The sequence below is a fragment of the Homo sapiens genome, chromosome 6 (genome assembly GCF_000001405.40).
Source record: "Homo sapiens chromosome 6, GRCh38.p14 Primary Assembly".
In the NCBI taxonomy this organism is placed as follows: domain Eukaryota; kingdom Metazoa; phylum Chordata; class Mammalia; order Primates; family Hominidae; genus Homo; species Homo sapiens.
The window spans coordinates 158,519,360-158,962,699 of record NC_000006.12 but is presented as its reverse complement, the minus strand read 5'-3'; the positions used below and the strand labels follow the sequence as shown (position 1 = coordinate 158,962,699).

Below are 443,340 nucleotides of genomic sequence, written 5' to 3'. Positions count from 1 at the left end.
CACTGGACATAATACCAAAGCAACTACATCAGTGAATTGGAGAGTGGACAGAGCAGACGAAATCGGGTGGAGGAGACAAGCTCAGAGAAAAAGAGGATGGGAGCTGTACAAATTCTCTGTTTTTATGGCTTCTGTTCTGGGGCTAAATATAGTCTACTTGGAGTGTGTGGTCTTGGAGGAGACACTAATTGAAAACAGCAGTCTTTTTGACCAGGGAAATTTAAAAAAAAAAAAAAAAAAAAAAAAAAAAACCGAGCTAGGGAATCATGGACACTGAAAAAAGTGGAAGAATCTTGGAAGCAAAAGAGCAAGAGAAGGTTTCAGCAAACATGTCTGCCCACATTTCCGAGTGACCCTTGAACCACGTATGTATGGACCAAATTCAAAGCAGCTCATCTAGAGAAAAAATATCTGAACTGAGACTGAAGCTGCCACCCCAAAAAATAGAGATTGCAACTCAAACACAGATGATTGCCTACTTAAACAAAAGAAATCATAATCATGAGAGAAAATTAACTGAATCCAGAATTTCTACAACTTAATATTGATAAGGTCCAGTATACAATAAGAAAAACTACCTATCATATAAAGAACCAAGAAAATGAAACATATTCTCAAAATCAACTGAGTCCGATGCCAAGATGTGCCAGATACTGGAATTAGCAGCCAATGATTTTTAAACAGCTATTAGAACTCTCCTCAATGAAGTAAAACAAAATATGCTTTCAATGAGTTGAAAAATATGAATTCTCAAGAGAGAGGTGATTAAAGAAAGAAATCATTTCTCAAGAGAGAAATGATTAATGAAAGAACCAAATGATATCTGATATACCCACCTGCTGTTCCCATCCCCTCCACCTCCACAACACACACAAACCATTTGCCTACCTAGCAAATTTCTCGTCCTTAAGTACTCAGCTTAGGAGTCCCCACTTTAAGAAGCCTTTCTCAGGGCTCCAGTGTCCTTGCAGCACACACCAGGCCTAAACTTACCAAGACAAGAACAATTGCAAGTGCAGTTTCCCATTGCCCCCCCACAGTTGGGTGGCTCACGTTGACTGAGAAGAGCTGGATATTAGACTCCAGGAAAAGGACTTCAGCCTTGTATTCTTACATAAACGTGATCAGCTACATGACAGGGGAAGTACCAGGCCTTCCCGTGGCATGGTCAGAGTCTAGGAGCCAAGTCTTATAATTTTAACTATGTAACCTGGTAGATCAGTAGTTTCCAACTCTGATCTGCCACTCAGCATTCTATCATGATTAACCTCACTGCCTTAGGTACTCAATTCTAGCTAGTATCTGTGGTGCATATTTCAGAACCCAGTGGTCCTATTCCATGGGAGGCCAGCTCCATCTCTGGAAGACCAATCTGCAGAGAACGAGTCCTAGTCAAGTTGAACCTAAATTCTCAGTTTACCCCCTAAATTCAAAAGGTGCCTCATTTTCTGTTCCATCAGCATCTCATACTGTTTCAGCCATGAGTACTAAGAGGCCAGTGACTGACATAGCTCTAAGAAGGCATTGCTAAACAGACCAGGGGTCATAGGAACTCTTATATTAAGCTCAATTCATCTAGTAGTTTTCCATATTTTTCTAACTCCTTGATTTGCAGATACCCAGGTTTATCATTCATCTCATAAGTTGCATTTTTGTTTACAAACAATGGTTGCCCAAATGACCAACAATTTAGTTTGCTTTTTTCATACAGCTAGTAATATTTTTGTGTTAACCTGACTCTTATGCCTTTCCCATGCGCTATGGTTTGAATGTTTGTTCCCTCAACTCATGTGGAAACTTAATCCCCAGTGTGGCAGTTTTGAGAGGCAGGACCTTTAAGAGGTGGTGGGTCATGAGAGCTCTGCCCTCATGTATGGGTTCATCCACACATGGATCAATGGATTAATGAGTTAAGTGATTAATGGGTTATCACAGGAGTGGCACTGGTGGCTTCATAAGAACAGCAAGAGAGACCTGAACTAGCACACTCAGACCGCTTGCCATGTGATGCCCTGCACCACCTTGGGACCCTGCAAAGGGTCCCCACCAGCAAGAAGGCCCTCACGATCTTTCTGGAAAGCAATTATCATCAATATATATAAACTTCTTTTCTTTATAAATTATCCAGTTTCAGGTATTCTGTTATAAGCAATAGAAAATGGACTAAGAAAATTGGTATCAGAAGTGGGGCTGTTGCTAATAATGAATACCTGAAAACGTGAAAGTAAGGGCAGAGGCCAGAAGCATTTGGAGGAGCAGGCCAAGGCCAGAAAAAGCCTTCAATTCATTCTGGTAAAGGCTTAGACGACAAGACGACTAAGGAAAGTTTGGAACTCACTAGAGATTGTTTAAGTGATCATGACCAGAATACTGACAGAAATTTGGACAATGAAGGCCATTCTGACAAGGTCTCAAATGGAACTCTCTTGGAACCTAGAGTAAAGGCTATCCTTTTTATAAATTAGAAAAAAAAAAAACCAACTTGGTTGAACTGTGTCCATGTCTGAGGGCTTTGTGGAAGAGCAAACTTGAAAGTGATGAACTAGGGTATCTGTGGAAGAAGTATCCAAGCAGAAAATCATTCAGGCTGCTACATGGCCACTTTTAATTGCTAACATTAAGCTGTGAGAGGGAAAAAAATGACTTGGAGACAGAATTTATAACCAAAAGAAAAGCAAAGCAGAAAGATTTGGAAAATTCTCAGCCTGGCCATATAAAGAGTGAAAAATGGCTGGGCACAGTGGTTCACGCCTGTAATCCCAGCACTTTGGCAGGCTGAGGCAGGCAGATCACTTGAGTCCAGGAGTTTGAGACCAGAATGCACAACATGGCAAAACCCCACCTCTACAAAAAATAAAAAAAATAGCTGGGTGTGGTGGTGCACAGCTACTGGTAGTCCCAGCTACTCAGGAGGCTGAGGTGGTAGGATCACCAGAGCCTAGGGGGCTGCAGTGAGCCATGATCACACCACTGCATTCCTGAGCAACAGAGTGAGACCCTTCCTCAAAAAAAGTGAAAAAGCATGTTTAGAAGAGGAAATCAAGGATGTAGCACGGCGACCTCTTGCCAAAGAGATTAGCACAGCTAGAAGGAAGCCAGGTGCTTCTCCTCAAAACAGTGAAAGAAAGACCGCAAAGCCATTTTAAAGACCTTTGAGGCTTCCCCGCTGTTACAGGCCCAGAGGCCTATGAGGGCAGGGATGAGCCCAAGACACCTTCCACAGACTCCCTCCCCAGGGCCACCTCAGGACCCTGCTAACCAGATTCTGGTGAGGTGCTTCTCAGCTGCCCCAGCTGTGGCTCAAGTAGTCCCAGGTGTGGATCAGCCCGCTGCTCAAGAAGATACAAGCTGTAGCCTTGATGGTGTCTCATGATGCTAATTCTGCAGGCTTGCAGAAAGCAATAGCTGCGGAGGATTGGCACCCTCTACCTAGATTTCAGAGGATGTGGCTGAAAGCCTAGAAGCCAGGTAGAGACATGTTCAGGGATGGCATCACTGCAGAGAGCCCTCACTAGAGTAATGCTAGCAGAAATGTGGAGTCAGAGCTGCTACAGGGAGTCCCCACCAGGGCTGCTAGTGGAGCCATGGGAGCGGGACCACCACCAGGACCCCAGGGCAGTGGAGTCCCCAGCAGCATGCAGCACCTGCATGGCAAAGCTTCAGGCGCTTTGCCACAGGGACTGCACCCAGCAAAGCCAGGGGGTGGGGGCAGCTGCCTGAAGCCTTAGGGCCCCAACCTCTGCCCCAGTGTGTACAGCAGGTGGCACATGGAGTCAAAAGAGACTATTCTCCAGCTTTAAGATTTGACGTCTTCTTTACTGGGTCTTGGGCTTGCTTGGGGCCTATTACTCCTCTCTTTTTGCCTATTTCTCTCTTTTGAAATAGGAATGTCTGTCTAATGCCTGTACCACCACTGTATCTTGGAAGAAGAGAGCTTGTTTTGGTTTCACAGGCTCACAAGTGAGGCTCTGGACTTTGAACTGGAATTTTGTGCTGGAATTAGTTCAGACTTTGGAACTATGGGAGTAGAATGAATGTGAGAAGGAAATGAGTTTTGGGGGATCAGGGGTGGAATGGTAGCATTCCCCTCTAAAACTCAATCCTCAATGTGGCAGTATTAAAAGGTGGGGGCTCTCTAAGGGGTGATTGGGTCATGAGGGCTCTGCCCTCATTAATAGATTAACCCGCGCAAGGATTCATGGGTTGATTGATTAATGGGATGTCACAAAAGTGGGACTGGTGGCTTTCTAAGCAGGGGAAAGAGAACTGAGCCAGCACATCATGTGATGCCCTGTCACCTCAGGATTCTGCACAGTTCCCACCAGGAAGAAGGCCCTCACCAGATGCAGCCCCTCAACTTTGAGCTTCTCAGCCTTCAGAGCTGTCAGAAATAAATTCCACTTTTGAATAAATCATCCAGTTTCAGGTCATCTGTTGTAAGTAACAGAAAACAGACTAAGACATCATGACGTTGGTTTTGCTTGAATTTCAGTATTGAGTCACTTGTTGTTATAAGATGGGTTAATAAGATACATTATTTCAGATACTATTATTAAAATTATGGCCAGACGCAGTGGCTCACACCTGTAATCCCAACACTTGGGGAGACTGTGGCAGGTGGATCACCTGAGGTCAGGAATTTGAGACCAACCTGGCCAACATGGTGAAACCCCATCTCTACTAAAATACAAAACTTAGCCAGGCGTGGTGGCATGCACCTGTAGTCCTAGCTACTCAAGAGGCTGAGGCAGGCCCATCACTTGAACCCCGGGAGGTGGAGGTTGCAGTGAGTCGAGATCACACCAGTGCACTCCAACCTGGCCGACAGAGTGAGACTTCATCTCAAATAATAACAATAATAAATAAATAAATAAATAAATAAATAAATAAAGTACCTAAAAATTTTTTTTCAGAGGTATTTTTATCAAGTAATTTCACTAGTGCCTCATTTTTAAACTGCTACTTGTTTTAGTTTTCTTTGTTCTCTGTAATACAGTCAGGTAGCTGGACTTTTTTTTTTTTTTTTTTTTGAGACAGTCTCACTCTGTCACCCAGCCTGGAGTGCAGTGGTGCAGTCTCAGCTCACTGCAACTTCCATCCCCCGAGTTCAAGCGATTCTCCTGCCTCAGCCTCCCAAGTAACTGGGATTACAGGCGCACGCCACCACAGCCAGCTAATTTTTGTATTTTTAGTAGAGACAGGGTTTTGCCATGTTGGCTGGCTGGTCTCAAACTCCTGACCTCAAGTGATCCACCCATCTCAGCCTCCCAAAGTGCTGGGATTACAGGCGTGAGCCACCGCGCCCAGCAGGATGTTTAAATGGGACTCCCTTCTCAGGGGAAGCCAAGGCCCTAGAGGCTGAGAACCATGCAGTAGCACCTGGTACTGCTACATCCTAAGAAAGGCACCAACTGCAAGGCCCTGCAGAGAGATAGCAGGCTGTGAGCACTAGGCCCCGCCCAGCATGACGCTGTAGACAGGGAGTGCAGGGAGACCAGGGGTGGCACTTGTTCTGGAGATACTGGTGTACCACACAGTGTCTAGGCGGGAAAGAAGCTTCAGGGGGAGAGCTCAGGAGTTCGACCTGTGTTCCTTGGAGCTGGAGTTAATCGCTACCGCAAAATGTAATATACCACCAAACAACAACTAGTGGATTCATACACCACGTAGTAAAAGACAAGCCACGGTAGCAGGAGCATTTGGACTCCCTCAGGTCAGTCTACAGGAGGACTGCTCAGCCTTCACCTCCCACACAACCAGCCTGCCATTGCTCATGTTTCCCACTAACATGAGCCTTTGGGCATCTCACAGGCAAAAGTGCCAGACATGGCATGGCTGCCTGGTGCACCAAGGGCCAGCAGCAGTACAGCATCAGATACTTCTCACACCAGCTCGAAGACCCAAAAGGACTTGCTGTCCCTGACCACTAATGTCAGGCACACTTCTTTTGATCAGTGCATGGCTTCAGAAGAACTACAGCCAGCTCCCTCATGGGTTCTTTGAGGAACCCTCAAAAGTTCTCTTTGAGAGGAAGAACCAAGATTTGATACCCACCATCTAGAGGACCTTGAGAGTAGATCACGGGTGCACCACTTCTGCAGATTCTTGCTCTCCCTGGGCCCAACACCTTCTAACAGAGGGGTCAGAAACAACAAGCACCTGCAACAAGTTGAGAGCAATTTGGAGAAAAGAGGAAAAGCCAGGCATCCCAGCGCCAGCCCTCTGCCACTCCACCACAGATCGTCCAATCTGAAGCTGGCTGGATGCGGGAGGGAGAGGTTTCCAACTGGTGGAGTGTCCAGAGTTTTGACTATTGCACTGTATTAGACTCGGTTATTTAACTAGAGGTTCTAGTACCTTAAACATGACCAGAAACAGGCAACAAAAGTAAAAATATACAAATTGGATTACATCAAAATTTAAGACTTCTGTGTACCAAAGTACACATTCAACAGAGTGAAAAGGCAACCTATGGAATAGAAGAAGATATTTGCCAGTCATATATCTGAAAAGGGGTTAATACCCAGAATACATAAAGAATTCCTACAACTCAACAATAACGACAAGAGCAAAATAACCCAAATTTAAAATGGACAAAAGAATTAAATAGACATTTCTCCAAAGATGATATACAGATGGCCAACAAGCATATGAAAAGATATGCAACATCACCAATCATTAGAAAAATGCAAATCAAAACTGCAATGAGATATCATCATATACCATTTAGGATGGCTACCACCCAAAACACAATACAAAATAAGTGTTCATGAGAACGCGGGACAGTTGGAACCCTTGTACACTGTCATTGGAATGCAAGATGGTGCAGCCCCTGTGGAAAATGGCATGATGGTTCCTCAAAAAATTCAAAGCAGAATTACCATATGATCCAACAATCTCATTTCCGGGTATATATCCAAAATAATTGAAAGCAAGATCTTGAAGAGATGGTTGTATACCCATGTTCATAGCAACACTATTCACAATTGCCAAGAGGTGGAAGCAACCCAGGTATCCATGCATGAATGAACGAATAAACAAAATATGGTATATGCACACCACGGAATATTATTCAGCCTTAAAAATGAAGGAAATTCTGACAAATGCTACAATATGGATAAAACTTGAAGGCATCATGTTAAGTGAAATAAGCCACTCACAAAAAAGATGACTACTATATGATACCACTTATATGAGATATCTGGAGTAGTCAAATTCATAGAGACAGAAAGTAGAACGGTGATTGCTGGGGCTGGAAGGGAGGAGAAACAGGAATTTGTTGCTTAATGTGTTTAGAGTTTCAGTTTTGCAAGATGAAAAAATTCTAGAGATTGGTGGCACAATAATATGAATATATTTAACACTACTGAATTGTACACTTAGAAATTGTTAAGACGGTTAAATTTTACATTATGAATTTCACAGTGTTTTTAAAAAGTAACCAGAAAAGCTGTGGAATCTGCCCAACATTTCATCCAAGAGGCAAAGAAACAAGTCCACAGATTGGGCTTAAAGAGTCAGTGGAAGGAAAAATAAGGTTGTGTCCTGCCTGCCTCCTCTCAAGTCCAGTTTGTTCAATAATCTAGTTATGTAGGAATAAAATGTATTAAGTAAATGCTATGAAGGTGAAATTTTCATACATTGCTACTCTGTTTACTTTCTTCCATTCTTTGTTTCACAATCACTTATCTTCTCATACGTTGCTACCCTTTTTAATTTCTTTTGTTCTTTATTTCACAATCATTTCTCTTTATCCAAACATAACAGGAAAGGAGTGCCACCTGTAGAGCATTGAGTTTCTAAATAGATAATATGACCGGGTTGCCTCCTTGCTTTGGTAAACTTTGGCAGCCAGCAGTATCTTAGTGGGTCCCTGAATTATAACTGAAGCTACTGATAGAAAATATGAAGTAATGATTTCACATCTTTTATACTGATTTCATTTAGGAAGGGTCTTGAGAAATTTAAACACCTCCCCCAAATGACAGGAATGCATAGCATTTTGCACAACACTATATTGAATTAATTTAGTTGAAAGAGTTTTCACCCATAATTTATCTTCATAGAGTTACGTCTGGTTATCTTGTTTTTAAAAATCTCACAGAAAACAAGAATGGGATTTTATAAATATAAAGTGGTGGTAGCTAAAAGATTCTCCCAGAAAAAAAAGATACAATAAAATGTAAGTTCCTTGACAGCTGAACATAAGAGAATTACATTAAATACGTTCATGAGTTCAAATGAGATACAGGAAGGCCATCACCATGCCGGGTCTGGCAGTAGCATCATTTACCATCAAGCCTGGACAACAAGGCGAAACTTCATCTCTACAAAAACTTAGCCAGTTGTGGTAGCACACATCTGTGGCCCCAGCTACTGGGGAGGCTGAGGAGGGAGGATTGCTTGAGCCTGGGAGGTCCAGGCTGCAGTGAGCTCTGATCATGCCACTGCACTCCAGCCTGGGCGACACAGTGAGACCCTGTCTCAAAGAAAAGAAAAAAAGAATTTAGCGTCAGTGTGCTGATATTACATAGAGCAATGTTATGACTCTGGCCTACTGTTATCCTCCTGTAGGACTTGTTTAACTTCAGACGATGAAGTAATAAAACATTAAGAGTTTTATTTCCACGACATCTAGGAATTGAGGCAGCATTATCTGTAGACTGGCTCCGCCTGATGGTTTAACCAAGGCCATTCTAGTGCATTGTGTGTTTTTCACAAAATGTTAATTTTTAATATGAGAGCAATAGTAATAAGCAGTATTGCCTTTAGCTAGCTAGACACATCAGCCCTAAGTACATCTTATGCATAGCTGTATTAACTATTACTATAATACCTCTACACACATAAAATGAATGCCATTTGAAGCTTGTGTCTTTCAAATTGTTATATGGAAAAATGCATGTCACTTTCTTTTTTTTTTTTTTTTTTTTTTTTTGAGATGGAGTTTTGTTCTTGTTGCCCAGGCTGGAGTGCAATGACACAATCTCGGCTCACTGCAACCTCCACCTCCCGGGTTCAAGCGATTCTCCTGCCTCAGCCTCCCAAGTAGCTGGGATTACAGGCATGTGCCACCACGGCCGGCTAATTTTGTATTTTTAGTAGAGACAGGGTTTCACCATGTTGGTCAGGCTGGTCTTGAACTCCCAACCTCAGGTGATCCACCCGCCTTGGCCTCCCAAAGTGCTGGGATTATAGGAATGAGACACTGCGCCCGGCCAATACATGTTACTTTCAAAAGATACTGAAACCATACTCCCTGCACTGTGAAGGCTAATTGAAAATTTCTTGTACCAAATTATTTTTTCATTACTCTTCAATCTGGATTATAGAAATTGTTTTATTCTAGTTTCTGTATTACCATGTCTGGGAAAAGATGAAATCTTCTGGGAGGTCAGGGAAACTATTGTAGTTTTTAAGAAGAATGACATCAAATTTGTATTTTTTGAAGGTAATTCTGGTAGAAGTATAAAATAGAATTTTGTTAAGAATGGAAATAGGGCCAGGCATGGTAGCTCATGCTTGTAATCCCAACATGGGTGGATTGCTTGAGCCCAGGAGTTCGAGACCAGCCTGGGCAACATAGTGAGACCCCTGTCTCTGCAAAAAAATACAAGAATCAGGGCATGGTGGCACTAGCCTGTGGTCCCAGCTACTCGGGAGGCTGAGACAGGAGGATCACTTAAGCCTGGGAGGCAGAGGTTGCAGTGCACCGAGATCAAGCCACTGTACTCCAACCTGGGTGACAAAGCAAGACCCTGTCTCAAAAAAAAAAAAAAAAAAAAAAAAGAGAAAAAAAGAAAAAAGAAATAGGAGGTTAATTAGTACAATATTCCAATTGTTAGGCAAGAGAGAGTAAGCCATTGAGAGAGTGGGAGTTGAAAGCAGGGGACAGTCACATGAGACAAAGCCAATAGGAGATTCTAGATGAAGCAAAGTCTGTAAGAAGTTAAGAGAAGATGAAACCAAATTCAGGTGAAGAAATTAGACTCATTACTTGCCCATCGAGTCTCAGTTTAACATTTCTAAAGTGGAAATTTAACAATATGTTCCCTCTGCCTCATCATAAGGTTTTTGTAAGAAATAAAGCAGATAAGTATCAAATGCAGAAAACAGTGATCCACAAATATTGGTTATTATTTTCTTTTTTCTTTTTTTTAATTATACTTAAGTTCTGGGATACATATGCAGAACGTACAGGTTTGTCACATAGGTATACATGTGCCATTGTGGTTTGCTGCACCCATCAACCCGTCATCTACATTGCTTATTTCTCCTAACGCTACCCCTCTCCTTGCCTCCACTCGCTGACAGGCCCCAGTGTGTGATGTTCACCACCCCATGCCCTCATTGTTCTCATTGTTCAACTCCCACTTATGAGTGAGAACATGTGGTGTTTGGTTTTCTGTTCCTGTGTTAGTTTGCTGAGAATGATGGTTTCCACCTTCATCCATATCCCTGCAAAGGACATGAACTCATTCTTTTTTATGGCTGCATAGTATTCCATGGTGTATATGTGGCATATTTTCTTTATCCAGTCTATCATTGATAGGCATTTGGGTTGTTTCCAAGTCTTTGCTGTTGTGAATAGCGCTGCAATAAACATACGTGTGCATGTATCTTTATATTAGAATAATTTATAATCCTTTGGGTGTATAACCAGTAATGGGATTGCTGAGTCAAATGGTATTTCTAGTTCTAGATCCTTGAAGAATTGCCACACTGTCTTCCACAATGTTTGAACTAATTTACACTCCCACCAACAGTGTAAAAGTGTTCCTATTTCTCCACATCCTCTCCAGCATCTGTTGTTTCCAGACATTTTAATGATCGCCATTCTAACTGGCATGAGATGGTATCTCATTGTGGTTTTGATTTGCATTTCTCTAATGACCAGTGATGATGAGCTTTTTTTTTAATGTTTGTTGGCTGCATAAATGTCTTCTTTTGAAAAGTGTCTGTTCATATCCTTCGCCCACTTTTTGATGGGGTTGTTTTTTTCTTGTAAATTTGTTTAAGTTCCCTGTAGATTCTGGATATTAGCCCTTTGTCAAATGGATAGATTACAAAAATGTTCTCCCATTCTGTAGGTTGCCTGTTCACTCTGATGATAGTTTCTTTTACTGTGCAGAAGCTCTTTAGTTTAATTATATTCCATTTGTCTATTTTGGCTTTTGTTGCCAATGCTTTTGGTGTTTTAGTCATGAAGTCTTTGCCCATGCCTATGTCCTGAATGGTATTGCCTAGGTTTTCTTCTAGGGTTTTTATGGTTTTAGGCCTTACATTTAAATCTTTAGTCCATCTTGAGTTAATTTTTGTATAAGGTGTAAGGAAGAGGTCCAGTTTCAGTTTTCTGCATATGGCTAGCCAGTTTTCCCAACACCATTTATTAAATAGGGAATCCTTTACCCATTGCTTGTTTTTGTCAGGTTTGTCAAAGATCAGATGGTTGTAGATGTGTGGTGTTATTTCTGAGGCCTCTGTTCTGTTCCATTGGTCTATATATCTGTTTTGGTACCAGTACCAAGCTGTTTTTTTACTGTAGCCTTGTAGTATAGTTTGAAGTCAGGTGGCATGATGCCGCCAGCTTTGTTCTTTTTGCTTGGCTATATGGGCTCTTTTTTGGTTCCATATGAAATTTAACGTAGTTTTTTCTAATTCTGTGAAGAAAGTCAATTGTAGCTTGATGGAAATAGCGTTGAATCTATAAATTACTTTGGGCAGTATAGTCATTTTTACGATATTGATTCTTCCTATCCATGAGCATGGAATTTTTTTCCATTTGTTTGTGTCCTCTCTTATTTCCTTGAACAATGGTTTGTAGTTTTCCTTGAAGAGGTCCTTCACATCACTTTAAGTTTTATTCCTAAGTATTTTATTCTCTTTGTAGCAATCGTAAATGGGAGTTCACTCATGATTTGACTCTCTATTATTGGTGTATAGGAATGCTTATGATTTTTGCACATTTATTTTGTATCCTGAGACTTTGCTGAAATTGCTTATCAGCTTAAGGAGTTTTTGGGCTGAGACAATGGGGTTTTCTAAATATACAATTGTGTCATCTGCAAACAGAGATAATTTGACTTCCTCTCTTCCTATTTGAATACCCTTTATTTATTTATCTTGCCTGATTGCCCTGGCCAGAACTTCCAACACTATGTTGAATAGGAGTGGTGAGAGAGGGCATCCTTGTCTTGTGCTGGTTTTCAAAGGGACTGCTTCCAGGTTTTGCCCATTCAGTATGATATTGGCTGCGTGTTTGTCATAAATAGCTCTTATTATTTTGAGATACGTTCCATCAGTACCTGGTTTATTGAGCGTTTTTAGCATGAAAGGGTGTTGAATTTTATCGAAGGCTTTTTCTGCATCTATTGAGATAATTTTCTACTTTAATATATTTTTAAAATTCATGTGGCAAAGCAAAGGTATGTGGTATGTCATGAATAGATGGAGCTGTTCATGTCATTTGTACAAAAATTCACGCTGCATGTTTGTTCCATCCTGGGCACTACTGCTCTAGACCCTGGGCTGACAGCATTGATCACAACAGACCTGAGCCTTGCCCACATGAAGCTCACACTCTAGTACAGAACAATGCAGGAATAGCCCTTGAGGGCCTCCCTGCTTAGGAGTAGAGCCCGTGGGAGACTGAAGAATATCGATGCTTGTCATAGGAACAGGGAAGAGAGAGGAGCAGCCAGTTAGCAGGTTGGGAGTGTGGCGACTGTGATCTGGAATCTGGTCAGCTCCAGCCGTGGAGAATCAGCTTCTGGGGTGTAGATATAAGCTGTCGGGGTGGCAAAGAAGAGTCAGGGCCTGAGAAACTGGATGGGTTTTGGGACATCATCTGAGAACTGAACACTGAAAAATGAATGAGACCTCAGAAATTGAAAGAGTAGAGAAATTCTCAGGTCAATGAGAATGCAGTTGAAGGAGAAGGAAGGAAGAGGAGACATTGGAGGAAACAGATGACATGGTCAAAAAAATTGTAGGAAAACTGAAGAAATAGATGGTAGAATAGAAGGGAGGATTTACTTTTTTAAAAAATCACTGTAGGGGCAGGCACAGTGGCTCACGCCTGTAATCCCAGCACTTTGGGAGGCCAAGGCAGGAAGGAGGATCACTTGAGCCCAGGAGTTCAAGGCCAGCCTAGGCAAGATGGTAAGACCCTGGCTTTGAAAAAAATACAAATAAAAAATGTTTTTCTTTTATTAGCCAGGCATGGTGGCACACCCCTGTAGTCTCAGTTACTTGGGAGGCTGAGGCAGGTGGTTCTCTTGAGCCCAGGAGCTTGAGGCTGTAGTGAGCTATGATACCACCACTGCACTCCAGCCTGAGTGACAGAGCAAGACCTTGTCTCAAAAAAAAAAGTAAAATGAGAAGTGACTGGCCAGGCACAGTGGCTTACGCCTGTAATCCCAGCACTTTGGGAGGCCAAGGCGGGCAGATCACGAGGTCAGGAGTTCAAGACTAGCCTGGCTAACATGGTGAAACCCCATCTCTACTAAAAATACAAAAAAATTAGCCGAGCATGGTGGCGGGTGCCTGTAGTCCCAGTTACTCAGGAGGCTGAGGCAGGAGAATGGTGTGAAGCTGGGAGCTGGAGCTTGCAGTGAGCCAAGATCGTGCCACTGCACTCCAGCCTGGGCGACAGAGCAAGACTCCATCTCAAAAAAAAGAAAGAAGTGACTGCATTCACACGTTTCACACAAGATTTAATTAGTTATAGAGCTACTTCCACATAAGTAAAGAAAATGGAGTAACAGTTTACATGATACGAGAATGTCATAGTCTTCCCAGAATGTTGCAAGAGAACACTGTCTATGTATGTGATTCTTTTGTTTTTTCAGCAGTAGTAGTAGCCAAAAAGTTGTATGCTTGGATTTTTCCTAATCCAAGTCCCTAATACTAAAGAAAATTTATCATTCCAAACTTAAAATTTCAGGTCCCATTTTTCAATTAGTATAGGCAATAAAATATCCCTGAAATGGCTCATCTACTTCTGATTTTATATACACACACACATCTGTACCAGACACTTAAGTGTGCCAAGTGCTAAGTGCTAAGGAAATTTTGCGTGTGTGTGTGTATAATTTCCTCTATTTGGGAAAAAAAATTTAATAGTCAGTGAAAGCTATCTATATAGTACCTTAAAGGAAAACTACACAAAGCACTCATGAATATACAAATTTTTTATTTCTAATACTTTTCATTTCTTGTGAAGTAACTGCTAAAATTATTTCTAACAAAATTACAGATGAGTAAAATATGTATATATGATGTAACATTATAAATTATAATGTAATTTTAGCAAATCCTTATATTACAGCATGGAATCACTTCAGTATCATTCATGGATAAAGTATTAGCCATTACGTTAATAATGTTCATGTAAGTTGTTAAAGCATCATACGTTTCTTTCTATTGGAATATGTCAGTTAACACAGTCCCATTGAACTCCCTCAGCCGGGTCATTCTTCCTTTTCTGAAAGTTGGGACCATGGAAGATCACACTTGTGGTCAGTGTCATAGATGTCTTCAGTGCCCTATGAGATTTTTATATTTTGTGTATCTGTATCCCAGGACATTGATTTTATCCAAGAACAGTCTTCATCCTTTGCATCAGGAACATTTTGACCACAACATTTTGATTTCTGGATGGGAAGAAAGGGTAAATGAAAATGGTTTTATTTTGCGGTTAATTTATCTACTCAAAACATAGATTATTCAGTAAAATCTCTTAACGTTATTTTAACATAACATAAAATCTAATTTTCATTTATTAATCAGAAAATAATACATGAAACATCATCTACTCTTTCCATAATAAACATCAAGAAATAAAATAGCGTTCAATAAGAAAAGACTTAAGACATCGCCTGTCAGACAGATGCCAGTTTGCGAGTGGAATGGCTAAAGAGAAATCTGCTGCACATTTGAAGAGAGAACCTAGAGTGCATATCCCTACCATGAGGAGAAAACACAGCTTAGTCTTTATACTTTGTCATTTATTTATTCAACAGATATTTATTTAGACTTATTATGCACCAGGACCTGTTTTGTGACTAAAAACACAACAATGAACTAACAGGGAAGGTTGCTGCCCGACTTCCGCGTCTCTTGAAAATGAAGCAAGTCCTGCCTCCCTGCATGGGCAAACTTCCTCAGCCCTATAAGATCACTGCAAGATACTCCTAAAAGCACCTTCTAAACAATACTTTGTGCAATGAATGCAAACTGTGATTCAGCTGCACTGGGGCGGAGTCCAGGCATCACGGTTTTAAAGCTGCCCAAGTTAGCGGAAAGTGCAGCCAGAGTTGAAAACTTGAAAACCACCGAGCACTGTTTCTTCTCTGGGTTCTTTCATACACATTCGTTTCTTCTTCTCATTTGACCCACAATATAGTCCCTCATACTAAAGAAAAATGGAAATTGGACCCAGTGAATTAGGTGATGCTACCAGACCCTAGCAATCCCTGCCAATCTCTAAACCCCCAAAGAAGACAGACTAGGGACTAGCTCGTGTGATTCTCAGGGGAACATAGGTGTAGCTAACCCCATCCATGTTCTCTAGCCATCTGCTGCACTAAGTGCTCAGTTAGAAGAATGGATGAGAGTCCATGTAGATTGGAAGGAAAATGCCCAAAAAGTGTCTTCTTATAATTAAAATAAATATAGTCAAATTGTATCTTATTTACTTTGGTGAATGTTTTTACAAAAAGTATAAAATTCTATAAAAAGCACTAGTCTATCCCTTTTTATTCAGAAATTTAGGACATATCTAGGTTTTAAGAATATAGCCATGAGTTTACTTTCAGGCAGTATTGGCCAAAGCAAATATTACAATGTTATTACAATGTTAAAATAGTATTATATGATAAAATTACTGAAGTAGTAAAGCTTCAAGTTTAAATAGGAGTTTTCTGTTTTAATTGATCAGTTTTCTAGTGTGATAAAAAATCAAAATATATAAATATATATAAAATGTATATAAATATGTTTGTATATAATATATAAATGTATAAGTATACATTTATATATATTTAAATATATACATATAAATATATTTATATGTAAATATATATGTTTATATGTATATATGTATTTATATATAAATGTATATTTATATAAATATATACAAACATAAATACATATTTATATATAAATATATACATATATAACATACAAATATATGTATATATGCACATATATAATTTTATATTAATATACTATATTATATTAATATATTAATATTAATTATATTACTATACAATTAATATATTAATATAATTAATATAATATATAATTAAATATGTGCATATAAACATATATTTGTATATTTTGTGTATATATGCACATATATAATATACATATATAATTATATATTTACATATATTATATGTACATATATAACATATATGTACATATATACAATTATATGTATGTATATATGTACATATATATATAATTCCTACAGTGCTTTTTATTTCCAATAACTTGCTTTGGTTGAAAATGTAATTTTAACGAAAGGTAGTTTATGAGTTTCTAAATCAATAATGTACAATAAATGTAATAAACCTGATAGGATGAAAAAGTCTCACAGCATGTATAGTATGGTCTGACCAACCCTGACATTAAACTTATTGACTGGAAACTTCCTGTCATGCTTTTAAAACATTATTTCTGGCCAGGTGTGGTGGCTTATACCTGTAATCCTAGCACTTTGGGAGGCCGAGGTGAGCAAATCACTTGAGCCCAAGAGTTCAATACCAGCCTGGGCAACATAGCATAGACCCCATTTCCACAAAAAATACAAAAATTAGCCAGGCGAGGTGGCACACACTTGTGGTCCCAGCTACTAGGGAGGTTGAGGTGGGAGAATTGCCTGTGCCTGGGAGGTCAAGGTTGCAGTGAGCCGTGATTGCACCACTGCACTGCAGCCTGGGTAACAGAGAAAGACCCTGCCTCAAAAAAAAAAAAAATTATTTTTTAAGTGCCAAGTAATACTCAATACAGAATATGGTACTTTTAAAGATAGAATTTCTATTCTCCGCCTGTTTCCAAATTAAGCAAATTATGAGTACATATTTTAAATTACAGTCTGGGAGAAGAAAGGGGAGAATATAAGTTTTAATAAAAATCATTTGTGCCTCTCTAATCTGTTTGGAATTTGTCAAAAATACTAATAAATTCCTTTACTCATTTACTCCTTCATTAAATAGTTATTGAGCTCCTGAGCTTTAGATACAGGGATGAACATGACAAGGATGAACAAGCCCTGTCTTTCCACAGTTTAGACTTCTGGAACTTAACTTCGCTTTATTTTCCTGCAGAACAAAATATGCCTAGGGTATGCACAAACACCATCATCAGAAGCACAGATGGGGATTTAGCCAATATCCAGCATTGAAAACCGAACTAACAATTACAGAGTTTTCATTTGGTAGCAATCTTAAAGTATGTCCATCTGAAGGCAAAAAAAAAAGTCTTTTTGTAAAATCCAAATCACATTATTTAAATATCTCAAACTAGCATTTACAGATAACTGCACTTAGGAAGGATGATTAGTTCTTCGAGGCATAGTACTCTTTAGTATGTAAGCTGTCTAGGAGCATGTTCTTTAAGATGTTAGAATATTGTGGATGTTGAAAGCATTACCCACAAACCTGATTCTCCCCAGAGCCTAGCATGAGGAGGCATTGTATTTCACTAGTGTTCTTTTGTCAGCTTCAGTGAGTTTACTGATTGAAGAATCAATGTTAAGAGACAGCGTAAACCACCTGCTAAAATATTCTGATACTTAAGACTGCACCAAACACTCCCTCGGAATAGCGGACTTAAGTCAACACATTAACTCTTTCAGACCAAGAAGGCACTGATCAGGTCAATTCAGCAGCATCTAGAAGCAGAGCCATTAGGCTGACCCTGGAAGCAACTCAACCCTGAACCCCTGTCAGAGCCTCTGAGATTCTGGGAAAGAGGCCGCAGACGGCTCAGTCCACTGAATTCAATTTCATCTGCAGATCAAGGCTAACAAAAGAACAAGTATACATTACCTGCTTCATCACAGAGAACACAGACATAGGACTTAGGATGTTAGCCAAAGGGCCTCAGGACATTGAAACAGAGGGAGCATGGATAACAGAGCATGCTGCTGCTACAATTTAAATCTTCTACGACCAAAATTTCTGAAATTACATAACAATGCTTTGATATATACTTGAGTTTCTGCAGATTTGAAAACAAAAGAGGCCAGGCATGGTGGCTCACACCTGTAATCCCAGCACTTTGGGAGGCTGAGGTGGGCAGATCACCTGAGGTGAGGAGTTTGAAACCAGCCTGGTGAACATGGTGAAATCCCATCTCTACTAAAAATACAAAATTAGCTGGGTGTGTTGGCGCGTGCCTGTAATCCCAGCTACTCAGGAGGCTGAGGCAGGAGAATCACTTGAACTCAGGAGGCAGAGGTTGCTGTGAGCCAAGATTGTGCCACTGCACTGCAGCCTGGGCAACAGAGCAAGATTCTGTCTCAAATAAATAAACAAAATAATTCATTTTACTGATTGACCAACAAGACAGTCTAATCCAGAACTTCATTTTATAATGATTTTATAAATGTACTATTAAAAAATTACAATATACAAATTACATACATGTACAAATATGCATGCATATTGTAATTTTTACAATATACGTAAGTTTGAGTTCTGGCCAGGCACAGTAGCTCATGCCTGTAATCCCAGCTCTTTGGGAGGCCAAAGCAGGAGGATCACTTGAGGCCAGGGATTCGAGACCAACCTGAGCAACATAGAGAGATTCTGTCTCTACTTGAAAGAAAGAGAGAGGGAAGAAAGAAAGGGAAGGGAAGGGGAGGGGAGAGGAGGGGAGGGGAGGGGAAGGGAGGGGAGGGGAGGGGAGGGGAAAGGAGGGGAGGGGAGGGGAGGGGAAGGGAGGGGAGGGGAAGGGAGGGGAGGGGAGGGGAAGGGAGGGGAGGGGAGGAAACAGAAGGGAAGGGAAGGGAAGGGGGAGGGGAGAGAAAAAAGGAGAAAGCAACAACAAAGGACATTATTGGGAAATTTGAATATAGACTATATTTTAGATATGAATATCATGAGTGTTAAATTTTCTGAGTTTGATAATTCTGCTATATTTATGTAAGATAATGTCTTTGTTCTTAAGACACATACACTGAAGTACTTAAAGGTAAGTCATCATGTCAGTAACATATTCTCAAATCTAATAATGTCGAAGAAATAAAAATACTAACAAGAATATGGAAAGAGAGAGGGGAAAAGAGAACTGGTAAAATCTTAATAGCAAAATTAGATGAAGGGTTTATGGGTATTCTCTGTGTTATTCTTGCAACTTTCCTGTAGACTTCAAATTTTTCAGCATAAAAGTTTAAAAGTATATAAGCTAAGTCAGTGCAAATGAAATAACAGTTTTAAATAACCCAAGGATCTAAGAATAAATATCAAGAGAACTGAGAAAATATCTTGAACTGAATGAAAATGAAAACACAACTTATTAAAATGTGTCTACTAAAGTTTATAGGAACATTTATAGCTTTAAACACTTGTAATAAAAAAGAAAGGTGTAAGATAAATTATCTAGGGCCCTCCCTAAGAAACTAGAAAAACAGGAGCAAATTAAACTTAAAGTTAAGAAAAGGAAGTAATAAAGATCAAAGCAGAAATTAACAAAGATGAAAGTATAATAACAACAGAAGACAGGATAATAATCAATAAAACCAAAAGTTATTTCAGCGGAAAAATAAAATTGAAAATTCTTTAGCTAGACTGATCAAGAAAAAAGAAGATACAATATCGGGGGAAAAAAGAGGAGGCATTTCTACAGATCCTACAGACACTAAAAGGATAATCAAAGTACTACTAATGAACAACTTAAAAGTATAATAGAATATTATAAACAATTTATGTCAACAAGTTTAACAAATTAGAAAGAACAAATTCCTGGAAAGATACAACTTATAATGCAAGAAGAAAATTTTAAAATCTGTATAAACTTATAGCAGTGAAAGCATTTGGCATTCAAAGAATAGCAAGGCCAGTGTGACTGGAACAGAGTGAACGAGCAGAAAAGTAGTAAAAGAAGAGATCGATATGGAATACAACACAGCCATAAAAAAGAACAAGATCATGTCCTTTGCAGCAACATAGATGCCATTGGAGGTCATTACCCTAAGCAAATTAATGCAGGAACAGAAAACCCAATACCACATGTTCTCATTTATAAGTGGGAGCTAAACATTGAGTAAACATGGATACAAAGAAGGGAATAATAGACACCAGGGCCTACTTGAGGGTAGAAGGTGGGAGGAGGATGAGAATCAAAACACTGCCTCTCAGGTAGTATGCTTATTACCTGGGTGACAAAATAATCTGTACACCAAACCCCTGTGATATGCAATTTACCCATATAACAAACCTGCACATGTACCCCTTGAACCAAAAATAAAAGTTGGAAAGGAAACAAATATTTTTTTTTAAATAAAGAAGAGCTCAAAGAGGTAATAGAACCTAATCATGTTGAGCATTGAGGATCATTTCAAGGACTCCATTGGCTTTCCTCTGGGTGCAATGCAGAGTTATTCCAAGATTTTTAGCAGAGGAATGACCCAATTTTTTTTAATGGGATGTCAGTATTACTAACTCCTTAATAAATAAATATTGTCAGCCAGGCACGGTGGCTCACGCCTGTAATCCCAGCACTTTGGGAGGCTGAGGCGGGCAGATCACGAGGTCAGGAGATCGAGACCATCCTGGCTAACACAGTGAAACCCTGTCTCAACTAAAAATACAAAAAAAAAAATTAGCCGGGCATGGTGGCAGGCGCCGGTAGTCCCAGCTACTCGGGAGGCTGAGGCAGGAGAATGGCATGATCCCGGAGGCAGAGCTTGCAGTGAGCCGAGATTGCACCACTGCACTCCAGCCTGGGGCACAAAGCCAGACTCTGTCTCAAAAAAAATAAATAAATAAAATAAAATAAAATAAATAATACTGTCCACAGGACAAAATTCCTACCAAATATCAAAGCAGAAAATCAAAACTGGTTATAGAAGCTGAGAGTTTGGGTCAACATGCTCTTCTTCCTGCCCTACTTGGGGGATTTTGAGCAGGAAGCAAAGATGGAGATCTGATTGCTCTCCTCTGAGTTAGTTATCAGTTGATACACATCCTGGAGGATGTGTATGTAAATATCCTTGGGTTATTTACAGGAAGGCAGCAGCCCTGCCATGGAAATTGCCACTGAGGCTGGTCCTGGGACCAACCTTGCTCAGCCCTGTCCTCCGCCCATCTGGTCCCTCCAGTCTGCACATAGCCTTCCAGTGTCCTAACCTCATCTCTGTCCAGGGAAACTCATCTTTATGTGGGGATCCTGAACAATTCTGTAGACTTTCTTTTTTTCTTGAGACAGGGTCTCATTCTGTCGCCCAGGCTGAAATGCAGTGGTGTGATCTCAACTCACTGCAACCTCCACCTCCTGAGTTCAAGTAATTCTCCTGCCTCAGCCTCCTGAGTAGCTGGGATTACAGGCATGCACCACCACGCCTGGCAATTTTTTGCATTTTTTAGTAGAGATGGGATTTCTCCATATTGGCCAGGCTGATCTCGAACTCCTGACCTCAGGTGATCTGCCGGCCTCGGCCTCCCAAAGTGCTGGGATTACAAGCATGAGCCACCACACCCAGCCAATTCTGTAACTTTTAATCATCTTAATTCAAATCATAGAAATCCAAGATTTCTAAATCCATTATTTCAGAAGGAGACATTTGTTACATTTGCCCAAATATAAGGTGATATTTTTCTGTCCAAATATGAAACCCAAGACAAAAATGCATATTTGTGACACAAAATCTTATATTTGTGACCTTATAAAACCCCTCATACAATAAAGATCAAATATGTGTCTTTTCAATTTGAATCAAAAGACAAAAACACTCTTGGGGATGTTCCCTTTAGGAAAATGCAGTTCTCCTTGTATATGAGACCCATGCTATCCACCTCATCCAGTTATCTTTCTTGGTTTATCAGTACCATGGGAAGCTTTGCCTTTAAAAATATGTGTTATTGGCCGGGCGCGGTGGCTCACGCCTATAATCCCAGCACTTTGGGAGGCTGAGGCGAGTGGATCACCTGAGGTCAGGAGTTCGAGACCAGCCTGATCAACATGGAGAAACCCCGTCTCTGCTAAAAATACAAAATTAGCCAGGCGTGGTGGCCATGTCTGCAATCCCAGCTACTCGGGAGTTTGAGACAGGAGAATCGCTTGAACCCGGGAGGCGGAGGTTGCCGTGAGCGGACATCGCCCGAGATAGTGCCATTGCACTCCAGCCTGGGCAATAAGAGCGAAACTCCATCTAAAAAAAAAAAAAAAAAAAAAAAAAAAAAAAAAATATATATATATATATATATATATATATATATATATATATATATGATTATTAGAATGATTATTCTCCCTAGCAAGAGTTAATCTTGAATTTCCTATTTGTGATTTTCCCAGTGTGTGCTTTCTAACAGGAAGCTAGTCTCATTTATTTTCTCATAATGACAACTTCATGATAAAGGCCTTGCCCAACAGAATTCAGATGTTACTTGATGTTACAAGTGTTACTTCAGGTGACACCTGATTGCCTTTGTCACCATTAGCATTTGGAGCACTAGTCAGGGAGACACTGATTTTACTCATTACCGCTTACATTTAAGACACAAAAAGAGCTAGCGCTATTTGATGAATTGTCAAAGGCAGGGAACTCGGGGAAATGATGGCGGAGGCCTTAGTCCCACGCCGGAGCGTTTGAGGTCTCACTGCCAGGAAAGAGAAGGAACTGTTCGAGCAGGAGGGCGATGGGAACGGTGTAGCGATCTGTGACCCAACTGAAAGAGGAAGGCAGTGGGCAGCAGTGGGCAGAAAGCGCGCCGGTGGCGCTGCAGCAGCCCGGAGTCGCCCGGAGGCTGACCCAGGTGGGAGTGCTGGGGCTGCATTTAATGAGGGTGTGCCCGCCCCTGCGCGGACGTTCCCCGCCCGTGTTCACTGCGTACTGGGTGCGAGGTCAGCAACACATTTTATGAGGGACCGACGGCCTGCTAGCTGCTGGGGGCAGGTAGGGAACAGTAAGGAGAGCAGTCAGCGGACCTCCTGAAAAGGGGCGGGAGCCATGCAGACAGCCCGCAAGAGTTTCCCAGGCAGAGGGGACTGTCGAGCCCCGGAGGTAGGGACAGATGCATCCAAGGGAACACAGATTGCCACACCGCCAGAGAACAGGAGAAAGGGCCTCGGGACAGCAAGCCACAGGACAGAGGGCTCGGGACAGTGGGCCATGGGAAGGACGTAGGGCAGAGGAGCACAGAGCTTGTCCCAGACACTGAGCCAGGCAAGGGGGACACAGAGAGGAAGTTCAACTCCTGGTGGACACCAGGAAGCCCAGGAGAAAAGCAGGACGTGCTCGGTGGTGGAGGGCGGGCGGGGCACCAAGGAATGGCCGCAGTGCCGGGGCCGCAGGTCTAGGAGGGAGCCCTGGACTACGACAGAGGATGAGGGAGCCTTCCAGAGAAGGCGGCAGGAGAAGGCCGAGGAGCGAAAGGGAGTGGGTTGGGTTCCCGGGAGCTGAGGCCCAGAGTGGGAGCCACAGCCGGGGGCCCCCAAGGGTGGAGCCCAGGGAAGGGAGATGCGAGGAGACTCCAGGGCGCTTTGACAGCGAGTGGGGCGTGTCCCCAAGGCAGCGGAGGAAGCTGCAGTGTCGTCCAGGAGTCGGAGTTTAGGAGGCGTGGCGCAGTCCTGGATTTGGTATAGTCACACTCATCAGAGCAGATCACAGCACAGGAGGAAATGAAAGACAGTGCCAAGTACCTACCGTGTCTTTGAGTTTGAAGGCTGACTGTGATTTCGCCCTCTAAGGGGTTCCTCTGCTTTCAGATTTTCTACAATGATTATGTACTTAGAGTGGAAAAAGAATGCTTTAAAATAATCAAACTCTGATTATGCACAAGCACTCAAATAGGAGCTGGAATCAGAGAAGAGAGAGACAGAAACGAAGCCAGTCTCAGAACAGAAAATTGACTACTTGTGCGGAATCCTGTCCACGGAGAACGTTGAACTTGGTTTCCAGTGCGGACTAAATGTGAGGGGCACTAGTTTCTGCGCCTGCTGCTCTCCCTACCTTCCTCCCTCCTTTTCACCTGCCGACTCCCGCTGGCCACAGTCTCAGCTGGGACTTCACTGCCCCGGAAGCCTGCAGGAGCTGCTCCCCGCCACGTGGCTCTGATCCTCTACTACTGTGCTGACCTGGGCCCCCACCTGCCCTCCCAGCTTCCTCTGGGCCACCTCCCAACAGGTGCCCTGTCTGTGATGGGCTCATCCGCAGGGGCCTCTGCTCAGAGAGTCCTTCCACCTCTCCTCAGGTCTAACTCAAAAGGCCCCAGCAAGAACCAATACCTCCTCTGTCTGACTTGCCTGTCTGCGCCACTAGAGCATAGTAGGGACATTTTATCCACTTTGATATCCTCAATAACCACCATACAGCAGATGCGCACTGTGGCTGAGGCAAGGGAGGGATACGGGGGGAAACTGAGTCTGGATCAGGTGGAACATCCAGATAGAAACGCAAAGCCGGGGGTCAAAGGCGAGGGCTTCAAACTTGGAAGGAAGGCAATGGCTAGAAATTAAGTGTTTGTTTGTTTGCTTGTTTGTTTTGTTTGTTTTTGAGACAGGATCTGGCTCTGTCACCCAGGATGGAGTGCAGCAGCATGATCACAGCTCACTGCAGCTTCAACCTCCCCAGGCTCTGGTGATTCTCCTACCTCAGCCTCCCTAGCTGGGACTACAGGCCTACACCACCATGGCTGGTTACATTTTGTATTTTTTGTAGAGACGGGGTTTCACCATGTTTCCCAGGCTGGTCTTGAACTCCTGGGCTCAAGCAATCTGCTCGCCTTGGCCTCCCAAAGTGCTGCAATTACAGGCATGAGCCACCGTGCCCAGCCAGAAATAAAAATTTGAATGTGAGTTAAATGAAGGGAAAGCAGAAACTATGAGTGTGACTAGTGTCCAGGGAGAGAATGAAGAGGATAAACCCATAACTTCCCCGCCCCAGTCAACAAGCATGTTGCAGCCATGAAATCCTGTGCCCCCAGGGCTGACAGGTCTGCAAGAGGACAAGTGACCCAAGGTAAACAAGTCACATTCCCTCACAGAGGAAGCTGGGATTTTGAAGACGGAAAGGAAGAAACAGACTGGCAATTGTTGACAAGTCACATTAACAGCAGCACACTAAAGACCCACAATTGTCCAGGTTTCTAGTGCCTTCCTAGGTCCTGCCCTTTTCAAAGTGCAGTTGTTCAAATGCCTTGAAATGCTTGGGCCAACTTCCAGTAAATTCCCTTTTCATTCAAAATAATTACAGAGTTGGTTTCTGATACCTGAAACCCAGACAACCTTAGCAATTACAACCAGATTACTCTGAAGCTAAAAAACATGAAATGCAATGAATGCAGAAATCTACGGGGAGAGAGTGACATCATGGTTGGTTGTAATAAGAGCTTCAATAGTCATTTAATGATCGTCTCTCTACCTCCTGCTATTATCTTCCCAGACAGAAATGGTTTAGTGATTCCCTTTGGAGAGCTGAAAGAATACTATAGCTATAGCTCAAATGTGATTTCCCATTCTGGTCAAATTTGGTTGACCAGAATGAAATCGGATTTTTTTTTTTTTTTTTTTTTTTTTTTGAGATGGAGTCTCGCTCTGTCGCTAAGGCTGGAGTGCAGTGGTGCAATCTCGGCTCACTGCAACCTCCGTCTCCCAGTTCAAGCAATTTTCCTGCCTCAGCCTCCTGAGTAGCTGGGATTACAGGCATGTGCCACCACACCTGGCTAATTTTTTTTTATTTTTAGTAGAGACAGGGTTTCGCCATATTGGCCAGGCTGGTCTCAAACTCCGGACCTCAGGTGATCCGCCTGCTTCAGCCTCCCACAGTGCTGGGATTACAAGAGTGAGCCACTGTACCTGACCTGTTTTTTTGGGTTTTTTTTGTTTGTTTGTTTGTTTTTCAGACGATCTCACTCTGTTGCCCAGGCTGGAGGGCAGTAGTGCAATCTCGGCTCATTGCAACCTCTGCCTCCCTGGTTCAAGTGATTCTCCTGCCTCAGCCTCCCAAGTAGCTGGGATTACAGGCATGCACCACCACACCTGGCTAATTTTTTTTGTATTTTTAGTGGAGATGGGGTTTCCCCATGTTAGCCAGGCTGGTCTCGAACTCCTGGCCTCAAGTGATCCGCTTGCTGCAGCCTCCGAAAGTGCTGGGATCACAGGCATGAACCACCACACCTGGCCTGATTATATTTTTAAAGGAATTGCTTCTTAAGAATGATAGTCTGGCCGGGCACGGTGGCTCATGCCTGTAATCCCAGCACTTTGGGAGGCCAAGGTGGACGGATCACCTGAGGTCAAGAGTTATAGACCAGCCTGGCCAACATGGCAAAACCCTGCCTTTATTAAAAATACAAAAAATTAGCCAGGCATGGTGGCGGGTGCCTGTAGTCCCAGCTACTCCGGAGGCTGAGGCAGGAGAATGGCGTGAACCTGGGAGGTGGAGCTTGCAGTGAGCCACTGCACTCCAGCCTGGGCAACAGAGTGAGACTCTGTCTCAAAAAAAAAAAAAAAAAAAAAAAAAATGGATGATAGTCTGACTTCTACGGATTCACATAAATAACAACAGGGGGATACAGCCCTTCTTATGTTGGGCAGCTGGTCACAAAATCATAGTGCTGTGGGCCTGTCTATTTTTGACAAAAGAAAGAGTTTCTATACATCGTTAAAATGCTTATGTATATTTACTGGATAAGAGGCATGAATTAGAACATTCTACCGAAAACGGATTGATTTTAGCATACTGGGTTTTCACAAATTATGACTGCATAATTATCGCTTTGTGGATCTCCACCAACTAAGTAAAGTTTGTGCCAGGTCAATCCTTTTGTCTACTAATCAATATCAATTTGTGAAACATTAAAAAACAAAGCAAATACTATTTAACAGAATATTTTTAAATTTATCACACTGAAAAAACACAACCTTTCTTATTTTCCAAGACAATCACCAGTCGGCCACTCCTCAGTAAAGGGAATTCCGGCAGTTTCCTGACTTGCCCAGAGTGAGAGTTATCTGGTTGCTTTTTAACCACCCAGCTCCCCCAGTGACTCTGATCAGTGGGCTTGGGATGGAGGCCAGGGACTTGTATCTTAACAGGTACCTGGGTGGTTGTCATCATCAAAAAAGCTGGGTTCCCCTATGGCTGTGACTGTGGCGTTCCTTCCCTGTTGTCCTGATGCTGCTGGCGTTGACAATGTGATTCTGCCACTGTTGAATTTGTGTTCTATAATATAAATTTGACTATCAGCCGGGCACAGTGGCTCACGCTTGTAATTCCAACACTTTGGAAGGCCAAGGCGGGAGGATCACTTGAGCCCAGGAGTTCGAGACCAGCTTGGACAACGTAATGAGACCTTGTCTCTACAAAAACTTTTAAAAATTAGCCAGGCACGGTGGCGTGCACCTGTGGTCCCAGCTATATGGGAGGCTGAGGTGGGAGGATCACCTGAGCCTGGGAGGTCTAGGCTACACAGGTCTAGCTGTGATCATGCCACTGCACTCCAGCCTGGGCGACAGAGCAAGACCCTGTCTGAAAAAAATAAAGTAAAATAAAATTGACTATTATATACTGAGGTATAGTTCTCTTGTTCTCTTGTTTAGGGTTCTCCAAGCTTCCTGTATCTGTAGACTGATGTTTATCATTAAATTTGAGGGATCAAGGCTATTATTTCTTTCAACAATTTTTCTGCCATTCTCTTTCTTTTCATTTACTGGGATTCTAATTACATATGATTTAGACAACTTGAAATTGCCCTATAAGTCACTACACCTCTGCTCGTTTTTTCTTCTCATTCTTCAAATCTGATCATTTCTATTGCTTTATTTCAGATTCATCAGCCCTTTCTTCTGCAGTCTGTTGCTAAGCAGTGAAACTTTTATTTTACAGATTGTAATTTTTCGTTTTAGCATTTCCATTGGTCCTTTTTTATCAACCCATTTCTCTGCTGAGACTCCTCATTGATCTTATTAGGACGATGCTTTTCTTTAAGTCTTTGGATATTTTTAGATTAGTTGTTCAGAGTCTTTCTCTGCTGAGTTCAACATTTAGACCAATTGGATCTAGATGTTACTGATAGCTTTTTCTTCTTGATCATGGGTCACATTTTTCTGCTTCTTTGCACGTCTACTAATTTGTTATCGTGTGGTGGACATTGTGAATGATACGACGTAGGGAGTTTGGATTATGTCATCTTCCTGTATAAGATGTTGAGTTTTGTTCTGGCAGGCATTTAAATTACTGTTATATCCTTTTGATCAGGCTAGGCTAGTATTATTCTTTGTTTGGGAGGAAACTATTTTGGTTTAAAGCTTAGTCCTAAAGTATTGTTCTTGCTTTATGGCATAGTCCTTACTCCCAAGGCATAGCCCTTACTCCCAAGGCATAGCCTTTCTAGGTCTCACCCGAATGCCCAAAATGTTCACATTAGGCCAGAGCGCTAACATCTCCAAGCAACGTGCAAGTTCTAGTATTACTGTGCCGCTCTCAGCCCCAGCACAGGCCTCGTGGAGGCCTGCCTTGGACAATCACAGCCTAGTCCTAAGTTAAGGATTCACATAAAGACTTCCCACACAGACTTCATTGTCCTGAACAACTCTCTTCTTCTCTAGTACCCTGTTCTGCAGACTTCAGCTACTTCAGCAGCCCCAAGCCCCAATTTCTGCCTCTTCATCTCAGTAAAGTCACTGCTCAGCTTGGATCTCACTTCCCTGTGCCAAAGCAGGCAGAAAGCCAGGTGATCCTGGGGCTCATCTTGTGTTTCCCATATCTCATGATCCCAGTCCAGCATTGCCTGTTACTCAATGCCCCAAAACAGTCGATGCATATATTCTGTCTACTTTTATCGTTTTTAGCAGAGGGCAAGTCGGGTACCAGTTTCTCTATCATGTCCAGAAGTGAAAGTGAAGCAAATGCAATGATGATTATGGTTGTAAAAGTGGTTCTCAACCATGGCTGCATATCGGAATACCTTGAGGACTTTTTGTGTGTGTGTTTAAATACTAGTGCCCCAGGTGGCCTGAAGGTCCAGCCGAAGTCAAGAAGCAGTCTAAATCATCACAGTATTTCCACTCTGGCTTCTCACTTTTGTCAATGTTAGGCTTTTATTCGTTGCAAAATAATTCCCTAAATCACTCTGGCCTCCCTAATGAGCCTATACAGAGGGTTTTTTATGGATATTGTTATGGCTCAAGGATAGCTAGGGTGCTGTCTTCTGTAATAAAACTTGCTTGGTCAGCTGCTTCTGGGACCTGTGCTTCCCAGTCCACATTGACTTGATTAATAATTTACAGTCATCTGAGTGTTATGCTATTTTTGGAGGTCATTACATTAAACCATATCATAACCACGTATTCTAACACAACATCCAAATGTGATTACTGATTGCTTTAGACATGCTATAGACCTGAGACTGTTCCAATAAAACCAAGACAGCACACTGAATTTGTATACACAAACTCCGTAACTATCTTTAGAACAAGACTGGGTTCAAGCAGTAAGCCCAGCCAGTTCCCACAGATCACAGTCACTAGTTGTGCGGGGAGGGTAGCATCCCAGGGGTGCTAGTACCTAGAGAATTACAGCATCTTCAGAAACATCACTAGAATAGAGGTCACCACATTTTTCATCTTGCATCCTTAGTAGTACATTAGTGGGTTTTCTAAAATAATGCTTGCTTTACTTTATTTATGAATGGTACCAAAAAACATTTTATTTCATTAAGAATAGTAATATTATGACTAGGCGCAGTGGCTCACGCCTGTAATCCCAGCACTTTGGGAGGCCAAGGTGGGCGGATCGCGAAGTCAGGAGTTCAAGACCAGCCTGGCCAAGATGGTGAAACCCTGTCTCTACTAAAAATACAAAACATTAGCCGGGCATGGTGGCACACACATGTAATCCCAGGTACTCTGGAGGCTGAGGCAGATAATTGCTTAAACCTGGGGGTGGAGGTTGCAGTGAGCCGAGAACGCGCCATTGCACTCCAGCCTGTGTGACAGAGCGAGACTCCGTCCTAAAAAAAAAAAAAGGAATAGTAATATTGTGTGTACATATAAAATATAATCTGTATTATGCATATATAGATTGTATTAATATTTTAGAGCAAGCAATGTGATTTTAAATTTTGCATAATTTTTTAAAATATTGTTTTAATACTTTATGATGGGGCAATTTGAAGGTCTGGTTTTAAGTTCATGTTATTTCATTACTTGGTTTTCATGAGTACCTTAGCTAAAAAAGGCATCTCACAAAGATAAGTACAGACAAATGGAAAAAAGATATTGTGTTTATTAAATTAAAATATTTATTAATCTCATTCATCAATTACACAGAAGTTGTTTCTTGAAATTCACTAGCAAATTTAATCCTCTCTGATCCAACCAGTTGTTCTTGCAAAATAAATAATCAGAGGGTGTTCCATTTTGGTAATTTTAATAAATGCTTTGAAAGCCTGATAATTTAATGTGAAACATTTTAAGCAAGTTAGAAGATTCTGGTTCCAACTTTTTAAATAATTTTTATGGGTACATAGTAGGTATACATATGTATGGGATGCCAACTTTTGAAGTGGGAAAGAATGGATTTTTTAAAAGCGACACACATCATTTTCAGTAACAAAGTCACGTAATAATAGAAATAGTTCCAAACATCTGTTTTTAAAATATTTTTGAAAGTTCCTTTTGAAAAGTAGTTACTAGCATACTCAATTTTAGAATATCTCCTCTAACCATGAGGAATCAGGTTATACATCTGTTTTTATTTTTGTTTTCAAAAATATCTGCAGCCGGACACAATGGCTCACGCCTATAATCCCAGCACTTTGGGAGTCCAAGGCAGGTGGATCACCTGAGGTCAAGAGTTCGAGACTAGCCCGGCCAAAATGATGAAACCCTGTCTCTACTAAAAATACAAAAATTTGCTGGGCATGGTGGCACGTACCTGTAATCCCAGCTACTCAGGAGGCTGAGGCAGGAGAATTGCTCGAACGCGGGAGGCAGAGGTTGTAGTGAGCTGAGATCGTACCATTGCACTCCAGCCTGGGTGACAAGAGTCAAACTCCATCTCAAAAAAAAAAAAAATCTGCCAGGAGTTGTGGAGTTGTGTCTCTGAGAACAACTTACCATGTCAGAAAATGTCAGCAAATTTGGAACACTGTCTTTTTACATAACAAAAGTCTACAGAATCGTCTTTAAGTTGAGCAGCTGTTTTGAAAGATTTATCAATGAGAACTGGTGAGCATCTGCGTGGTCCAAAAGATTTTCATAGTCTTTTCCCATCTTCTCATTAAGAATTATTGTAGATTGCCCTCCTTTCAACATTCTTTTTGTTTGTTTCTTTGTTTGCTTGTTTTCTGAGACAGAGTCGTGCTCTGTCACCCAAGCTGGAGTGCAGAGGCACTGCAGCCCCAACTTCCTGGCTGGGGAAGCCTCAAGCCATCCTCCTGCCTCTGCCTCCTGAGCAACTGAGGCTACAGGCATGTGCTGCCATGTCCAGCTAATTTATTCAGTTATTTATTTATTTATTTATTTATTTATGTATTTATTGGTAGAGACGAGGTCTCATTACCTTGCCCATGCTGGTCTCGAACTCCTGGCCTCAAATGATTCTCCAACCCCAACTTCCCAAAATGCTAGGATTACAGGTACGAGCCATTGGGCCCAGCTTAGATATTCTTTTTGTTTGTTCATCTTTGTCGAGGTATAATTGGTACACAATAAACAGCAAAGGTGCTGTGACTCATGCCTATAATCCCAACCACTGGGGAGGCCAAGGCAGGTGGATCACTTGAGCCCAGGAGTTTAAGACCGGCCTGGACAACATAGTGGAACCCCATTTCTATAAAAAAAAATTTGTTTAATTAGCCAAGCATGGTTGTGGGCACTTGTGGTCCCAGCTACTTGGGAGACTAAGACAGGAAGATGGCTTGAGCCCAGGAGGTCAAGGCTTCGCTGAGCCATGTTTAAGCCACTGCACTCCAGCTGGAACAGAGCGAGACCCTGTCTCAAAAATAAATAAATAAATAAATAAATAAAATAAACACCACATATTTAAGGTATACAATTTGATGAGTTTGGACATATGCTCCCATGTCTCCAACACCACAATCAAGATAATAAACGTATCCATCACCCTCAAGAGTTTTCTGGTCAGGCACTGTGGCTTACGCCTGTAATCCCAGCACTTTGGGAGGCCGAGGCGGGCAGATCACTTGAGATCAGGAGTTTAAGACCAGCCTGGCCAACATGGGGAAACCCCATCTTTACTAAAAATACAAAAAAATTAGCCGGGTTTGGTGGTGCGCGCCTGTAATCCCAGCTACTCAGGAGGCTGAGGCAGGAGAATCACTTGAACCCTGGAGATGGAGGTTGCAGTGAGCCGAGATCACGCCACTGCACTCCAGCCTGGGTGACAGAGCGAGATTCCCTCTCAAAAAAAAGAAAAAATAATAAAAGTTTTCTCACGCCTGTTTGTGATCCACACCCACCCTGCCAACCATAGGCAGCCACTGATTTGTCATTGTAGGTGTGTTTGCATTGCCTCCAATTTTATAGATGTTGAACCATACATACTCTTTTTTTTTCTGGCTTCTTTCACTCAGTATAATTATTTTGAGATTCATCCATTCCTTCTATTGCTGAGTACTGTTTCATTATGTGGCTATACCTCAGTTTGTTTCTTCACCAGCTGACGGACCATGCTGTTATGGTCTGAAAGTTGGTGTCTCCCAAAATTCATAGGTGGAACCTAAAACCCAATGTAGTAGTATGAAGAGATGAGGCCCCTGGGGAGTGATTAAGTCAGGAGGGCTCCACTCTTGTGAATGAGATTAGAGTCCTTATAAAAGACACTTGGGCAAAATGATGACACAGCAACAGCACACCGCTCATGGAGCAGAGCACCCTCCCCACACACCAAGTCCACTGGCACCTTGATCTTGGACTTCCAGCCTCAGAACTGTGAGCAACCAATTTCTGTTGTTTATAAATGACCCAGTCTAAGGTATTTTGTTATGGCAGCCAAACAGACTAAGACACATGGTCTCATGGTCCAGCCCTTACTTGAGATATGAGCTTCTTATTCTTGTTAAATGAGTCAATCAAGATGGGAATGATAATTCATTTACTCTTAGAAGTGGGAGAAATGACCACACCTCAGATGGGAGGTACAGGACCTGCCAATACTCAGGGCTAGTATCAAGTGTCGCATAGTATTCCTGGGCTCCTGCATGAAGGAGAATATTCTCTGGGAAGAGATCTTTGTCTTTGTCATTGATTCCCACATCTCAGGTGTGAATTTCTCTGATCCTTTGTGCCACTGAGCTATTATTTCTTCTAAAACACCATACATCCTGGAGAGAAAAGAAAGTCATCAGATAGATGGATAGATAGATAAATAGATACATACATGCATACATAACATACGCAGTTACAAATGTTTTTTTGTTTTTGTTTTTGTTTTTTGAGACAGACTCTTCCTCTGCTGCCCAGGCTGGAGTGCAGTGGCGCAATCTCAGCTCACTGCAACCTCCGCTGCCTGTGTTCAAGCAATTGTCCTGCCTCAGCCTCCCTAGTAGCTGGGATTACAGGCACACACCCCCATACCTGGCTAATTTTTGTATTTTTGGTAGAGACGGGGTTTTGCCATGTTGGCCAGGCTGGTCTCGAGCTCCTGACCTCAATGATCTGCCTGCTTCAGCCTCCCAAAATGCTGGGATTACAGGCATGAGCCGCCACACCTGGCCACAAATCTCTTAATGATAGAAATATGTTCTGAAAAATGCCTCATTAGGTGATTTTATCATCATGTGAATATCAGAGTGTGCTTACACAAAGCTAGATGGTATCGCCTACTGTGCACCAAGGGTCTATGGTAGAGCCCTTTGCTCCTGAGCTGCTAACCTGTACTGCACATTACTGGACTGAATACTGTAGGCAACTGTAACACAATGTATTTGTGTATCTAACCATATAAGAGGTACAGTAAAAATATGGTATACTACTCGGGAGGCTGAGGCAGGAGAATCACTTGAACCCAGGAGACGGAGGTTGCAGTGAGCTGAGATCATGCCACTGCACCCCAGCCTGGGTGACAGAGAGAGATTCCGTCTCAAAAAAAAAAAAAAAAAAAAAGTGGTATAAAAGATAAAAATGGTAAAAAAAAATATATATATATAGTACATATATACCATGGAACACTACACAGCCATGAAAAAGAACAAAATAATGTCCTTTGCAGCAACATGGATGGAGCTAGAGGCCATTATCCTAAGCAAACTAACAAAGGAAAAGAAAACCAAATCCAGCATGTTCTCACTTATAAGTGTGAGCAAAACACTGAGTACACGTGAACACAAAGAGGAGAACAATACACACAGGGGCCCACCTGAGGGTGGAGAGTGGGAAGAGGGTGAGGATGGAAAAACAACCTAGCAGGCATCATGCTTATTACCTGGGTAATGAAATAATCTATACAGCACACCCCAGTGACATGATATTTACCTACATAACAAACCTGTACATGTACCTCTGAACCTAAAATAAAAGTTGAAAACAAAAAAAAGAAGAAGAAATTCTCAAAAGGTTAGGCAATGAACACGTAGGTATGGGACTTTGGGAATACTGACGGTGTTTATTTCTAAAGTCATTAGGCCATTGTCCTTGGGTTCACTTCATAATAATCCATTATTCTGTGCATTTAAATGTATTTTTTGTATGTATTCTATATTACACACATTTTAAAAGGTTTAGAAACTTTTTTTTTTTTGAAACAGAGTCTTGCTCTGTCACCCAGGCTAGAGTGCAGTGGTGCGATCTCAGCTCACTGCAACCTCCACCTCCTGGGTTCAAGCCATTCTCCTGCCTCAGCCTCCCAAGTAGTTGGGACTAAACGTGCCCGCCACCATGCCTGGCTAATTTTGTATTTTTAGTAGAGACAGGATTTCACCATGTTGGCCAGGATGATCTCAATCTCTTGACCTCATGATCCCCCCACCTCAGCCTCCCAAAGTGCTGGGATTACAGGCATGAGCCACCGTGCCCTGCCTTGAAGCATTTTTAAAAGAAAATGATTCATACTATATGTTTTTATGAAAGTACATACTGACAATAACAGTACTAACCTGTATGGTACAATAAAAATATTAAACTTTAAGATGCATAACAAATGCAATTGTGTCTCAGGATCTAGGTCTTCAGCTATTTGCAGTAATCTTTTTTGGTTTTTTTGTTTGTTTGTTTGTTTTGAGACGGAGTCTCACTCTGTCGCCCAGGCTGGAGTGCAGTGGCACGATCTGGGCTCACTGCAACCTCTGCCTCCCAGGTTCAAGCGATTCTCTTGCCTCAGCCTCCCGAGTAGCTGAGACTACAGGCGCACACCACCATGCCCAGCTAATTTTTGTATTTTTTTTAGTAGAGACGGGGTTTCACCATATTGGCCAGGCTGATCTTGAACTCCTGACCTCATGATCCACCTGCTTCGGCCTCCCAAAGTGCTGGGATTACAGGCGTGAGCCACCACACCCGGCCACAATAATCTTTAATGATTTTTTGAACAGTGAACTTCTATGTCATGATTTAACCAATAAACTAAATTTAAAATGAAAAAAAAAGATAAAAATGGGCTGGGTACAGTGGCTTATGCCTGTAATCCTAGCACTTTGGGAAGCCAAGGTGGGAGGATCACTTGAAGCCAGCAGTTCAACACCAGCCTAGGCAACGAAGCAAGACCTCAACTCTATAAAAAAAATTTATTTTAATTAAAATTACAATTACAAAAAGATAAAAATGGTACACCTGAATGGCGCACTTACCATGGACGAGGCTTACAGGAACGGAAGTTGCCCTGGATGAGTCAATGAGTGAGTGAGTGGTGAGTGAATGTGAAGGCCTAGGGCATTACTGTACACTGCTGTGGACTTGATAAACATTGTACACGTAGGCTATGCTAAATGTGTAACAAGTATTTTTCTTTCTTCAGTAATAAATTAAGGAATGACACAGAGAAGATCAGCATGGCCCCTGTGCAAGGATGACATGTGAATTAATCTGTTCTCACATTGCTGTAAAGAAATACCCGAGAGTGGGTAATTTATAAAGGAAAGAAGTTTAACTGACTCACAGTTCAGCATGGCTGGGGAGACCTTAGAAAAGAAACACAATCGTGGCAGAAGGCAAAGGAAAAGCAGGGCACCTTCTTCACAAGGCAGCAGGAAGGAGAAGTGAGTGCAAGCAGGGGAAATGCTAGACATGTATAAAACCATCAGATCTCGGCAGGGCGCGGTGGCTCATACCTATAATCCTAGCACTTTGGGAGGCCGAGGCGGGCAGATCACCTGAGGTCAGGAGTTCAAGACCAGCCTGGCCAACATGGGGAAACCCCGTCTCTACTAAAAATACAAAAATTAGCCGGGCAAGGTGGCAGGTGCCTGTAATCCCAGCTACTCAGGGGGCTGAGGCAGGAGAATCACTTGAACCCAGGAGGCAGAGGTTGCAGTGAGCCGAGATCATGCCATTGCACTCCAGCCTGGGCTACAGAGCAAGACTCTGTCGCAAAAAAAAAAAAAAAAAAATCAGATCTCATGACAACTCACTCACTATCACAATAACAGCATGGGGGAAATTGCCCCTGTGATCCAATCACTTCCCGCTGGGTCCCTCCTATGACATGTGGGGATTATGGGGATTACAATTCAAGATGAGATTTGGGTGGGGACACAGCCAAACCATATCAACATGTAAATTCATGCAGTGTTCCATATTTTAAAAGAATATTATTATAATAAATTAATTATAAATTATATAATAATATTATAATAAATTAACCTTAGCTTACTGTAACTCTCTTATTTTATAAACTTTTTAATTTGTTTTAACTTTTTGACTCTTTTACAAAACAGCTTAAAACACAAACGCATTTTACAGCTTTACAAAATTATTTTCTTTCTTTGTATCCTTATTCTATAAACTTTTTTCTATTTTAAAAATTTTTTTATTTTTTTTTACTTTAAAAATTTGTTGTTACAAACTAAGACACATACATATACATTAGCCTACACAGGTTCAGGATCATCAAGATGTGACTGGGTGATAGGAATTTTCCAGCTCCATTATACTCTTATGGGACACAGCAAATATACCATTGCTGTATATTTGGTTCATAGTTGACTGAAACTGGTACGTGACTGTCTGTACTTAGCCTTAAAATTCCTTCCTTCCTTCCTTCTTCCCTCCCTCCTTCCCTCCCTCCTTCCCTTCCCTTCCTTCCCCTTCCTTCCTTCCTTCCTTCTTTTCTTTCTTTCTTTCTTTCTTTTGACAAGAGTCTCACTCTGTTGCCTAGGCTAGAGTGCAGTGGCGCAATCTCAGCTCACTGCAACCTCTGCCTCCCATGTTCAAGTGATTCTCCTGCCTCAGCCTCCCCAGTAGCTCCTGCTTCAGCTTCCCCAGCACAATTTTGTATTTTTAGTAGACACAGGGTTTCACCATGTTGGCCAGGCTGGTCTCAAACTCCTGACCTCAAGTGATCCACCTGCCTCAGCCTCCCAAAGTGCTGGGATTACAGGCATGAGCCAATACACTGGGCCTTAAAATTCTTTTTCAATTAAATTATTGGTTAAAAGAAAGAAATAGAAGCAGAGGGCCATTCTGTGTGTGTTGAAGGTTGTTTGAAGCCCTTCTCTCTCCCTCTCATCCTTCCCTCTTGTCCCTTTCCTTCCTCCTCCTTCTCCCTCTCTTCCCCTTCCTTCTCACTTCCCCTCCCTCTTCTCCCTCTCCCCTTCCGCTTCCCCTTCCTTCTCTCTTCCCCCTCATGCCCACTCCTCCTCCCCCACCCGCTTTCCCTCCCTCTTTCTTCCTCCTCCCTCTCCCCCTTCCCTTCCCCCTCACTCTCTCCCACTGTGTCACCCCATCCCTAGGGCAAAGCATGGCCAGGAGGTGTGGGCTGTAAAGCACACATTACCTAGAAGCTATATTATTTCCCAGAGAAAAGAGAGCTTCTGTGGCTTTGCCCACCAGATTTCCAATAAAAGGATTCATCTTAGACCAGCATGATTGCAGCTAATGGAGAGCTTGCCAGCTTCTAACTTTGCCTTTCACTGAGGATCCATGTGGGCGTGTTCGGCTGTGACTGCTAGGATAAAGATCAGTTACAGAAATAGCTTTGGAGCTGTTAGGATGATGACTCTTTTTTACGGCAGACCATTAACAACTACATCAAATTACCCATGTGAATTATGAGGTGTAGTAGGGTGCCCGACCTTCCGCTCATTATGTGGGACCCAGTAGTTATTGCAGGTCAAATCATGCATAATTGCCAAGGGCATTTTTACGTGAACTTTGCCAGTCATTTCTTGATGCGGTCCCTTAAGATTATATTACCATATTTGTATTTTACCTTTTCTGTTTAGATACGTTTGGAGACATAAATACTTCCTATTGTGCTGCAATTGCCTGCAGTACTCAGTACTTGCTGTACAGGTCCGTAGCCTGGGAGCAATGGGCTCTACCACTTAGCCTAGGTATGTGGTAGGCCGATACCATCTAGGTTTGCGTAAATGCACTCTATATGTTTCCAAAACAACACAATTACCTAACAATGCACTTCTCACAACATAACCCCACGGTGAAGCACCATCTAGGTTTGCGTAAATGCGCTCTATGATGTTTCCAAAACAACACAATTACCTAACAATGCACTTCTCACAACATAACCCCATGGTGAAGCAACACCTGACTGTATATTTCAGAGCTCCTACGAATTTGCCTACATTAAAAGTGATTGGGGGCCTGGCGCGGTGGCTCACGTCTGTAATCCCAGCACTTTGGAAGGCCGAGGCAGGTGCATCACCTGAGGTCAGGAGTTCGAGACCAGCCTGGCCAGCATGGTGAAACTCCATCTCTACTAAAAATACAAAAATTAGGTGGGCGTGTTGGCGGGTGCCTGTAATCCCAGCTACTCAGGAAGCTGAGGCAGGAGACGCTTGAACCCAGGAGGCAGAGGTTGCAGTGAGCTGAGATCGCACCATTGCACTCCAGCCTTGGTGACAGAGCGAGACTCTGTCTCAAAAAAAAAAAAAAAAAAAGTGATTGGGGCAGGGTGTAGAACAACTGGTTAGAGATAATAGTATAGCCTATCAATGTTAAACATCAATTTGAACAAGTCTGCTTGTGCACAGTAGGTTATGCCTCTGAAACATCTAAGGAGCGAGTTCTCAATCCTAGACCATTTTCAAGTTTCTGTAAGGCAGCCAGGAGGTTGGCTGGATGATCTCGCAAATCCTCTTCCTACTCTAACATTCTGCTACCTGATGGGAAGAAACCCAGAGAAACCAGAAACAATTTTGCAGACATTCTTTTTAAATATTTGTTCAATTATTTTTTTAAAACAGAGTCTTGCTCTGTCACCCAGGCTGGGGTGCAGTGGCATGATCACAGCTCACTGCAGCCTCAACCTCATGGGCTCAAGCAATCCTCCCACTTCAGGTGCATGCCACCATGCCCAGCTAGTTTTTTGTTTTTGTTTTTGTTTCGTTTTGTTTTGTTTTTTGTAGAGACCAGGTCTCACTCTATTGCCAAAACTAGTCTCAAATTCATGGGCCCAAGCAAGCAATCCTCCTGCCTCGGCCTCCCAAAGTGCTGGGATTACAGGCGTAAGCCACCAAACCCGGCCCAATTTCTATCTTTCATTCCAAATACAGAATATGTCATCAAACTTAACTGACTGCTTCAGGAACACATGGTGCTTTCCACCCGAATGTCCCGGAGCTGGCTCACGGGCAACAGGCTGCCTTGTTTATCTGTATGTTTCTACCAGCCAGCACAGTGCCTGTCACCAAGGAGGAACTCAATAAGAGGTGATTGAACGAGTGATTGAAACAATTCACTGGATGGGTGGATGCACAGTGTCTGGTCCTGGGATCAGGAAATGGAGTAACTTGGGAAGACAGCATAGCCCACTGGGAGCCAGGAAGACAGGACAGCTGGAATCAAGTGAAAGGCCCCCAAGAGAGGTTTTGGCTGAGGGACTGAAGTGCAGCTTCTCCATTACAATTATACCTGGGCCTGCGCAGGCAGGGGGTGCCCCTCTAAAGCTCTTAGTTTCTTATGCAAGGGCCTGTTACTTGCTGGTCTGAGCAACATCCCCTCCAGGAGGCAGGTATCTTTGTGTGTTTTGAGTAGCTTCCATGCCTTGTGCATACATCTGTTATGAATACCAGTGTGGGTGGATCCCGAGCCAGGAGGAGGAAGCCGGCACTGGCCCTGTTGGCTGCTCAGCTGCCCGGGGCTGAGAGGCCGGTAGGCAGCTGTGGTCCCGAGGGGCAGCGCTGATCCCTGAGAGTGGGTCCCACAGCTGGGCAGGCAGGTGGCCTGAGGGCGCAGAGCCATGAAGCTGTACAGCCTCAGTGTCCTCTACAAAGGCGAGGCCAAGGCAGTGCTGCTCAAAGCCAGGTACGACGATGTCGCTTCCTTCAGCTTTTTCCAGAGATCCAGCGTTCAGGAATTCATGACCTTCACGAATCAACTGATCGTGGAGCACTCATCCAAAGGCACTAGAGCTTCTGTCGAAGAACAAGACTATATGTGGCACGTCTATGTCCGGAATGACAGTCTTGCAGGTGACAATGAATGCCCATCCCGGATGGCCTTTACCTTGCTGGAGAAAGTACTAGATGAATTCTCCAAGCAAGTCAACAGGATAGACTGGCCAGAAGGATCCCCTGCTACAATCCATTCTGCAGCCCTGGATGGTCACCTCAGTAGACACCAGAACCCACGAGACGCTGACCCTGTGACTAACGTGCAGGCCGAACCAGATGAAACCCAAATCGTTGTGCACAACACCATGGAGTGTTTGTTAGAGCGAGGTGAGAAGCGAGGTGGCTTGGTGTCCAAATCCGAGGGCTGGGAACACAGTCTAAAGCCTTCTATAAAACCGCCCGGAGGCTGGGCACGGTGGCTCATGCCTGTAGCACTTTGGAGGCCAAGGCGGGCGGATCACCTGAGGTCAGGAGTTCGCGCCCAGCCTGGGCAACATGGTGAAACCCTGTCTCTACTAAAATACAAAAAGTTAGCCAGGCATGGCAGCCTGCACCTGTAGTCCCAGCTACGCGGGAGGCTGAGGCAGGAGAATTGCTTGAACCTGGGAGGCGGAGGTTGCAGTAAGCCGAGATTGCATCACTGCACTCCAGCCTGGGCGACAGAGCAAGACTCCCTCTCAAAAAAAAAAAAAAATTCCCGGAAACAAAACTCGTGTTGTGCAATGGCCCAGCACTGGAACAGCACCATCATCTGCGTCAGAACTGCAGTCCCCAGAGAAGAAGAGAGAGCCCTGCACGAGGACCTGGAGTGGGGGCACACAGGCCATTTTTATTTTGAAGCTCTCAGGAGAAACAGGGATGGTGGAAGGGTGGGAAATGTTCAAATTAATATGTGTGGTAGTGATTCTTGGAAAGAATTTGAGGTCCCCAAAGGCGTATTTTTGGGCAAATGAAACCATAAACTCCAACTGGCTTCTGAAGAAAAAAAAAAAAAAAAAGAATATCAATGTGTTTCTAGAACAGCACCTGGCACATAGCAGATACCTCTTGTAGTTATTGAAGAAATGGACATATTCAGAATGAGAAGGTTCACTGTGTGTCTGAGGGGAGAGCTATTGTTTTCCGACCAACACGATATTTGTTGTGGTGCGGAGCGGCTGCACGTTTGGAAACACAGGGCTTTCATGTGACTTGTGTGAACTAATGGCTGCACACCAGTTCTACGGGAAATGGGAAAGCGTTAGTGGTCAGAGCCAGCTGCCTGGGGGGCTGGCCTGCTTCGCTGCTCATGAGCCTCGCACTTATGGGCCAGTTGTGACCACCCAAGGGGTTCACCTTGCCTGCTGCCTAGATTGAGCCAATTCACCAAGACAGGGGAACTGCAATAGACAAAGAGTAATTCATGCAAATCCGACTGTGTAGGAGACTGGAGTTTTATTATTACTCAAATCAGTCTCCCCGAGCATGCTGGGAGCAGAGTTTCTAAGGACAATTCGATGGGCAGGAGAAAGCCAGTGAGCCGGGGTGCTGATTGGTCAGGGGTGAAATCACAGGGAGTCAAAGCTGTCTCGTGCTGAGTCAGTTCCTGGGTGGGGGCCACAGGATCAGGTGAGCCAGTTTATTGATGGGGTGGTGCCAGCTGATCCATCAAGTGCAGGGTCTGCAAATATCTCAAGCACTGATCTTAGGAGCAGTTTAGGGAGGGTCAGAATCTTGTAGCCTCCAGCTGCACGACTCCTAAACTATAATTTCTAACCTTGTGGCTGATGTTAGTCCTACAAAGGCAATCTAGTCCCCAGGCAAGAAGGAGGTCAGCTTTGGGAAAGGGCTGTTATCGTCTTTGTTTTAAACTATAAACTATAAACTAAGTATTTCCCAAAGTTAGTTCAGTCTATGCCCAGGAATGAACAAGGACAGCTTGGAGGTGAGAAGCAAGATGGAGTCGGTTAAGTTAGATCTCTCTCACTGTCTTAGTCTTAATTTTGCAAAGGCAGTTTCACAGTTGCCTGGCCTCTGGATGCCTGTGTTCCCGCAGTGGTGTGGGCTTTAGTGACAGCACCTTCCTCTCAGGGCTTTCATGAGGAGTAAATAAATTAATAGGCATAAAGCACTTGGAAAAGAGCCTATTCTAACCACTAGGTATATAGAAGTGGTGATTATTAGAGCTGGTCTGGATCCCTTGCAGTTGCTGAAATTGTATGCAGCTCCTAGGTGAGAAAAGATGAGTGTTGGATTCTTTTAGCAATATGAAGCAGACAGGCTGTTTAGCGCCCTGAATAGTCATCCAAATGGCTTCACTTCTTGCTAGCCCCAAAGGGTCGGTAGGAAGGCAGTTCTGATATCCTGAAAAAATGTTTGCGGTCATACCCTTTCCTCAGAAAGCCAGCACTGCAGAGAGAACTCCAATGCACACACTGAGTCGTGAGTCCAGCACCGCCTGAATTAAAGCTAAATATGGCCAAGGATTCTCCAAAGAAATCCTCACTGAAGACAGAAATTTGGGTCCAATATTTCATCTTCATGAAGTAAAAAGTTTTTCCCGGGGCCGGGAGTGTTGTCTCACGCCTGTAATCCCAGCACTTTGGGAGGCTGAGGCAGGAGGATCACTTGAGCCCAAGAATTCAAGACCAGCCTGGCAACATGGTGAAACCCTGTCTCTATAAAAAATATCAAAAAAAAAAAAAAAAAAAAATTAACCAGGAGTGGTGGCACATGCCCGCAATTCCAGCTACTCAGGAGGCTGAGATGGGAGGATCACTTGAACCAAGGAGGTCATGGCTGCAGTGAGCCACGATAGCACCAGTGCACTCCAGCCTGGATGACAGAGCGAGACTGTCTCAAAAAGAGGAAAAAACAAATTAACTTCAAACACCTTCACCCAAGCATAAATCTGGAAACTAAATTATTTCTTTATTTAAACCAATTTTGACAGACCCATGTAATAATGATATAGATTGATATTTATTGGAAAGAAAAAGTCTTCACCACATGACAAATTTTTTTAAAGTAGTGAAAATGTGTGTATTACATGATACCAGTTTTTATACTGGTGCGGTGGCTCATGCCTGTAATCCCAGCACTTTGGGAGGCCAAAATGGGTAGATCACCTGAGGTCAGGAGTTCGAGACCAGCCTGGCCAATATGGTGAAACCGCATCTCTACAAAAAATATGAAAATCAGCAGGGCGTGGTGGTGGGCGCCTGTCGTCCCAGCTACTCCGGAGGCTGAGGCAGCAGAATTGGTTGAACCCAGAAGGCAGAGGGAGGTTGCAGTGAACCGAGATCGTGCCACTGCACTCCAACCTGGGCGACAGCAAGACTTCATCTCAAAAAAAAAAAAAGAAAGAAAAAGAAATGAAATTCTGTCTCTACACATACGTGTGCAAATGCACAAACATACGCACACAGATACACACACCCCTCAGGTTTGAATAGTGATTATATGTATATAGTTCTTGATTGATCTTAATGACTTATTGCCTCTGTGAGTTTTTAAATTTTTCTACAATGAATATGTAACACTTTTGAAGAAAGAACTGTTGGCCGGGTGCGGTGGCTCACGCCTGTAATCCCAACACTTTCGAGGCCAAGGCGGGTGGATCACCTGAGCTCAGGAGTTCAAGACCAGCCTGACCAACATGGAGAAACCCTGTCTGTACTAAAAATACAAAATTAGTTGGGTGTGGTAGCCGCATGCCTGTAATCCCAGCTACTCGGGAGGCCGAGGCAGGAGAATCGCTTGAACCTGGGAGGCGGAGGTTGCAGTGAGCCAAGATCGTGCCATTGCACTCCAGCCTAGGCAACAAGAGCGAAACTCCGTCTCAAAGAAAGAAAGAAAAAGAAAGAACTGTCAAAATACACACACACACACACACACACACACACACACACACACACACCCCTTCCTGAGGAAGAAAACTGAGCAGAAGGAATTAGTTTCTAGTAGACGAATTTCAAAGTAGAAATCCTTTCTTCATGGGGACGGGGGTGTGTCACTGACCCCTCCATCATGTTGCCCTTCCCCCCATTCCCCACTCAGAGGCTGGCTCAGAAGCCCCAGTGTCACCTTGGTGAGAAGTGGCTGCCCTGTCCCATCCTGGAGTCCTGGGGTCCTCCTCCTCTGAGCCATGTGAGAGTTGGCACGTTACATCATCACCTCTGTTTTTGGCAGCCAGCCCAGTGCTCAGATGGCTAAGAGGTGACACCCTATAACAAATAAACAGGAAAGAGAAAGAAGCAATTCACTTGGATGACATCTAACACAGACATGAAGAAAAAGGCCACGCCGTCCCTAAAGGACAAATGATAACACCAGGCAGAGCAGGCTCCACTGGGCATAGGATGCAAAGGTTGACCTGTCACAAGCAGCATCAAAGAAAGTTGCTCTGAGGGCACGAGCCAGCTTTAATTAATAGCTCACCACTGCATCTTGGAGATGGGTTTCCCACTCTGGTGGAATATTCCATTAGACTTGCTGACAATATTTCATGTCAAATAAGGTATAGATTGACCTGCAGGTCAAGACTGTGGTGGTGTGATCAAGAAAGGAAGCGCAGGCCGGGTGCGGTCGCTCATGCCTGTAATCCCAGCACTTTGGGAGGCCGAGGCAGGCAGATCACTTGAGGCCAGGAGTTCGAGACCAGCCTGGCCAACATGGTGAAACCCCATCTCTACTAAAACACCAAAATTAGCCAGGCTATAGTAGCACATGCCTGTTATCCCAGTTACTCAGGAGGCTGAGACATGAGAATTATTTGTACCCGGGAAGTGGAGGTTGCAGTGAGCTGAGATCATGCCACTACACTCCAACCTGGGCAACAGAGTGAGATACTGGAAAAAAAAAAAAAAAGGAAGGAAGGAGGGAGGGAGGGAGGGGAGAAAGGAAAGGAAAGGAAAGGAGAGTGCAGGGGTACACAGTTTAATGTGACAGTAACATCTTGGCATACTTGGTTGCTAAAACAGGTTGTTAAGCAGAAGGACACAGATGTAAGCTTTGAAGCTCAGAATTCAGGGAAAGTAGGGCCTTCCTGGGTCTGCAGAGAGCAAACCCAACCACGAAGAGGCAACGCCCTCGAATTCACTTCCAACAGACCTTTCCAGGGCCCTTCATTTGAGCAGCTGGAATATCATTCAGCAACCATCCTGTCAGCCTTTGGAAACAGGAGACTTGCATTTCATTTCAGACACTGAACACTGTGTTCCGGACCGCGTTTATTCTCCATATAAACAGCGTGTTTTGAGAATCATGCGTTTATTGTATAATACCGAGTCAGGTCACAGTAAACTCATTTCCGTCGTGAAAGGTTTCAAGTATTCAGAGGAGGTTAAGAAGAATAAAAAGCTTATAACAAAACAACCTCTGTTTCCAAAGTGCTAAATAATGAAAAATGTGGTGTGAAAACGTCACTAAATTCCATTTAAACATCCGAAGTTCAGTCAAGGGAAAAGCAAGTATTAAAGTCAGTGACAGAGTCATGAAAACTCAGCGGCTTCGATACTAGTGGGTAAGTCAGCAAGGTGTTTGTACAAGGAAACCAGGCACCTGGACAATTTCCTAAAACCGGCCCCAACTGGAGAAAGTGATATGGAACCTAAATACTTAGGATGTCTAATAGCTACAGCTATTTTGAGAAGAGGAGAAAATCTTTGCCTAGTAAAACCATGATTCTCAGGCATCCACATCTCCAGAACTCTCAGGCTTTCAAACTGGGTCCCAATCAGGAGATACTAAACACACACACATATACTGACATACGAAGATACCTGGGATATTTTTGCATCTCTTTTTTTTTTTTTTTTTTTTGGAGATGGAGTCTTGCGACTGTCACCCAGGCTGGAGTGCAGTGGCTCAATCTCAGCTCACTGCAACCTCTGGCTCGTGGGTTCAAGCAATTCTCCCGCCTCAGCCACTCGAGTAGCTGGGACTACAGGCGCACACCACCACACCTGGCTAATTTTTGTATTTTAGTAGAGATGGGGTTTCACCATGTTGGCCAGGCTGATCTTGAACTCCTGACTCGTGATCCACCCACCTCAGCCTCCCAAAGTGCTGTGACTACAGGTGTGAGACACCATGCCCGGCCTCCATCTCTTCATTTTCTAAATCAATTAAACATGGCTTGGCCCTCAGTCCCCGACCTGGCAGATAATCCAGTCTGAGCCATGTTTTGGGGATTGCACTCTCCACACCCCTTGGGCTCATGTAGGAACTCCTGGGCCTGTGCAGTCCACAGAAGTCCAACTGGAGGAAGGTCCTATGGATCTGGGGTTGCTGGCATAACTCATGTGGCCTCACAAAGGTGGGTGGCACCCCTTCTTCCTGGCTGAGCCTCACATGAAGATCTGAGCCAAGAAGTCCAGGCTTTCAGGTGGGGCTGGCAGCTCTCCAGGGGCAACTCAGGTGCCCACTGAAGACACTGCAGGCACACAGTGCACCGTCCCACCCCCCGCCCCAAGGAAATCCCCCAAAGGCCTAAACCTAAGCCATCCACCTTGACTCCAGGTTGCACCACTTCCCTCTTCCTGCCAGTGAGCAGCCTCCTTCCTTCCCACTGGCGGTCCTAATAACTTCCCTCCCTCAACAAGAGGGATAATGAGACTCTAGCCCAGATATTACAAACCAGATGCCTGAAGGCAAAATTCTGAGTTGTTTTGACCATACTCTATTTTTACTACTTGCCAACACTTTACAAAATCGAATTTTCATGTAAAAACCCAGCTTCCTGTCTTCAGGTGCACTGGCAAGACCAGGCCCACAGTCCCAGAAGCCGTAACTGGTTGGAGCCGACCGACAGCGTTCCATGGGACATGTGTTCTCTGCTTTGCCACAGTCTCCACTCCTCCCTTTCGTAGCACCGGGAACACTTTACAAATTTACATAACCTACCTGACCCCTGTGAGATGTGAACTTTGCAGTCTACCCTCAAGGTCTCAAAGGTTGGCTGCCTTTCTGGGATTAGGAAAGGATTCATTCTTTCAGATTTCCCAAAGAACAAGGGAAATCATGACGTGCCTGTAGCTTCTCCTGTTGTTACATCCACATGGAGCCCCCCAATGGGAAAGCAGGGAAAGCTGGATATGGGCCCCCAGCTTTCCCATCTCACATGGCCTGCAGCAGTGGTCCACCCACATGTTAAGGAAAAGATTATTCTCACCCTTGTTTTTGTGTTGTTTTTGTTTTTGGTTTTTTGGGGTTTTTTTGTTTGTTTGTTTGTTTTTTTGATGTAGAGTCTCCCTCTGTCGCCCAGGCTGGAGTGCAGTGGCGCAATCTCGGCTCACTGCAACCTCCACCTCCCAGGTTCAAGCAATTCTCCTGCCTCAACCTCCTTAGTAGCTGGGATTACAGGCGTGCACCACCACACTCAGCTAATTTTTGTATTTTTAGTAGAGACAGGGTTTCACCATGTTGGCCAGGCTGGTTTCAAACTCCTGACATCAGGTGATCCGCCCGCCTAAGCCTCCCAAAGTGCTAGGATTACAGGCGTGAGCCACCACAACTGGCCCTCACCCTTGTTAAAGGACGGACTTTACTCAGGACTATCATGATAGTGACAGGGACCACCGCAATGGGATTTTGCAGCAGGACAGAGAGATAGGGGAAAGTGGGAGTTGTTAGCCATGGAGCAGGGCAGGAGGCTCAGCAGATGGAAAATGATTCAGATGAAACATCAGGCCATGGGGATTCTGGCTATACTCAACTAAGAGGGCTCTTGCTGAAGGCAGGCCAAGGCTATGGTGGGGGCGAGGATTTGATCAGATACGGAGGGTGACCCACTATCGAGGCTAAACTGACTTAGCAGGATTCTTGCTAAAACTGGGATTTTAAGGATGTGTCTAAGGAGAGAGCCTCATTGAAAAACAGCTCAGAGGAGGCTGGGCTAGAGTTTGGTCAAGGAGAGAATCTTTGTCACAGACCTCCCCTCCTCACAGACAGGCCTCTCTCCAACGGGCTAGAAGGACTGTGCCTGGCTGTAAATGGCTGTAAAATGCCTGCCTCTTTCTCCACACTTCAAGGAGACTGAAGGGAAGAGAGGAGAATGCCAGGAGAGGGGCAGCTCCTTAGAGCACGGGGAGGGGCTCTGAGCAGCAGCGCTGGAAGCTGTGATGGGCGGTCGGTCAGTCCCAACAGCAAAAAGAAGGGAGCTGGCCCCAAGGAGACAGGGGACTAGGAGTTTGACACTCAGGAGGAACCAGCAGATTCTGCCCTCTGCACAGAGGTCATGTGACTTGTGCGGCAGGGGCCAGCTCGAGGGGTGGCAGTCACAGTACAAGGTGACACAATAATGGTGAGCCTAGGTTTCAGGCCTGGGTTCCATACCAAATATGTTTATATTTATATCACGACAATCACGGGTGGGAGGTTGTATCTCGCATTATAGAAAAATATTAGAATCTGGGTGTGGTGGCTCACACCTGGAATCCCAACACTTTGGGAGGCCAACGCAGGCAGATTGCTTGAACTCAGGAGTTCAAGACCAGCCTGGGCAACATGGTGAAGTTCTGTCTCTACAAAAATACAAAAATTAGCTGGGGGTGGTGGTGTGTGCCTGTAGTCCCAGCTACTTGGGAGACTGAGGTAGGAGGATCGCTTGAGCCTGGGAGGCAGAGGTTGCAGTGAGCCAAGATTGCACCATTGTACTCCAGCCTGGGTGACAGAGCAAGACCTTGTCTTAAAAAAAAAAAAAAAAAAAGAAAGAAAGCAATGCACAGGCTGGGGGTGGTGGCCCACACCTGTAATCCCAGCACTTTGGGAGGTCAAGGCAGGTGGACCACCTGAGGTCAGGATTTTGAGACCAGCCAGGAGACGGAGGCAGTGAGCCAAAATCATGCCACTGCACTCCAGCCTGGATGACAGAGCAAGACTCCATCTCAAAAAAAAAAAAAAAAAAAAAAAAAGCAATGCACACAATTAAAGGTTGTTGGGTAACTTCGCAGCCCTGAAAGACACTAGGAAGTCTTCCAACATATCTGAATTTCAAAGAAGGCTTGAGATAGAGAAAGACCTTCTTCCTGGGTCCCCCAGCTACCATATACTCTCCAGCCAGCGGTGCTCTCCCAAGTACCTTTGCATAGTGAACAAAGTGCACAGCCATGATCAGCATTATTTCTTCTATTTAACAGTGTGGAATCTACGAGAGGACTTATTGCTCACTGAGCACAGGGAGTGGGGCCTATGAAGTGGGTTCAGTGAACCCAACAGGTATTACTCACTGCTCTGCAATATTTATGGTGCTGGAGATACCCAGCATCCTGGGGTGTAGACTGAGGAGGAAGGGCTAGGCTAGAGGGCAACCTTTCAAAGAATGGAAGCTGTTAAGGCCTCTGGCTGTAGTGGGTGGACAGTGGGCAGAGTGAGAAAGGAGTAACAGTGATGTTAACTAGCATCTAGTAAGTACTTTCCCCATAAGAAGCTCCATGTAAATCACTTTATAAGTATTGTCTCTTTGCATCTTCCCCCACATGAGGTATGTACTATATTATCCCCATTTCACAGGGAAGGAATCTAAGGTTGAAGCAAGTTATATGACCTGCCCAGGCCTCAGTGGTAATAAATGGTAGAGTTGGGGTTTGAACTTAAGTCCCAGGAGTCTGGGAACAACTAAACATAAGGAAAGGGCAAAGGAGACAGAAAAATGAGAAGCTCCCAAAGTGGGTGACTTTAGAGGAGGGAGGTGGCAAAGCAGCCAAGGGGCTGAGCTCTGGGCAGAAGAGGAAGGAGACTAAGCCTCGGGAGGGGCCCCAGGATGGCAACAGATGGGGAGACATTTCCCAGGAGCTGTGAAGGCTGAAAGCAAACTGTGGGCTGGTGGGGAATTAATGGGAGATGAGGAAATGTAGACACGGACAACATGGATGCCTTTACCAAGAAGCCAGGCTGTGGAATAAAGATCAACAGTAACAAACCCCTTCAACGTGTAATTTCATTGTTAGGCCAAACTGGAAGAGAGCCAAAAGCCACCAGGAGCCCAGTCCAAATGTCACCTGCCCACCACACACAGCGGGCTTCCTGTGGTATGAACTATTCACCCCAAATCAGCCTCTTCCCCAGAGCAAACGCCTACCCTGTTGGTATATTTGTAGTCCCTTTCCTGCCTGCCAAGGTGCTGGAAGTAATTGTGCAGGTATGAGCTGGCCAGCCATAGGGCAGCAACCCTCTATGCAGACACAGAATGTCCTGAGCACACCAGGAACTGCAGACACCAGCACCCCACATGACTTCTAGAACTTCCAAGTGCCCACTGATGACATCCTCTGTAAATGCCCCAAGAGAGCAATGCTTTTTTGCCTTGGAAACATCTTTTATACAATCCAGTCTCTCCCAGATCCCTGACCTGAGGCATCGAGGAGAGTTGGTTTGTTTTTAGAAGGCAGCCATTCTTGACAAAATGCACACAAAGATTGGCAGCTATCTGCCTTCCAGGGGCCCCATGAGAGACTAACTCCTCTCCTTCCAACTCCTCTACTTTCAAAGCAAGATGTAGTTTGGGGACAAAATCAGGGAAAGGAGAAACAGGATTTCTTCTCTCCCCGCCACCCGCCATCAGGCTACCAGAGTTTTTAAGGGTAGAGATAGGCTCAGATTTTCCCTGAGGGGTTACGTATACAAAAAATATTCCATAATCATCCAATGGGATCATTACAAATTACTGGATAAAAGCCTTTCTTTCTTCAATCCTCATAGCCCTCTTCTCTTCAAAGAAGTCCACAGAGCTGGAAAAATATAGGAGACAAAAGATTTAAAGACGAATCTAGGGCGAAAACAAAGTGGAAACTTCCCAGCCATGTTCTTGAATGCTAAGCTGAGCCCTGATTCATCAAACACTTTGAATGTGATTCCTAAAATCAATCTTTTCTTTTTCATTTAAAAAAAACAATGCCTACAGGCTCACATTTTGTAGAACAGTGGTGAAAGAGAATTGAAAATATTATTCAAACATATTTTACAACTAACTGAAAAGAACAAACATTTAGAGAAGTGAAAGTCACTGAAATAGGCCTCCCCTGTGCTTTTCTTCAAAGATTTTCTGATGTCAGCTTAGAAGTGAGTTAGAGAAAGGATTAAATACAAAGGAGGGGAGGGGTTCTCTCATCAGCCACCCATGAGAATTGGGAGTTTCTGGCTCAGGCCAGAGAGGCGACTGCCCCTGCCGGGGGACCTCCACCTCTCGGCCACCTTTTTCCACCTGCATAGCCCCTTCCCCCATCAAACTGCACTTAGGAAGGTCAATAATGGTGCTGGTGGTCACATATTCCCTGACGTTCCTGGGTTCAGTTGCTGCTATGTCTTTTTAGATGCTAATTTTATGCTTCACTCAAAGGTTTTCCAAAGAAAGAGGCTTTTAAGTAATGAAAGAATGAATGGGGTTTAAAGCCCTGGCAAGCTGATACCGATCAGTCTCTGGAAAGGTACAAAGCACGCTGTAGAACGGGTTTGGCTTGGAACTGAAACCACGCATCGGAGAAAATATTTGCAACAGAGGGGGTGTCACTGCCACAGGAAACTTAGCAAGGGGCCCATTTCCCAGTATAGTTTAGTTATCTCAAAAGATTTCTTCCCTGTCCAGGTATTATTACCACAGGAGACTGGGAAGAATCACCAGATGAAAATGCTTACATTTAATACTAAAGCTTCCTTGCAAAGCAATAAAAGTTTTATATGATTTAATTTATTAGTTTCATTGTAGAACGATTTTTAACCAGTCTTGTCCGAGACTCAGAATTTTGGTTGACTTTTGTACTTAAATTTACCACGGAATTTTCTTTCCACTTGTAAGATTTAAGTGTTTAACAAGTACTTGCTGGTAAAGGCGCTAACAAAAGCGTTGCTGAGTAACACCAGAACTGTTCACACACTAAAAGGCTGAGACGGGGGAAGAGCAGACGAGGGGGATCTTCTCTGGGGAAAAGATAGAGGCTAGGATGTGCCACCCCTCGGAAGAGCAGATGGACAGCACGACTGCTGCCGTCCCAGCCACCACGGTCCCAGCACCAGACACCGGCTTCGAGTGGTTTCTTATCTTCACTTCTTCCTCTTAAAAAAAAAAGAAAAAAAAATCAAATAATACACAAAGGCATAAAAAATAACACAATCAGCACCTTTTACTCCCCCACTACCCAGCTTAAGAAATAAAACATGATAGGCCGGGCGCGGTGGCTCACGCCTGGAATCCCAGCACTTTGGGATGCCAAGGCGGGCGGATCAGGAGGTCAGGAGATCGAGACCATCCTGGCTAACACGGTGAAACCCCGTCTCTACTAAAAATACAAAAACACATTAGCCCGGTGTGGTGGCGGGTGCCTGTAGTCCCAGCTACTCGGGAGGCTCACTCTGTCACCCAGGCTGGAGTGCAGTGGCGCAATCTCGGCTCACTGAAACCTCTGCTGCCCGGGTTCAAGCAATTCTCCTGTCTCTGCCTCCTGAGTAGCTGGATTATAGGCGCCTGCCGCCATGCCTGGCTAATTTTTGTATTTTTAGTAGAGATGGGGTTTCACCATCTTAGCCAGGCTGGTCTTGAACTCCTGACCTTGTGATCCACCTGTCTCGGCCTCCCAAAGTGCTGGGATTACAGGCATGAGCCACCGCGCCTGGACTTTTTTTTTTTTTTTTTTTTTTTTTGAGATGGAGTCTCGCTTTGTTGCCCAGGCTGGAGTACAGTGGCTCCATCTCGGCTCACTGCAAGCTCCGCCTCCTGGGTTCATGCCCTTCTCCTGCCTCAGCCTCCTGAGTAGCTGGGACTACAGGCACCCACCACCACACCTGGCTAATTTTTGTATTTTTTTAGTGGAGACAGGTTTCACTGTGTTAGCCAGGATGGTCTCGATCTCCTGACCTTGTGATCCGCCCGTTTTGGCCTCCCAAAGGGCTGGGATTACAGGGGTGAGCCACCACACCTGGCCTGGTCTCGATCTCTTGACCTCACAATCTGCCCACCTCGGCCTCCCAAAGTGCTGGGAGTACAGGTGTGAGCCACCATGCCTGGCCTATACTGCACATTTTTAAGCTTTATATGCCCAAAGGTGTGTGGAATCATAAGCAAGTATTTTTTGTGGGGGCGTCTGTCTATATAAACAATTTGAGTTGCCCAAACCAGCATATTAGTACCATTCTGGCAGCCCAATCTTGTGCTATGCCACCTGCCAACAGGAACACCAGCCAACTGCACCAGCCAACAGGAGCAATCTGCTCAGAGTTCTTCCTGGAACCAAGACTTGGACACAAAGGTGCAGCCCAGAGCTGCTAGGGGCATCTGGTCAACCTCAGGAGCTGTGCAAAGGGTGGAGAGGAAAGCTAGTCATCTGGGTCTCTGTCCAAGCTCTGCCCTAGCTCCTGAGATGTGGGACCCATGACAGGGGCCCCATTTGCACCAGTCTAGGACCAGTACAAGTATACCACATGTGTACTTCTGAAGTTCACATTTACCATTCAACATTGTGTGAATTATCCATGTTGACAACCACAGCTCTAGCTCATTCACTTTCATTGCTATTTAGCATTCCATTATATAGACAACAATTTATTTATTCATTCTCCTGATAATGGACATTTTGTTTCCAATTTCCTACTATAAAAGAATTCACGTGGTGTCATTCATCTGGGGTAATACCCGAGGCTTCGTTGTCCCACGCCAAGGAAATCAAGGATGCAGACACACAAGGAGTGAAGTTAACAGTGGTGGTTTAATAGGCGAAAGAAAGAGAAATGCTCTCTCGGGCAGATAGAGGGGGTCCTGAGCGGGTCTTCAGGTCCACAGTGAAGCGCAGGAGGTTTTATAGATAAGCTTGAGGAGGCAGTGTCTGATTTAGCTAGGGCACGAAAGATTGGTCAAACCAGTTGTGCCATTTGCATACAGCACGAAGAACTGGTTAGGACTGGGTGTGCCATTTGCATAGCGTGCAAAGAAGCTGGCCGCCCCACCCTAATCTTTTACTATGCAGGTGGGGTCTCCACCTGGCCGGTGCCATGTTGCCTGCTTCTTTACTGCACACGTGGTGACAAAGAAAAGGGAAGATGGAGTCTCCATATTGAATATACCTGGTCCCCAGGTAGCCTTTTCCTGTTGGCACAGCTGCCAGCATTCACCCATGCAAGCTTCCAGCTTGCTTATCTATGTTTGCAGCTTGATTTTATAGGCTGCTCTTTGTTAGAAAAGAAATGATTTGGGGGCTGCTTTTTGTTTAAAAGGCAGCCTTGCCAAGGACTCCTTTAGCCTCACTATCTGCCTAAATAATTTCTTTTTAGCTCCTGTATCAGAATGATACATTAAATATTCTTTGACATATCTCCTGCCATGTGCAAGGGCTTGTCTGCAGTGCGTACCTAAAAGGGAATTACTGCATCTTATCGTATGTGTATTGTCAACTTTATTAGATATTTTCAACTTATTCTACCAAGTGATTACCAATTTATATTATCATTACTGTAAATTGCTTCATAGCCACATCAATTGTTGGTACTGTCAACCTGAAATAATCAAAAGGGTCAGAATCTAATTTTAAAGGAGTGTATTCAAATGCAAAGTTTGAGAATAGTCCACCAGGAAACCAACTCCAAGGAATGGAGTTGGCAGTTCAAAGTAGGGAAGTTAAGGTTTCATTTATACAGGGAGAGACAGGGTAGCTTTTAGCAAGATTAGAACATTTTTCATACAAGGTTGGTACATAGTTATAGCAATTTGACTGATGATAGGCAGTGTTTGTGGGAAGGCTACATTTAGCATTTTTTAAAATAAAGGGTATAATAGCGATGGGTTTTGTCATCTGCGATCAGCAAGGCAGGACAACAAAGGGGATGTTAATCAATAACAAAGGCCATTAATTAGGAAGACAGGAGGTTGTTGTCCCTGGTGTTATTTAATTCTCTCTAGTTATTGTACAGAACAAGAAAAATAAGAAAGTAAGTTAATCTATAATCTGAGAAACAGACGTTGTAATCATATATGACTCAGATCACAGTCACATCTCTCTCAATGCTTAAAGTGTTCTGGGATTCCAACAGCTTGTAAATTATATTTATTATCATCAGATTTAAAATTTTAGCCAAGCTGAAGGGTGTGAAACGGTATTTCACTATGGTTTTAATGTCCATTTTCCTGATTACTAGTAACTTTTTCTATGTTGATTTACTATTTTGGTTTTTCCTTTAGCGAATTGCCTGTCTTTCCTATCGGGTTGTTTGTCTTTTTAATAGTAGGTCTCCATATATTTTGGATACTTTATAAAATCTACTACTAATATTTAATGGGCAAAATATGTTGCATATATCTTGTGTTAGTCCATTTGTTCTTTTAAGAACACCTGAGACTGGGTGATTTATAAAGAAAAGAAGTGTGTCTGGGCCAATGGTTTTGCAGGCTATACATGCATGGCACCAACATCTGCTCAGCTTCTGGTGAGGCCTCAGGAAGCTTACAGTCATGGCGGAAGGTGAAGGAGGAGCAGGCAATATCACATGGCAAGAGCAGGAGCAAGAAAAATGGTGGGGGTGGGTTCAACACTCTTAAACAACCAGATCTCACATGAACTCAGAGTGAGAACTCACTTATCACCAAGAGGATGATGCTAAACCATTCACGAGAGAACCGCCCCCATGATCCAGTCACCTCCCACCAGGCCCCACCTCCAACATAGGAATCGCATTTCAACCTGAGATTTGGTGGGAAAAAGACATTCAAACTATATGATACCTTCTCGGAGTCGATAGCTTATTTTTTTACTCTTTGTGTCTTTTGAGCACAGTTTTAAAATTTAATATCAGTGAGGTTATCAATCTAATTGTTATTTATACTTTTTGTGACTTATAAGAAATCTTTCCCTAACCTAAGGTCATAAGCATTTTCTTCTAAAAGTTGGAAACTTTTCTCTTTCCTGTTTAGATCTTCAGCCGACCCTGGAATTGATTTTTGTTTATAATGTGAACATTCAGCCTTATTTTTTTTCCCAGATGAAAAACCAATAATCTGGACACCATTCTTTCCCCACTGATCTTCCATGACCCTCTGATGTTTGTCAATTTCTATACAGGCATGGGCACTTTTCTGTGCTTTCTGCTCTAAACCTTTTATCTATTTTTCTGTGCCTTCATCAGTACCACTCTGAATTATTAGACCTTTATAATAAGTAGTTACACCTGGTAGAGTAAACCCAAACGTTGTGCTTCTTCGAAACTAGGTATTCTTGCCTATGTTTTTCTACTGAAATGTAAAACCAGCTTGTCAAGGTCCAAGAAAAATCCTGTTTGAATTTTAATTAGAATTGCAATTCAATTGCAATTGAATTCAGATTGATTTAGAGAACTGATATCTTTATGAAATTGTGTCTTCCTATCTACTTGCCTGGTATATATTTTTTCATCCTCTTTCATCATTTTGTTATCTCTTATAAATAGCATACAGGTAGACTTGTCAAAAATCAACCTGAAAATCTCTTCATCTCAGCATTTTGCAGATGTTACTCTTCCACTGACTTCTTGCTTCCATTGTTAATGTTGAGAAATCTGCTGTTAATCTTACTGTTGTGCCTTCATAAGTCATTTGTCTCTTCCTTGTGATTGCCCATAGTTCTCTTTTACTTCAGTGACCTCGGTATCCCTATAATGTGTTAAGGTGTTCATTTGTTTTACTTATTCAGCTTGGGATTCGCTATTACTTCTGAATCTAAGGATATGTAACTTTCAGCAATTCTGAAAAACTCTCTGACATTATCTTGCTGAAAATCACCTTTTACCTGTTCTTTCTGTTCTCTCCTTATGAAATTTTTATTAGAAGCAGGTTAGATTCCCTCATTCTATCTTCCATGTCTCTTAACTCCTGCTATTTTCCCATCATTTTGTCTCTCCATGCTGTGTTCTAGAAAATTTTTTCAGCTTTAATCCAGTTAATTCCATATCAATTCTTTCTTTAGCTATGTCAAATCTACTATTCATTCATTGGTTTGTTGGGGTTTTAAAATTTTTTTTTTCGTAGAAGTTCTATTTAGTGCTTTTTAAAATCTGCCTAAAACTGGTCTGTGCTATTATTAGAGGTTAGGATAGTACTTACTCTTGTGAAGGGTATGGGTCATGACTGGAAGGAAACATGGGGGCAGGGGACTTGGGGATGCTAGTAATGTTTTGGGTTTTTTTATGGGTGCTAGTTAGATGTGTTCCAATTGTGAAAATCCATCAAGCTATATGCTTATAATTTGTATATTTTTTGCATGTATATGATTACATTATATAATATCTCTTGCTCTTTTCTTGTATTTTTAAATGTAATCAAACATTTTAGGTATATTTGTTTTATATAACACATTTGATAAATCCATTATCTTAAGTTCTTAGGAGTTCTTGCTGACTCTTATGGTAGCTTGTTTCTTCATGTATTCTTTTTTAATTTGGAGTGAAAGTTTATGTTCAGCTAGGGCTTATCTGTGGGAATTCTATAAGGCCTAGGTTGAGACTATGTCCCTCCAGGAAGGATCTGCATTGCTTCTGTCAGACGTCCAGAATTGCAACCAACTCGGGATCATAGAATTAACTTCTAAAACCACTTGGTGTAGACTCAAATCCCAGATCCAAAACCCCTAAGAGTAAAGATGTGGAGTTACACATCCATGGAAGCTGCTTTTTTTCTCCACCCAGGGCACAGGCAAAGATAAGTTTTTTTGTTATTTCTCTTTGCTAAAAGTCAGATTTTGTTTCTTTTATTCAATCCATTCTTTTCCTGAGGATGTAGCTTTTTGAGTGTCTTGGTACTATGTGGAGTTCTCAGTTTCAAATCCCTAATTTGCAACCCCTTCACTGCCGCCAAGGCATTATCTACCAGGCACAGATGGCCAGTTAAGCATCCAGGTCATCAAGACTGACAAATATCCTAGGCACAGCAGTGGCTTCAGTATTAGTTTACAACTCCAGTTTCGTTCCATTGTGACCACTGGGAATTTCCTTGGTATTCTTCTGATCTGCTTTAAGTATGTAAAAACGTATTTGTTACATTTAAGCTAGGATTTTGAGGTATTTTACATTTGGTTTATTTTCACTTTTGTTGTTGTTTGTCTGTTGTGATGGTAGCAGAGATTCCATAACAGTTAGTAGCTTAGTGTGTCTTGGGAGCAGGCACAGAGCACTGGTTTTTGCTGTGAAGCTCTAGCAGACCTAGCAAGGAACAGTCTAATATCTAGAATGAAGCTGCCTGGAGCAGAAGTAGCAGCTTTCCTGAGCCACTAGTTCTAGGGTGTTGTTCTCAGAGTCATTCTTGGAAGCCCAGCATAGATCCTGTTCCTCCGGCCCTTTCAGTGATTTTGTAAAAAGCTAATTTCCTTTGACAAAGCTCCTTCTCCTTAAAATAAGAAGAGTGGTTTCTGTTACCTCCAACTAAACCCTGCCTTACACAGACATCAAAAGTCTAAAGACAAAAGAAATGATTAATAAATATGACAGGTTTTAACCAAATTTGTCATGGAATAAATACAAATTACAACAAGATTTTTTTAAAGTTTTTCCATCTGTTATTTTTAGAAGAGATATTTCCACTTATAACATTTGCAAAATTCAAAATATAATAACCAGGCCGGGAGCACTGGTTCACACCTGTAATCCCAGCACTTTGGGAGGCCTAGGTGGACGGATCACCTGAGGTCAGGAGTTCGAGACCAGCCTGACCAACATGGTGAAACCTCATCGCTACTAAAAATACAAAAATTAGCCAGGGGTGGTGGTGGGTGCCTGTAATCCTAGCTACTTGGGAAGCTGAGGCAGGAGAATTGCTTGAACCCCGGAGGCGGAGGTTTCAGTGAGCCAAGATCATGGCATCGCACTCCAGCCTGGGCAACAGGAGCGAAAATCCATCTCAAAAAAATATATATATATATATGTATACACACACACACACACACACACACACACACACATAAAATAACCAGTGATGGTAAAAACTTGAGGAAGCAGAGACACTCTCATCCACTGCTGTCAATAAAATTAGCACAAGCTTTCTCAATAACAAAGTTTTAAATAGGCATACGACCTTTGACCTAGTGATTCTATTCCCAAAAGTTTATTCTAAAGGAATAATCAAGGGTGTGTAGTAAGACTTAATGGTAAGAATGTTCAGTGAATTACTGTCTATAATTTTTTTAATGAAGTTAACTCATGTCTTACTTGTGCCTGCTGGTATAACAAAATATCACAGGCAGGGTACATTATAAATAATATAAATTGGCAGGGCATGATGGCTCACACCTGTAATCCCAGCACTTTGAGAGGCCAAGGCAGGCGGATCACTTGAGGTCAGGAGTTTGAGACCAGCCTGACCAACATGATGAAACTCCATCTCTACTAAAAATACAAAATTAGCCAGGTGTAGTGGCACGTGCCTGTAATCCCAGCTACTCAGGAGGCTGAGGCAGGAGAATCACTTGAACCCATGAGGCAGAGACTGCAGTGAGCCAAGATTGCGCCATTGCACTCCAGCCTGGGCAAAAAGAGCAAAACTCTGTCTCAAAAAAAGAAAAAAGAAAAAATAATAATATAAGTTGACTTCTCATAGTTCTGGTGTCTGGGAAGTCTAAGATCAAGGCACCAGCAGATGCCAAGATGGCACCTTGCTGCTGCGTCCTCACATGGTTGAAGGGACAAAGGCTGTATCTTCATATGGTGTAAAGGGAAAAAGGGCAAAGGGGCCCTTGAGCTTCTTTGATAAGGGCACTAATCCCACTCATGAGAGCAGAGCACTCATGACTTAATCACTTCCCCAAAAGCCCCACCTCTTAAACCTATCCCATTGGGTATTAGCTTTTAGTGTATCAACTTTGGAGGGACACAAACATTCAAACCATAGCCCCTCACATTGAACAGCTGAAGGCTGGTCAAATACAGTATGGCACATGCATAAAATGCAAAATTATGCAGACTTTAAAAAATCTATAGTAGAGAAGGTAGAGCACAATTCATGCCCTTGCTGGAACATCAAATTTTAACAACTGTCTGCTTGCAAAAAAGCACCGTCACAAGAACCAAAAGTCAGGTAAGCGATCACAGTACCTGGTTTTAACCTCATATCGCTAAAAGGGCCATTGAAGAGGCTCAGAGAGACAGTCTTGAATCACTGACGCCACCCCTCTCCCACCCCCGGCAGCAGCCATATGGAACAGAGAGATGATCTGTGCACTTTGGGAAAGGGAGAGCACAGCAACTAGGGGACTTCACACTGAACTCAGTGCTGCCATGTCACAGAAGAGAATAAAGCTGCGCTGGACTCAGCCAGTGCCTGTGCATGGAGGGAACATTTGCACCAGCCCTAGCCAGGGGGGAACTGCCCATCCCAACGGCTGGAACCTGAGTTTCTCGGCAGGCTCCACCACCGTGGGCTGAAGTGCTCTGTGCTCCTAGGTACCACCTAGGCCACAGTGAGGTAGAGCAACAAGCAGGCTCCTGGAGTCTCCAAGTCCAAGCCTAGGCGCTTGGACATTTCTGGACCTGCCCTGGGCCAGAGGGGTACCCACTGCCCTGAAGGGTGAGTCCCAGGCCTGGTAACATTCACCACAAGCTGACAGATGAGTCCTTGGGCTTTAGGTGAACATCAGCGGTTGCCTGGCAGAACCCACTGTGGACCAGTGGTGGTGGTGGCCACATGGAGAGGCTCCTCTCCCTGTGGAAAGGGCAGGGAAACGTGAGAAGGACTTTGTATTGTGGTTTGAGTGCCAGCTTAGCCACAGTAGACTAGAACATCAAGTAAATTGCTAAGGTTTTTTATTGCTATCCCTGGCTCCCAGACAGCATCTCTGGACATGCCCAGGGCCTGGGGGAACTCGCTGCCCTGAAGGGAAGGGTCTTGGGAAGGCCCGGTGCTGTGCTGACTTCAGGTCTGACCCAGTGCAGTCCCAGTGGTGATGGCCACGGGGGTGCTTGCATCACCACACTCCCAATTCCAAGTGGCTCATCACAGAGTGAGAAACCCATGTGTTTGGCAAAAAATAAGGGAAAAGAAGAAGAGTCTCTGCCTGGTAATCCAGAGAATTTTTCTGGATTTTATCCAGGACCACCAAGGTGGGATCTTTCTGAGTCTGCAAAAACAACTACATTATTGGGCTTGGGGCCTAAGTCCCTTCAAATAACTGGGAAGCCTTCCCAAGGAGGATGGGCACAAACAAGCCCAGATTGTGAAGACTACAATAAATACCTAATTCTCCAATGCAGACACCAACGAACATCTGCAAGCATCTGCACCATCCAGGAAAACACAACCTCCCCACATGAACTATGTAAGTCAGCAGGGACCAATCCTGAATAAACAGAGAAATATGACCTTAAAGACAGAATTCAAAATAGCTGTTTTGAGGAAACAAAGAAATTCAAAATAACACAGAGAAGGAATTCAGAATTCTATCAGATAAATTTAACAAAGAGAATGAAATAATTTAAAAGAATCGAGAAATTCTAGAGTTGAAAAATGCAATTGACATGCTGAAGAATGCGTCCGTCTCTTAATAGCAGAATTGATCAAGCAGAAGAATTAGTGAGCTTGAAGACAGGCTATTTGAAAATACACAGTCAGATAACACAGAGACAAAAGAAAACAGAATAAAAGGCCAGTTGCAGTGGCTCCTGCCTGTAATCCCAGCACTTTGGGAGGCCGAGGTGGGCGGATCATGAGGTCAAGAGTTTGAGACTAGCCTGGCCAACATGGTGAAACTCCATCTCTACTAAAAATACAAAAATTAGCCGGGGGCATGGTGGCACATGCCTGTAGTTCCAGCTACTCCGGAGGCTGAGGCAGGGGGATCGCTTGAACCTGGGAGGCGGAGGTTGCAGTGAGCTGAGATCGTGCCACTGCACTCCAGCCTGGGTGACAGAGTGAGACTCTGTCTCAAAAAAAAAAAAAAGAATAAAAACAATGAGGCATGCCTACCAGATCTAGAAAATAGCCTCAAAAGGGCAAATCTGTTATAGGCCTTGAAGAGGAGGTAGAGGAAGAGCTAGTGGTAGAATGTTTATTCAAAGGGATAGTATCAGAGAACTTCCCAAACCTACAGAAAGAACATTCAAATACAAGAAGGTTACAGAACACCAAGCAGATTTAACCAAAAGAAGACTACTTCAAGGTATTTAATAATCTAACTCCCAAAGATCAAGGATAAAGAAAGGATCCTAAAAGAAGCAAGAAAAACAAACAAACAACAACTACAAAAAAAAAAACAGTAACATACAGTGGAGCTCCAGTCTGGCAGCAGACTTTTCAGTGGAAACATTACAGGTCAGGGGAGAATGGCATGACATATTTAAAGTGCTAAAGGAAAAAAAAATTTTTTTTTTTGAGATGGAGTCTCACTGTGTTGCCCAGGCTGGAGTGCAGTGGTGCGATCTCGGCTCACTGCCAGCTCCACCTCCCAGGTTCACGCCATTCTCCTGCCTCAGCCTCCCGAGTAGCTGAGACTACAGACACCCGCCACCACGCCCGGCTAATTTTTTTTTTGTATTTTTTTTTAGTAGAGACGGGGTTTCGCCATGTTAGCCAGGATGGTCTCAATCTCCTGACCTCGTGATCTGCCCACCTCGGCCTCCCAAAGTGCTGGGATTACAGGCATGAGCCACTGCACCTGGCCAGGAAAAATTTTTTATAATAGTATATCCAGTGAAAATATCCTTCGAGCATGAAGGAGAAGTAAAGACATTCACAGACAAACAAAAGCTGAGGGATTACATCAACACCATACTTGTCCTGTAACAAATGCTAAAGGGATTTCTTCAATCAAAAAAGACATTAATGAGCAAAAGGAATCATCTGAAGGTACAAAACTCACTGGGAATAGTAGGCACATAGAAAAACAGAATAATATAACGCTGAAATTGTGATGCATAAACTACTCATCTTAAGTAGAAAGACCAAATGATGAACCAATCAAAAATAACTACAACTTTTCAAGGCATAGACAGTACAATAAGCCATAAAGGAAAATAACAAAAAGTTAAAAAGCAGGGGGATGGCCAGGCATGGGGGCTCACACCTGTAATCCCAGCACTTTGGGAGGCCGAGGCAGGCAGATCTCGATGTCAGGAGGTCGAGACCAGCCTGGACAACACAGTGAAACCCCATCTCTACTAAAAATACAAAAAGTAGCCAGGTATGGTGGCGGGCACCTGTAATCCTAGTTACTCAGGAGGCTGAGGCAGGAGAATCATTTGAACCCAGAAGGCAGAAGTTGCAGCAAGCCAAGATCGCAGCACCGCACACCAGCCTGGGCAACCGTGCAAGACTCTGTCTCAAAAAAAAAAAAAAAAAAAAAGCAGGGGGATGAAGTTAAACTGTAGAGTTTTTCTTTTTTTTTTTTTGAGATGGAGTCTCGCTCTGTCACCCAGGCTGGAATGCAGTGGCATGATCTCGGCTCACTGCAACCTCCACCTCCCAGGTTCAAGCGATTCTCCAGCCTCAGCCTCCTGAGTAGCTGGGATTACAGGCACATGCCACCACACCTGGCTAATTTTTGTATTTTTAGTAGAGACGAAGTTTCACCATGTTGGCCAGGATGGTCTTGAACTCCTGACCTCGTGATCCACCCACCTCAGCCTCCCAAAGTGATGGGATTACAGGCGTGAGCCACCGTGCCCAGCCTAAACTGTAGAGTTTATATTAGTATTTATTTGCATGTTTGTTTATGCAGTAAGTGTTGTCATCAGTTTAAAATAATGGGCTATAAGATAGTATTTGCAAGCCTCATGGTAACTTCAAATCAAAAAACATACAATGGATATACAAAAAGTAAAAAGCAAAAAAATGAAGCACATCACCAGAGAAAATCACCTGCACTAAAAGAAAGACAGGAAGGAAAGAAGGAAGAGAAGATGGCAAAACAACCAGAAAACAAATAACAAAATGGTAGGAGTAAATCCCTACTTATCAATAATAATATTGAATTTTTTTTTTTTTTGAGGCGGTTGGATTACCTGAGGTCAGGAGTTGGAGACCAGCCTGGCCAACATGGCGAAACCCCCATCTCTACTTAAAAAAAATACAAAAAATTAGCCGGGCATGGTGGCAGGTGCCTGTAATCCCAGCTACTCAGGAGGCTGAGGCAGGAGAATCGCTTGAGCCCAGGAGGTGGAGGTTGCAGTGAGCCGAGATCATGCCATTGCACTCCAGCCTGGGTGACAAAAATGAAACTCCATCTCAAATAAATAAATAAATAAATAAGAATAAAAGATATACTCTAGAATATGGTGGAATTATGGCAGATTTTTATTTTTGCTTGTCTGTATTTTCTAAACGCTTTAGAACAATTCTGTATCACTTTTGCAATAAGAAAAATAAAATGTTTTGAGTTTCACAGTACTTAAACTACATGCCCTAGTAAGAAGGGCACAGTACTCAACAGTTCCCAACATACCATGTTCCATCTTCATCTCTGGTCAACCTGCCCTGGTCTTAGGTGATTTCAGGTCAACCCAATTCACAATCATCTATGATGATCTTAGGTAATGGATCACTTTAAGACTGTGCAAAAGACATTATTTTGCTGGGAGTTTATTTCTTCATAACACATAACAAATGACTAAAGAGGTAGCCAAGAAAGAAAACATGCCCGGGCACATACATGAGCAGAGTGTGCTGGATTCTCTGCAGCACTGCACATCAGGCAGGCCCTGGGCACAGAGCTGTGAAGGAGGGAGCGGGACATCAGGCTGTCAGGGCCTCGGCTTTTCATGCTGCTCTTCTCTTTCCACACTAGTTTCCAAGAAAGGCTCTGTAGACTCTTTTTTTTTCAGTCGGAGTCTGGCTCTGCTGCCTAGGCTAGAGTGCAGTGACGTGATCTCAGCTCATTGCGGCCTCCGCCTCCCGGGTTCATGCAATTCTCTGCCTCAGCTTCCCGAGTAGCTGGGATTACAGGCGCCCGCCACCGTGCCCGGCTAATTTTTGTATTTTTAGTAGCGACGGGGTTTCACCATGTTGGCCAGGTTGGTCTTGAACTACTGACCTCGTGATCCACCTGCCTTGGCCTCCCAGAGTGGTTTTTTTTTCTGAGATGGAGTCTTGCTGTGTCACCCAGGCTGGAGTGCAGTGGCTCAATCTCGCCTCACTGCAACCGCCACCTCCCAGGTTCAAGCGATTCTCCTGCCTCAGCCTCCTGAGTAGCTGGGATTACAGGCGCCTGCCACCACGCCTGGCTAATTTGTATAGGCTAGTCACTGCTTCTCTTTCCCTATTCCTGCTTCAGATGGCACATGACTGTCGCCACCATTTAAAAATCATATCAACATTGATTGGACTCCATTCTATACTCAGCTTGGTGCCCAAGGTTGCTGTGACCAAGTGCTACCAAAGAGAAAATTCGAAGTGGCCTGGGATGACCCCAGGAGGCTTCTCTGGGAGAAGTGGGCTTACCAAGCTCTGGATAGAAGCAAGTAGTTGGGACAGGCAGGGAGATGGCTTGCATAAGGGCTCAGAGGCAGGACTATGTTGAAACCATCTGGCTTGGGCAGAGAATCTGAGATGAGACCTCCTCCCCAGAAGCTCAGGATGTATTTATTAGAAGGACGGATAGGATGGTAAAACATGGAAGAGTGAGCTGATTAATTTGGGTGTCGAGTTGAGGAAATGGTCTGAGCAGCCCAGAGATATGCTGAAAATGTACATTAGAAAAATCTATCTGTCTGTACAGGATGGGTAAGGAAGGGTGTGGCGGTGATGAGAAAGCTAGGCCGAAGCCCACTACCCAACAGAGAAAGAACTTAGGGAGGCAGCCGTAGAAACAGACACAGGGAAATAAAAATCACCAGATTTTAGGACCGGGCGCAGTGGCTCACGCCTGTAATCCCAGCACTTTGGGAGGCTGAGGCAGGCAGATCACCTGAGGTCAGGAGATCGAGACCATCCTGGGCAACATGACGAAACCCCATCTCTACTAAAACTATAAAAAGGAGCCAGGCATGGTGGTGGGCGCCTGTAATCACAGCTCCTCGGGAGGCTGAGGCAGGAGAATCACTTGAACTTGGGAGGTGGAAGTTGCAGTGAGCTGGGATCACGCCACTGCACTCCAACCTGGGCAACAGCAAGACTCCGTCAAAAAGAAAAAAAAAAAAACTCACTGGATTTTAGAGCCTAATTGCATGTGAAGGTCCAAATGAGGAAAGGATCACAGATGGTGCTGATGTCTCAACCTGAGGAGATTTGATTCACTTCCCTGCCCCTTCCTGTCCATTCACTCACTGAACACTGAGCGCTTACCATGCAGCAGGCCCCGTGAAAGAGCCAGAGAGAAATAAGATGGGTGAGAGAGAGCACCTGCCCACAAGAAGCCCATTGCTTAGTGCGAGATAAGGTGAAATCAACAGATGGCTATAAAAGGGGAGAATAATGCTAGCCCTAGGCCCAGGGGCTGCAGAGCGTGGAAGAGGGCTCTAATATGTTCTGACAAGCATTGCCATCTACGTTACCACCCCTTCCCCACACCGGCTCCCTCTGCCAAGGCTTTAAAGAGAGGCAAATGACTCTAGAAAATCCCCACAGGGCTGGGGCAGAACTTCCAGGCCCTGTGAGGAGAGCCCTGTAGATGAGGAGGAGCTCCAAGAAGCTTGTCTCCCTCTCATGAGCATGAGGTGTGGGGATGGACCCCAGCAGTACCAGGATGCCACGTATTCCATCAGGTCTCTTTTTAACTTCTTACCTATCTCTCCTCCCACTACTCTGCAGGTAGTGCTGAAATCCTGGATGTTGGAGCTGGAAACGGTAATTCAGTACACACTCCCTTATTTTGCAGAGGAAGAAACTCCCCGGGCAGTGTTCCTCGTTCTTCATACCTCTCCACCTGTTCTGCCAACAAAATTGTGCAGGGTCATTAGAAAGCTAAGTGACAAATACATAATAACGTGTCAATGAAGTCACAGAATGGTGTTACAAGCTGGTAATGACTTAATGTGTTTTTCCTATTAGGGTCGTTTATAGTTCATTACCAAAAGTTTTTTGTTTTGTTTTTGAGATGGGGGTCTTGCTCTTTCACTCAAGCTGGAATGCAGTGACATGATCACAGCTCACTGCAGCCTTGACCTCCTGGGCTCAAGTGATCCTCCCACCTTAGCCTCCTGAGTAGCTAGGACCACAGACACGTGCCACCATGCCTGGCTAATTTTTTTTTTTTTTTTTTTTTTGTAGAGACGGGGGTCTCATCATGTTGCCCAAGCTGCTCTCAAGCTCCTGGGCTCAAGCAATTCTCCTGTCTTGGCCTCCCAAAGTGCTACAATTACAGGCATGAGCTACCACACCTGGCCTCAATAACTTTTTTAAAAAATTTATTTTTATGTATTTAGGGGTGAAATTGCAGGTTTCTTCCATGCATATATTGGGTAGTTTTACTAAAAGTTATTAAAAGCCTTTAACAAAAAACAGATGAAGGAATGTATCTCCCCAGGTGGAGTGTATTAGGTAAGAGAAGGTCTACAATAGTCCAGATCAAAGAGCACTGTTTTTTCAGTAGTCTCACCAAAGAAGTATCTGTTTTTAATACGCGCACAGGCATTTATAGTTTAGGAGCATCTGCCTATCCCTTGCCTACAAAAGACTGCAGCCTACAAAAGACTACACTGACGCCTTTGGAAATGCAGAGATGGCATTCCTAAGGTATGAGGTCAGCAGGACTTGTTTTCTGAGGATGCCGTAAAGAAACTGCAAAACCTCTAGTTGCTCTCAGTGCTTGTTATACATTAATTATAATGCACTAGCATGCTAAAAGACACTCTCACTGGCACCATGACAGTTTACAAATGCCATGGCAAACCCAGAAGTTACTTTATATGGTTTAAAAGGGGAGGAACCAGGCTGGGTGTGGTGGCTCATGCCTGTAATCCCAGCACCTTGGGAGGCCGAGGTGGGCAGATTACTTGAGTCTAGGAGTTCGAGACCAGCCTGGACAATATGGCAAAACCTTGTCTCTACTAAAAATATAAAAATTAATTAGGCATATGCCTGTAGTCCCAGCTACACAGGCGGCTGAGTTGGGAGGATCACTTGAGCCCAGGAGGCAGAGGTTGCAGTGAGCTGAGATCGTGCCACTGCACTCCATCCTGGGTGACAGAGCAAGACCTTGGCACTCTCTCTCCCTTTCTGAGATCTCTCACACACACACAGGAATTACATTGATGTTAATAGGGGAAAAAAAACCTCTTATCCATTAAGAAAAAAAAAAAATTGCGGGGCACAGTGGCTCATACCTGTAATCCCAGCACTTTGGGAGGCCGAGGCAGGCGGATCACCTGAGGTCGGGAGTTTGAGGCCAGCCTGACCAACATGGAGAAACCTCGTCTCTACTAAAAATACAAAATTAGCCGGGCATGGTGGCACATGCCTGTAATCCCAGCTAGTGGGGAGGCTGAGGCAGGAGAATTGCTTGAACCCGGGAGGTGGAGGTTGCGGTGAGCTGGGATAGCGCCATTGCACTCCAGCCTGGGCAACGAGAGTGAAACTCTGTCTCAAAAACAAACAAACAAACAAACAAAAAAACAGGAGGCCAGGCACGGTGGCTCACACCTGTAATCCCAGCACTTTGGGAGGCCGAGGCAGGCAGATCACGAGGTCAGGAGATCGAGACCATCCTGGCCAACATGGTGAAACCCTGTCTCTACTAAAAATACAAAAAAAAAAATTAGCCGGGCATGGTGGCAGGCGCCTGTAGTCCCAGCTATTCGGGAGGCTGAGGAAGGAGAATGGCGTGAACCTGGGAGGCGGAGCTTGCAGTGAGCCGAGATTGCTGCCACTGCACTCCAGCCTGGGCGACAGAGCGAGACTCCATCTCAAAAAATAATAATAATAATAATTAATTCTTAGACCAGCCACAGAACCTAGAAATGAAGAAGGAAGCAATTTTTCCTCCTGTACAAAAGAAAGGTCTAAAGATTGGACAGGAAGAAGTATATTTATTTGTAAATAACGTGACTACAAACTTAGAAAATATAAAATAAACCACAATGAGAATTAATAAATATATTCAGCAAAGTCATAGGCTACAAGGTCAGTACACAAACATCAATAATATTACCATATATCAACAAAAAAAATTTTTTTTGAGACATAGTTTTGCTCTTGTCATCCAGGCTAGAGTGCAATGGCACGATCTTAGCTCACTGCAACCTCCGCCTCCCGAGTTCAAGCGATTCTCCTGCCTCAGCCTCCCAAGTAGCTGGGATTACAGGTGCCCACCACCACGCCCGGCTAATTTTTGTATTTTCAGTAGAGAAGGGGTTTCACCATGTTGGCCAGGCTAGTCTCGAACTCCTGACTTCAGATGATCCACCTGCCTCGGCCTCCCAAAGTACCGGGATTACAGGCATGATCCATAGTGCCTGGCCTCAAAAAATTTTTTAAATGAAAAAAATTTTAATACCACGTATAATATCAAACATATAAATATCTAGGAACAAATTATAATACCTTAAAAAAAAAAAACCTAAGAAAAAAATGTGCCCAATCCCTATGCTAAACATTGCAAAACATTTCTGAGAGAAATGAAAGCCCTAAATGAATAGAGATATTCAAACACAAAGGAGGAAGAATAAAAAGATCTACGTGGTGATAAGGTTTCTACATTCCACTTGACATGACAAAATACTAATTCTAATTAGACTGGGAAATGTTAAGTATGTACATTGTAATCTCTAGAGCAACCACTAAAACATACATACATAACTAAAACTCTAGAGTTCAATTCAGATGGAAAACTAAAAATGTTCAAATAATCTAAACCACGGCAGGAAAGGGATAATAAAGAAATAAAGACTAGAGGAAATAAACCGAAAAGAAATAAAATAAAAATCTGAAAAGGAAATAAAAATCTGAATCCAAACCTATCAATAACTACATTCAACGTAAATGATATAAACCAGGGGTCAGTAAAAGTCCAGGTAGTAAATATTTTTGAACTTGTCAGCCATATGGTCTCTGTTGCAACCACACAACTCTGCTTTTGGAGCAGAAAAGTAGCCACAGAAAATACATAAATGAGCCGGGCATGGTGTCTGTAATCCCAACACTTTGGGAGGCCGAGGCAGGCCGATCACTTGAGGTCAGTAGTCCAAGACCAGCCTGGCCAACATGGTCAAACCCTATCTCTACTAAAAATACAAAAATTAGCCAGGCATGGTGGTGGGCACCTGTAATTCCAGCTACTTAGGAGGCTGAGGCAGGAGAATCACCTGAATCCAGGAGGCGGAGGGTGTAGTGAGCCGAGATCGAGCCACTGCACTCCAGCCTGGGCAACAAAGTGAGACTCCGTCTCAAAAAAGAAAATAGATAAATGAGCATGGCTATGTTTTAATAAAACTTTATTTACAAGACAGGCAGCTGGCCAGATTCGACCCACATAGTTTGCTGACCCTGATCTAAACATACCAAGTGAAAGAGATTTTCAGAGTGAATTAAAAAAAAAAGTACCGAACTATATGCTGTCTACAAAACCAAACAATACACACACAATCCACCTTAAATATAATTATACAGGGAGTTTAAAAATAAAAGGATGGAGGCTGGGCGCGGTGGCTCACGCCTGGTATCCCAGCACTTTGGAAGGCCGAGGCGGGCGTATCACGAGGTCAGGAGATCCAGACCATCCTGGCTAACACGGTGAAACCCCGTCTCTACTAAAAATACAAAAACAAAATTAGCCGGATGTGGCGGCGGGCGCCTGTAGTCCCAGCTACTCGGGAGGCTGAGGCAGGAGAATGGCATGAACCTGGGAGGCGGAAGTTGCAGTGAGCTGAGACCGCGCCACTGCACTCCAGCCTTGGCGACAGAGCGAGACTCCGTCTCAAAATAAATAAATAAATAAATAAATAAATAAATAAATAAAATAGGATGGAAACAGACATGTCATACAAACACTAACCAAGAGAAAGTGGAGTAGCTATGTTAATATCAGACAAAGGAGACTTCAGAGCAAAAGAAATGACCAGTGATAAAGAGAGATGTTATTGTTGAAAGATATTCTCCAAAAGTTCTCACATTTCTAAATGTTTTATGAGCAGAGGCAATGACTGCCTTGGATCTAGAGTATCTTTTCAAGGATATCTATATAGTCAACAGCACTGGAAATAGAAATAGGCCTCTCTCTGGAGCGAAGGGCGGGTTTGTTTTCCATCCAGCATAATAAAGACAACTTCTCCCTTTGGGGAAAAACTCAGGAAGGCTCAGCTCCCTTTTTTTTTTGAGACGGGGTCTTGCTCTGTCACTAGGCTGGAGTACAGTAGTGGCATGATCTCGGGTCACTGCAACCTCCGCCTCCCAGGTTCAAGCGATTCTCCTGCCTCAGCCTCCTGAGTAGCTAGGACTACAGGCATGCGCCACCACACCTGGCTAATTTTTTGTATTTTTTAGTAGAGACGGGGTTTCACCCTGTTGGCCAGGATGATCTTGAACTCCTGACCTCGTAATCCACCCACCTTGGACTCCCAAAGTGCTGGGATTACAGGCGTGAGCCACTGCACCCGGCCCATCTCCCATTCTTAAAGATGTGGATTCCTAACCTCAGAGATCCTCTCCCACGGTCCCACAGTGCATCCTCCGACATGTGCAGGTGCCATCTGGTCCCTTTCACATCATCCTTTTGAAAATGAAGCTCAAGGAGCTGATGCAGACGTGACTACCATGGCCACTGCTCTTGTAGGTGATAAGGTCCTGTGTCATTGTTCCCGCAATCTATGTCTTTTGTTAGCATCTATGAAACTGGCAGACTGACTTATTAGCTTACAAGCAGGGTAAAATGCCACACCCTTCACTGTTCATGCAAATGATAAAAGGGTCACCAAGATGACAAAGCCATCCTAAATGTGTGTGCACTTAACAGAGCTTCAAAACATCTGAAGAAGGCCGGGGACAGTGGCTCACAACTGTAATCCAGCAATTTAGGAGGCCAAGGCAGGAGGATTGCTTGAGCCTAGGAGTTCGAGACCAACCTGGGCAGCATAGTGAGACTCTGTCTCTACAAATAATAAAAAAAATTAGCCAGGCATGGTGGCAGACACCTGTGGTCCCAGCTACTCAGGAAGCTGAGGTAAGAGGATGGCTTGAGCCCCAGAGGTCAGGGCTACAGTGAGTCGTGATCACACCACTGCACTCCAGCCTGAGTGACAGAGCAAAAACTTAAATAAAAATAAAAATAAAAAATCTGAAGACAAACTGATAAAACTGAAATGAGAAATGGATAAATCCACAATTATAAGTGGAGAGCTTAACCCTCCTCTCAGTAATCAATAGAACAGAAAATCAGCAAAGATACAGAACTAAAAATATCATAACCAATTAATCTGATTGATATTTGTAGAATATTTCACCTAATACATGCTTCCTAAATTTGGTATTTACCAAAAGAGACCATAGCCACCATGCCCAGCTAATTTTTGTATTTTAAGTAGAGATGGAATTTCACCATGTTGGCCAGGATGGTCTCGATCTTCTGACCTTGTGATCCACTCGCCTTGGCCTCCCAAAGTGCTAGGATTACAGTTTTGAGTCACCGCGCCCGGCCAATTTTTTTTTTTTTTTTTCTTTTTTGAGACGGAGTTTCACTCTGTCACCCAGTCTGGTGTGCAGTGGCACGATCTCAGCTCACTACAACCTCCGCCTCCCAGGTTCAAGCAATTCTCCTGCCTCAGCCTCCTGACTGGCTGGGACTACAGGTGCGTGCCACTACACCCAGCTATTTTTTGCATTTTTAGTAGAGACAGGGTTTTGCCACGTTGACCAGGCTGGTCTCGAACTCCAGACCTCAGGTGATCTGACCGCCTCAGCCTCCCAAACTGCTGGGATTATAGGCATGAGCCACTGCACCCACCTGTCAGGCCTCTGAGCCCAAGCTAAGCCATCATATCCCCTGCCACCTGCACGTATACATCCAGATGGCCTGAAGCAACTGAAGATCCACAAAAGAGGTGAAAATAGCCTTAACTGATGACATTCCAAAATTGTGATTTGTTTCTGCCCCACCCTAACTGATCAATGTACTTTGTAATCTCCCCCACCCTTAAGAAGGTTCTTTATAATCTCCCCGACCCTTAAGAAGGTTCTTTGTAATTCTCCCCACCCTTGAGAATGTTCTTTGTGAGATCCACCCCCTGCCCACAAAACATTGCTCCTAACTCCACCGCCCATCCCAAAACCTCTAAGAACCAATGATAATCCCACCGCCCTTTGCAGACTCTCTTTTCAGACTCAGCCCGCCTGCACCCAGGTGAAATAAACAGCCTTGTTGCTCACACAAAGCCTGTTTGGTGGTCTCTTCACACGAATGCGTGAGACATTTGGTGCCAAAGACCTGGGTCAGAGGGACTCCTTCAGGAGACCAGTCCCTTGTCCTCACCTTCACTCCGTGAAGAGATCCACCTATGACCTCAGGTCCTCAGACCAACCAGCCCAAGGAACATCTCACCAATTTCAAATTGGGTAAGCGGTCTTTTCACTCTCTTCTCCAGCCTCTCTCACTACGCTTCAATCCCCCTGTCCTTCCAATTCCAGTTCTTTTTCTCCTCTAGTAGAGACAAAGGAGACACATTTTATCGGTGGACCGAAAACTCTGGTGCCAGTCACGGACTTGGGAAGACAGCCTTCCCTTGGTGTTTAATCATTGTGGGGACGCCTGCCTGATTATTCACCCACATTCCACTGGTGTCTGATCACTGCAGGGATGCCTGCCTTGGTCATTCACCCACATTCCCTTGGTGGCAAGTCAACTGAAGGGATGCCTGCTTTGGCTGCTCACCCACATTGCAGCCCAGGGCTGCTCCCCACCCCGCTTCTCCGTGTCTCTACCCTTCCCACCCTTCTCTCTCTTTTTTTTTTTTTTTTGAGACGCAGTCTCACTCTGTGGCCCAGGCTGGAGTGCAGTGGCTCCATCTCAGCTCACTGCAAGCTCCGCCTCCCGGGTTCACGCCATTCTCCTGCCTCAGCCTCCCGAGTAGCTGGGACTACAGGCACCCACCACCATGCCTGACTAATTTTTATTTTGTATTTTTAGTAGAGATGGGGTTTCACTGTGTTAGCCAGGATGGTCTCAATCTCCTGACCTCAGGATCCGCCTGCCTCAGCCTCCCAAAGTGCTGGGACTACAGGTGTGAGCCACCGCGCCCGGCCTCTACACTTCTCTTTAAACTTGCCTCCTTCACTATGGGCAACCTTCCACCCTCCATTCCTCCTTCTTCTCCCTTAGCCTGTGTTTTCAAGAACTTAAAACCTCTTCAACTCTCACCTGACCTAAAATCTAAGCGTCCTATTTTCTTCTGCAATACCGCTTGGCCCCAATACAAACTCGATAATGGTTCTAAATGGCCAGAAAATGGCACTTTTGATTTCTCCATCCGAGACCTAATTTTTGTCGAAAAATGGGCAAATGATCTGAGGTGCCTTACATCCAGGCATTTCTCACGCTTCGTTCCCTCTCTAGTGTCTGTTTCCAGTGCGACTAGTCCCAAATCCTCCTTCTTTCCCTCCCGCCTATCCCTTAAGTCTCAACCCCAAGCATCACTGAGTCTTGTGAATCTTTCTTTTCTACTGAGCCATCTGACCCCTCACCTCCTCCCCAGACTGCTCCTCCTCAGCTCGCTCCCCGCCAGGCTAATCAGCCTCCAACTCTTCTTCAGCCTCTGCTCCCCCACCCTATAACCCTTCTATTACCTCCCTCCCCACACCCGGTCTAGTTTACGGTTTCGTTCTGTGACCAGCTCTCCCCCACCTGCCCAACAATTTCCTCTTAGAGACGTGGCTGGAGCTGAAGGCATAGTCAGGGTACATATGCCTTTTTCTCTATCGGACCTTTCCCAAATCAGCCAGCGTTTAGGCTCTTTCTCATCAGACCCCACTAAATGTGCACAGGAATTCCGATATCTAACTCTGTCCTACAAGTTAACCTGGAGTGACTGAAGTGTCATCCTAATTTCTACCCCTCCCCAGATGAACGGGAAAGTTTTTCTCTAGCCCAGTCTCGTGCTGATAACCGCCGGCTTCATGAGCCAGACCTCCTGGAAGGCATTAGAGCAGTTCCCCGAGAGGATCCCCAGTGGAACTATCAGGCAGATTCCCCAGGTACAGCTGGGCAAGATTACATGGTTTCCTGCCTAGTTGAAGGGCTTAAAAAGGCAGCTTACAAAGCTGGTAATTATGACGAACTTAAGGAAACTACCCGAGGTAAAGACGAAAACCCAGCCCAGGTCATGGCCCGCTTGGCAGCTACCCTTAGACGCTTTACCGCCCTAGACCCACAGGGGCCAGAAGGCCGCCTTATTCTCAATATACGTTTTATCACCCAGTCAGCTCCTGACATGAGAAAAAAGCTTCAAAAATTGGAACCCGGCCCTCAAATCCCACAACAGGAATTAATCAACCTCGCCTTCAAGGTGCACAATAATAGAGAGGAGGTAGCCAGACAGCAACACATTTCTGAGTTACAGCTACTTGACTCCTCTGGAAGACAACCCACAACCACGTCTCCAGCATACAAGAACTTCAGGACATCCAAGCCACAGCTCCCAGGGGTTCTTCAAAACATCCTCGTGGACCTTGCTTCAAATGCCAAAAGCCTGGCCACTGGGCCTCAGAATGCCCACAGCCTGGGATTCCTCCTAAGCCATGCCCTGTCTGTGCGGGCCCCCACTGGAGGTCGGACTGTCCGACTCACATCACTGCCACTCCTAAAGCCCCTGGAGCCCAAACCCAATGTTCCTTGGCCGACTCCTTCCCAGATCTCCTCGGCTTAGCAGCTGAAGACTGACGCTGCCCAATCGCCTCAGAAGCCCCCTGGACCATCCCAGACGCCAAGCCTCGGTAACACTTACAGAAGAGAGTACGTCCGTCCCCTGTTTAATCAATATGGGGGCTACCCACTCCACATTATCTTCTTTTCAAGGGCCTGTTTCCCTTGCCCCCATAACTGTTGTGGGTATTGCCGGCGAAGCTTCAAAACCTCTTAAAATTCCCCCACTCTGGTGCCAACTTGGACAACATTCTTTTATGCACTCTTTTTTCAGTTATCCCCACCTGCCCAGTTCCCTTATTAGGCCAAGACATTTTAACCAAATTATCTGCTTCCCTGATTATTCCTGGACTACAGCCACATCTCATTGCCACCCTTCTTCCCAACCCAAAGCCTCCTTCATGTCTTCCTCTCGTATCCCCCAACCTTAACCCACAAGTATGGGATACCTCCACTCCCTCCCTGGCAACTGATCACACGCCCATTACTATCCCATTAAAACCTAATCACCCTTACCCCACTCAATGCCAGTATCCCATCCCACAGCAGGCTTTAAGGGGATTAAACCTGTTATCACTCGCCTGCTACAGCATGGGCTTCTACAACCTATAAGCTCTCTTTACAATTCTCCCATTTTACCTGTTCAAAAACCAGACAAGTCTTACAGGTTAGTTCAGGATCTGCGCCTTATCAATGAAATTGCCTTGCCTATCCACCCCATGGTGCCAAACCCATATACTCTCCTATCCTCAGTACCTCCCTCCACAACACCTTCTGTTCTAGATAAACCTGGCTGACCCCATAAATCCTAAATCCTTTCCCCACTCCCCTTTCCATTCCTTAAAAAACAGCCCTAAAAGCTGCTCCCGCACTAGCTCTCCCTAACTCATCCCAACCCTTTCATTACACACAGCCAAAGTACAGGGCTGTGTGGCCAGAATTCTTACACAAGAGCCGGGACCCGCCCTGTAGCCTTTTTGCCCAAACAACTTGATCTTATTGTTTTAGGCTGGCCATCATGTCTCCGTGCAGCGGCCGCCGCCACCCTAATACTTTTAGAGGCCCTCAAAATCACAAACTATGCTCAACTCACTCTCTACAGTTCTCATAACTTCCAAAATCTATTTTCTTCCTCACACCTGACACGTATACTTTCTGCTCCCCGGCTCCTTCAGCTGTACTCACTCTTTGTCGAGTCTCCCACAGTTACCATTGTTCCTAGCCCAGACTTCAATCCGGCCTCCCATGTTATTCCTGATACCACACCTGACCCCCATGACTATATCTCTCTGATCCACCTGACATTCACCCCATTTCCCCATATTTCCTTCTTTCCTGTTCCTCACCCTGATCACATTTGGTTTATTAATGGCAGTTCCACCAGGCCTAATTGCCACTCACCAGCAAAGGCAGGCTATGCTATAGTATCTTCCACATCTATCGTTGAGGCTACCGCTCTGCCCCTCCACTATCTCTCAGCAAGCCGAACTCATTGCCTTAACTTGAGCCCTCACTCTTGCAAAGGAATTACGTGACAATATTTATACTGACTCTAAATATGCCTTCCAGATCCTGCACCACCATGCTGTTATACAGGCTGAAAGAGGTTTCTTTACTACGCAAGGGTCTTCCATCATTAATGCCTCTTTAATAAAAACTCTTCTCAAGGCCACTTTACTTCCAAAGGAAACTGGAGTCATACACTGCAAGGGCCATCAAAAGGCATCAGATCCCATTGCTCAGGGCAATGCTTATGCTGATAAGGCAGCTAAAGAAGCAGCTAGCATTCCAATTTCTGTCCCTCATGGCCAGTTTTTCTCCTTCTCATTGGTCACTCCTATTTACTCTCCTACTGAAGTTTCCACCTATCAATCTCTTCCCACACAAGGCGAATGGTTCTTCGACCAAGAAAAATATCTCCTTCCAGCCTCACAGGCCCATTCTATTCTGTCGTCATTTCATAACCTCTTCCATGTAGGTTACAAGCCACTAGCCTGCCTCTTAGAACCTCTCATTTCCTTTCCATCGTGGAAATCTATCCTCAAGGAAATCACTTCTCAGTGTTCCATCTGCTACTCAACTACCCCTCAGGGGTTGTTCAGACCCCTCCCTTCCCTACACATCAAGCTCGAGGATTTGCCCTGCCCAGGACTGGCAAATTGACTTTACTCACATGCCCCAAGTCAGGAAACTAAAATACCTCTTGGTCTGGGTAGACACTTTCACTGGATGGGTAGAGGCCTTTCCCACAGGATCTGAGAGGCCACCGCGGTCATTTCTTCCCTTTTGTCAGACATAATTCCTCGGTTTGGCCTTCCCACCTCTATACAGTTCGATAACGGACCGGCCTTTATTAGTCAAATCACCCAAGCAGTTTCTCAGGCTCTTGGTATTCAGTGGAACCTTCATACCCCTTACCATCCCCAATCTTCAGGAAAGGTAGAACAGACTAATGGTCTTTTAAAGACATGCCTCACTAAGCTTAGCCTCCAACTTAAAAAGGACTGTACAGTACTTTTATCTCTTGCCCTTCTCAGAATTAGAGCCTGTCCTCAAGATGCTACAGGGTACAGTCCATTTGAACTTTTATATGGACGCACTTTCTTACTCGGCCCCAACCTCGTCCCAGACACCAGCCCTCTAGGTGACTATCTTCCAGTCCTCCAACAGGCTAGACAGGAAATTCACCAGGCTGCTAATCTTCTCTTGCCTACTCCAGATTCCCAGCCATATGAAGACACCCTAGCTGGATGATCAGTTCTTGTTAAGAATCTGACCCCTCAAACTCTACAACCTCGATGGACTGGACCCTACTTAGTCATCTATAGTACCCCAACCACGATCCGCCTGCAGGACCCTCCCCATTGGGTTCACCATTCCAGAATAAAGCTGTGTCCGTCAGCCAGACAGCCTGATATATCCTCTTCCTCCTGGAAGTCGCAAGTACTCTCCCCTACTTCCCTTAAACTCACTCACATTTCTGAAGAACAATAATAACCCTTATGAGCCTAATACATCCCTTCATTCTATTAGGCCTATCCATCCTTACCCTACCCTTTGCAACAGAGCTTTGTGCAGTCACCCCCACTATTTGGACTGTGCCCCAAAAACTTGTCATCCCTACTGTATTCTCAACTACTCATAAATGACCTGCTCTTGTTTACACTGCCGGTTTACACTGTTTCTCCAAGCCATCACAGCTGTTATCTCCTGGTGCTATCCCCAAACCACCACTCTTGACTCCCTCTTGGAGCAGGTAGATGATCTTTGGTGGCAGGGCACACTCCAATACTTCCACCCTGATGAAGTTCTATTCTTTGCTTTTATACTCCCTCTTATTCTCATTCCCATTCTTATGCCACTCTCTACCCCTCCCTAGTTACCTCCAGCATCTCCAGCACACTATCAATCTCACCCACTCTCTTCTCACTGCCTTCAATCCTCCAATCCTCCTCTAGCAAAGAATTGTTGGCTATGCATTTCCCTTTCTTCCTGCTTTTTTTTTTTTTTTTTTGAAGCGGAGTCTCGCTCTGTCGCCCAGGCTGGAGTGCAGTGGCAGCAATCTTGGCTCACTGCAAGCTCCGCCTCCCAGGTTCATGCCATTCTCCTGCCTCAGCCTCCCAAGTAGCTGGGACTGCAGGTGCCTGCTACCACGCCCGGCCAATTTTTTGTATTTTTAGTAGAGATGGGGTTTCACCGTGTTAGCCAGGATGGTCTCGATCTCCTGACCTCATGATCCACCCGCCTCAGCCTCCCAAAGTGCTGGGATTCCAGGCGTGAGCTACCGCGCCCGGCCTCTTCCTGCTTTTACACAGCCATCCCCGCTCTACAGGCCAACTTGGCTACCTGTTCCATCTCCCTGCACCTCAGAACCTCCTTTAATAGCCCTCATCTATACCTGCCTGAGGAAATTCTTTACTTTCTAGACAGATTTGGTGAGAACTCCCCAGACATTTCACACCAACAAGCTGCCACACTTCTCCGCATCTACTTACGGCACCTTTCTCCTTATGTCAATTCCACCCCCACCCCATATTTGGACCCCTGACCACACAAACAACCATCCCTGTTGCCACTCCTTTATGCTTCTCCCGACAACAGCCTGCTGGAATCCCTTTAGGCAACCTTCTTCTGTCCAAATGTTCCTTTACTCTTTATCTCCAGAACCCAGCCACACACATAACCAAACAGATGGGAGCATTCCAACTTCACATTACTGATAAGCCCATTACTGACAAACTAAAACACATTGGCAGTCACTATTGTTTAGGAAGACACATACCCTGCATCTCACTCCATCCTGGGCTACCCTCCCCCTGCTCGTCTGAATCTCCTCCTAGCCCCTCCTCTTGCTTGCTTATACCCAGCCCCATGAATAGCAGTGAAAGGTTACTTGTAGACACTATGCGCTTTCTCATACACCATGAGAACCGAACCCCTCCCTTTACGCAGTCGCACCATCAACCCCCATTACAACCTCTAACGGCTGCTGCCCTTGCTGGATCTCTAGGATTTGGGGTGCAGGATTCCTCTTTCAGTACACCCTCTCACCTTTTCACTTTACATTTCCAGTTCTGCCTGACACAAGGTCTCTTCTTTTTATGTGGCTCTTCCACCTACATGTGCCTACCTCCCAACTGGACAGGCACATGCACTCTAGTCTTCCTTACCCCCAAAATCCAGTTTGCAGATGGGAACAAACTACTGCCTGTCCCCCTCATGACATCAACACGACAAGAAAGAGTCATCCCACTAATCCCTTTGCTTGTGGGTCTAGGACTTTCTGCCTCCACTATTGCACTTGGAACTGGAATAGCAGGCATCTCAACCACTGCCACAACATTCCACAGCCTCTCTAATGACTTCTCTGCTAGCATTACAGATATATCACAAACTTCATCTGTTCTCCAAGCACAGATTGACTCTTTTAGCTGTAGTTGTCCTCAGAACCTCCAAGGCCTCTATTTACTCACTGCTGAAAAAGGAGGACTCTGTATATTTTTAAATGAAGAGTGTTGTTTTTACCTAAATCAGTCTGGCCTGGTATATGACAACATAAAAAAAAACTCAAGGATACAGCCCAAAAACTCGCCAACCAAGCAAATAATTACACTGAACCCTCTTGGACACTCTGTAATTGGATGTCCTGGGTACTCCCAATTCTTAGTCCTTTAATACCTGTTTTTCACCTTCTTTTATTTGGACCTTGTGTCTTTCGTTTAGCTTCTCATTTCATACAAAACCACATCCAGGCCATCACCAATAATTCTATACGACAAATGCTCCTTTTAACAACCCCACAATATCACCCCTTACCCCAAAATCTTTCTTCAGTTGAATCTCTCCCATAGTAGGTTCCCACGCCACCCCTAATCCCACTCGAAGCAGCCCTGAGAAACATCGCCCATTATCTCTCCATACCACCCCCAAAAATTTTCACCGCCTCAACACTTCACTATTTTGTTTTGCTTTTCTTATTAATAAAAGAAGACAGGAATGTCAGGCCCCTGAGCCCAAGCTAAGCCATCATATCCCTTGTGACCTGCATATGTACATCCAGATGGCCTGAAGCAACTGAAGATCCACAAAAGAGGTGAAAATAGCCTTAACTGATGACATTCCACCATTGTGATTTGTTTCTGCCCCACCCTAACTGATCAATGTACTTTGTAATCTCCCCCACCCTTAAGAAGGTTCTTTGTAATTCTCCCCACCCTTGAGAATGTACTTTGTGAAATCCACCCCTGCCCGCAAAACATTGCTCCTAACTCCACCACCTATCCCAAAACCTATAAGAACCAATGATAATCCCACCACCCTTTGCTAACTCTCTTTTCGGACTCAGCCCACCTGCACCCAGGTGAAATAAACAGCCTTGTTGCTTACACAAAGCCTGTTTGGTGGTCTCTTCACACGCACACAGACGTGTGAGACGCGATCCTCCCTTGATACATTGAAAAGATGCATTGAAATTAAACAAAATATGATTTTGTATTTTGAAAATACAAACTGAAATCATACAAAATATGTTTGTATGACTGAACTGAAATCACACAAATACTGAATTGAAGTCATAGAGAATATGAACTGAAATCATACAAAATATGTTCTGGCTGGGCGCGGTGGCTCACGCCTGTAATCCCAGCACTTTGGGAGGCTGAGGCGGGCAGATCACAAGGTCAGGAGATCGAGACCATCCTGGCTAACATGGTGAAACCCCGTCTCTACTAAAAATACAAAAAATTAGCCGGGCATGGTGGCAGGCGCCTGTAGTCCCAGCTACTCGGGAGGCTGAGGCAGAAGAATGGCATGAACCTGGGAGGCAGAGCTTGCAGTGAGCCGAGATTGTGCCACTGCACTCCAGGCTGGGTGACAGAGCGAGACTCCGTCTCAAAAAAAAAAAAAAAAAAAAAAGTTCTACAATCACAGTGGAGATTGAAACCACCTTTGCAAAATTATGACCGAGACAGTGAAAGAGATCTAATTTAACCGACTCCATCTTGCTTCTAACCTCCAAGTTGTCCTTGTTCATTCCTGGGCATAGGCCAAACCAACTTTTGGAGAAGTTTAGTTTATAGTTTAAAACAAAGACTATAACAGCCCTTTCCCAAAGCAGACCTCCTTCTTGCCTGGGGACTAGACTGCCTTTGTAGGACTAACATTAGCCACAGGATTAGAAATTATGGTTTAGGAGTCATGTGGCTGGAGGCTACAAGATTCTGACCCTCCCTAAACAGCTCCTAAGATCAGTGCTTGAGATATTTGCAGACCCTGCACTTGATGGATCAGCTGACACCACCCAGATGGATTAACTGGCTCATCTGATCTTGTGGTTCCCACCAAGGAACTGACTCAGAGCAAGAAGACAGCTTTGACTCCCTGTGATTTTACCCCTGACCAATCAGCACCCCCGGCTCACTGGCTTCCCCCATCCACCAAGCTGTCCTTAGAAACTCTGCTCCCAGAATGCTGGGGGAGACTGATTTGAGTAACAATAAAACTCTGGTGTACCGCACAGTCGGCTCTGCATGAATTACTCATTCTCTATTGCAATTCCCCTGTCTTGATCAATCGGCTCTGTCTAGGCAGCAGGCAATGTGAACCCCTTGGGCGGTTACAAAATCAAAATCATAAGAGAAAGATAACTAGCTAATATTTAAACGTAAACAACAGAACTTCTGGTTAAGCTGTCCTGAGGGCCTAGTCTTAGAGGGGCCCCACACTTTCATGGGCTTTATTTCCAGGAGCCTCACCAGGGTTTCAGGCAGGGGAAAAGGAAAAGTAACCATTTAAAAATACATCCAGGGGGAAAGTAAACATTTTGAAAAACACTCAGTTCTCTATAACAAAGGCCTGCCTTCTAAGGGAAACTATTTTACCTGAGTCTTATCTCATTTGGAGGAATGGCAATTAACCAACTCCAGCCCCTCTAGCCTTCCTGTATCAGGTAAAGAAAGAGAAAAAAAAGGCTAAGAACAGCTTCTGAAGGTCACAGTCCACCTTTAGAGGTTTCAGAGCCATTAAAAAGCTGAGATTTAATCAGATGGTTAGAGAGCACCTCCTCTCCCTCAAATTATCACATCAACAGGGTTCCTGCGTAACAACAGGAAACAGGATTGCAACTGAGAGAGGTGTAAAGCACAGACTCCATTGAAGAAGGAGGTTTTAGGGTAACCCAAAGACAAGAAAAAGGAAACTAGGCCTGGCGCGGTGGCTCACGCCTGTAATCCCAGCACTTTGGAAGGCCAAGGCGGGCAGATCATGAGGTCAGGAGTTAGAAACCATCCTGGCTAACATGGTGAAACCCCGTCTCTACTGAAAATACAAAAAATTAGCAGGGCGTGGTGGCGAGCGCCTGTAGTCCCAGCTACTTGGGAGGCTGAGACAGGAGAATGGCGTGAACCCAGGAGGCGGAGCTTGCAGTGAGCCAAGATCGCGCCACTGCACTCTAGCCTGGGTGACAGAGCGAGACTCTGTCTCAAAAAAAAGAAAAAGGAAAGTAGAGGAAGCATCTGGCACTACAGGTACAGCAAACGTTAAACACAGGTCTGCTCCTGGCCAAATTAACGTAAATCCTCACATTGAAAGCCTAATCATCTCAGTTCCTATTGCCTGATACATCATGTCTGACTTTGAACAAAAAATTACAAGGATGCTAACATACAAGAAAAACAGTCTGAAGAACAAACTATGCATTAGACTCTGACTTAGATGTGGCACAAACTTTGGAATTATCAGGTAGGGAATTTAAAATAATGAGGATATAAGGGAAAAGGCAGATGACATGCAAGAATAGAAGGGAAATAATGAGAAAGATGGAAACTAAAAGAATGAATCAAAAGAAAATCCTAGAAATTAAAAACATTGTGAGAGAAATGAAAAATGCCTTTATGGTATCATCAGTAGGTTATATGTGCCTGAAGAAAGATTCAGTGGGCTGTGAGATACGTCAACAGAAACTTCCCAAACTGAAACATGAGAAAAACAAAAAAGAGAATGAAAGTGTTCAAACAGGGCCAGGGGCCATGGCTCACACCTATAATCCCAGCACTTTGGGAGGCTGAGGCAGGCAGATCAACTGAGTTCAGGAGTTCGAGACCAGTTTGGCCAACATGGTGAAACCCCATGTCTACTAAAGATACAAAAATTAGCCGGGCGTGGTGGCAGGCACCTGTAATCCCAGCTACCCAGGAGGCTGAGGCAGGAGAATCGCTTGAACCTGGCAGGCGGAGGTTGCAGTGAGCCAGTGAGCTGAGATCGCACCACTGCACTCCAGCCTGGGCGACAGAGCGGGAATCTGTCTCAAAAATTAAAAAAAGAAAGAAAGAAAAAGGAAGGAAGGAGGGAGGGAGGGAGGAAGGGAGAGAGGGAGCGAGAGAAGGAAGGAAGGAAGGAAATGCTCAAACAGAGTTATCACTTACTGTGGGACAATTATAAAAGGTCTAATATGCATTTAATGGGAATAGCAGAAGAAGAAAGAGAAATAAGCAAAAGAAATATTCAAAGTAATAATCACTAGGAATTTTCCAAAATTAATGACAGACATCTAAACATGGCTCCAGGAAGATCAGAGAACACCAAGCAGGATAAACACCAAAAAATCTCTAGCTAGGCACATCACATTCAAACTGCAGAAAACCAAAGACTAAGAGGATATCTAGAAAGAAAGCAGAATAAAAATACCTTGTTTGTGCAGAAGAGAGATAAGAATTATATTAGACTTCTCATCAGAAACAATGTAAGCAAGATGACAGTGGAATGAAATATTTTGAAAAGAAAAAAGCAAAAACTCACCAACCTAGAATTCTGTATCCAGTGAAATTATCCTTCAAAAAAAGGGGAAATAAAGACTTTCTCAGATAAACAAAAACTGGGGGAATTTGTTGCCAGGAGACTGCCTTACAAGGTATGCTAAGGTACGTTTTTCGAAAAAAGGGAAACTATATAGGTCAGAAACTCAGATCTACATAAAGAAAGGAAAATTTACATCAAAGGAAGAAAAAAATGGCCAGGCATGGTGGCTCATGCCTGTAGTCCCAGCGCTTTGGGAGGCTGAGGCAGGTGGATCACCTGAGGTCAGGCGTTCGAGACCAGCTTGGCCAGCATAGTGAAATCCCATCTGTACTAAAAATACAAACATTACCCAGGCCTGATGGCGCATGCCTATAGTCCCAGCTACTCAGGAGGCTAAGGCAGCAGAATCGCTTGAGCATGGGAGACGGAGGTTGCAGTGAGCCAAGATCATGCCACTGCACTCCAGCCTGGGTGGCAGAGCAAGACTCTTGTTAAAAAAAAAAAAAAAAAAAAAAAAAAAAGGACCAGGAGCAGTGGCTCATGCCCGTAATCCCAACATTTTGGGAGACCAGGGCAGGAGGATCACTTGAGGTCAGGAGTTCAAGACCAGCCTGGCCAACATGGTGAAACCCCGTCTCTACTAAAAATACAAAAATTAGCAAGGTGTGATGGTGGGTGCCTGTAATCCCAGCTACTTGGGAGGCTGAGGCAGAGGAACTGCTTGAACCTGGGAGGCAGAGGTTGCAGTGAGCCGAGATCACATCATTTGTACTCCAGCCTGGGTGCACAGACAGAGCAAGACTCCATCTTAAAATATACATATAAAAAAAAAGGCCAGGCGTGGTGGCTCACGCCTGTAATCCCAGCACTTTGGGAGGCTGAGGCGGGCGGATCACGAGGTCAAGAGATTGAGACCATTCTGGCCAACATGGTGAAACCCCGTCTCTACTAAAAGTACAAAAATTAGCCAGGTGTGGTAGCCTGTAGTCCCAGCTGCTCAGGAGGCTGAAGCAGGAGAACTGCTTGAACCCGGGAGGTGGAGGTTGCAGTGAGCCAAGATCGTGCCACTGCACTCTACCCTGGAGACAGAGCGAGACTCCATCTCAAAAAAAAAAAAAAAAAATCCAGGGAGAAATAGACAAATCAAATATTATGGTTGGAGACTTCAACACTCCTCTGTCAGTAACTGACAGATTCAGTAGGCAGTCCAGATATAGTTAAACCAAACAGCATCAATCAATCAACTGGATCGAACTGACATCTGTAGACTACTTCATCCATCAACATCAGAATACACACTCTTCCCAAGATCACGTGGAACATTCACCAACCTAGATCATATCCTAGCCAGAAAACATACCTCAACAAATTTAAAAGAACAGAAATAATACAAAGTTGCTGTTAGACAACAGTGGAATTAAAACTAAAAAGTGAAAAATTAAAACTACATAAATAATTTTTGAAAGGTAGTAACAGAGAGCTAAAAATGCTGAAAATATTTAGAGAATAAACAGCGTATTTCTAAATAACACCTGTGTAAAATAAAAAGTCTCAAGAGAAATTTTTAATTGTTTTGAACCAAATAAAAATGAAAATACAACTTACCAAATCTTGTGGGATATAGTAAAAGCAATGCTTCGATGGACATTTTTAGCACTTAATGCATATATTAGAAAAGAAGAGGCCAGGCGCGGTGGCTCATGCCTATAATCCCAGCACTTTGGGAGGCCAAGGCGGGTGGATCATGAGGTCAGGAGTTAGAGACCAGCCTGGCCAACATGGCAAAACCCCGTCTCTACTAAAAATAAAAAATTAGCCAGGAGTGGTGGCAGGCACCTGTAATCCCAGCTGCTTAGGAGGCTGAGGCAGGAGAATCACTTGAACCTGGGAGGTGGAGGTTGCAGTGAGCCAAGATTGTGCCATTGCACTCCAGTCTGAGCGACAAGAGCAAGGCTCTGTCTCAAAAAAAAGAAGAAAGATTTAGTATCAATAATCCAAGCTTCCACCTTAGAAAACTATAAAAAGAAAAGAATATAAGCCTAAAGCAAGCAGAATAAGAGGAAAATAATAATAAAAATTAGAACAGAAATCATTGGAATTGAAAATAGGAAATTAATTTTAAAAAATCAAAACCAATAATTAGGAATGAAGGATAGGCTATCACTGAGCACCCCACAGACTCTAAAAGGGTAATAAATTACACAAACAACTGTGCACACATAAATTTGACAACTTACATAAAGTGGATCAATTCTTTGATGGCCACGAGCTACCAAAACTCATCCAAGAATAAATTAAAAACCTAAATAAATCCTTTATCTATTAAAAAAATTGAATTTCTAGTTGAAAATCTTCCTTAACAGAAATCTGCAGCCCCAAATGGTTTCATCAGCAAATAGTACCAAAGATTTTAGAAAGATATAACATGAGCTCTACATAGTTTCTTCCAGAAAACAGAAGTGGAAGGAATGCTTCCTAACTCATTTTATGAGATGAGCATCATCATGATACTAAAACCAGATAAAGAAAATACAAAAAAAAAAAAAAAGATCCTCATGAATCAATATCCCTCATCAACACAGATGCAAAATACTAACAAATTGAAACAGTAATACATAAAAAAAAATTACACACCATGATCCGGGGTTTATTCCCGAGATGCAATATTTGAAAATCAATGAAAATGTAATCTGCAACAAGACCACATCAACCGACAATATTCAACATCAATTCACGGTACAAGCAGTCGGCAAATGAGGAATCGAACAGAGCTCTCTAAACCGATAAAGCACACCTACAAAAAAGCCTATAACTAAACACACTGTGAAAGACGTAATGCTTCTTTCCCTCTAAGATCAGGAACAAGGCAAGGAACTCCACCTCACCCCTCCTACTCAACATTGCACGGGAAGACCTATCTTGTCAAACAGGGAAATAAAATTTAATGAAAGTCATACAGATTGGAAAGGAGAAAACGCAACTGTCCCTAGTACCTATTCACAAACATGATTGCCTGTGTAAAAAATCTCATGGATTCCATAAAAACCTTCTAAAACCAATGTCAGTTTAGTGAGATTGCAGGATACAAGGTTAACACATGAAAACCAACTATATTTCTTTATAATAGTAATGAATATCCGGAAACCAAATTTTTTAAATCACAGTGGCTTTGAAAAATAGTCTGCATAAATCTAACAAACCACGTAAAGGATCTATATATGAACACCACAAAATGCTGATGAAAGAAATAAAACAATCTAAATAAATGTAAAGACATACTATATTCACAGACTGGAAGACTCAATACAGTTGTCAATTCTCCTCCAATTGATCTATAGATTTAACACAAATACAACCAAAATCCCCCACGTGGTGGGGCACAGTGGCTCACCTGTAATCCCAGCATTTCAGGGACTGAGACAGGAGGATCACTCGAGGCCAGGAATTTTGAGACCAGTATGGGCAACATAGCGAGACCTCCGTCTCTACCAAAAAAAAAAAAAATTTTTTTTTAATTAGCCAGGTGTGGTGATGCACACCTGTGATCCTAGCTACTCAGGAGGCTGAGGCAGAAAGATCCCCTGAGCCCAGGAGTTTGAGGTTACAGTGAGCTATGATGGCACCACTGCACTCCATCGGGGCTACAGACTGAGACTCTGTCTGAAAAACAAAACAAAACAAACAAAAAAAGAACAAAATTCCCAGCAGGATTGTTAAAACATATAGACAAGCCTAAAATACATATGGAAAGTCAAATGAAGTAAAATACCCAAGTAATCAGGAAAAAGAACAAAGTTGGAGGGCGCTAAGACTTACTTTAAAGCTACAGCAATCAAGACAGTGTCGTGTTGGTGAAGGGATAGACACAGATCAATGAAACAGAACAAATGGTCCAGAAATAAATTCACACAAATATGGCCAACTGACGTTTCACAAAGTGGCAGGTGCAAAGTCAATGGAAGGGAGTCTTTTTAATAAAGAACTTGTATCCAGAATATTTAAAGAACTCTCAAAATTCAATGGTAAGAAAACAACCTGATTTTGGCCGTGTGCGGTGGCTCACGTCTGTAATCCCAGCACTTTGGGAGGCCGAGGTGAGCAGATCACCTGAGGTTAGGAGTTCAAAACCAGCTTTGCCAACACGGTGAAACCCCGTCTCTACTAAAAATACAAAAATTAGCCGGGTATGGTGGCGCATGCCGGTAATCCCAGCTTCTCAGGAGGCTGAGACAGGAGAATTGCTTGAACCCGGGAGGCAGAGGTTGCAGTGAGCCAATATCGTGCCATTGCACTCCAGCCTGGGTGACAGAATTCTGTCTCAAAAAAAAAAAAAAAAAAAACCACTAGGAAATACTGCTGCATAACCATCAAAAATTTAAGACTGTTAACACCAATTGTTGGCAAGGATGTGAAGTAACTATAATTTTCTTTTCTTCTTTTCTTTTTTTTTTTTTTTGAGATGGAGTTTCACTCTTGTTGCCCAGGCTGGATGGAGTGCAATGGCATGATCTCGGCTTACCGCAACCTCCACTTCCCAGGTTCAAGCGATTCTCCTGCCCCAGCCTCCCGAGTAGCTAGCTGGGATTACAGGCATGCGCCACCATGGCCAGCTAATTTTGTATTTTTAGTAGAGACGCGGTTTCTCCATGTTGGTCAGACTGGTCTCGAACTTCCAACCTCAGGTGATCTGTCTGCCTTGGACTCCCAAAGTGCTGGGATCACAGGCGTGAGCCACCTCGACCAGTCCTTTTTTTTTTTTTTTTTTTTTTTTTTGAGATGTAGTCTCGCTCTGTCACCCAGGCTGGAGTGCATTGGCATGATCCCAGCTCACTGCAACCTCTGCCTCCTGAGCTCAGGAGAGTCTTCTGCCTACGCCTCCCAAGTAGCTGGGACTACAGGCGTACGCCACCATGCCCAGCTAATTTTTTTTTTTTTTTTTTTTTTTTAGTAGAGATGGAGAATCACCATATTGGCCAGGCTGGTCTCGAACTCCTGACCTCGTGATCCACCTGCCTCGGCCTCCCAAAGTGCTGGGATTACAGGCGTGAGCTGCTGCGGCCAGCCAATTTTCAAAAATTGATTCAATCCTTTTGGGAAACTGCCAGCAGTGTCTACTAAAACTAAATATACACCTATCATCCTATGACACAAAAATTCCTTTTATAGGTATATATCCTACTAAAATCAATTATTCATCATACTACATGAATGTTCAGAGCAGCTTTATGCATAATAGCCAAAAACTGAAAACAACCCACATACACATCAATGGTAAAAAGGATAAGTTAACTTAAGTATATTCATGCAATAGAATACTATTCAGTAATAAACAAACTTCAAACTACTGATACGTGTGATAACATGGAGGAATCTTACAGACACTACGGTGGGTGAAAAAAAACAGAAATGCAAAGGTGTCCAATCTTTTGGCTTCCCTGGGCCACACTGGAAGAATTGCCTTGGGCCACACATAAAATACACTAAAATTAACAATAGCTGATGGGCTAAAAAAAAAAAAAAAAAATCACATGGCGGGGCGCGGTGGCTGATGCCTGTAATCCCAGCACTTTGGGAGGCCGAGGTGGTCAGATCACCTGAGGTCGGGAGTTTGAGACCGGCCTGCCCAATATGGTGAAACCCCATCTCTACTAAAAATACAAAAATTAGCCAGGTGTGGTGGCACCAGCCTGTAATCTCAGCTACTCGGGAGGTTGAGGCATGAGAATCGCTTGAACCTGGGAAGCGGTGGTTACAGTAAGCCGAGATCACACCACTGCACTCCAGCCTGGGCAACAGAGACTCTGTCTCAAAAAAATAAATAAATAAATAAAGTCACAAAAAATCTCGCAATGTTTTAAGAAAGTTTACAAATTTGTGTTGGGCCACATTCAAAACCGTGGCCTGTGCGGGTTGGACAAGTTTGGAATAAAGCATAATGCTTGATTGCAATTACATGAAGTTTAAGAGTAGACACAACTCATACTTGGTAATTTAAGTCCAAATGAATAGTGGTTACCTCTGGGGAAGTACTACTGACCGGAAGGAGCAGTTGGAAACCTGGGGTGATGGAAATGTTCTAGATCTTGACCTAGGGGCTAATGACATGTGTATACATATGTAAAACTTCACCCAGCTGTCCTCTTAATTTCTGTGCGATTTATTGTGTGTAAATTATATCAGTTAGGAAAAAATAAGAAAAATGAAGGAATGATGGAGAAAAAAAGAAATGAAGAGAAACGTAACGAAGGAAGAAAGAAGGGAGGAAGGGAGGGAGGGAGAGAGGAAGGGGGGATTAAACCCAAGCACGGAGGGGGAGAGATGCTCCTCAAAAATATGCTATCAGTCATGTAGTGTTATTTATTTATTTATTGAGATGGAGTCTCGCTCTGTTGCCCAGGCTGGAGTGAGTGGCACGATCTCGGCTTACTGCAACCTCCACCTCCCAGGTTCAAGAGATCCTCCTGCCTCAGCCTCCCGAGTAGCTGCCATTACAAGCACACGCCATGGTGACCGGCTATTATCTGCATCTTAAAGATGGGGAAAGTTTGAGGTTTCCTGATGTGTTCAGCGTCACAGACTGGGTGAGTGACTCAAGCTGAGGCTAAAACCCAGGTGTGTAGGGCACCAAAGCCTTTGTGATTCCACCTCCTACAGCTCAGGTCACTTCCTCGGAGAAAGGTGACTCCTAGAAATGCCTCCCACCTGGAACTGATCTCCTCCTGGGAAGAACGTCTGTCTTATCGCCGTCGACCTTAGGCATGGACACCCTTCTGTCCCCCACCCACAACTGTGAGCCTGCTCAGGAGGCACAGCCGCGTTCATTCATTTTAGGCCTCCTCAAGGGCTCAGCGCCTGCTAAGCAGATGCGCGTTCCTGTAGGACAAGGGGTGGCCACTGGAGACGCGGGTGCGACGCAGGCGATCACGCCCTCGGACGACGCTGCGGACTGCGCTTCCTTCCGAAGAGGGAACCGTTGAGAAGAGTGAAGCGATGAGTTATGCCTCACTGGAAACCAACCGCGTCCGTGTGACTCACTTAGAAACTCACTGTTACATATTTGGAGCCTGAGCTGACGACCTTCCGGGTACACGTCAGGCAGAAGCAGGTGCGCGGTGGGAGTGTCCGCCCCGCCCCGCCGGTCGCGCCGGCCCCGCCCCCCTCACCTGCGCGCGCAACCCCACCCCAGCGCGAGGCTCTGCACCGGCCGCGCCCGCCATCCAGCTTTTATATGGCGCTATTTTGGTCGCGCGCCCTGATTGGCCGGGAGCGGGCGACGACACGCTCGCGCGCCTCAGGGAGGGGCCAAGATCTGGGGGAGGGGAGCTTCTGGCAGCCGCGCGGATCCGGGGGCGGCGGGGCGGGACTGCTGCGGTCTCTGGGGGTGCTTTGGGGCTTCTGTGCCTAGTCTGCAATCTGTTAGTGGGGTTATATTTTAATAAAAGAGCTTGTGTGTCCGAAGGGGATTTGCCAAGAACCAAACTCACCCTTCTGGGAGGGAGTTGCCAGATGGCGGGAACAGGCGGCGTAAACCTTACCAGACGTGAGCCCAGGCTGCTCAAGTGTCATTCGCGTCTTGAAGCTCTTGCCCGCCTCCCTTTGCAAGCGCGTCTAATGCCAACTCTACCTTGCCCTTTGCTAAACCAGCCCTCTAATGTGTTATCGTGCCTCACGTCAGACAATGGCTGGGCCTGTCTCTCTTTCCCCTTGGTTCTGTCCTCTGCCCTTCTCTTAAGCCAGAAGAACAAAACACTCCTTAGAATCGCTGGAGGATCTCATTTCCACCACATTCCCGTGTCCGGAGCCGAAGAGCCACGTCTGACCCTCACTGGTCTGGCTGTCCACCAATCAGGCAGCATTGCTTCTCTGAGTCTCAAGGTTATTAAATTTCTTCTGGTGGCAGACTGGTTTTGTACTTTGGTGAAAGTGACCAAATAGGTACGAAGTGTGATTCATCAAAAATTCTTACACTTAAAAAGATAAGCCAAAAGGATCATTCGAAGCCACCACTCCATATTAGATGGGAACTTAGCTTGAAAGGGGTTCTCTTAAGGATTTCTATTTACTTCTTTGAATTACAAATATCATCTCTGGTTGGAAAGCCTATAAACGCCTCTGAGATTTCCTGAGTTCACAACTTTGAAGATCATTTGCAGCTGGATGCAGAAAAAACAAACCTAGTAATTGTTGAATGTGGACATCAATAAGAATTAAGTACTTTTGGCCCAAAGGCAGTGGTTCACACCTGTAATCCTAGCACTTTGGGAGGTCGAGGCAGGAGGATAACCTGAGGTCAGGAGTTCCAGACCACCCTGGCCAACATGGTGAAACCCCATCTCTACTAAAAATACAAAAATTGGGTGGGCGTGTTGGCGCATGCCTGTAATCCCAGCTACTCAGGGCTGAGGCACCGAATTGCTTGAACCCAGGAGGCAGAGGCTGCAGTGAGCAGAGATCATGTCACTGCACTCCAGCCTGGGCGGCAGAGCAAGACTTGTCTCCAAAAAGAACTTTCAATGTGCCAGGCATTTTAAATGCTTAACAGGCATTTCATTTAATCCTCACAAAATCCCCATGACTTAGATACTATTATTATACCCATTTTACAGAAAGGGTCTAGAAAGCTTGCATAACATTGTGTCTGGACTTGGTTCCTGCCAGTGGGTTCGTGGTCTCAGTGACTTCAAGAATGAAGCCACAGACCTTCGCGGTGAGTGTTACAGCTCTTAAAGATGGCCGGGACCCAAAGAGTGAGCAGTAGCAAGGTTTATTGTGAAGAGCGAAAAAGCTTCCACAGCATGGAGGAGGACCCAAGTGGGATGCCGCTGCTGGCTGGGGTGGCCAGCTTTTATTCCCTTATTGTCCCCACCCATGTTCCATTTCTATCCTATCAGAGTGCCCTCTTTTTCAATCCTTCCCGTGACTGGCTACTTTTAGAATCCTGCTGATTGGTGCGTTTTACAATCCTCTTGTAAGACAGGAAAGTTCCCCAAGTCCCCACTGGACCCAGGAAGTCCAGCTGGCCTCACCTCTCAACATGACTCATGCAACACATTAGTACCATGGCAGTGCCGGGATTCACACCCAAGGTTGTCTGACTCCTGTGTGCCCTTAACTACTAAGCTCTGCAGTTTCTTCTTTCCTAACCAGAAACTTAGTCTTAAGCGGGCCCAGAAGGAGTTGGGATCACTACCAGGTGTTACAAATCTTCAGGAAGACATTTGTCCTGCTGCTGGTTTAAGAAAAGGATTGCTACTGTGGGGCGTGGTTGCTCACACCTGTAATCCCCACTATTTGGGAGGCTGAGGTGGAAAGATCACTTTAGCCCAGGAGGTTCAGGCTGCAGTGAGCTGTGATCACACCGCAGCACTCCATCCTGGGTGACAGAGCGAGACCTTGTCTTAAGAAAAAAAAAAAGATTGCTATGTGAGAGGGAAAATAAGGGTGCCTACAGTCTCAACAATCTCCGCTTCCCCTGAGCAACAGACCATATTAAATCTGCAGTACAAAGTTTCTGAAAATGTCTCAGATTCTGCTGTGTTCATCAATTTGGAGAACGACCTGTTTACAAAGTGGCCTCACTTAGATCCACTTGGTTGGTTAGGAACCAGGAAGCAAACCGATCATAAGAATGACTTTCAAACTTTCTTCTACACTTTCTTCCAAAAAGCTACCAGAACTACCTGATAGAAATTCCAAATACAGTAGACCCTGCAGTGGAAACTGCCTTGGAGCCAGGCAGGCTTGGGTTTAATCCCCAGTCCCACCATCCCCCAACCCGTCTCTCTGAAGTTGTATGAATTTCCAAACTTTTATGAACCTCAGATTCTTTATTTGTAACCTGTTTGGCTGAAAGGATTAACTGAGATCTCTGAAGTTCCTGAATTATTGAGTGGCACAAATAGGTATTCAAAAAAATGTTCATTATCTTTTTTGCTCCTTCCCGTGAATGATTAAGAAGAAAAGCACCTAGTCATGACTATTCTATCTTTATTATTTCTCTTACAGAGCTACATTGACTGTACTAAGTTTCATAGTCAGGTAGTAATTTACAGTAAGACTTAATTATCATCCATAACTTTAAATGTCCTTATCAAAACTTCAACGACATCACTTCCAAATACTAGCATTAGCTTTGTGTCTGACATTCATTTAACAAAGTTACTAAAAATCTATTAAGTGTAAGACTTTGGTTATTTTTTAATAGAACTTTCTGAAAACTTTTCAGCAATATAGCCTATTGAGAAAAATGGGTATGTTGAAAAACAAAAACAAAAAGCATGGTTTACAAACAAGTATTAGGGAAATAGTATTTTTATTATTATAACCTGTTCCTTCTTACTGCTCCCAAGCTCCAACTCTGACCATAACTCTTAATGAAAATAATTTGGTCTGGTAAGACTAAATAAATAAAAAAGAAAACAAAGTTTATTGAAAAGCAAAACATTGGGCTGGGCACAGTAGCTCATGCCTGTAATGCCAGTACTTTGGGAGGCCAAGGTGGGAGGATTACTTGAAGCCAGGAGTTTCAGACCAGCCTGAGCAATGCAGTGAGACCCCATCTCTAAATAAAAAAGAAAAAGAAAAAAAGACAAAAAACTAAGAACAGAAAGTAGAATTTAAGAAAAATTAAAGATGTTCCTTTACAAACATAATTCAGAGATGCTTTTCCCTTTTAAAGCCATTCAGTATTTTTTGTCAATTGATTTTGCATCATAGACATGACCCATCATTTTCAACACCGCTAATCAGTCAAAGGGAGACTTTTAAGTCTTCAAGTATAAAGTTGTAAAATGTGCAGTGTGTGTTGCACATCAGGGTAGTGGTGGATACTACTGCTAAAATACAAAATTTGCAAACCATTAGACATCCAAGTAAGTTTTAAATGAGCAGATTTCCAGAAATTTGGAAAGTATTAACAAAATGGTTTGAAATTAAGTGGAACAACTTTTCTAGCTCAAAAGAATATGACTTAGGCAACACGTACTTGACACCCAAACACCTGTGTGGATTAGTTGATTTAGTCAAATGAGCAGCCAGCTCAATAGAAAAGAAATTCATCAAACTCACTTTTTTAGACCACATTCACTTCTGCTTTTAGACTTAGCAATCTTTCATAGCACTTGTATCTAAGTAATGTGAAATTAACATATATATTAAATATGTAAGATCAATTATTGAAAAAACTGATGTTATTAGCTACAAAAATAGTAACATGAACTGAGGATGCACTGTAATAGATGCCGGATGCCAGAGTGGTTCAACATAATCATTTTGATTCTCCTTTTAACTCCTGTCATTGCCAGCAACAGTGATTTAGGTTGTGGTTGGCTCAGATTATCTTTTGCTGCAATAAATTTTTGCTGCAATAAAGGGCTGCTGTTGAAAACCTGCCTGTTCTCTAACTCATTACTGTTGCCCCAATACTACATCTTCTATTAAACAAAACTGAGGAGCCAAACGCTAGCAGGTAGTGAAAATGTCCTCTACTATTGCTAAACAAGTGAACACAGCCATCACCCTGAAACCTGAGCATTCAATGAGAATCTACATTTTAAATGGCTCTTTTGAAGCATTCATTCATCCATCCAGTCGTTCAACAAATAATTCTTGCTTTCTATGTCCCAAGCATGTACATAGGAATAAATAGGAGTAGTTCATGTTTCCTGCTATGGAAGGGCTTGCAGTCTAGTGGAGTGAGAGATGAATAAGCAAATAAGGCAGCTGAGAGCTAATTGCAACCATGGAGGAATTTAAGTAGGTGTGCAAAGGTGGAAGGATGGGGAAGGCTATGGAGATTGTAGGCAACACCAAGCACAAGGCTCACGATCTGGGAGTGTCGGGGGATAAGGTCAGTCAAAACACAGATGGCTTGACAGCCACGCTAAGGCATTAGACCACCATCCTGAGGGCAGTGTGGAGCTTACAGGCAGTTGAGAGAATATCAGAGTGGGGAGCCCCAGTGGCTCACGCCTGTAATCCCAGCACTTTGGGAGGCCGAAGCTGGTAGCTCGCTTGAGGTCAGGAGTTCGAGACCAGCCTGGCCAACACAGCGAAACCCCGTCTCAACTAAAAATACAGCAATTAGCCAGGCATGATGGTGCGTGCCTGTAGTCCCAGCTACTCAGGAGGCTGAGGCAGGAGAATTGCTTGAACCCGGGAGGCAGAGGTTGCAGTGAGCCGAGATTGTGCCACTGCACTCCAGCCTGGGTGACAGAGCGAGACTCTGTCTCAAAAAAAAAAGCAAAGAGAATATCAGAAAGGCTGCTTCCTGGAGCCTGCTGACTGGCTTTCCATGCTGTACAGAAGGAAGAAAAAGGGAAGACTCGGCTCTAGTGTCCAGTTCTCCTGGGCTGTGGTATTGTCCTTAATATTTGCCTCAAGATATTTTACTGTCTCTGTTTTACCCAGAACCAGAACGTCAGGTGAATTTGCAGGATTTTTAGGGAAAGCATTTTACCAGATGTCATCAGTCATGGTTCTGTGATAGTGAACAAATGGTTCCAGCAGCCTGGGAGATCATTACCACGTTTAATACATACAGTGTTCTTATACATACAGAATTGGCCTTCTGTCTAAAAACTGCAAGTTGGAGGGTGTCTTAATGACATTGCTCACTTCTTTGCTGTAAAATGCATGGTGAGGCTCTCTGCTAGCACCTTCTTGGAAGTATATAATACTCGTTAAAGGCCCTAGCCATTGAGTGGATTAATACATTGCAGACTGCCACAGTCACTGAAGGGGCACATTCTAACATAAACACTACTGGTGATATGAAGGCAGCATTCCTGCAAAAAAAAAAAAAAAAAAATCAGAGCACAAGAAATGCATAGTACAGAATGAACAGCTAAAAATCAGTTCAGAGGTACATCTGAGTCTGGAAAGAAGTCACCGATTCTACAGAAACAGCTGTCTCAAAGAATATGGGATCAAAATCCATCAGAATGAAATTCAGAAGTGTTCAAGCCATTCGCTGTGCCTTGCTTTGAGGAGTCTTGATTATTTCCTCCACAGTGAAACTAAGGAATTGTACCACATTTAGGTGGATCTGGGCAGGATGGCTCACCAGAGTAGCATTTTACAGCAGCAATCCTAAAAATGCACGGAATGCAAAATAAAGTCTTTTATGGCTGCGGGGAGGAATCATGAGACACATTCACCTAGTCCTGGGGCATGAGCCCCTTCTCCAAAGCTGCTCACTTTGGATGATGGGTCAGTGGCTGAAACTCTGTGTGGTGATTGCATGGACTCTTGAGTGAGCAGCTTCACAGAGGTGCCCGAAAGCCTCTTAGAATGAGCTGGTTCACTCCACCAGGCATAGGAGTCAAGATGGGCAGACCTTGGAAAGGCCTGATGTCTGGATGTTTTCCAGAGGTTTCCCAGGCATTCTCCAAGGACTGGAAGTTTCCAGGGGGTAGCCAGTGGCCTTCATTCTAGACCTGGCCACATTAACAGTTTACTTGCCAGTAGAAGTACAGGCAGACTTTTCAGAGGAATTACTCAACTAAGATACTTTCAAACTCGTGTTCAAGACCAAAATTTCTGGTAATAAAGGGAACAATCTGGCTGGGCATAGTGGCTCATGCCTGTAATCCTACCACTTTGGGAGGCTGAGACGGGAGGATCACTTGAGCTCAGAGGTTTGAAACCAGCTTGGGTAACATAGTGAGATCTTGTCTCTCTCCCTCTCTCTCTCTCTCTGTATGTATGTGTATACACGCACACACACACACACACACACACACACACACACACACACACACACACACATATATTTTTTGAGACTGAGTCTCGCTCTGTGGCCAGGCTAGAGTGCAGTGGCGAGATCTCGGCTCGCAAGCTCCGCCTCCTGGGTTCCCGCCATTCTCCTGCCTCAGCCTCCCGAGTAGTTGGGACTACAGGCGCATACCACCATGCCCGGCTAATTTTTTTGTATTTTTAGTAGAGACGGGGTTTCACCGTGTTAGCCAGGATGGTCTCGATCTCCTGATCTCGTGATCCACCCACCTCAGCCTCCCAAAGTGCTGGGATTACAGGCGTGAGCCACTGCGCCCAGCCTTATATATTTTGAAAAGAGGCCAATCTAATTTGAAAACACATTCACTATGAAAACACCTAAACATGCATAAAATATAGCAAACTTCTCTTTAAATGCAATATCCAAAATAGCAATACCTGACAGTCTCAGTAACCTAGGGACTTCAGGATATCCAGAAGCCCTACTTCATCTCTGTACATAAAGTGTGTCACAGATTGTTAGTGAAAAAAGGACATAAAATCAGAACTTCTGAAGTCACCTTCTTTTTTTTTTTTTTTTTTTGAGATGGAGTCTTGCTCTGTCACCAGGCTGGAGTGCAGTGGCGCAATCTTGGCTCACTGCAACCTCCACCTTCCAGGTTCAAGCGATTCTCCTGCCTTAGCCTCCCGGAGTAGCTGGGACTGCAGGCGAACACCACCACACCCAGCTAATTTTTGTGTTTTTAATAGAGACAGGGTTTCACCATGTTGGCCAGGATGGTCTCAATCTCTTGACCTCATGATCTGCCCTCGTCAGCCTCTCAAAGTGCTGGGATTATAGGCGTGAGCCACCGCGCCTGACCAAGTCACCTTCCTAAGCTGATCCATGTTGCTAGTGTTGCTGATCCACACATATAAGGTCTTTACAATCTATAATATTCCCATTCTAAAAGCAAACCAAGGCTTTCCTGTCTTCTTTCCTTAATAATTCAGTTCTAAAGCCCTTGAGATCAGTGGCCCACACAAAGAGAGTTTGCTAAGCAGGGCAGTGGCCTGGCAGAGTCAGTAGACTAGTTTCATACAGAGAGATTGAGCAAATAAGTAAATATATTCAGGATAATGAGTGTCGGGTTTCTTACTGTTGAAAGGGGGAGTTACAAGTATGAAAGGGGAGAAGCTGAATAAACCATGTAGCATTGCTTTGGAATTGGAGGCATCAATATGCACTGTAGGTTTTCAGTATCTGTGTGTGTGTGTGTGCGTGTACACGCATATATTTTCTAGTTCTGACTATTAAAAGATACTAAAGCAGTGAGATCCCAATAGCAGCAAGCACACCTATCACCAAAATCTTGGTTTCTAAAAATCATTCTCTATTAAAAGGAGCAGGGCTTCCTGGTTCCACGGCTGAGTCAGAGAAAGTACAGAAGGAGCCTAGAACATCTTGTTTGGCCAGAAAGTCAGGAAGCACTCAAAGTATAATGGAAATAAGTCCAAAGGACACAGAAGCCAACTTGAATGTGCTCTCACTAGCCAAGTCTGGAACAATTAAAGTATCAAGATATATAATGGTAATAAGAGATGATAAATTCATCGAATAAAATAGGAATCCACAAGTCCATACTGAGGTAGATAGATAGATAGATAGATAGATAGATAGATAGATAGATATTAAAAGGGAAAGCTCAATGTTATAGTAGCGTGCAACCAGTAAGTGTAGATAGAATGACAGAATTAGAAAATCAGCTTTTGCTAACCATCATAGTAATAATTAAGGAAGAAACTTCAATGGATGCTAAAACTAGTGACTGAAAGTTTGATGAGGAATAGGACATTTATATAGTCTCAAATAAGTACTTATTAAAAACAAAGAGAAAATAAGTAACTGATGGTGGAAAAACCTGACGGATACCACCTGAATCAAGCGATCAAAGTTAAATCATTGGCCGACTAGAGTGCAAACATGGATAAGTCTAACAACTACGTCGCACACAACCAGTCCTCAAAATGACACACACATGGCATCAATAAACCATGAAGATGTTCCTGAGAAACATATAGTTTGCAAAGAAGCACAAAAAGGATCTGGACAGGGCAGGCGCAGTGGCTCACGCCTGTATACAGTCCCAGCACTTTGGGAGGCTGAGGCGGGGAGATCACCTGAGGTTGGGAGTTCGACACCAGCCTGACTAATATGGAGAAACCCCGTCTCTACTAAAAATACAAAAAATTAGCTGGGCATGGTGGCACATGCCTGTAATCCCAGCTACTCAGGAGGCTGAGGTAGGAGAATTGCTTGAACCTAGGAGGCGGAGGTTGCGGTGAGCCGAGATCGTGCCATTGCACTCCAGCCTGGGCAACAAGAGGGAAACACTGTCTCAAAAAAAGAAAAAAAATAGGGCCTGGAGAAGAAGCAGGTCAACAATGCCAAGGCTGGGAGTGTACTTGCAGAGGCCATCAGGGCCCTCAGAAATCCCAAGGCAGATCCCCAAAGCCACAGGCTCAATTGACTTGTCCTCATTGCTCAGCCCAAGTTCAGGAAGTGTACTGGTGCCCACATTGCCTGGGGCGCCCACATCACCAGGGTCTCAGACTCTGTAGGCCAAAGGCTTAGGCCCAGTCTCCATCAGCTCAGGCTCCCAAAGGTTCCTCAGCCCCCATGAAGGCTCTCGAGCAGAGGCCTCCTTCTGTTAATGTGAGGACAGAAGGACTGGTGTCTTCCTGGGTTGCCATCTGAATGGGCCTGGTGTCCTTTCTGTGTCATTTGTAGATAAACCTCAGGCAGGAGCTGCCAAAAAATAAAAGTTAACGTCATCGATAATGGGACAAACAGAACCACGTGCCCCCTGATAAGATACAATAAGAACATGAATCATTTCTGCGAAATTCCTCCAAAATGCATAATCTGAATCTCTGAGAAAACATCACACAAACCCAAATTGAGGAACATTTTCCAAAATAATGCCTGTAATCTTCAAAATGTCACTGTTCTGAGAGACAAGGAGAGACTGAGGAAACGTTCCAGACTGACAGAGACTAAAGAAACACGACAACTAAATGAAGTGCCTGATCCTGGACTGGATCATTTGGCTACAAAGAACATCATTCAGAGGGTGGGAGGGGTGAGGGTTCAAAAATCACCTATTGGGTACAGTGTTCACTCTTTGGGGGACAGGTACACTAGAAGCCCAAACGTCACCATTATGCAATATACCCATGTAACAAACCTGCACGTATACCCCTTGAATCTGAAATTTAATTTAATTATTAAAAAATAAGATCATTTGGACAACTGGTTAACATTGAACAGGGTGTCCTGATCTTGATGGTTATACTGAGGGTGTATGGAAGAGTGTCTTTGTTTGTGGGCCATATATACTAATGTTTTTAGAGGTACAAGGAAATCATGCCTGCAACTTTTTCTTTTTTTTGAGACAGGGTCTCACTCTGTAGTCCAGGCTGGAGTGCAGTGGTGTGATCATGGCTCACTGTAGACTCCACATTCTGGGTTCATGTGATCCTCCCACCTCAGCCTCCCAAAGAGCTGGGACTGCAGGTGTGCACCATCACACCTGGTTAATTTTTTAAATTGTTTTGTAGAGATGAGGTCTCTTCATGCTGCCCAGGCTGGTCTCAAACTCCTGGGCTCAAGCAATCCTCCCACTTCAGCCTTCCAAAGTGCTGGGATTACAAGTGTGAGCCGCCCGGCCTTACTTTTTTTTTTTTTTTTTTTTTTTTTGAGACAGAGTCTCACTCTGTCGCCCAGGCTGGAGTGCAATAGCATGATTTCAGCTCACTGCAACCTCCGCCTCCTGGGTTCAAGTGATTCTCCTGCCTCAGCCTCCTGAGTAGCTGAGACTACAGATATGCGCCACCACACCTGGCTCATTTTTATATTTTTAGTAGAGATAGGGTTTCTCCATGTTGGCCAGGCAGATCTCAAACTCCTGACCTCAGGTGATCTGCTCACCTTGGCCTCCCAAATTGCTGGGATTACAGGTGTGAGCCACCACACCAAGCCCTTACTTTCAAATTATTCAAGAACTAAAAAGTTCTTTGAATTATTCTTGCAACTTTTCTATATTTTTTATTATTTTTTTAAACCAAGGACTTCAAACACACTGAGGCTAACAAGTTTTTGCCACAATTGCTAGCATGCATTCACTAACCTGGAGGCAGGCACCCACTTTGTGCCAGGCAGTGTGTCCAGCTGCCTTCTTGAACCTGCGCTACTGACAGAAAGGATGTGAAGAATTGGATCTGGCGGCATTAATTTACTTTTTGAGGTCACATGTGTATTGAAGTCAGAATCTACAGTACAGTGAAGACAAACCACTTCTTAACATTGAAGCCTCCTTACAATTAGGAGCCATGTTCAATCAAAACATGATTAATTGTTGCCAAGGACTGAAGGGCTTACTGCTCCAGGTTGTCATCTTCAGATCAGAAACATATTCCAGGGGTAGAGCCAGGTCTTACGATGCAGGTCTATGTTTTGTGCCCCACACCATTTAAGAAAAGTATTATACAATTATGAATTTTTAAAAAATCGGTACAGGACCTTGGAAGAGGGGCACACAGGCAAGGACCCTGGAGCTCATGCTTGACTGGCTTCTCAGGAAATCTTCCTCTGGCTATGCACAAATCGGACAGCACCACCGCAGCTTGAGAGGCGAGAAGACCAATCATGTCCTCCGTGCTGGTGTCCTTTCATCTATGAGAATCAAAATGCTTCTAGGACTTTTCTCTCAAGATAAATCTAAGGCCTGAGTTGGGCTGTCCCTTTAGGCACTCTCTTGGTGTCAGCAGAATGATTGGACCCAGTTTTGAAGGAGAACGTGTTCAGTGGAATGCCAGAGTTCTTTTTTTGTTTGTTTGTTTTGTTTTGAGACAGAGTCTCGCTCTGTCGCCCAGGCTGGAGTGCAGTGGCGCAATCTTGGCTCACTGCAACCTCTGCCTCCCTGTTCTTTCCTTGAGACTTTCATCACTTCAATCTCAGTGGTCTATTCCCCGACCATCGTCCCTAGTGGCCTGGAGACAGCAGAGGCGGGGTCCACATCTTGCTCATCCCTGTAGACCTAATTCCTAGCACTGTGCCTTGCATGTGAAGCCAGGTTGCTTGCTAAATGCATCCATGAATGTAGCTGTTAAAATGCATGTATGGGCCAGGCGCAGTGGCCCACACCTGTAATTCTAGCACTTTGGGAGGACAAGGCGGGTGGATCACCTGAGGTCAGGAGTTCGAGACCAGCCTGGCCACCATGGCAAAACCCTGTCTCTACTAAAAATACAAAAAAAAAAAAAAAAATAGCCGGGCATGGTGGCGGATTCCTGTAGTCCCAGCTACTCAAGAGGCTGAGGCAGGAAAATCACATGAATCCAGAGGGTGGAGGTTGCAGTGAGCTGAGATCCTGCCACTTCACTACAGCCTGGGCAAACAAATGAGACTCCGTCTCAAAAAAAAAAAAAAAAAAAAAAGCATGTATGACTCAAGGAGAGGGTAGAGGGCTCTGGGAGGTCTTCTCCCCACAGTACATGAGACTGAGATGGCTTGTCGTCTTGGATGACACCTGCCTGGCCCTTGAGGGACTGAGATCTGGGATGAGGAAGTACATGGTGAGGGAGGCAGGGGCTTCTGCCCACAGCACACTTTGGTCAGCCGGAGGCCACTGTAGGAGCCTCCAGGGAGTTCTCTTTGAGGTGGGCTCCCCAGAAGGGTGGGGCAGCGTGGGGCACTGGATCAAGGACAGCAGGCCACAGTTGAGGGGCTCTCCAGCCATGCTGAGAGAAGGGGAGGGGACCTGCGGCATCGTGAGGAAGGGTGGCCTTGTGTTTTTTTTGTTTTGTTTTGTTTTGTTTTGTTTTGTTTTGTTTTGTTTTGTGACAAGGTCTTGCTCTGTCTCCCAGGCTGGAATGCAGTAGCGTGATCTCTACTCACTGCAGCCTCAATCTCCTGGTCTCAAGCCATTCTCCCACCTCTGTCCTTCAGGTAGCTGAGACTACAGGCGTGCACCATCACACCCAGGTAATTTTTATTTTTTGTAGAGACAGGTTCTCACTATGTTGCCCAGGCTGGTTTTGAACTCCTGGGCTCAAGCAATCCTCCAGCCTTGGCCTCCCAAAGTGCTGGGATTCCAGGTGGGAGCCTCCGCATCCAGTGCAGCCTTGTGTTTCTTCACCTCCTAACTGGGAAGCTTCTCTGCACGCTGGCTAAGTACTGAAAAGAACAGATAGAGAAAGAAAGCAGCATTTATAAAATAATAATGGCCACATAAAAAATTCATGGTTTCAGGCCAGGAGCAGAGGCTTACATCTGTAATCCGAACACTTTGGGAGGCCAAGACAGGAGGATCACCTGAGGCCAGGAGTTCGAGACCAGCCTGGCCAACATGGTGAAATCTCATCTCTATTAAAAATACAAGAATTAGCCAGACATGGTGGTGGATACCTGTAATCCCAACTACTCAGGAGGCTGAGGCAAGAGAATCGCTTGAACCCGGGAGGTGGATGTTGCAGTGAGCTGAAATCGTGCCACTGCACTCCAGCTTGGGCGACAGAGCAAGACTCCATCTCAAAAAAAAAAAAAAAACATGGTTTCATGTACAAATCAATGCAAAAAACCCACAAAGCATTGCATTGGCCTGAAGATTGTTTGCTCTGCCCTGTTAAAGGGAAGAGGAAGAGAGAAAAAGGGATTAAAAAGTGCCAGCAACTTTGGAAAATAAATCACTGCTGTTTAGATTCTTGCCCTGTAATCAACATTCCCAGTTGCTCTTCCAGAGGTCTGGCCCAGCCGGTGCTCGGCGCTGCCTGACACCTCCTACCTTCTGGCTAGTTTATCTTGCAAAGGGAATATTTGGAAAATATGACACCCTCTTCTGCAAGGGCTCAGCAATTCTATTCAGCACAGCTCTTGGCTCTCATGGAGGGCTGGGGCAGGACACAGGCATTAGAACACCTAACACTAAGAAGTACCTATACTGAATCTGGCTATATCTCGGGTAAGACCATGTCCTGATGTCCTTTGGCTAAAACAGAGAGCCTGAAGGACTGTGACATTTCAGTGTAAAAATGAGACTTGTTTCAAATATTTTAAATAACTTTTTCTACCCAATATATTCGTCTTGAATACTCTGAATCCTCTCCCCTGTGTATGCCCAGCGCAGTCACCTTCTTCTAGGCCCCAGGGAATGAGGCCTTGCTGCCGTCTTGTCAAGGCAGGTCCAATTCTCCTGTCCCTCTCAGTGTCACCACTGCCCCGCCCCTTCAGGGCCATGAAGAGGGAGAAGAGAGCCCCTCCAGCCACCAGGGGCCTTCTGTTCTGAAGTATGTTGGCCCAGGGCTCAGAAGTAAACAGGAAGGCCGGGCATGGTGGTTCAGGCCTGTAATCCCAGCACTCTGGGAGGCCGAGGCGGGTGGATCACCTGAGATCAGGAGTTCAAGAGCAGCCTGGCCAACATGGTGAAACCCCGTCTCTACTAAAAATAAAAAAAATTAGCTGGGCGTGGTGGCACATGCCTGTAATACCAGCTGTTCGGGAGGTTGAGGCAGGAGAATTGCTTTAGCCCAGAAGGCAGAGGTTGCAGTGAGCTGAGATCGTGCCACTGCACTCCAGTCTGGGCAACAGAGTGAGACGCCGTCTCAAAAAAAGAAAAAAAAGAAGTCAACAGGAGGGCCGGGCGCGGTGGTGCAGGCCTGTAATCCCAGCACTTTGGGAGGCTGAAGCAGGTGGATCACCTGAGGTCAGGAGTTCCAGACCTGCCTAACGTGGTGAAACCCCGTCTCTACTAAATACAAAAAATTAGCCAGGCATGGTGGCGCATACCTGTAATCCCAGCTACTTGGGAGGCTGAGACAGGAGAATTGCTTGAACCTGGGAGGCAGAGGTTGCAGTGAGCCAAGATCGTGCCACTGCACTCCAGCTTGGGCAAGAAGAGCAAAACTCCATCTCAAAAAAAAAAAAATTGCTTCAGCTAATAATAATAACAATAATAATATGAACAAATATTCTACCACTTATGCTGCCCCAGGCCCTAAGCACTTTATATGTCATCTCATTTAATCTTCACACTACTCCTGTAGGATTGGTATAACTATGCCCATCTTTCAGAGAAGACTAAATGTCAGTGAACCTCCCAGTGAGGCAGAATCCAGTTTTCAAGCTCTTAACTTTCCAACTCCTCCAACGGTCCCTGGCCTTGAATGGGGGACAGTGGCCATACATGATGGGAGTTTGTCAGGTCACTTGTTGCCCCACAAGGTTGATCTGGGGTACCTTTATTCTCCTCCCCACACAATCTTACCACCAGGACCCATCTCAGTGCCCTCACCCCAGGAAGCCTCCTCCCTCCAACTGTACCAGAATCCACCCACCACCCCCTACCACCAAGTCCTCTCTGGTACTCTCAGTATTCAAAGTGTGGCCTACAGAGCAGCAGCCTGGGCACTGCATGGGGGGAACGCAGACTCTCCGCCCCTCCCCCAAATGCACATTTTTAACAAGACCCCAGGTGGCCCCAGTATACCTAGGGGCTCTGTAGTTTGTTTCTTCCTGTTGTGAAAGGAAAAGAAAAACTCTCAGGACCCCAGTTTTTTCTTGGCAACAGGAAAAAATTAAACTAGAAGCTGAGTCATGCAAGAAGCTGCCTTTCTGTTTGTGCCTAAGCAGATAGCTACAGATAAAAGGCTAGATATCCCCACCACAGGCAGCTAAACTCTATGCTCATCTTATGTAAAGCACCAATTTACAGACTGCTAGAGGAAACGTAACTGATTGTTCCTCTTCCTGCTCCTTTTCCCTTGCAACAAGTAGATTCCCATGCCCTTCCTCTTTCCTCTCCAGCCCACTTTTCCCTTTTAAACATCGAGGCCCTCAACATCATCTTGGAAGAACGACACAGACCATAGACTGTTTCTGTGATTCCGTGTTTCTTCCTCCCTGGCCTGTCCTTAACCTTGGCAAAATAAACTTCTCAGTTGATTGAGACCTGTCTCAGATACTTTTTGGTTTACACTGTACAACTGAGCCCTTGATGATCATTGGTTTCCCACAGTCCTTGAATTGTTTGTTAGGCACCCCCTTTGTCTTTCTGGAGAGATTCTAAGTGGAGCGTTCGTTTGCCCAAATCCCCCAAGACTGTCTGAACTGCCTACTGATTCGAGTATAGAGTAGAGCTGGTGATTTGGAGTCCTTGCCCCCAGCATGATTCATCAGAAGCCCAGTTGAATGGTAGCCGAACTGTCACTATTATCCCAATGGCTCCATGGCCTCTCAGACCCCAGCTTCCCTGGCCTTTAATTGCATAAAGGAACACTTGTTTAAGAACACTTGTTCAAGGTCTTCAGGGAAGACCTTGCCGGGAGGTTCATTAAAGAAGCGACACTTTGATTTTTTATGCTGAAAGAACCCAGCCCCAACTCCGGAATTCTCCCCTAGGGCTGCCTCTCTGGCCCCACAGCTCAGGTATCCCAAGTGCACCCAATGCTCAGTGCATTCTTAGTGGTACAGCCCCGCCGAGTCAAAGGGGAAGGTACCTCCTGCAGGCTCTGGAATTTCAGAGCCCTGTCCATAAAAGACTCTATAGGATTCCTGCGGTCTCTGCCAGGCTACTGCCAAGTCCCCAGACATTGTACTTCTCCCATGACCTTTTAAGCAGCTCTCTGTCTTCTTAATCACCCATTTAACATGTGCATTGGCCCTCAAAGAAAAACTACATATTTACTCTTTCTCACTTCCTGTGAGAAGGGTGGGGCCCACCACTGCCTGCTCGGCTGCAGTTTCTGTGACTCACTGTGGGAGGGGCCTTTCATCGGGCAGGGAAGGGATTTGCGTTCTTTGGAATGCAGGTGTGGGCTGCGCCTCCAGAAGGGTTTGCTGATAGAGTTGTGGGAAGGCAAACCTGTTAAGTAACAGCACATTGTGGTGTGTGTGCGTGCATGGTACGTGTGCGTGTATGTGTGTGGTATGGGGGAGGGTGCGTAGTGTTCATGTGATGTTGGAGGGGTATGTGTGTGGTACATGGTGTGTGCATAGTGTGTGGTGTGTGTATGGTGTACCGTGTGTGTGCATGGTGTGTGTTTGGAGGTATGTATATGTGTAAAGTATATGTGTGTGGCATATGGTGTGTGAGTGTGTATGTTGTACTGTGTGTGTGTGTATATGGTGTGGTGTTTGTATGTGTGTGGTGGGGTGTATGGGGTGCATGTGGTATATCTGTGTGTGTGGTATGTGTGACATGAAGGTGTATGGGTGTGTGTGTGGTGAAGGGTCAGTGTGGTATGAGGGTGCACGCGTGTGTGCTATGTGGTGTGTGGTTTCGTGTGGTGAGTGAGGCATATGGTGTGTGCCTGCTCCTCCTTCGGCCCCTTGGAAGAAAGGGCCTTCTGTGTTCTGGTAGCCTTTGGCAGGGCCAGAGTGCCAGAACATTCTCTCTGTAATGAGTGTCTGCTAGTCTACTTGGGTGCAGCCCCAGGCTTGCCCTTACAGAGAATGTACCTCCTTGTGATGGTTGTAGTTGGCGTCAGAGTGTTTTGCCCCATTCTCTGAGAAGGCCAGTCCCAAGCTTTCAGGGTGTGGATCTGGAGGTGGCCTCAAGTCAAGCCATGGAGGCCAGCCTCAGCCTCAGCGTGGCCCCAGCTCAAGGACAAGGGAGCCCTGGGGCTGGGCCGGGCATCTGCACTCACTTACGTGTGCAAGGCCCCCAAGCCTTGGTCCATGTCCAGACCAGACCAGCACAAGATCAAGGAGAGTGCAAACGCCAGGACTTCCTTTCCCTTCTCTGTTTGAGAGCAGGTGTTGTAGTAGGGTTAGGAGTGTGAATTCTGGAACTAGTCTTCTGCTTCCAATCTCAGCAGAGACAGAGTCCCGAGGCAAGCTAACCTCTCTGTGCCTCAGTTTCTTCCCCCATAAAGTGGACAATAGTAGCATCCGCTTCATAGTGTAGTTGTGAGGATTAAAAGGATTAGTTCATGTAAGGAGCTAAGAATAGTAGCTGGCATACAGTAAGCTAACCATTATTCTTTGGGAACATGAATCAATGTCCTAGAGTGTGGCAGGGATGGGATAAGGGAGGCATTTTAATTCTCCAAAACCTGAGAGACAAAGTTCATCCAAAAATGTTTCTATATTGTTGAAAATAAAAGACCTCCATGACACTTCTTCCTGTTCTTGGGGGGATACATTTTTTTGTTTGTTTGTTTGTTTGTTTGTTTGAGACGGAGTTTTGCTCTTGTTGCCCAGGCTGGAGTGCAATGGCGCGATCTCAGCTCACCACAACCTCTGCCTCCCGGGTTCAAACAATTCTCCTGCCTCAGCCTCCCGAGTAGCTGGAATTACAGGCATGCGCCACCATGCCCAGCTAATTTTGTATTTTTAGTAGAGACGGGGTTTCTCCATGTTGGTCAGGCTGGTTTCAAACTCCCAACCTCAGGTGATCTGCCTGCCTCGGCCTCCCAAAGTGCTGGGATTACAGGCGTGAGCCACTGAGCCCAGCTTGGGGGGTACATTTTTAGATGGCATGTTAGCAAAGCTCTAATGCTGCTTAAGGAGAAGACATTACCTTAGGGAAAAATAGTAAACCTATGGGCTGGTATTCAGGCCTAAGTATTTTCCATTTTTAGAATTAACTCCATGGTCTCTAAAATATAGAAGAATATTATCAGGCCAGGCGCAGTGGCTCACGCCTGTAATCCCAGCACTTGGGGAGGCCGAGGCAGGTGAATCACTTGAGGTCAGGAGTTTTACATCAGCCTGGCCAACATGGTGAAACCTCATCTTCTACTAAAAATACAAAAATTAGCAGGGCATGGTGGCAGATGCCTGTAATACCAGCTACTCAGGAGGCTGAGGCAGGAGAATCGCTTGAACCGGAGAGGCAGGGGAGGCAGAGGTTGCTGTAAGCTGAGATCGTACTACTACCCTCCAGCCTGGGAGACTGAGCGAGACTCCATCTCAAAAACAAAATAATAAATAAATAAATAAATAAATAAATCCACGTCACTGGAAAATGCAACAGTATATCAATGATTTGTGCATCCATTCATTCACTTATTCAACAACCGTTCATTTATTGATATAAACTATATGCCAAGTTTTATGTTAGATTGGTATTAAGGCTATAAGGATGCAAGAGATATATGGCCCTGTCTTAATGTGACCATAAGCAGTCTACAACATTTTACATTATAATAGGATCAATAAAAGAAGAAATATAGAAGATACCATAACATATTTACATCAGGATTTGTTAACTAGTTTGGAATTATAAAAGCAAATCTTCTAACATCCCCAAACACAAACATGCTATGCTATCTGTTGAGAAATTCAGAAGCACATTCATAACAGCTGGGGGTAATTTAGAGGTTTACAGTCAGACAAGCCAAACAACAGAAATCATTTGAGAAAAGGAAAAAACCACATCTCCTCAGGCAAATGATTTCTAGAGGTGGCAATGTAAAACAAAAGAATTCAAAAATAGAATAGCATTCCCTTTCATAAGCACTGTTTACTATAATACCACATATTCACGTAAACTCAATGGGTACCTCTTGTACCAAGAAAATCTAATGCTTTCATTAAACAAAAAGAGCACTCTAGTTCTTTAAAGGAAAGGAATTGTTGTCACATAAAACCTATTGCCTAGCAACAAAACAGCAACTCATCACACCTTTCCTCCAGCCATAGACACAGCCTCACCCTCTTGCCTGCTCATTCCTCTTGACTCCAGAGTTCTTTTAATAGTATCTGTGGTTGGAATAACTGAATTTTAAGTTTTAAACACCAGTCAATATAAAGTCCTGCCAATTGCTAAGCATTTAATCCTATAGTCACAGCCTCTGAAATGGCCACATTATAAAACAAGAAAACCAAGGGGCTGGGTTTCCTTTTCTCTTCTTTTTCCTATCCTGAAAACCTCACAGGCAGTGTCCCGAGACACTGTCTCCACCAGGAGCACCGGATGGTCCTTCTCTGGCTTTCATGCTTAGTGTGAAGATGGACTCATGCAACACAGCACTTCTTTTCAGTCTAAACCCATTGTAAAAACCCACGTCTGTTTCAATGCCAGATTCGTTTCATTGCCTATTGCTAAGCCCACATGAGCAACTCATCTCACTTTCAAATGTTATGTCTAACAGAACCATTGGCCACGATGTTTGGAAGTGAGTTGCTAACCAACATTCTATAGAACAGTGTATTCAGTGATATGACTCACAGATAAATTACTTCACCCTCGTGGACCTCAAACTGGGTGTGCCACTTGCTGTAGATCGACTCAGTGCTTAACCCTTCCAAGTACGAGGAAATTCTCACCAGTCTACTTTCTCCACAAAGTCTCAAACATTTCTGAGTGGTGGCAAGGGTGTCTATAGAAGGCAGAAACAGGGAAAACGACAGGACATAGGGGACTACTGCCTCTTAGAGTATGATTTGCTGTTCTTCAAAACTGTGTGTTTCAACTATCAACAGGGGCAGTGATTCTAGGGAAATGCAAATTTCACCAGTTCCACAATTAGACATAAAAACAGGAATAACTCTTTCATCTCTAGTGATATGGGCAGATTTACATCCAAGAGTTCAATATTTCATGAGGTTAAACACATCATCCAGTCCCGTTTGTCACCCTTTTGGAAACGGGCTTTTAAAGTGTGTTTTTCTTTGACAACATTCCAAGGTCTCAAACCCCTAATGCCAGCTAAAAGCCTGAACAGGAGGGAGAGGTCTGTATACTCTACTCTGCGTATGTTCTGCCTAAATGTTTGTACATGTTCTCCTGCACAAATGAACAGGGACCTCACTGTGATGTTAGTGTGAATATTCAGTGGCAGTCATCAAGGACAGATTCCACATTCCCCCATTTCTTTGTGATTTGATGATCTGTCATTTTCTTCCAATCTTCAATCTTCTTTTCCTCTACTTAAGATCAGTTTGTTGTTGTTGTTGTTTGTTTTTGTTTTTGAGATGGAGTCTTGCTCTGTTGCCCAGGCTGGAGTGCAGTGGCGCGATCTCGGCTCACTGCAAGCTCCGCCTCCTAGGTTCATGCCATTCTCCTGCCTCAGCCTCCCGAGTAGCTGGGACTACAGGCGCCCGCCACCACGCCCAGCTAATTTTTTTTTTGTATGTTTAGTAGAGACGGGCTTTCACCGTGTTAGCCAGGATGGTCTCGATCTCCTGACCTCATGATCTGCCTGCCTCGGCCTCCCAAAGTGCTAGGATTACAGGTGTGAGCCACCGTGCCTGGCCAGCATGGCATAGTCTTAATACTGTTAATAGAGGGGTTATGATTTCTGCAAGAATTAAGAAGAAACTAGAGTCATAAGCCAATCCAAGAAACTAGGAAAGTTGCTTTAAGGGATACCTTCACTTCTTCATAATCTAAGCCCCCAGATGTGTTGGCTGTGCCCCAGACCCCACCATGAAGTGAGGCTCTGCCTCCTGGAACATGTTCTCAGGCCAGCACAGAGGTGCTCGGGGTGGAAGGGCATTGCCTTGGAGACACCTTGACTCCTTATTCTTCCTTCTGGATGACCTCAGGCAAGTTTCTTCATGTCTCTTACTCTCAGGTTTCTTTTCTATAAAAATTAAGTTCATAATAGTCCCTATCTCTATTTGTACAGGTTAAGTAAATAACACTGATAACATTCTTAGTACCATGTCTGACATGTGGTAAGTGCTCAGGAAACACTGGTCGTGATTAATAAGAAGTGAAATGGCCGAGCGCGGTGGCTCACACCTGTAATCACAGCACTTTGGGAGGCCAAGGCGGGCAGATCACGAGGTCAGGAGTTCAAGACCAGCCTAGCCAAGATGGTGAAATCCCATCTCTACTAAAAACTACAAAAATTAGCTGGGCGTGGTGGCTGGCGCCTGTAATCCCAACTACTCGGGAGGCTGAGGCAGGAGAATTGCTTGGACCTGGGCGGCAGAGGTTGCAGTGAGCTGAGATTGCTCCCCTGCACTCCAGCCTGGGCGACAGAGTGAGACTCCATCTCAAAAAATAATAATACTAATTTTAAAAAAAGAAGTGAACCATGGTTTGGAATTATTGAGTGAAACCTGGGCTTTGAGAGTAGGAGTGCTAGCCAGGTTGGATTGTGTGTTAGTTTACTCAGGCTGCCATAACACAATTCCACAGACTGGGTGGCTGAAACAACAGAAATCTATGTTCTCATCATCCTGTCAAATAGAAGTCTGAGATTAAAGTGTCGGCAAGGTTGGTTTCTTTTGAGGTCTCTCACCTCGGCTTGCAGATGACCGTCTTCTGCCTGTGTCTTCACATGCCTGCACCTGTCTGTCCAGATTTCCTCTTGTAAACACATGAGCCATATTGGATTACAGCACAACTAATGACCTAATTTTAATTTAATTACCTGTTTAAAGACTCTATTTCCACATACAGTCACATTCCTAGGTACTGGGGAAGTTAGGATTTCAACAGAGGATTTTTTTTTTTTTCGGTGGGAAACACAATTCAACCTCTAACAGTTTGGAAAATCTATCTACTTTACTTGGGCCTTTTCAAGAAAATGAGATGGGGCCAGGCGCAGTGGCTCACGCCTGTAATCCCAGCATTTTGGGAGGCTGAGGCCGGCGGATCACCTGAGGTCAGGAGTTCAAGACCAGCCTGGCCAACATGGCGAAACCCTGTCTCTACTAAAAATACAAAATTAGCCAGGTGTGGTGGTGCATGCCTGTAATCCCAGCTACTCAGGAGGCTGAGGCAGGAGAACTGCTTGAACCTGAGAAGCAGAGGTTGCAGTGAGCCGAGATCGTACCATTGCACTCCAGCCTGGGCAACAGAGCGAAACTCCATCTGAAAAAAAAAAGGAAAGAAAGAAAATGAGATGGGCTTTGAAGAGACCAGGTAAAGGCATGCTCTCTGCCCTGCCCTACCCACCACCAACTCTGCTCATGCCTGGCCCACGACGGGGCCCACTGGCTACTAGCACAGGCTGCCACATTAAAGGGCTTCTTCTAACACTGCCCAGCTACCAAAATGCACAGCCCATGGGTGTGTGTGCTAAATTTTATCTCCTCAAATTCCTATGTCGAAACCCTAACACCCGATACTTCAGACTGTGACCTTATTTGGATTGGGATAGGGTCTATACAGAGGCAGTGAAGCTTAAAATGAGGTCAGTAGAGTGGGCTCTAATCCAAAACGGCCGGTGTCATAAAAGGGGAAATTTGGGCCCAGAAGCATACATAGAGGAAGAGGATGAGAAGACAACGAAAAAGCAGCAATTTACCGGGCAGAGAGGCCTGGGACAGATCCTTCCCTCAGACCGCAAGAGGAGCCAGCCCTGTCCACACCTCGATCCCAGACTTCTTCTTTTTAAAAAACAGAGACAGGGTCTTGCTGTGTTTTCCCAGCTGGTCTCAAACTCCTGGCCTCAAGTGATCCTCCCTCCTTGGCCTCCCAAAGTGCTGGGATTATAGGTCTGAGCCACTGCACCCAGCAGATCCCAGGCTTCTACCCGCTAGAAGATGAGAAAATACATTTCTATTGTTTCAGCCACCTGGTCTGTGGTACTTTGTCACGGTGGCCCTAGCAAACAAACACACCATGCTTTCTTCATGTATTTGACAACCATTTAATCACTTTATCTGGTATGTTTGGCCTGAAGACACAATCAATAATAATAATATACATGTCCTGCCTTTAAGAAGCTTGTAGGCTTTGTGGCGGAACAATTACATTTAAAAAATCATTTGGGTTCAATGTGGCTGGCATTCCATCTCCTTATAAGTTGGGAAGTACATTTTCAGCTTTTATTTTAATTTTGCAGCAAAACACTGACTTTTGCTAAGAAGGAGCCACTGTTTGCGGGATTGGGGCACGTTAGGCCTCCCTCAAGCCTCCTGTCCAAGTCACCTAACTCCTAATCCAATTCAACTGCCCCCTAATATTTCCTCTGCACAGGATCAGAGCGCCTCGGGCAAGGCAAATCAGATCTTACCATAGCTCAACCCATCCCCTCTCTGGCTTAAAGCACTTCAGTGACTTCCCATTTTCCAAGGATAAGTCAAATTCCGTAACACCTATCTATGCCCTGGCACGGTCTCCAGCCTCTGCCCCACTGGCTTTGCTTCCCACACCAGAAACTTTGGCTTCTCTTGTGCCTGCATCGCTCTTCCCCGCTCTGTTGACCTGGTTCATCTACAACCCTCCAGATCTTAGTTTATTCATCATTTCTTCTAGGGAGCTTCCCTTGAGGACCCGGCTTAAAGCAAATCTCCCTTATAATAACTTTAGCACCAGGTGCAGCAAATACATCTTCTTATCACAGCTGAAATGTTTCGACTATTTGTGTATTGGTTTGATAACTCTAAGCTCCACAATGGCATGTCTATATTCATACACTAAAATATCCTTACACGCCTGTAATCCCAGCACTATGGGAGACCGAGGCGGGCGGACCATGAGGTCAAGAGATTGAGACCATTCTAGCCAACATGGTGAAACCCCGTCTCTACTAAAAGTACATAAATTAGCTGGGCGTGGTGGTGCTCACCTGTAGTCCCAGCTACTCGGGAGGCTGAGGCAGGAGAATTGCTTGAACCCGGGAGGCAGAGGTTGCAGTGATCAGAGATCACGGCACTGCACTCCAGCCTGGCGACAGAGTGAGACTCCGTCTCAAAAAAAAAAAAATTATATATATATATATATATATATATATATATCCTTAGTGCTTAGACACATGGTGAGAACTCGATAAATATTGGTTAAGTGAATCAGTGAGTAAACGAGTGAATGGGTCAATACTGATCCTTAGAATTTCCAACTGGGGAAGCAGTTATAGTATTTGAAAAACAGGGCCAGGTGTACTGGCTCACACCTGTAGTCCCAGACTATGGGAGGCTGAGGCGGGTGGATCACTTGAGCGTTCAAAACCAGCTTGGGCAACATGGAGTAGAGTAAGTAGAGTAAGACCCTGTCTCTACTAAAAATACAAAAAAGTTAGCCAGGCATGATGGTGCATACCTGCAGTCCCAGCTACTTGGGGAGGCTAAGGAGGGAGGATCACTTGAGCCCAGAAGGTCGAGGCTGCAGTGAGCTGAGATTGTGCTGCTGCATTCCAACCTGGGCGACAGATGGAGACCCTGTCCAAACAAACAAACAAACAACAACAACAATGAAAAACAAAAACAGAAAAGAAAAACAGTAAAGTATTAGTGAATACAGGAAAGTGAATACACATTTGAGTGCCATTGTGGCAACAAATTTTTTGCAAAGTTATTTGTCATTGAGAAGCTTATTTTATCTGTGAAAATTAAATTTCTCCTATCACACTTTGAATATATTTCTCAAATATTTATTTAGCATTCTATTCACTACAAACTCTCTCATTGCACTTTCAGAGAATTTTTTTTTTTAGAGACAGGGTCTCGCTCTGTCACCCAGGCTGGTGTGCAGTGGTGCAATCATAGCTTACTGCAGCCTTGAATTCCTGGGCTCAAGTAGTCCTCCCTCCTCAGCTTCCCATAGAAAATTTTTAAGTAACTCTAATCTGTTTTTTAAAAACAACTGAACACCAGTTGACTCTTGACAAACTACCAGATTTCATTGCTGGACTAAGAATTTTCTAGACCTTCTGGATATTAATTGAATATGGAATGAGTTTTAAGGAACTGTAGGGTAAAGGTGCATCTGCTTCATAGTTGATCTGTGAAATGTTTAATGGGTTGTACTGGTGTACAGAGGATTATGAGTCCAGAGGCCCAGACCCGCAGGAGTTCATAATCCATCACGGTGCATATAAATGTAAACAACGTTACAGTGCAGCAAGATACGTGCTACCAGCGGAATGTGCAAAATGCTATCACCTTCACACAGCCCACGGAAAATACAAGACTCTTACACCATGACTCCAACTCTCCAGATTTCAATAAGTGTTATGATTTGAAGAGGAAATATACCGAATAGATCAAGACTTAATTGCCTTGATAGTCCACTAACAGAACAATTAATTTCATAGTTGTCCTTCCTTACCTTTTAGAAAAAGGGAGCTAACATGTTTCCTTATGTTGTCAGCTTCTGTAAAAAACAGTTCCTCTCTTCTTATCATGACTTTGTCCTTGTCTCCGTCTTCTGTTCACCTCTGCCTCCCTGCAATGTATAATTATTTTTTAAATTTGTGGTTGGTCTTTTGGCACTGGGCTCCCTAAGGGAGATGAATTAATATTTCCTAAATCCCCTGACTTTTGCGTGAATTCTTGATCTCTGGCTTTTGTAGAAATAGAAAATAAGCCATTTAAGAGTTTGGAGTAAATGGGGAAGTCAGAATCCTAATTTACAGGCTCAATCTTTCACTTAGGTTTGGGGTGTATGTAATGAAGCTCTCTACAAACGATGTGGAAATTGAAATAGGAAATGAAAATGTTACCCATTTAGTGCAAATGCTTTGTTAGCCACAAGCATAATGTATCATTAAGTGCTTCTCTTCTAATGCCACTGGGTATAATTGTGTTGAGTCAAAATGTTTTCAGCTAATATACTTTTTAATCCATAAGCCCCAATTAGGTTTTGAAAATATTTACAGCTATAGCTATTATAAAGTATCTGCATTCGTGATTTCCAGAAAGTAGAGTTTTGTTTTTTGTTTTTTTTTTTTTTTTTTTTTGAGACAGGGTCCCACTCTGTCACCCAGGCTGGAGTGCAGTGGTGTGATTTTGGCTCACTGCAGCCTCCACCTGCCAGGCCCAACTGATCCTCCCACCTCAGCCTCCCGAGTAGTGGAGACTACAGGCACGCACCACCACACCTGGCTAATTTTTGTATTTTTCGTAGAGATGGGATCTCACTGTGTTGCCCAGGATGGTCTTGAACTCCTGGGCTCAAGTGATCCTCTTACCTTGGCCTCCCAAAGTGCTGGGATTACAGGCATGAGCCACCGCACCCAGCCAAAAGTGGAGTTTCTTGCTATGTAATTAGCTAACAAAAGATATTCCTTCTAGCAGTAGAGGCAGTTATGCCTCTGCCTGGTGACCTAGGTGACCTGCAGGTGACAGGAGAGCCTTTCCTCCCTAGGTCTCTGTTTCCTGGACCTCAGCAAGACTCTTTAGCCAATCACATGTAGAGTTACGTGATAAGCCAAATGGCCATTCATTCACTCATCCAATCATTCATTCATTCAACTAATATTTACTGAGTGCCTTCAGTGTACCAGGTAAAGTGGCTGTCCGTGGAGTGTACGTTCTAACAAGCAAAACGACCATAAATGTATGAACAAATTGCTATGTACTCTAATGTTGGGTAGAATTAAGTGTTATGAAGATGTTGGAGCAGAAGAAAGGGTTGGAGTTGATGAGAGCACTGTTTCAAATGGGGTGAACAAGGAAGGCTTTCTGAGGAAGCCGCATTTAACAGATCCCTGAAGGAATTGAGGGAGAGCCATTAAATACCCCGGGGGAAGCGTGTCCCAACAGGGGGAGGAGCAAATGCCAAAGCACTAAGACGAGGGTGTGTCCAAGATCCAATGTCAAGACAATTTTTCTTTCCTATCTTAATTGGGTTGAAACCGCCTTTGCTAAGATTGAAACAATAAGAAAATTATGACAGTGAAAGAGACCTGTTGATCTAACCAACTCCATCTTGCCTTTTTTTTTTTTTTTTCGAGATACAGTCTCGGTCTGTCGCCCAGGCTGGGGTGCAGTGGCATGATCTCAGCTCACTGCAAGCTCCGCCTCCTGGGTTCACGCCATTCTCCTGCCTCAGCCTCCCCAGTAGCTGGGACTACAGGTACCCGCCACCATGCCCGGCTAATTTTTTATTTTTTTTTATTTTTAGTAGAGATGGGGTTTCACCGTGTTAGCCAGGATGGTCTCGATCTCCTGACCTCGTGATCTGCCTGCCTCGGCCTCCCAAAGTGCTGGGATTACAGGCATGAGCCATCGCACCCATAATATGCCTTTAACCTCCAAACTGCCTTTGGTCATTCCTGGGTTTGGGTCAAGCTAACTTTGGGAAAAATTTAGTTTATGGTTTAAATGATAATACCCGAACCACCCTTGTAAAACTAACCACCAGGTTAGGAGGATGAGAGGTGCCTGAACTCTGCTAAAACGTAAGCATAGTTAAATGACTACCAGCCACCCTTGCTGCCACTAACATGGAGACTTTGTACCGTGTCCCATTCTTAGTGCTCGAATGTCCCAACCTGAAGCTGAAGAAGCCGCCCTGGCTGCAAGTGCTGTCGGCCATGATTGTGTATGCTCTGATGGTGGTGTCTTACTTCCTCGTCACTGGAGGAATAATTTATGATGTTATTGTTGAACCTCCAAGCATTGGCTCTATGACTGATGAACACGGGCATCAGAGGCCAGTAGCTTTCTTGGCCTACAGAGTAAATGAACAATGTATTATGGAAGGACTTGCATCCAGCTTCCTGTTTACAATAGGAGGTTTAGGTTTCATATTCCTGGACCGATGGAATGCACCAAATATCCCAAAACTCAATAGATTTCTTCTTCTATTCATTGGATTCGTTTGTGTCCTATTGAGCTTTTTCATGGCTAGAGTATTCATGAGAATGAAACTGCCGGGCTATCTGATGGGTTAGAGTGCCTTTGAGAAGGGCTATCTGATGGGTTAGAGTGCCTTTGAGAAGAACTCAATGGATACTGGATTTGCTCCTGTCAATGAAGTTTAAAGGCTGTCCAATCCTCTAATATGAAATGTGGAAAAGAATGAAGAGCAGCAGTAAAAGAAATACCGAGTGAAAAAACAGGAAGTGTATTGAAGCTTGGACTAGAATTCCTTCTTGGTATTAAAGAGACAAGTTTATCACAGTATTTTTTTTTCCCCTGCTGACCCATTGCTGTACCAACGATGTTGAGTGGCATTTTCTTCTTAGTTTTTCATTTCTTAAAAAAAAAAGCTCCATATTTACAGCTATAATATCAAATAAAGTGATTATTTTTTACAACCCCCTTAACACCTTTTGGAGATGGCGTTTCTGTTTTCAGAAATTAACGTAAAATCAAGAAGCAAGATTCCATAAGCTGAGAACTCTGGACAGCTGATCAGGTTTACCTATGGTGCTTTGCCTTTAACTAGAGTGTGTGACGGTAGATTATTTCAGATATGTATGTAAGACTGTTTCCTGAACAATAAGATGTATGAAAGGAGCAGAAATAAATAATTTTTCTAATTAAAAAAAAAAATGACTACCAGCCATTATTCCGGGGGTCCCAAGATCTGCAACTTCCCTGTTACTCCTATAAATGACATCACTATTGTAGAACCTAAGACTAGCCTTTTGAGATGTCTTTTCAGGCTTTTGCATTGCTGACTACCAGATGGCCCCAGCCAGACCAGCAACTCCTCTGGGGGTCCCCACCCTGAAGTGGACTTAGCACAAGAGGGCCGTTCTCCACTGTCCTGTGATTGCATTCCCCAGCCAATCAGCATTGTCCCTTCCTTAGCTCCCTGCCCACTAAACTGTACTTGGCCTCCAAACTGTACTAGCCTCCGAATTTTTGGGGAGATTGAGTAGTGTCTCTTTTTCCATGTGGCATGGCCAGCCTCAAATCAATTAAACTCTTTCTTTACTGCAATGCCATGGTCTCAATGGATTAATTTTGTGCAGCAGACAGGAAGAACCTGTCAGGTAATTGCAAAACCAGGAGCAACACATTCAAAGTTAATCTCAAGTGAGATCAACCATTTTCAAACTTTGGTGTTGCTCAATGATTCATTAGAGTTATCAGAGCTCAATACAAATTTGTTAATCTGGAAAGATTTAAGACATTTATTTCCTACTCTTTTATACCTTCTAGTAGCTAGTATGTATGTATGGAGGAGGGTAGGGGATTCAGACAAGTTCAGGCCAATAAAAGGGAACAAAAATTACTGGGTGAAAAAACTCACCCTGGCCAGGCACAGTGGCTCACACCTGTAATCCCAGCACTTTGGGAGGCCTAGGTGGGAGGATCACTTGAGCCTAGGAGTTCGAGACCAGCCTGGGCAACATGGTGAAACCCCATCTCTACCAAAAATACAAAATTAGCTGGGCATGGTGGTGGGCACCTGTAGTCCTGGCTACTCAGGAGGCTGAGGCAGCAGAATTGCTTGAACCCGGGAGGCAGAGGTTGCAGTGAGCTAAGATCACGCTTTGCACTCCAGCCTGGGCAACAAGGGCAAAACTCCATCTCAAAAAAAAAAAAAAGAAACTTGCTTTTCTACCTCAGATCACCAGCCTGCCATAGTTTATTCCCTTCTCTTTATCTGGGCTCTCATCTCTCCCACAACAGAAGAAAGACTTTAGGTCCTTATTGCCCTCAAAGAATGTGAGCTATTTATTCTCTGACCTCATCACACTTTGTGCCTCTCTCCGGTTATCTATGTGCATCTTATCCATCACCCTCACTGGCTTTGCTGGAAAGTTTAAATTTAATAATAAAACTTATTTTTTTGAGACGGAGTCTTGCTCTGTCACCAGGCTGGAGTGCAGTCGTGCGATCTCAGCTCACTGCAACCTCTGCCTCCTGGGTTCAAGCAATTCCCCTGCCTCCCGGGTTCAAGCAATTCCCCTGCCTCAGCCTCCTGAGTAGCTGGGATTACAGGCTTGCGCCACCATGCCCAGCTAATTTTTTGTATTTTAGTAGAGATGGGTTTTCACCATGTAGGCCAGGATGGTCTCGATCTCCTGACCTTGTGATCCGCCCACCTCGGCCTCCCAAAGTGCTGGGATTACAGGCATGAGCCACTACGCTCGGCCAAACTACTCATGTTTTGCAGTGTGTCTGTGTTGATCTGCTATAATGATGTCTGTCTCTCAAACGTGTGATTTCTGGATAAAATTCCTTCACTATCTTCTTTTCTAAAAACCTGCATCCACTTAGGTATGTCACCTTAAAACAGTTTACCTATAAACCTCAAGGAAATGATGATTAGTGTCTACTATGGAAGGATTTGTCTTGTTTAAAGTCTAATGAGGGCATATGCTGGGTCAGAGTTTGCTCTTAAGAAGAGGAAACTCGCCGGGCGCAGTGGTTCATGCCTGTAATCCCAGTACTCTGGGAGGCTGAGGTGGGCCCATCATTTGAGGTCAGGAGTTCGAGACCAGCCTGACCAACATGGTGAAACCCTGTCTCTACTTAAAAAAAAAAAAAAATTAGTTGGGAGTGGTGGCACAGGTCTATAGCTCCAGCTACCTGGGAGTCTAAGGCAAGAGAATCGCTTGAACCCAGGAGACAGAGGTTGCAGTGAGTCAAGATCGTGCCACTGCACTCCAGCCTGGGTGACAGAGTGAAACTCTGTCTCAAATAAATAAATAAATAAATAAATAAATAAATAAATAAATAAAATGTATTATAAAAAAAGAAGAAGAAATTCTTCAATATAATACATAGGGTCAGAAAAATGAAAAAGAAAAATAAAGAAGCAACTAAAGAAGAAGAGGAAATCCCTCGAAATAGAAGCATATATTTTTGGATGTTCATAAAATATGCAGAGGATAAAGGAGGCCAAGTTTGATCCCATTGCAGATGAATACTGAAGCTTAGACATATTCCTTTCTTTCTAATAGTAATTAAAAGGTTTAGTTTTGTTTTTTACTTCTTGTTGTCTAAATGAAAATCGAAACAAAGCAAAGCTGTGACAGTACTTTGTAAATGTGGATGTGCTTTGGAAACCTATCTTCAAGGGTTGGCAACAATGAGACATAAATATTAACAGCTGGCACTTGTATCATGTTCTTCTTTGATAGGGCAGATTTTATCGGCCCCACTTTGAGAGAAAGCTGCGGTCACTGAGGTCACCCAGCTCATCAAAGGTAGAGTTCTGTTTCAGACCCAGGTCTCTGATTCCAAATGCTTGGCTGCGTCTGCCACCCATCCTCTTTCCACAGAAGAATCTGGTTCTCCACAGAAACCAGGAAGGCCTGCAGAGCCGGAGGGCATGCTGTGGTTGCCGTCTTTCATCCCAGCCTGAAACAGATCCTTTTGGAAGGACTCTTGGCTCTTCTGGCCTCTGTCTTCCAAGCCCTTACACACAGACACACACATACATACACGCACACACCCACACACAGCCTTAGAGAACAGAGCCGGGTGTGGAGTCTCTGCCTGCTCCACCGTCACATTTCCACAGAGACAGCCAGGATTCTGTGGTGTGGGAGTGGGAACCGGGATCTCCCTGCCACCCAGGCAAGAATGGGCAGCGCCACGTAGTCACCTCAGCAATTCTCATGATGCAGGGGACGGATGGGGCCTCCAGGGCTTGTTGGCCACCCCTTCCCCCTCCCTCTGGAAAAGCTCCTCAGCTCCAGTGTTCTGCTAGCTGGCTAGTTTTGTACATACCTATTAGAGGAAATGGTGACTAACGTTTATTTATTGAGCACCTGCTATGTTCAACACACAATATTAATTATTGTTTTATTTAATAATTAATTGATTAATGTTATTATTGTTTTAATACATTTATTAATTTATTGTATTATTGTTATAATTAAAATTTCCTGGGCACTCGCCAGGTGCATGAATTGACTCTAATGAGTAGCACAGTGACTCTGGGTGTTGTGGTTATTTTACAGATGGGAAAGGACAGATTGCTTGGGAATTTTGCTCCAGTTTATACAAAGGGTGAGTGGCAAACCCAGGTCTCATTCCAAAACCACTGAACGGTAGACAAGGGACTTAGTGCTGTGAAGGATGGAGACCTGTCATGAAGGATGCGGACCTGTGTATAGCTAACTCTAATAGCAGGTGTTACGGGCTGAATTGTGTCCCCCAAAAAGATATGTTGAGGTCCTAACCCCCGGTACCTCCTAATGTGACCTTATTTGGAAATAGGGTCATTGCAAATGTAATTAGTTTGGGGTCACATTGGAGTAGGGCGGGCTCTTAATCCAATAGGACTGGTGCTCCCATAAGGACAGAAGAGACACAGAGGGAAGATGAGGCTGTGACCACAGAGGCAGGGATGACAGTGATGCTGCCACAAGCCAAGCAATGCCTGGGGCCACCAGAAGCTGGAGGAGGCAAGGAAGCATCCTTCCCTGTGGGTTTCAGAGGGAGACTTCCAGCCTCCAGAGCTGAGAGACAATACATTTCTGTTGTTTTCAGCCACCAAGTTTGCGGTCCCTTGTGACAGCAGCCCTAGGAACCTGGCACAGCTGGCAAGGGAGCAGTGAGCAAGTGAGCAGAACTTGAGGTCAGGGGAGTGGCTAAAACAGAATGGGAAGGTCTGGTCTGCTGCCTTTGCACTGGGTCTTAAAGGATAAGTAGGGTTGAGGAAGTAAAGAGGTGGGCTGCAGGAAAGTACAAGTCCAGGAGCAGCAGCAGGGGTGACTGCGATCAGCCTGGGAGAGGGCAGAAGGCCACATGACCACAGTGTAGGAAAGAAGAGGGTGGTGGGTACACCGGCGGTGGGGATCGGATCCCGGAGGGCTGTGGATCCTCCACACAGGACTCTGGGGTGCAGCCGTCAGCTGTGTGCTCCCCGGCACCTCCTGTGCCCCTGCTCAATGAGTCAGGCCCCCTGGGACCCAAGCTGTCTCCCCTGGGCTCCAGACCCATCTTTCCTGAAGCAAGCATCCCCTTGCTGTGTTAGCCACGATGTGTTACCCTTTTCTGCCTCAATTTTTTTTTTTTTTTTTTTTGAGATGGGTCTTGCTCTATTGCCAGGCTGGAGTGCAATGGCACGATCTCGACTCACTGCAACCTCCACCTCCTGTGTTCAAGTGATTCTCCTGCCTCAGCCTCCCGAGTAGCAGGGATTACAGGCATGCGCCACCATGCCCGGCTAATTTTGTATTTTTAGTAGAGACGGAGTTTCTCCATGTTGGTCAGGCTGGTGTCCAATTCCTGACTTCAGGTGACCTGCCCGCCTCAGCCTCCCAAAGTGCTGGGATTACAGGCATAAGCCACTATGCCTGGCCTGCCTCAATTTTTATAAGGCATCACCGGCCTTATAAAAGCAGGTGTAGCAGCCTGGTCCTATGGCAGAAGGACCCTCCTCTCCTTTTTCACCTTTCACAGGGTCTGGAGTTCTTTCCCTGACTGGGAGGGGCTGGGCCCTAGGATCTTCCCTGAGTCTGGTTAGCTTCTCCCTGCCCTGCATCCTCCTGCCCTGAGGGACCTCTTCGATGCCCCGCCCCTCCCTGCCCCCCTGCTGCTGAGCCTCCCAGACCCCAGCCTGCCCTGGCCATGCCCTCTGCACACTGTGCTTGGCCTTCCCAGCTTCACGGATGGGCGTGGTTCCAGGTCCTAGCTTCTCCCTGACTGCCCAGTCTGCCCAGCCTTCCTTGGCTCCAGCAGGCCCTGTCCTGAGCTATGTCGTTGAAGGTTTGGGAGCAGGAGCGTGCCGTAATCCAAACCACAGCTCTGATTGCTCAGTCAATGCTGAACTAAAAAATAAGCCATGTTGAAGCGTTGTCTGGCACAAATGATGTGCTTAATGACGATCCGTTGGTCGAATGAATGGATAAAGGGGCAAACGTGCAGATTGTTGTAATTGTCCAGGGCGGAGGAACTGAGTTTCTCAATATAGGCTTATCTCATTTCAGACCCAGCCAGCAGCAGGACGAGGCGGAGTGGGGCCCGGGAGGTGGGGCTCTGTGACGCAGGAGAGGAGTGAGGGCTGTGACAATCAGCCGTATAGGGGCAGCCCTGGCTCCACCGCCTCTGGCCACACACCTTGGCTAAGCCACTTAACTTCTGAGCCCCCGCTTCCTCCTTCGTGGGGAGGAGATATTAGTATCCACCCCTCAGAGCAACCTGAGCCAGTAAATGTGGAAAAGGCGATTTTTACAGTTTGTGGTGATCTGCATCCAAGAGATTGGTCAATAGGTGGTAGGACCCCCACATGCTCGACTCTTAATTCCTTGGAGAAGGAATCAGAAGAGCAAACACCACCCAGGTTCTCAAGGATCTGGGTCATCTGGGGAAGGAAGTTACCTGGCAAGCACCCAGGTGAGGGAGAGAACAAAGCTCCAATAATCAGGACCCTCCAGTGTGCTTAATTAGTAAGAATAAATAATGCATGGCTGAGAAAACAGACTAGTTACATGACTGACCAGATCCAGGGAGCAAGCTGAGAACAAAAAGTCGAAGCACAAAGCCAAAGTCGGGCCACCCTGACACGTGTCCACTGCTACAGCCCAAGGCTGTTGGGTCCAGGTCAGCCCTTGGGGCTAGCACAGGGTTCAGATGGACTGAGTTGGCTCTAGCTGGCGGGAGAGGGCTCTGGAGGCTGGGAAGGAGAAAATGGATATAAAAGTGGAACTGTCAGGGATTAGAACAGAGGATGTGGTGGGAGAGGGAGGAAAGGAGTTGAGAACAATGCAGAAGTTAGGAACCAGTGAATGCCAAGCAAGTACTTGAGAGCCTTCAGGGGCGATCTGACCGTGTGTCCTGCCTGGCAGAGGCCTTGGAGTGGAAACAAGGGTTCTTGTATGACTCCCTGAGTGGCTGGGGATGTCCAGATGGCAAGGCTATGCTGCCCGGTTACTCACACGACAGGCAAGCTGGGCCATCGTCCTGGGTGTGTGCCTAGCTCCTTTAGCAACAAATGAGCCCTTCTCAAATGATAGAGCATTCACTTTTTCAGAGATTTATGTTTTAAATGATCACAGTAATTTTTAAAATAGAGATGGGGGTCTCATTATGTTGCCCAGGCTGGCCTCGAACTCCTGGGCTCAGGCGATCCTCCTGCCTCAGACTCCCAAAGTGCTGAGATTACAGGTGTGAGCCACTGTACCTAGCCAAAACGCTCACAATAATTATAACTGAGTAGAAATGAAACATCAGTCTGAATTATATAACAAAAACGTATTTTTAAAGAATGCTGGCTGGGTGTGGTGGCTTACGCCTGTAATCCCAGCACTTTGGGAGGCTGAGGTGGGTGGATCGCTTGAGGTTAGGAGTTCGAGACCAGCCTGGCCAACACGGTGAAACCCCGTCTCTAATAAAAAAATACAAAAATTAGCTGGGCGTGGTGGCGTACACCTGTAATCTCAGCTACTCAGGAGGCTGAGGCAGGAGAATCACTTAACCCTTGGAAGCAGAGGTTGCAGTGAGTGGATATCATGCCACTGCACTCCAGCCTGGGCGACAAAGCGAGACTCCATCTCAAAAAAATAAATAAAATAAAGAATGCTTCACATTTAACAATCAAACAATAAGCATGATATGAAGAGACAAAAGTTAAGGTGAAATATTTAGTGGAGCAGCTCCTGCAGAGATCTTCCTGAGATTCATTTGCTTACAGTGGAATTTCATGAAGATCCACGGTGAAAAAAGAGGAACAATGAGGAGAAAATGTGCCCCATCAGAGGTTAATATCTACTGCTGCAAAGACATAGCCCACAGATGCAAGAATGCATAGACCAATGGAACAGAACAGAGAACCAGCAGATAGACCCAGGGACACATGGGAATATAATATACCATAAAGGTGACATCACAAATCAATGGGAAAAGGATGGATCGTGGCTGGCGGTGGTGGCTCACACCTGTAATCCCAGCACTTTGGGAGGCTGGGGTGGGAGGATCACTTGAGGCTGGGAGCCTGGTCAACATGGTGAGACCCTGTCTCTACTAAAAATACAAAAATTAGCTGAGTGTGGTGGTGCACGCCTATAATCCCAGCTACTTGGGAGGCTGAGGCAGGAGAATCGCTTGAACCTGGGAGGTGGAGTTGCAGTGAGCCGAGATTGCACCACTGCACTTCAGCCTGGGCCACAGAGCGAGACTCCATTTCAAAATAAATAAATAAATAATAAAAGGGTGGATCATGAAGTAAATGGAGCTGGGAAAACTGGCTATCTGTATGGAGAAAAATAAAATTTAACTGCACAGAAGGGTGGACTCTATTTCCAGAGAAAGTCCCAAATGTGGATGGTAAACTAAAATGCTAAGAAAGGAAAATGAAGGAGAATATATTTCTGAAAAGGGGGAGAGAAAATACTTCTAAAAATGAATGTTAAAAACACAAAGCTGGCTGGGCATGGTGGCTCATGCCTGTAATCCCAGCACTTTGGGAGGCCAAGGCAGGCGGAGATCACCTGAGGTCATGAGTTCGAGACCAGCCTGACCAACACGTAGAAACCCCCATCTCTACTAAAAATACAAAAATTAGCCATGCATGGTGGAGTGCGCCTGTAGTCCCAGCTACTCGGGAGGCTGAAGCAGGAGAATGGCTTGAACCTGAGAGGCGGAGGTTGCAGTGAGCAGAGATCGCACCACTGTACTCCAGCCTGGGTGACACAGTGAGGCTCCATCTCAAAATAAATAAATAAATAAATAAATAAATAAATAAATAAATAAATTGAAAGCATGTGTACGTTAAATAATATATACTTTATGGAAAATACATATAAACAGACATGTTAAACACATTAGGATGATGGGGAAAAGAAAATGAGAATAACAAGAAGTAATTAAAACATAAAGAGCTGGATTCAATTCGAATAGGTAGGATCGCTATCAGAAGTCTCTGGGGATAAACGTTCAGTTGAGTCAGTCAGCGCCACATCTTGGTTGGTTCTGTTTTGCTGAGAGCTCAGTGCTTTGGAGAGTTACAAAGGAAAAAGTCCAGGCTCATTCAATCAACCAAACTGATGGAATAAAAATGTTTATTAAGCTCTCTGGGTGTCAGATACAGGGATAGACACCAGGCAATGTAAGCAGATGTCTTCAAGGAGCCATAACCAAGTTCCTGCCTTAAATTAAAACACTTTTACTAATGACAAAGTCTCTTTGATGTAACTAACCATAAACATAAACATTTGGACCCAGTAAATCTGGCTTCCAATGTTTTGAGAGCTGGTATGGTTAGAGAGAATAAAGTCCAATTCATTATTTAGGGGAAGCTTGATTCCCGAGCCTAAGTTAAGAGGGGGAAAGATACAGTTGCTGAAGATGGGTATTCATTCTTTTCAGCTCCAGCGGAGCAGCCTGGGAGCCAGCAGAGGTGCTGGTTGCAATGTGAAAGGGCCAGTGAATGAGACAAGGGAGATGAAACCTGCAAGTTTTACTGCTGATAAAGCCACCGTTGGAGGGCATGGCCTCGATCTACAGGCAAATGGACTGCCTAAAACTGCATGATGGAATTAGACAAATATGCCCCCTGGCAGAGACAGCTCTAGGCCACCATGGGCCATCCACAGGGGACCAGGCCCCACAACATGCATGGCTGGAAGAGATAGAGCAGTGGGCGGGTCAGCTCCCAAGAGGAAGAGTGAGCCAAAGGGCTGGGCTCTGTATGCCCAGGTTCTCCTTCCAAATTCACCCACAGACAAGTGAGTCCTTCTCTGAGGCTCCAGGAGAGGCCCGACAGTCACCCTCACGAGCCCCCTCAGAGGGGAGGAAATCGTGTGTCCTCTACATGGAAGCCAGGTCTCCCCCTTCTCAGTTGCAAGTTCTAGGATCCGATGGCCAGACCTTGGGATAAAGGGAAGAGAAGGGAGGAAGAGCCACCAAGAATCGATGCCATCAGAGTTCTGAGCTTCGGGAGATTCACAAAACCCAGTTTGTCAACATTCCTATGGGCGTCATCCCTGCCCACCCGCCAGTTAGCACCTGCCCCACCTAGGAACCAGGGGATGACTATCCAGGTCAGCTCCACTTGGAGATGAGATGCAAAGTAGCTTTTCCATTGTGCGGAGCTGCTTTTACTTTTTCTTTCTTAAAAACAATTTCGAAATGAAAGCAAGTCTTAGGAAATCCATGCCAATAGTCCCAGCTTTGCTGTAGGTAGATCCAGGAGGAGAAGCGTGTTGTGGAATGGCCGTGCCTTTGAAAGTAAGCTGCCTGGAAGGGCAGGGACCCTGCACTCAATGCCCATCTGCTGTGGTGGTCATTCCACCAACCCTGAACAGCTCTCACAGCCACAACAATGGGGCAGATGGGATGTGGAGCCGTCAGAGGTGCTCACTGGTGAGAGGGCTGTGGACGCTGCCAGTCTAGAAGCAAAACACAACCCTGCTGGCAAGGAAGTGTGCAGAAACATGGAAGCCACTCTTTCTTATTGGCAGAGTAAGGGGTTGGGGTGTACAGCTCAGAACCCCACCAGGGCGGTCAGCATAGATGGGGCCTGCCAGGGAGGAAGAGCTGAGGCTAGCCATTTAGGGTGTTGTGTCCACCACGAAAGGGGGTCACTCCCTCCTCGAATGTCCCTTAAGTCTAAGGCCTACAGTTACCAACATGACAACTCCCCAAACTGAAAATGCGACCACGAGAGCTGCCTTTGCGTGTGCACAGAATGAGAGGCTGCGTGGATGGGCCTGTGTGTCTTCTACCACACCTAGACTCAGGGAGGACAGTCCCTGCCAGCACTGTCACCAGGGAAAGTCAAGCATGCCAGGAGTGACAGTGTTTTGAAGCCTAGTGGGACATTAGAAGTTGCCTGGTTAAGGCCGGGCATGGTGGCTCACGCCTGTAGTCCAGCACTTTGGGAGGCCAAGGCGGACAGATCACCTGAGGTCACGAGAACAGCCTGGGCAATATGGTGAAACCCCATTTCTACTAAAAATACAAAAATTAGCTGGGCGTGGCGGCACGCGCCTGTAGTCCGAGCTACTGGGGAGGCTGAGACAGGAGAATCACTTGAACCCGAGAGGCAGAGGTTGCAGTGAGCTGAGACCACATCACCGCACTCCAGCCTGGGCGACAGAGTGAGACTCTGTCTCAAAAAAAAAAAAGTTACCTGGTTGAACCCACGTATAGGACAGACACTAAGTGGATCTGCAGAGCAGAAGGCAGGGAGGAACACACATCTGGCCTGCACACGTCTCATCTGGCTTGCAGAGGATCTTGGAAAAAAACTGTAACTCATTTGCCAATATTTAAGAACTGGGAATTGGGCACGGTGGCGGCTCATGCCTGTAATTCCAGCACTTTGGAGGCCAAGGCAGGAGGATTGCTTGAGTTCAGGAGTTCAAGACTAACTTGGGCAATATTGTGAGGCCTCATCTCCACAAAAAATTTAAAAATTAGCTGGGCATGGTGGCATACACCTCTAGTTCCAGCTACTTAGGAGGTTCAGGTGGGAGGATCACTTCAGCTTGGACGTTCAAGGTTGCAGTGAGCCAAGAATGCACCACTGCATTCCAGCCTGAGTAACAGAGTGACACACTATCTCAAAGAGAAAAAAGAATTGGGAAATGTCACATAAAAATCAGGATTTCAGGGTTTTCTTGAAAATGAGACAGGTAGCAGGACAGGGCTCATGTTCTAGCATAGCAACAGCCATGCGCAGAAGCTGAGAGCTGGCCAGCCTACCTCCCAGCTAGCACGTCCCTCAGATGGCCGCTGTGCCAACACTCAGGGTCAATGGCAGAACTAGGACCAGACCCAGACCTTACAGTCAGTTGCCCTTGGACTCCACGTCCCAGTCTCTGTATTCCCCAGTCACATTCTCAGGGTGACCTGAGGACCCAGTCTGAGTAGGTGGCTGGGAACGGCAGATTGACAAAGTGACAATGCTGATTTCATGGAAATTCATGGGAAGTCTGGGAAAACCCAAACAGCCAAAGGCCAAGTTTTAGTTAAGCGTAAACTTCAAGATTTATCTGTCTTGCTCTCCCTTATAGCTCACTGATTGGTGAATGAAGTATGTGGCCCATGTTTCAGCCTAGGGTGAAGCACTGCCCAGGACATTACAAGATGACTTCCTTCTGGAACGAGTCCTTTTGATATTCAGTAAGATTCCACAGGGTCAGGTAACATTCGTTACCTGCTACAGAAATTTGTTTTCCCTGGTTATCAGAAGGCTTAAATTTTTTTTTTTTTTTTTTGAGACAGAGTCTCGCCCTGTCGCCCAGGCTAGAGTGCAGTGGCTCGATCTCTGCTCACTGCAACCTCCACCTTCTGGGTTCAAGCGATTCTCCTGCCTCAGCCTCCCGAGTAGCTGGGACTACAGGCGTGTGCCACCATGCCTGGCTAATTTTTGTATTTTTAGTAGAGACAGGGTTTCACCATGTTGACCAGGCTGGTCTTGAACTCCTGACCTTGTGATCCACCTGCCTCGGCCTCCCAAAGTGCTGGGATTACAGGTGTGAGCCACTGCGCCCCAGCTAAATTTTTTTTTAATTAAAGAAAATATTTCAAGTGCCAATTATCTAGTTTACATGTCAAATCTCTGGGATCCGGACATCTAAATGCTTAGTGAGACATTGTCTTCACTACAGAAAACACACGGGGCTCAGTTTTCAATTCAGTTCGATCAATATTTACTGAGCCCCTATGATGTGCAAGGCTCTATGCTAGGTACTTGAGATACCAAGACCAGTAGTCACTGGTCTCACCTTTGAGGAACTCACAGTTTGAGCAGAGGACAATCCAAATGACTGATAACCACCTGTGTCGTGCCGGGCATTTCAGCACATACTGCTTTATTAAGGTAGCCTTTCATAAGAAAAAAAAGAAGGAAGCGGAAAGAAATAAAAAATCAGGATGATTTAAAAATAATTCGTTTATATTCTGCAATTAAACACCTAATTAATAACATCTAATTTATTTAGGAAATTGTTTCATGTTTTTGGTTTTTTTCTTTTTTTGAGACAGGTCTCACTCGGTCACCCAGGCTGGAGTGCAGTGGCATGACCTCAGCTCACTCCAGCCTTTACCTCCCAGGCTCAGGTGATCCTCCCGCCTCAGCCTTCTGAGTAGCTGGGACCACAGAAGCGCCCCATCATGCCTAGGTAATTTTGTATTTTTAGTAGAGATGAGGTTTCACCATGTTGCCCAGGCTGGTCTTGAACTCCTGGGCTCAAGTAATCCTCCTCTTGCCTCAGCTTCCCACAGTGCTGGGATTACAGGAGGGAGTCACACCCAGCCACATTTTTTTTTTTTTTTCATATAAAACATTAACCCTTGGCCAGGAGCGGTGGCTGACGCCTGTAATCCCAGCACTTTCGGAGGCCAAGGCGGGCAGATCACCTGAGGTCCGGAGTTCGAGACCAGTCTGACCAACGTGGAGAAACCCCGTCTCTACTAAAAATACAAAATTAGCCGGGCATGGTGGCGCATGCCTGTAATCCCAGCTACTCCGGAAACTGAGGCAGGAGAATGGCTTGAACCCAGGAGCCGGAGGTTGCTGCGAGCTGAGATTGTGCCATTGCACTCCAGCCTGGGCAACAAGAGCGAAACTCCATCTCAAAAAACAAACAAACAAACAAACAAACAAAATTAACCCTTGCATAGAGGAAACCCAGCAACTTTAGAACATTGATTGTTCCTGCGGAGGGCTAGAGAGGCTTTAATTTATCTATCGCATTTTATTTCTTTTTCTTTTTTTCTTTTTTTTAAGACAGAGTTTTGCTCTTGTTGCCCAGGCTGGAGAGCAATGGCGCGATTTTGACTCACTGCAACCTCCACCTCCTGGATTCAAGCAATTCTCCTGCCTCAGCCTCCCGAGTAGCTGGGATTACAAGCATGCACTACCATGCCCGGCTAATTTTGTATTTTTTTTCTGTAGAGACGGGGTTTCTCCATGTTGGTCAGGCTGGTCTCGAACTCTTCACCTCAGGTGATCTGCCTGCCTCTGCCTCCCAAAGTGCTGGGATTACAGGTGTGAGCCACCACACCCGGCCGTTATTTCTTTTTTTTAAAAACCTGAAACTAATGGGATAAAATAATACCATTTGTTAAATTGAGATAGTTGTCTATTGAATTAACTCCTGAAGATTTAAAACATTTCACCATTTTTTAAACATTACAAAATAACATGTTTTATGATAATAGAGAGCAGACATAGCTCCCTTTCCTGAGAAAACAATCACCAGGAACACCAATCAATGCCCTCGGGCTTCCGGGCTGTCCTTCTGAGTTGCCTGCTCTGTACAATTCCTGCCTCTTCACCATCAAGCATTGCTTCTTACTGCTGTCAGTGTGTCTGCCTGCACCCTGCACCCTCTCTGCTAATCTGCCATGGCCTGGGAAAGGAACTAATAAAACTTAGACTCACAATGAAAACAGGAATTAATACACTTTAGGGGAAACCCAGAGAAATTCTAAAAACATGAATTCTGGTTTTTTTTGTTTTTTTTTTTTTTAACATCTGGTTTTCGATGGTGTTTTGGACAGCTGGGCTGCTAAATAAGACTTCAAGTAAGGTGTTTCCATGGTTAGCAACCCAGTGGACAGCAGTATGATACACAGGAAGGAAAACTTACCAGAGTACCCCGGTTCTGGAACTAACAGGATTTGTTCATTCATTTATTCAACAGATATTTATTGAACAGCTACCACACACCAGACACTGTTTTAGTTGCTGAGGGTCCATCGACAAACAAACAAGACTGAGAGGAGCTTCAACTCTTGTGGGGAGCCCAAGGTGGGTGGATCCCCTGAGCTCAGGAGTTCAAAACCAGCCTGGGCCACATGGTGAAATCCCATCTCAACAAAAAATACAAAAATTAGCCTGGTGTGGTGTCATATACCTGTAGTCCCAGGTACTTGAGGGGCTGAGGTGGGAGTATCACTTGAGCTCAGGATGTCGAGGCTGCAAGAAACTGTGTTCACACCACCACCACTACACTCCAGCCTGGACAACAATGAAAGTGAGACTCTGTCTCAAAAAACAAAAACAAAACACAATGGGGAAGCTGAGGCAGGAGGACTGCTTGAGGCCAGTTCAAGACCAATCTGAGCAACATAGTGAGACCCCTGTCTCTAAAAATAAATAAATAAATAAATAAATTAGCTGGGCGTGATGGCACGCACCTGTGGTCCCAGCTACTCAAAAGGCCAACGCAGGAGGATCGCTTGAGTCTGGGAGGTTCACGTTGCAGTGAGCCATGATCTTCATGATCTCACGACTGAACTCCAGCCTGCACAATGGAGTGAGACCCTGTCTCAAATCAGAAAAAAAAAAAAAAACACAAACCAAGGAAGAGAATTGCAGAGTCAAGTTCTCTGAAGGCAGTGAATCGGGTGAAGTGGCGGGGCACCAGAGGGTGGCTCTTCAGATGGCAGGGGCAGCAGGGGACAGTGGCTGGGAAGTGCTCTTAGAGGAGGAGGCACTGCTGCAAAGACCTGGAGGATGAGAAAAGGCCAGGCTGGCACAGATGGGGGACATGCCTTCCAGGCCGTGGGAATATGAAGCACAAGACCTCTAAGGCAGCAACGGGGCTGAGTGATCACAGATAAAAAAATCAGCAGCGGGAGCAGAGCCAGCTGAGCTCAAGCTCAGGGCGAGTGAGAGTGAGGGAAAGAAGACGCAGCTGGAGATGCCGATGCACTCCCGGCCAAGGAGGAGTTTGAATTTTATCCCCAAACCCAGGCGTGCACCATCTGACCTAGCCGGGAAATGTGGCTGTTTGGTCTGCTGGACTGGAGGCACAGGGGTGAAGGATAAAATGGGGTTGAGGCAAAAAGAGAATGCAGGTTACCTCTAGGTTTGGGGCCATGTAACAGCGTGTGTGGTGGAGCTCTTTGCTGAGAACAGGGAGGCTAGGAGGGAGGAAGTTCTTGAACAAACAAGAACCCTGGAGACACCAATAGACGGTTGTTGCTGGGGGAAAAGGCAGGGCTGGGGACGTGACTGAAGCCTTGGGATCAGGCTACATGACCTAGGGGAAGAATTCGTACATAGATAAGGGCTGGGAAGGACCCAGAGGGGAAGAGAAGAGAAAGCACAGAAATCCTAAGCACAAAATATGCTCAGGGAATGGTTGGACATGTGGAAAGCTGCTTAGGAGAAGGGTCAGATGAGGCCAAGAGGTTTGGCCTCTGGATTCAGCAAGATGGAGGTAATGTTAATATTGACAAGAGAAGTTTAAGTGCAGGAATGAGGACAATCAGTTTAATCTTTTGGGGCCCGGTTCCTCTGTCAAATGAGAGTATCCGAATAGAGGAGGTTTAAGCTTCCAACTACCCCATTATGCCACATACTTTTTTTTCAAAAAACGGGGAAAGAGGCCAAGCTGGGTGGCTCATGCCTTTAATCCCAGCACTTTGGAGGCCAAGGCGGGCAGATTGCTTGAGCTCATGAGTTCGAGGCCAGCCTGGGCAACATGGCAAAACCTTGTGTCTACAAATAATACAAAAATTAGCTGGTGGTGGCGCATGCCTGTAGTCCTAGTTACTTGAGAGGCTGAGGTGGGAGGTTGGCTTGAGCCCAGCAGGCTGAAGTTGCAGTGAGCCCAGACTGTGCTGCTGCACTCCAGGCTGGGTGACAGAGCCAGACCTTGTCTCAAAAACAAAAGGGGGCAAGTGTGGGTGGGGGAACAAAACAATGATCAAGGATAAGAAATCATAATAGGCTGGGCCGGTGGCTCACGCCTGTAATCCTAGCGCTTTGGGAGGCTGAGGTGGGTGGATCACCTGAGGTTGGGAGTTCAAGACCCGCCTGACCAACATGGAGAAACCCCCGTCTCTACTAAAAAAAAAGAAAAGAAATCATAATAAAGAAAGCTGTCCTATTTGGGAGTTTATTAGTCAAACAGGTTGTGTGATCATCAGTACTTGTTCTTTTTTTTTTTTTTTTTTTTTTTTTTGGTAGAGACAGGGTGTCCTTCTGTTGACCAGGCTGCTCTCAAACTCCTGGGCTTAAGTGATCCTCCCACCTCTGCATCCCAAACTGTTGGAATTACAGGTTTGAGCCATTGTGCCCAGCCACTAGTTCTCTTTTACACAGAAGTTATTAAGGATATTTGTGCAAATTATTAAATAAGCCAAGGAAACAATTAAAATAGAACAGTTAGTGGCCAGAATTCTTCTTAGCAGACCCAAATTATGTAAGTTGTGCCATCAAAACAGTACCAAGACACTCTTCAAAACAGTACCAAGACACTCTTCAAAACAGTACCAAGACACTCTTCCTAGCTTAGTATACTATAAAGATCCTTAAACATTTTTTTTTTTTAAATTGAGACAGAGTCTTGCTCTGTCATCCAGACTGGAGCGCAATGGTGCCATCTCAGCTCACTGCAACCTCCACCTCCTGGGTTCAAGGGATTCTCGTGCCTCAGCCTCCCAAGTAGCTGGGATTACAGGCACGTGCCACCACACTCAGTTGATTTTGTATTTTGAGTAGAGATGGGGTTTCACTATGTTGGCCGGGCTGGTCTTGAATTCCTGACCTCAGGTGATCTGTCCTCCTTGGTCTCCCAAAGTGCTGGGATTACAGGCGTGAGCCACTGAGCCTGGCCTTAAATATTCCTTCTGAATACAACGTATTTGGACTCCACCGAACGGCCACTTATCAGCTTGTCTGAGTCCTTAGTTGTTCCTGTGCTTGCTCACCCACTCTGAAAGGATTGGTCACCCTTCCCAAAGTCAAAAAGGAATGTTAGATGATATTAGGAATTTGCATGCCAAGTTCATAGAACTTTATGATTCCATGAAATGTTTCTCTGTAGCTATCATCTCAGCCAATGAAATGCTTACTGTCTTTTTTTTTTCTTAAATAAACATTTCAGGCCAGGTACAGTGGCTCCCACCTGTAATTCCGACACTTTGGGAGGCTGAGGTGGGTGGATCACCTGAGGAGTTCAAGACCGGCCTGGGTAACATGGTGAAACCCCATCCCTACAAAAAATACAAAAACTAGCCCAGTGTGGTGGCGTCGCCTATAGTCCCAGCTACTTGGGTGAGGTGTGGGGATCTCTTGAGCCTGGGAGGTGGAGGTTGCAGTGAGCAGAGATCACACCACTGCACTCCAGCCTGGGTGACAGAGTGAGATCCTGTCTCAAAAATAAATAAAATACAATAAAATAAAAATTTCAGACCAATAAAGAGGTAGGAAGGAGGCTATAAAGGAAACCCGTGGACTACCAGGCACCTTAGTCAAGTATTACCAAGACAGTGGAAACCTCTATGCTTCTCTCACTGTGTCATCGCCCTATCCTCCAGATTTAGTCACCGTCTTGCATTTTCCCCCAAGGTTATTAAGGGTGGAAAATAACCCCAATCCTTGTTTTGCCAAGAGTACTCTTTATGTATTTCCCCACTGCCTACTGACTGTTCTTTTGAAGTGACTACAGCTAGATAGAGCTTTGGTCACTTTTTTGTTACTGGTTGAGATTAACCCGGCACCAGTGTGGAGACAGGCTCCAAGGTGATTTGATAGAAATCTCCTGTATCAGTGGATGTGACTGTTCTGGGTACAATGGTTCTAGTCCGTGACACTGTTCTGAGCTTCCGGGAGGGCTGCCCTTCCTCACTTTAGTTTTAACCTTGTCTGAAGAACTCCCAGGAAATTACCAACAGCCCTTCACCAGGCTCAAGAGGCAGACTTAGGATTACCCTTCTCTAGCTGAAAAACTGGAAAATGGAAACCCGGCAATGAAGGGTCATTCAAGGTCTTATACCTAAACTAACAGCAGGGAAGTTTCCAGTAGTCCTGGCTCCAGTGTTTCCTCACTTCCTTCCAAGGCACTGAGTATCATATATTAACAAAAGGATGACTTTCAAACACAAGGAACAGCTTCACAAATGAGGGCTAAAAGGAGAGGCAAGTGAAATATGCGTCAAGGTCCTGCCACATCCTAAGTCAGTTGTTCTCAAATTGTGGTGTACATCATCAAAACCACGTGGGGACTTGTTAAAGAAACAGATTCCCAGGGGCTGCCTGAGACTTAGTCTTAGTGAGCCATAAGTCCTGGAGAAGGGCACTATGAGTGATTCTAATGCATATTCAAGTTTCAACACAGCTGGAGTTGAGTCTTCTGTGTGTGTGCTGGGGGCAGGGGTTTAGGTTCCAAACCCTGATGAAAATAAATTACCCTTAGAAAATCTTAAAACATTCATAAGATACACTGTAAGTGTTTCCTTGGTGGGCAGAACAGTACAGTAACATGTAAATGCTATGTTGTCATACTTACAGTAATGTAAGATACATGATAAGGAATGCATGTACAAATATGACTTTATACTATTTTAACTTATGTAAGAAAGATTATATAGCATCCCTCTGTATCCACAGGGGATTGGTTCCAAGACCTCTGAGGATACCAAAATTCTCCAATGATCAAGTTCCTGACATAAAAGGGTACAGTATTTGCATATAATGTACAAAATCCTCCTGTATATCTTAAATCATCTCCAGATTACTTATAATATGTAATATAATGTAAATACTTGTTATACTATATTCTGTATTGGATTTTTATTGGTATTTTAATTGTAGTATTATTTTTATTATTTTCCAAATCTTTTCCATCCAAGGTTGGCTGATTCCATGAATGTAGAACCTACAAATACAGAGGGCTAATTGTACATAAAAGTTGAGTGAGTCAAATGCTCATATGATATGATTCAGTGACACAAGAATACCATGAAATACATATTATCCTTTCCATTTTACAGATGAAGAGATGGATGCTCAGTCAGGTTGACAGACTTGCCCGAACGGACCAGGTTGGTCAGTTTGCAGGAAGCAGAATTCAGACTTAGCTCTGTTTGCCTCAAAAACCTGCCATCGTTTCATTTTTATTTTATTTTATTTATTTTTTGAGACAGAGTTTCGCTGTTGTTGCCCAGGCTAGAATGCAATGGTGCGATCTCAGCTCACTGCAACCTCTGCCTCACGGTTGGTTTCAAGTGATTCTCCTGCTTCAGGCTCCCGAGTAGCTGGGGTTACAGGCGTGCACCACCATGCCCATCTAATTTTTTGTATTTTTAGTAGAGATGGGGTTTCCCCACGTTGGCCAGGCTGGTCTCGAACTCCTGACCTCAGGTGATCTGCTCGCCTCAGCCTCCCAAAGTGCTGGGATTACAGGCTTGAATCATCGCACCTGGCCGTTTCATTTTTACCACACTGCCACAGGCCACTTCATTTTTTGGCATTCCCCTAAAGGGTAAAGTTCAGAAATGCTCTTCAAGGTCTTGGGGCACCGCTATTTCAAACATTCAATTTAGAAGACAGTATACTTCAAATGGAGCGAGATAAAAATTAGATTAGAGGCATATCCTATTATGAGAGTTGGGAACCCAAACTGGCTAACCAGGCTCCAGGCAGTGATAAGGCAGTGGAGGTATTGATGTCCAGTTGGAAACATTATCAGTGCAGGTAATTTAAATATCTTTCATAGTTTTCTTTCTACTGCAGTTACCATTATATCTTCATTTTATTTATTTATTTATTTATTTTTGAGACGGAGTTTCACTCTTGTTGCCCAGGCTGGAGTGCAATGGTGCGATCTTAGCTCACTGCAAGCTCTGCCTCCCGGGTTCACACCATTCTCCTGCCTCAGCTTCCCGAGTAGCTGGGACTACAGGCGTGCGCCACCACACCCAGCTAATTCTGTATTTTTAGTAGAGACGGGGTTTCTCCATGTTGGTCAGGCTGGTCTTGAACTCCTGACCTCAGGTGTTCCACCTGCCTCGGCCTCCCAAAGTGCTGGGATTACAGGCATGAGCCACAGCGCCCGGCCTATAACTTCATTTTAATAAAAAAGAAATTCAGGCCAGGAGTGATGGCTCACGCCTGTAATCCTAGCACTTTGGGAGGCCGAGGTGAGCAGATCACCTGAGGTCAGGAGTTCAAAACCAGCCTGGCCAACATGGTGAAACCCCGTCTCTACTAAAAATACAAAAATTTAGCTGGGCTTGGTGGCGGGTGTCTGTAATCCCAGCTACTCAAGAGGCTGAGGCAGGAGAATTGCTTGAACCTGGGAGATGGAGGTTGCAATGAGCTGAGATTGCGCCAATGCACTCCAGCCTGGGCAAGAAGAGCAAAACTCCGTCTAAAAAAAAAAGGGAAAGAAAAGTTCAGTCTTTCAGAGGGAATACACTTACCTGAATAGAGGTCAAAATCTCAGAAGAGGCCTCCCTCCTCTCTCTGACCTCTGAAATGCCCTGGATCTGCAAGTGGGAGATAACAGGCCCTGACAAAGGGTTGCCCAAACAGCAGTGTGTCCCTAGGAAGACAGGTTAAGCATCAATTACTATGAGGCTAGCACGAGTTAAGCATTCCACATGCACGATCTCATTTAATCCTTACAAGTCTATGTAGGTGGGGCTACTAGTATGTTCACTCAACAAATTGGGAAACAGAGTTTGGAACTTCGCCCAAAGTCATTGGTTTCTCTTTCTACCAGGATAGATTTAAGTGCTTACTAAGTGTCAGGTACTGTTCCAGGCATCGTACATGTACTAACTCATTATCCTCATTAGAACCCTCTGATACAGGTGCCATAATTATGCCGCTTTACAAACAAGAAAACTAAAAGCAGAAAGGGAGGAGTAAACCCAGGAGAGGAATTCAGGAGAAGCTCTGGTCTCAACCTTTAGCCAACATCACAATCACCCGAAGGGCTTGTAACACACTGATTGCTGGGCTCAGCCCTAGAGTTTCTGAATCCTAAGGCTGAGCAACACCTAATTTCCACTTATGCAAGTTCCCAGTGAATGCTGTTGCTGCTCGTCTGGAAGCCAGACGTTGAGAACCCCTTCTAGAGTGAGCTCTCCCGCAGCAAATTCTACTGGCCCCCAAAGTATGTGTTTTGTGTGTCTTAAAAATTTGTTGAGAACCATTAGCAAAAAAACAAACAAAAAAACTTAATTCCTAGAATTTCAGAGAAATCCCATGGAGCTTTTTGCCAGTCACGTCAAAAGAGGCCACAAACGTGCCACTTAACCAGAGCTTCGGAAAGGCGGCGGCTGGGCCGGCCACGTGCACCGAGACTCGGGGCCAGGTGCAGCCGCCCCAGGGCCGAGGCCTCGGAACTGGCCCCCGGTCCCGGCCCCAAGCGGTCCAGCGATTCCCCCAAGCCGTCCGCCCCTCCAGATTTATTTACGTTTTCCTGACTTCCCCCTGCCCGCTGTGGGACAAACAGCCTCCCCACTTGCATCTGCGAGGGGAGTAGCGCGCACTTCCGCCAAGTTCCGCCCCCACCCAGCCCGAGGCCCGGCTGCCGCCATCTTGCGGGGGGCGCACCTCACAGGTCGGGAGCTGGGCGGGAAGGGGCGTGGTCCCGGGACCCGCCCCGCCGGGGCTTTTGGGAGCGCGGGCAGCGAGCGCACTCGGCGGACGCAAGGGCGGCGGGGAGCACACGGAGCACTGCAGGCGCCGGGTGAGGCGTGCGGCGGCCGGGGTCGGGACGGGGGTTCTGGGCGGGGGGTTCCTGGTGGAGGGCCCGGGCGGGCGGCGGGGTTCGGCGGCAGGTGCGGCGGGCAGCCTAGGGGGCGCGGCGCGGGGTTCTCGCCCGGCACCCCCGGGGCAGGTGGAGCTGAGCCGGCCCGCGGCCCCGCGACCTTCCCCTCGGCGCCGGGTCCCCTCAGGTCTCTCCCGAAGGAAACGCGGAGCCTGGGTGCCTGGGCGCCGTCCCTCGGCGGCTCCCGAGCGGTTGCAGTTTTTGAAAGAGTTTCTCAAAGGCTTGACGGTTGTGACTGCAGCCGCGGGGCAACGGTTGCTACACAAAGTGAAACTTGCCGAGTGCTCGGCTTCTCACGGGCTTCCTGGCAGCCCCGGGAAGTTCCTCGGCGGACCCCGAGCCCGCGCCCCCTCTCCACGGATCCCTCCCCAGCGAGTGCCCCCCCGCCCGCCCTGTGCCCCCTCTCCCCTGACCCCTCCCTGTCGGGTGCCCCGCGGGCTCGCGCTGGCTGTCCCGGGACTCCTTCCTCCTAGGTGTTCCTCCTGCCCCTCGCCCTCTCTCTCCCAGGCGCGCGCTCCCTCTCCCCGGGCCTTTCCCCGCCGGGTATCCCTGGGCCCGCGCCCCCTCTTCTCCGCCTCTCTCCGCTGGGTGCACCTCGAGTGTCCCCCAGACCCCTCCCCGCCCGGCCGGCGCTCTCTCCCCTGACCCTCCTGGCCGAGTGTTCCCCGGGGCCCGCGCCCCCTCCCCCCGATCCTCCCCACTGAGTGTTCCCCCTGCCCTCTCTCTCCCGGGCCTGCGCCCCCCACCAGCCCCTTCATGCTGGGGGTCCCCTGGGTGCGCACCCCCTCTCCTCGGACCCACCCCCAACTGGGGGGCACCTCCAGTGCCCGCCGGCTGCCCCTTGGGCGCGCGCCCCCGCTCTCGGGCGCCTCCTCGCCGGGGGCCCGGCCCGGCCCCGCCCCGCCCGTGCCCCCTCCCCATGCCCGCAGTGCTGGGCGGGGCGCTGACTCACCCGGGCCCGGGCTGGCCGGTTCTTAAGCGGCAGCGCGCTGCGGGCGCCGAGTGTCGGGCGCGGCAGGAGGACGAGGCAGGGCGGGCGGGCGCTCTAAGGGTTCTGCTCTGACTCCAGGTTGGGACAGCGTCTTCGCTGCTGCTGGATAGTCGTGTTTTCGGGGATCGAGGATACTCACCAGAAACCGAAAATGCCGAAACCAGTAAGTTGCCCAGTTTCTGGGCCGGGCGGACGGGAGAGGCTTCATTGGAGAGGGGAGGCACCTGCTCGAGGTGTTGGGGCAGTTCCTGGGGAACAGGGTTCTTCTCACACGCAGAAGACGATAGGAATAGGAGGAGGTTTTCGCCGCTCTTTGTTACTTGTTGACCCTTTTGTGGAGCGTTAGGAAAACACCATTTTGATGCTTTTCTCTGCAGTCTTTTTCTTTGTGAGCCCCCTCCCCAGTAGTTACGGTCTTTTCTAAAAACTAGAGGCCTTTTTACACTGCTTCCGTCTGTTTTTAAAGGGTATAGTAATACAACTTAGAAGTTTCTTAAAAAGTCCAAATCACAGGGAGACTCAGATGGCTTCCGACCACACACACCAGTTCTCAGAGCTCCTAAGGGTCCGAAACCACAGGCGCCCCAGATCCAACTGGGGAGATATTAAAGGGCGTTTGGGAGAGGAGACTGGCTTTCGGAAGTTGCCTTTCAGCTTCGCTTCCTACTAGGCCCATGAAGCGGTGCCCTGTACACCAGCAAACTTGCTGGCTGCAGCAGAATTTCTGTCTCTAACAGAAGGTTAGCCATGGACTTGAATTGTAGATGCAGGCAGCCGGTGGAGTTTGATAAGAGGTTCCTGGCAGGCCGGGCCGAGCACTCCTGGTCAGCTGATGAAAGGGCTGTGCCTGCGCCTCTGTCTCCTTGAATCTGATTGTGTTGAGATTGCTGGCGAGACCTGGGGGTTGTAGGCACAAGGCAGGTTCTCTGGGACTGACGCTTCTTAGAAAGTTGTATGTATTCTACCTGCTTTTAACACTGGGGAACTGGTGACTAGACATTAGGGGGAAGGTTTAACATTTTTTGAGTTTTGAATCACAATGGACAAAATATCAGGATTCATTACAAATTGGGATTACAGATACATCTGGAATTTTTTTTTGGTTTTTCAAACAAGTTGGTTCTGTAATCAATGCTTGTGTGCCTTTTGTGGGGGATGGGGGAGCGGAGTCTCTCTCTGTGGCCCAGGCTGGAGTGCAGTGGCATGATCTCGGCTCACTGCAACCTCTGCCTCTCAGGTTCAAGCGAATCTCCTGCCTCAGCCTCCCGAGTAGTTGGGATTACAGGCATGTGCCACCATGCCCAGCTGGTTTTTGTATTTTTATAGAGAGGGGGTTTCACCATGTTGGCCAGGCTGGTCTAAAACTCCTGACCTCAGGTGATCTGCCTACCTCGACCTCCCAAAATGCTAGGATTACAGGCGTGAGCCACCACACCCGGCCTTGTGTGCTTCTTCTGTTACATTTTATGTTCTCTAAGATCTTTGTTAGAGGTATTAATTTTGCTGTTAGGATAAAGAATTAATATGCCAGTAGATTCAGAAGCCAATATAATTTTTGCCTAAGTTACATCAAGATGATTCATTTGTGATGCAGAGTATTTTCTATACAAAATTTTTCTTTTTAATTCAAACTTAAAAGTGACACGTGACATCGAGGCTTGACAGTGCATGTGGTATGAAACTGACCTAAGTACAACCCCTTACTCAGGCAGAGCTGAGTGCAACGGTATGCGGAGGAGTGGTCAAGAAGATTACCCTTCTGGGTGTGGTTTTCTTTATTTCACTAAAAGAAGAGGTGCAGAGCTCAGCTAAGATAGCACTCAGGAAAAAGTTAACCTGTTCTCCGTCACTACTTTTCTTTCTCATTTCTCATAATGAATGGTAATTTATTTTTATGGTTTCTTTTTTGTATTTTGGTAAAATATACAGTTTATCCTCTTACTTTTAGGTTTACATTTCAAGGTATTAAGTACATTTACATTGTTACATAGCCATCACCAAGGTCCATCTCCAGAACTTTATCTTCCCAGATTGAAACTCTGTACCTATTAAACTCTCCCTCCCCATCCCCACCACCAGCCCTTGGCAACCACCATTCTACTTTCTGTCTCTATGAATTCGACAACTTTAGATACCTCATGCAGGTGGAATCGTGATAGCATTTGTCCTTTTGTGACAGTCTCATTTCCTGTAGCATAATGTCTTCAAGGTTCATCCATGTTGCAATGTCAGAACTCCCTTCTCTCTCTTATTTCTTATGGCAGGTATGTTTTCATTTCATTTTGTTTTAGAGGTCTTTTATGATAGATCAGAACTTAAAAGATGTTTCTGACATTTGATAAAGTGAAGATAGTTGTGAAACTGTTAAGGAAAGACAGTAGCCATCACCTTGTGTATTAGAGCCAGAGTTACTCTTTGAAAGACTGTATTCTGTATAATATCTACAATTAAAATTTTTAAACTTTTTTTGAGGCCAGGCGAGGTGGCCTGATTACAGGCACGAGCCTGTAATCCCAGCACTTTGGGAGGCTGAGGCAGGCAGATCACATGAGCCCAGGAGTTCGAGACTTGCCTGGCCAACATAGACTCTGTTTCTACAAAAAATAGAAAAATTATCTGGGTGTGGTGGCTGGCGCTCTGACTGAGGCTGAAGTGGGAGGATTGCTTGATGAGCCCTGGAGGTCAAGGCTGCAGTGAACTAAGATCAAGCCACTGCATTCCAGCCTGGGCAGCAGAGTGAGATGTTGTCTGAAAACAAACAAAACCCCTTTTTTGAGAGGCTTCCTTTTAGGTCAGCCATACCTGTCTGCCATGGGAAATTTCTCCCTGCCCCCTCTTTGGCAGAGGAGGGTCTTAGAGATAAGTTAAACACACTAAGCCTTTCTGTGTGTAAATTATATTAGAGCCATCCCACAAATCACTGAGAAGAGCATCGTAGGTTGCACATATTTGAATATGACATTTCTTAAGGCTGTTAGAGAGGATCCAGTTAGTTTTGGTTTGGTTTGGGGTTTTTTTGCTGCCTTAGTAAATGTTAAAATGAAACATCCACCAACAGCTCTGTGGATGTGTCCTTTAAACAAAGGTTTATTGATTCTAATTATTCAAGCCTAAGTTAAGAATGTTAGCGAAGAATGTTAGGTGGTTTTCTTGGGCTTAATGTTTAACAACTGGATTAAGGGGCAAACACACTTAAAGGATGGATACCTCTGAGTAGTTGGCCTTCCACCTGATTCATTGCAACTGTTAACCCTTGAATTCAACGGGCAAAGTATTTTTGATTGATTTGCCTGAACTGAGTGAGTGGATGACTTTATTCATAAAACAGTATAACTGAAAATACTCATTTCCTGTGTTTTCTCCTAATACTGTTTCCCAAAAGCAACAGTTACTTAAAAGACTGAGGCGGTACACAGTGGCTCATGGCAGTAATCCCAGCACTTTGGGAGGCCGAGGTGGGCGGATCACAAGGTCAAGAGATCAAGACTATCCTGGTCAACATGGTGAAACCCCATCTCTACTAAAAATACAAAAATTAGCCGGGCGTGGTATGGATGCCTGTAGTCCCAGCTACTTGGGAGGCTGAGGCAGGAGAATCGCTTGAACCTGGGAGGTGAAGGTTGCAGTGAGCTGAGATTGCACCACTGCACTCCAGCCTGGCGACAGAGTGAGACTCTGTCTCAAAAAAAAAAAAAAAAAGACTTTATTCATCAGCAAGCGGAGTGACCTGCACAGAGGGCGAGGCAGACCTTGTTCTCTGGAAGCTTAGTGTCTGGTACCTGGGCCAAGATGCGGGGTAAATGCTGAAATTGAAAACCCGCTAAGTGCTGTCAGACTGGGAAAGAGCCTAGGTAACGTCGAGAGGAAAATCTGATGGGGAAAGGAAAATCATCTGATGGGGAAATTGGCAGACTGTATTGAGAAGTAACACTTCAGCTGAATCTTGCTTGAGGGCTGGGGGGCGCACGCGGCAGCACTCCACAGGGAGGAACAGCTGTGGTTTGTTGTCTGGTTTTGCTTTTCCCACAGCTGCTTAGGGACTCTATTCATGTGTGACTGGCTGACGTCCAAGGAGGGTGATTTGGGGTTCCAGAGGGAGCCTTGGCCTCTGTTCAGGCCAGTCCCCAGGACATGGTGTGCTGTGTGGCCTTGTGGGTCTGCCCCATCTAGGGAGAGTTGTAGGAGTTGGTGCTCAGATCATTGGTCCCGGAAGCATCCTCTCTGCCCGCCCCTTCATGTTAGGGTGACTGCGGAGCGCCTTTCTCCCACACTTGCTTTCTTCTGCCCAGTGGAAAGAAGGCATGGGGAGTGAGCAAGGAACACTGCTGTAGTTAAGCTCTGGAAGGAAAAGGGGATTGTGTTCAGGGCTGAGATCTCTTTAAGCTGTCATGAGAACCATAGAGCTGAACTGCCTTTAAGTGGCTCCAACACATCTTACCTGTTCATTTCTGAAGTGTTATAGACATTTCTAATACAAAAGCAGGTTTACCTTTCATTAGGAAAACTCTGAAAGTGTGTTCACATTTCTACTGTGCCAAAATTTTAAGGTAATTTCTGAGATTACCTTGCCTCTTTGGGAATACATAACCTTTTCTATTAAATATTTTAACAGGGACAGTTTACTGAATGTACTCCCCCCTCACAATCCCCTCGCAATTGAGGAGGATGCGTAGCATCTGTTTCCACCCCTCCTCCTCCACGAGGGGCAGTGGTGAATTAGGTAGCTAACATTTTGCCATGTGGCAGTGAGAGGTGCTGGTAGGATGAGTGATTTGCCATGATCACGCTGTAAGGCACAATGAATGTATTTGGATGTTCACAGACACAGTCCCTGTCAGTGGATTTACAGTCTGGTTTCGGGGACAGACAGCAATCCCAGAGTAAATGTAAAACTGCAGCTTCAGAGAGTATGCCTGAAGAGGGGTACATGAGGCCTGAGAGTAGATGAAGTGTGTATGTGCTGGTGGGGGTGCAAATAGGGGAGGTCAGGAAGGCATCCTTGAGGACGTGACCTCCCTGGGCAGAGGTAACAACGTGTGCAAAGGCCCTGTGGTGGGAGGAAGTAGTGTGAGTTTGGGGTTTCACATGAAGCCCAATGTGGCTAGAGAGGAAGACAGGTCAGGCCATGCCTTGTAAGCCATTCTTGGGTGTTTTTTAGTTTAACTTGGGGTTTTGACTGGGAGGTGACATGATCAGATTTGCCTTTTGAAAAGTTGACTGTGATCTGTAATAGGAAAATCACAGGAGGCAGGAGACAGCAAGGGTAGTTATGGTAGACCATTGAGGGAGCTCATAGCTTGGACCAAGGTGGTGGTGGTGGGAACAGAAGTGGATGCATTTGAGAGTTCTTTGGGAGGTAGAATTGATAGTGCCTGGTGATGGGTTGGATATGCAGGGCCAAGGGTGGTGTCGAGGCTGACTTCTCGTTTCTGGCTTGCGCAAGTGGATGTGTGGTGGTGCCATCGCTGAGGTAAGTAATCCTGGAGAAGGACCAGGTGTGGGGGAAGGTGGGGAGTCTGGATTTGTTGTTACATGTTAATAAGTTTGTGACAATCGTTGATGAAAAAAGTCCTTGCCTTCTTTCATTACTACATCCACTGCCCCCCAAAATATTAAAGGACCAGACTCCTTAAACTACGTTATTTTTAAATCCAAATAATTCAGTAGCTTTTTGTTTTCCCTAGTATATGTACACACCGTACATACCTAAAGTTAAGAGGAAGGGTTAATTTAGTGCAGTGTTCTCAAAATTTTGTGTACACAATTGTCTGGAGACTGTTGATTCCTGGGTCCCTTGAAGAACTAATGACTTCCATCTCTAGGGTGAGGTGCAGGCTGGGTGCTTATGTTTTAAATAAGCTCTCCAGATGGTACTGCTGATTCAATAGGAAAAGGGCAGTTATTATATATTCCTTTCTCCTGCACCCCAATCAAGCCCAGTGTGATTTCAGAGCACCCATTTGGGTGAAAGCAGTCACTTGATGCCCAGCCGCCTTACAGTCCGGCTGAAATGCCAGGAGTGCTGTTATTGGTATTTGGGACTCGAATAGGGGCTAGGATGACTCTGTGAAAAAGAGCCATAAAAACAAGAATTTCATAGCTAATTTACTGCTTACCTATACTTGGGCAGGCCATTCAACATAATATTCTTCTGACTTGAGTTTCTCTCTGCAGGGAGTCCAGTAACAGCTTCATTTGGCAGTGCCCAGTGGTCTCTCACATTTTGGCTCTTTGTTTTCAAAGAGAAAAAAAGAGGCTAGACCTTCCCTATAAATGGTAGGGAAGTAAGAGATCCCATTCCTTGTTCCTCTTTTATTCCTTCCACACTGGCCTCTTTTGTTAATGAAATAATGTGAATTTTTTTTTTTTGGAAACAGGGTCTCACTCTGTCACCCAGGCTGGAGTGCAGTGGCACAGTCACAGCTCACTGCAGCCTCAGTGCCCCGGCCCCCACCCTTGGCTCAAGTGATCTTCCCACCTCAGCCTCCTGGGTAACTGGGACCACAGGCACACACTACCACACCCAGCTAATTTTTTATTTTTTTGTGAAACAAGATCTCACTGTGTGGCCCAGGCGGCTAGTCTCAAATTCCTGAGCTCAAGCTATCCTCCTACCTTGGCCTTCCAAAATGTTGAGATTATAGGTGTGAGCCACCATGCCTGGCTGATAATGTGATTTCTAACAAATGTTGAATAATTATAGTTTGGGAAAGGAAAACAGTATCATTTAGTGAACTATAATTTTTTTCTTAATTTTTTTAACTTAAACTTTTATATCTCTTTGACAATTTGGAGATTCTTAGGGTGGTTTGATATACCTGCTTTCTAATGGTAGTTAGATGTTTCAGCTCTATTCTGAAGCAGTGAAATTCAGTCTGCTTTCTAATGGTAGTTAGATGTTTCAGCTCTATTCTGAAGCAGTGAAATTCAGTCTGCTTTCAAAGTCAGTGAATGCATTTTGAATTATCCCTTATTTCATTTCAGTAGTAACTACCTTGAGACTCCCCAAGTACTCCAATTAGTTTTTAATTTCAGCAGTAAATGTGTGTTGAAAAGACCAAAGTTTGCATTATTTTCCTTCTGATGTATTTACCATCCATGCCTGTTGACATAAAAAGATTTTTCCAGACTTGGGTAGTTTTCAGAACCAAACAAAACCCTTGTGCTATAATGTGACTTAGAGACTTTTGACTGAAATGCTTGATATAGTTAATACACATAATTTTTTTCAAAATGAAACCACAAAGAGCTATAAAGAGAATTTCATAGCTAATTTACTGCTTACCTGTATTTGGGGAAGCCATTTAGCATCTGTGAACCTAAATTTCGTCAGCCGTAAAATGGGAGTTAGTTTTTAAGTGGAAAGAATGTTACATAAGATAAACGGAGACAAAGTTTTTATCAGTGAAATCCAAACAACTCATCTTAAGATGCTGTAAGCTTTATGTGTTTCTTTTGTGTTTCCCTACCCCGCAAATGTTTTTCAAACTTAACCCTGTTAGGTAAAAACTCTGGGTTCCTATAAACGGGTAAAGTTTGTCCATTGGTCTTCTCAAGGAAAAAGCAATATGAACAGTTTGGGTTATCTTAGTAAAAGGGAGGACTCTGATTTTGTCTCATGTCCATCCTCTCTCTGTGTGTTCTAGTCGGAATTCCCTTATCAGTCACATGGGTACCACCTTCATGTTTTGAAGCGCTATTATATCCCATTATGTGCTTGGTGCAGGGACAATAAAAATAAGATTGGTTTTGCCTTTAAGGAGTTCTCAGTCTCCTAGTGAAAGCAGATATGTAAGCAATTACAATGCAGTGTAGTGCATGATAGAGGTCTTCACAGAAGAGAAGTGTGCCCTGGAGACCAGGGAGGGCCTCCCGGCTGGTAAGATCCTTTGGGTAAGTGTGGAGGGATGTGGGCTTCCCAGTCAGCAGTGGTCAGTTCTGTTTTCCTTTATTCATTAACCCGTTCTTAACACTTACAGGCAAACAGTAATGCTGTTTCAAAGGAAATGTAAAACTTCATTAAGTTATCCTTTTAATCTAATATACTTGAAAACAAAACCTTAAAAGCAAAATAAAAAATATCTCACCATGACCCACCTTTTATTGATAGGAGAGGAACCAGTATCACCTGAGGATCAAACTCTAGTAGTCAGTATATCAGATTTTGCTCATATTTTTAAGTTAGAAGTCACTTCTGCAACCTAATTTTGTTTTCCATTTTTGCCTGAGAGATCAATTTTAAACTGCCTGTGTGGACAGTTGTCATTTCAGATACTGTAAATAATTGTTTTTACTTTAGGATGGGGTAGGTAAACTATCATCTTAGGGCCGAGTCTGGCTGTGGCCTGTTTTTATTTGGTCTCCCAGCTAAAAATGGTTTTTATATTTTTGAAGGATTTTAAAAACAACAATATGCAACGGACTCCAAGTAAGACCCTCAAAGCCTAAAATACTTACTGGCTGGCTCTTTAGAGAAACAAATGGACCAACTCCTGCTTCTAGCATAAAAATAATTATTGTTAAGCATTTATTCTAACCTTGTATATATTTTATGGCTGGACTAATATTTGGAAGCAGATCCACCCCATTGGTTCCAGTTTTTAAAAAATTGTTCTCAAAGAACAGAATGTGTTTTGTTAGCCAATGTTGAGCACATCATGGACTCTGAGCATGGACTCAGAAACTACTGAGGAGAGGCATCGTGGTGCTGAGGTAATGTTTTAAACAAAGCTGGTGTTTGGGTGGGTCTTTGTGTAGAGAAAGTGGCAGTATCTTGTGTCACACTTGCTAAGCTATTGTGTAATGACAGATTTCTGGCATATGCTAAAAGAAAGCAATTTGTACCTGATGTTTGAGTTGGAAAGAGAATGTTATGTAAATGAATTGCTTTTTTCCTCATTGATAGTTTAAAATGAGCTTTTGATCTACTATAGTCTGTATGTGAATTTCTGACTGCAGATGTTTTGTAAGTCCATTCCTGATTCAGAACACCCTGTCTAAAGTACAGCTCCATCTCTGTGCCGTGCCCCACTTTACTGCACTCATAGAACTCGGTCTCCACCTATAACGCTGTCAGGTGCTTGTTTATTTGTGCTTTTTGTCTTTTCTGGCAGCAAAGCAAGAGGATAGGTGTTGTTTTTGTGTTTTTGAGATGCGGTCTTGCTCTGTTGCTCAAGCACGAGTGCAGTGGTACAATCATAGCTCACCACAGCCTTGAACTCCTGGGGGACCGCAGGCGCTCACTACCACACCTGACTAATCTTTTTATTTTTATTTCTATAGAGATGAAGTTTCACACTGTTTTGTGCAGGCTGGTCTCAAACACCTGGCCTCAAGCCATCCTCCTGCCTCAGTCTCTCAAAGTGTTGGCATTATAGCCATGAGCCACTATGCCTGGCCCAAGTTTGTTTGTTTGTTGTTTAGCATTATTATTTTATAGCAAACTTTAAATTCTTGTTTATTGGCAGGATAAATAGAGGGAAGAAGGACGAGCAAATAGGTAAACATACCTGCCTCCTAGTGGGTAATCTTGGGCAAGTTTTTTCACCTCCCTCTGCCTCCTCATCTGTAAACAAGATCCTGCGTGCCCGCCTGGGATGCCTGCTAAGATGGCACATGGGAAGCACCTGGCCTTATGCCTGGCCCTGGTCAGTAAGGGCTGTGCGGTTCCACTTGTACCTGATAAAATTCTAATCTGATTAAAAGCTTTACTAGCTCGTGATGGTCATTCTTTTCCTCTAACTTAGCAGCCCGATGAAATAATGTAGTAAGTAAATGTAACCTTGTTGTTTGTCCTTTTGCTGCCACGATGAACACAGCTGTCTTGCTAGACCTCTGTTGACTTCAACAGGGATAGCATCAGGTTTATTGGAAATTTACATATGGGACAGTCCAGTGGTGGTGGGTTGGACAGAACAGCAACTGCTTCCCGAAAGCTTGGAAAAAGCATGCAGTTTACACAGCATTCTTACTTAACATACTCCCCCTAACAGCCTCCACCTGGCAGCCTTAAAGTGCTTGTGGGCTGGGGGTTCAGATGTTCCCCATAGATAAGGAATTGATTTCAGGGTTGGCCACTAGGATTCCTTAGCTCGGAACTCCACACACGCATTCTTCTTAAGTTATTGATGTTAGGTACACCTGTACAACCACCCTGCATAAAGTTCATTCATTCAACAAATAGAGCACCTACTTTGTGCCAGGTTTTCAGGTACTGGGGAGACATTGGTGAACAAAAAGAGGCTTTTAAAGGATTATCACCTGCTTGGTTGACAGTCACATCCAGTGAATGGTGGAACCCATTTCCTGCTAATGTGTATTTGAGCCTGAAATGCACATTGTCCCACCTTTCCTCAATGGCAAAATGCTCTGGAAAGGAGATGCTGGTCTGACTAAATAAAATGGGCTTTCTGTTTGGAGTTGTAAAGGGAGCCGTGCCTTCCTCAGCCCCTCCTGAAAGAAAGACCTGCTTTCAAGAAGCTTATATTGCAGGGGGAAAGACACATGTCTAATACATCGTCAGGGGGTGGTGAGCGTGCTACTGTAAATTTTCACCTAGGCTTTGGCAAGAGCTAGAATTAACTTTCATTCTTTACTGACTCTTTGAAGCGTTAAAACCACTGGGCAGAGTGACTTAGGAGTGGGCCCACTGTGATGTGTTTTTGTTGGTTTTCTGGTAAATCACTTTTGGGTTGGACAGTGAACCATGATGGTCTTTCTTCAAGAACTTGTTTTTGCAAGGGTTTGGTGATAAGTCCATCATTTCCAAACCCACTTACTCTTCCATCCTTTCTCAGGTGCTGTGGTTCAGGGAAATGATTGTTTTGATAGTATTTTACCTATTGCACCATTACTTCATCTGTAAATTTCTTATAAAATATGTCTTGGGATCCAGCCTTGTCTTTTTTGTTTGTTTTTTTTTTTTTTTTTTGAGACGGAGTCTCTGTCTGTCGCCCAGGCTGGAGTGCAGTGGTGTGATCTGGACTCACCGCAAGCTCCACCTCCCGGGTTCACGCCATTCTCCTGCCTCAGCCTCCCGAGTAGCTGGGACTACAGGCGCCAGCCATCACACTCGGCTAATTTTTTTTGTATTTTTTAGTAGAGACGGGGTTTCACCATGTTAGCCAGGACAGTCTTGATCTCCTGACCTCATGATCCGCCCGCCTCAGCCTCCCAAAGTGCTGGGATTACAGGCGTGAGCCACTGCGCCTGGCCTGTTATGTTTTTAAAGAGAAAATTGAACCACAGGTCACTTGGTTAAAGCTTAGCACATAAATATGAGATTGGAATCACTTTATTTGTAAACATATATGTAGTGTATATTGGTACAGTATTTTCATTAAGGTGTGTTTCATTGCCTCAGTTAAATAATTAAGGGTGTTGGCTGCTGGGATGTTGAAGTATTTGCTTACATAATCCATTGCTGTTTGGGTGAGACTCTTAAATGGATTTAGACAGATAATGGTGAGAAAACTGGATTTTTTATTTAGAACGTGGCTGAACAAGGCAATGTGGAAATAGTGTGATAACAAGGTGCATTATATAACTTGAACAAATCAACTGCAAAAAGACATTTTCAAAGAAATGGAGGAAAATTGAATAATATTTACTGAACTTGACGTATTAAGGAATTGTTTTAAATTATGTTGGATGTGATAATGGTATTGTGATTTTTTTTTTTAGTGCTTTAGAGCAATATACTGAAGTTTTTACAAGTGAAATAATGAATGAGGGCCTTAAAATATGCCAGCAAAAAAAAAAAAAAGTGAAAGTGGTAGAGTAGAAGAAAGAATGGTGTTGAAGCTGAAAAGAGAGTGTGGAGGATCATGGTACTACTTATTCTCTCTACTTTTATGAATGTTTTCAACTTTCCATAATAGAATATTTGCTTTTAAAAAGCATGTTATAGGGTAGAAAGGGAGAGATGCTTTACTTTTGCTCGTCATGAAGTGCCTGAGTGTTGAGGTGGGAGGATCTCAGGGCGAGGGCAGGTCCCCCATTCCCTGCTGCTGGGGCAACCTTTGTGCTCTGGATCAAATGAGTAACTGATTTGATCTCATCAAATGGCCCCACCCGGGCCATCTCACCCTCCATGCACATGTTTTAAAAGGAGGTCACTACTCAAAATTGCAGCTGACTTGGAAACACATAGAACGATTTGTTCCCAGTTTTTTCCACTATTACTTTGTATTCCCAATGTTTTGGGGGGCCCATAGGAATGGGGCACAGTGCTGTGACCCAACTGGGAACAGGTCATTGTCTTAATAGCGATTTTCTCAGACTTGAAAATTGAAATGAACAAAATAAGGGGCATCTACTGGGTAGGGCTTTAGCCATTTTAAGAGATCAATCTACATACTGGGGCTGTGGGCAGGGATGGGGGAAGGAAATACAGCAAACCATGGGTTGGGGTTGGGGTGAGTGATAGGGTTGTAAAATGTACACCATGTCTTTTCCAGTCAAGTAATGATGTACAAATTATAATGCCATTTCAGATGTAACATACTTGATACTGACAGTATAAATTGAAGAGTTTTTTTAATTTTAATTTAGTATAATTTCAGAAATGGTGATTTTAAAAGTTTTGGCAGGGTTTGCTTATTTAAGCAAATTTTGTAAGATTACTGATTTAGTTTGGATTTTTTAAAAGAAGCTACTTTGGTCTTGCTAATTTTTGACACATGGCAAAAGTAAAGACTGGGGTGAGTTCAAATCTTGTCTAATCGAAGTTTCTTACAGGAGAAATGTTCTTTAACATTGTATAATATTGCTCATGTGATCTTAACTAGGGGCAAAAATTTATCTCAGCAATGGCACAAGACTTAAGTATGGTTTATGTCTTATGTCCTCTAAAAAACAGGTTAGCAAAGAAATTTTTCGACCTTTTTTTTTTTTTTTTTTTTTTTTTCCTGAGATGGAGTCTCTGTCACCAGGCTGGGAGTGCAGTGGCGCCATGTAGGCTCACTGCAGCCTCCGACTCCCTGGTTCAAGCGATTCTCCTGCCTCAGCCCCACGAGTAGCTGGGATTGCAGGCACACGCCACCATGCCCGGCTAATTTTTGTATTTTTAGTAGAGATGGTTTCACCATGTTGGCCAGGATGGTCTTGGTCGCCTGACCTCGTGATCCACCCACCTCAGCCTCATTGTTTCCTAGACTCACCTTCTCACTCCCAAGATCAGAAATTGGAAATCATCATTCTCAGTAAACTATCGCAAGAACAAAAAACCAAACACCGCATATTCTCACTCATAGGTGGGAATTGAACAATGAGATCACATGGACACAGGAAGGGGAATATCACACTCTGGGGACTGTTGTGGGGTGGGGGGAGGGGGGAGGGATAGCATCGGGAGATATACCTAATGCTAGATGACGAGTTAGTGGGTGCAGCGCACCAGCATGGCACATGTATACATATGTAACTAACCTGCACAATGTGCACATGTACCCTAAAACTTAAAGTATAATAAAAAAAAATAAGAAAAAAAGAAAGGAAAAACTCTTCACAGGCTTCTAAATTTGCAGAGACAACCATGCATTCCAGGTGAATAGTGATGTTTAATCTATAGGCCTTTAGTTCCCTATCTTTTCTGAGCCTACAATTAAAACCGACTCTAGCATATAATAAGCCATCTTGGCCTTGTCCCTTACTTTTGTTTATGTGTGTAGTTACTAAGTTTACTAAGTAGTTACTAAACTTAAGTTTCTGTGTATAATTACCTGCACATTTCAGTGAAGCATGTTGGTGATGAAGTATTTATGATATACCTAGTGAAACTGAAATCACATGGTATACAATCAAGACTTAGACTTCAGGAGTTTATTAGATAAATTCTTGTTCAAGGTCCCTTTCTCTTTATTTTGCCTGCCCTGAGGTAAGGAGATGAGAAGGATGTAGATTGTGTTTCTAGAAAGAATAGTTTCTTTTGCTGAATGTAACATCCTTTGATTATTTCTTTTCCCTTTCTTAGGGGAAAGTGGTGTCTAAGAATTCCAGTTTACTTCCCTGTTAGATAACACACAATGTATGTTATTTCCAGTGTAGAAGAAGTTGGTTCTTAATTAGAGACACTCACCAAAAAGGGCCTTAAAAACTAGCAGCTAATAGGTATCAGGAGCATTATTTTCATACGCCATCAGCAGGTCGGAAATGGCCATCAGTGTTACTCGGCAGTGCAGGCTTGGAACTCGGGCATGACTAGCAGTCATTTCATTGTCAGACCTATGGAAAGCAGCTCCTTTCTGCCTCCCAGATGCAGTGGACAGTAGGGAGGGCTTAGCACAGAACTCTTCCCAACCTGGTTTTAAAATGACCCTCTTTTGAATGTGAATGCCCAGAAAGTTCCCTTCTAGTTCTAAGGTCATGATTTTCTTGCTGATAATAATGAGCACAGATGGGACTGGTTTGTCCGCTTTTTGTGTTTGTTAAGCAGCCTTGGTCTGACAGGATGTGGGTCTAGGGGCAGGAAGTGGCTTACTCTCAGAGGAAAAAGGAGAGCTATTTAGGATTTGAGATTTCATTACATGTTCTTGAAATTATGGGGTGGCTATTATTCTGGACTCTCTCTGTATATTTTATATATATATATGTATATATATATATATATGTATGTATATGTATATATATATATATATATGTATATATATATATATATATATATGTATATATATATATATATATATATATATATATATATACATATATATATATATATAATGTTACATAATATTTACCCTGGAGTTGGTAAATACAAACTTTTCAAAAGCATAAAACCATTGGCATCTATTTAAAGATACTATTTTAGGAGTAATGTTAAAGAGCCAGAGCTACACAGATATTTTGGTAGCTGATTACCAGAAGTTGAGGGTCTCAGTTTTTGTAACCATTAAAAAAAGGTCATCAGACGAGGATAACCGTATACCTCGTATCGAGTACTCATTTGGAGTCACTCTACCAGTTATACTTCATCACTATTCTGATTGGCTACTTAAAACATACGTTTATATAACATAAAAATGTAACATCATGTAGATACGTGAAAAGTCAGTTACTAGGAAATTCCCAGCCCCCACTTCTGTGTCAATACTCTGCCCTGTTAACGTCTGCTGCACATTAAGAATTTAGCCTTGACATTTTAAGTTTAGCCTAATGGTGGTGCTGGAGGAAGTAGTAAGGAGAACAGTTTAGAAAAGGAGGTGTGAGTGGCATGTAGTGTTACTTTTCATCATTTAAATTACTCAAAAAGTTCCTTAAAGTGCTTCTGGCTTCTCTGGGAAATGAGTTCCTGCTTCCCTGTGGTGTCAGGAGAATCGCAGGGTAGGAGACACGGCCCCTAGGATACTGGACATGGGCTGGATGCTGTATTCGAGGGATAAACCATGTATGGTTCTTGTGCTTAAATAAGCAAAAACCTGGCCGGGCGCGGTGGCTCACACCTGTAATCCCAGCACTTTGGGAGGCCAAGGCGGGTGGATTACGAGGTCAGGAGATCGAGACCATCTAACTTAACATGGTGAAACCCCGTTTCTACTAAAAATACAAAAATTAGCTGGGCGTGGTGGCACATGCCTATAATCCCGGCTACTCGGGAGGCTGAGGCAGGAGAATCGCTTGAACCCGGGAGGTGGAGGTTGCAGTGAGCCGAGATTGCGCCACTGCACTCCAGCCTGGGCAACAAGAGTGAAACTCCGCCTCAAAAAACAAACAAAACACTACCACCAAAAACCTAACTAGCCATAGTCAAGTAGAAGTATACAAATATTCCAGAAGAACTAAACTATAAGGTGTTTGTAAATATTTAGATGTGAATGAGTATAAACAACGCATCAAAAAATCATAAAAATTGATATTTGGTAAATTTTCCTTTCTGCCAGACTTGCTGGCAGTTAAAATTTGAAACAGTGACTGTACCGAAAGCCTTTTTATTCAGGTTAAAAGTTGTACTCCCATTTCCTAAAATAAGGACTGAACTGAGAAACTCTAGCTACAGCTACTTGGTTTTCCATAGAGTTAAGTTGGCTCCTTAGATGCTGAAGTCTGTAGTTATGACCTTGCTTTCATTAGTAATTAGCACCTGGGCAGGTACTAACCAATGAATGCCCTTTACACCTGGCAAGAAGGAATGGGTGGGGAGGCCAGATTGTTTCAATCTAAAGGGCACTACGTTGTGGTGGGTTACGTTTTTTGGTAGACAGACACTGCCTACAGGCAACTAAGTCATTCCATTAACTGTCATTATCAATCCATGTGTGGCCAAGCTTGAATTGTCCTGCTGGTTTAGCTTCCTGATGGGGAACAACAGCTGTCGCAACGCACAGTGTCTGCAGCTCCATCATGGGCCCCAGGACGTCCCACAGCAGCTAACACTGGTCTGTACTCGGAACTCTGCCACCTGGCCAGTGACTTTTGTGCGTCATGTTCCTGGGAATAGTATGACTGTCCATGATTCCTAGGAAAGCTAGAGGAATAACTGAGGATGAGGAGCTAGCACTTTGACCCCTGTGGGGAGTGCTGGTTATAGTGGTTATCAGGGTTGTGACAAGTGGACTCTTGTGAGTTCCAACACTGGATGATTTTATTATTCCTATTACTCAGGCAGTAAAAGACTAGTACATATCCTGGTGTTATATAATTATATGAAAACTTATCAGAATGAGTTTTATAACTAGCGTACCCATGTTTTTGTTATTGTGCTGCAGATAAAATGGCGCACTGAAATGTTACTGAATTATGTGACAATTTTTGTTACAATTCTGTGCACTTTTTACAAGATTTGTGGAGCTTAGATAGATGGCTGGCCTTTGGCATCTGAACATTTTCCTGAGCCCGATAGACAAGCAGATTTTTTTTGTTTGTTTTTGGAGACAGGGTTCTCATGCCTGTAATCCCAGCACCCTGCCTAGTTCAAGACCAGCCTGGCTGGCAACATGGTGAAACCCCGTCTCTACCAAAAATACAAAAGTTAGCTGGGCATGGTGATGCACGCCTGTAATCCCAGATACTCTGGAGACTGAGGCAGGAGAATCGCTTGAACCCGGGAGGTGGAGGCTACAGTGAGCCGAGATTGTGCCACTGCACTCCAGCCTTGACAGAGCGAGACCCTGTCTCAAAAAAAATTAAAAAGACAGGGTTCTGTTACCCAGTGTGGTGGCGCAAGCATGGCTCACTGCAGGCTCGACCTCCTAGGCCCAAGTGATCTTCCCACATTGGCCTTCCAAAGTGCTAGGGTTACAGGAGTGAGCCACTGTGCCTGGCCAAGATTTCTTTGCCTTTGCGCTCATGTTCTTCTTTAACCTTAAAAGAAGAGGTCATATAAAATAATCAGGTATAATTTAAGATACAGAAAGCTTGATAGAAAGGAGTAGCCGTGTTCTACATCTTCATCCATTGCATTTGCAGATATGCCTCAGGATTATTTTATTAGTACAATTTTTTTTTCTTTTTGAGACAGTCTCACTCTGTCACCCAGGCTGGAGTGCAGTGGTGCAATCTCGGCACACTGCAGCCTCCACCTCCCAGGTTCAAGCGATTGTCCTGCCTTATTCCCTGGTGTATCTGGGATTACCAATGTGCACCACCACACCCGGCTAATATTTTGTATTTTTAGTGGAGATGGGGTTTCGCCATGTTGGCCAGGCTGGTCTCGAACTGCTGGTCTCAAGTGATCCACCTGCCTCAGCCTCCCAAAGTGGTAGGATTATAGGCATGAGCCACCGTGCCCAGCCTAGCGTCATGTATTTATACTGTTATTTCCACCTCCTAAAAGTCAACAAGGACACTTAGCTCAAGAAGGCTGATGTTGAGAGAGAACGCTTATCAGAACAGGGATCTCTGAGGAAAAAGGGAGCTTAAATGTGTGTCCCTGGAATTTCTTCTAGCCCTTCCTTTCCTTGGTGACATGGCCACTGCTATGGGCGGGAATTAGAGAAGAGCCCTGACCAGTGGTGTTGATGTCTTTGCCAAGTATACTGTCAGGTCAGTGTCATAAATTGATGATATATATAGAGAGACTTCATTTAATAGAAAATAATATTTTAAGGACCACCTTGCTATTTTACTTCTCTAATAATGTTTTGAATATTTTGATAAATACCTTTAGCAACATAGTGGTTCTCATCTCAGCCCTCTCTGTCCTTGAAAGAATGTTATTTATAACAGGGTGGTTTCTGGACTGCCCTTCTGGAGTAAAACTTGGGCATTCTAACCATATGCTTGCTGGAAACCATAATAATGTAAAAAGTCGTCATTGGGTTTTCAATTGCAATTACATTGATATAATTTTGTATATAAAACAGTCTGTTACTGGGAGCAGCATTGTTCATGTAAGAAAGATGTTCGCTTCATATAATACATGGAAACAAAGTTATATTTTCAATGTTAGCCATTACTGTGACACTCCAAAAAAGGCTGGTGATGGGGAGAAAGAAGAGCTTTAAAAAAACCTACAGACAATTCACTTGCCTCTCGGGCTTTTCTGCTTTGCCTGCCTTGACCGAATTAGAGTATCTGCATTTCTGCACTAAGCTGGTTGAGGTTTGCTAAGTCAATGGTAATGTTTTACAGAGCTTGGCTGTTAGCCAGCATTTGTGGAAAACGACCAATGTCTGTCATAGCTAGTGCTATAATTTATTCAGTTGGCATATTGTTTATGGAGACAGTGAGATAAGGGGATTAGGATCCAGAGAGACTATTAAAATATGTGAGTCCATCTGTTGTGATCTGAGGTTTCATTAGAGAAAACCTGTCTGCTAGTACAACAAATGGAGACTTAGTAAGGATGTTTTTATATAAAGGATTATAAATCAGCAGAGGTAAATACATTAATCTTGGCCAAACAGGTCATGTCCTTTTGCGTTTTCCTGATGGCAGGTTCTGCCCCCTGCCGCCCGGGCACTGTTGGTCATAGCGTGACCTTGGCATCAGCTGTGAGCCGGTAAACATGGAAATGTAGGCCCCTCCCAACCTGAGTCAGACCCTTAGCCTGGGGTCCAGGAAACTGTTTTAACAAGCCCCTGGGTGATTTTTTTTCACATGTTCAAGTTTGAGCGCCTCGAGGGCCTGTGAATGGCTGCATATAAGGTACAGCTGGCCATATGTCTTAAATGACTTCAAAGGGGTGTGAGCCAGGCCTCTTCCCACACCAGACTTCATGAACCATGCCTGGTATTGTCATGTTTTTGTGAGCAGCCGTGAATAGGGCTGGGGGAGAGAGATGTTCAGCCAAGAAAGTCTAAAATAGAAAGGGAATGTTCAGTTATAACAAAACAAATTTTTGTAATTAGAGTGCTGGGTTGTGCTCAGCATCATTGGAGTTAAATGTGGAGCAGTGGCTTACACTTGTAATCCCAGCACTTTGAGAAACTGAGGTGGGCGGATCCCTTGAGGTCAGGAGTTCGAGGCCACCCTGGGCAACATGGTGAAACTCCATCTCTACAAAAAATAGAAAAATTAGCCGGCTGTGGTGGCAGGTGCCTGTGGTCCCAGCTAAGGAGGCTAAGGTGGGAGAATCTCTTGAACCCTGGAGGCAGAGGTTGCAGTGAGCTGAGATCACGCCACTGCACTCCAGCCTGGGCAACAGAGCGAGAGACCCTTTCTCAAAAAAAAAAAAAAAAAAAAAAAAAGCGGAGCAGCAAACTAAGTCCCTTTTCCATCGAGGGAGGTCTCTGAAGCAGAGCTGAGCCAGCCTCTCAGCTCTGCCCTGGTGGGGCACCCCATAGCGCCCAGAAGCAGTGAGGGCTAAGGCGGCAGAGTGCAGCATGGCCATGCATGATTGGAGCGCCGCTACTGTGTTGGTGTCAGTTTGGCAGCCAGCAACTTCTAAGAACATAGAATATTTTCATTTAGAACTTAAAAACAGTAAACCCAAAAAGTTTAGTTTTTAAAAATTCATTTTGTTTCTCCCTAAAGATTTTTATTCTTTTGAAAATGACCACAGTCTAGTTTGAATGCCATTGTTTTTCAGCTGTTTCTTATTTGCAATTGCTAAAAGCAACAAGGAGCAAGTTAAATGTCCATCACCTGAATGGGTAGACAGAAGTGACAGCCACACAATGGAATATTCCTGGGCAGTAAAAAAAGAATGAAGTGCTGGTACATGCTACAACATGAATAACCCTTTTAAACATTATGCTAAGTCATGGGATTCAGTCATGAAAGACTGCATATTACAAAATTCTGTCTCTCTGAAATGTCCAGAATAGGCCATTCCTTAGAGACAGAAAGTAGATTGGTGGTTTCCAGGGGCTGAGGGATCAGGAGGAATGCAGAGTGACTGCCAGTGGCCATGGAGTTTCTTTTTGGGCTGACAAACTATTCCAAAACTAGATAGCAGTGTCAGTTGCATAACTCTGAATATACTAAAAACCACTGAATTATACATTTTCCATGGGTAAATTTTATGGTAAGTTACATTTCAATAGCTGCTATTTAAAGTACATAGTGACTCAACATGAAAGGAAAAATATACAGTTTTGTCTCTATAATTACCCAATTAAGTGAACCAAAATAGCTGCAAAGTTTTTAATTCATTTATCATTGGTTGTAAGAATTTTCCCTATCATACTCCCATTTGTGGGAGAAAATTTACTGTATCTACTTTCTATCAGAGCATTTCTAAGTATTTGAAAGGTCTTATCCAAATATTTGAAAGCTGTTAAAAGTTGCTGAAGTGGCACCTTCGGAAGAAGGCTGGAATGTTGGAAAACAGCGTTGACATTTTAAATGATATGGAAGGTCAAGCTCGCAATGTAATCTTGGTGGTGGCTGGATGGCTCTACTCAGACTGGTTTTTGAGTAAATGGCAGGTGTGATAATATAGGGATTAATCTGTTAACCACTGAATCCACTGCCTGAAATTCAGACATTCAAATGCTCCCATTTGAATTTCCCTTTCTTATTTTACATGGTTTTCCTGATTTTTGAGTACATAAAAAAATTATTGCAAACTTTTTTCCTGCAGTGTTCTGGCCACTGAAATTAAATCTGGTTCTTTTGTCTAAGACTCAAGGGTTGCTCTCCTGTAATGTTTGTGGAGGAACTGATCTTGGACTTTTCCCTCCTGTCTTGGGCTTTTATTACAGTTTGAATTTATGCTGTAAAAAGTGTGATTGTAGAGGTAACCTATAAGTTTAAAATATTCAGAGGAAATGGATGCTTCCCAAAGGAAAAATTGCATACCTATATTTATTTACCAAAATGAGGAAAATACCTGGGAAATAATTTGGCCAAATATTCAGCAATTATATTCATAGATTAGAAGCAAAATACAAAATTTGATTGTCAACTTGGTACCTTTTTCATTCCTTACACTCTTAGAAGGCATTTTAAGATGCCATTTTGATAAAATTAAACTGGGAAGACTCAGAAATCATGTTTTCCCAACTATATTCTGAAAAATCCTAGTTCCCTGGGATGCTCCGTGGAAATAACCTGTGGGCAGAACAATCTGTGAAGTGGAGACTGTGGCCCCGTCTTGGACTGCCACTGTTGGCATCAACATGGCAGACAGGCAACAGCCTTTCAGCTAAAGAAGGAAGAAACAGAAAACCCCACCTTAACCACTGCAGAGTTACGTGACCTCCAAACACTGCCCCCACAGCATATCCCCATTTTTGTCCCTTTCCCTTTCAAAGCCAAATAATTTCAAAGAGGACTACATAGCTGCTGGCTTGGGATGGTGTCAAAAGCCAGGCAAGATGATTTTAAGTCATAGAATGATCGAGCTGGAAGATGCTCACAGATTAAATGGTCTCCAGCCACTCAATATCAGCAGCAAGGGAGAGGAACAGGGTTGGCCTGAGTGAGGCTGGGGCCACCCCTGCCGCCAGGCCTGTGTGCCAGGCTCAGGTGCTCCAGGGAATGAGCAAAGAGGATGTTGGGTTTATTTTGTTTTAATAAGGCGAATTGTTACTGAGTTTATTTAAAAATAAAGCAGCTTGGGGTTTAACACCTTGCATGTCGGTTGCATTGGAGTGGTAACACCTGTGCTGTCGTGTGTCTGCCTGGAGGGGTACTTTCCTTCTTGGGAAAGTGAACACAGGTGTGTTGTCCCTTCTCCGTGAAAACACTCTACTTGCTGGCCTTGAATAGCATTCTAGTGGGTTACTTTTCTCCTAGTGGTCAGAGAGTATTTATTGGACCTCTGGTTCCATTGGCATGTGTCCCCTAAGGAGGGAGACCCTTCAGGGGGTACTTACACCTCTACTGTCCGATGGCACTGGCTGTGTCACACCTGGCCTGTGGGCTTTGAACCTAGCATTTCAGAGTGGGAAAAGGCCTCAAGCCATCTAGTCCAAACTCTACCTGCAGATCAGGTAGAGGCCCAGTGGCAGGAAGTCATCAGCTAGGGGTCCTCAGATTACAGAGCTAGCTCTCAAACCCAGGCCCTCTGTCTCCCGTCTCTTGCCTTCCAGTGATTCCCAAATTTGGCCTCCTCAAAATCACTTGTGGAAGTGACAGCTTCCTGGGCTGCGGGTGTTTGAAAAGCTTCTGTGGGGATTCTGATGGTGAGGCTGATGTGGGAAGCACTGTGGTGTGTGATCACTGAGGCACACCCATCTTCATTAATGTGTAAGCCACTCGGGGATAGGAAGGGCTAATGCCTCTCTGTACTCACAGTGCCCATCGAGGTGCCTGGCACACCTTGCAGTAGTTAATTGGTATTTGTGGATCGAATGAACATGTTAGGTGCCCACTAGCAGGGGTTGGTCCTGTAGTCTGTGGCCATGGAACATTAGAAGAATAAAGCTATTGTGGTTCATCCTGTAGTATAGTAAGTTCGAGCTGAGCTAACCTGTAATAACACAAATACAATTTTTTTTTTTACGTTTTTAAAAGTTAGAGATGGGTTCTTGCTATGTTGCCCAGGGTAGTCTCAAACTCCTCGCCTTGAGATCCTCCTGCCTTGGCTCCCCAAAGTCCTGCGATTACAGGCCTGAGCCATTATATTTGGCCAACAAATAGAATTATTTATTTATTTATTTATTTATTTTTTGCGATGGAGTCTCACCCTGTCACCTAGGCTGGAGTGCAGTGGCGTGATCTTGGCTCATTGCAACCTCCGCCTCCCAGGTTCAAGCGATTCTCTCTCCTCAGCCTCCTGAGTAGCTGGGATTACAGGTGTGTGCCACCACATTTGGCTAATTTTTATATTTTTAGTAGAGATGGGGTTTTACCATGTTGGCCAGCGCTGGTCTTGAACTCCTGACATCAAGTGATCTGCCTGCCTTGGCCCCCCAGAGTGCTGTGATTACAGGTGTGAGCCACTGCGCCTGGCCTAGACTTTTTTAAAGAGTAGATTATTAAGCAAAGGGAGAGTATAAACAGTATTGGTTTTTCATTAGCTTCATCTGTACCGTCAACCACATGGTTCTTTTTGTCTTGGTAGTGGTACAGGAGTAAAGTTAAACTTAAATCACCACCAACACCCCCAAGCTAAGCATAACTTTTAAAAGTTTTTAATATTTTGGCAAGCCTGGGAGAAATATTGCCCTTTTTTGGGTAGATCTTGGATGACTAACTGCTTACTATACACACACCTGTACTACACGTGATTGCGTTGCCTTCACTGAACACCGTTTTTGATAACTGTGTAATCTGAGGGGAATTACTAAGACAATAAAAACTGCAGACCACGCGCTCTTTTTCTCCAGTCTGCACATAGTTTGGATATGTGTGGTGGTGTGTTTAAGCCCATGGACTTGAGTTTTTTATGGGACAATCCTTGTGTGTATCAGAATCATACAGTCCCAGTACCATCTTATTCCTCTGGCATTATTGAAGATACAAGAACCAGTTGGCATTCAAATATGTTGAGTTCACTAAAAACAGTTGCTGATGAGGGAAACCTAACACCCTGATAATAAAATGGAAAGTTGGGATTTAGATGTGTTTTCTCAATTGCCAAAGCCTGGTGGTGGTGGTGCTGGTGCTGGTGCTGGTGGTAGTGCTGGTGGTGGTTGTGGTGGTTTTGAGTCTTCGCTGTATCACCCAGGCTGGAGTGCAGTGGCGCGATCTTGCTCACTGCAAGCTCCGCCTCCCAGGTTCAAGCAATTCTCCTGCCTCAGCCTCCCAAGAAGCTGGGACTATGTATGGGCACGTGGTACCACGCCCGGCTAATTTTTGTATTTTTAGTAGAGACGGGGCTTCACTGTGTTGGCCAGGCCGGTCTCGAACGCCTGACCTCTAGTGAGCCACCCACCTTGGCCTCCCAAAGTGCTGGGATTACAGGCGTGAACCACTGCATGTGGCCCCAAAGTCTGTTTTTTTTCCCCAAGCCCTTGGATAAGTAGACAAAGTATGTATGTAAATGGTCCTGTCATCTCAGTGAATGTCTCATTTTAAATTTTGGTGAAAGCTTATGCTGTATTGTAGCACATTATTTTATCTATAACATTGAAAATAATTGGCCTTTCTAAACATGGAACTGTTTATCATGCAGTAGGGTAAGGCAGTGCCATGCTGTGGTACTTAATCTGGGGAGGATCTCCTCCCTTTTCCCCATAGAGCATTTGGAAATGTGTGTGTGGATGGGGTTGCTTTTAGATGTTCCAGTGACTGGGGACACTCAGTCATTGGATGGCTTAAGGATGCTAAACGTTCCTGAGTGCTTGGGATAGTCTTGCAGAATGAATACTTGTGCTGTCCAGAATGACAAGAGCACCCCCAGTGGGAAACACTAGTAGGGTAATGACTAATCAAGTAACAGACATGCCCTTTAACTTAAAGCAGCTCATTAACATAGTATTCATTTACCTGTTTAGATTTTGAGTATCTTCTCTTCAATCTCTATGTAAAGATACAGATTGTAGAGCCTGCCCTATGTATGAATATATATATATATTAAAACTGTGATTCTAAGAAGGGGTTCTTAAGGTTCTGGTGTGTCCCCAAATCAGAACTGGAAATTATTCCTTTTAACAGGGCCAATGGATTCCTATTGCTGGTCCTAGTTTTATTACTGCAGTGCCAGAACAACTCCCTGATCATCATTTTTATTTTTTTAAAAGAGGATCTCACTCTTTCATTCAGGCTGGAGTGCAGTGGCTCGATCATAGCTCACTGCACTCCAGCCTGAATGATTTTTTGTAGAGAGATGGGGTCTTGACTTGTTGCCCAGGCTGGTCTCAAATTCCTGGACTCAAGTGATCTGCCTGCCTTGGTTTCCCACAGTGCTGGGATTACAGGCATGAGCCAATGGGCCTGGCCTCCCTGATCTTTAGACTTGCAATAATTGTTTGAGGTTGCGTACCATAGGGAATGATTGCCCATGGGTGTTGGAGCATAGGTAAAAAATTTTGTGGAATGATCGGACCAGCTAAGAGTTGGCATTGTGTTGGAGCTGCTGGTGCTCAGATGAAGTCCTTTTGTTAGGAGGTGTAGATTTGTTGACTCATGCAGAACTTCTCAGTAGCTTACTTTTTTTTTTTTTTGAGATGGAGTCTTGCCCTGTTGCCCAGGCTGGAGTGCAGTGGCCCGATCTTGGCTCACTGCAAGCTCCACCTCCCGGGTTGATGCCATTCTCCTGCCTCAGCCTCCCGAGTAGCTGTGACTACAGGCGCCCGCACACCTGGATAATCTTTTCTATTTTTAGTAGAGATGGGGTTTCATCGTGTTAGCCAGGATGATCTCCATCTCCTGACCTCGTGATCTGCCCTCCTCGGCCTCCCAAAGTGCTGGGATTACGTGAGCCACTGTGCCCAGCCAATTTTTAAGTTCACTTTCTACACGCTACTGGGTTGTTAAAACCAACCTCAGTAAAAGTATCCGTTTTACAAGTTACTTGCTTTTTCAGGCCAGGCACAGTCAGGAGTTTGAGACCAGCCTGGCCAACATGGTGAAACCCTGTCTCTACTAAAATTACAAAATTTAGCTGGGTGTAGTGGCTGGCATCTGTAATCCCAGCTGCTTGGGAGGCCGAGGCAGGAGAATCGTTTGAACCCAGGAGGCAGAGGTTGCAGTGCTGAGATGATGCCACTGCACTCCAACCTGGGCGACAGAGGAGACTCCATCTCAAAAAAAGAAAACAAGTTAATTGCTTTTTAAAAGGGTTGTGTGAACTTTCAGTCAGATATGAAACTGTTTCAGAACCAAAAATAAGTTATTCTAAATTCCTGCTAGTCAGTTTGCAAAATGCTTAATATCTTTTTAATGTTAATTATTAGCTTTGGTTTCAGGAGATGTCATTTTCACACTGTCTTCAAACTTAGAAGAGACTCAGGTTTAGAATTTGGAGTCTGGGCCGGGCGCGGTGGCTCACGCCTGTAATCCCAGCACTTTGGGAGGCCGAGGCAGGCAGATGACAAGATCAGGAGATTGAGACCATCCTGGCTAACACGGTGAAACCCTGTCTCTACTAAAAATACAAAAAATTAGCTGGGTGTTGTGGCGGGCACCTGTAGTCCCAGCTACTCGGGAGGCTAAGGCAGGAGAATGGCAGGAACCTGGGAGGCGGAGCTTGCAGTGAGCCAAGATCACACCACTGCACTCCAGCCTGGGCGACAGAGAAAGACTCTGTCTCAAAAAAAAAAAAAAAAAAAATGGAGTCTGAAATCTCGTGTGCATGGACTCTGGTCATTTGTCTTTGTCCTAACCAGACAGTGGCCTTCAGTTCTAATTGTACTTGGGGTTCCCACTTCTGAACCAGTAGATAGCAGAGAAAGAAAGGTGGCATATCCAGGGTTCTGCATTTGTGAGCAAACGCCCCTCCACTTTAGTTTTAGTGTGTTATGTCATTGTTGGCTTCTGTGTATGTAGCTGGAGCTGCATTTGTTATTGAGATATTTGACTTGGGGCTGGTTTTCCCATCTCTAATACATGCCCTTGGAACCATAATTGAGAGAAATGCGTGCTTTTATTTTATGCTTCATAACAGCCATTTTGTGATTTTAAAAAAATTACCAGCAGGAAATGAAAGAAAAGTAGGTTTTTATATTTTAGTATGATTAAAGACTTTAAAACATGTCTCGTTGCCTCCTAGTAAACTTGAGTTCTTTAACTTCTGGACTTGGGGATTGTGGAGAAAACTTTTGAAACAAGATCTGGAAAACGATACTTCTGTACTTGTTGTACCAGTCGGGGAGCCTTTAAGGGCATATTGGATGCATGTTAGAGGATCTCTCAGTCATAGTCTTAAATGTTATTGGGACGGGGTGGGAGCGGCTGGGGAGACTAATTATGTTCCTGAAGTAGGAAGTGACATTTGGTGAGTGCTTAATATTTCTGGTTCCCTGGCTGGATAACGAAACCTCTGTCGCCATATACTGGCACAGGTAATACGTCCTTATTACATTTACACCTGTGTTAGGAAGAATCCGGGATAGGTATCTCTCCAGCTTCTGTATATTTCACTTGAAAAATGGTGAGAAGCAAGCATTTCTTAATATTAAGCATTATAGTTGCTATGTGGCTCTGCTGTTTTCTTTGGGACAGTGACATAAAGTAGCCAGATTTGAGTGTTTTTCATACACTTTAGTAAATCTGGGTTTTCTCAAGTGATAAATTTGAAAACTGCCTTGATGTAAGTGGGTTGTTTTGTTGTTGTGGTGGTGGGTTTTTTTTGTTTGTTTGTTTTGAGATGGAGTCTTGCTCCGGAGCCGAGGCTGGAATGCAGTGGCACAATCTTGGCTCACTGCAACCTCCGCCTCCTGGGTTCAAGCGATTCTCCTGCCTCAGCCTCCCAAGTAGCTGGGACTACAGGCGTGCGCCACTATGCCCAGCTAATTTTGTATTTTTAATAGAGATAGGGCTTCACCATGTTAGCCAGGCTGGTCTTGAACTCCTGACCTCAAGTGGTCCACCTGCCTCGGCCTCCCGAAGTGCTGGGATTACAGGTGTGTGAGCCAATGCGCCCGACAGTGTTTTGTTTTTTTAAAACAACTACATGGCAACATTAGAAATATTTTAAGGCCCTCCCATCTCCACCTCCTCAATTCTGTGTCTCACCATCCTCATACTATTTCCATTTTTACATTTTATTTTCATGTCTTGTCTAAACAGAGTTCACATTTGCATTGAGTGTTGCTTGTCGTATTTTTTATTTCAGAAGCAATTTGCCCAGTTTCTACTATTTTCGTAATTATAATTTAATATCACTACATAATCCATTTTTGATGTGTCTTTGGACATTTCACCATTTCTCTCTCACTATGGTTTCTAAGGTTGCTTCAAACCTTCTGATTCAAAGCTCTTTCTCTCTTCCCTTCTCTGACTTCCTTGGTGCCTTGGGAGCCCTCCTGCCTCCCTTGGCTGTCGTAAGGCTCATATGAGATGGTGCATGGAAAAATAGGTTAAAGTATTGTTTTAACAAAAAAGAAAAAAACTGCTTAGGTTGGGCAGGGTGGCCCATGCCTATAATCTCAGCACTATGGGAGGCTGAGATGGGAGGCTTGCTTGAGCCTAGGAGCTCAAGACCAGCCTAGGCAACATAGTGAGACCCCGTCTCTACAAAAAGTAAAAAACAAAACGAGCTAGGCATGGTGGCACCTATAGTGCCAGCTACTCAAGAGGCTGAGGTGGGAGGCGTTCGTGTGAGCCTGGGAGATCATGACTAGTGAGCTGTGATCGTGCCACTGCACTCCAGCTTGGGTGACAGAGCAAGAGCCTGTCTCAAAGAAAAGAGAAAAACTGCTTAGACCTAAGTGTCAGTGTGCTTTATTAAAGCAAAGAAGCTGCGTTTGGTTTGCACTGTGTGCCTCCTGAGACATCCCCAGCCATCTGCAGTCAGGAGTGGTGTGTGGCTTCCTGACTAGCACAGGAACTGATGTCAGGCATATGCCGTCGCCACACTGAGGAGCAGCTTATGTAGAAGGTGCAGGAGGTTATTAGAAGAAAAGAATACTCAGTTAAGCGTAATTTGTTTCATTCTGTTTTTCAGATCAATGTCCGAGTTACCACCATGGATGCAGAGCTGGAGTTTGCAATCCAGCCAAATACAACTGGAAAACAGCTTTTTGATCAGGTTGGTCTCTGAACTTGAGAGTTAACTCCACCTACAAAAAAAAACTGTTTTGCAACATTTCAGTTATTTTGTTTGCGAAGCATATTACCTTGTTTTACTCACTTGAGGTAATAGATGAGAAGGATCTTTTAAAAGGTGAAAGTATTTCATGATAGCATTATAAAATGCATTAACAGACAAGTATATCATGCCTAGGAAGTGAGGTGTATGAAAGCACACAGCTGTCTGTTGTATAAAGTCAGGCGGATTCAGTGTGTTACCAGGCATGGAAGCAAAGGACTGAAAAGAGAGTTATTGTGCTTGTCATTGTAAGGAGGTGCTGGCCTGTGTGTCTCTCACCCTGTATTAGAGACGCGGCTTCCTACCCGCAGCTGCCTCCACCTCCAGAGTAGAACCCCTCTCACTGCGTGGATGAGTGAGCCTTAGTTGTCTCAGTTGCTGCAGCTTCTCATTTCTAAGTGATCGTACCTGAACATCTATGAAAGGAAGAAATGAAGATTTAGAGAAATAATTCACTTTTTAAAATTGGAAGATTTTTTTAAATCAAGTATTTATTAGTGATATTACTACTTACTTATTAAATACTTTTTTCCCCAATAACAGCTGCTTCAAATACAGCGTTGTTTTTTTTTTTTTTCTTTGAGACTGAATCTCACTCTGTTGCCCCGGCTGGAGTGCAATGGTGCAATCTCAGCTCACTGCAACCTCTGTCTCACAGGTTCAAGCAATTCTCCTGCATCAGCTCCCCGAATAGTTGGGATTACAGGCACATGCTACCACGCCCTGCTAATTTTTGTATTTTTAATAGAGACAGGGTTTCGCCATGTTTGCCAGGCTAGTCTCGAACTCCTGAACTCAAGTGATCCACCCGTCTTGGCCTCCCAAAGTGCTGGGATTACAAGTGTGAGCCACCACGCTCAGCTTGCAGCCTTCCCCCATCCCTTTTGGGTGAGTGGGAAGAGGGGGAAGAACAGGTCAGTCCTGGGCATTTAATAAACAGACTTCTAGAGCTTTAGGGAGCCTCTGGCCTCCCTGCACCCTTCAGATGAAGAAACAGGCCCAGATCAGGAGTTAATTTGGAATTTTAGGATTTACTTTAAGCAAATGCTCTGTATACCTGAGTTGTCATTTCTAATGTATTCAACCCTCTTTGGCATTAAATATGATAGAAGCCATGTATTTGAAGGATGGTAGCATTTTTTAAAGTTTAACATTATATATCATGGGATTTTAAATTAGACATCTATGTATATGTAAATAGTCGAACTTGTCTGGGACTCGGTTTAGATGATGTTCAACAAATGTCCACAGCAAGTTCGACTATCACTGCTTTTCTGTTTACAAGACAGTCGTGAGACTAAGCAGCTCAGGACTCCTGTAATGCACAACAGAGGCTTGAAAATGTGAAATCTTTGCTGTGACCTAGGGTCGGGATTCTACCTTTGCTGTATCAGAATGTCCCATTTCTGGAGGTCTATAAGATGCAGGTTCCTCTGGGCACCCCTGTGCATTGACACCCTTCCGTCCCAGAAGTCTGCCTTGCCTGTTTTCCTGCCTTTCCTAGGATTTCTTTGTCCCTGTTCCTAGTAAGTCAGACCCCTGGGCCAGCTGGCTGAGAGGCAGAGGCAGGCAGCCAGAGGAGGCTCAGGTGTGGCACTGGATGCTTTAGTCTTCTGCATGAGCACACCTGACCGGCAGCGATGCACCCACCGCACTGTTCCCTGGGGGGCTGTGGGCTCCCATGGTTCTGTGTGTGCTGGCCATAACCCGCCCTGCTGAGTTTCATGCAGGAGAGCATCCTGGAGTACAAAGGAGTAGGAGTGAGATTTTCTAAGATTTGAAGGTAGAACCCTGAATCTGCTCAAATTTATATTAAAAATAAGTCGTTCATGGCTTTGAGATAATAGCCTCAGTTAGTAACAAGTTATTTGAGTGCAAAAAAAGATGTTGCCCAGTGGTTGGACTGAGCAGATGTCCTGGTTTCCTGGGGACTCTGCTAGACCATGTGATGAACGACAGCCAAAAGCTGTTGCCCTTTTGAGTGAGTTTCTCATGAGTGTTGAGCCTCTCTCTCTCTCACGCAGGTGGTAAAGACTATCGGCCTCCGGGAAGTGTGGTACTTTGGCCTCCACTATGTGGATAATAAAGGATTTCCTACCTGGCTGAAGCTGGATAAGAAGGCAAGTCAGGATTAACTATTTACAGGCTGTGGATTGGGTGTTGGTCTGCTTCATCGATAAGGAAACTGGAGCAACTCACCCTGTCTTTTGTTTTCTGTTCCTTTTTGTTTGTGTAAAAGTTTTTACAGACAAAAAGGTTGCAGGTTTCCAGTAAATGGAGATATCGATTGGAAATCAGATCTGGCATTTCTCCATAGTGCTCACTCATTGGAGCATATGATGGTTAATTGCATAGCTTTTAGTTGACCTTAGTTTTTTCAATGAGATTGTTAATCTTATAAACTGTGAATCATCCACCATCTTGTAAGAACCTGTTATTGCTTTGTTTGAACCTGTGACAGATTATCTTCCAACTTTAAAGAGTGGATAATTCCATTAACCAACCAAAAAGAAAAGTAGTAAGATAAACATTTTCTTCAAACTCTGAAAATTATCCTTTTTTTTTTTTTTGAAACCCCCACTGTCCTCCCAAGTCACAGCAACAAGTTAAAAAGATGATGGGAGGTGGGGAAGAGTGGAGGAGCAGGAGGAATTCTTAACAGTAAGTTTCGGGGTCCAGGGCCCGATTGGCATGTGGCCCCATTCCAGGTCACTGGGGTCATTTCCAAATTTGAGTTCTCCAGGATTGATAGCATCATCCCATGAGGACTGGGGCTTAGTGAGGCAGTAGCTTTGATTTCCAGCTGAGCACAAGAGTGTGATAGTACTTGTTTGTTTTTTGTTGTTGTTGTTTTGAGATGGAGTCTTGCTCTGTCGCCCAGGCTGGGGTGCAGTGGCACGATCTTGGCTCACTGCAACCTCCACCTCCTGGGTTCAAGTGATTCTCCTGCCTCAGCCTCCCAAGTAGCTGGGACTACAGCTGCATGCCATCATGCCCGGCTAATTTTTTTGTATTTTTAGTAGAGATGGGGTTTCACCATGTTGGTCAGGCTAGTCTCGAACTCCTGACCTCGTGGTCCGCCCACCTCAGCCTCCCAAAGTGCTGGGATTACAGTCGTGAGCCACCATGCCTGGCCTGTTTTTTTGTTTTTGTTTGTTTGTTGTTGTTTTTTAAGAAGAGACAGGGTCTTGCTCTGTCACCCAGGCTGGAGTGCAGTGGCGCCATCATAGCTCACTGCAGTCTCGAACTCCTGAGCTCCAGGGTTCCTCCTGCTCAGCTTCTTGAGTAACTGGGACTATAAGCATGCATCACCATCCCCAGCTAACTTTTTTTTAAAAAATGTTGTAGAGATGGGATCTCTTCTACGTTGCCCAGGCTGGTCTTAAACTCCTGGGCTCAAGTGATCCTCCTGCCTTGGCCTCCCAAAGCACTGGGATTATAGGCATGAGCCACCATGTCTGGCCTGTGGTAGCACTTTTGACTAACCTTTTTTTGTCTGGAGTGCTAAAAAGATGACTTTAAGAATAAATATCTCCTGAAAACTGGCTTGAGGGCCCCATTGAGTCTTGGTTAGAAGCCTGTGTTGGGGACAGTGGGCCTTCGTCTTCCGGATTTGTGTGGAGAGTGTGGCTTGTTTCGTGCAGGTGTCTGCCCAGGAGGTCAGGAAGGAGAATCCCCTCCAGTTCAAGTTCCGGGCCAAGTTCTACCCTGAAGATGTGGCTGAGGAGCTCATCCAGGACATCACCCAGAAACTTTTCTTCCTCCAAGTGAAGGAAGGAATCCTTAGCGATGAGATCTACTGCCCCCCTGAGACTGCCGTGCTCTTGGGGTCCTACGCTGTGCAGGCCAAGTTTGGGGACTACAACAAAGAAGTGCACAAGTCTGGGTACCTCAGCTCTGAGCGGCTGATCCCTCAAAGGTGAGCACAGGATGACCCGGCCTGGGCAGGAGCAGTCATGCCGTCCTCGGCAGGGAGAAGTGATTGCCTTAGAAGCACAGTTTAAAAACACAAGGACTTCGCCAGTGTCAAGTGCTCCTTCATGCTAGTCATTAAGTCACTGACCAGCGACCTGAAACATAGCCAGGGAAGGCGAGCTGCCATTCCTCATGGAAACTAAAGCGTGGCCGTGTCCTGTGGGACATGGCATAGCAAACTTCTCGACCTGACTGCTCAGCTCCTCCTGGGGTATGATAGGTTGCCCCTGTGAAATCTGTTTTTATTTAGTAATGGTCACAAAAATTACCCCATTTGGAAGAAGAGGCCACTTAAAATACCTCTTAGTTTTTCCAGCAGAACTGAGTTCTTGTTCAAAATGCTAAGTCTTCCAGATTAACTGTCATAAATAGAAATGCTGCACATCAGGAAATAGAAACCAAAGCTCTTTGGGATTGATTGATTTGAATGGAAAGTAAGGGTTTGAATGTGGGTGGTAAGTGGGCCTCCTTCCTTGCCTGTCACATTCCTTAAGGATGACAGTGCTGTTTCCTTTTGCATTCCAGAGTGATGGACCAGCACAAACTTACCAGGGACCAGTGGGAGGACCGGATCCAGGTGTGGCATGCGGAACACCGTGGGATGCTCAAGTGAGTGCTGTGCCCTGCTGTTGGGATCTTGCCATCTCCGTGCGCTCCAGCATGTCTTTTCCTGTGACTCTAGTTAGTGCTTTAAAGGGCTCTGTGTCAGGCCTTGTGAAGACCTTGAGGGAACCGAGTTAAAAGTGGGGTTTTCTTAGGGAAGAGGTTTTTTTTAAACAAAGCCAGGTGTCTTGCCTGGGGAAAGAAGCAGTTTAGCTCAAGCCTTCAGGTTCTAAAAGCTTACACCCTCCCTTTGTAGAAAGTGTTGTGTCTAAACTTCATCTTAGTCAGAGGGGCATTGTTCACCTGCAATCAGCATTATTCTGTCAAAGAGATGCTGGTTTGCTCATTATATGAAGGTACTTGTCTTACAAAGTGTATATAAATGAAAAAGGATCCCAAGTGAGAAATGCTGATGTCAGAGAACCTGGACGTGGGGCTGTTAATGTAAGACATGGCCGAGCCACCTGATTCTGGGTGTTCTCGTCCTAGAGCCTTGTCTCTGGCCTAGTCTTGCGAGTCTGCATTATTTCAGCCTCTGAAGTTTGTTTGAGGTTTGAGCCTCAGATTTTGTGCTTCAGGGTTTCCTGTCTGGCCCAAACATCCTTTATGGAAGGAAAACAACTCAAAGCCTATGAGGAGGGTTGTGGGAAGACATGTGTGGGCAAGAGAAAAAGGAGGATTGTGCTGAGTGATAAAACTTAAAAACCTGTTAGAGAAACCAGTGTGAATCAGTTCTTCTTCAAAGTGTGGGGTTTGGTGGTGAGGCTCCAGGGCAGCACGGACCCCACCCCAGGCATAGCTTCTGGGCTGTATGGGTCCCCTCCTCACCGGTCGGCTGCCCGGCCCCTGCCTGCCTGCACGCAGCACACAGCATTGAGCCCATCCTACACAAGGCGCCTTAATTTAAAAATACTGGAAAGGTTTTACTGTTCTAGATATTGAGTGCTACCAGTGACTCTGCCTGTTTCACTCTCCCCAATTAGAGATAATGCTATGTTGGAATACCTGAAGATTGCTCAGGACCTGGAAATGTATGGAATCAACTATTTCGAGATAAAAAACAAGAAAGGAACAGACCTTTGGCTTGGAGTTGATGCCCTTGGACTGAATATTTATGAGAAAGATGATAAGTGAGTTGAAGTTCACAGTTATCTTCAGTAGGTAGGGTGGTGGGCCTGGAAACAATGGCAAAATGGCAAATTTGTGGGTTATTTTTGAAGTATTTATTTAGCAACTTACTATCCCAAAGTAGGAAACTTTTTAAAGGGCTTTTGGACTGCTGTGGCCCTCTCAAAGGGTGGTCCAGAGGTGTGGGTTATCCTCTCTCATGGTGGGCGGGGCCGATAGTGGGCTCAGTCCTGGTAGAGGAAGGCAGAATAGAGCAGAGGCTGCCTCTCCTCCCCGCTGCCTCTGAGATTCCACCCCAGCTGCCTGCAGGTACCAGCACATCCATCCATAGCTACTTCGCAGGCAGCCCAGCCAGTGCTCGACTCCTGGCTCGAGGTTTGTGCTAATCCAACCAAGAATATTGATGGTGTGATGAGAGACTTGAAAAGCTGTAAACAATAGCCTGTACGTGTAGACACTTGAGCTAAATGCTGGGAGTCTGCAGGAGATATCTTAATTGCCTCGCATTAGTTACGTTGTTTGTTGAGTGAGGGCCTGTAAGCAAGCTGGGTAGAGCAGCAGAGCCAGGCCTCTCCACAGGGACAGGCAGTTCCGCTTTCACATACAGGGCATTTGCCTTCTTTCTGCTGAGGATAAACAGGGAAAGTCATCCTAGTTCATGAGGGCAAGTTTCCCATGGTGAGTCTGCGACATCAGCATAATCCTAGATTCTGGATTGATCTGATCAGAAGCTACCTGAATTTAAGAGGCAGAAGGAAACTACCTCTGGAAAGAGAAGGGAGAGGCTCCTGACTGCCTCCTGACTACCGTCTCTGCCCTGATTGTCCACAGTCAGCCTGATTGCTCTGCAGGGCTCCCCGAAACAAATCATCTGATGGCCACCAGGTTCAGGGGCCTGGCAGAGAAGGTGCCAGGGCAAGAATGCTCCTGGGGTCTTTTTGCCAAGCCCTGCCTTTTGGCCTGGGTTCCTGCTTTCCACGTAAAGAGCAGAGTGGCCCAGAGTTCCTGGATGTACCGGTTTCCTTCCCAGCCTCATGCTGTTCCTTGAAATGACAGCTCTCCCCATTTCCCACTTGAGGCTCACCCATCTCATCTGTTCTCAGATATTTTTGTTCTCAGCATCCCCACATCTCAGGTTCCCCCAAAACCCTCTCTGGAGTTCTCAAAGGGAGTGGTGCTGCTTTCCACAAATGACCTGCATGAGTCCATCTCCATTTGCAACCACGCGGATTCCTGCCAGACCCCAGGGCACAGATCTATTTCACTTGGGCAAGTCAGGGACCTGTGCCAGCTGTGCCCAACCTCCTCTCACCTCCGGGGCCCACGTGGTGATACTGCACAGGGAGGGAGGCAGGCGCTGTCACAGGAGCTCCTCAGAGAACCTGGAAATGAGATATTGAGGACTCTCGGTTCGCTCCTACTCCAAGTGTGCTGGATGCAGCATTGGTAAAGAAGCACGGAAAAGCCAGGCACAGCGGCTCACACCTGGAATCCCAGCACTCTGGGAGGCCGAGGCAGGCGAATCCCTTGAGCTCAGGAGTCTTGCCCAGCCTGGGGAACATGGCGAAACCCCGTCTCTACCAAAATTTAAAAAATTAGCTGGCTATGGTGGTGCACGCCTGTGGTCTCAGTCAGGTGGCTGAGGTGGGAGGATCACTTGAGCCTGGGAGGCAGAGGTTGTAGTAAGCCAAGATTGCGCCACTGCACTCTAGCCTGGGTGACAGAGCGAGACCGTGTCTCAAAAAAAATTTTAAAGAAGTGGGGAAAGTGGGTACTTGGAACCAGGACACCATCTTTCCGGGAGACCCTAGAGCTGAAGCCGTGGCTATTAAGACAGCCATGCCAAGGAGCAGTGCACAAAGTCCTCGTGGGAACGTATGTGGGAAACTGCCTCTGCCTTGGAAATCTCTTCAATGACCAGATTTTGTAACGTGGCCAGGCCAGGGCTGTCCAAACAGGTTTTTCAACCTGCAGGAAAACAGCCATGGGCAGGAACTTGCTGATGTCAGCTTGTAACTGCCCCAGCCCACGTAAGTGTCCATTTCTTCCAAGTAAAAACGTGAGCTGTGTGCCCTATTTAGTGCTGTTTTTGCGCTCTGCTCCCCCTCCCCCACCATTGAGCGATGAACGTGGCAACTCTCTCAGATGGTTCTTTCCCCACAGAGCATGCTGGGGTGTTGGGCAGGCTCACTTTCTGCCTCTCTTCTCCCCATTCCTGAAGGCACACCCCTCTCTTCATGAAAAAAGCATTTATGTAGATATTCAGTCATTTAATAGGCCCAAATTCTTTCCCTTTTGAACAAATATTGACAACTTGGTAGCAGCATAAGCAGGAGACTGTCCTGAAGTCTGAGGAGTGCTGAGAACTCGCCAGCTGTTGCGCTGTTACCTCTCTCGGTAGAACTAGGAGAATTAGATATGCCTGAAACATTGTTCAGGTGAGAAAGCTGATCTATTGAATATGGAAATTGAGCTCTAAGAGATTTATACTCTGCAAGTAAAGTCTCTATTAAAACACCTGTTTTAGTATTAAATAGGGTCTGGCTGGGAAATCTGTCTCTTGGGGTTCCCTTTTCATTGTACACATAAGCATTAAGTGGGAGCATGTAGGACTATTTGTCATCTTTCTTTAAACCCTTAGCTTGGAATAGGTGGGAGTATAAAGAGGGCAAAAACAGGTAAGCGCCCTCCTGACAGGCATTGTAAGCTTGTGAACAGAGGAAGTTCAGTTTAGCTGGGTTACAATTTGAAACCTGACACTCGGACCAAAAACAAAAACTAACAAAAACTAGAGGAACCTGATCTTTAGTCCTGTAAAAGCACTTTTTCTCCCTTAGCTTCATCCCTCTTTGGGCAGATTTCATCATAGAAGTCCTTCTGTAGGTAGGAGTTTCTGGAAATGCACTAGGTCCAGGGCTTCCACCTTAAAGGGAAAGGGTGCACGGGGAGCTTGGGGACTGAAACAGGAGCCACAGAACATGTCTCTTCTTTAAATTCCTTGCGGATAGGTACTCAGGGCTTCGCTTGCTTTCTCACGTCTCTTTCCGTATGCACTCCACTGTCACCCTCTGGCCCTCTAACACATTTCCAAGAAAACTGCAGGCATCCATATCCTTCCTCAAAATGAAAGTGCATATGATATACTAGAGGTTGGTTATGTTTTGTTCTTTTGATGTAAAATTTAAATACAATGAAATGTAATCTTAAGTGTTCATTTGTTGAGTTCTGACAAATATGCCTGAAAAATGCAAAATCTTAAGACATGTAGAACATTATCACACTCAGCTACATATTTTGGATTTACATTTTTTAATCATTCTTGGTTTTTTTTTTTTTTTTGATATGGAATCTCACTGTGTCACCCAGGGTGGAGTGCAATGGCACATTCTCAGCTCACTGTAACCTCTGCCTCCTGGGTTCAAGCGGTTCTCCTGCCTCAGCCTCCCGAGTAGCCAGGATTACAGGCACATGCCACCACTCCTGGCTAATTTTTGTATTTTTAGTAGAGATGGGGTTTCACTGTGTTGGCCAGGCTGGTCTCAAACTCCTGACCTCAAATGATCTGCCCACCTTGGCTTCCCAAAGTGCTGGGATACAGGTGTAAGCCACCATGCCTGGCCCATTCTTGCATTTTAAAGTCATTTCAGGCTGGGCATGGTGGCTCATACCTGTAATCCCAGCACTTTGGGAGGCTAAAACAGGTAGATCCCTTGAGCTCAGGAGTTCAAGACCAGCCTGGGCTGGTCTTTGCCAACATGGCAAAACCCCGTCTCCACCAAAAGTACAAAAAATTAGCTGGGCGTGGTGGTGCATGCCTGTGGTCCTAGCTACTTGGGAGGCTGAGGTGGGAGGATCACTTGAGCCCGGGAGGCGGAGGCTGCAGTGAGCCAAGATTGTGCCACTGCACTCTAGCCTGGGTGACAGAGTAAGACCCCATCTCAATTTAAAATATATATATTATTTCAAACTTTAAAAAGATTCTAAAAATAGTACAAATAATTCCCATATACCCTTCACTTAGCTTCCTCAAACATTAACACCTTATGTAACCGTAGTCCAAATACCAAGATAAGAAAATTAACATTAGCAGTCTCTAGACCTCATTCCCATTTTAATCAGTTGTCTCACTGATGTCCTATTTCTGCCCCGGGACCCTCTCTGGAGCCACACAGTTAGTTGTCAGACCTCCCTGTCTCCTTCGATGTGGGATAGTTCCAGTCTTTTTTTGTCATGACCTTGGTATTTTTGAAGAGTACTGGCCATTGACTTTGGAAAGCCCTTCAGCTTGGATTGTCTGGTGTTTTCTCATTATTTGGAGTTTTACATTTTTGGTAAGAATAAAGTGCTGTTTTGCCCTTCCAGGACCTCTTTCAAGGTGGCACATGTGGTCGGTATATCTTATCTTAGGTGGTGCTAATTTTGATTATTAGTTAAGGTGGTGTCTGCCACGTTTCTCCACTGTAAAATCACTATCCTTCCCTTTACAATTGGTCAGTATATTTGGGGGAGATAATTTTAAACTATGTAGATGTCCTAGTTCTAGCTACCATTGATGAGATTACTGTGGTATTTGAGAAATTGTGATTTTTAAAAACTTTTTACGTGTATTAATTGGAATTCTATAAGGAGCCAATTTCTGTTCTCCATTTATTCAGTTATATTAATATGGACTCATGGATATGTGTTTCGGTCTTTGGGTTATGATCTATGAGTATGTATCTTCTTGCTCAGGTTGTTTGAGATTTGGCCTTTAGGAGCACCTTGAAGTGTGAGCCCTGCATTCTTTGCAGGCTTCCTTGCTGCCTGGCTCCTCGAGATGCACCAGGTTCATCCTTTGTGTTCCCTGTTCTAGTCCTGGAATCAGCCATTTCTCCAAAGGCCTCTGTCTGGTCCCTGTTATTGGAGAATCACGCTTTTTTAATGTGTGGCCTAAGCAAGGACACTTATAAACCCTGTGGCCACCTTCTCTGTAGACCCTGTTCATGTCCTATATGTGATCTCTTAGGAAAAAGGAAATCCTTGGGCTTTAATTTTCCAACTTTGGTCAAGAATTAAAAGTTCTTTAACTCAAAAGTGAGTCATAATTTTCATGTTTAACCTTTTTGTTTTGATACTGCAGTTATGCTTATGAGTGGCTATGAATTGTTATATGAGGTTTCAAAGTCCTAAGAGGAAAAACTTTCTAGGCACACCAGAGAGCCGGAGGCCTAAATTTTCTAAGGTCAGAACCTGTTTTGAGAGTCCTGTGTAGAGACAGGAGCCGGAGAGGGGATCCCAGCCCCTTGAAGTTTCAGGATGCGGCACGCTGGCTCACAGTGCTATGTGCTGTGGGCGGAGCCTCCGGAGCTTGGATCCTAGCTTCTCTGTTGGTGCCAGCAGGCTGCTCTTGTGTTTTGGGAGAAAGTGCTCCAGAAGCAACACATGCCTACCTGGTGCCACTTTCACAGCCTTTCAATGTAAGGAGGACATAGGCTGAAGTCAGTAGCAGGGCAAGGTGGTATCTGGAGTTCCCCTTTAATGCTCTGAAACCTGTAAAGAAAATTACATCTCGAAGATAAAAGAACAAACTCATTGCATGTCTGTTTGAATGCCAGGTGTGTTTTTTTTTAATGGGGATTGGTGATTCTAGAGCATAGCACTGTAAAAGAAAGGATGTATACAAAAGCTTTGACATTTAGAACCATGGTCTGGCCAGTGTCCTGCCATCATTCCTGCAGGCACACCATGACTGACTGCGCTAATTCCCCAGAAGGGCCATGTCAGGCTTACATGTTTGCCCTCAGCCTACAGAGTCCACCCCACTGCCTTGATCTAGTTGATGTGATCATAACGAAACCTGTATTGCTCATCAGTATTGAAGCTGTTGGTAGGCCATAGATTGCTTGACCTTCCTGCTACTTCTAAAATGAAGGTTTTTGTGGGATGTTGGAAAGGACTGCTTTGGAGGGCAGCATTGTTGGATGGTGGTTTTGAGGATTTGTCGTTATTTCCAGAATGGCATTATCCCTGGTAAAATGTGTTGGAAGAATAGGGTGGGAAGTGTCAGGTGAGCAGAGCAATGTGGTCTTGAAGTCACATGATGAACTTGGGAATGCTAATAAAAGCCAGAGTCTGGCCAGTCATGGCATTGCATTGGTTAAGTAGGATTAGCCCTGTGGGGCCTTCATTAGGGCGGTTAGTTTGAAGGCTGTCCTGGAAGTTGGAGAGTGACATGGGAAGATGTCTGTCCAGCCAGGAGAACACACACTGGAATGAGAACCAGAGGAGCAGAATGCATAGCAAGGCCTCTGTCCGTTTCTCTTGGCAAGCTCTGTTGAGTATGGCACGTCTAGGAACGTGATGGGATCTTGGCCCTCCCTGTTGGTTTCATAGAACTAAATGATCAGTAACTTAAATAACATTCAACAGTCTGTAGCAGAAGAGCCTGTATGTTAAGAGAGGCCTCAAGGGAAAGGGAGGCAGCCCTGGGGAACTGTGTGTTGAAAGGTGGGTCTGAACCGTGGAGTTTGGGGCTGGATTTGACAGCTCTTGGATGCTGAGTTAAGGACTGTGTTGACATGGGAGGAGAGGAAATTAATCAGATCAGCAGACTGAAAGTAGGGCTGCTCCAGCACACAGCTTGAGAGTGGGCTCTGGCAGGATGAGAGGTAGGTGAGTGTGGTGATGTGATGTGGGAATGAACAGCAGAAGATACCTGAGGGGGAGGGTCAAGGTACCTGGGTAGGAATTTCAGTTGACCTCGAGATCACCAGCCTGGGTAATCATAGGTGCCCTAGACTGAGGAAAAACCAAAGGAAATGGGAACAGATTAAGGTTGCAGATGCCTTGCAGCCAACCACTTGGCTTAACCTAGGACAGGTGGGAACTATTTGATAATAGCATATAACACATTGTGCCTCTTGGGTTAGCTTCATATTATTTTAATTGAACTAATAAGAATTGATTTGCGAATCTCTCTTAGCCAATCCAAGAACATATGTATACATCTAACCATCCACTTCTTCTTTTTAACCTCAGGTTAACCCCAAAGATTGGCTTTCCTTGGAGTGAAATCAGGAACATCTCTTTCAATGACAAAAAGTTTGTCATTAAACCCATCGACAAGAAGGCACCTGTAAGTTCCAAAGGATTCTATTCAGGGGCTACTGTTTTTCATTCTTATACTTGTCAGGGTAACGGACAAGTTATACTGTGACGAGTAGCCAGTGATAGTCCAAACTCCTCATGAGGTTACATTGAGGGCCAGAGATCCTGTGGGCCAGGCAATTGCTGCAGGGGAGACCACTTAACTTTTCAAATGATTCTCATTCCTTATGAAGAAAAGGGCAGTTCTGAGCCATTGGCCAAATGATAAGCATTTCCCAAAATGCTGTGTTTTTGGTGTGGAGAGCCAGCCTGTCCCCTTGACCACCTGGGTGCAGGGACTCTCCCCGGCACCTGACGGACAGTGGGACCTGCGAGTCTCAAGGGCCAGATTTGCCTTTCAGAGCTGTCCTGGAACTTACCCAAGATAGGGACAGTCAGACTTGCACCCAAGCATTGCTGGTGCCCAAGGTTTCATCGGGGCTTCACCCACTTCTGTTGTCAGAGGTGTGCATCCTCACACAGGTGACACTGGCAGGCAGTCATTTTGGGAGGACATGGTAAGAAGGCGACACTTTATGTCCTGAAATCTGATAGTATTGATTGTAATAGCTGCAAAGACCAGTGCATTATGTAAATTTGGTTTTATTTATTCTGCTGACATTTAAACTTTTGTTAACTCAGAATATTTGAGACATACGCACATAACTGTAGCATTGTAGAATGGGTAAGGATTTTGTTATCTAATCAGAAATCTAGTTCTCTAAAAAATTGCCACCTGAAGAAATTCTGTTACCACCTTAGAGCCTGTTCTGAATTTTACGAAAATTATAGATTGGAAAGGACTTTGTGTTCTCATGTAATTTTGGTTCCTTAGTTACAGTGTTAAGCTTGGAGAGGCAAACATGGGCTGTGGTCCATACCTTGGTTGTCTTGTTAACCCTTTTGGGACTGGGTACTGCTTAGCAATGGTAAATCCACTTAGAACAGTATGTGGTGTTATTGTCCTGTTACTTCTCCCCACATACAGGTTTGTCTAGCATAATTTAAAATCAGCAGGTCTTGACAATTTTGTGAAAGTATTTTCTTCTTTGTTAAAAACGTCTTGGCCAGGCTCAGTGGCTCACGCCTGTAATCCCAGGACCTTGGGAGGCTGAGATGGCCGAATCACGAGGTCAGGAGTTCGAGACCAGCCTGGCCAACACAGTGAAAACCCCATCTCTACTAAAAATACAAAAATTATCTGGGCGTGGTGGTGGGCGCCTGTAATCTCAGCTGCTCGGGAGGCTGAGGCAGGAGAATCGCTTGAACCCAGGAAGCAGAGGTTGCAGTGAGCTGAGATCGCCACTGCACTCAAGCCTGGGTGACAGAGCTAGACTCCGTCTCAAAAAAAAAAAAAAAAAAGGGCTCCTGCTGTTTGCAAACTCTTGGCTGCTACTCTGTGGGTAGTTGCACGGTTATTTAAAATTAAACGCGTATTGAATGCAGACTCTAAGGCTCCATGGCAGCAGTTCATATTATGCAACAGCATGAATGGAGGGTCATAGCGTCTTCATGTCACTTGGGTAGTAAGATTGGCACAGTTTAGAAGAGCAAGAAAATGCTGAAATCTCTTCATCAGTAGGCTACTACGTACTCTGTGACGCTACTGCCTTTTCAGAACACTTATTAAAAATTTGACTAGAGCAGCAGCTCTGGACTAGACTGTTTCAGAATGTTTGTGCGTGTGTGTGTGTGTGTGTGTGTGTGTGTGTGTGTGTGTGTGTTTGATGATAAGTCCATCTCTTGAAAAGCTGAAGAATATTTTCATAATAAGCCCCAAGCAGAAGCCATTGTAACGCATCTCGTGCATGTGCCTTTATTATAGAGTAGCCTCATGTGAAGCCATCTCGTAAGCAAAAGAAACATTCGCTGGTGGCACGCTGTCCCAGGCACTCTTCCAGGGCTGTGTGCACCATCAACAAGGCAAAGCTCCTACCCTGGTGAGCCTACATTTACGTGAAGGAAAGGGTTAAAAAGGCAACTGAGATGCTTCCTGGTAGTAAATTTAACAGTACAGCTGTGATTAAAAACTAAGCCGGATCAGAAGATGGGGGTGAGATTCCTTTAGGCAGGTTGGGCAGGAGCCACACTGAGGAGGCAGCATTTGCCTTGAGTGGGCACTGCTGGTTTGAGGAGGTGGAGTTCTGTCACCCCCACAGCACCCCAGGGCTGCTCGAGGCACTGCCCCACCTCAGTCTGTAAACTTTGGGCAGAAGAAGTTCAAGTTTTCGACATCGAACTTTCTTGTAAAAAAGAAGAGGCCCAAAGTTTGAGGCGGTGGGATTCCTTATCTTGTGTTGACTTTCACGGGTCATCTTCACCCCAGGCGGTTTCTGCTGTGAACTCACAAATGAGTCTTTGTCCAGTTCTCACCCAACAACTGGCGTCTCCTTTTTAAAAGCCAGCTTCTCTTCCCTGCCAAGGTGCATACAGCAGTTTGGGGCCACACTTTGGCTCTTTAGATGGGACCTTGTATACAGCTGACACGGCCTGCCCAGGTGACACTATGAGGGGCTGAGGCGGCTGCCTTTTCCCTTTCAAAAGGGCGTTTTGTTCCTGTGGCCTTGTGGAAAAGGCAGAAGGCTCTGAGGCATCTGAAATTTGGAGAAAGTAAGCAGCGTTTCCGCTCTGACTCCTCGGACGCTTCCCCCACGTGACCTTCCCAGGAGCCCCGCTGCCTTTTTGCCTCCCGCGGCTGCCTCCTGCCATCTCTGCGGCCAGATGAGCCTTGGGATTGGCCTCTTGTGGGAGAGTTTCCTGGCATCCTGGGGACTTGAAAAGGGGCTCTTTTACCTTCTCTCCTTCTGTATTTGTAGGGTCTTGGGTTTATTTTTCTTGAACTTTCCTTGTGCCTGGTTTGCATTTTTACCTTGCTGGTCCTCGGCCAGTTTAAAAACCCTGCTCCAGGTCTTGTCGTGTTGTGGTTCTGCATCAGGAAGCTGCATCCTGCATCAGGTTAGGGACTTGGATTTAGAAACATTTCAGTATGAGTCTTTGTTTTAACTTGAAGTGAGAAACCGGCTTCCTTCAAAGGCACTGGGAGAGATTTCCTGCCAGGCACCATCCTCCCTCACCCACTGGCAGTGGACTCCCCAAATTCTGGTTCCCGTTGCTGGCAGGACCTGTCTTCTGCAGGGAAAGGGAGAGAGGGAGACATTGTTATGTTAACCATTGAGGTTTTTCATTGATCCCCCCACCCATGCACCCCCACAACCCCATAAAGGGGAGTTGGTGCTAATCAGCGTTTTCTGAGTCAGGGCCTATTTGGTAGAGTCCTCCAAAGCTGTAATGCAGGATTGTTTCCTCTTGTGTAATAAGGGATAGGTGGGTCATAAAAATGCCGATTGCTCCCAGCTCCACAGACTCCTCCCTGGGAAACCCAATGACTTAACAGCAAGGGTGTGAAACCCCAAAGACAGCCCCACCCAGGAAGTTCATGGGCTCTCAGGGCTTGGCATCACCTCTCACCCTAGGATTTCTGGAACAGATGAAAAGACTGAAGCTAAATAGATTCTTCTCGGATGTGTTGATGAGCCCGCTCAGCCGGTTCCTCGTTAGGTCTCAGAAGTTGCTGTGGGATATATCGCACTGTTTTTTTGTTTTAGCCACCCTGTCCCTCTGTTCCAAATGGTCAGAAGCTGGATGCTGGGGGCCCTGAGGTTAAGAGGAAGCCAACAGAGTCACTGAAAAATAACTTTTCATGGGAGTTTCTAAACCATATTCTTCTGTCTTGTAAGCTAATCACAGCAGTAGCAAGGAGTTGGGACCAAGATTGTCAGCTGTGTCCCAAATGTTTCCAGTCATGGTCACGAGTTTCCCGAAGGCTGTGATTCTGCCTTGTTTTCCAGGAGGCTCCTCTGGTTGTGGTCTTGCAAGGCACTAGCAATTGGAGTGACCGCTGTGTGTGTCAGCCAGCTCTTCCTGCGCCGAGCACCTCCTGAACGTCACCGATAAGGCGGGGACGCCAGCATCTAATGGGACTGCTGGGAGGATTGAGTCCCATATCTGAAGTCCCTTGAGATACCGGCATCCCTGCCTTATGGTTGAAGGCACTGAGCCTGGTGAAGGGATGTGCTCAAGGCTGTGGAGCTCGCACGTGGCTGTCTGTGCTGCACGAGCTGGCAGTGCCTGGCAGGTACTGCACACCTCAAATACCCTGGGAAGATAAGAGATGAGTGAATGTGTGGCCCCTGCCCTTGGGAGCTGATGGCCTCATAGGAGTGAGATGCTGAAAGGAGTCACTGGAGTGAAGTGACAGTGCCACTGCGGCGAGTACCTGTAGCTGGTGTGGCAGGAGCAGGGCTGGATAGCTTTGAGGAGAGAGAACCGAGTGCACAGCGGAGGCTGGGCCCAGAGCTGGAAGGTCTCTGTGTGGGTTGGGCCCAGGCCCTGGAGCTCATCCTGGAGCTCCCAGGCTGGCAGTGATGGGTCGGGGTGGTGACCCAGTCAGTGTAGCAATAACAGTGTGGGAGGGGAGGCTGTGGCAGAGGAGACAGGAAGCCCAAATAGCAGCAGAGGCAGTCCAGGCAAGCATCGGGGATGGGGAGCAGCAGTGAGGCTGGAGAGGACATCATGAAAGGTGGCTACCTGGAAGAGCAGGCAGCTCTGAGACTTGAAAGGTTTCCCAAGGCTGAGAGTTCTCACCTTGGAAAAGCTTTGCAGTTAACGTGCAGTGGCATTTCAGTGTGCATGCAGGATGTCCCTACCCACACACAACTGCACACACACGCGGCACCTGCCCTTCCTCCACCCGTCCCAGAGAATGCACTTTCCCAGTGCTACATACCCACACATAACCGCACACACACGCGGCACGTGCCCTTCCTCCATCTGTCCTGGAGAATGCACATTCCTAGTGCCGAGATGCTGCCATCCCTGTTCTGCTACATTTGTTCTTTTAGAAAAGTTCTGGACCTTTGTGAAGGATGGTTTGGAGAAGAAAACCAAACGAAGGAGCTTGAGTCCAGGTGGCCCTGTTCTGTTTTGTAGGACTTTGTGTTTTATGCCCCACGTCTGAGAATCAACAAGCGGATCCTGCAGCTCTGCATGGGCAACCATGAGTTGTATATGCGCCGCAGGAAGCCTGACACCATCGAGGTGCAGCAGATGAAGGCCCAGGCCCGGGAGGAGAAGCATCAGAAGCAGCTGGAGCGGTGAGCGCGTGAGGCCAGAGTGGGGGGGGCCTGTGTTCTCCCAACTCAGCCACTGGCAGCCAGTGCCTGTCAGGTGACTGTGGAGCTGATGGGGAGAGTGTGGTGGAATGGAACCCAGTCACCACGCTGGGATCTTCGAGGCCTTTGTCTCTGGGCGGTTGCTGTGGTGCTGAGCCTGTTGTCAGCCCTGGAGCGGCTGCTCCGTCAGGCAGCTCAGGCTGGCAGCAGGCTAGGGTGGCCCTCAGGATACCAAGTCCATCCTGGAGCTTCAAGTACCCGTGAAGTGTGTTGACCCCTCACTTTCCTGCCAGAGTCTAAATCTCCCTGTGCCTCTTTTTCCCTGCACCAGGCAACAGCTGGAAACAGAGAAGAAAAGGAGAGAAACCGTGGAGAGAGAGAAAGAGCAGATGATGCGCGAGAAGGAGGAGTTGATGCTGCGGCTGCAGGACTATGAGGAGAAGACAAAGAAGGCAGAGAGAGGTCAGGCGCCCTGGGGCTGGCACTCTACACTGGGTCATGCATTTCCACAGAGTAGCAGGGGCCACACCCACCCACCCACTCACCAGGAAGGAAACCAAGAACGTGTCCCACAGCGCAGACTCACAGCCGAAATGATAAAATGGTTATTTGGTTTGGAAAACAGTTCTGTACTTATTTAACTTTGATGCTAGTTGTTCTAAGACTTTGTATTTTAAAATTTCCCTAGTCTTTTGCGGTAAGTGCTCAATCACCCAGTTTCCCCGATGAGGACAGTAAGGTTTGGTGCGGTACAGTGATTTGCCCACAGTCCCCCAGCCCATGACTGACAGGGCCATGCTGCACTGCCCTCGACCTCTAGACTAAAACCCAAAGGCGTGTTCAGAGCCAGACTTCCCAGCACAGCTCCAGTCAACAACCCCAGCAGCTGGGCCGATTACACAAGGCGCCACAGATGCTGTATTCACTGGCAGCCCTTACAGCACACATGGGAAGGGTGTTCTGTGTTCTGAGTGGAGTGTGGACCACCAGCACAGCGGGCGGCTGACCTGGGGAGAGTAGCGCCAAGAGGGTTGAGTCAGGCATGCCAGAGAGAGGGCGCCTGGCTGGCGTTGGACGGGTTTCTAGCCATCTTGAGGAAGTTGTCATGGATACAGCAGCAATGAGCTCTGTGAAGTGCTTTCCTCCAGGGTCACTGGAAGACATCCCCTCAACCTGTGACTTGGTCTAGGGCTCTGTGGCTTTGGGGGTGGGAATGGAAAGCGAGGGCTCCTAGGTCCCTGGGCTGAGGGTTTGAATGGCTCTGGCTTTGTGTCTTTGCAGAGCTCTCGGAGCAGATTCAGAGGGCCCTGCAGCTGGAGGAGGAGAGGAAGCGGGCACAGGAGGAGGCCGAGCGCCTAGAGGCTGACCGTATGGCTGCACTGCGGGCTAAGGAGGAGCTGGAGAGACAGGCGGTGGATCAGATAAAGAGCCAGGAGCAGCTGGTAGGAATGGCCTGAGTTTCAAGATGCTGAATTATAGAGAGGCTGCTTCTGAGGATGGAAAATGTGACACCTGCCTTGTAATAATTGTCATGACTGGAAGCTGTAAACTGATCTGCTGGGGGGCTGAAGGCAGCTGGTGGGGAAGGGGCTGGGCTGTTGCCAGGGTCACCCATTGAAGGTGGGTGTGGGCATCCAGGAAGAGATGCCGGGGGTGCACAATGGACCCTGCTGGCCATGGAGTGGGGGTGGCGGGGACTCAGGTGTCACGTTGGAGACTGCTTGCCAACACACATGAACACTCATTCACAACTGGACTCCGTTGAAAGGATATCAGAACTGACGTGAGCTTGGCATTCCCTTCCCAGGCTGCGGAGCTTGCAGAATACACTGCCAAGATTGCCCTCCTGGAAGAGGCGCGGAGGCGCAAGGAGGATGAAGTTGAAGAGTGGCAGCACAGGGTGAGTCTGCACGGGGGACACCTCCGCACGGCCACAGCACCTGTTGCCCAATTGCCTGCGGTGGGGCCCTTCTGCAGGTGGGTGGGTTGGGGGAGAGGTCTGGCTCAAGCTGCCACATCCCACTGGAAGCTTCTGGGATGTCTCATGATCCTCTGCCAATACCAGCTGTACTACTGAAGTAGACATCCCCAAAGAGATGGGTTTGACTTTGTACACGAGTCAGTGCAGCTGCTGGATTCATAGAGGGAGGACCTCTGATTGACTTTCACCCACTTTGCTCCCTCCACCCCGAACTGTTCAGTGCTGATCTGACAGCCCCCGGTCAGGAACTGGTTTTAAATCTAATTATATATGTGCCCCTTGCAATGGGGTCGCAGTGCCTGAAACACGACCTCCTGCAGCTAGTATATACAGCGGGCACCATGGAAAGATCCAGCTCCTTGGACGTCTCCAGGCTGGAGTGAGAGCTGGGCTCTGCTGCTCATCAGCTATTTGGGGGCTAGTAGCATCACTTCTTCAAGCCTCATTTTCCTCATTGTAGAATGGGGGCAATACCCAACTCATAAGGTTGCTCTGCAGATGCGAGGTCCCATGCCCAGGACCTAGCACAGAGGTTTAGTCAGCTGTAGCTCTCATTGTGGGACGCACACAGAGCTTGTCGCTCCGTCTGGGATCCCCTGTGCCCTCCAGGAAGGCACAGCCCCTGAGAAGCTCTGGGGATGGTTCCCACTGGAGACTGCACACCAGGCTTTAAGCAGCTCCTCTCCTTCACAGACCCGCTGGCCCGTCCTTCCCCCACTGTGGCTTCTCCATCTGTGGAGGTGCCTTCTGGGGACGTGTCTCCCGGCTCTCCAGGGCTGCTGCTGCCTAGTACCTCCTTGCCTCTGTTCCAGCCCCCATTCCCGCTGCCGATCTGTATTAGGCTGTTCTCACAACGGCTATAAAGAACAAGCTGAGACTGGGTAGTTAAAGAAAAGAGGTTTAATTGACTCACAGTCCCACATGGCTGGGGGAGGCCTCAGGAAATTTACAATCGTGGCAGAAGGCGAAGGGGAAGCAGGCACCTCTTACATGAGGGCAGAAGAGAGAAAAGCAAAGGGGGGTAATGCCAAACACTGAAACCATCAGCTCTTGCTCAGAACCCACCCACTAGCACGAGAACAGCATAGGGGAAACCACCCCGTAATCCAGTCACCTCCCACCAGGTAATGCCCCCCACCCCCAGCATGGGGGGATTACAGGTGGAGATGAGATTTGGGTGGGGACACAGCCATATCACCATCCCAAGTTGCAAGCGGAAGACTTTGGTTCTTAGGTTTTTGGAGAAAGTACCTGTTAAGTGAGGAGAGCTGGCTACAAAGCAGATCCACACTAAGCTCAACTCTAGGGCTGGCTGGGATGGAGGCGGGCGGGACTGGGTGTGTGTGAAGCTGTTGGAAGGACTGCAAGTGGCGAGCAGGAGAGCACTTGATAATGACTGTGGCATGAAGGGAGGCTAGGAACAGAGCCCGTTACTCATGCTAACAGGATTTTTTTTCTAAAAATTATATAATGTCTAGAGTTACAGGTAAAAAAAGAAATGGTAGTTTTAAAACTGCCCAGGTTCCGGCATCACAGTTCCTCTTCCTGTCTTGGACGCAGAGGGTTGTAAACCCCCCATGCACCCTGAGGGTGCTCCTCTTCGAAGCCACAGCCCAGCACAGTTCAGTGCTGCCTTAGCCTGCCAGGACAGAGGGAGGTGACAGTCTGTTCTCATAGCCAGGAGGATAGGACTTCTGGGTGAGAAGTCCTCTTATTAATTTGCTTTCCAAAGGCCAAAGAAGCCCAGGATGACCTGGTGAAGACCAAGGAGGAGCTGCACCTGGTGATGACAGCACCCCCGCCCCCACCACCCCCCGTGTACGAGCCGGTGAGCTACCATGTCCAGGAGAGCTTGCAGGATGAGGGCGCAGAGCCCACGGGCTACAGCGCGGAGCTGTCTAGTGAGGGCATCCGGGATGACCGCAATGAGGAGAAGCGCATCACTGAGGCAGAGAAGAACGAGCGTGTGCAGCGGCAGCTGCTGGTGAGGCCCAAGGGGCTCTGTCTCCAGGGAGCCTGCCTCGCTTTTGGAGCAGACAGGCTTGGGGAGGGCAGTGATGTGAGCCAGCCCCACCCAGCACCCCTCTTGCCCTTCCTGTTTTCCTAGGGGACGGGCCGGGCCATATGGGGAGGAAGGGACTAGACCAATGCTGCTTAATGTTACAGACGCTGAGCAGCGAGCTGTCCCAGGCCCGAGATGAGAATAAGAGGACCCACAATGACATCATCCACAACGAGAACATGAGGCAAGGCCGGGACAAGTACAAGACGCTGCGGCAGATCCGGCAGGGCAACACCAAGCAGCGCATCGACGAGTTCGAGGCCCTGTAACAGCCAGGCCAGGACCAAGGGCAGAGGGGTGCTCATAGCGGGCGCTGCCAGCCCCGCCACGCTTGTGTCTTTAGTGCTCCAAGTCTAGGAACTCCCTCAGATCCCAGTTCCTTTAGAAAGCAGTTACCCAACAGAAACATTCTGGGCTGGGAACCAGGGAGGCGCCCTGGTTTGTTTTCCCCAGTTGTAATAGTGCCAAGCAGGCCTGATTCTCGCGATTATTCTCGAATCACCTCCTGTGTTGTGCTGGGAGCAGGACTGATTGAATTACGGAAAATGCCTGTAAAGTCTGAGTAAGAAACTTCATGCTGGCCTGTGTGATACAAGAGTCAGCATCATTAAAGGAAACGTGGCAGGACTTCCATCTGTGCCATACTTGTTCTGTATTCGAAATGAGCTCAAATTGATTTTTTAATTTCTATGAAGGATCCATCTTTGTATATTTACATGCTTAGAGGGGTGAAAATTATTTTGGAAATTGAGTCTGAAGCACTCTCGCACACACAGTGATTCCCTCCTCCCGTCACTCCACGCAGCTGGCAGAGAGCACAGTGATCACCAGCGTGAGTGGTGGAGGAGGACACTTGGATTTTTTTTTTTGTTTTTTTTTTTTTTGCTTAACAGTTTTAGAATACATTGTACTTATACACCTTATTAATGATCAGCTATATACTATTTATATACAAGTGATAATACAGATTTGTAACATTAGTTTTAAAAAGGGAAAGTTTTGTTCTGTATATTTTGTTACCTTTTACAGAATAAAAGAATTACATATGAAAAACCCTCTAAACCATGGCACTTGATGTGATGTGGCAGGAGGGCAGTGGTGGAGCTGGACCTGCCTGCTGCAGTCACGTGTAAACAGGATTATTATTAGTGTTTTATGCATGTAATGGACTATGCACACTTTTAATTTTGTCAGATTCACACATGCCACTATGAGCTTTCAGACTCCAGCTGTGAAGAGACTCTGTTTGCTTGTGTTTGTTTGTTTGCAGTCTCTCTCTGCCATGGCCTTGGCAGGCTGCTGGAAGGCAGCTTGTGGAGGCCGTTGGTTCCGCCCACTCATTCCTTCTCGTGCACTGCTTTCTCCTTCACAGCTAAGATGCCATGTGCAGGTGGATTCCATGCCGCAGACATGAAATAAAAGCTTTGCAAAGGCACGAAGCAGCACGGGTGTGTGCTTGTGTGTGGGGTGGGAGGGCTACCGCCGACTCGTCTGGGCTCTATGCTGTCCTCTGGCCAGGTTTCGTGAGGGGCCGTGGTGTCCCTGGGGGTACACTGGTAAGTTGGAGCTGACCAACCCAAGACATGGTGCTCCATGGGTCACCTAACCTCCTCGAGATGGTTTCCACAGGAGAGAAAGACTGCTCCAACACTCATCAGGCTCCTCTAAAATGCTCCTCATAGCCGGGCACAGTGGCTCACACCTGTAATCCCAGCACTTTGGGAGGCCGAGGTGGTCGGATCACGAGGTCAGGAGATCGAGACCATCCTGGCCAACATGGTGAAACCCCATCTTTACTAAAAATACGAAAATTAGCCTGGTGTGGTGGTGCATACCTATAATCCCAGCTACTTGGGAGGCTGGGGCAGGAGAATTGCTAGAACCCGGGAGGCGGAGCTTGCAGCAAGCCAAGATCGTGCCACTGCACTCCAGCCTGGTGACGGGGAGACTCCGTCTCAAAAAATAAAGTGCTTCTCACAGCGAAGCTGTGACTCCCCCCCCCGCCTTGAGACAGGGTCTTACTTTGGCCCAGGCTGGAGCACAGTTGCATGATCGGGGCTTACTGCAGCCTCAACCTCCTGGGCTCAATCCTCCCGGTTCAGCCTCCTGAGTAACTGGGACTACAGGTGTGTACCACCACACCTGGATAATTTTTTGGTTTTTTTGTAGACAGGGTATCTATGTTGCCTGGGCTGATCTCACACTTCTGAGCTCAAGCCATCCACTGCAGCCTCCCAAAGTTGCTGGGATTACAGGGGGGAGTTACCATGCCCACCAGCCGGCCTTTTACCTCATTTGATAAGCACTGGAGGACATGGGTAACAACGTTTATTAAAATCTGGCCATTTTCTACATCTCAAAGAGGAGATAACCCACCAGAGGCTTAGGTAACATAATTGTGTTTAACGTAAATATACACAGATACCAATAGGCGGTTAAGCCATGGGACAGGGCCGCAGATGGAGACTGCTCAAGGTCAAAGGGGTCTCCAGCTGGGACCCTGCACCTGGTTCGTAGCCCCTCTGCAGACGCACAGTGCCTCACGCCTGCTGCAACCTGGAACCTTGAGGCCTTCATGTCAGTGCAGGACAAGAGTCATGTCTGTCCATAGATTGGGGCTGGAAAGGACTTTCTGCCACTGGAGCTTCGATAGTGAGCATGCATCCCCGCCAACAGCTGTGTCTCCCTCTGTAAGAGAGGAAGACAATTTAGCCATGGTCGGGGAGGGCACCACTTCATCCCCTCTCATCCCTTTAAAAATGATGACCAGCCAGAAGTTTTTCACCTCAAGTCCACATTAAAAGGCCAACCACTGATGACAGACGCCGCCACCACCACTCCCACCCCAACAAAGCTGGTGTTGAGACTGGGATTCACGCAGGCATCCTCTGCTCTGCGAGGCTCTAACAGCCTGGAGTTCTGTAGTTTGAAAGTGAGGCGAGGACTCTGGTTTGGTGGGCTGGGTCTTCACCAAGGGAGTGGATAGTTGCACACCAGCATGGCTAGCTGGGTGGGGCCGTCTCAGACTGGGGGCTGGGCTTGCCCATGGGAAGGGATTCTTAGAGGAAGACAGTATGCTTTGGACAAAATATCTTTGAAAAGCAATGGAGCAGTGAAGCTTATTTCTCTTCAGTCACTGGTTCTCAGTTGGAGGTCCTTGGAGATGTGTGCAGGTGTTTTTGGTTGTCATCATGTCAGGGACACTGCTGGCAGCCAGAAGCAGTGCCAGGCACAGAACCTCACAGCAGAGGGCTGTCCACCTACCATGCCGGCGGTGCCCTGCCGAGCGGCTCTGGACAGCACTGCTGTTCTGACCACTTTTGATGAAGTACTTTCTGAATTGCCATTTGTTTAAGAAGATATTTTCATTTAAGAAAATAATCCTTTTATGATTGACGCCAGAAACAAAAGCAAATACTGTACCTAGCCCGTTTGGAGGCCTATAATTTTTGTTTCTTTAGCAGATCTAAATCTGATTTAAATTGTCAAAATACTTGGCTGTATTATGGCTCAGCTGTAGAGTAAAAACTAGACTTAGGCATTTCCAATTAAGGCAGGCTAGGCAATTTCAAAACCAGTTAAGTCACTGCCCTGGTGGAAGCATTTTCTTTGCACGGTACCCATTAGGATAATCACAAAGTATAAACGTTTGGGCTCAATGTCTCAGACTTACTTGAACCAAGTCTGGTTCCTCCAAGCAAGCGGTCGTTCATTCCAAAGAGGGCCTGATCCCAGACAGTTAACTCCAAGCTTGACTGCCTCAGCTGAGCTGGGGTTACGCCACTGAAGACAAATGAGTGTTTCCACTGGGGGCAAGCCTGCTTCCTCAGGACTGGCGACTTCAGTCTCAGTTTTTGTTGGTCTGGCAGAGTGAGACAGCTGAAGAGGGAACACAAACCCTGCAATCATTGCCATCCACACGGCCTTCTCTCCTGAGGCCTGTGCGTCAGTGCAGACGGGAAGCACTAAGAAAAGTGCCAAGTCCACAACATCCACACCCTCCCCAGTGAAGCAGGGTGGGAACCACAGGACTCGGCACATTTCCCTTAGGGCCGAATTCTGCATCAGGTATGAAGGGCGAGCTGCATGCTGAGGCCTCGTGGCCCTCATCTTAATCTTTCCTCCTTGGGGTGCCTCCCACCATGACTGCAGATACACGTTATCTCCTTTTAACCCTGTTCTCAGGAAAATCAACTCAGACAAGCTTGTCCAAGGCCATGCAGATAAGCAACAAGATTAGAACATAAGCTCAGTTCTCCTTTTTTTGAGACGGAGTTTTGTTCTGTCGCCCAGGCTGGAGTGAAGTGGCACCATCTCAGCTCACTGCAACCTCCTCCCCCCAAGTTCAAGGAAGACTCCTATCTCAGCCTCCAGAGCAGCTAGGATTATAGGTGCCCGCCACCACACCCAGCTAATTTTTGTATTTTTAGTAGAGATGGGGTTTCATCATGTTGGCCAGGCTAGTTTTGAACTCCTGACCTCAGGTGATCCACCTGCCTCAGCCTCCCAAAGTGCTGGGATTACAGGCACGAGCCACTGCGTCCAGCCTGAGTTCTATCTTGACCGTCATTTTTCCCTATGTCACTGACGGGGAGTTTGCAATTCAATGTAATAATGGTATTTGCCTTACTTTTAGAGGGGCCAATGCACCTATACTGAATGAGAATGAAATGTGGACAGTCATGCGTTTTACTGTTGGTCCAAGAGGAGATGTTAAGCTTAGGAAATATTTACTGACCACACCACATTTTCATGCTTGATTTCAAAACTGGCTTCCTGATATCACAGAACTGAGAAGATTAGGGTTTCGAGTACTCCAGCATGTACACATCCCGTGAATTTTTGGAAATCAGGGTCTTTAATATGTGTTGTTAGATTTTCATAGGAAAGCTAAAATAAGACGTTTTAAGTGGCTTACGTTTTTTAGTGTTCGCTGCAGGTTCTGGGCCATGTTGTGATGTATACTAGATCACCAATAAATATTTGATTACATCGAATACCTACCCCTTAACAAATGAGTTCAAGGTGCCATCTGGCCGCACAGGTAAATTCTTGGCTCCTAGCACTACCAAACAAAGTTGACCATGAAGTGATGGCTGATCTGTCCCTGGAAGGAAAGCCAGTATTCACTGTCAAACCATGTCTCCTGATACGTTAGTATGCAGTACCACCACCCCAAAACCGAGAGCTCAGCTAGAGAATCTGCTACAGCCCTCAGACCCCGAGAGAGCAGATGGGAGTGGTGCAGTGGGCTCTGCTGGCCCTGCCCACAGGCTGTGGCGCTGCCCACACCGTGCCGCTCTGTGGTCAGGTGGAGGACAGGATGGAGGGATTACTAAGATCCTAGAAAAGAGTAAAGAGGAACGCAAGGAGAGGGAAGATGCCGAAGTTTGAGTCTAGTTGTAGCCAGAAGTTTGGGGGAAAGTGAGAGCCCCGAGACCCTGTCTAGGAGGTTGGGATGGCCATGGGGCACTTGCTGCTGGTCTGCTGGTGACCCCGTGAACTTGGGTAGCAGAATTTCCTCTTCTAGCCAAATAGGGAGTCAGCAAAATACACAACAGAAATGTGCATTCTGGGCCGGGCGTGGTGGCTCACGCCTGTAATCCCAGCACTTTGGGAGGCCAAGGTGGGCGGATCATGAGGTCAGGAGATCGAGACCATCCTGGCTAACATGGTGAAACCCTGTCTCTACTTAAAGAAAAAAAACAAAAAATTAGCCGGGCATGGTGGCAGGTGCCTGTAGTCCCAGGTACTCGGGAGGCTGAGGCAGGAGAATGGCATGAATCAGGGAGGCGAAGCTTGCAGTGAGCCAAGATCGGGCCACTGCACTCCAGCCTGGGTGACAGAGCAAAACTCTGTCTCAAAAAAAAAAAAAAAAAAAGAAATGTGCATTCTCCCAGTCCTCCTTCCCCGCCCTCCTCCTCCTCCACCCTCCTGCTTTCCACACGCCCCACGTTATTGAAGGAGTAAAATCTCCATAGGGTCCCTGAGGACCCTCCCTCCTGACCTACTTCTTTTGCTGGGCAGCAGCTACCCACATGCCTGGGGGCGGGGATTTATCTCGTCTGAGCCCTGCAGGTACCAGTGCTCTTGGCTCCACATTGTCATGGAGCCTCTGCTCTTCAGGAGGGGCCACGGTTTCCCCAGAGACCATCCAATCTGCCCCTGGGAGGAAGGCCTAGGGCAGTGTCCTTAGAGGAGCGTAGAGAGGGCATCAGAGGCCTTGTCTGCTTCTGGTCACCCGTTTCCCCCACTACGGGCTCCAGAGAACCTCTCCCGGGCTCGCTGCATGGCTCAGAAAGAAGAGCTGCTGGAGCTGGGCACGGGGACGTAGAAAGGAAATGCTAGAAAACTTTCACCCCACCTCAGTCTGCCTGCAGCACCAGGCTCTGCAGACAATGACACAGACAATGTCCAGGGAGCTGGAGGCCACTGACCTTCTTGAGCCTCTTGGAGTTTTCTGGGCCGTGAAGGGAGAACCAGCTTAGCCCGGACTGTGAGCTCTCCATTACTCTGAGGAACGCTGTCTTCGTATTTCTCCGCCTGGGGACAAGAGGCAGAGCTTAGGGACAGGATTCCCCAAGTCCCAAGAACCTTCTGGGTTCCTCTGGTTGTCTCAGCTTCGTCCACAGATGCTTCCCCCTGGCCCCTGCAAGGCCCTGGGTGGAGCAGGTGTGTCCGTGGCAGGACTGGTCTTCCTTCCATCTATGGTTTCACTCCCACCCTCCCCAACCCCAGCATGGGGAGGAACAGCTTGGCCACCCCAGCGAACCAGAGCCAGATGAGCCTGAGGAAGTGAAGGGACTCAAGGGCACTGCACACTCCCTAAGACATTTCTACGAAAACCCAGACACAGCCTGAGTTTGAAAAACAGAAATGAACTCAAGCCTCCACCCCATCCACCCCACCCAGGTCAGTAGAGATTCACGCTGCCCTTCCATGCCAAGGACTGGCACAGACACTGGGGACAGCATGGGGTGTAGTCTCTGTCCAGAGCCACAGGGGGTGGCCCCTCAGGGTGTGGTGAGTCTGAGGACACCTCCCTGCCCACCGAGGCACTTCTGTCATGAGTGGTTTTACCAGAAAGTGAGTGAAGAGAGGGCCGGGAAAGAGATGAGCCTGAAATCCACACCATCCTTCTCCCAGTGGGGTGGGAGGAGAGTATTGGGAAGAGTCTAGAGCAGGGTGTGTCCAGTCTTTTGGCTTCCCTGGGCCACACTGGAAGAATTGTCTTGGGCCACACATAAAATACACTAACAACAGCTGATGAGCTTAAAAAAAAAATCACAAAAAAACTCATGTTTTAAGAAAGTTTATGAATTTGTGTTGGGTTGCATTCAATGCCATCCTGAGGCCAAGCATGGTGACTCATGCCTGTAATCCCAGCACTTTGGGAGGCCAAGGTGGGATCACCTGAGGTCAGGAGTTCGAGACCAGCCTGGCCAACATGGTGAAACCCCATGTCTACCAAAAATACAAAAAAATTAGCCAGGTGTGGTGACGGGCGCCTATAATCCCAGCTACTAGGGAGGCTGAGGCAGAGAATCACTTGAACCCAGGGGACAGAGGTTGCAGTGAGCCAAGATCACGCCACTTCACTCCAGCCTGGACGACAGAGCAAAACTCCGTCTCAAAATAAACAACAACAACCAAAAAACAGAGCCGTCCCGGGCTGCAGGTTGGACAAGTTTGGTCTTGACACATCCGGTCCACCATGGCTCCTGCCAGCACTGAGAAGCAGCCCTCTCAGTTACCCTCAGAGGCCTCAGGACTCCTGGGAGCCCGCGTGGGCCAGCCCGTCTTCCTGGCCCTCGGGTGCCAAATGAGGTATGGCTGCCTCCAGCCTCAGCGGCCAGAAACCGAGGCGGAACAGAGCCCAGGGGCGGGTCTGTGGGCGGACTCCCCACCCTACTGGCTTTAGGAGGGATGCCTTGCAGCTCTGTGCCACCTGCAGCTCTGTGCCACCTGCAGCTCTGTGCCACCTGCTCCTCACCCACTTGCCAGAGCAGGCTCAGTCTGATGAGGCCTGGTGGCCGCCTGTCCTATGCCAAGCCCTGTGCTTGTTCCAGGCCTTGTCTTCGAGCTGATGACAGAGGTGTGGGAGAGGCAGGGTGCACGGGGGATTCAGCCTCGGACAGAAGGAGTTCAGGCTGGAAACTCAGGGCGTCCCGGAGGAGCCAATGCTGTTCTGAGAGATGACAGAGCGGGGGTGAGAGGAAGGCACGGAAGGCATGGAAGCCAGATGCTTCACCCACCCGCAACGTGGCTGGGGCAGGAGCAAAGGGACACTGAGGCTAAAGATCAGGCCGAGATGGCAGGCGTCCTGAGCTCCGGGTCCTGGAAGGGAGGCCACTTCTGGTAGGGGTAATCAGGAATGGCTTCCTGGAGGAGGTGGGTTTTGGGTCGTCTTGGGCTGACCTTGGATAGGGGATGCATTCCAGGTAGGCACTGGGAAGGGGAGGTCTAAGCCCGGACTCTAGCTTGGGGGAGTCAGCACAGGCAGTGGGAGAGTGGGCATTGCCTGGAGGAGCAGGGAGGGGGCAGGTGGCTCACCAGGAGGCCTCAGCTGAAACCTGAGAAGCTTCCAGGCAGAGATAATGCGAATCCCAGCTGCGCTGGCTCCGGAGAGGAAAAGAAGCCAGATGGCCCTTGTGCCTTATGTCCAGGTCGGAGCAGAAGGCTGGGCCTGCCGTGGGCCCTTGGCTGAGGGGAGTAGTCCATCCCGCTGGGTTTTTTTTTTTTTTTTGAGACAGAGTCTCGCTCTGTTGCCAGGCTGAAGTGCAGTGGTGCAATCTCGACTCATTGCAACCTCTGCCTCCCAGGTTCAAGTGATTCTTCTGCCTCAGCCTCCAGAGCAGCTGGGACTACAGGCGTGCACCACCACACCCAGCTAATTTTTGTATTTTTAGAGAGACGGGGTTTCACTGTGTTAGCCAGGATGGTCTCAATCTCCTGACCTTGTGATCTGCCCGCCTCGGCCTCCCAAAGTGCTGGGATTACAGTCAAGAGCCACCGTGTCCAGGCTCCCCACTGGGGTTTTTAAAGAGATGGCAGAAGCCCACGTTTTTCATCCCTCGTGGTCTCACATGAACTCTCTCCCAGTCCGGGATCTGGACACAGCAAAGTACAAAGCAGCGTCTCCGAGAAATGCTAACCTCTCTCCCAGGCCTCTCCTCCTACCTGCATAGCCTGGGGGACACGGATCCTAAATGGAGTCCATCAGCTCCTCTGACCCACCCCCAGCCCACGTGCTATCTATCTCCCGCCGTGCAATTCCAAACCAGGAGCTGGAGCCCCACATCCTAGCCAGGGCGGCCTCTGCCTTCCTCACAGCATCGGGTCCAGCCATTTGTCACCTATTACTGTTAGTTATTGTCACCTATTATTGAGAGTGCCTGGGGTTGAAAGGTTAGAAACAACACACTGTAGCCCCCTGGGGGACCGCATAGCTGCGGGCGGTGCCCCCAGGGAAAGGCATGGCCAGCTTCCAGCAGGTCAGCCACCAGCAAAGGGAGGCCTCCGCCAGGGGAAGCCACAGGACCTGATCCAGTCTGGTCTGTGTATGATGCTGAGGCGGGGGCTGTTCGGGTACCTGAACAGAGCTGAGCCAGTTAAAACAAACCCTCCGCCCACCCCACCCACAAGAAAGTAACTATTTCAAAGTCACAGCGCCAGGCCGGCGAACACACAGTCTTGGGTCCAAGTCTTGCCAGGTACGTTTTCTCTTCTGGGATCTCTCTGAAAAGTTATTTATCTATCACAGTGGGGATGGAGGGCACTCAGTCCAAAACCAGACATCACCTTGGCCCGGAGCGGATGCCAGCGGAAGGACTGTGTTGTGCTGTCTTCAAAGTCCCACGTGGCCAGAGGAATGATCACTTCTCCAAGAAACACTCTCCGGGCCAGCGTGCCCAGATGCCACACCGAGACCTGCAGCTGCCGGGTCACCAGCTGGGCAGGGGCCACCTGATACTGCAGAGGCAAGGAAGAGATGGTCAGCTGGGCTCCCGGGGCCCGCACTCCTAGGATCCCCATCTCTGGACCCCACCTTCCAGGGCCCCACTTCCCGGGGCCTGGCGCAGGCCTCCCTCCCACAGGCTGAGTCCAAGATGCGGATGCAGCCAGGGACCTGATGTGGTTAGGGTGGGTCAAGGTGCTTACAGCCAGGGTGGGGCGGGGGGGTCCTCTCTCTGCTCAAGAACCCCTCCCCCTACTCCCCAGGTGCCCAGTGCTCTGCCTGGGGACAGGCAAGGGTAGCCCTGGTAGCCTCCCACCCCCAATTCCTAGAACAAGACAAGGATGAAAGTCCTTGTCCAGCTCACGCCTACTAGAAATCAAGCCAAAGTCTATGCTCGCACAGGATTTGAACTTGCATCTAAACACTGCACCCAGCCAGGCTTGGCCAAAAATAATGATAACAGGCCCAAAAATACTAAAAAAAAAAAAAAAAAAAAAAAAAAAAATTTTTTTTTGAGACAGGATCTCGCTCTGTCACCAGGCTGGAGTGCAGTGGCACGATCTTGGCTCACTGCAACCTCTGCCTCCTGGGTTCAAGCGATTCTCCTGCCTTAGCCTCCTGAGTAGCTGGGACTATAGACGCCCAACACCACGCCCGGCTTGTTTTTTTGTATTTTTAGTAGAGACAGGGTTTCACCACGTTGGCCAGGTTGGTCTCGAACTCCTGACCTCAAATGACCCACCTGCCTCGGCCTCCCAAATTGCTGGGATTACAGGCGTGAGCCACTGCACCAGCCTGCATTTATTTATTTATTTTTTAAAGCAAAGCATGAACTCCCCCCTCCTCCATTCCCCGCAACACCACGTGTTTGCCCTGGAGGGACGGTGCCTGTGCTCAGGCATGCAGGGCCTGTGCTGGCTTGGCAGAGGCCAACACGATGTTCTTACTGTCCACACAGGGGGCTCCCAACACACCCAAGAGTGACGAGGGAACCCATTCCCCAGCCAAGCATGGGTTCTGCCCCATAGAGACTAGAGGCCGAAGGCCCCTCAGTGGCACCCAGCCCTTCCCAAGGTGTGGCTGACTCCACCTCAGCCTCTGAGGGCCTCACTTTAAGCTTATTAGTTGGATTTTCTCAATAATGAACAAACCCTACAAGTTATTGAACACTTATTTATTTCACACCAGGCTTTCTAGATGCATTGATCTTTTTAGCTTTCACACGCACCCTATGAGGTCAGTATAATTCAAACCATGTTGCAGGTGAAAAAAAAGCAGCTTGGAAATTCAGTGACCCTCCCTCCCTTGGTCTGGTAGCCGACACTGCAGGCCAGATTCACGTGCACTGACTGTGTCCAGGCCCGAGTCTCGCTGCTGACCTCTGTGGCCCATGCTGCCCCCACTCCGGCGCTTGTTTGGGGTTTGAATGGTGACTCCTCGTGACACGGCTGTTGCTGTGAGGCTGGACACTTGCACCCATTTGCAGCAGCTGTGCGGTTTGTTTGCTTTGGGGTTCATCTCCTCATGCCCACCTTTACCCATCTTTCCAATCGAGGAACGAGATGGAATAAAACAGGAACTGAGACACGGTAATTTCCCTCCTTCAGCCTCTGCAAACAGAGGGGAGGCGCAGCAGGGCCGTCCCCTGCTCTGTTGGGGGCTGCCTGTAGGCTCTGTCCACACTTCTGATGTCTGCGGGCCAGGCACAAATGGCTTGGCTGGCCAGGTTAGCTTCCTCAGTTCATTCCTCCTTTTCCTCCCCGCTGGGGTGGCTTGTGGCCATGGAGATGGGCATTTCTTGGGTCACATTCCCTTTTCTCCTGCCTTTGGGTAACTTTTAGCCAGTTTTCCCTCAAGTCTATGGGTCCATATCTTTTTTGGGGGGACAGGATCTCACTCTGTCACCTAGACTGGAGTGCAGCAGTGCCATCTCAGCTCACTGCAGCCTGCACCTCCCAGGCTCAAGCGATCCTCCCACCTCAGCTTCCCAAGTAGTTGGGACTACAGGTAGGCGTCGCCATGCCCGGCTAATCTTTTAATTTCTTGTAGAGATGGGGTCTCTCTACATTGCCCAGGCTGGTCTCGAACTCCTGGGCTCAAGCCCTCCACCCGTCTCAGCCTCTCAAAGTTCTGGGATTACAAGCGTGAGCCTCCACACCCAGCCCATGGGTCCATTTCCGACTCTGCCCCACATTCAATCTCTGTCTATAAACTCTGGATTGATGTGATTATTCCCCATATTCCAGCTACACTCCTTATCAGTTAGTCCAGGCAGCTGGCCAGCTGCATCTGCTGCCCTCTGAGAAATGAAGCGGTTACTAGAACGCCACGCCACTTAGCAGGGTCGGGCTCGGGCCCCCAGGCAGCTCTCTCATCTCCAGCTGTGTGTGGGCGACGCTCAGCCACTTCTCCTGGGTCCTTACCCATTGCTCGCCCCTTTCTGTCAATAGGACTACTCCCTGCTACATACAGAATCTACCTTTGCTTTGTTTTGTTTTGTTTGTTGAGACGGAGTCTCGCTCTGTCGCCCAGGCTGGAGTGCAGTGGTGTGATCTCAGCTCACTGCAAGCTCCGCCTTCCAGGTTCACGCCATTCTCCTGCCTCAGCCTCCCGAGTAGCTGGGACTACAGGTGCCCGCCACTGTGCCCAGCTAATTTTTTGTATTTTTAGTAGAGACGGGGTTTCACCGTGTTAGCCAAGATGGTCTCGATCTCCTGACCTCATGATCCGCCTGCCTCGGCCTCCCAAAGTGCTGGGATTACAGGCGTGAGCCACCACACCCAGCCTAGAATCTACCTTTTCAAACCAGACCTATTTTCCATAGCCCTGTTAGGTCCACAAGGCTTGCTCCAGGCTCAGCTGGGAATGAGGTGTAAGGATCATTTGAGAGCAGGGCCAGGCAATGACCAATGTCACCCAGTGAGATCACTTCATCCTCTCCAGGCCCCCAGGACAGTGGTGTCAAATGGGGTACAAGTCTCCCTGGGTCCAGAAAGGCTTGCCAAGAAGTACTCTGCTCAGAAAAATTTGAGGATCAATTTCTAGATCCTCGCATTTGATGTGCACTTCTCTCAAAACTGGCTGGAGACAGTTCTCACAGCCTCATCCACCTGAATCGTACTCTGATGGCTCACCTCAGGTCGCACAAAGCCTGGGTGCTGCACAAAGGTGTGATTGTGATTGGAAATACTGGCTTCTAGCGAGACTTTTAATGCTGGATCGGCCTCCCCGGCTTCCCATCCTTCGCATCTTATGCATATTTCTATTAAGGATGAGGCTGGCCGGTGTTGGGTTATTTTGCATTTAGGATCAATTAGAGATGCCGATTATTTTAATTGTAACTGGAAAGTTTCCCAGGACTATAAAATATTCACAATATACTAGATAAGACCCATGGATAAAAATTTTAAGTGATATCTTTGAGATTCTGTGTACATTTTAAGGTAGGTAACCTTTTAACTCCAATTATATAACTACATTTTTTTTTTTTTTTTTGAGACGGAGTCTCGCTCTGTCACCCAGGCTGGAGTGTAGTGGCGCTATCTCGGCTCACTGCAAGCTCTGCCTCCCGGGTTCACGCCATTCTCCTGCCTCAGTCTCCCAAGTAGCTGGGACTACAGGCGCCCGCCACCACGCCCGGCTAATTTTTTGTATTTTTAGTAGAGACGGGGTTTCACCATGTTAGCCAGGATGGTCTCGATCTCCTGACCTCATGATCCACCCGCCTCAGCCTCCCAAGGTGCTGGGATTACAGGCGTGAGCCACCGCGCCCGGCCCAGAATCTGCATTTTAAAAAAATCCCCAGTTCTAAGTACAGGGGCATCTTAGAAAATAAGAAATTTAGGCCTGGCGTGGTGGCTCAAGCCTGTAATCTCAGCATTTGGGAGGCCGGGGTGGGCAGATTACCTGGGGTCAGGAGTTCAAGACCAGCCTGGTCAACATGGTGAAACCCCATCTGTACTAAAAACACAAAAAATTTGCTGGCCATCGTGGTGGGTACCTTTAATCCCAGCTACTCAGGAGGCTGAGGCAGGAGAATCGCTTGAACCTGGGAGGTGGAGGTTGCAGTGAGCCAAGATCATGTCACTGCACTCCAGCCTGGGCGACCAAGAGTGAAACTCCATCTCAAAAAAAAAAAAAAAAAAAAGAAAAGAAGAAATGTTTTAAAAATGTAAATCCCCATGGGATTTTACGCACACAAATTTTGAGAACTGCCAGTCCTTTGTGGCTTTGAGCTGTATTTCTAAGGACTCTCTAGGTCTCAGTTTCCCCGTGGGTAAATGAGGATTCTAATAATTACCCCAGGCTGTATATAAAGCACTTGGCCACAGTAGGGACCCAGGAAACAAGGGCTATTATTATTTAATGAACTCAGGGCTCTGTGCCAGCTGCCCAGATGGCCCCTGGCTGGCAGCTCACAGACACCCCCTACTTGCCAAGAAAGGCAAACAAAGCCCTCTCCTGTCATAGGCATGAGACGAGGGGACCTCTGGCTGCCCAGCCCCGGCAGGGTAGCCTCTGCAGCTCTGGGCTACCCCCCTCACCCTGCACCAAGATTGGGGCCACCACAGCCAGCTCTCTGCAGATACCAGACCTCAGCTGCAGCCTTCCACCCGACATCAGAGCGCATGGCCCCATCTCTGCCCTCAACCATCAATCACATTTCCTAGTATCATAGAAAGTGAAAACCCAAACAATTCCTTTGTAAGATTTTTCATAAAAGGATTCATTTAAAAAAAATAAAATTAGAAGAAACCTGAGTTTGTCAGAAATACAATAAAGGGGCACTTTTACAAAGACAGTAACTCAGGAGTTTAATTTTCAGGGCACTCTGTCTGAGAGCACCTCTTTGACAGAAACATTCACTAAGACAAACTAATGTTTAAAATTATCCTGTGCCCCGGTGTTAGCCCGAGACAAAGAGGCAGCCAGGTTCTTTTTCACCATCTTCTCAGAAATCATTAATCAAAAGCCATTCCTGAGTCTGGCAGACTCTGCACTTTTCCTGTACAAAGGCTGACATTTATTTTCTACCAACTTAACACTGATTGACAGAGCTGCGAAGAAACATATAGGTGTCTGTATTATATCTAACTGAGTCAAGAGTTTGAAAGCACCATCCACTGGACTCTGCCCCAGGCGCTCCACCCGGGCTCGGGAGGACTCTGCACAGGAATATCTGTCCAGCAAGTACCTTCAAGGTCTCCTGAAAGGTCGGGTCCACGGTGTTCCTTTGGACTCCAGTCTTGCGCTTTCCCTGGGAGGATCTGTCGGGCAACAGGTAGGTCTTCACATACCTAGGGGCCAAACACAGCGGGGACAGAGTGAGAACTCAGGGAAAGGGGTGGATAAAGAGTTTGGGGGCAGCAGAGAACCCACATGCCAGCGTTTTCTTTACCAGGCTTCCTGCTGGAATTTTTGGGTTGATAGAAAGGACTTAATAGCCTAATAGTGAGCAACGTTAGTGCTGGGTGGGCAGCTTCTGATCCATGCAGTCTATGGTCAAATGCTAGCCACATAACCCTCTGGAATATTCCTGGGGGTGTGAAGCTCGTCCTGCCTTCCTCAGGCCCTACTCCATTTGGCGAAGACCATGGAACTAGAGATTCTCTCGCCTGCCTGGATGTCAAGGCCATGAGCCGGATTCCCGTCCCTTCTGCCACCCACCACCTGCAAAAGAAAAAAAAGTGGAAGTAGAAAGCATATGCCTCGCACTGTGCTGTTTCCTTGCAGGGGCCTCAAAGACTCTGCTCCTCCCAACCGCTGAGAAGTGGGATTCTGCTGAGTCTAGAGGTCGCACGCAGCATGACAGATGTCTCCATCTGCACTCACCCAGCCCCTGAAATCCAGGCGGAGAGGAAGACATGTCCTGTCCTGTTCTAGGCTGACCCCTCCATACAGGCCCCTACGCTGCCCTTCATGGCTCCTCTGGCAGCCCCAGTGATGGCAATGACCCCCCAACCAGCAGCAGCCCAAGCCCCCTCTCCACAGGCTAGAAACAGGCTCTACTTTCCAAAGTAAAAAATCACAGTGAGCCTCCTCTATCTGTGCCCTTCTTTAGCCCCAGTCTTGGGTCTCTTCTTCCCCCTAGGTTAAGCTTTTTGTGAAAATACTCGAAATCGGCCAGGAGGCCAGGCGCAGAAGCTCACAACTATAATCCCAGCACTTTGGGAGGATGAAGTGGACGGATCACCTGAGGTCAGGAGTTCCAGACCAGCCTGGCCAGCATGGTGAAACCCTGTCTCTACTAAAAATACAAAAATTAGCCAGGCATGATGGCATGTACCTGTAATCCCAGCTACTCAGGAGGCTGAGGCAGGAGAATCGCTTGTACCTGGGAGATGGAGGTTGCAGTGAGCCGAGATCGCGCCACTGCACTCCAGCCTGGGCAATAAAGCGAAATTCCATCTCAAAAAAGAAAAACAAAACAACCCAAAAACTGGCCAGGCACCTGGCTCAGGGAGGATTCCATAAGCCAGGAATTTGAGACCAGCGTGGGCAATACACAGGGAGAACTCATCTCCACGAAAAATTTAAAAGTCAACTGGGTGTGGTGGTGTGCACCTGTAGTCCCAGCTACTCGACGCCCGAAGTTGGAGGATCACCTGAGCCCAGGAGGTCAAGGCTGAAGTGAGCCATGATAACATCACTGCATTCCAGCCTAGACGGCAAAGCAAGACTCTGTCTCAAAAAATCAAACCAAAACAAAAAATCCCTCAAAACTCCATCTCTAATTCTTCACAGTTCATTTACTCTTAAGTTACTGAGCATTACACATTCATGCAATCTCAAATATGTAAAACAGAATATATAAAATATACCTATACGGTTGGAAGCATTATAATAAAGTGCACACCCATGTACCCCTGCCCCCCAGCTTAGGAAACAGAACATAACCAGTGACTTCCCTATCACAGTCCTGCCCGTAACCAGGTAATAACCACGTTGGATTTTATATTTATCACCCCCTTGGTTTTCTTTATGGTTTCACCATTTTGATGTGTCTCCTTAAACAATGTACTGCTTAGTTTTCCCTGTTTTTGAACTTTTATATAAATGGGATCATTCTGTATACATTCTTCCATAATTTGCTTTTTTTCACTCAATATTATGTTTGGGATTCATCTATGTTGCTGTAACTGCCGCTCATTCATCTCTAATCCTACGTATCATTCCACTGAATGAATACACAAGTCATTTATCCTGTTGATGAACATTTGTCTTATGTCCTAGTTTTTCCCTCTGCTCATGGTGCACATGTGCAAGCACTTCTCTTGGCATATAACCAGGAGTGATAGGGTATATGCCCCTTCAACTCTTCTAGATGATGCCAAATTACCAATTCAATCTCTTTAACAGATATAGAGTTATTCAGGTTTTCTATTTCATTTCATGTCAGTTTTGGCAATTTGTGTCTCTTGAGAATGTGTCGATTTCAGCCAGGTGTGGTGGCTCATGCCTGTAATCCCAGCATTTTGGGAGGCCAAGGCGGAAGGATTGCATGAGCCCAGGAGTTTGAGACCAGCTTGGGCAACATAGTGGGACCTCATCACTACTGAAAATTTTTTTTAATTGGCTGGGCACGGTGGTGTGCACCTGTGATCCCAGCTACTTGGGAGGCTAAGGCAGTAGGACCAGTTGAGCTCAGGAGTTTGAGACCAGCCTGGGCAACATAGTGAGACCTCATTTCTTAAAAAAAAAAAAAAAAAAAAAAAAAGAGAGAAAGAAAAGAAGGTGTTCATTTCATCTAAGCTGTTAAATTTATTAGCACAAAGTTTTACATAATATCCCCTTATTATATATTTTTTTCTTTCTTTTTTTTTTTTTTTTTTTTCAGACAGAGTCTCACTTGGTTGCCCAGGCTGGAGTACAGTGGCACAATCTTAGCTCACAATCACAGCCCTCCTGGGCTGAGGTGATTCTCCCACCTCAGCCTCCCAAGTAGCTGGGACTACAGGTGTGTGCCACCACACCTGGCTAATTTTTATTTATTATTTAATGAGAGGGAGTCTCACTCTGTCACCCAGGCTGGAGTGCAGTGGCATGATCTTGGCTCACTGCAACCTCTGCCTCCTGGGTTCAAACAATTCTCCTGCCTCAGCCTCCTGTGTAGCTGGGATTACAGGCACATGCCACCATGCCTGGCTAATTTTCTCTGTATTTTTAGTAGAGACGGGGTTTCACCATGTTGGCAAGGCTGGTCTTGAACTCCTGACCCTCAGGTGATCCACCCTTCTCGGCTTCCCAAAGTGCTGGGCTTGCAGCCATGAGCCCCCAGCCTGACCCCCTTATTATACTTGAATGTCTGCAAGTGCTGTCATGTTGTCTCTTCTTTCATTCCTATACTGGTATTTGAGTATTCTCTATTTTTTTTTTTTTCAGGCGGAGTTTTGCTCTTGTTGCCCAGGCTGGAGTGCAATGGTGTGACCTCAGCTCACTGCAACGTCTACCTCCCTGGTTCAAGGGATTCTCCTGCCTCAGCCTCCCTAGTAGCTGGGATTACAGGTGCCTGCCACCATGCCCGGCTAATTTTTGTATTTTTAGTAAAGATGGGGTTTCACCATGTTGGCCAGGCTGGTCTCAAACTCCTGACCTCAGGTGATTCACCTGCCTTGGCCTCCCAGAGTGCTGGGATTATAGTTGTGAGCCACAGCACCCAGCCTTTTTCTAGCATTTTAAGGTGGAGGTTTAAATAATTCATTTTAAGTCTTTTTCTTTTAAATATAAGCACTGCTTTAACTGCATTCCTCAAATTTTGAAATTTAAAAGTCAGGAAATACTTTTGGGGCAAAGACTATTCCAGTTTTCCTGAGGTAGACGGTACAGGAAGAGTAATAATAAAAGCTAAGACTAGAACAATAGGAGAGATTCTGTTACGAAGGAACCACAAGTGCTATAGAAATGTGTACTTAATTTGTCTGGTACTAAAGAGCTACTAAAAATTTCAGAGCAGAAGAGAGTTTGATTAAATCAACAATTGATTTCTTTTCCCATCATCACTCTTTAGCTGGTAATTAAAACAGTATGCCAGAAGTTCCCCATGTAAGAAAAAAGAAAGGCAAAACTGAGGCCCCTGCCTTAAACTATATATAGAAAATCAATTCCGCTTGTAATGTGAACAGATCTAAGTGTGGGGAAAAAAAAAAAAAAACGATAAGAAGAAACCAGAGAACGTATTTAAACCCTTGGGTGCCACAGGAATTCTTCTACAGACACAAAAAGCAGAGAGTTTAAAGGAAAAGCTTGATACATTTGATATTAAACTTTCTACAAGAAAAGTCATAATAAACAAGTTAGAAAACAAGTTACAGCTAGGATGGATAAAATACGTACAATACATATAACTAATAAATAATTTTTAAACCTATTTAAATTAGGTTTAACAAAAAGCCTCTGGTAAATAAATAAAACAATAAACAATCCAATAGAAAAATGGGAGGCCAGGTGCAGTGGCTCATGGCTGTAATCCCAGAGCTTTGGGAGGCTGAGGTGTGAGGATGGCTTGAGCCCAGGAGTTTGAGACCAGCCTTGGCAACAGAACAAAACCCTGTCTCTACAAAAATAAGTTAAAAAATCTAGCTGGAAAAAAAAAGTTACAAATTTAGCCTCCTACATAGCTGAGACTACAAGCATGTGCCTCCCAACTACTCAGGAGGCTGAGGCAGGGAGATGGCTTGAGCCTGCAGTGAACTGTGATCGTGCCATTGCACTCCACTCCTGTAGTCCCAGCTACTCAGGAGGCTGAAGTGAGAGGATTCCTTGAGCCTACTAGGACTTTGAGGCTGCAGTGAGCTATAGTGGCACCACTGCACTCCAAGCTGGGTGACAAAGCAAGAAAGACCCTGTCTCTTAAAAAAAAATTAATTTTAATTAATTAAATTTTTAAAAAGAAAAATGGGCAAAAGATATGAATAGAAAACTCACAAAAGAATAAGCCTGGCCAGGCACAGTGGTTCATGCCTGTAATCCCAGCACTCTGGGAGGCCAAGGCGGGTGGATCACTTTAGGTCAGGAGTTCAAGACCAGCCTGGCCAACACGGGGAAACCCCGTCTCTACTAAAGATACAAAAATTAGCCAGGTGTGGTGGCGGGCACCTGTAATCCCAGCTACTCAGGAGGCTGAGGCAGGAGAATTGCTTGAACCCAGGAGGCAGAGGTTGCAGTGAGCTGACATCGTGCCAATACACTCCAGCCTGGGCAACAGAGCAAGACTCCGTCTCAAAAAAACAAAATAAAATAAACCTAAGTGGCAAATGCATATATAAAAAGTGGCTCAAAAGGCTGGGCTCACACCTGTAATCTCAGCATTTTGGGAGGCTGAGGTGGGAGAACTGCTTGAGTCTGAGAGTTCAAGATCAGGTTGAGCAACATAGTGAGACCCTGTCTCTATTTTTTTTTTTTTAAAACAAGTTGCTCATCTTTGTTAGTAATAAGGGAAATGCACATTAAAATAATAGTGCTGGCCGGGTGTGGTGGCTCATGCCTGTAATCCCAGCACTTTGGGAGGCCAAGGTGGGTGGATCACGAGGTCAGGAATTCGAGACCAGCCTGGCCAATATGGTGAAACCCCGTCTCTACTAAAAATACAAAAATTAGCTGGGCGTGGTGGTGCACGCCTGTAGTCCCAGATGCTCAGGAGACTGAGGCAGGAGAATCACTTGAACCCGGGAGGCGGAGGTTGCAGTGAGCCGAGATTGCGCCACCGCACTCCAGTCTGGGTGACAGAGCAAGACTCCACCTCAAAATAATAATAATAATAATAATATTATTATTATTATTATTATAATGGTGCTACACCTTTTCATGTCTGTCAGTGAGAATAACATTTTAAATCTCTTTATGGATTGTGTGAATCAAGATTTTAATTTTGTATTTCCTGCGTGGAAAGCCAAATTTTTCAACATCATTTATTGAAGTCCACTTTTCCCCACTGATCTGTAATAGCTCCACAACTGAATGTTTATGTCCACCTCGCTCACCAATTCATAGTTGAAGCCTGACCTACAATGTGATGGTATTAGGAGGTAGGGTCTCTGGGAAGTGATTAGGTCATGAGGGTGCAGCCCTCATGAACAAGATTAGTGCCCTCATAAAAGAGGCCCGAAGAGAGCTGCCTTGTCCCTTCTACCATGGGAGGACACAAGAAAACAGTCATCTAAGAACCAGAAAGGGGGCCCTCACTAGATACCAAATCTACCAGCACCTTGAGCTTCGACTTCCCAGCCTCCAGAACTGTGAGATATGTATTTGTCTTGTTTATAAGCCACCTGGTCTATGGTATTCTGTCACAGCAGCCGAAATGGACTAAGACACTCCTTGATCATGTAAGTTTTCATATACGCTAAGGTCTGTATCTGGACTTTTGATTCTACTTTCCTGACTTGTTCTGTCCTTGTATCAATAACACATTGTTTGCATTGCTACAGCTTTATAATAATACTTGAAGTAAGCCTTTTCATTTTGTTTTTTTTTTTAATAATTGTCTTGGTTATTCTTAGACTTTTACTTTTTCATATACATTTTGGAATCAATATGTCTCATGTTAAACTTAAAAAAAACAACTTACGGATTGCACTTTTTCTTCTTTTCTTCTCCATAGGCAAGGTTCTTACAGGCCTTGATGCATATTTCTAAAGAATGGGTTTTGAAGCAATAATGAATGGCAAATTCTATTTCTCCAGTGACATTAGCATTGTCAAAATTGCCCATCTCTGTACAGGTGCTGTCAATGCTAATTAAACTTCCCTGAAATCAAGAATAACAGATATAATAAGTTACTTCAGTTAATTCACTTTTTTGATGTTCTGGTTTCAAGACAGCACATAAATAAAAACTCATACAGCATGTATCCTGACTCACATCAAGTTAATAATGCACCAGCTTGTACTTTGCCAAAATAAGTTGCCACATGTTCTATCTCAAGGAGACAGAGAATCCTCAGAAGGCCCTCTCTTGCCTAGATACAGTTTTTGCCTAGCAATAAATGTTACACGATCTCATTCTTTAACACAAATTGCTTGGGGCGAAATGGACTAGCTCCTATGCAATTCTGCAAGATCACTCCCAGGAGGCCAAGATAATATCCATGGCAGGACAGCTATGCGGAAAGCGGCACAGTCTGGGGCTAAGTGGCTGCGACTGGGAATCAGATAGACCTGGACTCAAATGCTAGTGCTGCCACTCATTAGCTGTGGCAAAGTCTAACTGGAAAAAACCATACTGATCTCACAGGGCTATGGTGAGGAATAAATAGAATAAAGCAAGTAAAGTGTGCACCCAATGGTAACAGTAAATTGTATCTGAATTTTTCTGGTTACCTAAAATGAAAAATAAAACTATCATCACAGTCTAGGGTACTCCAAGCTTATACGATGTAGATAAGGAGAGGCTAATGAATGTTATTAATTAGCACAAAATTCCTGGGCCTAAAAGATACAATCAGCTACCTTATCACTATTAAACGTGCTTAAATACTTTGCATGCAACCAATCTCTGTGCTGCCTTTTTATAGGAAGACAAGCCTAACTGATTTCTACTTCGAATTCCCAACTAGCTCCTCCACACTATAAAACATCTTGAAAAGAAACTAAGAAACAAGCATGGGAGTGCCGGGTGCAGTGGCTCACGCCTGTAATCCCAGCACTTCGGGAGGCCGAGGCAGGCAGATCACAAGGTCAGGAGATCGAGACCATCCTGGCTAACAAGGTGAAACCCCATCTCTACTAAAAATACAAAAAAAGAAAAAAAAAATTAGCCAGGCATGGTGGCGTCCCAGCTATAGTCCCAGCTACTCCGGAGGCTGAGGCAGGAGAATGGCGTGAACCCAGGAGGCGGAGCTTGCAGTGAGTGGAAAGTGCCCCACTGCACTCCAGTCTGGGCGACTGAGCAAGACTCCGTCTCAAAAAAAAAAAAAAAAAAAAGAAAGAAAAAGAAAAAAAAAACAAGCCTGGGGGCAGAAAGTCAGAACCACAAGGGAAAGATAAAATAGAAAAAAAAAACAGCAACTGAGACCAGGCGTGGTGGCTCACCCTTGTAATCCCAGCACTTTGGGAGGCCAAGGAGGGTGGATCACTGGAGGTCAGGAGTTCGAGACCAGCCTGGCCAACATGGTGAAACCCCGTCTCTACTAAAATACAAAAATTAGCCAGGCAAGTGGCGCGTACCTGTAATCCCAGCTACTTGGGAGGCTGAGGCATAAGAATTGCTTTAACCTGGGAGGCAGAGGTTGCAGTGAACTGAGATTGTACCACTGCACTCCAGCCTGGGCGACAGAGTGAGGCCCCATCTCAAAACAAACAAACAAACAATAAACAATACCAACAAGTCATCAGACAGGCTGGAACCTGAACTGATGAATGCTAAGAACAAAACAAGCTTCACCACATCCAGTCACTGGCTCTGAAAAATCTCACCTGTCAACACCATTCCACTGTTAAAATGGAAAACAATGTAAAATTTTTACACACTCAAAAAGGCACAGGCCGGGCACAGTGGCTCATGCCTGTAATCCCAGCACTTTGGGAGGCAGAGGCAGGCGGATCACTTGAAGTCAGGAGTTTGAGACCAGCCTGGCCAACATGGTAAAACCCCATCTCTACCAAAAAAAAAAAAAAAAAAAAAAAAAAAGCTTGGACTGGTGCACCAGCATGAGTGAGTGAGGTATGAGAAGTGAAGATAGAAGAGAATGGACAGAGGAGCTTGGCAAAAGGTGTGAGCAGCCTGAGAGAAGAACCAGGTAGATGAACGGAGAAGCTAATGAATCATACAGCATTTGTCATGGGACTCAGCTTCAGGCTATGTCAGACTAAATGGTGTTACACACACTTTTCTGCTGAGAACAATTAGAAAGCTGAATTAAACAACTAAACTATTTCAAGAGATTGTAGAGCTGCCAAGACCACCAGGATGCAAGGGGCCAAGATGCTGAAGAGAAGCACATGGAAGTAAGCCTGACATCCGGAGCTGCCTTTCACTTCAAGGCATAAGTCCCTGTGTAAGCAACACAGGACTTGATTCTATCCTACTGACCTGCTTGACTCTCCTTGCATCAGGAGCACATTGAATCACTACCGCTGCACGTCCAAGGGCTGGACGGCCAAGATGTCAATCAAAATGAAATGGCAAAGAGACTCAGAAGCTCAGCAGAGTTTTCAGCAGTCTAACGGGACTGGGGGGCAAAATCAGCATTCAAGGCTACGAAGTCATGGGGAACCTGAGGAGCTAAGGTCCCAGAGACAGGGCAAATCCACGAGTACCGAGATGCTGCCTTTTCCTCAAGGCGTTTGCTGAACTGGAAGCTGTGGCTGAGGGGCCGAGAAGCTTAAGAATGTTTCCAGCTGGCTGGACGCAGTGGCTCACACCTGTAATCCCAGCACTTTGGGAGGCCGAGGCGGGCAGATCATGAGGTCAGGAGGTCAGCAGATCTAGACTATCCTGGCTAACACAGTGAAACCCCATATCTACTAAAAATAAAAAAATTAGCCGGGCATGGTAGCACACACCTGTAGTCCAGTCCCAGCTACTCAGGAGGCTGAGGCAGGATAATAGCTTGAATCCAGGAGGCGGAGGTTGTAGTGAGCCAAGATCACACCACTGCACTCCAGCTTGAGTGACAGAGCGAGACTCCATCTCAAAAAAAAAAAGCAAAAAAAAAAAAATGCTTCCAGCAGTTTCATCTTACTAGAGAGGAAAAAACTGGCCTTCAGGCTTATCACAGGGAAGGGGCTTGGTAAATATCCAGACCTTCAGCTGGGATCCTCCAAAGACTTCCTTACTAGGAGGAAGAGTCATCTGGAAATGGACCTGTCTTCATCAATGGAAACCCAGTTTTGAATCAGCTCAGCCTCAGACTAGATAAAGATTCTTTGCCTCCACTCTGTGTGTTAAGAGCAAAAGCAAATTCTCTATGAAGCATAATAAAAGTGCAAAAATAATTGCAGTTTTTGCATTGTTGGAATTTGCTATTTGATATTGGAATACATTCTTGAATAAATGTGGTTATGTTATACATCATTTTAATGGGCATTTCTCGCTTTATTTATTTTTTTGCTAATAATGGATTATTTGCTGTTTATGTTTATTTTAGACTATGGAAATGATGTTAGACAAAAAGCAAATTTGAGCAGTTTTCTTATTCGAGTTCAAAATGGATCATAAAGCAGCAAAGACAATCCGCAACATCCACAATGCATTTGGTCCAGCAAAACATACAGTGCAGTAGGGGCTCAAGAAATTTTGCAAAGGCAATGAGAATCTTGAAGATGAGGAGCGTAGTGGCGGCCATCGGAAGATGACAACAACCAATTGAGAGCAATCATCGAAGCTGCTCCCACAACTACACGAGAAGTTGCTGAATAACTCAACACTGACCATTCTATGATTGTTCAGCCTTGGAAGCAAATTGGAAAGGTGAAAAAGCTCGATAAGTGGGTGCCTCATGAGCTGAGTGAAAGTCAAAAAAATCATCATTTTGAAGGGTTGTCTTCTCTTATTCTGCACAACAACAAACCATTTCTCAATCAGATTGTGATGTGTGACAACAAGTAGATTTTATATGACAACCAGCAATGACCAGCTTAGTGGTTGGACTGAGAAGAAACTCCAAAGCACTTCCCAAAGCCAAACTTGCACCAAAGGTCCTGGTCACTGTTTGGTGGTCTGCTGTCAGTCTGATCCACCACAGTTTTCTGAATCCCAGCGAAACCATTACATCTGAGAAGTATGCTCAACAAATTGATGAGATGCACCAAAAATTGAAACGCCTGCAGCCAGCATTGATCAACAGAAGGAGCCCAATTCTTCTCCATGACAACGCCCTACTGCATGTCACACAACCAACAATTCAAAAGTTGAACAAGGCCAGACATGGTGGCTCACGCTTGTAGTCCCAGCACTTTGGGAGGCCAAGGCAGGTGGATCACCTGAGGTCAGGAGTTCGAGACCAGCTGGCCAACATGGTGAAACCCTGTCTCTACTAAAAACACAAAAATTAGCTGAGCGCGGTGGTGCACACCTGTGTAATCCCAGCTACTTGGGAGACTGAGGCAGGAGAATCACTTGAACCCAGGAGGCAGAAGTTGCAGTGAGCTGAGATGGCACCACTGCACTCCAGCCTGGGCAACAGAGCGAGACTCCATCTCAAAGCAAAAAACAAAAACAAAAGTTGAACAAATCAGGCTACAAAGTTTTGCCTCATCTGCCATATTCACTTGACCTCTTGCCAACAGACTACTACTTCTTCAAGCATTGTGAGAACTTTGTGCAGGGAAAACACAACCAGAAGGATGCAGAAAATGCTTTCCAAGAGTTCATTGAATCCCAAAGCACAGATTTTTATGGTACAGGAATAAACAAACTCATTTCTCTTTGGCAAAAATGTGTTGATTGTAATGGATCCTACTTTTATTAATAAAGATGTGTTTGAGCCAAGTTATAATTATATAAAATTCACGGTCCAACCACAAGGACTTTTCTAGCAACCTAATATTTTTGAATCTCAAATTATCCCAGTTTTTCATACTCAATGTCCAGCATTCAGTAAAAAATTGCCACGCATACCAGGACTAAAAAGTAAGCAAGTGTCCCAGTTTCCTTAGGACTAAGGAATTTCCTGGGATGCAAGACTTGAACTGCCAAAACCAGGCGAGTCCTGAGTAAACTGGGATGGTTGGTCATCCTAAGTCTAAGATCCAAGAGTAAGTGACCAAAAACAAAGAGGAAAAAATGCACAATAAAAATAGACTCATGGGTGATCCTGATACTGGCACTGAAAGATATAAACTTTAAAATAACTGTAACTAATATGGTCAAGAAAATATATGAAAAGAATATATTTCTCCAGAGAACCAGAATATATAATAAAGAATCAAATAGAAATTTCTCCAGAGGACTAGAATTTATAATAATTAATCAAATAGAAATTAAGGCCTTGGCTGGGCATGGTGGCTCACACCTGCAATCCCAACACTTTGGGAGACCGAAGCAGGCAGATCATCTGAGGTCAGGAATTTGAGACCAGCCTGGCCAACATGGTGAAACCTGAATCTACTAAAAATACAAAAATTAGCCTGGTGTGATGGTGCACACCTATAATCCCAGCTACTCAGGAGAATGAGGCAGGAGAATTGCTTGAACCCAGGAGGCAGATGTTGCAGTGAGCCGAGATCACACCACTGCCCTCCAGCCTAGGTGACAGAGTGAGACTTCAACTCAAAAAAAAAAAAAAAAAAAAGTAAGTTGCCTAAAAAGTAAGGCAACTGAAATGAAGAACTCCACAAATTAAATTAACATAAGATCAGACTAAGCTGAAGGGAGGATTGGTAAACTGGAAGATGGGTCAATGGAAAATATTTGGAGTGAAGCACAGAGGAGAAAAAATGAATGAAAAATAAAGAGTATAAGAGACATACAGGGCCAAATACCATGGTTCATGCCTGTAACCCCAGTGCTTTGGGAGGCCAAGGTGGGAGGACTGCTTGAGGCCAGGAGTTCATGACCAGTCTGCACAACATAGTGAGTGGGTGCTCCTGCTAAGCCCAAGAGTTCTGGGATGCAGTGAGCTAGGGCTGTGCCACTGCATTCCAGCCTGGGCAACAGAATGAGACCCCCATCTCAGAAAGATGGGAGAGGGAGAGAAAGAGACAGAGAGAGAGAGATAGAGGGAGAGAGACATACAGGACATAATGAAAAAGTATATGTTTGGACTCTCATATAGAGAAAAATCGGGCAGAAGCTATATTTGAAGAGATAATGGTTAAGAATTTCTAAAGACTAACAAGAGACAATAAACCACAGATTTAAGAGGAAAATATTTTTTAAAAAAACTATACATAGGTACATCATAATAACATTGCTTAAAATCAAAGACAAAGAGAAAATCTTAATGGTAGAGAAAAAAAGGATCTGTTACCTATGATGGAATCAACAGTAAGATTTAACCATTTTACTGCCCACCAGAAATGATAGAAGCCAGACTTGTTTAATCCAAAAAGAATGATGAAAAGAAGGTGGTAGAGACAGTAACACAGGAGAAAAAAGTAGTTACAATAAACTAGAACAGGTTACATACTACAAAAAAAGTCAATGACTGGATTTTTAAAAACATCTGACTGTGCTATTTAGATGAGACACAGCTGAAATATGAATGTACAGAAGGGCAGGAAGAGACGGCGCCTTCTTTTGCAGGGAGCCAGACAGGGAGGGCTGTGTGAGTGGGAGGGGAAAGGTGGGAATGCCAAGTGCAGACAACTAATAAAAGCTTAGCTGAGGGGCTAGGTGCAGTGGCTCACGCCTGTAATCCCAGCACTTTGGGAGGCCAAGGCAGGTGGATCGCTAGAGGTCAAGAGTTCAAGACCAGCCTGGCCAACATGGCGAAACCCTGTCTCCACTAAAAATACAAAAATTAGCTGGGCACGGTGGCACACACCTGTCATCTCAGCTACTTGGTAGGCTGAGGTGGGAGAATCACTTGAACCCAGGAGGTGGAGGTTGCAGTGAGCTGAGATAGCACCACTGTACTCCAGCCTGGGCAGCTGAGCGAGACTCTATCTCAAAACAAAACAAAATAAAAAGATTAGCTGAGGTGGGGAGAGAAAAGTGGTAGCTGGAGGGGAATGGAAGGTTTAGTGAAGGTGTTTTATTACAGGAGACTTGAATGTGTTTCAGGGTCCAGGTAAGTAGAGGCTGAATGCGTAAGAGAGAGGAAGGACAAGTAATAGAATAAGGAACAGAGAAGGCAGGGGAGGGCAGGATCCCAAGTATTGCTGCAGGCATCAGCTTCTTCTATTGCGGGTGGGGAAAGAAGAGTCACTTGGGTGCAAATGCGGTTGGTTAATTTTGCTATCAGGAGGATTGGGAAATTTCAAACTGATTCTTTTCTTTCTTGGTAGAGTAAAAAGGGAGATTTGAGAGTGAGGAGGAAGAGCAGGTTTGAAAAGACTGGAGGAGGTGTGAAATGTTTGTTGTGGAGAGCAAAAAAACTGTGTTAATCAGGCAAAGACATCAGGATTGCTGGGCAGTGCTGGGCACAGTGGACCTGGGAACACAACAGGGCAGACCTAATCTCCAGCATGCAGGCGTGAGTGTCCTGGGGTTAGGGCTGCCCTGCCATGCACTTTGCTCCTTGGGTGTGCAGCTGTTGGTGTGCAGGTAGAAAGAAAGGGCACAGCTGCGCTTGTCCAGGTTGGCACCCAGAATTATAAAGCATCCAGGAAGCATTGTCATTACTCATCATTTTATAAGTAGATAAACGAAGGTCAAGGCAGGTTGAGTCATGCCCCAAATTGCATCACACATCAGAAGCAGACCTGAAAGTGGACCAGGGCTCCTAAATCTCTGGGCCATAATGTATGCTCATGTCTCTGAGTAGTTCAACCGCTGTGTCTGCTGAGCAGGGACGGGGAGGATACACCCTCATAATGAAAGGAGAGCAGAGCACGTCCATCCATCAAATGCGTTCCTTCCCAGGCGACTCATGGCTCCACCACCATCGCCCTGGCAGGGCTCCTGGTTCTGCTCTCTCTGGAGCCAGAACAGAGCCTTTGAGCAGGTTACAAGTTGAATGCAGCAAATGGAGTCAACCAAAAGATTCTGGCCCAGAAGCGCAACCCAAAACTCAGCCTGACTTTTATTAAAGCCATTGGCACAGTCTGGGTTTGAAAGAAAGTCAATCTGGGTAACGGCAAAGGAAAAACTCAAGGCAGGCAGGGAGCCTTCTGCCAGTGACTTTCTCTGAAGGTCACAAATGTATCTCCTGTAACTGCAAGCTAAGTTTCATGCCCTTTTATTTCACAAGGGCAGAAAACTCAGAGTCAACTGAAGCCACAGCTAAATTAAAAATAATAAATCCTGATAAGAACACACTGAGAACATTTTTGCAAAGTGGTTAAGATGGTGAGTGATGAGGCCACACAGCAGCCTTCCAGTGCCTGGCCCTGACACTTAGTGGCTGTGTGATCTTGACCAATTATCTTACCCTCCAGAGCCTCAGCTTCCTCATCTGTAAAATGGGGATCTATTTCATAGGGTCATGGTGAAGTTCAATTAGTTAACACACGGAAAAAGACTTAGAACCATGCCTATGCATGGTAAGCTTAGTGATTATCAGCCTTTTAAAAATGCCACAAAATGTGGATGACCTTTGTAAGCTAAGCAAATCATTTGATTTTTCGTTGTTTTTTTTTTTTTTGCCATGAAATGTATAACAAAAGAGTACATATAACATATAGGATTAAACAATTATAAAATTAACATCCACATGCCCACTCTCAGCTTAAGAAAAATAACATCGCCAGGACTTCAGAAGTGCCCCAGAACTCCTCCTCCCTTATCAAATCCCCTCTCATTCCTGTCTCCAGGAAACACTATTTCAAACTGTCTGTTAATCATCCTTGATTTTCTTGATGGTTTTACTTTTTCTACTTTTTTTTTTTTTTTTTTGAGACAGAGTCTCGCTCTTGTCGCCCAGGCTGGAGTACAATGGCACGATCTCAGCTCACTGCCACCTCTACTTCCCAGGTTCAAGCATTTCTCCTGCCTCAGCCTCCCAAGTAGGTGGGATTACAGGCACCTGCCACCATGCCTGGCTAATGTTTGTATTTTCAGTAGAATGGGGTTTCACCATGTTGGTCAGGCTGGTCTCAAACTCCTGACCTCAGGTGATCCGCCCGCCTTGGCCTCCCAAAGTGCTGGGATTACAGGCATAAGCTACTGCATCCAGCCAATGGTTTTATTATACATGAATATATCCCCCAAACAATCTACTGTTTAGTTTTACCTGATTTTGAAATTTATACAGTTAGAATAATACTGTGTGCACATTCTCCATAATTTAACTTTCTCTTGACATTTTGGTTGTTGACAGTTTTTCTTTTTTTGAGACAGGAGTCTCGCTTTGTCGCCCAGGCTGGAGTGCAGTGGCGTGATCCTGGCTCACTGCAAACTCTGCCTCCCGGGTTCATGCCATTCTCCTGCCTCAGCCTCCCGAGTAGCTGGGATTACAGGCACCCGCCACAACGCCCGGCTAATTTTTTGTATTTTTAGTAGAGATGTGGTTTCACTATGTTGGCCAGGATGGTCTCAAACTCCTGACCTTGTGATCCACCCGCCCTGGCCTCCCAAAGGCTGGGATCACAGGCGTGAGACACCGCGCCCGGCCGTTGTTGACAGTTTTTCAAAATTAAAACAATTATAAACAATGCTGTCTGGGACATCTATGTATGCACATTTTGGCCAACATTCATGATAATTTTTAAAGAGTAGTTCCTGTGACTGAAGTTCTTCAACTAAAGAGAGTTCAACTAAAGAGAACAAGTAAAAGCTTCTGACATCTACTGCTAATTGCCCTCTAGAAAAGTTGTAACAGTTTCTGCTCACCCTGCAGTTTGTAAGAACGCCTGCTACCCTACACCTTACCAACACGGAGCTCTATTATTTTTAAAATTTACTAAAGTGGTCCCAAAATAACAGCTTGCTTTAATTTTGCACTGATTTGCCTACTTGGGAGGTTAAATGATTTTCCCTATTTGTTGTCTAGATCTGGCTTTATACTTCTGTAATAAGTGGAATTTTAATAAGCTGGGTTTTTTGTTTTTTGTTTTTACTCCGATCCTTGTTTCTCAGAGAATGTAAATATTTCTCAGAAGGGAAGGCAACACCTTTAGCAAGAAGCAATAATCAGTGGTTTGTTTTGTGGGAGTTCAGTTTCCTCAAATAAATGCTGCTTCAGCCTAAAGGGAACAGGTTACGATTCAATGCATAGTAACATGATTATAAATTTTAAGGGCACAAATCAGAGAAAACTTTAGAAAAATGGGTGAGAATAGACAGCCCTACTGAATTTGCACTATGATTTAGTTAGGCATAGTTAATAATTATAAAATTAACATCATCCATGTGTGTATGTGTAAAATCTGATTAATACTCAAAGTTAATGAGTATATGGGGAATTGCATAATCTCATATGCCACTGATGGGGCTGTTAAAAACAAATTTTTGTTTTCCAACAAAAAGTCCCTAAGCAGCAAAGGGACTAAGATGGATTTGCTCACCCCACCTCTCCCTAGGCTAGCATCCTGGTTCCCTGCTTCTACGTGTGGACTGGCCCTGAGTGAGTGAGGCTGAACCAGGCAGCATGGGTCAGGAAAACTGCTCAATGTAAGAGTACAAAACGCCTGTGGGATAGTGTGAAAAGCCTGGACTCCCCGGTATGGACTCCCCAGGCCCCTGGTTTGAATCAGAGTTCTACAGTCATCTCAGGACCTCAGCAAGTCGCTTTAAACTCTGTGAACCTCAGGTTCCTCATTTGTGAAATGGGATAACAGCACCTTCCATAACAAGATCTTTGTGAGAATGACTGAGCTGTGAAGCACCTGCCTTGGGCTTTCAATAAATGGTAACTATGATTAGGATTAACCCAATCACTCAACAAACATTTATTGAGGCCATTTAAGTGTTGGATACAGCTCTTGGGAATTAGAGTCTAGTGGGGAGGTGACACAGACAATACCCAACAGATGAGCCAACTCTATAGCATGTCGGGGTGGTGAGGACATGGATTAACATAGAGCAGGTGGGGGGAGTGGGGCAGGGGGAGCTCCCTGAGAAGGTGGCTTGGAACAAAGCCTTAAAGGAAGGGACTGCATGACTTGTGATGTCTGGGAGGGAAGGGTACAGAAATGCCTGGAGGTGGGATGTGTCTGGGGGTCCCAGCACCAGTCAGTGGCCCTGCAGCTGAGTGGAATGAGCGATGGGGTAGGTGAGAGCTGGTGAGGTCGGGCCAGAGTGGTGGGCAGGTCACACAGGATCCCACCGGCTGTCATGGGGTGGATCCAAGCCCACGTACTTGGCTATGTGTTGGTTTCTAGGGCTACAAGGATGTGATTCTGGCCCTTGAAGGAGCTCAGACTCCAATCTAGTGGGACCCTGGGCAGATTAGTAGAAACTGGCCCACTGGCTGTCTATGAAGGCACAGTCTCATCCCAACCCCTCCACCCCTATTATAAGTAAAATGTTTATTTAGAAACAGAATGCTTGTTTTTTGGTACTATAGCATTTAGACAAAAAGGTTTTTTTTAGCAAGGCAATTTTACTTTTTGCAGAAAGGGTGCTTCTTTTTTTTTTTTTTTTTTTTTTGAGACAGGGTCTCGCTCTGTTGCCCATGCTGGAGTGCAGTGGCGCAATCTCGGCTCACTGCAAGCTCCACCTCCCAGGTTCACGCCATTCTGCCTCAGCCTCCCAAGTAGCTGGGACTACAGGCGCCCGCCATCACGCCTGGCTAATTTTTTTGTATTTTTAGTAGAGACGGGGTTTCACCGTGTTAGCCAGGATGGTCTTGATCTCCTGACCTCGTGATCCGCCCTCCTCGGCCTCCCAAAGAGCTGGGATTACAGGCGTGAGCCACCGCGCCCGGCCAAAAGGGTGCTTCTTGGAGATGGAACAATGGCGAGAGCACACCTGAACAATGGAGGGAAGCAATTTTTATCCTTTACACAGCTTGGCCTTGCTACAGTGTCTTGTTTCCACTGGCTGGAGCCAGACTTTACAATTTAAATTAAAACCTGACTGGCTAACAACTTAAAACTTTTTAAAATAGGTAGAGGTGGCCGGGCACGGTGGCTCACGCCTGTCATCCCAGCACTTTGGGAGGCCGAGGAGGGCGGATCACGAGGTCAGGAGATCAAGACCATCCTGGCTAACACAGTGAAACCCTGTCTCTACTGAAAATACAGAAAAATTAGCCGGGCGTGGTGGCGGGCACCTGTGGTTCCAGTTACTAGGGAGGCTGAGGCAGAAGAATGGCGTGAACCTGGGAGGCGGAGCTTGCAGTGAACTGAGGTTGGGCCACTGCACTCAAGCCTTGGTGACAGAGCAAGACTCTATCTCAAAAAATAAAAAATAAAAAAAGTATAGACAATAGAGAATAAAGGAAAAGAGAAAGTTGCTTGTGAAAGGACTTAGAAAAGTAATAATATTTCCAAATAAGGAAGGGGCATAGGCTGCGAGCTGTATGTGCCTGTGAACATATTCAGCACAAATATCTTCATTCAAGTACAAGAACACAGAACGTACTTATTTCTCTATATCTAACAGCTACATAGGATAGGGCTTAACAAAGAGTTATTAGCACAAAGCAAGGAGGCTTGAAGGAAGTTAGTTTTTAAAAGAAATTATTATTTTTAACATTATTATTATTACCAGAAAGGAAACTGAAAAGGAAACTTTTTACTTTCTACAATTCCCTCCTTTTGATTTTACAGTGTTTTTTTTTTTTTTCTTTTTAAACTTTTAAAACATGTTTTGGCTTAGCTGTTTTGCTTGAGTTTTTAAAAGAAAGAGTTTTTTTGGTTGATGAAATGCCAGGGTAAAAGGGATAGCCAATTGAACTACAGCATAAGTACTGCTTTAATTATTTGGCAGAGTGTCTAGTAAAGGTTTTTTACAATACTAACATACGTTCACTTGGAGATGAATAAGGGTGGACTGATGGGTTAGCTCTTGGAAGTGCCTGACGTTACTGCATCCTATTAAGTCTTTAAGGTACGCCAAATTTTTCCTTCGTCATTGGAGACACGAGGTAAAACTGGTCTTGGAAGATGGAGGCTGGATGGCCCTTGAGGGCTGACCTGCAGGGTACTGCACTTTAGGAAATAGCAGAGAGAGTCTGGCACAGTTTACTATCCTAGGCTGTGGGATTTTGAAAAGGACCTACTATGCAGTCTACGTCTTGTCGATTAGAGGACTGTCCGAGTGGAAAGGGGACAAGCTGGGCCTCTGGCCTACCGTGCGCACACGCGTAACAGTCGCTTTTATTTAGAGTGCGGATGGAATATTTAATCCATTTTAGCCAGGCATTTATATTTTGATACCTTGTCTTCATTGCTATCGTTTGCCTTAGGTTTTTCACCTTTACTATAGAGACTTCAGTCTTGTCCTTGTGCTTGGGAGGAGTGATTGATGGAGTGGTTGAAGGAGATTGACAACTAGAAGGAGTAATTCTTTTGGTGAAATGGATATATGGATTTAAGGACTGACAAAGACCTATGGAAGCAGTCTATTTTAAACCTTTAGTGTTGTATAGGACATTAGACTAAGCAGAACATAGAGATTTTGTTTCAGAAGGACAAGAGTCTGATTTTTACTAATACAGCTACTATTCTCTGGATTACTAGTATTCTTAAAGGAACTTACTATGTCTTCCTAATTTGAGGAAGTCCAAGAGGGACAGAGATATTTTTCTGAAGTAGTAAGCTGTTTTTGGTTATGTAAATCTTTATAAGGCATAATTAAACAGGCATTAAAAGTAATAACTTGAGGTGAGTTAGATTTAGTTATGTTGGCCAGGCACGGTGGCTCACGCCTGTAATCCCAGCACTTTGGAAGGCCAAGGTGGGTGGATCATGAGGTCAGGAGATCAAGATCATCCTGGCTAACACGGTGAAACCCCGTCTCTACTAAAAATACAAAAAATTAGCCAGGCATGGTGGCGGGCGCCTGTAGTCCTAGCTACTTGGGAGGCTGAGGCAGGAGAATGGCGTGAACCCGGGAGGCAGAACTTGCAGTGAGCTGAGATTGCACCCCTGCACTCCAGCCTGGGTGACAGAGCGAGACACCATCTCAACAACAACGACAACAAAAATTAGTTATAAGATGGGAAGTAAAGGGAAGAAAAGAAAAAGAGAGATAACTTTGGAACAATGGCCCATGATTCTGAAGGTGATGATGCTTTTTTGACTTGGGTATGATGTGTCCATCCTTTTTTTGCTGTGCAAAGGCAGTCTTGGTGGTTAGCAGCACAAGGTAGGGTCCTTCCTAGGCTAGCTTGAGTTTTTTTTCTTTTTATTTTTTGATGAGGACGTGGTCCCCAGGGTGGTGCTGTTGTGCTGGAAATTCTAGGGGTAGGACCTGTGCTAAAAGACTTTTAGTTTTTTTGTTTTGTTTTTTTTTGAGATGGAGTTTTGTTCTGTGGCCCAGGCTGGAGTACAATAGTGTGATCTCGGCTCACTGCAACCTCCGCCTCCCGGGTTCAAGCTATTCTCCTGCCTCAGCCTCCCGAGTAGCTGGGATTACAGGCGCCCGCCACCATGCCCGGCTAATTTTTTGTATTTTTAGTAGAGACATGGTTTCACTTTGTTGGCCAGGATGGTCTCGATCTCCTGACCTCGTGATCCACCTGCCTCAGCCTCCCAAAGTGCTGGGATTACAGGCGTGAGCCACCACGCCCGGCCCGAATATCTTTTTTACTACTGGAGGTTTGTGTGATGTTTAATCTCCCCCCTAATGGGGACTTTTCACCTCTTTTTAACCCTTAAGACATCCTGACTAAGGAATACTTCACCGCCCCACCCCGACCCGCCCCCTGGCGGCTTTTCTTTCTTCAGTCCTAAGGAATGCTTTACCGCCCCTGCGGTTTCTCTTACCTAGGTATGTCCTAACCAAGGAATGCTTTACCGCCCCGCAGCTTTTCTTTCCTTAGTCCTGACCACCAAGGAAATATTTTACCAGCTCCTCCGGTATTTCCTTCCTTGTCTTATGCATGAGGTTACCTGGCCCGCGTGGTATGTGAGGACCCTGCACTCCAGGTTACTGGCTGCTTTCTTTCCGCGTTGCTGAGAGTCCAGGTTTATTCGTCACACAGGGTGGGTCTCGATTCCTTACCCCAGAGGCCACCGCAACGAGGCAGTGGGGCGCCTCCTCATGAGAGAGGACTAGAGACCGCCCCTGGAGGAGTGTATCCCCGTACGGGCCACCATTTTGTTATAAGTAAAATGTTTATTTAGAAACAGAATGCTTGTTCCTTACTACTATAAGGAAAAATTAGCATTTAGACAAAAAGTTTTTTTAGCAGGGCAATTTTACTTTCTGCAGAAAGGGTGCTCCTTACAGATGGAACAATGACGACAGCACACCTGAACAATGGAGGGAAGCAATTTTTATCCTTTACGCAGCTTGTCCCCGCTGCTGTGTTTTGTCTCCATTGGCTGGAGCCAGACCTTACAATCTAAAACCTGACTGGCTAATAATTTAAAACTTTTAAAAATAGGTATAGGCAATAGAGAACAAAGGAAAAGAGGAAGTTGCTTGCAAAAGGACTTAGAAAAGTAGTATTTCCAAATAAGGAAGGGGCATAGGCTGCAAGCTGGAATGTGCCTGTGAGCATATTCAGCACAAATATCTTGGTTAAAGTACAAGGACACAGAATGTACTTATTCCTTTGTATCTAACAGCTACATAGGATAGGGCTTAACAAAGAGTTATGAGCACAAAGCAAGGAGGCTTGAAGAAAGTCTTTAAAAGAAATTATTATTTTTAACATTTATTATTATCCTTTAACAAAAAAAAGGAAACTTTAAAAAAAAAACGTTGGCCGGGTGCAGTAGCTTATATATGTAATCCCAGCACTTTGGGAGGCCAAGGCGAGCGGATCACAAGGTCAGGAGATCAAGACCATCCTGGCTAACACGGTGAAACCCTGTCTCTACTAAAAATACAAAAGATTAGCCGGGCGTGGTGGCGGGCGCCTGTAGTCCCAGCTACTCAGGAGGCTGAGGCAGGAGAATGGCGTGAACCAGAGAGGCGGAGCTTGCAGTGAGCTGAGATCGCACCACTAAACTCCAGCCTACGTGACAAAGCGAGACTCTGTCTCAAAAAAAAAAAAAAAAAAGAAAAAGAAAGTAAAGTACAGTACACTTGGAAAGGGGCTAAGCAGGCAGCTTGAAAGATCCAAGTATCCACATGTTGAAATGTAATTGCCAATGTGATAGTATGAAGAGGTGGGGCCTCTGGGAACTGAATAAGTCATGAGGGTGGGGCTCTAGTGAATGGGATTCAGGCCTTTATAAGAGGCTGCACACAGCACTGGACCCTCTTGCCCTTCCATCCTTTTCACCATGTGAGGAAGAGACTTAGAGCCATCTATGAGGAGCAGACCACTAGACACCAGTCCTGTCCATGCCTTGAGATCCTGAACTTCCCAGTGTCTAGGACCATGAAAAATAAATTTCTATTGTTTATAAATTACCCAGCCTGTGATATTTTGTTACAGCAACATGGATGGACTAACACAAGTGTTAATTGAAGCATTATGGCCCCTCACCCAAGAATCCACCTATTATACCATGCGTCACAATTCTAGGCAAAAAAGTAAACACTCAATGTTTTTTGTTTATTTGTTTTTTGAGACAGAGTCTCGCTCTGTCGCCCAGGCTGGAGTGCAGTGGCGTGATCTTGGTTCACAGAAAGCCCCACCTCCCAGGTTCACTCCATCCTCCTGCCTCAGCCTCCTGCCTCAGCCTCCTGAGTAGCTGGGACTACAGGCGCCTGCCATCACGCCTGGCTAATTTTTTGTGTTTTATTTATTTATATTTTTTTAATAGAGACGAGGTTTCACCATGTTAGCCACCCAGGCTGGAGTGCAGTGGCGCCACCGCGCCCGGCTAATTTTTTGTATTTTTAGTAGAGAAGGGGTTTCACCTTGTTAGCCAGGATGGTCTCGATCTCCTGACCTCATGATCCACCCGCCTTGGCCTCCCAAAGTGCTGGGATTACAGGCATGAGCCACCGCGCCCGGCCTTAATGTTTTTTAATAAACAAATGAATGAACGAATGAATTAAAATGCCTACCTATACACAGAGAATACATTTAAAACATCACAAAGCAATCTTGAAAAAGAAGAACCAAATTGGAAGACTTATAATATCCAACTTCAAGACTTACTACAAAGATACAGTACTCAGGATAGTGTGGTCTTGGCATAAGGACAGACGAAGAGATCACTGGAGCAGAACAGAGAGTCCATAAGGAGATCCACACTTATGTGGACATTTGATTTCCAACCAAGATGCCAAAGTCACTGTGGGATACAACAGTCTTTTTTTTTCTTTTTTTTTTTAACAAGTGGTATTAGGTTGACTAAATATCCATATGGAAAAAAATGAGCCCCAATCTCTACCTTACACCATTCACTCACACACAAAAATAGTAACGAGCTGGAGCACAGCCCTGAAGGTAAAAGCTAAACTTTTCTAAATTTCTAGATGAAAACATGGGAGAATATCTTCATGACTTGCAGATGGACGAGACACAGACTTAACCGTAAAAGAACATGCTGCCAAATCAGACTTCATCAAAATTATAAAAACACAAAATCAAAAGACACCAATATTTATTATTACTCCCATATGTATGAAAATGTTCATCATAAGATGTAAAAAAGAAAACCACTCTCAAAGTATAGCAAGGGTTTCCCCAAATCCCAACCTAAGTAAAATATCACTTCCAAGTTCTATTGTCACATTCCAGTTTCTCTCACAAGGCGACAGCTCATCCCTCCCCTTGTCTACTGATGTCATAACCATGCCGCACATATCAAGAGTAGTTGGGGCTGGGGACAGTGGCTCATGCCTGTAATCCCAGCTACTCGGGAGGCTGAGGCAGGAGAATTGCTTGAACCTGGGAGGCGGAGGTCACAGTGAGCTGAGATCGTGCCACTGCACTCCAGCCTGGGCAACAGAGGGAGACTTCATCTCAAAAAAAAAAAAGAGTACTTGGATGAGACACGCACATGAGAACGGCCATGGGAGGTGGGCGGGTGGCCTCGAGGCCTGGTGGGTGAAGATTCCCTCCACAACACTTTTCCGGCCAGGCCCAGCTATGTCCATCCTTATAAGGTAAAAACCTCAGAAGGATGCCTTCTTCCTAATAAAGCCTCATGGCCGAACACCTGTTTGACCCATTTAAAAGGAAGAATGAAAGTTCTAGGCCGGGTGCGGTGGCTCATGCCTGTAATCTCAGCACTTTGGGAGGTCGAGGCAGGCAGATCACTTGAGGTCAAGAGTTCGAGACCAGCCTGGCCAACGTGGTGAAACTCATCTCTACTAAAAATACAAAAATTAGCCAGACGTGGTGGTGGGCGCCTGTAATCCCAGCTACTCAGGAGACAGGCATGACCATCATTTGAACTGGGAGGCGGAGGCTGCAGTGAGCTGAGATGGCACCAGCCTGCACTCTGGCCTGTGCAACACAGTAAGACTCCATCTCAAAAAATAAATAAATAAATAAAATTAAAATAAAGAAAGTTCAGCTGGGCATGGTGGCTCACGCCTGTAATCCCAGCACTTTGGGAGGCCGAGGCACGTGGATCACGAGGTCAGGAGATCGAGACCATCCTGGCTAACATGGTGAAACCCCGTCTCTACTAAAAATACAAAAAAATTAGCCGGGTGTGGTGGCGGGCGCCTGTAGTGCCAGCTACTTGGGAGGCTGAGGCAGGAGAATGACGTGAACCTGGGAGGCGGAGCTTGTAGTGAGCCAAGATCGCGCCACTGCACTCTAGCCTGGGTGACAGAGCAATACTCTGTCTCAAAAAAAAAAAAAAAAAGAAAGTTCAACCTAGGAACACGATGTTAACAGAAGAGATCTGTCATTATGCAAACAGTATGGCACTCTGAACAGACACTGAAAACATCTCCATCTCAAAGATCCCAGGCCTTGTGTCACAGTATGGGAAATTAGATGCTGGGGAAAACAGTGCTGAATGAACGAAGGCTTCCAGCCAGCCAGTGATCTCTTTGGACCCATTACTTTGCATTCCCAATCATATTAGATCACTTCCCATCCAGAGGCTCCCCAAGACTTTGAACAGTTCTTCAGTGGCCCTTACAGAAAGACACTCTCTCCAGACAAATGAGTATTTATATTCAGTCCGCTGGATCTCTAGGAAACACCAGAATTATCAATGAAGAATCTATGAAATGGCTCAAGGCCTATTGGGAGGCATAATTCTACGGCTTGAGAGCAAACCTCCTAGAACTGGTTCCTGTTTCTGCAATGAGGTGTTCCTTTAGAGCCAATGATAATTCACAAACAAAGCCTACAAGTTCATGCAGGGGACATCTTGAAGTTCTTAAAAAAGAAGAAACCTGAAGACGCCTGTGTCATGGGGATAACAATGATTGATCTTTACCCAAGAGACTCCTGAAATTTTGTCTTTGGACAGGCCTCTTTGACAGATGGTGTAGGGATATTCAGCTTTGCTAAGTATGGCAGTGATTTTTATAGCTTGTGCTATGAAGGCAAAGGGAGGAAGTGACAGAAAACATCTTCAACTGACTATTCAATTTTTGATAACTATTACATTCTGGAAAGAACTAATGTTTCACTACATTGATCCTGTAAGATTTTAACACATGAGATTGGACACACACGTGGACTGCGACACTGTCAGTGGCTTGCATGCCTAACGCAGCTCCAACCACTTGGAAGAAGCTGACCGGCGCCCTCCTGCCCTATCTGTTTACGCGAGTTGCAGAATGCTGCATTATAGAAAGCTACAGAGCACTGGTGGAGTGGATTGATAATGAATCTGCTGACACACCTGGAGTAACTCCAAGACACAGGCCTGAGGATAACGCAACTTTACTAAAACCTGTGGAAGCCTTTAAGGAATGGAAGGATGGATAATAAAATGCCTTGCTGTTCTCCAAAAATAAGGACCTTCAAATAGGAGTAATTGAAATAAGGACTTGTACATTATGCTTTCCAAAAAAACAAAAAACAAAAAAACAAAAAAAGAGCATTGGAATGAGACTCACGTGTCTAAAACCTCCAGAGAATATGGTACTGGGTGCCGGACTGGATGGGAGATTCTGTTGCTTCAAAATAGGGTTAGTAGAGCATTTGGGATCCTCTTGATTGAGAGGTTTCAGAATATCTGGTGCACTGACCTTCTGGAGAAGGAAAAACAGAAATTAATATTATAGTCTCCATCCCAGTTTGGTTTTGTTCAAATGTGGTGACTTCAGCAAGCATCTATGACTTGATGTTACTAACATGCAAACTTCTGAGTAGGAGGACACACCTGCATTTGGTAAATGCGTGCACGTGCGCACACACACACACACACGCACACACACACCACACACGCGCATGCGAGCACACAGGGCCCAGAGACAGACAACATCCAGCTTTGGGATAGTCATGAACAGTCATGGGTAGATTACTCGTGGATTAGTAAAAGTCTTAAGTCCAAATTTTAGCCTTAATAAATGGTCCTGGCATTTAATCACTTGATATATAATAATTAGCCTGATAAGCAGAGTTTTAGCTCTAAGATGCTTATAAAAAGGGAAAAATCAAAATATGTCTCTAAATTTTCTAAAAATACTTTGCTAACAGTTGATGCTTTTTTTATTTTTTCTTTCTTTTTTTGAGACGGAGTCTTGCTCTGTCACCCACACTGGAGGCTGCAGTGCAGTGGCACAATCTTGGCTCACTGCAGCCTCCATCTCTCGGGTTCAAGCAATTCTCCTGCCTCAACCTCCCAAGTGGCTGGGACCACAGGCATGTGCCACCACACCTGGCTAATTTTTGTATTTTTAGTAGAGATGGGGTTTCACCATGTTGGTCAGGCTGACCTCAAACTCCTGACCTCAAGTGATCCACATGCCTCAGCCTTCCAAAGTGCTGGGATTACAGGCGTGAGCCACCACACACAGCCAAGCTGACATTTCTATGATGTATACAGTTGTGTTTTCCAATATGGTAGTCACTAGCCACACATGACTACTTAAATTAATTGAAATCAAACAAACTTAACTTCTCAGTTGCGCTAGACCCATTTCAAATGCTCCATGGCCACATGCAGCCCTGGGCATTGTGTGGACAGCTCACATAAAGATCATTCCCATCCCTGCAGAAAAGTTCCATTGGAACACAATGGGCAAGGTGGGAAAACCTCTTAATGACTGAAAATATACAGTTTCCAAGTGGAGACTTTAGTTTTTGGTGGTGGGTTGAAAGCAGAACTCAGAAATACAACAGTTGCCCCACAGTCATAATTTTCAGGAAGAAAATACTAAGTGAGAATATGATAGAACAAATGAAAGAAAGGATTACCTCCAAATTATTTATGCTTTCCATCCCCAGAATGCCAACTTAATTCCTACAGACATTTATTTATTAAGCAACACTATATTCACAGCACTATGCTAAATTCTGGGGGCTGGAAGAGTAGAAGGGGAGGAAGAGAGAAGAAAGAGGAGAAGATGAAACGTCCATCCTCCAAGGGCTCACTAGCTAGTAGGAAGACAGAGACACCATTCAAATGGAAGCACCAGCCAGGTCAATGGGAAAGAGGCCAGGGACAGTTTCTCCAGCACGCAGGCCTCTGGGGGATGGTCTTCAGTGAGGCTGCAATCACCCGAGAGGATGCTGAGGCTGGCTGGGGTAAGCCTGAGAGGGAAGGCCTTCCACCTGGAGCAGCTGGTGACGGTTAAACAGAAAGCACGTCCTAGACCTACAGACACGTAGACACGTGGACACAGATCACAAACACATAGGGGATGTGTGATGTTGTCTGAGGGGACACTAAAGGTGTGACAGAAGTGTCAATCAAAGCTACAGCGGAGGAGCCAGAGGCTGGAAAAGCCAGAAGATCCAATGGGAGGGGTTCAAGAATGAAGGTGTGCCAGAGGAAAAAGTAGGAGAAAAAGCTTACCTGCAGTTAAAGAAAGGCACATTTTAAATAACTGCCCATTATATTGGCAAATGTTAAAAATTATAAAGTTGAGTTTTACTAGAAGAAAGTCCTGGAGATGGATGGTGGTGACAGGTGCACAACATTAGCAATGTTTTCAATGCCGCGAACTATACACTTAAAACGGCACAGATGGTAAGTCTTATGTGTATTTTACTATAATAAACATTTCGAGGAAAAAAAAAGGTACAAAGTTGAATGTTGGCAAGAGTGCTGGAAAACACGTGACTCTGCCTTGCCAGTGGTCAGGTAAATGGAGTCAACGTCAGTGGAGGGCAACTTGGCAGCATGAACTAAAAGCCTTAAAAAGTAGCTGTTAGGCTGGGCTTGGTGGCTCACACCTGTAATCCTAGCACTTTGGGAGGCTGAGGCAGGCAGATCACGAGGTCAGGAGATTGAGACCTGGCTAACACGGTGAAACCCTGTCTCTACTAAAAATATAAAAATTAGCACGTGCCTGTAGTCCTAGCTACACAGGAGGCTGAGGCAGGAGAATCACTTGAACCCGGGAGGCAGAGGTTGCAGTGAGTCGAGATCATGACACTGCACTCCAGCCTGGGCGACAGAGCAAGACTCTGTCTCAAAAAAAAAAAAAAAAAAAAAAAGAGTAGCTGTTAAAAAGAATAACTGGCCAGGCATGGTGGCTCACACTTGTAATCCCGGCACTTTGGGAAGCCGAGGCTGGCAGATCACCTGAGGTTAGAAGTTCAAGACCAGCATGGCCAAAATGGAGAAACCCTGTCTCTACTAAAAATACAAAAATTAGCTGGGTGTGGTGGCAGGCGCCTGTAGTCCTAGCTACTCAGGAGGCTGAGACAGGAGAATGGCTTGAACCTGGGAGGCGGAGGTTGCAGTGAGCCCAGACTGTTCGCTCGCTGTCTGGGTGACAGAGCGAGACTCCATCTTAAAAAAAAAAAAAAAAAAAAAAAAAACAGAAAAGAGAGAAAATCTTTTTCCTCCACCTCTGTCCTCAGTTCCCCTCCCCAGAGATAGCCCCTCCTGACGGTTTTTAGGCATCCTTCCTGTTTAACAGGTGCATGTTTTTATGGCCAATATAGGTCAATACTGTACATTCATAACATATACAATAAAATCCCAGTGGAATGCACAGAAGAGGAGAGGTAAGAATTCACTTCTTGAAGAATTCTGGCCCAGATGCTTAAGTCAGCATTTTTGAAGGGGTGTTTTCAGAACATGTGGTTCAAACTTAACAGAGAAGTGGTGTGGAAAAGATCCTGAGCTGTTTTCTCAGTTAACATCCCCGAGTCACCGCGTGATTTTAAGGTGGGAGGATCACTTGAGCCCAGGAATTCAAGACCAGTCTGGGCAACATGGTAAAACCCTATCTCTAGAAAAAATACAAAAATTAGCTGGGCAGAGTGGTGTACTCCTGTAGTCCCAGCTACTCGGGGGTGCTGAAGTGGGAGGATCACCTGAGCCCAGGAGGTAGAAGCTACAATGAGCTGTGTTTGCACCACTACACTCCAGCCTGGGTGACAAAGTAAGACCCTGTCTCAAAAAAACAAACAAACAAACAAACAAACAAAAAAAGAAAGTTATCTACTACTTCTGTGCCTCAGTGTAGCCACTTGCAAGGTGGGCACCAGCATCCTCTACTTCCAAAGCAGGGCCACCGTGTTCTATAATTAATATTGATGAAATATTAATAATCTGATGAAAATGAGAGGAATTTTGGTGAGCTCCCCAGCTAAGGCATGTGTAATTGCAGTCTGATGAATGTTCTATTTAAAGACGTACTCCTGGACCAGGCGCAGCGGCTCACACCTGTAATCCCAGCACTTTGGGAGGCTAAGGCAGGCATCCGATTGAGCTCAGGAGTTTGAGACTACCCTAGGCAACACAGCAAAACCCCATTTCTACTAAAAATCCAAAAATTAGCCAGGTGTGGTGGTGCATGCCTGTAATCCTATCCACTCAAGAGGCTGAGGCATGAGAATCACTTGAACTGGGGAGGGAGAGGTTGCAGTGAGCCAAGATTGTGCCATCGTACTCCAGCCTGGGCAACAGAATGAGACTCTGTCTCAAAAATAAATAAAAATAAATAAATAGAAGTGTACTCCTTATATTTCAACCCAATAGTTATTTAGCATTTATAGATCATACTATCATTGCTGAGTACTTTATAAACATTTGGCTAAATTGTCCCTTATAACAGCCATATCTGGCTGGGCGTGGTGGCTCACACCTGTAATCCTAGCACTTTGGGAGGCCTAGGTGGGAGGATTGCTTGAGCCCAGGAGTTTGAGACCAGCCTGGGCAACATCTCTACTAAAAATAAAAATTAAAAAAAATCAGCCAGGCATGGTGCCATATCCCTGTAGTCCCAGCTACTTGGGAGGCTGAGGTGGGAGGATCACTTAAGCCTTCGAGATCGAGACTACAGTGACCCACGATATCACCACTGCACTCCAGCCTGGGCAAGACAGCGAGACTTGGTCTCAAAATGAAACAAAGAAACCAACCCAGCCACAACCTCAATTAAGGTGGGGAGAGAGAAGGCCTGCAGAAAGTTGGAAGCGTTCCTGCCAAGAGCATGGCTGAGAAGTGGACACACGCATAACAATGTCTACTTGGATTGGCTCTCTCCCCACTGTCTCCCCACCGTCTCCCCTGCACCCCACCACTTCTATCCCTGAGCTCCCTTAGCCCTTCAGACAACCCTGGCCAGGCTCTGGGCCATGTGCACATGCAGCAGGGGAGGGGGCGTGCCGAGGACCCACGGGCCATCCTCATGCAGAACGCCACAAGCCCAGCCTGTGGTGCGTGGGATGAGCCACCACACAGCACATCACGGTGCAAATGGGAAATGCGTCTCACCTCTGGGGCGTGGACAGGGTGTGGTTGGTCTCTGGAGCAGGCTTCACCTAGCTCTTGGTCATCTCTTTGCCCCAGTGTCCCTGTCTTTAGTAGGGACAGGAACAGTACCAACTTCATAGGGCTGTCTTAAGGATTACAAAGGCTAAATACCTCTGAAGGGCATTACGCTGAGAACAATGCCAGGCATCTGGTTAACCCCAAGTCAGTGTTAGCCTCTGAGTGGTTTCCTGTGACTCAAGCAAGTAAGATAATTACTCATGCTTCCACACGCCCCTTCCTGAACCCTCTTTCTTCAGCGGTCCTCATTTGTCCTTCTTATGGGAACATAGAGTTTAGAATTCAGAGTCAAATCCCAGGTCTGCTCCTGGCTCCATCTCTCATTCACTATGTGACATTAGGCACGTTGGTCAACCTCTCACTAAAACTCAGGCTTTTTTTTTTTTTTTTTTTGAGACAAAGTTTCACTCTTGTCACCCAGGCTGGAGCGTATAACAGTACGATCCCGGCTTACTGCAATCTCTGCCTCCTAGGTTCAAGCAAAGATTCTCCTGCCTCGGCCTCCTGAGTAGTTGGGATTACAGGCACCCGCCATGAGCCTGGCTAATTTGTGTATTTTTAGTAGAGACGGGGTTTTACCATGTTGGCTAGGCTGCTCTCGAACGCCTGAACTCAGGTGATCCACCCACTTCAGCCTCCCAGAGTGCTGGGATTACAGGCATGAGCCATGGTGCCCGGCCAATTTTTAAAATTTTTAATTTATTATTATTTGAGACAGGGTTTCACTCTGTCACCCAGGCTGGAGTGCAGTGGTGCAACCATGGCTCACTGCAGCCTTGACCTCCTGGGCTCAAGCGATCCTCCCACCTCAGTCTCCCTAGTAGCTGGGATTATAGACATGTGACACCACACCCGGCTAATATTTGTATTTTTGTAGAGACAGGGTTTTCTCATGTTGCCCAGGCTGGTCTCCAACTCCTTGGCTCAAGCAATCTGCCCACCTCGGCTTCCCAAAGTGCTGGGATTACCGGCATGAGCCACCAGGCTCGGCCGATCTTTATCATGGGAGTAACAATGTCTACCACGGTATTTTTGTGAGAATTAAATGTGATGAAGTAGGTAAGAAGCAATGCTGCCACCACGTGTGGCACACAGGGCTTCATATGGTTGCTAACCCTCCCCTCCACCTGTTTCACTAGAAGGAGTGATCCCCGGAGGGAGTTCGGAGGGAGCTTCTGTAGACCCCGGGAAGCTGACAGGAGCTGACACTTGTGTTATAGAATTTCAAACACCTGCCAAATACATTTCAAACTGTCTAGACACCTCGCTCCTGAAGTGTGGTCTGAGAACTTCACAGCATAGACTTCGCCAGATCCCAGGAGTTCACCAAAAATGCATCTGCGGTTCCTCATCTCACGTCCACCCCGCAGCTACTGATTTGGAATCTGCATTTTAAGAGCCCCAGTGACCCCCTATACTCATAAGAGCTGGGAATCACTGCCTCAGAGTTCAGTCCTCTTTTGGCTATACAACCTTTGGCAGGTGACTTAATCTAAACCTCCATTTCTTTACATGTAAAATGAGGCTGCATGCAATACCTACCCTAGATGGTGGTTATGAAGATAAAATGAGATAGCCTAGTTAAGCTATTAGTACAGAGTCCAGCACATCATAGTCAATGCTGGCAATTTAGATAAAATATTTAGATGACTTAGATAGCAAATCAAGATACTACATTATCTCATTAGATGTTTACAAAACCTTGTGCTGTGCGCAGAACAGGTATTATCATCTTCATTTTACAGAGGGGCGCACTGGGCTGGAGCGGGAGGCAGGACGTGAACTCTCAAGAGGCTGTGTGCAAGTTCCAGCAGGAGAGGGGGGCTGACCTCACACCCTCGCCTAAAGGACAGTCTGTCTGGGGACAGCCTGAGTGGAGTCCACAGCAGCAGAGAAGGGACACCAGTTCTGTCCAGCCTACCAGGGCAGTCACATCAACACTGCAAGCAACAGCTGGTGGCACCTGCCCAGCCAAGGCACCTCAGCTGAACTAGAATGCGGGCTTTCCCATTCTAAGGTTGGCTCTCTCTCATACCCGAAGCGTTCACTCCAGGCTGGGTTAGTCCTGGTGGGAAGGTGGAATAATTATTTCCCTAGAAGCCTTTACTAAGGGAGCTCTCACTTGTGGTGTGGACAGCGGGGGAAGAGCGCCCCCACAGGCTTGCTCGCGCCTTTACGTTTTCAATAGTTTCCATCAGAGGTCAGGATAGATTTTAACCAAAGGCTGCTGGTCTTGCAGACTCCAGGGCTAACCCGGCAGGTGTGGGCCCTGCAGGAAGCCCTTGGGCTTTGGCGCAGGCTTGAAGCCAGCAGGGAGCTCTGTGGACACAGAGGAGCCTCAGGGGCTTGTGATTAGGTGGAAGCCTTTCCTTGTGCTGAACAGTTTTCCAGACTGACCTTCAATCCTGACCTGCCTTGGGCCAGCCCTGCCCAAATAGAGGCACTGACTGGTAATTATGTTTTTCTGATGGCTTACTGTTTTTCTATAAAACCAAAGAAAACATAAATCTACAGAGAAGGCAGGCTAGAAAGTTCTGGAAGACAACATGAAGGTGATCAGCGTGGAGGCCTTGTGGGGCTCAGGGTACCCTGGTGGTGACGTTGACCGCAGTGTCAGACTGGCTCCGTCTCTCTGTCTGTCCCACACACTGCCTGGGGCCCGTGGCGAGAAGATGCTTCTCAGAAGTCATATCATTCTGGGATTTGGAGAGCTCTAAAAGGCAAACACAAGGGTTGATGGGTGGGAACAAGCAGCTTTGCTGAGACTTGTGGGAGCCTCTTCTGGGGTTCACTGAACCCACAGACAGTGGGTCCCAAGGTCTTAAGAGGGCAAAGTGCACGGAGGAGCAAGGGCGGCACATTCCCCCACCAAGTGCAGAGGTGTTGGGAAGGTGAGCAGACAGTGTGCTGGGTCAGGGCAGGAGAGGGCTGGCTTCCTTCAAGGTCCCGCTGTGGCCACCCAGGCCATGGTCAGGGTGAGAGGTGAAGGGAAATCATCCACCCAAGCTCCTCTGCGTTCCAGGTCACACATATGTGTGTGCACTCATCCAAACACGAAGACGGCAGCCTACCAAACAAGCCGGCTTTCTAGGGGTTCCTTACAAAGATGTTACAACTTAACACCATTTCTTGTGACTTTTTGAAGCGAGGTAAAAATAAGATTTGGGGTGTCCTCATAACAATTATAATAAACAAACCCTGGAAAGATGACTGTAAACAAATTTGTTTCATTTTTACAGTGTAATAGTGGTCTAGAGTAAAGATGAAGAAAGTTTGAAGGAAGGAAGCCACATACAGAAGTGAGAGAACCACCTTGAAGATAGTTTCATCCTCTGAAGATGGTTTCATTTTCCCTTGAGAACCCCACTCCTCCAAACGGGGACCTTAAAACTGTCTCTAGAGCTGTGCTGTCCGGCAGAGAGACAATGCAAGTCACACATACAATTTTAAATTTTATAGTAGCCATATTTAAAAAGTTAAAAAAAAAAAAACAGGTAAAATTAACTCTATTTACTTATTTATTTTTGAAATAGAGTCTCACTCTGTTGCCCAGAATGGAGTGCAATGATGTGATCTTGGCTCACTGCAACCTCCGCCTCCTGGGTTCAAGTGATTCTCATGCCTCAGCCTCCCAAGTAGCTGGGATTACAGGTGTGTGTCACCACGCCCGGCTAATTTTTGTATTAGCCATGGTTTCACCATGTTGGCCAGGCTGGTCTCGAACTCCTGAGCTCAAGAGATCCACCCACCTTGGCCTCCCAAAGTGCTGGGATTACAGGCTTAAGCCACCATGCCTGGCCAAATTAATTTTAATTCTATATTTAGTTTAACACAATATATCCAAAATATTAAAAAATGTCATCAACATTAAAGTTATCCATGAAATATTTTACTTTTGTTGGATTCCAAGTCTCTGAAACCCAGTGTGTTCACTTTGGTAGTGCATCTTGCAGCCCTATTTCAGGGGCTCAAGAGCAACACGTGGTTAGAGGCCACTGCAATGGACACTGTGGCTCTTGACCCCCCGGCTGGCTTTGGATCCACCTCCTTGGGATGTTATTGCATGAATCCTCTATCCTCTCACTATGTATTCGTTCTCTCCTGCCTACACTGCCCAAGAATGAGTCTTGCAGTATCTCTTTCATCTAAAGAGGGAACGGCTGGGGTGTCCAGCTTTTCCACCAGGATGCCTCCTAGCCTCCTCTGATAGCAATGCCATCCCCATGTCCTCAAGGTGACCATCAAGAAACACTGGGGGATCTTTCTAAGGCCAGCAGCTCGTAAGGCACTAGTACGCACCAGGTCCTCAAAGTGGACAAAGTAAAGGACACGCTCAGATGGTCCATCTCAGTCTGGACTGTGAGGCTGTGAGGGGCTCTAATTTCTAAGCCCTTAGGAGGAACTGGTCCCCCAGCAATCTCTTAGTGCCCATCCCAAAGCCTGGGCCTATTTGGGCCATTGAAAGTTCACAGATGAGGGGAGAGGACAAGCCTTCTTGAGAAATTTGGGCTCTAAGAAATAGGCTTATAGGTCAGTATTATTAGGGGACAAAGGATAAGGAAGAGAAAGAAATGCAGATTGCTTCTGGGCAAGACCAGTTTTCTCATTTCCTCTTCCCCTTTCTAAGGGGGACTACAGTGCTGACATCTTCTAGAAACGTACTGATAATAGACAGAGCTGCAGCCACTCATTTCCTCCCGCTGGTTTGACTTCATTGGGCAGCATCAGCAGCTAGAGGTTGTAATTCTGGGTCACCTTTCAAAACCCCTCAGGGGCAAAGCCACCCTTCAGCACCTGGGCCAGTGAAGAGTCTGGGGCCCTCTACAGTCCCTCCCCGAGGACCTCAGGTGCCAATCTTCCTCCCCTCAGAATGAGGCTTCCCTCTGCACCCACTTCCGTGGGGAAACAGGCAGCCAATAAGATAATAGGAGCACGAGAAGAGGAGCTCAAAATCCAAAGAAATAGGAGTCAGCGCCTACAGGACGCTAAGTGTCCTGTGGCAGAGACGGGAGAAGGGCGTGTGTGTGGTCACGTGTCCTGTTCCTGCAGAAACAGGGGAAGCACTCGGGAAAGGTCAGAGGCCAAGCACCACTCCCAGCAGCCAGAAAGCTGGGGTTTTCTATCTCTGCCTCTGGGCAGGGGGTGGGGGTGGTGGGGGGGTATGGGGGGTGCTGGGTGCGTGCGTGTGTGTGTGTGTGTGATGCGGTTTCAGTCTGCTTTCCATATCTGAGAAGGGATGCTTGCTGTTTTGCTCTTGTGAATTCCCCCACACCTCGCCCAGGGACTAGCTCTAGTTGTCCACCTGGGTATTACACTGGTTAGCCTCAAGTGCTCAAGTGTGTGAGCAGGTACACAGGCCAGGCTCTGGGGTGGCCACCTGACAGCTGTGAGCATATCCAATGAACCTGTGTGCAGGGCTGGGAGCATCCAGGAAGGTGCATGTGTGCTGACGTGTGTGTCCCACCTCTCTGGATTTCGGTGGCTGGGGGATGACAGGGTTGGGGCTAACTCCAAGGCACTGATTCTATAGTGGCAGTGGTGGAAGACAATTCACAGAAGCCACATAGATTTGGAGAAGGGCTGTGCACCTAGAAAGACATACAGGGAAGGTGAACTAGCACCCACCCATACATGACAAATACAAGGGGGTGGGTGGGAAAATAGCACCCACAAGAGAACAAGAGAAGAGGCAGCCGGGACAGCTGGAAAACACGTTCCAGGCCAAGGGGCACAGAGCAGGGGTTACTGTCAGAGAGCCCAGCAGGATGGAAACAGTGATTTTTAAGCCACCAAACGCTCTTAGCAAACAGGCCCATGAAATTCAGCTGCTTCCTCCCTAAGAAAGGAACAGACCATTGCATGAGACGACTGTTTCTGCTCATCTGAAGAGCAGTGCTTTGATGTCCATTGTCATCGTGTGACAGCTGACACAGGGCTCATGAGGAATACGGACAACTAATTAAAGTCACATAAAGAGACTGTCTCAGAGCCAAGTGCAGCACTGAGACCATCCGCATGCAACTACAGAAAAGGGGATGATGAAGAGAAGCCGAGCAGAAACACAGTGAAAGAGAAATCCATGCCTAAGGACCCTTGAGCACACTAAGGACATTTTCTAAACACCTGACCAGCCCTGGGCATCTTAGGAGGCATGAAAAGGAGTCTGTCCTCTGGGACTTGAATTTTAAGATAAACAGAGAAAAAAGTATCTGAGCAGAAAGAACATTGAAAGACACAAGATTGCAAGTGGAGGTGGTTCTAGGTTACATGCATCTGCAAATCACAGGATTACTGCTAACTGAAGAAAATACATTTACCAAGGAGGAGAGGAGAAAGGCAAGTAATTCCATGCAGACAATAGATAGATAATTGGGCCCTACTGGCCTGAAAGGTTCTGGTTTTAGATTCCCTGAAATTGCATCTTTTTTTTTTTTTCTTTTTCTTTTTTGAGACGGAGTCTTGCTCTGTTGCTCAGGCTGGAGTCCAGTGGCGTGATCTTGGCTCACTGCAACCTCCGCCTCCTGGGTTCAAGTGATTCTCCTGCCTCAGCTTCCCCAGTAGCTGGGATTACAGGCACCCACCACCATGCCTGGCTAATTTTTGTATTTTTAGTGGAGACAGGGTTTCACCATGTTGGCCAGATGGTCTCGAACTCCTGACCTCAAGTGATCCACCCACCTTGGCCTCCCAAAGTGCTTGGATTACAGGTCTGAGCCACCATTTCTCTTCCTATGAGGAACCAGAGGCCTGCTTTGTTGGGAAAGAGATGAAGGGCCAGGTGCTGTGGCTTTCCCCAGGGTCCAGAGACAAAGTGAGTGGCCTGAGGGACAGTGTCAACCGAGGTCACCGGCCAGGCCCTGGCCAGTGGGCTCGGCTGGCCTGGAAGGTAGTGGGAAAACACATCATGAAGCATGCACTTACTTTTCACGTGGGTAGCAAGAGACAGAAACAAATTTTCCACGGACTTATTAAATCCTCTAAACTGACCAAATTCCTGTAACTAAAACAGAGACAGAAGGAGAGAATGAGAATTATGCTTGATGACTTGTGTTTGCCTCAGCAGTGTCCAGGCTGCCAACCCCAAAACACTGGCATGTGGGTGTGTGCGAGTGAGTGTGGGCGTGGTGCTGGGGGTGCAGGTGGGCATGGGTGTGTGCATGCAGGCCTGGAGGCGGACAGCAGTCTTCCTGAGGGGTAGGCATCTTCTTCATTCAGCGTCTCTCCCTACTTTTGCTATTCACATTGAAGGAGCATTATCAGCGGGTTGTTGACAAGATGACAAGTACCCCTGGGAAATGATGACTGGCATTTCATTGGCTCAAAGACTGTACTCAAGTAAATTACTGCTTGTTTAACCTCTTTTCTCCAATGGCCCCACCCCAACTCCATGCAGAAGTGGCAGGATGTGGGTGGCACAGGGGATGAGGATGGTAAAAGCCACAAGGTGACCAGGCAAGAGCTGAGGGGCTCCACTTCCCAAAGCAGAAGAAAAAAAAGATAAAACAACAGAAAGGAGTTCACTTCCTTATCCAAGTCTCATTCATTCATCCATCCATCCACCCATCTAGCCACCAAACATCCATCCATCTTACATTACCACCCATCCAATCATCCATCTGTCCAATAAATACATCATGAGCACGTAGGTACTGGAACGACTCTGGAGAATTTGAAATTTCCAGGAGAAAGTAGAGCAGGATTTTGAAGGTCACCCCAGTCTCAGTTTGAAACTGAAAAAGAGGCCAGGCGCGGTGGCTCACGCCTGTAATCCCAGCACTTTGGGAGCCCGAGGCGGGCGGATCACGAGGTCAGGAGATCGAGACCATCCTGGCTAACACGTGAAACCCCGTCTCTACTAAAAATACAAAAAAAAATTAGCTGGGCAAGGTGGCGGGCACCTGTAATCCCAGCTACTTGGGAGGCTGAGGCAGGAGAATGGTGTGAACCCGGGAGGCGGAGCTTGCAATGAGTCGAGATCACGCCACTGGTCTCCAGCCTGGGCAATAGAGCGAGACTCTGTCTCAAAAAAAAAAAAAAAAAGAAAGAAAGAAAAGAAAAAGAATGTATGTGATTCTTCTCTCTTATCAGCATTATATATTTTTGGGTTTGGATCATAATCTCAAAGACACAGTCTCAAATGCCATAATCCTAAACGATGAAAGATCAAAATCCCTAAAGTCTAAATCCCTAAAGATTAAAATCCCTGAAGTCCAAATCCCTAACATCTAAAATCCCCAAAATCACAATTATGGGATAGTTGCATCATGTTAGGGGGACCTATTACTTTGTTACTGCCTTTATTAAATTAAGTATGACTTAAGGAGAGCCTATGGGTACAGGTTGACAAGGGGTGGACTCGTGGACTTAATTAATGACACCTTAATTGTAGGCATCCACTTGATTGGCTTCAGGAATACCTAGAAGCCTGGTAAGGCATTATTCTGGGTGTGTCTGTGAGGGTGTTTCCAGAGGAGATTAGTGTGTGAGTCTGAGTGGATTCGGTTAGAAAGATCTGCCCTCAATATTGGCAGGCACCACCCACTCAACCAGGGGCCCAAGGAGAACAAATACAGCAAATGAATTGGTCTCTGAGAGCTGGAACAGACTTTTCTTCTGCTGCCTTGGACATCAGAACCCAGGCTGATTGGCCATTGGACTCCAGGACTTAGACCAGAGGCTCCCTGGGTCCTGAGGCTTTCAGCTTTGAACTGAGAGTTACATTGTCAGAGGTATGTGAACCACAGCAACTCCATCTTGAATAGGAGCTGGGTAAAATGAGGCCGAGACCTACTGGGCTGCATTCCCAGATGGTTAAGGCATTCTAAGTCACAGGATGAGATGGGAGGTCAGCCCAATATACAGGTCATAAAGACCTTGCTGATAAAACAGGTTGCAGTAAAGAAGACAGCTAAAATCCACCAAAACCAAGATGGCAACAAGAGTGACCTCTGGTCGTCCTCACTGCTACACTCCCACCAGTGCCATGACAGTTTACAAATGCCATGGCAACATCAGGAAGTTACCCTACATGCTCTAAAAAGGGGAGGCATGAATAATCCACCCCTTGTTGAGCATATCATTGAGAAATAGCCATAAAAATGGGCAACCAGCAGCCCTCAGGGCTGTTCTGTCTATGGAGTAGCCGTTCTTTATTCCTTTACTTTCCTAATAAACTTGCTTTCACTTTACTCTGTGGACTCGCCCTGCATTCTTTCTTCCGCGAGATTCAAGAACCGTTTCTTGGGGTCTGTTTCCTGTAACAACACCATCAGCTTTCCTGGCGCCGACACCTTGGGACTTGGACTGAGTCACGCTACTGGTATCCCAGGGTCTCCAGTTTGCAGATGGCTTGTGGAGAGACTTCTCAGCTGCCGTGATCACGTGAGCCAATTCCCCTAGTAAGACTCCTCTCATGTATCTATATACATATCCTATTGGCTGTGTCTATCTGGAGAACCCTAATACAGATTTGGTATTGAGGAAGCCACCTATCATTCCTTCTTATTGTATTCCTCACAACACAACAGAAGAGATCTGTGAAACGGTTCCTTCACCAAAAAGCCTGTGATATGAGTATAAGGTTATTTAATAATGAATGGTAAAAGTTTAAAAGCTAATTAGTATTGGTGTTGCAAAAGTAGGAAATGGCTTAATTGCAACGACTGGAGCAAGAACCAGCCTTTCAAATGGACAGCATGTGCTTACAAAATGCGTAGACCTGGCTGGGCGAGGTGGCTCACGCCTGTAACCCCAGCGCTTTGGGAGCCCGAGGTGGGCAGATCACGAGATCAGGAGGTCAAAAGCAGCCTGGCCAATAGTGAAACCCCGTCTCTACTGAAGATACAAAACAAATTAGCTGGGCCTGGTGGCACATGCCTGTAATCCCAGCTACTCAGGAGGTTGAGGCAGGAGAATCGCTTGAACCCGGGAGGTGGAGGGTGTGATGGGCCAAGATTGCGCCATTGCACTCCAGCCTGGACAAGAGTGAAACTCCATCTCAAAAAAAGAAAAAAGCAAAAAAAAAAAAAGCTTAGACCACAACCACTCTCCAAATACAAGTGCAGCAAGTGTTTCAAAGATCTTAGAAGTAAAAACACAGGCAAAAAAAATACAAGAAATCTCCGCTGCCAAATTATTTAGTTTAGTTGTGTATGAATTCTGCCCCTTCACACACAGCACAGTTTGCTATGCTGTGTAGTTCACGTTCTCATCATGTCCCATGCTGGAGGTAAAAATTACAGACACTTTTAGAGTTTTAATTTGTGTTATGCATTTTTTTTTTTTTGAAAACTGACTCCATGCTTCAAAGTACGTCATCACACCATGACTCTGACATGTACATAAAGATGTTGATATTTCCTAAGGGAAGAGATCTCCTTTTTGTACATCTGTATTTGCAAAAGATAAAATTTCTTGAGATCTCAGCTGTTTGGGTGACTGTATATGCAATGGTGACCCATGGCGGTTTTTGATCCATCTCATCAAATGACTGTTTGAAAAATACTGCTGTTCATGACAATATTTCAGTTACAAAGCTGGATGCACACAATACCAGCCATAGTAATGTGTATTTCTACACTTCCCTTTCTGATGTATTTCTTTATGAATATGGTTCATCTGTTCATAATTGTTATACCCATGTGACTGTCATTAGTATATCTGAGTGTTTATGCTTGCAAAAATATGCATGCTGTTTTTGCCTATTTATTGTGTAAAGTGGCCAGTTAAGTGTTCTGTCATGGTTTTTGTTTTTAGTTTGTTTGTTTAGAGACAGTCGCGCTCTGTTGCCCAGGCTGGAACGCATTGGCGCAATCATGGCTCACTGTAGCCTTGGCCTCCTGGGCTCAAGGGATCCTCTTCCCTCAGCCTCCTGAGTAGCTGAGCCTACAGGCATGTGCTACCACATCCAGCTAATTTTTTTATTTTTTGTAGATAGGGTCTTGCTATGTTGCCCAGGCTGTTGTCATGTTTTTACATGTTTCTCAAATCCCCTTTAAATTTTTTAAATAAATTTCTTCAAAATCATTTTTAGATTTTCTAGAATTATATTTTTGGGATTTTGATCTTTCAGGATTCCAACATTCAGGATGATAGCACTCAGGACTATGTCTTCTGGGATTATGATCAGCTCCCATATTCTCCCATATATACCTGCCCCCTTTAATTTATAGAATAATGAAGATAACCAAGACAATATATTTCCATGGCACTTTACGGTTTTCCAAGTACCAACACAGACATTATTTTGTTAATTTCTCACAACAGCCATACAAATATAGACGATATATACAAATATAGACACTCCCTGACTTACGATGGTTTGACTTACAATTTTCTGACTTGATGATGGTGTGAAAGCAATATATATTCAGTAGAAACCGTACTTTGCATTTTGATCTTTTCTATTTTGTATTATTAATAACATTTTTATTATTATAAAATAGGCTCTGCATTAAATGATTCTGCCCAACTGTAGGCTAACGCAAGTGTTCGGAGCACTTTTAAGGCAGGCTAGGCTATGCTATGATGTTTGGTAGGTTAGGTGTGTATTAAATACAATTTATTTTTTTTGAGATGGAGTCTTGCTCTGTTGCCCAGGCTGGAGGGCAGTGGCACTTGGCTCACTGCAACCTCCACCTCCAAGGCTCAAGCAATTCTCCTGCCTCAGCCTCCAGAGTAGCTGGGACTACAGGTGCCTGCCACCATGACCAGCTAATTTTTGTATTTTTAGTAGAGACAGGGTTTCACCATGTTGGCCAGGCTGGTCTCGAACTCCTATCCTCAAGTGACCCACCTCGGCCTCCCAAAGTGCTGGCGTGAGCCACCGCGCCTAGCTAAATATATTTTTGACTTACAGTATTTTCAATTTACTTTGGGCGTATTGGGACATAACCTCATCATAAGTCAAGCAGCACCTGTATAATTATTTCCACCTCTCAGGTGGGAAACCCAGGTAACTGCCCCAAGATCACACAGCTAATTTCTTTGGACAGAAATGGTGCTGGTCCACTGTACATCAGAGCCTGCAAACACTCAAAAGAGACACTCCCACTCACACACACGTTAACCAATCTTATTTCCCCTTAGACCCCAGAGACTCTACACACACGCCCAGCACAGAGCAGAGTTGGGGAAGGGGGCCGATGCCATGCCAAGAGTAAAGAGACCTCGGGTGCAGGCAGAAAGGGTCGCTGATGACACAGAGGGTCCCGCGACCAGAATGAGGAGAGAAGCTCTGCCCAGCCTGAGGGCCCTCGCTCCCCACCCCGCTTTGTGACCCGCTCCAGGCACAGTCAGATCCCTTTGCTGGGAGGTTCCGTGCCCGGCCTCAGCCTCGAAAGCTCCCCTGCTTCCTCTCCTTCTATCCCCTGACCCCTACTAGAGAAGTGCCCAGAATGGATACGTTACCCTGCCAGGACTGCGGCTGCACTGGCTCTCGCTGACAGGAGGTGGAGTAGGAGGAACCACAGAAATTTTGCTGCCAAGGAAAACACAGGCATAAGAAATGGGTTGTGAACCATGCAAGCCGTTAGTTTTACAAATACACAAAATGTGCCATTATTCTATAATTCTAGTTCTCCGCCTTTTTTTTAAACTGCCTCACTTTTTGGAAAAATAGCCAGCAGCCCTGCTTGGACCTGCTGCTCTACGAGGGGCATGATTTCCTGGTATCTATATGAGGGCGATGCTGCCTAAAGTCTGGGTACTCCGCCCCACTCAGTCATGTGTTCTGAAACAGCCTGGGTGCTCCGGCCTGGACCTGCCACCTGGCTGCGGGGAAACCCCTGGTTCCCATCTGCGCTCCCGTGTTCTCTTAGCACAAACCACACCAGCAGAAGCGCCAAAAATGTTGTGGATGTGAGAATCAACCACGAAGCAAACTGGAAGCTTGTGCTAAAAGAAATGGGAAAGAACAGGGGAGGAAAAAAATGAAAAAGTCTCGATATTGGAAAATTTCACCATGGGCCAAACAAAATAGCAGCTGGTGGGGAGCTTTCAGAAACACTTTAATAAATTGAGTGTAATCAGGTGTGTGAATTATGGCCAGCTTCATGACTGCTCAGTTTTTAGAATTTTGTGCAAAGAAGTTCACATCTCTCAGGCCATTATTCAATTCTATCAATGTTTATTTCACCAGTATCTCTAACGCGCCAGGCGCTGGGTAGGGTGTTAGAGATAGGCATGATTAATCAAAGCACATGCTTGCTTTAGAATTTCACTTAAGCGCAATTAAACATAATATTTAGTTTCCTTATAACACTTCAGGAGAATTTAAGAAGTAGAGCTGAATGTCTAGTGAGAAAATACTATGCTAACTAGAAGGTTTCTCATGAGAATCTGGAAACATCTCTGCTTTAATCTTTTTCAGGAACTTTATCTTTAAAAGAAAAAAAAAAAAAAGAGTCACATTCCAAAGCAGTGACATGTGAAAGTCAAGAGACCTATAAGTTCTTGCAGAGTGTCCTCTGCGCTCCTGCCCCGGAGGGCCAGGGACGGTCTGTCCTTTGTAACACTCACCTCAGCTTCTGATAAGATTGCAAGAGCTGCCCTCCAACTGTCTCATGTTTGCCTGCGAGAGATATCCATAGAGGGCGTTTATTATTAAGAATAGCACTTAGCTAATGTAAATACAGGAAATAGTAGATTAAAATTATTTTCTCTAGTATCATTTCTTGTGATTAAAAAGTAAGAGATCATTTTGAGGTGATAGAAATGTTCCAAAATTAGAGTGTAGAGATGGTTGTACAACTTTGTAAATTTACTCAAAATCATTGCATTGTAGACTGAAAAGACACATTTTATGTTATGGAAATTGTACTCTCCTAAAGTCATTTAAACATACACACACATTATGAAACCATAATTGTTGGGAATGACTACTTTTATTAAAAGTTGATATTGGATTAGATTTTCTAAATCTTCCATTCGTCCTTTGGAAACATTTCATAATGGAATGAATCTATTCCTGTAAGCTTGCCTTGTGATGAAGATTAAATTAATCTTTTAAAAACTGTAATCTACTTATTTCTAGTTACAGAGGCTAATAATTTCCTAAATAAGACTGCATCTGATATAGTACTCTTTTTGTTTCAAGAAAAGAGGTTTTTATGATGTGTTAAGACGCCAGAAATAAAACTCAGCATGTTCCCAGTTCTGTGAACACAGTGTTCCCTGGCCAAATGCATAGGAAGAGACCAGTCCTCGTCCAGCAGGGGGCTGGGAAGGAAGCAGCATTCTCCTGCTAAGGGAGGTTCCCAGAGGGCTCCACTCTGCCCAATACACAGACCAGAACACCGGGCCTGCCACCCTGGGAGGCAGTCTAGCTCCTGTGCCGAAGCTTGGGGGATTTCAGCCATTCCAAAAAAACCATTTACATATGGAAACATCACTTCCATAAGACCCACTGAAGGACACGGACAGTAAGAAAATCAGATGGGCTGGCCTTTGGGAGGGCAAATAGCATGTGATGTTAAGCTCTCAACACCAAGCCCCAAGCCTCAAAGGAAGAAGGCAGCCCCTAGATCAGGGTCCTTAGCCAGGCTGGCCATAGCGAGTGCAGGAGTCTTTGAAATCATGGCTAAAGTTCCGAGTCCACCTGCCTGTGTGCATTTTCTGGGGTTCATCTGGGGGACATCTGGCTTTCACAGGATTCTATAAGGCACCTGTGACCCTTCCCCTCCCCATTAAGAAATACTTCCCTAAGACAGAATGAAAAGGTACAACACAGTCTTGCCTGAAGCCCGGGCACTCAACTAGTAGGACCAGCTGGTCAGGGACCAAAGCTAGCACCTGCAGGAGCCCCCTGAGAGAAAACATCCAGGTCCAAGCAAAAAACAGCCTGACTGCAGTGTGCTGGCCATGGAAGCAAGAGAAAAACAGCCACGCTGCTCATCCTGCCCATCCTGGGGCGAGCACAGACCTGGGAGACAGCTGGTGCACAGCAGTCTGCGGGCGGCAATATACCACAGGGTGCTCCTGTCTCTGGATCCCCCTGCCCTATGTGGCCTTACAGCCATCACTGTCACCCTGTTCCTGGGTCCCCCATGCCCTACGTGGCCTTACAGCCCTCACCTATCACCCTGTCCCCAGGTCTATGTGACCTTACAGCCCTCACTGTCACCCTGTCCCCAGGTCTATGTGACCTTACAGCCCTCACTGTCACCCTGCCCCGAGTCCCTCCTGCTCTATGTGACTTTCCAGATCTCACTGTTACCCTGCCCCCAGGTCCCCCCCCGCTGCTCTATGTGACCTTACAGCCCTCAGTGTTACCCTGCCCCGGGTTCTTCCTGTCCTACGTGGCCTTATAGCCCTGTCACCCTGTCCCCAGGTCCCTCCTGCCCTATGTGACCTTACGGCCCTCAGTGTTACCCTGCCCCGGGTTCCTCCTGTCCTACGTGGCCTTACAGCCCTCACTGTCACCCTGCCCCGGGTCCCTCCTGCCCTATGTGGCCTTACAGCCCTCACTGTCACCCTGTCCCCAGGTCCCTCCTGCCCTATGTGGCCTTACAGCCCTCACTGTCACCCTGTCCCCAGGTCCCTCCTGCCCTATGTGGCCTTACAGCCCTCACTGTCACCCTGTCCCCAGGTCCCTCCTGCCCTATGTGGCCTTACAGCCCTCACTGTCACCCTGCCCTGGGTCCCTCCTGCCCTATGTGGCCTTACAGCCCTCACTGTCACCCTGTCCCCAGGTCCCTCCTGCCCTATGTGGCCTTATAGCCCTCACTGTCACCCTGCCCCGGGTCCCTCCTGCCCTATGTGGCCTTACAGCCCTCACTGTCACCCTGCCCCGGGTCCCTCCTGCCCTATGTGGCCTTACAGCCCTCACTGTCACCCTGCCCTGGGTCCCTCCTGCCCTATGTGGCCTTACAGCCCTCACTGTCACCCTGCCCTGGGTCCCTCCTGCCCTATGTGGCCTTACAGCCCTCACTGTCACCCTGCCCTGGGTCCCTCCTGCCCTATGTGGCCTTACAGCCCTCACTGTCACTCTGTCCCTGGTTGTGGCAACAGTATCCTGAGGCACAGTCACCAAAAAGCCACATCCCTCTTAGAGAATCTGAGGCTATCACACTACCACCTGGAACCCTTCAGTGACTCCCTATGGCGTGGTCTGAAGTCCAGGCCCACGTGGCTTCCGGGGTGCCCCACCCTGCGGGGTCACCCCTCCGCCTGCAGGCCTTGCCCTTTCACTCCAGCAAACCAATTGTCCCTTATTGCCCTGCCTACCCGGTGAGGCCGGCCCTGCCTGCACGATTACTGTCACCCCCACCTCGTCTCCTCCTGCTATCCCCCACGGGCAGTTCTGCCTCAGGTCCACATCTCAGACCCCAGCTAGGAAACCTCCGCTTCGGCCCGGGTCGCAAATCCCCCGCGTCCCCGCTGCGGCTCCTGCACGGACCGGGCGTGCGCGTGGCTTTCTGCTGCCCCCTGCCGGCTGCAGCGACGCGGGGCACAGGCGGGGCCTGGGTCAAGGCTGGAGAGGGAACGTTGCACTGTGCTGGCCCCAGGGAGGGGCCCGTCACAGCTGCTCAATTCCGCCCTATGACAGCAGCCACAGACAGTAATAAAGGGCAGGCGTGCCCGTTCCCACGAAACTTCATGGGCACTGAAATTTGAATGTGTCACAAAGATTATTCTTTTGTTTTTTTTTTTAACCATTTAAAAATGTAAAACCCGGCCAGGTGTGGTGGCTCACATCTGTAATCCCAGCACTTTGGGAGGCTGAGGCAGGCGGATCACTTGAGGCCAGAAGTTCGAGACTAGCCTGGCCAACATGATGAAACCTCGTCTCTACTAAAAATACAAAGATTAGCCTAGCCGGGCATGAGGTCACACGCTTGTAATCGCAGCTACTCGGGAGGCTGAACTCAAGAGGCAAAGGTTGCAGTGAGCCCAGATTACACCACTGCACTCCAGCCTGGGAGATAGAATGAGACTCCATCTCAAAATAATAATAATAATAATAATAATAATAATAATGATAATAATATAAAACCCACTCTTAGTTCACAGGACATATGAAAGCATGCAGGGGGACCCGCAGGTCCCACTCTGCCCCCTGCCTCACTGCCCCAGTTGTGGGCTGTTGCTCTCAGCAGGGCAGGGGTTGCTAGAGACACAGAGCCCCAGGCAGCCTCCAGCCTGCAGAGCCCCAATCCCATTGGAGCAAGATCCGGGCAGATTTGAGAACTCAAGGAAGTTGGAGCAGCACTGCCCTGTGTGGCTTTTACCAGCCCACTGTTGACTGTCATTTCACTTCTTCTCTTTGATTCCTCAGTTGTTTCTTCCTAGAAGCTTCCTTAAAGAGCCCTGAATTTTGACCTCTTGTTAACATGTCAGTATTCGCGCAAGGAGCTGTGAGATGCTCACAGACAGGCATCCCTCGAGAGGCAGGTGTTTTGGACCAAGGGCCCCCACCACCCTGCCCGGTCTGGCTGGCGAGTGACTTTAGCAGGGATACCCGTCTTTGCCAGGGACAGGAACAGCTGCAGGCCAGGGCCCAGGTCTGAGGCTGCCAGGGCTTGTCTCAGGCACATGGCTGGTTGGCAGCCGTGTCTGCCAGGCACGGCGCGGAGCATTTTGCACACATTTGCTGCTCGGGTGGTTGCCAGGTGTCATCCCAATTTTTTTTTTTTTTTTTTTTTTTTTAAGACAGAGTCTTGCTCTGTCGCCCAGGCTGGAGTACAGTGGCACGATCTTGGCTCACTGCAACCTCCGCCTCCCAGGTTCGAGTGATTCTCCTGCCTCAGCCTCCCAAGTAGCTGGAACTACAGGCGCCCGCCACCACACCTGGCTAATTTTTTGTATTTTTAGTAGAGATGGGGTTTCACCGTATTAGCCAGGATGGTCTCGATCTCCTGACCTTGTGATTCGTCCGCCTCGGCCTCCCAAGGTGCTGGGATTACAGGCGTGAGCCACTGTGCCAGGCCCCCAATTTTATAAATGAAAAGCGAGGCTCAGGGATAAGGTGTCATGGGCCCAAAGTCACAACGTCTACAAGTGACAAAACGGATTTTGTACCACAACTTGCCTAAAAAGCCTGCAGGAAGTCAGAAAAAGTGTACAAATATAACTTAGGGTGGGGAGCGGGTGGGGACAAGACCAAAACGGGGATAGTCGAGGGCTGTACAGACACGGGGTCACCGCTCTGCTTCTATTCGAACATTTTCCTAATACAAAGCCGGGGGGAAACGACCACCTGGAAACCAACAACCATGTCCCAGAAAGCTGAGTAACTTCTTTTCCCCCCCTCTTGTTTTTGAGACGGGGTTTTACTCTGTCACTCAGGCTGGAGTGCAGTGCTGTGATCATAGCTCACTGTAGCCTCTCACTCCAGGGCTCAAGCGATCCTCCCACATCAGCCTCCTCCAGGAGGCAGAAGAGACCACTTGAGGCCAGGAGTTTGAGACCAGCCTGGGTAACTTAGTGAGACTATGTCCTATAAAAAAAAAAAAATTTTTTTTTTTTTTTTTTTTGAGACAGAGTCTCACTCTTGTTGCCCAGGCTGGAGTACAATAGCGCGATCTTGGTTCACTGCAACCTCCGCCTCCCGGGTTCAAGTGATTCTCCTGCCTCAGCCTCCCAAGTAGCTGGGATTACAGGCGTGAGTTACCAGACCCAGCTAATTTTTTTTCTACAAAAAAAATTTTAAATGAGCTGGGCATGGTGGCATGTGCCTGCAGTGATCCTCCCATCCAGCTACTCAGGAGGCTGAGGTGGGAGGATAGCTTGAGCCCAGGACTGACAGGCTACAGTGAGCTATAATCGCAGCACTGCACTCCAGCCTGAGTGACAGAGTAAAACCCTGTCTCAAAAACAAGAAGGGAAGGGGGAATCTAGACACACAGGCAGATGGGCACAGAGGGGAGACAATGTGGAGACAGCCCCGTGACCATCAGGGCAGAGACTGGGGTAATTGCTGAGACCCACTAGAAGCAGGAAGAGGGAGGCAGCGTTCTACCCTAGCACCAGCAGAGGAAGCATGGCCCCACTGACACCTCAATTTCGGCCTACCAGCCTCCAGAACTGGGAGATGATACATTTCTGTTGTTGGAGGATCCCCAGGTTGTGGCACTCTGTTACTGCAGCCCCAGGAGGCAAATCCAGAGGCCGCGGGTGCTTGAGTGACTACCTGCCTCTCCACTGTCCCTTTCTGCCACCCCCATCTCCTTCGCTCAGCCCCAGTCAAACAGAGCCTCCCAGCTGCCTGTGCCCACTCCAGGCCTTGTGCCTCTCCCCACGCCTCCTCCCCCCCAGAACAGCTCTTCATCTACACCCCAGCTCACACTCCTCCATGACCCTCTCCCCATGGCTCCTCCCCCCAGACAGTCCTTCATGTACACCCCAGCTCACACTCCTCCATGACCCTCTTCCCACGGCTCCTCCCCCAGACAGCCCTTCATCTACACCCCAGCTCACACTCCTTCATCTACACCCCAGCTCACACTCCTTCATCTACACCCCAGCTCACACTCCTTCATCTACACCCCAGCTCACACTCCTTCATCTACACCCCAGCTCACACTCCTTCATCTACACCCCAGCTCACACTCCTTCATCTACACCCCAGCTCACACTCCTTCATCTACACCCCAGCTCACACTCCTTCATCTACACCCCAGCTCACCTCCTTCATCTACACCCCAGCTCACCTCCTCCATGACCCTTCTAAGAGTTCATTCACAGGGATTCCATGACTGTCCTCACCAGGCTGGCCCCATTGTGGTTACTGTGCACGCCTGCACTAAAACTCCTCTGACTCCACTGTAATCAATATGCATCTGTCTCTCCCCTTTTTGAGGACATGGCCTCATCTTCTGCATCTCGCTGTCCCTGGTACCCAGAAGAGGGCTTGCCATATAAGAGGTGGTGCTTATAAATACAACAGGCCAGGTGCGGTGGCTCATGCCTGTAATCCCAGCACCTTGGGAGGCCAAGGAGGGCAGATCATGAGGTCAGGAGATCGAGACCATCCTGGCTAACACAGTGAAACCCCGTCTCTACTAAAAGTACAAAAAATTAGCCGGCCGTGGTGGCGGGCACCTGTAGTCCCAGCTACTCAGGAGGCTGAGGCAGGAGAATGGCATGAACCCAGGAGGCGGACCTTGCAGTGAGCCAAGATCGCTCCACTGCACTCCAGCCTGGGCGACAGAGCAAGACTCCGTCTCAAAATACATACATACATACATACATACAACATCAGTAGCAACCAACACTATTTTAACAATAGCAGGAAGCATTACTTCATTTGAGCTGTACAACCAAATGTGTATTAACACAAGGTCATTGGTTTTGCACAATTTAGCTTACATGTAATTTCATTAATTCATTCACATTAATTAAGTGCAATACACACAGGTACTTCGAGAGAGATAAGAATAAGTGACGCCGGGTGTGGTGGCTCATACCTGTAATCCCAGCACTTTGGGAGGCTGAGGTGGGAGGACTGCTTGAGCCCAGGAGTTCAAGACCAGCCTGGATAACATAGCAAGATCCCATCTCTACAAAATAAAATGTTTTGTTTATTTGTTTATTTATTTATTTATGAGACAGAGTTTCGCTCTTGTTGCCCAGGCTGGAGTACAATGGTGCGATCTCGGCTCACCGCAACCTCTGCCTCCCGGGTTCAAGCAATTCTCCTGCCTCAGCCTCCCAAGTAGCTGGGATTACAGGCACGCACCACCACGCCTGGCTACTTTTGTATTTCTTAGTAGAGAAGGGGTTTCTCCATGTTGGTCAGGCTGGTCTCGAACTCCTGACCTCAGGTTATCTGCCCACCTCGGCCTCCCAAAGTGCTGGGATTGCAGGCGTGAGCCACTGCATCCAGCCTATTTATTTTTTATTATTCTTTTTTTTGAGACAGAATCTCACTCCATCACCCAGGCTGGAGTGCAGTGGCCCAAACCCAGCTCACCACAACCTTCGCGCCCCTGGTTCAAGCGATTCTTCTACCTCAGGCTCGGAGTAGCTGGGATAACAGGTGCACACCACCTCACCTGGCTAATTTTTGTATTTTTAGTAGTGATGGGGTTTCACTATGTTGGCCAAGGTGGTCTCGAACTCCTGAACTCAAGTGATCCTCCCACCTCAGCCTCCCAAAGTGCCGGGATTACAAGCATGAGCCACCACACCTGGCCCAATTTTTAAAAAATAAATAATAATAAAAAAAGAATAAGTGAGTCACAACCTCTACCCACAGCAGGGCTCACAGCACTGTGAGGATTCACACAAACTATAGATTGAGGCAGCGGGGAGTAAGATCCGCCGCGTGTGGCTCAAACACCAGTCCTGCCCCTGAAGCTGGCATGTCTGTGACAAGTCATTATCCATCTATGCATCCATTTCTCAGCCTAGAAATAATAGGGATGAAGCAGCTTATTTCAGCTACCGATACAAATCCCTATACATGGATGACCATCTCAAACTGGGCTCTGTCATGGTGTCAGTTGAGGACGCTAACCCCCAACCATACCAGTGCCCTGGACTGCAATTCCTGCAGCAGATGCGGGCCCTGTTGCTCCAACTCTTCTCTCCTGGGTGACTTGGTTCACGGGGAAAGAGGACACAGGGCAGACTCCCTGGAATGTCCCACAGTGACTCCATCAGCCCGCCAAGTCGTGTTGCTCGTAGCTGGCTGAGGGTTTTCAGGTCCTGAACTGCATCATCAGTGTGGTTAGGCCTCTTTCAAAGCAGGATCAGCAAATCCCTCCTCCACCGAAAGGCCCCACAGCAGCCCTGTGTGCAGAAGGTCATGCACACCCACACAGCATGGGTCACGCTGTGGGTGCTACAGACAGGCAGTCAGGAGAAAGGCGGCCTTCCCTCTGGCCACCTCTCTGCTGGTGCCTGTGGAGTGGGAATAACATCCTGTGTAAGAAACTATACCCTGGAGTTCCAAGTGCCACCAAAGAAAAGCACAGGTGGGGCTATCTAAACGGAGCCTCCATGGGAACTGGGCAAATGTGCCCCTTAACAGGCCTTATGCCCACCCCCAGGAAATCTGTCATAATATATGGATCTTGTCAGAACAATACACTTTGCTGTATCTGACATAAACAATCATCACAATCAATACACGATATAAGTGGGTATTTGAACAATATCCCCTTATACAAGTGGCTCCCTTGTGCAGTGTCCGACCTGTGCCACTGTAAGTCACAGTCCTGAGGGTTGACCCACACTGAAGTTTGAGTTTTCTCTAAATGCTAAAGAAAGGTGAGCAAAACCAGGGGTTAGAGTGGGTGTTGGACAACACAGTTTTAAACCAATCTATAGTTCACATATTCAAAATGGAAAATCTCTCTAAAAGTTTGACCTAAAAAAATCCCTCAGCATGTAAAGAATCATGATATCCAGTCACAAATGGTTTTAGAGCAGGAGTCCAGAGCCTTTTTTTTTTTTTTTTTGAGACAGAGTCTCACTCTGTCACCCAGGCTGGGGTGCAGTGGTGTGATCTCGGCTCACTGCAGCCTCTGCCTCCTGTGTTCAAGCGATTCTCCTGCCTCAGCCTCCTGTGTAGCTGGGATTACAGGTACCCACCACCACGTCTAGCTAATTTTTGTATTTTTAGTAGAGACGGGATTTTACCATGTTGGCCAGGCTGGTCTCCAATTCCTGACCTCAAGTGATCTGCCCGCCTCTGCCTTTCAAAGTGCTGAAATTACAGGCGTGAGCCACCACACCCAGCCCAGAGCCATTTTAAGCATATTTTAGTCCTTAGGAAAATTTGAGCTAAGATAGCACTGGCTCCAAGCCACTGTCCCAGGATGAAAGAAGACACAGAGCAGGACTGTGAATCAGCAACCAGTGCCTTCCAGGGAGCAACAATTACTAACAGAAGATTTACAATCCTGTGGACAAGAAGCATCCCCTATCCAGCATCCTTCTGCCACCAGACATTACTCTTCTGCTTAGTGACAGAAGAGAACAATACCTTTTCCCTTTAATGAAGCTACCCATGTCCTATCAGGCAGACACTCTGGGCAGTAAGTCTTCCACTGACATACACTCAAGGCCGAGGGTGACTGGTTCAGGTTTGGTGAGTACCTGGGGCAAGAAGGTCTAAACTGCTTTTCAGCATCCTTTGGATTTTCTCTAAAAAAAATGAATATAGGCTCTAGGAGCTCTCTATATATTCTAGATGTTAATCTCTTATCAGATATGTGATCTGAAAATATTTTCTCTCATTCTGTTGCTTACCTTTTTATTTTGTTAATAGTGTCCTTTGATGCACAAAAGTTTTTCATTTTGATGATGTCCAATTTTTCTATTTTTTATTTTGTTCCCTGTGCCTTTGCTGTCATAGCTAAGAAATCATTATCAGATCCAATGTCGTGAATCTTTCCCCCTGATTGATTGACTGATTTGAGACAGGGTCTTTGCTCCATCACCCAGGCTGGAGTGCAGTGGCGCGATCTTGGCTCACCATAGATTCAAATGATCCTCCCACCTCAGCCTCCCAAGTAGCTGGGACCACAGGCGTGGACCACCATGCTCAGCTAATTTTTTTTTTTTTTTTTTTTTTTCCGTAGAGATGGGGTTTCACCATGTTGTCTAGGCTGGTCTCGAACTCCTGGGGTCAAGCAATCCACCCACCTGGGCCTTCCAAAGTGCTGAAATTACAGGTGTAAGCCACCACGCCCAGCTTCCCCATTTTATTCTAAGAAAACAAGAGCTCTTATCTTTAGGTATTTGATGCATTTTGGGTTAATTTTTATATATGTTGTTAGGTAAGGGTCTGGCTTACCTTATTTCACTTAGCACTTGCTAAGTGAAATAAGGTAACTAAGAAAAAAGTTGGCTAAGAAATAAGCCAACTTTTTTCTTTTGTATGTGGATATCCAGTTTTCCCAGTGCCATTTGTTGAAAAAACTATCCTTTCCCTACTGAATGGTCTTAGCACCCTTCTCAAAAATCATTTGACCATATGTGCATGGCTTTATTTCTAGGCTTTCTATTCTATTCCATTGGTCTATATGTCCGTCTTTATATCAGTACCACACTGTTTTGATTACTGTAGCTTTGTAGTAAGTTTTGAGATCTGGAAGCGTGAGTCCTCCAGCTTTGTTCTTTTTTTGTTTTTAAGAAACAAAACAATCCAATTAAAAAAAAAGGCAAAGAACTTGAATAGACATTTCTCCAAAGATGATGTACAAATGGCCAATAAGCACATGAAAAGATGTTCAACATCACTAATTATTAGGGAAATGCAAATCAAAGCCACAACAAGATACCACTTCACACCCATTAGGGTGGCTACTATCAAGAAAATATAAAATAAGTGTTATAAAAATAAGTGTTGGCCAGGTGCGGTGGCTCACACCTGTAATCCCAGCACTTTGGGAGGCCGAGGCAGGCAGATCACGAGGTCAGGAGATGAAGACCATACTGGCCAACACAGTGAAACCCCATCTCTACTAAAATACAAAAAAAAAAAAAAATTAGGCGTGGTGGCATGCACCTGTAGTCCCAGCTACTCGGGAGGCTGAGACACGGGAATCGCTTGAACCCTGGAGGCAGAAATTGCAGTCAGCCGAGATAGCACCACTGTACTCCAGCCTGGCAACAGAGTGAGACTCCATCTCAAAAAAAAAAGTGTTAATAAAATAAGTGTTAGTGTGGTTGTGAAAAAATTGGAACCCTTGTGCATTGCTAGTGGGGAAGTATAATAAAATAGGGCAGCAGATGCTGAAAATTCCATGGCAGTTCCTCAATAAATTAAACATAGAATTACCATTTGATCCAGTAATTCCACTTCTGAGTATAAACACAAAAGGATTTAAAGCAGGAACTCTAATAAATATTTGTACACCAATGTTCCCAGCAGCATTATTCACAATGGTCAAGAGGTGGAAACAACCCAAATGTCCATCAGCAGATGAATGGATAAACAAAGCATGGTATATCCATGACACAGAATACTATTCATCCACAAAAAGGAATGAAATTCTGATACATGCTCTACAACATGAATGAACCCTGAGGAAATTTTGCTAAGTGAAATAAGCCAGATACAAAAGAACAAATACATTATGATTCCACTTATATGTGGTACCTAGAGTAGTCAAATTCATAAAGACAGAATGTAGGACAGTGGGGGAAGGGGAGGATGGAGAGTTATTGTTTAATGGGTTTCAATATAGCAGAATGAAAAAGCTCTAGAAACAGATGGTGGTGATGTTTGCATAACAATGCAAATATACTTAATGCCAATGAACTTAATGCTTAAAAGTGGCTAAAATGGCAAATTTTATATTGTGCATATTTTGCCACAATTTTAAAAATGAACATGAAGTTATTAAATTCAAAATTATTTCCTATTTAAGTATATATGTGTCTGCTCTTTTAAAAAATTATTCATATGAAGAGGTAGTTTAACAGCAGCAAATTACTCCCTAAAAACTAGTCTAATGAGTAATTTTGTCTAAACATATGAACACATGAATCCTTCATTCAGAAATCCCTTCAGTTCAATTACTTCACCTTGGTTTCCATGCTATTCATTGAAATAGGAAAAATAATGATGGGCATGAAAACGTTGTTGTATTTTATCAACTGATCTTCTAGAGTAGAGGTCAGCAAACTTTTTCTGTAAATTTTTTGGTAGAAAATTTCAGGCTTTGCCAGCCGTAAGGTCTCTGTTGCAACTACTCAACCTGTTGCAAAAGCAGCCATGGATATGAGAATGAGTGAACATGGCCTTGTTCCAATAAAACTTTATTTACAAAAGCAGGGTGATGGGCCAGATTTGGCTTGCAGGCTGTTGTTTGCCAACTCCCAAAAGAGCAGGGAGTATTTAGTAAAATAAAATATTGACGAACCTGATAACCAGCCCACCTAATCATGGTTCTTCCTCCATTCCAAAAACAGTGAATCAAAACCCAATGAAGCAAGTAAGTAGTGGAGTAGTCGTGACAATTCAGGACCAAGAAGTAGGCTGCCTAAAGTGACCTCATTATCATGGAGTGACGGACAGGGCTCAGAGGACATCAGGAGACATACAGACAAAGAAGCAGGCCTGGAAGGAACGCAGGCGCTCAGAAAGCATCGGGGAAACTCCAGTCATCCAGTTAAGATACTTGAGATACAAAAAATGTCTAGGTTAAATTCATGTATTCAAAGTGACTTGGACCTTCTAATCAATTCAATTTTTGTGTTGCTACTATGTGCAAAGCCAAAGGCATCATGAAATCAAAAATGAATAAAATCAGCCAGGTGCAGTGGCTCATGCCTGTAACCCCAGCATTTTGGGAGGCCGAGGTGGGCAGATCACTTGAGCCCAGGAGTTCAGGACCAGCCTGGGCAATATGGCAAAACCCCGTCTCTACTAAAAATAGAAAAACTAACTGGGCGTGGTGGTGTGCACCTGTGGTCCCAGTTACTTGGCAGGCTGAGAGGGAGGATTGCTTGATCCTAGGAGGCGGAGGTTGCAGCGAGCCAATATCACTCCACTGCACTCCAGCCTGGGTGACAGAGAGAAACTTCATCTCAAAAAAAGAAAAAAAAAAGAATAAAATCAAGAGCCTGTCTCAGGAAGATTATTATCTAGAAACACAGGGAGAAAGCAAAAAATTTTGAAGGGCAAGGTCTTATTACATTAATCATAAAATCTGATTTGATAGTCTTGGCTCTACTTAGTTTAAATGGACCTGTCTAAAAATCTCTGAGACACGAAAAGCAATCCAATCTGCTGGGAAAACACTACCAAGACACACACTTCTTTTAGTGGTGATGTGTTTATCTTTCCTCTTAAGGAGAGTAGTAACAAAATATTCAAGAATAGGATCCACCTTTCCTTTAAAATAAAAGCAGGCCAGGCACAGTGGCTTACGCCTACAGTCTTAGCAATTTGGGAGGCCAAGGCAGGTGGATCACTTGAACTCAGGAGTTCGAGACCAGCCTGGGCAACATGGCAAAACCCTGTATCTACAAAAAAAAAAAAAAAAAAGAAAAGAAAAAGAAAGGCTGGATGCAGTGGCACACCTGTAATCCCAGCACTTTTGGAGGCCGGCGCAGGTGGATCACTTGAGCTCAGGAGTTCGAGACCAGCCTGGGCAACACGGCAAAACCCTGTCTCTACCAAAAAGAAAGAAAGAAAGAAAGAAAACGAAAAGAAAGAAAGGCTGGATTCAGTGGCACACCTGTAATCCCAGCACTTTTGGAAGCTGAGGCAGGTGGATCATTTGAGGTCAGGAGTTTCAGACCAGCTTGGCCAACATGGTGAAACCCCATCTCTACTAAAAATGCAAAAGTCAGCTGGGTGTAGTGGCATGCACCTGTAATCTCCACTACTCAGGAGGCTGAGATAGGAGAATCGCTTGAAGGGAGGCAGAGGTTGCAGTGAGCCAAGATCGCACCACTGCACTCCAGCCTGGGTGACAGAGTGAGACTCCATGTCAGCAGAACAAAACAAAACAAATTAGCCAGGTGTAGTGGTGCATGCCTGTGATCCCAGCTACTTGGGGGGCTGAAGTGGGAGAATTTCTTGAGCCAAAGAACTTGAGGCTGCAGTGAGCCAAGATCCCGCCACTGTGCTCCAGGTTAGGTGACAAAATGAGACGCTGTCTCAAAAAAATAAAACAAAAGTCTATGTAAAATTTTTAAAATTTTTATCTGGGAAATAAACATGACTTCATAAAGACATCCTCTTAGGAGTATAAGCACACATAAACTATGGACTCCATTTGTAATTCAAAGAAAGCTTTACAGAATCATCCTTGTGGAATCCATTGGATGAATTGCAGGGATGAGGGGTGTTTACTGAGCAAACCAACGGAGAGGAGAGGCAGGCAGGGCACTGGGATAGAGTCAGCTACGTATTGACTGACACCTGCTTTTTTTTTTCTTTTTTTTGAGACGGAGTCTCGCTCTGTCGCCCAGGCTGGAGTGCAGTGGCACGATCTCGGCTTACTGCAACCTCCACCTCCCAGGTTCATGCCATTCTCCTGCCTCAGCCTGCCGAGTGGCTGGGACCACAGGCGCCCACCACCATGCCCGTCTAATTTTTTGTATTTTTTTTTTTTTTTTTTTAGTAGAGACGGGATTTCACCACGTTAGCCAAGATGGTCTCCATCTCCTGATCTCGTGATCCGCCCTCCTTGGCTTCCCAAAGTGCTGGGATTACAGGCGTGAGCCACCGCGCCCGGCCTGGCACCTGCTTCTTTTAATTCATGAGCCTGAGTGTTTCAAGCCCACACAGCCAATCTGATGCCGTCCTCATAACCCTGTGATGGGACGGATCATGTCTAAACTGCCCATGCAGAAGAATACAACTTAGAAAAGTCACTTGAAGAACTCAATCACGTTTACTGCTGGGAGGGAGGGATAAAGGTCATTTTCCTTCATAATTATAAGATACAATAATTAACCTGGTTAGTTACATGATGAATCATTGAGAGCATTATCAGAGGCTATGTTAAGCCTTAGCCTTTCTAAATTATTTTATTTCCCTAACTATTAGAAATACAGTGAAAGTCTGAGTAGACTGCTTATCTATTACATTTAACCCTTTTTTTTTTTTTTTTTTTTTTTTTTTTTTTTTTTTTTGAGACGGAGTCTCGCTCTGTCGCCCAGGCTGGAGTGCAGTGGCACAATCTGGGCTCACTGCAAGCTCCAGTTCCCAAGTTCCCACCATTCTCCTGCCTCAGCCTCCCAAGTAGCTGGGACTACAGGCGCCCGCCACCACGCCCGGCTAATTTTTGTGTATTTTTAGTAGAGACGGGGTTTCACCGTGTTAGCCAGGATGGTCTCGATCTCCTGACCTCGTGATCCGCCCGCCTCGGCCTCCCAAAGTGCTGGAATTACAGGCATTAAGAAATTACAACTATTTCTTAACTTAAGAAAGTTTAATATTGGCCGGGCGCGGTGGCTCACGCCTGTAATCCCAGCACTTTGGGAGGCCGAGGCGGGCCGATCACGAGGTCAGGAGATCGTGACCATCTTGGCTAACACGGTGAAACCCCGTCTCTACTAAAAATACAAAAAATTAGCCAGGCGTGGTGACAGGTGCCCGTAGTCCCAGCTACTCAGGAGGCTGAGGCAGGAGAATGGCGTGAACCCGGGAGGCGGAGCTTGCAGAGAGCCGAGATCACATCACTGCACTCCAGCCTGGGCGACAGAGCGAGACTCCGTCTCAAAAAAGAAAAAAAAAAGTTTAATATTAATATTGTCATCTTTCTGCTTTTAAGCTTGTACATCAAGTAACAGAATGTCATGGTTGTTAAAAAAAAGAAAAAAAGTAAAAGAGGTGCATTTACAGGGAGGAGCCAGAAGAGGGCATCATTTCTATACGCTTAGCAGATGCCAAAAGAGGAGAGATGAATTTTCAGCTTGTTTTCTAGTTATTAGTGATCTAAAAAAGTTCTATCATAATTGTTTACTAATTTTGTTACTTTACTTAAAGTACATTAAAAAAGTTACTTGGGGAACTGTTAAACAGTCACTTTTTTTTTTTTCTTTTGAGATGGAGTCTCAGTTGCTGCCCAGGCTGGATGCAGTGGCATGATCTTGGCTCACTGCAACCTCCGCCTCCCAGGTTCAAGCGATTCTCCTGCCTCAACCCCCCGAGCAGCTGGGATTACAAGCGTGTGTCACCATGTCCAGCTAATTTTTGTATTTTTATTAGAGACAGCGTTTCACCATGTTGACCAGGCTGGCCTCAAACTCCTGGCCTCAAACGATCCTCCCACCTCATCCTCCCAAAGTGCTGGGATTACAGGCATGAGCCACCGCCCTTAGCCAAACATTCACTCTTGAACCCCATCTGGCCCCACCAAATTAGAACCTGTGTGTGTGAGGCCAGGAAGGTTGAATTTGAATCAGTTTGCAGCTGATCCTGGAGCGTGGGTCCAGGAACCACATTAAAAACCCTCTGCACGGATTGCCAAATGCCCGTGGATGGAGGCACAGAAGGTGATGATGCCAGGTTGTCCTGGGGAGCTTCCTAAAGGCAAGAGAGCCTATGAAGGTCTGGGTGCTTTGATAATTCGAATGTACTACAGATGAACCACCACGGTGGCATCAAAGAAATTATTTTAAGACCACAAAACTAAATATCCAGTTATGAAATTTTAGGGGAAAAAGCCAGCCTATAATCAGAAAAATTTTTAAATAAATCAAAATATTTAAAATTTTTTGTACTATCGCTCTACAAAATGAAGAACTGAGGCTCATTTTTTCTTGTTTTTAAATTGTTTTAATAGTTGAAAAAATAGCACAACACATATTACCACAATTTATTATTCTTCACTAGATTCTTATAGCATGTCTACTTCCAAGGAAATCTGGGGGGCATTTTATCTTAAATTGCACATATCCAATAAGATCATCAAAAGAGAAATAAGTAAAAGCTAATAAAAAGGAAACTGGGTGCAGAGGGTGTAATGATTCCTGGAATTACTGCAACTGAATGTTACATTTAGCTTTAGGTTTCCCCGTGTCAAAAAGGGAAGGATGTCTACATTTGTAAGGTGCCTACTCAGTGCTGGGCACTGACAATGGACACTACTCCCTCTAACAGCACTTTTTGTGGCCAAATGAGCAGATCCCTGCTCAATTTATTTATTCACTTATTCCTTTACTCATAGCTCCTGCTCTCAAACATTCAAAATCTGGCTAGGGCCAAATTGCCAAGAGTTGCAGGTGAAGGAGAGGGCACCGTGTGTCCTCTATGAGACAGCACCCGCTGGAGCGCAGGGCTGGGCACAAGGAGAGTGGTGCCCCACGCTGTGCCAATCAGTGGCCCTGGGTTACAACGCAATGGGAAAGGGAATGGTTATGTAACAAATGGTACCAGGAACATCAAGGATTGGGAGGAAAAAAAATTAGATAGGGCCTCCTGATGATTGTAAAGAGTTAACATGGTGGCTCAGGCCTATAATCCCAGCACTTTGGGAGGCCAAGGCAGGCGAATCACTTGAGGCCAGGAGTTCAAGACCAGGCTGGCCAACATAATGAAACCCCGTCTCTACTAAAAATACAAAAATCAGCTGAGCATGGTGACATGTGCCTATAATCCCAGCTACTTGGGAGGCTGAGGCAGAAGAATCGCTTGAACCTAGGCGGTGGAGGTTGCAGTGAACCAAGATTGCGCCATGGTACTCCAGCCTGGGTGACAGAGTGAGACTCTGTCTCAAGGGGAAAAAAAAAAAAAAGTTAAGTAAAAATTAGAAGAAAATTAATGTGGATATTTAACCTATCACAGGATAAGGAAGAAGTCTCGAAGCATAAAAGCAAAAGAAATTATACGGGAAAAGGAGATTTGCCTACAAGCAAACAAAAAACTTCTTTGTGTTAAAAACAAAATTATAAAGAAGGCCATGTACTAGGAAGATAACATGCAACTAACATGATTGAAAAGGACTAATCGCCTTCACATACCAAGAACATCTACAGAAGGTTGAAAAGTGGAAGATACTCAATCTTATTCGTGATGAGATGAATTCAAATCAAAACGATGAGAAAACCATTTTGCATGACCAATGTTGTTTTGCCAAACTGATAAAGTTATCTATTGGTTTGCATGTTGGTTTATTTTTAAGGATAATTCCACACCCTTTCTAAAGGAGGCAACATTCCTAACCTTCATCTTGTTCTCTTTCTAGAAATATTCAGAGATGTGCCAAAAAGATATCTACAAGGATATTCTTTGCATTATTCTCATTTTAATAACCTTATAAACTTTCAAAAATGCAACAGAAAGCTGGAAATCCCCTAACTATCCAACAATAGTTATTTGGTTAAACAAATGATGACACATTCCTATGACGGGGTGAGATACACTCATCAGAAATCATATAGCCAATGATATTTATGGACACTGAAAATGTTCCTTATAAATTACTACATGAAGAAACATTAGGATAAAACTGTACATACAATTTGATTTCAATTATGTAAATATATTAGCCTGACTCATGTGAAATTGCCTCTATTCAATAATTTTTTGCCTAAAAATACCAATTTCTTATGGTTCAACCTAAATACTTCAAAAAAGTCTATGTATATGTGTGTATACACACACATATATCCACACATACAGATATGCACCCACAAGCATAGATACATACACTCACAAAAGAACAGAAATAATATATACTAAAATGTCAACAATTGTTCTCTGGGTGAAGCTGCTGTATTTTTAACATTGCTCTTTATGATTTTCTTCATTTTCTAGGTTTTAATTTTTTAATTTCATTTAATTTTTTTAGAGACAGGATCTCACTATGCTGCCCAGGCTAGTCTTGAACTCCTGGGCTCAAGCGATCCTCCTGCTTTGACCTCCCAAAATGCTGGGATTACAGGCATGAGCCACTGAGCCTGGCGTCTAGTTTTTTACGTGAATGTAATTTGAAATCATGCTTCAAAGCTCAGAATGTAATGGGGGCCAGAGTGTGGGAAGAAGGAAATTTGTGTACCCTGCCAGCCTGTTGTAAATAAGCACACACTCCCAGAGGGTAATTTGGCAAAACATCAAAAGCCTTTCAAGTATTCATACACTTGACCAATCATTCTTCTAAGAATTTACCCCCCAAAAATAAACAGACATGTCAAAATACCTGTACAAGACGTTCATCACAGAGTTATCTATAACATGAAAAATCAAATACAGTGATATACTCACAGACACTCGGGAACAGGTTAAATAAACTATAGTGCATATATTTGGTGTATTTTATGGAGTCATCAATACATTTTGGAAGAAGTCTTAATAACATAGGAAAATGTTTATGCCAAGTTGAATTGTAAAAGCAAAATAAAACCACATAGAGTCTGATCACAATACATTTGAAATTGGATAAGTCTATCTGTGCACACACATATACACAGGCTTACCTAGAAAGAAGGCTGGGAGTGTGCAGGTGTGTACACGTGCATGTAATTTACAGTAGTTTGGGATTGTGGTAGTATTTCCATTACATCTAAATACTATTCTGTGTTTCCCAAATGCTTGCAAGGTTTGCATTACTTCTGTAATCAGAAAGTAAGTAACTTCCTTTCAAAGAGAAAAGGAAGCTCCCTCTCTTCACAGAATAGAAGATGGACCAAGGGGGAAGCAGTTAGGAGCTGCTACGTTGGAAGTGAGAATGAAGGGCAGAGGAAGATTCCAGAGACTCAGGAGGCAGAAATGTCAGGATTTGCTGACTGACCAGATGTAGCGGCAGAATGAGGAACAAAGGAGTCAAGTTTGATTCTCAGGTCTGTGGATTTGGAGACAGAGTGAGAGGTGTCGCCATTCTCCCAAGACAAGGAACACAGGATTTGGTAGCACACAGACGGTCCCAGTGATTCTTGCTTCCTGATATTCAGACCCTTTGTCCTCTCTGACTAGGGCTGACCTGTGGGACCCATAGGGCATAGCAGAAATGACAGGGTGTGGCTTCTGAAGCTAGACCATAAAAGATATTGTGGGCTCTGCTTTTCTCTCTCTTGGATCACTTGCCCTGGGAGAAGCCAGCCGCCATGTCATGAGGACACTCAAGCAGCCCTGTGGAGATATCCCCATGGTGAGGAACCAAGTCCTCCTCCCAATACCAGCAGTCACTGGCCAGGTATGAGGGTAAGCCCCAAGAGCACAGATCCCCCAGCCCCAGGCGAGCCTTCCACTGAAGACAGAAACTGTCAAAGAATGTTACTTGATTTATGTCACTAGGTTTGAGGGGAATTTGCTATACAGCAATAGATAACCAGTGCGTGGAAAGAGGCACAGACTGGAGCTGTCTGTACACTTTTGTGGTTTAAACCACCATCTAGTTTTTCTAACTTCTGCTCAGGATATAGAGGGCTGGAAAGAGTATTGCCGGTACCATGACAACAAAAACACTAGAGAACATGCAAAACCACTTTTTCCGGAACACATCAGAGAATTGAGGTTGCAGTTGCCTCCCTATTAGGGTCCAGTGGGGGCTTCCAGAGGGAGACCAGGGCCAGGAGGAGGGAGAAGGGGCTCATGCCTTCCTTCCGACCTGTGTCTGGCCAGCATCAGCTCAACAGGGTCGGAGGGTGTCTGCCTCCTGCAGCTGCTAGCTCTGTTCTCTCACTATTCCCTTTTTGCCTCCAATTCCTGTCTAACCAATCCCTAAAGTAAATTCTTATTCAAATAACCAGACAGTTTCTATTTCCCTAAGTGGATCTTAACTGCTGCAGCACAAATTCAATTCAACTCCTCAATGACTGCACCTGGTTCTCTTTTAGGGCCACAAATAGGAGCGTGGTGGAATTCCTGCCTGTCCACCTAAACCTCTGTCACCTGATCCTTGTTACCTTTCCTGACGCACCCGCTGCAAACTCCACCCAACCTGGTCTGGCTCATAGCACTACTTGTGTGCTCCTAACCTGGCATTTTCCCCCATAGTTCCATGCCTCTTACCCCAACTCTACTGAAACAGGACAATGGGAAAATGAGGCACCCTGGCATTTGAGGAAGCATTGTAGAGAAGGAGGGAAAGTTAGGGCTTTTCTGGTGTTTATTTTATACATTGATAGAAACGACATCAGCAAAAAAGAATGATTTATGCTGAGGTTGATCTTCCTGACCCTGGTTTGTTTGTCCTTACTGAAGTTTTTATTCTTAAAGTTATAAGGCAAGAAAGAAAACCCTAAGACATCAGTCTCACCTCTTTCCTAATTCCCTTTTTATCTTAAGTCACCTTGATAACATACTTCTCCCACTCACTCAGGAGACATGAAGTGCTGAAAAGATGACAAGATGGTAACGTGTGTGCACAAACACACACACATACATTCATGCACACATGAAAACTACTTACCTGAAATAATGATGCTAGAACTTCTAACGACGTAGAAAACTTTTTGAGTGAAGCAGATGTCTGCACTTAGCTGGCATTGAGAAATGACAAACTTCACCTCCTACAGCACTACTGTTTATAAGCTAGGAATTGATGTGGAAAAGGGTAGAGTCTACCTTCTGAAGAAGGCTCCAGCCCACCAACAAAAAGGTTTTGTTTTTGTTTGTTTGTTTGTTTTTGAGATGGAGTTTCACTCTTGTTGCCCAGGCTGGAGTGCCATGGCATGATCTCGGCTCACAGCAACCTCCGCCTCCCAGCTTTAAGCAATTCTCCTGCCTCAGCCTCCCGAGTAGCTGGGATTACAGGCAGGTGCCACCATGCCCGGCTAATTTTGTATTTTTAGTAGAGACGGGGTTTCTCCATGTTGGTCAGGCTGGTCTCGAACTCCCAATCTCAGATGATCTGCCCACCTCGGCCTCCCAAAGTGCTGGGATTACAAGTGTGAGCCACCGGGCCCGGTCAAAAAAGTATTTTAAAGAAACACAAAAGTGGCCGGGTGAAGTGCCTCATACCTGTAATCCCAGCACTTTGGGAGGCCAAGGTGGGCAGATCACTTGAGGTCAGGAGTTCAAGACCAGTCAACAAGGTGAAACTCCATCTCTACTAAAAATACAAAAATTAGTCAGACATGGGGCGTGTGCCTGTAATCCCAGCTATTCAGGAGGCTGAGGCAGGAGAATCCCTTGAACCCAGGAGGAGGAGTTTACAGTGAGCTGAGATCATGCTACTGCACTCCAGCCTGGATGACAGAACGAGACTCCATCTAAAAAAAAAAAAAAAAGAGAGAGAGAGAGAGACATAAAAGCAATAAAAACAGAGAAAAGTCCTGTGCTGCAGTTGCTTTGCCAAGGTCACACATTCCACATGGGATGACGGCACCCCTAAGGGGACAAAGATTGGTAGCAAATCTTACCTATTTCAACCGTCTGTGGCTCTCCAAAAGGCCTCAGTACATAGATATATGATATCTGTGATATCAAAAGGTTATGGTAGCAACTTTGAAAAAGTCTCTAAAAAGGCTATGTGGGGTAGGGGAGAGGGTGGCGGTAAGAAGCTGTTGAGAAACACTGGCTTAGAGGAAACAGCAACCCTGCTTCATTCCATTGCCTGACATGACCCTTAGTATTAGTTTTTTCCTCCAGGTTTCCAATAAACTTGGCAGAAGCAGCGTTTTTTTTTTTTTTTTTAAGAAGAGCCAGGAATATAAACCATGGGATAATTTAGTACCAACCAAATCTACACCTGGGCAAATCCACCCTTTATAAAAGCTGAATATCAACCCAAATGAATGGCTTCCTTTACTGCCAACAAACTTTTGGGTGAGGTTCTATGGCTTATTTCCCTACCTGCAAATTGCCACTTTTTCTAGAAAAGAGCCACCGCTGCCCTCTGAGTCAGGCTGTGAGTCTAGGTCCCCAACATCACATCACAGAGGAGGGGTGCTGCCCGCATCCCTGATATAGTCAGATGTGGTTCCCACAGCACCTGCCTGCACTCCACCGTGACGGTGCCTGTGTGCGCCTTTGTCCTGATGCCCCATCACAGCTCTTCTGTGATCAAAGCACAAATCATTCTCTCCACAGTTCCAGGTCCCAGCTACCAATTACACTGGCACAACATACATTGCAAATACTTTTGAAAAAGAAAATAAACTTTTAATCTAAGAAACACAAGCCTCCTTTAAAGTATCAGGCCTAGAGAGACACCGAAATGAGCCCGCAATCACGTCCCCCAACTTGGGCTAATCATTTCAAAGCCACTTGCTCTACGGACTCTAGATTGAGTGTCACCACCAATAGCCATAAATTATCCTAACAATGCCACACACTGGACACCATCACCCACAGCCTATAGCTCAGCAATGGATAGCCAATCATGAATCATGAATAAATTACGGGTATTTCCGTAAACCCACGAGAATTCCTGAAAACCAGCTTTTGTAATCGCCCCTCTCCTGATTCACCCTTCTCTCCTTTGTTCTCCAGAGCCCTTGGAAGTGTTTCCTGGGCTGCAGACCTCAGCCTTGGCCCAGATAAACTCTCCACCTGTATTAGTTTTGCCTCAGTTTCCTTCTTTAGGTCAACATCTCATTATAAGACATTCACAGTATACGGACAAAATGCTTCCACCCATATTACCGCAACATGCGCTCACTCCACAAGCATCAACCTCTGCTCAGTTCAAACGCTCTTCACTCACTGTGGTCTTCACTGATTCAATCATCTTGCTCAAGTATTATAAACAAGGTATTGTGCTTTGGCGCAATATGGGCTAACAAGATTTTAAAATCACAGTTACTGCTTGTAGAGAGAAACAGAAGTGCACAAACAATGCTACAATATAAGGAACTTTGCAACAATTACAGAAGAGAATTACAAACCCAGCACTGATGGTGTTTCAGAGGAGGGGACATCACCCCTAGAAGCAGGAAGCCAGGGAAACCTTGTAGTGCACGAGCCTTAAAGAATGGGGCCAACCTGGCCGGGCCCAGTGGCTCACGCCTGTAATCCCAGCACCTTGGGAGGCCGAGGCGGGCGGATCATGAGGTCAGGAGATCGAGACCATCCTGGCCAACATGGTGAAACCCCGTCTCTACTAAAAATAGAAAAATTAGCCGACTGTGGTGGCACGTGCCTGTAATCCCAGGTACTCCGGAGGCTGAGGCAGGAGAATCGTTTAAACCTAGGAGATGGAGGTTGCAGTGAGCCGAGATTGTGCCACTGCACTCCAGCCTGGCAACAGAGCAAGACTTCGCCTCAAAAAAAAAAAAAAAAAAAAAAAAGGAATAGGGCCAACCTCAGAGGTAGAAATGCAGCAGAGGGAAGAGTAGCGAGCAGAGGGAATGAGCAGCGTGAATTACAGTGAGAGCATCAGCAAATGGAATGGCAAGACATAGGGGCCCGCAGACTACACCCATCATGTTGCTTATATTCCAAAGTCTTAACATCAAATATTTTAAAACTAGGAATAGATCATTTTACTTTACTAAAAAAGTAAAGAGCATTTACCTCCAGTTGGAAATTTCTTGGCTCGTTCCTCATAGAACCATTCTCCAGTTTTTATTTTGACATTCCTGAAAAAATGAGCAGAAAGGAAGCTTCAGAGAGAGAAGATATGAATAGTGCTATATTTACCCCTTTTAAGGGTTAGGTAAGGTCACAAAATATTAGTCTTGCAATGGACCTCAGCAATCAATTTCCTGGCTTAAACACTTAAATTTACAGATTCCCCATAGAGGCGAAGTGATTTCAGTATCAGCAGCAAAGCTGTGCAACTCCCACCGCTATGTGTTTTATCTTGCATGTCATGTGTACGTTCAATGTATAATATGTGAATATGGGCTAGGTGTGGTGGCTCATGCCTGTAATCCCAGCACTTTGGGAGGCCGAGGCAGGCGGATCACGAGGTCAGGAGATCAAGACCATCCTGGCTAACACGGTGAAACCCCGTCTGTACTAAAAATACAAAAAATTAGCCAGGCATGGTGGCGGGCACCTGTAGTCCCAGCTACTCGGGAGGCTGAGGCAGGAGAATGGCGTGAACCCGGGAGGTGGAGCTTGCAGTGAGCTGAGATTTCGCCACTGCACTCCAGCCTGGGCGGCAGAGCCAGACTCCGTCTCAAAAAAAAAAAAAAAAAAAAAAGTGAATGTTAAGCATATTAACATATACTTGTGCCCAGCACGAATCCAGTACTTAATATTTTGTGAACAAATACACAAAGAGAAACAAAATTATTATCATCAAAATGACCAATGTATCAGCCAGGCGCGGTGGCTCACGCCTGTAATCCCAGTACTTTGGGAGGCCAAGGTGGGTGGATCACTTGAGGTCAGGAAGTCGAGACCAGCCTGGCCAACATGGCAAAACCCTGTCTCTACTAAAAACACAAAATTAGCCAGGCATGGTGGCACATGCCTGTAATCCCAGCTACTCGGGAGGCTGAGGCAGGAGAATTTTCGCTTGAACCTGGGAGACGGAAGTTGCAGTGAGCCGAGATTGCACCATTGCACTCCAGCCTGGGTGACAGAGCAGGCCTCCATCTCAACATCACCACAAATGACCAATGTATCATGTCAACTGTGGGACGCTCTTGGCACAAGTGATGGGCTACAGGAAAACTCGATGTTATGCATTGGGCTTGGAGGGAGATCAGCTGTAGGTTAAGCTAAGGTTAGTTTGTGTTTACAACATTCTCCAAGAGCCCACAGAGCAGGGTTACCTGAGAAGATTCTTGGGAGGACCTGAAGTATGGAATATGGGATCAATGTGTGTTGATGGAGATTTGGGGGCTTAAATCTGAGTGGACAACTTGTTCTTGTTGTTGTTGTTGTTTTTCTGGTGGCCCAGGCTGGAGTGCAGTGGCACGATCTCAAGTCACTTCAATCTCCCCCTCGTGGGTTCAAGCAATTCTCCTGCCTCAGCCTCCAGAGTAGCTGGGACTACAGGTGCCCGCCACCACACCCGGCTAATTTTTGTATTTTTAGTAGAGATAGGTTTTTGCCATGTCAGCCAAGCTGGTCTCGAACTCCTGACCTCAGGCGATCCACCTGAGCAGACCACTTGTGAATCATGGGAAAGGAGCCCTGTTTGGCCCACTGGTCTGACAGCAGCTCCCTACGGCAGGACTTTAACTCCTACCATCTTAGTCACATGCATGACAGCACAGAGGGCACTCGAGACGCTAACTGCTCCAAACTGACGTCCTAACATGGGTTTTCCTCTTGGTTTTCTGGGGGAATCCATACTCAACCTCAATCTCAGAAAGGCAGAATTGTTAATATCCTTTTAGGATATAAAAAGGCAAACATGTAAATATTATAAGATCTTCACATCCTTAAAATAATGTGCCACAAAACTGGCCAATTCCTTTGTTATGCAAATTTAAGAAAAAAATTAAAACTTCAACTCATGACTGATTCTCTTCTATAAATTACAGTATTGACTGAAATAAATTCTCCATTAGGTTCTTTCAGGCTATACATGAACTCAAGTGGATTTTTTAGAAAATTAATGCTTGCTAATGTAAGTAAAATCACAAATATATGCCAATCTGCACGTTTTTCAAAATATGCTATCTTTCTCTATGAAGTGCTAGTAATTGTGAGAAGATATCAACTAACTTTCTCTCCTTCATCTGGTTAGACACTACTATTTTCTGATTAGTACATAAATGATTACTACCAATACTTAGTGACTAGAACAAGGAAAATATAGAAAGAGCATTTAAGAATTTCATAATTTTTTTTGAGACAGGGTCTGGCTCTGTTGTTGAGGCTGGAGTGCAGTGGCGCGATCTCAGCTCATTGCAATCCCTGCCTCCCGGGCTCAAGCGATCCTCCCACCTCAGTCTCCTGAGTAGCTGACACTAAAGGCACGTGCCACCACACCTGGCTGATTTTTGTGTTTTTTTTTTTTTTTTTTTGTAGAGACGGGGTTTTGCTATGTTGCCCAGTCTGGTCTCAAACTGCTGAGCTCAAGCAATCCACCTGCCTTGGCCTCCCAAAGTGCTGGGATTACAGGCATGGGCCACAGCATCTGGCCTATAACAGAATTTTGGTAATCAGTCATTACCATTCAGAGCCAAAAATATATAAAGTGTACAACTGTGATATGTCTCTACAAAGACAGGGAAAAGTTTGCATCCATAAAGTCAGAAACTCAATTATCTAATCCCCTACATCAACACAAAACACCTTAAGGCAGTCTCAGCCTCTAGGCAGAAGTTTTCCCCTGGAGTACTTGTGGGAAGCAGAACATAAAAAATCAGGGCAAGTCCAGAGGGAGTCATGGGTGGTAAATTCCCATGCCTTTGAAGGGCTGCACCTCTCCATATTCAATTTCTAAAGATGCCTCTTCAGTCCTGGCAAACAGAACAAGGTCTAATCCTTAGAGGAGGGGACAGAAAGCAAATCCAAAGGGCAGGAATTACAAGGCCCCCGCCTGATAAACGCACCTTACTTGCAGAATTGCCTTTCTGGTGAGTGACCCATTTCAGCTCATCTCCTCTCTCACATGCTCCAGCCCGTTACCACTGGGCCCAAAATATCCATATCTGAGACGCTACAGTCGACTGAGCTAATCAGACAGGGGGACAACATCGATAAGTAAACACACACACAGACAGACATACAATCACAGAAAATGAAAAACAGCTAAGGTGAGGGAAGAGCAAAAGGTGAAAGTGCCTAAGTGAATGAACATTGCAAATCATTGAAAGGACTCCAGCCCTGGTTTCAGAACCTACACAAGTAGTAGATAAATTAAAATCCTAGTCACCCAGCGCGAATCATCTAATAGAACCATCTAATCTCATTTAATTCCAACTGATTACTTGTGCAGTTTAAACAGGAGCTAATTTGGCATATAGAGATTTGGGCATAAACTCGAGGATCTCTTGGGCCTATCTGTGATTAAAGAATAAAGTAAAAATACCACAGTATTTTTATCCCTAAACCATATGACAACCAGCACTTTTTGCATTTGAGACTGCTTGCTTTGAATACTAGGTTTGGCCCGGGTGTCCATTACCCTTTCTTGCAAAATCAGCATCTTCATAAGCAATTATTCCACAATATCTTTTGTAAGGACTCCCTGTCTGCACTAATCCCAAGACTTTTTTTTTTTCTTTGAGACAGGGTCTCATTCTATCGCCCAGGCTGGAGTGCAGTGGCATAATCTCGGCTCACTGCAGCCTCAACCTCCCAGGTTCAAGTGATCCTCCCTCCTCAACCTCCCAAGTAGCTGGGATTACAGGCATGCACCACCATGCCTGGCTAAGTTTTGTATTTTTTGTAGAGACAGGGTTTCACTATGTTGGCCAGGCTGGTCTTGAACTCCTGGCCTCAAGTGATCTGCCTGCCTTGGCCTCCCAAAGTGCTGGGATTACAGGTGTGAGCCACCACACCCGGCCTAATCCCAAGTTTACAAAGGAGGACCACTCACTGCCCTTAGAGTCTATGATAGAGGTGATAGATCCTGTAGTCTCTGTCCATGTTAGGGCCAACACAGGGTAGTGTGATTCATTAGTAACCAAAGAAAGCATCTAGCACTTCTTCCCAGGTGATTAAATCAGAATGAGGTTATGAAAGTTTCTTGGAAGATTTATGAGTTCAGCAATAAATTTGTGCCCTTAAACTTTTCAGAATCATGACTCACTTCTTTAAAAATTTTTTCAATTAGCCCATAAATATATCTCAAAAGGCAAAAGCCTAGGGTGGTGGGGAGGGCCGAAGCTATAGAATCAGGAGACCTGACCCATGACTGACCTTCACATTAACTGCATGAGGATCACTAGAATTACAAATGCCAAGCACTGGATGCCTAGATGGCTCTTAATAAACTTCTGGGGTTTTCAGCATCCATTTTCACAGCCCTGAATTCTGTTAATGCTGTCATTTCATTATCAAAGGAGAAATAACTGTTGAAAAACACTTTGCAAATTCTAGCACACAAACGTTCAATAAGATGAATGGAGGACTCTACCAGAAAATATTTTGACCTCATTACTAACACCAAGCAGTGAGCCAAACACACGTGTTGTAATGCATTTTGCATCTAAATTGCTTGCATCTGCAGGTGGCTAAGCTACTGCATCTACACTGTATGTTCCAAGAAAAGTCAGCATGATGTCCCTAGAGTTGCTTAACGTATTTTCACCATTCAACTGACAAGAAGTAGAAAATTGGTCTGCACAGCCAGGATTCTTCAAATCCCTAAAGAAGCACATCTCCTGTGCAGAACTGTTCTCCAACCAGTACCCCAGTGGCAAGGAGGTCTCCAGAGATCCTTTAGACACATGAACTACAAAAACTTCAAATCAAGAAGTCGCATTGGTGGGACACGCCTGTAATCTCAGCACTTTCGGAGGCCGAGGCGAGAGGATTGCTTGAACGCAGGAGTTCCAGACCAGCCTGAGCAACATCCCTACCAAAAATACAAAAATCAGCCAGACATGGTGGTGCACGCCAGTAGTCCCAGCTCCTCAGGAGGCTGAAGTGGGAGGACTGCTTGAGCCCAGGAGGTGGAATTTACAGTGAGCCAAGATTGTACCACTGCACTCCAGTCTGGGCAATAGTGTGAGACCGTCTCTCAAATAAAATTAAAACAACAACAACAACAAAAGCAGCAGCAGCAGAAGCTGCATATTGTAAAACTGAGATCAGCCTAATTTTTTCATGATAGTTTGTCCAACTGCTCAGTAACTCCCAGCTAAATTAGTCCTATGCAAGCATACAGTTGGATTTTTATTTTTTTTATTTCAAATAGTCTTTTTTTTTTTTTTTTTTTTTTTTTGAGACAGAGTTTCATTCTTGTCACCCAGGCTGGAGTGCAATGACATGATCTCGGCTCACTGCAACCTCTGCCTCCCGGGTTCAAGTGATTCTTCCGCCTCAGCCTCCCAAGTAGCTGGGGTTACAGGCACCCACCACCACAACCAGCTCATTTTTTTTTTATTATAAGTTTTAGGGTACATGTGCACAACGTGCAGGTGTGTTACATATGTATACATGTGCCATGATGTTGTGCTGCACCCATTAACTTGTCATTTAGCATTAGGTATATCTCCTAATGCTATCCCTCCCCGCTCCCCACAACATTCCCCGGTGTGTGATGTTCCCCTTCCTGTGTCCATGTGTTCTCATTGTTCAATTCCCACCTATGAGTGAGAAACATGCGGTGTTTGGTTTTTTGTCCTTGAGATAGTTTGCTGAGAATGATGGTTTCCAGCTTCATCCATGTCCCTACAAAGGACATGAACTCATCCTTTTTTATGGCTGCATAGTATTCCATGGTGTATATGTGCCACATTTTCTTAATCCAGTCTATCATTGTTGGACATTTGGGTTGGTTCCAAGTCTTTGCTATTGTGAGTAGGGCCATGATAAACATATGTGTGCATGTGTCTTTATAGCAGCATGATTTATAGTCCTTTGGGTATATATCCAGTAATGGGATTGCTGGGTCAAATGGTATTTCTAGTTCTAGATCCTTGAGGAATCGCCACACTGTCTTCCACAATGGTTGAACTAGTTTACAGTCCCACCAACAGTGTAAAAGTGTTCCTATTTCTCCACATCCTCTCCAGCACCTGTTGTTTCCTGACTTTTTAATGATCACCATTCTAACTGGTGTGAGATGGTATCTCATTGTGGTTTTGATTTGCATTTCTCTGATGGCCAGTGATGATGAGCATTTTTTCATGTGTTTTTTGGCCGCATAAATGTCTTCTTTTGAGAAGTGTCTGTTCATATCCTTCGCCCACTTGTTGATAGGGTTGTTTGTTTTTTTCTTGTAAATTTGTTTGAGTTCATTGTAGATTCTGGATATTAGCCCTTTGTCAGATGAGTAGGTTGCAAAAATTTTCTCTCATTCTGTAGGTTGCCTGTTCACTCTGATGGTGGTTTCTTTTGCTGTGCAGAAGCTCTTTAGTTTAATTAGATCCCATTTGTCAATTTTGGCTTTTGTTGCCATTGCTTTTGGTGTTTTAGACATGAAGTCCTTGCCCATGCCTATGTCCTGAATGGTATTGCCTAGGTTTTCTTCTAGGGTTTTTATGGTTTTAGGTCTAACATTTAAGTCTTTAATCCATGTTGAATTAATTTTTGTATAAGGTGTAAGGAAGGGATCCAGTTTCAGCTTTCTACATATGGCTAGCCAGTTTTCCCAGCACCATTTATTAAATAGGGAATCCTTTCCCCATTGCTTGTTTTTGTCAGGTTTGTCAAAGATCAGATAGTTGTAGATATGCAACATTATTTCTGAGGGCTCTGTTCTGTTCCATTGGTCTATATCTCTGTTTTGGTAACAGTACCATGTTGTTTTGGTTACTGTAGCCTTGTAGTATAGTTTGAAGTCAGGTAGTGTGATGCCTCCAGCTTTGTTCTTTTGGCTTAGGATTGACTTGGCAATGCAGGCTCTTTTTTGGTTCCATATGAACTTGAAAGTAGTTTTTTCCAATTCTGTGAAGAAAGTCATTGGTAGCTTGATGGGGATATAAATTACCTTGGGCAGTATGGCCATTTTCACAATATTGATTCTTCCTATCCATGAGATGGAGTCTCGCTCTGTCGCCCAGGCTGGGGTGCAGTGGTGCCATCTTGGCTCATTGCAAGCTCCGCCTCCCGGGTTCACGCCATTCTCCTGCCTCAGCCTCCTGAGCAGCTGGGACTACAGGTGCCCACCACCGCGCCCGGCTAATTTATTTTTGTATTTTTAGTAGAGACAGGGTTTCACCATGTTAGCCAGGATGGTCTCGATCTCCTGACCTCATGATCCGCCCATCTTGGCCTCCCAAAGTGCTAGGATTACAGGCGTGAGCCACTGCGCCCGGCCATTTTTGTGTTTTTAGTAGAGATGGGATTGCATCATGTCAGCCAGGCTGGTCTCGAACTCCCAACCTCAGGTGATCCACCCACCTCGGCCTCCCAAAGTGCTGGGATTATAAGCGTGAGCCACTGTGACCGGCCCTACTTCAACTAGTCTCGCATCTAAAATGGTTCATAGTTACAAAGCAAAATACTCGTTTTTTTCCACTAGCTCAATTGATCTGATTTCCACATCCTTACAGGAAAAAAAAGACTGATCATTGTGATTGAATCCTAGGTAACTATCAAAGGAGTCAGAGAATCAAGATGAAGATAAAGAAAGGGTTTTTATCAAGCTGTTACCAACACTTCTTACAAAACACGAATAACTCTCCCTTGCTTAACCTCAGAGAGAAGGCAGGTGCCCCCCTCTCTGTCACATCCAGTGCTATATTCACAGCTACAAGCTCTGGCCAGGCACATTACAGCCCCAGTGAATGAATGAATATCCTCCCCTCCGCAGGGGGGCATCCTTAGAATTAAAGAGATAAGGTGGGATCCAAAATAGGTGTAGCCTTGTAGCAGTGTGCACTGAAATTGAGTAAGTCTAACATTTAAGTCTTTAATCCATGTTGAATTAATTTTTGTATAAGGTGTAAGGAAGGGATCCAGTTTCAGCTTTCTACATATGTACATAGAGTAGGTGTCACACCCTCTAACTGTGTCGGGCAGGGCCACACACTGAGGGCCCAAGCAGAAACTGTAAATGAGGGAAGGGGGCTGGGAGGGGAGACAACAGGGAGGGGTGGGAACTTGCTTAACCAGAGGATACACACCCATTTTGAAGCACTAAAATGATCAATATTAAACACTGCGCAGGTCAGAACAAACAAGGTCTGTGCCCTGTCTGTCGTCTGTTGATGTCAAGTTTGTGACTCCTGGTCTGTTATATCAGATAACCAGTCAATGAAATTAGGAAAAATTCTACTGCAGCTGGACAGAGCCGTACTTGTTTAAGGCCTTGGCAATAAAAACGGTTAGATGCTGTGCCCCGACCTGTCCTCTCCCTGTAGACCTAAGAAGGGGGATCCACCACGACAGAGGGGCGATGAGAAGGCCGAAAGCAGGAGCACACGCTCTCTGTGGGCAACCGCTCAACCTGGCTTTCTAAAGAGACAACCAAGAGCTTCCGATAAAATGCCATAGTCAGGGTACATGGAGTCCAGAAGACCAGGCCAGCAGCCTCTGTGACCGTGCATCACCGTGGAACCAGAGGGAACTTTCAGAAAGCAGTCAGCCTCCAAAAACATTTAAGACCCACCTCTGAGAAAAAGACACAGCAAGATAGAAGGAAGAGCCAGGATGAAGAGACGGTGGGACTACAATAAGGGAATATTTCATAAACTAACAGAGCCAAAGCAGAATGAACTGTTTCATCAGCAGAAAAGAGCAGAAATGGCAGGCTAGAAAGTTGAATCTGTGAGGCTGACTTGGCAGAGACACTTGCCAGAATGTGAAAGAGAAAGAAAAAGACATTAAATGTTGAGGGAGAAGATTATCATCATCATCATCATTATTATTATTATTATTATTATTATTATTATTATTTTGAGACACAGTCTCACTATGTTGCCCAGGGTGGACTGCGGTGGTGCGATCTCGGCTCATTGCAACCTCCAACTCTCAGGTTCCAGCGATTCTCCTGCCTCAGCCTCCGGAGTAGCTGGGATTACAGGCATGTGCCACCACATCCAACTAATTTTTGTATTTTTAGTAGAGACAGGGTTTCACCATGTTGGCCAAGCTGGACTTGAATTCCTGACCTCAAGTGATCCGCCCAGCTCGGCCTCCCAAAGTGCTGGGATAACAGGTGTGAGCCACCACGCCCGGCCCGAGGAAGAAGATTATTAATACAAAGAGAAAAGGAAGCCAACTTATGCCTTCAAAGCTGTTCCTGGCGGGGCGTGGTGGCTCACACCTTTAATCCCAGCACTTTGGGAGGCTGAGGCAGTGGATCACGAGGTCAGAAGATTGGGACCATCCTGGCTAACATGGTGAAACCCCGTCTCTACTAAAAATACAAAAAATTAGGGGGGCATGGTGGCCAGCGCCTGTAGTCCCAGCTACTCGGGAGCCTGAGACAGGAGAATGGCGTGAACCTGGGAGGTGGAGCTGGCAGTGAGCCGAGATCGCCCCACTGCACTCTAGCCTGGGCAACAGAGCAAGACTCCGTCTCAAAAAAAAAAAAAAAAATGCTATTCCCAAAGAAGCTGTGTAAGTGGCATGAAAGCATCTTGAGAACAATCAGACTTGACTGAGGAAAGCATGACTGAGTTAAACCGAAATAAAAACCCAGGAGACCCAAGAGGGAGCAGCTCAAAAGAACGGCCCTTAATCCACAAAAACATCATTCCCAGACACATATTAGAAACTGTTTTTAATAAAAAGGATACAGAAAAAAAAAATAACTGGGCATGGTGGCTCACACCTGCAATCCTAGCACTTCGAGAGGCCAAGGCAGGAGGGTCACTTGAAGCTAGGAGTTCAAGACCAGCCTGGATAACATAGTAAGACCTTGTCTTAAAACATATCTATATCAGCCAGATGTGGTGGTGCGTACTTGGAGTCCCAGCTATTTGGGAGGCTGAGGCAGGAAGGTCTCTTGAACCCAGGCGTTGGAGGCTGCAGTGAGCTATGATCACACCCTGTACTCTAGCCTGGGTGACGGAGTGACACCCTGTCTCTAAAAAAACTAACTAGGTGAGGTGAGGTGGCTCACGCCTGAAATTCCAGCAGTTTGAGAGGCCGAGACGGGCAGATCACTTGAGGCCAGGAGTTTGAGACCAGCCTGACCAACAAGGTGAAACCCCTATCTCTACAAAAAAATACAAAAAATTAGCTGGGTGTGGTAACACACACCTGTAATCTCAGCTACTAGGGAAACTGAGGCAGGAGACTCACTTGAACCCAGGAGGCGGAGGTTGCAGTGAGCTGATATCGTGCCACTGCACTCCAGCCTGGGCGACAGAGTGAGACTCAGTCTCAAAAAAAAAATTAAATTAAAAAAATTAAAAACCAACTAAATAAAAAGTTTTAAAAGAGAATAAGGCTGCAGTCTCTGCCAAAAAAAAAAAAAAGAAACAAAAAAACCAGTATGTTTCTTCTACATAAAAATCAGGAGATAAACAATGAAATAAAAATAAAACTAGCATCAGCTGTCTCCATAATGTTAAATTCCAAAAGGCAACATGGCTGCATTTACTGAGTAAACAGTGGCAACCCAGGACTTAAAACCCAGTGAAATCATTCCTCATGAAGGAAGACCACGGAAAGCAACTCTCAAATACGCAATGACGTGGAAAATACACCACTCACAGTCCTCTCCTGGGGAAAAACTTTTTTTTTGAGACAGTCTTGCTCTGTCGCCCAGGCTGGAGTGCAGTAGTGCAATCTCGGCTCACTGCAACCTCCGCCTCCCGGGTTCAAGCAATTCTCCTGCCTCAACCTCCCAAGTAGCTGGGATTACAGGTACACACGACCATGCCCACCTAATTTTTTGTATTTTAGTAGAGACAGGGTTTCACTGTGTTGCCCAGGCTGGTCATGAACTCCTGAGCTTAGGCAATCTGCCCACCTCGGCCTCCCAAAGTGCTGGGATTACAGGTGTGAGGAAAAACTTCTTAAGGAGGCAATTCAAGTGATTGAAAAATGAATCAAAATAAAGAACTTGCAAACTGGGAAATCATGGTCTCCAAAGACTAGCAATGAGCACTTGAATCAGTTATAAAATGCAAAGTTGGTTTAAAATATTGTTGTAAATATAATCAGAAAACACTGAAGGTAACAAAAATAATTATGGAAAGAGATGCTGTATAACATATAGATAATAATTATAAAAATATAGAGGTTTCAAAATGATTGGCTAAATAATTTAAATAATTATCTTTTTTTTTTTTTTTAGACTGAGTCTCGCTGTCAGCTCACTGCAACCTCCGCCTCCCAGGTTCCAGAGATTCTCCTGCCTCAGCCTCCTCCAGAGTAGCTGGGATTACAGGGGTGCGCCATCATGCCCGGCTAATTTTTGTATTTTCAGTAGAGATGGGATTTCACCATGTTGGCCAGGCTGGTCTTCAACTCCTGACCTCAAGTGATCTACCCGCCTCAGCCTCCCAAAGTGATGGGATTACAGGCATGAGCCACCGATAAAATTATCTATAAACCATTCTTGGTGTGAACCCTGGATGCTAAACTGTCTTGGCTACCATGCAAAATGCCAACCCAGAAAAACTCTCTTGGGGCTCCCCTCCCTTACAGGGTGACAGGTTTCAGCTGAACTACGTAAGGTGACAACAGAGAATATTAACAAAAGACAATGCGCAGAAAGCTCACCGGTTCTCAAAAAGGTTTTAAAGGCAGGACTTTCCCTAACTAATCAAGTGCTGACTACAGAATACAGTTCAGTTTCAACAAGAAGAATGACACACACACTATTGTCAAAGCATTCCCTTTAGTAAAACACACACACTATTGTCAAAACATTCCCTTTAGTAAACACAAAAGAAACTTTTTTTTTCTAAAAAGTACTCCATAGGCCGGGCGCCGTGGCTCACGCCTGTAATCTCAGCACTTTGGGAGGCTGAGGCGGGCGGAACACTAGATCAGGAGATCAAGACCATCCTGGCTAACAAGGTGAAACCCTGTCTCTACTAAAAATACAAAAAAAATTAGCCGGGCTTGGTGGTGGGCGCCTGTAGTCCCAGCTATTTGGGAGGCTGAGGCAGGAGAATGGCGTGAACCCAGGAGGCGGAGCTTGCAGTGAGCCGAGATCATGCCACTGCACTCCAGCCTGGGCGACAGAGCGAGACTCAGTCTCAAAAAAAAAAAAATACTCTGTACATTTCTTTTTTTTCTTTTTTTTGAGATTGAGTCTGTCGCCTAGCTTGGAGGGCATTGGTGTGATCTCCGCTCATTGCAACCTTCGCCCCCCGGTTCCAGCGATTCTTGTACCTCAGCCTCCCAAGTAGCTGGGATTACAGGCGCCTGCCACTGTGCCCGGCCTAATTTTTGTATTTTCAGTAGATATGGGGTTTCACCATGTTGGCCAGGCTGGTCTTGAACTCCTGACGTCAAGTGATCCACCCGCCTCAGCCTCCCAAAGTGCTGGGATTACAGGCATGAGCCACCATGCCCGGCCAGCAATGTTAAAAGTAGGATTTAGAGGGAAAAAAAGAAATAAGGTTTTGAAACAGGAAAGAGTCAGTAGACAAATATCATCTTAACCTTGGCACCAGGCTAAAATCTTTCCTTGCCAACTCTCCTGTATCACACTTGGCATTCAATTTCTTTTCAATCTTTTACAGAGTTAGCAGAGTTAGACCTTTTACTCACTTGAAGGGTAGATATATTTTCAAGAGTGAGAGTGAATTATCCCATTCTCATACACTAGTTATTTGCCTTTGTGAATATAAAATGATAATTCAATATTTTATCAAAACATGGGATTATAAAAGTACTGGGAAAACCAGTCTGAAATTTAAAAGATTACATTTTCTAAAATCTGGGAAGTTTACTTTAGGCAGAAACATAATTAGAATAGAACTTCCTTTGAAATGTCACTTCATTTTCAATAAAAATTCTTTCATGCAATGCAGAAAATACAATGCATCATCCTGTAACAATATCTTTACATCTTAAGTCCTTATCTGAAATGCTGAATGACAACAACAACAACAACAAAAAACCTTTTTAAGTTGTTTCAGAGACGAGGTCTCACTATGTTGGCCAGGCTGGCCTCAAACTCCTGGGCTTATGTGATCCTCCCGCTTGGGCATTCCATGAGTAACTGGGACCACAGGCATACACACCACATCCATGACCTCGTGGATGACCACATCCAGCTCACCTCCCTTTTGATAAATTCCAAGATCTTATTTTAACCACTACTGCTCTGCAGCAATAACTCAAGACCCAACCTGAGAACTAAGGACATAATAATAAAATGCCAAGGTCTGGATCAATTTTTCAACCGAACACACTTAAGCAGCTCTTTGTTGGCATCAGGTGTGGTACAAGAGACAAATTTGAGCAATTCAGGAAAGTACCCTGAAATCAACAGTATCACCTGCTGCAACTTGAAACCTTCTGTTCTAATGATGGTATATAAGCTCCGTTGCACCTTTATCATTGTTAAAATACTTGCAACTTACAGAATTCTCTGTACAAACCAATTTGGTTCTAAAGCACCTGACTGGCAGCAAAATGTTCCTAACGAAACAGGCAGTGTGTCCACAGATACCTGAAGCTGAAGAATCATTGATTTGTTGTCACAGCAATTACAAAGCATGACAAGAAGATCACAGTTTGAAGGAAACAAGTCTGAACAAGAGTAATTCCTCAGCAATCTTAAGGGAGAAGACCAGGTTTCTTTTAGATGTGGAATTAGTTATGACACAGTATATTCGTTTTAATAGAAAAAATTAATGCAAACATAAATCATCAAGGTTAATCTTATTTTTTTGATGAAGCTAAAACAAACATACAAAGCATAGTCTCCTCCTTGATATTTCAACATAATTGTTACCATCTGCCATTTCACTGCAGAAAGTGTCAATACATTCCCCGGGAAGAAACATCAGTGGAAAACAAGGATGTTTCTGCTTTTAACTTCTTTGTTTCTCCTCCCAAGTCACCCTCTTCTGATCGGCCCCTGCTGAGGACAACAGGAGCCCCTTCACTACTGAAAACAACTTTCCTTGGTTCTTCTAAGTCCTTTCCAGTGTGCCTTTGATTACTGGGCTCTTTCTGTTCCTTCGGTTCTCGGATGCCCCGTGATCCAGTTCAGCATGCCAAGCGACCTGTCTGGCCAGTCCTCAGAATCACTTTTCACCTTTCTCTTTTATCCCCTGTAACCAAGGTCCATCCTCCCCTTTTCCTGTCTCTCCCATTCTCCATCACTATTGCCACCAGCCTCCTCCCTCGGTGCCTCTCATTCACTGCAGCAACTCTCAGATTGCTCTTTTACCTTTACCTTCCGCTCTCCTGATCTTGCCCTGCAAAACCAGGCAGACTTTCGGCATGGTGTTCGCTTGGCAAAGAGCACATGCTCAGGCTCCAGCTCCTACTGTCTTGGAGGCAAGCTCTTCTAAGTGGCTTTTAAGACTCTGCCGGCCGGGCGCAGTGGCTCATGCTTGTAATCCCAGCCCTTTGGGAAGCCCAGGCAGGTGGATCACCTGAGGTCAGGAATTCGAGGCCAGCCTGGCCAACATGGTGAAACCCCGTCTCTGCTAAAAATATAAAAATTAGCCAGGCGTGGCAGCAGGTGCCTGCAATCCCAGCTACTTGGGAGGCTGAGGCAGGAGAATCGCTTGAACCTGGAGGCAGAGGTTGCAGTGAGCCGAGATCACACCACTGCACTCCAGCCTGGGTGACAAGAGTGAAACTCTGTCTCAAAATAAATAAATAAATAAAAGACTCTGCCCTCCCAGGACAAGGCTCCTAGCAGGCGGGAGAGGACTGGAGATTCAGAAGGAGGCCTGGGGGCCGGGGGGACCTGGGTTGCCATCTTCACTCTGTTCTTACTGATATGACATGGACAAACCATCTTGTGTCTCTAATCCTCCACTTTCTCAACTGTAAAATGAGGATGAAAGTAGTAGCTACCCCACACGATTGTTTTATGCTTTTAATAAAACATTAAAAGACTATTCCAACCATGGATGTTCTGGAAGTCGTCTTGAGCCACTCAGCCTGCCTCATCTCTCCCTCTCTGAGCTCCCAGGGCCCTTAGCAACTTGGCACTCAGTTCTCTAAGAGAAAACCTTCCCTGAAGACAGAAACTTTATCTTAAATGTCTTCTGGAACCTCTCAACACAAGATCAGGGCCAACACCTGCCACAGGCCTCTTGTTCTGCAGCAACCTGCGAGTTGGTTGGTTGGTTTTGGTCATTGCTACCCTAGCACTTCCCCTTTCTTGATTTTAAAAACCAATTTTCCTCATCTTGTTCCTGTCACAGATCCACTTTTTCTTGAGAAATGAGCCTGAAGCGAAGGAAGAAGCAGGGGAGACAATGATCGGGGTCAAAAACCTTTTCTAGGTCCCCAGATGTGCGACAGTTATGAATGTCAAAGATTCTAAAGTTTTACAAAGTCTCATCTTTCTTTTGGTCCTAAAGAGGAGGAGGACAGCCCAGACTGGATAAAGCTGGAGAGAGGACAGAGGGCTGCGGGGACAGGGAGCAAGGCGAGGGGAAAGAAAATGCACATCACCACAAACTACTTGGCTCTCTCCCCTCCCGACTTCTCCTGTTAATGCACTCATAGTAATGCAATGACCTTAAGTATTTTGAAAACCAACCTCATTTCAAAATAAGGAAGCTGGGGTTTTAGAAGTCGTATTTCATGTACTTAGAGGGTAAAGTTACAGTGCCTGGGACACAAGACTCACTAGGGCAGAGATTTCAACACTGTCAGCTTCCTGGGAGATTGCCTCAGACCTTGTCCTCTTGTTTTGATTTTTCGTTTACAGTTCATTGGTAGAAGAAGAAAAAATGCTGAGAAATGTAACACCCTGCCCAGCAATGTTTATTATTAGACTTCAAATATATATGGTTGGTTGAAATGGGGAAGAAGATACTGAGACCTTTCTAGAGATGATTTGGAATTGCTCTCTATGCCGCCAGGGCAGCTCACAGTAATTATTTTTTGCTCTCAAGCAAGGAAAAGCCTGAAGGACAATGGCTTCAGCAAACCAAAGAAACATGAGATGAGAAGGCGAATTCGGCCACCGTCCGTGCGACTTGGCACGCTGTGAGCGAAATGGACGGAATGCAGTTCAAGAGCAAAGAAATCAGGTTGAACCACTTCACCTCTCTGGCTAGATGACTGAAATACAGTAAGCCTTGCAAAGGGACAGGACACTTAAGTAAATGAATGCCAGGGCGTGCGTTAAACACAGCCCTCCGGATTTAGGGGGAAGAAACCCCAGCCACAATGCCCACACTGTGTAAGTGCCTCCCACAGTCTTTGTCCCTGGGGCACTCACACATCTGTGGCAATATTTAGAAGTTGTTTTCAAATCTCAGGGTCTCTGATGACTCCCATTCACACCAGCCTAGTATTCCTTCCCTTCTCCGAAGTTCTGTGATGTCCTTGTGCACCGTCTCCCCCAGCAGACGGAGTCACCCCTCTAGTGTTTTCACGGAGCTCATGGCCAGTTCATTCTTGCTTTGAACAGCAGGAGTCTAAGCCAAGTTGGCTCTTTATCGTTTTCAGAATGGGGAACGCAAAAACACCAATTCCATGTTAAAACTGGTATTAAAACCCCCTAAACACCAATTGATAACTATAAACGTAGATTCAGTCTGTCACTAAAGGGAAGCATGTCCATTTCTTTAGCTGAGTATTAAAGACAGGTCAGCTTCAAAAACGCAGTATTTAAAGCCTCAGATGATTACTCCAATATTCCCTAGATTATAATTTACTCCACTGGTACTGAAGGAGATAAATTAAGTGCTAAGAAAATGACAGCACTTAGTTAAGAGACCCAAATGAATCTGAACTCCTGGGTTAGCCCATCCTTCGACTTAACAAACTTTTGTTGTTTAAACAGGTTCTCACTCTGTTGCCCAGGCTGGAGTGCAGTGGTACAATCACAGCTCCCAGGTTCAAATGATCCTCTCATCTCAGCCTCCTGAGTAGCTGGGACTACAGGCATGCACCACCACACTTGGCTAATTTTTGTATTTTTTTGTAGAGATGGGGTCTCACTACGTTGCCCAGGCTGGACTCAAACTCCTGGGCTCCAGCAATCCACCCACCTTGGCCTCCCAAAATGCTAGGATTACGGTCATGAGCCACCACACTTGGCCCAAACTTCTGTAAATGAAAAAAATGTTGCTACATAAAATTTATTTTTGGATGAAGATAACTTCCAAGGCTAGAAAGGTAGCTCCCTATCAGGCACTCGGTACACATTTACTGGCTGAAGGTGAGGAGTGAGTGCTCTCTTTATGAGCGGTTTGTAAAGAGGCCTCCTCCGAGACCTGAATCAGTGGGAGGGATCCAACCACCGGCCATGCTTACCTGTCCTCGAAGCACACCGTGCACTTCCAGGCATGGGTCCCCCTCAGGAACACTCGGCACTGGGCACACACGCGGTGGCTGCAGCCCCGGCACACGGCGCCCCGGTGCAGCAGGAACCCCAGCACCTGCTGGCAGCGCGCACAGCACTTCTCTTTGTGCTCCCAGTCCGTGTTCTTCGCTCCTTTCCACCGGAGATGCTGCAGGTGTGTTTTCAGTTTCCTGCAGCCCTCAGAGTTAAAGAAGATAGTATTAGATGGAACACCTGACCCCAGGCTATAGGGCAAGAGCCCAGGCAGTAACCCCCATGGCAAGGGAAGGGGCTTTGGCATTCGACATCCCTGGACTCCAACATGGCTGTGTGAACTGGGCTCTCACTCAACATCTCAGAGTCGAGTCTCAAGGGTTTTTTCAACCGTGAAACAGGTGATATGACCTTACCTCCCAGGGTTGCTGTGAGGACTAAATGGCAAAGTATAAATAACATGCCTGGGGCAGAGAAGCTCCCTGCTAGGTCCATCCCTTCCTGCCCAAAGGCTGTTATGATAGTAAGCAAGAATAGTGAAAGGAGAGGAAAAGACACTGAAAGGAGCATCCATTCTAATCTGCAAGGCATGGAATAATCTAGAAACACACAGCATACATCCTGCTATGGGTATAAGTTGCCCAATAAAATCAACTGATGCTATGCTTTTGCTACATTTTTTTTTTAATAAGTGGTCAGCCCACTCCCCTAGACAAATAGCCATAGTGCAAAGAGATACTGTATTGGACCAAAAAGGTGTCATTTACTAGCACGCTCTTTTATGAATGTCTGTGATACCTACTTGTAGAAAAGATGAGCCAATCCCAAGAAACAAGATGACATCAGAAATGCACTTTAAAATTCAACTTTCAGGATCTACCCTAGAATTAGTACCCTTTGAAATACAACTTTGTTATCACTATGTCTATGTCACTTTGTTAATATTCAAAAGGATGTCTCAAATCACTGAAAGATCTTTCATCATCAAATAAAATTTCACTTTTCTCACTGTATTATAGTTTTTGTTTTCGTTTTTTTGTTGTTGGTTTGAGACAGAGGCTTGCTCTATTGCCCAGGCTGGAGTGCAGTGGCGCGATCTCAGCTCACTGCAAACTCCACCTCCCAGGTTCAAGGGATTCTCCTGTCTCAACCTCCTGAGTAGCTGGGATTACAGGCACCTGCCACCGCCCGGCTAATTTTTGTATTTTTAGTAGAGACAGGGTTTCACTATGTTGGCCAGGCTGGTCTCAAACTCCTGACCTCAGGTGATCCGCCCGCCTCAACCTCCCAAAGTGCTGGGATGACAGGCGTGAGCCACCACGCCCAGACTGTATTATAGTTTTTAATGGAAGAAAGTTTACAAGTGCACTTAGAAAGCTTTGAAATAACAGGGAGGATGAAGAATACTATACCAGAAAATTCTCCTCACTCCTCAAGCATTTGGTTGTCCAAAGTTTTGTTTTCTAATGTGTTCTGCCATTAGAAACCAAACCCTCACTTCCTCCATAGACATTGATAAACAAGCGCCAACCTGTTTAAAGATGGATCTTGACAGCTAAGGCGGAACACTGCTCTGCTAGAGTTCAGCACGCTTTTCTAAATGCTGACCCATATCAAACGGCCCGTGCAGCTTAGAGACAGACAGGGAAGAGTTCCCTGTTGGCAAAGCGGTCAGGAAACAGGCTAAGCAGGTTCATATTTTATGCTCCCCCTTCCTCAAAGCCAGCTGGGAAGCAAAAGCGAGCAAAGAAAAAAAGACAGGGCTGGATTCCATCAGAGTTGCTGCTTGTGAGCCTCTTTCTTTGCTTTTCTTTACACCTCCCGGCACCGTCAAAAATGAGGTAGGAAAACCCTTAACTGGAGGTCTTTCCTTAAAGAAGGGGTAAACTGGAAGCCTGAAAATGTCCCTTGAATGATTCCCACGAAGTCGGCAAACAGACAAGCAGATGGCAGACAGCAAACTTACCGCCCAAAGGCACCGTTTTAAATGAATAACAAGAGCGGCCTCCCTCCTCCTCCTGAGCGTCCTCTACGTTTAGTTACATAAGGAGGATCATCTCCACCAACAGACCTTCGTTAGGACCCTTCTCAGGCACGAAGCCCAGCAGCAGGTGGGTAGTGATTTGTAAGCAAACAGCATTGGCGACGGAGTGGCAGGCCCCAAGCAGAGAAAGCTAAACACCCAAAGTGACCCCCCGGGAAGGGCAGCCTACCGTGTCCTCTCCTCCTCTGTGTTTTGAACCGCCTGGTCTCGGTACAGGACCTGGAGAATGGCCTCGCGTTCTAACTCCTTGAGAGCACTCAGATCTATTTCTTGGGCCATTTCTTCTCCGTTTTCGTTGACCCAGGTTGGAAGAGCTTCACTGCATGGACCAAGCGCTCACGCCCTGCAGATGAGCGGCGGAGGCCAGCTGCAGCCAGCCTTGTTTAAAGAGCTCCCTCTCCTATTTCACTGGCAACTGTTTTGCTTGTGGTTCTTTTTTCCTTTTTAACTGTGTCATACTCCTTAGAAGAAGAAAGCCTCAAGAAGTTCTGCGTTTGTCGGAGTTACGGCTCGCAGAGCCTCGTGCTACCCGGGGGGTGTTTTCACCGGGTTCTGCAGCAGCTGCTGACATCCATCTAAGACAAAAGCATATCTCTTTTCTGAGGTTTCACCAGAGATTGTTATAAATTATCCACAGCTGCAAGCAGATAATTTCTGCAAAGCAGAAGTAATTTTCAAGCCAAGGAAATTTAGAAATAGCAATAAAAAGAGTATCAGTGACTCATAGAAGCTAACCTTCCATTTAAGATGTTTCCAGGTCAGCAGGAACCATCATGAAAAGCTCAGCCCGTTCAATACCTGCAGAAAAGAAAACAAAAAATGGCAACATTTTTCTTGGCTTAAGTATCTCTGCAGCATTACTTCCAAAAAGACAAAATATTCTACACAAACCCTTGCATTTTCTGCTCGCGGTGATAATGTAAAATTTTAAATTTGCTTAAATAACACTTCTCATATTTCTAAAAGCCTCAAACTTCCAAACTTGAATTTTCCTAATATGGATTCCATAACTTTAGTGGTCAGAGGACGTAAAAGTCTGTGTTTAATGTACATTACCCTAATTGAAGAAATACTGGAAAAATGACATTCCCAACTGTTGGCTATTATTTTTACCATTAACTTCAACACTCAAAAAATGTTTAATCAATTAAGGATGTATGAAGCAGCACCACCACAAGCTCAGCCTATCAATTATTTACAGTCTTGAATAAGTTTCATGAGCTGCCTTATGCATTAGCTCTTGTTTTTGTTTAATGACAGCTGAAAGGTTCTGCATACATCCTTTTATCCAGAAAATGCAGAAGATCAAATCAATATACTTCCTATAGTACCATTTTTGTTATTAAATCTATGGGAATCCCTTAGTGATAAGACGTCCTTTCAATGCTTTAAAAGCTAAACTTCCTTTGCTAGGCTTCAAAAAAAATCTGCATTATATTAATTTATGATCCATGGCAAATTAGTGAATGAGAGGCTAACAGAGCTCTAAGGTAGCATTTCCTTTAAGCAAAGGTTCTTAACCTTTTTCTTAATCTTTGGTAGTCTGGTGAAGCCTACGTATTTAAACGCATAAAATAAGGTATGCTGTGTTACATAGGAAGAAATTGATTATACTGAAATATTTAAAAATTGTAATATAGTAATATATGTGTTCCTTGATGCATGAAATATTAAGATCTAGCAGTGATCTAAGGACTCCCAGAATTTCAAAGTAGTGATGAATAGAAACAATGTCTTGAGATAGCTACAACATATCATGTGGTATGAAAATATCTGTGATTTCTGTTGGTGACAAAGTCACAAGTTCTGCTGATTCTACTGTGGTTTCTTGCCTATATCCATATTTTAAGAAAATGCTAAATTTGAGTTAAAGGTTAATAAAAATAAAGATTTAATTTTTTCTCCAAGTTCATGGGCCTACAGGCCAAGATTGCTCAGTTCAGGAATTCAATATTTGTCAGTTTCCCTATTGTAAAATAAAATTAAAATATATTATTCATCCCAACTGCAGAGGTTGCATGAGGAACAGAAAACCCAGAGCTCTGAAAAGGGATGTTCTCGGCTTCTAGTCTCTGACAAAGCACCCACAAGACCTGTTCTCCAAAGGCCTCCTCTCTAGATGAAGGGAAAATCACAAAGCAACAAGGACTTTAGGTTCTTACCTGGCTGGGCTGGTACCTGACTATGCCAGCAGGGGCAACGCCTCTTCCCTCCTTAGATCCAGGTTCCAGATGAACAGGCAGAACTGGCATCCCTCAGTGCCCCAAGGCTCTGAGTCTCTGGAAAAGAGGAAAGTAATAGAAAACTGTGTGTGACCAAGTGCCAAGTGGCAAGGTGCAAATTAGCCATCAAGTCACCAACTGCACGAGCCCATTCTTCTCAACTTGCCCCTCAGTTCTTCATGCTGTCTTCTTATTTCCACTCTACTAATCGTACTACTGGGTCCAGAGCCATCTGGTTTGTCTAATTCTTGAGTTTTCATTTATTTATTTTGAGACAGGACCTCATTCTGTCACCCAGGCTGGAGTGCAGTGGCACCATCATGGCTCACTGCAGCCTTGGCCTCCCAGGCTCAAGCAATCCTTTAGCCTCCGCCTCCCGAGTAGCTGGGACTACAGGTGCGGGCTACCATGCCTAGCTAATGTTTTAATTTTGTAGAGATGGGTTTCACCATGTTGCGCAGGCTGGTCTGGGCTCAAGCAGTCCTCCTGTCTCAGCCTCCCAAAGTGCTAGGTTTACAGGTGTAAGCCACTGCACCTGGCTCTCGAGTGTTTTTAGTGAAGAGTTTTTGCACCTGGCTGCAAACACTTGCTCTGTGCACTGTGCTTTCTTTTCATGTGGCTGTTTGTGCTCCGTTCTCTGGCTCTGGTCTCCAGTACTCCAGGTAAGCAGGACCACATAGCTGCAGTATTGGCTGGTAATGACACCACTCAGTGAATCTGGTGGGGGAATCTGAAATACTCAACCGCTCGCTCATACAGGTGGCTATTAGGTCTTAACGCACTTCAGAAATACAGGGTTCAATGATCATTACAAAGCACTACACTTACTTTCCCAAACCCCCGCCTGTGGGCCCCAGGTGCAAGTGTGGGAAACGCCCTTTCGAAGGCTAAGAGGGAGCTCACGCTCCCCCTAGTGCCCATTCACTCCGCGTTACAGAAAAATGAAATTCAGTTCATTTCCTGGATCCATTCATCCAGTCATTCAGTAAATATTTATTGAACACCCCAGGCGCTGTTCCGGGTTTTTTTGTTTTTTGTTTTTTGTTGTTGTTGTTGTTTTTGAGACGGAGTATTGCTCTGTTGTCCAGGCTGGAGTGCAGTGGTGCGATCTCGGCTCACTGCAACCTCCGCCTCCTGGGTTCAAGCAATTCTCCTGCTTCAGCCTTCCGAGTAGCTGGGATTACAGGTGCCCGCCACCACGCCCGGCTAATTTTTGTATTTTTAGTAGAGACGGGGTTTCACCATGTTGGTCAGGCTGGTCTCGAACTCCTGACCTCAGGCCCTCGGCGTCCCAAAGTGTTGGGATTATAGGCATGGACCACCACGCCCGGCCTGTTCAAGGTTCTTAAGGTTCATGACTTGACTGACTGGTCATTTATACCCTATTCTACATCTAACAAAAATATGATGCAGCTTACAATAAAAGCTTATAGAAGACAGCTAAAATAAAGTCAGAGAGACATCAGCAGCCAGTGAAAAAGGACTGATAATTCTACTAAGAACAGGAAGTAAAACAGTGACCACTTCAACCTTAAATGTATTTCTGACCTTCCTGGTAGCCAAGGCAAAGCAAAACAAAACGAAATGAAAAGTCAAGATGCTGTCTATAGCTTTAATACACTGAAAGAAATACAGAAAGACATCCTCAAAATGCAAACGACTAAGACAATTGCCCAGGTGCAGTGGCTCACGCTTGTAATCCCAGCACTCTGGGAGGCCGAGGCGGGCGGATCAACTGAGGTCAGGAGTTGGAGACCAGCCTGACCAACATGGTGAAACCCTGTCTCTACTAAAAATACAAAATTAGCCAGGATTGGTGGGACATGCCTGTAATCTCAGCTACTCGGGAGGCTGAGGCAGGGGAATCACTTGAACCCGGGAGGCAGAGGTTGCAGTGAGCCAAGATCGCACCATCGCACTCCAGCCTGGGCAACAAGAGTGAAACTCCGTCTCAAGAAGAAAAAAAAGAAAAGACTAAGACGATCAACTCCCTAGACAGACAGCTCCTTCTGGCTTGGCAGAAGATGTGCAAAACTGTACTTTCTGTATCACTATATTGACCTCAAATTAAAGCCAAGGATATAACACTACATTGTAATTCACTGGAAGTATTTCAAATACAGACCAAAGCAGGAAACCTTCTGGTGTTCCCAGTTGCCTGGGACTGAGCTTAGAGAACTCGAGGTATGTGTATTCCGCATTCATCCCATCATTGTTACTCTTCACTTTTAGAGACTTTGATCCTAGTTTCTCTAAACCTTGATTCTAGCTTCTATAAACCATGTCACTCAAGCACTTGGTTAGCACTTAGAACAACAATCAACCAACCCTATGGTTTAGCAACTACTATGAGTAAAGCCTTCTATTGATAAGATTGAGACATACCCTCTTTTTTTGAGATGGAGTTTCGCTCTTGTCACCCAAGCTGGAGTGCAATGGCATGATCTCTGCTCACTGCAACGTCCGCCTCCCAGGTTCAAGTGATTCTCCTGCCTCAGCCTCCCGAGTAGTAGCGACTACAGGCGTGTGCCTCCATGCCTGGCTAATTTTTTTTTGTATTTTTAGTACAGACAGGGTTTCACCATGTTGGCCAGGCTGGTCTCAAACTCCTGACTTCAGGTGATCCTCCCACCTCGACCTCCCAAAGTGCTGGGATTATAGGCGTGAGCTACCGCGCCTGGCCGACGTACTCTTCTGTTTAACTTTGGAAGGTCCACTCCAAAGAAGGGGTAACTTTTTGCAACGATCCAAGAGGTATAGCATAGAGCATCATCCTATGGTAGCATCAAGATTGACCAGAAAGCTATGAAGGTCATTTCTCTTTGGTTTCCAGTGTTCCACTGGTGTCCCCACTGGCTTGATGGCGTTGGGCATTCGATTGAACCACAGTTGCTTCATTTCAGCGGGACTCGCTCCAGCTTTTCAATGAGTGCAGTACCATACCCCCATCTTTAGGAATGTGTGGAGTATATATGATTGTCACAGCGACAAATAACTGTCTTGCATTTTCATATAAATCATACAAGTCATTTAGGCAAAAAAAAATTTTAATTAACAACAGAATTTAACTCATATTTAAAAGTATATTTTGCAGGGTTTTGTACACTCCAAATGTTCTAGAAATGCAACTAGTGGGCCGGGCGTGGTGGCTCACGCCTGTAATCCCAGAACTTTGGGAGGCTGAGGCAGGCGGATCACGAGGTCAGGAGATTGAGACCATCCTGGCTAACACAGTGAAACCCCGTCTCTACTAAAAATACAAAAAATTAGCCGGGTGTTGTGGCAGGCGCCTGTAGTCCCACCTACTTGGGAGGCTGGGGCAGGAGAATGGCATGAACCTGGGAGGCAGAGCTTGCAGTGAGCTGAGATAGTGCCACTGCACTCCAGCCTGGGCGACAGAGCAAGACTCCGTCTCAAAAAATAATAGTAATAAGTTAAAAAAAAAAAAAGAAATGCAACTAGTGTGTAAATGGAAGGAAGACTATTTTGTTTCATTTCAAACTTTAACAAGAATTTTTTATTGTTTCAGAAAGACATCATGGAGGGCAACATTGCTTATGGTACTGGAATCACTATGCCATGTATTGATGGCCCGCGTCTGCAGACAATGTCCTTAATATGATTTGATGTATGCAAACATCTGACTATTTCACCTTGTCTTCTCATGCAGTTTACATATACAAGTACATATTATCATTCACTATCCCTTTACTTCTTTTCTTTTGAGACAGAGTCATAGTCTATTTTTCCAAGACAAAGTATGCCTAGGTGACAATTTACTCATTTTAAAATTATCTTTCAGGTTTTTTGTTTTGTTTTTTCATAAAGTTTTTCCTAGCCATTAACAGTTTCTCTTTTTTTCTTTTTTCTTTTTCTCTCTTTTTTTTTTTTTTTTTTTTTGAGCCAGAGTCTCGCTCTGCCACCCAGGCTGGAGTGCAATGGTGCAATCTCGCCTCACTACAACCTCTACCTCCCAGGTTCCAGCGATTCTCTTGACTCAGCCTCCTGAGTAGCTGGGATTACAGGCACGCGCCATCACACACGGCTAATTTTTGTATTTTTAGTAGAGAAAGGGTTTCACCATGTTGGCCAGACTGGTCTTGAACTCCTGACCTCAGTTGATCTGTCCGCCTCGGCCTCCCAAAGTACTGGGATTACAGGCATGAGTCACCGTGCCCGGCCACTACTAAGGGTTTTTAAGGTGGCAGATGGAGTTAATTAGTAAACTGAATGAGCCTATAGTAAGTACCAGGAAGATCAGAGATAACTTCCAAACACCTCACAGCATTAGCAAGAAAAAGTGAACCTTTACAGATTTAAATTCTGGTCACTTACACTAGCAAGATATGAAAAACCACATGGAGTTACTTTACATAGTCTTAAAAATGGATAAAACAAATGTAATTCTCTCTTGAATGCTTTTGGTTTTGTGCCATTTTGAAGTAGAACATGAGGTAGTCAAGGAATTCTGTGAAATCTATTAAAATTCGCTGCATATTTCTCCACACTGTCCCGCCATCACCACACAACACCAGGTTTGTGCTTCAGGCCCTTCTACAACAATAGAGTAAGGGAGTAAGGTGGATGATTTTTTTTTTTTTGAGACAGAGTCTCGCTCTGTCGCCCAGGCTGGAGTGCAGTGGCACAATCTCCACTCACTGCAAGCTCCACCTCCCGGGTTTACGCCATTCTCCTGCCTCAGCCTCCTGAGTAGCTGGGACTACAGGCGCCTGCCACCATGCCCGGCTAATTTTTTGTACTTTTAGTAGAGATGGGGTTTCACCGTGTCAGCCAGGATGGTCTCGATCTCCTGACCTCGTGATCTGCCCGCCTCAGCCTCCCAAAGTGCTGGGATTACAGGCGTGAGCCATCGCACCCGGCCAAGGATGACATTTTTAACACTCACAAAGCAGGTAACAGGAATAGTTGTCACAGGGGTCCTGAACTGGCTGCACCCACCTGCTTGCAGGCAAACGACCACATGCAACCACCCAGAGCAGCAGTGATGTTGCTGAATGGACCACGAGGAAGAGGAAGACTGACAGGTGACAGGAAAGGACAGGACACCTGCCTGGCTGAGACGCCACCGCCAGGCCTGGGAGAAGAGGGGAGTTGTGTGAGGATTGGAAAGGAGGAGAAGGCATCTCTAGGGTGAGAGACGGCAGATGTGACAATACTGAGGTGGGAATGTGTCACTCTTCCACTCTCCAGTGAAGTCACGCTGGTTTTCCCTTCCCGTAAACACATTCTAAAGCACAGGCATCCCAGTCGTGACCTCCCGATCCAGTTCTCCTGACTCCTCCATCCTCAGTTCCCACAGAATGCTCGCCACTCCCATACTGACCTCATTCAAGACCATTCCCTGACCACATGCGCTCTGCATTTCCACGCATCGGCCCCACTCTTCCTTCTGCCCAATGAGGCAAGAGATGGGGACAGTCATGAGACCAGGGCTGGGGGCTGGCTGTGTGGGTGAGTAGCTGCCTCTGCCACCGACTTGCTGTTGAGCTGATGATGGGCAAGTTACTTAAGCCCTCTGGGGCTTCATGTCCTCATCTACGAAGTAGACAGGTGCAGCACCCACTTCACGGCGGTGCTATGATGACGAAACGTGCTGATGCATGTGGAGACCTCTAGAGCACAGTGCTCAGCTCATAAGTACACTCAGCTAATGCCGGCTGACAGTCGTGGTACTAACAGTAAGAGCAGCCTCACTCTTACTATTAGCCCTTCAAGGGCCAGATCAAGGCTACCCAGTTCAGAAACTTTCTCCTCATTTACAATAAAGATCCATTGCTCCTTCAAATTTAACTGCTTTCTAATTTGTATATTTCGATGGTGACCCTGATTTCATTCTGTCTTGAGTGTTTGCCTTCTAGGGACAATATCAGATTTCAGCGATTCCCCCATCACCCAGCCAGGAGGCACTTGATGTTTGGCTTGAATTGAGAAACCTGAAGAATATTGCGACACGGAGATTTACTCCGATGTCAAACTTCCTTCCTAGGGCAGGAAGCCCATATTCAAGTACAGCAGGAAGTAAGGACGGGCAGGGGGCAAGTGAGTCCTCACTGCAGAAAACCTCAGTCTTCAGAAATCCAAAAAGCATAGAAAAATCTGAGTCATTTTGGAATTTAACAGGAATCTTTGAAATTGTATGTTAATCATCTCACGCAGGAATTCACAATCTCATAGCTTGAATACGGAAATCTCCTAGGTCCATTTTCCCAGGATGACATTTATTCGGTCACTCCATCATTTGCTCAACAAGATCTTAAATGCTCTATGATGTCCCAAGCACTGAGTCAGGCACCGTCCTCACCTGCTCGGAGCTTAGATCCAGTCTCCTAACTCCCCTGCTACATTTTTGTAATGGTGCCTGTCTTTGTTTTACAGCACTCCATCGATCAGCCTGATTTTATCTGGCAATTAAAAATGAATAAATCCCACACCACAGCACCACCTGGAAGGAAACATTCTCCTACAGCCATGTGGAGAAGCCCCCCCGACACTCAGCCATCCTGTCTCTGTGTCACTTTTGGAGCCAGACAGTCTGGGCTCATACCCAGCCAGGACTCAGCCACGTGCTCTCAGGCCAGCTGCTTCATCTCTGGGAGACTGGCCTTCCTCCTCCGTGACATGGAGCCATCCCTGCTTCACAGGGCTGTTTGGGGAACTCACTGAGTCATCCAGGCACAGCCCTAGAGCAACAGCCAGAACAAAGCAAGCCCGACTCAAAAGGGTTTCTTCTACCCTTCCATCTCCCCTTCAGGAAGGCCCAAGAGTAGGAAGTTAAGCCACTGTTCTGGGATTGGGAGGGACGCGGGCAGCCATGGGGAAAACTTCAATCTAGGTGTTTCCATTGGTCTTTATCTGGTCATGCTGTATCCCAGTGGAACTTCGGCATCCAGACAAACACAGTTTGGTTACGGCATTGAGTGTGTCAGTTCAACACTGATTTTATTGGCCTCTATGTATCAAGCACGTGCCAGATATCGAGGATCTAAAAAGAAGTGAGACTCAATCTCTGCATTTAAGAAGGACCCATCCCAGCCAGAACATGGACACACAGACAAATAACTCATAACATGGTGGGATGAGTACAAAACCCAAGGATCAGAAGGCAAGAGTCACTCCACACAGGAGCAGAGAGGGCTGGTGGGACCAGGGAGGGCTTCCCAGGGAGAGACGTGTGGGACAGCTCCGCCAGGGGACTGAAATAGTCAGCCATGCACTAGGAGTTTGAAACAATGCCTGCTTGCTTTCCTCAGCCTAACAGCAAATCTTGACTTTGGCTTCTAAATCTGGTGAAAGGGGAAAAGTACAAGAAAAGTAAAACCAATGAAGAAAAGAGATGAGGAGGATGGGAAAGGGACACATTGTTTATTCTTAGGGGCCCCTATTTCTTTCATCCAATCATCTATTGTCTCTGAGCAGTCAGTCATCAGATCAAAGGAAATAAATGTTCAGCCCTCCCTGGTACGGGGGAAACGTCACCAGAGTGGAAATGCAGAGATCTGCGGTAGCATGAGTGCGTGTGAATGTGACTGTCATCACCACACACGCTTTCAAGGGAAGACTACAGAACGTTCTCAAAGCCCACAAGCCACAGCCCTGCAGGTCATTTCAAGCGGGCGGCAGCTCGCTCCTGTATTGTTTACCACAGCTATTTCCTTGAGAAGTTTCACAGCTTCAGCGTGCAGCCACCATGCTTTCTGCCTCGTACACAGGGGAAAAGTTGAGTGACTGCATTGTCCTTGAAATTTTACCTGAAAACCTCATGACTTTTTTGCTTGCATAGATTCTTTTTTTTTTTCTCTGAGACGGAGTTCGCTCTTGTTGCCCAGGCGGGAATGCAATGGCGCGATCTTGGCTCACCACAACCTCCGCCTCCCAGGTTCATGAAATTCTCCTGCCTCAACCTCCCGAGTAGCTGACATTACAGGCATGCACCACCATCCTCCGCTAATTTTGTATTTTTAGTAGAGACAGGGTTTCTTCATGTTGGTCAGGCTGGTCTCAAACTCCCAACCTCAGGTGATCTGCCCACCGTGGCCTCCCAAAGTGCTGGGATTACAGGTGTGAGCCACTGCGACCGGCCTGCTTGCATAGATTCTTTACGGAAGCTGATTACAGCCACAAAGGAAGGTGATGAATAAAGAACAGCTCTCAGCTCAGTTCCCTATTCATAGGCTTAAAAGACTCATTTTTGCAACAATGAGACAGCACGCATGCATATCCATCAGAAAGTCTGACACAGAAATGAAGATGTGCGTTTATACATTTTCTGTCTATCTTGTTACTCATTCAGAGGTGGGTTTTCTGGGAAGCGAATGACACCTCAACTTCAGAATCCTTTATTTGCACGGCCCTGTCCAAGGCCCTAGATGCCCTGTACCTGGTTCCCTCTTTGTTTTCCCAAAGTCTCCACAAGTTGTACAAGTTTCAGGTCCCTCAGATATCTCTACTTCACATTAGAAGACTCGGCTGGGTGCGGTGGCTCACGCCTGTAATCCCAGCACTTTGGGAAGCTGAGGTGGGTGGATCACGAGGTCAGGAGTTTTGAGACCAGCCTGGCCAACATGGTGAAACCCTGTCTTTACTAAAAATACAAAAATTAGCCGGGCATGGTGGTGGGCACCTGTAATCCCAGCTACTCGGGAAGCTGAGACAGAATTGTTTGAACCTGGGAGGTGGAGGTTGCAGTGAGCTGAGATCGCGCCATTGCACTCCAGCCTGGGTGACAGAGCGAGACTCTGTCTCAAAAAAATAAATAAGGCCGGGCGTGGTGGCTCACGCTTGTAATCCCAGCACTTTGGGAGGACGAGGCAGGTGGATCATGAAGTCAGGAGATGGAGACCATCCTGGCCAACATGTTAAAACCCTGTCTCCACTAAAAATACAAAAAAATTAGCCAGGTGTGGCGGCAGGTGCCTATAGTCCCAGCTACTTCGGAGGCTGAGGCAGGAGAATGGTGTTAACCCGGGAGGCAGAGCTTGCAGTGAGCTGAAATTGCAGCCACTGCACTCTAGCCTGGGCAACAGAGTGAGACTCTGTCTCAAAAAATAATAATAATAAAATAAGTAAATAAATAAACAGGCTGGGCTCGGTGGCTCACACCTGTAATCCCAACACTTTGGGAGGCCGAGGTGGGTGGATCACCTGAGGTCAGGAGTTTGAGACCAGCCTAGCCAACCTGGTGAAACCTCATCTATACTAAAAATACAAAAATTATCTGGGCATGGTGGCAGGCACCTGTAATCCTAGCTACCGGGGAGGCTGAGGCAGGAGAATCACTTGAACCTGGGAGGCAGGGGTTGCAGTGAACCGAGATCGTGCCATTGCACTCCAGCCTGGGCAACAGAGTGAGACTCCATCTCAAATAAATAAAAAAAAATAAAAATACATAAAAATAAATAAATAAATAAATAAAACATTAGAAGACTCACACGTGGGCTTGAATCTATAAAACTTGAAGCCTACCTGAGAGAGGACAAAGTTGAACAGGCGCTTTCTCTGAAAGATCACTGCAATTCACCGCTGATTCCGAGTATTCTTTCTCATTCGGGGAGCCTTTTACCACCCAAAAACAACAAAAAATATTACTTTAGAATCAGAAATAGGAATTCATGACTGAAATAGGAAGCCATGGCATTCATACTTTAAACTTGACCTCTTTGTATGGAAGAGCAAAGAAATGAGAATTAATATTATTATTTATTTATTTATTTATTTATTTGAGATGGAGTCTCGCTCTGTCACCAGGCTGGAGTGCAGTGGCGCGATCTCAGCTCACTGCAACCTCCACCTCCCGGGTTCAAGCAATTCCCCTGCCTCAGCCTCCTGAGTAGCTGGGACTACAGGCGCCCGCCACCACACCCAGCTAATTTTTTTGTATTTTTTAGTAGAGTTTCACCATGTTGGCCAGGATGATCTCGATCTCTTGACCTCATGATCCATCCGCCTAGGCCTCCCAAAGTGCTGAGATGACAGGCGTGAGCCATCACACCCGGCCGAGAATTAATATTATTATATCCTTCTAGGTACTACTCACAATTGTTGTTATGCTTTCTGTTGTGCCAACAGCTACTATTTATTTAGCTCTTACTCTGAACCAGATAGTTTAAGTACTTTGCATACATTATCTCTACTAATCCTTATTGCCACATTATGAAGTAAATGTACCCATTCTACAGATGAGGAGAGTGAGTCTTGGAGTGATTAAGTAACTTACCTAAACTCACACTCTAAACTGGGTCTGTTTAACTCCAAAACCTTATGCTTCATTTAGGCAAAGCAGCTAAGTTAGAATCTCCAACTATCTTGGCTAAATAATCTTTTCTACACCAATTCTAATTTCTTTTTTTCTTTTTTTGAGACGGAGTCTTACTCTGTTGCCCAGGCTGGATTGCAGTGGCAGGATCTTGGCTCACTGCCACCTCCGCCTCCCAGGTTCAAGTGATTCTCGTGCCTCAGCCTCCTGGGCAGCTGGGATTACAGGTGCCTGCCACCACACCCAGCTAATTTTTGTATTTTTTTTTTTTTTTTAGAGATGGGGTTTCATCATGTTGGCCAGGCTGGTCTCAAATTCCTGATCTCAAGGGATCTACCCACCTTGGCCTCCCAAAGTACTGGGATTACAGGCGTGAGCCACCGCACCCAGCCCAATTCTAATTTAATAAATCTTTAATATCTAATGTGCACTTTCCTCTCATAGTCTCTTTCTTACCAAGCAATTTAGAGATTAAGGAAGCTTAATTAAAAGAAATTTAAATTAGACCCTAGCTAACTTTTTTATAATTCCAAAATGATATTTATGTTCCACCTCCAAACGAGAAATTACGGATGATCAAAACAATAAAGTCGATTCAGAGAGAGCAAAATAGTAATAAACTGTAAGTATAAGAATTTGCAAACCAAAGAAGAAAGCAAATGACACTCTACCCTTTAAAAAAAAAAATCACACCATATAGCTTTTGGATAGTGTTTTTCTGTTTTGTTTTGGTTTTTAATTAACTCTGAAGTCACTTCCACCATATCACTTAAATCATTATTATCTCAAATGTTAAATGTATGTTATTCAATAAAATTACAAGATATCTTTTATCTAATTTATTATGTTTTGTTTCCTACCTTTTCAATGTCATAAATTTAAGAAAAGTTACAATAACTATAATCTCTACCCACCCCACTCCCCCACTCCTAAAACGACCTGCTGCAACGGCCAGCCATGCCTTCTCATCCTACCTTCGCATCTGCTTCAAGAGAAGAGACCAGAGCCGGCTCTGCAGAGAAGGAAGTCAATTCTTCTTGTTAGAGTAACTGACGTATTTCTCTTCCCTTCCTGTCGGGCACAGGCTGACGCAGTGCACCCTGTGTGGCCAGCCTTACATGCCTCGGTGGCTACTCCCACATCACTAGGGACCCAGGGAGCAAAGCCACCCCAAAACCACATCAAGGAGCTCTTCTATGCCAACATTTTACATTTTTAGCTGGAGGAAAGACCAGGCTGATGCTGGTGAAATGTTTCACCCTTCCTAAGGAAACTCCCTACAGAGACTACAGCCTTCAAATATTCAAATGTTCTCACATTTGTGAAGGGTTTCACATTGACTTCAGTGTAAATGACTAACCACATCTCAAAGAACAGCTATTAACTCAAGAATAATTTACAAGAAAGGGGGACAGCCAGGCCAAGAGCGATGAAGATTGTAATGAAATCACCAAGGGGAACCTTCAAAATGCTGTGCGTGTACTAGGTAGTATTACTCAGCACCGTGAAGTGTCCCTGCCCTGCTAACTCAGGCATGGCCAAGGACTTGCTCTGGAGAGCAATAAGACAATGAAGTGTGTGCAAAGGTGCCACGTGCCACGTAGGCTTGGCACCTACCGAGCCAGTACTGGGGCCACCATTCATTCTCTTTCCCTTCTCTTTCCCTTGATGACTCCAGACACAGGCTGCTCCAGCAACCTCGTCTCAGCATGGAGAAGACATGAAGCAGAGCCATGGAAGATCCTTGATGGTCATGGAGTGTGAGTGGCAAATAAATGTTTGCTGTCATCAACCACTGAGAGTGTAGGGCCATTTGTTTCTGCAGCTAACCTAGCCTATTCTGCTGATGTAGTGTGTAGTGTTTTCACAAACACAGAACTGAGCACCAAACTATTTAATAACTACTATAGCATGAATATTTACCCATTGGAACAAATGCCAGCGGAGGCCCTGCTATACCACGAGTTATCCTTTAGTTATTGGATCTTGGGGATGAGGTCCCAGGGAAGGGGCTGCAGTCACCAGGATTGAGAGGAAGAGGGACCCAAGAAGCTCAGAGCAGCCACTGTTTCATGGGGTACAGAGGTATTTCAGCACAACTGTGCCTCCGCTTCCCAGCTCAATAGCAGATCTAAATATAGGCACTTCTTAGCTAATCTCTTTAGCTTTTCTCAGCACAGGACTCTCACTTTAGATATGTGTCAGCCAGAGTTTCTTTTCCTTTACAACATTAAATTCCTCAGCCATGAGTGTTTCAACAGCACCCTCGTCCTCATCGTCTTCTTCTGTTACTATTATTTTGACTCAGCATGATCTCATAGTAACACACTTCTTGGCACAGGGGAAGAAAGGAAAAAATGGAAAATCCACAGGATGGCATTTGGACTATGAAGGGCTGCAGATTATAGCAGAACAACACTGCTGGATATTATTATTATTATTATTTTTTTTTTTTTTTTTTTGAGACCGAGTCTCGCTCTTTCACCCAGTCGGGACTGCAGTGGCGCGATCTCGGCTCACTGCAAGCTCCGCCTCCCGGGTTCACGCTATTCTCCTGCCTCAGCCTCCCGAGTAGCTGGGACTACAGGCGCCCACCACCGCACCCAGCTAATTTTTTGTATTTTTAGTAGATACAGGGTTTCACCGTGTTAGCCAGGATGGTCTCGATCTCCTGACCTCGTGATCCGCCCGCCTCGGCCTCCCAAAGTGCTGGGATTACAGGCGTGAGCCACCACGCCTGGCCTATTATTTTATTTTTTGAGACGGAGTTTCGCTCTTGTTACCCGGGCTGGAGTGCAATGGCGCTATCTCAGCTCACCGCAATCTCTGCCTCCTGGGTTCAAGCGATTCTCCTGCCTCAGCCTCCCAAGTAGCTGGGATTACAAGCATGCACCACCATGCCTGGCTAATTTTGTATTTTTAGTAGAGATAGGGTTTCTCCATGTTGGTCAGGCTAGTCTCGAACTCCCGACCTCTGGTGATCTGCCCACCTCAGCCTCCCAAAGTACTGGGATTACAGGTGTGAGCCACTGCGCCCAGCCACTGCTGGATATTATTGATGTTATTTATTGATGTGACAGTTCATTGATTGCTATGATTATTAGGCCCACACTTGCTAAATAAAGGTATTGGCAGCTCCAGTCCCACAGTCTGTATTCAAGAAATTTGACTCCAGAAAAGAAAGGTGATTGCACGCAAACCTGCCAACCTATCACTAACCTCCAAATTGAAAAACAAACCTAAGATTCACTCCACTGACTTACTGCATAGAAACTAAACATTATTCTAAAATATGGCAGAATGCCAAAGATTCATGAGCAGTTACGAGTAAAGGTGTCTGAGCTCCAATGCTTCTGATGGACATCCATTCGTGGCAGATGGAAGGTGCTGGAAATGGCATCTGGTGAACTGCCAAATGTCTTAACGATTTTAAATTCCTTAGCCCTACAGACTACATCAGTTGGGCAGAATATAATACCACATCACTGCATTTTTCCAAGCACTACAACATCACATAAGCCTAGAGAATTCAAACCCTCCTATTTACAGATATATCCGTTTAAAAGAAAAAATTCCATAAAGGCCATGTTTTAGTCAACTTTGTAGCCTCAACCCCCAGCTCAGAGCCTGACACAAAGGGAGTGCTCCATATATGTGTATTGAACAAGTGAACAGATAGTTGTGAAGATAAACAGACCAGCTCATCCGTTTACTGGCAGCCTCAAAATGTCATACATCGCGATCATTTAACAAATGTTCTTTAATAGTTAAAATTGGAGAGTGGTACCCAATGTATAAAAGCTAAAATCATGTAAGCATTTTTAAAATGCACATTTGCATGTTTTCTGTTGATTTATGTGCATGCTGGTGATCCGCAGTTATAACAAGATCCATGCATTAATTATGCACCATCCTAGCAGACATTCAGGAAATTGATTTAAATTAGGAAGTTCCTAAAAGGTTGTGGGGAAAATTGAAAAGGCTGTCCCAAGTGTCATGTTCTTCCATTGCAGGTGTTTGCTCAGAACCGGTTTACTCTTGCTTTGCACATAATTCTGTGACACTTAGCTACTGAACTCCAGGTCCACAACAAAGTAGCAGAAGAAAAAAGATTTCAGAGGCTCCTGATTGGCTCAGGATCGTGGTGGGGCCAAGAGCTTGGAACCAGGTAGGCAGAGAACATCCAAAACGAGATCTCAGGTGATACTGAGAAGGGCAGGCAGGCAAAGCAATGTCAGCATCAGAATCACATGTGGACTGAGGCGCACGACTGAAACACCAGGACAGGGGAGTTGAAGCCAGGTAATAAGAAAGGAATTCAAAAGGTAGATAAAGTTCAGAATCCAAGGAGAGGAAGACCAGGTGTGGTAAAGCAACCAGCCTGCCCAGCAAGTCTCCTCGCTCAGGCCGAACACCCAGGGCCAAGCAGCCTTGTGTCAGTCAGGGCTCTGCCCTCCTCTCGCCAGCCCTGTTTCCCTCAAGGAGGCAGGTAGTTGCATCTTCCTCCACTCCCCAGTTCTCTCCATTTGGGTCTGAGGCAAAGCTAACACCCATGAGGGAAATGATTCATGCAATAAATTTTAGGCCGGGCATGGTGGCTCACAGCTATAATCCCAGCACTTTGGGAGGCTGAGGCTGGAGGATCCCTTAAGCCCGGGAGTTTGAGACCTGCCTGGGCAACACAGTGAGATCCCATCTCTACAAAAGACATATTAAAAAAATAGGTGGGTGTGGTGGCTAGTGCCTGGAATCCCAGCTGCTCAGGAGGCTAAGGCAGGAGAATACCTTGAGCCCAGGAGTTCAAGCTCTTAGTGGTCTTTGGATGACTAAACTTCAACACATCTTAGCTCAAAATCTCCGATCACACCACTGCATTCCAGCCCGGGCAACAGAATGACACCCTGTCTCTAAATAAATAAATAAATAAATGTTAATTGTGTAGCTATTATGTGCCAGGCACAATGTGGAAGGAAGGGGATACATTAGTGAATAAAACAGATCCTTCCTGCATGGTACTTAGTTTCTAAATGGAGACACACCATCAACAAGCAACCATAAATACGTTCTTGCAAACTGAGAGAAGTGCTATGAGGAAAATGTACAGGATGCAGGGGTGGAGGATGAGGAGGTCGGCTACCTTAGATGCCGTGGTCACAGAATGGCTCTCTGTAGGAGATTTTGAGCTAAGATATGTTAAAAGTTTAGTCATCCAAAGATCACTAAGATTAGTCTATAGTCTGACAACTTAGTAACTATTGACTTATGGCAGGGCAGAATGGGTGAGGGGAGGGAGGAGTCGTTGGGTTAGGTTCCTCTTGAAGGGCTCTAATAAGACCCTGATAGACCGACCAGGTTACAGTCCGATGGTCATAATCCAGATGAGAGATATCAATCTTTAACTGGGGTCCCGAGCATATGGGGTAGAAATAACAAGGGTTGTTGATGGATTAGATGTGGGATTTGAAGTTTAGGTCTACCAAATCCCTGGGACCCTTGCAGTCAGCTCTTTCTTGGGGAATGGGAAGTGGGTTCCAGCAACCTGAATTCAAGTGCATGACGAAACCAGAAAAAGCAAACGCCAAAATCAAAACTCGGAGCCTCAGAATACCTGCCAATAGATGCATATGCCCCAGCTTTCCGTGGAGGGCAGTTTACCAGAGCCCAGTGCAATTCCTAATTTCCATAAAGAACCCACATACAAATAAAGTCTGTCTAGTTCACTATGGTTAAGGTAGTCAGGAAGTGTGCCACATTTTACAAAATTTTCCACCCAAAATGTTTTTTTTTAATGGTGCTTAAAGGAAAAATTCTCATTTACCTGGAAAACTTAACTCCCCAAAGGGAAGTTTCGTTCAGATAGCTAAAGCATGCCAATCCCAGTCCCCAAGGGAACTGCAACAACGTCTCACCGGGCGCACTGCCTTCAGCAGTCACTTTCGAGTTTGTTGCCAGGTGTCCGAGCGGGTTTGAACGTCCGCGTCAATCCACACAGTACAAACCGGAGGAGGGGCCGGGACCACGCTTCCCCTCCAGGACTGCCTTTTGTACGTGTGTTTTGTTTCTGTTGCTAAGGTTTAGGGAGCTGCCCGGCTACCCTCACGGATTCCCATGGAAACTACCACCTCCCAGAGGACAGGAGGAGAGGCGAATTCAGGGTCCACCCACGGGCCCCGCCCAGGGATGGGGTCACTGAGGGTCCGGGCAGCGAAGGGCGGGGCCCGGGAGCTGGGCATGGGCGAGGCAGGCGCGAGAGGAGAGGGGCGTGGCAGGTCCGGGGCGGGGCCTGAGTGCGCCTGCGCAGTCCGCGCCACTCAGGGAGCCGGAGGGGACGCGCCGGAGGAAAGATGGAAGACTACCAGGCTGCGGAGGAGGTAACCGCCGGGTCGGCGACGGAAGGGTGGAGGCCTAGAGCCCTGGCCGCGGAAGGACACGCGGTCCTGCCCGGAAAGGCCTGGCTGCCCACCTCCTTCAGCTAGGCCAGTCTCGGCAGCCCACGGCCTGAGCTTCCCGGTCGCCGGCGCTCCGCCCGGCCCCATTCTGCCCGGACATTGCCGCCGTTTCCCCGGCGCGGGGGGCGGGAAGGGGATTGAGCTTCTTCCCGCGCGGGGAGGCACCGGGCGTGACTCGGAGAGAGCGCCCCGGTGAGCGGTGCCGAGAAACCTTCCCGCAGGGCCTCGCCTCCGGCCCGCAGCCAAGCTCGCCGAGAGGATGACATCACCGCCCCTTGCTCTGCGGGGCTGACCCCAGCCCCAGCCCCAGCCTGGAGCGGGGCGCGGCGGCCGGGCTGGGAGCGCCGAGGCTTGGACGTCTCCCCGCGGAGGTGCGGGTGACGCTCCCGCCGCCAGCCCCTCCGCCCCGGGCTGGCGTCCCGGCCATCCCGCGCCTTTGTCTCGGGCCTCACCTGGTTCTGCAACGCTGGGAATGAGTAGCACATTTCATTTCCGTTTAATATGTCTGTAAGAAAGCTCATTGTTGTGGGGAAAAAATCATCTTTTATGCCTCCTTGAGGAAGTAGGATAAAGCCCACGATGTCGCCAAGCAGAAGACACCCATCGGCACCGTGTGCGTTAAATGGCTTTCCTTCAAGCTCACGGTCATTCGGGGAATAGAGCTGATGGGCGCAGCTGAGATACAACACTCATTTTCTTCTTACTGAATAATCCTTGTTGAAATTCAGATAGAGCCCTATGGATTTATTATGCAGCCTGTCAAAAATATAAACTATAGATACATTTGGTAAGGTTGGATATCTTACCATTTATGAAATTTAGTGGCTGGGCGCAGTGGCTCACGCCTGTAATCCCAGCACTTTGGGAGGCCTAGGCGGGCGGATCACCTGAGGTCAGGAGTTCGAGAGCAGCCTGACCAACATGGAGAAACCCCGTCTCTTTTAAAAATACAAAATTAGCCGGGCGTGGTGGCGCATGCCTGTAATCCCAGCTATTCGGGAGGCCGAGGCAGGAGAATCCCTTGAACCTGGGAGGCAGAGGTTGCCGTGAGCCAAGATCGCGCCATTGCACTCCAGCCTGGGCAACAAGAGCGAAACTCCGTCTCAAAAACCAAAAAAAAAGAAAAAAATTTCGTTTAAGGAGGAATGTTTTCAGGGAAAATAAAACTAAAACTTAAGGACTGATTCTAGAGTTTCAGTTTTGATCTGATTTCCTAACTAGCACACACTTCCTGTGACAGTGGCATAATCAGTGTTTGAATGCTGATGGCAACCAAGTGAATAATGACGAGAAGAGCTGGTTCAGGAGCAGTTGGCAAAGAAAAAAGCCTTTCCCCTTAAACTGTTACTAATATAATATTGGAAAATGTCTTGTATTACAGTAATATCGAGTAAAACTTCTAAAAAAGAAATCGCTTTGTAAAGGAAAGCGCTTAATACTGCAGTCCGATTCTGACTCCCACAAATAAGGTGGCTAAGTGGCTTCATTATTCGAGATCTCAATCGCATATGTGTAAAATGAAGGGGCTGGACAGAGTGATGAGTGTTCTACCTGGGATGGAGGCCCTGGGAGGTGGAGACCATGGCTGTCTTGTAGTAGGCATGTCTTAGGTATTTACTGAATGGCCCGTTCTGGTCCTCCCACCAGCCTCTTAGCAGCCTTTTCTGCATCTCTTCTAACTTCGTGTAGATGCCTGGGCCTTTGTAACTATTCTCTCAACTCACCATTCATCTTTCTTGGAGACGTTAAAACTATCCACTGGATTCAATACAACTCTGCTTTCCACTAAAAATTCTTTAAAATGTCCCTCAACCTTTTTCGTACTGTAACCATATGGGAGGTGATACAGTGCCTTTCCTTTGTGATTAAGGTCACGGTAGTCACTTGGAAGGATCCTTTAAGCTTCCAGAAATGACTTAATCTCTAAGATATTGCAAATTGTTCTTCACTCAGTGAGTTGGTTTTGTTTCCAAGTCCGACTTCTGAGTACAGCAAGTGAGGTGGCTTCGGGCAGTCAGCTCCTGAACCCCCTAAAAAGAAAGGGCAGGGCCTGCAGTGGACAGCAGCCAGACAGGGAGGAAGACTCACTGCCAAGTCAGGGTTCTCTGCCTTGATTCCCTCAGGATGCACGTTGACTGAGGGCCCCAGGGGTTGCCCTCTCGAAGGCGTGTCCAGAGCTACGTACCTTTCCTGGGACTCAGCAGTAACTTTAAACGCTTGTGCTCATGTGAAGAGCACATTGGCAGGCAAGTGCCTGACTAATGTTATTTTCAGGATGACCTTTTACCCATTCAGATCTACCATGTGTAAAAGGAAAACTATACTCCTGGCACTAGATTCCTGCAGGCAGCCCACCTCCTGAGTCATCCAGACACTGACAGAGAACAGCCATGCTGGCAGCTGGTGGTTAGTCCTGGAGTCGGAGGGCAGCACTGGGAAAGAAAAATAATTACCTGGAGATAATGTAATCATCGTACATTTTACAAGTAATGGTGCTTTAAAAAAATCTCCTCAAGGTCAAACTGATCCTCCTAATCAGTTTACATCATGGAAGAGAGAATTACATCTTAAATGGATTACTTCAGCAGCTTCAGTTAATTTATACAAAAATCAACCAACTCATTAAGCCTCTCTATTGGTTAATGATTCTAGCAGCCAGTTGAAATGGAAGAAGAGAATGAATTCTAGTTTAAAGTGAAGTCTTAGATTGTGGCATGATTAAAACAAAACAGGGCCAGGTGTGGTGGCTTACGCCTGTAATCCCAGCATTTTGGGAGGCTGAGGCGGGAGGATCACCTGAGGTCAGGAGTTCGAGACCAGCCTGGCCAACATGATGAAACCCCATCTCTACTAAAAATACGAAAATTAGCCGGGTGTGGTGGAGGGCACCTGTAATCCCAGCTACTTGGGAGGCTGAGGCAGGAGAATCACTTGAACCTGGGAGGCAGAGATTGCAGTGAGCTGAGATTGCGCCACTGCATTCCAGCCTGGGCTACAGAGCGACACTCCGTCTCAAAAATAAATAAATAAAAATAAAACAATACCTTTAAATTATGTGCATGTATTCTAGTCTTCTGGTTTCTGAAGACTGTAATGCCATCCTTGGTAAAGCTGAACAGTCTAGTTAGATTATTTCTAAGGTCTTCATTTCTACATTATGTTCATTACCTACATTTGCATTTATCAATGTAGTGGAAATATCTTTTAAATAAATCAAACTTAACTGAATGTTCTTCCTTACAGACTGCTTTTGTTGTTGATGAAGTGAGCAACATTGTAAAAGAGGTAAGAGGAGAAATGCTCACTTCTTAAATGTTTAATGGCTTATATTAGAGAAAATAATGTGTTTTAAATACTATCTTGGAATTGTTTCGACTGAGTCTGTGTGTTTTGGTGTTTCAAATAACAGTTTTTACTTCAGTAAATAGCTAGATAAGAGTTGCTTCTATATTATGTAAATTACATATTTTAAATCAGATAAGGAGTTTTATGTACATAGCATTATTACTGCATATCACCAAGATTTGATTCTATAATCTTTTAAGCATAAAAGAATCCTGGTATACAAATAAATGTCTCCAGGGTTGAATGAAGAAAGAGTGAGTATAAGAAAATTGAACAATCAATTTCCAGTTATTCTGGACCTAGTGATCCAGTTTGGGGCCTATTTGCTTACTTTTCTTACATTCCTAAATTTCACACTTTATTGTGTTGTTGATCATGAAGAGGAAGAGAGACAGAAGGGATGTTTGTTACTCATTCAGAAAGTACACACTGAGGGAGCGTGCAGGGCATAGACCCTTCTGGAGTTTACAGCTGAGGGGCAGGCAGGGCAGACACATCAAACAGTCCTGCTGGAAGGTGTCAGCCTGCATTTGCTGTGTGGTAAGTGCCACTAGTGGTGGTGCTGTGAGAGCACTGAACTGGGAATGTGACCCACCCAGGGAGTTCAGGGACCATTTCGAGCTGAAATCTGCAGAATGAGAAGTAGGGGTAATGCAGTAAAAAGAGGGGACAAGGCCCCCTGAGACTGGGAAGTGGGGGCAGTGCATGGTGTGTGAGGGAGTGAAAGGAGGTGGGTGTGGCTGGAGCGGTGCTGAGAGCTAGGGGCTCATTCCTACCTAGGGTAGGAATGAAGCCAGAAAGAGTTTTCCTCATCAGCTTCCCTGCCTTCCCTGGGTAAAATGGGGCACAGATACTAAAGCCATTGGCTAAAAGAAAACTATTAGATGATCTGAATTTAATGATACTGTTTGGGGTTTCAGATGTAATTTAGAATTTAATGTAAATTATTGACTAGTGTTTGATAAAAAACCGCAACCTATGTTTGTGATCAGTATCCAAAGGCAAAATGATTTTGTTTGACCATTTACATTGTTCAGCATCAGGAGTGACTTTCTGGTTGCTTTGCAGGATCTGTACGTTTGGTTTTCATGGTTTTTCTAAATACACAGTTTCACGTGGAACACAGCAGGGGGCAGGAAGGTGGGTGGATTACACCAGAACTGGGAACAGTGGAGGGGGCTTGTTGGGAAGTCTAGTTCTGCCGCAGTTGTTTTCTGCCTTATCTTTGACTTGGTTACCAGCTTTCAATTAGCAAGTGCAATTGAAAGTACACATTTCCATGCTGGGCGCGATGGCTCACACCTGTCATCCCAGCACATTGGGAGGCCGAGGTGGGCGGATCATGAGGTCAAGAGATCGAGACCATCCTGTCCAACATGGTGAAACCCCGTCTCTACTAAAAATACAAAAATAAGCCAGGCTTGGTGGCGCATGCCTGTAGTCCCAGCTCCTTGGGAGGCTGAGGCAGGAGAATCGCTTGAACCCGGGAGATGGAGGGTGCAGTAAGCCAAGATCACGCCACTGCAATCCAGTCTGGGCGACAGAGCAAGACTCTGTCTTAAAAAAACAAAACAAAACAAACACATTTCCAATCCACATGGAAACATGAGGTGACATTGCAGTGTTACTTGAACTTGTGTCACTGGCCTCAACAGCTTTTTTGCCGCCGCAATAGGTAATTCTGTACTCAAGTGACCCTAAATATTGGGTAGTAGTCAATTTGCGCAGGTCCAAAATTGGTGGAGGGTTCCCTCCTCCTTGAAAAACTGAATTTCAAAGTATGTGCGGAGGGAGAGCTGGCGGAGGGAGAGGTTTACCTTCAACAAAGCCTCCCCCACCCTTTGACGGGAGAGGTTTAGCTTGAACAAAGCCCCCCCTACCCTTTGACAATGCCCAGGTCTAGTAATACTGCTGTTCTCTTAAACCGGGACTTCTGGCCCCCCAGCCCTCTTGTAGCCTCTGAGCTGGGAGGGAGCACAGTGGCCGAGGACAAGAAGTAAGCCAGCCCTATGTGTAACGTGACTACTCAAGAGTCTCAGGGAGATGATCAGCAGGTCAGTGGGTAGAAATCAGAGTGACCTAGGGAGGTTTTAGGTCCTCAAAAGCAAGGTCGCCAGATCTAAGCCCCAGGCATCAGATCCCAGTCCATCACCACCATGCACAGCTCAGATCCCTGGACTGCTGGTTTGCTCTGCCTGTCTGAGGACAGACCTTGGCCCTCACTGAATGTTGTTATTTTCACTTTAGGTCATAACTGTCATAGAAACTCAGGTTCCTGGTTTCCAGCACAGCAAGTTAGGGGTAGAGAATAAAGTTGCTGAGATGCAAGCACACTGGCATCCATGTGAAAGGGGAGCTGACAATGAAAAACTCAGAAAATCATACAATGGCAATATCATAATGATAAGCTTAGCAAGAGCAGCGACAATGAGCTTGCATTGTCAGATAACCCCCAAAGAATACAGCATAGATAAAGAAGTAAACGTATAATAAAGAAAAAAAGTTGGGCTGGGTGCTGTGGCTTATGCCTGTAATCCCAGCACTTTAGGAGGCTGAGGCAGGAGGATCACTTGAGCCCAGGCATTTGAGAGCAGCCTGGGCAACAGAGCAAGACCCCATCTCTACAAAAAACTAGCCAGGCGTGGTGGCACATGCCTGCAGTCCCAGCTACTGGACAAGCTGAGGTGGGAGGATTGCTTGAGCCCAGGAGGGAAGCTGAGGTGGGAGGATTGCTTGAGCCCAGGAGGTCAAGGCTGCAGTGAGCCAAGATTCCATCACTGCTCTCCAGCCTGGGCAACATGACACCCTGCCTCAGAAAAGTAAAAATAAAAAAATCTCATCATAAACCTAAAATAAGTTTTGGAATATAAAGGGCTTTTAGTTATCTGAAAAATGCACTTAATGTGGTAACATGTTCTCAGACAATGCTGGATAAAAGTATTTTTTAATATATGATTATTTGGATAGCTTTGTATATTGTCAGTTGTACAAATACAATTCATCTAATATATAGTATTAGTGTATGTTAGGTAGTAGTAGATAAAAGTAATATACTTTTAAGAAATGAATAGGCAAAATACTTTCTAGCCTCAACAGGAAAAAAAATGTATTAATAGTAGTGAACATGAAATGTGATTATTAGGTCAAAATGTGTAAATAATTTGACAGACTATGAATTTTTGAAGCAAATTTCAAACTTATTTAAATGAAATATAATGCTATTAAAAGTATATTTGCAAAGGCACCCTCATGATTAAAAATAAACTTTTCATAAATCACTTCTTGGGGTGCCGTCAGTTCCTGATTGAAAGGTGGTGTGGGTGCATTTGGTTAACCGGGACGCGCTTTGTGCTTTGTTTTCTAGGCTATAGAAAGCGCAATTGGTGGTAACGCTTATCAACACAGCAAAGTGAACCAGTGGACCACAAATGTAGTAGAACAAACTTTAAGCCAACTCACCAAGCTGGGAAAACCATTTAAATACATCGGTAATGGAGTCTTGTTTCTTTTATATTTGCGGGATGGTTTTTTAACACTGATCAGAGGGGCATCCAGTACCAGAAACAACAGCTAACGTGGCTCAACTCAAGGAAGGCTCCTGGTGGGAGTCGGTCGTGTGTGTAGTATACGTTAGCGTACGCTTGACCATTTGGCTGCTGGTACAATTGCAGATCGTATGTGAAGCGGGATCTTACAGGAGGTCCCATCAGATGCTTTTAGAACAAGTGAAGCATAGAGGAAGTGTGGACAGCCCCCAGCTGACAGTGGCTCAACTTAGAATTTTTCAACTTTGATGGATTTACCAGGGTATTAAGTGCATTTGCAACTTACATTTTCATATATTGTTGATTTATGATGGGTTTATGGGATGTTGTAAGTCAAGGAGCACCTATAATTTGTCAATATAGTGAGACAAGGCAATCTGTCCCTATAATTTTTATCGAGAACATCAACCACGTGGAGCTACATACATTGTACGTTTGCTAAAAGTGGACAGAATGACATTTGTGTTACCCAGTAGACTTCTCTAACAAAAATTTGTTTTAACTTAAGTGACCTGTGTAATTATGCAGAAGAATGGAGCTGGATTACACACAGCAAGTTCCTGCTTCTGGGACAGCTCTACTGACGGTATGATTTTCATTCATGTTTGTGAAGTTTTGTTGTGTGAAATATATGACTGGAAGTTTCCTATCTTTGAATGCAATGCATGTTTATCACCTTTTAAAACATTTAATAATAGACTTGCCAAGGTTCTTTGTGTAGCATAGAGATGGGTACTTGAATGTTGGCCTTATTGTGAGTAAAACGTCGTCCCCCAGCTTTCCCTGCCGTAAATGCTGCTCTCTTCCCTCCCGCAGGGAGCTGCACTGTGCGATGGGAGAATAAGACCATGTACTGCATCGTCAGTGCCTTCGGACTGTCTATTTGACCTGCAGTCCAGCCTATGGCCTTTCTCCTTTTGTCTCTAGTTCATCCTCTAACCACCAGCCATGAATTCAGTGAACTCTTTTCTCATTCTCTTTGTTTTGTGGCACTTTCACAATGTAGAGGAAAAAACCAAATGACCGCACTGTGATGTGAATGGCACCGAAGTCAGATGAGTATCCCTGTAGGTCACCTGCAGCCTGCGTTGCCACTTGTCTTAACTCTGAATATTTCATTTCAAAGGTGCTAAAATCTGAAATCTGCTAGTGTGAAACTTGCTCTACTCTCTGAAATGATTCAAATACACTAATTTTCCATACTTTATACTTTTGTTAGAATAAATTATTCAAATCTAAAGTCTGTTGTGTTCTTCATAGTCTGCATAGTATCATAAACGATTTCTTCATAGTGAGTGGCTACAGAATCTATACAACCAGACCAGGCGCAGTGGCTCACACCTGTAATCCCACCACTTTGGGAGGCTGAGGCAGGCGGATCATGAGGTCAGGAGATCAAGACCATCCTGTCTAACACGGTGAAACCCCGTCTCTACTAAAAATACCAAAAATTAGCCAGGTGTGGTGGCGGGCGCCTGTAGTCCCAGCTACTCGGGAGGCTGAGGCAGGAGAGTGGCATGAACCCAGGAGGCAGAGGTTGTAGTGAGCCAAGATCGTGAGCCAAGTTCCCGCCACTGCACTCCAGCCTGGGTGACAAGAGCAAGAGTCCGCCTCAAAAAAAAAAAAAAAAAAAAAAAAAAAAAATATATATATATATATATACAACCAAAAAAAAAAAAGTTCTGCTGTGGTCCTCTCCATGATGTACTCATTTTACCCGTGGGACCAGGATCCTGACGGCTCTGCTGGGTTCTGGTTAGATTCCTACCCCTCGGCATCACACCTCCCATTCTTAAGCCCTCCTCTTCTAGAGGTGAAGGGGTGGGAGGTGGGCAAACCAATTTCTATTCTCTTAGCCAGAGAGCTCTAACTCACACTTGGCCCAAAGCTGTAACACCTTAACTGTTAATCCTGTGTTCTCTGTAGGGCTCACAAATTGTCTTAGTACTTCAGAGCTTACAAAATGGTTTTCACAATCATTCATTCTGTGTCTTCAACAATTTGCAGTCATTTAAAAATCTCAGAAAATGTGTTTGGAGGTTATCTGATTGGTTTAAAGTCACACATCCAAGTTGGGAGCTGGGCCCAAACCCACGCCTTGTCTCCATCTTGAGTGCTCTTCCCCAGGCCACATTAGACATGGCAATAAAGATACCTCCGTGCCTGCCTGCTGAAATGGAAAAGCCCTGCCGTTGTCTCCAAAGCCGCTTTATTAAAGCATTTATGTCTGCAAGGCCAAATTAACTCCACACACAAAGAGCAAACAAATCAAGACACATAGAAGTGAATATTAAAAATTTATTAACATTTCCCAGAAAGGTAGTGTCAGAATTAAGCCATTCGCAAAAGACGAATTTGCCATAAACAAACATTCACTTTTGCCTGATGACAGCAACACTGTGATGGGGTGGCACTGTGCCCCACGGACAGGTCCACAACTGAACACATGGCTCTATCTCTCCTTTTGGGCTTAAAGTTTAGTGTTATTTTATTTTACAAATATTTACAGTCATTTTGTAAAAAGGCAGTTTTTAGTAGCAGAAAATTCTTCTGTTTTATAGTATGGTATCACAGTTACTAGCGTATCTCCAATGTCAAACCAAGATAAACAGCATCACAAGATGTCACAGACTAATACAACTTCCCTTTGGCCAGGGGAAAAGATCTGTATCTTTTTTTTTTTTTCTTCAAAAGTCTAACCTCTAAGGCAACCGGTTTCTAAAACCCTCAAAATACACAAATACACTTTCATGTTTTAAGTCTCATCTTCACTAAATGTTCAGACACATCCGTTTTAATTATCCCTTTTATGAGGGTCTGTGTTTTTCCTGTGATAAAGGATTCAGGAAATAATTTACCACATTATAATCTATTTAACATAACTACCCTCAGTAAATAGTTCATAAAATACTTGAGGCTGGTGACATTTGTCTTGTAACCTGCTCATTTAGTGGGTTGGGTTTACAAAATGTATCTAAGCTTTTATTGCAATCTGCAATTATGTACATTAACAACCTTACAAACCTTGAACATAGTATATATATCCCCTTCTCTAGCCTTTCAAATGGGGCTTAAGAGAGAGAAAATGGCACCACTTCACTGCTATAATGATTTAATAATAAATCAAGCAGACTTATCATCCACATGGATAACGAAGCTCTCCCTAGGGAAACTGAAATACCTCTGGTCATCTTCCAGGTTCTCCTAGACTGGACCAGTATTTAAAAAATCCCAAAGATGATGTTACTCAAGCCATTACCATGAAGGAACTAAAGTCAGCCCTTTAAGTTCGCAAAACTTTAACATAACTACCCTCAGTAAATAATTTATTTTTTCTTCAACAATTTTCTTGCTACTGTCAAAAGTTTCTGGCAGACTTTAGTGTTTTAACCTGATACCTATGGTACATATTCTACATGCCAAGTGCTAGAGAGTTTAAGCAAAATTTTACATGGGGTATGTAATATGTCGGTATTTATGATATACCAGGGAAGACAAGTTGAAAATACATGACTTAGTAAGAACGATTTTCCCCTTAAGTACTTTCTAACTTTTTTTCTTATTTCCCACTTAGTTACAAAAAGTAAATAAATAATCCTATATTTTTCATTTCATTGATGCATGAAGACTCAATGTATGAAGATAATAGTCATCAGTTTATAATTACACTATAGGACAAAGTTTTAAAAAGTTCTAGTGTGTGTATGGCTAAATGCCTCAAATATTTTACATTTACTGATAAATAACAGCATTCCAAAATCATGGACAATTATGATTAAAAGTTGTAAACCATATCACAGAATATGTTAATCAGCACATCTTCATCAGTTTACATAAAGTTATAGTAGTCTTATTAGAAGTTGTAAAATTTGGTAACAGAAAATTTTTTTCAATACACAGAATAAAAAAAACATCATTGCAAATTTAAAAATCATGTAAACTTGAATTACCCTTGCAGTAAGTTGTCTTAAACATTCATATTTACAAGGTTTTTAAAACAAATGTGAATAGAATCCATATTAAAAGTACATTATCATTAAAGTTTAAATTAAAAGGAAAGATACAAAGGAAAGTCATAACAAATAGTTTCTCATGAACATCTCTAAGGTCCTACCTAGCACTACTTAACGTGGATGATAACGTGAAGCTCTGCATGGTAATCTGAGAGTCAATGCATAGATGAAGAAAAAAAGTAGGTACTGCTTGCGTTGCGGAACTATCATCTTCTGGACCTCAATTGCCAAGACGGCATCAGTCAGGTTGCCCACAGTTACCAGATGTTAACAGAAGTGTGACTGTAGAGGTCAAGAGGAAAGCACGGGAGACGTCCACATGAGACTCTATATGGAGTCCCTGACTGAAAGGAACGGGGAAGCTCCAGGGCCTTCTATGATGCCACAGATTCAGCAGTGCCAAGGACTTTACAGAACAGGTCGTCCCTACCTGACCGCCATGTGGACACATGGAGGACAGGGAACCCCTTCCGGAAGCACGAGTTGCCTTCTACCCAAATACGTTTTCCATGAACCATTTAAAACATTTTACTTGCTTTTCATTTTGCTTCCAAATATGAGTTTTAAAAACTTTTGGCCAATAAATAATCTAAAATATTCTATCAATCTTTCATGTAGCTTTATTTATTTATGACACGGGTTCTCGCTCTGACACCCAGGCTGGAGTGCAGTGGTGCAATCATGGCTCACTGCAGCCTTGACCTCCAGGGCTCAAGCAATCCTCCCACCTCAGCCTCCTGAGTAGCTGGGACTATGGGCATGCCCCAGCATGCCCAGCCAACTTTCTAAATGTTTTATAGAGACGGGGTCTCCCTGTGTTGCCCAGGCTGGTCTCAAACTCCTGGGCTCAAGTGATCCTCCCACCTTGGCCTCCCAAAGTGTTGAGATTACAGATGTGAGCCACTGCACCTGGCCCCTCATTTAGCTTTTACTTACATAAATAAATAAAGCTCTATGGCATTTCATATTCAACAGAATTGCAGAAACTGCTATTTACTGGAATGGTAAGGGTTCCTCTCCTGCCCATACCTCCCACAGGCAAATCCATTTAATCATGTGTGTACACACAGGCCCCTGAAAAGCACCATGGCAGTAAGACCTTCCCCACATGAGTTGGTAACCTGTAAATTATCTTAGCCTTTCCTTATTCAACTTATCAAACCCTCCTCAGAACTCCACACTATTACTTCCCCTTTGGTGACGTGAAGGGTTGGAACCCCAGCATCTCCCATTCCCGATGAGTCATAACTCACACACTGCACAAAACGCAGTCCACATAACTGACCAATCACTTCAGCCACCTGGTTACCCAGGGCACTGGCCACTCAACGAGGAAGGACTGCCCTGAAGCAGCCACAGATAAGGCTTCCCTTTGAGTTTAAAGGGTCACAAAACAGTACCATGGAAAAGGGAAGAAAGAGGGTGATGCTGTCACGCTGAGGACCTAGTCACAGGCTGCCCGTGAACTTGGAATCAGTGAATGATTACAGGAAAAAAAAGTACATAATTCACTGTACTAAAAACGTGAAATTTCCTCATCACTGAAAACACGCTCATCTGAAATCTCTGTAAAAAAGGATTTGGCTGTTGAAACTTGTTATCAATGCCTCTTCTCGTAGCCACCATGACAATAAATTTGGCTAAACATTTAAATTTACCCTCAGTTTTGGTTTTCCTTTAAAAAAATATGTAAACAAATGAACAGGAAATCTCTGCTTGTAAGAAAAATCTGAATATAACAGGGGAAGGTCAGCAGACGGTCACCGGGGAAAGCATCCAGGCATCTTGTCGCCTCGCTGGGCTGGCCGGGGCTCAGTCACTATCTGACTCCTCCTTGTACTTGGCCCGGATGGCCTGGCCGTTCTGCAGCGGCATTTCCTCATAGTCACTCCTGTGAGCAAAGAGACCTTTGAGACCGTCTAACTTCTGACAGCTCTTTATTTTCCTCTTCCACACTGACACACCATTCCAGCAGGAATTAAATCATAGCTTCGCTCTTTCAATTTTCTATCACCAACTGCTACTGCTCACCCCGTCCTCCTCTCCCTGACCCCCAGTTCCCAGGGCCCATCAGTCCAGAAAGCACAGTTCTTCCCGTGGCCAGCACGCCCTACAGGTAGCCAGCAGAAAGGACTACTACCACATCTAAGCCTGAATACTGTGAAAACAGAAAACCACGAGCCACTTGACACTCCAAGGTAAATGCCTTCATACCTTGAAAATAATTTTAGAAGAGTAACCCATTCAGAAACATGCAAGGCCGTGCCGGGATGCCCAAGGTGTGCCGGCCTTCTAACGGACAGGGACTTACCCATAAATCACATCATCATCCGAGTCATTCAGCATGGAGAAGGCAGGATTGTCTTTCAGCTGGGACTCTGAAAACCAACAAGAGCATTTGCATCTCAAGCAATTGACGTGATGAGCCTGGACAGGCAGGATGCTGTCCCGGACAAAGGAAGGGAGTTGGAAAGAACTGGACTCAAATCGCAGAGCTGCCATGTCTGTATAAACCTGAACACATCTCGTGAGGCTGTTTTCTCATCTACAAGACAGGGCTGGCCTGGCCTGCCTGGCAGGGACGTCCTGAAGGCTGAGGGAGGCGGCCTGTGGGAAGGAGCAGGCAGGCTGCCATTGCCCACGCACGAGCTGCCTCCTGTTGACACAAGGAGTGGGGAGCTGAACATAGGCCCCAGGAGAGGTGGCTCTGCCCTGCCTGCCCCCGCCCAGTCCTTGGACGTGCAGCGAGCTGCTGCTTCTGTAAAACGGGCATGATTATATGTTTATCATAAAGTTGCTGTGAAGCTTAAGTGAGACGCCGTTTGTGAAGGTGCTGGGCAAGTGCTAGCCCACTATAAGATGTCGGGGGGTGCGGGGGGCTGCCTATGTTCTAGAGAGTTCCCATCCTTTTCATTCCCTGTGCAAGAGGGTTGTTTTGGTTTCACTATTAGGTGACTTTTTGTATGTTTTGGCTTTTTTTTTTTTTAATGGTAACAACACTACTACAGATGCTCCTTGACTTACGATGGGGTTATGTCCTGATAAACCCATCGTCAGGTTGAAAATATCGTGAAGTCAAAAACGCATCAACTACAGCTAAGGCACCGAACATTGCAGCTTAGCCTATTCTGCCTTAAGTGTTACTACATTAGCCTATAGTTGGGCAAAATCATCTAATGCAAAGCCTATTTTATTTAATTTTTTTTTAAGAGACAGGGTCTCATTCTGTCACCGAGGTTGGAGTGTAGTGGTGTCATAGCTCACTGCAGCCTCTCCTCTTGGGCTCAAGCGACCGTCCCTCCTCAGCCAACCGAGTAGCTAGGACTACAGGCACATGTCACCACACCTGTCTAATTTTTAAATTTTTGGAGAGATGGGGTCCCTATTTTGTTCCCCAGGCTGGTTTCAAACTCCCAGCCTCAAACAATCCTCCCGCCTTGGCCTCCAGAAGTGCTGGGATCAAAGGATCAAAGCCTGTTTTGTAATAAATGGTGACTCTCTCATGAATTTGCTGAATGCTGTACTGAAAGTGAAAAACAGAATGGTTGTTTGGGTATTCAAAGTGTGATTTCTCCTGAATGTGCATTGCTTTTGCATCATTGTAAAGTCAAAAAATCCCAAACTGAACAGCAAAAGCTGGGGACTGACACTAATAAAATGAGTGTGTCAACTCTGTGGGAATGACACAACGCAGGTTCTACATATGCTGGGCCCCAACTCACCTCAGAGCTCGACATTTCAACTCACTCTCTCTCTGCCAAGAGAAGTCACTGGGAATCACAGCGCCCACATGAATGGGAAACCCGGGAAGTGGGTCGTGGATGAACACAGGCCTCTGTGCCCGCTAACTGGCCAGCAGTCCAGACCCCAGGGTGGCTTACCATAGAGGGCATTCTTCGATGGAGAATATACAAAGGCCAAGGTGTAGAGATAGAAGTTCAACAGGCCATAGAAAGATAAGAACTCGGCTGGTGGTGCTGTCAAGGGAAGGAACGCGGCATCTGGACACATCAGTCAGAGGCTCTGCCTACAGCCCGACCACTCCTCCCGCCATCAGCAGCCCCTTCTAGTGCCAAGCACCCGCCAGTGCCCGGGGGTCCATTACCCAGACGTCAGGACTCCACAGTTCAAGCCCACAGCCAGGGGTCACAAGCACTCTTCGAGGTCACAGTAAATAACAGGTGAACTATGGCCTCTCACATCAGTGGAAACCTGGACCCACTGAGCCATCTGGTGGCGCTCCTGTCACCAGCACCGAGGGCAGGGCCAGAAGAGATCAAGTTACATGAAAAGGGCAGGAAGGCCACGGGCATACGGTGAATCAAGGTCTCTAGACACAATAATGAAATAAAGAATTGGAAACAAACTCTCAAACCAATTGCTCTGAACATTTCTGGATTACAGACCCCTATGAAAATCAGATAAAAGCTTAGTGTGAAATTCAGTCACAAAACTTTGAAAAAATCGTATATTAATTCATGCATTAACTGGGACATAAGAAATCCCAAAGAAAGAACCCAGGATCTAAAGGATTAACTCTTGAAGTGTCCCCAACAAAGAGTGGAAAGCACATACCTAACCTCTCCGACTTCTGGGCGAGGCCAGGGCTCCCGGGAGGCAACAGCCCTGCGCCACTGGCCTCAGGCACAGCGGGAATCGAAGGGGGTCCCAGTATTTTCTGAGCTCTTCCCTACAGACACAGGCTCAACCTGCCACAACTGTCATACCCTTGGATACATCTCCGTGATGATGAGAGAGATATCCCGGGGGGAGACAGGAGGCTCACGGCAGCCCTCAGCCACCCCACAGTGCTCTGCTGGAGGGCAGTAGGGGCTTGGAGCCCCGCGGTGTGGAGAGGCAACCGCACCTCATTTACCTCACAGCACCTGCCCCTCTGGGTGGAAAGCAGCGTGGCGTGGGCACGCTCCAGAGCGCCAGCCTCTCTGGGTTTGGAGCCGGGCTCTGCCACCCGAAACCTGACCTGGGGCAACTACTGAGCCAAGCTTCCTGTGTACAGAGGAGGGACAGGCTGCCCCTTCCCACGGCTGCAGCGGGGCCAACTGAGACACCTCTCAGCAGAGACGAGGCCTCCGGAGAACAGGGCGCGAGGAGCTGACCTGTCTCCTCTTGAGAGGGGCAAATCTGAGCCACTAACTGCTGCAATGCTAAGCAGGCGTCCTGCAGCCAGGGCCCTCCAGTGAAAAGGATATAATTCTGGTAGTGAGTTGACAGCTCTGCTACAAAATTGTCTTGTAGTACTTGCGCCCCAAATCTCAAATAAAGGATGGCGATGCTGAACAAGACAGAGGAGCAGAGACAATATGTAAACATGCACGAAAACGGCACTAGCTTCAGAGAATTCTCTATTCACCCCATTCAAGCTTTCCGTCTGTACACTATGATTTCTGCATGGGAACTTCCACACACATGCACAGATGCACGCACAGATGCACACATGCACACACACACACAGCCCCTGCTTCTGGTTTTTGGTCTCGGATCTAGGTGGGCTAGACCCACCGGCCGGCTGCAGGGACAGGATGAACCCTGCTGCAGGCCCCATCACACTCTCCCTACTCGGGGCCTTGAAGCCTCCTTGGCACATTTCCTCCCTGCTCTTGCTTTTGTAACTCAGGTTTTCGAGACCATCTCCTGTGACAGAGCCCCTCTCCCGAGGGAAGCCTGCTTCTCCTTCGTCACAGCTCCCCTTTCAGACACAGGGACGCCTCCCCGGTCAGTTCCAGTGACTTTGCACAGCAGCGAAGGCAACATCTTTGGTTCAGACTCCCAGCCGGTGACAGATGACAACAGAGGCCTCGGGACACAGGTCCACAGGCTCCTCCCCCACCTGCCTTCCACCTCACCTCCCACATGCCACCCTCAGCCAGAAGGCTTAACATGTGCACCAGACCCTTTCACCTCCCAGCTCAAGACCCTCTGGCGGTCTCCCAGCACAGAATGGAAACTGGACTCAAGAGCTCGCTCTGCCTCCTGCCGTGCCCACGCCTGCTCATCTCCAGCCACGCTGGCCTCCAGCGACGCAGCTGTCTCTCCACCTCGCCATGCTGACGCCCACCCAGGCTGCCGGTGCCCTGTTCTGCGGCCTGGGGCAGCCACCCCACAGCTTTCAGGGCTCCTCCTCAGGTCCTCAGCCAAATGTCGCCTCTCCAAGAGATACATCCCCAAACCACTCATCTAAAGTGGACCCTTCCCCTCTGCAAGTCACATCTCCTTGTTTCGTCTGCAGCATGGCACGCAGGGGGAATGTATTTAGTTGTTTGCCACTCGTCTCTCTCTGTGTGAACATAAATCCCGTGACAGAGAGAAGCCTGTCTGCCAGGACAGGCACTCAGTAACTATTTGTAGGATAAATGAGTCCCCTAACACCTATGTGAAGAGAGATCACATGGCAGGGCAACTTCCGAGACGGAGGCCACCAGAAGTAGACAGTAGCTCCCAACTTGGGGACTAGGTAATTTGAGGGTGAGGGTGTGTGAGTGAAGGTGTAAGGGTGTGAGAGTGAGGGTGTGTGTGAGGATGTGTGACAGTGAGGGTGTAAGGTGTGTGAGCAAGGGTGTGTGAGGGTGTGAGAGAGGGTGAAAACGAGGGTGAGGGTGAGGGTGTGTCAGTGAAGGTGTGAGGGTGTGAGAATGAGGGTGTGTGTAAGGATGTGTGAGAGTGAGAGGCTGTAAGGGTGTGCTGAGAGTGAGGGTGTGTGAGTGATGATGTGTGAGAGGGTGTGAGTGAGGGTGAGGGTGAGGGTGAGAATGAGGGTGAGAATGAGGGTGAGGGTGTGTGAGTGAAGGTGTGGGGGTGTGAGAGTGTGAGAGTGAGGGTGTGAGGATGTGTGAAAATGAGGGTGTGTGTGAAGGTGTGTGTGTGAGGGTGGGTCAGTTGTGAGTGAAGGCATGAGTGAGGTGTGAGTGAGCCTCTATGTGAGGTTGTGAGGTTGTATGGCCATGTGTATGAGACGTCACAGAGACAACGTGCACACCTAGCACTGAACAGAGACTAATACAACACACATGCAGCATTATTCTGAGTGACTTTTGATGCTGAATGAAATTTGAGTTCAAGTCCAAGTCTGAGCTGAGTTCACACTCCTAGTGGTGGTGGACGACCTTGGATGCCTATCTCAGTCCTCGCCCTCCACAAGGTGGGGACTCCCAGAGCCCACCTGGAAAGCTTGGACAAGGGTTGACCTCCCAGAGGCCCCTTGTCACTCATAAAGGAAAAGGGCCAACATCCGCTTATTTGCCATCCAAACAACCTAAAAAGGCAAGCAGCAGCTAGATTTTTTCCTCCTCTGGATTCTGATTTTAGGAGAAACAGACAAACCATAAACCACCAAGCAATTACCTGGAATCGATTCAAATAAACAACTTCCCAGACCGCTCTGTTCCTCTACCAACTGGCCAGCACCGGTCCCCAGGGAGGTCTGGGGCACTCAGGCCAGGCCGAGCCTGCCCTGGGAGACCTCAGGCTGACGCCACTCCCTGACACAACAGGACCAAGCCCACTTCGCCTCCCATCTCCCCCAATGGCAGCAATGGAGCATGCTGCTCAAGGGTGTTTGCTGTCCTAACTCGCTTAGAGTCCTGTCCCTGGGGCACCCCAAGGATCCCGAGGTCCCCAGTGCCCTTACTTCCAGCTGGTGACTGCACGCTGCACACATAGCAGGTGGCACAGCAAGGACAGAACATGCCCAGCGCGGGCCGAGTGTGCAAGTGAACGTGCTCCAGTCCTCGGCCGCTTACAACAAAAACATGCTCTCCAGGCTGACGGCTGCTCTCGGCTGCCCAGCCTTGGTGGGAGGCCCTCTAACCTCATGAGTCTACTGGGCTAGAAGTACCCTGAAATCCACTCCACAAAAGGAGGCAACAGATATTCCTGACAGTAAAAGAAAAATTCCGTTTTGCTGTTTTCAAGAAATAAGGTCTTCTTACCTAATGACAAGTACTACGAAAGTCAATGCAGTCAAAAATTTCAACCTGAGATCTGAAAAAGAAAGAAACTCATTAACAACTCTGGAAGTAAATTCCACTTGCATTTTATTTTGAAAAATAAAAAACAAAAATTAAGCAAAGCTCTTTGGACAAATGCTCCTCCCTCCAGACTTAGCCGGAGTCGCCAGCAGCCTAGGAGAACGTTGGTCCCTTCCCAGGGCCAGGATGGTGTCCAGGGAGGCCACAGCCACCATCCTCTGGTGGGGACAGATTCAGGAAAGGATCCCGCAAGCTCAGGGTGACTCGCCCTGCTCTGCAGGGTACAGTCCCGCAGGACCCAGGCCACTCTGATGGTCCCAAATGCCAGAGTAACCTGTAAGGCCTGTTGTGGCTCCCAGGGACCACGTGCCCTGGTCCCCAGCCTGTGGGAATGGACCAGTCCCTGGGCCCTCAAGGAAGGCCCCTGGCTTGGGAGACTCCAACCACTTCTTCCCCCACCTGAGTCACTCCCAAGCCACCCCTGCACCGATTCTGAAAGGAGCACTTACCCACATAAGGCATGTGACGTAGCTCGGAACACGCCCGCACTATCAAGAACAAGAGGTACAGAATGTACACCGCTGCCACCACCATGAAGAAGACCTTCATTCCCTAGGAGGACACAAGGCAGCACTTGAGTCGGAACAGGGCCTCTGTGACCTTCTCCTCCCAGCACCACCACAGGCAGGAAAGCCACAGGTTTTTAGAAGGGACTTCAACCCTGAAGGTCCCTCCAGGAAGCAGAACAATGGGCTCCCAGCCGGGACCATCTGCTCAGTCCCGCTGCGAGCACAGGCAGCTCCCCTGAGGTGGACGACACCCCAGGCCTTGCAAATCAGCGGAGCAGAGCCCAAACCCCTCCCACCAGGGACCTGTCCAGGCACAGTGGGTGCTCAGACTGCGGTGGCCACTATCTGTCTCTCTCGCCCCTGGGGGCGAGGGGCTGGCTCCCCACCCTGCCCCTGCATGTGGGAAGGTGGCAGGTGTCCAAGAAAGGACCCAGGCTAGGCCCTGGGAATCCACGCGCCGTCTTAACCATCAACCATTCCCGACCTCTGTTTTCTTATCTGTGACACGAGGGGCTTGAATTAAATGCCCTACAGGACCTAAGGTCTAAAAGTGCACAATTCTGTAATGTCACAGCAAGCCAAAGCCCTTTTCTGAAGATGGAGCTGTGATGGGGAGGGCAGGCCCGTGGGTTCTGACAAGGGCCAGGCCGCGGGGTGGACAGTGTCTTTAGACGCAGTCCCCGCTCCTCGATGGCTCCGGCCCACGCCATCCCCCCACCCCTTTCCTGTCCTCTCAGCGCCAGAGCTCCCCTCTTACAGTCAAGGCTCAGAGCACAGGACAGCACAGCAGGAATCGGGATCATTTTTCTCAAAAGCACCTAAGTGACTTTAGCTGGGACCTTACGTAAAGCAAAGGGACTGGACTAGACCAGCGTGTTTAGCACCGAGAAGGCTCTGCTCTCCGGTGTCTCCTTCAGCAACAGACGTGGGCCCTGGGGTCTGTTCCAGAGCCCACATGGCTGGTTCTCCCCGACACCTGACTGGGAAGGAAGAGCAGCCGACCAGAACCACAGTGACAGGGCCTCAAACTGCGTCAGCCACAAACCAAAGACTGGGAGTAAAAACATTGTTTTAAAGAGCTTTTCTGCCGGGTACAGTGGCTCACGCCTGTAATCCCAGCACTTTGGGAGGCCGAGATGGGTAGATCACTTGAGATCAGGAGTTTGAGAACAGTCTGGCCAATATGGTGAAACCCCCATCTCTACTAAAAATACAGAAATTACCCAGGTGTGGTGGCGCACGCCTATCGTCCCAGTTACTCAGAAGGCTGACGCAGGAGAACCACTTGAACCCAGGAGGCGGAGGCTGCAGTAAGCTGAGATTGCACCACTGCACTCCAGCCTGGGCGACAGAGCAAGACTCCAACTCAAAAAAAAAAAAAAAATTTCCCCAAATCTTCCACCCTTGAACTTTCTATGTAGTCCTTCCCAAGTAGTCAGTTAGCAAAAAGCTCAACAGAACAATTTAAGTCACAAAATTCAGTAATTTTACAAAACAGCATTAAGAAGAAAAATTGCAGGCCTCATTAACAATCCTTACCTGAAAATTTCCGGTATCAACTCGATACTGGTACATTGGATCATGTAATTCGTTAACTCTAAAAATTGACATTATAAATAATTATAGATTAATAACTACCTTTACTTTTTATTTTACATTTTTTCTTATTGACTTTTTGTTTTTTTTACTTATTAATATAAACTACTTCCTACCAACAGTGAAGGATTTTTACAAAGCAATCCTAAATTTATGAGAAATCCTGAATTTCATATTTCACATGAAAAAACTATACAATCCTACCAAGGGTCCACATTTATCAGTATTGGAAAGTTGCAGTATTTTTTATTACACAAAACCCTATATACTATTTCTCTTGCAGTTTTAAGAGCTGTTTTTCCAGTCACCTTTTTAATGGCACGTATGAGTACTAGGAAATAGACAAGAAAACAAAGAAAGCAATAAAAGCAAATAGAAACTTCCATGAGATTGATTTTCAAAATGAAAATGGGTGGCTGAGATGACAGGGAATTGGGGACAGGGGACTGGAGCAGACGGGGTGACTCACTTGGGTCACTGTGGCATGAAACTAGGCATGCTGGGCTCCGAAGTCACACCTGGAAACGGAGCTACTCCGTGAAAGTCCTATTCATGTGAACCAGGCTGCTACCACACTAGGCTTCTGCTGTGGGGCCATTTTACAGGACAAAAGCACTCATAAAGAGCAAGCGTGGGAGCGGGCATAGGGCTTGAAAGTGTGTGGACACAGCAGAGCATCGGTGGACAGTGGAAAGCCAGGAGCCACCCAAGATTCACTCCTACAACAAGGTCTCCCCTCTCTAAAGGAGAAATTGAAAAGGACATGGTCTTTTTCATCTTTCATCATAGACCAGTAGAATTGTGGATTCTCCACAACTCATTTAAGCAAAAACGAATGTGTCAGTTCAAGTCATACAGCTGTCCCTACTTACCCATGGTTTCACTTTCTGCAGTTTCAGTTAACTGAAATCAGCTGCAGTCAGAAAACGTTAAATGGGACATTCCAGAAAAAAGCATTCCCTAAGTTTTAAATTGCATGCCAATCTGATAGCACGATGACATCCTGCACCATCCCCCCAGGGATGTGTGCCACCCCTTTGTCCTGTGTACCCCGGCTGCAAACGTGGCTCGCCCGTCAGTCGGCCACATCATCTGCTCCTGACACACAACCACCGACACTGTCATGGCTGCGTGACCCTCCCGACATATCACAGGAAGCTCAGGAGCAGCCTAGCCCTATGTCACAATGCCTACACCATTCCCCTCACTTATCCCACACACAGGGACTGGGGCATCTCACATCATCATCATAAGAATACAGGATATTTTGAAAAAGAGAGAGCACGTCACACAACTTTTATTATAATATATTGTTATAGTTTTTCTATTTTATTGGTTATTATTAGCCTAACAAATAATCTTTATCATAGGTATGTATGTATAGAGAAAAACATACCAGAGGGCAGGCGCTGGGGAGGTCAGAGTGGTGTCATCTTGGGCAGAGGTCAGGCAGGGCAGAACAGTGTGGGCGGCCCAACGGGGCAGGCAGGGCGGGTGTCTGGGCCTCGGCAGCCAGGTGGGCTGTCCGGAGGCAGCCTTCAGGGGTGCGGCTGGCTCTGAGGGGCGCTTGGGCCCCTTCCAGCCCAGGGCAGGTGGGCGAGCTGCGGGAGCCCATGGGTCCAGCAGCCATGTGTGGACCTTAAAGCCCTTTGTGGTCTTCGGAAGCGCTTTGACAGCTCTGGACTTTGTATTGCAAAGTAATCAAAGTGCTCTGTAGCCCCTGAAGCAGTTAGGCATCTGTGAAGTGGCCTGCGCAGACAGAAGCGCTTGGTGATCTCAGAAGCACACTGAGCTTGGAAGCCAAACCAAAGCCTTTAGTAAATATCGGATCATTCTGACTTCTCCAAAGCACGCTGGCATCTCTGAAACTGTGAGAACTGTGATGGGCAGTGGGAGGAAGAGGGAAGGGGGTCCATGGTGCTGGATTGGCACAAGGTCAGGTACCACCAGAGCAGAATGTGGGAAGGTGTCCCAGCAAGCGCAGCTGCCTCCGGGAGTCCGGTGATGTGGCCCCCTCAGCTGGCCAGCTCAGAGCTCTGTGTTGGGTTCAGGACGGGCTGGTAGCCCCAAGCGCCTGAAAACCCAGGAAGAGGATGGTGTGGCTTGCTTCGCCGAGGTTATCCTGGGGCTCATCCTGCCGCAGAAGTAACTCCTCCTCCTTGACAGAGCAGGAGCACCTTCATCTTGGACAAACACTGCCACTTTCAGTGCCAGCTCCCTTTCTAACCTCCTGCATTTCAAGGAAATCACTTCTCGAGATTCTAACAAGCAGCAGCCAGAAAGAGCAGATAGTAAAACACAGATAACACAGCTGGGCACAGACAGAGAGGGGAAAGTCTCTTGGGTAAGCACCAAACTTCACACTCATACCATGTGCCCCAGTAGAACAGTGGGTCCTAATAAGCACATTCGTTTCCCTTTAGGTGCACCAAGATAGGAAAGCTAAAAGCAGACGTGGGGGCTATGCCTGCAGTTGCAGGAAGATGTATGGGGAACAGACACAAAACTCTCCCTTCCAGATAAGCAAGACAAAGAGACACACAGAAACATTTCGAGCCTGTGATAAGCTCTCCCACCCTGAACGCTTAAATACTCTTAGCCCGTAAGAGAGTGCCTCTGACCTAACTTGGCCAGAAGGCCCTCTCAGGTTTATTGTCCAAAATAAACCTATTTTTCACTGTTGAGCTGCTTTTCGTGTTTCTTTCCTCTTTAACACTTACATTTGGTGCTGAAACCCGGGACAGATGTTGGGGACAGAGGCTCTCTTGCAACCCAGGAAGCAGTGGGCAGCGGCAGCTTGTCCTGAGTTAACTCCTGGATCCTGAGAGTCTCTGGCCATGCACCCCATCTTTTCTCTCACTTCACTCTTCCAGCAATTTGTGCGAGGACAACTAATCTGAAGGGGACTGCGAGGCTCGGGCGGGGGCTACTCCCCAGTGGGCTCTCAAAACCCTCAGGTCTCAGGAATCCACCTCCAACCACCAGCGATGGGTATTTCGCTCCCTAACCCTTGCTCCCTCTTTCTCCCTCTTCTTTCTCTCTCCCTCTCCCTCTCTCTTCCTCACGCATGCCGGTTCGGGAAGCCCTTTGGTGATTCCAACTGGAACATCCAACATCAGACACTAATTCAGCTGACTGGTAAGATCTGCCTTCTCCTGGCTTTCTCGTGGTACCTGAGAAAGTTCGGTCTGCCGTCCCAGTCCTCAGAGGACCAGTGGGACTAAGCTAGAGGACATCTTGGGGGCGCCCAGTTTCTTCTCAGCTTAACTGTCCTCTTTGGAAAGAAGATTCCAGGTCTCTTGTCTGGGGATGCCTAATAAAAATAGACCCCCCCGGGCCTCCTCTCACCAGCCCACATGGTGCCAAACCATCCCACATTCCCACGCCTCCCCTCTGGGCTGTCTCCTTCACAACCTCGCCAAACTTGGCTCACAGGGACTCCTAAAGCCAAAGTGTTTAGTTTTTTATTGCAATATGGCCTGGTCCCAATACAAACAAGATAATAACAGCCAATTGCCTGAGAACAGCACCCTTTAACTTTCAGATTCTCAGGGACCTTGACAATTTTATCACCAGGAATGGCAAATGGCAAGAGGTTCCCTATACTCAGGCTTTCCTCTACCCTCTCTATGTCAACCTTGCACCCCTCATGACATCCTCCTTTTTTTTTTTTTTTTTTTTTTGAGACGGAGTCTCGCTGTGTCGCCAGGCTGGAGTGCAGTGGCGCAATCTCAGCTCACTGCAACCTCTGCCTCCCAGGTGCAAGTAATTCTCCTGCCTCAGCCTCCCAAGTAGCTGGGACTACAGGTGTGTACCATCACGCCTGGCTAATTTTTTGTATTTTAGTACAGACGGCATTTCACCATGTTGGCCAGGATGGTCTCAATCTCCTAACCTCATGATCGGCCTGCACTGGCCTCCCAAAGTGCTGGGATTATAGGCGTGAGCCACCGCGCCTGGCCAACATCCTTCTCTTACAAAAACAAAACAAAAAACCCTCCCTAGGTCTCTCCTTCCTCCAAAACTCCTTCCTCTGAATGACTTTGACGAGTTGACAGAAGTAGGCTTCAGAAGATCGGTAATAACCAACTTCTCCGAGCTAAAGGAGGATGTTCGAACCCATCGCCAAGAAGCTAAAAACCTTGAAAAAAGATTAGACAAATGGCTAACTAGAATAAACAGCACAGAGAAGACCTTAAACGACCTGATGGAGCTGAAAACCATGGCATAAGAACTACGTGACGCATGCACAAGCTTCAGTAGCCGATTCGATCAAGTGGAAGAAAGGGTATCAGTAACTGAAGATCAAATGAATGAAATGAAGCAAGAAGAGAAGTTCAGAGAAAAAAGAGTAAAAAGAAACGAACAAAGCCTCCAAGAAATATGGGACTATGTGAAAAGACCAAATCTATGTTTGATTGTTGTATCTGAAAGTGACAGAGAGAATGGAACCAAGTTGGAAAACACTCTTCAGGATATTATCCCCCAGGAGAACTTCCCCAACCTAGCAAGGCAGGCCAGCATTCAAATTCAGGAAATACAGAGAACGCCACAAAGATACTCCTTGAGAAGAGCAACCCCAAGACACATAATTGTCAGATTCACCAAGGTTGAAATGAACGAAAAAATGTTAAGGGCAGCCAGAGAGAAAGGTCAGGTTACTCACAAAGGGAAGCCCATCAGAATAATAGCTGATCTCTCAGCAGAAACTCTACAAGCCAGAAGAGTGGGGGCCAATATTCAACATTCTTAAAGAAAACACTTTTCAACCCAGAGTTTCGTATCAAGCCAAACTAAGCTTCATAAGTGAAGGAGAAATAAAATCCTTTACAGACAGCAAATGCTGAGAGATTTTTGTCACCACCAGGCCTGCCTTACAAGAGCTCCTGAAGGAAGCACTAAACATGGAAAGGAACAACGGTACCAGCCACTGCAAAAACATGCCAAACTGTAAAGACCATCAATGCTAGGAAGAAACAGCATCAACTAACAAGCAAAATAACCAGCTAATATCATAATGGCAGGATCAAATTCACACATAACAATATTAACCTTAAACGTAAATGGGCTAAATGCCCCAATTAAAAGACACAGACTGGCAAATTGGATAAAGAGTCAAGACCCATCAGTATGATGTATTCAGGAGACCCATCTCACGTGCAGAGACACACATAGGCTCAAAATAAAGGGATGGATGAATATCTACCAAGCAAATGGAAAACAACAACAACAACAACAACAAAAGCAGGGGTTGCAATCCTAGTCTCTGATAAAACAAACTTTAAACCAACAAAGATCAAAAGAGACAAAGAAGGCCATTACATAATGGTAAAGGGATCAATGCAACAAGAAGAGCTAACTATCCTAAATATATATGCACCCAATACAGGAGCAACCAGATTCATAAAGCAAGTCCTTAGAGACCTACAAAGAGACTTAGACTTCCACACAATAATAATGGGAGACTTTAACACCCCACTGTCAACATTAGACAGATCAACAAGACAGAAAGCTAACAAGGATATCCGGGACTTGAACTCAGCTCTGCACCAAGCAGGTCTAACAGACATCTACAGAACTCTCCATCCCTAATCAATGGAATATACATTCTTCTCAGCACCACATCATACTTATTCCAAAATTGACCACATAGTTGGAAGTAAAGCACTCCTCAGCAAATGTAAAAGAACAGAAATTATAACAAACTGTCTCTCAGACCACAGTGCAATCAAATTAGAACTCAGGATTAAGAAACTCACTCAAAACCTCACAACTACATGGGAACTGAACAACCTGCTCCTGAATGACTACTGGGTAAATGACGAAATGAAGGCAGAAATAAAGATGTTCTTTGAAACCAATGAGAACAAAGACACAACATACCAGAATCTCTGGGACACATTTAAAGAAGTGTGTAGAGGAAAATTTATAGCACTAAATGCCCACAAGAGAAAGCGGGAAAGATCTAAAATTGACACCCTAACATCACCATTAAAAGAACTAGAGAAGCAAGAGCAAACACATTCAAAAGCTAGCAGAAGGCAAGAAATAACTAAGATCAGAGCAGAACTGAAGGAGATAGAGACACAAAAAAAACCCTTCAAAAAAATCAATGAATCCAGGAGCTGGTTTTTTGAAAAGATCAACAAAATAGACCGCTAGCAAGATTAATAAAGAAGAGAGAAGAACCAAATAGATGCAATAAAAAATGATGAAGGGGATATCACCACCGAACCCACAGAAATACAAACTACCATCAGAGAGTACTATAAACACCTCTACTCAAATAAACTAGAAAATCTGGAAGAAATAGATAAATTCCTGGACACATACACTCTCCCAAGACGAAACCAGGAAGAAGCTGAATCTCTTAATAGACCAATAACAGGCTCTGAAATTGAGGCAATAATTAATAGCTTACCAACGAAAAAAAGTCCAGGACCAGACGGATTCACAGCCGAATTCTACCAGAGGTACAGGGAGGAGTTGCTATTATTCTTTCTGAAACTATTCCAATCAATAGAAAAAGAAGGAATCCTCCCTAACTCATTTTATGAGGCCAGCATCATCCTGACACCAAAGCCTGGCCAGAGACACAACAAAAGAGAATTTTAGACCAATATCCCTGATGAACATTGATGTGAAAATCCTCAATAAAATACTGGCAAACCGAATCCAGCAGCACATCAAAAAGCTTATCCACCACGATCAAGTTGGCTTCATCCCTGGGATGCAAGGCTGGTTCAACATATACAAATCTATAAATGTAATCCAGCATATAAACAGAACCAAAGACAAAAACCACGTGATTATCTCAATAGATGCAGAAAAGGCCTCTGACAAAATTCAACAGCGCTTCATGCTAAAAACTCTCAATAAACTAGGTGTTGATGGGACGTATCTCAAAATAATAAGAGCTATTTATGACAAACCCACAGCCAATATCATACTGAATGGGCAAAAACTGGAAGCATTCCCTTTGAAAACTGGCACAAGACAGGGATGCCCTCTCTCACCACTCCTATTCAACATAGTATTGGAAGTTCTGGCCCGGGCAGTCAGGCAGGAGAAAGAAATAAAGGGTATTCAATTAGGAAAAAAGGAAGTCAAATTGTCCCTGTTTGCAGATGACATGATTGTATATCTAGAAAACCCCATCGTCTCAGCCCAAAATCTCCTTAAGCTGATAAGCAACTTTAGGAAAGTCTCAGGATACAAAATCAATGTGCAAAAATCACAAACATTCCTATACACCAATAACAGACAAACAAAGAGCCAAATCATGAGTGAACTCCCATTCACAATTGCTTCAAAGAGAATAAAATACCTAGGAATCCAACTTACAAGGGATGTGAAGGACCTCTTGAAGGAGAACTACAAACCACTGCTCAACGAAATAAAAGAGGACACAAACAAATGGAAGAACATTCCATGCTCATGGATAGGAAGAATCAATATCGTGAAAATGGCCATACTGCCCAAGGTAATTTATAGATTCAATGCCATCCACATTAAGCTACCAAGGACTTTCTTCACAGAATTGGAAAAAACTACTTTAAAGTTTATATGGAGCCAAAAAAGAGCCCACATTGCCAAGACAATCCTAAGCAAAAAGAACAAAGCTGGAACATCATGCTACCTGACTTTAAACTATACTACAAGGCTACAGTAACCAAAACAGCATGGTACTGGTAACAAAACAGAGATGTAGAACAAGGGAACAGAACAGAGCCCTCAGAAATAATATCACACATCTACAACCATCTGATCTTTGACAAACCTGACAAAAACAAGAAATGGGGAAAGGATTCCCTATTTGATAAATGGTGCTGGGAAAACTGGCTAGCCATATGTAGAAAGCTGAAATGGGATCTCTTCCTTACACCCTATACAAAAATTAATTCAAGATGGATTAAAGACTTAAATGTTAGACCTAAAACCATAAAAACCCTAGAAGAAAACCTAGGCAATGCCATTCAGGACATGGGCATGGGCAAGGACTTCATGACTAAAACACCAAAAGCAATGGCAACAAAAGCCAAAATAGACATATGGGATCTAATTAAACTAAAGAGCTTCTGCACAGCAAAAGAAATTGCCATCAGAGTGAACAGGCAACCTACAGAATGGCAGAAAATTTTTGCTATCTACTCATCTGATAAAGGGCTAATATCCAGAATCTACAAAGAACTTAAATTTACAAGAAAGCATCAAACAATCCCATCAAAAAGTGGGTGAAGGATATGAACAGACACTTCTCAAAAGAAGGCATTTCTGCAGCCAAAAGACACATGAAAAAATGCTCATCATCACTGGCCATCAGAGAAATGCAAATCAAAACCACAATGAGATATCAACTCACACCAGTTAGAATGGCAATCATTAAAACGTCAGGAAACAACAGGTCCTGGAGAGGATGTAGAGAAAGAGGAACACTTTTACACTGTTGGTGGGAGTGTAAACTAGTTCAACCGTTGTGGAAGACAGTGTGGCAATTCCTCAAGGATCTAGAACTAGAAATACCATTTGACCTAGCCATCCCATTACTGGATATATACCCAAAGGATGACAAATCATGCTACTATAAAGACACATGCACACGTATGTTTATTGCAGCACTATTCCCAACAGCAAAGACTTGGAACCAACCCAAATGTTCATCAATGATAGACTGGATTAAGAAAATGTGACACATATACACCATGGAATACTATGCAGCCATAAAAAAGGATGAGTTCATGTCCTTTGCAGGGACATGGATGAAGCTGGAAACCATCATTCTGAGCAAACTATCGCCAAGCACAGAAAACCAAATACCACATACTCTCACTCATAGGTGGGAAATGAACAATGAGAACACTTGGACACAGGGTGGGGAACATCACACAACAGGGCCTGTCGTAGGGTGGGGGGAGGTTGGAGGGACAGCATTAGGAGATATACCTAATGTAAATGATGCGTTAATGGGTGCAGCACACCAACATGGCACATGTATACATATGTAACAAACCTGCACGTTGTGCACATGTACCCTAGAACTTAAAGTGTAATTAAAAAAAAATTTTTTTTAAATAGGATTGTCTATAAGGTTTCATTAAAAATTAGGGTTAATATTAATAGCAAACGAATGCAAGGATAAAATTCAACTTTCTCTCTTAAAGAGGATTTTTATGTAATAAAAAGGATGAGGAATGGTTTTTGCTTTCAAATGTTTAACTCATCATTTTGGCGAAGCAAAAACTTAATGGTAATCTAAAGTTCTATTTCATACTATCAAGTGTTTCAAATTTTCAACATATTTAACAGGCTTCCCCAAATCAAACTTTAGTCTCAAGGTTGTCTTTCCTAACCCCCGGCCTTTGGGTGCTGCAGAAGGCCCCTGGAGCATCCAGAAAAGAGGTAAACAGGATTATTTAACATGTTTAGGTACATGAAATTGTCAAGATAATGTCCAATAGGTTTTATTTGAGGGAATAATATTAACATATGTTCTAAAACTGTATGGGATGTCTAAGGTTCTAGTATCTAAATATGTGCTATTAATCACAAGTAAGGTTATGTTGGGTTACTGTAAACCACAGAAATAACCAAATTTATTTGTCAATTGTGTTTCTGATTGTATCCGAACAGGACACTGCCAATCCTTATTTTATTTTCCAGAGTCAAGGAAACTTGTCTTAAACTAAATATACTCCTGTAAATATTAGGATTTAAAGATGTTTGTTTCTCTCTGCCTAGTTCCTCTAGAATTTGAAAACTAGTTATAAGTATTCTTAAACCACAACAATATAGTTGTGTGCATCAGTGCGGTAAGAATATATTTTCTTGCGTAACAGAACACAATTGGAGAAACTGGTTATTCTGCCAAGGCTTTCACTGGAATGGTGTGCTCTCCTTTAAGGAATCGAACTTGACTTAGGAAGCCAAGAAAGCCCTTGGAAACTGGTCTCATATTCTGTGTACACAGTCCCTGTACAGAGTTTCTGACCTGTGCTAAGCAAAGCATGTCACTTTGACAGGCCAGGAACCCCAAGTTATCTTGAAACCTCAAGAGGAAAGGAATTCACCCAACTCATAGGTATTTAATGGTACAAATCCATGGCTGGGTTTGGCTTTGGAAAGTCTTATCTGATTCCTTCTATGGAAAAAAGTTCCATCAAAGCCAATTTAAAAGGTGTATGTAGCAAATAATTACTCTTGCTGCACTGTATACAAATAAATAAGCCAAGTATAATAAAGCAAACCAGTCCTATTATGATTTGTCTTTTAATAAAAATGGTAAACTGGAGAGAGAAAATTAGGTTTCAAAAACTATAGCACACCTGTTAAATTCTAGTCTTGACTGATGTTTTTCAATTTTTATGGTTTTCGACAGTTTAAATTACATCTGTTACAGGAATCAACCCCTGCATACATCACACTCAAGTCAAAGCCTGAAAAGCTGAGGAAGCAATCCCAACAGCCCAGAGGAACGTCCTAAATATCAATGTAAAGAAATAAGAAATCTTAAGTTGAAAATCATAAAAAATAACTAACTGAGTGACAATTACTCATCTGACTCAGTCTCACTCTTACCTCACCAAGTACTTTTTGTCATTTCTACCTCTCCTTTTAAGCCAAATATTAAAGCTTTTTTATGGAAATTATTTACCATGCCACCCTTGCGGGAACTGCTTTACTGGACTATTTGCAGTAGGACTATGTACTGCAGCACCCTGAGGGTAGGATATCAGACAGACAATCTCAATTACCGTAGCATTTTGCTTAATTACTATCCTTACAGCAGGAATAACAGTTACTAATAAAAAATAACACATGGGTCTTTCCAAACATGTGCCTCTGCCTCTCATTGGGAAAGAAATGTTGCTTCTATCTCAACCAATCAGGTCTCGTAAGAGAGGCTGCTAAAAATCTCAAACAAAGGGCTAAAATGCTAAGCGAATACCAAAACAACCAAATGAATTATTGGTTTGGGAACAAAAAGCATACCATGGGTCATCCCATTCCTGGGCCCTCTCCTAATAATAAGCCTAGGACTAATGTTTTTACCCTGCCTAATTAACCTTTTTCAAAGATTCTTAACTGACAGGAGCATGGCTATTTCACAGACAACTATCCAAAACATCTACAGACGGCATTGCTCCCGCAGTCAATCCGAGACCAAGGGACTCTCTACCTCTCCCACCCAGCAGGAAGTAACCAGAAAGAACACGTCGCCCCTGGTCCTTTTATAACTATAGGGTCTGGAATGACAGAGCAGGAGCACCGTCATCTTGGACAAACACCCCCATTTTCAGTTCCAGCTCCCTTTCTAACTTCTTACGTTTCAAGGAAATCACTTCTAACAAAAAGCAGCCAGAAAGAGTAGACAGTAAAACACAGATAAGACAGCTGGGCACAGCTGGGCACCCAAGTCTCTTGGGTAACCACCGAACTTCACACTCATGTTTTGGGAGTGTAAATGGGCCCCCAAAAATGGGCCCCAGTAAAAAAGTAGGCCCTAATAAGCACATTCCTTTCCCTTTAAATGCGCTAAGATAGACAAGCTAAAAGCAGACTAGGAGGTGGGGGGGGTATCCCTGCAGCTGCAGGGAGTTGTATGGGAACAGACACAAAACCTCCCCCTCCCAGATAAGCAAGGCGAAGAGATACAGAAACATTCCAAGCCTGTGATAACCTCTTCTGCCCTGAACCCTTAAATACTCTTAGCCTGTAAGAGAGAGTGACTCTGACCTAACTCGGCCAGAAGGCCCTCTCAGGTTTATTGTCCAAAACAAACCTGTCTTTGACTGTTGAGCCGCTTTTCCTGTTTCTTTCCTTTCTTTAACTCTTACATTCCTCCCCGGCATTCCTCGGGCACAGGTGTGGGCGGGGCCGCCACCAAAGGCTGCCTGATTCAGAGCACTCAGGGAGTCCTTTCGTCAGGGGGAACCCCTCCACATCCTACCAATCCCTTTCTAGAAGAAATAGCTTCTCTAGAAAAGGAAGCCTGCAGCTTTAAGGCTGATTCCAAAGATAGTTCTCGTAACTCCATGAACTCTTAATTTGCAACTGAAGCTGAGAGTCAGAATGATACGACTGAGGAACCCAACAAGGTCCAGAAAAGGAAGACGGATAGACTTCGACATCAGGGCTCCACAATGATCTACCTGGAGGCTAACCAGGGCATCCAGGGAAATCAATGCCGAAAAGGAAGGGAGAGGCTGTCACTAGTTCAAAACCAAGCATAGCAGAGTGTCCCAGTTGTGGAGAAGGACCAGCTAGGAGTGAAGGACCAGCCAAGACTGAGAAGGAACAGCCAGGAGTGTCACAGTCACCCCTGCTGAGAAGGATAGTCAATCCCAGAGGTCAGTGGAGAAGGACAAGACAGTGCCAGAGAGGAGCAGCTTCTGTGACAGGAGAGTAGTCACAGACCCTCAGGAGAAACCCACTGAGGAGCCCCTTGGGGACCAAAGGACAGTCACTGACAAATGCTCTCCACCCCTCGAGTTTCTGGATGACTCTCTCATTTAGAAATCCGAAAGCATAAAGATAGGGAGGTGGTGATGGAGCACCCCTCTTCAGGAAGCAACTGGTCTGATCTGGAGATCTCCACGGTCAGATTCTCTCAGGAGGAACCCGTCCCACTGAAACCCTCAGCCATTCCAGAGCCTTCTTCCTTCACTACTATGTCATGTACCTGCCTCATTTTTACAGTAGTCCTTGGTGTGAGTATGTCAGCTAGTGCACCAGCAGCCCCAAGCCTGCCGGCTACCTGTCTGTGAGCAGCAGCAGCAATGACGCAGCACAGGCTGGGAGGAGCAGCCCGAGTGCCTGAGTGATTCTTCCCCCAACTCTGCAGTGAGCGCCCATAACGTCTCCAGAGATGTGGAGGCCTCAGAGGAAGGCAGCTCCCAGAATTCTCACTCATTTCACTTCTCCAGAAGCTCGGGAGGAAAAGAGGTGAAGCAAAGAAGAACATTCCAAGAGGAGATGCCTCTGTGTCCTTGTGGAGGACACACATCCAGCTCCCTGCCAAAGAGCCACTGGGAGCCAAGCCTAGAGCAGGGCTTCACTGATACCCACTGTCATTTGGATATGCTGTATTCCAAGTTGTCTTTCAAAGGGACCTTGACTAAGTTCAGAAGAATTTACAGCAGCTCCTTCTCTAAGGAATTTCAGGGTTGCATCTCTGACCTCTGCCACCCTCACCCTGACAAATTGCCTACGGGGGGAGCTGTTGAAAGAGAATCTGGTCTGGGGGGCCTTTGGCTGTCACCCTCATTTTCCATGTTACTACAATAAGAGTCAGGAAAGAAATCTTTTACAAGCCTTAAGGCACCCCACGACTGTGGCATTTGGAGAAACAGGCTTCAATTACTCCTACAAGTGCACCATGCCTGTCCCAGAACATCACAAGGTATTTAAGAGACAGCTTGAGCTGGCTGCGTCTCTAGAGAAGCTTTGGTGATCCTCTGCCAGCAAGCTGACGAGGATCTGCTGGACACCATGAGAAAATGTGTGTTCTCTGACTACAAGATACACAAGCATTGCTTCACTGCAGCTACCTGGCCATGGAACCCCTGCTGAAGTACTTTCCCAACGTCGGTGGGCCTCATGGCAGTCCTGACGTACTCCTCCACCTGAGAAGCCCGGGAAGTGCTGAGGCAGATCCCACTGGAGAGAATCATCATGGAAACGGATGCTCCCTACTTCCTCCCTAGCCGGGTTCCCAAAAGCCTTTGCCAGTATGCCCACCTGGGCCTGGCCTTGCATACAGTCCTGGAGACTGCCAGAGTCAAAGATCTAGTCTCCCACACCCTGGCCACTTTGCGTGAGAACACCAGTTGCCTCTACAGTCTTTAAGCAGAGAGGGCACAGTCATTGGGAGTCTCCCAGAAAAGGGCAACTAGCAACCTGACGTAATACAGGCTGGCCTGAAGTCTGTGTCCCAGGGGGAGGATGTGTTTGGAAGGCCGACTGGAACACAGAAAACCAGGACGGGATATTTTTCCTCAAAGCGGGTCATGAGGCTTCAGTTTCTGGGTAGTGGGTGTGGAATGAGGGGTAAGGGGACTGCCTGTAATAGCATTGGGGTTTTGCCTCCCAGCCAAAATGCTCCAAGGTAGGAGCAAAGAAGGAGTGTGACATGAGGGTACAATGAGTTTGCCAATCCAAATCCTGTTCTCTGCAGCCTGTGTTTTTGAGCAGCCTGTGACTAAAGTCACCCTCCTATTCGTCTAAAAAAAAAAGAAAAACATAGTATGGGTATACATAGGGTATAAACAGCTATATATAAGGATCAGTACTATCCAAGACCGCAGATAGTTAATGGGGGTCTGGGAACAAATCCCCCAAAAATAAGGGGTGTCTACTGTGTCACCAAGTTAGATAAACTGAAAGCTGATTCTTTTCTGGATGAGTTCACAGAACACAGTTTGATTGTAAGCCTTTTCACCTTTTTTTTTTTTTTTGAGACAAGGTCTCACTCTGTTGCCCAGGCTGGAGTGCAGTGGTGCAATCTCGGCTCATTGCAACCTGTGCCTCGCAGGCTCAAGCGATCCTCCCACCTCAGCCTCCCAGGGAGCTGGGACTACAGGCATGCGCCACCACGGCCAGCTAATTTTTGTATTTTTGGTAGAGACGGGGTGTCACCATGTTGCCCAGGCTGGTCTTGAACTCCTGAGCTCAAGTGACTTGCCTGCCTCAGCCTGTCAAAGTGCTGGGATTACAGGCGTGAGCCACTACGCCTGGCCTGGCCTTTCCACTTTTGTCAAATGCTTTTCATGACTGAAGTTTCACACATAATAGAATTACTCACGTTTGCCATATTCCTAGCGTAACAGAAGCCAACCACAATAGTCCAACAATGAAGAATTTAGGCAAATAGAAAGTTAAACACTTTCTTTCTCCCTAAAAAGAAAAAAATAAGAAGTAAGAAATAAAGAAAACCAAATTGGTAATTGTACATAACGTGATTTTTCCATTGAGTATGGGCCTGCAGACAGGCTTCCATGGATAAATTCACCTTTCTGGGCTGTCCTCAGAGTTCGGGAGGGAGGACACAGTCTGGAACCTCCCCCGGCAGTGAGGGCGGCTCCGGCTCACCTGGACACGAATCCCGTGGTACACGCACAGCCAGAAGAGCAGCAGGGCGCACAGGAACATGGACTGAAAGAGGTCATCCAGCATCCCTGGGAGCCAGCTGTTGACCAGGAAGGAGAGGGGGAAGAACGGATCTGGAACACAAAGGGCAGAAATCCATGTGGAAAACAGGCCCGCCAGCACCTGGCAGACAGCACCCCATACCTCTGCGGGGTCAGCACCTAGCAGAGAGCACCCCATACCTCTGCGGGGTCAGCACCTGGCAGACAGCACCCCATACCTGTGCGGGGTCAGCACCTAGCAGAGAGCACCCCATCCCACTGCAGGGTCTGAGCTCACTACCAGCTTTTCTCCCTGGTCAGAGCCAAAGGAAAGGTAGTGAACCAATGGCTATTTTGTTTTCCAAAACACCTAAAAGCCACTGAACAGATTGCTGCACTGATCACGACAGAGCGCCGTATGCCACTGCCATCAGCTCCTCCCGGAGCCTGGGAGTTCCGACTGCGGCAGCTCGGGAAGCAAACACTTTTGGAGCAGGAAAAGAGGAACAGCCAGCCATGTCTGGCCACCTTCAGCCAAGTTCCAGGACTGCTGTGTCTGTAGCACGTCCAAGTTTTAACTACCGAACAGCCGCCTATTTGTTAGAGAGCCAGGCATCTGCCCCAGCTCGGTGGAACATGGCTCCTGGGGTGGCAGGGAGCACACGGCTACATGTTCCTTCTGGGGCTCCCTACGGGCTCTTCTGGGCCTAGGCCATCTCCAAGATGGCTTCCAGCTTTAGTTTTGTTTTGTTTTAAGAGACAGGGTCTTGCTCTGTTATCCAGGCTGGAGTGAAGTGGTGTCATCATGACTCACTGCAGCCTCAGACTCCTGGGCTCAAGCAATCCACCCACCTCAGCCTCCCAAGCAGTTGGGACCACAGGCACGCACCACCATGCCCAGCTAAATTTTATTTTTTGTAGAGTCTTGCTATGTTACCCAGGCTGGTGTTAAACTCCTGGCTTCAAGCAGTCCTCCTGCCCCAGCCTCTCAAAGTGCTGGGATGACAGGCACAACCCTGCACCTGGCCTCCAGCTTTACATTTTAAAGGGAAAAGTTCCTAAGTAAAAATGGAACTACCCACCATTGTAAAGTAGCAGCAGAGGCAGGAGAACAGACATCCACTTCTGCTCGATGCCCCAGTCTCTCATGGAAAATTTCCGGAGGGAATGCGCAAACAGGCACTGCAAACCAAATCAGGCCTCCAGTTACTGCCTTTGCTCACACCTTGCCTGCAGCCTTTGCTCACACCTTGCCGGCATACCAGGTTGTCTTCTCTAATCAATGGTCTAGGTGCCCCACTAAGAGTCGCTGCCTTAAGCCCTGGCTGAATTGCCTACTGTGTCCTGGAGGCCATCAGTGACAACCAAGACAAGGTTGTTACTTTCTGCAGAGAAGCCACAGCTAAGACAGGTTCCGAGCTGTCCTCACAGGAGCAGGAAAGGAGAAGGAACGTAATCCCTGCAAAAGGAAAGAGGACCCACCCTCTCACCACCACGGCGAGGAAAACAAGGCCCACTTCCACTGGGCCTGCTCCAGAGAGCCAGCACTCAGACGAACCCACCCAGGACACAGGCCACATCTGTGGGTGTGACAGGAGCCTCATGTTCCCGGCAGCGCAACTGCTACAGATGGCAGCAGCTTCCAAGATGGTGCCAGGGCTTGCCCATGAAAAGCCAAGAGAATGTAGGAGTCTTGTAACAAAGGTCAGAGGATGCGTTTCTTTTCAAACACCTCCCTGAAGAAGGTGTGTTAGGCCCATGGAATAAGTTTCTTTAAACTGCTTTAAAACATTATATAACATAATTTTTAGGCCAGGGTTTTGTTGTTGATTGTTTTCGTATAATCTGATATAAGCCAACAGTTTTCTAGGCAATGTGGGTTTCCTTGCCTAGGGACCATCTTCCCTCTTTTTAAGAACATACTTGGGGCCCTGAGTAATAAATAGCTCTTTGGACTCCAGAGTGTGGCAGGAGAATCTCAGGGCATCAGAGAGCCTTTGAGAAGAAGCAAGTGTTTCTGGCTGCCCAGACACAAATAACAGCTTTCTACTTTCATTTATGAAGCTCACTGCGGGAGCCCTGAGATCCTGGAGGCCCTGGGCTGGGCGTAAGCACCACAACCTGCAGCTCCCTGTGGCTCTAGCGCCCACGCCCTTCCCTCCAGCTCCCTGTGGCTCTAGCGCCCACGCCCTTCCCTCCAGCTCCCTGTGGCTCTAGCGCCCACGCCCCTCCCTCCAGCTCCCTGTGGCTCTAGCGCCCACGCCCTTCCCTCCAGCTCCCTGTGGCTCTAGCGCCCACGCCCTTCGCTCCAGCAGAGCACCCCCTCACATGTGCACGCGCCTGTGTCCTTCCATGCACAGTTACTCTGAAAAATACCAAGTGTTCCTGGGTGGACACATTTCCTAAATGTCACCTCCCCACCATCCCGCACAAGGACAAGCAGCTGATGCAGGCAGAACGCCACACTTCGGGCGGCAACAGATCACTAAATGAAGCACACTTTCCCTTCCTCCAATTTACCAATTCTTATCTTTGCAGACTGGGGCTCTGGGGGGGCTCCCTTGGGCTTCTCAGGGTAAGCATTTCCCCCAAAGTCATGTGGGTTTGTGGACACAAACCTCAGATCCCAAACGAGCCCAATGCCTGCATTTCCAAAACACTTCTCTTTGGCCTTATTCCTGAAAATGCCCAAAAACGCAAAGGACTGGCACAACTATAAAAATATAAAATATAAAAACCCAAGAGCATGCTGCATCTGCACTCAGAGAAGCTCATTCAAGTAAGGCAGCTTCCTTCCACACAGGTGAAATGGCACTTTTCACCGCACATGATCAACATTTACTTAAAAGTCACGGACGTGCACTCTACAGAAATCCTGAATACATGATACCACATCATTTTTTCTTGCACGGCAGCATCTCGGCAGACACACAGAGTTGTAATATCAGCACAGCCCACTGGATGGAGCATCTGAGTTCAGATCAATCTCCATGTGGCTTGCACCGAAGATCCTAACTGCATAAACCAGCTTCTTCCTGGCTGGGATCTGCTGCGGTCCATCAGGCGAATGGTACTCACAGTGACGATGAAGGTGAGCACCACAAAGAAAAACCGGAACCAGATTTCCAACCGGGAGAAGGCAGGGTTATAAGTCTTCCACTAAAATAGAAAGTGGAGAAAACAATTTGAAAAAAATATATATGCATCTAAGAGAAAATACACCAGATTACTAATAGTTATCTCTAGATGAGACAATATATACACATACACACACACACACACACACACACACACTTTTTTTTTTTTTTTTTGGATATGGAGTCTCGCTCTATCGCCCAGGCCGGAGTGAAGTGGCGCAATCTTCGCTCACTGCAACCTCCGCCTCCCAGGTTCAATCACTTCTCCTACCTCAGCCTCCTGAGTAGCTGGGATTACAGGTGCCTGCCACCATGCAGGTTAAAATTTTGGAACATCCTACATGTTCCAAAATTTTAACATTTAGTACAGTTTACTTTTTTATCAAAGGACACAGACATAAAAAAATCTTAATTACCAAGAGCGAAAAATAATTTCAAATGTTGTTACATGGATAAATCCGACAAATTATTTTATAATCATAAAAGCATTCGGATCTTATATCTCACATCAAAAATCAAGCTTGTCAATCTCTTTATTAGAAATAGTCATACTTTCCATCAAAAGAAAGTTTTAAAAGATGTAAAAGTGCAACTAGAATGTTGTTACAAAGTTTAAGTAAAACCTTTAAGTATGAATGTGAAAGCAGAAGAGTGAGCTGCAGTTGAAGGAGTCCGTTCTCATGCTGACTGGACAGTCCCACGTGTGCCAAGTGTGCACTGATGGAGCCGAGGACAGGGGCACTGCTGCTGACAGCAGAGCAGAGGCTAGCCACCACCAACCTAAGCACGAGCCAGGTCCATAACCAGACCCCAGAACACTGTGCTCACAGGGCCAGAGAGCCCCATCATTCTGATGCATTGAATTAAAGTCATCTGAGCAATTTAAAAAATCCACTTCAGTACAAATAGAGTTACAGATTTACCTAAAACATCACGCACACACACACACACACGCATGCACGCATGCACAAGGATGATTTAAGACACTGGACCTGAGGAAGCAATGAAGGGTAGTAACCTCTGACTGATGGGAAACAACAAGGGGTGCCCCTGGTGGCCCCACATCATGGAGGGGAACCCAGGCAGAGCCACGGCTGGGAGTCCAGGGAGACAGGGCTGGCCCGAATCCACAGGACAGAGTGCTGGAAAGGAGAGCTGTACAGAGAGAGAACGAACCTCCCAAAAAGCCAGTGCCTGGCACCCACAAGACAGAGAAGAAACTCACCATCAAAGGGCATTGGGTAGCATATGCTGAATGCTTTTGCCTCAGCGTTAGGAAAAAATAAGCCTCAAGACTTCATGCTGCTTTGGCCCCACCTAGCAATGTTGAAAAGCAAGGCCAGAAAAGATCAAACCATTTCCAAGGAAATTAACAACGTCCCAGAACAAAGCTCAGGGATATTTATAAGATATAAAACCTAGCAATCAATAATGTCTGGCATTGAACCAAAAGTACCAGACACACCAAAAAGCAGGAAAATACAAACCATATGAGGAAAAAAACAACGAATCAAAACTGGCCCAGAAATCACAGATGACAAAATTAGCAGATAAGGAAATAAAGCAGCTAGATGAAAGATTTTTGTGTTAAATAAAGACTTGGAAGATGATCAACAGATTAGACACGACAGAGATTGGTAAATGTGAAGGCACAGCAATAGAAGCTATCTAAAATAAAACTAAAAAAAAAAAAAAAAAAACCTGAAAAAAAATCAACATAGCATCGGGAAGCTTTGGACAACTTCAAGTGGCCTAATACAGGGGTCCCCAGGCCACAGACCAATACTGGCCACGTGGCCTGTCAGCAACCGGGCCATACAGCAGCAGATGAGCAGTGGGCCAGCGAGCATTACCGCCTGAGCTCTTCAGGTCGGCCAGGGCATTAGATTCTCACAGAAGCACGAACCTGCTGTCAACTGTGCAGGCGAGGGATCTAGGCTGCACGCTCCTTACGAGAATCTAATGATAAATGAAATGCCCTTGAGTCGTCCCCAAATCATCCCCAACCAACCCTGGTCCATGGAAAAATTGTCTTCCACAAAACCAGTCCCCGATGCCAAAAAGGCTGGGGACCACTGGCCTACTGGCCTAATTTGGGGTTCCTGAATTTGGGAGGTCAGGGGACCAGAAGGACAAAAAAAGTATTTGAAGAGATAATGGCCAAAATGTTTCCGATTTGATGAAAACTATCAACTCACAAATCCAAGAAGCTCAATGGCCAAGCACAAGAAACGAGGAAAAGTACAAGAAGCACCGTGAGAGAAAAATCTTAAAAGGGGGTGGGGAGAGGGAAGAACATTATTACATTAGACGAAGATAAGGACAAAGATAAGGTGGACATCAGATTTCTTGTCAGAAAAATGCAAGCCGGAAGACAGTGACCAACATTTTCAAAGTATGTAAATTAGGCCAGGTGCAGTGGCTCACACCTGTAATCCCAACACTTTGGGAGGCTGAGGTGGGAGGCTAGTTTGAGGCCAGGAGTTTGAGGTGAGCCTGGTCAACAGAGCAAGATCCTGTCTCTACAAAAATAAAAAATAAAAAAATTAGCCAGCATGGTGGCGTGCGCCTGTATTCACAGCTACTCAGGAGGCCAGGGTCAGTGAGCCATGATCATCTCACTGCACTCTAGCCTAGGCGACAGAGCAAGGTCCCATCTCAAAAAAAAAAAAGTACATAAATTAAAACTGCAATGTAAAACCATTAAATACCATTATACACCGATTAGAACAGCCAAAATTCAAAAGACTGACCGTACCGAGCATTGACGGGATATGAAGTAACTGAAACCCTCACACGCTACTGGTGTAACATAAAGTAACACAACCACTCTGCAGAACAGTTTGTGAGTTTCTTAACCACATGGCCCAACCATTCCATTTCTAGCATTTATCCAAGAGAAATGAAAGCATATGTCCACACAAAGCTTTATACACAGATGTTCATCGCTGCTTTCTTTGTGACAGCCCCAAACTGGAAGTAATTCAAATGTCCATCAACAGGTGAATGAATAAACAATTTCTGTTACATTTATACTAGAATATCACTATGGACACACTCATCATCGATCAAGCTCAAAATAATTATGCTACGTGAAACAATTCATATTGGAGAAGTACATATTGTATAATTCCAGTTACATAAAATTCTCAAAAAAATGCAAATAACAGATCAGTGACTTCCCAGGGATGGGAAAGGACAGGAGGAAGGGGCACAAGAAGATGTTTAGGGGTGATGGCTGGTGAGGGGATGCTTATGATCTTGATTGTGGGAACGGCTTCCCAGGTTTCACTGTGTGTCAACTATACCTCAATAAAGCTGCCAAACAAAAACCAACCACTAACAATAGATGGTAATGGGCAAGTGGAGATCACAGTGATTCAGGTTCAAATTCCAGCTCCTGCCATTAATAGTTGGGCAAATGACTTAATCTCAAGAAACTTCAGATTTTCCTCCATAAAATGGGGATGCTAGTAACCTACTTCACATAATTTTTGTATCCTTTTAGCCTTGTTTTTTTTTTTTTTTTTCTGAGACAGTCTTGCTCTGCCACCCAGGCTGGGCTGCAGTGGCGGGATCTCGGCTCACTGCAACCTCCGTCTCCCAGGTTCAAGCGATTCTCCTGCCTCAGCCTCCCAAGCAGCTGGGACTACAGGTGCACGCCACCACTCTCAGCTAATTTTTGTATTTTTAGTCGAGACGGGGCTTCATCATATTGGCCAGGCTGGTCTTGAACTCCTGACCTTGTGATCCACCTGCCTCAGCCTCCCGAAGTGCTGGGATTACAGGTGTGAGCCATTGCACCTGGCCCTCTCCTGGGTTCAAGCGATTCTCCTGCTTCAGCCTCCTGAGTAGCTGGGATTACAGGCATGTGCCACCATGCCCGGCTAATTCTGATTTTTAGCAGAGACAAAGTTTCACTATGTTGGTCAGGCTGGTCCCGAACTCCTGATCTCAGGTGATCTGCCTGCCTTGGCCTCCCAAAGTGCTGGGATTACAGGCGTGAGCTACCATGCCTGGCCTATCATAGCATTTTAATGAGATGATGCGTATTAAAAACTAAGCACAATGCCCAGCAAACAGCAAAAGTTCAGTAAACAATAGTTACTACTATAAACCCAAAACATCACATAACTATTATGATTATTGCTACAGCATTTAAATTTTATAACATTATATCATTTATAGAATTATCAAAGTAACGACTTGAGCATTTGGGGGGAGTGTTGATATAAACATAATATTGAGATTAAAAACGTTTACTACGTCTTAGTCGAACAAACATACTCTAACGCACAGTCAAGAAGAGAAAAAAGAATTGCTACCATCAGAAAAAAACACAAAATACGTCTGAATTAATAGGTCTGAAAGGCTGGGTGGTTGTTTTTACTCTCAAGGAACCGTAACTCTTAAGAAAGAAAATAATCTCAGACTCCCTGGAGGAGGGGGATTCTAGCTTAAGAGTCTGTTAGAGCAACAGAAAATAATCAACTCATTCTCATTAAAAATTACCACTAGGGCCGGGTGCGGTGGCTCACACCTGTAATCTCAGCACTTTGGAAGGCTGAGGTGGGCAGATCACCTGAGGTCAGGAATTTGAGACCAGCCTGGGCAACATCGCAAAACCCCATCTCTACTAAAAATACAAAAATTAGCCGGGCGTGGTGGTGCTTGCCTGTAATCCCAGCTACTTGGGAGGCTGAGGCAGGGAGAAGTGCTTGAACCCAGGAGGTGGAGGTTGCAGTGAGCCAAGATTGCACCACTGCACTCTAGCCTGGGCGACAGAGCAAGATTCCATCTCCAAAAAAAAAAAAAAAAAAAAAAAAAAAATTAACCCTAGGCCAGGCACGGTGACTCACGCCTATAATCCCAGCACTTCGGGAGGCCGATGCGGGTGGATCGCCTGAGGTCAGGAGTTCGAGACCAGCCTGACCAACATGGAGAAACCCTGTCTCTACTAAAAACAGAGACGTGGTGGCGCATGTCTGTAATCCCAGCTACTCCTGAGGCAGGAGAAATCACCTGAACCCAGGAGGCAGCGGTTGCAGTGAGCCAAGATCGCACTGCATTCCAGCCTGGGCAACAAGAGCAAAACTCCATCTCAAAAACAAAAAATTAACACTAGAAAACAATGCTTTATTCAATAAATGTAGCTAATCTAAAACATGCATTTTAGTTCTAAAATGTGAGCTGAGAGCACGCTTTGGTCCAGCTTTCAAATGAGACCCTGCACACCAAACCTGCTATGTGGCCTGCAGGAGGCACGCGGCGCCTTCATCACACTCCATCCGGGCTTCCTTCCTCCTATCATGCGTCCCCATCCTCCTGGTTCCGGGAAAAGCCATTTCCACATGTTCTGACTCTCTGGGAGGCCGCCCCTGTCAGCAGCAGCCAAGCAGAATCACCTGCGTGCTCCTCCTGGGCCAGCCCAGCTGACAGCTCAATCTGACATGCGTTTGTGCCAAGGGCCTGAAAGGCTGAGTTTTCCCAAGCAAGCTGCAGGAAGCCCCGAGAGTAGGGCCCTGGCCCCTCCATGACACACAGCGGCCTCCAGGCGCGCTGGATCCCGTGAGCTGGGGCCAGAAGGTCCACAGGAGCAAGCCCAGCCAGTGCCTCACAGGCGTCCACAAGTAGAGGTCGTTCCGTCCCGTGGGCACTGCCAGGTCCACTGTGTGGACCCAACTCTAGGGTACTGGGTTTGGGGGTTTTGTTTGTTCTGTGTTTATTTTTAAACCCCAAAATACATTTTTGAAATTAAAATGTAAAATAAGTAAAATGAAATAAAGAGTACAGTTCCCAGAAAATACTCCGGCTTAGACATTCCTTTTGAAATCTGAAGCACTGTCATTCGGCACTCAAGCTTTTGCGTCAAGGTCCCTTTGGCATTACAAAGCTGCTGTCTTTGTCCTTTCAGAGCCGAGGCTTGCCCTGTGACACCACGAAGTTACCTTTGGAACAAGTGCCCACACCATACCCTGGGCCACTCCTCCCTGATTAAATCTCCCATGCGCCCATCCATCCATCCACATCTGCTGAGCACAACCTTGTCCTCCGTGCAGGCACAGGTGATGTCAATTCCCATGCAGCACGAAATAAGTGACTTTAACAAAAATATGACCAGTAAAAGGCCTCCAGGAGCTGACTGGCTCTTTGGCACAGAACAAACGTTTCCTCACATCCTCAGAGTCCTCTGAATGGACAACCACAGAAACAGACCGCGGGAGGGACGTGTCACAGCGACCTGTGCAGCACCAAGCAAAGGGCCTGGACTGGAGGCCCAGCTTCAGATTCACAGCCTGGGTCCCCATGTTTAAAAACAACATGAAATGGCCGGGTGCGGTGGCTCACGCCTGTAATCCCAGCACTTTGGGAGGCCGAGGCAGGCGGATCACGAGGTCAGGAGATCAAGACCACAGTGAAACCCCATCTCTACTAAAAATACAAAAAATTATCTGGGCGTGATGGCGGGCGCCTGTAGTCCCAGCTACTCGGGAAGCTGAGGCAGGAGAATGGCCTGAACCCGGGAGGCAGAGCTTGCAGTGAGCCGAGATTGTGCCACTGCACTCCAGCCTACGCAACAGAGCAAGACTCCATCTCAAAAAAAAATAAATAAATAAAATAAAAATGAAAATGAAAATAAAAAAATAAAAATAAAAAAAAAAACATGAAACGCACTGTCCAGGAATACTGGGGGGTTGGAAATGACAACGATGTAGCAAGCACAGGTCTGAGAAGCCGGGCAGCACTCAGGAAAGTACAGTAAGCACAGGTCTCAGAAGCTGGGAGACACTCAGGAAAGTATGGCCAGGCGCACTCCTCTCAGTTTCCCTGGGAAACTGCAGGGCAGCCTCAGGTAGGAGCCTGAAGGACTTGAGACGTGAGTTGCTGTTTTCATCTCACTCCCCAGTCAAAGGTCATGGCTTAGAAGAAAATGGAGGAAATGAGATGTGAACAGCTGGCCACAGAGTGTCAATCAAAACTCGGCCCGAAAAACACTTAATCAGAGGAAAAAATGCGCAGAATAACCAAGAGGACTCAGGGTGCTGAGGATGACGCATGTGACGTGCCCAGAGAAGGTGCCTGCAAAATCTCAGGAGAAAAGAACAGGAAAGTGAGTACAAGTGATTTTTGTAGTGTCAAAGGTCACTGCATATGCAGAGCATGGCTGATGAAACCAACTTTTTAAAAAACACAGGAGGTAAGCGTCATCCCACAAGTGCCAGTGAGACCTAGTGAGTGGTCTCATGGCCTGAACGTGGCAACGGGTGTGGGCACGACGTATTCCAAAGAGTAAGAGCTGATACAAGAGGGATACAGAGAAGGAGCACCACTTGCTACAGTTGGAATCTGTCCCCTCCAAATTTCATGTTTAAACTTAGCCCCCATTATGGTGGTATTGTGAGGTGGAGAATTTGGTAAAGTGATTAAGTCATAAGGACTCTGCCCCCATGAATGGATTTGCACCTTATAGAAGGGGTAGAGGGGCACGGTGCAGTGGCTCACACCTGTAATCCCAACACTTTGGGAGGCCAAGGAGGGAGGACTGCTTGAACCCAGGAGTTCAAGCCTGGGCAACACAGTGAGACCCCGTCTCTAGAAAATAAAAAATTAAAAAAATCCAAGCCAGGCATGGTGGTGTGTGCCTGTCTGGTTCCAGCTACTCAGGAGACTGAGGTGGAAGGATCGCTTGAGGCTGGGAGGTTGATACTGCACCGAGATGTGATCGTGCCACTGCACTCTAGATTGAGTGACAGAGCAAAACCCTGTCTCAAAAAAGGGGGGGCTAGCTGAGGCCTCCTTTGTCCTTCCATCCCTTCCACTGAGGGCACAGAATGTGTCCTTTCCAGAGGATACAGCAACAAGGTACCATCCTGGAAGGCAGAGAACAGCCCTCACCAGACACCAAACCTGCCAGTGCCTGGATCCTGGACTTCCCTGCCCTCCAAAACTGTAAGGAATAAATCTCTATTATTTATAAATTACCCGGTGTGTGGTGTACAGTTACAGAAGCATAGACTAAGACACCATTCTATCTACTTAAAAGATAAACATTTAAGTAGAAACAAATGAACCAAATGTTCATGGAAAATGGGGTTGAGAACAAAAGGAGAGAGAAATCAGCTTCTTGAGTTAAAGGGAGACGGCATCAACAACAGTGCCAGATGGAGGACACAGCCCACATGACAGGCTCAGGCAGGAAGGGGCCATCGACCATCTAGACATCTGCTCAGCACAGACACCTTCCACTGAAAACAGAGCCTCATCTGAACACGCTGGGTGCAGGGTGACAATTTTCTCTCAGTACATTAGGGAAGTGATACGGTTTAGCTGTGCCCCCACCCAAATCTCAACTTGAATTATATCTCCCAGAATTCCCATGTGTTGTGGGAGGGACCCGGGGGAGGTCATCGAATCATGGGGACCAGCCTTTCCCGTGCTATTCTCTTGATAGTGAATAAGTCTCACGAGACCTGATGGGTTTATCAGGGTTTCCACTTTTGCTTCTTCCTCATTTTCTCTTGCTGCTCCCATGTAAGAAGAGCCTTTCGCCTCTCGCCATGATTCTGAGACCTCCCCAGCCATGTGGAACTCTATGTCCAATTAAACCCCTTTTTCTTCCCAGTCTTGGGTACGTCTTTGTCAGCAGCATGAAAACAGACTAATACAGGAAGCAATCAGGGTCATTTTTACCCTGAATTTGATTGTCATCAACAAGGAAGAAGAGCTGGTTAGTGAAACAAACAGTGGCACCAGGGGAAGGTGTCTGTGTGATTCTGGTGCTCTTTTATCAGAGCCAAGGGCACCACCAGGCTCGGTGAAATGGAGCCCAGACTCCAGGAATGCAGAACTCAGAACTAAGATTTCCCAAGGAAATGCCAAACAAAAGCAACAGAAACCCTCAAAGGTTGATTGTGTCAGTACAGCCAGCCACACACGGCACTGCTGAAGAAGCAAGAGCTGTCTCAAGAAACGTGCGGCCGTACAGGCGGCAGCTCCAATTTATCAGGCGCACTGTATACCGTTAAGTTCCTACTGAAGGTAACGTGTATAAAGAATTGGACAGGTATTGGGCCAGGCGCAGTGGCTCACACTGGTAATCCCAGCACTTTGGGAGACTAGGCGGGCGGATCATGAGGTCAGGAGATCAAGACCATCCTGGCTAACGCAGTGAAACCCTGTCTCTACAAAAATACAAAAAATTAGCCAGGCGTGGTGGTGGGCACCTGTAGTCCCAGCTACTCGGGAGGCTGAGGCAGGAGGATGGCATGAACCCAGGAGGCGGAGCTTGCAGTGAGCCGAGATCGCGCCACTGCACTCCAGCCAGGGTGACAGAGCAAGACTCCGTCTCAAAAAAAATAAAAATAAATAAAAAGAATTGGACAAGTATCCTAAATTACAGTTCAATGAACGTCACAAATTGAACACACCTGCATAAACAGTACCTGACCAAGACACAGAACATCACCAGCACCCCAGAAGCCCCCCGCTTGATGCTCCCTTCCAGCCACTAACCTACCCCAGAGGAACACTAACCCTGATTCAACAGCACAGGTTCATTTTGCCTGTCTTTGTAATTTATATAAATGGAATCATACACTCCGTACTGTTTCGTATTTGGCTTATTTCATTCAACATTATGCTTCAGAAAGTCCTCCATGACATTACATGAAGCTATGAAGGTTCATTCTCCTCGCTATATAGTATTCCATTATATGAATATAGCAGAATTTATGCACTCATTTTGCTGCTAGTATACAGTTTACAGTTTGGCTATTAAGAATTGCGCTGCTGTGAATATCTAAATACAAGTCTTTTGGTCAATATACGTATGCATTACTGCTGTATCAATTTACACGCTCCCCAGCAGGGGGCAAGGGCTCTGCCTGCCCCACATCCTTGCCAGCTTCAGCATATTCTGTCTTATTTCTGCCATTCTGGTGGGTGTGCAGTAACACCACTAAAATACCATTAGCGTCTATCTATTCATTATAGCTTGTTTACTTCCAAAAAGAAATGAAAGCAGCTTATAATAAAAAGCCAGATTAGATAGAAATAATTTTTAAAGTGTTTTAAAAGGCAAAATAGTGAAGAAAGAATGCAGATAATTATACCAGAAATCCATACCAGGATGTTAGTAATTAGTACAATTCAGCAAAAAACTGATTTCTGAAATATCTGACAGCCAGTACCAAGAGAAAAATGCAATGCATCCCATGGCTTTCACTCTCTAAGAAAAGGCATTATAACAAATAGCCAAAGAAATTCTGTTTTTGCTTTTTGATATTTACCCAAAGAAGTTGAAAACGTAGGGGCCAGGCATGGTGGCTCATGCCTGTAATCCCAGCACTTTGAGAGGCTGGATAACCTGAGGTCAGGAGTTCGAGACCAGCCTGGCAACATGGTGAAACCTCGTCTCTACTAAAAATACAAAAAGTATCCGGGCATGGTGATGGGCATCTGTAATCCCAGCTACTCAGGAGGCTGAGGCAGGAGAATCGCTTGAACCCAGGAGGCAGAGGTTGCAGTGAGCTGAGATTGTGCCATTGCACTCAGCCTGGGCAACAAGAATGAAACTCCATTTCAAAAGAACAACAACAAAAAAGAAGTTGAGAACTTATGTCCACACAAAAACTTGTATACAGATGTTTATAGTAGCTATGTTCATAATTGTCAAAACTTAAAAACAACCAAGATGTTGTCCTTCAGCCAATGGACAAACAAGCTGCAGTACATCCAGACAATGAAATATTATTCCATGATAAAAAGAAATGAGCAATCAAGCCATAGAGAAAACTTAAAATGCATATAACTTAGTGAAATAAGTCAATCTGAAAAAATTACATACTATATGATTCCAACTAGATGACATTCTGGAAAAAGCAAAACCATGGCCTGGCACAGTGGCTCACGCATGTAATCCCAGCACTTTCGGAGGCCGAGGCAGGCGGATCACCAGAGGTCAGGAGTTCGAGACCAGCCTGGCCAACATGGTGAAACCCCGTCTCTACTAAAAATACAAAAATTAGCCACGCATAGTGGTGCGCACCTGTAATCCCAGCTACCCAGGAGGCTAAGGTATGAGAATCACTTGAACCTGGGAGGCGGAGGTTGCAGTGAGCTGAGATCTCACCACTGCACTCCAGCCTGGGCAACAGACTCTGTCTCAGAAAAAAAAAAAAAAAAAAAAAGGCAAAACCATGGAAATAGTAAAAAGACAAGTGGTTGCCAGGGGTGTGAGGAGGAGGGAGGGATGAACAGGTGAAGCACAAAGGATTTTCAGGGCACTGAAATGAACTCTACGGTACTACAAATAGTGGATCCTACAGAATGTACAACACCAAGAGGGAATTCTAATGTAAACTGTGGGCTCTGGGTGGTGTGTCAATGTGGGTTCATTAACTGTAACAAATGTACCACTTTGGTGCGAGATGCTGACAATGGGGGAGGCTGTGCATGTGTGGGCGGAGAGAGCATTTAGGAACTCTCTGTACCTTCCTCTCAATTTTGCTGTGAAACTAAAATTGCTCTAAAAAATAGTAATAATGTGGGAAAAAAAAGAATTATATTTGGAGGTTTAAAGTTCACAACACAATGTCTTCAACAGCAATTTTATAAAAGACATACAAACACTTTGCATACAGTTCTCTAATTTCTTAGTGCATCTCTCTACAAGCTGCCAGCACAATGTTGATTATGCGATTCTCCGAGGATACTGAGTCAGACCAGAAGAAACAGCATGCAGGGCTTGCCAGCACCTGAGGTTCTGGGATGGATACTGGCATATGCCCAGGACTTCCCCCTTCAAATATTAGTTGCCTCAGGAGTTTTTGTTTTGTTTTCAAATAATTTTCTTTTCAGGTAATAAAAATAATAAACATTCATTACGGGAAATAAAGGAAAACACAGAAGAAATTAAACATTAATCCCACCACCCAGAGACAGCCTTCTAGACGTCTAGTTTTCTATAATAGAAACACTTCTAATTCACGTGCTTTTCTTGTCTTAAATCAGTATATATAGTTTGTGCTAGCTATCCTATTAACTTATTATTTTAGTAGCTACAGAACTAATTTATTTAACCAGAAATCTACTGCTGAAATACAGATCGCTCCCAACTTCTTACTCTGAGGAATAGGTTTGAACATAAATCACTGTGTATGTTTCTACTTCCTGAGTATAAATTTCTAAAATTAGAATTACTAAGTCAAAAAGAACATGGAAGTAGAGGCTTTTATACATTGCTAAATTACCCCAAAAGTTAAATCAGTTCACACCCCCCCACTCATGTGTATGAGAAAACTTGTGTCCTTGCATTTCGCCAACCCTGGATATTATCTTATTTGTTGTTTTTAATATTTGCATTTTTTTTAGACAGGGTCTCACTCTGTCACCCAGGCTGGAGTGTGCAGTGGTGTGATTACAGCTCATTGCAGCCTCAAACTCCCAGGCTCAAGTGATCCTCCTGCCTAAGCCTACCTAGTAGCTGGGACTACAGGTGTGCACCACCATGCATGGCTAAGTTTTAAACTTTTGTTTAGAGATGGGGGTCTCAGCTAGGCCGATTACCTGAGTTCAGGAGTTTGAAACTAGCCTGGCCAACGTGGTAAAACCCCATCTCTACTAAATATATGAAAATTAGCAGGGCGTGGTGAACTACTACAGCTATTAGTAGCTGTAATCCCAGCTACTAGGGAGGCTAAGGCAGGAGAATTGCCTGAACCCGGGAGGCAGATGTTACAGTAAGCCGTGATCGCGCCACTGCACTCCAGCCTGGGCAACACAGTGAGACTCCGTTTCAGAAAAAAAAAAAAGATGGGGTCTCATTATGTTGTCCAGGCTGGTCTCGAACTCCTGGGCTCAAGCAATCCTACTACATTCACTTTCCAAAGTGCTGGGATTACAGGCATAAGCTACTGCCCCCGGCCCAATCTATGAAAATTGATTGGTTGAAAAAAGACATTCATTCTTGAACTCTCTAATCTTTGGTTTAAAGCAAGGATGAACATAATTTCAGAAGTCTGTTGCCACGTGAATTTCTAAATTTGTAAGGTGCTGTACTGCTGTTCTTTCATTCAACCAATACATATCTATTGCAAGCCTAGCAGCTGCTGGGCCCTATGCTGGCTGCTGGGGAAACGAAATGTACAAAAAACGCAGAAAAATCTTTGGTGACATCCCTTACAAATCCCAAGGGTCTCAAGGGCTGTCTTTCCAGATGCTGAAGAGTGCCACCAGAAATGAGGCTCTGGCTGTGGTGTAATTCAAGGTGAGTGGTTCCCATGGTAACGTCTTTTGAACCAATTCCTTTTTGAGCCCCACAGTAACACTGTATCACTTGCCTTCCATCAGCAATGGCAGAATGGCATGTACCTAGTTCACCTAACATATGTACCAAATTCTTCAGGAACAACTTTAAGAGGAAACATAGATACAAAAGATGGAAGGACAAAAACCATAAAGACAAAACAGCGGCCCACACCCATAGAACAGGGTCAGGATGAACTACAGCTTCTGGAGAAAGGTGCTGAGAACCATAAAAGGCTTGTAGGAGATGATGTTCTAATAAAGAAGATGATGAAAGGGAGAGGTCCCTTGTTTGTCTGCACTGTTGAATCAGAATGATTCTGAAATAGCAAAGTCTAAAGCACAGATGATTAACAAAGGACTACATCAAAGTATGCCTAAGCTCAGTGCACCTGCCTCAGACCCCATCTGGAATCCCCCACTGCACCATGAATGGAGGACACAAGCAGAATACTAATCGGATTCTCTGAAGACTAAGATCCAGGAGATCATTCAGACAGCAAAGACCAGACCCCAGATTCAGATCCAAAAGATCTGGAAAGGCTGGCTGAGGCAAAGGGCTGAAAGGAAGAGACCACTAGTGACGTGGCTCCCGAGAGAGCCGGCTCAGCTGTCCCAGCAGCACAGCCCAGGGCCACCTGCTCCTTCCACATCAGCAACACCTGCCCCTGCAGCTGGGTGACTGGGGCAGCTTCAGGAAGGAAACATGGAGCCAGAGGGGTGCAGAGGTCACATCCCCAGCACAACGTGAAAGAAAAGAACAATCTCAGAGGGGAGGAGACGGCCGCCTGCAAAGGGCTATAGGGTAGACAGAGAAAAAAACTCATTTTGTGTAGTTCACAACAGCCAAAAAAATGGAAACAACCCAAACGCCTGTCACCTGATGAAGGGATTAACAAAATGTGGTCTAGCAATACAACAAAATATCACTTAGCAAAATGAAGGAGTGAAGTACTGATCCCGCGACAACCTGGATGGACCTTGAGACATCACGCTAAGTGAAAGCAGACAGTCACCGAAGACCACACGTTGTGTGACTCCATTCACACGAAATGTCCAGACCAGGCAAATCCACGGGGACAGAGAGAACGTTAGTGATTGCCAAGGACTGTGGGGGAGGGAATGGGAAATGATCACTAACAGGTTTCTTTAAGGGGCAATGAAAATGTTCTGGAACAGAATGACTGGACAGCTCCACGACTGTGCTAAAAACCACTGAATGGGCCGGGCGCGGTGGCTCACGCCTGCAATCCCAGCACTTTGGGAGGCCAAGGTGGGCGGATCACCAGGTCAGGAGATCAAGACCATCCTGGCCAACATGGTGAAACTCTGTCTCTACTAAAAATACAAAAATTAGCTGGGCATGGTGGCACACACTTGTAATCCCAGCTACTTGGGAGGCTGAGGCAGGAGAATTGCTTGAACCCGGGAGGCGGAGGTTGCAGTGAGCCGAGATCGTGCCACTGCACTCCACACTCCAGCCTGGTGACAGAGTGAGTCTCTGTCTCAAAAACAAAAACAAAACAAAACAAAAAAAAACCACTGAACGTACGCTTTCATTAAAAGGGCAAGCAAACTTTCTACTTTGATAAAGCTGTTTTTTTTTTGAAGGTATCCATTAGTATCTTCATTTAATATTCACAGCTCTATGAGGCAGCTATTTTACAGATAAGAAAACTGAGGCTCAACAAAATCACGTGAGTCAATGATGGAGGCAGCGTGAGAACCCAGCTCACCGTCCAGTCTAAACCCCCACTCCTCATCACTATGCTGGTTATACTGACTCCTAATGAGTGGAAAGGGGAGATTTCAGCTGGACACAAGAAAGGACAGTCTAACAATTAGAACAGTGCCCTCCCACTCACCGGCAGTTCGGGCAGAGACTGACGACCACTCACAGGGGCCAGAGAAGGGGGTGCTGTGTCTGCTAACCCCTTCACTGCCTTGCAGCTGAACACACTATATACTCTCTATTCTAAATCTCAGACACCTAAGGTTTGCCCAATCTCTATGATATTTAAGCTATTCTTAGTTCTATATACTTAAGAAACTGTAGTTTTCCTATAATTTTTAAAAACTTTACAAGTCCTCCACTGTCCAAATTAACATTATTTAGATGCTGAGATGTATTTCAATCATTGAACAAAGAATGGGAACTAGAACATGAGCCATGGAAACGTGCAGTCAGCTGGTATACTTACTGTGAAGTTCATTCCCTTGATGGGGAGCTTCAGGTGTTCAAATCCCACTATCACTGTATACTGAGTGTAGTTCAGGTAGCCAAGGTGAGCCACAATAATCTCCGCACATTTCTGCAAATACACAGAAAGATTTGCCTTTAAAGAAAGCGAGACTCACGCTCCCGCCAAATAACCCATGAAGTAACACGTTTCAACAGCAGATGGGCAGAACTCATTGTCTCCAGGGAACTCGCCAAAAGCCCAGAGAAAGTCAGATGCCAGCCAAACACAGTTCCTAGAAAGAATGAACCAAATGGGTATTTTTGGAAACATAATATATGATTTACACCAATTAGAATCTTTCTACTTTGGATGACTGAAAATAAGTCACCGTGTAAGAAAGTTAACAGTGCAACGCAAGCCTGACATTTCCATAAATATATAACACTAGAGCACAGGGGAAACGTAAGCTAAGACACGTCAATGCAGATGCCGCGGCCTAATTTGTCCTCCCTGGCCCAATTTTGCGATTGTTATAATAATGAACAGAGTGAATTACACATTCTTCTTTCTCTCCTTTTAACCTGTCACTCTCTACATGGAGCCCTCTTTCCTCTCCATCCTGCTCTCTCCACCCTCCACTCCGAGTCAAAGCAAAGGCTGTGTGCACAGCACCAAGTGCAGATGTGAGGATACGTGTGCTCCACTGTTGACAAGAGCCCTTCCTTTTGTCCTTTAGAATTAAAAGCCAGGTCTCTTCTGCTTTGTTATCCCCTTCCGGAGTGGCAGGGAGGACAAACCCTCATGCAGGGATACAGAGGTGCACCCACCAGCCATGCACACAGAGCCAGCCACTCCTCCCCAGCAAGCTCTGCCCCGGCCCTGCCTTTCGGAATGTCACTCTCCACCATCCTGCTGCTGCCCAGAGCAAACGGGTGGTTCTCTGGCTTTCTAATAGGGCATCGCTCCAATGACTGGTCAAGCCTCGAATGTCTGAGGTCAGGTAAGAAAACAGGTGTGGGTTTTACACAGCAGGCTTAAAAAAGACAAGAAGGTGGCTGGGCGTGGTGGCTCACGCCTGTAATCCCAGCACTTTGGGAGGCCAAGGCAGGCGGATCACTTGAGGCTAGTTCAAGACCAGCTTGGCCAACATAGTGAAACCCCATCTCCACTAAAAGTACCAAAAATCAGCCGGGTGTGGTGGCAGGCGCCTGTAATCCCAGCTACTCAGGAGGCTGAGGCAGGAGAATCCCTTGAACCTGGGAGGTGGAGGTTGCAGTGGGCCAAGATCACGCCATTGCACTCCAGCCTGGGCAACAAGAGCAAAGCTCCGTCTCAAAAACAAACAAACAAAAACAAACAAAAAGACAAGAGGGCAACTGTCAGGGAGGCGGACAAGGAGTGGGGTTAACACAGTGGGGTGCTGACCTAAGGCAAGGGGGAGAAAGCAGAGAGGAGGGGAGTGTGCAGGGGGCTGAAGGCAGCACCAAGGTCACCATCTCAACTCACCAAACACTTCAGCCCACTAGCAGCCCTGGGTCTGCACTGAAGCCCACAGTGCTCCGCAGGGAGGGGCTGCCCTGCAAAGGGGCTAAAAGCCCTCTGGCTGGCCACCCGCCCACCTCCCATTCTCCTATGCCGGAAGCACAGGTCATCTGCTATTTTCATCACATTGGAAAGGGAAGCCAAGGCTTCCTTTCCACCTGATCAGCTCTCATTGCAATCTGCTGCCTGCCCTCTGGGCTTTAAGTGTGTGGTCCACCTTCTCGACAAAACTAAATTCACCTTTCCCCTCTGGCAGTCGGGTCACAGGATGATGCGCAAAGGCAGGGGTGGCTAAGGACTATACAGGAAGGGATGGCTTAAAATCTGTAAATACATTTTTGCTGGGTAGACAAACATCTCTTGCGAGTTTAAGAATTTGTCTCACTTTTCAGGGATGTTTTAATTAACAAAAGAGCTGTATCTCAGGCTGCATATACTTACGAGTTTAAAAAAACTACACCAGCGGTTCCGGCATCCCAAGTTCAAACCACGGTTCTGCTGCTGACAATGATGTACCTCTGAAAATCACGTGATGGTACCTCAGCTTTCCCACCTGCAAGGCGTGGAAAGCCTTGCTACCTAAGTCAGACAATGGCTTTTCTTTACAGTAGAAAAAAAAAAAAAAAGGAAGCCAGGCACGGTGGTGCACACCTGTCATCCTAGCTACTTGGGAGGCTGAAGCAGGAGGATTGCTTGAGCCCAGGAGTTCAAAGCCAGCCTGGGCAACATAGCAAGACTGTGTGTTTAAAAAAAAAAAAAGTAATATAAGAGGGTGGTAAATATCTCTGTAATGTAAAAATTCCATGTTTTTTAAAGCCAGGGCAATGCTCCTTGCAGGGTTAGAGACCTGCGTAGACAAGGAACAGAAGCAAGATATTCCCAAGGGGTAACACAGTGTAAAATGAGGTAGGGCCAACAACGGAAGCGGGAAGAAACCATGAAGATGCGCTGAAGGGCCATTCTCAAGATGCACAGCACGGCGGGCACATCCAAGAAGGAACAGTGCAGACCAGCCAGTACCCTGGCAGCCTGGCCCTGCTTGAAGCAAAGGCTTTAGGTAGGGCAACCCACTTGTCCCGATTTTAAAACAAAGTCCTGTGTGCTGAGCAACCACTCAGTGCAAGCAAACCAGGACGATGGGTCTCAACAGCTCCAAATAAGCAACCCCTGACTAATGGTCCATTGAGCCTCAATCTGAGAGGTGGGTGTCATCAAGCTGTCCAGGTGGGAGTGGCCACCAGGCGCTCGGATAGGAAGAGAGCAGATTCTTGGGCCATGGTCCTGTCTGACACTCACACCTGTTATCCCTTCAGCAGTACTGATCGCACCCCTCCCGCACACAGGCCTCACTGGGGGACGCAGGGATGCCTCAGGCTGCACACATAAGGCACACTCACACGTTATTCACCTTGATCTTTACTGCTTTCCTAAGGCAGGCAGGGAAGGCTTGATCCCAACTTTATAGATGGGGAAAATACACTTTGGAAGCTGACTCATCCCCTGGAAGCAGAATGAGAGGCCAGTCCCACGTGATCCTCCCACCCTACCCTCCCAAAGTGCTGGGATTACAGGCATGAGCCACTGCGCCTAGCCCTTGAATTCTTTCTTGCTAGGAAAAACAGTGCCAGTATATGTATCACTAGTAACTAGGCAGTATCCATGGTGGTTAAGGCCACAAGCTTCAGAATAAAAGGGCACAGGTTTAAATCCTGGGCCCTCCACTTAATATCTGCGTTACCTTGGGCAATGGTTTAGACCTCTCTAAGCCTCAGTTTCTTCTTCTACAAAATAGGCTCTAACAGTAGTTTCTACTTCATGGACTTGCCATGAGGACTGAATGAGACAATGAGTGGACGGTACTTGGCATGACACCCAGCAGAGAAACTACTTGCCATCTGGCTTCTGACATTACTTTCCTAATCCTATAAGAAAATGCACTGCCCTGTTTTGATGCTCTCCAAGTTCTCCACGCTGCCAGTAACCTGTTGTGCCTGAGGTGGACTCCTCGCTCTAGCAGGGATCTGGTTCTGATTCTTTGGACTCTGAACAGAATACAGTGCCAATGAAATCAAGCGTGAGGGCTCATTCCCCACTGTGGACCCAGGTTTCCTATCCCTTAGCCACACTGTGCTCTGAAGTAGATGCTCAAAAAGGTAGGCCCCTGACGCCCAAGAGGCCCAGGTACTTGGCTTCACACAGACGGATTAGGGCATGCATCACTCGGCTGGGAACAACCCAAAGCCTCAGTCAAGAGTGACCATGGAAAATTAGTCAGCCCTGGTAGCATACGCTTGCAGTCCCAGTTACTTGGGAAGTTAAGGCAGGAGAATTGCTTGAGCCCAGGAGTTTGAGGCTGCAGTGAGCTGTGATTGTGCCACTGCACTCCAGCCTGGTTGACAGAGCAAAAACCTGTCTCTAAACAAAATAAAACAAAAAAACCCAGTGACCACAGCCTGTGGCAGACGTTCGTATGAGGAGGCAGCCCATAACATTCATTAGGGACACACTGGGCAGAAGGTCACACACACAGTAAAAACAAGTACCGTGTATGCTCAGGGTGGCTAGCAGTATATGTGTGTGCATGCATATGTGCGTACACGTGTGTTTACGGATGTGTGAATGCATGTGTACGTTTATAAGAATTTTTAAGGGTATCCAACTGTAAAAATAAGTAAGTTTTTTCATGCCATCTTTGGTATGACTCCATTTTTTTCACTTAAGAACAATTTCTCGAAGCCTCTTACCATGCTATCTTTTAGACTGGAAAGTGGCTCTGTAATTAAACGTGTACACAGCCTGAGGACTGACTGTGGGGCTCACCCCACACACTCACCCCTGCACATGTGAGGGTCCTTGTCCGGTTGTGAACTTTGTTATGAATGTACATCGTGGTTCCATCTTGAGCTACACCATCGACTTTAACAGTCATGGGAAAGCTTGTCTTAATAGAAGTTTCTACAAAAGAAAAAAATTCAGTGTTAGAGACCATGCCAGGCACATCACACCTACAAAGGTGCCTTCCTGGCTCTGTAATGACCTTGGAGCCAGGAAAACGCTTAAGGTCCTTAGGCCACATTGGCCTCAGCACATTTGAAAATCTCTTAATTGCCCAGCAAAGTAAAAGCCTTTCCATTAGATTCCAACCCAGCACCCAGGGGGTCTATGTCAAAACCTGCACTTCAGACCCATCAGTTTCACTTCACACACAAAAAAAGGGTAAATATTTCATGGCTAATGAACTTATATTTTTAATTTCTCACATACATTTTTAACTTACCAAATTCTATACCAAAAATAGAAATAGATTTCTTATTTCTTCTGATTATAGGTTTTTCTCATTATATTCTCATTTTAAAAAAATCATAAAATATAAAGATAGCATTAAATACTGAGAATTTCACCTAGAGATAATCGTAATTCATATTTCATGTCTATCCTTCCAGACCATTTTCTAGACAAATACGTAGTAATATGAATTTTTTGCTTTCTAAAATGTTACAAAGAGGGGATAATTTTTTCGTAATATATATTTGTTTCACTTCATTTACTGTGGTCATGGGGTTATCTTTTCAAATTCTTTCTCAACCAGAGTGTCTCATGTGAGGCACAGAACAGAAAAGGATTTGGTTATCTTCTCAATTCTCCCTAGGATGATACAAAACTAGTGCCACTGTAGACTGACAGAAGCTAATTCATCATAAACAATGGATGCATTAGGGGAGGGTTTCTCAGCCTCTGCATCACTGACATTTTGGGCCAGATAATTCCTTGTTGTGAAAGTGGGGGAGGTGTCGGCACCTCTGCCCTCTACCCACTAGATGCCTGGAGCACTCCCTCCTCCTCTCCGTGTGTGACGAAATTGTCTCAAGACATTGGCAAGTGTCCCTGGGGGCCAGAACCATTATTTTAGGGCATCAGGTCTTAATTCTCTCCCAGATCCTCACTGAAAAAGGCTGGCAGCTGTAGCGCCGACACCATGCAGCCACTGAGCGGAGCTAACCAGGACTCCACGGAGGACGTCTATCTATCGCAACTTTCTCTCCCACTGGAAGACATTTAAGGGGTTTCCAATTTGTTGCTATGATAAATAATAATGGACATCCTTATACATCTATCTTTGAGCACTTGCTTGTCTGAATATTCTGAAGTCAACATCTAAAATACGATGTTTCTTCGTATAATGAAAAATCATTCCAAAATGTCAAGCTCCATACCTTTTGATTGATCCAACTCAACAACACATGTCAGCCATAGTTGCTGATTGTATGTAGACAGTGGATTTGAAAGTATTTGAATTGGCTTTAGCTGAAGAAAAAAAAACAAAGTAATCCATGTGACCTTTTCATTGAGTCTACCAAATACCTCATCGTTTTAACACACAAAGTTTACTTTTAGCAATAAAGGCTTCAGTGTTAGCTTTGAAACAGAAATATGTGAGGTTTTCCTTCTTTTTTTTATTTTGATGGAGTCTCACTCTGTCGCCTAGGCTAGAGTGCAGTGGCGCGATCTCGGCTCACTACAAGCTCTGCCTCCTGGGTTCACGCCATTCTCCTGCCTCAGCCTCCCGAGTAGCTGGGACTACAGGCGCCCGCCACCACGTCCAGCTAATTTTTTGTATTTCTAGTACAGACGGAGTTTCACCGTGTTAGCCAGGATGGTCTCGATCTCCTGACCTGGTGATCCGCCCACCTCGGCCTCCTAAAGCGCTAGGTTACAGGCATTAGCCACTGCGCCCGGCCATGAGGTTTTCCTTTCAAGAACATAAGTGACATTTTGCCTTTCAGAAGAAGAAACGACTAACTTCCAGCAGCAATTCACGTCTGTCTCTCACAGAAATCTCTAAGCAGACATTTTTCACACTGGGACCCTTGGGGACAATACACTTACTTAAATATCAAGAAAAAAACCATCTTGGAAAAAGAATAAAATGAGCAGAATGATGAGATACATACTAAGACAATAAAGAATACCAAAGGAATGCTTTCATATTTACAAGATAATATATCTCAAGAATTATTATTTTTTGAGACGGGAGTCTAGCTCTGTCACCCAGGCTGGAGAGCAGGGGCGTGATCTCGGCTCACTGCAACCTCTGCCTCCCAGGTTCAAGTGATTCTCCTGCCTCAGCCTCCCAAATAGCTGGGATTACAGGCACCTGCCACCACACCCAGCTAATTTTTCTATTTCTAGTAGAGATGGAGTTTCACCGTGTTGGCCAGACTGGTCTTGAAGTCCTGATCTCATGATCAGCCCACCTCGGCCTCCCAAAGTGCTGGGATTACAAGCATGAGCCACTGCGCCCGGCCAAGAATTATTTCTGAAGTATCCATATGCCAGGCAAATTGCTCTTTGACGTCTGCTATTTTTAGCCTTCTGAAAGAAAATCTTAACACCCCTGGGGAGAAAAATTAGAGGTGATGATGTTGCCAGTGATTCTTCTGCAGTATCTTTTGAAAGACGTAATACTGGTGTTTAATAGCAGCAGGCCACAGAGAGAGTTACTGAAGCAGCCCACCCATGGTTCCAAAGAAAAGCATTATCTGAATGCATCGTCTTTGGAGGTGAATGGGTTTTTTCTTTTTTTTTCTTTTTTAAGACAGGGTCGTGCTCTGTCACCCAGGGCTGGAGTGTAGTGGTGCAATCATGGCTTACCGCAGCATCAACCTCTCAGGATCAAGAGATCCTCCCACCTCAGCCTCCCAAGTAGCTGGGACTACAGGTATGCCCCACCACACCCAGCTTATTTTTAAATTTGTTGTAGAGACACAGTCTCCCTATGCTGCCCAGGCTAGTCTCAAGTGAATGTGTTTTTGTGTCTTAATACTTCTGTCAGGGTCTCAATAAAACTCCCTAGGACTAAAGATTTGCCTAAAAACCATCAAGGCAGGAAATCTCTCCAGGAATGAGCTACTGTCTTAGTGAAGTGAGGATGGTCTCTTGGAAGCAAGTCAGTTCAGTGGAATGGCTGCTGTGTTCAGTGTCAAAGAGAGACTCACACCCTGAGAGACAGAAACTGTAAAAGATGAACTACTATCAGGAAAGCCCACGGCGGCACCTCCTCAAATCAGATCATCACGCCAACAGTGAAAGAAAATAAAGCAATGCAAAGGAAATGTGAAAACAGGCTATGCAGAGGGCCCTTTCAAACTAGCAGTAGCAAAGAGAAAAATCAAATGGTGTAAGTTTTAGTACTTTTTCTTCTTTTGACTTTTTGCAAAATTATAAGGGTAGAAAACTAGCAGGGAAGTGTGAGAACAGAGAGAAGGGGGATTTGGGGTCATACAATCAGATTTAAACTATATATATCATGGTGCCTCGAAGATACAGGGCAACTGTGTTCAGTTTATAGGTAAAGTTATGTTTCACACACAAAAAAAGGTTTAGTTGTCTGGGCTCTCACAGGTTAGTATTTATTCAAGGAAACCAAAATTCTCCAATTGAAAGAAGCTCTGTTTTTCTCTAAAGGTGGTAAAAAAGTTAAGGCTTTTTTTTTTTTTTTTTTTTTGAGACAGAGTCTCACTCTGTCACCCAGGCTGGATGCATTGGCACGATCTTGGCTGACGGCAAGCTCCCCCGCCCGGGTTCACACCATTCTCCTGCTTCAGCCTCCCGAGTAGCTGGGACTACAGGCGCCCCCCCACCACGCCCAGCTAATTTTTTTGTATTTTCAGTAGAGATGGGGTTTCACCATGTTAGCCAGGATGGTCTCAATCTCTTGACCTCGTGATCAGCTCACCTCAGCTTCCCAAAGTGCTGGGATTACAGGCATGAGCCACCTCACCTGGCCAAGTTAAGGTGTATTTTTTAAAGGATTTTTCATTTAAATTGAGTTCACACAAGGAATACAAAGTAATCATTAGAAAGAAATGTACCATTAGAAATCTGACAGAGGCCAATTCTTAACCTGGGCAAATATAAGATGAGACACCTAAGTGGTATCATTATTAAAAATTACAATCTGATAGGACTTACAGAGGCAAGGAATCAGGATGAGTTAGCCACTCTTTGGAAATGAACAACTGCTCCCTAAGAGGTAACACCACCATCTTCCTAAGTACTGAGGTGTTTATTACAGCAGAAATGGTGACTTTAGCAAACAAGAACCCAGATGCCAGCAGCTGACAATGGAAGAAGAAATGTGTTGCCTGAGAAGCCGCAAGGCAAGGGAAGGCTACCTTAAAGACTCTAAGCGGAACCATTTCTCAGTGACCTGAGGTTTATAATGCACCCCACCACCCAGCTGCCACTCAGACCCAGTCTTACCTTTTTGCTATTATTTAGTGAAAAATTAGCCGCAGAAGTCTGGATCACTTTAGGTCCTAAAGTGTAACAGAAAAGGACAAAAGCAGATTATAGCAATATTGATAATTTAGTATTTTTTTCCAAATTCCAAGAAAGACTCACACATTACACGGAGATGACCTTAATTCACCTGGTTTTTCTTTAGAGATTATACAATGTGTAAGTAGAAGATATAAACACACAAACACAGACACAGAATATCCACTCTGCTGTGCTTCACGACTTCCCAACACAAGTCAACCAGCATGACTGGCATACAACACAGAGGGTTTCCACAGGAAACACCCTGCTAGGCTCTCAATGAGAGCACTCTCTACATGCATGGGCCCAAGAAGGCATTAACTATAGAGACTCTGTCTTATATATTCTGTAAAATATAAAGATTTCTTCCAAAACCTAAGACACACTTATCTGCTCATCCAATTAATCCCGTCTTCCAAAAATACTTATTAAGGGCTATAAACATAATATATGCTAATATAAGCAGGAAAGCATAAAGTTTTAACTAATAGGTATACGAACCTCATAGTTTTTTTTCCAATTTTTACTGTGACAAAATATACATAAGATTTGCCATCTTAACCATTTTTTTTCCTACAGATCCAAGAACTTGACATCTTAACTATTTTTTTTCTTTTTGTTCTTGTTGCCCAGGCTGGAGTGCAATAGCGCAGTCTCAGCTCACCACCACCTCCACCTCCCAGGTTCAAGCACTTCTCCTGCCTCAGCCTCCCGAGTAACTGGGATTACAGGCATGCGCCACCACGCCCGGCTAATTTTTTATTTTTAGTAGAGACAGGGTTTCACCATGTTGGTCAGGCTGGTCTCGAACTCCTGACCTCAGGAGATCCGCCCACCTCAGCCTCCCAAAGTGCCGGGATTACAGGCGTGAGCCACTGCGCCATGCCCGTCTTAACCATTTTTAAGCATACAGTTCAGTGGTAGTAAATACGTTCATACTGTGCAACCATCACTGCCATCCATCTCCACAATTCAAAACTGAAACACTGTGCCTATCAAACAATTCCCCATTCCCTTCCCCCAGCCCCTGGCTGCCACCACTCTACTTTCTGTCTTGATGATTTTAACTACTCTAAGTACCCCATATAAGTGAATCTTATAGTATTTATCTTTTTTCCAATGGCTTATTTTACTTAGTATAATGTCCTCAAAATTCATCCATATTATAGCTTCTGTATGAATTTCCTTATTTTTGTTTTTTGTTTGTTTGTTTTTTGAGACAGCGTTTCACTCTTGTTGCCCAGGCTGGACTGCAATGGCAGGATCTCGGCTCACTGCAACCTCTGCCTCCCAGGTTCAAGCGATTCTCCTGCCTCAGCCTCCCAAGTAGCTGGGATTACAGGTGCTTACCACCATGCTCGGCTAATTTTTGCATTTTAGTAGAGATGGGGTTTCATCATGTTGGCCAGGCTGGTCTTGAACTCCTGACCTTGTGATCCACACACCTCTCCCTCCCAAAGTGCTGGGATTACAGGCGTGAGCCACTGCGCCCGGCCGAACTTCCTTACTTTTTAAGGCTAAATATTCCATTGTATGTGTACACCACATTTCATTCCTCTGTCCATTTATCTGTCAATGGATACTGTGGTTGATTCCACAGTTTGTTATTGTGAATAATGCTGCTATGAACATGGGTGTACAAATATCAAGACCCTGCTTTTTTTTTTTTTAATTTTGAGACGGAGTTTCATTGTTGTTGCCCAGGCTGGAGTACAATAGCGTGATCTCGGCTCACTGCAACCTCCGCCTCCTGGGTTCAAGTGTTTCTCCTGCCTCAGCCTCCCAAGTAGCTGGGATTACAGGCATGCACCACCACACCTCGCTAATTTTTGTATTTTTAGTAGAGACGGGGTTTCACCATGTTGGTTAGGCTGGAATCGAACTTCTAACCTCAGGTGATTCACCCGCCTCAGCCTCCCAAAGTGCTGGGATTACAGGCATGAGCCACCATGCCCGGCCAAGACCCTGCTTTCAAATCTCTTGAGTATATACACGGAAGTGAAATTGCTGGATCATGTGGTGCTATTTGCATGGCATAACCTTTTCCATCCTTCTACTTCAACCTATTTGTGTCTTTGGATCTAGAGTGAGTCTCCTGTAGACAGTATATAGTTGGAGTATGGTGTTTTAAAATCCATTCTGCCAACCTCTGCTTTTTAATTGGAGAGTTTATTTACATTTATAGTAATTACTGCTCAGGAGAAACTTGCTTCTGTCATTTTGCTTTCTATATGCCTTCGTTCTCTGTATGTCTCATAGCCTTTTTGTACCTCTTTTAATATCCTAAAGTTATAACACTCTAAATTTATACCAGCTTAACATCAATATGTAAAAATTCTGCACCTATAACAGCTCCATCCCCGCCTCTTTCAACTGCTGTCACAATTGTGACAAAAGCCTATCTTTATATATTGTGTCCAAAAACATAAAATAAGTTTTAATGCATTAGTCTCTTAAACTATGTAGAAAACAAAATGTGGAGTTACAAACCAAAGTTATAATAATACTAGATTTTACAGTAATAGTTGGCTTTTTAAAAATGTGTCTTTCAAATAACGTTGAAAACAAAAAAAATGGAGTTATACACCATTGTTACAATAATATGAGCTTTTATAATTACCCAAGTATTTACCTTTACTGAAATCATATGGCTTCAAGTTACTGTCTAGTGTCCTTTCATTTCAACCTGCAGGACTCACTTCAGCAATACTTGCAGGGCAGGTCTAATAGTAATAACTTCCTCAAATTTTATCTGGGAATGTCTTAACTTCTCCCTCAGTTTTGCTACACGTAGGATTCTTGACTGACAGTTTTGTTTTGTTCTTTGTTTTTTTGTCTTTTTTTTGAGATGGAGTTTCGCTCTTGTTGCCCAGGCTGGAGTGCAATGGCGCGATCTCAGCTCACCACAACCTCCACCTCCCGGGTTCAAGAGATTCTCCTGCCTCAGCCTCCCAAGTAGCTAGGATTACAGGCATGTGCCACCACGCCTGGCTAATTTTGTATTTTTAGTAGAAATGGGGTTTCTCCACCTTGGTCAGGCTGGTCTTGAACTCCCGACCTCAGGTGATCCACCCGCCTCAGCCTCCCAAAGTACTGGGATTACAGGGGTGAGCCACTGCACCCGGCCAACAGTTTTCTTTTAGAACTTTGAATGTATCAGCCCACTGACTTCTGGTCTCCAAAGTTTCTGATGAGGTATCTGCTGACAAACTTACTGAGGATCCCTTGTATGTGATGAGTCACTCTCTTACTGCTTTCAAGATTCTGTCTTTGGCTTTCTACAGTTTGATTATATCTTGGTGTGGGTCTCTTTCAGTTCATCCTACTTTGAGTTTGTTGAGCTTCTTGGATGTTTATATTCACATTCACCAAATATGGGAAGTTTTCAGTCATCACCGCTTGAAATATTCTCTGACCCATTCTCTATCTCTTCTCCTTCTCAGACTCCCAGAGTGTGTATGTTGGTCCATTTGATAGTGTCCCAAAGGTCCCTCAGTCTCTGTTCATTTTTCTTCTGTTTTTCTGTTCCTCAGGCTCAAAAATTTCCACTGTCCTATCTTCAGATTCACTGATTCTTTCCTCTACCTGTTCAAATCTGCCTTTGAATCACTCTAGCGTACTTTTCATCTCCAGAATTTCTTTTTGGTTTCCTTTTAGGTTTTCTATCTTTTTATTCATACATTGTTTTCTTGACTGTCTCCATGTCTCTTCCTTTAGTTGCCTCAGCACCTTTAAGACAGCTGTTTTAAAGTCTCTGCCTAACAGATCTGTCATATGGTCTTACTCAGAGACAGATTCTGACACTTCATTTTTTTCCCTTCGATGGGTCATACTTCATTGTTTGCCTTGTGACTTTTTTTTTTTTTTTTTTTTTGAGATGGAGTCTTGCTCTATTGCCCAGGCTGGAGTGCAGTGGCGCAATCTCGGCTCACTGCAAGCTCTACCTCCCGGGTTCACACCATTCTCCTGCCTCAGCCTCCCAAGTAGCTGGGGCTACAGGTGCCCACCACCATGCCTGGCTAATTTTTTGTATTTTTAGCAGAGATGGGGTTTCACCATGTTAGCCAGGATGGTCTCGATCTCCTGACGTCGTGATCCACCCACCTCGGCCTCCCAAAGTGCTGGGATTACAGGCATGAGCCACCACGCCCGGCCGCCTTGTGACCTTTTGTTTAAAAGTGGACACTTAAATCTAATAATGTACCTCTGGAAACCAGACTCTCCCCTTCCTCAGAGTTTGCTGTTATTCATTTTTGAATTTTTGTTTTTGTTGTTGTTATAGACTGTCTCTGTGCAAAGGATCAGCCTGAGGTTTAAACTTAAGGTTTTCTCTGAGCCTGTGCCTTCCTCTGGGCAGGTGTGGTGACTTTCTAAATTTCCCTGTATTAGCAGTTTTGAATGTCCTGGTCTTCTATGTCTGACTCCCGAGAAAGGAAAAAGGCAAAAACGAAGGGGTAAAAAAGTGCCAGCCCTTTAAATCCCCTGGAAGTAACGTTAGCCAGCGGGGGAGGGGCTTGCAACAATTGAGGGAGGTACAACAACAGCAGCCATTCTTACTTCGTCAAACTTCTGCAATCAGAAGCAGCATCAGTGATCAGAGCACAGATGCCTACTATCTGGAGGACAGGGTCCTTTTTGCCCACCTTGGTTTCTATAAGCGCTAGGAACACACATTTAGCCGCCTGCTATAGGCCTGCAGTGGAAGATGGGTACCTGCTACTGTGCTAAGAGCTGTGCTGACCAAAATTAGCCACCATCTAATGTACAAGCATTCCCTTCGAAGTGGCAAGCCTTCAACAGACTCTGGAGTTCCAGAACAGTTACACCATACAGATTCTGCCACTGCAGCTGTTGGCTAAGTAGAAGACATCGATTCCTACTCCACCATCTTCCCAGAATCCTCTCCAAGCTTCACAGATTCTTACAATGCATTTCTTTAGAGTTTGGCCTTAAAAGAAGTAGTCAAAGGAAACACCGTGAATCTGATTTTAATTTAATTTAGAACTAGATTTGTTCCAAAACGTATCACTATCAACTGGTGATATCAGTTTTTCTGGGCTGCCTCAGTGACCATGCCCAGAAGGATTGTCTGCCAACAATCCTCCACTCAAAAGGAGGAAATACAAGGCAGTAACATTTCTCTGGAATGCATTTAGGAATGCTGGGAAGCATATATCAAATGTAGGAAAGAGGCCTGTGTCCACAATGAGGTCCCTTTTAAACAGATTCACAATCTGAGTGAACACCTAACCCAGGAAGTAAGGCAGTCTAGTTTCCTGGAAAGAATTAAGAACTGGGAATCAGAAAAATCTAGACTTGGCTGGCTGCGGTGACTCACACCTGTAATCCCAGCACTTTGGGAGGTCGAGGCAGGCGGATCATCTGAGGTCAGGAGTTCGAGACCAGCCTGGCCAACATGGTGAAACCCTGTCTCTACTAAAAATACCAACAAAAATTAGCCAGGCGTGGAGGCAGGTGCCTCTAATCCCAGCTACTGGAGAATCATTTGAACTGGGGAGGAAGAGGTTGCAGTGAGCCAAGATTGCACCACTGCACTCTAGCCTGGGCAAAAAAAAAAGAAGAATCTGGACTCCAGTCTTCACTAACAAGGCTTTCTGGGTCTTGATTTCCTCATTTGCAAAATGACAGTTACTAAGCCAATAGTCCCTAAGGTACTCCTAACTCTAAAATAGTAATAACCTTATCACATAAAATAATCAGGAGCAGAGTACTTGTGATAATTTTATGTGTCAACATGACTGGGCCACAGGGTGCTGAGACATTTGGTTAAACATTATTCTATTGTGTCTGTGGGTCGTTTCTGGATGAGATTAACATGTGAATCGGTAGACTGAGTCAAGCAGATTGCTCTCTCCAATGTGGGTGGACCTCATCCAATCCATTGAATAAAACAAATTGGCTGAGTAAGGGGGAATTTGCTCTGTGTCCAGCTGGGACACTGGTCTCCTGCTTTCAGACTCGGACCTGGACTCAGCTGGAAATTTACTCCATCAGCTCTCCTAGTTCTCATGCCTTTGGGCTTGGACTGGAACTACACCATGGGCTCTCCTGGCCTCTTACTTGCTGACTGCAGACCTTTGGACTTCTCAGCTTCCATAATCATGTACCAATTCCTTATAATAGACAGACAGGCAGGACAGACAGACAGACAGGATAGACAGGCAGGCAGGCAGGCAGATAGGTAGATATTTCGTATTGATTCTGTTTCTCTGGACAACTCTGACTAATAGAGTACTGTATGGAAAGAAAGAAGGGGATGTAGAAATCCTGAACATCACTTGTATCTCAGCCTTGGTGCACACTTTACATTTCTCATTTCTGCAAGAATGGAGAGGGTTTGATATAATCATGGACGTTTGAGACAGAAGAGTGGCTTAAAATAACAGAAGGTGGCTGAGGTCCCACTGAGACTGGAGACCATGAGAATATTAATGCCTCCCCTACCAATCTTAAAGGATAGCAGTGAAAATCAAGTAAGATCATGGATATATCTTGTGCTGTAATTAATGTAATTTTTATTTCTTGATGACTTAACGGGAAAGAAAAGAAGTTGGCTACAGCTGCTATTATCACCATCACCATCAGATAAACAGCACTCTCCCCCAGCTTCCTCGTCCATTTACCAACCCAGTTTTGGGTAAGAAACTAACCTTTTGAGGCACAAATTGCCTCTGGGACAGGTTAAGCCTAACTGCCATTCACACTTTAGTATTAAGTCAATCAATTAAATAATATCTACCAGAAATCACCCTTATGGAAAAAGATATTTTATTTAAGAGGGAAACAAAGCAATGGAGGAACAGATTCTCTCCAAACAAGTCAGGCTCCTGGTTGCCTGCCCTCTGCACGGGGCTGAAGACACCTGGGTCTCTGGGAACCTTGTGAAAACCACTTGGCTTCTCAGGTTCTCCATCCATGAGAAAGGGGATTGGCCTAGATGATCCCACTGCTCCTACAGCCACCCCGCCCCATGCTCACAGCCATCAGCCCCCCACTCTCCTCCCCTCCCCATCAGCTGCATCAGAGCTCTTCCATGGCCTGTCTCCCCAACCAGGCAGCATGTTCTGGACACACCAGCGCCCAGCTGGGTCTCGTGCACAGCAGATTAGAAACGTTTGCTTGGCCAATGAAGGCATGTGGTCAAGGCTGCCCCTGGCTGCTGCACAGGGCATGGCCAGGGTCACTCGGGGCTACTTACTGCACACCTCCCCCACAAGAGACAGAGCAGCTAGAAGCGCAGGGCTGGGACCCCATCCACCCTGTGGACACTTCTCCCTCCACGCTGGGGCCCTTAGCAGTGGAAGATAGGGGCACAGCTGGGCTGACCGAAAGCAATACGCCAGGGCCACCGCGCATGGCAAAAGATTCAATGAGTAAAAACCGAACCTTACCTCTGATCCCAACGAAGATGGTCAGGCCAAAGCAGATGAAGAAGACGACAAACACGAGGACAAAGTGGCGCTTGGAGAGCGTGTAGAGCCGCATGGGCGCCAGCCTGGGGGCAGAAGCCAGCAGTGAGGGACGGTCAGGGGAAGGCCCGGAGGTCACAGGAAAGCGGCCCTGCAGCAACACCCCTCCCCACACGACACTGCCCACCTCCCCTCCCAGTCCCTCACTTCTGAAGTGGGCCTGCACTGCCACCAGGTAACCTCCTGACAAAACAGCCTCAGCAGCCAATTCAGGAGCTGCGCGTTCCTGCACGTTCCGGGTTAGAGGGTCCGTGGACACACCAGCCACCGCGGTCTGCACGCAGCACACCAACCCCACACTCGAGGAGAATGCACTAGGGGGGCTCCTAGGCCCCCCAGGGGTCACTGCCACAGAGGCAGTGGCCAGATCCCACTACTCATCTCATGCACACACATACATACACACACGCACACACACTGGCACACCCACAAGCACACGGCCTATGGGGGTGACACTGCCAGGCCCCACTCGAAGCTCCAGGTACTGCCAGCACCACACTCCTCCCTCTGCCATTCCCACAAGCCCACAACCTCACAACCTCACAACCCACAAGCCCACAAGCCCACTCCTCCCTCTGCCATTCCCACAAGCCCACATCCCAAGTCCTCCACAACTTCAGGTTCCCCTTGTGCCACCCAACACGGACGCTGCCTTGCCGTGCAGGTTTCTGTGATTTACACAGACAGGGAAACTCACTCGCCCTCCCAGGTGTCTGCCCAGTCACAGGAAAACTCTAGGAGGCAGGGATCATTTCTTTTAGAACATCCTGTATCAAGGGCCAGCAAACAAAAGAAAACTCTGTAAAGGCCCAGGTAGTACATGTGAGGCTTTGGGAACACCGGTCTCTGTCGCAAGGCACAGCTCTACTTCTCTGAGCAGCACAGGACGCACGAGCATGGCTGTGTCCCAGTCAAACCATCGACAAAAGGGGTGTGGCCGGCCCCCGCCCTGTGCCCTGAGGAGGAGACCCACAGACCAGAGGGACGTGCGGCGCTGTCTGTTTTGCTCTCTCTTCTGTGTTCTCTGTTGTCCTCGCATGTTCTGGTCTTGGGAGCCAGACCAGCGGGAAGGAGACCGAGCACCTCACCTCAGGGACAGGCAGCCGCACGTCCACCCAGGGAGATGGACATAGTATGCTCAGCCTGGCCCTGCAGGAAGGTTACTGGCTTCACGGTCCAAAGCTCACACGGGCCTGCGTGCCCACATCCCCGCAGCACACGCCTGAGAGACTGCAGTTGCAGAGCAGGAAGTCACTGCCAGGCCCGTCCCAGGGCCAGGGTGAGGCCGTGAGTCAACACCTCTGCGACGTAGCTCTGATAAGGCCAGGCCCGCTGCCCCCAGCAGGGCCTGCATGGCCACCTGGGCAGTGAGCACACAGACCAGGGTCACTGGGTGAAGAAATAAAGAATAGGTGGCTCCACAGCTGCCCCGGGACTCAGTGCAAACACTCACCCACAAACATGAGACAAGAGAGCTGGGGAAGGAGGTGGCCTGGCCCCAACTCAGCTCTGGGGCCTGACAGATCCTCAGAGGCCCAGGAGCCATAGGAATGACCTCAGGGAGCAAACTCAACACCTTCAATTCACAGGTGGGGAAAGTGAGGTCTGGAGAGAGTGCATGTGCCCAAGATGCTGCAGCCCTGCCCTCTGCACCTGCACTGCACAGAGGTTGCTCTGGGACGGCGCTGCAGGCTCCAACCTACACCAACTCCTCTGGGCAAGCCCTGCAAAGTGTGAAGGCTGGCCCAGGAAGAAGTGTCTCCTCTGACCTTCCGCAGTTAACCCAGGTGTCAAGTCTATTCCTTAGTTTAAGCATGGTGTGTTTAATACGTTATTAACACTGCAGATGGCCGGGCGCGGTGGCTCATGCCTATAATCCCAGCACTTTGGGAGGCCAAGGCGGGCGGATCACGAGGTCAGGAGATTGAGACCATCCTGGCCAACACGATGAAACCCCGTCTCTACTAAAAATACAAAAATTAGCAGCCAGGCGTGGTGGCTCAGGCCTGTAATCTCAGCACTTTGGGAGGCCAAGGCGGGCAGATCACAAGGCCAAGGCGGGCAGATCACGCCTATAATCCCAGCACTTTGGGAGGCCAAGGTGGGCGGATCACAAGGTCAGGAGATCGAGACCATCCTGCTAACACGGTGAAACCCCGTCTTTACTAAAAAACACAAAAAATTAGCCGGGCGCGGTGGCGGGTGCCTGCAGTCCCAGCTACTTGGGAGGCTGAGGCGGGAGAATGGCACGAACCCGGGAGGCGGAGCTTGCAGTGAGCCAAGATGGCACCACTGCACTTCAGCCTGGGCAACAGAACGAGACTCCATCTCAAAAAAATTAATTAATTAATTAATTTTTTAAAAAATTAGCTGGGTGTGGTGGCACATGCCTGTAATCTCAGCTGTTCAGGAGGCTGAAGCAGGAGAATCGCTTGAACCAGGGAGTTGGAGGTTGCAGTGAGCCGAGATCACACCACTGCACTCCAGCCAGGTGACAGAGCGAGACTCCATCTCAAAAAAAAAAACCAACCTAACAAACAAACAAAATACTGCAGAATGGAAGATTCCTACAGCTGCTCAGGGCCTTTTCAGTTAAAAAAAAAATGACACAAAGCTAAATGGACTAGATGGTGGGGAAATGCAAATAAAGCCTTTAGTTCAGTTAACAGTACTGCACCAAGGTCAACGTCTTCATTTTGATAAATGCGCCAGGTTATGTGAAGTGCCCCCCTGAGGGGAAGCCACAGGGCTTGCCCAGAGGAGTTGGTGTAGGTTGGAGCCTGCAGCGCTGTCTCAGAGCTACCTCTGCAGAGTGTGGGTGCAGAGGGCAGGGCTGCAGCATCTTGGGCACGTATACTGACTCCAGACCTGTTTCCCCACCTGTGAATTGAAGAAGAGTGTACGGGGCCGGGCGCAGTGGCTCATGCCTGTAATCCCAGCACTTTGGGAGGCCAAGGCGGGCGGATCACGAGGTCAGGAGATCGAGACCATCCTGGCTGACACGGTGAAACCCTGTCTCTACTGAAACTACAAAAAAAAAAAAAAATTAGCCAGGCTTTGTGGCGGGCACCTGTAGTCCCAGCTACTCGGGAGGCCGAGGCAGGAGAACGGTGTGAACCCGGGAGGCAGAGCTTGCATTGAGCTGAGATTGCACCACTGCACCCCAGCCTGGGCGACAGAGCAAGACTCCATCTCAAAAAAAAAAAAAAAAAGTGTACGGAAACACTCTGCTATCTCTGGCCCTCTGCTGTAAAGCTCAAGTAGCTTTTAAACAATGACACTGCTATTTCTGAGTTCCTCCACTACAACGTTCTCGGAGGTCCCGTCCCCCGGGGCAGCCACAGTCCCAAGACTATGGAGCTCCGAGAACTACCCAAGCAGAGGCTAAAAGCACAAGAGAAATTACTTGGAAGCAGAGAAAACCAGAATAACTATATTTTAAATCTTGATTTCAAAAACACATTATTGACCCCCTACTAGCACAGTTATTTAGCAAATGAGAAGGAACGTTGCAAAAAGAGGCCTTAAGAAAGGGCATGAGAGGCTGGGTGCGGTGGCTCACGCCTGCAATCCCAGAAAGGGCATGGGAGGCCGAGGCAGGCAGATCACCTGAGGTCAGGAATTCGGGACCAGCCTTGGCCAACATGGTGAAACCCCATCTCTACAAAAATACAAAACTTAGCCAGGTGTGATGGCACATGCCTATAATCCCAGCTACTTGGGAGGCTGAAGCAGGAGAATCGCTTGAACCCGGGAGGTGGAGGTTGCAGTGAGCCTAGACCATGCCACTGTACTCCAGCCTGGGCGACAGAGCAAGACCCTGTCTCAATTTAAAAAAAAAAAAAAAAGAGAAAGGGCATGAGGGCACAACCCGCCCCAGGCACCTGCCAGTCTCTCTCAGAAGGCTCAATAAAATCCATTGTCTCCCCTTCCCGAAAACTTCTACTTAAGTCCAACTTATTAGAAATTTTCCTGGTTTAACAATCAAGTCATCCAACTCAAAGGAAAAAAGACAGAGAAAACAACATAATCTGTCTTCTTAAGCAAGTGTAAGCTGGGTATAACCGCCTGTGCTGCAACAGGCTCGTGGGTGAGAGGGTGGGCGCCAGGCCCTGGCTTCCGCTGTCTTCATTTTCCTGACAAGCAGGCATCCTCACTGGAGGGCCTAGGGTCCTGGGACCCTCTGCAGCCTGCAGGGCTATCATGGGCCAAGGCAGCACCCAGGACAGGATAATTCTGCGTGATGATCAATGCCTTCCCCTCTGCGACTCTTTCCGCTCTCGACTTCCAATCTAAAAGTTCTGAAACAGCCCAGCATGGCTCATGCCTGTAGTCCCAGCAGCTCTGGAGGCTGAGGGGGGAGGATCGTTTGAGCTCAGAAATTTGAAGCTACAGTGAGCTAAGACTGCACCACTGCACTCAGCCTGGGTAACAGGGCGAGACCCTGTCACTAAAAAATTAAAATAAAAAAGATTTGAGCCAAAAAACCACAGACTTCAGAAACCTCAGAAACAAGACCCCGTTTCAGATCAATCATAGCTCTAAAACTGTTGCTCATGGGCAAAACAACAAAACATTGAGAAGCCAAGGTAAAGATGGGAGAGGGGAGGTGTCTTTGCCAGAACTAACCTAGCCCCCTGCTGTGAGACCAGCTCAGTGACCACAGCGGCTGGAGTCCCCAGTCGCTTCAGAACACGGCTCCTGTTCTGCAACAGAAACCCACTGGCAGCTCTGCCTCCTGCTGAAAATGCTCACAGGTCTCTAACACCATGCCAACCTAGACCAGTGACCGAGTAAGTCTCAGTGACCAAGAGAGCCCATGGCCCTCTCTGATCAGTCCCCCAAGGGAGGATATTTCTAAACACATAGAGGCAAGTCTGTGATGCAGAAAATATGCACAGCCTACGAACAGGAGAGGGTCCCTGGGGGTCCCTGACCCCAGGCCTTCCCTCTCCTCATCTCTGTCGTCCCCGTGTGCTTCCTGAAACCTCTAGTCCTAGACTCCTGCCACCCCTCGCACCAGTCCTCCAACACCAGCTCATCTCCTGCTGCTTCTCTCTCCGTCCTTCCTGCCTTCAGGAGCCATCCTCCCTGCCCACCCTACCCCACTCTGAAGCAGCGCTGCCCAACACGTTTTCACCTAGAAGCCCTACAGTACTTCAAGGTCAAAAGGTTTCAAACTGAGCTAAAAAACAAAATAACATTACTGAAAAGCCCGCTTCCACTGCCCACTTCCTGCCTCCACCCTTTCTCCATTCTCGTACCCTGAAACCTGGCACCATCTCAGATGCCCTTCTCTCGCTCCTTCCACACTTTCAGCCAGCCAGGAAGAGCTGAGTCCTTGCTCCCCAGTTCCTCTTCATCCCCAGCACGCCAGTCCCACTGTTCAGGCCCCAAAAACTCCTGCCAGCTGCTGCCATCACCTCCAAACGCACCTTCCTTTGTGCCATTACAGCACTTTAACAGCCTCGCCCTGCTCAGGAAGCGTACAGTGCCCCGCAGCCAACTCCATCAAGTTTAGACAGGCCTTTCAAAGTCCCCGAGATCCTTCCCCACAATCCCTCTCCAGCCTTCCTGCCACCCTGCACATATCCTATGTGAATTATACGCACTCCCTCCGTCATCACAGCCCTGAGATAGGTACTACTGCAACCCCTTTCAGATGAGAAAGCTCAGACTCAGGAAGGTTCCATTACTTGCCCTAGATCACAAGGCTGCTAAGTGCAACACTGAAACCCGCGCATCCAACTCCAGAGCTTCAATTCTATGATGCTGCCCAATAGGGTCAAGCCAGACTCCAGGCTGGCCCACTCACACAGCGCTCTGCTGATCTAAGATGCTCTCTCTTCTCCCAGCAAAGCTACCTCAATCCCACCCAGCATCCAGGGTTCAGCTGTGTCCCACCTTCTCCCTGAAGTGTTCCCTCACCCTCCATCTCTCACGGCTGCCCACAGTTGAAACCATTACAACAGATGCAGTCTGCACTACACAGCAGAGTGCCTGACGGCGAACGGCTTGGCACGTGGGAGGCATACAAAATCATCTACCAAACTCAACTTCCACTCGTTATTCCAAAAGCGTTTGTGTTGTTCCCTCAAGTTGGTGGAGAGATGCTAGGCAAGGGGCTCCATGCTTCCCCACCTGCCCAGCCGGGTCAGCATGCCAGCTGAGGAAGTCCTCGGCCCAGCTACCCAGGCCAGGAAGACTTCCTAGAAAACCCCTGCCGGCTCTCAACACTGCCTCTTCTTCTTGCTGGGGCCACATGTCAGTTTCCCCTCCTGGCCCATGCAGCTTTTCACAAGAGGCATCTAATACACTCGCAAATTCTGGCCTGCCTAGAGCCGCGGGGCCCTTGGAAGATCTGTCAAAGGCAAGGAAATAAACTGTCCCCTGAAGGTCCCCTTGACTCTTTGGGCCCTTTCTAAATTAATCTCACTTTCACAGGTGCTTTAAAATATCACAGATGTGTTTCCTAGAAAAACTAAACACACCTTTACTGGAATGCCTATCCCCAAAATGGCATCCATAATGCAAATCACCGTGAGCCAGGTCTCCCCTCATTATTCATCTTTTCTTTCCCAAAAGACTGCTTCCAAGCAAGGTGAGGTTTGTGGAGTGTCTAATCCAAATGAGACAGGAGCTGGAAAACTTCCGTCGGTCTCTCCACAGCCTCATCATCACCTCCCTCAACTCCTCACCATCACCTCCCTCACCGTATCACTTCCCTCACCCCATCACCTCCCTCAACTCTTCACCATCATCTCCTTCACCCCATCACCTCCCTCACCCCATCACCTCCCTCATGAGCTCACCATCACCTCCCTCACCGTATCACCTCCCTCCACCCCATCACCTCCCTCAACTCCTCACCATCACCTCCCTCACCGTATCACCTCCCTCCACCCCATCACCTCCCTCAACTCCTCACCATCATCTCCTTCACCCCATCACCTCCCTCAGGAGCTCACCATCACCTCCCTCACCATCACCTCCCTCATCAACTCCTCGCCATCATCTTCCTCACCCCATCACCTCCCTCACCATCATCATCCTGGGACACACTGCTCTCTGTCCCCTCCCCTTCTCTACTCTCACTCCCTTGGTAATCTCATCCTGTCTCGGGCTTGCGAGAGGATGCAGGTATGAACAATGGCCTGCTCTAGACCTCAGCCCAGTCCTCTCCCCTCAACTCCAGACCCCTACTCAACCACTTGGCATGCCCGTTTGGCTATCAAGCAGGTACCTCACACATGACCTGCCTCACACCAAACCCCTGGTCCTGTGCCTGTGGCCTGGCCCATCTCAGGACACAACAACTCCAACCGTCCAGGTACACAAGCCAGGAGACTGGGAAGAATCTATTTAGATTCACCTCAGATATTCTACTAAATCCAAAGTTCTCCACCAGTACACACACCCCAGAAATAAAACAAAATTTAGAAGGAAACGCAACATACAAAGTCACATAGGCATAGAAAACCTCCTGTCTCGAGGTGCCGGGAACTGTCCTTTCAGAACGCAAGACAGCAGGCATCCCTGCTGTGGGGCACTGCCCATCCTGCGGCCACTGACAGGTCACTCCACCCCCGCCCCCACCGCGAGGCTCTGTGGGGGAAAGCAACTGTCCACTCGCCCGCAGGACACGCTGCACCAGTTTTCAGGATTTCATTGCAGGGGCTCCACTGTGGATCCACACCACACCCTCCCCACACCTGCAGCTCCCCTCCCACCCCCAGAGGCCAGCACTGAGCCTCAGGAATGGTGCAGGTCCAGTAACTTTCGATGCCTCTCATTTTTACTAACTCACTCTTCCCTGTTTTTTTCTGTTTTCCTCCATGTTCTCCTATTTTCCCTGCAATGGTAAATGGTAAGCGAACCACTGAATTGCAACATTGAACTTTCTCCCCCCAGCGTTGTCTCTTCCTGCTGTCTGTGGCTCTGGCTTTGGCCCTCTGCTTCTGTAGCTGGGGCACAGCAGTTCCTGGCAGCCCCATCCAGAAAACCTTCTCCCTGGGACCTGGTCCTTGAGGCCACAATGCTTGCTCAGGCCTGGCCAGCTGTAAAGCCATGTCCCCACTAGATGCACTGAGCACCTCGGGACCACGGCACCAACACAACTTTGCCCACTAAGTGCCTACCCCTCCCACATAGGGCTCACGAGGGGTTCAGAAAGCAGGGCCAGGAGGGCACGGCAGGGGAGGCGAGCAGTCCGCAAGCACTCAGCTGCCCTAGGACTGCTGCACAGAACCACAAAACAGATACAATCCGGGTAAGCAGAGGTCGTGAGAACACCTCAAATTGCTGTCCTGCAGCGAGAGGGACAGAGATGTGAGGGAAGCCAGCACCAGCATTCCCACTTCTACAGAACCCAGCAACACCAGCATCCGCAGCAGGGGCCCAAGGGGTGTGAGAGACACCTTCATCTCGGTCTCCGCAAACCACCACGACGGTAGGCGGGTAAGACCGAGAACTTCTGGTACTACACATCCTGCTGCTTGTTCAACTCATGCCGGCATCTCCCACATGAGAATTGACAAATTAGGATCTGAGCAGTAGTCGGGGACTTTAAATCTCCCAGCCCATTCTCACACTGTTGTTTTTATTTTTCCAATCTGTATAAAAATAATCTCTTCTCCTTTGGCCCAAAATGCCGGCCTGTTGCCTGACAGCCTGGCTCCCCACTTCCTGACCACATGACAGCAGGCAAGTAAACAGTTCCCCAGACCCTCAGTTTCCTCATCTGCAAAATGGAGAGAGGCAGAAGATTCATCTCACAGAGTTGCTGGCAGGTGCGGGTGGAATCATAAACATAGTGGTCAGAACAGCGTGGCAAGAACTCAGCCAGGCTAGCTATTAGAAACGATGGCTGTGCTTTTTCTCCTCTACTTTTTCTGTTTGAAAGCATTTTGGATTTCATTCTAACAACATCTTCAAAGACCCCACTGTATGAAGTCTCCCCTCCAGCTGGCTGCCGCAGAGGTGGGAGCTGGCATTTCCTGAGCACCTATTTGGTACCAGGCTGGGAGCTTCCCTGTAAGACAGGCACATCGGCCCATTTCACAGGTGGGAAAACACAGGCTGGGGTGAGAGGATGCAGGCCCACTGAGGCCCCAGGCAGCAGGGTGTGGAGGTGGGACTGGAACCCACAAATGCACACCCAGAATGTGGAGGTCGGGGCAGAAAGAAGGCCCACCACTCCCTCACATTCACTGTTTGGCCCCTCACTAAAATCTTTCCTTTTCAAGTAACCTACCAGCTAATGGGTTTTGAAAAGAAACTTCTCAAAGGGAGCAGGATAGGAACTCTAAAATTTCAATCAGCCAACTTGGGTATAAGTCATTTCTCTAGCTATTCAAGAGTTAAGTACAAGCCAGGCGCAGTGGCTCATGCCTGTAATCCCAGCACTTTCGGAAGCCGAGGTAGGTGCATCACCTGAGGTCAGGAGTTCAAGACCAGCCTGGCCAACATGGCAAAACCGTGTCCCTACTAAAAATACAAAAATTAGGTGTGGTGGCGCGCACCTGTAGTTCCAGCTTCTTGGGAGGCTGAGGCAGGAGAATTGCTTGAACCTGGGAGGCAAAGGTTGCAGTGAGCTGAGATCGCACCATTGCACTCCAGCCTGAGCAACAGAGTTCGCAAAGCTATTATGTGAACATTCAAGGCCTAACCACCTCAAAACACAATTTAATAAACAATGGTCTAAGCTACCCAAGGACTGGTGAGTTCATGTGTATCCTTTCCAGATTGCAAGCCCAGTGACTCACACGCAGGAGCATGTTGGTCAGTTCAGCAAATATCCTACCCAGGCCACAGGGAACAAGGAAGTAGGTCAAACGCTGGCCAGTGAGCCCCATTTCAGCACAAGCAGTGCTGGCCCTAGCAGGAGGCTCCAGGCAGTGCAGCCTGGTGGTTAGGAACCTGGGCTGGGGGCCAGCTGCCTGGACCTATCCACTGCAGGGTAACCTGGGGCAGTTACTCTACCTCTCAAGAACCCCAGTTCCTGGCCAAGCGTGGTGGCTCACACCTATAGTCCCAGCACTTTGGGAGGCTGAGGCAGGTAGATCACCTGAGGTCAGGAGTTCGAGACCAGCCTGGCCAACATGGTGAAACCCTGACTCTACTAAAAATACAAAAATTAGCCGGGCATGGTGGCACTTGCCTGTAAGCCCAGCTACTCAGGAGGCTGAGGCAGGAGAATCGCTTGAACCCGGGAGGCAGAGGTTGCAGTGAGCCGAGATCGCACCACTGCTCTCCAGCCTGGGTGACAGAGCGAGACTCTGTCTCAAAATACAAACAAACAAAACATCCCGTTTCTGAAAATTCAGGAAACTAGGGAACCCACCACCTAGCAATGCTGTGGCAATTAAATCCGTTGTGACGTGAAAACCCTTGCCAAGTAACCATGAACTGTCAGCTGTTATTGAGAGGAGCAGAGTACAGCAGTCAGGAGTGTGGGCTCTAGAGCCAGGTGGCCCAGGGTTTGGGCTCAGCTCTAAAGCCTTGAAAAACTCACTTGTCTTTTTCATACCTCAGTTTCCTCATCTGCAAAATGGGGAAAAGAGAAACTTCCTCACGAAAGGTGATAGTGAGGATTCCACGAAACAATGGATGTAAGGTGCTTACGACGGCACTTGCTACATGGTGAACACTCACAGTTATCTTTTACTATTTCTAGAGATCATTTTGGTCAGAACAAAAAACCATTCCATGAGACAAAGTCCTAAATAATTAAATGATTGCAGGAATAGGATACTGACCCAAGCCTGGTGTGCCCTCAAAAGCACTGGGAGACTCAGGAGGCCCAGGACCCTGAAACCACAGCAGGGCTCCAGGATACTTAATTTGTCTGTGCCATGCTTTGCTGCTAGCCGAAGGTGGTTCTAATTAATACACTTCTACATTGAAATGCCCCCAGGATGAAAAAGACACATAAAATACACACTAAAAAATGGCTTCACGTGCCAAGCAAGACACACACACACACACACACACACACACAAAAACAGCCTTATTTAAATTTGCAGAGAAATGCTAAAGTAAGACCAAAGCAACATGTGAGCATGAGAGTCTCAACTCCGTGCAGCCCTGTAGCTCAAACAAGTCAGGTTAGCAAATGAGACGCCCCACACCGTCCTCAGACTCCTAGCACCTCTCCCGTCCCTAGCATCATCAGAGAAGGAATGGAGACTGCAGGAGAGTTCAAGGTAAAACTGTTAAGAACTGCTAACCTTTTTTGCTGATGAGTTTTGATGGCAATCTCTCCTACATTTTTAAAGAGCAGGCTGGGCCGAATGAGAGTCAGAGGTCATAAGGCCAGGGTCTGCAGGGGGACGGTCCCCTACACACCGTAAGCAGAGTGGTGGAGCTGCCCCTGCTCCTCCAAGCGGCTCTGTTCTCTCCCATTCTTTCCCTGGACTTCTCTTCTTTCTCACCTTTCTCACCTCTGGGCTCTCAGGCACACCAGACAAGGACAGAGAACACTCAGTCACCTAAGTCCAGGACGCACTTCGGATTTTCAGGCTTGTTTTTTAGGAGGATTTTATCTGCTACCAAACTCTTCTCAGTTTCCAGGTAGGTGCCTGGAATGCTGGCCGATGGTGGTGGGCTGATTTCCAGATACCCTCATCCCCCTCCGTCTTCCCTAACCCTCTTAGTGCTCCACAGAGCCTGAGGCACAAAGCGCTTACAGCTGCAGGGGGAGGCCTCAAACTCGCACAAAATTCAAGCTGCGTTTTGCTTGTCCTCCTCGGGACCTTTCCTTGGTCAACTGCTTTCTTTGGTCTAGTTCCCTGTCCTGTAACAGCGCAGGACCCTGGCAGAAGACCCAGATCCCTGTCCTGGCCAAGGCCCTCACCACCTCACGTCCCCGGCCTCTCTCCTACTGAAAAAGCACACCCAGCCCACCTATGCAGCTCCAAGGGGCAGCGCGTGAGAGAACTCCTGTAACACGCAGCTGTCACTCTGCTACAAGGCCACAGTTCCACAAGACACCGTTCCAAGCAGTATTATTTACATAGGCCGCACAAGAATCTTGCCCTCTGGAGTTGTGCAGAGGCAATACTGCTAACCTACCTCCACTTGGCTTTTAAAATCTTTAAAACATCCACATAGGTCTGATATTTGATGCCATTCCAGTTTCCCAAGAGGTGCTAAAGCAACATACCAAAGTCAGAAACTTCTAAGGAAGCAGAAGGAAAAACAGATCTCTCTGTCACAGGCACTTGCGCTGAGGCAACAGGCCTGGGTGTCACTTCTCTGACCACGTCCACAGCCAGAGAAATCAGCAAAGATCCAAAGCAAAACCCTTCTGCCTCAAAAACCGCATATAAGCCAAGAAGCGCGCCCAGGCCCCTCGGAGGCTGCCTTCAGTGCAGGGAGCCGGCCCTGGAAGCCTCCTGCGCCAGGCGCGGCTGCACATATGGGCCACTCCTTCTCCCGGACTTTCTGCAACTCCACGCGGCGCTAACCCTCTGGTTAACTCCGTCTCCTTCTTTTCCAGATGCGCCCAGGGGGACACCTAGGCGACTGCTGGGTCAAAAGCAAGCTTTAGGGATGGCGTCCACGAGACCCCAAACAGGTTTTTCCTCATTAAAAACCCTGGACTTCAAAGAGGTAAAGAAAAAAAAAAAAGCCCAAAGTCAGCAGATCGTAAAACGCATAAAACTCATATAACTCGACACCCCGAGTCCAAAGGGGCTGTTGCGGCAGGCTCCCCGGTGCCCACGTCACCAATCGCCTCTGAGAGCCTCGCACCCGGCGCTGGGCGAGACCGCAGGGCAGCGCGGGGCGCTCTCGATACCGAGGGGACGACGGGGCGGGGCCTTTCCGGCAGGAGAGGCTGCCCGGGAGGCGGCGGGACTCCGTGCGGGCGGCCACCCTACGCCGGGGAAGGGCCGCAGCGCCCCCGGTTCTCTCGGCCCCCCGGTGAGCGCTGTGGCTCGCAGCCCCGTCCCGGAACCCCGACCGCATCCCGGTCTCTAACCGCGGCCGGGCGGGCAGGCAGGAGGGAGCCCCGGCCCCGGTCTACTCTCGCCCCGCGCAAACACCTCCGCCTGACCCGCCCGCGAAGCCCCCTTCAGCGCCCTTTTCCCTGCCCCCAGTTCCACGTGGGCGCCAGGGACCCTGCGGCACGGCGCCGGGAGCCAGGGATCCCCAACTTTCGGCCGGAGTGTCCGGAGAGCCAGCCAGCCCGCCCGCTCGGCCGGGGACTCACGGCTCCATCTCGGCGCCCAGAGCCCTCGGCCCCGGCCCGCGCGTCCCGAGCCCGCCAGGCGCCGCGCAGCAGCCTCGGCAGCGGCAGCCGCAGCCGGAGCCGGAGCGACAGCGGCTGAGCAGCGGCCGGCCGCGGAAAACTCATCAGAGCGCGACGCCGAGATCACGTGCGCGGAAGCGACTCTCACGGCGGAAGAGGGCGCGGCGCGGTGGAAGCGGGGCCGCGGGCGCGCGGCGAGGGGGGTGGCCCTCCTTCGTGGCCCCGTGCCGGGGCGGAGCCCCACGGCCGGGAGCACCCAGGCTAGCCCTGAGCTGGGGCTCAAGACAGAAGGAATGAGTGAATGAATGACTTAGTTTACCTCTTGTCCCTAGGGCAGGTAAACAGCGCATTCATTCACTCCTACTTCCCGAGTGTCGGGGCGTAAGGATGGGCCTCGGGAGTCCACGAATGCCCTGCAGTTGTCTGGAAAACACTATGGGTGTCTGCATTTTTCTAGGGAGAGGAGCTATAGCTGTATATTCATTCCCTAAGGGTCTTGTGACCCCAAAAAAGGTTAAAAGCCAGGACAAACTTCTGCCACCCCGAATGATGACAGGAACCTTCCGGGCTCTTTCTGGTAGCTTCTCCCGCAAGCCGCTTCTAGACTGCAGCTAGACCAGTGGACCAAAAGCACTTTCCTGATTTCGCATCTTGGCTCAGTGTTCCCCATTTCTGTAATCAAGAATGGATGAGAACCAAGGTTTGGCTATTTCTGAGATTCTCTTTGGAGCATTACTCAAAATGTCCCGTGTTCCCGTGTGCTGTGGGTTTAAAGTCGGTCTGCATGAGTTAAATAAAGGACTTCCAAGCTTCCTTTGCAATGTATCCTCATTCATTCACTAAACTGTAAACAGGCTTACTATTGGCAGAAAAGTGTGGACATGAATAAGGAACAGTTCCTGCCCTCAGTGAAATTACAGGCAAAGAAAATTACCAACAGTAAGTTAGGTAGCCTTAGCTCAGGGTGCTACAGTGAGGAAGGGTGCCTAACTCGCCTTGGGGGAGTGGAGAAGGTAGGGGACAGAATGCAGAGTTTGGGCTGAATCTGGAGGGTGAGGTGGATATTAGGAAGAGGGGGGTTAAAAGGGGGAGATACCAAGCAAAGCACACCCTAAGCCAGGACACCAAGGAATAGTTACACAAAATCTCATTAGTGCTCTGAATCCTAAACCGCAACTCTTCAAGGAATAACAAAAGATTATTTCTTAAGTTCTTTTCATACATAAGCAGAGGGAAAGGGTTCTTCATAGCAACAAGACCGGAGAACAGAAACTGGGTACCTGCAGGGACAGACTGTTCACAGGGACGTGGGGCGCGGGAAGGGGTGAGTCGGAGGGAGTTCTATGAGCTAGAGCAGGGGTCCCCAACCCCGGAGCCTGTTAAATTACAGACGTGAGCCACCGCAACCAGCCCAAACATGCGTTTTCATGCAACACCTTCTGTTAAATGTTTAGGCCTGAGGATGCCTCCCTACTTGAGTCCTTACATAAGGAGCTGCAGCCTGGCATAGTTAACATAAAAGAGAAGACACCCTAATTGAGGAGGATGCTTTTGTAACAAACAGCTGAGTCTCAGCCAATCACAGCCAGTGAGCTTCTGTCATTGGCAGGTGGTTAGCTGATTCAAATAAGCTAGAACATAAACCTGTAACCAGTTAAGCTGTCTCTGCGCCTCAGTTCCACTTTCTGTCCATAAATGTTGTCTAACCACGTTGCAGCCCCAAAGTCCTTTGAACCTGTTGGTTCTGAGGGCTGCCCGATTCTAGAATCATGAAGAAAAGCTACTTAGGATCTTTAAATTTGCTGTCATTTTGTCTTTCGACACTTCTGATTCTAAAATGTTGGAAACTAATTCGAAAAAATATCTTAAACCCTGGGAGGGACTAAACAAAGCACATTTGCTGGCCACATTTGCCTAGAGGCAGCCAGTATCTACCTCCAGCCCAGAGCAGCATGAGATGATGTGGAAATCCCTGCTCTGTGCCAGCTGCCTGGTCTCTCCTGAGGCATCTCCAGCGAGAGGAAACTGTCACCACCCCGAGGACCCCTGGCCCTCACTGTGTGCATTTGACTCCAAACTACCTCCTGGCAATTCCTTCCTGTCAGATCTCCCTGGATTTGCTGTCCAGCGTCACCCAGGTCAGCATGAGCCCTCTCCCAACACTCCTTCAAGGATGTGAACAACCACATGGCCCTCAGCTCCTCTTCTCCCGTCATACTCGTTTTCTCATTTATTTGTTCTTCAAACATTAATGGAGCAGTGTGTGTGTGCCAGGAACAACTCTCAGCTCTGGAAACACAACACGAATAGACAGATGAGGTCCCTGTCCTTTTCTAGTCAAGAACAAACAATAACCTAAATAATTACTTAATTGACCGGGCATGGGCATGGTGGCTCACGCCTATAATCCCAGCACTTTGGGAAGGTGAGGCGGGGATCACCTGAGCTCAGGAGTTCAAGACCATCTTGGCCAATATGGCGAAATCCATCTCTACTAAAAATACAAAAATTAGCTGGGCGTGATGGCGGGTGCCTGTAATCCCAGGTACTTGGGAGGCTGAAGCAGGAGAATTGCTTAAACCCAGGGGGTGGAGCTTGCAGTGAGCCAAGATCACGCCACTGCACTCCAGCCTGAGCAACAGAGCAAGACTCTGTCTCAAATAAATAAATAAATAAATAAATAAATAATTACAGCTGTGATAGAAAAGGAAATGAAAGGTGCTATGATCATGTTATGAAAAGGGGAAAGGGACCCAAACTATTCTGGGCTCTAAGAAGCCTGGTGTGATCTATCAGCCATTTCTCACATGACCTGTTTGTTTTTGAGACAGAGTCTCCCTGTCACCCAGGCTAGAATGCAGTGGCGCAATCTCGGCTCACTGCAGCCTCTGCCTCCCACTCAAAAGATCCTCCGGCCTCAGTCTCCCATGTAGCTGAGACTACAGGTGTGCACTAACACAACCAGCTAATTTTGTATTTTTTGTAGAGACAAGGTTTCACTATGTTGTCCAGGCTGGTCTTGAACTCCTGGGCTCAAGCAGTCTGCCTGCCTCAGCCTCCCAAAGTGCTGGGATCCTAGGAGGTGCACCGCCTTTGGAGATAAGCTACTGTGAAAGTTGTCAGAATTAAAATGGAGTCACTTGTATTAAAAACAGGCCAGGTGCAGTGGCTCATGCCTATAATCCCAGCACTTTGGGAGGCTGAAGAGCACGGATCACTTGAGCTCAGGAGTTTGAGACCAGCTTGGCCAACAAAATACAAAAATTACCTGAGTGTGGTGGCAGGTGCCTGTAATCCCAGCTAGTCATGAGGCTGAGGCAAGAGAATCACTTGAACCCAGGAGGCAGAGGTTACAGTGAGCCAAGATGGCGTCACTGCACTCTAGCCTGGGCAACAGAGCGAGACTCCATCTCAAAAAAAATACCAAAAACAATCCTGACAAATAGAGCCAGAGAACACCATGAAGAGGATTCTCGTGCATAAATGCTTGATAACAAAAACCATAACAAAAGACTATAAAAACCATAACCTTGCACAAAGACCATCGCAATCTTACACTTTTGCGAGGACATCTGCCCAGTAACTGCCTGTCCAACGCGAGACTGGCATCCCCCTTGTGAGTGATCCTTGTAGCCAAGAATAATTAACTCAAAACAATTATGTAATCCTCCCCATTGTTCCTTTAAAAACCTTCATCTTTCTATACCTCCCTGAAAAGGCACATAGTTCACTATGGCACATATATTCCCATTGCAATGCCCTATTCCTGGATAAATATCATTTCTTTTAGAGAGCCTCTTTGTTTGTTATTTAGGTTGACGCAAATGTGTCAGAAATGGAATCGGGAAAAGGATCACTACGGGAAGGAAGTGATGATTCTTAGAACGGGTGTGTGGTACTCACTTGAGCCCTCTGAACTCTGCTGGCACAGCTTGCCTTTTTGGCCAAGGCGACTCTTCTCTCAGGCCCACGCTCCCTCTTTTTGGTAGCAGCTTTTTCATATTATTCTGGATTCGTTTTGGTTATAAGGCTGCCTTACATCCCTACTGGGATGATAAAAGACTTTTTTGTCTTTTCTGAAAAGTCCTTGTTGGTAGAAAGACATGCTGGTTTGAGTACTCTGGTTTCTGCAGAATTGACATTCTGTCTCTGAGACGTGTCTTTTCTGGTTAATTTACTTTTGCTTCTTTCTGCATGTCTAATTTAATATTTTGTTTGATCTGCATGCTGAGTTAAAGCTTGTGACTACACTGATTTTGGTTTAGTTATGTGTCTATAAATGATTCGTCTTTTTTCCCTTGCTTGTTTCTGAAAAATCTTCCAAGAGAAAAACATTCTAAACGGTGGGCGCACGATGGCTAGTTAAAAGCCGCCATCTAAACATTGTCCAAACTCCTGACATTCGCTGACAGAATTTATAGGGTTTCCTTTGCTCCTGAGAGATTAATAAAAAGCAGAATGGGATTCTCAAGTCAAGTCAATGGGATTCTCTCAAGTCTTCTGGGACTCCAGCTAGCTGTATATTATGGCTTCTTTTCACGCACATTTTTAAGCTAATAGACAAATTACATCATGAAACATTCAGAACTCAAATGATCATTATCTGAATTCTCTAAAAACACCTCTGAAACTATACAGTTAGCATGTAGAGTCTTCTAAATTCTCTATCTCTATTTTTTTCTGCTTACTTTAAATCTGCTGACTTTTCTACTGGAGTTGAGATAAAACTCACTGCTTATGGCATTCCAGCCAAGATTTTTTAAACCAAAACCAACAACCTAGGCCTAAGGATCATCTCTTTTAAGGTTAATTTAGTTTTGCCTGACTAATAATTGTTTGGGGTAATGGAAGTTAGTTGAAGGATTGATAAAGAAAAAATTAGATAAATCTTCATAAAAGGCTCACAGATCAAACAAGTCAAAATCTTGAGCTCAGAGCAATAATATAAGGTGTCTCTGTCTGGCATAAAATTGCTTTTTCTGCCACACAGGGGCCAAAAAGAAAAAGCCAAACAAACACAGGAAGGAAACCCTGCTAACATTCTTCCCTGTTCACATTAACCAAGCAAACCAGATGGGCAAACAAAAGATACATTTGTTACTAGTTCAAGGCTCTTTGGAGAGTTTGTTTTCCTTATATAATTCAGCCAGTCCTAGCTAAAATGTAAACATTGAAAATGTAACCCTAAACTCATTTAAAGCTGAAAAAAGCAAAAGAGTGGGAGTAAAAGAGATTTTTAAAAACCAAACTGCTTTGTCCAAAATCTTCGCCCACCATCTTCATTAGATTACCTATCGGGGCAAATAAAGTTCAGACATGTGAACAGGTTTCAACTTTGTCAATAATACAATTTGGATCCAGCTGTGTTTTATTATCTTTTACTGTCTCATGACTAACATTCTAAAATGAAAGCTGTAAGATATTTCTGTGTGTGGATATTTGTTTCGGTGCATTTACACATGTACGTGTATTATGTTTTATGTTGTGTCTTCATGGTAAGATCTAGCATGGACCCTTAAATTCTATTCAGATTGGTTTAAATGAGCTTTCATATAAAATATAGTAAGTCCTGACTTAATGTTGTGAATAGGTTGTTGGAAACTGTGACTTTGAGCAAAACAATGTATAATGAAGCCAATTTTTTTCCTCATCAATGTTAAAATGAAACAGCATTGGCCAGGCGAAGTGGCTCACGCCTATAATCCTAGCACTTTGGGAGGCTGAGGCAGGTGGATCACCTGCGGTCAGGAGTTCGAGACCAGCCTGGCCAACATGGCAAAATCCCATCTCTACTAAAACTACAAAAATGGCCAGGCGCGGTGGCTCACGCCTGTAATCCCAGCACTTTGGGAGGCCAAGGTGAGCGGACTGCCTGAGGTCAAGAGTTCGAGATCAGCCTGACCGACATGGTGAAACCTCGTCTCTACTAAAAATACAAAAATTAGCCGGGCGTGGTGGCAGGCGCCTGTAATCCCAGCTGCTCGGGAGGCTGAGGCAGGAGAATCACTTGAACCTGGGAGGTGGAGGTTGCAGTGAGCCAAGACCGGGCCATTGTACTCCAGCCTGGGCAACAAAAGCGAAACTCCATCTCAAAAAATAAAATAAAATAAAATAAAAAAATTAGCCAGGCGTGGTGGCTGGCACCTGTAATCCCAGCTACTCGGGAGGATGAGGCAGGAGAATCACTTTAACCCGGGAGGTGGGGGTTCTGGCGAGCTGAGATGGTGCCATTACGCTCCAGCCTGGGCAACAGAGCAAAACTCCGTCTCAAAAAAAAAATAAAAATAATGAAACAGCATTGAACAAAGTGACATCATTTGAGGACCTGTTGGACGTTGTTTCACCCAGTCACAGTTTCCAAGAACCTACTAATGACATTAAGTGCCAACTTGCTCTCTATATTAATTAACCCGAATGCGTTTTAGTTCATGTGACTTAAGAATGTCTTTAATAAATAAACTAGCTTTTAAATTGTTGAAAAAAATAAAAATGTCTGCACAATTGCCAACATATTAATATACTGTTGCATGGGTTTTGTGGCAGACAGTTTTATATTGGTCTTCATTAGATGTTTTAAGGTATTAGGGTTTAGCACAAAGATTATAAAACTATAAACACAGCCTAAAATAAAATGATTTTTTGTACAACTCTTTGATAAGTAAGACTAATTTAATATTGTTGGTTTAATAAAAATAGCTGTATCTTCTGAGTTATTGACAAAATAACCATATATTTAAGGTTCTTAGGTGAACACCTGATATGCACAGGCTATAAAAATGGTTAACAGAGAAATAACTGATGACTAGCTTTGTCTAATATCTCAGTTTTAATAAGTAATCTAGGTATAATTGTTAAAAATAAATAAATTTTGTAAATGTAAATGGTATATGTGTTTATAAATAAGCTTTTTATGTAATTTAAAATCTTAAAGTTTTATGGTATGTTAAATTAAACAACAGATATTCATTAAATGTCTGGTTCATTTCCCAATTTTTTTTTTTTTCGGAGACAGGGACCCCTCTCTGTCGCCCAGGCTGGAGTGCAATGGCACAATCACAACTCATAGCAGCTTCGACCTCTCAGGCTCAAACAATCCTCCTGCCTCAGCCACCCATGTAACTGGAACCACAGGCACACACCACCACACCCGGCTAATTTTTTAATTGTTTTGCAGGACTGGGGTCTCACCATGTTGCCCAGGCTGGTCTCAAACTAGGCTCAAGTGATCCTCCCGCATCAGCCTCCGAAAGTGCTGGGATGACAGGCATGAGCCCCTGTGCCTGGCTGACAGTTTCTATTTCTGCCACATTTTTTCCTGAAAGCCACTTAATTTCTCTAGTTTCAAGACAGAAATGTTTTTTCATTCCGAATGGTAATTTCACTTCTTGAGGTAGAGTTTTCATTTTAAAGCTTCTCAGGTTCATCTCTCAGAAGCTCAACTTTGTTTCCATCTCACAGCCCATGACTGGCAGGTCACACATAACTGCCTACAGCTCTTTCTTCCCTGATAAGGCTGAGACGATAACTCTCTCCTTCAACCTTTTTATCAGCTCCTGTAACTTTTCCCTTCAGTTCTAACTCTGCTCTTATGGCCCAATGCTAAAATGTTTATCTTGAAGACCTGAAGCAGCAATCTTTTCCTCCAGTGTAACTTGATTCTGTACTCTTGGCTTTTCTTGATGTGTCTGAATTGTTCTATGTAACAAGGAAACTTCACAGGCTCTCACGTTCTCTAAGATCCATGTATTCCTCGCTCAATGTATTAGTTTTCTTGTGTATATTCCTCTGTGATATAGTGTATACTCAAAATCTTGAACACATTCTTCCTGCTTCTGATTAAATGTAAGTACCTTTCATCAGGTTCAACTTCCAAGATATCTAAGTGGGCTTCCCATAAGGAAAAGCAATCACACTGCAGGAGGTGCAATCACACTGCAGGAGGTTTTTCTTCACCTTTTGGTAACTGGCCTAAAAAAAACAAAGGATTTATATTTTATTAGGATAACTTCCTGTGTTATCTCAATTCGATTTTTGATTACTCAGGAAAACTGAACTTTAAAAGGGTTAAGCTTTTTAAATTTCGCATGCCTTTCTGTATTGCTTTTAAAATCTTTCGATTACCACTCTGCTTAAATAACTATTATTTCACGGTGAGCTGTGATCCTGTCTTGAGCAAGGACTGTAAACTTTTTGACATCTTTGGCAGGCCTCCCCAGGATCAAAATTCTAAATTAAATCTTTTGACCTAAAATTAACTTGGGAATTTACCAGTTAGGCCCCTGGAGAGCATAAAAACTGTATCTGTCATATCATCTCATAGTGATAGGAAATGATTAGGCTTACTTGCTCCATAGGAAACTTTGTCAGGTGATCAGTGATAGCAGCTCTTCTTTCAATTACATTTATGGATATGTTATCAATACAAATGTTTCAAAAATTAGATAATACATTATCAATCATATTTTACGTGTTATGTTAAATCTACTTTAAAGCTATATTTTTAGAGATATGTTATTGATGTATCTTAAAGATTATGTAAAATTTGTAAAAGTCGAATGGTCCTGATGTGATGCTGTCAGTCATGATTCTGGTTGCCATCTTAAAACATTGTGTGTAATAGAAATAACTACATTTCCTTGGCAATTCCCGATTATAATAAATGTTTGTCAGGTTCTTAACCCTGGCTATCCTGTGTTTTGTCATCCACAGTTATTGTTTTGATTTGTCCCTTAAAACATTTACAATTAGCTATACTCCAAAATGGCTTTTCATGGAAAAGACCCTAACAAGTACTCTTGAACACATTTCTAGTAACTGTAGGACCAGTGGATTAAATAAAATTCCCACAACTCTAATAAATAAACTGACAGGTTTATGAAACTGCTAATTCAGATCAAGCAGAACAAAAATTAATTGCATAAAATTAAATAATTGAGCCGGGCACAGTGGTTCACACCTGTAATCCCAGCACTTTGGGAGGCCGAGGCAGGCGGATCACGAGGTCAGGAGATTGAGACCCTTCTGGCCAACATGGTGAAACCCCGTCTCTACTAAAAACACAAAAAAATTAGCTGGATGTGGTGGTGCATGCCTGCAGTCCCAGCTACTCGGGAGGCTGAGGCAGGAGAATCACTTGAACCAGGAGTTGGAATTTGCAGTGAGCCGAGATTGCACCACTGCACTCCAGCTTGGCAACAGAGAGAAACTCTGTCTAAAAAAAAAAAAAAGGAATTGATAAAGATAATGTTTGTATGATTTTTATTTAAAACATTATTGGTTCTTTTTTTTTTTTTTTTTTTTTCCTGAGACAGAGTCTCACTCTCACCCAGGCTGGAGTGCTATAATACACTATAAAAACTATAAATGGTAGCTCTGTGCATTAGCTTCAAGTTCTAGTTATTTGCCTGTAGACTAGGCTAGGTCCTGAATTCTTCTAGATTTCTCCAATCCAACTTTGTTCCATGAAATTACTAAAATTGGGGACTACTCTGTTCCTAAGACCTGTAAAATGAAACTACGTATTTTTTTTTCTTTTTTTTGAGACGGAGTCTCACTCTATCACGAGGCTAGAGTGCAGTGGCGCCATCTCGGCTCATTGCAACCTCCACCTCCCAAGTTCAAGCAATTATCTTGCCTCAGCCTCCCGAGTAGCTGAGACTACAGGTAAGCGACACCACGCCCAGCTAATTTTTCTATTTTCAGTAGAGATGGGGCTTCACCATGTTGGTCAGGATGGTCTCGATCTCTTGACCTTGTGATCCGCCAGCCACGGCCTCCCAAAGTGCTGGGATTACAGGCATGAGCCACCGCGCCCGGCTGAAACTAGATACATTTTAAGAAACAAGTCTCGGCCGGGCGTGGTGGCTCACGCCTGTGATCTCAGCACTTTGGGAGGCCATGGCGGGCAGATCACCTGAGGTCAGGAGTTCGAGACCAGCCTGACCAACATGGTGAAACCCTGTCTCTTAGCCTCACAGCCAGTCCCTTCAAAGCTCCCTTGTTGCCCAAATGTGGCTGAAAGGGTTTTGACACTGACTCCTGGCCACTATTCACGCCCTCCAACATGGGACCAGACCAGCAACCCAAGACAGGTCCATCCAAGCACGGAGGGACATCAAAACCTAACTACAGGATGATTGATCAGTGATGCTTTTGGAGAAAGATCTTGATCAAAAGAGGGAATGGGAAAATTATCAGAATCAAAGTGGAGTCACTTGTGTTAAAAAAAAAAAAAAAAAAAAGTCCTGACAAATAGGTTGGGGAAGGCCATGAAGAGGAGTCTTATGCACTTACGCATAAATGCCTAGTAACAAAAACTATCACAAAAGACTCTACAAAAACCACAACGTTGCATAAAGGCCGTCACCACCTTACATACAAAAAATACTCCTGCAACAACACCTGCCCAGCCACTGCCAGTCCAACCTCAAATTGGCATCACCCTTGTTATTGATCCTTGTAGCCAAAAATAATTATCTCAAAGCAATTATGTAATCCTCTTCATTTTTCCTTTAAAAACCTTTGTCTTCCTTTACCGCCCTGACTACGCACAGAGCTTACTGTGGAATGCCTATTCCCACTGCAATGCTTTGCTCCCAAATAAATATTATTTTTGAGAGCCGCTCTCTTGTTTGTTATTTAGGCTGACACCACCATAGTCTTGAAGTCTGTAAACAACCATGTTTGCATTCTCTCCTTTCTTCATTTCCAAAGGTGAGATAATCATGCACAGAACATTCTGAATCACTTGAAAGTCTACTACTATATGTTAAGAAGTGTAGGCCAGGCACAGTGGCTCACACCTGTGATCCCAGTACTTTGGGAGGCCAAGGCGGGTGGATCACGACGTCAGGAGTTCGAGACCAGCCTGGCCAATATGGTGAAACCCCGTCTCTACTAAAAATACAAAAATCAGCCGGGCATAGTGGCGCACCTGTAGTCCCAGCTACTCAGGAGGCTGAGGCAGAAGAATTGCTTGAACCCGGGAGGCGGAGGTTGCAGTGAGCCGTGATCGCGCCACTGGGCTCCAGCCTGGGCAACAGAGAGAGACCCTGTCTCAAAAAAAAAAAAAAAAAAAAAAAAAGAAGTGTGCACATTTTCCCTCATTTTGTCCCCTTTGCCACCATTAAAGCAAATGCCCTATTTTCTGTGGCCCCTGCTGGTTTCTGGAATTTACAATAACAAAGCCTGGTGAGTAGAGCAGGCCCCTCCCTGCCTCTCTGGCACAGCAAGGCCATCACTCACAAGCCCCGGGTACTGACCAGGAAGGAGGCACCAGCCTCCCAACACCCTTCACCTTCTCTGCCTTGGGTGGTTTTTAAGTATCAGTCCCAAGCTATCAAACCGAAACACGTATTTTATTTTCAATGTTTGAGCAGCGCCTCTCCATCATTGTCTCCTATGACTTCACCGTGCAAGCCTTTATTCGTCCTCCTCTTTCCAGGACCTGGCACCCAGCCTGGTAGAGAAAGACACCAAGCCCCTGTGTGTTGAACAAATGACTGCCCTGGGCTTGCTGGCTGCCTCACAATAAGACACCCATTTCCTCATTGTTTAGAGAATGAGGACACCATCCCTTGGAACAAAGGAAGGGAGCTGGAGGGCCAGTGAGCGCAGGACTGGAGGTGGCAGCTGAGAGCATTCCTGCCACCTGGCCAGAGCAGCTGGCTGATTCTGGTTTGCCTGAGACTTTCCAAGTATGAGCACTGAAAGTCCCTGTCCTGAAGACGCCCTCAGTCCCAGACAAACCAGGATCGTTGGCCACCCTCCTTCTGGCCCATGTTTTTCTATGAGTTACCGGGCAAGATTATCTCAACATTTAAAGAATGTCTTAGCAGCTGGGTTCCCTCAAACACAGAACCTAGAGCAATAGTTTCCATGTCAATTTTACTGGGAGTGGTACAATCCCAGGGAAGGAAGGAGAGAGGATGGAGTCAGACAGGAGGTTGGAGAGTACGTTTCAGAGGGTGCACGTGGGCCAGAGCTTCGGGACAAACACGGCTGGTTTATTTCCAAACTACTGTGTTCGGAAACAATCTGTTAGCTCTGTCTAGTCACTGTCACCCTTGGCCAAAGTCTGACCTACACATCCAGGTGATGTTACCTGGCCCTCAAGCAGCCCTGGGGAGCCAGGCCTGTGGCTGCCAGTTCAGTCAGCGTGGGGCGAAGGAGCCCCCATGTCAGTCAGCACCAAAGCAGCTCTTTGGTCTGTGGGGTGGAAGGGGCAGAGGCTGGGAACTGCTTCTCTCCATGGCTTTCACCAACTTATTTGTCAGGACTCTTTTTTTTTTTTTTTTTTTTTTTTTTGAGACAGAGTTTTGCTCTTGTTGCCCAGGCCGGAGTGCAATGGCGTGATATCGACTCACCGCAACTTCTGGGGCCTGCACCAGGAGGTCAGGTCGGGAGGCAAGGCCAGGGACCAGTGGCCCGGGGGCAGGGTGGGAGACGGGAGGTGGATATGGGCAGGACCAAGGGGGCCTGGGGGGCCTGTCAACTAGATCCAGTGCAAAGAGGTGGAGAAGGTCTGGAATCGTTGTTACAAAGTCTGGAGAAATGAGCAGCCTGGGAAAAGCTAGCAGGATTTCAGGGCTTCGCTGAGGCCCCAGCTGAGGGGGGAGACCCTGTGTCAATGGTGACTTCCAAGAGCGCCTGCCTGGTGGCACTTTCCTCCTGCTGAATGGGTGGCGTAAGCATGAGAGTATTTGTACTGATCAGAGACTGGGAGCCCCAGGACAGATGAGACGAAAAGACAGAGAAGCAAACTAGTTTAAGACAGTGGGTCTCAGTATCTGCAGAAGCTAGAATCACCTGGGGAGCTTTAAAAAAAACCCAGTGCTCAGGCTAAACCCCAAACCAACTGAGGCAGATCTGAAGCAGGGCTTAGGCGTCTGTATTTCTGTATTTATTTATTTAGAGACAGGGTCTCACTCTGTTGCCCAGGCTGAAGTGCAGTGGCACAATCATGGTTCACTGCAGCCTCGAGTTCCCAGGCTCAGATAACCCTCCCACCTCAGCTTCCTAAGTAGCTGGGACTACAGGCACATGCCACCACGGCCAGCTAATTCCTGTGTTTTTTGTAGAGATGAAGCGTCGCCATGTTGGCCAGGCTGGTCTTGAACTCCTGATCTCAAGTGATCTGCCCACCTCAGCCTCCCAAAGTGCTGGGATTACAGGCGTGTGCCACTGCGCCCAGCTGGCATCAGTATTCTTTATTTGTTTGTTTGTTTTTGTTTTTGAGATGGAGTCTCGCTGTGTCGCCCAGGCTGGAGTGCAGTGGTGCAATCTCGGCTCACTGCAACCTCCACCTCCCGGGTTCAAATGATTCTCCGGCCTCAGCCTCACAAGCAGCTGGGACTACAGGCGCCCACCACCACGCCCTGCTAATTTTTGTATTTTTAGTAGAGATGGGGTTTCACACCATATTGGCCAGGCTGGTCTCGAACTCCTGACCCTTGTGATCCGCCCACCTGGGCCTCCCAAAGTGCTGGGATTACAGGTGTGCGCCATCGCGCCTGGCTGGCATCAGTATTTTTAAAGCTCCCTAAGGGATTCTAGTGTACAGTAAATTTGATAACCCACAGTTCAGGGCATTGGCAAGAGAGATCTAGAAGATGAACCCATGGAATCCATGCCACATCAGCTCCTTCCTGGGGTTCAGTTTCAGCTCCAACTCCTTCCTGGGGTTCAGTTTCAGCTCCAGCTCCTTCCTGGGGTTCAGTTCTATTTTTGCCCTTTGGTCTGTGAATGATCCCTGTATTCTCGTCATGTGTACCCTTTTTGGCTGAAACTAATACTTGCAACCAATGGTCTTAAATGCTGTAGTGCCATATCTTTATAAAGTGCCTATCAATGCCTCTAGCTGTCCCTGACATAGCTGCCAATGATGAGAACTACAGCAAAGTTCTAATATGTTCTCATTCCTACTGCAGCCTGAGGGGAGGGTATTTGGTTTTGCATTTCCGCTTGCAGAAGCTGAGGACAGTCTCCACTGGAAGAACACGGGTTCTGGAGCTCCCAGCTTGTCACCACGAGGCAGGAGCATGCTTGACCTTTCCAGATGGAATAGGAAGTAATCTCTGTCAGCCTGAATCCTAAACTGGGGGCTCTGTTCACCGAAGAGCATGGGTTTATACATCAGAAACACTGCCCCGGTCATGCCAGATAGATAAGCCAGGGAAACTGGTCATTATCTTCACTTACGAGCAAAACTCCGTCTTTAAGTCCTCACAAGACTTGAAGGCTGAAAGTCAACAGTAAACAACCAAGATTACTTTGCTGGATGTACTCCACCATGAACAAACACAGCGCAGAGGGCACTTTCCTAGCCATGGGGGTGTATTAAAAAGAATGGGAAGCCAGAGCTCCAGTTATTCAGGAGGCTGAGGTGGGAGAATCAGAATCACTTGAGCCCAGAAGTTCGAGACTGTAGTGCACCATGACTGCACTATGAGGAGCCACTGCACTCCAACCTGGGCAACGTAGTGAGACCCCATCTCTAAAAAACAAGACAACCACCACCAAAAAAAAAAAAACTAAAAAAGAATGGAAAGAGTGCAGCCATGCCCCCTTACAGCATGTTTCCAAGTTCTGTCCGGTTCCTTCATGCCCCAGAAGGCAGAGAAGGCAGGACAACGCCCACCCGCCACGTGCCCCTGCATCCCACAGCAGCTGGAAAAGCGGGCGGCGTTGCTCATGACGAGCCTGCCTCACGCCTTCAGAGCTCTGCTCCCAGAGGCAGGCGATCAGCCCTTCGCTCAAGCTGCTTCCTATGTAGCAAAACAAGCGCTGCTCCAGCGAGATCCGTCACTTGCCACGACTTTCCAAGTCAGGACAAGGCCAGGGGAGGCCAGTCCCAGGCACGTGATGATTCTGTGCCGTTGTGGGTCCCAGGGTCGCAAATAAATCCTCTGCTAGGGCCTTGAACATGCAGAACAATGGGGCTTTGTCCTGATTTCCTAAGTGTGGCCTAAACCTCACAACTCCAGTAAACATGGGGTAAGGAAGAAAGCGGGGTGTAGCGGGAACGCTGGTGCAGAAACGTTCGGAGTAGGCATAGCAGTGCCCTGCAGCCCACGGCTGAGCAAGCCGCAGGGGAACGGGGCCTGGAGAGCTGCCTGGCCCCTGAGCGGTGGGCAGCATCCTCTCCCTGTGCGGCTCTAAGGTGCCAGCTTCCTAAACCGTCACCCCGGGGCGTTTTCCTTTTAGGGTAGTCTTGCCAGGGCATTTTCACGTTGAAATGCATGCTATTTCTTATAAATTACTTTTCTTTCATTGCTTGTTCAGAAGACATTTAGGGTAATTTAATTTTTTTAAGTTATGGAAGCATGTATGACGTTCTCAAGGAATTTCATTTCGGGATAGGAAAAGAGGGACTACAACATAGTCCCTGTTATAAAAAGAGCAGGAGGGAGTTCTCCTCTGAGAAGCACAGCCCTGAGGCGTGGGCAGGCCTTACAGGGAGCTGTCCATTGAGCAGGGGAGGGGGTGATGAAGACTGAGCCAAGAAGAGCAAGAGAACCAGCCAGCCGGAAGGAAGGCGGGAAGACCAAGACCCCAGAGCGCAAGAGCTCAGGGGTTTGCCCCGAGGCTCATGGAAGGGAATGCCACTGAGGCTGAAGAAATTGGGGAAATGAGCGCCCCGTCCCTTTCTGCACTGTTCAGCTAGCTTTCAGCCGCCTTCTGCCCGCTACGTGACCGTGATACCCCAGCACACACACACTACCCCAGCAGACGGCTCATCTGTCTTGAGTCTCCAACCCTGCCTCACCCAGCCTGGCTTAACCTGGAGTGGCTCCTTGTGTCCTGATCCACCTTTAGGTTGACCAACCATCCTGATTTTTCTGGGACGGAGGGGTTTCCTGGAACACTAGACTTTCAAGCCAGGATGCGCTGAGCACCATATCTCTGACCCAACAGCTCCTGAGCTAGGCCAGAGCCTGTTTCCTCTGCCTTCATTGCATACTCTCCCTCACCCCAACACACACACACACACACACACACACACACACACACTCTCTCCAATTTGCACCTGAGAAACCTCAGGCAACTCAGGTGACACAGTGAAGGTTTCAGACACCTCTGCCGGGGAGACGGAGCCACCCTGATCCAGACACAGCTGCACTATCAGTCTGCTATCTCCGTTTTAGAGCCAGGAGGGATCTGAGATCATCCTATAAGATGTGCAGACCCGATTTCCAATAAGCACAGCGGCCGATCTAAGCCAGGACCTGCCTAGTCCTCCTGACTCTTGTTCATCAAGCATTCGGCTGCTACGCTTAGAAAATATTGGCAGAGAGGAGCCAAAATCCATAGCCCTGTATCAACACATGAGCTGTTCTTTTCAAGGAAAGCCTGTTATGGTGTGGCTTGTGTCCCCAAAAAGATGCTGAAGTCCTAACCCCCAGTGCCTGTGAACGTGGCCTTATTTGGTGATAAGGCCTTGGCAGACGAGCAAGCTAAAATGAGGTCATTAAGGCGGGCCCTAAATCCAGTGTGACTGATGTCCTTATAAAAAGGGGAGATTTGGACACAAACACACATAGAAGGAAGACGATGTGAAGACACAGGGAGATGATAGACATCTACAAGCCAAGCCTGAAGCTACCAGAAGCCGGAGAAAAGGCCTGGGACAGAATGTCCCTCAGGAGGAGACAACTCTGCCAACACCTGGATTTCGGACTTCTGGCCTTAGAACCAGGAGACGATACATCCCTGTTGCTTGAGCCCTGCAGGCTGTGGTGTTTTCTTACCGCAGCCCTAGAAGGCGGCTCCAGAGCCCCAGCTTCCATATCTGGGGAACGAGGTCCACTTCAAGCTTCAGGTGTTCCACCAGACTTGAGGCCTGTCCTCCTCTGGCAAAGGATGGTCTTTCAGTTGCCAGAACTGCGTCATCCTTCCAGCCGGATGATGACCAGGAAGAACAGATGGGATGCTTATACCTGCTCTGCTATCCAGGAAATTATATCTTTATTTTTTCCTCTCAATTCAGAGCGAGACGTGGCTTAAATAAACATACTCTGAGGCCAGGCGAGGTGGCTCACACCTGTAATCCCAGCACTTTGGGAGGCTGAGGCAAGCAGACCACGAGGTCAGGAGATCGAAACTATCCTGGCTAACACGGTAAAACCTCATCTCTACTAAAAATACAAAAAATTAGCCAGGCGTGGTGGCACGCACCTGTAGTCCCAGCTACTCGGGAGGCTGAAGCAGGAGAATCATTTGAACCTGGGAGGTGGAGGTTGCAGTGAGCTGAGATCACGCCACTGCACTCCAGCCTGGGTGACTGAGCAAAACTCTGTCTCAAAAAAAAAAAAAAAAAAAAAAAAACCACTCTGGAGGCCGAGGCAGGCAGATTCCGAGGTCAGCAGTTCGAGACCAGCCTGGGCAACATGGTGAAACCCCTTCTCTACTAAAAATACAAAAATTAGCCAGGTGTGGTGGTCCACGCATGTAGTCCCAGCTACTCAGGAGGCTGAGGCACAAGAATTGCTTGAACCCAGGAGGTGTAGGTTGTAGTGAGCCGAGGTCACGTCACTGCATTCTAGCCTGGGCAACAGAGCAAGACTCTGCCTCAAAAACAAACAACAAAAAGAAACCCACACTCTGCTGTATGGGCAATAGCTCCGCTTACCCCAAGGTACACAAAGAAATAATTAAGCCTAGGTAAACACCAGGAAGAGCTCTGGTAAGTGCATACGATACAGACTTGGGTTTGAATTCTGGTTCTAAAGTGCAACCTCGAACAAGTTACTTGGTCTTGCTAGACTTCATTTTCCTCTGAGGGTTGTCGGGAAGATTATATAAGATGATGCATGTAAACACTTGGTCCAGTACTCAGTACATAGTAAGGACTCAATAACGGAGTAACAACTTTAGTATCTGACAAAATATAATTCAAGAGATGTCCATTATAGACATAAAAATGCCCAATACTATACGTGAGATTCAGAATATGTTAGCCTCTGGCTGTGTGATTAAAAGAATATCTAGGCCGGGTGCAGTGGCTCACACTTGTAATCCCTGCAATTTGGGAGGCCAAGGTGGGCGGATCGCTTGAGGTCAGGGGTTCGAGACCAGCCTGGGCATCATGATGAAGCCCCATCTCTACTAAAAAAAACAAAAATTAGCCACGCATAGTGGCGCATGCCTGTAATCTCAGCTACTTGGGAGGCTGAGCCAGGAGAATCGCTTGAACCCGGGAGGTGGAGGTTGCAATGAGCTGAGATCAGGCCACTGCACTCCAGCCTTTAGTAACAGAGCAAGACTCCATCTCAAAAAAAAAAAAAAAAAAAAAAAAGATAAAATCCCAGTCTCATCAGGGACACTCACTGTCTCCTCCCACCAAAAAAAGAAACAAAAGACAGAGTTGTCAGTCAATAGTTACACTGAGGTGTACCCAATAACTTGAAAACAAGGAGAAAAGATGAGGCCCTCTGATATGCTTACATCAAAATCAGTACAGATGCGTCAGGAAATAACGTTGGCCTTAAATAAAAAACATGGCTCCCAGACCTTTAAACCTGAATGTAACCTGATCAAAGGTGTCAAAGCAGAAAGGACGGTTGGCCAGCATGGAGGCGTGGAAACGGAACATGAGCCAAGGTGAGCTGACAGCAGTCACTGAGCTTTGTGTGGGGAGAGGGAGACGTGGCGCCTGGCTGCCAATACTGCCACCCATTGGAAAATCCATCAGAGGAGGAGATGGGTGCCCCAGGGTGTCTCCACCTGCTGCTCTAAGATAATTCTTTTGTTTTTTGTTTTTTGTTTTTTTGTTTTTTGAGATGGAGTCTCGCTCTTGTCGCCCAGGCTGGAGTGCAATGGCATGATCTCAACTCACTGCAACCCCTGCCTCCCTGGTTCAAGCGATTCTCCTGCCTCAGCCTCCTGAGTAACTGGGATTACAGGCGCCCGCCATCACGCCCTGCTAATTTTTGTTTTTTTTAGTAGAGATGGAGTTTCGCCACGTTGGCCAGGCTGGTCTCGAACTCCTGACCTCAAGTGATCCGCCCCCATCAGCCTCCCAAAGTGCTAGGATTACAGGCATGAGCCACCACACCCGGCCTGCTCCAAGATATTTCACTCACCCCTCATGGCTCTCCATCCTGGCAGAGATCCAGCCCAGGTCAATTACATTAGAATCCTCAAGGATGGGACCTGGGCATCTTTGTTTTTAAAAGCTCCCTCACATCCTTGAGCTCAGAAGTTCAAAACCAGCCTGGGCAACATAGTGAGACCTCGTCTCTACGAAAAAATTCAAATGAACAAAAATATTAGTTGGGTATGGTGGTGCATGCCTGTAGTACCAGCTACCTGGGAGGCTGCGGGAGAGGAGTCGAGGAGGTCAAGGCTGCAGTGAGCCATGACCACACCACTGCACTCCAGCCTTGGTGACAGGGGTGAGACTCTCTCTCTCAAAAAAAAGAAACAGCTCCTTCAGATGATTCTGATGTGCAGCCAGCACTGCGAATCCTGATCTTACCAATTCCCCCAGGGTTCAAGCGATTCTCATGCCTCAGCCTCCGAAGTAACTGGGATCACAGGCATGCACCACCACGCCCAGCTAAGTTTTGTATTTTTTGTAGAGATGGGCTTTCACTACGTTGCTCAGGCTGGTCTCCAATTCCTGGGCTCAAGTGATCTGCCTGCCTTGGCCTCCCAAAGTGCTGGGATTACAGGCACGAGCCACCGCGCTCTGCTACCTTTGTCCATTCTACTATTTTTTAGTATCTGGCTACTTTCCAGTTTAGGAGTATTACAACCTGTGCTGTTAGGAACACTTTTTAGTACGTCTTCTGATGGCCCCATGTATGCATTTCTGCAGGGCATATACCCGACAGCAAATGCTGGGCCTGAGGAAATGTGTATGTTCAACTTTAGTAGCTGCTTGCCAAGTGGTTTTCCATAATGATTATAGCAATTTACCCTCCCATCCGCAGTGCGTGAACATTCCATGTCCTTGTTACCATTTTGGTGGGGTGTAGATACGGAGATTCAAGGAGTTTTCTGTAGACTTCAAGTTATTCTTTTTCTTTTAGAGACAGCCATAGAAAGCCAGCCAGCTTCCCCCATGAATATGAATGAGAAGCAGTAGCCCAAATGATTATCAGCAGCCAATTGCTATCAAGTTAAAAAGAAAGAACTTGATTACATCATTAAGCTGCCGAATCAGCAACCCAATTCATTCCCTTATTGTTTAGACTGGTTCGCTGTGGTTTTTCTGTTATGTGTATCTGAAAACATCTTTAGTGCTCTCTTCATAAAGTGTCTGAGTCTTATGAAAATCCGTGTGAAGAGGGTTTCTTTATCCTGATGTGGAAACGGATTGTCCAGTGAAATGCAATTAACTCACCACAAGGCCCGGCAGTTAGCAAGGAGTGGAACTGGGGCTAGAACCAGGATTTCAGATCCCTGGCCTATTGTTTTACCACCTTCCCTCTCCTGACAGGCAGTACAACTGTCACCTCTCATTTTGTGAAAATCGCCAAGAGTCCTTTGATCACATAGCTGCAGCTCTTCACTGATGCCAAATTATGTAGCAAATATGCAAACAGCCATGCTGCTGAACAGAGGGGCCAATCATGTTTTGTAAACGGAGCTTTAGCAGCTGTGTTCTTTGCTTCGCCCTGTTATGAGAAAACTGCCAACCACGTGAGGTGAGTCCCCGGTCCTCCAGGGGAAAGAGCTGGTGCGTTTTACTCATAAACCACCAATAAGGAAATGAAGACGGTGAGAAGAGAAGGAGCCAAAATCACAGTAGCAATTTCACCTTCCAGCTAGACAGATGCGGAGCTGTAACTAGCAGCTTCCCAACTTAGAAACCCGAGTATTTCACCTAGTTTTGTACAGCGACAATCCATTGATATAAAAATTCAATGGAGCTACTCAAGATAGTTCAGTGATCTAAAACATCTTCTCACTATAAAACAGACTTTGTGATTCAGCCTAACTGCCCTGTCTATACAAAATATTGTAAAGTACTCTGCAGTCAACTTGTGCTCATGGCGGGGGGCGGGGCAGAATCCATCACTGATCACTTCCAACCGCTGTGAATCTGTCTTCAAGCTCCAACTCAACTAAGGAAGTGGCTCCTGGAGCAAAGACTCAAATGCTTGCTGTAGTACAGGCAGCCAAATTGCTGATGTCACTTGTCCCGTGTAAAATCCTCTAGTGGCTTCACACTGCAGTCCCAGTGAAATCCACATTCCTTAGTCTGACCTTCAAGGCTCTTCAGGGCCTGGCCCAGCCTCTCTCTCTGACCACAGTGCTCCAGGCTCGCTGGTCTTCCATCTGTGCCTTGAACATTTCATGTTTTTATGGCCTCAGGGACTTTGCAATACTCCTTCCTCTTCTGGGAGTTTCCTCCCTGCCTCCTTGTCTGGTTAGCTCCTCATTTTTCAGTTCTCAGACAAATGTCACTTTCAAGATGAGCCTCACCTGACTACCTTCTGTGTGGCAGCACCCTGTCAGTCTCTCATGTCACTTGGTTTATTATCTGTAAGCCCCAGGAGAGCAGAGACCCTGTCTTGCTCACCGCTGTATTCACAACGCCTAGAACAACAGCAGGAACATAAAAAATGCTCAGTAACTACCAGGTGAATACATTGGTCAGTGAATAAAGATGGAGATTAACCACTGGGGTGTGTTCTCTTCTCGACTATTTGCACTGCGATCATTCCACTTTCACTAGCTGTGTTGCCAAAGAAATATTCCCAAGAAAAGAAAATACAGGAAAAAAAAAAAAGGCCAGGCATGGTGGCTCACGCCTGTCATCTCAGTACTTTGGGAGGCCAAGGTGGGAGCATCACTTGAGCCCAGGAGTTTGAGACCAGCCTGGGCAAGACAGGGAAATTCCATCTCTAAACAAAATATAAAAATCAGGTGATGGGGCACAGGCCTGTGGTCCCAGCTACTCAGGAGGCTGAGGTAGAAGGATTGCTTGGTTGAGCCAGGGAAGTGGAGGATGCAGTGAGCCAAGATTGCACCACTGCACTCCAGCCTGGGCGACAGGGCAAGACCCTGTCTCAATAAATAAATAAATAGGAAAAAAAAAAACAGAGTAGGGGGCGGGGGACGGGGGACTAGCAGAAAAGGAGATTGGAAATAATCTTATTTAACAAGTATGATATGAAACTGTGGATTCTTTTCCCATACCCTCAGGTCTTCCAGGAGGCTGCATTAGACAGATTTCCAGGCTCGCCCCAAAGCTACATCACATGATTTTTTACATTTGTTTAAAATGGGCTTTTTCACTCAGTAACCATGACCACGGTCCCGCTGCGTTGCTGATTAGCCCGTGGGAAGGCATTAGGTTTTTTAACAGATGTGAGGATAAGTGTGACACGCCTTTTTCTGAGCAGGTACCTATGATGAGTACAGGATAGGTCTTAGAAAAATGACCACCCGTTCCCCATAGCAGTGCGACACCCTCGCCATCCTTAGCACAGAGTGAGTAAATCATGATTAAACCTCAGCTTTCTGAGACCTTCTGGTTCAGACTTCCCATTTAACAGATGGGGAAGGTTGAGGTGGGGGGGTGAGGGAGCTTTCTACCGACTCGCGATAGGGTCCTGTCCCGACACCGCCAAGCCTTTGGGTAAATCGGCCATTGGCGGTGAACAGACTTTCCTTCCCCTCCGAACTGCAGAGCGCAGAGAGGAAGGGGGCGGGGGCCGGCGCCAGGGTCTGCAGTCCCCACCGCTCTCCCCTAGGCCGCTGAAGAGGGAGACAGAGATGAACGCAAACAAGTTCCACACAGCCGCTCCCAGGCGCCGTGTCCCCGCATGGCGCCCCGCCGCGTCTTCCCCGCCGCGCCCATCCGCCCCCAGCCCTTGGCGGCGCCCCCGCCTCCGAGGCGTCCTGCAAAGCCTAGGGCGCTCAGAGCTGCGGCCAAGACCCTCCTCCCGACGCCGCAGCGCGCGCGGTCGCCTCCCCAGACTGCGCCGCGTGAGGCCCGAGCGGGGGCGGCGAGGCGGGCGCGGGGGGAGAACGACGCGGGGCGCAGGGAGGAGCCACAACCCGCAGCTCCTTTCCGGGGAGGCGGGAGCCTCGGCTTGGGTTTCAGCTGAACGGAAATCGGCCCTTCGCCCGGGGGCGCCGGGCTGCCCTGAATCCAGGAACCTGCCCGCCGCTGCCAGTATCCCTGCTCCCCGTCCCCTTCCTGGTCCCTCCCAGATCCCCGCCCCGACCCCGTCCCCATCCGTAGGCTCCGCGCCCGGCCGGCGGAGGCGGCCGTCGGCGGGACCAGGCCAAGGCCGGGGCGCGCCGGGGTCCCGGAGGGGACTGCGGCCCGGAAGCCTCCGGCCGCCCCGCCGCTGCCCGCGCCGCGCCCACCTGTAGTAGCGGTCATCCTTGAAGGGCGTGAGGTCCTCCTTGAGCTCGCGGTACGCTTCCCGCAGCCGCCGGCACAGGTGCTTGAGCTCGCTGCAGAGCGGGGGCTCAAAGGCAGGGTACTCGGCGTCCATGCCGCGCAGCCTCCCGGGTCCCGGTCCCGCCGCTCCACCCTTTGTGTCGCCGCCTGCGCCCCCTCTCTTCTCCCAGCACTGGGGATCGGGCTGCTGGCGCGCTGGGCGGGACCGAGGAGGAGGAGCAGGTGCGGGGGAGGTGGTGAGGGGGCGCGCAGGACTCGGACCCAGTGCGCTCAGGGCTCCGCCGCGAGCACGCGAGGAGCTGGACACGGCGCGGGTGGGGGCTGGGGGACCCGGCCCCCCGCCCCGTGAAGAGGCCTGAGTGGGGGAGGGAGCCGCGCCCATCCGCCTCCGCGCCCATCCGCCGCCGCCCCGGGAGAGGCAGAAGGCGGGGGAGGAAGTGCAACACAAGGTCGTCTGCCGCCCAGGACAAAAATCTCAGTGCCGCCCTCGCCATTGGCAGCGCTGGGAAGGGAAGACACTGGAGGTGGGAGCACGAAGGAAAATGGTGCTTGGGGGCGGACCGAAGGCCCTTTCCTGCTGGGGAGGTCAAAGGCTGAAGCCGGCTACCGCGTTCAGCACCGCGGACAGCTCCCGCGGGCGACTTCTGGCTTCTTGGGCTCCACTTGGCCGAATGCAGAAACATTTAAAACTAAGCCCATTAGGGTTATAGTCATAATAAATATTATTTTTAAATGAAGTGTGTCCAAGTGAGGTGCTTCTTCCCACATGTACTAAAACCACCAAAAAAAGTCTAGGCAGAGGAGTTTCTCACCTTCTACAAGCTCAACACTAGTGTGCAAACTATAGTTAACCAGTTAACACGTCTTCTACGGAATGGCTTCTCCAAAGCGTGGTGTGATCTCCTCTTGTGAATTTTTCCAATAATAGGTGGAAAAACAGTCTTTCCAGACGATGTTAGTGCATTTCCAACTGAACCCAGGGCAGGTTTCCACGCAAGGTTGATCCTGCCTGCACTGGGGGAAACCTCTTACTTTTAGGGACAAAACCTACACAATTGAACCTAAATAATTGTGGAATATCGATCCCAGGAATCTGTATTTGTCCAAACTCCACAGGCAAGTCTAATGACCACTCAGGTGCCAGTGGTCTCAGCATTCCCATGTTTCCTGCTGTCTGTGCCTACTCTGTCACTCCACCCACTCTTCCTTGCTCTGTATTTTTATTCCCTCCCTTTACATTTTGGAACAGCTTTTGTATGCTAGCCAGGCTCCCTATCAGGGCTTGCACATCTTCCCATAACTGCTGATCATCTTGCATTGCGCACAGTTAGGTTTTAGCCTTAATTCATTAACATGAGCATTTGTGTTTAATCATCTCAGTATTTTTTTTTTTTGAGACGGAGTCTCGCTCTGTCGCCCAGGTCGGACTGCGGACTGCAGTGGCGCAATCTCGGCTCACTGCAAGCTCCGCTTCCCGGGTTCACGCCATTCTCCTGCCTCAGCCTCCCGAGTAGCTGGGACTACAGGCGCCCGCCACCGTGCCCGGCTAATTTTTTGTATTTTTAGTAGAGACGGGGTTTCACCTTGTTAGCCAGGATGGTCTCGATCTCCTGACCTCATGATCCACCCGCCTCGGCCTCCCAAAGTGCTGGGATTACAGGCGTGAGCCACCGCGCCCGGCCTCAGTATTTTTTTTTTAAAGAGCTCAGGTTTGGTAATATTCAAAATATAGTGCATCAAGAGCCGCACTAAGAAGAACTTCAGAGAACACACATGCAGATTTGTTTTCTGAAATGAGAGAGACTGTGAGTTCAGCATGTGCCATATTTTAAACATTGTATCATTGGCTACAGAGAGCTTATTTTTAGGAGGTATATAGGCCAATCTCCAAGATACATCAAAACACTTAAAAATCCTCTACGGAGCCTTCCTTAGCTTCTCAAGCCTAGTTTTTTTTCCTCCCTCTTTGAAGTACAGTAGCCCCTCGAGGATAATACACATCTGGCTCCAGCACTGTGAGGTACTAATCTATTTTGTCAGCTCTTTTACTACAAATCACTAGAAATTCGAGATAAAACACACACACACGGCCGGGAACGGTGGCTCATGCCTGTAATCCCAGCACTTTGGGAGGCCGAGGCAGGCAGGTCACGAGGTCAGGAGATCGAGACCATCCTGGCTAACATGGTGAAATCCCATCTCTACTAAAAATACAAAAAATTAGCCGGGCGAGGTGGCGGACGCCTGTAGTCCCAGCTACTTGGGAGGCTGAGGTAGGAGAATGGTGTGAACCTGGGAGGCAGAGCTTGCAGTGAGCCGAGATTGCGCCACTGCACTCCAGCCTGGGCGACAGAGCGAGACTCTGCCTCAAAAACACACACACACACACACACACACACACACACACACACACACACAGTGACTGTGCCTGTTATGCACAGCTGAGCCACATACTACAATTTCTTTTTTGTATATTTTATTTCCCATAGAATTAATGGTTGTCATTTTTATTGCTTGATTTTTAAATATACTTATTAATATAACCTCGGGTCCTGCACCAATTGTCTAATTTCTCTTTTAAGATACTCAGGTGCATGAGACAGCCTGTCAGCTTCACCTTTGTGAATGACAGCTCTCATGGGCCTTCTGACCAGCTGTAGAAAAAGTTATCTTCACACCCAGTGCATGGGTGCCTGGAGGGATCTCCCCACCATCATCCTGGTAATTATCTCCCCTCTGTTCTGTTTGAATCCCACATTTTCTATTTGCTGGTAGAAAATATCTTCTACAAGATTTTGAGAAAAGATGCATGGGATGCAAATTTTTTGAGGTTCTGGATGTAGGAAAATGTCATTCTTTTACACTTTCTTAATAGCTTGGCTAGGAATAAAAAATTTGGTTGGAAATAGATTTTTTTGTTTTGTTTTGTTTTTATTTGTGAGACGGAGTCTCGCTCTGTCGCCCAGGCTGGAGTGCAATGGTGCAATCTCGGCTCACTGCAACCTCTGCCTCCCTGGTTTAAGCAATTCTCCTGCCTCAGCCTCCCAAATAGCTGGGATTACAGGTGCTTGCCACCATGCCCGGCTAATTTTTGTATTTTTAGTAGAGATGGGGTTTCACCATGTTGGCCAGGCTGGTCTTGAACTCCTGACCTCAAGTGATCAGCCTTGGCCTCCCAAAGTGCTGGGATTACAGGCATGAGTCACTGCCCCCAGCAATCGGAAATAATTTACCTCTAAATTTTGTAGGTATTTTTCAATTGCCTCTTGGATTCTAGTATTGCTGTTGAGAAGTCCAAAGTCATTATAAATCCTGATTCACCTTACACAGACCAATTGTTTTTCTCTCTACAAGGGTATAAGAGCTTCATTTTGTCCACAGTGTAATGACATTTCAAGATTATGTTATACATTGGCCTAGACTTTTTTTCCTGACAATCTAAGTATTTCAGCTTGAATAAACTTTCTTGAGTTGTTTTTTTGATAATGTCCTTTCCTCTCATATTGTTGCTTTCATGTTTGTTATTTCTTTCTGGAACTCCTATTAATTGAAAGTTGGTCATCCTGAATTTGCCCTCTAATTTTTTTACTAGTTTTCATTTATTTTTCTGTTTCCTCCACTTTTGTTCATTATTTTTTGTTCATTATTTTCCAGTTCTTCTATTAAGATTTTCATTTCTACTATGATGCATTTTTTTTGTTTGTTTTTGTTTTTGTTTTTTGAGATGGAGTCTCGCTCTGTCCCCCAGTCTGGAGTGCAGTGGCGCGATCTCGGCTCACTGCAAGCTCTGCCTCCCGGGTTCACACCATTCTTCTGCCTCAGCCTCCCGAGTAGCTGGGACTACAGGCGCCTGCCACCATGCCTGGCTAATTTTGTTTTTGTATTTTTAGTAGAGACGGGGTTTCACCGTGTTAGCCAGGATGGTCTTGATCTCCTGACCTCATGATCTGCCCGCCTTGGCCTCCCAAAGTGCTGGGATTACAGGCATGAGCCACCGCGCCCGGCCACTATGATGCTTTTAATATCCAAGAGTTTTGATTAGTTCTCTGAATGATCCTATTCTTGTTTCATGGATACAATATCTTCTCTCTCAAGACTAATGATAATATTAAAATATTTCCTTCTCTGCCAGGCGCGGTGGCTCATGCTTGTAATCCCAACACTTTGGGAGGCCGAGGCGGGCGAATCACGAGGTCAGGAGTTCAAGACCAGCCTGACCAACATGGTGAAACCTTGTCTCTACTAAAAATAAAAAAATTAGCTGTGTGTGTGGTAGTGCCCACCTGTAATCCCAGCTACTGGGGAGGCTGAGGCAGGAGAATGGCTTGAACCTAGGAGGTGGAGGTTGCAGTGAGCCGAGATCATGCCACTGCACTCCAGCCTGGGTGACAGAGCAAGACTCCGTCTCAAAAAAAAAAAAAAAAGTCCTTTTCCCCTTATAATTTATTTCCTCTAACTTGTTCTTTAATGATTGTTTGTGTTTCTATCTTTCATGTTAGAAGTTTTCTTCAGATGTCCAGTATTTTGGTTGAATGCCCTCTTTACAAGTGGAGCACTAAAATCCTTGGAAACTCTGTATGTGTATGTGTGAGTGGGTGGGGGCGGTGGTTGACAGCAGGCTTTGTTGTGGGTAATATGGCTGAGCTAATTCCTTAGGGAACCCCTGGTATCAATATTGTTAGGTCTTTCCTCTTAGACTGGTGTCCAAAGGTCACCCACTTACAATGTGACTGTGCCACTCTTCCCATCAATCGGCAGAATCTTGAATCTGAGCTGGTTTTGTACCTTTCTTGGACAAGTAAAATGGGTTGGAAATTACACTGTATGTCTTCTGGTCCTAGGCTTCACAGGTATTATAACTTCTGTTTTCAGCATCTCAAAAGTCAGCCTCTGTGTAAAGAAGTGTGGATTTTCCTGTTGGAGAGACCATGTGGAGAGAGACCCTGGAGGATGAGAGGCTGTGTGGAGGAGACCAGAGATGTCCCTGTCCATAGCCAGCACCAACTGCTGGACATGTGAGCAAGGCCACTGTGAATGTTCCAGCCTCGGCCTGGCTCTCAGCTGAAGGCAAGCATGTGAATCATACTAGGGAGCAACATACAGGGAAGAGGAGATGCTCACTTAGGTCGAACAGACCAATTGGAATCATGATGTCGTTGAGGTTTGGGGTGAATAAGTTTGAGAGTGATTTGTTTTTCCACAATAGAAAACTGACACAACTGGCTCAGTTCTGTAGAGGATTCTTTCAGTTCCCACTGGACCGTGAAGGCCTGGTTGCCTGCATTCTGGAAGCAGAACAGAGGAAGACGGATGGCAGTTATCGGGGTGGTATAACATTAGTGACGTGTACAATTTTTTTTTTTTTTTTTGAGACAGAATTTCACTCTGTCGCCCAGGCTAGAGTGCAGTGGCGCGATCTCGGCTCACTGCAAGCTCTGCTTCCTGGGTTCACGCCATTCTCCTGCCTCAGCCTCCTGAGTAGCTGGGACTACAGGTGCCCGTCACCACGCCTGGCTAATTTTTTTGTATTTTTAGTAGAGACGGGATTTCACCTTGTTAGCCAGGATGGTCTCGATCTCCTGACCTCGTGATCTGCCCGCCTCAGCCTCCCAAAGTGCTGGGATTACAGGTGTCAGACACTGCACCCGGATTTTTTTTTTTAGTTTTGAAGACGGAGTCTTGCTCTGTCGCCCAGGCTGGAGTGCAGTGGCATGATCTCGGCTCACTGCAACCTCTGCCTCCCTGGTTCAAGCAATTCTTCTGCCTCAGCCTCCTGAGTAGCTAGGATTATAGTTCGCACCACCACACCTGGCTAATTTTTTTTTTTTTTTTTTTTTTTGAGATGGAGTTTCGCTCTTGTTGCCCAGGCTGGAGTGCAATGGTGTGATCTCACCTCACCGCAACCTCCGCCTCCCGGGTTCAAGCGATTCTCCTGCCTCAGCCTCCCGAGTAGCTGGGATTACAGGCGTCCACCATTGCGCCCAGCCTTAATTTTTGTATTTTTAGTAGACATGGGGTTTCACCATGTTGGCCAGGCTGGTCTCAAATGCCTGACCTCAGGTGATCCACCTGCCTCGGTCTCCCAAAGTGCTGGGATTACGGGGGTGATCCACAGCGCCCGGCCAATGTGTGCAATTTTTAGAATCTGGGTCTCACTCCGTTGCCCAGGCTGAAATGCAGGGGTGCAATCATAGGGCATTGCAGTCTCGAACTCCTGGGCTCAAGTGGTCCTTCTGCCTCAGCTTCTGGAGTAGCTGGGATTACAGCCACGTGCCACTACACCAGGCTAATTTTAAAATAAAATTTTTGTAGAGACAGAATCTCACTATGTTGCCCAGGCTGGTCTTGAACTTTTGGCGTCAAGCAATTCTCCCAACTCAGCCTCCTAAAGTGTTGGGATTACAGGCGTGAGCCACTGTGCCACACTTTAATTTTCTTTTAACCTTGATAAACATTTAATTAAATACCCATTATGTCCTAGGGAATTTTAGGTGCTGACAATTCAGAATTGAGCAAGAATCAGCTCCTGCCTTCTAGGAGTTTGCAGTCTAGTGGGAGACACACATGGTGAACAGATCCAAACAATGTGATTAAGTCTAGAAGACTATTCTGTCATTATGGTAAGATATTTTCACCAGGTTTAACCAAATCAGAGGAGCCACTCAGTTCCCTAGAGTCTTCAAGGCAGCTTTGTGATTGATGATGTCAAAGATTTCTTGTTAGTCCCTGTGGAGACCATTTGTGTTTGGAGACTGAGGTCTTGTAGCTTACTCAGAAACAGCCCCATTTCCCTGATTTTACGTAGCATCACACAACCCACTGAAGGGGCACTGTGTGTTTAAAGACATGTGAACTAAGGCACCTAGAATCTGTGACAGCTGGAATGGATGGTCATGTTCAGGCATGTGCACTCACATATATGTTCAAGAGAAGGGCTAGCCGTGTCCTCCAGCCTGCCAATCTCATGCCAGTACCTCCCGCTGACCAATCCTGACAGAGCCAGGGATAGAGGGAGCCCAGCGATGCAGCCTCCTGGGACACAGGACTAGACAGAGAAGGGCGGAACGTGGACCCAGGGAGAGCAGGGAAGAGATGGGTAACCGGCCCACTGTACTCACAAAACTTTCCTCTGATGTCAGTGAAGTTTGTTGCTTGATGGTAGGGAGTAAATATGACATAAGAGAAAAAACTATCCTCGTTTGCAGTCCCAGGAGTAGTTTTAAGCAGAAGAAAGAGAAGTGGATGAAGCAGGCAGACATGAGTGTCCTGGGCTTCAGCTCAAAGAGAGCACTGCCAGCAAACCATGGAGGGGGGCTCATGGCCTCTTTCATGGATTCATGCTTGAGTATTTGAAGAAAAGGCTTACAGGCCAGGCCCAGTGGCTCATGGCTGTAACCCCAACACTGTGGGAGGCTGAGGTGGGAGGATTACTTGAGGCCAGGAGTTGGAGACCAGCAACATAGTGAGACCCTGTCTCTAAAAAAAAAAAAAAAAAAAAAAATTAGCTGGGCATGGGGGCACATGCATGTGGTCCCAGCTCCTGGGGAAGCTGAGGTGGGAGGATCGCTTGAGCCTAGGAAGTCAAGGCTGCAGTGAGCTGTGACCGTGCCACTGCATTCCAGCCTGGGTGACAGTGAGACCCTATGTTTAAAACAAGGAAAGGAAAGGAGAGCGGAAGGGAGGGGAAGGGAGGGGAGGGGAGGGGAGGGGAGGGGAGGGGAGGCTTACAAATCACAGAATAGAACGCTGGAAGGTTGGCATTGTGAAGATGAGGAAATCGAGGCTCTACGGGACTAAGAGGCTGATACAGGACAGGGAGCAGAGCAGGGGTTAAATCCAGCTCTGTGGTCCCCAGTGCAGGTTCTTTATAGATTACTGATGCCTCCTCTTTTTCTGAAAAGGACTGGAGGCATGTCTAGTCCCTTAAACCTTCACATTCTTTTTTTTATTTTTTATTTTAAGTTCCAGGATACATGTGCAGGACGTGCAGGTTTGTTACATAGGTAAACGTGTGCCATGGTGATTTGCTGCACCTATCAACCCATCACCTAGGTATTAAGCCCCACATGCATTAACTATTTATCCTGATGCTCTCCCTCCCCTCGAATGCCCAATAGGCCCCAGTGTGTGTTGTTCCCCTCCCTGTGTCCATGTGTTCTCATTGTTCCGCTCCCACTTATAAGTGAGAACATGCGGTGTTTGATTTTCTGTTCCTAAATTAGTTTGCTGAGGATAATGGCTTCTAGCTCCACCCATGTCCCTGCAAAGGACATGATCTCATTCCTTTTTATGGTTGCACAGTATTCCATGGTGTATATGGACCGCATTTTCTTTATCCAGTCTATCGCTGATGGGCATTTAGAGTGATTCCATCTCTCTGCAATTGTGAATAGTGCTGCAATGAACATACTTGTGCATGTATCTTTATAACAGAATGATTTATATCCCTTTGGGTATATACCCAACAATGGGACTGCTGGGTCAAATTGTATTTCTGGTTCTAGGTCTTTGAGGAAGAATTGCCACATTGTCTTCCACAATGGAAGAATGAACTAATTTACATTCCCACCAACAGTGTAAAAGCGTTCCTATTTCTCCACAGCCTCACCAGCACATGTTGTTCCTTGACTTTTGAATAATTACCATCCTGACTGGCATGAGATGGTATCTCATTGTGATTTCATGAGATGAAATCTCATTTTGATTTGCATTTCTCTAATGATCAGTGATGTTGAGCTTTCCTGCATATGTTTATTGGCTGCATGTATGTCTTCTTTTGAGAAGTGTCTGTTCATGTCCCTTGCCCATTTTTTAATGGGGTTGTTTTTTTCTTGTAAATTTGTTTAAGTTCCTTGTAGATTTTGGATATTACATCTTTGTCAGATGGATAGAGTACAAAAATTTTCTCCCATTCTATAGGTTGTCTGTTCACTCTGATGATAGTTTCTTTTGCTGTGCAGAAGGTCTTTAGTTAAATTAGATCCCATTTGTCAATTTTTGCTTTCGTTGCAATTGCATTTGACCTTTTTGTCATGAAATCTTTGCCTGTGCCTATGTCATGAACGGTATTGCCTAGATTTTCTTCTAGAGTTTTTATAGTTTTAGGTTTTACATTTAAGTCTTTAATCCATCTTGAGTTAATTTTTGTATAAGGTGTAAGGAAGGGGTCCAGTTTCAATTTTCTGCATATGGCTAGTCAGTTTTCCCAGCATAATGTATTAAATAGGGAATCTTTTCCCCATTGCTTGTTTTTGTCAAGTTTGTCGAAGATCAGATGGTTGTAGATGTGCAGTCTTATGTCTGAGATCTCTATTCCATTCCACTGGTTTCTGTGTCTGTTTTTGTACCAGTACCATGCTGTTTTGGTTACTGTAGCCTTGTAGTATAGTTTGAAGTCAGGTAGCATGGTGCCTCCAGCTTTGTTCTTTTTGCTTAGGATTGTCTTGGCTATATGGGCTCTTTTTTGGTTCCATATGAATTTTAAAGTACTTTTTTCTAATTCTGTGAAGAATGTCAATGGTAGTTTAATAGGAATAGAATTGAATTTATAAATTACTTTGGGCAGTGTCATTTTCATGATATTCATTCTTCCTATCCATGAGTATGGAATGTTTTTCCATTTGTTCGTGTCCTTCTTATTTCCTTGAGCAGTGGCTTGTAGTTCTTGAAGAGGTCCTTCACTTTCCTTGTTAGCTATATTCCTAGGTAATTTGTTCTATTTGTAGCAATGGTGAATTCATGATTTGGCTCTCTGCTTGTCTATTTTTGGTGCATAGGAATGCTTGTGATTTTTTGCACATTGATTTTGTATCCTGAGACTTTGCTGAAGTTGATTATCAGTTTAAGAAGCTTTTGGGCTGTGATGATGAGGTTTTCTGGATGTAGGATCATGTTATCTGCAAACAGGAACAGTTTGACTTCCTCTCTTCCTATTTCTTTATTTCTTTCTCTTTCCTGATTGTCCCAGCCAGAAATTCCAATACTATGTTAAATTTGAGTGGTGAGAGAGGGCATCCTTGTCTTGTGCCAGATTTCAAAGGGAATGCTTCCAGTTTTTCCTCATTCAGTATATTGGTTGTGGGTTTGTCATAAATGGCTCTTATTATTTTGAGGTATGGTCCATCAATACCTAGTTTATTGAGAGTTTTTAACATGAAGCGATGTTGAATTTTATCAGAGGTCTTTTCTATGTTCATTGACATGATCATGTGGTTTGTCTTTAGTTCTTTTTATGTGATTAGTTACATTTATTGATTTGTGTATGTTGAACCAGCCGTGCATCCTGGGGATGAAGCCAACTTGATCATGGCGGATAAGCTTTTTGATGTGCTGCTGGATTCGGTTTGCCAGTATTTTATTGAGGATTTTTGCATTGATGTTGATCAGGGATATTGGCCTGAGGTTTTTTTGTTGTTTTTGTATCTCTGCCAGGTTTTGGTATCAGGATGATGCTGGTCTCATAAAATGAGTTAGGGAGAATCTCTCTTTCTCAATTGTTCGGAATAGTTTCAGAAGAAATGGTACCAGCTCCTCTTTGTACCTCTGGTAGAATTCAGCTCTAAATCCGTCTGTGTGAGGATTTAGAGGGCCAGCCTTCACATTCTTCTTCACCATTACTGGATGCTTCTGCAACTATCACACAAAGTCCCAAGTTTCCTACCGTTGCCTTCGCATTTAATTTAACACAATTTCAGGAACACACAGCATAAAAGTGGCACCATGTGTCTTAAAATGAAATGCACGGTGGTGCTTTGTGGTGAATTAATCATGTCAGGGAAATTTCACCTACAGTAACTCTCTGGCTTGCAGATGGAATCACTGAGACACACCTGTGGGCAGGAAAATGGTAAGGGCATTGCCAGTGACCAGTAAGCTCTATGGAAGCTTGGTGGCCACCTTGCAGTTAAGGACACTTGTAAGTGTGTGGGGCTGGGATGATCTTCACTGAAAGCATTCAAAGATGACAGAAAACAGCCTTTGTCTAGCTACACCTTGAGTGGTCATTTGTAAGTAACATTTTTGAATAATCTAGAGCAATAAAAATGTCCTTCCGCCAAAGTTTAATTTAAATGATGTCTAGCCACCTGTTCTTACACAGCTGAGACTCAGAGGGATTTGATTCAGGGTGCCCTCAGCTGAGATGTTGGTCAGCAGGACCAGATGCTCTGACTTCCCCAGTTTTAGTGGCAACTCTGGGCTGAGAGCTGAGTTGTGCTGCAGCGTCATGGCCTGTCGCTCAGTTCTCATCAGCCCTTGCCAGCCTCTCCACCATCTCCCGTGTTGAGAGGCCCAGCCACTCTGCAGAATCCACAGGCAGCTGCACCAACATCAGCCAATAGATCTTGATGTTTCAGTTGAGACTTGGCACAGAATCGAGCACTTTAATTTCATTTTGATTTTAATAAACATTTAATATCCATGAAGCCTCAGACAATACTAAGTACTGGAAATTCAAGATCAAATAAGAATCCATTCCTGCCCACTAGGGATTCCTGGTCTAGCGGGGAGACACAGATCCAAGCCATGTGGTTAAGTCTGCAGTGGAGGTCATTCCAGGGGCCATGGATCTAGGAAGACTTCACTGCAGAGATAACACCTGTGCTGAGAGGCGAGGAATGAAGAATTCACGGAGTGGATGGGGGAGGAGAAATTCCAGGCGGCAGGAAGAGTGTGAACATGTGGAGCTCATTAGAGAGGGATTGTTCCAGAAGCAGTGATAGTTCCTCACAGGTGGACCACGTTTGCTCTGGAGGAGGAAGAGCTGAGCCTGGTTAAGGAGGCAGAGGCTGAGCCATGGGGACTTCTGGACAATGATAGGGTTTGGGCTTTGTCTTGAATGAGTGGGAGCCGTGGAAGGCTCTGGGCAGAGGCGGACTGGATTCAGTGAGTTTTAGGAGGACAGTTCCTGGGGCAGCAGGACGGGATGGAGGTGAGGAGGGGTTAGGAGACCAGTGTGGTAACCCAGGCAATGAGTGACAGTGGCTAGAGCCAGCACACACTGGCACAGGATAGAACACGGAGACAGTTTGGGAAGACATTTGAGGGTGAAATTTACAAAAGTGGAATATGATATCTTGGGTGACTCAGTTATCTGGCTCTGGTGACTGCTGGTGGTTGGGGATGCTGGTGACTATGGCATGGACACCCTAGGCAGTCAGCACCCATGGTGGCACCATGGGAGATGGAGCGGAGTCTCTGATCCTCATCCTGGGAGCTGCTGCGGGCAGTGTGGCCGGGCACTAGCACCTCTCGTCTCCTGTATGACACATCATATGATTGAGCGATGTTCTTCGAGGGCTGCGCTCTGGTTCTGGTCGTCTTCAAGGATTGGTGAGACGTCTGTCTCTCGTAGGGCTGCCTGTGTCCTCTGCCTGCCTTTGGCTGTCCCTGAACGGAGTGTGGAATGTTCGTCTCCTCTTTGCCCCCTGGGCTGGTTTAGCTCAGCCTCATCTTGGACGCCTGCCTGCTGCATGGGGCATCGGTGAACATCCTCAGAGCCTGCGGAAGGGTAGGCTCAGCTTGTCTGTTCGCCAGACATCCCTATAGGCCGAGCAGTTGGACGAATGTGCTCTCAGGATCCCAACAGAACATGCCAGCGTCCAGCCTGCACCCAGGGCTGCCGGGAAGGGGCCCTGCTCCGCCTCAGCTGTGTTTGCTCATCATAGCCAGTGTGGCTGCTGTTGCCCCTGCCATCTCATCTCAATCTGCCCTTCCTTCCTTTGTTGATTTTTTTTTGGAAAAAAAAAATCCTCCTTTTTGCTTCCCTCTCCCATCTCTTTTTGCATCTTCTTCTCCTCCTTGTCCTGTGTGTCTTGGCTTTTGGCCTGGGGGGTTGGCTTTCACAGCAGTTGCTGACTGGTCTCTGTGGCTGTCTCTCTGCTGTGCTCCTGTCGCTCCTGGCTTTGAAGCTGCTTTCTGCTGCACCTGCCACTAGAGCAGGGCACCAGGCTTTCTGTCCATGAGGCAGTGATGCGCCCCTTTCCCGTCAGTCCCACAAGCTGTCCAATACCACGTTCAGATCAGTAGCTCATGGAAGTATTCCATTGAGCCATGTGGAATTGCCTGCCCATAGTCAACCATTCTGACCCTCAAAAAGGACACTTTGTTCATGTCAACCCAATGGAATTGGTTCCTTTCTGATTATTCTCTCCACGCACGATCCATATCACACATTTATCCACCAGGCGCCAATTATTTCATCACAGGAAATGAGACTCAGGAAAATATATCCTTTTCCTTTCTGCTGGTCATACAAACCTAGATTGCTGATTAATTTGCATTATCTCAGCCGGGCGCAGTTACTCACACCTCTAGTCCCACCACTTTGGGAGGCCGAGGTGGGCAGATCACAAGGTCAAGAGACAAAGAGCATACTGGCCAACATGGTGAAACCCTGTCTCTACTAAAAATACAAAAATTAGCTGGGTGTTGTGGTATATGCCTGTAATCCCAGCTACCCGGGAGGCTGAGGCAGGAGAATTGCCTGAACCTGGGAGGCGGAAGTTGCAGTGAGCTCAGATTACGGCATTGCACTCTAGCCTGGCAACAGAGTGAGACTCCATCTCGGAAAAAAAAAAAAAATTGCATTATCTCTCTGCTGGCACCACTGACACATCGATATTGAATTACAGATATACGTTTTATTTTAGCTACTCTTTCATACCCACTGTCTATTTTTTTTTTTTTTTTGCTTTTTTTGAGACGGAGTTTCCTTCTCGTCCAGCTGGAGTGCAATGGTGTGATCTCGGCTCACTGCAGCCTCTGCCTCCCAGGTTCAAGCGACTCCCCCACCTCAGCCTCCCAAGTAGCTGGACTACAGGCGTGTGCCACCATGCTCGGCTAATTTTTGTATTTTTTGTAGAGACGGGTTTTCACCATGTTGGTCTCGAACTCCTGGCCTCAAGTAATCTGCCTGCCTCAGCCTCCCGAAGTGCTGGGATTAGAGACGTGAGCCACCGTGCCTGGCCCACTGTGTCTTGTTATTATGGATGGAGAGCCAGTTCATCTCCAGGAGTGCTGGGGCATCCATGCCAGCCACAGCATTGGTACTGGGGGCTTACCTGCCTGCTTGACACTTCACCGTCTTGTCCACAAAGTTCTACCCGTGCAAATGCACCCTGACCATTTCCTTTCCACCAGGCCATGTACAGCTTTCCCCAGCCAGGGGGATCACGAGGTCAAGAGATCAAGACCAGCCTCGCCAACATGGTGAAACCCCATCTCTATTAAAAATATAAAAATTAGCTGGGCGTGGTGGCGCACACCTATAGTCCCAGCTATTCGGGAGGCTGAGGCAGGAGAATCGCTTGAACCCAAGAGGCGGAGGTTGCAGTGAGCCGAGATCACGCCATTGCATTCCAGCCTGGGCAACAGAGTGAGACTCTGTCTCAAAAAAAAAAAAAAAAAAAAAAAAAAAAAAAAAAAAAAAAAAAAAAAAACCGACAAAAAAACACAGTCCTTATTGTCCCTTGGGTTTTGTTTCTGATGCAATAGAAGATGGATTTCCAGATGATTGCTAGAAAACAATAAGAAGCATGATCATTTAACGGCTTTACATCTCCCTCCCCGTTTCCCCTTTTGGTTTTCATTAAGTAATGAATTTATCAAGATATTGTATTATGTAAAGTAGCTAAGCATTTTTTTCTTTCCAGAAATGTATATTATCTAATTATTTTATAGAAATATAACTTTACCTATGAGTCGGTTTCTCCCAGAGGAGAGAATAAATAAGAACTAATTCTGCCTTGCATTGCATTTATTCAACAAATGTTTACTGAAACTTGTTAAGTTTGGCACTTTGTAATTGCTGGGAAATGTTCTGGGAGTTGGTATTTGGGCTGTTGAAGTAGTTAGGCCCTTTTGACTTAAGAGGTGTTTGGTGTGGGTTGAGCAAGGGTGCCTCCAGCCACTCCAGCCTTGGCAGCCCAGGCAGGACTAAAGAAGAGGGTAACCAACAACCAAAATTGGTAATTTGTTTCTATCTCTACACAAACTTAGGTTAATTCAACTTATTTCTTTTTTGCTTGAAACTAAGAACAGTGTGAAAAATGGCAATCCAAGAAACATTAATTTATTTAAGTGAAACAGGCCACTGAGACTGAGTTTCTCCGAGTTCACCCCAAAAAAGGACATTCTAAATTAAGTGATTAAATTTTGGCTGATGGAAAATTTGTCTGTTGAAATATCAGGTGCTGGGGGAGGGAGAAAGGGAAATGAACTGAAAGTGCCAGGCTCTCTTCCCCCTCCCCTCCCCTCCCCTCCCCTTCCCTTCTCTCCCTTCTCCTCCCCTCCCCTCCTCTTCTTTTTCTGAGACAGGGTCTCACTCTGTCACCCAGGCTGGAGTACAGTGGCGCAATCACAGCTCACTGCAGCCTCAAACTCACAGGCAAGCAATCCTCCCACCTCAGCCTCCTAAGTAGCTAGGACTACAGGTGCATGACACCATGCCAGGCTAATTTTCATATTTTTTTGTAGAGATGGGGTTTCGCCATGATGCCCAGGCTGGTCTTGAACTCCTGGGCTCAAGTGATAGGTCCACCTTGGCCTCCCAAAGTGGTGGGCTGACAGGTGTGAGCTGCTGTACCCGGCCTATGCCAGGCATTTCTTTCTTTCTTTCTTTCTTTTGAGACGGAGTCTTGCTCTGTCACCCAGGCTGGAGTGCAGTGGCGCAATCTCTGTTCACTGCAACCTCCGCCTTCTGAGTTCAAGTGATTATCCTGCCTCAGCCTCCTGAGTAGCTGGGATTACAGGCGTGTGCCATCACTCTCGGCTAATTTTTATATTTTTAGTAGAAATGGGGTTTCACCATGTTGGCCAGGCTGTCAGGGTCTTACTCTGTCACCCATGCTGGAGTGCAGTGGTGTGATCACTTCAGTGAGATGGCCTGTATTTCCTTTGTGATTGGTCCTTGTCTTGTTTGGGTGTCAGTGTCATATTGATATGTTATTTTGAATATTATAACACTTTGCCCTTATAGTGAGGGAGAAGTGTTTCCTCTTTTTAATTTTCTGAAAGTGTTTGTATAAGAGTAGAGGAACAAGTTCCTTGAAAGTTGATGGTACTAATAAGTAAAACCATTTGGCTTGAAATTTTCTTTGCAGGAAGATTTTCTACTGATGACTACATTTCCAAGTTTTCAAATCTACAGCATACAATTGTGCATAGTCTTCTTATTTTCTTTCTCTTAAAAAGATCTCTCTCTGAAGTTAGATTCCACTTCTATTCCTCATATCATACTTTTGTGCTTTCTTTTTTTCTTCCTACATCATGCCAGATATTTGTCAAATCAATCTTTTCCAAGAACTAACTTTGACATCATGGACCCTCTTGAATGTATTTTCGTTTTTTATGTTCATTAAATTTGATCTGGCCAGTTGTGCTGGCTCATGCCCATAATCCCAGCACTTTGGGAGGCTAAGGTGGGTGGATTGCTTGAGCTCAGGAGTTCAAGACCAGCCTGGGCAACATAAGAGACCCTGTCTCTACAGAAAAATACAAAAATTAGCTGGGCATGGTGGTGCATACCTATAGTACCAGCTATTTGGGAGGCTAAGGTGGGAGGATCTCTTGAGCCCAGGAGGTTGGTCAAGGCTGCAGTAAGCTGTGATCACACCACTGCACTCCAGCATGGGTGACAGAGTGAGACCCTGTCTCAAAAACAAAACAAAACAAAACAAAAAACACAGGTTTTTTAATCTTAAAAATCAGCCTAGTTGCTGAATGGAGAGTGGCCTGGGGGAAGAGGGAGCTAGAAGTCCGCAGGAGGCTGCTGAAGAGGCAGAAGTGAGAGTGAGTGCTGGCCCAGGTCAGGCAGCAGAGGGAGAGGAGGAGCTCTTGCAGGAGAAGTGGCTGGGACTTGGTAGTGGCTACTGTGGAACAGGAGGAAGGAGAGCGAGGGGTCCAGGGCAGCTCCCTGTCATCTGGAACAGCTGCGCACCCTTCCGCAGGGGCCCCAGAACACCACACACTGGGTGGAGAGGATGAGTTGGTCTGGGAGACAGGGACTCAGCAGTCTTGGAGGTAGAGAACCAGCTGGGACCATACCCTCTGCAGGGCAGGGCTGTTGTCCACTCTGCGTAGCTACCCATCTCCTCCAGGCATCGCAGTGATTGGCATGCATTAGACACTCCATAAATATTTGCTGATTAATGAAAGAACCACCAAAAAAAATCTGTGTCCTGAAATCTCTAGCTGAGTGCCTCAGCCTGCCTAGACTCAGCAATGCTGTGTAGCCCTCCAATCAGAGTCTGGGCTTATGCTGCCCCCCAGCACACACCACACACAGCCGGGAGGTGCTGCAGGCGGCTCTCCCTGCCTCGTGACAGCTGAGGGTGACATTTCCAGGAATCTTGAGAGCCAATTTTTAAATACAGTCATTATATAAAATTAAATTGCTACTTAAGGCACATCTCTTTCCAACTCCTCCTTCAGTGAGTCTGGTGGGAATATTTATACCATGGAAATCAGCAA

At 45.9% G+C, this 443,340-nt stretch overlaps 4 protein-coding genes, 3 long non-coding RNA genes, 2 other non-coding genes and 5 pseudogenes across 62 annotated transcripts, besides 68 other annotated features; 8 read left to right on the top strand and 6 right to left on the bottom strand.

The window, feature by feature from the left end:
* Window positions 26,362–26,464: a silencer, noted in NCBI's record as "fragment chr6:159357268-159357370 (GRCh37/hg19 assembly coordinates)". NCBI's record gives its function as "represses an EF-1alpha promoter that drives an FKBP-Casp9 reporter gene in an ReSE screen in phorbol 12-myristate 13-acetate-treated (for megakaryocytic differentiation) K562 erythroleukemia cells {active_cell/tissue: K562(+PMA)}" and the evidence as "EXISTENCE:reporter gene assay evidence [ECO:0000049][PMID:32094911]".
* Window positions 36,129–36,234, top strand: RNU6-293P (RNA, U6 small nuclear 293, pseudogene; annotated as a pseudogene).
* YKT6P1 (YKT6 pseudogene 1) lies at window positions 40,390–41,107 on the top strand (annotated as a pseudogene).
* Window positions 51,104–51,897: an enhancer, noted in NCBI's record as "OCT4-NANOG-H3K27ac hESC enhancer chr6:159331835-159332628 (GRCh37/hg19 assembly coordinates)". NCBI's record gives its function as "activates a minimal SCP1, AML or CMV promoter by ChIP-STARR-seq in naive H9 embryonic stem cells {active_cell/tissue: H9 hESC(naive)}" and the evidence as "EXISTENCE:reporter gene assay evidence [ECO:0000049][PMID:30033119]".
* Window positions 51,898–52,691: an enhancer, noted in NCBI's record as "OCT4-NANOG-H3K27ac-H3K4me1 hESC enhancer chr6:159331041-159331834 (GRCh37/hg19 assembly coordinates)". NCBI's record gives its function as "activates a minimal SCP1, AML or CMV promoter by ChIP-STARR-seq in naive H9 embryonic stem cells {active_cell/tissue: H9 hESC(naive)}" and the evidence as "EXISTENCE:reporter gene assay evidence [ECO:0000049][PMID:30033119]".
* Window positions 52,347–92,886, bottom strand: LINC02901 (long intergenic non-protein coding RNA 2901). 7 transcript variants are annotated; one of them, NR_160977.1, is made up of 4 exons: window positions 92,723–92,886; window positions 89,079–89,172; window positions 67,334–67,474; window positions 52,347–52,733 (listed from the first exon to the last, which is right to left on the bottom strand). It is a non-coding gene; the product is annotated as a long intergenic non-protein coding RNA 2901 (long non-coding RNA). The 7 variants fall into 7 exon arrangements; NR_160982.1 differs by lacking the exon at window positions 92,723–92,886 and adding an exon at window positions 92,390–92,671 and having other exon boundaries at window positions 67,334–67,479; NR_160980.1 differs by lacking the exon at window positions 89,079–89,172 and having other exon boundaries at window positions 67,334–67,479.
* Window positions 58,597–58,797: a silencer, noted in NCBI's record as "peak6276 fragment used in MPRA reporter construct". NCBI's record gives its function as "represses an SCP1 promoter by STARR-seq MPRAs in K562 erythroleukemia cells {active_cell/tissue: K562}" and the evidence as "EXISTENCE:reporter gene assay evidence [ECO:0000049][PMID:32103011]".
* Window positions 68,047–68,747: an enhancer, noted in NCBI's record as "H3K27ac-H3K4me1 hESC enhancer chr6:159314985-159315685 (GRCh37/hg19 assembly coordinates)". NCBI's record gives its function as "activates a minimal SCP1, AML or CMV promoter by ChIP-STARR-seq in naive and primed H9 embryonic stem cells {active_cell/tissue: H9 hESC(naive and primed)}" and the evidence as "EXISTENCE:reporter gene assay evidence [ECO:0000049][PMID:30033119]".
* Window positions 75,697–75,897: a silencer, noted in NCBI's record as "peak6275 fragment used in MPRA reporter construct". NCBI's record gives its function as "represses an SCP1 promoter by STARR-seq MPRAs in K562 erythroleukemia cells {active_cell/tissue: K562}" and the evidence as "EXISTENCE:reporter gene assay evidence [ECO:0000049][PMID:32103011]".
* Window positions 91,893–92,566: an enhancer, noted in NCBI's record as "H3K27ac hESC enhancer chr6:159291166-159291839 (GRCh37/hg19 assembly coordinates)". NCBI's record gives its function as "activates a minimal SCP1, AML or CMV promoter by ChIP-STARR-seq in primed H9 embryonic stem cells {active_cell/tissue: H9 hESC(primed)}" and the evidence as "EXISTENCE:reporter gene assay evidence [ECO:0000049][PMID:30033119]".
* Window positions 92,497–92,666: an enhancer, noted in NCBI's record as "active region_25374". NCBI's record gives its function as "activates an Ori minimal core promoter by ATAC-STARR-seq in GM12878 lymphoblastoid cells {active_cell/tissue: GM12878}" and the evidence as "EXISTENCE:reporter gene assay evidence [ECO:0000049][PMID:35858748]".
* Window positions 92,497–93,239: a biological region, named in NCBI's record as "NANOG-H3K27ac-H3K4me1 hESC enhancer GRCh37_chr6:159290493-159291165".
* Window positions 92,567–93,239: an enhancer, noted in NCBI's record as "NANOG-H3K27ac-H3K4me1 hESC enhancer chr6:159290493-159291165 (GRCh37/hg19 assembly coordinates)". NCBI's record gives its function as "activates a minimal SCP1, AML or CMV promoter by ChIP-STARR-seq in naive and primed H9 embryonic stem cells {active_cell/tissue: H9 hESC(naive and primed)}" and the evidence as "EXISTENCE:reporter gene assay evidence [ECO:0000049][PMID:30033119]".
* Window positions 92,747–93,066: a silencer, noted in NCBI's record as "silent region_17747". NCBI's record gives its function as "represses an Ori minimal core promoter by ATAC-STARR-seq in GM12878 lymphoblastoid cells {active_cell/tissue: GM12878}" and the evidence as "EXISTENCE:reporter gene assay evidence [ECO:0000049][PMID:35858748]".
* Window positions 93,240–93,912: an enhancer, noted in NCBI's record as "NANOG-H3K27ac-H3K4me1 hESC enhancer chr6:159289820-159290492 (GRCh37/hg19 assembly coordinates)". NCBI's record gives its function as "activates a minimal SCP1, AML or CMV promoter by ChIP-STARR-seq in naive H9 embryonic stem cells {active_cell/tissue: H9 hESC(naive)}" and the evidence as "EXISTENCE:reporter gene assay evidence [ECO:0000049][PMID:30033119]".
* On the top strand, window positions 105,068–121,583 carry OSTCP1 (oligosaccharyltransferase complex subunit pseudogene 1; annotated as a pseudogene). Its single transcript, NR_028496.1, has 3 exons — window positions 105,068–105,121; window positions 105,329–105,446; window positions 120,561–121,583. The product of NR_028496.1 is annotated as an oligosaccharyltransferase complex subunit pseudogene 1 (transcript).
* On the bottom strand, window positions 105,433–109,112 carry LOC124901448 (uncharacterized). Its single transcript, XR_007059836.1, has 2 exons — window positions 108,956–109,112; window positions 105,433–105,638 (listed from the first exon to the last, which is right to left on the bottom strand). It is a non-coding gene; the product is annotated as an uncharacterized LOC124901448 (long non-coding RNA).
* Window positions 106,902–107,426: an enhancer, noted in NCBI's record as "H3K27ac-H3K4me1 hESC enhancer chr6:159276306-159276830 (GRCh37/hg19 assembly coordinates)". NCBI's record gives its function as "activates a minimal SCP1, AML or CMV promoter by ChIP-STARR-seq in naive H9 embryonic stem cells {active_cell/tissue: H9 hESC(naive)}" and the evidence as "EXISTENCE:reporter gene assay evidence [ECO:0000049][PMID:30033119]".
* Window positions 107,427–107,951: an enhancer, noted in NCBI's record as "NANOG-H3K27ac-H3K4me1 hESC enhancer chr6:159275781-159276305 (GRCh37/hg19 assembly coordinates)". NCBI's record gives its function as "activates a minimal SCP1, AML or CMV promoter by ChIP-STARR-seq in naive H9 embryonic stem cells {active_cell/tissue: H9 hESC(naive)}" and the evidence as "EXISTENCE:reporter gene assay evidence [ECO:0000049][PMID:30033119]".
* Window positions 108,135–108,214: an enhancer, noted in NCBI's record as "active region_25373". NCBI's record gives its function as "activates an Ori minimal core promoter by ATAC-STARR-seq in GM12878 lymphoblastoid cells {active_cell/tissue: GM12878}" and the evidence as "EXISTENCE:reporter gene assay evidence [ECO:0000049][PMID:35858748]".
* Window positions 108,478–109,001: an enhancer, noted in NCBI's record as "OCT4-NANOG-H3K27ac-H3K4me1 hESC enhancer chr6:159274731-159275254 (GRCh37/hg19 assembly coordinates)". NCBI's record gives its function as "activates a minimal SCP1, AML or CMV promoter by ChIP-STARR-seq in naive H9 embryonic stem cells {active_cell/tissue: H9 hESC(naive)}" and the evidence as "EXISTENCE:reporter gene assay evidence [ECO:0000049][PMID:30033119]".
* Window positions 108,988–109,097: an enhancer, noted in NCBI's record as "active region_25372". NCBI's record gives its function as "activates an Ori minimal core promoter by ATAC-STARR-seq in GM12878 lymphoblastoid cells {active_cell/tissue: GM12878}" and the evidence as "EXISTENCE:reporter gene assay evidence [ECO:0000049][PMID:35858748]".
* Window positions 108,988–109,527: a biological region, named in NCBI's record as "OCT4-NANOG-H3K27ac-H3K4me1 hESC enhancer GRCh37_chr6:159274205-159274730".
* Window positions 109,002–109,527: an enhancer, noted in NCBI's record as "OCT4-NANOG-H3K27ac-H3K4me1 hESC enhancer chr6:159274205-159274730 (GRCh37/hg19 assembly coordinates)". NCBI's record gives its function as "activates a minimal SCP1, AML or CMV promoter by ChIP-STARR-seq in naive and primed H9 embryonic stem cells {active_cell/tissue: H9 hESC(naive and primed)}" and the evidence as "EXISTENCE:reporter gene assay evidence [ECO:0000049][PMID:30033119]".
* Window positions 109,378–109,427: an enhancer, noted in NCBI's record as "active region_25371". NCBI's record gives its function as "activates an Ori minimal core promoter by ATAC-STARR-seq in GM12878 lymphoblastoid cells {active_cell/tissue: GM12878}" and the evidence as "EXISTENCE:reporter gene assay evidence [ECO:0000049][PMID:35858748]".
* Window positions 109,528–110,053: an enhancer, noted in NCBI's record as "NANOG-H3K27ac-H3K4me1 hESC enhancer chr6:159273679-159274204 (GRCh37/hg19 assembly coordinates)". NCBI's record gives its function as "activates a minimal SCP1, AML or CMV promoter by ChIP-STARR-seq in naive H9 embryonic stem cells {active_cell/tissue: H9 hESC(naive)}" and the evidence as "EXISTENCE:reporter gene assay evidence [ECO:0000049][PMID:30033119]".
* Window positions 126,054–126,744: an enhancer, noted in NCBI's record as "H3K27ac-H3K4me1 hESC enhancer chr6:159256988-159257678 (GRCh37/hg19 assembly coordinates)". NCBI's record gives its function as "activates a minimal SCP1, AML or CMV promoter by ChIP-STARR-seq in primed H9 embryonic stem cells {active_cell/tissue: H9 hESC(primed)}" and the evidence as "EXISTENCE:reporter gene assay evidence [ECO:0000049][PMID:30033119]".
* Window positions 126,745–127,435: an enhancer, noted in NCBI's record as "H3K27ac-H3K4me1 hESC enhancer chr6:159256297-159256987 (GRCh37/hg19 assembly coordinates)". NCBI's record gives its function as "activates a minimal SCP1, AML or CMV promoter by ChIP-STARR-seq in naive H9 embryonic stem cells {active_cell/tissue: H9 hESC(naive)}" and the evidence as "EXISTENCE:reporter gene assay evidence [ECO:0000049][PMID:30033119]".
* Window positions 135,316–135,405: an enhancer, noted in NCBI's record as "active region_25370". NCBI's record gives its function as "activates an Ori minimal core promoter by ATAC-STARR-seq in GM12878 lymphoblastoid cells {active_cell/tissue: GM12878}" and the evidence as "EXISTENCE:reporter gene assay evidence [ECO:0000049][PMID:35858748]".
* Window positions 136,956–137,930: an enhancer, noted in NCBI's record as "H3K27ac-H3K4me1 hESC enhancer chr6:159245802-159246776 (GRCh37/hg19 assembly coordinates)". NCBI's record gives its function as "activates a minimal SCP1, AML or CMV promoter by ChIP-STARR-seq in naive H9 embryonic stem cells {active_cell/tissue: H9 hESC(naive)}" and the evidence as "EXISTENCE:reporter gene assay evidence [ECO:0000049][PMID:30033119]".
* On the bottom strand, window positions 140,461–144,721 carry EZR-AS1 (EZR antisense RNA 1). Its single transcript, NR_102425.1, has 3 exons — window positions 144,595–144,721; window positions 142,107–142,228; window positions 140,461–140,560 (listed from the first exon to the last, which is right to left on the bottom strand). It is a non-coding gene; the product is annotated as an EZR antisense RNA 1 (long non-coding RNA).
* Window positions 141,078–141,177: an enhancer, noted in NCBI's record as "active region_25369". NCBI's record gives its function as "activates an Ori minimal core promoter by ATAC-STARR-seq in GM12878 lymphoblastoid cells {active_cell/tissue: GM12878}" and the evidence as "EXISTENCE:reporter gene assay evidence [ECO:0000049][PMID:35858748]".
* Window positions 143,049–143,098: a silencer, noted in NCBI's record as "silent region_17746". NCBI's record gives its function as "represses an Ori minimal core promoter by ATAC-STARR-seq in GM12878 lymphoblastoid cells {active_cell/tissue: GM12878}" and the evidence as "EXISTENCE:reporter gene assay evidence [ECO:0000049][PMID:35858748]".
* Window positions 143,159–144,148: a silencer, noted in NCBI's record as "silent region_17745". NCBI's record gives its function as "represses an Ori minimal core promoter by ATAC-STARR-seq in GM12878 lymphoblastoid cells {active_cell/tissue: GM12878}" and the evidence as "EXISTENCE:reporter gene assay evidence [ECO:0000049][PMID:35858748]".
* Window positions 143,332–196,952, top strand: EZR (ezrin). 3 transcript variants are annotated; one of them, NM_001111077.2, is made up of 14 exons: window positions 143,332–143,383; window positions 144,534–144,618; window positions 173,329–173,412; window positions 175,497–175,592; window positions 177,117–177,391; window positions 177,973–178,056; window positions 179,034–179,180; window positions 186,196–186,292; window positions 191,293–191,456; window positions 191,806–191,936; window positions 192,756–192,916; window positions 193,282–193,374; window positions 195,188–195,439; window positions 195,622–196,952. In NM_001111077.2, the coding sequence occupies exons 2-14, from the start codon at window positions 144,607–144,609 to the stop codon at window positions 195,784–195,786; spliced, it is 1,761 nt and encodes a 586-aa protein (NP_001104547.1). In that variant the 5' UTR covers window positions 143,332–143,383; window positions 144,534–144,606; the 3' UTR covers window positions 195,787–196,952. The 3 variants fall into 3 exon arrangements, with proteins under 3 accessions (NP_001104547.1, NP_003370.2, XP_011534412.1); NM_003379.5 differs by lacking the exon at window positions 143,332–143,383 and having other exon boundaries at window positions 144,465–144,618; XM_011536110.2 differs by lacking the exons at window positions 143,332–143,383; window positions 144,534–144,618; window positions 175,497–175,592; window positions 177,117–177,391 and having other exon boundaries at window positions 173,354–173,412.
* Window positions 144,289–144,488: a silencer, noted in NCBI's record as "silent region_17744". NCBI's record gives its function as "represses an Ori minimal core promoter by ATAC-STARR-seq in GM12878 lymphoblastoid cells {active_cell/tissue: GM12878}" and the evidence as "EXISTENCE:reporter gene assay evidence [ECO:0000049][PMID:35858748]".
* Window positions 144,699–144,748: an enhancer, noted in NCBI's record as "active region_25368". NCBI's record gives its function as "activates an Ori minimal core promoter by ATAC-STARR-seq in GM12878 lymphoblastoid cells {active_cell/tissue: GM12878}" and the evidence as "EXISTENCE:reporter gene assay evidence [ECO:0000049][PMID:35858748]".
* Window positions 145,231–145,400: an enhancer, noted in NCBI's record as "active region_25367". NCBI's record gives its function as "activates an Ori minimal core promoter by ATAC-STARR-seq in GM12878 lymphoblastoid cells {active_cell/tissue: GM12878}" and the evidence as "EXISTENCE:reporter gene assay evidence [ECO:0000049][PMID:35858748]".
* Window positions 146,264–146,313: an enhancer, noted in NCBI's record as "active region_25366". NCBI's record gives its function as "activates an Ori minimal core promoter by ATAC-STARR-seq in GM12878 lymphoblastoid cells {active_cell/tissue: GM12878}" and the evidence as "EXISTENCE:reporter gene assay evidence [ECO:0000049][PMID:35858748]".
* Window positions 146,596–146,655: a silencer, noted in NCBI's record as "silent region_17743". NCBI's record gives its function as "represses an Ori minimal core promoter by ATAC-STARR-seq in GM12878 lymphoblastoid cells {active_cell/tissue: GM12878}" and the evidence as "EXISTENCE:reporter gene assay evidence [ECO:0000049][PMID:35858748]".
* Window positions 149,433–149,482: an enhancer, noted in NCBI's record as "active region_25365". NCBI's record gives its function as "activates an Ori minimal core promoter by ATAC-STARR-seq in GM12878 lymphoblastoid cells {active_cell/tissue: GM12878}" and the evidence as "EXISTENCE:reporter gene assay evidence [ECO:0000049][PMID:35858748]".
* Window positions 158,793–158,902: an enhancer, noted in NCBI's record as "active region_25364". NCBI's record gives its function as "activates an Ori minimal core promoter by ATAC-STARR-seq in GM12878 lymphoblastoid cells {active_cell/tissue: GM12878}" and the evidence as "EXISTENCE:reporter gene assay evidence [ECO:0000049][PMID:35858748]".
* Window positions 163,788–163,987: an enhancer, noted in NCBI's record as "active region_25363". NCBI's record gives its function as "activates an Ori minimal core promoter by ATAC-STARR-seq in GM12878 lymphoblastoid cells {active_cell/tissue: GM12878}" and the evidence as "EXISTENCE:reporter gene assay evidence [ECO:0000049][PMID:35858748]".
* Window positions 177,307–178,506: an enhancer, noted in NCBI's record as "P300/CBP strongly-dependent group 1 enhancer chr6:159205226-159206425 (GRCh37/hg19 assembly coordinates)". NCBI's record gives its function as "activates an origin of replication core promoter dependent on BRD2, BRD4, P300/CBP, MED14 and CDK7 cofactors, with strong dependence on P300/CBP, by STARR-seq in HCT116 cells {active_cell/tissue: HCT116}" and the evidence as "EXISTENCE:reporter gene assay evidence [ECO:0000049][PMID:35650434]".
* Window positions 188,902–190,101: an enhancer, noted in NCBI's record as "MED14-independent group 3 enhancer chr6:159193631-159194830 (GRCh37/hg19 assembly coordinates)". NCBI's record gives its function as "activates an origin of replication core promoter dependent on BRD2, BRD4, P300/CBP and CDK7 cofactors, and independent of MED14, by STARR-seq in HCT116 cells {active_cell/tissue: HCT116}" and the evidence as "EXISTENCE:reporter gene assay evidence [ECO:0000049][PMID:35650434]".
* Window positions 191,039–191,245: a silencer, noted in NCBI's record as "fragment chr6:159192487-159192693 (GRCh37/hg19 assembly coordinates)". NCBI's record gives its function as "represses an EF-1alpha promoter that drives an FKBP-Casp9 reporter gene in an ReSE screen in phorbol 12-myristate 13-acetate-treated (for megakaryocytic differentiation) K562 erythroleukemia cells {active_cell/tissue: K562(+PMA)}" and the evidence as "EXISTENCE:reporter gene assay evidence [ECO:0000049][PMID:32094911]".
* Window positions 197,829–317,764, bottom strand: SYTL3 (synaptotagmin like 3). 26 transcript variants are annotated; one of them, XM_006715606.4, is made up of 19 exons: window positions 317,466–317,764; window positions 310,858–310,947; window positions 301,315–301,431; window positions 299,888–299,950; window positions 299,322–299,727; window positions 297,087–297,305; window positions 279,711–279,775; window positions 255,419–255,470; window positions 254,309–254,378; window positions 248,822–248,900; window positions 244,489–244,613; window positions 237,063–237,197; window positions 217,042–217,220; window positions 210,670–210,772; window positions 205,319–205,489; window positions 201,955–202,060; window positions 200,522–200,624; window positions 199,191–199,396; window positions 197,829–198,205 (listed from the first exon to the last, which is right to left on the bottom strand). In XM_006715606.4, the coding sequence occupies exons 5-19, from the start codon at window positions 299,429–299,431 to the stop codon at window positions 198,096–198,098; spliced, it is 1,833 nt and encodes a 610-aa protein (XP_006715669.1). In that variant the 5' UTR covers window positions 299,432–299,727; window positions 299,888–299,950; window positions 301,315–301,431; window positions 310,858–310,947; window positions 317,466–317,764; the 3' UTR covers window positions 197,829–198,095. The 26 variants fall into 26 exon arrangements, with proteins under 26 accessions (XP_006715669.1, XP_011534556.1, XP_047275508.1 ...); XM_011536254.3 differs by having other exon boundaries at window positions 299,322–299,495; XM_047419552.1 differs by having other exon boundaries at window positions 317,557–317,764.
* On the top strand, window positions 197,947–198,039 carry MIR3918 (microRNA 3918). The gene has a single exon (NR_037482.1). It is a non-coding gene; the product is annotated as a microRNA 3918 (primary transcript).
* Window positions 199,549–199,843: a silencer, noted in NCBI's record as "tiled region #4567; K562 Repressive DNase matched - State 5:Enh". NCBI's record gives its function as "represses a minimal TATA promoter and a strong SV40 promoter by Sharpr-MPRA in K562 cells {active_cell/tissue: K562}" and the evidence as "EXISTENCE:reporter gene assay evidence [ECO:0000049][PMID:27701403]".
* Window positions 202,982–203,657: an enhancer, noted in NCBI's record as "H3K4me1 hESC enhancer chr6:159180075-159180750 (GRCh37/hg19 assembly coordinates)". NCBI's record gives its function as "activates a minimal SCP1, AML or CMV promoter by ChIP-STARR-seq in naive H9 embryonic stem cells {active_cell/tissue: H9 hESC(naive)}" and the evidence as "EXISTENCE:reporter gene assay evidence [ECO:0000049][PMID:30033119]".
* Window positions 206,805–207,389: an enhancer, noted in NCBI's record as "H3K4me1 hESC enhancer chr6:159176343-159176927 (GRCh37/hg19 assembly coordinates)". NCBI's record gives its function as "activates a minimal SCP1, AML or CMV promoter by ChIP-STARR-seq in primed H9 embryonic stem cells {active_cell/tissue: H9 hESC(primed)}" and the evidence as "EXISTENCE:reporter gene assay evidence [ECO:0000049][PMID:30033119]".
* Window positions 231,340–232,539: an enhancer, noted in NCBI's record as "P300/CBP strongly-dependent group 1 enhancer chr6:159151193-159152392 (GRCh37/hg19 assembly coordinates)". NCBI's record gives its function as "activates an origin of replication core promoter dependent on BRD2, BRD4, P300/CBP, MED14 and CDK7 cofactors, with strong dependence on P300/CBP, by STARR-seq in HCT116 cells {active_cell/tissue: HCT116}" and the evidence as "EXISTENCE:reporter gene assay evidence [ECO:0000049][PMID:35650434]".
* Window positions 231,340–232,619: a biological region, named in NCBI's record as "P300/CBP strongly-dependent group 1 enhancer GRCh37_chr6:159151193-159152392".
* Window positions 232,119–232,619: an enhancer, noted in NCBI's record as "H3K27ac hESC enhancer chr6:159151113-159151613 (GRCh37/hg19 assembly coordinates)". NCBI's record gives its function as "activates a minimal SCP1, AML or CMV promoter by ChIP-STARR-seq in primed H9 embryonic stem cells {active_cell/tissue: H9 hESC(primed)}" and the evidence as "EXISTENCE:reporter gene assay evidence [ECO:0000049][PMID:30033119]".
* Window positions 235,897–237,010, top strand: AMZ2P2 (AMZ2 pseudogene 2; annotated as a pseudogene).
* Window positions 241,439–242,638: an enhancer, noted in NCBI's record as "P300/CBP strongly-dependent group 1 enhancer chr6:159141094-159142293 (GRCh37/hg19 assembly coordinates)". NCBI's record gives its function as "activates an origin of replication core promoter dependent on BRD2, BRD4, P300/CBP, MED14 and CDK7 cofactors, with strong dependence on P300/CBP, by STARR-seq in HCT116 cells {active_cell/tissue: HCT116}" and the evidence as "EXISTENCE:reporter gene assay evidence [ECO:0000049][PMID:35650434]".
* Window positions 241,587–241,686: an enhancer, noted in NCBI's record as "active region_25362". NCBI's record gives its function as "activates an Ori minimal core promoter by ATAC-STARR-seq in GM12878 lymphoblastoid cells {active_cell/tissue: GM12878}" and the evidence as "EXISTENCE:reporter gene assay evidence [ECO:0000049][PMID:35858748]".
* Window positions 241,757–241,806: an enhancer, noted in NCBI's record as "active region_25361". NCBI's record gives its function as "activates an Ori minimal core promoter by ATAC-STARR-seq in GM12878 lymphoblastoid cells {active_cell/tissue: GM12878}" and the evidence as "EXISTENCE:reporter gene assay evidence [ECO:0000049][PMID:35858748]".
* Window positions 246,531–246,620: an enhancer, noted in NCBI's record as "active region_25360". NCBI's record gives its function as "activates an Ori minimal core promoter by ATAC-STARR-seq in GM12878 lymphoblastoid cells {active_cell/tissue: GM12878}" and the evidence as "EXISTENCE:reporter gene assay evidence [ECO:0000049][PMID:35858748]".
* Window positions 253,690–254,321: an enhancer, noted in NCBI's record as "H3K27ac-H3K4me1 hESC enhancer chr6:159129411-159130042 (GRCh37/hg19 assembly coordinates)". NCBI's record gives its function as "activates a minimal SCP1, AML or CMV promoter by ChIP-STARR-seq in primed H9 embryonic stem cells {active_cell/tissue: H9 hESC(primed)}" and the evidence as "EXISTENCE:reporter gene assay evidence [ECO:0000049][PMID:30033119]".
* Window positions 254,322–254,953: an enhancer, noted in NCBI's record as "H3K27ac-H3K4me1 hESC enhancer chr6:159128779-159129410 (GRCh37/hg19 assembly coordinates)". NCBI's record gives its function as "activates a minimal SCP1, AML or CMV promoter by ChIP-STARR-seq in primed H9 embryonic stem cells {active_cell/tissue: H9 hESC(primed)}" and the evidence as "EXISTENCE:reporter gene assay evidence [ECO:0000049][PMID:30033119]".
* Window positions 257,801–257,850: an enhancer, noted in NCBI's record as "active region_25359". NCBI's record gives its function as "activates an Ori minimal core promoter by ATAC-STARR-seq in GM12878 lymphoblastoid cells {active_cell/tissue: GM12878}" and the evidence as "EXISTENCE:reporter gene assay evidence [ECO:0000049][PMID:35858748]".
* Window positions 275,457–275,657: a silencer, noted in NCBI's record as "peak6273 fragment used in MPRA reporter construct". NCBI's record gives its function as "represses an SCP1 promoter by STARR-seq MPRAs in K562 erythroleukemia cells {active_cell/tissue: K562}" and the evidence as "EXISTENCE:reporter gene assay evidence [ECO:0000049][PMID:32103011]".
* Window positions 302,161–302,240: a silencer, noted in NCBI's record as "silent region_17742". NCBI's record gives its function as "represses an Ori minimal core promoter by ATAC-STARR-seq in GM12878 lymphoblastoid cells {active_cell/tissue: GM12878}" and the evidence as "EXISTENCE:reporter gene assay evidence [ECO:0000049][PMID:35858748]".
* Window positions 317,643–318,586: an enhancer, noted in NCBI's record as "H3K27ac-H3K4me1 hESC enhancer chr6:159065146-159066089 (GRCh37/hg19 assembly coordinates)". NCBI's record gives its function as "activates a minimal SCP1, AML or CMV promoter by ChIP-STARR-seq in naive and primed H9 embryonic stem cells {active_cell/tissue: H9 hESC(naive and primed)}" and the evidence as "EXISTENCE:reporter gene assay evidence [ECO:0000049][PMID:30033119]".
* Window positions 317,800–318,029: a silencer, noted in NCBI's record as "silent region_17741". NCBI's record gives its function as "represses an Ori minimal core promoter by ATAC-STARR-seq in GM12878 lymphoblastoid cells {active_cell/tissue: GM12878}" and the evidence as "EXISTENCE:reporter gene assay evidence [ECO:0000049][PMID:35858748]".
* Window positions 317,957–326,226, top strand: DYNLT1 (dynein light chain Tctex-type 1). Of its 3 annotated transcripts, none has more exons than NM_001291603.2 (5): window positions 317,957–318,018; window positions 321,340–321,381; window positions 324,806–324,929; window positions 325,515–325,572; window positions 325,803–326,226. In NM_001291603.2, the coding sequence occupies exons 1-4, from the start codon at window positions 317,992–317,994 to the stop codon at window positions 325,568–325,570; spliced, it is 249 nt and encodes an 82-aa protein (NP_001278532.1). In that variant the 5' UTR covers window positions 317,957–317,991; the 3' UTR covers window positions 325,571–325,572; window positions 325,803–326,226. The 3 variants fall into 3 exon arrangements, with proteins under 3 accessions (NP_001278532.1, NP_006510.1, NP_001278531.1); NM_006519.4 differs by having other exon boundaries at window positions 325,495–325,572; NM_001291602.2 differs by lacking the exon at window positions 321,340–321,381 and having other exon boundaries at window positions 325,495–325,572.
* Window positions 318,190–318,519: a silencer, noted in NCBI's record as "silent region_17740". NCBI's record gives its function as "represses an Ori minimal core promoter by ATAC-STARR-seq in GM12878 lymphoblastoid cells {active_cell/tissue: GM12878}" and the evidence as "EXISTENCE:reporter gene assay evidence [ECO:0000049][PMID:35858748]".
* A 1,044-nt stretch (window positions 326,227–327,270) lies between the features above and the next one.
* On the bottom strand, window positions 327,271–426,060 carry TMEM181 (transmembrane protein 181). 18 transcript variants are annotated; one of them, NR_164859.1, is made up of 17 exons: window positions 402,468–402,609; window positions 389,177–389,280; window positions 381,705–381,760; window positions 378,656–378,746; window positions 377,275–377,396; window positions 372,918–373,028; window positions 357,353–357,433; window positions 355,357–355,456; window positions 354,237–354,367; window positions 353,950–354,041; window positions 339,093–339,150; window positions 337,494–337,596; window positions 336,946–336,997; window positions 334,210–334,292; window positions 332,881–332,970; window positions 331,214–331,377; window positions 327,271–330,890 (listed from the first exon to the last, which is right to left on the bottom strand). NR_164859.1 is itself a non-coding variant. In NM_001376817.1 (17 exons), exons 1-17 carry the CDS (start codon window positions 425,963–425,965, stop codon window positions 330,812–330,814), a joined length of 1,575 nt encoding a protein of 524 aa, NP_001363746.1. In that variant the 5' UTR covers window positions 425,966–426,060; the 3' UTR covers window positions 327,271–330,811. The 18 variants fall into 18 exon arrangements, 17 of the variants coding, with proteins under 17 accessions (NP_001363746.1, NP_065874.2, NP_001363779.1 ...); NM_001376817.1 differs by lacking the exon at window positions 402,468–402,609 and adding an exon at window positions 425,835–426,060 and having other exon boundaries at window positions 331,311–331,377; window positions 372,918–373,052; NM_020823.2 differs by lacking the exon at window positions 402,468–402,609 and adding an exon at window positions 425,835–426,060 and having other exon boundaries at window positions 331,311–331,377.
* Window positions 330,316–330,477: a silencer, noted in NCBI's record as "fragment chr6:159053255-159053416 (GRCh37/hg19 assembly coordinates)". NCBI's record gives its function as "represses an EF-1alpha promoter that drives an FKBP-Casp9 reporter gene in an ReSE screen in K562 erythroleukemia cells {active_cell/tissue: K562}" and the evidence as "EXISTENCE:reporter gene assay evidence [ECO:0000049][PMID:32094911]".
* Window positions 331,156–331,655: an enhancer, noted in NCBI's record as "H3K4me1 hESC enhancer chr6:159052077-159052576 (GRCh37/hg19 assembly coordinates)". NCBI's record gives its function as "activates a minimal SCP1, AML or CMV promoter by ChIP-STARR-seq in naive H9 embryonic stem cells {active_cell/tissue: H9 hESC(naive)}" and the evidence as "EXISTENCE:reporter gene assay evidence [ECO:0000049][PMID:30033119]".
* Window positions 331,656–332,157: an enhancer, noted in NCBI's record as "H3K4me1 hESC enhancer chr6:159051575-159052076 (GRCh37/hg19 assembly coordinates)". NCBI's record gives its function as "activates a minimal SCP1, AML or CMV promoter by ChIP-STARR-seq in naive H9 embryonic stem cells {active_cell/tissue: H9 hESC(naive)}" and the evidence as "EXISTENCE:reporter gene assay evidence [ECO:0000049][PMID:30033119]".
* TATDN2P2 (TatD DNase domain containing 2 pseudogene 2) lies at window positions 350,974–353,372 on the top strand (annotated as a pseudogene).
* Window positions 352,880–353,381: an enhancer, noted in NCBI's record as "H3K27ac hESC enhancer chr6:159030351-159030852 (GRCh37/hg19 assembly coordinates)". NCBI's record gives its function as "activates a minimal SCP1, AML or CMV promoter by ChIP-STARR-seq in primed H9 embryonic stem cells {active_cell/tissue: H9 hESC(primed)}" and the evidence as "EXISTENCE:reporter gene assay evidence [ECO:0000049][PMID:30033119]".
* MIR7161 (microRNA 7161) lies at window positions 352,910–352,993 on the bottom strand. Its single transcript, NR_106981.1, has one exon. It is a non-coding gene; the product is annotated as a microRNA 7161 (primary transcript).
* Window positions 383,400–383,612: a silencer, noted in NCBI's record as "fragment chr6:159000120-159000332 (GRCh37/hg19 assembly coordinates)". NCBI's record gives its function as "represses an EF-1alpha promoter that drives an FKBP-Casp9 reporter gene in an ReSE screen in K562 erythroleukemia cells {active_cell/tissue: K562}" and the evidence as "EXISTENCE:reporter gene assay evidence [ECO:0000049][PMID:32094911]".
* Window positions 400,578–401,077: an enhancer, noted in NCBI's record as "H3K4me1 hESC enhancer chr6:158982655-158983154 (GRCh37/hg19 assembly coordinates)". NCBI's record gives its function as "activates a minimal SCP1, AML or CMV promoter by ChIP-STARR-seq in naive H9 embryonic stem cells {active_cell/tissue: H9 hESC(naive)}" and the evidence as "EXISTENCE:reporter gene assay evidence [ECO:0000049][PMID:30033119]".
* Window positions 401,078–401,579: an enhancer, noted in NCBI's record as "H3K4me1 hESC enhancer chr6:158982153-158982654 (GRCh37/hg19 assembly coordinates)". NCBI's record gives its function as "activates a minimal SCP1, AML or CMV promoter by ChIP-STARR-seq in naive H9 embryonic stem cells {active_cell/tissue: H9 hESC(naive)}" and the evidence as "EXISTENCE:reporter gene assay evidence [ECO:0000049][PMID:30033119]".
* Window positions 401,999–402,918: a silencer, noted in NCBI's record as "silent region_17739". NCBI's record gives its function as "represses an Ori minimal core promoter by ATAC-STARR-seq in GM12878 lymphoblastoid cells {active_cell/tissue: GM12878}" and the evidence as "EXISTENCE:reporter gene assay evidence [ECO:0000049][PMID:35858748]".
* Window positions 413,969–414,263: a silencer, noted in NCBI's record as "tiled region #807; HepG2 Repressive non-DNase unmatched - State 6:EnhF". NCBI's record gives its function as "represses a minimal TATA promoter and a strong SV40 promoter by Sharpr-MPRA in HepG2 cells {active_cell/tissue: HepG2}" and the evidence as "EXISTENCE:reporter gene assay evidence [ECO:0000049][PMID:27701403]".
* Window positions 418,849–419,143: an enhancer, noted in NCBI's record as "tiled region #10808; HepG2 Activating DNase matched - State 8:EnhW, and K562 Activating non-DNase unmatched - State 20:ReprD". NCBI's record gives its function as "activates a minimal TATA promoter and a strong SV40 promoter by Sharpr-MPRA in HepG2 and K562 cells {active_cell/tissue: HepG2 | K562}" and the evidence as "EXISTENCE:reporter gene assay evidence [ECO:0000049][PMID:27701403]".
* Window positions 425,329–425,623: an enhancer, noted in NCBI's record as "tiled region #4140; K562 Activating DNase matched - State 4:PromP". NCBI's record gives its function as "activates a minimal TATA promoter and a strong SV40 promoter by Sharpr-MPRA in K562 cells {active_cell/tissue: K562}" and the evidence as "EXISTENCE:reporter gene assay evidence [ECO:0000049][PMID:27701403]".
* Window positions 426,061–443,340: the final 17,280 nt, after the last annotated feature.

Coding starts and splice junctions, on each gene's coding strand:
- EZR (NM_001111077.2), top strand. Junction 173,413..175,496: donor GAAAACAGCTTTTTGATCAG/GTTGGTCTCTGA, acceptor TCTCTCACGCAG/GTGGTAAAGACTATCGGCCT. Junction 177,392..177,972: donor GAGCGGCTGATCCCTCAAAG/GTGAGCACAGGA, acceptor TTTGCATTCCAG/AGTGATGGACCAGCACAAAC.
- SYTL3 (XM_006715606.4), bottom strand. CDS start 299,431: ATGGCCCAAGAAATAGATCTGAGTGCTCTCAAGGAGTTAGAACGCGAG. Junction 210,773..217,041: donor AAGAAGAAAAAGTGCAATCC/GTAAGTTGTTTT, acceptor TTTGGCCCCTAG/GTATGTGAAGACCTACCTGT. Junction 202,061..205,318: donor GGCATCCGCTCCGGGCCAAG/GTGATGTCTGGT, acceptor TCTTGTCCCCAG/GCGGAGAAATACGAAGACAG.
- DYNLT1 (NM_006519.4), top strand. CDS start 317,992: ATGGAAGACTACCAGGCTGCGGAGGAG. Junction 321,382..324,805: donor TGAGCAACATTGTAAAAGAG/GTAAGAGGAGAA, acceptor TTTGTTTTCTAG/GCTATAGAAAGCGCAATTGG. Junction 325,573..325,802: donor CTGGGACAGCTCTACTGACG/GTATGATTTTCA, acceptor TCCCTCCCGCAG/GGAGCTGCACTGTGCGATGG.
- TMEM181 (NM_001376817.1), bottom strand. CDS start 425,965: ATGGACGCCGAGTACCCTGCCTTTGAGCCCCCGCTCTGCAGCGAGCTC. Junction 354,042..354,236: donor ACCACGGGATTCGTGTCCAG/GTGAGCCGGAGC, acceptor TTTTCTTTTTAG/GGAGAAAGAAAGTGTTTAAC. Junction 339,151..353,949: donor ACGCTAGGAATATGGCAAAC/GTGAGTAATTCT, acceptor GTCAATTTTTAG/AGTTAACGAATTACATGATC.